The sequence below is a fragment of the Pantherophis guttatus genome, chromosome 3 (genome assembly GCF_059756535.1).
Source record: "Pantherophis guttatus breed Tessera chromosome 3, ASM5975653v1, whole genome shotgun sequence".
NCBI lineage: Eukaryota > Metazoa > Chordata > Lepidosauria > Squamata > Colubridae > Pantherophis > Pantherophis guttatus.
The window spans coordinates 50504227-51080942 of NC_142065.1; the positions used below are offsets into that span (position 1 = coordinate 50504227).

Here is a 576716-nt window from a genome sequence, read left to right on the forward strand (position 1 = left end):
CACACAACATTTGAGATCTATGCCAAAGCTAGTTTATCCTACTGGAAGTTTAGCTAAAATCAAACCATTAGAAAAAAGGCATGGATATGAAATGTGATGACATTTTTTTGGCCAATGGAAAATAACATGACTAGTTTAAATTAGTAGATTTCCTACACTTGAAACAGAGAGCTAGGAATGGAATCTTGTATTCTATAACACAATTAGTTGTTTAGATGGGACAAGGAGAGTCATGAATATGTGTATTCTAATATCTATAATAATTGTTGGGAAATGGTGAATTACAATGTGTAATTTGTCATTTCATTGTCCTTAAGTTAAAATCCTCCTAACTTACATTGGCTAAGAGTTTCAATTGGTGGATGGCTGGACATAATGGAATTTTTAGTCAGATATATCTGAAGGCCAATATACTGGAGAAAGCTTGCTTTCCATTTCACATATATACGAATGCTCCAAAATCAGCCTGGCCAAGATCTTAAAATGAAAGAACTAGAACATCCGCTGTGCTTCAGTAATTGGAAAAAATCCAAAATGTAACTCCCTTAAACTTTTGTAAACGTGGCAAGATAATTTCCCAAACTGTATAATCCAAATGCCAAAAACTTGATGGGAGATGGAGTGGTCCAAGGCCTTCCTGAAATTAATTGCAGCTCATTGCGCATGTGCTCTAGGTTTTAGGCATCATCTGTGTTATTGTCTATGTTTGCATATATAGCTTTTGACTATATTTATTTGTATCCCACCTTTTTTTTTTACAAATATCCCAAGGCAGCGAAAATATCCAACGTACTTTCCCCTCCTATTTCTCCACAATTGTGTAGTATCAGAATAGGATAAATAAACAACAGCAGGCAGCAAATACAGTTAAGATTTATGGTAAGAAATTAAACACAACCAAAACAATATTTTGTGCTTCTTAAACATTTTTGTGCTTTAAAGTTACTACTATAAAACAATTTTTATTATTTAAACTGAATATATATACACACACACACACACACACACACACACACACACACACACACATATTCTGAGGTTTTCGCGGGTGTTTGTATGTAGGTCTTGTTATTTGGGTTTTCTCCCACGTAAAATTGGAAGTGTCTTGGCGACGTTTTGACGAAGTCTCATTCGTCATCTTCAGGTTGCTGTTTTCGGCTTCGTGCTTCCGAAGCTGAAAACACCAGCCTGAAGATGATGAATGAGACTTCGTCGAAACGTCGCCAAGACACTTCCAATTTTACGCAGGAGAAAACCCGAATAACCAAAGACATATCCTTTTTAAAAACATCTTTATACTAATACTAATAGCCACTTAATTGTCTGATTTACTAGGGATCTTTAATTCTTTTTTTTATAATCCTTTCAAAAGTATATGCATATTAAGAAGCATTATTAAGATAGATTCCTGCTGAGTCTCTTTGAAATGTTCATAAACCAGGGGCCACCACAAAGACGTCCCTCCTCAAAACCCATTTCTTTTTTTCAACTGATGAGGTTTATGATACCTTGGTTCCCAATTCTATTTTTTAGTTCATTTGGCAGGAGATCAGCCGAATGAAGCATCTCTGTTAGATATACTAGGCTCTTACTTGTAGATGGCAGAAAAACCTTCACGTTAAATGGCACAAAAAAGCAGGTTTTCATCGCATATGGATTGCTGGGGTTCATCTTTAATAATACTTACACCCCTACTCTTCCAGTCTCAATTCAGTGAGCTTTTATAATTCTTATTTTCAAAAATAACATATAAGTAAGCATTGTTAAGAACATTTGTTGTGTTCACACATGAGTTCAGTATGTGTTCAGGCCTTATGTCTTACTGGATGAGAATTCTGGGAATTATATCTTGTCTTCTTCAAGTAGGAAAACTGCTACTTTATTACATTAGCAGACTAATGAGCTTCATTAGCAGGATCCAGAAGTGCTGTAAGAAATATGTTGGAAACAGGCCTAAAACGAGAAAACGGTTTTACTGATTAACTCGGGTAATGATTCTTTGTGAGTGATGCAAAGGGTCATTAATAGGGACATGGGTTGCAGGGAGTCCATCTGTCAAGATCTTTAATCAAAGTGTTTTATTACAACTAGTATCTCCTGCAAAACAGCAATGGCAAATGCATAGTGGCAAGTCACTGATCATCGAAGGCAACCCAGCTGTCATTAAAGGTCTTCCCTGAATAGATGTTCTGTTAAGAGGGCCTACTTGTTTGGGATACCTCGTTCATCTGTTAGAATTTGTAAGGAGGAATATTAGGAAATAATATTGCTGAGAAACTGTAAGGAATAATATTTTATATTACCAAGGCTTCACCTCTTTGAACATTTTTGCAGCCTATGTATAGGTAGAGAAACAATTGCTATTTGTGGTCTATGCAGGATGCTATCAGCATAATCTGGCATTGTTATGCAACTTTAAGACCATGTTAACCAGTTCTGGACTGAATTGACCTATTTTCCCTTTTTTCCCTATTTCCCTGGAAATAATGGTTGGTTGGTTGGTTAATTTAGGGTACTGTAAATAATTTACTCATTGCTGATCACTGCAGTATATGCCCTATTGTGGGGGGGATGTTTTCTGCATTAGAGAAAGCTAATACAATCCTTGGTTGTATAAACAGACATAAAATCAAAATCAAGTGAACAGTACGACTTTATAAAGCCTTAGTAAGGTCACATCTGGAATACTGCATCCAGTTTTGGTCACATCATTACAAAAAAGATGTTGAGACTTTGGAAAAAAAGTGCAAAGAAGAACAACTAAGATGATTGAAGGCCTGGAGATAAAAACATATGAAGAATGGTTGCAGGAATTGAGTATAGCCAGTCTAGAGAAAAGAAGGACTAGGGGTGACATGATAGCAGTATTCCAGTATTTGAGTGGCTGCAACAAAGAAAAGGGGGTCAACCTATTTTCCAAAGAACCAGAAGGCAAGACAAAAAAACAATGGATGGAAACTAATCAAGGAAAGAAGTCCTAACAGTGAGGACAATTAACCAGTGGAACATCTTGTCTTCAAAAGTTGTAGGGGCTTCATCACTGGAGGTTTTTAAGAAAAGACTGGATAGCCAGCTATCTGAAATAGTATAGGGGACGGGTGTGAAACTCATGGCATCACATTGCTGTCATGTGACATATTGCGACATTTTCCCCGTGGTGAAATGTAAAATTTGTTACTACCGGTTCTGTGGGCGTGGCTTGGTGATGGGGGGGTAATATGACTGGGCGTAGCCAACTTTTTTTTTTTTTACTTTTAAAACCATTTTTTCCACAACCTCTTCTGCTGAAGATGTTGTAAAAAAATGCTTTTAAAAGCCTCTGATGATCCCAGCTGACTTGCCTGATCGGCAGAGGCTTTTCCTTTTTTTTTAAGCCTCTGACCATCCCAACTGACTTGCCTGATCGGCAGAGGCTTTGTTTTTACTTTTAAAAGGTTTTTTTTGGCCAAAGAGGTTGTAGAAAAAAATGCTTTTAAAAATAAAATAAAAAGCCTCTGATGATCATGCGGCTCAGCTGGGCATGGGGGTGGTGAGGCATTTTTGCTACCGGTTCTCTGAACCACCTGCCGCCATCGCTACCGGATCGGGCGATCCGGTCCAAACTGGGAGCATTTCACCCCTGTTTTCCCCCTTCATGGAGCTGGGGTAGGTGTGACCTGCATGTGACACATCCGGGCCCGCAGGCTGCCAATTTGACACCCCTGGTATAGAGTCTCCTGTTTGAGAAAGGGGTTGGACTAGAAGACCTCCAAGATCCCTTCCAGCTTTATTCTGATTGACTAAATGATGTAGTACTTGTATATATGATTTGGTGGGGTACATAAGATCCATAAATGAAATGATTTTTAGCAGAGTTCCTAACTTGCAAATCTGATCATTATGAACATGTATTTATATTCATTTAGAACAATATTTTTTCCATCAAGTAGACTGTTTTTCATTTACATTCTTTGCAGGATGTGCAAAGCATTCAAAGAAATACTTTGTGAAGTATATTAACTTGAGCAAAGCATCCCTTCCTAAAACCAGTTGTACTCTTGAGAAGACTTGCCCTGGTTCTTGGAGTATGGATATACAGAAAAGAATTCTGTTGGGATTGCCAGTGGAGTGGCTTTGTATACATACATATGCAAATAGTTGAGGATAGCCTTTGAAATAGGAGTAAATGTTTTCCAAAAGAAGTGGCTTATTTAATACTCTGGATACCACACTCATTCTAACATGCTTTGCAAATTATCCATCTTTATGATAATTGAAATAACAGCCTTCTTTTAAGATTTGTGCAATAATAATGGTGATAGTAATAATAGTGAAAAAGAAAAAAGGGTACTAGACAAGTATATGAAGGTCAGTGAAGATGATGCACTGAAACTAGTATACCATAAAGACTGGAGAGACCGAACTGGTTATAAGAAAGACCAAAGAAAAGAGACATGGCAAGACAAACTATTACATGGCCTGTATATTAAAAAAAAAAAAAAAAAAAGGCAAAGCGGATAATAATAAAACCTGGCAATGACTAGCAGGAAAGTTGAAAAAAGAGACAGAAGGGCTAATTCTGGCTGCACAAGACCAAGCCTTAAGAACAAATGCATACAAAGCCAGAATTGAGAAGACAGCAACAGATGGCAAGTGCCATCTCTGCAAAGAAGCTGAAGAAACAGTGGACCACCTGTTTAGCTGCTGCAAGAAGATTGTACAGACTGATTAAAAACAATGGCTTGACAAAGTAGCTGCATTGATGCATTGGAAGATCTGGAAAAAAAATATAATTTGCCTGCAAACAGTAAAAAGACTAAAAAGAACTGGTGGGATCATTAAATGAAGAAAGTAATAAAATATAAAGAAATTAAAATGAACTGGGACTTTAAAATTCATACAGACAGGCACCTACCACATAATACGCCAGATTTTACAATTGTTGATTAGAAAAAAAACAAGTCTGGATAGTGGACATGGCAGGACCTAGAGACAGCAGAATAGAAGAGAAAGAAGGTAACAAAACACAAAGACCTGCAAATAGAATGACTGTGGTAAAACAAATCAAAGTTTGTACCAATGGCAATAGATGCCTTGGGTATATTCGTAAAACAACTGGATCACTGCTTGAACACTTTTTGGCATTGACAAAATCATCATTGCAGGAGTGGGTTTCATTTACCTTTGCTACCGGTTTGCTCGTGTGCCACTTCTGCGCATGCGCAGATCATATTTGATGATGTCTGGGCGGGTGGGCGGAGCCTCCCACCACTGCTGCTACCAGTTCGCCTGAACTGGGGCAAACCGGTAGCAACCCACTGCACCATCGGTAAATTGCAAAAGGCAGCTTTACTAGGAACAGCTTACATCCAGTGGTGGGATTCACTGGTTGTAACAACCGGTTTGCTATGCACACGCTGTGCATGCACGCCAAACTCACACTTCCGTGCATGCACATTACGATTGAAAGTTACCTTCTACTGAATCCAGAGTGAGTAAAACAGCTGAGCTGCGGCAATCTGCTCTGCCGCGCCTATCAGCTTGGCTTAAAACAAAAGAAATATAGATAGGTTATAGCGCGGGGGCGGGTAGGCCCATCTGATTGTCGGAGCGAACTGTTTCACTCTCAGCTGATCTTCAGAGCTACCGGTATGCCTAAACCTGTCAGAACCGACTGAATCCCACCCCTGCTTACATCCTGCAACCATATCTCTAACATTATAAGACATCAACATCTGCCTATTCTAAGTCCTTGGGAAGGACTCAATGGGTGGATAAAAATGCCAAATCCAGTCTGAACATCTCGCTGACTGTGACGAACCATAATAATAATAATAATGTAGCTAAAGTTGGGTTTTTTTCCTTCTTGATAGAGGAGTTCATGTGTAGATTTCCAGGAAATGCTGCATGAGACAGTGAATATATGCTGACATTCCACCAGTCATACTGTTAAACTCCTACAAAGAGGGTCTGAAACAAAGCACAATCCATGGCTTTTCTCTCCCTTCCTCCCTTAAATTCCTTAATCAAGGTCAAGTCACACAAGAAGCTGATCTAACCAAGCCAGCTGATATATAGGCAAATGATATGTAAAGCAAGTAACCAATAATATAATAAGCAGCATTGTAGAATGGTTAGAATATTTAAGAATCAAGAAGCCCTTGCTAATAATAGCCAGTTGTTGTGTCTGTTTTCTTTATCTCATTGTCATGAGAAAGTACAGCTATTGAGAGCATTATATATTGCCATTTTAATCTTAAGAAAAGGAAGGACACTGAGTATCTCCAAAGTATTTATTATATTTATCTTGCTTGCTGAAAAAGAAATAGCCTCTCAGATACTGAAGACTAAAAGCACCTACATTAAACTAAAATAAATATATTAACTGGTCTAGCAAATTGGCTGGCAGACCGTTAACTTTTGTCTTTAAAGGATGAGAGAATAAGAATGTCTGAATACCTCAAAGTGGCATTTGGAAGGACTTTGCTTTCTTAAATCAATGCTTACCAAATTTGCCATTTACTTTACAGCCAAATAAGGAAAATAATGTTCCTCGCCAGTGTCCTCAATGGCAGGCCATCTTCTAAGCTGTTACTTCTACTGCAATAATGAAATATTGTGCTGCTGTTTGTGCCATGCTGCCTTCTGATACCATCGCTGACAAGCAACATGCTAGATAAGTGTGAGATGGGCTCTATTTTCTCCAGGAGCCTGTCGAATTGTCAAACTGTAAACCAGCATCATTTCATACCTGATGGTCATATGGGATTGCAAAGCACATCATAAAGAAGAGGATTTTAAAATGGGCCTTTGAGGTCACACTCAACTTTCCTATTTGCCTTTCTCCTTTCAGAATGGTTTTTCCCCCAAAGCAGATGGAATATTAACAGCAATGGTGAACTTGAAGTGGAAGAAAGCTATGCCCTCCAAGAATCTGACATGATTCTTGCTCTGTTCATTCATTTTCCAGCAAGCTAATCTAACATTTCCTTTACTGACAATTCCCCAGCTCATTCAAGTCCTCTGGATCTGTTGTTCTTGAGAGTTTGGAATTCATCAGAGGCACAAGTTTACTGTGGCAAAGGGAAGTAAGTCGCAGAGAGCAGAGGGCTTGTCTCTGTTCCAAGGAAGTCTTCACCAGTGCCAACATTCTTTGACAACTTTCCCTTTTACTCAGCTCCGGTTTGAAAAGTACCCAGTGTGAAGGGACTTCCCTCTCATGACTCACATGCTGGTCATACGCAGCAATGACTCAGCAGGGTTGACACCAAGCCAGATGTTCTCACAGGATCTGTAGCAGAAGGGGAGGAAAGGGAGAGGTAAAGGCAAACCAAGGGCAAACTCTGAGAGAGGAAAGAAACAAGAGGGAGAAACAGAATGAAACCATCCAGCTGGACAATAGCAGAACTGGCTATTATGGCTACTTGTCTGTAGCATGTATGTTTGATGTATGCAAGTGCCCTATACATTTTTACATCTGATTATTGGCCCACTTACCGCAAATTATTCTTTTTGCTATCACTGAGAGTAGCTCTCAAATAGATATTTTAATGACATCTGCTACCTGGTCCTCTTTGAATTGAGAATAGCAGGATTTAAACCTGAAATTTACTTCATGCAAAGCAGCTATTATTCTAATAAGCTTTTGCCCTCTCTTGTCTTTTTAGAGTATATTATACAGTTTAGAGGCAGTCTGACTCCTAAGAGTACTGGGTGTCTTATTGTTAAAAAATAAGAATAGAACCCCCCCCCCCAAAAAAACAAACCCTAAATGGTCCAAAGACAAGTATATAAACAAAAGGGCCATCTAATTACCTGGGGCTTAATCACTACAATGGCCCCAGACAACCAGGGCTTTAATAGCTTCCTGAACTTCATTGGGATGGGAGCCCTCCAGATCTCTTGGGGATGTTATTTCAGAGACTGCAATAGAGAAGGCATACTTCCTGGGTCCCATAAGTGACATGCTTAATCAACGGGATCCAAAACCTGTCCACTGTGCCTAATCTCACTGGAGACAGGTGATTCCTCAATAACCCAGGGCTTTATAGGTGAAAACCAGCACTTTGAATTTCATCTGGAAGTCGACCAGTAATTAGTGCAGCATTGGGTTCACTTGGGCATAACAAGGCTTGCCCATCATTGCCTGGCTGTTTCATTCTAGAGAAGCGGTAGCTTTTGAGTCAAGGGTGGCTTCATACATGTCTCACATTGTGAGGTGACTAAGTTGTGAGTGACTCTGTAAACAGTATTCTGGTTCAGACACACTATATATACTTTTGCAAAGTCCCTCTTGGCCACAGCAGCTACCTACTTTTCAAGCAGGAACTATGAGTCCAAGAAGGTACTCCCCTCTCCCCCCCATTGTGCACCAGTCTTGAATGTGCAACACCATCCAAGACCAAAGATGGAAAATTGCCACTCCCAGGGTGCCTTAGTCTTGTCAGGGTTGAGCCTGGTTCTGTTCCTTCCTATCCTTCCAAACACTGGAGCTGAACCTTGACAACATCACTTGATTGGTTTGAGATTGAGATATAAACTTGATCCCAGATTGATGGATGCTTTCACCTAGTGTTTTCATGCAGATATTAAACAAAAGGGGTGAGAGCTTTAAGTTCTGTGGCACCCACAATTGAGGGTTCCTGGACTCAATTTTCTCCCTGTTAACACCAATTGAAATCAGCTGCAAAGAAAGGAAGAGCATCATCATTGCCCCCATTCCCAAAACTCCCAGTCAGTCCTGATGAATCTTATGACTGATGGTTTTGAAAGCTGCTGATAGATCAAGAAACAGTAGAATGGCAGCACTAATCCCGTTCTGGCTTTGTCACAGATCAAAAATAAATGCAACCAGTGCTTTCTCTATACTGTAACCCAGTCTGAAACCTGACTGAAATGGGTCCAAGCAATCCTTTCCCCCAGGATGCCCTGGTTCTGGATCTTAGCCACCTTCTCAACTTAAAAAGGATAGGTTGGAAACTGGGCAAAAATTGTCCAGAATTGTTGAGTCCAGCAAAGATTTCTCAAAGAGGGAGCTCACCATTGCTTTCTTCAAGGTTGAGTGGGTAACCCTTTCCCTTAAAGAAGGTGATATCGCCACATGGAACCAACCATAGGTTGCCTACCAGGTAGCTTGACCAAACAGGAAGGATCATAATCTAAACAGCCTAGGTGACTAAACTTAGTTTGAAAGACTGTGTTTACTTCCATAGGAATCACACCTCAAAATCTCTTCCAATAACTTTACAAGACTCTGACTTAGACACCTCAACTGGGCATGCCCAATTGGAATTCAGCTCTGAATGTATCTGAATGACTCTATCTGCCAAATGACAAAGATAGCCCTACTACTCTACAGAGATGTTCCTGTGATCATCCCTTAAACAGGACTACTTGTGTTCAATTGTACTAGATATAGTATTAGAGGGCTCTTACTCCTGTTTAGCTTAGTTTGCTACAGTATGGGAGTTCCCTGTATCCTTTTCTAGTCATTATCTGACTGCACTTCAGTTTGTTACAGTATTTGCTTGGATCAATAGAGAGTTCTCAGTAGAAAAAAAATTGACTTGTCAGCAACATCAGACTCTCCTCAACCTGATGCAGGCCTATGGTAGGAAGGACTTCCCATTAATTTATGCAAGTTACTCAGGTACACTGTTCTTATCTGATTTATCTTGCTGAGGCAAGTTCTCTGGGTATCCTCCCTTGCCAACTCCAGAATGCCCTTCCCAGTAAGACACATCTGATTATCCTTAATACTCCATTGCATTCTTTATAGTTATTAATACTTGATTATTTATTAAATTCTTTATTTAGTACTTTCTAGCAACAAGCAAAGGTTTCTTCCAAACCTTTTACTAAAGCATATATTTTTAAAAACGTGACAATAATAAGGGTGTGATTGTTGCTGTTGCCCAATTTTGGGTAATGACTCTGATATTGCATAAGAATATTATCTCTGGATAATTTTTGAATGTTTTTTCCTCTGTCTGTATATGCTGTAGATTTATATTGTATGTTTGATTTTAAATTCAGGCTTTTTCTTTATTTCCATGTATTTTTGGCACTTTGGCAGATTGCTCTGAAGCTTTTAGCTTGGACATTTTGTATCTCTTGTATTCCTTTGCTCTTTATCTAATTGGCTTGTATATTGTTTTAACCCAGATTTATGATCATGGTGAAATTATTTGCTTAATATTTTAATGTTACACATCACAGAAAAGCTTAACTAACCTGCTTTTATTGCTTATATCTATTTTAATTGTTTTACTTTGCAAAAATGTTATGATATGATTTTAAGATGTTAAAATACCTCTGGGAATAGTCAATCTTGAAGAGTGACATACAAAATGTAAAAATGAATAATGGTAAATAATTCTTAATAATGAGAATTTTCTCAAATCTTTACATGTTGTATTGGGGGCCTCAGTAGAAATTCTCCTTCCACTGTAAATACTATCTTTGTAGAGGTAATTTTTGTTGGAACTTCAACAGAATAAAATCTTTCAATGCTTCCAGAGGTATTAAGAGAATGGGTAATGAATAAATACTTTAAATCATATATCAATCAGATCTCATAAATATATTTGCTGCAGAACCTAATAAGAATCAGCTACCTCCAAGTAGCAGATTACATCAGTGGTGGGCTGCAACTGGTTTAACAACCAGTTCTGCGAGTGTGCACCTAATGCGTGTGCATGCAGTGTTCAAAATACAGTAATTTGAAGCTCAGCTGCTTACCTTTTATGGCAGCCCCGGTAAGTAGAACAGCGGAGCTGCAGAAATCAGCTGTGCCGCGTGAATCAGCTGAGCCAGAAAGAAGGAAATATAGGGCAGGATAGGGCAGGGCCGGGTGGGTGGGGCCAGCTGATTGTCGGAACTACCGGTTCACTAGGACTGGTCCTAACCGGCAGCAGCCCACCATTGGATTACATGCAAATATGCATTTAATCTGTATTGACTCTTGCAACTAAACTTTTGTCAGAATTTGTGGAGAACAAGAGTTCTTCAGCAGCAGGAAGGGAGTGCTGAATATGAAGAAACAGCCATTTCCAATATGGAAGATCTAAGAGAAGCTTGCTCATTTCTGGGGAAGAAGATGTGATCACTTATATCAGCCAAGTTTCAAGCTTCCCAGCTTATTCAAGTTTATCGTATTTTCTTGTGTATCGGTCCTTTACTAGCTTTCCAACTATGTGGACATTGTCACTCATATTCAAAGGAATATGAATAGAAAAAAATCATTCCATCTTTCTTTTTCAGTGCAGGAAGGAATGTCAAAGTATGAGATATGGTGTTCACATTCTTTCCTAACCTTTGGATATCATGTGAGCAGGTTAAATGACTGTATAGATTTGAAGTAGATAGAGATACAAGTTGAAAGGTCACTTGCAAGGTATAAAGCTTTTTTCCCCGACATGGAGAAATGGATATGCTACCCTTTAGCAAGAACATTTGCCTCACAAGATCTGTTTGAAAATGTTGTTTTATTTACAGATATGTAAATATTATGATCAGCTCAGAGTCCTCTGATCCAAAAGGAAATCTGACCTAAGTGGAAAGTAAGCTGTATGTAGCCATACTTTATTATTTATTCCATCCAAGTTAGAAGCCAAATAAAAAAAAAGTCAGATATATTCTCTTGAGCAGTAAGACTATTGAGCTGTGCTTCTTTGAAGAGAGGTTCGTCTTCTAAAGGTACAGCACTGGTTGGATTTGTTCAAAGTTAGTTGCTTATGGAGATCAGAACTAAATTATTCAAAAATTTTGAACAATTCTGATTTTTTTTAAAAAAAGTATAGATATATCCTGCCTTTATTATTGTTACAATGGCTTTGTAACAGGCTGTCACATTAAGTGGTAAGTTCTGTTTTACTTCAGATAGAGGCTGGAAATTATGTAATATGTTCCACACTGAGTTGGAACATGGGACTAGTGATCTCTTAAGATCATTGCCAACTCTTTAATTCTATAAAATGACTACACTGAAACTGCTGCCATTGCAGATGGCTTCACCCATGGGTTAGTCAACTTTCAAAAGTGCTTCAAGCTTTGTTCCTGCTTTGCCTAGGCAAGTCTTCTCTGGGTTTGTCCGGGCAAAGCAAGAGTGAGTTTTGATAATGCTCCTGCTGTTGCCTGAACAAGCTTGATCGGGTGAAAAAATGTTGCAACCACCCGCTAAATTTGTTTTATATATCTTTTTGAATGATGGTATTTATAGCTTGCTTTTCCTCCAGGAACTGAAGAACCTTTAGAGACTTTTCCTGATAGTTTTTGCCCATTTCTGCCTTACCAGTACAGAGAGTATCCTGCCCTGACTGTAGGCAATAAAGGAAGAAGATGAGACTAGCAGTGGATGTAGAGTTGGGTTGTTGCTGCTGCTGGCATACCAGTGAGCTGTTTGGCAGTCAGTGGTGGGACAGCAATGACTGTGGAGAAAAAAAAATGTGTGTTTTAAAATCAATTTTGATTCCTGGAGACTGCTCCCTGTAGTTTTCTTGATAGCATTTTTCAGAAGTAGATTGCCATTGCCTTTTTCCTATGGTTAAGAGAAGGGACTGGTCTTAAGTTCAGCCAGCTGGCTTTGTACCTAAGATAGGACTAGAACTCAGAGTCTTGTGGTTTGATGTCTTAACCAGTGCACCAGTATTTCTCAACTTTGGCAACTTTAAGAAATAAGGAGTTCAACTCCCAGATTCCCCCAATGTAATGGGTTTTCTGGGAGTTGAAGTCAACATATTCTAAAGTTGCCAAGAAACTTTAGGTGCACTGTACTAGTGCACCATGCTAAACTGACTCTAGGCAAGGAGGGAGGGAAAAGTTAAATAATGTTCTGCTCCAGTTGTTAAAGTACTCTCTGCATCCTACAAAAATGGAAGATAGACCTAAGAGGCATATTTTGGAATTTCTCTTACTGTCCAAAGGTGTATTTTTTTCCTCAAGGTAATCTCCAAGGAAATATATTGCTTTAAATTAAGAATGATAGGCTTCCTATGTGAAATATGGTGAAATGGACAAAACATTACTTCAGCTGTCAATTTCAGAGACAAAGAGAGAAATATTGTTAAGATTTTCCAATAAGCCATTTGTTTTAATCATTGTTCAAGCACTATGTTTCCAAAGATCATGGCTATCTATATAACTAGATCAATTTATAGTGTTGATGGTCGATTCTTTCTGTTCATGAGTCATGAGTGTAGACAGTTATTAAGCTGTCTTAAACTAAGACAGTTAAACTTAGTCTTAAACTAAGATATTAATGTAAATATGCAAACACACACACCTGATTTCTGAAGTAGTTAATCACTTGCAGAGAACAAACTCTTAAAATGTATGATAAAAATACACATGCATAATAAAAATGTACTAATACCGGTATCAGATCTCATGACCTAGGAAGTAAGAGATTAAAGTTAAGAATAAAAATACTTTGGAGAAAGGTGATCGTTGCTTAACATCAGAAAGTCTTCAAAGAGGGTGGAAGCAATTCACTTTTGAGAAGCCATTTCAGATCTGAATAATCACCAGCAAAATGTACTATATTTATAAGACTGCCAAATTCACTCATCTTGAATTCTGTATGGATGCATTCTGTAGAGTGATGCAGAGAGTTAAAAACATCGTCAGAATACACAATCAAATATAGAAATACTGGATAAATATACTACCAACGATAAATCAAGCAGGATCAGAAACCGTTCTGATTATTAACCTTTGGTTGTTTGAAAAATATATGGAGAAAAATAATTGATTATGACTGAAGGGTATAACATGGATATGGTTGAACTGAACCAAAGAATCAATCAAGGTGTCCAGTTCAGAATCAGATTTCCTTACTATTGTAAGACATCAGTCCAAGAGGAAGCCTTTTATATTTCACCCAATTGAAGAAAACCCAACAGCAAGAACTAATGGAAAGGATTAGTCAAAAACTGCATTATAGTGAATGTTTCAAACTGTAGTTCTGGTAGATCCCTCTAATACAGGACAGCCATCACTCATTCTAACAGAACTCCATTGCAGATTTTACTATGAGAAATTCTCAGCCTTAACAAATTTCAGTTTGGAATTAGGTTTTCTCATACTCCCACTGAACTATACACAATAGAGGCTTAGGACTTCCTGTTTGCTGCTGGCCGCCGCCAGACGTTCCTTTGGGATCGTCAGCTTCCACTGCCTGTCAGAGCCGCCTTCACAACGGAACGGCGGCTCGAAAAAACTCCGTTCCCATGAGGAAACGGAGATAGAGCCGGCAGGGGTGGGTAGAACTCTCTGCAGAGTCCCAAAAGTTTTTTTTTTACTTTTGGGATGGAGCGGATGAGATGCCCCATATCCCCAGCCGTTGCTCCGGGCTTTGGGAGACCTCTGCTAATGCAGAGCCAGGCGTCAAAAGCAAGCTTGCGAATTTGACAGATTACTCAAAGAAAATGTGAGCTGGACCTGTAATACTGAAGCGCAAGTATTTTACTTATCTTTTAAAAATTACTTAAGAGAATAGAGGAAGAGAAAGAGGAAAAAAGTTTCTTTTTAAAATGGCGTCTGCCGCGGCTGGAGAAGAGTTTGAGAGGGAAAGTTCTTCCGTTTTTTATTATTACAATGTAGCGGAATAAATACCACTGGCTACATTTGTAGACAAAACTCCGCTCCTGTTTTTGTTTTTCTCTTTTTTCCCTGGAGGCTTGAGTGTTGCTGGCTGGAAGTCTTTTGTCTTGTTTTTTTTTTTCTTCTTCTAACAAAGCCTGCTTAGGCGGAAACATGGCACTGAGGCTTGTGAAGTCAGACAAACAAATAGGTGGGGGGGATTCCCCCACTAAGAATTTAAAGCAACATGTTTTAACTCTTCAGTCCCAGAAACCTGATTTTAATATAATAGAATTTCTCTTAGAGGAGATTGAAAGAAGGGATGAGATTGTGAATCAGCAACTTGAAAAATTTAAGCAGGAAACTAAGGAATTGGTGAAATCCAAGTTTGATTTTTTGCAGCAAAAAATTTTAAAATTGCCAGAATTCATGATTCGGTTGGATACAAATATTAATTTACTAGAGTCAAAAATGGATGAAATTCAAGATAAATTGGACAATAGAATTCAAAAAATTGAAAACGATTTGTTAAATATTCAGGATTATAGTTCAGAAGAAAAATTTAAAATGGATGCTGACCAAAAGTCTGGTAATGTAGAATATCTGGAACAGAGGATTCAAAAAGAGGTTCTAAAGATACAATATAATTTCACAGAATATGCAATAAGACTTAGAGGTTTGCAGGAAAATAACAGAGATGACTTAAGGAAAATATCTTCTGAATTTCTAGCTGGGATTTTAAAGATTCAACCTGAGGAAGTGTTTTGTAGGATTGACAGAGCTTATCGAATAAACTCTTGGACTGCCAAGCAAAGGCAATTGCCTAGAGATGTGGTAATCTATTTTTCAGATAAAGAAATTAGGAATAAAATTGTGCAAAATTCCTTCAATTCTAATTTGCAATTGTATGGAAGAAAGATTTGGATTTACAAGGAACTCCCACCTAAGATACTAATGGAAAGGAAGAAATTTGGCTTTCTGGTGTCTGAGTTAAAAAGGAGAAATATTCAATTCCGGTGGGACGTCCCAGTTGGTATTATATTGAGATATCAAGGAGAAAGATACCAGTTAAATACTGTTGAAAGGGCGGAAGAATTTTATCAAAATAGGTTGAAAATGAATTTAACGTCTTCAGATATAATACAGGATAAGCAGAAGGAGCTGGAACTAAAGACAGAGACTGTACCAGATAAATTGCCTTTGGATTTATCGGATACCCCAGCTGGATTATCTACAAATTTGAGAGAAGTGCCATCTGATTTTAATGTGATGACTTATCAAGGCAAGGACAAGCATGGAAACCAATTAGAGGATATACAAGGGATAAAAAAGAAATGCGAGACACAAAAAATTAGGATGGAGGTCAAACCCACAAAAAGAAAACAAAAAAAGAAATAGGTTGTACAAAAATAGAAATTTCTAACCCAAGCAACAGTGAAGCCAGTGATTTTAAAATATGAATGATTATGTGAAAACATAGAGGAGGCGACATATTGGTCAATATCATCCTGAGGATAGTGGCAGATCTCTGCATTGCCGTAATTTTGGGACATGGAAAGAGCCTCAAATTGATGGTTTTGAATTATCTATTTTGAAACTTCTTTTTGTGTTGATAAATATATTATAATTATCTTGAATTATAAGGCAAGAGAATCACATTGGGACATGCAGAAGATCGGGTTGTTACCCAATACGATGATGGAAATTAATAATCCTGATGAAACCCACAATTATTATTATATGGAATACAATTATAATGTCACTCGGGTGGTTGTTTTTACTTTTATAAATATAAGAAGATGTTTACTACTGATGGGGGCAGATATGATTGGAGATCTTGAATAAACTGTTGCATCCGCAAGCTATGTCACCCTATTATGGATGTTGGTTTTAACAATCCAGTGGAAAGACTTCAAGAAGATATTATATGGACTATAAATTTAAAGTTATTGTCTTTTCTTTTTTTATTTAGATATAATGGAATATATATATATATATATTTTTAAGTAGTGTGGGCAGTGAATTAAAGATATCAAGAATTGTTGTGTATGGTAAATTTGTAAGACAGTGGGTGAATAAGCTAGCTACAGACTGATTAGTTTAAGAAAAGGGATTTTTAAGTGATACATTTAGGGGAGTGGAGGAAATGGATAGAGTGGAATAAATGTTAAATTAGATTTTATGGGGAGCCCGCTTTGAAATGTTATTAAAGTAGGACTTATTGTATAGTTTTAAAGTGGAAGGTGGTTTTGAATTGTTGCAATAATGCATAGATATAAAACACTATTATGCTAAATTAGAGTTATTTTATAATAGTTATAGTATAATGTGTTTTTTTTTTTTGTTTTTTTTTTTTTTTTTCTCTTCTTCTTTTCTGAAATGTATGGATAAAGGGGGATTTATAATACTTTTAGTAAGTAAAGGTCAGTATTTTGAGGAGGGAGTAAGTAATCTGTTATGAATTAGGGTTTTTTTTTTGTTACGAAGAAGTCACAGGGGGGGAAGGGTGGGGAGGGGGGGTTAGGGAGGGGGGGGAGGGGGGGGAAAAAGGGGGAAAAATTTGTATTTGAAAACCTTTTCAATAAAAAAAAAAAAAAAAGAGGAAGCCTTTTATATTTCACCCAATTGAAGAAAACCCAACAGCAAGAACTAATGGAAAGGATTAGTCAAAAACTGCATTATAGTGAATGTTTCAAACTGTAGTTCTGGTAGATCCCTCTAATACAGGACAGCCATCACTCATTCTAACAGAACTCCATTGCAGATTTTACTATGAGAAATTCTCAGCCTTAACAAATTTCAGTTTGGAATTAGGTTTTCTCATACTCCCACTGAACTATACACAATAGAGGCCCTGTCCCTGCTTGCACTTAACCACAGCACAATTATGCTCTGATAACATCTATTTTGGCCCTTTAATGTGGCATTTATTTCAACCCCACCCTGGGAATGAGTCAGTTTTAAATTGTCATTAGGTATACTGATACAAAAATAATACCCAACCCCATTCTGACACTTCTCCAGTGACAGCCTTGAAGTGAATAATATCTCTTCCCTACTCACTACCTTGGAGGTGAAGTCAGATAACCAGTAGTGGGTGTGAGGTTCATTAGATGAGTAGGCAGAGAGAGCCTATCCAGATTAGGTGAGAAATAAAACCTCCATATATGGGGTCCCCTTAACTGACTTGCTCGGCCTGAAGAAGCTACTTGGATAAGCAGTGAAACATTTTGAAGAAGAAAAGAAATCCAGTTACCATGATTCAACTTCCAGATAACTGTATCTGGATGACTGAGAATCTTCATTAGATATATATTTATCCTTGTAATTTTCTATATGTTGCTTGGTTTAATATTATTTTAACATGAACATATAAACTGGCCTAGATGAGTCAGAGGGAGTCACGAAGGCGTCATCTATATTGTATTAATTAAAAAAAAAAAAGTAAGGCCTGTATCAATTCTAATGCACCATTGGTGGGTGTTTCTCTAATGTTTGGTCTCATACTGAAAGGAGATATCAGTACTCGGAAGAAAATCTATCATTTGACTCTAAACATATGACACATTCTCCAATCAGGGTAAACCAGGCACTAGAGACTCAATATAAATTGACAATAGAGATAACACGTTTTATGCCGGCACTTTTGTTTGCAAGGATGGATAGATGGCATTTCAATTTAGTAGTAGAGAAAGACCCTTAAAATATTTTATCCTAATAAATTCAACGTCCATGGCTTACTTCCAGAAATTGTGGGTGCTCCATCACTGGAGGTTTTTAAGAAGAGATTGGACAACTATTTGTCTGAAATGGTATAGAGTCTCCTGCTTGGGTGGGTGGGTTGGACAGGAGGACCTCTGGCATCCCTTCCAACTGTTATTCTTTTTATGATCACATGTATCCATCCTGTCAAGCCAAAAGAAAGTCTGGAATGGTATAGGATCTCCTGCCATGGGCAGGGGGTTGGACTAGAAGACCTCCAAAGTCCCTTCCAACCCTATTATTCTATACTCTATATTGAACTGAATGAGGTTTACAGTGTTGAGCTGCTCATAATTATTCTATCACATTGTGGTGCAACTAGAAGCAAGCCAGAGGGCTGGCTGCCAATTTCAGCTTTTATATCTTCAATAATATATCAAAGCCTTTGCTCTATTACGTGGTTCTGCAGACAACAGCCCAGGGACTGCAGCAGGTAGCCTCAGGCTGCTGTATCCTGCAGATCATTCCAACTTTTCTCTCTGGGCAGCTGATTGATCTGTCCAGCTGACTGACAGGAAATGATAACTATTTCCTTTGCAATTTGTGGCTTGTCCCTGGTCCAGCCACAAATTGGTCCCTGCTATCTGGTCCCTGCTATCTAGCCAATTTACTCGTGAGAACCAGCATTTTTCAGTCAGTTGTTGGGAGGAGAAGAAAGTTTTTTTTTGTCTTCCAACACAAAGCAATGCACATAAAAAAGGATAGGGGTTTTTTTGATCAGGGTTTGTGACTTTTTGACACCCCTCCCTGCCTGTAGATACCCCTGTTAAATATTAGCATGTCATGGATGATCAATTAAGGTTAAGTTTAGCAATATGAAAAGTTGCTTTTCTTCACTAGGAAGTGATAAGAGTCTTATAACTGTACTTAGCCATTGTTAAGGTGATATAAAGTTCTTATTACTTTTATATCAACACAAAGATGATTGGGTGATGCTAGAAGATAATATAAAATCACTGTGAGGAAATGATCTGAGGAATAATGAATCAGACAATTGATCAGACTAACTTGGGAGACCTTATTTATTCTAGCACTGCTGGTGAGGATAGCACAAGCTTGTGAGGATTTGCTGCCATCTTGTGTATAGATGGGGCACACAAAAGAGATGCAGTTGTTGAAGATATGTAAATGTTGTAAGATGTTGTTTGGACTCCTGGACTGACTTCTTTCTCCTCCTCCTCCTCCTCCTCCTCCTCCTCCTCCTCCTCCTCCTCCTCCTCCTCCTCCTCCTCCTCCTCCTCCTCCTCCTCCTCCTCCTCTTCTTCTTCTTCTTCTTCTTCTTCTTCTTCTTCTTCTTCTTCTTCTTCTTCTCCTCCTCCTCCTCCTCCTCCTCCTCCTCCCCCTCCCCCCTCCTCCTCCTTCTTCCTCCTCCTCCTCCTCCTTTGGTTGCTGATGGGTAGTCAAAGCAAGATTTTGGGAATCAATGTTTATATATATATGTATATATGTGAATATGTATGTATGTATGTATGTATGTATGTATGTATGTATGTATATATATGTCTGCTTTTATAAACAAATTTTTGGGAGATTTACTTTATGTGTAGGGATGTGGTAGCTCAGTGGCTAAGACACTGAGCTTGTCGATCAAAAGGTTGGCAGTTCAGCGGTTCAAATCCCTAGTGCCGCGTAACGGGGTGAGCTCCTGTTACTTGTTCCATCTTCTGCCAACCTAGCAGTTCAAAAGCACGTAAAAAATGCAAGTAGAAAAAATAGGGAATGAGTATCTCCAATTTGTGGCAGATTCAGCTTCCTTCTCTTGTGAAGTTATTACTCCATTTTGTTTGACTAAACACTTTAAAACACTTTTTAAAATAGTGAAACTTGTATGAATTATTTCTTTAATAGACTCTTATCTAAAGTTGAATGTTATTTATTAGATTTGGAATAATGGGATGCCCTAAAGTTCATCAGGGCATCTGAACTTTATTTTTTTTACATATTATCAAACTGTGTTTATTCAATTCATACAGAACATTCTTTTCTGAACCTTCTGATGAAACTGTGCACTTGGACATATTTCCTCTACCTTAGTAGAGGTAGTCCTCGGCTTATGACCGCAATTGAGCCTCAGATTTATGTTGTTAAGTGAGACATTTGTTAAGTGAGTTTTGCTCCATTTTTACAACTTTTCTTGCCACATTTGTTAAGTGAATCACTGCAGATGTTAAATTAGTAACACTGTTGTTAAGTGAATCTGGCTTCTCCATTGGCTTTGCTTGTTAGAAAGTCAGAAAAGGTGATCACATGATCTTGGGACACTGCAACTGTCATAAATATGAACTAGTTGTCAAGCATGTAAATCACATGACCATGGGGATGCTGCAACATCATAACAGCAATGGCAGTAGCACTTAGACTTATATACTGCTTCACAGTGCTTTACAGCTGTGGTGGTGCAATGGTTAGAGTGCAGTACTGCAGGCTACTTCTGCTGATCACCAGCTGTCAGCAGTTTGGCAGTTTGGATCTCATCGGCTCAAGGTTGACTCAGCCTTATGCAGGATGAAGTTATTAAGAAAATAATGGAATGTGCTGAAATGAGCAAATTGACATTTGAAATTAGAGAACAAGAAAATAAACAATATTATAAGATATGGGACCTATTCTATCAATGGTTAGATAAAAAAATATGGAAATGAAATATGGTAGAGATTTTCACAATACAAGAATTGTAGAACCATGTGAAATATAACATATAGATGTATGACTACTGGATAGATTTAAGAGGACGAAATGAAAGTTATAATAAAAATTAACTCAAATCTTAGAATACTTTGAATGATACAAGGGAAAAAATAGTCATAGTCAAATAAATGATTAATGAGGATAACAATATATATAGCTATATAGTAGGTCGATGATACGAGAATCTAGGTAAATTGTAAATTGTAAGCTATGAATTTGGTGAATGATGCACAAAAGACTTGTAACCAATCGACACACTGTTTGCAATTGAAGATGGTTTATGTATGTTTGTTTAAAAATAAAAAAATCTTTTAAAAAAAAAAAGGTTGACTCAGTCTTCCATCCTTCCAAGGTCGGTAAAATGAGAACCCAAATTGTTGGGGGCATTATGCTGACTCTGTAAACTTCTTAGAGAGGACTGTAAAGTACTGTAAAGTGATATATAAGTCTAAGTGCTACCGCTATTGCTACAGCTCTCTCTAAACGGTTTACTGAATCAGCATATTGCCCCCAATAATCTGGGTCCTCATTTTACCAACCTTATAAGGATGGGAGGCTGAGTCAACCTGGTCATAAGTCACTTTTTTCGATGCCATTGTAATTTTGAATGGTCACTAAATGAACTGTTGTAAGTCAAGGACTACCTTTAGCAAGAATCAGACCTATTTAAAGTCCCATGCCAAATACATCATGTAATCCATTGCTTATAGCCAGCCTCTATGGTGCAATAAAATATAGCAGGCTCTTCAAGCAGAAATATGCAATTAGATTTTAATTAAATATCTTACAAACTACAGGGTAGAAGTATTAGATCAAACATTTCTTATATAAATTAAAACTCTCCCTTGTGTTAAATAATGGAGGACTAATCTACTGCAAAATGCAGATAGAATTGAAAACAAGGGAATACTTTTAACAGTTCCTAGCTAGAACTACGCACACATGTCAACAGTTATCTATAAGTCGACAAAGATACTGTCATTTCTTTTCACAGTCTCTGTGAAAACTGTCAATACACCGGCCAATATGCTCTCACAGAGAGGGCCTCCTCAGGGTGCCGTCGGTCAAGCAATGTCGGCTGGCGGCCCCCAGGGGGAGAGCCTTCTCTGTGGGAGCACCCACCCTCTGGAACGAGCTACCTCCAGGAATACGGCTGATTCCGGATCTCTGCACTTTCCGTAAGGCCCTGAAGACGTTTTTATTTCAGCAAGCCGGCCTGGCCTGAATAGGTTTTATGGGTTAGTTTTTTAATTGTATTGCTAGGGGTTTTAAATTGGGGCGGCCATTTAATTTAATTTATTTTTAACTATTTTAACTTTTATATTGTATGTTATTTTAATTCTCGGCTGTTCACCGCCCTGAGTCCCTTCAGGAAGAAGGGCGGGATATAAATTAAATAAATAAATAAATAAATAAATAAATAAATAAATAAATAAATAAATAAATAAATAAATAAATTTAGGACAACAACTATCATCAGCAACAGGATGTAGCAGAATGATACAGACACAGAAATCAAAGCCAATGGCAGGTCCAGCTATCAATTTATTCCAATATCTAATTTGGTAATACTGGATTTAACAACAGACCTACACTATCATGTTTAATATAACCCATGTTGTTATCTAACAAGCTATGATATCATCTCTAGAACTTATCTAGCATGTCAAGATGGGATATGATAGTTTCTATGCAAATAAGTAAATGGAAAGAAATTTTTAAAAATGTAGTTTTCAAAAACACTACTCAAAGTGGGGGAGGGAGAAAATAAAGATGAGTCACTTCAATTGTCCTGGACATTTGCTTGCAGCCACCATAAAGAAAAGTATTATATTTCACTTTGAAACCATTAAAAGTTGATTCAAGGTTGACTCAGCCTTCCATCCTTTCAAAGGTAGGTAAAATGAGGACCCAGATTGTGGGGGCAATAAGATGACTTTGTATAAAAATATACAAAAGTATGAAGGCTATTGCTTAACGCATTGTAAGCCGCCCTGAGTCTCCGGAGAAGGGCGGCATATAAATTAAAGCAAAAAAAAAAAAAAAAAAAGTACCTGTAAATTAAAGTGAACAGCATTATCTTATATTTGGAGTGGGAAGAGCCAGGTTCAAGTGCACCCCCAGTTACAGCAGGTTACTTTGGACCAGATGTGGGCAACTATGGCCCTTTTATGACTTGTGGACTTCAATTCCCAGAATTCCTGAACTAACATGGCTGGCTCAGGAATTCTGGGAGTGGAAGTCCACAAGTCATAAAAGGGCCATAGTTGCCCACCCCTGCTTTGGAGAGATCAATCTATCCCACAAGACCTGTGGAGGCAGGGAGAATCAGCACCTTGTCTTGAGCTCTAATCTAATAAATAATCTAATTGATCTAATTAATAAATCAGTATTAATCATACCAAACAAGAAATGTATTGTTAAGAGCCAAATGGTAAGAGGTATTTGTCTAACCTTCTGCATTTTCTTTTCCTTTGATCCCTTTATTGTATTGCGCCTCCTTTTCAAAGACATATCTGTATGTCTAAATCAGTCACTTGTTTGTCTATATGAGCTGCCTAGCGTCTATTTTCTTACTCATCTGGTTCAAGAGAAAGACATTTTTTTCCCTCTCAGGACTTCCAACATTTCTTGGCCTATCACTTTAGACCGAATGTATTAGCAGCTAAATTATGGGCGCATTGGAAGAGATTTTGGCAGAATGTCCATCTATATAAACAACTGAAAAAAATTCAAAATGAGTGTTGAAAATTGAGAAGACAAAGTTGAAAAGGAGTACAAAGTTGAAATGTTCTTTATAAAGGAACAGCGAGTGGCTATGTTTTAAAGACTATTAAATATGTGTTTGAGAATCTGAATATGAGATTAATTCATCAGAAATATGTTTTTCATTGGATACTTTGCTGGATGTTGAAGGAAGGCTGTCTGTCAATTTTTTAATGCTGGAAATGTAATAAATTTGAAAGAACTAACACACCTGATTTGGATCCGCTCTTTAATTGTCTGTTTGATTTAATATTTATATTTTTTATTAATATCATACCGAGAAGAAAATTGAGATTCAAAGAAGTGAATGTAATTTAAATTATATGTTGAAAGTTTGGAATTTATTGACTTATGAGAAACCTTGGGTATATTAGGGTTAGAATATAACATAATACTAATACTAATAATATGCACTTGGAAAGAAATTATCATCTCAGTTGTGAAGAAGTGTGTTTGCTTTCAGCTTTTGATCTGACCTTGTATAGATAACAGTGAAAAGACCGACCAACATAATTACGTGATCTAGGTTTAAATCGTTGTTCAAATATTAGCTATGTCACAATGCTATGATCTATTTTGCTTTACTTTGTACTTTTTATGGGGGGAGGTTTTTATGGCAAATATGTTTTTTCTCCTTATATTGCATACTGTGAGCCAAAATCAAATATGTTTGCTGCTCATTTTTCCTTGCAGATAACACCAACCTAGTGGGAGTTAGAATTATATTTTAGCTCCCCAGGAACTCCTTAAAATGAACCCCAAGGAGAAATGGAGAATAAATTGATATGATTTTATTTCAAAGAGAAATTGAGATTAATTAAAAGAATAGTGTTGCCCAGCAGGAATTAAGCTTCCTTTGACTAAATACAAATAAATGATATTGAGAAATAGTTATAAACTTTGTTTTATTAAACAGTGATAAACCGTGATGCATGTCGAACTAAATAACTCCCTAAAAAGTATCTTCAAAAGCAAAATAATTAAGAATGGGCATGATTCTAAGAATAATAAAATTAGACAAACTTTGAACAACCCTAATTCTTGAATTTATTGTCCCAGCTGACCCTCCAGTCCATACCTTAGTCAGGTTATTAAATGATTGAAGTATGAGAAACTTTTATCTTACAATTCAAATGTGATTCACAAGGAGAGGTTTTCAATGATCTTTACAATCATAACTGTAGTATGTTCATTATTTTATATTTCATATACTATAGGAAGTCTTTCTTCTCCCCTTAGGAATTACTCCTCTATTCTCTAGTCTAAACCAAGAAACATTTGTGCTGAAATGTTTCTACTGTAGTGAAGCTATAAAGGAGAAAGCCATCTCTAGGGGGAGCTGTTGTTCTTTTAAGTGACAGCAAGCAGAACAAGGTAAACATAGTCTCTTAACAGTCACTATTGAGATCCTGGCTGGTTTTGTCACACAGTATAGTTTTTATCTTGAAAGACCAAAGAGCTGAGGAATAAGAAAGGGTTGGTTTGGAAATTTGATCATGGTATTTCAAGGGAAGCTATATCCAGTGTCTAGTATTTAAAACCTTAAATGTAATGATAATTTTGATTATTATGTGCCATCAAGTCATTGCAGACTCTTAGCAATCACATAGATAGATGTTATCTGCAACCGTGTGTCCCTATCCTAGCCCTTCAGCAATTCCAATGCTATACTCATCACCACTATTACTCAGTCCTTCCAAATTGCTACTGGTCATCCTCTTTTTCTCTCACAATCTACCTTTCCCAGATTAGAGTCTTCTGCAGAGAGCTTTTTTTTTCTTTTTTTATGTTGTCAAGTGAATGTTGACTCCTGGTGACTGCCAAGACTAGTCCCTGTGGTTTTCTTGACAAGATTTCAGAAGTGGTTTGCCATTGCCTTCTTCTTAGAATTATCCCATGAGAGAGAATGACTGGCACAAGGGTCACCCAGCTGGCTTTGTGCCTAAACTGGGAGTAGAAACTCAGTTTTTAACTTTCTGTCTTAATCACTTCACCAAACTGGCTTCTTCAGAGAACTGGATCTTTGCAGAATATGATGGAAGTAGGATCATTTGAGCTTGGTCATTTGTGTTTCAACCTTCAATTTAAAGCAGATTCTAAAAAAGCAAAATCCAAATAACATTTTACCACATTGTATCATGTGATCCCATAGTTCTATGAGTACCTTTAATCTTTTATAGACTTTTGCACATCATGCTCCTGTGCTTATTTACTAGTCTGGAGATGGAATCAAACTCTATCTGTCTTGAGGCAAGCTCTAGAAACCTGCTGTTTCCCCAGGCCTTGGGTTAGTTAGCCTGTTTGATGGGCCTCTTTCAGCAGGGGTCACAACCTTTCGGACCTCAAGGACCACTAAATTCAAAATTTTTAAATCCTGAGGACCACTAATATGATCTGCCTAATGACCGGCTGGGTGGGTGTGGCTAAGTAATCATGTGACTGGGTGGGCATGGCCAACTCAATGTCACTTATGTCGCAGAACACATCACCAGCCTCTACTCACCCCTCCCAGCCACTCCTCGCCTGCCCACCCGGGCTCCTTAGGGTCCCAATAGGAAGCAGTTGTTGAAGCTAAGCAGCCACCATGAGAAAGAGTTGGCAAAACAGTTGGCTCAGTTCAAATTGGATCTGGCCGAGAAGGAGGCTCAGCAGAAGCACTTCACTGAGGACTATGAGCATAGGCTTTCCAAGCAGAGAGAAGATCTGTGGGAGTGCAAGGCCAGGTACCGGTGCCTGGAGGCTCAGCGGGCTATGGTCAGCCAGTTCCATGATGTAGTCTCACTGGAACAAGGCCCTCCAGCTATTTGCCAGCAGTGCTTCCCTCCAGCCTTTGCTCAAAGCCCCATGCCAGGAGGCTGAAGCAGACCCTGAGTCTGAATTTCTCCCCCCTCTCTGACCCACACAAAATGACCCTAAACAGAGAGACTCTCTGCATCAACACAAACGTTCATTGCATGTATTCAGCCAGGGGCTGTAGTTTGAGGACCCCTGATATAATGTAATATAAAAAATGCAAATATTTTTTATGCAAATAATTTTTCTGCGGACCACCAAAATTTTATTGCAGATCACCAGTGGTCCATGGATCACCAGTTGGTGACCGATGATGTAGAAAGTGTCTTGTTTGATCCACTGGTGTGTCTGTTGCTTTTTCCATTATTTTATTTATTTAAAACATTATGGTTATAGAGGTAGTCCTCGACTTACAACAGTTCATTTAGTGACCGTTCAAAGTTCCAATAGCACTGAAAAAAGTGACCTGACTGCTTTTCACAGTTACGACCTTTTCAGCATCCCCATGATCATGTGATCAAAATTCAGATGCTTCGCAACTGGTTCATATTTATGACCTTTGCCAAGCATCTAAAGACAAGAAAAGTTGTAAAATGGGGCAAAATTCATTTAACAAATGTCTCACTTAACAACAGAAACTTTGGGCTCAGTTGAGGACTGCCTGTATAACATATGTAAGTGTTCTTTTCCTTATATTTTATTTTTTTTAATCTGTGAAGTTGCCCAGAGTCATTTGGAGTTAGATGACCTAGAATTTTAATAGATAAATAAATATATTTTCCTTTGAATATATAAGGGGCATGTTGAGAAGAGACAAATCAGTTGGATCATCTAGCCCAGAAATTTTTACTCTTGATAGTTTTGCCTATGTGAAAAAGAGATTTATGGATTGTGGGTTACCCCTGTGACAGAGATAGGAAACAAGAAATAAAAGCTCAAGCCAGAATATTAGATTTAGCATTGGTTTTTCTATTGCTCAGAGTTGCACTTCAGTATCCAAGCATTGTATTGTTCTAGCAAAGTGATGGCTAACCTTTTTGCCGTTGCATGCCAAAAGTGGGGGTCGCACGGGGGGGTTGCATGCATGAGTACCCACACCCATAATTCAATGCCACCCGCCCCCCCGCTTTTGGCACACAACGGCAAAAAGATTACCGGTGGGCATGGTAGGTGGGCATTTTTCACCCTCCCCAGGTTCCAGAGGCTTTCTCGGAGCCTGGTGAGGGTGAAAACGTCCTTCTCCAACCTTCCCAGGGGCCCTCCAGAGGCTGGAAACAGCCCATTTCCCAACTTCTGGTGGGTCCAAAAATCAGCTGGCCAGCGCGTGGATGCATGCTGGAGCCGAGCGAGGGCAACGTTCGCGTGCCCACCGATATGGCTCCGCGTGCCACAGGTTCACCATCACGGTTCTAGCACATTATCATCACCAGCATTTATTATGTTACTTTGTTTTCCGCTATTTCCTCAGTAGTTTATCCATTTGCACTTTGAGTTTCCTCTTGTGAAGAGTAATGGCATAAAATCTTACTGCTTTTTATACTTAGTTTTACATTGTACTACATTGTGCTTGAAATTCACAGAGGGAAAGTTTATCTTTTTTCCCCATTCTGCAGCAGAAAGAATTGCCACTTCCGCAAGTAGCGATTTGCACTGACCAATTTCTGGAAAATATTACATGTGCTGTTGTGCTAATAATTTCCTCAGCAGTCCAACAGTCACTGCTTATGGTAATGCAGTAACCTGTAGGAAGGATGAGAGAAAGACTGTGATTTGGTGAGTCATCAATCACACTCGAAAACAAGTTGACGCTTTTAAGCTAAAAGGGAAGCATCAGTGACACCTTGGCGCCTCCATATTGTGCAGGCTGTTTCGCTTACCAGTCCCAGGAGGTTCCAGTGCTTCAGCCTTTGCTAGCAGTTGTCAGTCTGTCTGGCACCTGCTGCCATTTCTCTAGCCTATGATTTCAGTGCCAGCACTCTGGCATGGGGGTATTTAGCCTTCTTTTTGCAGATCCAATTACTATCTTGGGATCATTCAAGCTGAGGTGTTAGTAGTGGCCTCTGTAAAATGTATTTGATTTCCGCTCTCAATATTCAGGAGTTCTGGAAATTGCTGGCAGTTGTTTGATTGGCTTCTGTTTCTCTACTCAGACATCCATTACGGTGCAAGTCTTGCAAATGCTGGGGTTTGGGGGTTTTTTTTGTATGCTATATTGCAGTTTGTTCCTGAAACTAAAACTTCGCCTTGCCCCATAATCACTTTATGTAAGCACTTGTCAATGTGATTGTTGAGTTTGGGGCATCTGTAGTTTCTATCTATTCTGATTGTCATAAACTAAGCCAGCTACTTACTGCGTGCTGCATTTAGCTTGGGTTTTCACACGTCATTTTAATGGTAGCAATTTATAGTATTTGCAAAAAAAAAAAAAAAAAAACCTGTACCACTTGACTTTTTATCTTAACAGATGGTACTGAGCTTCACAGGTTTTGTGATTCCATGGCTGTGTAGGAGAAGACAGGGGAAAAGGGCAAAGGAATATGCAAATGCAGGTCCTGTATCCATAAGCCCTTGTCATGTTGGAAACTTAGCATTGAAAAGATTTCAGGTCATTAAATATAAGACTCTTACAAGCCATTTAATCTGACTTTCTAATCTATGGAGAAAACCCAAAGTTAAGGGAGCTAAAAACTGAAGTCTTACTTTAAAAATGTCAAGTAAACAAATGCTCACCATCCTACTAGGTATGTATTGTTGAGCTGCTATTCAGTTTCATGGCTCACTGCATATGTAGCAGTTGCTAGTTTTTCCTTCTGATTTCTAACTGCTGATAGTGGAAGGCATATCTTTCTGAACATTAAATCTTCCAAGTTAACTAGTGGCTAAATATTGGGAAATACTGTGGACGGTAAGGCAATTGACAAAGTAGACCACAGTCTATTTCATGGTAAGTTAGAAAACTGTGGGATAAACAGCATCATCACCAGATGGATTCTTAATTGGCTGACCAACCATACTCAATGTGTAGTCCTTAATGGAACTACAGCTACATGGAGGAAAGCATGTAGTGGGGTACCCCAAGGTTCTGTCTTAGGCCCAGTATTCTTCAACATCCTCATAATTGATTTAGATAAGGGGATAGAAGGAGAGCTCATTAAATTTGCAGATGACACCAAGCTGGGCGAAATAGCCAATAATTTAGAAGATAGGCTCAAAAGGATCTTGACAGACTTGAACACTGGGGCCTATCCAACAAAATGTAATTTGATGGTGAAAAAGTAAGCTGTTACACTTAGGCAAGAAAAAACAAATACGCAGGTATAGAACAGGTGCTACCTGGCTCAACAGCAGTATCTGTGAGAGGGATCTAGGTGTCCTAGTGGACAACCACTTAAATACAAGCCAAAAGTGTGTTGCAGTTGCCAAAAAAGCCAATGCAGTCCTAGGCTGCATCAATAGAGGGAGAGTATCAAGATCATTTGAAGTGCTAGTACCACTTTATACTGCACTGGTAGGACTACACTTGGAATATTGATCTGTAATTAGCTTATTTTCATTTACCTCTATCCCATGGCGTTCCCATGTAACACCTCTCCTGTGCGAGCTACACTGGCTCCTGGTGGTCTTCCGGGTGTGCTTCAAGGTTTTGGTTACCACCTTTAGAGCACTCCATGGCTTAGGACCTGGTTACTTACGGGACCGCCTACTACCACCAATAGCCTCCCACCGGCCAATACGCTCCCATAGAGAGGAGCTCCTCCGGGTGCCGTCGGCCAAACAATGTCGACTGGCGGCCCCTAGGGGGAGAGCATTCTCTGTGGGGGCACCTACTATCTGGAACGAGCTACCCCCAGAGATACGGAGGATCCCGGAACTGCGCACCTTCCGCGGCGCTTTCAAGACCTTTTTATTCCATCAGGTGGGCCTGGCCTAATCTTTTCCCTCTTTTTTAATTATGTAAATTTTAATCAGTTTTTAAATGATTGGGGTGTTTTAATTTGTCTGGGCCAAATTGTCTAATTCGATTTTATTCTGTTTTTAAATTTTGTATTTATGTATTTTTACTGTTTTGGCTGTTCACTGCCCTGAGTCCTTTGGGAGTAGGGCGGTATATAAATCAAATAAAGATAAAGATGGACATTGTCCTATTATTCTGATAGTTTTCTCACATTTCATGTGATTTAACAATTTCCTTGCAATTTCATTTTCGTGTATTTTTACTACCTATTGCCTTTTTATAACTCTAATCTATAATTTGTTGTTGTTTCCCTGAAATTGGTGTGCTTTCTCTTCCTCTGTCAAGCTGGCTATATCAAGCATGAGGAAATCTCCTGTCTTAGATATAGCTAAATAGGCCTTTTTATCATTAACAGTGTTCACCACAAGGAAATATTGGGTGTGTATTCCAGGGGACAAATGATGCACCATCAGGTGTGGTGGTACTGTATGTGGATTGTTATGTCCATCTTAAACCATCTTCCTATACCCAGAATCTTTTTCTATAAAGCAAGGCTTTATAGTAAATGTCCATTTTTCTCTCTAAGCATATTGTTATAAAATGGATTCCCTGAAATTGGAAAGTTCAAAAATAATTTTTAAAGTGCATTTCACTGTTATAGTTTCATAGATAATCTTATCAAGGAAGTTGAAACTGGATATGAAGGAAAATAGCTCAAGCATCTTTATCTTATAATACGTACCTGTTAAGTAAATACATTTCCAACTGAATTAATTATGCTATTATTACTTGGCACAAAATGTGCTGTATTTATTATATCACCCCAAATCAAAAGTGCTTCTGAAGATTATCTAAATCTGATTATAATATATTCTACATAATACATTTATCTCTCTTTTTTGTTTGGTATTATCAGCAAAGTTTCTTGCTATTCTCTGTATAATGCACTGCAGCAAAAGACAAGATTTTCCTGTTTGGAAATTAAACAAAAATTGTTTAAAGGCTTCCCACTGGCAATCTGCTTAACATTATAAATACAGTATGTAGGACTTGTTTGACATTTGATCAGATCCATCAGACCCTTATTTTAAAAGAGGAAGCAACAATTATAACATCTCCCAGCCAAATCAAATGAAAAAATTGTTAATAGTCATGCTACATCTTTCCTGAATTCAAAGAGTTCAGTAAAATTTTATTGCTCTGTCTTCAGATTCTCTATTCTATTACTTTTCATTTCTATCTTTATTCCATTGCTAGCTACCTTTCAGAATCTATGATAGTGTTCTACTGTCTCATCTCAAATAACACTCTATTCAAACAGTTTTTATAGTTTCAGATAGAAGCTTCAGATCTACCTTCACTCTTTTTACATCACTGCTGACCTTCTACTCCATATAGAATGTTAAGTTCTTCAAAACTTATATGGATGCCTAAAAAAACATGCAAGTTACGTTGTCTTCTAAGTGATACACTGATACCCACTTAATCCCTCTTCTCTTTACTATTTTTAGAAATGATTATATTTTTACTTTGCTTTTCTGGTTAAGAAGTCCCCAAGAGCAAAAAATAAATGTTGAAAGGTCTTTCCAAATTTAAAATAATAGCTTTGCAAGAAACCTGATTAGCAGGAGAGGATGATCAAGTGGATGATCAGTATTGGTATACCTCTGACCAAGAATTAAAGTACAAAGAGTGAGCCTTAGGAATTTATGCATTCTTATTAAGGAAGAACTTCAATGGCACAGTGAGAAATTAAACATTTTCTCATTCTATTGTTTTTATTTCAAAGGATAATGGATTAAATTATTCTAAATTATCCACTGTTGTTGTTTTTCCTTGTAACAGTTACCATATTCTGAATATTACTGTGAATCTTTAGAAAATTTAGAACTAAATTTAAAAGAAAAATTTGTTGTAGTGTAACTCTAAACTTCATACTGTATATTATATTTTAGAAAAGATATGTTATTTTCAGATATGTAATAATAGTTATTTTTGGTCTTTATAATCAATGGCCAGCGGTATTTAGACCAAAAGACATGTTCCCCCTACCATATCCATAATTCTTGGGAGCAGTATACCATATTTCTTTTAGTAGTCATTACATTGTCACAACTACTTTTAGAAGGTCAGTATAGTACTAAAATGTCACAAATAATTGTAAAATCTGATCATTCAGCTTTACCAGATTGAGTCTTCTCCAACTTCATCTCCTATCTCAGAGGTGGAGAACATCAGCTGAGAAAATAACTGGAAAGTTAATAACCATGTCTGAATTTTATTTCTCAGGGATTCACATGACATCCAATCTTGTATTAAAAATGTTACTCAGTCAAGGCTTGGATGATTAAATTTAAGATTGTTCCAATTTTGTACACATCTATTCCTTTCATGATTATTTTTCCTTATATCATTATTTATATTTATTATGCAGAACAGAGCAAAACTTTGATTTCTTAAAACAATTCAAACTGTACAGGTTATGATATAACAGTGTTGGTGAAACTATTCGGCATCGAGTGCTGAAACGGGAGCGTGTGCGCATGCGTGTCCTGGAAATCGGAAGAGCAGCCATCTGGTTTGCATGCGCGAGCCGGAAAGATGATCTTTCAGTTTCCGGCACATACATGCATGCTGGCCACCTGGTCTTCTGGTTTCTGGTGTGCGTACACATGTGAAGGCCAGCTAGCCGGTGTGCATGAGTGTGCCGAAAACCAGAAGAGCCGCCAGAACATGCACACCAGAAACTGGAAGACCAAGTGGCTGGTGCGCATGTGCGCATTGGAAACTGGAAGATCAACTTTGCGGCACATGCATGTGCACCGGGCAGCTGCTCCTCTAGTTTCTGGCGCTTCCACACGTGTGAAGACCAGCTGGCCAGTGCACCGGAATCCAGAAGAGCAACGGGCAATGGCTCGCATGCCTGGAGAGATAACTTTGTGTGCTACTTCTGGCACATGTTCCATAGGTTCACCATCACAGTGATATAACTTCTCTCTCTCTCTCTCTCCCCCCCCATTCCCCTTCCTCCCCCTCTCCCTCTCTCAATAGACTGTACTTCAATAGAAATACAGTTTGTTGGAAAGACCCACACAATTTGTCTTGCCATCATGTACATATATTATCTATCATGGGAAGTTGACCCATGAAGAACAGTTTATCTGTAAGATTGCAATTATGTATGAAAACAATCAAATGCACGAATTAAGTTTGCCCTGAACATAGTCTGGATATGAGAGGAATATTCTCTACAAATATGTCCAGTGGTGGGTTGTTCCCGGTTCGCACCGGTTCACAAGAACCGGTAGTAAAAATTTGTAGTAGTTCGGAGAACTGGTAATAACATTGACTGGCCACGCCCCCGAACCGGTCCCCGGCCTGGTCGCCACTCGCTTACCCCACCCACCTCATCAGAGACTTTTTTTTTTTACTTTTAAAAGCATTTTTTCTACAACCTCTTTGGCCGAAAAAATGCTTTTAAAAGTAAAAAAAAAAAAGCCTCTGATGATCACGCGGCTCAGCTGGGATCGTCAGAGGCTTCTGAAAGCATTTTTTCTGCAACCTCTTAAAGTTATGGAAAAGATGCTTTTAAAAGTAAAAAAAAAAAAACTTGGCCACGCCCACCCAGTTACATTACCCCCCACCAAGCCATGCCCACAAAATAAGCCACACCCACAGAACCGGTAGTAAAAAATTTTTTAGAACCCACCCCTGAATATGTCCCTTTTCTTCTGTTCTTCTCTGATCCCATAGTATAGAGGATGGAAGCTAAAAAACAGATGCGTTTTAGATATTGTTAACTACAACTCCCAACAGCCCTAGCCAGGATGGCCCATCACTCTTGCCTTTTAAAGTTTCTAAGTTTACACTATGCCTTGAATATGCAGCTAATTTCTTTTTATTCCGTGGATCCTCCTTAAATCTCATCTCTAAAACAGAACTGGAATGTTCCAGTTATCATTATCATTTTAAAAAACCTTACAATTTGGATCACCCTAGATATAAGTTCTTTCAAATCCTTTTTCATTTTCAGAAATTAAAAAAAAACCCACCAAGCTGCTGTGTTATTTGCTGCGTTGTCTAATTTCACATTTCCTTGTTCTGCTTAAAGCACCCCAGACAGATATCTCTTTCTCTCCAATTTTTTAACTGTTAAGACTTGGCAGGAACCCATTTCTTCTTAAAAGTTGCTAGATCTATTATATCACTTTCTTGCATTGTAGAAAGTTTATTTGTTTCTTGTTGCTGTTATCAGAAATAACCACTACAAGTTGCATACGTTTCAGATATTCTTGTTATAATACTTGCTTCTTAATAAGAGTGCAAATTAGCTTACATTATATAACAGGTAAAATCCGAGTTAAATTTAATTGTAAATTTATTTATTTATTGCTATTGTCTTTTTCCAGAATGATTTTTAATAACAGTTATTAAAAATTACAAGTGCAATAATAAAAAGTAAAATAGACTAAAAATAAAATAATAAAATAAAAAGAAAGTGCAGAAAAGAAGAAAGAAACAACAGGAAAAAAAACAAGAATATAGTAAAGAAATAAAAAACACATAGAGACTTTTTCCTTCATACAACAGTATGAACAACTTTAGCAACTTATTACTTTCTCTTAAAATACAACAAATTATCTTTTCTTCCTATATCCAATCTCTTATCTGTAAACAAATCATTAAAGCCATATCATTTTAGTTTTAATGACAGCGGAAATCCATTAAGTGTTATTAGAGATAACAATACTTCTACTTTAACCTTGATCAAATAAACCAACTTTAAATTTTATGAAGAGACAAGACAGTATTTAATGGCAGGCTTCAATCTCTGAGAAACAAAGGGGATAACTATCTTGATCAAATAATGGTCAGTGCCTTTAAAAGAACACTGGGTTTGCATACTTCCTTTTCTAATAACTAACTGTATTTTTAACTATTATCTTTGGATTGAAAAGCAGGAGGTGACCTTTCTTAAAATGAAAGAAGTTTTAAATGCAAATTTAAAGACTTTTTTTAATAAATGGCAAAAGCGTGATTAGAACTTTGATTTTGGAAAGTTACAAGCAAACTAAGGGTCCAGATAGGTTTGAAATAAGATTATAAGAATACTTCCTGTGGAAAAATACTTTTATTTTCAATTATTTAAAACAAAACAAAATAGAATGGGAGTTACAAGATCGGATACTAGAAGGAGGTAAAGATTAAAATTAAAGGAGAAGAACACTTAAATTCTACTTTTTTTTTTTTGCTTTAATTTATATGCCGCCCTTCTCCAGAGACTCAGGGCGGCTTACAATGCGTTAAGCAATAGCCTTCATACTTTTGTATATTTATACAAAGTCATCTTATTGCCCCCACAATCTGGGTCCTCATTTCACCTACCTTTGAAAGGATGGAAGGCTGAGTCAACCTTGAGCCTGGTGAGATTTGAACTTGCAGTAATTGCAAGCAGCAGATGTTAATCTGTTAATAACAGTGCTTTAGTCCACTGTACTACAGGCTCTTTATAAATACTTATAAATATATAATGAAGTATAATGCAATATTTTAACACTGGGAATATAAAAAAATATTTTTGAACAATGGACCCAGAAGTTAATTTTAATCCTCTCTGCTTCTATAGATAGACTGTGTTTAAAAGATGTTTTGGAAAAGGAACAAGTTTTACCTGACAAAATTAAGATGGATCTGAAATCAGACTGCAAGAATACTACCCTGGACATACAAAAAAACCCAGTTGATGTCTTAATAATTAAAAGGGATGGCTGAAGAGCTGAAGAAGCTTCTTGGATGAGAAGCGAAGCATCTTCAAAGAAAAACCAGAAAGTCCAGTTGCCTCTTGAAAAAACACCTTTGGGATAACCATGATCTGGATGACTAAGAATCTCCCTAGACAATTAAAAGATATATACAAATATGAGAGTTTGGTCTAGTGCAGGGATGGCTAACCTTTTTGCCATCGCGTGCCAAAAGTGGGGGTTGCACGGGGGGTTGCGTTCATGCGTACCCACACCCATAATTCAATGACCCCCGTGGGCCCTCCGCTTTTGGCACGCGATGGCAAAAAGTTTACCGGTGGGCCTGGTAGGCCTGTTTTTCGCCCTCCCCAGGCTCCAGAGGCTTTTTTGAAGCCTGGGGAGGGTGAAAATGGCCTTCTCCAACCCCCCCAGAGGCCCTCTGGAGACCGGAAACAGCCCAACTTCTGGTGGGTCCAAAAGGCCTGAAAATCAGCTGGCCAGCACACGCATGCAAGCTGGAGCTGAGCTAGGGCAACACTCATGTGCCCACTGATATGGCTCTGCTTGCCACTTGTGGCACGCATGCCATAGGTTTGCCATCACGGGTCTAGTGGTTAAGGTACCAGACTAAAAAATAGGAGACTATGCATTCTAGTCCAGCATTAAGCATGACATCTGCTTGGGTAACTTTGTTCACCATTCCGTCAGCTCCCCAAGTCAGGTTCAGGCAACAAGTGTGCTCTGAAGCAGTTGTGGGTGATTTTTAGTAGAGGTATCTTCAATTCACCATTTCCTTGTCCAGAGAGATTTTTTTTGGGGGGGGGAGGGGAGGATGTTTTCATAATCATAATCATAAGTTTATTTGTCAAGAATATATAAGATAACAGGTAAAAGTATAAACAATTTGAATACATGAAAAGAGTAAGAGTAAAAAGGAATATTAGGACAGGGATGGTAGACACGCTGGTGTACTTATGCACGCCCCTTACAGACTTCTTAGGAATGGGGTGAGGTCAACAGTAGACAGTTTAAGGTTAAAGTTTTGGGAGTTTGGGGAAGAAACTAGAGTCAGGTAGTGCATTCCAGGCATTGACCACTCTGTTACTGAAGTCATATTTTCTGCAATTGAGTTTGGAGCGGTTTACCTTGAGTTTGTATCTATTATTTGCTCGTGTATTGTTGTGGTTGAAGCTGAAGTAGTCATTGACAGGAAGTACATTGTGGCAGATAATTTTATGTACTATGCTTAGGTCAGACTGAAGTCGGTGCAGTTCTAAATTGTCTAAGCCCAAAATTTGGAGTCTTGTGGCATAAGGTATTTTATTGTGGGTAGAGGAATGGAGGACTCTTCTTGTAAAATATCTCTGGGCTCTCCCGATTGTATTTATGTCTGATATGCAGTGGGGGTTCCAGATAGATGAGCTGTATTCAAGTATTGGTCTAGCAAATGTTTTGTATGCTCTAATTAGTAGTACAATATTACCAGAGAAGAAGCTACGCAAGATTAGGTTAAAACCCCTTAATCCCTTTTTGGCAATGTTGTTACAGTGGGCTCTGACACTTAGATCTTTAGAAATGAGTACTCCAAGGTCCTTGACAGAGTGAGGGTCATCTACAAGATCATGTCCATCTAATTTGTATTTTATGTTTTGATTTTTTTTGCCAATGTGCAAGACAGGGCATTTGTTGGTTGGATCTCGAGTCTTTAAGTTTGTTGTTTACAAAATTATAGAAGGCACGGGTGGATTTTGTGCGTAGAAGGTTTTCTTCTTGCTTGATGTGATAATTGGTGCATTCAGTCTTTATTGGCATAAGTTTTTGTAGCAGTTTTCAAAGTTAGCTACATAGTTAGTTTTGTTTTTTCGACAAAGAGATTTTTTTTCTGGATTGTAATGTCCTTATTGATATTGGTAGTTTATTTTTTCTGGTTTTGTGGGATATTAGTGGTACGTAAATTTTAATGATTCTTTTGACTTCACGCAAGAAAATGTTGTAATGGTCATTAGCAATATTACAGTTCCAGTCTAATCTACAGCCCTGTGGATTTCCTGTGGCCTCCCATCCAAATAATGACCAGAACTAATTCTCTTAGCCTTTCTGAGACCAGTGGAGCTTGCCTAAATACTGCCTACTTATTATACTTACTGGCTGCTAATTAGAAATGTTCTGTGGGTATAAGGCTGCAATCTTAACTGCAATCATCCTCACGTCAGAGGCACTTTTTAATTGGCTTATTGTATGAAGAAATAGGGCGAGGGTTTATTATAGTTCTTATTGTTCTGAACAAGTTCACAGTAATTAAACTCATGATATTTTTCTTCAATCAGCACTATTCAAAGAATGGCTTATTTTAAGCATTTTAAGCATTATAGACATGACAAAAGCCAGTGTTTTGAATGTGGTTTTTTAAAAAACTTTTTGGCATAACCTTGATAAACCTGCTATTTATGCATTAAAACAAAGCCTTCCCTAGGAATTTCCTAAGAGAAGAATCTGCTTTGAATTGGTACTAATGTGTAGAATGGTTTTGCAGGTGCTAAAACTTTTTTTCCCCCTGACTCTAATACTTTTGTTCTAAACTAGAGAGAAATTGACATGTAGCTTTAAAGAATCGAGATTAATTTCCTACTCGGCCTTGTGGATAATAACAATCCCATTTTCTGGGTATCATTTGGAGAGAACTCTCAGTACTGAGTCCTGGAATCAGCTTTCTGTGACGATTTTAAAATATTTGGAGAAAGATCTATATATATATATTGCATCTGAACATATGGAGGGTGCCTTCCTCTCTGCAATCTCAACTCCTTGCATTTCTGCAATTAGGCATTAAGGCTTCCAGTCAGAAGATATTGCTTTATGATGGTGATGAGGTGGAGAAGAGGACCTAAGGAGGCAATGAGGTTTTGTGATAGGTTTGATTCATGGTACATATTCTTTTAAAACATATATCTTATATTTTAGATCATACCTGTCACCATTCAGACAAGAAGAAGAATGGACTTCTGGATGGTATGAAGAGGTAAAGATTTATGATGTTAGTCTTCTTCCATGCTTAGAGGCTATCTTCTAAATTTTGATTGCTTACTGTCTAGCTGGCAAGTGGAAAAACACTTCTCATCTTTCTGTTGTGTTTTTACTTGATGAATTATGGGCCCCAAAGCAAGAAAATAGAAAAATAGGACACATCCGTTCTTCATCTGAGGAGAAGAATTTCCTGATTAGGCTCAAGATATTTTAGAGCTAAGTAAGAAAGGAAGTTACATCAACGCAAAGCTAGATGGAGTTGCTTACTACTTTAAAAGCTCTTTCACATGATTTATTTCCCATGATTTGGAAATACTGAATGCTTGCAAATAAGAAGCTGAGTAGATGATATAGGATTGTTTGGTGCTCAAGCAGAGACTTAACATTAATTTTGACATTCATTTACCAGGGAGGAAGAAATAGTACTGAAAGTGGATATTTCTTCAAGATGAAGAGACCTGGTTACAGGTTCTACATTATAGAAGTAATGTATGATTTAGAAATTTTTCTTATAAGGCCAAGCTTAATAGCAATAATGCTGAATAACAGTAGCTGAATAACAGTAGCAGTCTTTATGAAGAAATATAAGACCTCACTGCAGCCTTAATACAAGCTTGGAATTGAAGTTGCATATTACGGAGGCTTTAATTTTCATTTAGCACAAAAACCTAGTCCTCAATTCTGCAATCAAGAGGGGTGGTTTTTTTTTTTTTTTGACCCAGAAAAGGCTGAGAAGTTTGTTGCTGAAGTACAGAAGTACTAATCTGTTTTTTGAAAATTGTTTTGTATTTTAATAAAGTTGGGCTTTTTTGGTTTTGGTGGCTGTTGTACTATATCTGCAGTAGGTTTCTTCTTATACTCTTAATAATAGATTTTTTCCCACTGCAGTCTCAAGTGTTTTTCCAACTTATCCTTCCCTAAAAGATCTGGGTCACTCTAAAAAGGGCTGCTGAATTTTACAATGTTTGTACATCTCCTTTTAAATTATTTTGTTCTTTTAATTATTTTTGTATTTTTTCTTTGTGCTTGTAACATTAATAAATTAATTAGCTTAAAGAAAAGGGGTTGCGTGTATTGTCTGTCATTCTATATATGCCTGGGGCAATGAGTCAGGTTGGTAAGAAGCTCACTCACAATTTAGATATAATTAGTCTTCAGTTTAATGGAGTGTTTTCATCACAGCCTTTCCATTCTTAAAATTTAGGCAAACACTCCCAAGAGATATCCATGACTTTCTGTAAGCTTCCCATCTGGTTTAACACCTGTAACACTGCAGACATGGCTTTAGAGCGGGAAATATTCACCAACTGGACAATGATGTTCATTCCTGGGCTTGACTTCATCGATGAGTTGGCAGTGCAGCCTTCAACCTGTCTTCCTTGGAAGAGAGATCAGAGTTGGCAGAGGAATTGATGGTCACCATGACAACTATGGATCTGTCCCAGTTCAGCAAGGACCAACGTGCACAGGAGGCTACCCATTAGAACTGCTTTTAGTCTCAGGGTGGAGGACATTATCATCTGTTCTTTTTCTTGGCCAGATCACATGACTGCACCTTCTGATTTCATTTTTTTTGTGGTCTCCATCAATTCTGCAGGTTGGGATAGGTTGTGAAGCTTGTGAATAATGGCCACATGACTGCAGGAGGTTGCGACTGTTGCATATGCAAGGATTGTGGCAAAGCTGTTCAACTGATTGAACTGATTTAACTTCAAACTGCTGCTAAACAAGGCAATCAGTAAATGAGGACTATTTGTAGTTCTTTGATCTCTCCCAGGCATCTAATGGAACTGTTGAGTTTTCAGAGGGGACTTTCCAGAGGTTTGCTCTGTTGCTGAAGCTTTAGCTGGGATTGTAACAGCCTTGAACAAAATTGCATATGAGCAGCTTTGTGGGCCAGAGCTTTCCCACTTATTCCTATCATCACTTGCATGGCCAAATATCACAGTTCAATCCAGTAAGATTCTGTGAGCTGAGAGACACAGTATTCTCTTGTTGCAAAACTGTATAGTGTATGATCCTTCCTTCCTTCTTTCCTTCCTTCCTTCTTTCTGTCTTTCCTTCCTTCCTTCCTTCCTTCCTTCCTTCCTTCCTTCCTTCCTTCCTTCCTTCCTTCCTTCCTTCCTTCCTTCCTTCCTTCTCAGGGAACTATTTGGATATTATGGAAAGAAACAGATTCACTGAATCTGATCTGACTCTTTCCAGTTTTAGTTAATCCTGCTCTTTCTTTTTATAGATGCTATGCAACAGGAAGATTGAATTAATTCAGGAATTAAGAAGCTGGGCTGTACAAAGGATATGTCATTTCTATGATATCTGTGTTCAACATGGAGCACAGTTACAGAAAAATCAGGGCCAGTGGACAGTAGTCTTTGGTATACAGGCAGCATGAATACTGAAATCAATGTACTGAACAATATATTTTATATTTCTGTTACAAGAATGCCCCTTTGTTAGTCACCAGCTTGGAATGTTCTACAGGACAGTTTAGAAATCAATTGTGATGGCAAATTTTAGTATTTAAACGATTGAATTTTATTCTAGAACACCACACAGGAGCTGTATGGAGGTTGGGCAGCATATAAATTCAATAAATTATTACATGCACAAAAATATGTCATCACAGCTGTCAGTTCTTTAGTTGGTATTGCCCTTCGTATGTATCAACTTCTTCCCAAGAACCTAGGATGTTGTAATGTATCAACAAACTATATGTGTAGATACAAGCAGTGTGGATGGAAATTTTGTCCATGTGCATATTTTTTTAAGTGCTGTCCAAGATTATTTGGTATTGTTATTTATAGAGGGAAGTGACAAATCACTGCTCTTTCAAGAAAGGCATCTACATTTTGGTGGCTTGTTTTTGGAATGAATATCATGATACACAGTACAATTTGCAATTTCCACTTAGGCATCAGGGCATCCTCTCTATTAATCTTTCTGATTTTCTTTTGGTAAGAATTTTCTGCTGCCCTCATTGGGCAGAATTTAATGGCCTTGGTTATCTCTTTGATACAGAAGAATACTCGGAAGAGGAGTAAGATCATCTGATAAACTGATAAACTATCATCTGGGCAGCCAGATCAGAGGATATGTCTTCCTTCAAAAATCAGAGGATTCTTGTCACTTCTTCCATGTTACAGGAGCCACTGGCTGCAGAGTTGGCCAATGAGCTTGGCCAGAGTTGGCCAAGGGGCGTGCATAAGTGCACCAGTGTGCCTACTGTCCCTGTCCTAATATTCCTTTTTACTTACTCTTTTCATGTATTCAAATTATGTTTATACTTTTACCTGTTATCTTATATATGCTTGACAAATAAAACTTATGAGCTCATCATATTCATCAATGATATGATATAATAATTTATGCTAAATGATTGTATAATGAAAATACTAGACCGTATATCACAGTTTTTAACTAAAATGCCTGGTTTCATAAGCCAGACAAGCAAATTACCTAAATGCTTATCATGATGTGAGACCCAAATATTTTCCTGGACATCATTCAGACTCATCATGCTTGCTTTGTAGAACTTTTCAGCTAGGTCTTAGACCTATTGCAAACTCTACATAGATAATTAAAGGCCCCATTATATCTTGCCAAACATTTATATGGCCACCAAAATGTAGACTAGTTTACATGCATGTTGGTATGTCACAACGTTATTTACTATTTCTTCATTGACTTTCATACCAGTTTAATGTTGTACACTTGCTAATTTGATGACTGTTGAAATATTCCATGAATTTGCTACTCTTCCAATATAGAAATTAAAGACAAATGTCTGTAAATCCTGTTTTTATGATGTTGTATGCTAGGATAATTGTTATACATTGATTATTATACATCGGATCATTTCTCCTTTCTTTTTCCCACCGCTTCTCCTTAGTCCTAGAACTGATCCAAGAATTCATATGTGAGTTTACATTTATTTAAAGTCCTCCCCTACATGAAGGACAATCCAGTTCAGATGAGCAGCCCTGGATATAATTAATATTTGAGTTGGCTTTTTTTAAAACAGAAAGACTAGGAGATTCTGCTGAGTGATCCAGAATATATATTGTGTACATAAAAAATGAATATTGTATTAGATTCTGAGCATGCCCTTTTCTTAATTTAGGATACATTTAATACTAGTAATATGCTTTATGTATTTAATGTTTGGAAATTTAATAACTAGAAATTATAATAAAGTTAAAATACATTATCTGAGCTAAATGTTTGAATTAATTCTGCCTCTAGTTCTAATTCTTTTCACTATTTTAAGTTTGCAAGCATTTTGGAAAAGAGGTTTTGTCAAACATTATTCTTTGTAAGGTTTCTTACACACTGATTATGGCATCACTATTAAAAAGAAGCTAGTTTTGATCTTGAGAGAGTTCAGAGTGTTAACAAAATAAAGTGTGGGATCAAACGTGATGAATAATACAACAAGTTTATGTTGATTCTTACATGGAATTGGCTTATGTGTAGATATTTAGCGATACATGAATTATTCCTGACACCAAACTGATTCTTCAGTAGATAAGAGGACCTTGCTTCAGGCAAATGGCTGTATGGTAGTTATTTTTTAAAAAAGTAGATTTAATTAAAGATTAATTGGAAACAAGTTTAACTATTAAAAATGGTATAGGCCTATGAATAATTGATGAGATCTTGAAACACTGCTTTTTAACTGCCCAGCAGGAACACACGTCTGCAAACTGGAATTTTATGGATCATGCATTAATTATTCTTCTATTTGCATCATTTGTTTTTCTTGCCTGCTCTCATCTCACACAGAACAGCTGCTCTGGAATTTTTGTAGATGGGTTAATGAGAGTAAAGCGGTGGGCAGCCCCTTATCTTGTATTTTGGGGATAATTTTTTTTCTCCCTTTCCCTAGCATAGTGCTGTTAATCTAGATGCCTGAGGATATTCAGAGTCCAGACCAGTTGACGGGAGAATTTTATCTTTTCAAAGAAAATGATTGTTTCTTTTTATTGAATTATGGCTGAGTGTACAAATATATCTATCTATCAATAATACTTCATGGCTCAGACTGAAAAAGAATGGCAGCTGCAGCTGGAGCCCAAGGGAAAGAAATGAAACACATTAGAAATAGAACAGGTATCATAGGAATAAAACATTGAGACTCCCCCAGTCTTCTGAATCAAGGCTGGGCAAGAGATTGAGATCATCCAGTAGATCCTGGATGTCAAAGATCAAGATTTTCTTAATCTTTACAGTTTACCAAGAGGAAAGATTAAAAGGTTTTCTGCCCCCAAGTTAGTTAATCTAGTGAGAAAACTAAAATGAAACTAAATATTTTGGGGTTATGAAATGATCCTTATCCTGAAAGCAAATTATTTGATTGAGCATATGAACAAGACCTTTGTAATAGCAATAGCAATAGAACTTAGATATATACTGCTTCACAGTCCTTTATAGCCCTCTAAGCGCTTTACAGAGTCAGCATATTGCCCCCAACAATCTGGATCCTCATTTTACCGACCTCAGAAGGATGGAAGGCTGAGTCAATCTTGAGCCGGTGAGATTTGAACTGCTGAACTACTGGCAACAGGCAGTCAGCAGAAGTAGCCTGCAGTACTGCATTCTGACCACTGCGCCACCACGGCTCCATACTCAATTTTGAACTACTCCAACACACCCTACATGGAGCATGGGCATTCGGAACCTTCAGTTGATACAGAATAATGAAAGGTACAGAATACAAGTGCATGAATTGTAAATGCTGTTGGCTGTTTAGCACATGTAACACCACTAGTTTTGGGTTCTACATTGGTTGCCATTTGTTTCTGAGAGCAATTCAAGGAGCTGGTTGCAGTGGTGGGTTGCTACCGGTTTGCTCCAGTTTGGGTGAACCAGTAGCAGCAGCGGTGGGAGGCTCCAGCCACCTGGACATCATCAAATACGATCTGCGCATGCGCAGAGGCTTCTGCCCATGCGCAAAAGTGGTGCGTGCACAAGCGAACCAGGAGCCAAGGTAAGTGAAACCCACCCCTGGCTGGTTGTCACCTTCAAAGCCTTGCATGACTTGGGCCTGGGTTGCCTGAGGGACCATCTTCTCCCAGTTGTTTCTATCCATCCAATTCTGTCTGGCAGGATGGGCATGCTCCTTATTCCATCAGCCAAGCAATGTTGCTGTCTCTGCTGTAGCTCTTCTCTGCCTTGAAGATCTGGCTATGTGCCCAAGTCTGGGTTCCCAAGAGTATGAAAGGCCTTGGTTCCTGGTTATGTTGATACCGACAGATTATAATAGCTTTTGGATGCTATTTGTAGTTATTTTTTTATCATGTTTTTACTGTTTACATTGGCTTTATGCTTGTTTACCACCCAGATTTGCTGGTTTGAGATAAGTAGCTACATAAAAGGAAGGAAGGAAGGAAGGAAGGAAGGAAGGAAGGAAGGAAGGAAGGAAGGAAGGAAGGAAGGAAGGATACAAGGATCTGTTCATACTTGGGCCATTATTTTTCATCTGGTTTTGAGTAGTGGTTCTTAAATTACTAGTTAAAAAAAGAGATCATGAAACTTAATACTTGCCAGGCCCTTCCCTAGATTTACAATATATTAACTTGTAACTCTTTTATGACTTAGCCATAATATGGGAATCTGCATTTCTTGATTATTTCTGTCACCAAAAATAATTTTCATATAAGGAACTCTCTGAGATAGGCGCATGTCTGTTGATTCAGTAAATCTGATACAGTACTGTATTTCAAATCAAGAGCTAGGTGCCTTTCTCCACTTGCATTTATCTACAGCACAAAAACCTGCCCTGGACCAGATTGTCTAAACATTAACAAGTGGTGGGGATTTCACTTATGTAGTTATGGAGCTATGTTATCTTTTTGAGATCCCCGTGATGCCTCTGTACTGTCATTTTTATGCTTAATTCTCACAACCTGAAGCTAAATCTGTCCTTACCTGTATTGTTATTAAAGTAGTGTTGTGTCTCTGCATTCTTATACCATCCAAGGACAATCTTAAGGTGTGGAAAAGATGTGTTAGTCTTTTCTTGGAGGGAAATCAAAAGATTGCAGTAACTGAGGCAAGAGAGGCAGAATAGGAACTAGCAATGGAAACAACAAATTTAATGTCACTATAGTTTATTTTTTTGCCAATTTAGGATGGGTGAAAGGCAACTCGGCAGTAGAAAAAGGCTGAATGTAGTTCAATACAGAGGTATATAAGGTGGGTGGGTAAAAATCTACCTCTATTGCCATTTCATTGGGATTCAAACACCATTTCTTTTGTACATGCACAATTCAGTACAAAAGGATGGGGCTTGACTTCCAGATTTTGACACACACACACACACAAACCTGTCCAAAAAAGTTGACTGTTTTGCAATGTTTCTGAGCATGCCTTTCTTATGTCTTTGGTTTCCAGTTTCATATTATTGAATAAAATCATCTGTGACTGTGATGATTTCCTAATTGACCTCCTTTTAGCTTTGTTTCCTCCATTACATTGCCTGGAAAGGATAAAGCCTAGTATTTGAGGATCTGGACCCTGATTCTATTTCCTTTCTAGTTCTATTTCCTTTAAATAAGAATTAAATCATGGATAGAGAAGCTATCAGCCATGCAGATGTTGAATGACAATTCCTTGCATTTTCTTCAGAACTGGCCAAGCCAATGGTGACTTCTAGTGGGTGTGTGATATAGCAAAGTTTTCCTTCCCTGAGTTAAGAAAATAAATAGACAAACTCTGCAGTGTTTTTGAATGTGAAGGTATTTATAACATATCATTCTTGTTGACTGAGTATGCTTGACATCTCTAGTCTAAGTGCTGATTGTGTTGATGTCCATTAATTCAAACGCTACAGTGCAATCCCCCAAATACCACAAATAGTATGGATTGATATTTTTAAATGTGATCTTTTCCTCTCACTAGCTTTTAGCTTTGTATTATTATGCTAAACTCCAGGCCTTCATGCTCAATGAACAACTCTGAATTGGATCGTAAGACGGAGATGAAGCTATACTCTTGATACTACACAGAGTGTGTAGTAGTAGGATATAATTCTGAGCTTGGTGTGGTAACATAAGATGACAAAAGTAGGACAGATAACTGTTTGGCTCCTTAGGTTCTTAAGTATGAATGGAGAACAGCTCTCTTTTTTTAAAAATGTGTCCCATTCCAATGAAACGTTCAACAGATTCGTGAATATAATTATTTTAACACAAGGAAATTTATGCTAGGTATGAATGTTCCACCATGCTACAAGGAAGAAGAAGAAGATGTGCTTTGTTACTAAGTTTCCAGAAATAAATATTTGATGCTGAAGAAAAGACCATGGTATGAATTATGGAAAAATTCTGTAAGGATCACAAGCCATTCCTGCTGATAGGCCACATTGTTGCTGATCAGAAGAAAGGATAAACACACAGACATACACACATCCCTGAGCAGCCCTTTTGGCTTTAGCAACACTGCAGAAGAGTAGTAGATCATATCTGAACCTGCTGTGTGGTTCTCACAGTGCTGACTTGGGAGGATGAGACTGCTTCATCCACATCCAAAATGAGTAGTGCAATCCTGAGCATATAGATCAGAAATAAATTTGGCAGAAACCAATGGGTCCAATCTGTTTAGGGCTGCAGCCTTAGCAGTGAAGTTTGGCTTGTCTCATTGTCTTTCCACACAGTCAGCTCTTCGCACCATAAAAATAATTTTCCTACAGATCATATCTCTTTTCCAAAGTGACATTTCTGTTGTGAAGGCATTTCGTTTCCCCAGCAATCAAGTTGCAACACTTCCTATCTGGGGAAAATATAGGAATGTCTAAGAGAGCATGTTTACTGGTGATGTTATTAGTAATGGCAAAATTCCCTTCCTTTGCATTTGACTTTGTTTTTGTAACTTTTGTAAAAAAAATATATCAATGTTCTTCTGCATCTCCTCTTCTACCACTGAAAGTTTAATCCAAGACTATCTTTTTAAAAAGGTATAGTGAGGCTAATTCTCTGAAGCACTTTCTTACCATTTTTTAAAAACAACAACAACAAAAAAGTTAATCTCTATTTATTTGTAACATTTCTTAATTGTCTTGGCTGTGCTTCGCATCAAAAGATATCTTTCTCAGCCCTTTAACCTTACTCAGAATAGTGTCTGTTAAAGATGAAAACAAGTATGTTGAAAATAACAAGGAGCACTTGCTCAATGCCAGGGTGGTTGGCTTATCCATGATTTGCTGAATAAATTACAATTAGCAAGGTGTACAAAACTCAAAACAAACGAATCATATGATGGCTTCGTGTGATTCATGAGCTGGGTCAGTCACTGAAACTCTGAATTGGCAAACAGCAGATACAATTGCCTTTGACCTACTCAGATCTCATGCTGCTTCTGTCATTGATAGCAGCTAGAGGACAAGAAAAAAAAAAACAACAACCAAAAAACAAACCTTCATTGCTCTCTTTTTCATTCTAGTATCAGCACTGGTTGAGGTGCTATAGCATATGGAGGTGGTAAAAGAACATTCACCCTTACTTCAGGTCCCTTCTACTTTTTGATTGTGTTGTAAAGCTGTGGTGACTAAGTTTTGTACCACGGAGAGCTGCCTCTTGGAGCGACCTCTCAGTTAGGCTAAATGTCTATTCAGTTTCAATTTCAATCTCTGCCATTTGCATCTGAAAGATCTTAGAAAGAAAGTTTGGAAAACCAAGTCCACTAAAATCCCCTGGGAGTCATGGCTCATTGGGACTGACAGTTTTTGGTTTGAATAGATCAATGGTCTGTCTTAATCTAATGCAATTTCTTCGCTCCACATAACCATATTGTGAAATTTATGGCTCCATTATGAAGCAGTTCCTGGGTTTCCAGAACAAAGGATTAACATAGCGGTAGCAGAAACGGTATGGGCTACGAAATTTGAAGTATATTATAACGCACATGATTTGCACAAAGAAGAGCTCAGGTTTAATCCCTGATTACCTAGCTGAAGGGCTAAATGCAGCAGCTGATGTGGAAGATCACTGTGTTGGAAAGCTTCAAGCAGAGTAAATAATATTGAGTTTAATAAACAAATAGTATAGGAAAATTCTCCATGCTCCTAAATAGAACAGCTTCCTATGATGCTTTTTGGATTTGCTGTTCTATAAAGGCAAGGTAGCAGACATATGGCAAACATCTGGTTAATTGTGTGTACATGAACAGTTATTTGATTCTCTTCAAATATTTGCTTTGTTATTTATTGTGTGTAATTGAAATAGATACTAGCAATCTGACCATGAGGCTTTAAGAATGAAACATTCTTGAAATTCCATTCTGATTATGATGAAGCTAGTATTATTAACATCTCACTTCTTTATAAGATGGGTGGTTATGTGAATTAGATAAATCAATATTTATATTTCACTGACCAGATCACTTGTCACTAATAGTTAGAGTCCACAGGCTTCAGTTAGTGGCAGAGAGGCATTGCTAAGCCAACATGTTTTAGCAGCCCTAAAACATGCATGTGAGCAATTCCATAAATGGGCAAGAATCAGAGAAAAGCTGCTGGAGACCAGGAAAATGAGTTGTACCCACTCTGTCTTCTTTGTGACAATGTGGCTTCCAGCTGTGCAGAAAATGAGGTCAAGGTAATTTCAGCAGAATTTTTTCACACATGTGTTGCCAGTTGGTTGGTAGATGATTCTAGTGGTCAAGGCCATTATAGAAAGATAAGTGAAAGTGATGGATCTCCAGGTAACAGTAAAAGAATTATACAGTTGCTTTGGAAACTTTTATGCTGTTAATTGCACTTCAGGATGGCAACGGGCCATTAGATGAGACAGGAGGTCATTAGAGGGAGGATCGCTATGTTCCCTGTATTTAAGTATCTAACCATAAATAATCTGTGAATGAAGAGGTGCAGCATGAAGAGTCTGAGGACTGACTCCACTATTTTTCCTTGCTTGAAAAATATGAGATTTATAGTTAAAACACATGAAAACAAAAAATAATAGAAGTATTAATTGTTTATTAAGACCATGATACGCTTTTTAGAGTTTTTAATTGAACAGGGTTAGTTTTGATCTTCAGATACCTCTAATGGCTCATATTCACATATCTCATTGTAGTTTTTGATCCACTCTTTCAAGAGGTCCATGTCACATATTTTGTGTGATTGTGTGTGTGTGTGTGTTTGTGTGTGTACGTACAGTATGAGGATAGTGGTAAAGCAAATCAGGATTAGAAAAGATTGAGTATTCCAAAAAGAAGCAGAAGGAACTATTTGATAACTATCAAATTACCCCAAAGTTTCCAAAGGGGAAAAAAGCACTGATGTAGATATATATCAGGCCAGAATGAAAACTAATCAGGTCTTATGAAAGCCCAATTTCATATAAAATATTGCTAATTAGTGCACAGCATTAGGATCATATTTTGCCCATATTGAAAGTTCTGACTAGCTGCCAATTGCTTTTTATTTCCAAAGCAGAGCTGGGTTTCATTATCTGAAGGTCCACCTGTTCTATTATAAATTTGCCAGGGTATTAAAATCTGTATGAGAGACTGTTTTTTTTTTTTAAAGAGGTTTGTTAGATAAATGAGATCTTACTCCTAATTGATGAGAAAGTTCTCTTAAAAATTGGACTTTATCCCTTTTCTTTCTGCCTTCAGGAAAGAAGCCAATACCACCCTCCTCCACTAAAACTTTTCCCAGATATATTTAATTGTAACTACTGTTTTTATAAGAGGGATGCAGTGGCTCAGTTGCTAAGATGCTGAGCTTGTCGATCAAAAGGTCAGCAGTTCAACAGTTCGAATCCCTAGTGCCACATAACAGGGTGAGCTCCCATTACTTGTCCCAGCTTCTGCCAACCTAGCAGTTCGAAAGCACGTAAAAAATGCAAGTAGAAAATTAGGGACCATCTTTGGTGGGAAGGTAACAGCGTTACATGCGCCTTTGGTGTTTAGTCATGCCGGCCACATGACCACGGTGATGTCTTTGGACAGCGCTGGCTCTTCGGTTTTGAAACAGAGATGAGCTCCGCCCCCTAGAGTCGGGAATGACTAACACATATGTGCGAGGGGAACCTTTACCTTTACCTTAACTGTTTTTATGTTGGGATGTCTATCTGTTTGTCTATAATTTGCATCAATTCCCTTTAACAGAGATGGATACATAGGATACAATTTTAAATTGAACTGGAAAGTGCAATTTTGGGATGACCTGGCTTAGAAGTTGGATTTATTGGTTTTAACCACCCTGAATATGACCCTCACTGAGGAGGGGTCAAGTTGACTTTGGCTAAAAGTTATGAGAAAGAGAATCAGAGTCATTGGTGGGGGGAGTGGAATTATAAAAAAAGTAAAGATGATGAACCGCCATGCAATTGAGGCCATGCCTTTGCAATGCTTAAAAAAAGGGGCAGACCTTCAATTGTGCAGTCACCATTACTTCCTTAACTTCCCCAACCATGCCGCTCAGAGTTGCCTTGAACCAGGAAATGGGTGGCAAATAAATTTGATAATGAATAATAATAATGCCCTTAAGGAGAAACTATGTGAGGCACAAGCTTCTAAGGACCAACTTGGCATACTTGTTTTATCAAATATATAAGCAATTTCGTCTAATAAACATACCAGGAGCAAAGGAAACATGTGTATATCAGTTATCATCATTTCTCTTCCAAGCACTTTTCCTGAAAGAGTTGAAAAATAGCAAGAACTTACTAATAACCTATGATTGGTGTAATATATATAGTCTACACATTTCAAAATGGAATACAACTCCTTTCCCTCCTCCTGTAGACATCTTCATGTTTGGTACTATATAATATAATTATTGTTTGGAAATAGAGAAACTATCAGTGGAGCCATTGTACAAGTTTTCTTTTCAGTTTTCCCTCCAGCTACATGTAAGTATAGAAGATGAGGCTGCAGCAAAACGCACACACGAAAAAGGGATTTTCTGGTTCTGTAATTTGCTCCTTTACACATAGACACATGGGCATTGAAAAATATATAAAGGACTTCAGAGCTTCATTTGAAATGGTAGTCTCTAATTCAAAGGATCCACAAAGAAGGTTTATAACGTGGGATATAAATCATTCTCTGAATTCCATTTTACAGACCAGTTATTCCTTGATTCATCCCAAATTGTATGAAATGCAAAGGAATTGCAATGTTAATTTCAGGTCCCAGAGCCAGCAGTTTTGTAAGCCTCTCCTTGGAATAACTTAATTGCAGAGAATCAGTTGCAGGGCTGCAATATAATTAGGTCATCCTGGTTTGTGCATACCTACTTGTTATTCCCCCCTCCCCCGTGAAATTCTATGCAGGGAACAGCAGTGATTTTTTGTCTTTCATAACTGTGAATATAGAACTATAGCTGTGATGCAGTATTGGTCTTCCTGTATAAATAGAATGCCTTACCACTCACACTTCAGTAAGACGTGGTGCAGTGGTGAAATCCACATTTTTTTTACTACCGGTTCTGTGGGCGTGGCTTGGTGGGCATGGTGTGGCTTGGTGGGTGTGGCGGAGAAGGATACTGCAAAATCTCCATTCCCTCCTCACTCCTGGGGGAAGGATATTGCAAAATCTCCATTCCCACCCCACTCTGGGGCCAGCCAGAGGTGGTATTTGCCGGTTCTCCAAACTAATCAAAATTTCCGCTACCGGTTCTCCAGAACCTGTCAGAACTTGCTGGATTTCACCCCGACATGGTGGACTGTGATTGAAGAACGGTAAAGGAATATTGGCTAAGCCAGTTTGGAGCTACAGGGACTAAAGATGTGGACTTGTCCTCTATCAATCAGAGTCAAGCATGAGACCCCATGCCCCACCACAGCAAAGCTGTCTCTGGGTGTGTGTCCTGCTGTGTTCTTCTCCCTTTACTTGCTTGGGAACTAGTTGTTGTCTAATTAAAATAATACTGTATTTCTACAATGAAGCAAGAACTAAATGTTTTCTTTTGGTTGAGGGCTCTCAAAAGACTATTATTCTATGAACATACCATTTAATGACTTTCAGTGACTGTGCAGCAGTCACTAACTCACCCTATAGAATAACATTTCATCTTTCCAATCTTACTATTTAACTTAATTGTCCATCCAGCTGAGATTTTTCTTAAAAAAAAGGCACTGAACACTTTATTATCTTCTAATAAGACATAAAATATTTTTTAAAAAAACTTTGTTAATATCAAAAGGTCAGTAATGGTTCTCTGGATTTTTCGTAGCTCAAATGTGCAAATATTAAAACCATGGGTTTACTTTAGTTTTCTTAAAAGTATTTAATGATATTAAAACTTTTCATTTCCCCCCCTCAGAACAGACTCAATTACTCTTTTTAAATTTGTTTATATTTTTCCTGGTAAAATTGTACATGGTATTGTCAGGTGAGCATCATTGCTGATTTGGAAATGGCACAAGATTTTTCATTACTTAAGTCACTCAAAGGAATCAACATGAGAGATATTTCAAAGGCCTTCTCTATTCTACAAATATTCTAAGTACGCTCTGTTCAGATAATCTACTTTGGCACAGAATTTGTCATGCAATGCATCAGAAGTCCTTCTTTCTATTTTTTGTGGGCTGGCTTGAGCTAAATTTTAAATTGGTTTTAAATTGGGTTGTTTTAATTTACGGCCAGAATATCTAATTATTTTAATACTGTTTTTTAAATTTTGTATGCTTTGTTTTTACTTAGGCTGTGCACCGCCCTGAGTCCTATTTGGAGAAGGGCGGTATAGAAATTTAAACAAACAAACAAACAAACAAACAAACAAACAAGTGGCACACAGGTATAAAGTAAACAATTGCTTTTGCCTTAGTGTAATGAATTCAAATGTTCAGACTGCCTGAAATTCAATAAATATCTTCTTCGACAGAGAAGATATGAATGCATAGACTTGAAATTATCATGATGCAATATTGTGAAATGCAAAAGTACAGGGAATAGAAAAAGAAGCTGAAATAAAGAAAATTGTGCAAACTACAATGTATTAGGTTAACACGAACCCTCTCTGAATGACAAATAGTCCTTGGTTAATGACCATTTGAAATTATGGTGGTGCTGAATGAGTGGTTCTTATGATGAGGCCTTGAAGTTCCAGCCCCAGCATCTTTGCGGTCACGTGATCACAATCTGGGTGCTTGGCAGCTGGATGATATTTACAATGGTTGGAGTGTTCTTCAGTCGTGCAAGTGATATTTGTTGACTTTCCACAAACAAAGTCAATAGGGAGGCAGGGAAGTTGCTCCTGTAAATTGCTCTCACTCCCATCACTTTTTCTCCCAAGGAGCCAGACTAGAGTACCAAACCCTGGGGATCTTGTACTCCATAGCATATGCCCACTCACCGGTAGTGGGTTCCACTTACCTTCACTAGCGGTTCGGAATCGGGAGTGTGCACGTGCACGTGCGCATGCTTTGCTTGTGCTTTCTTTGCTTGCGTGTGGCGCTTCTGTGCATGCGCAGAGCATCCATGATGACATCTGGGTGGGTGGGCAGAGCCTCCCACCCAGGGGTGAAATCTAAAATTTTTTCCTACCGGTTCTGTGGGCATGGCTTGGTGGGGGGGTGTCCTGTGACTGAGTAGGCGTGGCCAACTCGATGTCACTCACAGCCACGCCCACTCAGTCACAAGACCCCCTCCCACCAAGCCACGCCCACAGAACTCGGTAGGGAAAAATTTTAAAATTTCTATTCTGCCGGTGTGTCCTTACCTTTCTCCCGTGGCTCTGCCCACCCGCCCCATTCCCCGGGGTTGGGGAATTCACCATTCCCCAACTCCTACTGATCACCTTTCTCCCGTGTCTGGCTGTCAGGGAAGGCAAACACCCGAAAGATACCGGAGTCGCTCACTCTCCTTCTTGAATGAGCCGCTCTGGTCCATGCGCTGGCTGCCAAGCACACACCCAACCTGCCACTGAATTAAATAAATGGTGTGTGCTTGCGCAGCTGGCACGTAGACAAGAGCGGCTCATTCAAGAAGGAGAGTGAGTGACTCTAGTAAATTTTGGGTGCTTGCCTTCCCTGATAGCCGCGGGAGAAAGGTGAGCAGTAGGATACACTATGTGATGAAGGGCGAGCAGGCAGCGGCTCAGCGGCAAGGCTGGAGTCAGGGAATAGTGCATTTCCCGACTCCGGGGAATGGGGCGGGTGGGTGGAGCCTCCAGCTGCCATTGCTACCAGTTCTCTGAACCACCAGCCATCATCGCTACCTTCTCGCCCGAGCTGGTCCGAATCTGGAGCATTTCACCCCTGCTCCCGCCGCCACCACTACTGGTTCACACAAACTAGGACGAACTGGTAGAAACCCACCGTCACCGCTCACCCACCCTCAAACAGCACTGCAATAACCATTTTTGTGCCCTCCTGCCCCCTGGTAACAGCCACCCCCACCCACTGCATCAAATATTTAAAAAGTGACAACTGATCCCAGCAGTAATCTGTTATTGAAAATGAGTTTTGCCCTTTCTTTGTTTTATCTGAGGTTGTGCACCGGACTATTCAGGTACTCCTCTATCTAACAAGCCCCACAGTCCATTTGTCTGTTTGCATGTACGCCATACCGTGCAGAAGCCTCTTTGCGAGAACAGCTTAACTGCTTTTGTAATTTTAGGAACCAGCAGGTCTCACAGATTATTTTAAAAATTAAGATCAGGAGAAATGCCCCAGGTGACAGCTGCAAGCATGTTCTAATTTGGGATTAAAGCAGATTTTGCTTTCTACAATATTTTGCCTATAACAAATGGCACCATTATTAATGACATTAATATGGCCAACATTCTCTGCTTAGTAGGCAACTTTGTGAGTTTGGGCAGTGTAAAGAATCTTTACACTGGAAGGTTTCCTTCCAGAGCTTAATAAGCCTTGCTGCCCTAATGTTATTGTAACAACTTAGCTCTTTCAGCCTCAAGTACAAAAATGATTCCAAGCTCAGCAAGAAGTTGACACAAACAAGCTTATTTAATTTGCTTTACATTTGGTTCTGTGTGTGACCTTGGGCAAATCACTTACTTTCATTGGTTCTTCATTCATCTTTAAGATGGGATGATTATACTTCCTTGACCTGTCTTATATAGCCTTTTTTTTGTGTGTAAAGCTTTGGGGGCAAAGACTGCTTCTTAGAGGAGCTAACTAAGCATTCATAGCATGATTCATATCCATCAACATCAGCAGTTTATATCTACGACTATCTTCTTCCATTTGAAAAACCTGTCAGCAAAGTTCTGTTGTTTAATGTACTAAAAGCAAGCAGAAGAGACTGAACATTTTGAGCTGAACAGGAAGCCAAACAAAAGCAGCAAAATGTATAAATTACCAAATGTGACTATGGATTATTGCTTTGCCATCAGATCAAATGTTTTACACACACACAAAAAAACCAATAATATACATCATTAACGGAGGTCAGTGTAAGACAATTGTACCTTAGACTGATCTATTGGAAAGAATTATAAAACCATTAAACTGTCTTTTCCTTCTCCTGTTTTACGTACCAAACAGAAAAATCTTATTTATTTTTTCAGATTGCACACTGAAGACTGTCTCGGTGGATTTTTTTTTTTTAAAAACCCCAGTCTCACATTAGCAACTAATAAGAGGGATAAGCAAATTTTTTGGTTAGAATATATGAATATTTATTCAACACCATATGACTTCATTTACAAAAATGAATACAATGGGTTGCTTACCGAAGCATACCGAATCTCTCTCTCTCTCTCCCCGCCTCCCTTCCACCCCCTCTCCTATTTCTTTTTGAGAATCAAATCATGGAGATTGGTGCTGTCACTTAACTGATTCAGTTACAAATTGGGAATCCTGAGCAAAAGATCTATGGGAGTCTTAATAAAATAGCAGTATCCCAAACATTATATTGCTTCCTTACTGCCAGGACGTGATTCCTTCTTTCTCCGCTAGATTACATAATGCATTTAGCTTTTGTCTTTATTAACAACTAGCTTTCTGCCTAATGTATGAATTGCATTCCTGATTCTAAGGCCACCATCTAAGGGCCAGATTAAATAGAAAGTAAATTACATGATTGTAACCAATATTTTCAAAAAGTTAAATAGCATCCAGTTTGGGGGGGGGATGGACAATTTATTAGGATGGGGATTGTGAAGGTAGGTGAGAAGTTTTTATCTCTTTTCACCAGATAAAAATCTCTATGAAGATTCACCACCACTCGGAAGGCCGTCTTCAGCGTAAGAGGAAAACATCATAGGAGGGTTTGGAGGGAGGTAATTACAAAATTTAAGATCTCCATTCCTATACAGCATTCCTAATGTTGACTGGAAAACAGCAAGTGATATAAGGTAGATTTTAAATATGTGAGGTATTATTCCATTGACCTAAATACAGTATACTATATAAGCTCTTATCTGATTTTATCTGTCATAATTCCCTTATAAAAATCTTAACCTGAGGAAAAGGAACAATAGAATGAGGATTTTCTAAATTCGCTACTGAAGAACTACGGCCCACCACATACCTCATGGCAGAGCCATATTTCATCCTATAGCTCTAGACTATGAAGAAATATTGTACCGTCAAAACTATCAGTGCACAGGTAATGGGGCTGGTTTGAGTGACAGAGATAGAGAAGTAACATCTACCATAAGGGCGATCTATTATATATAAACAAAGTGTTTGTATATAATAGGTTATATATTATTATTATATATAAACAAGCAAACAACCAAGCTCAGGGTGCACTAAGAATTCCACAGCCCAATAAGTGCCAGAATTCCTTGAATCCATAATGGCCTGTTTGGGAATTGCTTACCTGTAGAGCCATCTTTGAAATTCCTTGGTGAGGCCAGAGTGAGAGAGGGCTCTTTCTGCCTATGTGAATTGGAGCCAGTTTCCATTATTATCTGCATGGAGCCATAGACAGAGCATGTTGTTCTTTGAACATAACACCCAGAGGTGGGTTTCAGCATTTAGTGACCAGTTCTAGAGAACCGGTAGCGGAAATTTTGAGTAGTTCGGAGAACCGGTAAATACCACCTCTGACTGGCCCCACCCCCATCTATTCTCTGCCTCCCGAGTCCCAGCTGATTGGGAGGAAATGGGGATTTTACAGAATCCTTCCCCACCAAGCCATGCCCACCAAGCCACGCCATGCCCTCCAAGCCACGCCCACAGAACCGGTAGTAAAAAAATTGAATCTTGCTGGGAAGGGTAATAAAACCAAACATTCTTTCTTTTAATTTTCCAGCCTGGATCTAATAGTTTCATAAAAGCTTCAGTAGTGAAGACCAAGAAGATTCTCCAATCTTACCTTAACCACTCTCCCATGCTTCCCCTCCCCGTTATTCTTAACTGGTTTAAGATGGATAGATAAATGCAATATTACTCTCTTCAGTTGGTGTGAGCTAGGGATCCATAATAGATGCATTTCCTTTTTCTTCTTCCAAAAAGAAAGCCCACACCACCGAGCTGTTTGGAGCTGCATTGAAATGGCAAGAAGGGCTGCTCTGGACTGTGCAGATACCGAGCAGAAGGCATCATTGTGCAGAATGAGGACTGCATGATCAATGACAATTTTGCCAAAAATGGAAGAAGTATTTGGGTGAAAAAAAATGGGTTCATCAAATACAGTTTCTAGTCTAGCTCTCCTACTTCCTTTTAGATTAGCGTCAAAATGTAGAGGGATACAAAATGCATCCCTAATCTTATGCCTAAAGAAAAATTAATTGTATTCAGTACTAGAAAATAGACAAACTACCGTAGGAGGAAACTTAGCAACAGTTCTGGTTAGTATTTGGATGGAAGACCAGTTGGAAAACTCAGGGCTATAGGCAGGGGTGAGCTGCCAATCAGGGGTGAAATCCAGCAGGATCTGACAGGTTCTGGAGAACTGGTAGCGGAAATTTTGAGTAGTTTGGAGAACCGGCAAATACCACCTTTGGCTGGCTCCAGAGTGGGGTGGGAATGGAGATTTTGCAGTATCCTTCCCTCAGTAGTGGGGAGGGAATGGGGATTTTGCAGTATCCTTCCCCTGCCACACCCACCAAGCCACACAATGCCCACCAAGCCACTCCCACAGAACCGGTAGTAAAAAAAATTGGATTTCACCACTACTGCCAATGTATTCACAGGGAGTTTATTTGCATTGAAAAAAGGGATCAGTGAGTAATGTGCATCAACTCACTTAGATGTAAGCTCACCAAATATTCCAAGTGTCATTACATCCCATCCCACTATAACTTTCTTCCGTGGTGTCTCCAAGTCAGTGTTGACTCCTACTGACTGCCTGGAGAAATCCCTGCAGTTTTCTTGACCAGATTTTTCAGAAGTGGTTGATCATTGCCTACTTCCTAGAATTGGTAGAGAATAACTAGCCCGAAGTCATGGAATTTATGCTTCCCCAGTTTCTGTATTGGGATCTTAATCATCACACTTAAGTGGCCCTCATGACTTTCATAGGCTACACCTAATTTATATAACAGTAGGGATCAGTGGTGAAATGTAAAATTTGTTACTATCGGTTCTGTGGGCGTGGCTTGGTGGTGGTGGTGGTAATGTGACTGGGTGGGCGTGGCCAACATTTTTTTTTAACTTTTAAAAGCATTTTTTTCTACAACCTCTTCAGCTGAAGAGGTTGTAGAAAAAATGCTTTTAAAAGCCTCTGACGATCCCAGCTGAGCCGCACGATCATCAGAGGCTTTTTTTTTTACTTTTAAAAGCATTTTTTCAGCCGAAGAGATTATAGAAAAAATGCTTTTAGAAGTTAAAAAAAAAAAGCCTCTGATGATTGTGTGGCTCAGCTGGGCATTGTGGGGAGGCGCAGGGATTTTTGCTACCAGTTCTCCGAATCACCCGCCACTATCGCTACTAGATTGGGTGATCCGGTCCGAACTGGGAGCATTTCACCCCTGGTGGGGATGTAAGAAAGGGCTCTGCTGCTCTGTCGAGGGTTAGATAATTCAGGAGGGAATAGAAAATACAATTACCATGCTACCTCTTTCCTTGGGTGACAAATCTTGCTTTGCTTTTCCTCTGAACAGACATTTTCAGCACCTTATTGAAGCCACTGCAATACTATTTTATTTTATTTTTTTGCTCGGTACCACTCTGGTGACTAAGTGCCTACTAGTTAGTGGTGGAAGCAAAAGCCCTACCATCTGTTCCTTGCTGGTGCACTCTGGCTTTGTTGTCATTGCAGCTGGTACTTTTGGCCACCCCCATTCCTCGTCCCTGGAGCCAAACAGTTTAGTCCCAATGTTGAGTTGGCCTCAGCTCAAGTCCAGACAGGAGAGGATCTAATCCATAGTCTGCAATAAAAAATAGAGCTTCCAGACTACACTGGGAGGTCTAAATTAGCAATTCATACAATCCCCCTAAATTTAACAAGGTGTTTACATGATTTCTCAAGCCCTCTCCTGCCCATCAGTTGCCAATGGCTGGACAAAAAGTCAGCAGCAAACCATTACCAAGAAAATGACATGGATGAAAATGAAAAAGCTGCTTCCACAAACTGCTATAATTATTAGGAAAAAAAAGCAGATTAGTTCCCTCCCTCCTGCCCCACATGGTATTGGCTCATAGACAATGGTGAAATTAATTTTTTTTCCTACCGGTTCTGTGGGCGTGGCTTGGTGGGGGGGGGGTCATGTGACTGTGTGGGCGTGGCTATGTAGTCATGTGACGGGGGGTCAAAAGACAGAAACTCACTTTAACAATGTCCTGCTGGAGCAGGGGGTTGGACTAGATGACCTAAAGGTCCCTTCCAGCACTGGATTGCTCTGCTTTTTCAAGGTATCCTCTGAAGCTGCATCTAGTGCCAGGTTTATGGTCATTCCTTCCTCTCCTTTTTCTCTCCCTCCCTCTTTCTTTCTTTCTTTCTTTCTTTCTTTCTTTCTTTCTTTCTTTCTTTCTTTCTTTCTTTCTTTCTTTCTTTCTTTCTTTCTTTCACAGTACCCACCCCCACCCCCCCGTTTTTGGCCTAGCAGGCCTCAGGGAAGCCTCCTGGAATAGGTAGTAAAAAATGCTTTAAAAAGTAAAAAAAAAGTTCCGAGGATCATGTGACACAGCTGATTGTCACAGCTGATTGTCGGAACCTTTTAAAAACTGGTTTACAGCATTTTTTTACTACCTATTGCCCGAACGGGTAGTAAAAAAATGCTAAAAAAAAAGTAAAAAGAAAGTTCAAACGATCAGCTGTGCCGCACGATCGTCAGAACTTTAAAAAAAAAACTTTTTAAAACATTTTTTTACTACTGGTTTGGGCAAACCGGTAGCATTTCACCCCTGCTCATGGATACAATTTCATGTCATAAAATACATGAGAAATATCATCTATAACATTCAGTGCAAGGACTAGAATAGTCACTATGTAGGATGGATAGGGAGAAGACTAGGCAAAGCACATCTGTGAACATCAACTAGCAGTTAGATGACGTGTTAAAAACTCCTTAATTTCACAACACATGGAGAGACTGAACCATAATTTCAACTGTGAAACTGTGAGCATCCTAGACTAAGCTAAATTCAAAAACTCTAGAGAATTCTTGGAAGCTTGGCACTCAGACGAATCAGCTATCAATAGGCACATAGAGAATAACAACATTTGCACACTATTCAAAAGAGACAATAAAAAGCTAAAAGGGAAACAAAAAGAGCAGAACACCTCCTTGCCAGCAGTAAATATCCAGATAAGGCAGGGATTAATACCAGGATTAATGCCATACAAACAAGCAGTAAACAATATCTTAATCAAGGAACTACCAAGGACAAAACCACACCCCACAAGCCCTGACTCAGCAAGCAACCATACATAAACACAGCAAATTACAAAGATAGTCCTCAATTTGGAAACATAATTGAGTCCAGAATTATGGTTTTAAATTTTTGTGACTGGACCTGATGTTTTAGTATTTTTTTGTTAAGCAAATGCCATGGTCATTAAGTGAATCCATTTTACCCAATAGATTTTTTTTTTAACCAAAACTAGAAATAAATGCTAAAAACTGGTAAGAAATGTGGAATATTGTGACTGTGGGATTTGCAAACAGCGATAAAGGTGAACCTTTGCCAAGTGCCCAAAGTGTGACCGTGGAGGGATTTGTGGGAGGCCGTTGTAAAATCAGGTCATAAGTAGCTTTTTGGAGGGAGTGGTCTATCATAACTTCAAATGGTTGCCAAGTAACCAATCGTAAGTTGAGGACCACCCATATAAATTTCAGTGAAGGGAAGAGAGTTCTTCAAGGTTACCAGACTACCATAAATACTAGATTGAACCACTAGAGGGAGACAGGAGTCCACCTATCCACACGGAGTCCAGAAATACAAGAAATCCAATAGGAAAAAACCCTGATTTGCTTGTATGTTTTCATTGGTTGTCATGATATTAGATTAACTTTTTTCCCCAGATGATGGTTTCCTATATATTACAATTTGAGGAATGCTTTGCCAGGCTAATGTATTTATTTTGAAATATTTCTACCAAATAATACCAAAGACAATAGTAATACTGTTTATAATGAATGTTGTTTCAGGAGCATTTTAATAAAAGAAAATGGATAGAAATGTGTTAAATAAAATATCTAAATTTAAAAAATGACAGCCAATCCCTGCCTGCTAAAAAACAACAACTCCAAAGTAATAAAAGGAACAGAAAAACCAGGTATCCTCAATCTGTGTGATAAAAGTTCCATAGTATGGAAATGACTCATAAAAGACTCGTTCACTAAGATGGCTATTAACTTCTCTTAAGATCTTTAATGTAAGTTATTTCAGAGGAAGGGGAATAGAGTGATTACAATAAGCCATTACAAACTGGGAGAGCAGAGCAATTTAGCCTGAGAGCCAAACAAGGAGCTTGAAGGATGAAGATAAGTAGCGAAATAAAGACCAAGGGTTAGACTGGTTTGTGATTTAAGCTGCTATTCATGTAGCTGGAGCCCAGAAAGGGAGTCCTGATCTATATGGGGAGAGAGGAGGGAGGAACAGAGCAAGGAAAGTCGCTTGGCTGCCTCTTTAATGTTCTCATTTTGCTAACGGCATCATTGTTTTCCCACTAGAAAGGTTGATAGAATGTCAGTGTCTTTTTTCTTTAACTCATGCACCTTGCCCAGTGTGAAATAGGATCAAAAGTATATCGCTGGAAGGGTAATAGAGATGTCAACCTGGATAAAGTGTGGGTGGGAAATATGTAAAGTCATGGTATGGCTATTAAAAAAACCCTGAAATTGGATACCACCCCACTTCCCTTTCAGTATGGAATCTCTAACCAAATTCTCAAGGTAGCAGAGGGAATTTGTAAGTTCACCATCTTGAGTCACTTATAAAAGAATAAAAGTGGGATAAAAATCAAGTCAAATAAATAAACTCAATGCATCCCAATTGGTTTAATGAGGACAGTAGCCCTGCATTGGATCCATTTGAGCCATGGTGGTGCAGTGATTAGAGTGCAGTACTGCAGGCTACTTCTGCTGCCTGCCGGCTGCCTGCAATTTGGCAGTTCAAACCTCACCAGGCTCAAGGTTGATTCAGCCTTCCATCCTTCCGAGGTGGGTAAAAATGAGGGCCCAAATTGTTGGGGGCAATTTGACTCCCTAAACCGCTTAGAGAGGGCTGTAAAGCACTGTAAAGCAGTATATAAGTCTAAGTGCTATTGCTATTGCTGTTTTGCTAGAAGCCTAAGTTACAACAATGTGCTAGACACTGACATTTCCAGCAGGTGAGGAATAACTGAGAGGCATATGGTCATAGGTAATAGTGACTGGCAGAATGAGGGGCAGAAGAACCCACTGCCCTGCTTATGATGTATTTGTATATTTATCTACCATTCACATCCTCAAATAGTTCCTGATGCTGCCTGGGCTCAGACAACCATGGACAAAATGTCCTTCGGGAATCCCTTCCCTCTCCATGTCCATATTGTCTAGTTTCTCTGCGATGCTCACAGATCCCTACTAGCCAGACATCAATTATACCTTTGACTTTTCCTTCACTCAGTTTAAAAACAAGCAAGACTTTAATATTGGCATTATAAAGAAAATGAGGTGCTCTGACAACATAAACTGTGGCACTGCAGCGCCAGGAAATTTAGAGGAAGCTAGGCCAGTGTTTCTCAACCTTAGCAACTTGAAGACGTGTGGACTTCAACTCCCAGAATTCATAGTGTCTTCAAGTTGCTAAGGTTGAGAAACATTGATTTAAGCCCTTTCCAATCTAGATGCAGATCCAGATTTAGACAGCCTTGGTCACCCTGATGGTTGAGCTACCCTGGGAGAGTGATGCAGGGAGGAAGTCCTACTGATTTATTTATCAAATTGGTATAGCTGTCCATCTCACATGAAAGTCACTCTGGGTGGCATACACTTGATTAAAAGCAATGCATAAAATAGTCACAATTAAAAATAACTATAAAAAGGCACCCAAAACAGGAAACAAGGCTATTTACCTTTAGAGGTAAAGGTAAAGGTTCCCCTCGCAGATATGTGCTAGTTGTTCCCAACTTTAGGTAGCGGTGCTCATCTCCGTTTCAAAGCCAAAGAGCCACCGCTGTCTGAAGATGTCTCCATGGTCATGTGGCCAGCATGACTAAACACCAAAGGCACACGGAACACTGTTACCTTCCCACCAAAGATGGTCCCTATTTTTCTACTTGAATTTTTTAAGTGCTTTTGAACTGCTATGTTGGCAGAAGCTGGGACAAGTAATGGGAGCTCACCCCGTTATGCGGCACTAGGGATTAGAACCGTTGAACTGCCGACCTTTTGATCAACAAGCTCAGCGTCTTAGCCACTGAGCCACCACATCCTTATTAACCACAATAGCAGAGCCAAATCTCCCTTATGCAAAATCTCCCCTGGGACTCCCAGGCCTGATAACATAGCTTGAAGGACTTGGGAAATGTTGAGAGGGATGAAGTTGACCTCAGTTCCAGGGGAGGAAGAAAAGTCCACAAGGCAAGTGTCATAGTAGAGAATGTGTTATGTAATTTGTAGTTAAATTTTCCCTGGCAAATGGGAACCACAGTATGCCTTCTCTGCCAGACCGGATGGAATGGGTAGATGTAACCAGGGACAGGTGGTCTCTCAGATAACTTGGCTCTATGGCATGAAGTGCTTTAAAAGTCAAAAGTGACCATGAGCATCCATATTTCGGAGTCCCCCTGCAGGTGTGATGCCCTTAATCACAGGATCCTTTTGGAGTATTTGCATGAGCTGTAAGTTGGAGTGCTGTTTTGCAGTAGCTTTGTTCTTATATTTTTAGGTTTTAGCAAAATATGGTGATAATAGAGGTATAAAGTTCACTTGGCCTCGAAGGTCATCTAGTTCAACCTCCTGCTTAGTTAAGGAGCTGCTAAAATCTATTTGAGTGGATACACTTCTAGACTGAGAGCCTGATACCAGTTGCTGTGCTTCATCAGCTGCGTGGAGTGTCTCCAGATCCTGAGAAATTCACCTGTCCTATCAGGAGCTTTTCTCCTATATACAGTATGTTGCAGTATGGAAACTCTTTCCTGAAGTTCTTTTATCTTCTCTTTCAACAAAGACACAAACATGTATTCTTGGTTCTCTTCAGCCATTGCACATACCTTGCAATGGTACTAAAATGCTTTATCTGCTCTAAGTTGTTTGGACTCTCACACTGCCCCTAACCCTCCCCCCATCAAAATAAGTAACTACTCCTTCCTACAGTTTGCTCTCTAGGAATTGGCTTCCCTATATGTCACCTGAAGTTGACTCTCAGAAGCCAGAAACGGGCATTAATGTAATCATAGATAATGAGCAATGAGTAGCACAAAGTTAAGAGTTGTCAGGAAACAATAGCAGGTCCCTAAGGGACACTGCTTGAGCTTTGGGGATTTATTTTGGGGAGTCCAACAGAGTTCTAGTTCATCTTCCATCCCATATGTGTCAAGTCATTGGGAAGGATTATTCACAGGTTTCGAGGTAGAATATAATTGAATATCATCTGTATACAGATGATATTCAATTGTATTTATCCACTCCTGTAAAACTCAGGGTTGAACTGAACCTGAGCAAAACTGAATTGATACTGTTTGGGGGATTTGAATGATAGGCCTTTTCTGGATAAGGCTGCCCATTTTTTAAGAAGCCAGTTGAGATTCTGGAAGGCTTCCTTGATCCAGAAATGATCCTGAATAAACATGTATAAACCAGTTAGTTGCAGTAGAGTTGATATATAAATGAATTTGGCAAAGTTGGTAGAAGTAGCTATGAAAAGAAAATTAATTTTGAGTGCCAGGTATCTAGTTTCTTGGATTTATAAAGAGCAGGAGCTACAAGTAAAGAAAACCAAACCATTGGATGTTAAGGTAAATAGAATTTGAAACCAAATAATTGGCCTCCATTTCCTGCAAAGTTTAATTTGGAATCCAGCTAGGGATAAATCAGGTCCCTGCAACAATGATTAGGGCTTTGAATGACACTATCCAAATGCTGCTGTCTGGCACAGTATTTTGAACTAATTGTAATTTTCCAATGCCAATAGCCTTATAAATTAACCACCATTTAAATAGGCCCATATGGAGTACGAGAGTGACCAGATCCACCTTTCTCAGACTGCAAATCTCAGCTTTTCATTTCATTAAGTAGAAATATACTCTTGAATGCTGCTGCCCTACTAGAAACGAAACAGTGTCCAGAAATATTCCTGGACACCCTGACTGACTTTTCAGAGGCAGTTTTATCCCATTCTGGACAGGTTGGGTTAGTACCTGAAAATTTGATGCTCAGACTGTTCGACTGGCTTTCCTTCTGAACAAAAGGATTTTTGAATTGTGTGGATTAAGCCTCAGCTTGTTAGCCTGGATTCAGCCCATTGAAGACAGCAAACATATTTTGAAGTTTTCAACTGTCTCTACCTTTTGAGGAGAAGAGTTGAGTAGTAGCATCTGCATATTGATGGCATTTAATTTTAAAACTCTGGAGGAATAGTGAGAACTCTGAATTTTAAAAGCTCCATAAGTCTTTTTCTTTCTAACTTCACATGAAGCATGTGGGCAAAGCAAAATTATGACAGGCCCCCATGGCATAGAAATGACTACTTATGACACCGGAATATGTTTTGCTGCAATTTTTGCAATATTTGTTTCATGCAAGAACTCCTTTGGAGGAATAAAGAGACGTATAGATAGGCTGACAGATAATTTCCACTATCGGTTCGTAACTTTTTGTTCAGATTAGCTCATTTAGACTGTGTACAATGCCTAGAATATATGGGTGATGGCTAATATATTCATACTCACATACATTCATGGATATAAAGAAACAGAAAGAATATACAGTAGTGCTTTTATGGCAGAACCAAACAATTGTTAAGGTTTGTTTTTTTGTTTTGTTTGAATGCTGATTTGTATTCTTCTGGGGATTAATACAAAAATTACCAAGGGGATGTACAAATTTCTACGTTGAGAAAACAACTGTTTTTCAAATGAAGCTAGTGAGAAGGTTAAATATTTTTGCATTTACAGGAATTTTTACAGCATAGAATCACAGGAAGATTTATAGCATAGGCTTCTAAACATGCAATAAAAAGTTTATTTTCGTTCAAGGGTGAGAAGCTGTAAGCTATACCAAGATGCTGCTAAAAATGACATACCTACATCAGTCACAATTTGTCCCTATAATAAGAAATAGCACTTGCCTGTCTTACAATGCAGCCTTTTGGATTCCACATCACACTGCATTCTGCAATACCACTGTGCTATTATCTTATAACACTGATGCCGGTCTCAGAAAAGGGGAAAAACAGGAATTTATATCAAATAGTATCCCTATATTATTTATTCTGTGTCTGTTTCCCAGTCTAACAAATGTTTCGCATTTCTTTCTCTTTCCTCTCTTCTCCTGAAGTTAAGATAGCACTTTTGTTTGAGGTTATTAATGTATTATTCATCTGCCTGAAGTGATGGTTACATACCGAGCTGTTCCATTTTTTCAATAACGTGGCACCTGACGCGATAGAGATTGCATGGGGAAAATGCTAAAAGAATGACACTGCAATGGCAAAGTTTGAAAGCAGGATGCAAGCATCATCCATATAAAATGAGAATTAGCTTACCATCCAAGCTTCATAAGAGGAAGCTGTTTAGAGAGGTCCTGATCTGGCTGCTATTGCTCAAAAAACCAATAGATGATGGCTTCTGCATAGCAATCTGTTATCAGGCCATACTCAAAACAAATGACCACAGGCATCACAGTCTGCAAGCACACTAGTAATGCAATGTAGTTTCCTGCAGAATGACTTTCCTGTGGAGCATTTATTTCTCCATGGGTCTGATGGACTTATTGTTTTAGAAAGATCCTGGTTTACTAAAGCCTACTCTGGTAACTTGTGATGTTTATGTATTTATTAAATTTATATGCTGCCATTTCACTGTTGAAATGACTCTGGGCATCTTACAAAAAGATGAAAAGGTGACATAAAACAATTACAATTCAGAAAGTTTAAATAGAGACTAAAAACCAAGAGGACAGGAAACATTGGGGTGGAAATCATTTCTCTACCCTATCAGCCATCCCCAGAAGAGAGCACAGTCCCATCCAGGGCCCAAGCCAGCCAACAGAGCCAGGTTTTAAAGCTCCTTTGGGAGGCTAGGAGGTTGGGACCTCTAGCGAGATAATAATCCAGAGGGCATGGGCCAAAGCAGAAAAGGGTCTTCTGCTAGACTCTGCCATCTGAAATTCTTTGACAGATGAGATCTGAAGAAGGCCTCTTCTGCTGGAGTGAATAGGATGGGCCAATCCCATTGGGGTGAAATGGCTAAGATACTCAGGTTGCTGCTCTTCTTCTGGTATCATACTAATCCAGCAGGACAATTAAAAATGGTCCTAGAGGAAAGATGGAGAAGGAAGGAACTGCCAATAAGAGGTAGATGATTCCCAGTTTGAGATCACATCGTCACCATGGCTGATATTATAGTGACACAAATCAGTTTATTGGGAGACAATTGAAAACAGTTGTTGGCCTTGGCTGTGGGTTACAGAAGACAGGAAGGTCGTGTCATTCATGTATGTTCATAAAGGATGATAAGCACTCTGAATCAAAATTGGGAGATGTAACCTATGAATCTCCCCCATCTCAGTAAGAACTGAAGTTAATAAGGCAGAATCCAACAGTTCTCAGGCTAGGCTAAGTCATGATATAAACACTCAATGGAGTTCCCCAGTCTCAAGACTGAGAAATGAATGAATAACTTTCTATTGATTCAAAAAGGTAGAAGGAGAAGGTCCGGAATATAAAGTTGTGTGTGTGTGTGTGTGTGTATGTGTGTGTGTTTATAGATTTTATCTTGTCTGCAAAAAGCAACTGACATAGCTTTGTCTGTGAGTTTCTGCTGTAAAATAATTCCTGAATACGGATTACAGTAAATGTCTGGAGAGTTGAGATTTATTGCTGGCTTGACAAGAAGACTTCTAGCAATCTGCAGATATGTTTGACATTCTGAATGTTGTAATCCCTACACATCTAGACTTGTCAAACATTTGAGTTGGGGCCATATTTGAAATGTTGCGAGCTTCTGATAGGTCTATTCATACAATTAGCTGGCATAATAGTGAAACATGATTTGACTGCATTACTGTTTATATATTTCTTTTAACTAAAAACATTTACTTCATCAATAGCTAAATATGAACAGAGTTACAGATGCTTCTTCTCTTATTTCTGTTCTAAATATGTACATATTGAATTTCAGCACCAACTGCACAGGGAGAATCCATATTAGCAAAATAGTTGATGGATCATTACAATGCGATGTCTCTTTTTGAAAACAAGACATGTTCAAAAGAGAGGAGGGGGCATGCATTACAACACCCATCTGCCATCTTGCTGACTTGGACCTCCCTGAGAATTCTGCTGCCTGCTTGAGATGCCTTTCTCCAACACTAAATATTAAGAAATTGTTTTTCTGCATCACACAGAAGGATGTGTCACCCACAGTAGTCAATGGTGTTTATCCTTGACTACTGCAATGTTTTGCCATCCCTTCTATTAGAAAGAAGATTTAAAATCACTGTACAGAAGAAGGACTCCTTTTTGTTGGAAGAACTGAGGAAAAAAAATTCCTTATATGCTTCTGTGCTGTTCTCAAGTTGACTTAATACCTTCTCTTAATTCATTCTATTGCCAGTTCAGAGGAGAATAGCATTCTCCTTCTCTTAGGTGACATCCAGCAAGCATCAGGATTTGAAAAGCTGAGTGAGAGGGACCCTGGATCTGATTCAAAACAAAAACTGTGCAATTTTTTCCCGTTCCAATATATAATTTTGTCACTAGAGGGGAGTGTTGGAAAATGGAAGTTCTTTCTGCTCCTTCAGAAAAAATGGAAAGGGGCAACAAACATTCTCTGCAATTTCTCTCTCTTTTACAATAAATGCAGAAACTGGGATACCCGTTCCAATGAATGGAAATCAGCAAGAGGAAATTTGCGAGTAAATGTAGAGAATATTGGCGATGATGAGTTGATCTTGACTTGATGGCACCCAACTAATGATCTCTGAATACAATCTGTCTTCCCAGGAAGAAGATGGGGCACATGCAATCATTAACAAAATGAATGTCATTATAAGTGAGGTGTAACTGGTGTTAAGGGAGTCTTCGTCTGCTGAAACTCTCCTTGAGGGTGACAGAATCATAGTGCTATTCCCGTCTCTATATGCCCTGCCCTGAGGCTAATTCATCTGCTATTATAGGTCAAAGACAGCTTTGCCCTCACCACAAGGTTCCAAAACAACACAGCAATTTGATGAGGATCTCTCACTGCATGCTGAATAGGTATATATTTAGTGATTTTATTAAAGCAGACAATCACTTCTAATTTCTACTTACGCCAGTCTTTGCACATGGAGTCTTTTCATGGCTGCGTCATTGCCTTCACCTTGGCAACATGCCACCCTGTATTCTGGTTCCTGGTCATGTCAGCAGCATTCAAAAGGGGCGACCACATTTGCTCTATGGTAGCATAAACCACAAAAACTTGGGTCATCTTAAAGGTTAATTAACCATTTAAAAACAAGTCATTCAGAAAACTCCCCATTCTTTTTTCCATCGCAAATGCTTTCCAAGCAAATGTGCCTCCATATGGTATAACTGCTCATCTTTGCCACTTCACCCCAGTGAAGGGATTGAGTTGGTTTGATTTCATGGGTACACATCTTTGTCCTTTTATAACAGGTAAGCGCATGTGTGAAGTTCACACGTGCTCAAATGAATAAATGTGCTAAGGATTATTCACCAGGCGCTGTTGCAACTCTCAGGTTTTTTATAAAAAAAATTTCACACAATCCTATGGCTTTTGATTCCCTCTATCTTTTGAGAAGCTACAGCTGTTTGTTCTACTTTTCTTCCAGTTTCTCTAGTTTCCCTTCTCAGAGAAATGAATCACTTCTTTGGGCTTCCTGGAAGAAGCGTAGATGATGATGTCCCCGAGATAAATATTTTCTCTGAACAAAAACTGGGTTGGGATAGGAGGGAAGGGCAGATTCAATGGTTGTCTCTCTGAATTGAAATTCTCAAGAAACCTGCCTGCAATGGGAATGAGCTGTTTTAGAAGAGGCAGCTGTCCACCAGCTAAGTGGGTTCTTCTTTGGCTCTGGGCAACCCTTCAGCTTGTCAAGTAGAACCTTGGCTTAGCATTGTTTAATGGGCTTTGTTGACATCCAGCACTTGCAGAGGAATGTCAACTATGGAGCTGATGAAAGTAGCACCTCCCAGAAGTTCTCTGGGTGGCCCCTCTTAGCTTGATAGGCAGAATGTGGGCAGATAAGTTGATGAGTCGCACCTCTGGAGAGAATGGGTCTCTGCCTTAAAGGAACCTGTCATGCCAACTCTTGAGCTCGTTCATGCTTTCTTACACACCCCTGTGCCATTTCATAGAGAACAATGCTAGGTGGAAGATATCTAATGAGCATAAGAACACACAATATAAAAGGCCTGAAGAATAGCTTCTGACTTCTTCTGGGGAAACATCTTTTTCCCATTTTGACTTGCTGTTATTGGCAACCAGCTGTTGCTGGACACTCCATATTTTGGTGTGATGAAGTTCAGTAACTGTGGCTATACCAAGAGTAGATTTGCAGGAGCAACTGCATGGTTGCTGCTCCATTCTTCTGCACTCTGGCCACTCCTTCATGCCCACAGCTGCCATTTTGCCATCTTCTTTCCATTGAATTATTTGTTTCGGAAGCTTCTTCATTTCTCTTCTTTAGTCCTGGACCTAAGAAAGTTCACTTTAGCCCCATCCTCATATTGAAGTTTTAACAGAGCAGCAACCTGACTGTGGCATCTCATGGAGATTCATAGAGTAAATGAAAACTGCTGCCTGAATATAAGGGAGTGAAGGAAATCTTTTTGTACGGCTCTAAATGTTCTCCTCCCAACCCATCCTATAGGGATAACCACCAAGATTATAAACCAAATGATCCCTTTTACAACCCTCAGAGTGAATGGCTAACATTTTACAGCATTGAGTTCTAAAGTCATTATTTCTGGCAAGCCTCTCCCTTTGTCCTTGTTGCAGCTGCTGACTCCATTCAGAAGGATTCCTAGTTTTCAAAGCAGGTTTTTCAGGTGGGTCAGGAAACTGATGAAGGGGAGAAATTAAGCGAAATATATTTCCATTCACCTTCTTTAGAGGATATTTCTTTGACAGCATCATGTTAGTGATTCCTATGTCTGTACAGCCTCACATAAACAAATATAAATACACACACACACACACACACACACACACACACACATATTTTTCTATTGTTTGGATCTGTGATATTAGGCGTCTGTTATTTGCTATCCATATCTGTATTTATCTGCAGCTTGGAACACAGTAATGCACTGAATATTGAATATGCCATATTAATGCACCCATCTTAAACTGATCAAGCTATGTGTGTTGATGGATGTTGCTAGAGAATGTCAATGTATTTTCTAAAGGTAAAAACTTGCAGTTTTAATGGTTTGTAATAATTGAAGTTCCATTTTCTTATTTTTCCTTTTTAACAGAGAATAGTATAAGGTTTCTTTTTCTTTTCTTTTAGCAATATTTTTTCATTCTTTTGCTTTTTTTTCCTTTAGCATTTTTTCCTTTTCCCTCTTTGAGAAGAGGACTTTTAAACTTTAGTTATTTATTGTTCTGTGACTCAGACTTTGAACGAAACAATACCACCACCTCCTCAATACTTAATTATGGACTTTTTTGATACCCCAAAGATTGACTCACTTCCTTCCTTCCTTCCTTCCTTCCTTCCTTCCTTCCTTCCTTCCTTCCTTCCTTCCTTCCTTCCTTCCTAGGGTGTTTCAAAGGGCGGCTTCCTGAACTTTTTGTGCATTTATCATTTTCCTGTGTTCTTTTCCTTCTCAGCCATCTGAACTTTTTATGGGTTTGGTTCTGTAGATGTTGTAGCACATTAAAATTTTTCCATTATTTCAATATGATGAAATGCTTATTCCCAGCATATTTCTTCTAGCAAGGAGGAAATTCAGCTTATATTAAAGCAATTTTGTAAAATACTTTTTAAAATTCTATCAGTAACGGTCCAAAAAGATCTAGCACTTTGTCTAACACCATGCCTGGGCTTTGTGATAGCACATTCCATGTCTCTCAATGAATGCATGGGCCTTCAGATGATTGAACAATTTATTTTTGTTCTAGAGATATGTTTGCAATGTCTGTTTTATTAAAGACATCAGTGGTTAATGACTCCTAACTCTAATGTTACAATGACTCAGCTGATGGACAAAATTATTTAGAGTTGGTATGATATTAGAATACTGGACTGTTTAAGAGGGTGACTAATATATTTATTAAAAAAATAAGGCTAGCTGAAAATGAACCCAAGTTAGAGTGCAATCATCTCCATGAGAAGATACCCTGTGTCAAGCAACAATGTATGAGCAAGACTGCATTTTAGGGAAAGAACTGGCTTGACTATGACATTCAGTAAATGGATTTAAATAAATATCTATTTCTATTTCCAAAAGGTGACTTCTATCAATATATATAGAAAAAAAATTATAGAGAAATTTAAATATCACCTTGGGGAACATAAAAAAAAAAAAAAGTGGAGAGGCCAGGTCAAGAAACAGGTAACGGAGGGAGTTCAGGAATGCTATTTTATTGTGGTATCTAGTAACATATTCTTGAAAGCCTGCTCCAGTTTCTCTCTGTCCCATCTTATGCTAACCAAAATCAAGGTTGGTTTTTTTGGAGTTTCTTTCTCATGCTTGCTTCAGTCTCTGGATTGTGTTGACACTTCCACAAGTCTCTCCATAATGGTTCTTTCATTCTTTTCTCAAAGTGACTTCTGAATTCTTTTACACACTCTAAATTTTCACAATAGAACCCTTGCATGCTGTTAAGAATTTTGGGATATTTCTGTGAAGTAGAAACTCAATTTCAGTGGGGCATTTGGCCAAGTCTGTGCAGCAACTGATTCTTGTTCTGCTTGACTTGAACTGAAAGTGTGGCCATTAACTCATTAATTAGTAATAATAATTAATTTATCCACTCCTCTATCCTTCAGCTTCACATTTCGGGGAAAAAAATCCAAATGGCAATGACATCAACTAACATTTCTAGGCTTTTCAGGTTTTACATAACAAATATTTCATTATAGAATGAATAATAGACTAGCTATATAATACTGCTTGACTGGAGTGGTTGAGAACTATAACTGTTCAGCAATTTTAGATCTACTATAATTCACCAGTGACCAGAATGTTCTTCTAGATTCTTATGAGGAAGGTATAAAGTTGATGCTTTCCCTTTTCTTTTTTTTGGCAGAAGCTTTGACAACTTGGTACTCTCCGAATCTGTGAACTTCAGTTCCCAGAGTTCCCTGGGAGTTGCCAAGAATTTAGGGAATTGAAGTTCAGACATTTGGAAGCTGCCCTGGCCTCTGCTATATGGAGGCATGCTGCTTCTTGACTGCATTGAGAGATGGATGCCCATGCGGCTTTCTTTTACTGAGAGAATATATAACATAAAATCCTTAGCCAATAGCACAAGGTTGCTATGGATGTTAGAGTATTTTCAGCTGTGGAGGCTTTCATAAAAAGCTTAGCATTCCGATTAAATGTAATTTTCTGGAATCATGAAACAAATTTTCTACCCAGAGGAAACTGACATTGCTCAGTTGCTGGATGTTACTTTGATATTGTATTCAGCAACAGTTACTCGTTTACAGCCCCACCCGTATCATCTTGTCTTCCTATGCCTGCTCCCGTCCTTCAAGTGATGAGGGCAAGAGGTGATTTGTTCAAATCCTTCTTGTTTGCCCATGATGAAACGGTATTGATTTCTGTGAATGATAAATATTGCATTATGTGCTGCTTATGGCAAGCCATTTGTTGATGGGACTGAATTATCTTTGAGTATTTCATCCTGTCTCTCTCCCCACTTCCCTTCATTCCTCCACCTCAGCCATGATTGGCTGTCTAAGAAATCAGATTCTCCACAGCCGACTTCAGCAAGCCTTTTTTGCATTATTTGATAAATGTCTGCAGTTTGCTGCAAACATTGGAGGAGACAAACACAGCCTGCAGAGGGAAGGACAAATGTGATTTTTAAGGCATTTCATTCAGATTGCTAGAGTAGGCTCTAATGAAGCAAATGCACTCTATTGTACAACCAATCTCGCCTTTCTTCCCTCTGCCAGTTACTTTGGAGGCTCAACACAATCCCCTCTTTGATTGTCACACACAGGTCTCTGATGGGGGAGCACAATGCCATTCAAAGTACTGCGTTGGCTGGATTGAGCTGGGTTTTTAAATGTTAATTGTATTTTGACAGTTCTGGATGTGACACACATTTTGATAATATCTGGTTCCTGGTTGACAGTGAGAGGCACATGAAAAGAAGAATAACCCACAGCTATTGTACAGACTGACCAGGAGTCTGGGAGAAAACAACAGGAGAAGGCCAATATATGTAGCTAAAGATTTACTAACGTCTTTTAATTATGAACAACTTTGTTTCTAGGAAGCTAAGAGACTAAATTGATATCTATGCGGTTCTGTGGTTCTGACCAATGATGCAATACCTTGATGTTCTCTGAAGATCAATCCCAAAGAGTCTTGAAATGGAACTTGAACTTAGAGGCTATATATTGAATGTCACCTTTTTTGTGCTAGATGCACAAGTGACAGTGTTTGGGGGTGGGTGGATGAAGAGAGGATTAGATGGATGATGAATGCGATGCCGAAGAAATTAAAGCTGGAAATTGCAATATTCTGCAAAAGTCTTGATGAAACTGGTAGTAGGGCTTAAGTATATGCATTCATAAAAAAGCCCTCCAGCCATAGAAAATGACTTCATCATTTTGGGTACTTTATTTATGCATTTACAATTTCATTAGCCAGAAACCTAGCTGCAAATAAATAAAAGATTTTTGTTATGCTTGATAACCTGAACATGTAGGCGCTCTATTTCTGATATGGAATGATATGTTTCATTGAGAAAAGTGAATCTTTTCCAAGGCTGTTTTGTTTGCTTGTTTTTACTGGTTTCAGTGAATTGTAATGGATTGCCTTTTGGAGTTATTGCTCAGGCTCTCATAATCATCTATTTTTATTCTGATGGGAAGAGAGGCATTTACACATATAGGCCTTAAAAATATTCATAATGATTGCCTGCATTTTGACACTGCTCTAGGAGTTAGACCTCCTCCATAATGATGGGTTAACTTGGTCGGTTCATTTCCTACAGATAGGAAAACAAAACAGAACAAAAATTCTAGCAGTCTTGCAACTCAGCTGATATTTAGTATGGTATTTCCCCTTCCCCCAAATGCTACATGAACAAACCTATCTGAGATCATTATCAGATTCCTGACCAAAGGATCTTTTGCTAACTGAGACTGTCATGGGTTAGAAAGTCCCAGGCTTAGGACTGTGATCACATGAGCAATACCTTTCAATAGATGTTAGGTGACCAACTGGTTTGCCAACTTGAAAATCCACTGTAACAGTATTTTGGAAATCAGTACTATAGTATATTAAAAACACATGATTAAAACCTAGTTTTAACACAATTTTCTACTGGCAAGTAAAGCAAGATCTAATACTAATAGTGTTTGTTTTATGATGCTCATCTGATTTTTTTAAGGTGATCATAGATGTAAAAGTGCCACATTCATCTGAATTTGTGTATTTATTTTATATATGCAAATTTGTTTAGATATTCTTGTAAGCAGCATTCTAGATATATGTTTATCACTATACTTTTATCAGTAGTCAAGCTGATGACTCCATGTTCATTATAATCATTTGGAAGCAGACCTGCACAGTTTATTTATTTAGTTAGTTTATTTATCAAATTTATATACCACCCTTCTCACCTAAGTGATTCTGGGCAGCATACAAATAAAAAAATCATCCAGCCATATAAAAAAGATAGTTAAAAGCAGAAGCTTAGGAAGGTTAAAGAGGTAGAGGGATCATCCTCAAGCCCCAGACCATGGCCAGGGTTGCATCCCACTCTTAGATTTCCATGTAGGTGGCAGAACCAAGTCTTGAAATCTTCTGGAAGGCCAGAAAAGCTGAATCCCGTCTCACCTCTGAAAGTAAGAAGTTCCATAAGACGGAGGCATTAGGAAAGCAGGCTCTTTTCCTAGATTCTGCCCCTTGAAATTATTTAATCATTTATGCGGTTTAAGAAGGGAATCCATAATTAAGATAAAGTTCTTCCTAATTGAAATGACTGGAACATTTAGACCCAAACATAAATGTGAAAGTTCCATATCTGAGGTGAGATCACCCTTTCTTTCTTCTCTCTATAAGGTAAACAAACAAGTAATGAATAAGAGGACAATCTTCATTTGAAGTTCACTTTTCATCCATTTCCTTGGCTTTGGAATTAATAGTAAGGCTGTGATAGTTTGCACTCTGCATCAATCAATCAATCAATCAATCAATCAATCAATCAATCAATCTGATAGAGAGCAACATTCTCTCCCCCCACATATCATTTCAGTGTAGTCCTACTTGTTGTTTTCTATAACTTGAGAAATAATGGGACCAGACAAAGAATCGTTCACTGACATTTAGGAGTTCTGCATCCTTCTCAGTTTAGTGTTGGTCATGGTTACACTGTGTAAGAATACTCAGAGGTCTAAACTTGCCTCAGTAAAAAAAATGCTTGGGTATAAAAGTTTGGTTTCTTAAAATAATGACTTTAGTGTTTTAGCATAATGGTTCTTTCACAGAAGATATTTCACTGTTCATTTTACAGGAAAAAAAATTGCTCTTGAGACCTGGAACTAGGAACCAGCACCTGAGTGTGGGTTTTTTAAAAACTCCTCATTAATTCAACTAAAGAATGAAATAGTAATTACTAACATTTTTTTAAAATTATGAGCAATTGTTTAGGGTTTTATCCAGATCACGACATACCAGTATTTAGTCAGCCCATAACTTAGCAAATTCAACCCATAGTATTCCATTTCTGGGTCATATGATGATCCAACCTAAAGGGAGTTCCAAATAGGAATTCAGATTTTCACCTTTAGATCAGTTGATCCCTCATACTAGCATACAAGATTATTTTTTCTGATGACATTACTATATTACATATATAGGATTTTACATGGCCCCTCCTCCAGAGCCGTGGTGACTCAGTGTTTAGAATGAAATATTGCTCACCGACAGGAGTTCGATTTTGACTGACTCAAGTTTGACTCAGCTTTCCATCCTTCTGAGGTTGGTAAAATAAGAACCCAGATTGTTGGAGCCACTGTGCTGATTCTGTAAATTGCTTAGAGAAGGTTGTAAAGCACTATGAAGCTGTATATAAGTCTAAGTGCTATTGCTAGTGTTATTAAGGGAAGAGATGGAATAGATCCCTAGTGGGCAAAATCTAGCATTTGACAACCCATGATTTGATAGCTGTTTGATAAACCACTGCTTGGCAAATCAACACCTAACATTTGGTAATTCTCCTTGGGCATCAATAAAATGCTGAACTTTGACACAGATGTATTTTTAAAGGAAATTCCCTAATTCGTATAGAGAGTGTTAATCATCATAGCGGGGAGATCAGCACTGCATGGAATCTGCTGGCATTCCTCCTTTGCTGGCATTTTTTAAAAAAAGAAACAACATTTCTTTGTGAAGGCAAAATACAAAAGAAGCATGGAATATCTAGATATAAAAGTTGTACATAACATCAGGCTACATATGAGAAAGCTGCATATGAAAAAAAAGTAAATTGGAGTAGATACATCTCAGTAAAGTACACATTAGGAAGAGTCGTATAGAAACAAATCTTGGCACACTTGAACACAAAAAGCATCTACATAAGCAGAATATAAAAATGCATCTATAACACCGTGTATGGAAGAAAGGAAATCATTCAGTTGTGAAGGTTTCGGTAGTTCTTAAAAATTGATTTGATGGAAACAACATGTGCCATTGAAACGAAATAGATTTATAGTCATATGCATATTCCTGACTAGAGTTAGTATGACAAGCTGCTTAGCATGATTGATCCCAGAGGCTTTAAACTCATTTCAAAATCATCTAGGGGGAAGAACAACCCCTGTTTTAGCTCTTGGGGGGGGGGGGGAGAGTAGCAAATCATCATTCTATAACTTGATGTCTCCTATATAATTTTAATTATCCAAGACAGTATGCATTCTAAAGCATCTAGAGTACATCAGACTGAGGAACATTTTAAGGTATCCATGTTGATAAGGTACTTCAATCATGCCTCATTTCCTACTGGCATTCCCGTTACCACCCTGGTAATAGGTAAAAGGCTGATAGTCTTTTCCCTTGGCTCCATTTGCTTCCATAGAACCACGAAAGGGCTGCAACAATCAGAAAAATCACTGAAGAGGAAACATAATTTTTTCCTCTCCCTACTACATAAAATAGAATATGGGGATGGGAAAATATTTTTCGTCTAAAGCAGCAAAATAGCTTGAGCCATATCTGATGCAGATAAGTACACTAATAATGTTGATGATGCAAAATGTATCTCACACATCTGTTTCTATTCCTTGCACACAGCTAATTGTTAATTTCCAGGGAATTCTTTATCTATCAATCACAGCTTGAAATAACCAATCTTGATGATGTACCATATTTTGCATTATAGGAAAGTTATAATATGAACAGGTGAGAGAAATCCAGAAGGGACAATCAATGCCATTAATATATGGTCTGTGTCAGCAAGGAGTCAGTGGAGGAGGAATGTGATTACTTCAGGCTTCTTAAGAGCAGGAAACTACTTTGTTCTCTAGGCTAATAATCATTTAGCAATGATTGGGAATCAACCCTGCTTCTTCCTCCTTGCCTTCTAATTGCTTTTCAGTAGCTACTGATACCTTGTTGGACGTATGTTTCTCTCTTGTTCCATGTCTTGTAGATGCAGCCCAGTTTCCTCAAGCAATGTTCTGCTATTGATTTGAGAGATAAATGTTTTCTTACAAAGTCAGAATTGCCTTCGCTTGACATGTTTTACTAATGTCATTTAAAATTACCGAGTTCAAATGTTCAGCTGCCTTTGAATGTAAAACAAAACGGAAGCTGGTGGTTGTTGTTGTTTTCTACTGTGCAAAATGCACACTGCAGTTGTTGCTGGCCTAACTGCCTCTCACCCTTGATCAGGTGACAGTGTTGAACATGCTGCAGATAGATTTTCATGACCAATTTATGTATCAGTCATTATGTTGATAGATTAGAGTAGTTAATTCTGTCAATGATGATTTCTAAAGGGTCCTGTTTTGGATTAATTAATAGGTCAGAGTGACTATTTTACAGCCATTGGGGCCTGCCAGTGAGTTTTCTCATTACCGTAAGATGTGTTACAATTGAGAGCTCTGTTGACCCTGCTGTCGTGTGTAGCTTTGACTATGTAATGCACAGTGGAACTTCATGGTATATGCAGTGAAATACAACAATTTTGATGATAAAAGTCTGAGGTTTGTCATGTTATAATTACAATAAGGTAAGAGAGTATTGTGGACAAACAGGGATATATAGGCCTCTGAAGCTCTTTTTCCGTGTGTGTGTGTGTGTGTATGTGTGTGTATTTCAGAAGGAACAACAAAGTTGCCTTTGTGGTTCCCTAAAGAACAGGGTATTATTTTTCTTTAGCTTTCTTCAACCTGGTCCCTTACATAAATATTAGGTTGCAATTCTGGTAGTTTCAATTGGTATTTGGTAGACAGAATGGGAAAGTCTATTTATATAGCTTTATTTTATAATTGGTAAAATAAAACTTTGGAAATTGTTTTTAGTATGGTCATGTTCCATAATGTCTAAGTCTTAAATAGACTCCAGGTTTAATATTTTTATTAAATATTAACAAATATTTAATAAAATATTTTATTTTACAGTTGTATGGTCAACAACTGACCATACTGTACATTTCTAAATTGGTAAAGTTAAAGAGAGTTAAAGATTGCATCATAGTTATCATAATAAAACCTTCCAAAACATTTTAGTCTATGTTTACCTCACTGAATCTAATAGAATAGTTTTTCATGTGTAATATTATCTGTGCTCCTAAAAACAGTGACCATGCCTTCACGTGATTCATTTATAATGCTTATTTTACACATCTAAGTTTTGAAATTTAAATGAGGAGAGTCTTGAGTTCTGAAAGGCTGTGTGTGTTCTTTTTAAAATTGCATTCCAATGCAGGTAACAAAGAGCCTTGTGGTATTTTAGACTAACACATTCATTATTATATATGCTTCCATGGACTAAATCTCTTATCATACAGAGTTGAGTGCACACACACAAACTTTCTAATCTGTGGAATAGAAAAACAACAATGTGGAATGACATGACTTCAAAAAGGATCTTGTAGGACTTCGTTTGCTGTAATATCAAGGTGTACTAGTTCTTTAAAAGGCTGGCAGAAATCAAAGCCTTTTGCTTAGCAGCAGATCCAACTGCAAAACTTACATGCCTCCCTCCTTTCTGGCTGCTGTGCATGCTGTTCAGCAGATGTTATCAGACTGAATTTAGTTTTGTGTGATGGTAGATCCCCTCCCTCCCGCCCCATCATTCATTTTCTCCCAGTGTCTATCTTTTCATCCAGGACCAATCTCCTTTTGCTGCTATCCCTGAATGTTGAGAGGAGGAACCGTTTGAAGGCTTTCACCCATGAGAGAAAAGGAAGATTGAGATTCATCTGACACTACAAATTCAATCCCTGCTGGCAAGAGTTCTGCTACTTTATGTGTGTTAAATTCTAGGATTTCCTTGAAACTGGAAAAGGCAACTGGATCTGGAAGGTGTATAGCGGCAAACAAACCCTGCCTCAGCATTGCTGGCTACGGAATACAGATTTTCTTCAGCGGGATTCATAGAGGATAACACACACACACACATTCTCTCTCTCTCTCTCTTTCTCTCTCTTATCCAGCTTCTTAGCGACTGGCTCTAGAACGGAAGATTCTTTCAGAACCATAAGCCGAGGACAGCTCCTCGGGGCTAGCCTAAGCGAGGCACTTCGGGGGGTGGGGGGGAAGCTTGCGTGTGCTGTATGTTGCGGGTGTGTGAGCGTTTCGGGGGGTTCAGGAAATCAAGCCCTCAACAATACCCCTTCATTATCAAGTGGTGTAAGAGGAAATCAGGAGACCTGCAACAGCCACAGGAAAAGCTTGCTGAGTTCCACACAGAAGGACGGGCATTCTGCTACCTTCAGGTGAATGAATGAACCATTATATACCTGTATGTATAATCACCACCACGAACTGCTTCTTAAAGTATGCAAGACCCATGCCCGTCCTGATTTTGGACCGAAGGAAGAAACGAAAGTGAGCTTTTTGGTTTTTAGACTGAAAGAAAAGGAGAGGGAGTTTTAAAGAACACAAAACCTTAAGGAATTGAGCAGCACAAGAACTGCAAATAGCTTCTTGCCAAGCTTCTCCGAAAAGTGAAGCTTTTGTGAACTGGGGTAATGTGGATTTTTTTTTTTTTTTAAAGAGGAACACCGCGAGGAGAGAATTTTGCAGAGCTTCGCCTAATCCTTAAGGGTGAGTTCTTCAATTTCCCTTTGTATTAGTGAATGGATAAATCCCTTGAGATTGGCTGAGAAATCGCTTTCTTATCCCAGCAGTATATGTCTGTCTGTCTGTATATCTGTCTGTCTGTGTACCTGTCTGTCTCTCTGTCTGTCTGTCTCCATTAAATTTGAACGGCTGGCGATTTTCTTGTATTGTAGGATTAGTAATGCTCTACTCTTTGAGAAAATACCACCTCACCAGGCTTGCAGTTAGCAAGAGGTGTGCAGTTCTGCATTTGTGCATCTTTGTAATGAGCTATTGTCGTCTCCCTCCCCCCCCCCCGCTTTCTTTCTGACTTTAGTGACAGGAGAACTCACCACATGCGAAGAACTTTGCTGTGTTTGAGGGCTTTGATGTTTGCAGATATGCTAATGAACATATCAGCACTGCCAGTGGGATTGGTCAGGCAATGAAATATGAGCACAAGGGTCCTGGTAATCACTTGCACTGAATCACTGAGATTGCAGGGTTGAGTGGAAAGGAGAGGTGGGAAAATATTCCCTTTATAAGGCGGTCAATCTAATAATCCTTAAAGAGAGATGGGTAGACCCAAGGAGAGCTGCAGAAAAGGAAGCCTTGTTCCATCAAATAAGAAAGCAGTGTTGCATTTTGCCCATTCAGTATTTTTTTTTAAATAATACATATACATTGAATTGTTTTTTTTTAATTTAAAAAAAAAATCATTGTCTTAAACCCTGGTGCTTTAAAAGGGTTCAAGGAGAAGAAAGTCTGCCTCCATTTGGGCTGCAGCAGGAAGACACTTAAACAAAACTGCTTTCCAAGCAAATAAATAAATGAAACCAGCATAATGGAGAAGGCTTGCTTTTCGCTGTTTGGTAAATACATGTTAAAAAAAACGTTGGAGGAGGAGGGAGGGAATAGGAAGAGGATAAGATTCAGACAGTGTTTGGATGTGATAGTACTTTGAGATGGTTATACAGTATGGTGGAGAGCTACAGTATTTCAACTGTTCTCCCTACCTCTCTTCTAAGTTAATTGCATTAATAATTTGCATTTGCTACCTCGCTTCCCCCCTTCCCCCAGCACTGTGGCTGGCTTTTCCCTTGATGCTTTATGCTAATTTGTCCTCAGACTAGATCCCCCCCCCCCGTCCACCGCTTTTACTATATATTGTAACTGGATTTGAAAATAATGGTTCTGATGTTTTGTTGCCTCAAAGATAATGCTCTGAAACACCTCTAGGCTATGATAAACCTTTGGCCGTTTTGCTTCAGTGACTGAATAGCAAAATCATCTATTTAACTTTTGTCCAGGATACACAGCCTGAAATTATTTAATTTTTATGGAAAGAAGATGAATTTGTATACTTTTCGCAGCAGGCAATGATATGCTAAGGTGAAGGATACCATTTAAGCAAAGAATTACCCTGTTAGTCAATGGGCAGAGCTGTCTAACTTAAATACCTATTTATTCCCAGCACCACTTTTGAGGGATATATTTTTCTAGATCTCTTTGTTGCTAACCCAGAAAAAAGTATGACTAACTTCTATTTGTCATTATCTACGCAAGTCTAAAGGTCTGTGTTTTCTCTGCAGGAAGTAAGTAACCACTGTCTATAATGGATCAGTTGGCATGACATACATTGATTATGAATTGGTGTTAGAGGGGGAAACCAAAAATCTCCACTTGATGGCGTTTGAAGATTAAGGGCATAATGTGAAAAACTAAATTGTGCCTTTTAAAAGTGCTGCTGCTTTTAAAGGGTTTCTAAGGATAGGAGACCAAGGGTTTCTTAGGATAGGAGATAGGATGCTTCTGCACCTGAGTCAGTCAAAAATATTGTGGTATTTTCCTGGAGCAGGATTGTTCTCTCTGCATTAAATTTTTCATGACAATTTGTTTGTTTATTTGTCTGGTAATAAGTTGTGCCCATTTTAGCCCACAAAAAAAAAAAAAAAAAAAAAGAGGCTATCAGTAATTTAGTAGAATTACTAAAAACTTTTGGTAATCACAAATTTTAAATATACCATAAGCTCCTGCTGGTATTGACTCATCTTTGGCATTGAGCTAAAAGAAGCTCGCACAAGGTAGAGCTGAAAGAAATAGCAGAGTGGATCATTTTCTGCATAGTTGATGGATAACGAGCCTCATGTTGTAGTGACATTCACGTGTGCCATAATTTCTACCTCACTTAAATTCAAAAGGTTTATCTGAACATGTATTATTTAATCAGTTCTACTATTACATTAAATAGAGTGCATATAATCTAAATGCTGCTTCCCAGAAGGAAGTTTTGATGCTTTGCAATAGAAAGCAGCCCTGCAGATATTCATTAAACTGTATTAGGATTACAGATAACTAACAGTTGGGGTATGGGTTGTTATAGAAGAAAAATACATCAAGGTTATTTTGCTTTTTAAAGACTTCAGCGTCTTCACAGGGAGCTTAAAGTTTCAATTCCACCTTTCAATGCACGTAACATGCATATTTCATCAGAGATGTTCAACGGATCTCTGAAAGACTCAGAGGAGGCAAATTATTGGTTACAAAACTCTTACCAGCCTTAGAACAAATCCAATGAAGAAACATTAGTTCTTGTGGATTGTAGCACACTGAAAGTTGCCCAGGAAAGCTTTATGAAAGGTGGCAAACATTTCTAATAAACAAATAAAGAGGGACACAGATGTAAACAAAGATAACTAGGAGGTGATATGATAGATATCTTTAAATATTTGAAATGCAAAATCTATTGCTGCAGAGTGCAAAACCTCAAGTGAATGCATTTTGTATATAAGAAACTTGATTTTGCATAAACACTAAAGTTCAACAATGGAATAAAGTATTGTAGAATATTTATTTATCACATTCATATGGCTGCCCATCTTACAGGAATGACTCTGGGCAGCATGCAGCAATCAATAAAAACAACGAATATATAAAACATGCTATTAAATATTTATAAAAATATAAAATCGTTATTAAAAATGAAAAGACCCTATCAAAATTTAAAATCCAAATGCCAAATAGCAAAAGTGAAAGATAACCTACAATGAAACCATCTAAGAATATGGGATATTCATTAGATTTTTTAAAAGGAAAAGCTGAAGATACTATTTTCCTGTCTCAGTAGAGCATGGAATATAAACTCTTTGATTGTCCCCTCCTATGATTCTATACTGGCCACCTGGTCACTCCAGACCATATTTCCATTCCTGGTATATTCAGCCTGATCAGCATTAGAAGATGAATAGAAAAGCTCAGCAGCATTTGCAGGTGGTATGTGTGTATGTATCAAAATCGGCAGGATGGCAGACAAAGTGCTATGTTGCCAGCCAACACAGCCAAAAGCCAAATCATTTGAATGTGTATGAATCATCAACCCAGGTATAAAAGAAGTGGAGCTTCCATTGCACGGCTCCATCTACCATCTTGCTAATTTTGTAAGATGCTTCCCGCTGTGATGCCTCTAGAAAAGTAGAATAAGTATAGAAGCAAAGTCACTATCCTGGTGACTTAGAGGTTAGAGGTATAATATAATTTCAACATGAGACAACTGTGTGCAAAGTGGGTGAGCTACAAATGTCTGTATACATATCTACCTACATTCATGCATATTTACAGATAATTTGTGTATAGTATTCTTTGGCTGGTTTCTGCTCAGTGATATGCTGAAAGGCAACCAGGGGGTAATTTTCAGGGCCTCTTCCACTGCCAGAAGCTTAGAACCATTGTAAGTGGACACCTGAAGGTTGCAAACCTTTGTAATATGTTACTGAATAATCCAAGCATTCTTTCAGTCCCTCTTTTCAACATTTTATGAAAAAGAAAGCTACTGGAGAAAAATGAGCCACTGTTTATAAATGCCTATACTTTGTTCTACCTGGGCAATCTTTGCTGGTCACTTGAGCATGCTCAATGATGCCTATGATTAGCTTATAACAATAAGAAAGCTTTCTCTCTGAAATGTATGTCTCTGCATCCACAAGCATTACACATCATAGCCAGACAAGAAACTATTCTCTTGATATATTTTCTACAGAAAATTTGCCAGCACTGAAGCCTGGAAAGAGAGTGCCAGATATTCAACATGTTGTTAACCAGAACTCCCTCTCGGTCTCCCTCTCCCCCCCCCGTCTCTCTGTGTGAGATTCATCCTTTATTAAAAAAACAAGCAAAGAAACCTGGACCCTTGAGATTTCATGGTGGTTCTTTGCAAGGTGGGTGTCTCTGTCATTTGAAAAATGTGCTGCTCTAGTTAGCAGGAGGCTATCAAACATTTATTTCAAGAGTTCACTGCATTTGGCAAGAGCAGAAATAAAGGCCGACTTTCACCTTCTTTCTTGCTCCCTCTTCTGACACTAAGATGCATTGGATGGGTTTGTTTTATTAGCACATGTTCACTGCCAGAATAACTCCACTCCTCCTCTTGCTACTCTGCCTGCCATTTTTACTCTGAATTCCTGTGATGTGCCCATCATGATTGCTGAATTATCAGTGCTTTTAATTTTCAATGAAACAGGGGCGCATGAGAAAATAGTGGCAGAAGGCTGGGAGGAATACTGCGTAGAGCTAAGCAAAGGCAAATTGAGATCTGTGCTACCACTCAAGATATATCCTAATTTTCTTCAAAGGCATGGAACTTTAAGCCAAAGTCTTGCTAACCATCTGATTTCAGTGGAGTAATCCACTTTAAGAACTGATATTGTGAGGTAACTGATTGCCAGTCTCAACTGATAACAAGTTCTCTCCTGAGTCCTTGAATTTTCACAACAGATATTAGCAGCAGGATCAACAGGCCAGATCGACAAGATGTTGATCAAAAGATCAACAGGACTATATATCACGTTCAATGGTGATAACTGGCCTTCATGGGGTTACAATTATATGAATATTCTTTCCAATTGCCCATGCCTATTTATTTATTTATTTATTTATTTATTTATTTATTTATTTATTTATTTATTTATTTATTTGATTTTTATACTGCCCTTCTCCAGCGGGACTCAGGGCAGTGAACAGCCAAGGTAAAAACATAGCATACAAAAATTAAAACAGTTTAAAAGATATTAAATAATTTCGGCCCACAATTTAAAACAACCCAGTTAAAATTAATTTCAAATTAAAACCAAAGGTTGGGATCAAGCCAGCCCGGCTAGATGAAATAAGTGAGTTTTAAGGGCCCGACGAAAAGTCTGGAGGTCGGGTATCGTGTGTATCTCTGGGGGTAGGTCATTCCAGAGGGCTGGTGCCGCCACAGAGAAGACTCTCCCCCTGGGGGTCGCCAGCCGACATTGTCTGGCCGACGGCACCCTGAGGAGGCCCTCTCTGTGTGAGCGTACTGGCTGGTGGGAGGCAGTTGGCGGCAGAAGGCGGTCTCGTAAATATCCAGGCCCTAAGCCATGGAGCGCTTTAAAGGTGGTCACCAACACCTTGAAGCGCACCCGGAAGACCACCGGGAGCCAGTGCAGCTCACGCAGGAGAGGTGTCACTTGGGAGCGCCCTGTCGCTCCCATTATCCCCCGCATGGCCGCATTCTGCACCAGTTGGAGCCTCCAGGTGCACCCCAAGGGGAGCCCCATGTAGAGAGCATTGCAGTAGTCCAGGCGGGAAGTGATGAGTGCTTGAGTGACTGTGCGTAGGGAGTCCCGATCTAGAAAGGGACGCAACTGGCGTATCAGGCGAACCTGATAAAAAGCCCCCCTGGCCATGGCCGTCATATGCTCTTCTAAAGACAGCCGTGTATCCAGGAGGATGCCCAAGTTGCGAGCCCTCTCCATGGGGGCCAATGACTTGCCCCCAATAACCAGCAATGGCACCAGCTGGCTATATCGGGAAGCCAGAAGCTACAGCCACTCGGTCTTGGAAGGGTTGAGCCGGAGCCTGTTTCTCCCCATCCAGGCCCGCATGACCTCCAGGCACCGGGACTTCACTTCAAGGGCATCGTTGGGGTGGCCTGGGATGGAGATGTACAGCTGGGTGTCATCAGTGTACTGATGGAACTCCACCCGGAAGCCACGGATGATCTCACCCAGTGGCTTTACATAAATGTTGAACAGAAGGGGTGAGAGGATCGACCCTTGCGGCACCCCATAGACAAGGCGCCTTGGGGTCGACCGCTGCCCCCCTGCCAGCACAGATTGCGACCGGTCAGAGAGATAGGAGGAGAACCACCGCAAAACGGTGCCCCCCACCCCCAACCCCTCCAACCAGCGCAACATGATATCATGGTCGATGGTATCAAAAGCCGTTGAGAGATCTAACAGGACCAGGATAGAGGAGCAACCCTTATCCCGAGCCCTCCAGAGATCATCCACCAACGTGACCAATGCCATTTCCATGTTGTACTCAGGCCTGAAGCCGGACTGGAGCGGATCTAGATAGACAGCTTCATCCAGGTACTGTGGAAGCTGCTGCGCCACCACACTCTCAACAACCTTCGCAATAAAACGAAGGTTGTAGACTGGACGATAATTAGCCAAAACAGCCGGATCCAGAGAGGGCTTCTTGAGGAGGGGCCTCACCACTGCTTCTTTCAAGGCGGTGGGCAGAACACCCTCACTCAAGGAAGCGTTAATAATCCTCTGGAGCCAGCCTCGTGTGACCTCGGGCCCTGAGAGTCTGTGCAACCTGGGGAGCAAGAAGGGCTATGGGGACCAGGGGGTGCCACCCCTTGAAGATAGCGAGTGTGCGCCCCCACCACGTGATATGGCCCCCTGCTCCCGCCGTATCTGCCCCTCCCACTCAGCGTATTGATAGAAAAGCCCTCAGCAGAGTGAACTCTGATACCCCCCTTATCCCCGGAATCCGCATCCCCCGTGGCCCAACTGGCAGCCGGGCCAGGCCCCTCTCCCTTTGGGTTATCCCCCAAACCCACACAACCCTCCCGCCCCCTAGAACCCCTTAAAAATCTATCTAAAAATTTCCCCAAAAAACCCCTCAATCCCCTTTTTGCGACATGCCACCTCTCGGGGTTCCAAAACCCATCATAAAGGTAGGCCCTCAATAGAGTGGAGGGCTACACCTGCAAGAGGGGGGAATCTCACAGCGCAAGAAGATCCAGTGTGGTATACATCCCCACGTGCAATGATAGAGGCAAAGAGCATAGTCAGGGGTCCATGTAATGGATCCAAAGAAAGATGTAACATGCAGCCATTGTTCAGTGAGGCTCCACTGGTATCTCCACTGTCCTCTCACGATAGTAGGAGGGGTCCAGACGATTGCATCCAAACGGGAGCGATATCCAGCCCGCCCTCTCACGGCGGGGCCCCTCAAACGACCATAGATCGAAAAAATGCTCCTCCCGATGGCACAATCATGATGTAACAAAAGACCCCCTCGGCAGTTGCTTCACTGGCTGTCCATGGTCGGAGAGAGAAATCTTATCAATCCGTCAGTCACCTATTGAACTAGGTGTCAAGAAATCACACCTGTATTATAACCTTGTTTAAGCATATGGGAGAATTAATTTGATACTAAAAAGAGTCTTACAATGATTGGTCCTTTCCCCCCCATTCTGATGGAACCAAACAGGTTTTATAATAAAGTTTAGCCAAAGGAGTGTTGGGGTAGTGATGGGGATGAAACTAACAATGTAAACAAATTGGAATATTCTGCAGTGGTAAGACTATCCTAGCTCTCTCAAGGATTAGTGCAGCTGGAGAAAATGGTATCGATCTAAAGGAGGAAAAACAAACCCTGACACAGCTCACAGTTTGCAGCCACATAAATGAGGTAGCATCTCCATCCGTTTATACTATCAGCATGGGAAATCAGGTTATTTAAGATTAATAGATTTTAATCACATTATTGGCAAGTTTTATTTCTGAGAGGAAATAAAAAATGCACAGCGAAAGTGCAGTCTGTAGGTTACAATGTGGTCCAAAAAAATAGAATTCCTAGCATTTATTCCATATTAGATGTGAGAAGCATTATTATAGAAGGATTGTAGTGGACTCTGGGATGATTCTACACAAAATGTTTCCTAGTGAACAATTTACTACGTTTATTTCCATCTACCTTGTGTTGCTGCTACTCCATATATCACACAAACACAAGTTTGTAGAAATCTGCAACATGTTCAAAGCAGTGGTGAAATCCAAATTTTTTATTGCCAGTTCTGTGGGTGTGGCTTGGTGTGGGAGGAATGTGACTGGGTGGGCGTGGCCAACTTTTTTTTTTTTTTACTTTTAAAAGCATTTAAAAACATTTTTTGTACAACCGTAAGAGATTGCAGAAAAAATTGCTTTGGCCGAAGAGGTTGTAGAAAAAAATGCCTTTAAAAGTAAAAAAAAAAGCCTCTGATGATCGCATGGCTCAGCTGGGCATGGGGTGTGTGTGCAGGGATTTTTACTACCGGTTCTCCGAACCACCCACTGCCATTGCTACCGGATTGGGCGATCCGGTCCGAAGTGGAAGCATTTCACCACTGATTTCACCCCTGGTTCAAAGGCTGAAACATTGATGTACATGCATTCACTATATACACAGTGATGTTTGTGGGGGATGCATGCAATTTTTTTTTTACAAGGAAATGATTATCTGGTATGTGTGACAGCAGTTCTGAGGGTGACTAATAAATATCACCACAGTATCTTTATCCTCACTGACACAAGTATAAAATAGACAAGCATATATTTCTACTTCATATGCATTGATACTTTCTGCAAGTTAAGTATTTGCCATACAGTTCTTTGTTTCAGTCTTCTCACGCTGAGAACCACACTTGTATCATTTGGGATTAGGGTTAGTGCGTTAACTTCAATAAAATCTATGTGTGGAACAGCAGAAACAAGGCCTCACAATTTATAGTACATCTTGTGTGATAAAATGTTCAAAGTCTCCAAATCAAAGCAGAGGTAAAATGTGTTGTTTCTTCATATAGATAGAATAGTTTGGCCTCTTTTGCCCCCATAATTCAAATAGCCTTCATGATGCTTGTAAATAATTTCATTTCATATTGACATCAAAACAGTATGGTTTAATTGGAGTTATTATTTATTTGCACCAAAAAGCTAGGTTTTCCACTGCCATGCATGAACATCCATGAAGTACAATTATAACAGTAGCTAGATGCAACCTGTCTTTAATAGATTTTTAATTGGGATATATGTGTTGAATGATGGATACATATATATTGCTTCAGCTGCCATTTTCCCAGAGGGATTTATAAGTGCCTGGCAAAATAAATAGAAATGGCCTTTGATTTTGTATAAGGAGGGGTGAAGTGCTATGTTTCTTCTTAGTCTACAGCTATGGAGATCCTATAAAGCAACTGTTTGATGTTGCTGAACTCTGTGATGGATAATGTCTATTTATTCTAGTAATGCTGGGACACTGTGATGGACCAATTTACTCAGCAATTTTATTGGGGGGTTGGGGGATGAAGCGCTACTTATCATTGTCCAACACCATTCATGTTGGCCTTGTCCATAGTAATGGTAAGAAATAGCTATGTACTGGAACTTAAGTCAAACACCATGCAACAAGAGTTGCTCAGGATGATTTCATGAGAGAGATAGTGCTTTGTATCATCAGAAGCAATTGAAGTTCTCCTTGGATGTTTATGTTGCAAAAATCTGAATGGCCATTAGAAGACAATATAGTGATACAGGAAATTCTAACTCTTGCTGTCACAGAGTTTGCTGTCAGATTCAAATTCTTTGCTCTTTGCTGTCAAATTCTAACCCCTTCCTGTCTCTTCTTGCTGAATCTTTGCTGTCATTGAATAGTGGGCTAGTGATTTGTTGCTCAGATCTGGGAGCCCTACCGTAATCGTCTCTGTTTCAGTAACATTAGATTTTATAGAACTAGTCTTCTATAGTAGCTGGAGAAGCCACTTTAAAGAATACCAGGTTAATATTATGCTCTTTGATGTGGTGCTCAGTGGGAGGTACTCTAGATGGAAAAGGAAAAATTCTTGGAGCGATCTATACTTACACTATATGATTTGTGCTCTGAAAAGCAGTGTGGTTATCTAGTCACCATGGCGTAATGTTTCTTCCCCTTCTCAGATCATTCCATTAACATGTCAGAATATGCCACAACTCCACCTGACACCTGAAAAACCCACCAGAGAATTTCCAGACTAGTATATAAACACCAAGATAAAAGATGCTTCAGTCTGAATATGCCTACTGCTTGATCGATAGCTCTCTTTTCCTGTGAAAACAGCAATCCAAATTATTGTCTTTCATGACTGCATTGCTGAGCGCAGATAATGAATAATATATGAAAATATTCAGGTAGTATATAAAAATATACTGTAGAGGTTAAGCCAAATCATTTTACAGTATCATATTCCATGCTACAGGTATTCATACAATGCTGTAGTTACTCAGAAGCTTAAAGAGCCACAATAATTTGGCAGATTTCAGAAAACTGTGTTTTTCTGTTACCTACTACAGCACCGATACACTCTTTCAGCTTAGTTCTGCAAGAAAGTTAAATGGTTCAAACTTTATAAAAATATATTGAAAAATCAAGGCGGAGCATTTGAATATATGGTTGAGTCTGAAAAGGCTATTTACAGCTCTCCATCTGTATCTGTACCAGCAGCCTTGTTCCGTTTCATTTAACTTTTAGTTTCTCGCTGGTCTGAAATCATCTTTGGCATGTTTCCCACTTCTTCAGTGGCATGGTTTTTAAAAAGAATTAATACATGCTGCATTTGCATAATTATATCAGTGCACAGATACCTCTCCAAAGATTTGATCAAAGAAGCTAGAAAAAGAAAAAATATATATTAGTGAGGGCTAGAGAGATAATCAAGCAATATTTCTAGGATTGTGGAATGTTATCTGATATTAAGATTCTTAAATAGATGCTTTTTGTTGTATTGTTTTGGCTGGACTTGAATATTTCTTCTCTAGCGGACATCTTTTTTGTGGTTTGGCAATTCTCTGTCTATGGCACATCCTGATCTGGATTGTCTCCATGCCTGGAATCTAACAGCAAGTTTAGGCATACCCAAGGGGGCAGGGGTGGGGGGGGGAGTGGGGAGAGAGAGGGAGGGAGGGAGGGAAGGAGGGAGGATGAGATGTTTAAAAATAGATGCTCTAGAGCAGGGGTCTCCAACCTTGGCAACTTTAAGACTTGTGGACTTCAACTCCACAAGACTTAAAGTTGCCAAGGTTGGAGACCCCTGTTCTAGAGCAGTGTTTTTCAGTCTGGCTGGGAAATTCTGGAAATTGAATTCTGGGAATTCTGGGAGTTGAAGTCCACAGATCTTAAAGTTGCTGAGATTGAGAAACACTCTTCTAGAGAATGAACCTATGACCTCCTGCATGATATGTTGCACTGTTGAATATTACACCTCTGCCCATGACATAACACAATTTATTCTGGTAACTTTTTCAGTTAAAGAAAGGTTTTGCCTAATAAATACAAGTTCTGGGAAACTCAAACCTGACGTGCTAAATTAATCCTGTTTTCACGAATACATTTTGATATGGTAAGTCTATATTTGATGCTATATGGGAGCACTGCACAAGTGATACGTCTCAAAATTTCTTCACATTCGTTGTCATAGGAAAGAAGAAGGTAGAGATATGAATTGTAGTATTGTCTCTGAGAAACTGAGGCTTTATGGTGGGAATAAAAGAAGATATGGAAATATTTTCTTATGAATGCCTGTTCCAATGTGTTTTGTGTAGTGGTGAAGGTGTGGGCCTAGAAACCAGGAGACTGAGTTCTAGGCCTCTCTTAGGCATGGAAGCTGGTTAGGTGGCTTTGGGCCAGTCAGTGTTTGTTGTGGCCCACCAGCGGTCTGCGCGGATTGTTGCTGATCCCGACAACGAGGAGGCTGGTGTGGTGCTGCGCCACCAGCCTGTGCAGCCAGCGCTCGAGTTGGACAGCGAGGAGGCTGAAGAGGATGTGGTGCCAGAGGCAGGGATTCAGTCAGGGCCTTCAGAACCTCCAGAGGCTCCTTTAAGTGCAGAGGATGAAGAAAAGGAGCCTCTTCTCAATGCACGGGCACGCAGAACTGCCAAAAGGCAGGAGTGGTTCCTCAGGAGGAGGTCTCCTCGAGAGTAAGGCTTGGGGCTAATTGGCCACTCCCTTAGCCTATTTAAGAAAGAATGCAGCTTGCAACAAGCTGCAGGAAACAACTTTAGTTTGCTAATCATCGCATTGGGATTTCTTTGCAACCTAGCTTCTGGTCTTTCTGCCCACTCCAGTAAGACTCTGACTATCTTATCTGTGGAATTCTGGCAGGCTGTTAAGAATGCTTATTAACAGCTGGCATTTGCTAAAACTGCGTTATTTGAGTAAACTAAGTTTTGTTCAGAGTTTGTGTGTGCTGTGTTCTTTGGGATCCATAGCTGGGGCAGAACAGTGTTTCCTCAGCTCACAAGGTGAAAATAGAAGGCAAAGTATGTGTAGCACCTTGAGTTATTTATAAAAAAGGCAGGATGAAGTTTTCCTCCTCCTCCTCCTCCTCTTCCTCCTCCTCCTCCTCCTCCTTCTCCTCCGGATCAGGTTAATGCTGATTTTATGCTCAACATTTTTTTCCTGGAAATAACCTTTAGACTATTTACACTTAATTAAATAATAATGTGCAATTAGTAGTTGGTAGGTTTACATATCCTTCTTACTGTATCTCTTCAATGTTATGGATCTTATGAATTAGGACTTGAGACAGAAGATGCAACTGACCAGTCCTATTCATGCAACATTCTTAATGTTTAAGTTAGTCAATGCCCTATGATGCTCCCACCAGCTATTGTGTTCTCACCAGTTAGTGGTGACAACAGAGAGATTAATTTTAGTGTAATTTTAATTTGCATGTGTTGAGATGCACCAGACCAGAAGCAGCTAACATCGCCCAGCCTCCTTTGTAGTGGATGAAAAGACTTTGAAATGACCACATCCTGATTCTCTGCTGCTTATATGGAAGGATGAGTAACTGTCCATTGAAGCAGCTGTTTCAGTCAGTCATGTTGTAGAAATGGAGCTACATCATTGTTACTATTTCTATCGTATTATCTATTCAAGACATTCTAACGTTGATAAGGAAGGATATGTTTCTGTAAAGTATGCACTATTTTAAACACAGTGTCTTTTGGGAGTTAGATCAGCCTAGGCTTCATGAAAAGATAACAAGTCAGCACTTCATCTACTCAAGATTACCCACAAGTTTCCATTTTAATATATCTATTTTCAATGTATTTTTATAGTTGTTCAGTGGGTAAAAATAAATTCTACACAAAACAGCAGTGCTCCTATGTCATTTCCTATTTTGTCTGATAAGCTGTATTGCTTTAGTGATGCTGCCACCCTTACTGGCCAATGGCTTGGCTGAAATTTGGAAATGGAAATTGTTCTAAAAACCAAATAATGATTCAACAGAATAATAGAACATTAGCAGGAACTAGTGGGCTTATTTAAAAAAACACTTAGGAATTAAAACTACAACTTAAGTTTAAATGCAATAATCAACAAAATATTGATTTAATTATATAAACATATTCAGTCATATTATAATTTTAATAAAACAACCATAATTCATATACAAAGATAAATTGGAATAAACCAACCAAATTAGACAAAAATACAGAATTGGTGCTGACTTAGTTTATTGGATTGAGCCAGGGGTGTACACTGTCACGGTTCCAAGTAATATGTTCTGTCCCCATCTCACACACACACACAAATAGTCAGCCAGGAGTTAAATAAAACTTGCAGACAATAAATTCCTTTGATAACAGGATTGGCAGCAACCCAGTAGCTGCTTGCCAAGAACTTTACTCACAGAGGGAGGTGTTCCTCCTCCGTCAGATAAACCAAAACAAATACATAAAGCCACAGAATTGTCAAGACCAGTCGGTATTAAATCCAAGGCAGGCAGATAACGTAGTTTCAGAGATACAATGCGACTCGCTAGTTGTTTAGTTTTGTCCGTCACAGAGCCTGAATGGCCACCACACCCCCTTTTATCCCCTGTGGGGTGTGGTCCAGTGACTCAGCTTAATCTCTGGCATGCCTCCTTTTCTGCTGCGTGTGCTTGTCTCTCCGACGCTGGCTTGGATCCAGCCAAGACTTATCTCCGTCACTGTCCGACTGCGACTGCTCGGCGATACCTGGCTCCTGGCCAATCTCTTCTCCTTTGGGAGACACCTGAGGCATTGCCAGAGAGGAGGGTCCTGGAGAGAGAGGCCTGGCCAACTCCTCTCCTTCACTTTCGGAGCTTTCTCCCTCTGATAAGATGGGCTCGGGGGGCGGAGTCACAACATAATACGCCCATAGCAAACAAAACTCTGAGGCAGGTGAGTTCCTCAAAGAATAGTTTTATTGGACATATCATATTGGCACAGGCTGGTGAAAACTGACTCTGAATGTTCTCGCAGTTTTCACCTTAATTAAAAGTAAAAGTTTTTCCCCTTTCCCAAACAATCAGTCACATGGTCCAATCAAGGTGTCGTCTGGTTGCCTGGTAATGTCATTCCTCCTCCCTCTGGCCACCTGTGGTAATGTCCTTGGTTCCTAGGAGAAAGTATTTCGTTTTGGCTACAAAATCCCAGTTATTTCTATTCCCCCCTCCCTCTCTCTCAGCTCCAGTGTGGCAACAATGAAGTTTCAAAATGGCTTTGGTCAGGCGAGTTTCAGGGATGACATACACACAGGATGGTGTCAAAATGTCAAGGTGGCACAGTTGCAGCTGCTCTCTTGATTTTTTGATCCTGCCCCTTACGCCAAGGAAGTTCCTGAACTGAGCTAATTTCTAAAACCACATGGATCTCGGGGTGTTTAACTGAACTGCCAATCATTATGTCTAAGTTTGGTTACATTTGATTTTTTTTCCCTATTGAGATTGCAGCATGCTTTACTTAAGTTTAATTGTATCTTTTTATATGGCTTATTTTAATGATGCTAGACAATTAGATATAACGCATTATATTGGTAGATCAACTTTGCTTAATTTATTGGCCAGAAGTCTCTTCACGTTTAATGCCTGAAGAGATATCTCCTTCTGATTATAGTAAATGAATTACTAACATCATATACAAAGATAAACATTTTTCAAATGTTGTAATTGAATTTTCTGGCTGCACGGAATCCAAAAGTTAGATCCAAAAGTTCAACAGGTCTCTTCTCAGTCTTCTTAAAAGTCCCCCTTGACGCTTTTACATGAAAAAGGGGCAACGTAATTACCAAGTAAACAGAAGTATAGAAGAACTGAAGTCATGCTAGGTGGCAGTATATACCTATCTTTAATCTTGATAAACTAAGCAGGATCTGACCTGTTATGTACTTGGATGGAGAACACAGGAAATTCAGGGACTGTAGCCACTTTTTGGCAAGAAAAGTGCATGGATTTGTCTATAAAGTCAATTTTGTGTTTGACTGGAAGACTTTACTGTTTACTGAAATGGAGAGGATGTTTTTGCATAGCATGATGTATAGGCGATGGCAGTATCCATAATAGCAGTCACACACACTCTTTTCTTGACATTTACCAGCTCTAAGGCAGAGTTTAGAAAAATAATTTGGGCACATCTTTTGCATTTAAAATGTTCAACTGACAATATTTGATGGTTTGTTGACTGTACGCTACAATACAGTACAATTTGGGCTACTGTTGTTGCATAGAAATTTGTTTGATGGCCTGGAATGGCACAATAACTAATTTTCAACAGGGGGCTCCCAATGCCGATATTTGCAATTATTTTAAGCACATAAAACAAATTTAACTCAAAATGCGACCAGCAGCCTGTTTTTGTGACATAAGAATTCAATGTAACTCTGTAAACACACACCTGTACAAATATAACCAACCTTCATTTTATGCATTTTAATTCAATTACATCTCTCTGTACTAAATTGCTTCATGTATTCTTTCTCTTTTCTCCTTAAGAGGTGTTTTACAAAACAATGTACTTTTTAGTGATAAGCAAAATTCAGTTCAGCATACAGGAAAAACAGTATCCAAAGGTATTGTGCAGATTGATCAATGATTAATTCCTTTAAAAAGATTTCTGTATGAATAGCAGTTGTGATAAAATCAATAAATTGGATAAGAGTTTATCTAAAACAAATTTTATACCAGATAATTATTATCTCAACCCATTTTTGTTGTTGAACAAAGGGTGTCACCCAGTGGTGAAATCCAATTTTTTTTACTACTGGTTCTGTGGGCGTGGCTTGGTGGGCATGGTGTGGCTTGTGGGCATGGCTTGATGGGCATGGCAGGGGAAGGATCCTGCAAAATCTCCATTATTTTCCCACTCCAGGGGAAGGATCCTGCAAAATCTCCATTCCCACCCGACTCTGGGACCAGCCAGAGGTGGCATTTGCTGGTTCTCAGAACCTGCTGGATTTCACCCCTGCTTTACAGGTATATTTGGGCCCTTTAATACTGGGTTTCTCAACCTCAGCTACTTTAAGATGTGTGAACTCCAACTCCCAGAGTTGAAGTTCCCACATGTTAAAAGTGGACAAGGTTGTTGTGGCCCGTCAGCGGCCTGTGCAGTTAGTAGCTGATTCCGACAGTGAGGAGGCTGGTGTTGTGCTGCGCCAGCAGCCTGTGCAGCTGGCGCTTGAGTCAGACAATGAGGAGGCTGGGGAAGATGTGGTGCCAGAGGCGGGGATTCAGCCAGGGCTTTCAGAACCTCCAGAAGCTCCCATAAGTGAAGAGGAAGAAGGGGAGGAGCCTTTTCTCGATGCACGAGTGCGCAGAGTTGTTAAAAGGCAGGAGTAGCTCCTCAGGAGGAGATTTCCTCGAGAGTAAGGCTTGGAGCTAATTGGCCACTCCCTTAGCCTATTTAAGGAAGGATGACGACTGATGCAATTTGCAGGAAACAACTTCATTCATATTCCTTCGCGTCTTGATTCCAGAAACATTTGATTCGGCTCTTGTTTATCTCTTGTCAGTTTTCCTGCAAATTGCTTCTGGGCATTCTGCCAACCACAGTAAGATTACAGTTATCTGAAATACTGTGCCTCAGAATTGAGTTATTATTCTATGGATTCTTGTCGGCTGTTAATGAAATTAAATTAACAGCCCTTGTTCAGAAAAGACTGATTTAAACTGTATTTGTGTTCGAACAACTACTAAGAAAGCTCATTAGTAGTCCTTAATTAGTAAACTAAGGTTTGTATGGACTTTGTGTGTGCTGCGTTCTTTGGGGTCCTTAGCTGGGCAGAACAAAGGTTGAGAAATGTTGTCTTGAAAAAGAATCCAAATTGCAAAAGAGATGCTTTCTTCTGCGTCGAAAGATTTTCCCCAAAGATTTCACCACATATCTGGAGGGGAGTTTGGGAAGAGTGTATTAAGAGAATTGGAACAAATGGGACATTTGGGGAAAAATTCTCACTCAACAAGGAAAGCTAAGTGGAGATGATCAAGTCCTGCAGAAGTGGCTAAATGGAGGGTAACACTCACCAAAATCCTCGAGGCCAGACTTGCAGGAGGCTGCTGAGAAGCGGCTTCATTATGGTGTTTCCAAAAGAAAGAGCAAAAACAGAAGTTTGAGGCTTTCAGGCTTCTACCGTAAGTCTTGCATCGGAAAAAACCACGTCTTCCAACCCGCCCCCTTTTCTAACCTTTGGGGGGGGGAATCACCAGGAGCAAATCAATTGCACCAGAAAGGGGGAAGTTGCAGGCTTGTAACCAATGGCAGGAAAAGACCAGAGGGAGAGTTATTTCTTTACTTTTCCTTTTAACTTTATTGTCATTGTATGTGTATACACAGTATACACGGATAGAAATTGGAGCAAGTCTCTCACTTTTCCAGTTCATTTGATAATGGCATTGTTCTCTTGTAAGTGATAGTAGGATTTCAGAAAGCGGCTTTCAGATCAATAGCCATGCTGCTGTTTTCCCATCCTGAACACAATTTAAGTTATTTTCCAAAAGGGGTTTATGAGTGTTTCTAGGTGCATTTCTTTCTTTCCCTTTCTTTTACCTTTTAAAAGCATTTTTAATTACTGTTCCGGAGAACTGGTAGTAAAACAATGCTTAAAAAGTAAAAAAAAAAAAGTTCTGAAGATCAGCTGAGCAACACGCGATCGTCAGAACTTTATTCTTACATTTGTTTTTTGCTACTGGTTCGGCGAAGCAGTAGCATTTTTTACTACCAGTTCGTGAGAATCAGCCCGAACCGGTAGCATTTCACCCCTGGTGTCACCTTGTTGAAACTTGGGAATTGTGTCAGATAGGTTAAATTGTTAAAGAATTCACAGAAATGAGCATAAATACTTTGTTGCACAATGTGACTAACTGGAACTGGGCTAAATTAACAGGTTGTTCCTAACACTCTCAGAAAATCCATAGGCAAATAAATATGGCTTCTTGGCTTTTTGCTGGCAACATAGAAATGAGAGAAAAATTACCATATTTTTCAGACTATAAGACGCACCAGACTGTAGATTTAGAGGAAGAAAACAAGAAAAAAAAAACAGTTTTTGGCCTCCGTGTATCGCATTTTCGCCCTCCCTGGCCCCCAGAACAGGTCAAAAACAGGCCCACTTTTGGCTTCCTGAAACCTCTGCACATCCCATTTTCGCCAAAAATGCACCCATTTTTGGCCTGCAGAGTGATTCTGGGAGCCAGGGAGGGTGAAAACATGATGCATGGAGGGTTCGGGAGCCCAAAAACGGGCCATGCGGAACACTGCAGAGTGTTTCTGAGGGCCGGGGAGGACAAAAACATACCATGGATGGTACAGGAGCCCAAAAATGGAGCCATTTTTGTTGAAAATGGGCCTGTTTTTGGTGAAAACAGGCCATACGGAGCACTGCAGAATGCTTCTGGGTGCTGGGGAGGGTAAAAATGCGACATGTGGAGGGTTCGGGAGCCCCAAAATTGGCCCATATTCGGTCTATAAGATGCACTGAAATTTTTACCCACTTTTAGGGAGGGAAAAGTGCATCTTATATGCCAAAAAATATGGTAATTTGTTTGCCCCTGTTTTTTAAATATTTTGAAAGCTTTAAAAAAAATATACATACTATTCTATAGGATAAATATAGATGATCAATATAAATGATAGATATGATAGATAAGATATGATATATATGTTATGATATGATATATTTTTTCATTGGTGTTAAGGAGGGAATTACTCTAGCTCTGGGGCTATCATGCACCTGTACCAGGTTGTCTAAAACCAAAAGGATTATTGGTCAACATTGTCCCTCAGCCCAAGTGAACATGAGTTCTTGTCTCTTCAATGATTGAATGGGGCTTCTTGAGTTAGATCTCCTTCTCTGACCCTCTTCACTCCTGAAAAGGGAGAACTGACTTGAACATGAAAACAGAAATTTGGAAAGCCATAAACATCTTCCTGAAATCCGTAACAAAGCAGGTTGCTTTTTGAATTCTTTACATATTTTTATGTAGCAACTGATTTTCCTCTACATCCTCAGATCAAGCATTTTCTTATTATTTACCATAAAGCAAATTCAGCATGATGTAAGGGTATCTAATGTTACTCCCAAATGCTTGTGGAGACTCCTCACCTCCCTCATTTTATTGTTTGCCACAGCATAATAATCTAAAATTCAAATCCTGATGGTTTTCTTGGCCATTGAAAGATAAATAGGGGAGAAATCAGTGCATTTTTCACTTATATAAGAATTTCATTTCATAGCTAGTTAACATTATTAAAATATATATTAATGCTCAGGAGAATGTGTCATATATGTTAAATAATATTGATATTTTTTTTAATGAGTACTCAGTTGGACTATGAAGTTGGGTCTACTCATTTTTCAGAATTGTTCATTAGATACATTATTTTCTACAGCCAAAGTCTTTACACAGCACATCCAGAAGTTTAATCTATGAGATGAGATGTCACTGTGAATATCTAGCCACAGCTTTTACAAAGCTTGAAGGTATTTGTAATCTTGATTTTTAATAACCCAACACGTTTTATAATATTTAGGTAGCTGATACTTCTAATAAAACCCTTTTCATGACTAGATGGTCTTGTCTCCTAGAAGACTCATGTCAGATTTTTTTTTTTGACTCAAGCTAAGTATAACTAAATACTCAATAGGGTATTTCCAAACCAATATCACTTTTGCAATAAGCTGAAACTGCAAACCTTCAAAGTTATTCAGCTTTTAGTCTCTAATACTTCAGACTTTCTCTTTCTTTCAGCTCATTTATTAATAGTGGCAGCACTCCAAACAGGAAAAAAAACCCCATAGGGGCAAGAAAGGGAAACATTTCTACTCTACTCTGCCTGGTGCCTGACAAGCATCAGTTCATGATTAACAGATATCAAGGCCATCCAGTATAAGTATAGTAGTAGTAGAATTTCAGGACCATTGACTAAAATTATGAAAACCAGTAGCCAAGCCAATGCTGCTGATTGAGATAACACTATTGTATGGAAAACCACATTTCTAAAGAGAGTGCATGACTTGGCACTCTCCAGATGGAGGTTCCAGAAATTCAATTATCTTTCCTCCCCTTTCCCCTTTCCCCTTTTCCCTTCCCCTCTCCTCCCCTCTCCCCTCCCGCTTCCTCCTACAGAATAATATATTATTCTTTTTTCCCCCTACTGCCCTAGATTAAGCCCCAAGATAGAGATCTGTCTTTTAATTCTATGGCATACATGCAAAATCAGGGTAGGCCAGCCAAAGCCTTATTTGTGATTCCCCTACCCCTCAAAAATGGCTAAATCATAATTTTTAATTTGGCATAAGGGGAACATGATTGAATATATAAACTGTACTGTATTACTGTAGCATATTTGAAACTGATTTTAATTGAGCTATTTTTTTTTTGGTCCTGGCACCTACAACATTTGAGGAGTGTGGCTTATAGCATGCACTCAGTGATGCAAGAGGTTATCAGTTTGGTGATGTTGATATCTTGAATCTAGTTGGATTAGAATTTCCAGAGCAAGTTCCACATCCAAACTGGTAGAGTCACAAAGATTAATCTATGGAACATATTTCAGAAAAAAAAATGTCCCCAGACAAAATGTTTATTTTCCTCCTTGTAATAATCTAGAGCCGTGATGGTGAACCTATGGCATGCGTGCCACAGGTGGCACACGTAACCATATCGGTGGGCATGCGAGCTCAGCTCTGTCCCACTGGAAGTCGGCAAATGGGCCGTTTCCAGTCTCTGGAGGGCCTCTGGGTGGGGGTGGGGTGGGGAAGGCCGTTTTGCCCTCCCCAAGCTCCTAGAAAGGCTCTGGAGACTGGAGAGATAGAAAAAGGGCCTTCCGGTCCCACCGGAATTTGGCAAATGGGCCATTCCCGGCCTCTGGAGAGCCTCTGGGGGGGAGTGGGGAAAGCTGTTTTCACCTTCCCCAAGCTCCTAGAAAGGATCTGGAGCCTGGGGGAGAGAGAAAAATGGGCCCGCCGTGCTGTCGCATGCCAGGAGCGGTGGGGAGTGAGTGGGGGGAGAGCAGAGGGGTCACTCTCACATGTGTGAGGGTGGGGCACATAGAATTATGGGTGTGGGCATGAGTGCATGCGATCCCCCCGTTACTGGCATGCGATGGCAAAAAGGTTAGCCATCACTGATCTAGAGTGTATAACTGAATGAGTGAATTAACAGCTGGCTAAATTGTATTAACTGTTGCAGTTATTTAATGTGGAAAACAAAATGCAATCTCTCTCTCTCTTTTTGCACTAACTTCCCAAAAGGGCAATATGCAATTTGTTTTGTCACTTGCCTGATATAGCCAGTAGGATATTTTAATTAATATTTAATGAAACTCTACCTTTTTCTCTGTGTTTTTTTTAACCGTTCATCTTTTTTTATTGGGGCTTGTAAATATTTGATAGATGTTCTTTTGCTATAGACTTTGCCACTGAAACTAACACACAAAACATGAACTTTGATTGAATATGGCATTTCTGCCAATTCGGAATCCAGTTTTGAACAACTATTTCATTTCTACCAAAGTCCATCATGTTTTATTCATGCATGTTCATTCCAATCTAGGATCTTTTCATGGGTACTATAACTGTGTCAATATGAATCATGGGCTTAGAGCAGACTCAGTGAAATGAATAAACTTAATTTAGTTGTAACCATTTCCCCCATTAATGTCAATAGTTATGGGTCTGCTCTAATTAGCATGATTATATCTAAGTTGACTTAATATATTCTTAAAATACTATTATTTCCATAACAGTTTAATCGCTTTTCATTTGGTATATGAAAATACCAACATATACAACCGAATTACAGAATTTGAAGGGACCTTGAGAGATCTTCTAGTCCAGTGATGGCAAAACTTTTAGATACCAAGTGCCCAAACTGCAACCCAAAACCCACTTATTTATCGCAAAGTGGCAACATGGCAATTTAACCTGAATAATGAGGTTTTACTACTTTTTCTGCTTTTGAAACATTACATTTAGCAACAATAAAAAAGAAAAACTTTTATAATATCATTTCTCTTTCCTTCCCTCCCTCCCTCCCTCTCTCTCTCTTTCCCTCCCTCTCTATCACTCTCTCTGCCTCCCTCTGTTTCGTTCTCTCTCCCTCCCTGCGGGGGGGGGGAAGGAACCCCGGAACTGGTGCTGGGTGGTGGGAATGACGTCCAAAGGCTGACGAGCCCAGGAGCAGTGCGCTCACACTCAGCTGGCTGGTGGAGAGGTGGGGCATCCCAACACAGGCAGCTCTGCAGGAAAAGAAACTGCTTTTTTTTTTTGTCGAGCCGAGCCGATGTAGGGTCGCATTGTAGCTCTGTGACATGATGAGCTTCAAGAGGGGGACGGGACGTGAGTGTTCACTCAATCAATTCCAACTTTGCAAGACCTTTTTCTTTTGCGAGAAGTTGGAATTGAGTGAAACGTGATGGAGAAACGTGACTGGACCGGGCTGGGGCGACTGTGCGTGCCCACAGAGAGGGCTCTGTGGGCCACATCTGGCATGCATGCCATAGGTTCACCATCACAGTTCCAGTCCAAGCTCAGGCAGAGAATTGTACACCATTTCAGACAAATCATGCAACCTAATTGACAACATATAACAGATTTTTAGATAGTCCAAAGCCAGTATTAGAACAAAAGAGAAGTGAGAAAGTAAATAGCAAATAGCAAAAGATCAGAATGAGACAATTCACTATGGCCAATTTGCCATGGCCTTCTGCCCCGGCTGACTCGCCCCGGCTGACTTACCTTGGCTGTCTCGCCCCAGCCAACTCACCAGAGTTAACTGGCTATGAGACAACTCCACTGCAGGACAATTCAATGTGGGATAACTCAAGAGAGGGAGAAATGAATTTCAGCGGGCCTTGTCTTGCTTTAGATTTAAACCTTCTCAAATTAGAAGTCCTCCAGGCTGGGGTGAGCCAGAGCATGGAATCCCATCAGCCCATCAGCCAAGCTATGAAGCAAGCATGGCACACCTGGGTAGTCCCTGCACATGCAAGCAAATTATCCATAACTTGCTTAACTATTTTCTCTCTCCCCCCATGGGGGGAGAGAGAAAATCTGCCCTTTCTCTTTCCATACAAGCAAGTTAAGATTTGGAGGTGAGACTGAGAGAGGGGTGAAGGAAGTATGTGGGAGAGAGAATAAGCAGACTCTCTGGTGTTTGCCTCGAAAGCCACTGCTGTCAGCCCATTTTTTCTGGGTTTGGCTCCTTGTGGCAGAATGGGAGCAAACAGGCCAATCTCAGGAATCCCCAAGGAATCCTTCATTGACTAGCTGGGAAATTGCCACTGGATTGATTAGGAATTCTTTCTGGCTGGGTAAAATAGCCCCAGAGAAATCTGCGACCCCTTTTAAAATGAAGCTGCTGAAGGGTCCCACTGCTTCAGTGGTGAAATCCAATGTTTTTTACTACCGGTTTTGTGGACATGGCGTGGTGTGGCAGGGGAAGGATATTGCAAAATCTCCATTCCCACCCCACTCTGGGGCCAGCCAGAGGTGGCATTTGCTGGTTCTCCGAACTACCCAAAATTTCCGCTACTGGTTCTCCGAACTGCTCAAAATTTCTGCTACCAGTTCTCCAGAACCTGTCAGAACCTGCTGAATTTCACCCCTGCACTGCTTCCCCTTATAGCCCTGCACATTTGGCAAGGCCGGAGGCATGGGACTGGTGCCTGGACGTTAGCAGAGCGGCTGGCTCTCACAGGAAGAAGCTGCAGTGGGGCCTCCTCTTGCAGATGCATAATGCCCTTGACCTGAATTTGCACAGGGACTACCTGAGAGTGCAGTGCTTGCTTCATGGTTTGGTCAATAGGCCGCTGGGACACCATGCTCTGGCTCACCCTAACCTTGAGGACTTCTAATCTTTTGAAAAGATTCAAACCTAAAGCAAGCTGAGTCCTGCTGCAATTCACTTGTCCCTCTCTTGAGTTATTCTGCAGCAAGCTGTCCCATGGGGAGTTGGCCTGGGTGAGATGGCCAGGGCAAGTTGACCTAGACCCAGCAAAGATGTACTTACTGAAACTCATCCTACAGAAGTGGGTGGGATTGTGCAGATCAATACTTATGGATAAGATTGCTTCAAGGAACAGTTCATTGGCTGGGGCCACAGGCATTTTGTGATGAAGATTTCCTTAGGTTTATATATAACAGGCCACAAAAAAGGCTCCTGTTTGTCCTGGTCACAGCTACTTTCCCTCCTATTGTTCCTTTGTTCTCTTTCTAAAAATCCTTCATCTTTCATAGAATTTATATTTATAGGTGGATGCAAGACTTTTCATAGAATCATAGGGCTGGCAAGGACCTTGGAATTTTTCTAGTCCAACCCCCTGCTCAAGGTAAGAGTCTTATACCATCCCAGCCAAATTGTAGTCTAGTCTATTTTTGAAAACTTCCATGGATGGAGCACCCAGAACCTAGGGGACAAGCTTTTCCCTTGATTAATTGTTTTCACTGTCAGAAAATTTCTCCTTACTTCTAGGTTGTATCTCTCTTTGAATAGCTTCCACCCATTATTTGTTGTCCTGCCCTCTGGCACTCTAGAGAATAAATCAATCCTCTCTTCTCTTTCACAGCTCTCAAATATTGGAAAAGTTATCATGTCCCCCATGTTACTTCCCTTTGATAGGCTAGACATTCCTAGTTCCCTCCACCTAGAATCTAGAATCAATCTAGAAGTTCCTTAATGCATACCTAATTGTTTGCCACTTGCGATTTTGCAACTTGAAAAGTTGCAAGAATATTCCATTGACTTGAGGAAAAAACATAGTAAGGTATATAGTAATCAGTTTCAATTTAAAACAGCTTAAAAAAAAGAGACTCCACAGAAATCTGCAAACATAAGCAACTCATTGTCGATAGGTCTCCAAGGATTGTAGACTAGTTAAACAGAATGCATGTCCATTAGGATTACTATGACTTGAGACCTGGAGGTTCTAAACATTGCAAGAAAACAACTAAATTCAGAGAGTACCAAGGACTCCGCATTGAAATACATATTTGGAGGATTTGTGTGATACCAAATTTGGTCTCTGTGTGATTTGTAGTAGGTAATTTTGGATATGTTCAGCTTGATTATGTTTTTATATTGGGTGGGACCAAGAGAAAGAGGGTGAGCTTGTAGAATGATGAAGAAGAATGGTGCTTCCTATGCATTTCCCCCTATTTTTTCTAGCGTCATCATAATTCACATGGCTGTACTCAAATGACACACTTAATTGTAATTCTGATTAGGGTTAATGACACCATAAAAACACCTAACAATCAATCACCTGTGGGGTTAGAGTTGGATGGTACCAACCTGAAACAGCCTGAATTTATTCCCTGGTTAGTCATGTCATGAACTTGCAACTCGTACAAATGAAAACCAAAACCGAAGTATCAGATCTCACTCCTAAACTCTGGAAACCCCTATATTCCCATTTATGTCTATAAATTCAATATCATTTGGGATTACTGCCTGCATATTCAGAATAGATGTTGGAAAAGGGAACTTCTGGTACCTGCTGCTTTATTTTCTATGGCCTACTAGTCATGGCTGCTTGATTTAGAGGCCAAGAATGTATGCTCTCAGTTACTTCAAACCCACTTTCTAGTTGCCCACTGTCAGAACCACTGGTAAGGAGATCTGAGATGGTTCATGATTGATTTGATTCAACAGGGTGTGAGAAATGGGCCTATATGGGTTACTGTGGAATTTCCTTGCACTTACACATTAAATATAAGTAAAGACCCCTCCCCAAAATATTTCTCACTGATATTAAATCATTCTGTGAAATTCAGTAGTTGATTAGCTCTGAGAAGAATATAGAACAGAATAGAATTTTTTATTGGCCAAGTGTGATTGGACAAACAAGGAATTTGTCTTGATGCATATGCTCTCAGTGTACATAAAAGAAAAGATATGTTCATCGAGAATCATAAGGTACAACACTTAATGATAGTCATAGGGTACAAATAAGCAATCAGGAAACAATGTCAATATAAATTGTAAGGATACAAGCAACCAAATTACAGTCATACACTCATAAGTGGAAGGAGATAGGTGGTGGGAATGATGAGAAGATTAATAGTAGTGCAGACTTAGTAAATCAATTAAGTGTTGAGGGAATTATTTGTTTAGCAGAGTGATGGCATTTGGGAAAAAACTGTTCTTGTGTCTAGTTGATCTGGTGTGCAGTGCTCCATAGCGTCGTTTTGAGGGTAGGAGTTGAAACAGTTTATGTCCAGGATGTGAGGGGTCTGTAAATATTTTCACAGCCCTCTTTTTGACTCGTGCAGTATACTCGTGCAGGTCCTCAATGGAAGGCAGGTTGGTAGCAATTGTTTTTTCTGCAGTTCTAATTACCCTCTGAAGTCTGTGTCTGTCTTGTTGGATTGCAGAGCCAAACCAGACAGTTATAGAGGTGCAGATGACAGACTTAATAATTCCTCTGTAGAACTGGATATAATGGAAGCATTTGGGATTTTGTTTATATTTGATTTTGGATCCTTTAGGTGTTTATCTACCTGCTGTATAGATGACAGGCGGTTATCTTACCTGTTGTGATGTTATTCAAGAGCTAAACCCCGAACCCCCCAATTTTCCTTACATTCTTTGCAAGAGGAAAATATAATTCAGCTACTAAACTGACAGGTTTCCTATTTCTTTTGAGTCCTTATAGCATTTATTCTGAGTTTTTTTTCTTGTGCATTTTTAAAAATATGCTCAATTGCTCATAGGCCTCATAAACTATTCTGGTATAATCCAGTCACCTGCTTGTCAAACCCATTTCCCATTTTTCTCTAAAGGAGAGCAGGAAGATTTTGGTTCAATGATCCGTGTGCAGTGCTACAGTTCCGATCTACGTGCCAGCATGAGAACAGTCTATATTGATGATTGCTTTCAATCACATGTATATTTCTTATTTTTTAAAAAAATAAAAAAAATGTCTTCCTTCACTCCATTTTATGGCTTCTTCATTATAAATCACGTAGTAAGAACAGACTGGCCAGAATTCCTCCCTAAATTGTTTCTCAATATTTTTGGGCTGAAAATGCTTACAAAGTGATGTGGAAAGGTTATGTTTTGATTAACCTGGTACAAGGATGATCTAGACCAGTGTTTCTCAACCTTGGTGACATTAAGATGTATGGACTTCAACTCCCAGAATTCCCCAGCCAGCACAGTAAATTACAGTGAGAAAATGGCTAGGGAATTCTGGGAGTTGAAGTCCATACAACTTAAAGTTGCCAAGGTTGAGAAACATTGATCTAGACAGTTTCTGATGGCTGCTAGCTTTATTTGCTAGTGTTGGAAGAAGTATCCCCCGGTTCAGTTCCAAGCTGGGAGAAAGGCACTGGAGACAAGATGGATGCTGGAGGCTGATTGGAAAGAGGGTCCATTTATTGATGAAGCAGAACCACCAAGCATGTGTGATTCTGGGTAGCTGACCATATGGAGTTGAGAGTGAATGGTTTTTATACCTTCTCTTGAGCTTTGCACTTGAGCTTCCTGTTCCTGTGCAAGAACATGTATTCTATTGGCTGTTGTCTGACTCCCATGGGGCCATGTAGGGGTTATGTAGGGGTCATAGCTGGCTCTGTAGGTTGTCTTAGAAGTTTGGTTGAAGTTTCTGAGGGTGATGCAATGTCCTTAGGAGATTGTGCAATATAGTGAGCTAATCCTATTATGTCCTGAAGGGTCATGTCTCAATCCCATCATTCTGGAGCTGAAGGTCTTTTGTTTTGTAGATAGGCTGGCCTAATCTTTCTTAATGGGCACAAAATACCTGCTGTGGGGAGGTAGATGGGGCTCTGATTTTCTGCCTCCCATAAGATTTTTTCTTTTTCTTTTAGGGGAAATCTTTTATCCTGCCTTTTTTAATATTCCTCAAAATATTTCATTCTTCTGACAGGGGGTGGCTTCCCATATTAGAATAAAGTGTGTATATTTGCTATCTTTGGACTTGGGTGCAGGGATGAAATGCTCCTGGTTCAGACCGGATCACCTGATCTGGTAGTGATTGTGGTCGGTGGTTCGGACAACTGGTAGCAATTCCAGTGCAAGGCTCCGCCTATCCGCCCGGTTGTCATTATTTCCTGGTTTTAACCAGAAAGTTACCTTTTAAAAACATTTTTTTTACAACCTATTGTTGTAAAAAATGCTTTTAAAAGTAAAAAAAAAAAGATTGTGCGCCACAGCTGATCATCCCCCACGCGCGCACACTGTTCTTACCCTATGCCTCCTTTTGGCATGCACCGTGTGCACGCGCACTCATATTTAGTGCATGGTGTGCACCGTGCATGCATGTGCGCAGTGCATGTTTGGCGCATAGCATGCAAACCGGTAGTAAACCGGTTCAGATTTCACCACTGCTTGGGTGGGAGATGCTTAAATGTTATAATGATTATTTGGGGACAAAAAAAAAAGCATAATGAACTATCCTTCAAAACTACAACCTAGCCCCAGCCATAAATTCCTATTGGACTTCTTCTCAGAATGATTATAATTATGTATATAGCCACCATATCTTCTGACTGGAGTTCTTTTAAACTATCCTTTCATTGCTGTATAAATATTAAAAGAACAACCATAGTCTTCCAAAAAATTGAATATTCAGTATAAATCACTGGAGATTTTCATGCAGGTAAAACTAAAGATGTTATATCATCTCTCCTTCATGTTCCCCTCTTGGGAACAAGTGAATCACTTATTGAATGTGATTTTTGTCATTATGCTTCTCTTTTTGAAAACTCTGTTTGCCTTTAAATAAAATACACCCTGTGCATTACTTCAAATAGTTCTATTCCATGCAGAGTTTTAATAATCTTCTTGTGGAGATTATTGGAAAGTAGTTTGAGGTTCTAGCCATAGTTACTATATTCTTGCATTTTTTAAAAGGGGGGAAATCCACAAGAGACTTAAAAGGGAGTCCATAAACTTGGCATCAGAAAAATGTGCAAATCGCACCTTGTATCTTCACGCAAACCATTTGCTTCTCTTTCTTTCTTTCTTTCTTTCTTTCTTTCTTTCTTTCTTTCTTTCTTTCTTTCTTTCTTTCTTTCTTTCTTTCTTTCTCTCTTTGATTGAAATTTTTTCGTCTGCATTTCTCCCTAGCACTTTTCACAGGAGAGATGCAAATATCAGAGGATAATCCAGTTTGCAGCACAAAGCTTATATATGTGAGCTCAGCAATTCCAGCTTCCCCATGTAAGAAATTGCTCTGTGCTAATGTGAAGTGTTCTCTCTCCCTAAGCAGAGAAGCAGTCACAGATCCTAGATCTTCATTTAAAGGCTGTCAACATTTTGCATGCTCTTGGCAATGGGATGTTTACTGCACTGTCATCTGGAAATACCATACCCTGGAGGGAACCAAAACTATACTGGGGGGAGGAGAGCTATTCTATAAAGCATTTAATGAGATAAGTTTTTAAAAACCCCATACATGGATGATTCCACCTCCTTAACTTTGAAGATCTCACTGTTTGCCAAGCAGCCCTCCCATACTCCTAACTGCCAAGCATCATTCACCTACTGCTGTGCTCAATAGTTGGATTACTGTCTATGGCAGACCCATTACTCTTAAAGAACAGGCACAGAGAGTGACTTTTGGTTCAGCAGTAATACTTTTCTGCCTGAGCAGAGAAATAAAAGAAGGCTGAAATCAGTTATTGGACAGTGGGCTGGGAGTTGGATAGCAGAGGCCAGAAGACTGCTGTTCCTCCTGACTGATTGCACAGACTAGAAAGGTTACTGCTTTCTGCCCAGGTGTTCCAACCCAAGAATGGAGGCCAATAACCGGCTTCTTTTTAAAGTATAATGATTACAAGGATGTTTATGTGGCTTTTGATATTTCTTCTCCCAAAGAGTTTTTCTGCAAGTACTTATCAGTAGCATTTGGAAGGCAAATGTTCAAAGCAGTTCCTAGCAAAAACGGACCTAAGGTAGAGTTAAGTATCATAAGCAAGTCAGGGATTTCAATCAGCCTTCAAGTTGGACCTCTGAAATAGCTCCAGGTAAGATCATTCTAGATCTAGTTAATTGATCTTAGACACTAATGTAGCAAAGAGGGCAGTGGAAAGAAAGCATAGCAAAGAACATTTAAGATTAACAAATGACTACAATTGTAGATCAATGAATTAAGTAAGTTACCATGAGAAAATGAGACCGAGGAACACAATAATTGACCAACTCAGGGAACAAAAATTTCTGAAAATATCTTAATTGCTAGTAGGTAAATGTAATGGAATCTTGAAAATCTGCTAAAGCATTTCTCCAGATCAATTTATACCTAGTAGAATTAAAGAGGAGTTTCTCTGAGTCTCTTCTGCGTACTTCCTCCTTAGATTGAGGTGTATCTTTTGCAACAATCCTTTTTTCCTCCTTCACATTCCCTTGGTTTATTAGACAGACATTCTCTTACAAATCCATTTCATCATCATTTAGAAAGGTGTGGACAGATAATTTGTGTGCTTTGCTCAGTTAGCTGTCAGATGTTATTTCATGGTTGTCCTGCCCTTCTTTCCATGCTCCACAATATTCTATAATGCAAATTATTGCAGAACCCATATGAATTCAACTGCTTTCATAAATTTGTTCAGCCAAATTACACTGGTTAATTTAGTTTAGGGCTAGCATATCTGGACTGAAAAGATCCAGGCAACGAGTAGAGAGTAACAAGAAGGTAAAGACATTTCTAAGCCTTTGCTGCCAGCTAGAGGTCATCCAGACCTTTGCAGTGTAGATATAGTAGTGCTAACATAGTTAATTTTTGAAATTTACAAGATTGGAGTTACAAGAAGTATTGAAACAAGTGACTGGTTGGCATGACTGTCTGTGAATTCATATAGAGCATGGGTCTATATGAGAGGGATTGAAGAGATTCACGTGCAAGCAAAAGCTCTGTGAAGTTAGAGCTATATTGGTGGTAGAAAGTGACATATATGCGAGAGAAAGAGAGAGAAAGAGAGAGAGAGAGAGAGAAAGAGAAAGAGAGAGAGAGAGAAAGAGAGAGAGAAAGAGAAAGAGAGAGAAAGAGAGAGAGAAAGAGAGAGAGAGAGAGAGAGAGAGAGAGAAAGAGAGAGGAGGGATGAGCTAGATGGCAAAAGCACTTTGTGGCATTGAGCTAATGAGGAAGGAAAAATTGTGATTGGAAGTGAGAGAATCTTCCTCTTGTAGGACCTGTATTTAATCTCAATTCATCTTCTTTGAATCTGGGCAGGTAATTTCTTCTGTTTGTACTTCCCCGAAGAAAAAGAAATAAGATTCAGTCACCTGCTTCCAAGGAATATAAATAAGTCTGTAAAGGTGGCCTGGTTTTACAGGGCCATATTTCTGGCTCCAAAGGAACCTCATTAGCTAAAACATTTTATGTTGCCATCAATAATTCAAGTTGCTACTAAGATATTAAACTGAAATGCTGTAGCAAAGGGCTACAGAGCCACAGCCTCAGGGACCTGAGATGAGAAAATCTAAGTCTTGAGAGATCCCCGTTTTACTCCCTTTCAGACTATCGGCTTTTAGACTTTTAGCAGTGAGAGGTGCTAACTGCTTCTTGAAGCAACTGTTCTTCAATGCAGGATCCAATCTGAGTTGGTCACTGGGACCAGAGGTTTAGTCTTCCCAGCTTTTGGACTCGTATTGGATGCCCTAGATCCTGGATCCTGCAATATTATTCTGGGACACATATATTTGCCTTCATTTGTGTTCTTCAATGTCCTAAAATAGATTGTTGCATTTAGTATAGGGAATTTACTAGCTGGCTTTAAGAATTTGGGATGGGCAGAGTATAGTTGGATTATATAGAGATTAATTTTGAAAAGAGGAATTCTTGCTGGGAAAGATAAAGGAAGGATTTGGGAGGACAGGCATGAAATTATGGCCACAAATTTCCTTGCTTCATTATTTCTATATTTTCTTGTGAGGATGAAATATCTTGCTAAGCTTAAGGAAAGAACTCTACTAGTTAAAAGGCCCAGAAACTGCTGAGTTTTTTTTTTTAACTGGGATTATTATTGGTGCTTGTTACTTTATTACCCGGGTACTTGGATTATTTGTTTACTTTATTACTTGGGCACTTAGATTATTACTTGGAAAGCAATTGACTCACCCAGAACTGAATTATGACCCTATTTCCACTTTTAATTGAAAACGCTTTATGGAACCCAAGTTTTGCATCACTTGGGTTTTCAATGAAATTAATGTAACAATTTTTTAGTATGCTTACTTTACATGGATGCCTATGGATGCAGTTTATGGGCAAAAATTTCATAACTTTGAGTTTATGTCAGATAGGTCTTATATAACCCAGGGACTCTGTTAAGTCCTCGGGGCTACGACGCCATCTAGAGATTTGCCGGCCATCGGGCGATCCTGATTGGCTATGATGTGAGCTACTAAAAAGCAGGAAACCAGAAGCCCTGTCATTGGTTCAGCCATCTGACAGCTCCATATTTAAGCGGCTATCAGATGGCACTTGTTGCTGCTGCCTCACGGAAGTTTAGCCCATTAGCTGTTGAGTCTGTTAGCATTAAAGGTTGTTATTTATTATTACTTGCAACCTGTCTGGTCTCAGTTCTTACCCGCCGAGTCTCTGTACAGAGCAGACTCCCTATAAACAACAACTACACTTTTGTATGTCCCATGCCTATACTGCGCAAGTATAATGTTAGATTTTAAAATGTGGTAATGGTATGAATTCCTATGTCTGTTTAACTGAAGCTGGTTTAGATTATTGATTTCCCAAGAACCAAGCAGTAATACCAATCCTAGAAATTCTGCACATTTTTCTTTTGGCTTGAGTCAGGCAGAATGAGATCAAGTAAGGCCCAAGTTTTGTTAATGAAGGATTGGTAACAGTCTGTCATTATGATTCAGTTTGCAAGGTTTCCACTCAGTCTTTCAGTCTAGCAGAAGGTGGGTGCAAATTTCCTTCTGTTTTAAAGAGAACAAGCTGTTGATAAGAGTTGATGAAATGCTTGCCAGACACATCAGAATGATGATTGTTAGAATGTGTGTGCATGTATGCGCATGCGTATGGCTTCCATTATACAAAATTGGAAACAAATCTCTGATGATTTCTGGCAAACAAAAAGGACCAGAAACCCTGGCAAAAAGTAAGGTAATAATAAGGAATGCAAAATAATAACAATAATAATTGAGAATCATTTCCCCCCCCCTTCCCCCAAGATGGTGCCAAGGCAGTGTGTTGCTGAGTGAGTGCCAATAGAAGCTGGTTTTAGTATGTTACAGCAGGTTGGCAGGTTGGAGATTTGGACTAACAGATGGTGGTGTTTCCATGGATTTGGTTTCCCCCGCAATGAATGCTGCTTCCTGTCAAGGCCATGTGATTCCTCTCCCTCATTAGGTTGGGCTGTTACTTGGGGCAGAATTACATGTGGAGCCTGGAATTTACATCCTTATCTGGGCTGCCACTGTCTGGTTGGTTGGACTATCATCTCTCTTGGACTGGCAGTCAGATGATTGGATTGCTGGGTACCTTGAACACTTTGTCAGCTACGCGGCAATGGAGAGGACCTGGTGCACCACCAGTGTCAGAGGAGTCTTTTAGGTGTGGAAATTGTGACAAAGAAGGCAGTGGAAGAGAAATTAAAATTGAGAGATTTTGGGTGATTTAGAGTGGGCTGCAGTGGCTGCGAGGATGGGATGAGGTACTGTTTTGGGCTTTCTTCTTGTTACTGTGGTTCCCTCAATCTATCTGTGTAGCCATTTTGCCCTTTTCCCTGGGCTTGAGAACCAAATAGAGGGTCATGCAAATCCATGGACTAGGGTTAGTGGTAAGTGAGAGTGTTTCTGTCCCTTGAATTGAGCTGGCTTTCCTTGCTATGGATGAGAGCCGAAGGGGATTGATTGATTCACCCTCATGATATCTGATGTTCCTGGTAAGAGCTCCAGGCTAGTGAGATTAGATTGATGATGGTGGGATGAGATGGATAGGGGACAAGTGAAAAGAGTGAGGATAGGCTGTAAAATTTCAGTGGCGATGGGTAGGGGGATATGGGGGGACTACTCACAGGGACTGTGCCAGAGATGTATTGTTCCTGTGCCACATTCCAACCCCTGAAATTTGTTCCCAAGCCCCAGATGCAGTGGTGGGATTCAGCCAGTTCACACCACTTCAGGAGAACCGATTGTTGACTTTCTGAGCAGTTTGATGAACTGGTTGTTGGAAGAAATAATTAGGGCAGAGAACCATTTGTTAAATTATTTGAATCCCATCACTGCCCAGATGGCAGACCTTCAATGGTCTGGGTTGTCGGCTGCTGCTGCTGAATGCCAGTACAGTCTCTAATAAGGCCACTGTCATTCATGACTTAATTGTGGATGAGAAGACTGACCTGGCCTATATTCCAAGATCTATCTGGGGGTGGGGTGGGTGGGATGGGTTGGTTTCCTTTTTCTGAGATATGCCCAACTGTTTGGGAAAGTGACACCAGTCAAGACCTCAGGGTAGGGGCAGTAGATGGTGGTGGTTATCCAATATTCATGGGAAGCATCTAGGTACACTGCTCCTCAGATTAATGGGTATGAGACCCTATTTACTGGGTTAGATTCTAAGAGGAATCAGATGGGACTGTTGCTATTATATCAATCTCCCTGCTGTGTAATGACCTTCCTGTATGAGCTTCCTGACTGCATGGTCAGGGTGGTAGTGGAGTTCCCCAGGCTTATGAACTTAAGGAACTTCAATTTACCTTCCTTGGGGGAAGTAACTGAAGCAGTTGGGAGTTCATGGCCACCATGATAATCATGGGCCTATCCCAAATCACCCAGGGCTTAAAGCATAATAGTGATCATATACTTGGCCTGGTTTTTCTGTCAGAGCAGTGGCAGGATGTTATGAAAATGGGGGAGATGCTGATTTCTCCCCTATCATAGTCAGATCAGGGCACCTATTAGTTTGCCCCACCACAGATGATTGACAGAACTGATTGGGTTACAGAGGAAGCTTGGGGTTGTTCTTAAAGGTTTGCTACATGGTCTGGGGGAAGCCTTGATAGCTACCTGGAATGAGAGAGTGGCTGTGACTTTGAACCAGATTGTATCTGAGCAGTCTATCTGTGCCCATGGATCCCAGAACTCATGGTATATAGAACAGTTAAGGGAATTAAAGAAGGCTGGGAGGTGCCTTACGTACCTCTGGTGTATGGCAAAGAGGTCAGTGATTTTGTGACTCCAGTTTGTTTGTCTTAAATGAACAACCAGTGGAAATCTGAGAAATTATGAACTTGTCAGATTAACATGTACCCCAGGCAAATTGTTGGAAATAGTTTTAAAGAAAAAAAAACCTATTAGACCCACAAACTTCACTGACAGAAAATCATTATAGATTCTTTAAAGGGAAATTCTTTCTGAGCATCTACTAATTAATTTATTTTAATTAATTCAATTTATATGCTGCCCCTCTCTGAAGACTCAGGGCGGCTCACAATACATTTTAAAAAATTATTATAAAAAAACATTTAAAAATCATTAAAAACATTAAAAACTCATTCATGCCATTCATGGTCGGATCTCACCAGATCACAAGAGCGAGATCAACGGCCCCAGGCCTGCCGGAAAAGCCAGGTCTTCACCGCTTTTCGGAAGGCCAATAGGGTGGGGATGGTCTGGACCTCAGGAGGTAACTGGTTCCAGAGAGCTGGGGCAGCCACAGAGAAGGCCCTCCCCCGCAGGCCCCCCAGCCAGCATTGTTTAGCTGTCGGGACCCGGAGGAGACCAACTCTGTGGGATCTTCCTGGTCACTGGGAGCTATGCGTCAGAAGGCGGTCTCGAAGATAACCTGGCCCTGAGCCATGTAGGGCTTTAAAGGTAATAACCAACACCTTGAATTGTGCCCGGAGACCAATAGGGAGCCAGTGCAGCTTGTGGAGAATTGGTGTAATGTGGGTGCATCTAGGTGCACCCACGACAGCTCATGCGGTTGCGTTCTGGACCAACTGTAGTCTCCAAACACCTTTCAAGGGTAGCCCCAAATAAAGCACGTTGCAATAATCTAACCTTGAAGTGACAAGGGCATGAGTGACCGTGAGGAGAGCCTCCTGATCCAAGTAGGGTCACAATTGGTGCACCAGGCGAACCCGTGCAAAGGTCCCCCTAGCCACAGCTGTCAGATGTTGCTCTAATCTTAGCTATGAGTCTAGGAGGACACCCAAATTGCGAGCCCATTCTGAGGGGGACAATTTCTCCCCTCCCAGAACCAAGGATGGACAATCAACATAGTCTTTAGGAGGCAATACCCACAGCCACTCGGTCTTGTCTGGGTTAAGTCTGAGCCTGTTGACTCCCATCCAGACCCTCACAGCCTCCAGGCACCGGCACATTACATCCACTGCATCACTGAATTGACATGGGGTAGAGATATACAGCTGGGTATCATCCGCGTATTGCTGATACCTCACCCCATGTTGTCGGATGATCTCACCCAGCGGCTTCATGTAGATGTTAAATAGAAGGGGAGAGAGGGCCGAGCCCTGAGGCACCCTGCAAACGAGGGGCCAAGGGGTCGACCTCTATCCTCTTACCAACACCGACTGTGACTGACCAGAGAGATGGGAGGAGAACCACCATAACATGGTGCCTCCCACTCCCAGCTCCCTTAGTCGTCCCAGAAGGATACCATGGTCAATGGTATCGAAAGCTGCTGAGAGGTCAAGTAGCACCAAGATGGAGGAATGACCCCCATCTCGGGCTCGCCAGAGATCATCCATCAGCGTGACTAAAGCAGTTTCCGTGCTGTAGCCAGGCCTGAAGCCAGACTGAAAAGGGTCTAGATAATCCGTTTCCTCCAATGACTGCAGGAGCTGAAGTGCCACCACTTTTTCTACAACCTTTCCCACAAAGGGTAGGTTGGAGACTGGACGAAAGTTCTTTAATTCTGCTGGATCCAGGGAACACTTCTTGAGGAGGGGCCTTACAACTGCTTCCTTTAATGGTTGCAAAAAGGCCCCTTCCCTCAAGGACATGTTAACTAAAGCCTGGAGCCAGCCTCGTGTCACCTCCTTGCTGGCCAAAACCAGCAAGGAGGGGCATGGGTCCAACAAACAAGTGGAGGAATTCATTGCTCCTACAGACTTGTCCACTTCCTCAGGAGTCACAGGCTCAAACTCATCCCACACAATGGGACTAAGACCTGCCCCCGTCCTCTTCGTCGGAATTGCCCAATCAGAGTCCAGGTCCATCTGAATCTGAGCGACTTTATCCGACAGAAACTGCACAAACTCCTCAGCTCTACCCTGCAAAGGCTCCTCCACTCCCCCTACATTAAGGAGAGAGTGAGTCACCCTAAATAGGGTGGCTGGGTGCGAATCAGCGGATGCAATAAGTTCGGTAAAATGAGAACATTTTGCCGCCTGTATCGCCACTAAATAAGTCCTAATAAAGGCTCTTAAGAGTGTTCGGTCAGATTCAGAGTTACTGGTCCTCCAGCGTCGTTCTAGATGTCTCTTCTGGCACTTCATCTCCCGGAGCTCCTCGGTAAACCAGGAGTTTTCCTGGATCCACTGCCATGGAGAGGTCGCAAAGGCACAATCTGGTCCAGTGCCCCAGATGTTGCCCTATTCCAGGCAGCCACCAGGGACTTAGCCAGACTGTGGACAAGGGAGTCAGGTATCTCCCCAAGCTCCTTCTGGAACCCTTCAGGGTCCATTAGGCGCCTGGGGTATAACCACTTAAACGGCTCTGCCTCCCTGCGATGGAGGAGTAGCGCCCTGAAGTCTAACCTCAGCAGGAAATGATCTGACCACGACAAGGGAGAAGCACCTATACCCCTTAATTCCAGATCATATCTCCACTGCCCTGAGAGAAACACCAAGTCAAGTTTGTCCCCCCCCCCCATGAGTCGGACCCTGAACTACTTGGGTCAATAGGCATGTGTATGGAGACAACCTTGCCATTATTGGATATTTGAATTTTTAAAAATCATTTGACATCAATAGATCTTAGTAAACTTAATATTTCTTAAAGGAAGCCTCAAAATAAACAGCAAGGACAGCAACAAAAGACAGACGCATGCCTTTGAAATCCACTTGACTGATTACATTTGAAAGGCACAGCAGTTTCTGCTTGATTATGATGGGGACACTTATTAAAAAGGTCCTGTATTGAGCACCTGCAACAGGGGATGAAAAGGTTCTGAGAAGTAGAGCTAGTTCTGTGTCCTACTGAAATCTAAAGTAGCCAAGTAGACTGGCCCTGAGTTTGCATCATCTTATCTAGCTTTGACCTTAGCCAGTTTTAACATTGTCCTCTAGGCTTGTCATATGTACCTACCTTTGAACTGGCCACACCAGCGGCTAAACTATCAAGAAATTGCTCCAGAGTTGACAGCTCAGTGGTTTGCAGCCATGTGAGTATGAAATGATTAATAGCCATGGGGTTTGGGGGGCAAAGTATGATTTGAGGTTGGTACCATGTTTTGATATATGTAGTGTATCATGGAGGAATGTACTTACCCTTTGGGAAATCTAAACTGCAGAAAATGTGTGTGGCTATGGAAAAAAAAGGCGTTGAAATAAGACTACTTGCTACTCCTTGTCTTAGAATTCTTTTTTAACAAAAGATATTCTGATGAATTACTCAGACTGGTTCCCTAAGTAATTTCATGCTTCACTCTTCACACCAGCATATCATTTCTGACTTATTTTCCATGGTAAATTTGAGAACACCAATATAAAATTCTTCTATATTTTGTACTGTTGGAAAAACAATTGAAACTTTGGTTGATTGTATTAAAGAGAAAAAATCCATCTGAGTAGTTAGAGTGATCTTTCCATAGGGAGACAGGAAGAGATTGGGCGAGCAGAAAAGTAGACATCTGGAGGTAAATATGCTTAGAAATAAAATCTTAATGAGCATATGGGCCAAACCTGTAGAATGTTGCATTTCCAATAATTTTAGCATTTGGTCATGTTATACTGAGGAAGTGGATCTTGGATTAATGGTGGTCATTTTGTTAGATGACATCACATCATCATTTTAATGACATGTTGAGGTAATTTTGTTCTTTTTGCCTCAGATGATAGGATTTAAATCAACTAGTTCAAATGGCAGGAAAATGTAGTCTTTGACTAAAAAAGTATGAAGAACTTCCTGACCATACAAGTTGTGTGCCACCAGCAGATTCACTTCATTTTAAGGGTTTTAGACATTAGCTGGCTAATTATATCTAGAATACATACTATAACAGTGAATTTTCTGCACCAGTAGGACGTGGACATGATGACTTTGAGCTTTTTTACAATTCAGTAATGGAATTGAATGTGTTTTTAATTTCCTTCTCATGGAACATGAAGAGAAGATATGTATATTTGGGTGTATGTTTTCAAGCACAAAAGTGGAATGTTCATTGCTTAGAGTCAGCTAAGATTGAAGTGGCCTATAAGCCTAATGAATGAATGAATAAACAAATGAAGTAAGACTGAAATAGCACCTTCATTTGTTGAAAAGAGCATTTATCAAATTACGTGCAATCAACAAGGTGCCCAAGGATGTAATAGTATTTGCTCACTCTAAAGAACTCATAAGAAGGAAAAGCTAAACACTGATTGGGCACTTACTGATTTACTGAAGCTCATTCTATTTTGTAACAAATTACATACAGAAATGCCTTTTATGAATGCACTTCTAAAGTCTAACCTGTACCATACCTAGGTGGGAGATTTTAGCACGCTCTCTGAAAAAACTGTAGCCGCAAGGAAGTCAGCCAGCTTGATTATATAAAAAGCAAGAGATATGAAGTCTAATCCTTTGTCCTAGTCTCCTTGCACATCACAGCTGTATTACCTCAAGTTGATACTGTTTCTAAGAGGGAAGGAATACAGGTGTCTATGTAAGACATAGAAATTACTGTGGGCCCCTTTTCACCCTAGATTCACATTTCAATTTAAAGAAAGGTTCCAGGGTCATGCTATTAAAGGCTGGCAGGAAAAGAGCAATTTTCAGTAGTAAAGGCTTGCATTTTTTTAAGGAATCAAAGTTGTTAAAAAGACACATAGGAATTTTTTAGGAGGCCAAACACACCTATCTTCTACAATCTACCCCAAACCATTGTAAGAATATCTGAAAAACAGTGAAGAAGATGCACTGAAGCTAATGTACCATGAAGGCTTACTGAGAGAGACCAAACTAGCTTATAAGAAAGACCAAATGAAGAATAGAAAAGAGACAAGGCAAGGCAAAGTATTACATGGTCAGTATAGAAAACATTGGAGGCCAAACAGTTTAACAACAAGACCCAGCAACAGCTCAAAGCAGGAAAGTTGAAGAAAGAGACAGAGGGGTGAATTTTGGCTGCACAAGACAAAACCTTAAGAACAAATGCATATAAAACCATCCCATTGAGAAGACAGCAACAAGAGAGAACAAATGCCATCTCTGCAAAGAAGCTAAAGTAATAGCAGATTATCTAGTTAGCTGCCGCAAGAAGATCACACAGACTGACTGCAAACTATGGCATGACAATGGTGCATTGGAATATCTGCAAGATATTGCCAGCAAGCAAGAACTGGTGTGGCCACAAAATAGATGAAGTAATAAATGCTCTTTAGAATGCAAATAGAAAAAAATATGTCACATAACATCTCAGACTTAATAACTGTTGATAAGAGAGATACAGTCTGGATAGTGGACATTTCAATACTTGAACATAGCAGAATAGAACAGATACAACAGAAGAAAATCACAAAATACAAAGATCTGAAATTAGAAGAGGAAAAACTTGGCAAATGAAAGCAAAGATAATATCAGTAGTAATATGAGCCTTGGGTGCAATCCAAAACATGTAATGCACTACTTGAACATCAACAGCATTGACAAAATCACCATCAGTCTATTGCAAAAGGCAGATTTACTTGGAACATCTTATATCCTACAACAGTGATGGCTAACCTTGTTGCCATCGCGTGCCAAAAGCTGGAAGAGGGCGGGGTGGTCGCGCGCGTGCGTGCCCACACCCATAATTCTATGCACCCTGCCCCCCATTCATGTGTGCGCAATCCCCCATGCTTCCCCTGCTTTTGGCATGTGATGGCCTGGTGGGCCCGGTAGGTCTGTTTTTTATTTATTTTTTATTTATTTATTTTATCATATTTGTATACCGCCCTACTCCCGAAGGACTCAGGGCGGTGAACAGCCAAGATAAAATACAAAGACATACAAAAGTTAAAAAACTATTAAAAACAGATTAAATAATTTAGGCTCAAAAAACAAATTTAAGACATCCAATTTATCTAAAAACATTTAAAAGCCAATTTAAAAGGGAGAGTTAGGCCAGACCAGCCTGTTGGAATAAAAACGTTTTTAGGGCACGGCGGAAGATGCGTAAGTCTTGGATCCTCTGTATCTCCAGGGGGAGCTCATTCCAGATGGCAGGTGCCCCCACAGAGAAGGCTCTCCCCCTGGGGGCCGCCAGTCGACATTGTTTGGCCGATGGCACCCTGAGGAGCCCCTCTCTATGGGAGTGAACTGGTCGGTGAGAGGCTACTGGTGGTAGAAGGCAGTCTCGTAAGTACCCTGGTCCTGCGCCATGGAGCACTCTAAAGGTGGTAACCAAAACCTTGAAGCGCACCCGGAAGACCACTGGGAGCCAGTGCAGCTCGCGCAGGAGGGGGGTCACATGGGAGCGCCACATCGCTCCCGTCACCACCCATGCGGCCGCATTCTGGACCAGTTGGAGCCTCCAGGTGCTCCTCAAGGGGAGCCCCATGTAGAGAGCATTGCAATAGTCCAGGCGTGAGGTGACAAGGGTGTGAGTGACCGTGCGTAACGAGTCCCGATCCAGAAAGGGACGCAACTGGCGAATCAGGCGAACCTGATAAAAAGTCCTCGGCCACGGCCGCCATATGCTCTTCTAAAGACAGCCGTGAGTCCAGGAGGATGCCCAAGTTGCGAACCCCATCTGTGGGGGCCAACGACTTGTCCCCAATAGTCAGAGATGGTGCCAACTGACTATATCGGGACGTCGGAAACCACAGCCACTCGGTCTTGGATGGGATGAGCCTGAGTCTGTTCCTCCGCATCCAGATCCGTACGGCCTCCAGGCACTGGGACATCACCTCGAGGGCATCATTGGGGTGGTCTGGGGTGGAGATGTACAGCTGGGTGTCATCAGCGTACTGATGGTACTTCACCCCAAAACCACAGATGATCTCACCCAGCGGCTTCACATAAATGTTGAACAGAAGGGGTGAGAGGACCGATCCTTGCGTCACCCCACATACAAGGGGCCTCGGGGTCAACCTCTGCCCCCCTGTCAACACAGACTGCGACCGGTCGGAGAGAAAGGAGGAGAACCACTGTAAAACAGTGCCCCCCACCCCCAACCCTTCCAACCGGTGCAGCATGATACCATGGTCGATGGTATCAAAAGCTGCTGAGAGGTCTAATAGGATCAGGACAGAGGGGCAACCCCTGTCCCGAGCCCTCCAGAGATCATCAACCAATGCGACCAATGCTGTCTCCGTGCTGTACCCGGGCCTGAAGCCCGACTGAAATGGATCTAGATAAGTTGATTCATCCAGGTACTGAGGCAGCTGTCATGCAACCACACTCTCAACAACCTTCACAACAAAGCGAAGGTTGGAGACAGGACGATAATTTGCTAACACAGCCGGGTCCAGGGAGGGCCTCTTGAGGAGGGGCCTCACCACCGCTTCTTTCACGGCGGCGGGAAAGACACCCTCACTCAAAGAAGCATTTATAATCCCCTGGAGCCAGCCTCATGTAACCTCCCGGGAGGCCAGCACCAGCCAGGAGGGACACGGGCCCAATAAACATGTGGCCGCACTCAGTCTGCTCAGTATCCTGTCCATGCTTTCGGGAGTCACAGGATCAAACTCTTCCCATATAATATTCTCAGGACCTGCCCCTGTCATCTCCCCTGGATCTACCCAATCAGAGTCCAGCTGTTCCCGAATCTGAACGATTTTGTCATACAGATATTGTACAAAATCCTCAACTCTACCCTCCAAGGGGTCCTCCCGTGCCTCCTGTGGAGCAGGGAGTGGGTCACCCTAAGCAGGGCGGCTGGGCGATTATCTGATGATGCAATAAGAGCAGAAAAGTAGTTACTCTTCTCTACTTTTATCGCCACTAGGTAATTCTTAATATGAGATCTTACCAGTGTCCGGTCGGATTCAGAATGACTAGCCCTCCAACTGCTCTCTAGGCATCTTTTCCGGCACTTCATCTCCCTCAGCTCCTCAGTATACCAAGGAGCCAGGTGAGACCGGCGCCGGGTCAGAGGCCGCAAAGGCACGACTCGGTCCAAAGCCCCAGCAGCCGCCCTATCCCAGGCGGCTACTAAGTTCTCAGCCGAGTTGTGTGCCAGAACCTCAGGAAATGGCCCAAGCTCCATCTGGAACCTATCAGGATCCATCAGGCGCATGGGGCGGAACCACCTGGTCGGTTCCACCTCCCTGCGGCGGGGTGTGGCGGTTCGAAGGTCCAGGCGAAGGAGGGAGTGATCTGACCATGACAAGGGTTCAATCGCTATATCCCCTATCTCAAGATCACTCAACCCCTGTCCAGAGACAAAAACCAGGTCCAGTGTGTGTCCCCCCATGTGAGTAGGGCCATAAATTAACTGGGTCAGGTCCATGGCCATCATGGAAGCCATGAACTCCTGAGCCGCCTCAGACGTCTCGCCGACTGATGGCAGGTTAAAATCCCCCATGACCATAAGCCTGGGGGTGTCAACCACCACCGCGGCTATAACGAGGCTTTCTAGGAGCCTGGGGAGGGCAAAAACAGCCCGTTTGCTGACTTCCGTTGGGCCCAGAAGGGCCAAAAATCAGCTGGCCAGCGCACACATGCATGCTGGAGCTGAGCTAGGGCAACGCTTGTGTGCCCACCAATATGGCTCCGCGTGCCACCTGTGGCACGTGTGCTATAGGTTCGCCATCACGGTCCTACAACGATACATTTAACATGATCAAACAACAACTGTCTGTCCAAGGTCTTTGGTAGTACCCCACAGGTGGATAAAAATGCCAGATCTACACATCTGGCTGACTATGCAATGAACCAAACCAAACCAAACCAAACCAAACCAAACCAAACCAAACCAAACCAAACCAAACCAAACCAAACCAAACCAAACCAAACCAAACCAAACCAAACCCTCATGGCCTGCTTTTGTTATGTTAATGAAGTCTTCCCTAATTTGATACTTTTTGGATGAACTCAACATGGCCAGTGGGGAGGGTGGAGTGTATAATTATAGGAAATTATAGGAAAAGATCTGGTAAGAGAAGTTTGTTAGAGTTGTTTCTGGGATAATGCCTAACCACAAAATGGCTATTGTGATAGGTGTAGCTTGTGCCAAATATTGATTTTCTAGAAGGCAAACTGGTGAATGTTCCTCTAACACTCTTCTAGCTTCCCTGGATATTCCTTATTATACCCCTTACTTCTATGTTTTTATGGGCTAGCAGATAGAGTTCCAAAGAAAACATTTATTTATAAGTAGTTCCCATTCCTATTTTAAAAGACTGCCTAAAGGTCTGTGGGACCTTTTGAGAAAGAAACAAAGATGAAACTGAAAGTTTGATCCCTGGTTTGTAGAATGCTTTCTCTCCCTTTTCTGTCCTGTCCTATAAAAAACAAATTTCCAGGGCAGCAGGAAGACTGGTTGGAGGTTTGGGATCATACTGATGTCCACTCATATATGGTACAAGGCATGAAATAGGAATTGTTGTTGTTGTTGATTATGATGATGATTCAGGCAAGGATGTGTTTTGCAAGATGAAGAAGGACTGAAGGAAGAAATGTCTTTTTTCTCATCTTTCTAATCTGAGATTGGTGAGTTGTGTAGTGAGGAAGATTACAGCAGATTTTACAGAGCTTCAAATTACAATGGAAGGAGAGAGAAAAAAAGAAAGAATAGCTCATGGTCATAACAGAAAAGTAAATGCAGGGCAGTCATGCTTGGACATGATTTGAAAACTACACTGTACCCTAGATTCAATGTGTCAGAGTGGGAAAAGGAATATGGGAAGATGTTGGGGGCATTTTGAGAGACAAGTTAACCTCCAGATGTTTCCTGCAGCATTTTCCTTGGAAAAATGAAAGAAAAAAGTTTTAAATCATTGTTGTATCATCTTACCAGTTGGTTGCATAGAACAATGCCAGAAAACATCATCTTTTGGCATTGATGGACTTTGATGGATGGACTATAATTGCTTTGTATTGGATAGCTGGCAGTGTAATTCCTTCAGAGAAATAAATAAATAAATAAATAAATAATTTTATTTCTATACCGCCCTTCTCCCGAAGGACTCAGGGCGGTGTACAGCCAATTTAAAAACACAACACACAACAATAATTAAAAATTAAAATAATTACATAGATTTGGCCGATTTAAAACCCCAAACATTTAAAATACCCCAATTAAAATTATTAAGTTGATAGCCCTGCCTGGCGGAACAACAGGGTCTTCAGTGCGCAACGAAACACTCGGAGGTCGGAGATCTTGCGTATTTCCGGGGGCAGTTCATTCCACAGGGCTGGGGCTCCCACAGAAAAGGCCCTCCCCCTGGGTGTCGCCAGCCGACATAACTTGGCTGATGGCACCCTGAGGAGACCCTCTCTGTGGGAGCGGACTGGTCGGTGGGAGGCTATTGGTGGCAGAAGACGGTCTCGAAGGTACCCGGGTCCTATGCCATGGAGCGCTTTAAAGGTGGTAACCAACACCTTGAATCGCACCCGGAAGACCACTGGGAGCCAGTGCAGCTCGCGCAGGAGGGGTGTCACGCGGGCACAACGAGTTGCGCCCATAACCACCCGCGCGGCCGCATTCTGGACCAGTTGGAGCCTCCGAGTGCTCTTCAAGGGGAGCCCCATGTAGAGAGCATTACAATAGTCCAGCCGGGAGGTGACAAGGGCATGAGTGACCGTGCGCAAGGCGTCCCGGTCCAGAAAGGGCTGCAACTGGCGGATCAGGCGAACCTGATAAAAGGCCCCCCTGGCCACGGCCGTCATATGCTCTTCTAAAGACAGCCGTGCGTCCAGGAGGACACCCAGATTGCGAGCCCTCTCTGTGGGGGGCAAAGATTCACCCCCAATAGTCAGCGATGGCACCTGCTGACTATATCGGGACGCCGGCAGCCACAGCCACTCGGTCTTGGATGGGTTGAGTCTGAGCCTGTTCCTCCCCATCCAGACCCGCACGGCCTCCAGGCAGCGAGACATCACATCAAGGGCATCGTTGGGGTGGTCTGGGGTGGAAGAGAAGAAAAATGTCATAATCAAATATGTTGATTTGTTTATTTATTTATGCGTTTATATGGCCACCCACTCAAATTAAGCATACAAAAAGACAATTCCCCCATAACTAATTAATATTAAATAGCATAGTCCATTAAAAGATACTAACTATAAAATGTTGAACAGAACTGAGAAGTTCTACAGACTCACAGAGACCCAAAGCCGTTACTGAACACAAAGCCTAAATAAAGAGACAGGTCTAAACCATCTGCCTAAAGACTGTAAGATTGAGACAAAAGTAAGAGAAAGGTCACTCCAAAGGGAATGGAGTCACCACATTGTTCATGTGGTGAACAATGAGATTATTGTTTCAATGAAATGCCCTTCCTGTCCCTTTCTATTTGGGGAGCAGATGACCTGCTTTTATGCAATAAAGGGATTTATAGACGATAATCAGCACACTTATTTATAACCAGAAAGTTATTGGGAACCTATACAGTTCATGAAGTAGAAATATTATGTGTAATGAGAATTATGTTGATGAAATAATAATATTGGATAGGCACAACAAAACATTAAGTAACAGGTGTATGCCTTGGTACTGGAGGAGGTAACTAATACTACTATAGGTTTCATTCTGTGGATCAAATATTCTCAGGAACTTAATTCCCCCTGGAAAGGAAATTTATAGGAAAGAGATGTATCTGCTAAAAGTGAGAAAAGGATCACAAAGGTTATAGCTATTTCATTTCCACATAAGTAGGATGCCTGGGCAATTTGCAGAAGTATGTCTTATCAATAGTTTATTACGGATACTTTACAAAGAAATATTACATGTAAACCTCTTTATCTCTGTCACTAAATAAGAAGAGCAAACTATGAGAAACTGAGAGTATAATTAGTAACTTTAGGTGCAGAAGGAGTTTTGCATTTCTTAATTACAGTAGCTCCTATTTCTTTCTCTGGTTATTCAAAGATAATTTTGCATGAAGAGTCATACCTTTATTATGTGTTTATAATTGCTGACTCCTCTTCCCCCATTTATGAAGCCCGCTGTCTATTCTCAAATTTTGGGTTGGAAAATTTTGGGATCTTACTTCTTGCATTCTACACATGCTGCGCATGCTGACAATATTGAATTAATTAATAAAGCAGATATTAAAGATCTAGCTCTTTAATCATTGAGGGACGTAGTGGCTCAGGGGCTAAGATGCTGAGCTTGTCGATTGAAAGATCGGCAGTTCAGCGGTTCAAATCCCTAGTGCCGCATAACGGGGTGAGCTCCCATTACTTGTCCCAGTTTCTGCCAACCTAGCAGTTTGAAAGCACATAAAAATGCAAGTAGAAAAATAGGGACCACCTTTGGTGGGAAGGTAATTTGGCATTTAGTCATGCTGGCCACATGACCAAGGAGGCGTCTTTGGCTTTGAAATGGAGATGAGCACCACCCCCTAGATTTGGGAACGACTAGTACATATGTGCGAGGGGAACCTTTACCTTTACCTTTTTACTTCTTACATTCTACGTTTTGCTGCGCATGCTGACAACATTAAATTAATTAATAAAGCAGATATTAAGATCTAACTCTTGAATCATTGGTTAACCAGCATTAGATTTTAGACAGACTAACTTTATTTACTTTTAGCCTAACTTCTGTTTTAAAATGGCATTGCAGTTGTTAAGAAGGGTTGTTTTAGGATGATGTGCTGCCACAACTTTTGCTGCATTTCAGTGAAGAAATCAGGACATACAGATTCAGCTGTATTTCTAATGTATCAAAAGTGTTCATATGGCAAGACACATGTACTTTAAATTTCTGTATATGAAAGAAATTCAGCAGGGTTAGCCTATTAATGCAAGTTGAAATTCTCTCTTTTGTACAGCCGTTAACGATGCAAAAGCCTTGCCATCTTTTGCATTTGGTTGTACCTTATTCTCAGCTAGTTTATTGGCCTAAAATAATTGAAGGGTCAGATATGCTAATACTGAGTTAGTTCTCCTTTTCTCCCATGGTTGCAGGGTAGAATCCCTGCCTGTTAAAGATCCTGGCTCTAGCAGCTCATATACTGTGGAGTAATATTGAATTATTGCATTCTTAAATCCCTATTGCCTCCTGTAGCAAAATATTCAGATGGGAACTGGCAGGGGAACTTTTGTTTTGGCCTTTGAAATGGAGCAAAAAGGCTTCATGATCACCAAGAAGTTAATGAATGTAGACCTTGTGTTTCCATATTCAGAGTGTCACTTTTCAGCACTAAACTGCTCTTTAATTGCTGCTCTTCAGGAGATCAACTGGTACTGCTAAACACTGTCCAATTTAAGTACCCCCCCTTCCCATTCTCCCAACCTTATCTCTGCCTGGAATGCTAATAGCATTCCCAAGTTCATTTGCTCTATTTCTTTCCTGGGAGCAGAATCAATGAAATGAGATAAGTACTCTACTAGCCCTTCTCCTAACAAAACCTTCTTTTATCTGTTCCTATTCCAGGTTGCCTGTTTTTCAGGCCTTATGGCCTTCTTCCAGCTGTTTGCATTTGACAGTTCTCTTTCAGAATTTCTGGCCAGGCAGATGTTTTACCTAATTGCCTTTCCCCCCTCTTATCCTCACAGCATAGCTGTAACTATTTCAAACAAGCCCTTTTTTAGACTAAAGTCTCCCTTCTATTGATTATTTTAAGCAATTTCTTTGCACGTGGGCCTCAGTTGATATAACTTGAATTAAATGAATTGTAGGTCTATGGACTAATCGTTTTGGGTTTTTTTTGCATCTAACTGCAGCTCCAACATATTCCACCTTTTCTTCTTCTACTGTGACCTCATGATCTCATGATATTGTCTTCATCTGTTCTCTATACCATATAATCTGGACTAGTGCTTAACCCGTTTCCAAAGAAGTTCAACAATCAGCAAATATCAACTTATAAAGTCCTTCTTTGAACAGTTCCATGTAAAGCAGTTGTGCCAAACTTGTTGTTCTAGCTTTTGGGCAAAACTCACCCTCCTCTCCAATCCATAAAGGGAGAGATGGTTGACGACATTCATACAAGGGAGAGAAAAAAGCTGGGAGAATCTACCAATTCCTTTGCTGAACTTGTCCTGTCCACAGCAAATAAGTATTAGCATCTGAGCATCATTGTTGCAATAGGATGGGGATCACTAATGTTTATAATGGTATAGTTTACTGCCAGTTCAAAGACTGGTGGATAGGACTTTTAACTTAGGTATGAGAAAGAGCCCTAAATTAGACCCTGATGGACAAATGTTGGCTGACTTTCTTGGCAGCTTTTACTCTGGCATATTTATACGATGGTTTGTATTCCCTAAATCACACTTTATATTCTAATATCTGATTTGTTCACATAATCCAGCAATAATAATATTCTGATGTTACTCAGCATCTAAGGCAGCTCCAATATGGTCTATGAGAATTTTTATGACTTCCTTCAGTTTGTTTCCGAATTTTATGAATCTGTTTCCATACCATTGAGCAATTTGTTTTCCCTTCCATTTAACATTATGGCCTATCTGCTTATACATTATCACTCCTAGACCTACCTATCTGCTGACCCTTAATTAAAGCTCCCAGGCCTTCCTAGCATCATTGCCAAGGACTTGTTCGCACATTCAAGGTTCCAGTGTTAATTCAAAGGCTGTTAACATTGGTTTGTTATTGCAAATTAATAATCACACCACTGATGTGTGACTGAAAGATGACCCTGATCTTGAAATAATGGGAGAGATGTCCCATGCTGACGTGGTTCATGTGGCAACAGTAGAGGAAAGCCATGGCAGCAGACTTTTCTATTAGAAACCCATAGGATGTACCTTTGAAAGGAAAGCAAATGGCTTTCATTCAGCAGACACAAAAGTCCAGTGATTCCGAGATCATGAAAGATCACCACAGGTGCATAGACAAAATGAAGGAAGATGTTCCATTATGACTCTGCATTTTGTTCACTTGCTATTTGGGAATGTTTTATATGTGCATGTGTTTAATTATAAGGAAATAACAGACAAAATAAAGATAAAAGGTCTTGATTATTCTGGATTTTTTTCTTCCCCTTTATTTCACATTCAAATCTGCCTTGCCCCCACTCACACAAAATGGCAAATTGGGCTATTGCAGGGGTGAAATCCAGCAGGTTCTGACAGGTTCTGGAGAACCGGTAGCAGAAATTTTGAGTACTTCGGAGAACTGGAAAATACCACCTCTGGCTGGCCCCAGAGTAGGGTGGGAATTGAGATTTTGCAGTATCCTTTGCCATGCCCACCAAGCCACACCCACAGAACCGGTAGTAAAAAAAAATTGCATTTCACCACTGGGCTATTGGACTAGGGGAGGGGTTCCCAACCGGGGGAGCAAGACAATATTCCAGAGGGTACGAAAACCTGGGTTTAGAAGTTTCAAAATTATAGTGTATATGCATAATTATATGCATATAATTATTTACTTTTTTAAGGGGTGAGAGAATATATCAGAAGCGTTTCAGGGGTACAGGGTATAGAAAAGGTTGGGAACCCCTGGACTAGGAGAAGGGCCAGCTTCAAATTCCTAATCAGCTATGAAGCTCAATCATTGACATTGGTTAACACTCTTTCTATTAGCCTACAATGTAGGCCTTACACCATGTCACAGCATTGTTGTGTAGGTTTTATGAGAAAGGATACTGCCCTGACCACCGCTGAGGGAAGACTGAGTCTACAATAGAGATAAGGAAATTATTTTGGACTTAGGCTTGAATTAATTTTGGGATAGCATATTGGAGATTGCATGCCGCAGGTAGGAATCACTACATAAAAATGAATAGAGATATGCTGTGTGTCACAATATATTTTTCCCTATTCTTTCCACATGCATAAACAATACAACCAATTCCAAACATGTCCAGTGAATCAGGCCAGAAGTTGATTAGGTCTGTGGGCCAATGTTTATTGGTGTCTGATCTATCTGCAATTAATAAAAATCAGTAATTCTCACAATTCTTATGCTGGGGTGGGGGCGGAGAATGTCTGCTACTAGGGAACTAGCTACAGAAATGATTTTAAAAGTCCATGGTACCAAACATTGTGTTAAAACCAATGGCTAATCAGTGACCTGTAAAATTCAGGTTGGATTTGGAATGCATAGTTCACCTAACTACTTAACTAATGCAGGGTTTTTCATTTTCAAAAGTGAGTTTCATACAATGCACAATTAATCCTCGCAACAGCCCTTGTGATGAAGGAAGCCAATTACGTCTCATTTAGAAAAGCAAAGAAAACGGGCTTGTCTGCATGAGAGGACACAGTTGACTTTTAAGGTGTGTGAACTTTGTATATTGACATCTGGTGGAGAATCAAGTCAGGAGACAAGGGCTGCTGACTCTGAACCCATGAAATTAGCTTTACAGCAGAATCATCTGCATGTCTGCAACAATGCAAAGTGGTTTTTGATTCCCACCCTTAGACATAACATTTTATGGTTTGTGACTAAAAGGCTGCCAAAGCTCTATAAATCCATTCTGGATCAAATTTTAGGCTATCCAAAGTTGGAATCCAGCCTGATACATCCAGATCAATATCTAGAAGCCTGCAAATCCCACACAGTGATGACATCATTACTGCCTTGAAATAGCCAAGGTCTAGGATGATTCAGCACTTCATGACTTCCTCCTCATGATAGGTTCGCATATTGTGCTTAAGATATAATTTGTAATGTATAGATTGCAGTTCTGAGGTCATATGATATGCAAAGCCATAATGTGGTTTGTTTGGTTTTGACTTAACATATTCTATTTACATAATCTAAATCAAGAACTTTGAGTGAAGTCTTACTCTGGATATTCTTGCCTGTATAACATCAATTCTTGTGCTATCACTTTTTAAAAGAAAAATCTTGAAGTTTCTGCCTGGTACATCCAAACAGCTTCTGGGCGCTATCATTCTCTTGAGGAGGGAGGCTACAATGTTGTAACCTAAGGATTGCAGTCAACTGTTAACAATAATCTTTCCTTGAGCAAGATTATTTATGCACAGACAGATGGATTCAGACTGAATAATGATTCTGTTTCTTTTCCTGCATTTTTCCCCATGGCCTTTTATTATAATTTGTTGCCTATGTTTTGATAGTAAGAGGGGAATATTATTTTCTGGAAGGTCATCATATTATAAAGATTAATGTAGCAATATCAGAGCCATGAAACTAGGACTCTTAAACAACGGTACTTAAGTGGGTATTTTAATTTTTTACTAAGGTAGGCAATTGCTATTAGCTCATTCTATCAATGGGAGAGAAAACACCCTAAGCAAAATGAGTATCTCAAGGTCACACAGGATATTGATAGTAGGCAAAACTTAGTGAAGTGGGAAAAATATAAAATAGAGCTACCCCCAAGGTGGTCACTGTTCAAAGCAAAGGAAAAGACCCTCTTCTTCTCAAAGTAGTTGAGTCTAATTTTAACATTTGGGACAAGATGGCATTTTTTAGTACTCTTGAAGGCAGCAGGCTAGTGCAGGTCATGTTTCAAGACTCGTGTATGGTACTTTCCTCTTCCAGAATGTCAACATTTGTTCATTATGTCTCCTGGCATTTTTATGGTGCCCATTCAAAGAAAATTCATAATGCAGCAGCAAAATATTTCATGAGACTGAATGATTGTCTACCATACCAGCCCAGCCAGGGGCTTCTCCCAACAGAGCTGCTTGTGACACAGCCAGCCAACTAGCCACAAGTAAACATCATTGCACTGGGATGCTGGCCAAGGAGGATGAGAAGAGCCTGGCATGATGCATTTATGTGTGACTATTCTAAAAGGAACAAGTGGATGGCAGGGCAGCCATTCCCCTTACATATATCCAGTGCATAAGACCTATGCACTGGATATATGTACATATATGTATATGTTCTTCAAGACGTTCCTTGAAGAAGTTCAGAAGCTAGAAAAACTCACCATAAAAAGTGAGATGGAAATGGCCAGAATGACATGAAGAGTTGTGTATGGACTGCATTTAGAGGGAACTCTATTGCATAGGAGGAAAGATAAAGATATACATAGCAATAGGGAAATGTGATTGTGTCCAGCGTAATGGAAAAAAATGACTCACGGTTCGTGAGGGTGACTTCTTGATGTGGTTTAAAAAGATTGGCTTTAGCAAAATGCCCACAGATGGCTGATCTAAGACTACTGTGGCTAATGGCCATCACATTGTATACAGTATTAGTATCTCATCTGCGAATAACAAAATCTGTTCCAACTTCACTGGTAGAAAATCTCTTTTGATAAAACAAGTGTGGCTGATACCTTTGGGACAAACTGAAATGTACAAAGACTGGCCTTCTTTTATGTTATGACATGCTAAATCTGAGCCCTGATTCCAGTTCTACATAGCCCACAAGAGTCTGAAGAATTTAATTCATCATTAAATGTCAATGGTTCACCTATTCTCCAGAGGTCTGTTAAACATATCTGCTGGATGTGCTTCTTTTTTTAATGTCTACTGTTACAGCTATATATATAACATAAGCTATAGCATATGCCTGTCCGTGAAAAGATCCCAAGTTGTATTTTCAGATGAGAGAGAAAAAACTCTCTGAAATCGTAGAAACTTGTTCTCAGATTGTGTCTGTAACTACAAACATAAGTCTGCTTGATTAATATTGCTTATTAAAGGTTAATATTTATTAAGGTTTTAATTGTGAAAGCAATGCTTCACCATCCAATTGGTGCCTGTTTTCCTCTGTTCCCAGAAGCCACAAACATAAAAAAGCATGAATGCCCTCCAAAATGAACATATTAGGAAACTCTACACCTTTTTGTAATTCTTTATCCAGAGAAGATTTCCCTTCAGCACTTAAAAAGCTTTTTTCCTATTTAAGCATCAGACACATGCAGATTCAGGTACATTATAATTTATGTATAAATATAATTTATATATTATAATGCTATATACTCACCTTCTTCTACCATTTACTTATCTAGCTATTATTATTTTTAGCAATAATTCAAGATGGTGAACCTAACTAATATGCCTTCTTCATCCTGTTTTCCCCACAACAACCCTGTGATGTGGGTTAGGCTGAGAGAGAATGATTGGCCCACAGTCACCAGTTGGCTTTCATGCCTAAAGCAAGGTTGGACTTGGATTATTCTCCAAGGAGAATTCCTTTAGAAGTTTCTGATAAAAATGTGGACATGTTTATTTATTTATTTATTTATTTATCATATTTGTATACCACCCTACTCCTGAAGGACTCAGGGCGGTGAACAGCCAAGATAAAATACAAAGACATACAAAAGTTAAAAAACTATTAAAAACAGATTAAATAATTTAGGCTCAGAAAACAAATTAAAACATCCAATTTATCTAAAAAAACATTTAAAACCCAATTTAAAAGCCAATTTAAAAGGGAGAGTTAGGAATAAAAACGTTTTTGTTGTTAATCAGAAGGACAGAAACAACTACTTGTTTAGTTATTTGATGCAAAAAATAAAGAAGTAAATCTGCCTGAAACCCTGCATTCATTGCAAGTTTGCACTGGGTCAACTGTGGTTTTATACAGCACAGAATATAACTTTCCTATTTTGCTCTGTTACACTTATCTAGCATCTTAAAGGTGAATGTATTGATTTGTTGAGGTTGTATCGTTTCTTGCAAATCCAATGTGTGGTCATTTTGATATTGAGTTCCCAATAGTGTGAGTAGCTGCTCTGACTTTTACAAAGCAGGCAAATATTCTTTTCCTTTCCCCCTTCCTCAATTCTTTTAAATAATGCAGTGGTACCAAGCACCTATAAAGTAAAGTGAATGCATTAATTTCCTTCCTTCCACTCAAGGAAGAATCCAGGTTGACTTTTAAAAGACTATATATTCCTCATGGCCCAGTAAGCTTCCATTGATGGAAGGCCTGCTTCAAATCCATAAATAAGATATGGAGCTTAGGTATCTTCAGATGTAGTTTCTCCCTTCTCCCTCGTGTGTTGCTTTTGACCCAACATTGCCTTTCTCAAAGCATAACAAAAACTCTGATCAAGTAAATCCCGAAGCTTTTTTGTGCTACAACTTAATGCCTTTCTGAGAAAAGATTTGAATAATGAATGCCCTTTCTTTCTTCCTTTCAGGGACTGAAGAAAAAAGGAAGAAAAGAGGTTCTTTTTGCCCACTTCTCCTTCCATAAAATTATGCAAAACCTGGTGCTCTTCATTAGCTGCACTGCTATGGTCCTTCAGAGGGCTTCAAAAGGGATCTTGTGAACTCATTTCCGGAAGCAGCTACCTCTCTGTTCTTCAGCCCCTGCATTGAAATGGATACTGGAGTTGATTGGAAATCTTGACAGAAAAGTGATAGATAATTAAGGGGAAAGGAAACCATGCTCTGAACACTTCAGAGGGCCATTTTAGTCTTAGCCCTTTGAAACGTTGAGAGAAGCTATTTCCAACCCAGCTGAATTAAAGATTTCGGGAATAGAATCCTTGGTTTCCATGGATCTTTAGGCTGATGGGATTGAGTTTCAAGTAGGATTTGGCGATGACTGGGAAGAAGGGGGGATCTGTGTGCATGGAGCAACTCTCCTTCTGTTTGTTCATGAGCGTCTGCTGTGGCTGGTGGTATCAGCCGGTCAGCACAGCCAAACCCAAAGGCCAAGGGCACCCCCACATGAACTCCATTCGCCTTGATGGGGATATCACTTTAGGAGGCCTCTTCCCTGTCCATGGACGGGGCTCTGAGGGAAAGGCCTGTGGAGAGCTAAAGAAGGAGAAGGGGATTCATCGTCTCGAGGCCATGCTTTTTGCTCTGGACCGAATCAACAATGATCCTGAACTACTTCCAAACATCACTTTGGGGGCCCGCATCCTGGATACCTGTTCTCGAGACACACATGCTTTGGAGCAGTCCCTCACTTTTGTTCAGGCCCTAATCGAGAAGGACAGTACTGAGGTGCGTTGTGTTAATGGGGGCCCCCCTATCATCACAAAGCCGGAACGTGTGGTTGGAGTAATTGGTGCATCTGGCAGCTCTGTCTCCATTATGGTGGCCAATATCTTGCGCCTTTTTAAGGTAAGATTGCAGTCTATTTGCTTCTTTTTCCTCTTCTTCTCTCCTCTCCTAGCTGCGCAAGATAATTTGCAATTCAATCTGCAGGTGCTAAAATAGCTGCCAGTGACTGTTAAGTGAAGTGGGGGGAAAAACGTTAAAGTGGTTTTAACAATAATTATGGAAAACTAAGTTTTTGCCATGTGATGAGGAAAGGAGGAGATCAAACACTCCTTTGTATTCTGGGGGTGTTTAAAGAGCTCTTGGTCTCCCTTCTGTTCGGGTAGGGAAATACCCCTGCTTTCCACTTTTGCAAGGAAATCTGATTCTAATCCTATAAAATACTGCCCAGATTCCCAGTGTTGAGACCGATTTGAGAATTTCATGTTTTGTTTTACTGTCAAGTAGAATATTCATGTCGGGTGTACTTCAGAAGGTTCTATCTGAGGATGAAAGAGTATGAATAATGAATCTATGCTACCAAGCTATTTATAACCAGCAAGAGGGAGAAGACCTTTTTAAAGGTGCACCTGAAATTCCCAAACCTTGGGGGCTTGGTCAGCTCTAAGGGCAGGTGAGGGCTCCCAGCCTGCTTGATTTATCTTTTGGTGCTAAAATATTCTGAAGAATTCTCACACGTTGCCTTTTAACATTGCTAATTATAGCAAGGACAGAGCAAGTTGTTTGTGGTGCACGTTTGACAATGGCAGGCTTTCATACTACATTGTTAAAAATACCTCAGTGCAGATTTCTAAAGAACAGAGAAGAAAACATTTGTGCTGAATGAATGCTAGCGCAATACAATCTCTTATTCTCATGTGATAGACTTGTTATACAGTAATATACTTAACATGTGCTTTTAATTTTAAAGCTAATGGTTTCAGCACTGTTATGCCTATTTTTAGATTCAAGCTTTGGATTTAGATCAGCATTAAGCTATGGTGCATGCAGATATTGGTAGACAAAGTCCAACATAACTGGATTAGGACAAGGAAGGTTGCTTTAAGTACCGGTAGGTTAAATTTCCACATTGCTACGCTATCTCAGGCATTACGGGTACTTTTCAGGATCTGTCTTCTGACGCTTTCACTCTAAAGACATAGCACTATGACCTTTTCCTGTGGTACATGGATATTTAGTTGAGCTAAGATATAATATTACCTGTAATACGGTATTATAGGAAGGGAAGAAAAATGACTCTGAATTTAGGAGAGCTCTCCTAACAGGACTATCCTGTGCAATACCTGGCTCCCCCATCTTGACAAGTAAGTGCCAACTCCACTTGAAACTCACCTTGGAGAACTAACACATTCCTGTGTCACACCAGAATCCATAGTCCCCTCCCCCAAAAAGGGCAGGTCCAGAATATGCGTTACCTATCTATCTGTCTAAAATAACTGATTAATATCAATTGACCATAAAATAAAGTACCCCAATGCAAGTATTAATGAGCCCACATTGATAAAAGCTATTGTCTTTTCTCACACAACCCATTTTCTTTCTTCATGAAGGACCTGCAAAAAAGAAGGGGGGAAACCCGCAAAACAAAATGGATTGGGGGGTAAAAGAAAGAGGTTGCTGTTCTGAGAAAAGAAGGAAAAGGAAGGAACAAAACTAGACTGAGGTGAGGCAAGGTGAAAAGTTAATGGGACATAACAGAGTAACAGAGTTGGAAGGAGCCTTCTAGTTCAACCCTCTGCACAAGCAGGAGACCCTATGTTCGTGATGGCAAACCTATGGCACACGTGCCAGAGGTGGCACATAGCTCCCTCTCTGATGGCACACGAGCTGTCTCCCCAGTTCAGCTCCGCTGTGCATGCGCGTGTGCCTCCTGCTGCCCAGCTAGTCTTTGGGTCTCTGCTGTGCATGTAGGAGGGCAGGCTGCGTGTGGGGGGGGGGCGCATGCACATGCAGGGGGGCGGGGCGCATGCAGGGGTCTGCAAGTGCATTGCATTTTGGAGGTTCGGGGGCTTTGGGCACTCGGTCTGGAAAAGGTTAGCCATCACTGCCCTATGCCATTCCAGACAAGTGGCTGTCCAGTCTCTTCTTAATGAAGAGAAGGCATGGAAAGGGAAGGAACAGAAGTCCTGTTTAGGCATTGTGGAAGGAAACAGACCCTGTCTAGAATCTCCTAATCTTCAGCATATCCAATCTTTGAACAATAGTCCCTGTGGTCATTTGCCTCTCCACCCATTCTTGCACAGCTTCCATTCTTCTCAGAGAATGTGAGATGAATGGTCTCCGCTTCCAATTCATAGATAATTATTCAGAAACGAAAACACTTTATCTTCCCAGGTGAAATAGCTACTTACTTATTGTTGATTTCTCCCAGTCTTGTGCCTGTTCTGTGCTGAACTCTCTCTTCTGTGTTCTTGTAATCAGTGGCAAGAATTTTGGGTTTGACCCAAATTCTACCTTTTAGAAAGAACACACATACTGTTACTTTTGGAGGTTAATAAACAATATCCCTAGGGGCATTGGTGTCAATCCTTCATTGACACCATTCTCCTATGAGCCCATGCTATTTTTCACCTTGAACAGATGACTCCGTTTTCTGACAGACCGAGGTGTAGTTCAGAAAGAAACGCCCCCATTTGGTATAGCGTGAGCCGTTTTCTGATTCATTACATTTCATTCCATAGAAATTTTTAGTCTCTCTCCAGGGATCTTAAATGTTCTAGATGTAACAGTATGTGGGAATGACCATAAGAGACAGAGTGAAGAGATGCTGCCAAGGAAACAGCCAGATAAGAGAGAGAAAAGCCCACAGCCAATAGTGGATAGAGCAAAAGGCTCAGAAGGGGCCCTCCCTAAGTTCTCAGGCTGCAACGGTGATAGCAGGAGAATTGTACTTTCAAATTTGCAAGTTTCTATTAATGTAGCTTTACAATAAAGTAAAATTAGCTTATCTTGTTTCCTGTCTGATCTACCTGATATCATCCATGTTTAGTCAGTTTCATGTTCTCGTTAGAAACAAACCAAAGAAAAACCTGTTTTATTTGATATTCTCTGCTTCTGCCAGTGATGCATGTTGAACAATTCTTTGCTCTGCCTTCTAGCCCCTGGAGCTGGGCTCAAGTGGTTGCAACTGCTGTGAAAAGGTTCTGGTTGCAAAATTATAGTCCTATCATTAACCCCCTTGTCATTATCTGACATTTTCTTTCAGTGGGTCAGATACCAGCATCTTAGTCTTTTTGCAAGAGGGTCAGAGAAATGTCATGTAATATAAAGTGAAAACACAGGGTAGGTGGAAATGTTAGCAACTTATTTTATTTTTCATTAAGTTTGCTGGAGGCAGCATTGATTGGATCACAGTATTTCATGCCCTTTCTCAGCATTCCAAGGTAATCAGGAATGGTTCACACGGTTGGCTTCAAAATACTGTCAAGGGATTGGGGAATGGAAATGATGTCTTGTTGTTGTGGCCCGTCAGCAGCCTGTGCAGCTAGTAGCTGATTCCGACAGTGAGGAGGCTGGTGTGGTGCTCCACCAGCAGCCTGTGAAGCTGCACGCGAGTCAGACAATGAGGAGGCTGGAGAAGATGTGGTGCCAGAGGCAGGGATTCAGCCAGGGCCTACAGAACCTCCAGAAGCTCCCATAAGTGAAGAGGAAGAAGAGGAGGAGCCTCTTCTCAATGCACGGGCATGCAGAGCTGCCAAAAGGCAGGAGTGGTTCCTCAGGAGGAGGTCTCCTTGAGAGTAAGGCTTGGGGCTAATTGGTCACTCCCTTAGCCTATTTAAGGAAGGACGACGACTGAGGCAATTTGCAGGGAAGAACTTCGTTCACTCTCCTTCGCGTCCTGATCTTAGTTCTCTTATCAGTTTCTTGCAAATTGCTTCTGGGCTTTCTGCCAACCATAGTAAGATTACGATTATTTATTCTTTGGATTCTTGTAGGCTGTTAAGAAAGTTAATTAACAGCCTTTATTTGAAAAAGACTGATTTAATTTAGTAAACTAAGGTTTGTACAGACTTTGTGCGTGCTGCGTTCTTTGGGGTCCGTAGCTGGGGCAGAACACTTGTGATGGTATCCAAGGAACCAGGTACCAAAAAAAAAAAAAAAAAAAAAGGAAAAGAAAAAAAGCCCTATTCTTTGGAGGGGTGGTGTCCTTGACAGGGGTGTCAAACTCGCATCGTCATCAGGGGTGGGTTCTACTTACCTTTACTACCGGTTTGCAATGGGGCCGCGTGTGCGGGGTCACTTTGCTCGTGCACACATGTGCTCTTCTGCGCATGCGCAGAAGCATTTTGATGATGTCAGGGTCGGTGGGCGGAGCCTCCGTTGGTTTTAGTACCAGTTCTATAGAACCAGTGTGAACCGGGGACAACCCACCACTGGTCATCATGGCATTGTCACGTGACTTATTGGGACTTTTTCCCCCTTCGCTAAACTGGGCAGGGGCAGGCCCAGCACATGACGTATCCAGCCCGCGGGTAGTGAGTTTGACATTCTTGCCTTGGAGTATTTTTTTTAAAAGAAAAGTGAAGTTCAAATCCTGGTGATTGCACTATATAGTACTGGCAGTGATATTCCTTCCTTCCTTCCTTCCTTCCTTCCTTCCTTCCTTCCTTCCTTCCTTCCTTCCTTCCTTCCTTCCTTCCTTCCTTCCTTCCTTCCTTCCTTCCTCCCTCCCTCCCTCCCTCCCTCCCTCCCTCCCTTTTTCTTGCTTCTATGTATATTAACTTTATGCAGATATGTTTTTATTTATATTTTTCAACAAAACAGTTTCTTAAAAAAATTATTAATCTTTGCTCACCAGTTTGGAATCCTAGCCCTCCCTCCCCTAATACCAACGTAGCAGTAACAAGCTTGATTGGACCTTATGGGTTATGATTTTTTAAATGAGAAGGAGAACTCCATAATTCATTAGAAACTTACGGTAGATCTAGCAATCTCTCTATTTATATTTATTTCTTTTTGAACACTTAATATATCTCAATTACTTGCAAATTGTTGGGCAATTCACAAATAAAAAATTAAAAATATGTAATGTAAAAGTAATATTACAGTAGAATAAAGGTAAAGGTTCCCCTTGCACATATGTGCTAGTTGTTTCCGACTCTAGGGGGTGGTGCTCATCTCTGTTTCAAAGCCGAAGAGCCAGCACTGTCTGAAGACATCTCTGTGGTCATGTGGCCGGCATGACTAAATGCCAAAAGCGCATGGAATACTGTTACCTTCCCACCAAAGGTGGTCTCTATTTTTCTACTTGCATTTTTTACGTGCTTTTGAACTGTTAGGTTGGCAGAAGCTGGGACAAGTAAGTGGAACTCACCCCGTTACACAGCATACATACATACAGTAGAATAAATCTTGAATAAAATAAAAGTAACTAAGAATAAAACTAGGAGTTATTTAGAAACCAGAGGACCATGAGTTCTAGTCCTGCCTTATGCATGAAAAAAAAAAACCAGGTGACTTTGGGCCAATCACTTTTACTCTTACTGCAACTCACCTAACAAGGTTGTTGTTTAAAGAAAATAGGAGGAGGAATGACTATTAGGTATGTCTATTTGAATTATTTATAAATAATAACAAAGGCAGGATAAAAAATTATTAAATAACAACAACAACAATAATAATTTTATTATTATATAAAATAATAATATTACTTTATTATAATATTATTTTATTATAATATAAAATAATAATTTTATTTCTATACTGCCCTTCTCCCGAAGGACTCAGGGCGGTGTACAGCCTATTAAAAGCACAAAGACAGACATCAATTAAAAATAATTAAAATTATTAAATAGTTTCGGCTCAAATTTAAAACCCCCAAAATTTAAAACACCTAATTTAAAATCATTACATTGATAGCCCAGCCTGGCGGAACAGCAGGGTCTTGAGGGCACAGTGAAATACACGGAGGTTGGAGATCTTATGCATTTCCGCAGTTCATTCCACAGGGCAGGGGCTCCCACAGAGAAGGCGCTCCCCCTGGGTGTTGCCAGCCAACATAACTTGGCTGATGGCACCCTAAGGAGACCCTCTCTGTGGGAGCGGACTGCCAGTGGGAGGCTATTGGTGGCAGAAGTCGGTCTCGAAGGTCCCCGGGTCCTATGCATGGAGCGCTTTAAAGGTGGTGACCAGCACCTTGAATCGCACCCGGAAGACCACTGGGAGCCAGTGCAGCTTGCGCAGGAGGGGTGTCACATGGGCACAACGGGTTGCGCCCATAACCACCCGCACGGCCGCATTCTGGACCAATTGGAGCCTCCGAGTGCTCTTCAAGGGGAGCCCCATGTAAAGAGCATTACAGTAATCCAGCCGGGAGGTGACAAGGGCATGAGTGACCGTGTGCAAGGCATCTCGGTCCAGAAAGGGCTGCAACTGGCGAATCAGGCGAACCTGATAAAAAGCCCCCCTGGCCACGGCTGTCATATGCTCTTCTAAAGACAGCCATGCATCCAGGAGAACACCCAGATTGCGAGCCCTCTCTGTGAGGGGCAGAGTTTCACCCCCAATAGTCAGCGATGGCACCAGCTGACTATATTGGGACACTGGAAGCCACAGCCACTCGGTCTTTGAAAGGTTGAGTCTGAGCCTATTTCTCCCCATCCAGACCCGCACGGCCTCCAGGCAGAGAGACATCACATCAAGGGCATCGTTGGGGTGGTCTGGGGTGGAGATGTACAGCTGAGTGTCATCAGCGTACTGATGGACTCTCACCCCAAAACCACAGATGATCTCACCCAGCGGCTTCACATAAATGTTGAACAGAAGGGGCAAGAGAGCCGACCCTTGCGGCACTCCCCATGTGAGGCGCCTCGAGGTCAACCTCTGCCCCCCTGCCAACACAAACTGTGAACGGTCAGAGAGGAAGGAGGAGAACCACTGCCGAACGGTGCCCCCTATTCCTAACACCCTCAACTACTGCAGCATGATACTATGGTTGATGGTATCAAAAGCCACTGAGAGATCTAATAGGACCAGGACAAAGGAGCAACCCCTGTCCCGAGCGGTCGAGTCGTGTGCCAGAGTCTCAGGAAATGGCCCAAGCTCCGTCAGGAACCTTTTGGGGTCCATCAGGCACCTGGGACGGAACCATCTGGTCGGTTCCGTCTCCCTGTGGTGGGGGGAAGCAGCTGGAAAGTCTAAGTGAAGGAGCGAATGATCTGTCCATGACAAGGGTTTAATATCTAGGTCCCCTCTACCAAGATCACTCAACCACTGACCAGAGATGAAAATCAAGTCCAGAGTGTGTCCCCCTATGTGAGTGGGACCTCGAACTAACTGGGTCAGGTCCATGGCTGCCATGGAAGCCATGAACTCCCGAGCCACCTCTGACGCCTCACCTGCGGATGGTAGGTTGAAATCCCCCATGACAATAAGTCTGGGGGTATCAACCGCCACCCTGGCAATAACATCAAGCAGCTCGGGCAGGGTCGCCGCCACGTGGCAGGGAGCCAGGTACGTAGTCAGCAAACCCATCTGCACCCCACGGCCCCACTTTACAAAAAGGGACTCACATCCGGCTATCTGAGGAACAGTGGTCTCCCTCGGACAAAGACTCTCCCTAATAATCGCCGCCACTCCCCCACCCCTCCCCTGAGCCCTTGGCTGATGAAATGCATGGAAACCTGGTGGGCACATTTCAACGAGGGGGACCCCCCTCCTGGCTCAACCAGGTCTCCGTAATACCTGCCAGGTCCGCATCCCCCTCCAAAATAAGATCACAAATGAGGGGGGCTTTATTAACAAACGACCTGGCATTACATAACAAAAGAGAATAATGTAAGTACATAAATCTAAAAGAAAGAGGGAGGGAATAGATTGGAAGCTTTTAGAAAAGCAAGGATTCTTTATGTAAAAAAGTAAGACCAGAAGTTACTGCTGTTCTGATCGCTTGAGAAAATTGCTACTACCATATTGAAGAAAAAAAAATTAAGCCAGGTTTCCCTGGACTATACTATATCAACTGGATAAGGTTTGAAAAATGGCCAGGCATCTTCTTGCTGTAATAGCCATTTCTATAAAAGATTTGAGGCCAATTCTCCAGTGTTAACAAGCTTCCTCTCAAATGCTTTCCTCTGCCTGCAAATATCAGCAGCTGTCACTTTTCCTAGTCCCCCCCCAAATGAAATTTTCTGAGAAAATGATGGGGCATAGTGGTTCATAGAATTAATCAAACATCTGACAATTTCATTGAATTGAATCTCATTATTTTTTGAATTGTTTTTTTTAAAAAAACAATTGCTACCAACCTGCCTTCCATTGAGGACCTGTATACTGCACGAGTCAAAAAGAGCATTGTGAAAATATTTACAGACCCCTCACATCCTGGACAAAAAATGTTTCAACTCCTACCCTCAAAACGATGCTATAAAGGACTGCATACCAGAACAACTAGACACAAGGACAGTTTTTTCCCGAACGCCATCACTCTGCTAAACAAATAATTCCCTCAACACTGTCAAACTATTTACTAAGTCTGCACTACTATTAATTTTCTCATCGTTCCCACCACCCATCTCCTTCCACTTATGACTGTATGATTGTAATTTGGTTACTTGTATCCTTACGATTTATATTGATATTGTTTCCTGATTGCTTATTTGTACCCTATGACTATCATTAAGTGTTGTACCTTACGATTCTTGATGAACGTATCTTTTATGTATACCGAGAGCATATGCACCAAGACAAATTCCTTGTGTCCAATCACATTTGGCCAATAAAAAATTCTATTCTATTCTATTCTATTCTATTCTATTCTATTCTATTCTATTCTATTCTATTCTATTCTATTCTATTCTATTCTATTCTATTCATTCTTCTGTGAGATTCTAAGGATGGGGATCAGTTTCTGAAGTGGGGATGATAACCCTCTACTGAGTACTCTTTTCCTTTCCCTTTCCATTAATGTTATTAGTGTATTCTCTGGTTGCAACCCAAAAGTTTTTAAAGCATTTGCATGTCTACCCTGATATAAAAATGAGACACAGAAGGCAAGTATGCTAACAGAGAACATCTATCTGTGTCATCCTGAATGCTTATTATGTAGGAAAGCAAGGTATAAATTTAATTAATAAAAAGTAAACACTTTGAAGTAATTCCTATTGATACAGTGAGACACTGTCTTTCCTGGATATTTAGAGAGAGGATTTCAACCTTAATTCTTTGCAATAACATGAGCAAACCTGGCGCTATCTTTAAAGCACAAAATGTTTATTTTGCCTTAAAGGTTTAAAAAGCAAGAGGCGTTCTGGGGTGCTTAAAGGCATGTGGCCTTTTGTTTGAAGAAGGAAGCAAGCAAGCAAGCCAAGAGGGAAGAAAAGAAGCTTAGAGAGGAAACTGCATGTGGTGTTGGGAGAAAGATGCTGAAGTACATAATGCAACGAAGAGTCCTGGTTATTGCTTCAGAAATGGGCTGGCAAAATGTACAGAAATAGAGGGAGGAAGAGAAGAAATGTTTTCCCCAATTTGGGTTCTAACTCTACCTATTTGCTTTTAATTCCATGAGATTAGTTGGGAAACAATGCAGCTTTCATAGCTTCGTAATCAATAGTCTTTTTTGTAGGATCTGCTCATGAGTCGTAAATTTGCCCATTCTTCTGTCTCTTACACATCTGTAGAGTAGGTTCAGGATACCCAATGTGCCCATGTTTTGCCCCTTCCTGGTCTAGGAAGCCCTGACCTTTGCTGTATGTCCTGGGCAATTTGTTCTTGCAGGATGCCTGCATGTTAATTGAACAGAATTAGATTAACTATATTTCATTTTAACCCTTTACGTTTTGGAGAAAAGAAGTATATTTAATGTTAATTATAGGAACGTAAGGAAATTGAAAATACAATCTGACAAGGAGGTAAGCAGAGCTCATTGAGCCCAAGACAAACATCTTGGAAAGGCCCTGAAACAGTTGTAGAACTCAGGAACATAGATTTCCATAGCAAACAAGGTTGCATGGAAATGTTTTTATGATGCAAATTCCTCCCTATGTACTTGCTTTTCAAATGTGTTGCAGATCCATAAGGCTTGGTTTTTGTATCTTAATATCATGATACACATTTCATCACTTGCTTCTCATTGTCCCTGTTGGGGTATTGCCTGACTCAGAGGAGATCGAGATGGCAGCTCCTTCCTTCCTTCCTTCCTTCCTTCCTTCCTTCCTTCCTTCCTTCCTTCCTTCCTTCCTTCCTTCCTTCCTTCCTTCCTTCCTTCCTTCCATTCTGTTACTGTATGTATGTATGTATGTATGTATGTATGTATGTATGTATGTATGTATTTATAATAACCTCACTCCATCTACATGGAAATAATTCAAAGTATGTTTTACAGTGTGTTGGAGATTCAGATCCATAGGCACTGTAACTTCAGCACCTCCTGATTTACTAACCCAGTGGTTCTAACCTTCCTAATGCTGCGACCCTTTAATACAGTTCCTCATGTTGTGGTGACCCCCAACCAGGGGTGGGTTCTAAATTTCTTTATTACCGGTTCTGTGGGCGTGGCTTATTTTGTGGGCGTGGTTTGAAGGTCATGTGACTGGATGGGCGTGACTAGCTGGTCATGTGACCGGGTGGCCATGGCTATGTGTATAGGGACTACTCAGAGGGCTGAAAAAAGTCATTTCTGACAGGTCCTCGCACTTTTGACTGGTCCTCACACTTATGACCATCCTCACATTTATGCCTGTGCAGCATTCTTAACAACTATGTCACTCATTTCACAACTGCTTCTCTTCAACATGGTATAAGATAGGGCAAAAAATGTAAAATGTGAGGACAGTCGTAAATTCGAGGACTGGTCAAAAGTGCGAGGACCAGTCAAAAATAACTTTTTCAGCCCTCTGAGTAGTCCCTGTGCACAAAAGGACTACCTAGAGGGCTGAAAAATGTGATTTCTGACAGGTCCTCGCACTTTTGACCGGTCTTTGCAGTTATGATTGGTCATCATTTATGACCATTCTTAACAACTGTGCCACTCATTTCACAACTGCTTCTCTTCACCATGGTGACAAGATAGGGCAAAAACGTAAATTGTGAGGAGAGTCGTAAGTTCGAGGACTGGTCAAAAGTGCGAGGACCAGTCAAAAATAATTTTTTCAGCCCTCTGAGTAGTCCATATGCATAAAAGGATACAGCAATAGAGAGGGATGAAGGAACGGAAGGGAAATTAGAGTAGGAGTGAGGGTAAGAGAGGGACGAAGAGAGGAGGAGAAGGAGAAAGGAAGAGGAAGTAAGGAGAAGAAGGGGGGGAAAGAGAAAGTAAGAAGGAAAGAAAAGACAGAGGTGGTAGGTTTGAGAAGAAAGATTGCTGTACAATAAAAAAGATGAAAGGGAAGAAAGCTAACCCCAAACAAATATAAATATATTAAGATAAAGAATGAATTGTTAAACTTTAAAGAATAAAAGAGAACAAATATGAATAAATAGCAATAATTAGAAACACACATACAAACATACAACGTATTTTCTTTGAACAGAGTATTTGGCCGGTTCACAAATTTAAACAGTTGTAGGAGGTTAGCACCCACCCCTTTCCTAGAAGAATGAAATATTTTGGGAAATATTAAAAAGGCAGAATATTATATTTCCCTGGATGAGAAATGGAGAAGCATATTTTACAGACAAAGCAGCTCCTACCTTCCTGTCCCCCACCCTTTGTTAATGGGCCAGAGGCAGAAAGTCAATCCTTTGTCAAAGGACATTTGCAACACAATAGCAATAGAAACTAACACAATGAGCCCCATCTAGCAACCAAAACTCACCACACGTGACCTGGGAAGCATGTGACCTGGGAAGCACATGTGACCATCAGCCAGCAAGGCTAGCTAAGACCTCCACCCCCTGGGAGTCTGACAACCAACCAGGATACTCTTTCAGGGCCCCAAGAAATGCAAAGCCAGAGAGAGCATAAAACCCGAGGATTTACTGTATCTGCCTCTTTTCTGTTCAGGAACTCAAGCCATGTGATCCTGTCCACCATTAAACCATCTTTCCAAGCAGTCTCCATGTTTCCAGTGTCTTTTTCCCCGTTTGGAGCAGAACCCAGAAGGATATTTCTTCCAACACAGTGTTTAGTCATTTCAATTAAATTTACAATTTCTGTATTTCCTTTTTGCCATATTTATTCCTCATCTATTTTTTTAAAAAAACAATATTACCCTTCATCCTCATCTCTAATCTTAATCAAATTCAATTTTTCCCTTCTATATTATACCCCTTCCCATTGTCATCTATTTTTATATCCATCCTCACATTGGTTAATTATGTAATTATGTAATACAGTTGTTTAATACAAATTCAACATTTTAATATAAATCAATTAGTTATATAACTATCTTTTTTGTATATCAATCAGTATGAACATGAATATTCCAATTATTTCCTTGCAATCCAATTTCTTACAAATCAATTAATTATATTTACCAATAATAATAAACCAAATAATTTCCCCCATATATTCCTCCAAACCACAACTTAACCATTTCTGCTTTCAACACAATATACAATTAATAGTATCTCAATTATTACAATTCCCTAGTTAAATAGAGCTTTTTTTCTTTTGTGTTTTAAAATCTTGAACCTCCTCTTTTGCCCTAAATTTCCCATTGTTTGCAGTTTTGCACCTACCTTTTTTGGTGAGGAAAAAGAAAAAGAAATCTCTCTGCCTCATTTTGTCACGTTGCAGCAAAGACTCTTCTTTACTTTCAATTTCGCTTTTCAGCATAGCTAGGGGAAAGAAAATTTGCTCCAGGAATTTACCTCTTTGCAGCTAGCTCTTTGAAGCCCCGCGGCAAGAATTTAAAGTTTTTTTTCCCTCTAGCCATCAGCTGGGACTCTGGAGGCAGCAATAGATTGGGAGTGGGCGGGGTACACGAACGACGACTGGGCGATCCAGCAGAGGCAGAGGGTGAGTGAAGGCGGGGGGGGGGGCGAGAGAAGGCTTTGGTGACCCCTGTGAAATGGCCGTTCGACCCCCAAAGGGGTTGCAACCCCCAGGTTGAGAACCGCTGTACTAACCCACAAGGGTGCAGTTAGGTACAGTTACAAAGTTAAGGATTTACTTTCCATCTTCTCTTTGACTCTAAGACTGCTAATTGGAACTCCTAGTCCTTCCTCAGGTTAGATTCTTACTCCCAGGAATGCTTTCATGAATACACAAAATCCTGCAACCTCCGACACTGTTATAGACTCTAGCAGCTGAAGCAAATGTGCAAATAGATTCTAAAAAGAGAAAGAAAATAGGACTCTCCTGAGCAACTAAAGGAAAGATTAGAGAAGAAAAAGAAAATCTTTCAGAAATCCAGAAAATAAAACCACCAGAATTCTCCCTCTGGTAATTCAAGATGAAAATGTTCCTGTAGTCTCAAAGAATTGCCATTGTGCCAGACAAAGAGAGACCCACAAAAGCAGGACAGCATGGAATGAGGCAAATGATAGAGTTACTGAGATGATCTACCTGATAGTGAGGGATTCATTTATTATTCACATTTGAGAAATGAAGACTTAAAAATTATAGAAGAAAATTTCTACAGCTTCCAAATCACATCTTTTCAAAAAGTTATAACAAACATCAGTGTGTTAGTACGTAGGCATGTGTGGGGATATATGAATACTAAATCTGCTATAAATCAAATAAAGGTTATTGCAAGTTATCTTGAAAGACAGTACATGTCTATAAAAATATTGGTTGTCTTCATTTAAAATTCATTACATAGAGATTATAAAGCCATGGTACATGCAAAAGAAATGAAAAAGGAAACACTTTAATTTGTAATAAATTACTTGCAAAACTGTAATCTGAATAAATCCCAAGAGCCAGATACAGTTCTCAACCAAGAATTGGCTTGTAAGATCAGAAGAAAGGAAAATAAATGCTTCATTAATCTGCAATGGTTTGGGTCATTTGCAAACAAATTGTCCTAGGAAAGGAGACAGACCTTGTTCAACTATATTCTAAAGGTAATGATACACCTCAGTCCAGTATCAGAAAGAACCAGAAAGGAGACAGATGAATGTATAGAAGAACAAATGAGCCATTGGAGGATATATCTTCTGATTCATATGCACTTCTATGTTATTAAACAGAAACTGAGGCTCATTGAACTAAATGAGAATATACCTACGATTTATTTGAAAAATTAACACAAGATCAGGTGTTCTTTGTAAATTGGAGGAATCAGTCATAGAACTGAAGTTGCAGCCAAGAGTAACTTGGTCAAGGTGTGTATGTTGAATAAAGGCCAAAGTCACTAAGCCAACAAATGTAGAAATATAACAAAACAAGGAAACTATCTAGACTTAATGTACAATGACATTTCTAGACCAATGTCTATTCCAAGATGAAAACATATCCTCCCTTTCATAGATGATTACACTACTGTGAAGTCCTTGGTCCTCTCTGAGCTTGGTTGTTTTCTTGCAGATGTTTCATTACTCATCTAGGTAACATCTTTAGTGATTACACAAGGTGCACATTTTGCTTCTTGCTCAATAAAGAGTCAACTATTGAAGAACTTTAAGGAGTATGTGGGTTTAATATGCAGTACATTTGGGAGAAAGCCTTGAAATACACATAAACAATTGAATTGAAAATACAGCCAACAATATGGAAATGTATCTAGAAGAAAAGGGACCATCAATGAAACCACAGTGGCTTATAAAACAGAAAAGAATGGTATAGTAGAGAGAGGGAACATTGAACTTTGACTGACAAGATAAAATGCAGGTTGCAAAATGCAAGACTGTCATATAAATATTGGGGAGAAACAATTAACACAGCCAGCTATTTGCAAATGTGCGATAGAATATGAATTTGACTCAGAGAAGGAGGAAGCCAATGTTGATCTGTTACAAAAATAATATTTGAGTCCTGGAAAATTAGAAAACACTAAACAACCTGTGATTTGTTGGATTATCATTTCAGAGATATTTCACTACTTAAATAGAGAAACAAAATGACCATAGGTAGGCAAAAAGCAGTGGGAGTGACTTCTTCCTGACCTTCTCACTGGCTTTCCTTGTAGGAACCTGGCAGGAAGTCTTGGAGATGTGAATCATATGACTGTGGCTGACTGCAGAAGTGCAGTGGCACAGGGATGCAGAAGCACTGAAGTGGTCAGCACTTTGCCAAATTTCATTCCTGGTCACAGGCCCCTGATTTCAGTCACATTCTGTAAATGAGCCCATTTGAGGTGCATTGATTCAAAAACTATGTTGCCCTATGATGTACTGTTTTGCTCAATTAAAGGTTACAAACAATCAAACATTTTTAGTAGTATATAAATAGATGAGAAAGAGAATAATTTTGCCTTGATTTGTGGGATAGAAATTGAAATAAAGGCAGCCTTTTAAAGTTTTAAAGATTTTATTACAATATCCTAATATATGAGCTGTGACTCAGAAGAAAGCCTAGCTTATGGCACATGAAAGTGTTTGGTTCTAAAGGATATGTGTGTGTACCAAAAGGAAAGAGAACCAAGCTGAGCTGCAGATATGTGTGAAGATTAATGGTTGTATTGATTGATTGATTGATTGATTCAATTTATATAGCCACTCATCTCACATTTGTGACTCTGGGCAGCTCACATCGTTAAAACAACCAAACAATGCAACCAATAAATGAAATACTAAAATCAGCAAAAAAACAAAAACCCCTTTAAAACCAATTTAAAACCTCTCTAAAGACTGGAATTAAAAGTTTAGTTTAGTTTAGTTTATTTGATTTGTATACCGCCCTACTCCTGAAGGACTCAGGGCGGTGAACAGCCAAACAATAAAATACATAGATACAAAAAGTTTAAAAACCAGATAAAATCGAATTAAATCATTTTGGCCCAGACAGATTAAAACACCCCAATAATTTAAAAACAGATTAAAATTTACATATTAAAAAGAGGGAAAAGATTAGGCCAAGCCCGCCTGGTGGAATAAAAAGGTCTTCACAGTGCGGCGGAAGGTGCGCAGATCCGGGATCCTCCGTATCTTCGGGGGGAGCTCATTCCAGATGGTAGGTGCCCCCACAGAGAAGGCTCTCCCCCTAGGGGAGACTAGTTGACACTGTTTGGCTGACGGCACCCAGAGGAGTCCCTCTCTATGAGAGCGTACTGGCCGGTGGGAGGCTATTGGTGGTAGTAGGTGGTCCCATAGATAACCAGGTCCTAAGCAGAAAACATAAAAAGTATGCAAGTGCAAATAATGAATCAATGCAAATTATGGCTCCAAACCATAGCCAGTTCTTCAGTCATGTTGGCAGAACCATGTCTTTAGAGTCTTTCAGAAGACAAGCAGGGTCAAGGTCAATCTAACCTCTGAGAGGGAAGATGTTCAAAAGGGCAGGTGCTACAATAGAAAAGGCTGTCCTCCTTGCTTCCATCAGATAATATTCTTTAATGCTGCAAGCATAGAATTCTAGATCCTGCCACACAAATCATTACTGTATGCATTGCTTATCATGCTGAAAAAGAAAGTAACAATGAGATACAAGCTTGTGTTTCCGATGTCAAGGGAGCAGAGACTGCAAGCTTCAAAGGGCAGCCTCATCATGTGCTCAGTTGACTGCATCTGCAGAAATTAAAACTGAGGAACCTCATTCCAGTCACTGCAGGAGAATCCAACAAAGGCATTCCACTGAGAAGGATGTCCTAAAGTAGCAAGAAGGAGCAAATGGAAGAACCTCACACATGGTAGGACATTGAAAAAAAATGTCAACCACTGAAGGAGACAAATGGAAAAAGATGCAGAAGAGGAGATTGAAATGTTCCACAAGAATGATATTTGAAACTTTGTCAGGCTAAAGACAGGGAAGAAAATCATTGCATGCAAGTGAGTTTTCAAGACCAAGCATAAAGCAGAAGAGAATGTCCAATGTCATAAATCAAAACCGATAATCAAAGGACGAGCCCAGAAATATGGTGAGGACTATGCCAAGATGTCAGAATCTATAAACAAATATACCTCTATAAGGACACTGCTTAGATAGCATCTGGTGAGAAGTTCATTTTTTTCCTGTTTGCCTTCTGACAATTAACATTGTGAATTAAATGAACATAGTTAGATTTGGTTTGAGCTATTTTGGTTTGGAAAGGTTGTTCCTTTGCTTTTTTTTAAGCAACAACATTATAATAGTTTAAAAAATCCTGTTGTCATAGAAGCACTATTAGAGGTAATGAATTGTGTGAGTCATCTATTTCTTTTCCTTGCTATGTGTATTGACATGACAGCAAAATTGTTATATTTTGATTATCTGCCATATCTGGACAATATGTTGTTTCCTCAAGGAAGCTGTTTGTAAAGGAGACATGTAAGTCATGCTGCTTTTTTGGATCCAGATACACTAGTAATCATTGTGATAGCGCTTCTTCCAAAGAAGCAAAGTAGGATAAATCCAGATGGCTTTGGCATAATGGATTGTTCAAAGCATTTGAAAGAGTTTTGTTGAGCAGTAGAGTTTTCATTGATTCAATTTTTAGTAATGCATTAATTCTGTGAAGGTCATTGCCACTGTTGAATAAAACATCCCTTTTCATTGTGTTCTCAGAATTGTTTGGCAGATGGGGATACTTTGTAAAATCTGTGACCCTTTGTGGGTGGGAGAGCAAGTGCATATGAAATCTTTCCAAATAACACAATAGATTATTCCACTGTTATAATAGACCTGTCCAGGTCAGCCTTGTGTTGCAGCTACCATGCCAAAGAAAGCAACACAACAGATTAATGTACAACTGGATGGCACTTTTTATGAGGATTAGGATTGTGCTGGAAGGCAACACCTTCATGAGGTTGGACATCAATCCCACATGACTTGTAGGCATTGTGCATGATGGATCAGAACCACCTGTGATTCATAACAGAACTCATACCTGAATATATTAAATTGCAGTTTTGCTTCCTTCCTACAATGCAGTAGCATCTGAGAAAGACTTTGGGGAAGAGGTCCAGGATTCTGTTTGGTAGAAAGAATGGAGAACTCTCAAATGCAGTCTGGATCACTTATCTCAAAGCGCTGTCCTACTGTTGCTGTTTCCACACTGCTATCCCACAAACACATTTGAAGATGATCCATAACTGATTTCACCTCATGTTGTAACCATATCTTACACTTTGAGTACATTTCTTTGTGAGGATTCTGCACATGTTTAAAAGTTCTGGACTTGTACAACTATATATCACCAGCTGTGTTTAAGGCTGAGCGGATTTATTTCTAGCTCAGCTAAATGAACTACACAAAGCAAAAGTTTGTGATGTTTTCTAAGATACTAACATTTGAATAACAACAATAACAACCACAACATCTGGAGCACCACTTAAACACCATTGGCATTGACAAAATCACAGCCAATTGCAAAAGCCAGTTTCACTAGGAACAGCTTGCATCCTGCTTTATTTTATTTTTTTTGAAATTAGCTAAATTAAGAGAAGACTTTTAATGCCATTAAACAACAATATCTGCCTATCTCAGGTTCTTGAGAAAAACTTGATAGGTGCATAAAAATACCAAATCCAGCCTAAACATCTGGCTGACTGTGCAACAAATCATAATAATACCTTGAAACATTACAACATTCTAGGTTTTTCAGAAGAATTTGATGCATGCGAAGGCCAGCACCCGGGTTGTTTTTTTTAATTTGATTTATATTCCGCCCTTCTCCGGAGACTCAGGGCGGCTTACAGTGTGTTAAGCAATAGCCTTCATACTTTTGTATATTTTATACAAAGTCAACTTATTGCCCCCACAAACTGGGTCCTCAGTTAAAGAAATGGCAGCAGTGACTTCACATTGTTGTGAATAGATAATAATAATAATAATAATAATAATAATAATAATAATAATAATAATGACATTCATCCATGATCTGATGTTGGCAGGCTCTGAGCACAGGTGGGCATGGAATGTTGCAAGTTCATCAGTTGAAGAAGAAAAAAAAGCATTGAAAGAATATCTGAAGGATAGTGAAGAAGATGCACTGAAAGTAGTATACCACGAAGGCTTACTGAATGCCAAAGAGACCAAAGTGGCCTATAAGAAGGACCAAATGAATAGAAAAGAGACATGGCAGGGCAAAGTATTCCATGATCAGTATATAAAAAAAACCATTGGCAGGCAAAGCAGACCTGGCAATGGCTAAGAGCAGGGAAATTAAAGAAAGAGACAGGAGTTAATTCTGACTGCACAAGAGAGAGTCTTAAGAACAAGGGCATATAAAGCAGGACTTGAAAAGACCGCAACAGCAGGCAGCAAATGCCATCTATTTAAAGAAGCTGAAGAAACAGTGGATTACCCATATAGCTTCTGCAACAAGATCACACAGACGGACTATAAACAACAGCATGACAAAGTAGCAGCAGTGGTGGATTGGATTGCTTGCCTGCAAGCAAGAACTGGTGGGATCACAAATAGACAAAGTAATAGAAAATGAAGACGTTAAATTCTCTGGGATTTTAGAATTCAAATAGGTAGGCATTTTCTACACAACACCCCAGGTTTAACAACCGTTAATAAGAAAGATCAAGATAGTAGGCATTGGAATACCTGGAGACAGCTGAATAGAAGAGAAAGAACTGGAGGACATCACAAAATATATAGACCTGAAAATAGAAATACAATGACTATGCAAAAGAAAGCAAACATAGTACCAAGAGTAATAGGCCCCATGGGTGCAATTTCAAAACTTCTGGAGCATCACTTGACACCATCAGCACAGACAAAATCACAATCAATCAATTGCAAAAGGCAACTTTACTTGGAACAGCTTAAAGCCTGCAATGATACCTTTAACATCATCAAACAACACATCTGCCTATCGAGGGTCCTTGGGAAGCATTCAGTAGATGGATAAAAATGCTAAATTCAGACTAAACATATGGCTGACTATGCAACCAATTATAATAATAATGCACAAAATTAGAGCATATAATTTGTCCCTGTTTATGTTCTTCATCACATTGCCATATATGCTGTCTCAGTCCAGGTATAAACTACGAAGAATCCAAACACTTTTGTGAGGGGCAGCTGTAAAATTGTAAAGTCACCTTTTTCTTTGAAGGAACTGCTAGGTCAGTTGAAAGTCAGGCAATGGAGATGGGAGGCAAACATTGCTGCAAAAATGCCAAAACAGTAATTTTGCCATTTGTATAACTGAGCTAGAAATAAATCAGCCCAGTTTTTAAACACAGTTGGTGGTGTAGGGCTGTAGAAGTCCAGAACCTTTGAACATATGCAGAATCCTCATACAGACATGTACTCAAACTGGAAGTCATGGTTACATGGCCCCTGGGCTATAAGTGATAGTTTTTTCGTCTAAATCAGGTTTAATAATAAATAAAAGCAGCAAACATCCTTTCTTCACAAAAAGCTTTACAAACTGTAAAGATGAATGAAGCTTTTATAGGATATGGATCATAGGCGAATCTGAGCAATAGGAGACAGGATGATATTAAAAAAAGTAATGTGGGTAATTTGCAGGGATTTGTACTTCTGAAAGAAACTGAAACTGTTCTTTCAAGCAAGAGTAACAGTGGGGATTTTTTATAGTGAAAATTGTGAGTAAAGGTATTTTCCCCAAAAATTCGGCAGAAAGACACTGTCTATCGCTTGAAGAATAATGTTTTCCCCACACGTAAGGGTTCTGACCGTAATGATAAAAATGGAAATGTCTAAGAATTGATTTGGATACCAGTTCCATATATTTGAGGAATTAGGTGGAGGCGAACCGGGGGCAACCCACCACTGCCTGGTATGTATCCCATCCTAATTATATTCAAGAAGTCTCTGGAAAATGCAGCTGTTCCCTCAGGTCTTGGGTTAAAAGTGGTGCCTACCCACAGTAGAATTCTATCTGATTGAGGATCAGTTTTTCTTCCCCCCAGACATGCATAATTTGTATTTTGAGCTATTTTACTGTTTTATTGCCATTCAATATAGTAATCTGCTCAGAGTCTCATGAAGTTGGGCAGCCCTTAAATCTAATTAATTGATCTATTGATTCCTGCTGGCTTTTATATTGTGAAGGATGGCTAAAACCATAGAAATTCAATAGTATGGTATTCTGTTTTGCATGCAAGTGATGTACTTAATTCTGACTCATCAAAAAATGGTAATGAAATTGTACAAATAATATTTTGTATCAATATAGGACCATATATTCTAGAAGTCCTGAGGATGTGTCATGTAGAGTTAACTGAGTATATGCAACTAGAATCACCATTACAAATTGATTTAATGCAATTTTCTCCAATTAGCCATCTCAAGAGATACTAGATCTGTAACTTCTAGAATTTCTAGTCAGAATGACCTTACAGTGGAAATGGATGGGGTTTTTCCCTTCAGGAATAAGGGAATTTCAACTTACTTGAGATGACTATGAAGATGTTATTTGTTTGATCTGTTATAACTCACAATTATTTTTTGGATTTTCAGTATTCTTTGTGAAGAAGAGCACACTTGAATTAATTTTCCTGGTCTTTGACATCTGTTCAGTTTCATAGACTAGCCCTTGGGGTTGTGCAAGCTGTGAAATTTATATGGAAGAACTGCTTTGAACTTGATATGAAAACATTACTTCACTGTGTTCATCAAAGTGGCTCAATTTTTATGAAAATTCTGACAAAAAGTTGTGGCTGCTTTAAGAGTTGTCTTAAGAAATGAATTTCTTAAAGCAGCAGTGATTTTATTCAGACTTGAAACTTGTGAACTTCAGACTTACACATAAGCCTGAAAAATCAGGATACTTCAGAAAGGTATTTTTCTTGTGTGAAGTCTGAAGCCCAGTTCTTCTGAATTGCTTTTGAAATGCACATAGTGCACTAATATTTGATCATCAGTATCATGGAAGAGCATTGGAAACCTCAGTTCTGGCCCTGATCCCTCTTCTCTATAGCTTGATGTTCATGAACAAGTACATTAGAATTACCGTGTATGCATTGGAAAAGTCCAGATAATTACTAGGTGGGTACAAAGTGATACAGAAAAAACATAGGGCTGCCAGAGACACGTAAGGCTGTAGCATGCTGTGCATCATTATCTTTTGTCCATGGTTACAGGTATTAAATGTCAGAAGAAGACGTCTATTTTCAGTAGATGTGAATCTGTTTATACAGGTAGTCCTCATTTAATGATTGCTTGTTCGATGACTGTTCAAAGTTGCAATATTGCTAAATGAAGAGACTTATAACTGGTTGTAGTAGTTGCTCTCACTATGCTTTACAATGCTTTACAATGCTTTGCTGTCTGCTTTACAATGCTTAATAGATAGTAAATGAAATTACATTAATATTTATCATTCTGACGTCAGATATTGTAAAGGATTGAATAATGGGACTGTGGATTATATATTCTAAATTATATCTTCTTTCACTTCCAAGTGATTACCATAGCTTGACAGGTTTATCTTTAGAACAGAAGTAATTTTTTTCTCAATAATTATGGTACGGGGCCCATTGTTAAAATTATAGTTCTTTTATAGATCTTAGTTGATCACTGGTTTCTAAGACTTTCAACATGTGCTTATCATTTGACCAGTTTGGAATTACAGTGGTTCATCCCCCCCGTCATGTGATCTGTATTTCTAACCTTCACTTTGCTTCTGACAAAGTAAAATCAATGGGGAAGCTGACAGGAGGTCACAAATGGCAGACATGTGACATTGCATCTAATGACCACATGGATTTTGATTAATCATAGAACTCCTACAGTGCCATCATAGCTCAGCATGACCATGTAACTTTGTGCTTTAGGATTCCATGGCTTAGTGATTACTACTCCCAATTATTGTAATTAAATGAAGACTATCTGTACGGCAAATGCTACTATATAGTAAGAGTCTGGAATAGAATTGTGTCAGGGTGGTTATGCCAATTCAATATCAGATGCATAATAAATATTCAATAATACATTTTACAGGGTGAAGAGGGACCAGATATACTGTTGTGATTAGAATAACTTTCAAGGGTTTGTCTCAGATCATACAGAGTGTGTGCCATTTAAACAATCTGATAGCCAATTGTCCACTGTTTCAAACTCTGTGTTAGCTACCAATGGTGAACAATGACTTTTTCAGAACTGTAGCCTGATGATAAATCTCAGCTATCATTCACTTCTGAGATAACTTTAAGATACGTTCAGAAGCTTTACCTTGGTTATTATGTTTTGGGTAATGCTCTCATTTGTCTATTTTACAATGGTTAATAGATAGTAAATGAAACTACATTAATATTTATCATTCTGACATCAGATTATTGTAAAGGATTGAATAATGGGCCTGAGGATTATATATTCAAAATGTAAAGTAGTCTCTTCGTTCACTTCCTAGGGGTTGAATAATTGCCATAGCTTTTAGATTTATCATTTAGAACACAGGCAATTTCCTTTTCACTTATCATGGTAAGGGTCTATTGTTAAAATGACAGTTCTTTTGTGGATCTTAATTGATCATTGGTTTCTAAGACTTTAAACATGTGCTTGTCATGTATCATGTCTTATAGTTCCCATTGTGAAAGAATTCATAGCATGGGTTGGTTGATGCAATTTAGGATACAAGTCAGTCAGACCCATTAAAAGTGGTCACCATGTTTCAAAACCTTGGGCGAATCAGTGTGGTGAAATAAGTGGACTAGGAGTGGGGAGATGCAGGCTCAAGGACACCTCTGTCCCCTCAGGAAAACTCACTCAGTTTAAATTGAAAAGGTAAGGTAGAAATCTAATACAATAAGAGACCCTTAATTTATTTCATAGAATTTCAGCACAGCAGCAAGACTGATTATTCTGAGGATTTTTTTTAAAGATTGTGTCTCTTCTCCCAAACCTTTGGACAGTTGATTCTTGTGCTGCTATACCAGAGGTGAGTTTCAGCAGGTTCTGACCAGTTCTGGAGAACCGGTAGCGGAAATTTTGAGTAGTTCGGAGAACTAGTAGTAAAAATTCTGACTGGCCCCACCCTCATCTATTCTCTGCCTCTGAGTCCCAGCTGATCAGGAGGAAATGGGGATTTTGCAATATCCTTCCCCCAGGAGTGGGAAGGGAATGGAGATTTTGCAATATCTTTCCCCCAGGAGTGGGGAGGGAATGGAGATTTTGCAGTATCCTTCCCCTGGAGTGAGGCGGGAATGGAGATTTCCCTCCTCACTCCAGGCCTTCCCCTCCTACGCCCACCAAGCCATGCCCATTAAGTCATGCCAGGCCCACCAAGCCACACCCACAGAACCGGTAGTAAAAAATTTTTGAAACCCACCACTATGCTATACAATGGGGTGGCATAACTTTGTATCTGAAAGCTCCAGACATAAATTGTGTTAGAATTTCCCAGAATAAAAGCTTAAGAATCTGGGAGGAGATAAGGAATATTGCATGGATCAAAGGGAGTCTGCAATTGCTCAATTTTCCCTAACAAAAGGAAATACTTACTGTGACTTTGAAAGTGAGCTTTGGGAAGAATTCAGTCTTCTATCCTGGAAAAATAATATCAGCCAGAGAAGACTATACTGGGATACAACCTTGCAGAAATTGATCTTGGTACTTACTGGAGGCTTGCTGGAGCTAGTCATCCATCTTAAGAGGATGGATGTTAAAAGCACTACTCATGGCATTTGTTTGTTTTCTTTTCTGACATTTTAAAAAATGTAAAAACGCACTATGGATAAATAGAAATGTTTGGAATAACTACGCAGAGGTACTAGAAGTTCAAGCCTCTCCCTAACTCCCTTAGTGTTTTGCTTTTACTAATTCTTCATACCAAAAGTAACTCTATTTCATGTGTAATATTAGATAAATAGTGTTAGAGTCCAAGGAACATAGAAAAAATAGCAATTATGATGGTGATCTGAGTTTTAAACTATAGTAAGCCTAGTCAAAGGCTCATGTGCTATGCAAAGATGGCAACAGCATGTATGCACAGTTGAATTGACACATGTGGTGTGTGTGTGTGTGAGAGAGAGAGAGAGGGAGGGAGAGAGAGAGAGAGAGGAATGCTTCTATCTGAGAGCCCCCTATACTTAAAGATAAAGGTTCCCCTCATACATATGTGTTAGTTGTTCCCGACTCTAGGGGGCGGTGCTCATCTCTGTTTCAAAGCTGAAGAGCCAGCGCTGTCTGAAGATGTCTCCGTGGTCATGTGGCCAGCATGACTAAACGCCAAAGGTGCACGGAATGCTGTTACCTTCCCACCAAAGATGGTCCCTATTTTTCTACTTGCATTTTTTACATGCTTTCGAACTGGTAAGTTGGCAGAAGCTGGAACAAGTAACAGGAGCTCACCCCGTTACATGGAACTAGGGATTCAAACCGCTGAACTGCCAACCTTTTGATCGACAAGCTCAGCTTCTTAGCCACTGAGCCACTATGTCCTACACTAGGAAATCCTAAATACTTTCCAATCTTGGTGAAATTAAAAGGTGCAAGAAGATAATATGCAGCTTAAATCTTAAGTGGAGAACAAGAAGTGCCTGTTGTTCCATAAATTCTTTGAGCAGCACATAAATACTGTCAAATAATGGGCAGTCAATAGACACACATATTCTAAACCCAAGAACTCATGGCTAAATAATAACTAAATAATGAAATAGTAAAAGAATTCTGAGCTCAGGAGAACAGCAAGGAATGCAAACATTTCTGAAATAAAGATTTTGCATATAATTTTGATCAGGATGGAATTTGTAGGACATAATCTGATATAAGCAAAATCACTGATTTTTTTTTTAAAAGCTATGTTATAGAAGCAAGAAAGCTGCAGGAGAGCTATGTAGCTGTGATCATCAGGGAGTAAAATGTGCATTCAGTGATGGTGGAAACACCGCAGAGAAAATAAATTATTTTTTTGCTTCAGCTTTTGCTGCAATGGAGGAGAAACACATCTGAGGTAGTCTTCTGAAGTGATAAATTTAAGGATTGCCTCAATGTATATGTCAGGTTGTAGAGAAATTGATAAAATGAACAGTGATAAGTCATCAGGAGTACCTGTTAGTTATCCTAAAGTTTTTAGGAAACTCAGATATGAAATTGCAAAACAACATTATTTTATGTATTGTAATCAATAGTTAAATCCGGCTTGATTTGCCAACAGATTGGAAGGGATCTAATAAGGCATCAGTCATGTAAAAATGATTCAAAGTGGCTCAGGGGACCTCCGATATGTAGAAATTCCATGTCTTAAAGGTTATTTTTGTATATGACATTCTCTTAGATTTATTGAGCGTTAATGGTTTAACATGGTCTCCTGTAAAGGTGTCAGACTATCATTCCTATCATCCCCAGCCTGCACGAACCAGTTTGGGGGAGGCTAGTTTAACAAAGCTTTCCCCAACCTGGGGATAAAAAAGTTGGAAATCTTGTAACAGTGCATATTTTGTGTAAAAAAATATGATTGCTAGCCAGCACAAAAATATAAATTATGGGAATGTGCAGTTATTGGGAAACGATCAAGCTTGTTAATGCAGCTTGGATCTGCAAGCAAATTCACTAAAACAATAGCTCCCTCCAAGTATTAAGATCTTTCCTGAAATTAACCACAAAACCTCCACTCCTTATCTTTTATTGTTGATGATAGAACTGCTGTCAGCTGAATGAAATTACAATAATTTCTACAAATGGGAATCTTGGCTATGGGGAAATGTAACAAGCATTTCTTCCTCAAAAAAGCTATATCAAGTGTAATGAATCCCCAATAAAACACATCTGGTTTTAGAATTATTACAACAAAATTGGTCTCTTTTAAGTAGTGATGTTTTAAGTGTTCCAAGTGCTGTGATGTGACTGTTGTTTTCTGGCTTATGATTACCATACTTTTCGGAGTATAAGACGCACTCCCCCACCAAAAGTGGGTGAAAATTGCGATGCGTCTTAAACACGGAATGTTGCCAAAGCCCCATCCACCTGCCACTCCCCACCCTGTGGCCATTTTAGGCTTCCGTGCATCACATTTTTGGCCTCTGCATGCTCCATTTTAAACCTGTTCTAGGCTGTGCGGATTGCCACAGCACATCGCTGCCAATTACCGCCTCTGTGCATCATGTTTTTGGCCTCTGCGTATCGCGTTTTTGGCCTCTGCATGCCCTGTTTTTGGCCTCTGTGTGTTGCATTTTTGACCGGTTCCAGGCAGCGGGGATCGGAGGTGGCAGCAATCCCTGCTGCCTGGAACCATCCAAAAACGGGGTGTGGGGCAGCTGAAAATGTGACGCGTGGAGGCGCCGATGGGCTGTGCCGATCCCCGCAGCCTGGAGGAGCTGATTGGTGGTATTCCGGGAGGCCGATCCAACCCCCAATCAGCTGCTTGTGCTTAATCAGGCTGCGATAATGTGCTGAAGCTGACCAGGCTGTTTGCTGCAAGGATGCTAAACAGATGAATACCGATGGGTGCTGGTAGGCAGAGGCAGAATTTTTTTTTTTCTTGTTTTCCTCTCCAAAAACTAATGTGCATCTTATACTCTGGAGCGTTTTATACTCTGAAAAATATGGTAAATTGTTTTTTCAGACTTGTTTTTCTCAACTTAGCCATCAACAGGGACTAAACAGTCCCTGTTGCTCTTGGTTTAGCCTGAATGGGGTGATGTGTAAGGTGCTGATGGAAAAGAACATATCCCAAGAACCTGGACAGCCAGAAGCAAATGACAGTTTGCTGGTCTTTCCAGTTACCTTGTCTGGTGAGTTGCTATAAATGTTTTTTCTATAGGAAAGTTAGAATTCCAGAGGATGAATGGGTGGGTTGTATGTGTGTTACAATCTATTTAAGAAATTCCCTAAATTCCCTATATATTCCCTATACCACCAGGCTTGAAATTTTAGGCCTCGATAGCCTCGAACTACACCGTCTACGTTCCGACCTAAGCTTAGTTCATAAGATTATTTACCAAAACGTCCTACCTATAAATGAGTACTTTAATTTCAACCACAATAACACAAGAGCTATCAATAGATTCAAACTCAATGTAATTCGCTCTAATCTTGATTGTAGGTAATATGACTTCTGCAATAGAGTAGTAAATGTCTGGAACTTTCTACCTGATCCTGTTGTTAGTCTCTCTAATCCCCATATCTTTTACCTTAAACTGTCTACCGTGGACCTTTCACATTTCTTAAGAGGTCCCTAAGGGGGCATGCATAAGCGCACCAGCGTGCCAACCATCCCTGTCCTACTGTCCCCATTTATATGTACTCATTTTATGTGTTTATGGCTATGTTTTGCTTATTTATTTTCTTTTATATGTGTCCATGTCCAAGTCTATACTGTTACTTGTTTCCTTGTACTTGTTGACAAAATGAATGAATGAATGAATGAATAGAGCTATTACAAAGATGTGGATATTACACACAAGTATTGCTGCTGAAGTTGTTAAATGCAAGGACTATTGATACATTGTTGGTTTTGTTGATTGGTTGAGCTTTGATGTAGGCATGTATTCTGTGTAACCACATTGTTGATTGGATTGATTTGTTGAGTTTTGATGTAGGTGCGTACTCTGTGCTTGCTTCTGTGTCCTGCTGATGTTGACCTTCGGGATACATTAAAAATGCAAGACCTCTTTGCAGTAGAAAGAAAATCAAAGCAAAGTGCACAGTTAGACTAGCTGCTTCTGCTTGTCCTTTATAGGAAAAGGCATAGTGAACCCGCTGCTGCTTACTTGTGTCTACTAAATTCTAACTGATGAGATATTAGTTTTCTTTGTCCTAGGTTAATGTTTGACTGCACACTGCATGGAGGTTACGTAATGAGTAAAAACATTTTCTGTTTAGAACTTGATACAGTAAGTCTTTTCTAATAACAGATTCAACTGTAGCAATTCTATTCGACGGAGGATTTTTAAAATGTTTTTTTTAAATTAAAAATGTGCCATTGAACATTTTTTAATGTACAGAGGTAAGTTGGTCATCTGGTAGTAGTTATATCTTCTCTACTCTAGGTGCTCTAGGGCAGGGGTCTCCAACCTTGACAACTTTAAGACTTGTGGACTTCAACTCCCAGAGTTCTGGGAGTTGAAGTCCACAAGTCTTAAAGTTGCCAAGGTTGAAGACCCCTGCTCTAGGGTGAAAAACAAAGGAGCAAGCAAATTGTAATAATTTCCTGTAGCTAGAACACCTGACTTTTTGACTTTTGTTCCACTGGAATAAAGGCAAAGTTAGGTTCCAGTGGAATATTCTGAGTGGGCTTTTCTTTTTTTGTTTGGAAATGTTTTGCATTTCCTGCAGAGCTATTCTCATCCAAAATAGAAAAGGACATTTGTAATTCCTACACTCGTTATAGCCTTTTTAAAGAAGCTGCATTTTTTGAACAATAGCTACGCAATGCCAGGAAAACAGACATTTGAATTAAGGAGGTGCTGACAGTGTCATCACATCCGAATGCCACCTCCCTAATGCTTCTTTAACTCAAATATACAGAGTGTTCCATAAGTCAGGCTCCATAGACCAATCACAATATGTTTCTTTAATATTTTTTTCAGAGAAAACCTTACTGTATTTAGGAATGTTCAAAACAAGGAAGTGTTTAGGAGAAAATGTAGCCAATTTGAACGTTTAATATAACTTATACGCTAAATTATCTGTGGGTTCTAACTTTTGCTACAACCTGTGTATTTTTTTGAGACTGTGTGACTCCTATATAAGCTCAAGGAAAGACACAAGTTCTTTAAGGAGGCATCAGCAGTTGCCAAGAAGCATTGCCCATATTCTCTTTGAAGGATTTGCTGCTTATGATCTGATTGTAACACACATCCCTACAATATGATTGTGCTGGTATTGTAATTACTCAAATCACAGTTTCTGGTTAAACATTTCTGTCAGTGCAAAGAAGTTATGCACATAAATAAATATATGTAGGTACATGCGTGGTTATTTATTTATTTATTTAGTCATGTTTATGTTTATATTAGAGGTGGAGACCCTTTGAGACCTGTATGCAATGTAATTTCATTTTAATGTATGCCGATTAGTGTACATTCAAAGTGACTAAAGTTATTCTATTCTATTCTATTCTATTCTATTCTATTCTATTCTATTCTATTCTATTCTATTCTATTCTATTCTATTCTATTCTATTCTCTTCTATTCTATTCTATTCTCTTCTATTCTATTCTATTCTCTATTCTCTATTCTCTATTCTCTATTCTCTATTCTCTATTCTATTCTATTCTATTCTATTCTATTCTATTCTATTCTATTCTATTCTATTCTATTCTATTCTATTCTATTCTATTCTATTCGTACTGGAAAGGTAGAATTGGAATTCATGGCTGTGCCTCCCTTCCATCAGCATATATTTTACTTTATTGAAGACAGCAATGGTGAACTTTGAGTCAGGTTCAGAAATAACAGAATTCCAGTTTTTGAGCCAAATACCCATCTTTGTGAATTTTGCTCTGAAGAAACATCTGTTTCAGTTTTGGCTCCCATGTCTACCCAGGCTGAACAGAAATCAGAAGATTTTATAATTAGCATATTTTCCTGCTGTGTACCTGTTTATACAGGGGAACCTCTGTAGGCTGAAAAGTTTGTTTGAACAAAGAAGCCCATCGGCAGCAACACACACAGGGAGACATCATAAATAAATGTAAACAGAATGTGAATGATGAAGCAGCTGCAATGTAAAATCTATGAGGCACGTATGTGTTCTTTGCCAAAGGTAGACCATTTCAGCTTAGCAAATGGTATTTCTTCATTTCCATGGCATTTTGAATTTCATGTCCCCCCATCCCCTGACAATCTCGTTCCTCTCCCTTTCTCAATTCCTTTACCCAGCAAGCAGCAGCAAAACTCCTGATCTCCTGGGAGAGCTGAAGGCTGTTAGCTGAGACAGAAAAACAGATCACTGATGGAGTTTGATTTTCCTGGTCCCTTTTAAAAATGCGTTAATGTTCCAGGCAATGAGTGAGAGGCCTATTCAATAATTAAAATAATATAAATTAGAGCAAACAAGAGGAACTTAAAAGCCATTTGCTGAGACCAAAAAAGATTAAGTATGTTGGCTTCACCAAGGGATGTGATGGGGAACATCATGAAAGTATGAAAGCATGAGATGAAGATATATGTTCACGTAGTCGCTTTGAAATCACTTGAAAAAAGGGATTCAATTTTAATTGGAATTATAATATCTGTTTTCTATTTGCATATAAAACACTCCATGAAAATTGTAATAAATACTTGAGTTGCAGTCTTACATAGCTAGGACATTTGTGTTCTATGGAGAAATGTCTGTGGAGATTCGCAGTCATCCAGGTCATAGTTGTCTCAAAGGTGCTTTTTCAAAAGGCAACAGGACTGAAGAAAAGAAGAAAACTTCTCATCCAAGAAGCTTCATGAGTTCTGATTGTGGGGAGATGGAAGGATAGATTCTGACAGGATGATAGGGGGTGAGGGTGGGAAATGGAAGGATTGTATTTCTTTGCAGTCATCTGGTCGCTAGAAATCTCTCTGAGAGCTGTTGAGGCCACTTGGGGGTTTATCTGTGCCCTCAGGGTCACCTGAATCAGGGTGCAATTGGTTGTGGAATCTTCTTGGAACTTCTGAAAGGGCTGTGTTGTAGAATGGAGATAAGTGGTGCCTTATTCCTCCCCCTCTGTTGAGGGACGGGTGTTCAATTCTAACATAGATGGATTCTTTTACTCCTCTTTCAAATCAATGGTCCTCCCTATTCAAAATGTGGACAACGGAGAGTATTTTTTTCTTATTTGAGGACATCAAAAGTTACCCTATATTGCTATGAATTTGATTTGTTGCCAGTGATCAGGCACTTCTAGTATCCAATATTTTTTGGCATTGCTGGGCAATGACTCTTAATGCCTGTCCTCCAGGTAAGGCAGCTTGTAAGATATTGCTGCCCTAAAACATCAGTTCATTCCCTCTTTTCTATTTGTACAACACCAGGGCCTTGACTTTCTTGTGAGTGTCTTGAGACTTTCATAATCCCATTCAGTATCAGTGTCCCATTGCTGTGCATGGGTAAATGCACATATAAGTTACCTTAGGATATGAGCTCAATTACACAGGAAAGAGGAACTTGAGAATCATAAGGTTGTTATTCTTTATGATACTGCTTTTATTGTTTGGAAAGTGAATAGTCATCCAAAGCTTTTTTACCCTTCACTCCTACTTTCATTGTATTGCAATCTTTTCCTAACACAATCCTTCAGGAAAACCGTTTTTGCTACAATTCCCAGCCATAACCAAATGCATCTAGTGCAACATTGAGTAAATGTCTGAATAACTCATGTGTTCCTGATGATGCTGTGACCACAATTCCCTAAAATCTGGGTACTTATTGGGCACTTGGGTATCTAGGTAGTCAACACTGATGGATCCTGTTACTTGCTATTTGTGCAAGTGTGTACATGTGGGTACATGTATGAATGTACAAGGCTGATGGTACCTCTGAGAAGTAGAAAAGACTTACTAACATTCTTGACCTATAGAGTTGGTTTCTGATGAGCAGCTGCTGGAATGTTAGCCTCTTTGGGTGACTGGTTAGTTATCTTGGGAAAATTAAGATCTTTTAAATAGGAAACAAGTTCATGTTTCAAAACAGGCCCCTCTTAAGCACAAAGAGATTACCAAAATTGTCTTCACTGTCTTGCTGTTTTTTTACTAAATACTTTGCTGTTATTTCCACATTTTCACAGGGTCTTTTCTTATTACTGAGTGCTTTTCTTATTATTACTGATACCAGAGGTGGGTTCTACTTACCTTTACTACCGGTTCACAACAGGAGCGTGTGTGTGCACGTGCTTCTGCGCATGCGCAGATCATCCATTATGACATCCGGGTGGGTGGGTGGAGCCTCCCACCGCTTTTATTACCGGTTCGCAAGAACTGGACAGAACTGGGAGCAACCCACCGCTGACTGATACCCACTCATATTGAATTGACAGGAAGCTGTGCTTGATGAAATTTTCTCTTCCCATTGCCAATCCCTAATTTACCTATATTGTCACTATTTTTGATCATTGTACTCATTTGATTTCCCTTCAAGGTTATGGATGAGAAAGTTACTAGATAGAGAATATTCGTAGGTCTGGGCTGAAATGAGGGATCCTTTGTGGTCTCTGAGCTTGGTTGTTCTCTTGTAGATATTTCATTACCCAAACTAGGTAACATTATCAGTGCTAGGCTAGCAAGTTACCTAATTTGGGTAATGAAATTTCTACAAGAAAACAACCAAGCTCAGAGAGCACCAAGGACCCTTTAAAATTACCAGATTTTACATACCTTGAAACTGTTCTTCAATGATGTTGGAATAAAGGGGAAAATATTACCTTAACTTTGGTGCTAGTGTGATCAGCTTAACCCTTCTTGCTTGTGGGTTGGGGGACAAAAGAAAGGATATGAGGAAATGTTACCAGGACATATTTGTGTCATGGTTAGGGTGCGAATTGGGACACAACCTTAGTCTTATCTAAGGCTAAGTCTTGCCTTTAGTACAAGATGTTTCTGTTACAATAAGGTCTCAACTCAAGATAGTAGTTCTTGAGTTATGCAAGATAGTAGTTCTCTGAGTTAGGAAGGCATAACTGCATCTATAAGACAACTACCCTTGTCACCTCATGGTTAGATTATTGCAACACGCTCTACATGGGGCTACCCTTGAAAAGTGTTCGGAGACTACAGTTGGTCCAGAATGCAGCCGCGTGAGCTGTCGTGGGTGCACTTAGGTACATCCACATTACACCAATTCTCCGCGAGCTGCACTGGCTCCCTATTGGTCTCCGGTCACAATTCAAGGTTATTACCTTTAAAGCCCTACATGGCTTAGGGCCAGGTTATCTTCGAGACTGCCTTCTGCCGCATAGCTCCCAGCAACTGGTAAGATCCCATGGAGTTGGTCTCCTCCGGGTCCCGTCAGCTAAACAATGTCGGCTGGCGGGCCCGCGGGGGAGGGCCTTCTCTGTTGCTGCCCCAGCTCTCTGGAACCAGTTACCTGCTGAGGTCCGGACCATCTCCACCCTATTGGCCTTCCAAAAAGCGGTGAAACCTGGCTTTTCTGGCAGGCCTGGGGTCGTTGATCTCGCTCTTGTGATCTGGCAAGATCCGGCCATGAATGGTGTGAATGAGTTTTTAATGTTTTTAATGTTTTTAAATTTTTCAATGTTTAGTTTAGTTTAGTTTAGTTTATTTGATTTGTATACTGCCCTACTCCCGAAGGACTCAGGGCGGTGAACAGCCAACAATAAAATACATAGATACAAAAAATTTAAAAAACCAGATAAAATCAAATTAAATCATTTTGGCCCGGACAGATTAAAACACCCCAATAATTTAAAAACAGATTAAAATTTACATATTTAAAAAAGGGAAGAGATTAGGCCAAGTCCGCCTGGTGGAATAAAAAGGTCTTCACAGTGAGGCAGAAGGTGCGCAGATCCGGGATCCTCCGTATCTCCGGGGGGAGCTCATTCCAGATGGTAGGTGCCCCCACAGAGAAGGCTCTCCCCCTAGGGGCCGCCAGTCGACACTGTTTGGCTGACGGCACCCGGAGGAGTCCCTCTCTATGAGAGCATACTGGCCGGTGGGAGGCTATTGGTGGTAGTAGGCGGTCCCGTAGATAACCAGGTCCTAAGCCATGGAGCACTTTAAAGGTGGTAACCAAAACCTTGAAGCCTGAATGTCTTTTTATAATGATTTTTTAAATGTATTGTGAGCTGCCCTGAGTCTTCGGAGAGGGGCGGCATATAAATTGAATTAAATTAAATTAAATTAAATTAAATTAAATTACTGCCTTGCATTCAGTAAGTGAGTAGAGTTGAGGCTGTCTCCCATTTGGAGTCGATAAAATGGGACAGACGCAGTGGCATTATATCTATGTACACTACAGTGTCTATGTATCTATATATCTATATTTCATTCATTATTCTTCAGTAGCTGAATATCTTGATTGCTTCAAGATTCAAAAGTTTGCCAAGGTATAGCTGGCCTTAAAGGTAAAGCTGGCCCTTTCCCCCCATCTCCTGTTGAGATGCTTTCCAAAGAAAGTGTTGGCAGAAAAGAAGTAAGCAAAGGGAATCCACTGGGAGAGAGCTAATGTTTGCTTGCATCGTCCATATCCGTTCAGCCTGGGATGATAAAAGCGCCATTGAAGTAGATGGAGAAATTGGTCTAAGAAGCAATTGACTTAAAAGAAAAACAGAAAGGAATATCAGGGAAAATGTGCTTCTAAATTGAGCTGTAAAATTCAATAAACAAAAATACAGTTTTATGGCCAAATTTAAAAGGCCACTCCTAAAGAGGCAACTTTCTTCTTTCGTTCCAAGAAGCATTTTTGGTGGTGATTTAATTAAAAACCAGCATTTGGACATTTGGGTTTGTTGTTGTTGTTTTTTTTTCAAATCCTGGGTCGTACTTTGTGAATGACTATATTTAAATCCTGTTTATTTCCCAATACAGTGTTAATATCGCATTGATCTTGTCTTTTTATGATATTTTAAAATTTTATTGTACACCTTCTTGAGTTGTGGCTTTAATCAGTGGCCTTCTAAATTGGATTAATAGTAAAAATATTAGTAAAGACATCTTGTCAGAATTATAGTCTCTAAAAGCTGACTGTTTTGAAAGCCAGAACTATGAGAAAACTCATAACCCTTCCATAAAAAATAGAACTCTAATTATTATGCCTAACCCTTCATTTTGTCAGTGCAATTTAGACTTGGGGCAATTATTTTATTGCTGCTTCTTTTAAATAAGTTGAGTCATAAGCCTATTGCTGGTCTAATGATTATTGGCTAGAGATCTGCCAGAAGATCTAGCTCTAGTTTTGCCAACCTTTCCTTCTGTAGTCACTTAAATGACAACCTTCCTGAGCTATATAGCAAACTACTTTTGGTGGTTTTAGAAGCAGCCTTATAACTCTACATGTTGGGCTGACCCAATTTTGTTGTTGTTGTTATCTTCTTATGAGACAATGCCTTTTTGTATCACTCCTTCCTAAAAAAAAGCATATTGTGTTTGATTTTCTGTACTAGACTCTAGCCTGTATCTTTTTTCTTTTTGCATAAACGTTTACCTGATTCTTCTTAATTAACATATTAAATGCCAAATTTAGACGGTGAAAGCTTGTAGTCTGAGTTTGTCTCTTAACAGTCTGTTCTTTTTGCCTTTCAGAGATTATTTTCATTAACATTGGCAAGGCTTTTTGGGGGAGGGGGTGATAGGGAGAAGCAATTGCTCTAGTTCTCATAAACGGGGAGGCCTTTCCAATAGTTCAATATTTCAAATGATCAGCTAGATTGATTTTTTTTCTCACTCAAGGTGGTGAATATAATTCCAAAAGTCCTGTCAATATTCTTGATTTTCTCCACATATTCCTATTTACAAGTCAATGACTTGAGAAGCACAAGACTGAAATGGACTTCTTCAGTCTGAACCATCAAAAGTCTTAAAAACATTAAAAACACCAAACATTAAACATGGTAGTAGACCTGTGCAAACACCTAATAATGACACTCAATCAATGTTTACATGTAAACAGGAGGTCAAAAGCAGAGGAAGATTGCCAATGCATTTGTTTTTAACCTTGCAATTTTCTTCCTATGCTTAAAAGTCAGAATCCATTGTTGATCTACTGCAATTTCCTCTAAGATCAATCAACCCTTTTCCCAATCAGTCCTTTTCCTGATCTTGATTTGATAAGTGGCTTTTATCAAAATTATAAAGCTACCCTTCCATGGACAAGTGAAAGACTCTGGATATATTTTTTCCCTATTCTTGATCAATGTTCAAGGTAGGAATTTGAGGCAGGAGTTAAGGGCCCTTATCAATATGATGCCAAATCTAGCAAAGTAGCTACCACATTTTGGAATAATATGGTACAATGCTACATTTTTTTCAGGGAGGTTGGAAGTTAGCATCTGGCACTTTTATTGTTCTGTGTTGATGTCATATTTGTCTCTATCGATATGATTGATATGATTGTCTACACTGGTGTAATAGAAACAGGCTATGGAGCTTTGTGGATTATTGGTCAGGTTGTATGCAACTATGAGTGTTTCCTTTTTTTGTCCTGTTGGTTGCTTCCCTGCCCAATCCCCCAGCAGATGGAAATTAAGCAATGAAATGGAATGCACCATGCTACGTAAACCGTATTCCTGTTTTACAAGTATGATAACTTGGTCACTTTATTTGACTTCATTGCTTGGCTACAGCATCAAATTTCATCACAGAAAATTATCTTAGATGAATAATAACTGAACCTCTGCCTTCTGAAAAACAGGCTGAAGCTTTTGAGAGGCAGGTAAAATTGGGATGAGAGACAGATGCTCAAAATCCACAAGAAGGCAGCAAAGTCATTTGTTTAGACTAGACTTTGCCTGGAGGGGAGATAGGTTTGAGAACAAATGATGGATGCATGAGTAAGGAGAGCTGCTGAACCTCCTTCATATTTTAGCATTGTCTCCAGCAATATAACTCTTGAGCACTTTTCTCTTGAAGAGCTTTCTTCTGGAATCCGAGCTTGAAACTGGAAGAAGTAAATTGTGGATAGAAAGGTCTAGCACTTCCGATACACTTTTTTGGTTCCAGAATTAGGTTACTTCACAGCAAATACAACGGAAGTAAATAATAAAATATGAGTGGAAGGAGATCATATAGGTCATCTAGTCTAACCATCTGCTTGTTCCTGGAATCGTCATTTGAAAACCTCAAGTGAGCTATTTTATAAACATCCTGCATTCAATCCTGTAGGACATTTTAAAAGGTATGGACTAGCACTGGCCTAAGCATGAAGCCCAACGGAGCCCCACTTGACACTTATGATATCAATAGCAGGTGACATAGAAATATATTTTATGAAGCTCAGCTTGTATTGCATAATGCTGGTTGAATAGTACTCCTCTGTCAAATTACCTCCTACAATTTGATGTCAGTCATATTACCTCCCCAATCTTTCTCTTGACAATTTTTGAAGACAGAGCATAATAGTCTATCGCAGACTAGATTAATAGTAGGGAAAATATTCATCTTTCATCTTTCCATGGTATGGGAGTTTGATTGGATCATTATAGTGATATTTCTTGGAATAGAAGGATAGAAAACAATTTCTGATATTAATGGAAACCATATAACCAAATAACTGATGTCAAATCCCATAGAATGTATATTGTTGAACTCTCTAACTGCCCACCAAAATAGCTGTTGGCAATTTTGTATGAATACATTTCTTTTAATGTAGTTGTATTTTCCTTAATGTATGATTCTTCCCCCTGTCTTGGAAAGAACACTGAAAAGATAAGATTATGCAAAATGTATCATCACATGATCTCTTTATTAATATTCATTAACTATGAAAATGAACAAAAAAACATGAATACCCAGTCAGATACGATATGTAAAATGCAAGGAATATAGACATTTTATAGGATCTTAGGGATCCCCTCTGTCCAATTGTTTCTGCCTGCTTGGTATATTTGGACAGAGTGGGTGAACTCCAGACCCCTTCAATGTATTGTTCTCATTTTGTGGAATCAAAAAAGCAAACCTTCTCTGTCGCTGCCCCTATTGTCTGGAATAGGATCTCTCCAGAAATATGTGTGGTGCCCACTTTCCTGGGTTTGTGAAGGCCCTTAAGATCTCACTCTGTTCCTAGGTTTAGGATTATTATGTTTGTGGAGCATCTGTCGTGCTTTTTTTATTGTTATGGCCAGTGGTGGGATTCAAATTTTTTAACTACTGGTTCTGTGGGCGTGGCTTGGCTTGGTGGGTGTGGCAGGGGAAGGATACTGTAAAATCCCCATTCCCTCCCGATCAGCTGGGACTCAGAAGGCAGAGAATAGATGGAGGCGGGGCCAGTCAGAGGTGGCATTTACTGGTTCTCCAAACTACTTAAAATTTCCGCTACCGGTTCTCCAGAACTGGTTAGAACCTGCTGAAAACAATCTCTGGTTATGGTTGCTTTTTTACCCAGTAAAATGCTATGCATTGTTGTTATACTGTATTTGTAATAGTTTTAATTTTATACTTTAATTGAGTAAGCTACTTACAGTCTTTTGAAGTGGGCAGCCATAATAAATGTAGCAAATTAATAAATAAATCAAACAACATAGTTAAGTAAGGAGGATAGATTTACTCTATATTGCAGAGGCACAATCTATTATCCTTAATTTTGAAAGTTTTTTTTTTAAAAATCCACATCATAATGTGCAGGGCTTGGATTATTATTTTCTTTGTTAGGAATACATGATGAATAGGTTGGCAACCCATGGCTGTAAGTGTGGTGACACCTAGAGATACTTCAAGCAAAGCAAATACTATGACTTTTTAGATAAGGAGTAGTATGCAAAGTCAGGTTCTTATGCGGACAACTCCATGTCATCCCCTCTCTAATTTCAAATCACCTGAATGGGTAGATTACTTTCCGTATGCCTTATGCTGTGTTATTTATTTTTTTTGGCTCTTCCTTGGGATGCATGTTCAAAGTAATTCAATAATGCATGTTATTATTGCTAGCTTCTGTAACATTTGGAGTTCAGTTTGTGTTTCTAGATAATTTTGAAACACAAACGTGTTAGAACTAATGATGGTGAAGAAGTAGAATTCCTATGAAAGACATCCCTATGCAACTATAAGGCTTCTTAAACTTTAGTCACCAAATTATATCTGAAAGCATCTCTTCCCCAAATATTGTGGATTGGAATCTTTGTCTGGTTCCAGTCTGCCAGATCTGTTGGGTTTCATCTTCCAGACCCTGTTATTTTAGATCCTCTAACCTTGCACTGTAACCTATGAGCTTCAGGAAGAACATGCCACTTAATGCTACCTATGTGCGTTATTATTACTAGCCATTAGGATGGGATTGTTTCCTTTGCATGAGATGTAGCTGTATTTTTATTTCAGGCAGGGAGATGGTCTTGGTGATGGTATTGGCATTTTAATGTGTTGTCCTGGCTTTCATCATCTTCCTCATTTAGTTTAGAAGCAATGTTGCATGCTTCTTTGATGGCAAATTGAATACCCTACAGAAGGGACTCAGTCACATCTTCTCTTTCAGCCCATCTGGCCCAATGTATGTTGTTCCATTTGTGCGAAAGGTAACTCTCAATCTGGATTATGGTTCCTGTATTGGAATTAAAATATGTGGGATTAATTTAGATTCCAGGCAGCTCAGATTGTATGGGTTACCAAACTTTTCCCCATCTTGTTCTGGGTGACAGACAGATTGAAAAAATTAAATCTACATATATGTGCGGATGAATATCAGGGATACATTTTTGAGGATAGTGATATCATTGAAGGTTGGGATATAGATATTTTCTACCTGGAACCAAAATTGCTGGGCCAAGTTTAGAATTTCTAATTTTTCACTAGGCTTGGATCAGAGTTTCCAATGTTTTGGTAGGCCTAGATCAAAACTCAAGGTCTTGAATCCCTTGATTTTCTCTGTACGTCTCCACTTTGAAGACATTTGGCAAAGTCTACCTTTGAATGTTAGTTTTGGGATGAGCAGAGAAGGAACCACTAAGTAGAAACTCTTCTGCAATTGTTTTCTTTTAAAATCTGCTGGGATGTTGAGCAAAGAGAGTTTGGAAACAGCTAGATCATAGCTGTTTTACATTTCTGTTTAAGATTGATTAGGTGTGGGGAATTGTTAGGGAAAGGATTATTACAGTAGGTGGTAATAGACTGTGATCCCAGGTTGAACTCAGCTCATTTGCTTAATTGTGATTTTTTTAAAAAAAATAAAGCATGATAGCAGGGCTCACGCAACTTGTTATGCCACAAAGAAGACTATATTTTGATTTCTTATGATATGGGAACCAATTAAAGTGGCTCCACTGCACAACTCTGCTTTCCTTTTCTGGAAATCATAAAAAAGCAATTTTTAAAGTTCCTAGGAAGGGGTGTCTGAGAGCTTTCTCTGTGCCTTCTCAGCTCCCCTTTAGGCATTACTGATTTGATTCTTGCAAAGAAGAATGATCTGATTTGTATCACAGAGACCTGGCAGGGCCCAGAGGAAGACATTGCTCTCTCACAAATGTGTTCAGCTGGTTATTGAGTATGGCATCAGCCTAGACTATTGAGCCAGGCCAGAGTTGTGTCAGGGAATCAGAGAATTTCTGACAGTCTCTAGAGCAGTGTTTCTCAACCTTGGAAGCTTGAAGATGGGTGGACTTCAACTCCCAGAATCCCCCAGCCAGCAGCGCTGGCTGGGGGATTCTGGGAGTTGAAGTCCACCCATCTTCAAGCTACCAAGGTTGAGAAACACTGCTCTAGAGGCATGGTTCCATAAGTGCCTGATTGTGAGAGGTCACCTTTTCTTGGATTTGAGAGATCAGATGGGATTGCTGCTGCTGTACCAGCCATCCTATCCAGGTGAATGGATTTCCCCAGGGTTATAGTTTTGGGGGACTTCAATCTGCCATTGGTGGTGGGGTCAGAGCAGTGTTAGGATTCAGCTGGTTCTGTCCGGATCGCATGAATCGGTAGCGGTGACTGTGGGAGGCTCCGCCCACCTGCCCGAATGTAATGCATGACTACTGTGCATGTGCAGAAGGCTGTGCTCATGCACAAAGGTGGTGCATGCGCTCACATTTGCGAACTGGTAGGAAGGTAAGTAAATCCCACCTCTGGGTCAGAGGTAGTTCAGGATTTCATGGAAACCAAGACTTCCATGGGCCTGCTCCAGATCATCCAGGGGTTGGGAGCGAAGAGCAATCTGTTGTCCTGGTTCACTTCCTTCCTCTGTGGTCATCCTCAGTGTTGATAGGAAGTGAGAGGTCTGGCCCTTGTCCCCTGCTTTGGGGGGGTGTCCATCAGGGGTGGGTTCTAAATTTTTTTTACTACCGGTTCTGTGGGCATGGCTTATTTTGTGGGCATAGCTTGATGGTCATTTGACAATTATTTAGGATTTAGCAGAGGTACTGGTCTACCAGGCTTTTAACTGCTTGCAGAGCTGTACCGATCTACCCATTTATTTTTTGCAGGCCCTGGTCTACTCATGTATTTTTGCAGGCACCGGTCTACTCATTTGTTTTCTTTTACCACTGATCAGCTGTAGGGCAGCCCTTTGAAGCCCCGCAGCAAGAGTTTAAACAGTTTTTTGTCCCCTCTAGCCATCAGCTGGGATTCAGGAGGCAGCAATAGATTGGGGGTGGGGCCAAATAAAAGGTAAGAATAACACAGGGGGTGAGGGTGGGTGGCGGGTGGGAGGACAGAACCGGTTCGGTGACATCATAACATCACCGCTACCGGCTCGGCGGAACCGGGTGGAACCGGGAGGAACCCACCACTGGTGTCCATGGAACATCATCCCTATAGAGATAGGATTGCCCTCCATGTTGACACTCTTTCACAAGGTACTGAAAACATGATTCTGCTAATAGGCCTAGGGATTCTAGAGTGACATAGAGCCCATCAAGTAGCTCATTTGATTGTTGTTGCCTTGGGAATAGGGTGGAGTGGATTGTTGTTTTTATATTGGGGTTTTGTCTTTCTAAGGTGCCTGGGGTCATTAAGAGTGAATTGGGTGGCTGTATAGCAATAACAATAGCATTTAGATTTATATATCGCTTCACAGTGCTTTACAGCCCTCTCTAAACAGTTTATGGAGTCAGCGTATTGCCCCCCAAAATTGGGGTCTTCATTTTACTGACTTCGGAAGGATGGAAAGCTGAGTCAACCTTGAGCTGATCAGTTCGAACTTCTGGCAGTCAGTAGAATTAGCCTACCATTCTAATTTTCATACATAAATAAAATAAATTTTCAACATGACTACTGGGAATGAGACGATTTGCTGTGGCAAACTCACCGCAGCCAATTCACCATGGGGAACTCACTGTGAGATAACTTGTTGTGGGACAATTTAACAATTCTGTTTAATTTTTTTAAATAAATAAAAATTATTTTAATTTTTGCCACTCACATTTCATTTTGTCCCTCCTTTTGCATCCTTTCTTTAATGATTCTATTCCACCATTTCTTTGATATTAGTGTAGCTCTTCTCCTGCAGTGAGTTGCCCAGTGGTGAGATGGCTGTGGTGAGTTGTCATAAATCCCATTGCCATTGGGAGCAGGAAAATAGTGATCTTAAGCAACATTCCTAATGAGGGAGGCATGTTGATTCCCCACTCTCAATTGCCCTTATGAAGAGCAATGTTTTGTGGTGCTAGTGGTTCACTGGGAGGGGGGATACCTTACTGGGAGATAGGGAGTTATGTGTTTATGAGGCCTCAGTTATTGGCTGAATACCAAATGTTGCTTCGGGCTGAAAAATATTGTCTTCCATTTTCAGTTCTTGATGGGATGGTTGGACAATTTAATTGAACTTTTATTTCTAAATTTAAAAAGGGCTTTTCATAAATAAGTATTTCCATCCCAGGTTTTATTAGCACAGGTGAGTGCTATTTTCAGGTAGAGGTTTCTGGATTAGATGCTAAATTATTGTAAGAGTTCTTTAATTTCTACATTTCCTTGGACTACTACATGATGTTAATTAAAGTATTTTGTTCTCGCATAACTGGAGAATTAAAATGCGATCAGAAAAAAAAACCCACCATTCTTTTCCCACCTGAGGAGTTGGCATTATTTCTGGGAGTGGGGGAGAAGCAACTCACTCCATTTTTGCAATAGCGATTACAGCAGCTGATTTATCCCCTAGCATGTTAAAAATGAAAAGAATGCAAATTTCACTTCATGCTGCCATTGACCTTTAAGCTGTGGTGATGAGGCTTAGAGCTTCATTTTACCCTTTGAAATAATAGGAAATAAAATGCTCCCTCTTGCCTCTCTCTCTCTCTCTCTCTCTCTCCCTCCTCCTCTCCCTTCCTCTCCCCCCTCCCTGTTTTTCCACCCCTCTCTAAAGTCACAGGACGAATCATGTGCTGCTATTAGCAGCAACTGTTCTGAGGGCATTGATGTGATGCATAATGTGCTGTGTGGTATATTTGGCTAGTGACACACTTGCTGCCTATCCACATTCTATCCTCCCCTATAAAAAATTGTATATAGATTAATATGCATGAATGTGCAGTCGCAATCACATGAGTAATCTTACAGTGTGGACAGGTAGGCTACAATTTCTTGTAACCAGGTTTACCATTAGCTTTTCAAAATGTCATCCTGCACTTTCTCTGTAACTTGCTGCTTGACTAATGTTGGATTCTTTTCTGTTTAGCTGTTGGATGATATATTCGGTATGTATATGTGTCAAAACACCCAGGATGCATTTATGATGTTCTTAATGGCTGTTGTGAAGGAGAGAACAAGGAAAGGAACTAAGCTAATCAAATATTAAAATCTAGCTGAAATAGTATGAGTTTTTTTTAAAAAAAAACTTTACAAGATTTCCTGTCAGAAACAGTTTTGTTTTCACAGCTGGTTGAATAATCCCATATACTAGTAGCGGGAGATATTTTCTCAGTGGGCCTCCTTTGAAGAACATAATGCATTTTTTGTGAGTGGATCCTTTTCTACATTTTATCACTCTCAAACAGTGGAGATGTATAATCAGTGTGTGTATGTGTGCATTTGTATGGAACGCCTGTCAGAGGGAACGGTTAATCAGGTCCTATCTATCCCAATCCTTCCTGGAAGGGATTCTTGCTTGAAATTATAAACTAACTCTCTCTACAGACAAAAAATTTGTAGAACATTCCAGTTGTTTTTTTAAAAATGTACCTGAATGCAAATGGCTCTTGTTCTAAAACCTCTGGGCTTAATCTTCTCTAATTTGGGATTTTCCTATTAAAGAAAATCTCTGCACTGTTGGCTGTTTCTCTGATATTGCCCATTAAACAAAAAAGAGAGGCTTAAGATTTTATTTTTATACCATCCCAAATTCACAAAGACTATGTCTTAAAAACTTATTTTTATAAATCTGTAGAAAGATTTATTTCTACAGAAAAGAAATGATTTTTGTAAATCCTGTCCCTGCAAAAAAGTTAAAAGTATTCTCCTTTTTCCCTCCAGAAATCTGAATTTAAAGCAGCTTAGACTCAGTTTCTCTACTCTTGTCTGGCAGGATTCACCTCTGCTGCTTGGTTGCAAACAACATTCCCTTTTATAGAAAAAAAAATCTCAAAAATTTCTAATTAATTGGAGTTACCCTTCTAAAAAAAAATTCTTAATCTGAATGAATTGAACTCCAAGTTGAAATAAGTTGCCACAATTTATTTGGGCCAAGGAGAAGCAGACTATTTTCTGAATTACCACACAAGACTCCAGCCAAACCTTGTTGCCAATGTACATGTACAAATTATAACACATATATTGTTGGAATTTTGAGCAGAGAAAACAAAGATACTTTAGAGGGCATCCAACTGGTGGCAGAAGAAAACTATAGGTTATGTGTGGAACCTCAGTGAGTGGTCAATGATCTTGAGTGTGATAGATCCTGGTTTCTAAGGACTAGACTGTATAAGGCCCAATCTGGCCTAATTCTAATTATCATGACAGGAATTATTATCATTAATAAGTTTGGGTTAATATATTTGTATTTAACAAATGATGTCATAAAAATTGAGAAACAGTAGTGAATGTGTCAGGGTGGAGTTACTACTCTGTGGAAGTGGCGTTCCTGTTTGATTGAAAACTGGAAGAATATGGTTTATGGTAAGCAATAAGCAATGCTATGGTTCCCCTGGAGTAAAAAGCAGGCAGGAGAAGAACAGTGAACAGCTTGCTTGCACTGTGGATCGCCTGGGGTCAGGTTCTTAATGCCTACCGAAGGACAAATGGAAGGAAAATGAGACACCAATTAAAGCAGATTCATCTCTTGTTAGTTATTCACTGAGTCATACTGATAAGAGTCTTATTAAAACTGCATTAATCGTCATGGGCAAAGTTATGAATATCTCGTAATGGACTTACTTGCAGAGAGAATGTATCTCTGAGCACTCTTTGTCAGGATTTCACTGCTTGGGCTGGAGGGGAATTTCAGAGATGCAATCCCTTTTGCAGCTCCTCATTTTCCAATATGCATTCTATATTTAATGGGAAGTGTTGTGGAGAAATTGTCTCCCGTGTCAGCACTGAGGTGAGAATTAAGCTTTCTGGGAATTGGGTGCATCTGGGTGACAAAATGAATCCAGGTGATGGGCCAAATCCAGTCAACATGCCTATTCCGGCAGGCCAGGCCTCACCCTATCCCCGTCATCATTCCACCATTGCTATGCTTTGCCCATTTCTCAATCTTCCCCTTTGAGGTAGGAAGCAGCAGCACAGTCAAAATAAAATGAATCCTTCTGATATCCTCACAGGAACATGGGCAGGAGTGACTTCAGTCATTTTGGGGGGGTGGGGTATGCAAGTAGACTGAATAAAGCAGAGCCATTATGGGAAAAGAAAAAGCAATGGGAGAGAAGGGAGTGTTTTGCTTCAGAAGTGCCAGCTGGGAGGCCACTTGAAACATGTAAGCCAGAAGATCTTCATCCCTGTTTTATGGATTGCTAGCTGTGAGGTTGTACTCTGATTTGCTTCTTTCTGCCCACTCTAATGAAAAAAAGTTCCTACTTTGAAGAATATTTCCACTGGGTGATGATCAGGTAGTATTTTTAATAGCATGCTTGAGAAATGTGTTCTTTGTGATGTGTTCCATGAATTGATCCATATCGCTAAATTAGTGTGCAGAGTGGAAAATAATTATGCTTTGGATTTCATCTTTCTCTGAACTAAGCTCAGAAATGCCATCTTGGAAAGCAATATATTCAGAAGTGTGTACTTTGATATCAGGGCATATGTATTTTGTATCATGCATATTGAAAACATATTTAATTTCTGTATTTTTAATTAAAAACCACAGATGAACATAGAAACTAAGAATGGTTCTAGAATTTTCATATAGGAAAGTAACATCAATTAAAAATCGGCTACTCTGTCCAACATGTATGTAAGTGAGCAATGACTGGTTGCATTGACATAAGATAGTCATAGCCATTTGTTGTCAAGATAGAGATCTTGGGACTTCAGCTAAAATAGAACTCTCCTGGTTCAAGTGGATTGGAACATCCAGTGTTCCTTCACTTGCTGGTCATTTGGTTAAGATGGGAGTGTATCAGTGCCAGAGGATAGATATCTAACCACATAGTAGGACTGTATTCTATTATCCTTCTCATCTTTCCTATTACCTATTCCTATTGGTATCTTATGACTATCACTTTGTTGCTTGTATCTTATTATTTATGGTTATTTATGATTTATCACTTTGTTGCTTGTATGCACCAGAGACTAATCTTTTGTGTGTCCAATCCCTCTTGGTCAATACAAAAATTCTATTCTATTCTATTCTATTCTATTCTATTCTATTCTATTCTATTCTATTCTATTCTATTCTATTCTATTCTATTCTATTCTATTCTACTCTACTCTACTCTACTCTACTCTACTCTACTCTACTCTACTCTACTCTACTCTACTCTATTTTTACTGCAGTTAACCAGAGTAGGGCAATTTACAAAGCCAAATTATACTAGTAATATTTGATTGTCTAAAACCTTAGAACTTTATCAAAATGGAGACTAATTGGGCTACTGAGGAGAAAGGAAAGAAGAGGGAGAAGTCTAAACTCCATGCATGGCACATAATATCAGTTTTATTGTCATAGGACATGTCTCCCTTTGCTTTCTTGGAGATTAATAAAGGGGCTATATTTGGAGTAGTAATTCAGAAATAAACAGAGGTTTAATAACAATTACTGGTCATTGTGTAAGGAAAAGCAGAGTTTTAAGATTTGATAGAAATAGTGGAAATTCTTAATAGGTGGAAGAGAATAGCAAATAACTGTGAGAAACTTTTAATATTTCTACCACAAAATATTATGTCTTGCACACTACCTTCCTAAGAATGTACACTTATCTCCCAGTTTGAAAACAACAAAGGTTGCTTTTGTGCAGTATTTGAAAGGTTAGAAAATGTTAAGTGGCCTAAGTACTTTGATTATTTTAAATTGCTTAAGTGGTTATTTGAGATGGTGATAATGCATCCCAGTAAGTGACACAGGCACAAAATCAATTATAAAGTACAACAAAGTAATTAAAAAAAGTAAGTCCCTTCCCCTTTCTGCTGTAAGTATTCATAGGCTTAAAAGTTTGTCTAAAGGGAGTGGTTTTCATCAATATTTTCCAAAATATTCCTGGCCTTCAGGATTTGACCTAAGTCCAATTAGTATGTGTATCAAAATTACAACCTGTAGTTTTCTTGACATTTTACTAGTAGTAGCTAAAATCATGAAAGATACCTGAGATTTTCCTATTGGGGGCAAAACCTTTGAATGTTAAATCAGATATATGGTTCTTGTTGATTCACATTATCACTGCAGCAAGATTAGCGTATGCGCAGGAGTGGAAAAATCAATACTTACCGATAGATTTGAAAATAATATATAAAATAATATATAAAATTAATGAGTGTGCGGAATCAGATAGATTAACTAGATTGATCAATGGTAAAAAAGATTCAGAATTTTATAACAGTTGGAAAGTAAGGTACGATTGGGTCCAGAAAAGGTGGGATAGAATAGATATATGATGATGTATATATATGATGGCAAATATAAAGGAATGACTTTATACTTATGGACAATGTAATCATATTATACCATGGTGGCAGGATTGTATATTTTATTTGTGTATTAGTGTATAGAATATATTAATAAAAATTATATATAAAAAAAAATCATGAAAGATATCCATCAGAAAAGCCACAAGAGCAGACATCAAACCTGCAGTAATCTGTAATGATCTGGTATTTATAGAAAAAACTCACCAAGTTATTCTAGTTTTTCAGATGCATGTATCCGATGTATTCAGATACAGAGCCAAGGTGGCGCAGTGGTTAGGGTGCAGTACTGCAGCTACTTCAGCTGACTGCTAGTTCAGCAGATCAGCGGATCAAATCTCACCGGCTCAAGGTTGACTCAGCCTTCCATCCTTCCGAGGTAGGTAAGGACCCAGATTGTTAGGACCCAGATTGTTAGGGGGCAATATGCTATTTAGTATACAGTCTTTGGTGTAAGCCGCCCAGAGTCCTCGGAGAGTGGGTGGCATAGAAATATGACAAATAAATAAATAAATAAATAAATAAATAAATAAATAAATAAATAAATAAATAAATAAATAAATAAATATCCATTCCCATGATGCACCCATTATTCACCTTTACAAGAAGAAGGATAATCAACAAGTATGCAACGACAGCTGAGGAATCTTGCTGCTTTCCATCACAGGAAAAATTCTTGCAAGAGTTCCACTACATCACATGGTCATTCATCTGGAGCTGGGCCTGTTGTCAGTGTGGCTTCTGCAAAAGTTGTGAATCTATTGACGTGACATTTGCAACATGCCAGCTTCAGAAATGTCAGGTGCAAAATCATAAACTCTGTACAACCTTTGTTGACCTGATGAATACCTGTGGAGGATCACGTAAAACAGCTGCCCCCCAAAAATTCATTCAGATGGTATGGCAGATCCATGTTGGCCTGATGGCCAGAGTGCTGGATGGAGGAGAATCCTTTAAGGCATTCCCAGTCACCAATGGGGCTAAATAGGGCTATGTGCTGGGACCTACATTGTTCAGCATGATATTTATTGCCATGCTGAAATATGCCTTTCAGGACACTGCTGCTGGAATTAACCTTAAATACAGAGTGGTTGGGAAGCTCTTCAACCTGAGGAAGTTTCAGGCCTTTCCAAAATAAAGAAACCTGCTCTGGGAGCTTTTCTCTTTGCCAATGACTGCAGCCTTAATGCTGGTTCATAGCCAGAGATGCAAGTTAGTATGGATAAATAGCAATAACAATAGTATTTAGAATTATATATTGCCCCATAGTGCTTTACAGCACTCTGAGTGGTTTACAATGTAGAAATATTATTTGCATATTTACCCCAACAGTCTGGGTCCTCATTTTACAAATCTTGGAAGGATGGAAGGATGAGTCATTCTTGAGCACCATCAGGATCGAACTCTAGGCTGCAATATTGCATCACCAGGAGTCATTTTCTCCAGGGCAAATGCTCTGGTTTATGGCAACTTTGGATTCACCATCAATATTCAAGAGACTAAAGTTATGCACCAGCTTGGTCCTCATGTACCAAACATAGTGTCCACAGTCACAATTAAAAGACAGAAACTAAAGGCAGTGGACCAATTCAATTACCTTGGCAGCACCTTCTTTCAAGCAGTGACCATTGTTACAGAATTTAACTGCTGAATAGCAAAGGCAAGTTCTGCTTTTAACAGACTGTTTCATTGTGTGGGAACTGCAAAGAATTAGTCCAGCCACAAAACTGAAGGCCTATGGAGTCATGTTACTCACTACCCTTTGGTCTGCATGTGAAACATGGACAATGTACCAAAGGCATGTTAAGACAGCTCAATCATTTCCACATGACTTGTCTTTGCAGAATATTAGATAAAATACCAGACACTGAAGTTCTCTCTAGAGAATGACTACGTTGGTCCACACATTGCTGATGAGAGCACAGACCCAGAGGGCAGGTCATGTCATTTATATGCTGGATGAGCAGGTAGACAAGCAATTCCTTTTCAAGGAATTCTCTGGTGGAAAACACTCACATGGAGGGCAGAAAAAACACCACAAAGACACATTAAAGGCCTCCCTGAAGTCATTTGACATAGACACAACCACTTGGAAATGCTGGAACAAAACCTCCCTACCTTGTATGATGTTATGCGAATCCATAAGAGCTGTCAATCTTAAACTATGAAAGGAAGTGCACTGCTGAAGCACAATGTTAAGTGTGAACTGCACAAACCTAAAATACTGGTAAGTAGTGCAACAACTGCAGTGCCTACACATATTTGCACAACAGGTGCCAAGTTATTCCATGCTAATTGGTTTGGCCAGTCATCTTTGGAAATACCACATTTAGTTTTAGCATGACTAATGGTATTGAGGTGTTAATTGAAGATGATAGATGAACATTGCCTTCTCTTTAAAAGGAGACAATATTTCTCCACCTCAAGGCTTCACCCTCCAGAAATTCTCAAAAGTTGCAGTCAGTGTCAGTGAAATAATGTCTGTGAGCTCTTTCCACATCATGGAAATAACACTTCATATTCAGCAGACTTGAACGCCTGCATAATATTTTCTAACCAACCTCTTGTCTACTCTTGGCTGTAGGACAGGCTAAACACAACCCCATTTGAGAGAGATTATCTCTGCCAGTTTTGCACAATGCATTTCCAGGTTTCTCTTATTTGCAACTTACATTTTAATGTTATACTGCTAATGCAGAATGCGTGTTCCTATTTCTGCCAATTAAATGGCTTGTTTGATCTTTGGTTATCCCATTTAATATAATGATCAGAACTAAACGGAACCAGGCCCAAACAAAATACAAACAACTTTCCTTCAAGCGTTAAGTTTTTTTTAAATTCATTGAAAAGACTTCTGCTATTCATAGTGCATTTTGTCATCTTGCTGCAGTATAGAATGCTCTTTATTGCATGGCACAACTAATTAAAGTTGTATATCAATGATTCTTTGCAGTTGGGGCAATCTTCTTTTAGGCATTGCTTTCTCTTAGGCTAATGTTTGCTTGTGTGTCTTTTTAGCTTCTGTATGGCATTCTCTCTCTGAAACTAATTGTATTGTGTTTTGTATGATCATCATATATCTGATGCTTCTTTTTAGAACTTCCACTTCTATACATGGAATAAAGAGAATTAGGAGCTGTGCTGGCCCAGTGGTTAGAATGCAGTATTGTAGGCTAATTTTGCCAACTGCCAGCAGTTTGATTCTCAATGGTTAAAGGTTGACTCAGCCTTCCATCCTTTCAAGGTCATAAAATGAAGACCCAGATTGTTGGGGGCAATATGCTGACTCTGTATAAACTGCTTAGAAAGGTCTGTATATAAGTCAAAGTGCTATTGCTGTTGTGCCTACTGGCCCTGTCTTTAGCTTCTAGATGTGGTGTCTATGAAAAAAAAAGTCTTTTGATATGAAATTGGTATGCACAAAAGCTTAGCTTAGAACAAAACAGAACATTGGAGATGGGGTGGGGGAGGCATACAATTCTGATCTCTCCATATGCAATTGTCTCCCTAAACATAGGAACAGGGTTTCTATACTCAGGTCCAAAAATAACATTTTCTTTTTCTTGCAGTTATCTAAATCATATAAAGAACATGGTAATATTACAAGGCTACATAGCTAGTAAATTTGCTAAAACTGGCTGGGAAAAAAAAATTACAAGACCGTGAGAAGAATACTTTTTGTATCAAATTAGGGCATTTTTTTTGTTCTTTGTGATGTTATCAGGTAGCGAAAGAAAGAAAGAAAGAAAGAAAGAAAGAAAGAAAGAAAGAAAGAAAGAAAGAAAGAAAGAACGAACTCTTGCTGGATTAGGCTAGAGCTTATCTACTCCAGCACTGAGTCTATCTAGCCCAATGACGTGTAATTGCCTACAAATTGAATTTAGAAAACTCACTAGCTTGAATTGGATGGCAATAAACTTCCTACCAGTGTTGTTCTGTAACATCTCATGACTCCAGAAGGGAACAGATTTCCACATTGATCTAACTTCCAAAGAGGGATGCTTTACGCTGGTACAGAAAAGTGCTTTTGACTTAGTATGAACTGAAACTAATGGAACAAAAGGATGAATTCAAGTGATAAAGCCCAATTGACCTTAGGGCAAATGCGATGTGCCTATCTTTTTAGATTTTATTTACTATCCTTTATATATGTTTTGGATTGGATAGTGAATAATAGCATACGTACATGCTTGAAAATGATTCAGGGAAAAATGCTTTGAGTACAGCAACTCTCTGCTGTTTACTAAAGTAGGCTTTCATATTTCCATGGAACTTTTAAGAGTTGCATTAGCTTTGATGAATGGATTCCTTAAAGCACAGCACCATTTTTTTCAGTCTAGAATAAAAGCCTGAAAAAAGTCAGACTGCTTTCATGAATGCCAGAGAGGTGTTGTGCTTGTATGAAGTCTGAAGTACTTCTGAATTATTTTTGAGATATGCACAGCCTCACTAAGTAATATAGCTAATGGGCTGTATGGTATAACTGATGAGTGTATTTCCTTGAAATGTTTTAAGTTGAACTCTGGCCTTAATAATTTAACTTTATCTCTGGGTTTCTTATATTCTAAAGCACATTTCAGTTCCTACTCTCTTTCTTACCATCTCTTAATTTATTTCTACCACACCCCAAAACAAAACCACAAAGGAAAACATAGGATTGACTATTTGTAGGCTGGAGAAGATAAACATTGTTGATGATGCTTGTACAGGGTTAAAACTTTCACAAAGCTCTATCTTGCAACATCTAGAATTTCTTAAGGAACATCCTTCTTTAGATACATAACATTCATATTGTGATCACACAAGTCCTCTTACAACTAAATGGTAAATGCTAAAAGCTAAAAGGCAAGCTCCCTTTGCTTGTCTTTCAGCTGGTTATAGTAAATTCTCTGAACCAACCTTCTTGCTTATTAGATGAATTGGTCTAATTTTGGAAATAAGTACAGATCCAGGAAACTGGTGTTTGCTTCAGTGGTATCAGTTTTGGTTTTTGCTTTATAGCCATTTTACCTTATGAGCTTCCCTACTAGATCGCCCTCTCCTTAAGGTCTTTAGGGTCTTTCCACCACAGTCTTTCAATATAGAGCACTCATCTTTAAAAATTATGTGTACACATTTATTGGGCTCTGTTATAGTAGTTGAAAATCCTGTACTTAGCTTTTACTAGTGCATATAGTAGACAATGACTAATGCATGATTAATAGGACACCGCAGTTAAATAAGTGATTTTTAAATTCTCATAGAATTGAGCAAGTTAGATCTTTTCTTTATCTGGGTAGTTTTTTTCAGCTGCAGGAACCTGGATCCCTCAGATACTGAGAAACAAATTGAAAGGAAATGCATGCGCTCAGTTTTTGAATGGGCTGCTCAGCTATAGATATCCAAGGTTAACTTACAGCTGTCATGAAAATTTATACAGATATTGCCTGTACTGACTTTCAGTATAGGAATGTGAGAGTTGGCTATAACTAAGAGAATTGAGAGTACCCAGAACTGTTTTCTTTATTTCATTTTGGGGAGGGTCTAAAGCTTTCCCAGCACAAAGCTTCTGAGCTGAACTTGGATTGTTTGGAAGTTAGATCAATGTGAAAATCTGTTCTCTTCTGGAGTAATGAGATGCTACAGAGCAACAGTGGTAGGAAGTTTATTGCCTTCCTATTCAAGCTAGTGAGTTTTCGAAATGCAATTTGTAGGCCATTGCACGTCATTGGGCTAGATAGACTCAGTGCTGGAGTAGATTCTAGCCTAGTTTTTGTTTCTGTTTTAGGCTGTTTAATTACTAGATCAAATTAATCCAAATGAGTGAAGATAGGCTTCCCGTGATTTGTCTTAAATGAACAGATGGTTAAACTCTCTGACGAGTCCTGGTTGTGCAATTTTTCAAAACTGGCAATTCAGTATGGTTTTAGCATGGAGGCTTTAAATGTATGTAGTACCAATATAAAAAAAATGTCTTCCATCAAAGAATATTAGATGTTAAAAGACAGATGGACATAGCAGCTCTTTTGGTTACGAAGTCTACAAAATGGCTAGCAAGAATTAAATCCAGTTGAAAAAAAGAATCTATCCTTCCCAATGGGCAAGAGATTATTGTATAGCTTTTACTGTTTCTGTTTAAGAAAATGGTACAATGATGCAGTAATGATGCAGATTCCTAGGTATCAGTGCTAGATTGTATAGACTCTATGCGGGTAGGGGAAAGAGAAGATGTAACACATTACATATTGGAATGCCAGTTGTATGTTAAATACAGGGATAATCATTTATTCACTTTCCTTAATGACACAAGAAACTGCAATGTTGAAAGAAAATAGAATTTTCTCCTATAAGATATTATGCAGTTTGTGACCAAAGACAGCAATTGCTATCTTTGCAGATCAGGCACAGCTAGGGAGAAAGTAATAGTTTCCTAGGAGTTTGACTAGGTGTAGTAGAATAGAATAACAGAGTTGGAAGGGACCTTGGAGGTCTTCTAGTCCAAGCCCCTGCTAAATTCCTATTCTACTTTGTTAACCCTTTAAAATTATTATATTATAAAAGTTAAGCTATTTTAATATGATTGTTTAGATTCAGATTTTAATGTTATCCATTGTGTACTTGAAATAGTTTGGAGGCTTATTCAATAAACTATTTACTTACTCACTGTAGTTAAGGATAGACATACTGCTTCACATACAGCTAAGTCACAGTTCCGATTAGTACAGCCATTGGTGAGTGATAATGAGAGCTGTACTTTAGCACATTTTGGAGTGCCTTATATCTATCTATTTTTCTCTTTGTCGTATGGATATTTCTGTATGTGCTAAAACTTTGAAAAATCTATTCTTCAATTGAAACAGTGCACTAATGTTGTCTGTATGTGATGTTTTTGAAATGAAAAACCCACCATTCTGGTGACCACTTGTATACATTATCCATTTTTCAATAAAAAAAAACACCAATGGACCTTCTATTCCCTGAGAAAATTGAACCTACCTAACTACCTACTTATTTACCTACATCTTCAAATTTTTGAAATTGGTTTTTTTTTAAAGACATGAAGTGGTGTTTTTTTTTTAAAAAAGACATTTAAAGAGAGATACATATGACTACATCTAGTCTGGTCTAATATGGGAGAGTGTCTTATATTTATTCCATTGTATGCCACACTTTGAAGGTATTATTTCCCTTTTTGCAGGTCTGTGCATGTGTATGTGTAATCTTTTCTGCTTATTTTTGTACGATATAAGCCACAATTCAGAATCTCTGTGGAGGAAAGAGGCAAGTCTGATTCCAATTTTTCTGTTGGCACCCACAGCTGTTAATGTAACCCTGAAATAGCAATGTGTACATAGTTTCCTGGATTGCAAAGTTTAAGAAAGATGCTGGCCATGGTCCTGAAATAGCTTCTGTTCGCCTGTTACCACTGTCACAAGGAACAGATGCAAACTGGAGGACTGTCAGCCCAGCTGGAAGAGGGCAGAGATCCATGAATGTCCAGAACAACTCATGTGGGAGTAGAATGAGAATCTGGAGAAAATATGTTAGACAAATAAAACTCTTGATGTTTTAATTGAGGCCTAGAGATACAGTTGCTATCTTTAGCATGCTAACAATGTATAGAATAAATAATTCAGTTAATTGAGGTATTTGCTTGCTGTTGGTATTCTCGGGGATAAATTCACATAAAAACCATATTGATGAAGGTTTTATTTGACTACAGCTATAATAAAAAAGCAATAAGGATAGTATCTGGGTTAAGAGTATTGTCCTCAGGAAGGCTAGAGTTTCACTGATGTTAAATAATTGGTGATGCAAAGTGAGTTGATGGCATAACCTAATAGCTAGATGCTTTAGCCAAATCAATTACACACAAAGAGAGACACATTTCCTCCCATTTTTCATTTCAGATCTTCTCTGGAAATAGTGGAGATTAGAATCAAATATAAATAAAGGAATATAATTCTGTTCCAGTATCTGACGTAATTTATATAACAGTCTGCCCAGATTAAAAGAGATTGAAATTCTACTGTATCTGTGGACATGGAAACCCACTTGCCCTGTTCAACCAACATAGCTGATTAAGTGATGACTGAGCTGCTGATAAAGGAACCCATAATGGCACAATTAGGGTCAATGCTGCCAAGGATAGTGTCAAAACTGTAATGGCAAAAATACTTATATAATTCTTGTATTCATGAAGCCTCTCTCAGTTTTTGTTTGTTTAAGACATTGGAGAACACAGTTAAGCCTCAGGTAGGTGGTTCCTACAGAGTCAATTGACCTGGGAGGGAGTAATTAGTTTAGCCCCAGACAAACCTGGGTGTAAAATAAAGGTAAAGGTTCCCCTCGCACACATGCACTAGTTGTTCCCAATTCTAGGGGGTGGTGCTCATCTCCGTTTCAAAGCCAAAGAGCCAGTACTGTCCGAAGATGTCTCTGTGGTCATTTGGCCAACATGACTAAATGCCAAAGGCGCATGGAACGCTGTTACCTTCCCACCAAAGGTGGTCCCTAGTTTTCTACTTGCATTTTTATGTGTTTTTGAACTGCTAGGTTGGCAGAAGCTGGGAGAAGTAACGAGAGCTCACCCCATTACGTGGCACTAGGGATTTGAACCACTGAACTGCCGACCTTTCAATCGACAAGCTCAGCGTCTTAGCCACTGAGCCACTGCATTTCTTAACCTGGGTGTACATGCAGCTAAAACTAACCCACTCAGGGTTAAGTGGCTGGGTCAGTTAACACATTATCCCTATTCCCCCTTCATGACTCCATTAAGCATAAAATTTGCACTGACTACTAAATGGCTTTGGGCCAACCTACCTTGTAGAGTGGCTATAAACCAACCTATTTTTTTGAGTTGTGGGGAAAAATTGGAAGATGAATTACTAGGATTGGCCTTTTAGTCTAAATACTAATTCAGTGCTCATTTAAGACATACAGCATATGTGTCTCTCATCTCTGGAGGTTGGTCAATAGATCTATTTAAATTAGAAAAGGAAATTAATGTGTGGGTATGTGTATAAACCACAATTTATGTGCTTTATCATCAGTGTTGATGTTTGATGTTATGGATATTGCATGATTGACTTACATTGCCACAGTAAACTAACTAATTGATTCTGGATATACTTTAAGTCTTTATGGTTTTCTTGGGTGTCAAAAGTTTAGCTTTCTATATGTGAGCAGCACAGGAAGCAGGTCTATTTTCCAGTATAAATCTGGAAAATATTGTTGAATGAACTATTTCTTAAAACCAACTCTTTGCTTCTACAATTACATATTTTGCTATTTTGGTAAAAAAAAATTACCAGATGAACAGACAATTGATAATCTATGCTTCCTATCTTTCTCTGAATGTCATTTTTATTCCTGAAAGGTTGTGATTGGGGGTTAGCCACTCTTAGGAAAATCAAATTATTGTATAGTGTAAGTATTTTCACTTTTTTTGTCAAGCATAATCATGTTGCAATTTCCAATTTGAAAGGGTTTTGGTGATAGTTGTATTAAAGAATTGGAATGCAGGAAATCTTAAAATATTGATTTCTTTGTTATTGCTGTGTGGAGCTTTCGGGAAGCACTTTGATTTGGTGAAGGTTCAATTGAATCACTCCTTTGAATGAAATTCTGTATTGAAGCAGAGGATCAGAACAGCCAATCTGTTTTTCTGTGCATCAAAGAGATGAAGCTGAAGGATTTTGATGAGCTAGACTGAAACCATTTTTCTAACTGGATTACAATCAATCTGCATAATCTTAAAATTTAAAGAGTTCACTTACTTATATGGCCCTTGCCTATATAGGCATTTATTTATATGATGTCAACAGCTTCCAGAACAATGAGGACATGATGTTGATTTTGGAGAAACCTTCCCAAACCTGAGGACCTTGATCAGGGGTGAAATCTACTTACCTTCCTTACCAGTTCAGAAGCGCACGCACCATGCGCGTGTGCTCGCTTTGCTCATGCGCATGCGTGCATCACAGGTGCTCACAGACCTTCTGCGCATGCGCAAAACCTTTTGCGCATGTGCAGAAGGTAAAAAACACATTACTTCCTGGTTAAAACCAGGAAGTAATGACATCTGGCCGGGTGGGCAGAGCTATGCTCTGCCGTTGCTACTGGATTGCCGAACCACCAGCCAAGATTGCTACTGGTCTGATCCGGGAGCATTTCACCCCTGACCTTGATATACATTAAGATTGCAACTCTGAGAATTATTTGACTTTTCACAACTTATCTGAGCATTAGATTGGATAATTGATTTGGAGTTGGGCAGTGTTTAACTCTAATAAATTTTATTAAAATATTTTGTTATCTATAATCAAATATTTTACAGTCCTTTACTGATATCTCAAAAAATATTATTCAGGTTAATTTCCACCAGTATCAAAGTATCCATAAAAATGCAAGGTATTTTAATTTATTATAGTTTGGCTTATTTTAAACATTTATATAAATGTCAAGGCCATATTGAGTTGTTTCTGTGGTATCAAAAGCTCAAGATCCCACATTCCTGTCATTTTATAAAGAGATAGATAATCCAACTAGACACTTGGCCTGAGTGGTGTAAGGCAGATGAAAATCACTTAATTTGATTCCACATTTTACCACTCAGTGAATAAATAACCTTCATTAGGATGGGGAGGTAGCAATTGCACTGGGAAAACTTTCATTAATTTCTAACTCTGTTTTCACTTGTTAATTTTCTGGCAATTTCCTGGGCATGAAAACTGCATTTTGCTCAGGAACTACATCAGGAATCACAGTTTCTTTTTTTTCCCCCAGTCTCAAACAGCTTACTTGTCACTCTGCTTTGCTTTTGTTTTATTCTCTTAATCTGACCACTTTCTGACAAACAAAATCAGCTGTACATCCTTGAAAAGCACCCATTTGCCTGCAAGCAGCCTTCCGTATCTTCTATTCCACTTGAGATCCTGTGGGAGATAATCAGAAAAGAAGAATAAAGGCTTGATTAGCTAATGAACAAAGCAAGTGGATACAGTATTCTGATGCATGTCTTTTGGTTTACACCTGCCTGGATGTACCAGGTGTTCTTCTACTTTAGAACACCCCCAGAAGGGAAATTTCCAAAAGAAAGAGCATCACACCCTCATATATTTTAACATTAAACAGTGATGTTATATGATATGCATTCATACTTTGAAACCAAGTCATCCGAAAATTTGCTATATTTCTCTTATCCTGAAATCCTCACACTGCTTACTTGGTTTTTGCCAACAGGATAGTTCAGTACATGTATGCATAGATAGATAGATAGATAGATAGATAGATAGATAGATAGATAGATAGATAGATAGATAGATAGATAGATAATAATTTTCTTAACTCAGCTGTGCATTTGATCATGCAGGCTTTGGCCTCTGAAAGCAAATCTCACATTACATCAGTAAAAATCTCAAGCTGTTCCAAATTTTTGGATGATTGACATATCACTAGAAGCCATAGACAGGGGGTAGTTTGTTTAAGAAAGGCTGCTGGAAAGCTGATCTTAATTAGTGCTGAATCTTCATTGGAAAGTCACTATATTTGAAACTGGAAATCCATAGCCAGACTATTAACCCTCCTTTTCCTTGTTCAGTGCAGTATTTCTCCAAACAGGGTCTGATGGGGCACTTTCCTTTTTCATCTGGAACTGGACTCAAACTAAATTAAGCTACTTTCATTATTTTTGAATATATTTAATTCATTGTCAAATATGTACCCCTTTATGAAAAGGAGATCGATTTCCTCCCATCCCCAGTTCCCATCCCTTTCTCTCACTTAGCTCCCGGCTTCTATATTTTACTTTTCTCAGTCAGACTGCTGACATTGCTATTGTGTCTGGCCTCCTGATATTACCTGTAATCCCAGTGCCAGGAGTACCATTGAAAATGCTATACATTCCTTTATACTAAGACTGCATCTCAGCAGATAGGATGACTTAGCCAGCCTTGTTTGGGCTCAGAGGCTAAGTAACATCAGGCCTAGCTAGGACTTGGAAGAGAGATCTTTAGAACAGGGGTCTCCAATCTTGGCAATTTTAAGACTTGTGGCTTTCAACTCCCAGAGTTCCTCAGCCAGCTTTGCTTTATTAGCTTTGCTGGCTGAGGAATTCTGGGAGTTGAAATCCACAAGTCTTAAGGTTGTCAAGGTTGGAGACCCCTGCTTTAGAAAGTAATATACTACAGGCTTGATAAGCATCTTGAAATAAGACAGTGGCAAACCAATTCCGTATTGCTGGCAAGAAAACTACATGGACAAGCCTTGACCTGAAGGAATGGAAGGAGCCTTTTTATATGGTTACTGCAAACCTAGCACAAGGAGCAATGTGCCAAACACAAAGAGTACTGAGAAATGTCTCACCTTCTGCTATCACTGGAGCATCAAAAAGGTACTATAGTTGGGTGAGTAGAGGTTTATATGCGGGTATGTAGATGGGCGAGACCAGGCAAAGATGGAGAAGATCTACTGAATTAACTCTGCTAATACTTAATGCCGAGGTATGTGTTCCTGAGTCAGGATGTTCAGAATCATTGCCTTCACTGTACAAGAACTGAATAATAATCATAAAAAATAGCATCTATATTTCATGTTCAGTTTTAAGAAAATATATGTTATAGCTGGATAGAAAAGTTCTAATAGAAAAAAATTATCAGGAGACCTGACTCAAAAAAAGTTCTAAATACCTTTTTGTGTATTCCAGATGAGATTGCTTAGTGATAAAGAGCAAAATATTGATGGAAATGTATTTATTTATTTAAAACATTTATACAGCTACCCATCTTATAACCAACTCTTGGCAGCTCCCAATCAAATAAACAAGAATTGGAAGCATATTAGTTCCTAAGATAGGTAATAAAATTAGAGACTTAGAACCTTTCTTGATTGACTTCTATGAATTTTTAAAATCTAACTATGCATAGCTTCAGATGTAGTTTTAAGTTGAGCAGTAAAAGAAATATAAAGGCTACTGCTGTGTATATTAATAGGTCCATTGCCCTTCTAATGGGAACAATTGTTTGACATGTTCCTGATATATGATTTGGTTTGAAATTGACATTATTTACAAATATACCATATTCTTATATATTTTTTGCATTCTGATATCATGTACTCTTTTTAGTGTTACATTTCATATAGCTTTATTTTACTCTTATGGATCATATTTCTTTTAAGTTAAGAAAACCAGAACATTTCTTTAAAATATTATAATAAAAAAAGAGAAATTCTTTGCGCTTTGCCTAAGATATTTGGATCCAACCCAGAAACTATAGTCTATGTATTGCCATAAGCTGACATCCTTTTCTTTTCAGAGCTACTAATAGATAACATCTATTTAAAAGTTTGAAACATTGAAATTAAACGAAAAGGGTTTTGAACAACAGGAGAGATAAAATGAGAAGCAATCTGATAAGATCTCAAACTTTCTTCCAAGAAAGGAAGAACCCCTGAGTGTTTTCTGAACTATTGGCAAAGGAATAATAGACTGACTACGGTTTCCAATTAGCTTAGCTCTTAATTATAGATCAGAACACATCAAAATTGAGCCTCCACAGACTAGCAGTGAAGCACTGGTGCATAGTAAACTGAAGAGAAAATTGATAGGACACTTTGGAAGACCAACTGATCAGGATGTTTGATTTGTACAGACAAAAGACTGAAGACACGGTAGACAGCCGAGAAGATACACAGTGTCTTTGTCTTATTTCTCTGTACTGTTCCTGATCAATGCCTCATGTGGAGCTCCGAGTAGATTATTTCACTTCATTTGCCTTCCAACAAAAATTCTGTGTACCAATTCTGTTGACTTGGATCCTTTGTGTTCTTTTTTCTCCATGATGTTGAATTATTTCTTAAAAGTTTGGGATGAATATGTGCATTGTATGAACAATTGGAGTTTAGGAACTCTCACCTTAATATCCCTTTCTTCCTCTCTTCTTACCTGGTTAGTCAGGTATCAAGCATTTGTGAGTTAATAGACAATATTTTGAAGAAGGGAGCAAGTAGCCCTAGAAATAAGAAAAATCAATGCCTTTTGCTCCAGATTAACATCTTTCTTGGCCTCACCCAACTTTTATGCTTGAAGAAGCAGCAATAGAACAATATAATAGATGTTCAGGACTTTGACAATCAAATAGATCTGTTTCTTAAGGAATGTTTGTTTTATTGAAATTTAATCAATTAAGCTCTTTTGCTTATGAGCTGGGCATCACCAAATGGAGAGACAAATGTGATGCTAACACCTTTTGGACATTGACAATTTGATTTCCTCCACATAGTTGTTTGAACTCTTTTCACCTGTTTTTTTTTTTTTTTAATTATTGCCAGAAAATGCACTTTTGCAGTTGAAGCTATGAGAATAAGCTGGGCCTAACAGATGGCTGGATGCCATGCTGCAGGAATGATGCCAGTGACTGAAAAGACCATACTGTGACAGTTATAATTGTTTAGTATTTTATTCTGTAAATAGTTCCTATATGATTCAGTGACTTTAAGACCCTCAGGTACTGAACTGAAGTAGCTCTGTTGAAGTCAATGGCTTTATACCAGTTGAAGTTCAGGATTTCAGTTTCCTTATGAGAGGCAAGAAAGCAACAATGCAAACCAGTGGCCTCCAGACACATTTAAGAAAATTGGGTCACTATCTGCAGAATAAATTGTAGAAAAAAACGTTTGTAGTCTTTCTTATGCATCCATTTCCTCAGTCTCTTGGCATGCAAATCTAGGCTTGGCCTGATCCATGACGCAGAACAACAAACTCTATTAATAATTTACACAAGTCAGAAATAGCAAGGAAAAGGAGATGGTGGGAAATGTTGTCCCTTGTTTTCATTGAATAACCATCAGTCCAATGCCAAGAAGAGAAGAGTACTTTTTATGTTGTGGTATTTGTCTTTCAGAATGTAATCTATCTCTGAATTACATCTGGATCTCACCCTGTTGGCATTTCATAAAGCTTTGAAGATCTGGTTGCATTTCCAGGTCTTGGAGTAAGATGGTTATGGCCCCTTAGGCGTGCTTGCTATTTTTCTGTTTATATAATGTGTCAGGATGCTATTTTGTTTTGGGTTGGAATTGGATTTTATGTTACTGTTTGTGAACTGCACAAATAGTGTCAGTTGGAATTGAGTGGTGACCAAATTGAGTTTAATAAATAAATATATAAATAAACATGATTGCAGTTTGCTATGGTGAATGATGTAATCTTGTAAGAAGACTGATTAATATAATTTTATTATAATAAAATACCATATTTTATTTGCATTTAAATAAACGATAGAAAGAACAGGTGGGCTTTTTTTGGTTCCAGTGCATGCTTATCACAAAACTTGTCATTAACAAACCAAATATCTTAGATTCACTCAGCTTGCAAACAACTTTATTATTTAATCAAGTAAAAGTGGCTAGATAATAATTACCCTATTATCCTTATTACATTCTCTCTACATAGTAGAAAAAAGTATAACTTATTGCTGATTGAATGCATCAGCAGGGAGATGCTATCATATTCAAGAATGTGGAAAATCCTTATTATTAGTGGCATTATTCTGTAGCAGAAAAATTAAATTCATACCTACTGTGATGATGACCCATAATAATTATCTGTGTTGGAGTGTAAGTATTTTGTATCCCCCTCAGAATTTGATTGGCTTCTATACTATATCTCCAATAATATAGAAAATTTTTGCTGGTTTTGCCATAGTGATCTTTGTCTCATCTATTTAATCTGTTTGTATTTTTCTTGTATTTTTCTCTTAGCAGTTTAATTTGTGTTATGATATATAATGCACATTTTCTCTCCTCCCTTCATTTCTGCAGCATATAAACAAGTAGTTGTATGTATTTTTCTTATGACAATTCTAATAGTTCTGATCATTTGTGCCTTTTAAATTTAATTTATTGCCAATCCTTTGTTTATTTGTCATAGCTACCTATGAAGCAGGGGTGAAATCCAAAATTTTTCCCTACCGGTTCTGTGGGCATGGCTTGGTGGGCGTTGCAGGGGAAGTTTACTGCAAAATCTCCATTTCCTCCCCTCCTGGGGGAAGGATATTGCAAAATCTCCATTTCCTCCCCTCCTGGGGGAAGGATATTGCAAAATCTCCATTTCCTCCCCTCCTGGGGGAAGGATATTGCAAAATCTCCATTCCCACCCCACTCTGGGGCCAGCCAGAGGCAGTATTTGCCGGTTCTCCGAACTACTCAAAATTTCTGCTACCGTTTCTCCAGAACCTGTTAGAACCTGATGGATTTCACCCCTGCTATGAAGCTTCATATACAGCAGCCCCCTTTGAAAATTGCAAAACAGGTCCCTTATGGTAGCCTTCTATTTGGGTATTCAAAGGCTGCCAAAGTTGCAATGTATGTTTTAGCCCAGTTGTATGGAGGATGCTGTCAAGAGCCACACATGGGCTGTTACAGAAGAGCCAATCCTGTTTTATTCCATTAACTGATTTGTAGCTTCTTAGAAGATAACTCTGCTTTCAGTTACCAAGAGAGCCCTATCATCAAAGCTTTAGCATCAGTTTGTAAATGATCATTTAGAAATTTAAATTACCTTCCTTAAGATCAGTACTTGTTTTGAGTTCTATTTGTTGTTGGTCTATTTCTGCACAACATTAACGAATGGCCTTTGAAATAATTAAAAATATTTTTCCAGATCCAGCATTGCTTTCTAACGATTTAATTTGTTGAATCTCATTTTTAAAACATCAAACATTCTCATATTTATTCTTGCCTGGCTTTTATCCATTAAGTTTTGGATGTGTGGAATACTTTTTGATCTCAGGTGACTGAGGTTTTTTTTTTTTCATCCTTCCATTTAGAATAAAATGGGTAAATGATGATGGTGATCTAACTTTTGCATTCATGTTAATGTACTGATCAATGAAGTTGTGTTCCCAAATAATATGATATCAACTGTTTTATTTATTGTGGATGCTGGCATGTTTATTACTGATTGTCAGTAGTGATTAGTACTGATTATCATATGCGGATAAAGATAAATCCACATTTACCCAGCATATCCAGCTTGGGAACAGAAATTAAATGCAATGCATGTAGATGGAAATTCTATCAGTACGCTTTTTGGCTCATACACACTGAATGAGTACCTTTGTAGGTTTACAGGCTTGTGATTCCTGTTATGTTTAGCTCCAGCTTATGCATACATGCCTCTCCAAGCTATCGGAAATGCTATTTAAGATTACAGAGGAGACTTAAGAAATGAAGCAGAGTTAAAACATTGTCATCATTTACCCTAATTTTTAAATTGCCAGATAATAGCAACACAGAAAAGTTGAAGTATTAACACACTTGGGATCTTGGGGTCAAAAAGTCAAAGAGATGATGTAGCCCCGTGATGGCGCACAGAGCCCTCTCTGCCGGCATGCGCGCCTTTGCCCCAGGTCAGATCTCCATGGCGTTTCTTTCGTGAGCTTCTGTATCCCTGCAAATGAAGAAACAGAAGCTGATAAAAGAAAAATATCTTACCTCTTGCCATGCTGCCAGTGTTGGGATGACCCGCCTCCCACCAGCCAGCTGGTCTTTGGGTTTCTGCTGTGCATGCGTGCATGTCTGCACATGTCTGCACATGTCTGCACATGTCTGCACATGTCTGCACATGCACATGTCTGCACATGTCCATGCATGTGCACATTTGTGCATGTTTGTGCATTCACATGTGCATATGCGCACATTCACACATTCACATGTGCGCACCTTTCAGTTTAAGCATGCACGCACATGCAATTTGGGCACTCAGTATCTAAAAGGTTCACCATCACTGGTGTTGCCATTAAACAAAGGTGTGTCTGCTGCCCGGGAGTAATACTATGACAGACAAAGTATCAAAGTTCAGAGACATCACATTTAACAACATGGATATCTATGATGAAGGACATGATCTTTCCAGCTGTAGCACATAGCTATGAAAGCTCGACCACCAGAAAAGGTTGAATGAAGGGGGGAAAAAAACCCTGCATTGGTGGTGCTGGAGGTTGCAAAAATTGTTGCAAATTCCTTGGTTTTAACAAGAAAAATTCGTTCTACATTTGACGAAGAACAACCAACTGCTTATTAATAGCGCTAGCAATGAAACACAAGGATAAGAAAACAAAGCAAAGAGCCATGATGGTGCAGTGGTTAGAATGCAGTATTGCAGGCTGACTCTGCTCACTGCCAGGAGTTAGATTCTGACTGGCTCAAGGTTGACTCAGCCTTTTATTCTTCTGAGATTGGTAAAATGAGGATTGCCCCCAGATTGTTGGGGGCAATTTGTAGACTCTGTAAATGTTCTGCCCCAGCTACAGATCCCAAAGAACACAGCACACACAAACTCTGAACAAAACTTAAGTTTGCTCAAATAACGCAGTTTTAGCAAATGCCAGCTGTTAATAAGCCTTCTTAACAGCCTGCCAGAATTCCACAGATAAGATAGTCAGAGTCTTACTGAAGTTGGCAGAAAGCCCAGAAGCAAGGTTACAAAGAAAATCCCAATGCGATGATTAGCGAACTGAAGTTGTTTCCTGCAGCTTGTTGCAAGCTGCATTCTTTCTTAAGTAGGCTAAAGGAGTGGCCAATTAGCCCCAAGCCTTACTCTCAAGGAGACCTCCTCTTGAGGAACCACTCCTGCCTTTTGGCAGCTCTGCGTGCCAGTGCATTGAGAAGAGACTCCTCCTCTTCATCCTCTTCACTTAAAGGAAGGTTCTGAAGGCCCTGACTGAATACCTGCCTCTGGCACCACATCTTCTTCAGCCTCCTTGCTGTCCAACTCGAGCGCCGGCTGCACAGGCTGCTGGCACAGCACCACACCAGCCTCCTTGTCGTCAGGATCAGCAACAATCCGTGCAGCCCGCTGGCGGGCCACAACAGTAAACTGCTTAGAGAGTGCTTTATAGAACTATGAAGCAGTATCTAAGTCAAAGCAATATTGCTATAAATTATTTGGGCCCATAATGCAAAGAGTCTTTACTTATTTTTCATGGAGCAAACACCTGAGATAGTCATCTCACATGCCTGTGATGTGTCTTATGCCCTGAACAAGTTGTGACCCTCAGGGGTGATGTTTGTAATGTTAACTTATGAGGCAACTGTCATCTGATCAGCTTTCTTAAATGGAATTCCTCTTGTTTTTCACCTCAGATACAAAATACCTTGGGGCTCTCTGATTCAAGTACACCCCCATTTTTCCAGATTGGTATTTTATGTTCACTTTCCTTTGGGAACTTTTCCTAAATTCTTTATATTCCTAGGAGAAACAGCTGAATATTCCTTTCTATTAGGAGAATATGGCATATGAGATGTCATAAAAAGGCTGCAAATATAATTTACATAATAGCAAACAGTTAAGATAAGCAATGAATTGCCAAACAGTCTATCCTAAGGGGGAAATTTCCTTTCTTCTTTTTTCTTCTGATGTGTTTCTTCTCAAATTATAGTTATTTTCTCGGACAGCATCTTGCTTTCTTAGTTGATATATTGTTCTTGACAAGGTTATGGAGTCAGCATGTTAACTCTCAAAAAGTGAATGTAATGTATTGATCTACATTTTGCTTATAAAATAGGACAAGTGCTGATTTGAAAATCTTGTTTCTTTTTTGTATCCCTCCTTGAAGTTTCTTTTTCCTTTTCCTCTCTTGATTTCTGCTTCTCTTATCTTTAGTAATTCCTCTGAGTCAGCATCAAAATATTCCAATCCTTTGTTCACATTTTGAATCACCATCCTGGCTTTTTTGTTTCTTTACACTGTTTGCTCTTTTTCCTCTACTCCTGAAAACACATACGGCCAAACCAGAGGGGGGTTTCAGCAGGTTCTGACCAGTTCTGGAGAACCGGTAGCAGAAATTTTGAGTAGTTCGGAGGACCGGTAATAAAAATTCTGACTGGCCCAGCCCCCATCTATTCTCTGCCTCCCAAGTTCCAGCTGATCGGGAGGAAATGGGGATTTTGCAGTAACCTTCCCCTGGTGTGGGGTAGGAATGGAGATTTTGCAGTATCCTTCCCTGCCATGCCCACCAAGCCACGCCCACCAAGAACCCACAGAACTGGTAGTAAAAAATTTTGAAACCCACCACTGGGCCAAACATATCCCACCACTCATCTTTTTTTCTCCCTGTAGGGATTACACTCAGATCACATTTAGTCCTTAATGCTTGGGGTGAGAGGACTGAATAATGGACTGATTTCTGGCTCATTCTTCTTAGCGCTTACTAATAATTTTCTTCACAGGCATATAGCTGTTCTGAGTTCAAGGTGCTAGTGAAATAAAATCAACCAATAAGGATTTTTTTTTGGGGGGGGGAAGTCCTATTATATATATCTAGATGGGTCTTTCTCTTCTCTCCATGTGGGAAACATGCTCCAAGTGTCTATGAATATAGAGATTTGTTTTTCTGCTTGAGTGCATTGAGTAATTGTACTTTATTGATAGCTTGTTCAAGACTCTAAAAATGAGCCATTTTTTAAAAAAAGAATAGGATGGATAAATGTTAAATAGCTTGGTAATATGTTGTGCTTTTATTTTATAATCCTAATTATATTTATTTAAATATTGTTTAATATAATATTCAACCATTGAGATAAAAAGCAAAACTTTTTAAAAACAAAACTAGTCTAGAAGATTTTAAATACAGAAATATACATTTTTTTTTCTCTTGGCCTTAGATTCTCATTAGGTCGAATTTCCCTGATTCCTTACCTTCTACAGTTGTTGTATTTTCTTTCTCATCAACATCAGGTAGCAAAATAACTGGGAAACTGGGAAAAATGGAATCATTTCTGAAAACATCTAGAAGCCACCAAGTGGGGGGGGGGAATTTTACCAGAAGCACAGAGATATAAGGGTGGAACATGTCTTTTTAGTACTAGACCCTATAATAACATTATAGGTAGTCCTTGACTTGCAACAGTTCATGTAGTGATCATTCAAAGTTCCAATGCCACTGAAAAAAGTGACTTATGATCATTTTTCACACTTACGACCATTGCAGCATCCCCATGGTCATGTGATCAAAATTCAGACACTTGGCAACTAACTCATATTTCTGACAGTTGTAATGTCTTGGGATCATGTGATCCCCTTTTGTGATTTTCTGACAAGCAAAGTCAATGAGGAAGCCAGATTCACCTAAGAACCATGTTGCTAAACTTAACAACTACAGACACTCACTTAACAACTGTGGTAAGAAAACTTGTAAAATGGGGCAAAATTCACTTAGCAACTTTTTGACTTAGCAACAGAAATTTTGGTCTCAATTGTGGCCATAAGTCAAGGACTACCTGTACATAAATCCCAGAAAGTCCAGTAGATCTCTTTGGACCAGCGTAGTGCATTTCTGTTCAGGCTAGTGGTTATTTGTCAAGGTCTTAGTGGGTTGTTTCTGATTCAGATGGTGATAGTTGTATATGATACATTTTGCATAATATTAGACCCATTTGGTTTACATCATTCGATGTAGATAATGGGTGTTGTACGGGCATTACTTATTGTTCTGCCCCAGCTACGGACCCCAAAGAACGTAGCACACACAAAGTCTGTACAAACTAAATTAAATCAAGAATCCAAAGAATAAATAATCGTAATCTTACTATGGTTGGCAGAAAGCCCAGAAGCAATTTGCAGAGAACTAAGATCAAGACGCGAAGGAGAGTGAACGAAGTTGTTCCCTGCAAATTGCCTCAGTCGTCGTCCTTCCTTAAATAGGCTAAGGAGCCCAATTAGCCCCAAGCCTTACTCTCGAAGAGACCTCCTCCTGAGGAGCCACTCCTGCCTTTTGGCAGTTCTGTGCACCCGTGCATCTTCTTCCTCTTCACTTATGGGAGCTTCTGGAGGTTCTGAAGGCCCTGGCTGAATCCCCACCTCTGGCACCACATCTTCTCCAGCCTCTTCATTGTCCGACTCGGGTGCCAGCTGCACAGGCTGCTGGCGCAGCACCACACCAGCCTCCTCACTGTCGGAATCAGCTACTAGCTGCACAGGCCGCTGACGGGCTACAACATTTATGGAATATTGTGCTAGGCAGCATGGATACATTTAAAAGAATGAAATAATAATAGCCCAACAAAACATCTGTAAAGTCACTGGAGTTAAAAGCAAACTAGCTGGCTTAAAGCCCAGCAAGAACAATAAATGCAACCATGAAAAAAAAGAAGCACCCACATGTAGCTATCACACTTGTTTTTCTTGTATATATCTGTCCATATCTGAAATATGGAGACTTTTGTTTATGATCATGAAAGCAAGTGTACCTGAATCCCTGCGTATTACAGAGTAAATAGAAGATTTGTGAATGCAATTACGGTGCAGATAGAAGTGAACTAGCTTTATATCCATCTATTTGTTGCTGCTTGTCGATAGTCTTTTGGGAAAGGGAAAATGTGTATGGAAAGATATCTTGTCTCCCAGTACTGATTAGAAAGTCAGCAGGCATCCATTTCAAACCCAGACATAGAGATACACACACACATAATCATGTTCTGGCAGCCTCTACAGTTTTTTTTTTACGCTACCCTAATTAAAAGCTCAAATCCAAATGGCTTGATGATACAAATTCTAATTAAATCAATCTCAACTTCGATGTGAACTCAAGGTTTGCATAAAATAAAGCATGAAATTAATAATTGTTTTGCAACCAGCTGTTTCCAGAGCCATATCTGTTATAAATATACTCTCCTCCCATCTCATTTATCTTAAAAATAATGTAGAGCTTTGTAATATTTACAACAAACAGAAACAGAAATAACAAAGAATGATTTCCAAAATTTAAGTAAAGGTAAAGGTTCCCCTTGCACATAAGTGCTAGTCGTTCCCGACTCTAGGGGGCAATGCTCATCTCCGTTTCAAAGCCGAAGAGCCAGCGCTGTCCGAAGACATCTCCGTGGTCATGTGGCTGGCATGACTAAATGCCAAAGGCACATGGAACACTGTTACCTTCCCACCAAAGGTGGTCTCTATTTTTCTACTTGCATTTATTACATGCTTTCAAACTGCTGGTTGGCAGAAGCTGGGACAAGTAATGGGAGCTCATCCTGTTACGCGGCACTAGGGATTTGAACCGCTGAATTGCCGACCTTTCGATTGACAAACTCAGCGTCTTAGCCACTGAGCCACCACGTCCCTTCCAAAATTTAGAGTAATATTATTCAGGCATTTGGGCCATAAATAAAAAAATTATTATTATAACTTAGGGGAATAGCAAACCAAGGCTGCCTTTATTTGTTTAGCTATTTTCAGATGTGATCTGCCCTTTGAAAAAGCATTTCTAGACAGGTAACATCAATCTAAAAAAATCACTAGTAGGCAGGGGTGTGTATAGCAAAAAAGAAAATAACTATACAGCCTATCAAACATTGATCATGACCAGTGCAACACAAGGACTTGTGAATTTGATCTAATCATCAGTCATGCAATAACAAGACTGTTCTGCCCTTTGGAAATTAAAATCTGTTTGAATTACCTGATATTGTTTGGATCTAGAGAACAGACTGAAATTTGGCTTAGAAATAAATAAGTAGCTATTGCAGAATTTATTCAGGAGTTATATTATCCCTGGCTAACATCTTGGCAGTTTCTGCTTTTAGATCAAGTTTAAGAGAAGCTTCTTATAGTATATTGTAATAACCAGCATATGAGTCAATAAGGTTAATTGTCAATCCAAGAATGGTTATAACTGGAGCAAATACACTCAATGTAATTGACTTCGTGACTCATACAATGACAAAACTGGATCACTCTCATATAATACTGTTTACCTGCCCCTTCAAAGGGAGTCTAGCTCCAAGTGGATGAAACTTCTGGGAATAATTCCTGGGATTGAGAATTGCTTCCAAAGAACCTTCCTCTTGTTGCATTTAGTTTGTTGGCCTTTATCCATCCATTTTTGCTGCTACGCATCCATTTAATTTTTAGAGTGTCACATATCAAATATTAAGATGAAATAGAACTGAAATGGCAAAATATCTTGTATCCATTGATAACTCTTACATTTTGGCAAGCTGTCATCAAAGCATTGCTTTAGCACATACCATTGAGCTGTAGTAGAGTGCTTTTCTAGAAAATATGAAAGAAATTTAAGAATCTTTGTCAGGTTGAAGATCACGCTTGAATTTTGAGTAGCATGTCATGAGCTGCACATCAAAAAATGATGAGGTTTTAGAGAAACATAGCTTATACTTTCCTGTTTTACTCCATGGAGCCATGATAGCATTATGACACATTCCTTATTCTAAATCTAATCACCCTGTTCTTACTCTTCAAATTAGGCTTTTGGTAAAAATGGGAGTTTAAAGCTTCTTGGGCAATAATAAATTATCCAGGATTTTTTTATCCTCTAATTTGCAAGTCTAGAATGATGAATCATTTCCAATCTAATTTTTGGTTATTAGAAATCACAAATATCACTTCATCTCTAGAACTATAAACATCAGATTGATACCTTATAGCCTATTTAGCATAGTAGTTTAGTGCAGAAACCAGGAGTCTGGAAGTTGTAGTCCCATTTTAGGCATAAAGTCCACTGGATGACTTTGAGATGACAATTGACAGATGACAATTACTCTCTCTTTGCTCAATACAACCTCGCAGGGAAAATAGGAGGAGGAGGAAGTATTCACTGTATTCACTGATGTTCACTGTCTTCAGTTATTTACAAAAATAATAAAGGCAATAAATAAATAAATAGAGCAAAATTTAGAAGGGATGTCTTTCAAGTGGCAACAATATTTTATTCCGTTACACATTGCTTTTTTGAATTTATAGTTGAAGTTTGACTGAACAATAGCTTCTTAGTATTTTTATTGACAGGGCTATTTAGGTATTTGGGAGCAGTTTTCTTTATGTGCCTTCAATTTAGTGAACAGATATTTTGAGAACAGCTGTTTAAAAAACAAGAAAGATGCCCTTGGGTTCTTCAGCTAAGGTTTTGAGGATCTGCCAGACGTGTTATTGATTTGAGAAACTCGTGACTTCAAGAAATGGAGATACATAGTCATCCAAAAAAGGAAGTGACAACTAGAGATTGCTTGACCATTGCTCATCATTTGGATGAAGCTATACAGAGTCACTCTTTTTGTCCAAATTATATCCCCAGAGATCTAGCAAGGGTGAATTGTTACTGATTCTCCTTGAAACTCTCTCACTTCTTAAAATGGTCACATATAGGTTGCTATGGCCAATCATGCTGAGCCTGAAATTGATAGTTGACGTTTAGGAATTTCATCCTGTGCACCACAATTGGTGGAAAACACAAAATTGCTGTAATTTTTTTCTAATTCTGTCCAATCTGAAACTGATTCATATAAATTAGTGTCTTCTATTGACATTAAAGAAAACTTTGCAATGGTTCATAAACATGGAGACAAAGCACAGTGCACAGAATGTTTTGGGTGTGGAGAAAAAAAAGGAAGAAACATACCAGTCATCTCCTAGAAGATATCACACAAGAGGAGAAATATCTTAAAAAGCACCCCCCCCTGTCCTAAATATGCCACAATACTTAAGATAGCAGCTAGAAAATAAGAGAAGTATAGTAGGTATTGCTTTATAGCTTCTGTTGTGGGGAAGGGCAAGGTGTCAGAAGTGTGGTTTAAAAGTTAAACTTCCTCTTTAGGACTTTGGCCTCAGATAAAATTTTCTTCTTCCTTCTGATCACATCCAGTGTCTTCTTTTAGTCTGATTCACATCTGGAGTTTTTCTGCCAAAAGAAAAACTGCCTCAAAGCCATTTATTAAATTTATGTGAATGATCACATGGAGCGTGCCATGAATTTTTTGCTGGCTTTCAAACCTGACTGAAAGTACTTAACAGAACCATTTTCTATATGTGTGACACAGCAATCTGCTTCCCCTCCACCCTTTTTCTGGAGTGAGAAAAATCTGTTATATGATATCTCAGCTTCATGCCTTCCAAATGTGTTGAACCAAGTCCTTCTATGGTCAGCAAACTATTTATCTAGGGATTATGGGAACTGAACTCCTACACTTCTGAAAGCACGAGATTGTGGAAAGTAGGTTTGTTCTTTCCAGTGACTTATTAACTTCTTTTGAGAACTTAGCATTTCCACATTCATTAATGTTATATAATTAATCTAATTACTTTCCTGCTTAACTGTGACCAGGACACATCTCTTTAATTGCGGTGATTCTTACTTATACATCATGGTTTTCCCCCCTCACCTTCCCATATGTCACTCCTATTTTAAACATTTTGTAAGATTAGTTTTTATAAAACATCATAAATTTCAACTCATCTCAGGATGGCACTATAGGGCATTTCATGCCAGAACAACTAGACACAGGGACAGGTTTTTTTTCTCCCATGCCATCACTCTGCTGAACACCTAATTCTTTCAGTGCTGTCTAATGTCTATGTATATTTACCCATGTAGTATGGTTATAGCATTATTTATCCTTCTTATCTTCTTTGCTCCCTCTTTTATTTTATGATGATGATGATTCTGTTGCTTTGCATGTATACTGAGTTCTTCTGTACCAGAGACAAATCCCTTGTGTGTCAAATTACACTTGGCCAAATAAAGTTCAATTCAATTCAATCCAATTCAATAGCCTGAAATAAAAAATTACATGCTAGATAAAAAAATCATTTTAAATCACAGAAATTCAATGACAATTGTAATTTTTTTCATCTCAGCATACCTTTTTAAAAACTTCATTCCATACTTTGACATTATTTTGAAACAACATATAATTCACATTAGTCAAAGTGGTGCTCAAATATTTAACCTTTCCCCTAAATTTTTAAAATCAGATTTCTTCATCAGAAAATCTTGATCTTGTGTATCAACCTTTTGTGTAATATTTTACACAATTGAGAAGAACTAGTGTTGTTCCTGTTGTCAAAAAGGGGAACAGCAAATGTTATTCCTATAATTGAGGACCCAGGTAAACACAGTCTGACCAGTTGGACTTTCATATTGTGCTGGTCGACATATTCATAAATAATGGATGAAAATAAATTCATCAAATCTGCAAATGTCATGGATATGGGTGAAAGCAAATAGCAAAGAGCAAAGTTCCAACATAGAAGTCTTATTGTCCAAGAAAATGTGAGGCTAAGGGAGAAAAAAAAAGTTCACTTAAACACAGTACATTTTTGATTGCTAGAACTTTTCCTCTTGTTTAGGGATTTGTGGAAATTGTTTTTAACTAACATGTTCTATGGCCTGAAAAAATTTGAAACCATTGGAGTAGAAGATGGGATGAGCACCATACAAACTGAAGATGAGTTAAAGATATAATGCAGTTTCAACAACAACAACAACACTCTGGTAATTCTGTGCAGCATCAACAGAGGAATACTATGAAGGTGACAAAAAGCCATTGTTTCTCTCTATTTTATATTGGTCAGATTGCACCTAAAATATTACTTCCATTTTGAGCAGCACACTTTAGGAATGACATTGATAACAATAGCATTAGCGCTTAGACTTATATACCACTTTACAGTGCTTTACATCCGTCTCTAAGCCATTTACAGAGTCAGCATCTTGCCCCCAACAATCTTGGTCATCATTTTACTGACTTCAGAAGGATGGAAGGTTGAGTCAACCTTGAGCCAGTGAGAATTGAACTGCCGAACTCCTGGCAGCTGCAGTCAGCAGAATTAGCCTATAGTACTGCATTCTAACCACTGTGCCACCACGGGTCTTGATAAACTAGAGTGTGTCTAATAGAGAGTAAACAAGATGGTGACATGTCTGGAAGGAAAAGCTCTAGTCAAATGTTTGGAGTCATGGTGTATAGAGAAGGGGAGACTGCAGAATGAAATAACAGTGGCTTCAACCATTTGAAGAAATTGTCATGTAGAAGAAGGGGCAGAATTATTCAGAGTTGTTGGAAAACTTTGGTAAAATCTGTTCAGAAATTGAAAAGACTGCTTTACAAGATAATGGAATATAGATAATTACAAAAGCAGTGTTTTCTTTCAGTTATATATTGCAAAAAGAATGTTACAGTAATTAAAGCAAGTAAAATGTAAAAAAAAAGAAAATCTAATTAAAAAGCAAAAATTTTTATAATGTTCATTTAGTTTTATATTTAGTATAAGGTTCATCATAAGGTCTATTTAGTATTACTATAAAAACAATACATTCCTTAGCTAATCATTAAATCTAGGACATATAGAAATATATCACTTCATCATTTCATTTTTGGGATATCAAAACTTCTCAGGAATAGATAGCAAATCCATATTTGCTACATTTTCTCCTTAATATTAAGGATAAATTTCTTTGCAATTATGTAAAATTATCCTCTTTGTTGTACTCCAGGTTTGGTCAGGTAATCTTCATGAAATCACAGTTCCATGTTTTAAAATTGTAGTTCAGCATCACACTTAGGTCTTTTGCTATATACTATAATATATACTCCTGTATAATTTTATATAATATTAATATATATTATAATTTGAAAATCAAAAAAAAATTAAAATTGAACAAGATTCAGTTATATGAAGTAAAGCATTCTGATTTTATTTTTTTTTACAATGCCAGTTCTATGTCCCCCAATTTCACATGAACACTTTTGAAATGGGGGTACATAGATAGTGCCTGGATAGTCATTTGTAAGGGATGCTACAGTGGATTCATGTATTGGACAAGGTATGGACTAGATAATCTTAAAGTTACCATTCAACTCTTTAAGATAATCTTAAAGTTACCATTCAATTCTGTATGTGTATGATCCTATGAGTGCCTTATGATTTCCTCAGTTGATGATAAGTGAAGGGCATTTAAAAAGTGATAGCAGCCTCCTTGCAAAGAGTTCTGCTTTTACTACTTAATGCTTTCCCAATGGGAGCAAGTATAGGAGATTAAAATGCCATCTTGGCAGGCTCCAGTGGAAGGCTTGCAAAGCAGGATCTGGTAAGATTTATTTCAGCCTGTGAATGCCCATGGAGAGCCGGTATGGATAGCAGAATGCTTCTGTGTTTTAAGTAATTGGCCTTATGTAGAGTTGCAGAAATGCAGGAGGGAGTTGATATTCATCAACTTCCTTGCAATGGGCCAACTAAGTCCAACACTTTTGGAGAACCCTAAGTCAGAGGAAGCCACAATGTGCCATTTTCAGTCATTCAATGCAGTGAGTAGCAGAAATAACCTGACCACTTTTACAGAGAGGAAATTCAGAGTTAATTCCGATTCCTGAGCTTTAAATCTGGCAGTTATCTGTTTCCTCTATCCCCTTTATAAAAATCTTCAATTCCCATGTTACAAATGCTTTTATGTTCCTAAAAGCATTTTTGAAATCTTTTATCTGTGAAAGTATCTGAAGTTGGGAGTAAAGTTATTGCAGAGTGCAAGATCAAAAAGGCACAAGATGATGATGGGAAGAATCTGTAAAGCCCAGCATTCATGCTCTACACAATACAGAATAGAGGGGGAACTGCCCCTCCCCCACTTCACAACTCAAAGACTAGCACTTTCAAATCAGCAGGTATTCCTAAACTGAGTTTATATAATATTCTAAACTGTTGCAAAGTTGACCATTGTTTTCTTCATAAAAAGCTGGTATACTGATATATCTATTAAACAGAGGATGAAATGTGTACAATCTCTCATGGTAGCCCTATCACCTTATGCTATAGTTGTGTTGACCTTCTTATCCATCTAATGCAGATTATTAGACGTCTACTAAGAGGCTAGGTCAAAAGTAGCTTTTTATGGACTGTTTAAGAGAGTTTGCTGTACTTCTTGGTCAGCTATGCTTTGTTAGTATCTTTCTGGAAGCAGATCTGGATTTCTGCAATTTATCACAGGGTTGCATTGAAGCAGAGCTGTAAATCAAATCAAGGCAGGACTTGTTATGTTATTGCTGAATCTGCAGACATATCTATTTGAACCAGTGGACTGATCTGTTAGGATCTTATATTTTAGAAGTCTTGATTAAGTGGGTTTTTTAAAAAAAGGAATGGGTAGACAAAGCTTTTTCAAAATCAAGTCCTGGTTCTAAGAAAGTGCCATCTTTATTCCCTAGAACATTTCTGATCCTAAGTTGGATCTGGAGCCTTTCTTAATATACTGTATAAAGATGGTAGGTGGGCTTGTGTTGGAATGCCATTGTTGACTAGGGGAAAAACAGGGAAGGAAAAATGGGATACAGAATCAGAATCTCTGATTCTGCCTGGTAAGAAGAAGAATGGAGATTGGCAGCAACCAAAAGTTGATAACAAGGCGAAACTGTAAAGGATGTAAATGGAGTAAACACAAATAATGGTTGCGTTAGCTTTGCTGGTGAAACTTTTTATATCATAAATGTCATATATAGTCAAATGGGTGTGATGAGAAAGTGCTTCTATAGTTTCTGTAAATGGTTCCCCAGTGCTTTTCATGTTAATTTATAATGAATTGGACAAAATGGTAAAAACTCAACATCTGCTAAAGTTGATTTAAAATGATTTTTAAAAAACGAATAAGAAGACACGATCAAGTAGGAAGCATTCTTAACAGAAGACTGAAGAACAAAATTTGATTCTAAATGTGCATTGGTAAGACCTCAAAGGACAGATGATGTGCCAGAGATAATATATAGGGCTACAAAATGATTTCCCTAGAGTAGGTAGGAATTAAATAAGTATACAAGATGGTAGTGGCAGTAAATTGGGGATTTCTTTACAACGGGTTCATAATGAGATGAACAACAGCTTGAAACAAATTTACTTAGCTTTCATGTGTTTCCAGAAAGTAAACTTCCTTCCTTCCTTCCTTCCTTCCTTCCTTCCTTCCTTCCTTCCTTCCTTCCTTCCTTCCTTCCTTCCTTCCTTCCTTCCTTCCCTCCCTCCCTCCCTCCCTCCCTCCCTCCCTCCCTCCCTCCCTCCTTTTCCTCCCTCCCTCCCTCCCTCTCTCCCTGGGGTTCTGTGATTAGTCACGTTTTCTTTTTGACATTTCACGTGGAAAGAGAGACAGCTGATTAAGGGAGAATACAGACAGTCTGGAAGTGTAGAGAGCTACAGTATCTTGAAATCTAAAGCTCAGATTGGTGAAGGATGCTAAACGCAATTTTTTAAGGAAAAAGAAGTGAAAAAATTATTAAACCATCTGCTAAATGAGCGTGGCTAGCTTTTAAATACATAAAAGCAGAAGCATCATGGGAATTCAAAATACCCAGAATTGTATCTGATCCCCCTCCCCCAAATCAGCTCAATTTTTTCTTGCTGCCTCTTGCATGGTTACAGAGGACATACATCACTTTTCCAACTTGGTGCTCTCCAGCTGTGTGGGGCTTGCCTAATTCACTGCAACTTGGACATTAAATTTAAATTCCCTATTGAATTACTGAATGTATACAGGGGATCCAGTTATTTATAACTCTCAGCACATATTGAAGATTATGGGCACAAGCTCTAATTTTGTCTTAAAATGCCTTGTTAGCAGTTTTCTAAAGTCACAACTTCATGATGGGACATTCTTCTCAACCACAGCTCATAAATGAAATTGTCAAAGTTTGGAGTTTTCATCTCCAAAGTGAAAGTTGTACTTTTGCCATATTATATGTGAGATATTTTGGAAAATAACTGTGATGATGATGTGGCGGAGACTTCTTGAGTGCTAAATGGCTTTTTAATAAAGGCCTCTTTTCACTGTATCCTGTTAATTTGACTGCCTCCTTTGTACATTTGGCAGTAACAAATTAGTACAGAGATTGCCTTGAAGAAAATATATAGTAGCTTTCACAAAACTATAATCTTACCTTGGAAACACAGGAAGGAGTGAGAAAGAAACTCAAGATTGCCCTGCTTTGACTCTCTTGGGTATAAGATGGTGAATTAAAGAGGAACCTGTCAGGCTTTCAATATTCTGTTATTATAGTCTATAAATAGGGTTCTAATATTTATTATGATGTCTGTTTCTTGATTTGGTCAATCTTATGTCAGCTAAAAAACAAAGATGTCACTTTTTATGCAGTGGTGGATGCCTGTTCATTGGATATGTTCAGGAGATGCATTGGTCTGTATGCTTTAATTTTAATTCCTGATATGAACAGGAGGTTGAACATATTGCTTAAATGGCCTCTTTCCTCTCCGTGATTTTTGATTGCTTGGGAATAAATGTGATAAAAAGAAATTAAATCCTTCTGGTATAGTCGTTAATTCCTTCGGATTAGTTAAGTTTGCCAAATCAGCTTCAGTCTCATAGTGCTTTACAGAAGTAAAAGCATTGGCAGAATAGATTTGAAACCAATTATATCATAGAAGCAAACCAAGCAGGTGATAGAGTGCTAATTGTATCTTTATCTACCATTCTCTCTTTTTGACCTCTCTGATTCCTTAATATACCAAGTTTTTCTACAACTAAAGTGATAAAGAGGGATTTATAACTTTTTTCTCTTCAATAAATCCATGTCTGTAATGTATAGTATGGTATCTGTACTACTTTCCCACTAATATATGCATTCACATACAAAGCATTCTCATTCATAGTTGGTTCTGCATGCTTCTGGTGTTACTATACCTGCAGCATCTAATAAAACATTACTCTTTCCCCCCTTAAAGGGCTACCTTTATTAGTCTCATCTGCCTTCTAACTGTACCAACATTTCACTGTACAGTTATGGATATCTCCCACACTGGCACATTCAAGACAGAGCACAGGGTGCAAAGAAAAGGTTCAAACAAGAATTTTTCCTTTCCATTTGATAAGGTGTGACAAAACTCAGGAATGGATGGGGTGTTGATGCCTCCTTAACTCAAATATATATATTTCCTGCGCTTTTGTGGCTATCGAGGGTGGTGTAGTGGCTCAGTGATTAAGATGTTGGACTTGTTGGCTGGAAAGCTGGCAGCTCAGGTTTGGGGTGAGCTCACAATGGGGTGAGCTCTGGTCCTCGCTACAGCTCCTGCCAGCCTAGCAGTTCGAAAGCATGAAAATGCAAGTAAATAAATAGGTACCACTTTGGTGGGAAGGTAACAGCATTCTGTGACATCATGCTGGCCACATGACTGCAGAAATGTCTCCAGACAGTGCTGGCTGAATGGCCTTGAAACAGAGAGGAACACTGCTCCCTAGAGTTGGCAACGACTAGTAGAGTAAAATCTGCAGGGACTCTTTTACCTTTACCTTTATTTTGTGGCTATTATAGAAACCCAGGAAAGAAAGCACACACTTTCTTTAAGAAGGTGCAGCATAAGTTTTAATTTTTAATTTTAATTAGCAATTTTATGATGTTTGTGTGTCTATATTTTTCTTGACTGTACACCGCCTTGAGTCCTATGGGAGAAAGGCGGTATAGAAATATAATAAATAAATAAATAAATAAATAAATAAATAAATAAATAAATAAATAAATAAGTGCAGCATACCTGCTCCAAAGCACATGCCAGTTTTGGATCCTGGTGTGGATGCTCCATACTTACATCCATTGCAATGCTTGATTAATAATGATTAATAATTGCTTGTAATCCATGACCATTCCTTTCAAATGTCTGCATGCAGTGTTTTAGCTTGGATAAACCCCATTACTTCAGATTCTGTAGAAAAGGATGGATGGAGCAGGGGGGTGGGGAGAGAGAAGGAGAAAACAAGGTGCCCCATCTCCAAAGAAATCGTTAACACATCAGAGCTTTATTGTCTGAGCAGAGCTTTAATCAAGCATCACATTAAATAGTCTTGGTCACAGATACCTAATAAGCAGATCACAGCCTCTTGGAATAGAGCACAAAGCAGATTGTCACATATAATAATCCCAATTGTGCTTTGATAAAGGTTCTCCCCCTCCTCCCTCCCTCTCTTTCTCTGCAGGTAGTTAGAAAAGTCTACAAGATTCTTTTAGCATTCAGGTGCAGTTCTCCACTTACAATGCTGGCATCACATTTAATAGGGAAAGAGTGGGAGATGGAATGAAAAGAGGGAAATAAATAAGAAAAAGGAGTTAAGCAGCAACGGAAAAATATTGTTGAAAGATATTCAGCTGGAGAACAGAGAGACATAGCATCAGCTTAAATAAAGTAATGAAAAGGGGAAACCAAAGACTTTCTTCCACAGGAGAACTACTATGATAGAGGATGGAATACACGCAAAAGGTTTCCTAATTTGGAATTTTTCGAAGGGACAGAACTGTGCACTCTCTGTGCAATTGTTGGAAGATAACATCACAATGACTTAATTAAAGTTTAAATATTTATTATTTCCACAGGAGCTTTATTAAGCCAGTCAGAATGTTAAAAAGAAAAGTTTTCTCTAGACACCTCAAAGACCAAATTTATGAAGGCATAAGCTTTTGTTGCCATATTAAAATGTGTTAATTTTTAAAGGGCCATGTATCTCTTTTTTTTCTTCTTACAACATGCTAACATATTTACAAATGTGGAATAAATAGAGCACAAGATTCCATCATACCAGATGTAAAATGAAACAGTGAAGGTGGTAATGGGGTGAACAAATATGGCTGTCTAATGCTGAATCTAAGGGCTGCCCTTAGTTTCCCCAATAGTCCTAAATCCTATCTAAAACCTTCAGAGTATCTAACAGAGTCAAGTAGTCTACACTAAGTAATCACAATTGGGACCAACAACTCTATCGTTAATCCCTGCAGTCGTTAAATTGAAAATTCATGTGACCATAACAGGCTAATGATGTTACTTCACATTTGGTCATTCAGTAAACTATCAATGATCATGATTTGCAATTTTACTTCTGCTTTATCAATTAACTCTACTTGTTAGAAGCTGGTTGTGAACCACAAATGGCAATCACATGACCATGAGATGCTGAGAAGTCATACATACAAGGATTCGTTGCAAACGTGTCTTTTTACACCATCATAACTTTGAATGGTCATTAAACAAGGCAGTTGGTAAATGAGGAGTACCTGTACTATATTTCTAACAAATTCCAGACAGAAACCTTTTCCTCCACATTCCTTCTTCAGAGTGCAACTGAATATAGTCATCTTAGCTTCAACAGTAGCCAGATAGTTCCTCTCTCTTCTGCTTTGTTTACTTTCTAACTTGATGAAAAACTTCATAGAACCCCAGCTGAAAGTCTGAGCTAGTTTTCTCTCATTTGACATTTCTGATTATTATCATCATTTTTATCTTTTACTTTTCTATATTGAACAAACAGAAAACAAATTCATAATTTTAATACTCCTAATATTATGGTTTGTCCTATTTCTGATTTACAAGTATTTCCATCAGAAGTAAAAAGCAAACAAATGTAGAATGCTTTCTACCACATTTTGTGCAAATCCCCCCCTCAATAAATATTTTTGCATTTCTTTGGGCCCCACATCCAAATATTTCTTGAAGAGCTGCAGGATTTGATTCACTAATAATCTTGTCCAAATTAAATTGGGCAGATAGTATTTCCATCTTCCCTCTCCAATTCTTCATGTGCAAATGGTCACTTTGCCGCCATCTCTGCAGAGCCATTACTCTTTTTTCCTTGAAGATGGAACAAGGGGTGATGGCTGCATTCAGGGGTGCCTGCAGTGTAGGGTAAAATCATCAAGAGGTTGACTTTGGTGGTAAGATGGATGCTTCACCTGCTTTTCATGTGCATCACATGCAACACAAATAAAAAATAGATGGAGCTTTCAGCCACATTATCAAAGTTGACTTCTTCACTGTTTTGATCATATTCTGTGGGCACTGTATTCATTTTTCTACTAGCCAGCCACATGAATTTTATCTTCTCCCTCTTCCTCCTCTTTTCTATGCCTATGAATCATCAATGTAGTTAGAGAAAACTACTGCAGAGAGGAAGGGGCTCAGATGGGGAAATGCGAATGACCAAGTTTTGCCACTTATAGAAGACAGAGACCTGTATTCCTCTCCTCTGGCCCTGCAGTTTCTTTGATGCTTTCTTTTCACTGTCAAACCACTCTTCCTCAGCTTTCAAAGATGATGTAACATACAAGAAAACATTAGGCTTTAGTGTCTCACTCCTTTTAGAAATAGTGTGGGCTTCTGTACAGATTCTAGCTGTTCTTGGATGTTGTCCAAGAATGGAAAAGGATTTCTTCCTTAGATTCAGGGTGCCAGGCAGCATCCAATCAACCAGTGCCACACAACGTGCAAGGCTTCCTTTTCAGCTTATTTGATGCACCTGACAACAATTGTCTAATCTCGAAGGTGCCTTTGTGCTTGCTGTTTTCAAAATGTAGAGACTGAGATACATTGCGTATGGTCGCATTTGAGCTAGTTACTATAATATTTCAAGCAACAGTCAAGTGTCTTATATAAATAAACATAATCAAAAGAAAGTATAATTAACTGGGGCTGGTAGCATGGCTATTAGAAAATAACTTTGAGCCCAACCTTACACAGCAGTGTCATGATGCAAATCTGTTTTTTTACTGGAGCTCATAACACAGACATGTCACTAGAATGAAAAATAACAAAACTGCATCTCCCTTATTTTGGCCAGGTCATGCAGGAGAATTCACTGGAGAAAGCAATTATGTTTGGAAGAGTTAGTGGTAAAAGAAAATCAGGCTAAAGCTGACAAGCCAGAGCATAGAACAACTAAAGCAGCTTTTCTCAACTTTGGCCGCTTGAAGATTTGTGGACTTCAATTCCCAGAATTCCCCAGCCAGCTGGGGAATTCTGGGAATTAAAGTCCATACATCTTCAAGCGGCCAAGGTTGAGAAACACTGAACTAAAGGAATAGTGCAAGATTGTGGAGAGACCTGAATTGTCAAGAGTCAGACATGACTGAATGGATGCCACCGCTGCCACCACCACGACAATCATCATCTACTCTCATTTGTATGTCATTGCTCTTTTCAATGGGCTGCTTCTTTGGCATGGTTTACAAATCCTGAGCAAGTTAGGTACAGCCTCTACTAGTTTTATTTGTGCCCCGCTTATCTGCAAACAACCTTTATCAACTCAGAAGAATTGGAGGTTGTTCAAAAAATATGAACATTGCTGCAGACACCAAAGGAGAAGAGGGGTTATGGCTATGGATTTTACTTCCTTTATATCTAAGCCACATGTTGGTTTTTCTTATAATTGGGGTTTTGTAATCACAAAGACTGCCATTTGAAGTGGAGGAATGGTATACTGGGGATATTACCCTCAGCTACTTTTCTTCTTGCAGAAGAAAATATATGGGTAGTTCTATTTTTCCCCAAACAGGTTTCTAATAGAAAGCAACTTGAGGTGAAAGGGTTAAGTATACTCTTCTATTTCAGATTGCAATCTCTAAGTTGCATTTTATAAACAAAACAAAGGAAAAAGGTGAGCTTTAGTGTCCTCTATTTTTTTTAGAAACTGCTGTGACCTCTACGTTTTATCTTTTACAGAGAGAATGCTCCGTTTATATTTCAGGATAAAAGAGGTTCAGTTGGAGAGTATTCCTCAAGTCTTTTGCTTAAGATATAAATTTAATTTATTGCTTTATTTCCCTAAGAAAGACTGCAATGTGGCTAAATAATTTTATTTAATACCCTTTTAGCCCTCTTTCTTTGATTGGTCACATATATTCTGCAATTTGTTTCAAACAGTAAGTGAGATATTCTGTATTTGGTCTGGGGACTCCCTAGTTCATTTATGTTTGGCGTATAAGTGGAGAACTAGTGTAATTATATTGTGGAAATTAAGTAAGCCAAATTAAAATTATAATAATGTATAAAAATAGCATATTCTATAAAGCAAATCTAAATTAATGTTGCAGCCAGGTGCTGTTCTTTGTCATTTGCTATTTGATTCAATGGATATGCAATTCTGTGAGTTGGTTATATTTGGATCATTGGCTGACACGTTGAAGGAGATTCCATGAAGACCCATAGTCATCTTCTTGAATGGAAAATATATCATAAAATTAAAAGAATATGAGATGAAAAATGGATGTTGTTTTAACATCTTCCATAGCATCGAAGAGTGACTGAATAAGTCTTTCCCATCACTGAGATTCATGAATGTCTGCCGAACGTTATGTCAATGTAAAGCGCACTACAAATGCTAAGCGACGTAAACCCCCTCTGGTGCTAAATCATTCTAATTCACAATTCAGTGTGAGACAACTGTGATTAATTTAAGAGAGCTATTTACTGCTTCATTGATAAGAGCTTTTAATACTGAGCTTCCATTCCAAGACTGTGCTTCAGCAAGCTTTAGGCTAAGACATTTCCCCACTGAAAGCTTGTAGCTTTCCCTTGGTATAAATTTCTTTATATCACTTCAGCATCTAGCCATTGCTAAAGTGATATAAAGGCTGTCTTCATTACTGTTATTTTGGACACAGCAATGATTGGGTGACTTGAAAGAATGTTATAAGTTGCTAGTGGAGAAATGTAAGTCTTCCTCACGCAACTGGGTAGGCCATTGTCATATGTTCTGATCTATGGTTCCATTGCCATCACTGCTTTCCCCTTTTATTAGGCTGCCCTTTTATGTCACTTTCACCTGGGGAATCAATATCTCTTGTGAGTACTGAACAAGAGATGTAAGAAACTGATGTTACCCTGACTTCTCCTCTACTTGGTTGGCTTAGCTCTTTTTCATTTTCACTTTTTGTGGAAACACTTATTTCTGAAAAGTTGCTTTCTTGTGAAGTTAGACTGTTCCCTCTCTTCCTATTATGCTGGCTGTTTTTTATTCATTATTCCCCTTTCACTTATGTATTTTCTGAACATATGGTAGCACGTGTTTGGTGACAATACTATCTGGATTTGTTGTGCCATCATCTGTGTACCACTGATGATTGGTGATATTCAAAGGTTTTTGTACTTTAATCAAAGATTTATTGTGGTCATAAACCAGCACAAATGCAACTAGACCCACATTGGGATGGGGAAACTAATAACAGTGTTTCTCTAATCTTATTTTCATTGTATTTATCGTTATTGTTGTTCTCTGCCATTTTGTTAATACTAATTTTACTGTTTTTCACAGACTTAATATCTAAAGACTTCCTCAAGTTAAACTCTGGTCCTGGTGACTTCACAGATATAATCACATAATTTTTCTTAACAACAATATCGAAATAATCTGTAATGGTCTTCTATTAGGATTTTGTTTCCTATACACCTGGGATTTCTTGGTTGTCTCCCAGCCAAGTTAAAATTTGGTCCCTGGTTTTGTGCATTAATAGAACTAAGTCAATTAAATTATCTCAAAGACTTCCCTAAAATCAACAAGTACAAAAATTAAAATAGTTGAAATAGTTTCAAGTATGATATTTTCATTATCTGGGCTGTATAGTAAGTCATGTGTGATATAACTGATTCAACTTGTTCTGTTCTACAAATATATATCTATGTGTAGCAGCACTGACATAACATTTAGCACTCTCTTCACTTATAACCCAATTGTATCATCTTATAAACACCAATTTTTAGAATATTTTTGTTTGCTATTCAGAATACTGAAGAAAGATCTCCAATCATTTCCAAAATATCCCATTGCCAACTACCTTGTTGTTGTTGTTGTTATTATTAGTCACAAAGTCATGTCCAACCCATCGCAACCCCATGGATAATGTTCCTCCAGGCCTTCCTGTCCTCTACCATCCCCTGGAGTCCATTTAATCTCACGCCAACTGCTTCAGTGACTCCATCCAGCTACCCCATTCTCTGTCATCCCATTCTTCTTTTGCCCTCAATTGTTCCCAGCATTAGGCTCTTCTCCAGTGAGTCCTTCCTTCTCATTAGGTGGCCAAAGTATTTGAGTTTTATCTTCAGGATCTGGCCTTCTAAAGAGCAGTCAGAGTTGATCTCCTCTTGGACTGACTGGTATGATAGCCTTGCAGTCCAAGGGACTCGCAGGAGTCTTCTCCAGCACCATAGTTCAAAGGCCTCAATTCTTTGGCACTCAGCCTTCCTTATGATCCAACTTTCACAGCCATACATTGCAACTGGGAAAACCTTAGCCTTGACTATACACACTTTTGTTGGCAAGGTGATGTCTCTGCTTTTTAGTATGCTGTCTAGGTTTGTCATAGCTTTCCTCCCCAGGAGCAAGCATCTTTTAATTTCTTGGCTGTAATCCCCATCTGCGGTGATCTTGGAGCCCAGGAATATAAAATCTGTCACTACCTCCATTTCTTCCCCATCTATTTGCCAGGAATTGAGAGGGCAAAGTCAACCATAACTTAATATGATTTTACTAACTGAGTTAATCTAAATTAATGGTATGATTGACCAATTATAATACAGGTAGTTTTTGGTAATTGGGACTAGAGTTGTCATTTCTAAACATCATGGTCGTAAAGTGTAATATCACATGATAATATTGCTTAGTAAAGGCAGTTCTGATTGCCATTATTAAGTGAAAACCACATGGATTGTTAAGTGAGGACCTCATGTGACCATGATTTCTGTCTTCTGATGGCTTCCCTATTGATTTTTCTTATGGGAAACCAATAGGAATGTTGGAAATCTCAGACACATGACCAAAGCTCATTGCAATGTCATAATTGTGAGCTGGGCATCAAATGCCCAGATTTTGATCACATTACTGCAGGGGCTCTGCAATAGCTGAGATTCTAATGGCTGGTTTTAAGTGCACCTTAATGAGGACCCTTGTAACTTTGAATGGCCATTGAATGAATGGATATAACATGAGGATTTCCTGCAATGGCCCTTAGTTTGGATTTGAAGGTCATTTGATAATTTGGAGTTAATTGCTTAAACAATAGCTTTGGCTCTCCATGAGTAAAATGAAATGGGGGTAATCTATCTAAGTCAATGAAAAAAGATATTACCTGTTCAGAAATATAAAGATTTAGGTTGGAGCATCAATCTAAATATTGTCAATAATAATGTACTGTGGAATAACTGCTGTGGAAATGAAGTGTTGGTTATAAATTTTATTATGCTTTGTAATTAATTGACTATGTGGTCTCTAGGCATATAAACTCATACAAACTCAGGGCTTTTTCCAAACATTTCCTTTCAAAGTTCTCCCTGTGAATTTTGATGGTAAATGTTCTTCAGGTTTTGTTCCCTGTTGAAAATTTCTTTAGACTTTCTGCATCTCTGACATTCAACTATATTTGGTTTTCAACAGTTGACTATTTGTTGGTATTTTGCAGTACTTGACAGCTGATGCACTGAACTGATATTCAGTGATTCTTAATATTTAAAAATATTTGCAAAACCTATATTATATTTTCTATCTCCCCATGTTTCATATGCTACATCTCCAGAAAAGATTCCAGGATCTATTTTATGGAATGACTCCAATTCTTACAGGCACAATCGTAGGCACAACATTTTCAGTTTTGCATTGAGAATGTCCTGGAGCACACCTTATATTTAGATGTTGCTATGTGTTGCTACAGAATATTCGTAGTGAAATCTCCATCTCTAAGGGGAAAAAAAGTGTGTGTGTATGGGAGGAGAATTCTCAATAGCTTGCAAAGAATGCAGAGTTCTTTGAAAGATGCCCATTGCTATGTCATATTTGATCATATTTAATTATGGAAATGTTATTGTATTAATATTAGACACTATTTAGCATGTAATGCTTTTCCTAGACAGTGTTTGATAAAAAAAACCCACTGTTTTTTAAAGTTGAAACTCGGTGGGCACTGTTTCTAATGTTTGTGACAGCAAAACAATTGTCTGGTTATTCCCATCATAAATTGAGGTAGATTTCTAGTCTGTAATAAAGCTACTATGGGAAAAGACACTTTCTTTACTGAGCTTTAAAAATGTTTCTAACCACTGTCAGCAAACTTTTCTAACCACTGTAATTGGTATCAGAGCTGACTTATATAAGTGCAGAATCTGGAAGAGGCTGCAGCTACGGAATGATAATCAATGGAGCCTTCCAGGATCCTTATTAACAGCATAATAACATGAGGGACAGAGAAGGATATCTAAGGTGGCATCATGCAAGCATGGAACTGGTGATCTGCCAGTTGACTGTTTTATAAAAGAGGCACCTGGGGACCCAGGCCACATGCAGACTCCAAACCTCTCATTTTATGGAGCCCATGGAGCCCCTTTTGACTGAACCTCCAGAAAATGGTTAGTCTTCTCTACCTACAAACATACAAAAACCTGATGAATGCACCCTAAAAAGAAGAAATTCAACTGAAGGAAAGAAAAAAAAGCCCAATTCATCCTTAGGATATTGGCTCTCATTTATTTCAGCTAACTGGATAAATGGGAGTGGAGTGGGCTGTAAACATTGTAGTCTAACATGCATAGAAGGTGCTAGGTTGCTCCTTCCTGGTCTAATTTTCTTCCTCAGTATAAGGGAGTGATTGATGTTGTCAGATGTTGTGACAACAAATAATGACTTAAATCTGGTGGAATATAGGGAACTCCTTAAATCCAGTACAGTTGTTAATCTATCTGTCTTTGCTCTGAAAAGTTATAAGTTTCATTGTCTATTTATTTAGTGTTTCTAATCCATTAGAAAAGTAGGACATGGTTTAGGGATATCTAACTCTTGTTCTACTGTTTAATGTTGCGATTTCTCCTTTTATTTTCACAGATTCCTCAGATAAGCTATGCTTCTACAGCCCCTGACCTGAGTGACAACAGTAGATATGACTTCTTTTCCCGCGTTGTCCCCTCTGATACTTACCAAGCCCAGGCGATGGTAGACATTGTTAAAGCATTCAAGTGGAATTATGTTTCAACTTTAGCTTCTGAAGGGAGCTATGGTGAAAGTGGAGTAGAAGCCTTCATCCAGAAATCCAGGGAGAATGGTATGTAAATTCATATCCTTATAAAGATGCGGTATATGGATAATAGAACATCTTGACATAGATTAATGGAATTATCTTTAAATGCCAGACTTGGAAGTCACAGAATGTCATTACAAAGCTTCAGGATAATGTATCTACAGACACTGTGTTGAAAGTATTAATTGAATGAATAATTGGTTCCCATTAGATATATTGAATAAAAATGATAATGTATGAAGGAGACAAGGAAGTTATTGTTATAAATTGGGTTGCTCAGAAGGATCTTTGGAAGTCTTATATTTCTTGAAATGCAACCAAATTGCTGTCTTAAGGTATTTAAAATGGTGATAATCAACAGATCATCTAGCAATTAGGTATATATTCTGTTTCCTGTCGTAATTCAGCTGGACATTGTCTATTAAAAATTCTCCTTTATGGGTACATGCTGACTTTTAAAAACATTTTATTGCTATGCGAACAGAAAAGTGATTATATTAAAACGATCATAATAACTACTTTATTTGGCTTTCTCTCCTCCCCAACCGATGGCTGAGGCAATTTAAAATCATCCTCAATTGTTCCAAATTTACAACAATGTTTCTCTCTTCACTGGTGTGCATCACTGATTATGCAGTTGATGAGATGGTTCTGGCCAGATACTATTGGTTACTTCAGGTTGGTGTGAACATACCCCCTTCCCTTCTACTTACTGGGCACTGCCCTCCTTAGCCAGTTTGACTTGGGTTGAAGAGACAGTGAACATTTGGATTTTTTAAAGGCATCTTATTCCGTAAAACCTGACTGGTGCCTTTCAGGCCTTATGCAGGTTCTTTATAAATCTAGATTTGTTGTTCTTCTGAAAGCATAATAAACCTGCTCTACCCTATGACCTCCTCTGCACATGTAAAAATTCCAACCATGTTATTTTGGGGCATGTGTGCCGGAAAACCAAATCCCACCAAGACTGGCAGAGTAAGCTACTGCATATAAACAAGGAGCAAACTCCATACTTCCTAGTACTGAAGATGTTACCTAATTGGATTATGAAACATCTGCAAGCAAACAACCAAGTTCAGAGAACACCAAGGACTCCATAGTTGCCATCCTGAGCTGTGTATATTCTCTTCGAGTGTACAACTTTTTCCATTTTATTCTTGTAAGGTGTCATTTTTAATTCCATATTCAAAACAACCTCAGTATCAATCTTGTTTTCTTTCTATCATAGCTTTTAAATCCATTTTTAACAATGGCAAATAATTTTAAAAGTAATTTCTGAGTGCATTGTTCCCAAATATCCTTGAATTCTTCCAAAGTTAGAATACTTTGCTCCATTCTATATTAGTTAAATACTAATTATAATCTTTCATTCTTTTTGGTTCCCTCTAGTGTCCAACTTTCAAAGTTCCCTATTATCATTTCCCCCCTAATCAAAAACATTTTCCCACAGGAAGGGTAGTTACACTTAGTTTCAATATCTTCATTTTTTTAAATAGAATTTAAACAACCCACAGGAAGGGTTCTTGTAATTAATTTCAAAATCTTATTACAAATCCATATGGACTCTTAATCCATTTATAACTTTATAACTTTCCAAAATCATTGAGTGGGCAATCTTGGGTCTTCTCCTTGTTCTGCAGAGGAATTCCAAGGAGCTGATTTTTTTGATGGATCTACCAAAATAGTTGATTCTATTCTCTATGGTTCTATCTTCAGTCCACTTATTTGATCAAGGTTAAAATCTATGCGTCGTGGTTTCTGTTAGCTCTTAGTGGATTTTGCTTGATCAGGATTGGATGATAGGCTTTAAAGTTTTGTTCATAAATAAGAGATAAGATATGAGAAGAAGTGATCTTTTGTTGTATTTTTAGAGAAAGTGATAAGCTATTGTCTTAAAAGTAAAGAAATATAAAACTGGTTTATTTGATTAAGGTTAAAATATATATGATATTCCTGTTAACTTTTAATGGGCATTTGCTGACTACGACTGAATGATAAGGCTTTAAAATTTGTTTATAGATAAAATATGGCAGGAAAGGATTTTTTGTTGTAGTATCAGAGAAGGTGATAAGTTATTGAAATTATATTTGTCTTGATGAAGGGAGAAATCATTTCTTTATATATCTTTTTTCTTTATTATTCCTTTTATTTTACCCTTTTTTTCTGCATTTTTTCTTTTTTATATTTTTATTAGTTTGCATTCATCTTTAATCTAATCTTTTTATCTTTGTATATGTAAATTTGAATAAATTTATTATAAAAACATAGCCTGCATAAGACAGAATTGTTATCCTATTTTTATTATCTCTATTCTTGAGTCTTTAAGAGCTGCCTAAGGGCATGCATATTAGCAGGTAAAATTACTTTATTACAGTATTTCTTTGCCAGAAACAGCTTAGTCTACTAAATTTCTGTAGGTCAGGTTGCCACTTAAAGCATCAGAATAGAGCTGATACAAAAGATGGCAATTCAGCTATGGATACAGATCTTGGGAGAATCTGCAGAATTGCTTTTCAGATTCCAGAGATTCATTGACAAATGGGATTGGTTCTTTAAAAGGTTTTGTTGATAGATATTTGTGCGTGTAGTTTGCTCCTCTCTCTCCATCTGCTATATTAATCAGAAGAGGTATATTTTCCAACTTTGTGCAAAAGCTTCTGTGTTTATATGTTTATACAGCACATCAAGCTTCTTGTAATTGCTTATTTTTAAGGACCACATAGTGTCCAAATGTTAGACATTGACAATACCCTGCAGATATAATCCTGCTATAAATCTTGCCTAAGCTCTTTTAATTGCACAGTCTAGGCAACTATTTGCAAAAGACTAGCAGTTTGCAGGGCACTGCAGAGAGACAGAGAATTATGCTAGAATTTGTCCCAGATACTTGTAATATCAGTGGCCAAGTATCCCAAGATCAGGGGCTGAAAGACAATCCATTGGCCACCACTAAAACAGAGATAATATTATCGAAAAGTACAATGTCTAATTTTTATGCCATTTTTTTCCTGGGGTTTAGGGACAATCTAATCATTCTCATTTTCCATTGTTAAAAAAATAATAATAATCTCCAACTGACTATTTTGAGGAAATGAAAAGGTAGCAATGCATTGACATCCACAATAAGGCACAATGATGCAAAATGGTCATATATGTGTGGTCATATCACAATGAAAAGCCCAGCTATACATACTTGTTTCCTGACTTCGGATGCAATGATCGTATGTCATGATGAACTGCTGTCCTACCAAAGTCTACATGGAAATGAGAGTGCCTCCAAGTAGCTTTAATTTCTACTTTCATTTTTGTATTTGGAAAAATCATTTTGTTGTCATTATCTATAAATGCGAAGAGCCTCAAATAGGATTCGGGATGGGGGCATTACAACCCCTCACATCAAATCTGCTATCAAAATAATTAGTCTTTCTTAGGGAGGCATGAACGTAGAAACCAGTGAGTGTGTAAATTCCACTTTGAACTTGATAGAATGTTAAGTTTATAAGAATCAGCTACTTTGCCTCAGTAATAAATATAAGAAAAGCATAAAATGTAACAGGCATGGATTTCACCCCCTTTAGGAAGTACAGGTATCCTGAAGACATGATCAGGTCATGGTTACATGTGTATGTGTATGTATGTGTATATGTATATTTCTCTCCTCTTTCATTTATTCTTTTGGCCAATGGATAAATATTTATGGTGATGCTTAAATTAGCTACTTTCCTAACTTAGGAACCTGTAACTGGGAACTTATAGTTAAAAATCTTTTTTGAGGTGGTATAGAACTGCATGTTCTTTATTTGATTTTCTTTTGCCCTTCCTTCCTTCCTTCCTTCCTTCCTTCCTTCCTTCCTTCCTTCCTTCCTTCCTGCCTGCCTGCCTGCCTGCCTGCCTGCCTGCCTTCCTTCCTTCCTTCCTTCCTTCCTTCCTTCCTTCCTTCCTTCCTTCCCTCCCCCCTCCCTCCCTCCCTCCCCTCCCCTCCCCTCCCCTTCCCTTCCCTTCCCTTCCCTTCCCTTCCCTTTCTTCACATTTATGAACTGCCCAAATATGTCAAAGAGGGACTCTGGGTAGTATACAAGAAAGCATTGAAATATAAAACAGTTATAAACATTAAAATGCTAAGTGGTAAGATTTTAGCCCTAACCCTAACCTAATCCTTAATATGAATGGACAGCTGACTTCTAATGAAATTCATCCATTCCTGCTGTACACACTGTATAAATTCTTACAATACTCTACACTTCAAGAATCTTACACAGGCTTTTTTAAAATATACCGCGGGAATGCACAACTTCTATTAATTTCAGGACAATATACATATAAATGGCATAGCAAGGGTGGAACCCCATAACTTATGTTTGTGAAGGTTTGAGGAGTAAAATGGGTGCCTTAAACTGCAAACCATAAGATACCCTATCCTCGAAGTCCTCAGCAAACTCTAAAATAAGAAAATATCCCGCCCACCCCCCACCCCCCCAAAAGAAAAAAAAAATAAGGCCAAAATTAGGTCTTATCCAGTGGGAGAAAAGATGCTAACAAGCCATGCTTTATGCATTCCCATTATATTCCACTTTTCCATCCAATCAATGACGTAGCATGATAAAAGAAATCTGAGAAGAGTTCCAACTTAGTGAGAATCCTTACAGCTCCAGTAGATGGCACTTCAGTCTTTGTTGTTTAAATCATATAGTTTGTTTTGTGGGATGAACAAAGCTTGTTTTGAGGCATTTCAAACTGCCTTAGTTGTATCATGTCTTAAGAGCATTTCTGCACTAGGGATTGATAGTGTCATCCAGCCGTCTCTGACAATATACAACACAAATTAAGACAGACTTCACATTGCCACAGTGATGGCTGGGTGGTATGATAAACTCACAGCTTGGTAAAGTTATAAGAATGGGCTCTGCTTCAGTGAGTATCCTAAATATATATTTGCTGAAATATAGAACTACCATCTGTTGATAGACAGAAGCTCTGAGACTTCAATAGCTACCTGTGATGGGGGAAAAAAAATCAACAGTTGGAGTGTCTCCCATTCTTGTATCTTCCTGGCAGTAAAAGTTTCAGCTGTAGACTTGCGCCTGCTCTATAGATGTTTGACAAACAAAATCTTAGTCCATAAAAGAAGATCAATACTAGGTGATTCAGCCATTCAGCTTCCCATACCATATCTCAGCAGTCTCTTAATGCATTCTTCTCATCCATGATGTATCAGGTAAACAAAGTCCTCCTTTCCACAGCAGGTTGTGACAAGGACTGATAAAGATACTAATATAGCAATAACACAAGAATAGTAGCATTGTGTTCTCATCTCACGTCTCTGAATATTTATTGCAATATTTCCACCTTAAAATTTTTAAAGTGCTGTGTATCATCAGATAGCCTTGTGCAGTAGGTCTAGTGCCTTCTCCAGGATATAATATTTTAAAAAAACATTATTTAAAATCTCATTAAATGTTCAGATTTTAGGAATTTCAGCCACGTCTCCTTGAAATCTGAAGAGAACTTGGATAGGAACAATAAAAACCCATATGAACTTCCACGAGAACCCTGAAATTTCACAAAACCTGGCAAACATATGACATATCAACTCTAGTAATGTGTCTAGAAATGTATTGGGATGTCTATGGGCATTGAGGAGGCATTAAAGATGTTGTGTCTACAGTTTCTACAAGCAACCATGCTTTGTGTACCACTGAAGCTCAATTTTGCTATGCAGTTGCCTCAAAGATGAAGGAGATCAATGAATGAAGGGATCACACATCTTTGAATCCAGCCATTCATAAGCCTTGCATCATTATTGTTTATAGTCACAGCAACGTACAAATACATACAATTGTGGGTTATTGAATGAATAAAGACTAAACAAACCAACAACCCTATTGCTCAGCCAGGGATGCAGAAAGCACAATTTGGAGGTTCCAGGTAACTTGACAGATTTTTGAAATCCCAAAACTAGTGATGATAAGCCCCAGTTTTAATCATTTAAAAATGTTAAATAATTGAGAGAGAGGGTGGTATTAAGATTAACACCCAAATCTTTAAATTATATTGAGATTTGAGGAACCCATACCATTCTTTAAAATCCTGAAATCTTTTCCATAGTCGGTCATGGCTCCAATTAGTTCTCCGAGGTGAAGAAACGCCAGTCAGGCTGGGTAATCGGCTCCTTTATCCAGCGATGACCGGGTCTGCACTAATTTGAATAGCTCCGCCCTCTTCCCCAGTGTTTCGACTCGGTGCTTGACTGGATAGTCGTGTCTTCAGCTCTCGCTTGCTATTTCTACTAAATTACAACTAAATTTCAGCTAAACTCTTCTAATTGATATCTGGCTTTAATTATTCAACTGCTTCCTGGTTGGAGGCTTCCTGGATTGCCGCTAGCCGGGGCTCTGGCTTGGAATCTGTCGGCTGACAGATTCCCTCATTTGCGGCAAATTTCCTGCCTCCTTTACTCGGCGCTGCATTTCAAAGGCGATTAGCCCAGCAGCCTCCCTTTGTTTACGATCGGCAAGCTCCCTGGAAAACATCGCAGTAATAGCCTCGAGCTAGCGATCCTGCTTAATTGCTTGCCTGAACGCTGCAGAGCTTAGCTACGGAACAGAGCCTTCGGCTGTAAGTTTTTTGGGCGGTTTATTTTTGGCGCGCTTGGGACGGCGGCCATTTTAAAGGGGCATAACTCAATTTGGGCTATGGCTGATAAACAAAGAGGCCGCAATCGCTCTCGCAAGCCCTCTTCCGATCCTCTAGAAGGGCCTTCAAGCCTGGCCATGCCATCAAGGGCTCATAAGGCCAGTAAGACCTCCTCATCCCAGGCCACGCCAGCGTCTTCTAGAGAGGAGCAGCGGCGCCACAAGGCCATGGAGAAGGCCTTTAACAGGGCTTCCTCCAGAACAAGGCCTACTTCACCTGATCGCCTCCCTCCACAGGCCTCATCTTCAGGGCTGGCAGTCCAAGACGAAGCCCGTAGTGTCAGAAGCCTTTCTCCTGATCGCCCAGCCCCCTTGGAACCTGCCCTTCCCCCTGGCAAGGAGCCTCTTTTCCAGACTGAGGCTGGCTCTGTTCCTTCACCCACCCCTCTGCAATCCTCCCAATTGCCTGCTCCTGCAGCTCCTTCATTTCCTCAGGATCCGATCCCTCCTCTCCCAGAGGCGTTTGAAGCCCTCCTCATCAGGGCTATGCGCCAAGGCTTTACCCAATGCCTCCAACAGACAGGCCTTCAGTCTCCTAACCCAGGTCCAGTCCTTCAATCCACAGGAGACCTTCGCCATCTTCCTGAGGCTGATCCTTCTTCGGACATGGATCAGGATGATTTAGAGCTGGCCGCGGAAGAAGCAGCTGTCTCCGAGCCCGAGGAGGCCCCCGACTCCGCTCTATCTGAGGATGAGGGTCTGAGCCCAGATAAGTCTCCCTTCATAGGCCTTTTCCGCCCTCAGATGTTCCGCTCTCTTCTATTTAAGGCCATCGCTACCACCCGACTTGGCGAGGTTCCCCTTCCAGAGTCCTCATCTTCCACTGCGGATCCTGCTTCGGCCTTGTTTGCTGAGCCGACTGTGGCCCCTGAAACCATTCCAGCTCCAAAGCTGTTTCTGGATGTTCTTCGTCGCCAATGGTCCTTGCCTGGGGCTGGTCCAAGCCCAAACAATCTAGACAAGCGCCTCTACAATGCGGCTCCTACAATGTCTGACCTCCTTCAGCCTCCCACTGTCGACGCTCCAATCGTGGCTTTGGCTAACCCATCACATCCTACAGGACCACCGGAAGATGTTCTCCGCCCTGAGGACAAGCGCGCAGAAAAGACGCTGATCAAGGGCCATCTCGCAGCTGCCTGGTCTATTAAATCATCCTCTGCGGCCTCATTCTTCAACAGGGCTGCACTCCTCTGGATCAAACAACTCCGGGACCACTTACCTCACACTGATTCCAGGGTTCAACAAGACATCAACAAAATTACAGCTGCCCTAGAATACTCGGCAGATGCAACCCTGAACGCTACCCGTTTTGCTGCAAAGGCTCTGAGTTCCTCTGTCACTTCACGCCACCTCTTATGGCTTAGGAACTGGCAGGCGGACATGTGCTGCAAGTGGCAGTTAGCATCCTCCCCTTACTCACCCGAAAATCTCTTTGGACCGTCCTTGGAACCTCTCCTGGTCGAGACACGGGATCGACGCAAGATCCTCCCTTCCCAACATCGACGTTCCGACTCCCGCTATTCACCTTATCCTCGCCTCCAGTCCTTTCGGACATCTGATTCCTCCTTCCAGCCCCGCTTCCAGCGTCCGTTCCAGCCAAGATCATCCCAGCCCGACAATCAGGTCAGATCGGGGGGTCGGTTCCCACCTAGGCGCTCATATCGGGGGGGTCGGGGTCGTTTCTCCCGGAGAGGTAGATAGATTCAAGGGGGATCCTCCAATTGGGGGCCGCCTATCCCTTTTTTATGACCAATGGCGGTCTTCAATTTCTGACGCTTGGGTTTTGTCTTCTATAAACTCAGGCCTTCTGTTGGAATTTTCTTCTCCTCCCCCCTCCCTCTTTCTTTCCTGTCCTCTCTCTAAGGATCCAGTTAAACAAGCTCTGGTTTCCTCTGCTATAACCCATCTCTTATCTATCAGGGCAGTCCAACCCGTCCCCCCTGACCAGCGCGGACGGGGTTTTTACTCCCGCCTCTTCATTGTAAAGAAGGCATCGGGAGGCTGGCGAGCCATATTAGACCTCAAAGCCTTGAACCGGTACATAACTTACCGCCGGTTCAAGATGCACACATTGTTCTCTATTCTAGAATGCCTTAGACCTGGTGACTTTCTTTCCTCCATAGACCTCACAGAGGCCTACCTCCATATTCTTATTCACCCTTCGCACCGCCAGTTTCTCCGCTTCCACTACATGGGTTTCCATTACCAGTACCGGGCCCTACCCTTTGGTCTGTCTTCAGCCCCTAGGGTCTTTACTAAGATTATGGCCTCCCTAATTGGCCATATTCGTTCTCTCCCTATTCGCTTACAATTTTATTTGGATGACATTTTAGTTATGTCTTCCTCTCTCTCTTCTGCACACTCTGACCTTTCTACTGTCCTAAACCTCTTGCAAAGTCATGGGTTTTCTGTAAATTGGGCTAAGAGCCATCTCTCCCCATCTACTCGTATTGTCCATCTTGGGGCGTCTATTGATACCCTCTCCTCCCAGGTATTCCTTTCTCCCGACCGTCAGGCCAGTCTCAAAGCCTCGGCCGATCTTTGCATTACACAGAAATCAGCATCCCTCCTAAGGTTATCCGGCCTCCTTGGTAAGATGGTCTCCACCTTTGGGATTGTCCCATGGGCCCGGTTACACAGTAGGGAGCTCCAGTGGCTTCTCCTTCCCCATCAACGAGCGGGTCGAAGTTCCTCACGGTCCTGTATTCGCCTGCCTCGATTAGTCATCTCTTCCCTCAGATGGTGGACTTCGGACGCTATCTCCAAAGGCTCATTTTTCAGAGAACCTCCTCGCCTGGTCATCACAACGGATGCCAGCTTGACAGGTTGGGGGGCCCATCTTCTTCATCACATGGCCCAGGGTCAGTGGTCCCGGCTAGAACGCTGCAACAACATCAATTACCTGGAACTGCGTGCGGTTCGACTAGCTCTCCTTCGGTTCCAACCTCTTGTAGAGGGCAAGGACGTCCTTGTTCTAACCGACAACATGGCCACGAAGGCTCATATAAACAAAATGGGGGGCACTCATTCCAGGGCCCTGTTAGTGGAAACGGTCCTCCTTGGTCGGTGGGCCGAGACGCATCTCTCCTCACTGAAGGCGGATCACATATCGGGGACAACCAACATCCAAGCGGATGCCCTCAGCCGCTCTCGATTGGATCACGGGGAGTGGAGCCTTTCTCTCCCTCTATTCCACGACATCACGAACTGCTTCGGCCTCCCAGTAGTAGACCTCTTTGCCTCGAGCCAGAACAACAGGCTCCCAAGGTTCTTCTCCCGCTTTCCGGATCCCCAGGCCGAGGCCACGGATGCTCTCCGCACCCCGTGGCCAACAGGACTCCTATACGCCTTCCCTCCTCTACCTCTCATTCCCTGGGTTCTCCGGAAAATGTTAGACGAAAGAGCGGAACTCATCCTCATTGCACCACACTGGCCCCGCAGACCTTGGTATGCGGATCTTCTGTCGCTGTCAATAGCACCTCACTGGTGCATTCCGGACTCCAGGATATTACTCACACAAGGGGCTCTACATCATCCAGATCCCGCTTGGCTCCATCTAACTGCCTGGAGGCTGAGCGGTTCCTCCTAAGGGAAGCCAGTATCCCTACCAGAGTAATTTCCACAATGCAGGCGGCTCGCCGACCGTCTACTTCAAGTATTTATGAAGCTACGTGGCAATCATTCTCTAAGTGGTGCAGACGCTCCTCCATTGATCCACTATCAGCTTCTGTTCTGCAAGTCCTCTGCTTCCTTCAAGACGGGCTTGATTCCGGCTTGACTCCAAATACACTGCGACGACAAGTGGCAGCCATCGCTTCTATTCTATCCTGTAATTCTCCGGATTCCATCGCTCGTCACCCTCACATTCGCATCTTCCTTCGGGGGGCGGTCAACCTCCGTCCTCCCCCGATTCATCGCTACCCTACATGGAACCTCAACAAGGTTCTGAAGGCCTTAACTCTGTCTCCGTTCAAGCCCCTCCATCAAGTGTCCCTCCGCTTTTTGTCGTTCAAGGTGGCCTTCCTCGTTGCCATCACCTCAGCACGTCAAATCTCCGAGCTGGCATCTCTATCAATCCGCAGCGACCTCTGCATTTTTCATACTGACAGGGTGGTCCTCCGCCTTGACCCGGCATTCCTACCCAAAATCAACTCTAGATTCCACCGAGCTCAAGAGCTTGTACTACCGGATTTTTGTCCGCGTCCGGGGCATCGATTGGAAAGATCTTGGCATCTCCTCGACGTTCGTAGGGCACTAAAGATTTACATCTCTTGGACAGCCCCTCTCCGTAGAACGGAGGCCCTCTTCGTATCTTTTCAACCTGCTTCCATCGGTGCCAGAGTCTCCAGCATCACCATAGGGCATTGGATCAGGGCCACTATCGCCACAGCATATCAACAGCAACATCTCCCAGTTCCGCCTCGCATCACGGCCCACTCGACGAGGAGCGCCGCCACGTCGGCGGCTTGGGCTACCCAGGCTTCTCTGGAGGAGGTTTGCTGGGCGGCAACGTGGACGTCGATCTCTCCATTCATTCGCCATTACCGGGTGGACTCCTTCGCCTCCGCAGACGCAGCCTTTGGTCGCCGGGTCCTGCAGGAGGTGCTTCGTTCTTAGAAGCCAGCGGGCCTGACTTCCCTCCCTGGTGACACCTAGCTTTGGTATGTCCCCAGCCTGACTGGCGTTTCTTCACCTCGGAGAATGGACGTTGGTCTTACCTGATACGTCCGTTCTCGAGTAGTAAGAAACGCCAGTCAGCCCCGCCCCTGGTCCAGCCCTCCGGAATGGATGGGAGGGGGGTTTGGATATTAATTCTCTCTCATTTCAGGAAGACACGACGGTCTGCGCCATGGCCCTCGCCGAAACACTGGGGAAGAGGGCGGAGCTATTCAAATTAGTGCAGACCCGGTCATCGCTGGATAAAGGAGCTGATTACCCAGCCTGACTGGCGTTTCTTACTACTCGAGAACGGACGTATCAGGTAAGACCAACGTCCATTTTAGTGCATGCTAAAGAAAACATGCTATTTCCCTTAAGTTGATGGAAACAGCAGATTCCTAAGCAATGCATCTTGAAGTGATTAATGCCCAGAGATTGACTGCTTGATGCCAAACAGGGCAGTTAGAACTGATTTACAAATACAAAATGTGGGGCTTTAACAGCAATAGCAACAGCATTTAGGCTTATATACCACCCTTTAGCACTTTAAAGCACTCTCCGGGCAGTTCACAATGTAAACATTTTTTTGCATATTGCCCCCAGCAATCTGGGTCCTCATTTTACTGATATGAGTCAACCATGAGCCACAGCAGGATTGAACTTCAGGCTGTTGGCAGAATTTGCCTGCAATACTGTACTTTAACCACTGTGCCACCAGGACTCAATGACGCTGCTATGACTACCATCTTGATTTTTATGAACCTCTTCTGTGAATGCTACCAATCCGCATTATGCTAGCCAGCTTGCCACTGGCCAGGCATGATGAAAGTTTGTATTTGTATTTATTAGTTTGTCAAACATGTAGAAGATAGCAGGTATAAATATAAACATGGATATGAACAAAAGAAATGAATACAAATAAATGGGACAGTAGGACAGGGATGGTAGGCACGCTGGTGCACTTATGCATGCCCCCTTTATGGACCTCTTAGGAATGGGATGAGCTCCACAGTAGACAGTTTAAGGTTGAAGCTGTGAGGGTTAGAGGATGTAACAACGGACTCAGGTAGAGCTTTCCAGGTGTTGACCACTCTGTTGCTGAAGTCATATTTTCTGCAATCGAGTTTGGAGCAGTTTATCTTAAATATGTATCAATTGTTTGCCTGTGTAATATTGTGGTTGAAGCTGAAGAAGTCATTGACAGGTAAGACATTGTAGCAGACAATTTTGTGTACTGTGCTTAGATCATACCGCAGGTGGTGCAGTTCCAGATTGTCCAAGCCCAAAATTTCATGTCTGGTGGCATAGGGAATACTTCTTGTGAAGTATCTCTGAACCTGCTCAATCATATTAATGTCCAATATACAGTGTGGATTCCAGGCAGATGAGCTATATTCGAGAATTGGTCTGGCAAAGGTTTTGTATGCCCTAGTTAGCAATACAATGTTACTGGAGAAGAAGGTTCACAGAATTAGGTTAACAACTCTTAATGCCTTTTTGGCAATGCTATTACAATGGGCTCTGGGGCTTAGATTGTTTGAGATGAGTACTCCTAGGTCCTTGACAGAGTGAGTGTCATCTACGAGATCATTTCCGTTCAACTTGTATTTGGTGTTCTGATTTTTATTGCCAATGTGTAGGACAGAGCATTTATTAGTCGGGATTTGGAGTTGTCAATTCTGCGACCATTCGGACACATGGTCAAGGTTGCTTTGTAGGGTAGTGGCATTGTCAGTGGTGTTGAATAATTTTACATCATCAGCGAAGAGGACACAGCTGCTTTTAATATGATCGCATATAATCTCATGCATCTGGAAGGTTGGAAACAGTGGGGAAAAAAACAACTGAAGTCTTTCCTTTTCTTTCATTAGGTTGGTATGTGAGATGTATACAAATACTGTCAGATTTAAATGAGTTACAATGTTTTCTCTATTATACAGCTCAGAAAATGTAGTGGGCTTGTCCCTGAGGGAGGTACTTTAACTTGTCAAAGACTTGAAATTCTGTGGTCAGCAGAAAATGGCAGGGATTTGTCAAGAAGAGGAAAGCATTTTGCTGACTCTTGATACAGGATGCTTAAAAGGGATTACCATTCTGCAAAGCGGCATCAGCATTGACTCACCAACATTCCCTCTCTCCCTTTTTATTTTTCTAAAAGTTTAAAAACAAGAGTAAAAATTAATACAACACACATTCATAGAACATAAAAGGGTTGGAAGGTGCCTTGGAGATTTTCTAGTTCAACCCTCTGCTCTAGCAGGGCATCTTATACCTTTCCAGACTGGTTGCCCAATCTCTTTTTCATAAACTGGCAATAAAAATTCATTTTATCAACTTTAAAGTTGAAATATCAACTTTAAGAAAATATTAACTTTTTGTTCTTTACAGTTCATCTGAGATTGATCTGGTCTGCTCACTCTTGTTTGCAATTAATTGGATGCTTTCAAAATGATTCAAACTGATTTCAGAACGATTCAAAATTAATACAAACTAGAACAGAGTAGGAAGAAAAAGGAAGAAATAAAAGAGAAAGTTAAATTGCAGAAAGAAAAAAGGTAGAACAAAAACAGAAAAGAAAAAAAAAGATATCTAAAGATATAAAGAAGTGGCTTCTGACCCCTTTCTCTAAAGTTATATTATGACTCTCTTCTATCTATAATCGAGCCTATCTAATCATCAAAACCATAGATCATAAGTTCATTTTTTTTTTGTTTTACACATAAAGTCCATAAGGGGTTTCCAGTCAGCAACACACATAGATATTGCCTTTTCTATAATCAAACAGGTCAATATTTTTCAGCAGTTCTATCATCTTCACCAACCTTCTCCTTTAGAGCAGGGTCTCCAACCTTGGCAACTTTAAGACTTGTGGACTTCAACTCCCAGAGTTCCTCAGCCAGCTCATCCACAAGTCTTAAAGTTGCCAAGGTTAGAGACCCCTGCTTTACAGGACACAATGGAGAACTTTACAACCATGTCACTGGTTCTACAGAAGCCTCTATAGGACAACCTAGCTCTTAACCTCCATCTTTCAAGTCATACTTACATTGTCTCAAATAGAAATGCTGGACATCTCGAGACAACATAGACAATCACATGTACATTAATGGAGAAATGCTGATCGTAGAAATACTCACATAATCATCCTAACTGCAGCATGTTCTGCAAGAACTTAAAAGGAAATCACATGCATCTCATCATAGCTGCTCAGCCTCTTAGCTCCTCTTTGCAGAATTGTTCTGGTACTCCTTATGGTAAAGCCTGTTCCTGCCAACTTTACCCCTCAGGATATATAGCAAGAAACAATAGGCTGAGAATGGTAAGAGCTTTCTGCTATATCCAAGCTGGCTCTTTTCCCCTTTGGTTCTCTACTGCCTAAACCATGAAGAGAGGGGAAGAGGGGACTAAAGAGTGTTTTCTGAAGCAGAAAAAGTCCTGTGGAGCACAGACTGCTGTCTATTACTAATTTAACTGTATCTGAATGGCACATTAAGTTCTGGTGAGATCTGTGGGACACTGGGCTATTTAGTTCTAGTCCAACTGCGTTATGGCCTTATAAATGGATAAAGGGAATAAAAACTTTGAAGTGGCGAGTTTCTAATCATAGTGCTATAAATAGGAACTGTCTTAATTCTAGGTTTCTCTGCTATGGGAGCTTGGAGAACTGCTTGCTTTTTATTTATACAGAGAAACCAATTTAGCAGTTTTGGCTCTTTGGTGTTGGGGCTGACAAGCTTTATCTCCTTTAGTACTACAGTTCATGCGCATTTCATGTACGAAATTCCAATAACAAATTTTGAATGAAGTAACAGACAAATATGCCATTATATGTCAGGGAAAGCTATGGAATGAACAGGGAACAGCTTGTTTTTTCAGTGGATTATGTTGACCAATCAATAAAGGATCTCTGTAAGTGTATGTTGGCATGTACCCACATGCAGCACATAATCAATTGTCATCACTGGGCTAATCCCACAGTAAGAACAAAATGTTATCCCAAGATCACCCTAAAAACACCAAGAAGACAAACATCAACCACTAAGGCCCTCGGAAGCAATTCGGTTTTTCATGCTTTTTCAGAAGGCCATTGTTTATTTAGTTGGATTTCTACACTGCTTAGTTCTGACAGTTTATGCAACCAATATAACAGAATTAAAACAAACAAAAACTTATGATCATTGACAACAGCCAAACAGATGTGCCACATGTGGGGTACAGTAGTATTCATTTGTCCCTAAATACTTTCCTGAACAGCTATGTTTTCATATCTTTTCAGGAGCAAACTAAGGGAGGGATAGGCTAAGAGGGGGTAAAAGAAGGGAATTGGCATGAAAGGGATCTGAATCCCATATGTTTTGAGGCAGTTTAGTATAGTGGCTAAAGCACCAAGATAGAAGTCAGGAGATTATGAGTTCTAGTCCTGTTTTAGGCACAAAGCCAGGTGGGTGACCTTGGCTCTGTCTCAGGGCTAGGAAAAAGGCAGTGGCAAGTCCCCTTCAAATTTTTGCCAAGAAAACTGCAGGAACGTATCCAGGCAGTCACCAGGAGTTGATACTGAATTGAAAGCATCAAAAAGATGAAATTGTTTTGTGGGGATACTTCATCATCAGAAGTATCTGGAAAAATAAATAACAGTATATTCAACAGGTTTCAGGTTTCATTGAAACACATAAAAAAGACTATGTAAATAAAATGGATGGCATGTATACAGATCAATAAGATAAATAATAAGCTTATCTCCTTACATAGTCCTGTTTTGTATTTTTGTACATGTGGATTTCTTGTGTGTAGTTCTTCTTATTTCAGATTATATAACGAGTTCACACCTGACACTTGTTGAGTATATTGTAAATATGTTAGCAGGTTATTTCATTTATTTTTTTCAGTCCTCTGATCCTTTTGAAGCATCTTGCTACTCAGATACAGTAAATCCTTCTTTCTTCTTTTTTCATGTAATTTGGTGTGTATGTTTCCTTCTGTTTGTTCCTACAAGAAGGTTGCTGAATGGGGTTTTTTGGATTTTTTTGACAAAGGGATTCTCAACAAGCCCTCTTTCCCTGAGTGGGAACTGTCAACGGGTGGGGATGAGTAATAAGCCAGGCAATCTCTGATGTAGGACATAATAACCAGCATCTTGAACTGCAGGCTGCTAACCAGTATTACACTGAGTTATACACTCAGTTGATGCATTCACTTTTTGATTGAAGTGGCATAAAATCAAGTGTAATAAAGTAAAAAAATAATGCTTGACCAACTAAGTTTCTTAGTGGACCTCAGAGGCTGTGCCATGTACAGTAAAATTTAATAACCCAAGTGTTTAAGTGGCTGTGCATAAAGCCTGCTTGCTATTCCAGAAAAGCCAAAATTGGTACACAAGATGAGACAGTGCAAAGGCCCTTCTGGGAACTGCATATGCATACCTATTGGGAATCTTGTGCACAGGTATAATGCCTTTGTGATGACGTGCACAGTCCAACCAATGGCCCATCACATTTTGTAAAAATTGTAGCTTTTGAATGGTCTCCAAAGGCAGCCCCATGAATAGTGCATTGCAGTAGTACAACATAAACTGTTATTGCAAGTTCCTTATCCCAAAGGGACTGCAACTGTTCAGTGGCTGAAAGCTGGGCAAGAGGCCCTCTGGCCATAGCTTCTATTTGCCTCTTGTGACTCCAAAAGGACATCCAAGGTATTAACTTACTATCTCAGCAATAATGCTTGAGAGATGACATCACAACTGAGCAAGAACATTGTTTTATAAATAGCAATTCCATTTTGCATGGGTTCAGCTTCAATCTGTTTTGTCTTCATAGCCTCCTGGGGTGGCAATGTGAAACTGAGTATCATCAGCATATTCCCGATATTACATCCTGAACAACAAATGAACTTTCCCACTGGGTTCATTATTCAGTGGGTTCACTGGGTTCAGTATTAAATAATAAAAGGAAGAGAATTGAATGTGAAACACCCCACGTTTCAGATGTGAAATAGCTGTTTTTGAGTGTGAAAAATTCTCAAAACAGCCTCTTTTGCTTTGGAACAGGTTTTGTACTTTGCAAATGGGGTATTTCACACTTCAGATGAAATGTTTTGAGTTTCCCATGGTTCAGTTGCAACAATTTGGCACATTCCTACTTTTCAAAATTCTTTTAATTCTTATAGTCTAACAGGGAGACAAAATGAAAATAAATGTAGGCAAACAGCAGTGCTCTGTGCTTGCATCTGGGCCCCTTAATTTCTTACTGAAAGAGAAGAGGGCTTCTGCTTTGTGACATTTCATTATAGCACTGATTATTTAATTAGTAAAATAATTGCTTGAATCTTCCAATACAACACATGTGAAGGATCTTTCTTCTTCTATAATTATTGGTTGAAATTTCCCACTATTAAAGAAGCGGACAGTGTCAATGCCTAACTTCATAGGTGTTGAAGATGCATATTATGATTGATGGTGTTGAATGACAGGTCCAACAGAACACAAGGAGCACACTACCTCCATTTTAGTCCCAAACAAAGGTTAACCAGTAGGGTGACCAATGATCTATGTAACATAGATGTTACCTAAAACAGATAGAATGTATGGTTAATGTATGTAAGTGCTCTAGCATGAATGGCTTTTTATTCAGATAACAGAACTGCTTTCTGTTTACCCAGAAACATATACACTTAGGTATTAATTTACCTATTCATTAAATTGCCTTACAGCTAAATTGCTTAGAAAACAACAAACCCAAACCTCAAATAAAATCTGTATAAATCAAATTAAGAACACATACAATAAATGAAAACCTAGCCATAACATAAATCAGCAGTGGCTAAAAAATAATTAGTATTACATTTAAACATATCTCATTATACTTAAAGCACAATATACCAACATAAATTGAAGATAATTAAAAGGCCTAATGGAATGAAGAGTGTAACAATCTTTTGTTGTGGCCCACAACAAAGTAGGTGAACTTCACTGGAGAGGGTGTATTCTTTAATGACGGGAGGGCAGCTGTTACTGCTAAGAAAAATCTTCTTCTGAATAATTTGTTTTCTTCCTTTAGCAGGTGGGGCAACTTCAAACAGGGCCTATCATGATTTTCTTAGAGCTTAAGTAAATACAGTATATAGGAAAAAGGTATAAGAAATAACAGCTAGACATGTTCTTTGGATATACTTTTATCAGTATGTGTAAATGAAAAATAAGTGAGAGATTGGACAGAATTGGTATTAAGGTGTTTTTGATAGGTATGAGTGCTACAGGTATATGTTTTACTAATGACTTAGCAACCATCCTTTCTATGCCATCTGCAAATGCTACCTAGTAGTCCCATCTGTGTAGCAGTGATAATGTGAATTGTCTGTCAAAGAGTTGGGAATAAGGGAAAAGCAGCCTCTTTTTGCTGTCAATTTGAGATATATGCAATGCAGATTTGCAATCTGAAGTAACAGCTTTCGTGAAGAAGGGAGTGTTGCTGGGAATCCTGCTCTTTTGGGACTGAACAAAGACATGCAACATTGCAGCAATAGCTTCAAGGATATCTCCCCCCAAATAGAAGAGAAAGTGATAAGACTATTGAATTTGTGTTACTGGAATCATTTCTCTAATCCTCTGATGGCGATTTTCTGATGTTGTTTCTGGCTAGAAGAGTTATTTGACTTTGCCTTAAAGGCTGTGGCCATAAAGAGATTTGATTTTGTCTGAAAGAAAACAACGAGTAAGAGTTTTCATTTTGTCCAGGAAGCAAAAGCCCATTTGGAGACCTGCCATCTCATGTTGGTGAATGGAAGCAACAATTTCTCATACCACCTACAGATGGTGCTAATAATGCTAGCTTTCTCCATCGCTCCTTCTGTTAAACAATGGTATAAAGGATATAAGAGGACCCAGGCAATTCCCTGCCTGAGCCAACCTGCACTACATGGAAAATGTTTTCTGTTCGAATTTGCCTGAAGCATCATAAAATTAAACTCTACAAAATCAAATCCACCTGCATTTTCTTATTTCTTTAAAAATCTTATGTCTGGGTGACTCATCTTCATTAAAAAAAAATTTGGCCCTAAGATACTGAAGCAGAGTAAAAATTTAAAATTAGATCACCTGGAAATTGGATTTTGATGGCAACATTTGATCTCAGAGTTCAATTTATGAAGTTTAGGACTGAACACTGAAACTTGCCTGCTTGCTGAAATAATTATATTTCATTTCTATACTGTCCTTCCTAAATGCGTCAATTGGTTTGCATTTGAATATCAAAATTGGGGTTGAAACCTCCAATTTTTTTTAATATGGTTGGATTGCAGTTACTAATAATTCCTGTCAGCATAGCCAATGGTCAGATATAGTCAGTGGTGGGATTCAGCCAGTTCTCACCACTTCGGGAGAACTGGTTGTTAACTTTCTGAGCAGTTTGGCAAACTGGTTGTTGGAAGAAATCATTAGGGCAGAGAACCAGTTGTTAAATTACTTGAATCCCACCACTGGATATAGAGGGAATTATATTCCAACATTATCTGGCAGGCCAGAAATTCCTCTTGTCCTGGCCAAATGAATTTATTCTATCAACACTATTATTATTTATCTCTACACATGTATTCACACAAATATACATCTGAATGTGGACTTATATGCATTATGCAAAGGTTTTTTTATTTTACCTTTATTATTTATATGTCACTCAAGGCAGCAAGCATACTAACACTCCTTTCTCCTCCTATTTTCCCCACAATAACCACCCTTTCAAGTGGCTTGGGCTGACCCAAAGTCATCCAGTTGGCTTTCATGCATAAAGCAGGACTAGAACTTCTTGGTTTCTAGCTTATTGGTTTCTAGCTTATTTCTAGTTTATTGATTTCATTTTTATTTTTAAATAAAGGCAAACAACTGGTGATCTGCAGTGAGAGTCAGCCAACCCAATAATATGAAATATTTATTGCTATGGCAAATCTTGTTTACAAATCTTATTTGTTTACTACAAATAATTTATTGCAAACCACCTAGAGAGTTTTGACCATCGAATGGTTTAAAATTTTTAATCAATAAGCATATATGTGCTCAAATACTGCCGCGTGTTAGTTATTGAGTATTGGATACTGCCAATGCAGAATGCTACTTTAATCTAAAAGATTATTAAATTTAACAACTTTATTGCCAAATGTTCACTTCTTTATCTTTAACACCACCAAACACTGCTTGTATTCATGTGTTTGTTGTCAGTTTCAGTAAACTTAATGGTGCTTTATGTCAATTTTCAAATAGGATTCTATAATTCATTTGAAAATTGACATGAAATTTCTGTATTACATTTGCCAACTACTGTCTAGTGCTGTTATCATAAAATCTTTCTGTATCAAATATAGGTGATAAATGCCCTTTATCAAGAATTCATCATAAAAGAATATCAAGACTCAATTGTTTGAAGCATGTTAGTTTTATTTATAGTCTTAGCAGACTCGTACTTTAGAAGATGTTCATATTAATTACAAATGTTTCAATATTTACTTTAGCAAACATGCATTGTATTTACATATTGGAGACCTTTGGATTAGATGGGGTTTCCAAAGGCATGGATATGAATATTCAAGGTTATGTGTATGCTAATAATATTTGTCATGTTTACTATGGCAAAGTCTCATATGTCTCCATGGTAAAGATCTAAATCCGTGATGGCGAACCTATGGCATGCGTGCCACAGGTGGCACGTGGAGCCATATCTGTGGGCACGTGAGCATTGCCCTAGCTCAGCTCCAGCGTGCATGCGCGTACTGGCCATCTGATTTTCGGGCCTTTCGGGCCAACTGGAAGTCGGGAAATGGGCCGTTTCCGGCCTCCAGGGGGGTGGGGAAGACCATTTTCACCCTCCTCAGGCTCCTAGAAAGCCTGGGGAGCCTGGGGAGGGTGAAAAATGGGCCTACCTGGCCCACCGTGCCATTGCATGCCAAGAGCGGGGGTGGGGGTCACACACACATGCACGGGGAGGCGGGATGCATTGAATTATGGGTGTGGGCACGCGTGAGAGAGACTCCCATCGCACTCCCCCCACTTTTGGCACATGACGGCAAAAAGGTTAGCCATCACTGATCTAAATCAATTGAGAACAATTTATTTTCCTTTCCCACTTTTTTTTTTTTACCAAAAGTAGAAGCAGACCAGCAACTTCCTAAAATGTGATGCATTTTAGGTGATTTCCCAGTTGTGTGAAAATGACTTCTTTGGGAACCACTTCCAAATAGAGCAGGGAATAATAAAATGAGCCAATCGTTTCAAACTGACAAATATGTCAGTTGTGTAAGGAATTTTTTAATCATTGGGTCATTCAAGGATTACTCAAATTGTTTTTAAATAAATAGCGCCGGAAAACCAAGAAAACACCAAAAAGGTACTACTATTTCAGAATTTGCTGCATTTCTCTTCTTTTGATGCAGCTTTATTTTAGTTTCTCTGCTTTTTTCTCCTCCATAACACAGCTGTGCCTCTGCACTTTATGCCAGACTCACATTTTGGGAATGTATGTTTATTTTCAGATTATAATGTTTATTACTGTAGTTACCAGTTTGTGTTCAAGCCGTTTTCTGTCTGGTGCACTGTCAACTTGACCTTCAGTTTCAATATTTTCTGAAGTCTCATATTAAATCTTAACATTTTTGGGAGTATAAGATGCTGCCTTTGAATATGTGGCTAGATTACTGTTTTGATCCACTACAATTACTGTTTTGATCCATTACAAATGATATCCAGTAGGTCAAGCTTATCTAACATTATACGGTAAGAAAAACTACTGGATTTGTGCTTGTTAAAGGCATTTGAGCTTGACTGGGAGAAACGTTGTTGACCCCACTTGTAAGATTCTGAATCCTTCGGCCCAGAAGTTAGGTTTGAATGTGCTCTTTGTTTTAAAAAAGAAACATTACTGTGCCTTTGATCTCAAATGCTTTTCCAGAAATCATCAGGAAACGCATGTCATAGTGTGAAAATAAATATTATCCTGGGTCATCTGTGCCTAAAAGGGTGCTGAGAAAAGCTGAGCTACAGGGGTCATTCTGTACATTGGCAATTCTACTCGCCATCTAAACAGAGAATAAATAAAATCATTGTTGAAAGGTAAATGACTTTTTTCATAGGCTGTTGCATGATTCAGGCTTTCTAACCAATCTCTTATTGTTCTGCTAACAAATGCACTCTGGTGAAATATTACATACATGCATGCAGGGGTGAAATACTACTGGTTCACACCTGTTCTGGCGAACTGGTAGTAATAAAAGCTACATTGTGCATGTGTGGGCAGCGAACCGGTGGCAAACCACAGAATATTTCACCACTGCATGCATGCATGCATGCATACATACATACATACATACATACATACATACAATGTGTGACACATGTTTCATAGTGCTTCAACTAATATTTCCAACCAAATGCAGGGCTCCTTAGGCATCTGTCTAGATCAATATCATATTGTCATTTTTCTCCATCTCTTCAATCCTGCCTTTTATTGCTCCTCACTGCATTTTAAAGGGTTGATATGTATTTTTACTGTATTTGTTCATTACTATATGACATTTGTATCAGCCCATTCCTTTTTTCATCTGGGTTCATAATACTGTTCTTGATTCATTGAAACTTAATCATAAGATAACTAACTAAACTGGTAGAATTCTAACAAAAATATTATGTTGGGTATTTAAATACTTGATATATGGATTGCTTGTTTTTTTTTTTTAAAAAAATAAAAAATAAAATTTTCTGCATAGCATAAAAATGCTGGGAGATAAAGTGAGCAATTCTATCTAGAAAACCTAGTAACATTTTCTCCACAAATGAAGAACATGATGTTATTGATTCTCAGCTTCATGTTTTCCAACTATCCAACTGGCCTCAGAGACAATAGGAAACATAGTCCAGCAGTGATGAAAGAAAATAAAACTGAATTGAGAAAAGGAGACTCAGAACTTAGATGTTCTTAATTATTGAACTGTGGTGGTGCAGTGGTTAGAATGCAGAATTGCAGAGTAATTCTGCTTGCAGTTCAATGCTGACTGGCTCATAGTTGACTCAGCCTTTCATCCTTCTGAGGTTGATAAAATGAGGACCTAGATTGTTGGGGACAATATGCTGATTCTGTAAACCGCTCAGAGAGTGCTGTAAAGATATGCTGTATCTGCACCTCTATAACTGTCTGGTTTGGTTTTGCAACCCAAACAGACACAGACACAGACTTCAGAGGATAATTAGAACTGCAGAAAAAACAATTGCTACTAACCTGTCTTCCATTGAGGACCTGTATACTGCATGAGTCAAAAAGAGGGCTGTGAAAATATTTACAGACCACTCACATCCTGGACATAAACTGTTTCAACTCCTATAGCATCCTCAAAACGATGCTATAGAGCACTGCACACAAGAACAACTAGACACAAGAACAGTTTTTCCCCCGAATGCCATCACTCTGCTAAACAAACAATTCCCTCAACACTGTCAAACTATTTACTAAGTCTGCACTACTATTAAACTTCTCATCTTCTCATTGTTCCCATCACCCATCTTCTCCCACTTATGACACTATGACTGTAACCTTGTTGCTGGTATCCTTATGATTTATATTGATATTGTTTCCTGATTGCTTATTTGTAACCTATGACTATCATTAAGTGTTGTATCTTATGATTCTTGATGAACATATCTTTTCTTTTATGTACACTGAGAGCATATGCATCAAGACAAATTCCTTGTGTGTCCAATCACACTTGGCCAACAAAAATTCTATTCTATTCTATTCTATCCTGTGAGGTGCCAAGAACCTGCTTTGAGGTTATATCATTACATTGACTAGCATGTAGAATGGATCTAAGGCTACTCTCCTACAGTCTTTCCTTTCTGACTAATGCCTCTTGCTTCTGAATAAATATGTATTGCAAGGCATAATGGGAATTGCAGATTTTAATTTCTCACCTAGTTTCTTCTCTCAAGGACAGACTCTCACTAGGAGTGCCAGTTCTGAACTTAACTCTTTCACTCCTTATTTCATAATCATTTGCTCATAAGCAGGTGATAAATGAAACTAAAAGAACTTTTACCTGTTAATTCCATGAAAACCTTCATCAGCAAATTCTTTGTTTATTGAGCTCTTGGTAAAGGCATGGTAATAAGCAGGGATTTTTCCCCCTATTTGGTTGATAATCCTTTAATAACACCTCACTGCTTAAAGCCAATACAAATAATAATGTATTCTAAGGTACAAAAATGGTTTACTATATTTAATAAAATGTAGAACAAAATATTACGGCAGTGATTCTTTTAAAGGTCTATTGTAACCCTTTTAAATAGCAATCTAATACTCTTAAATGAAATAGGCAATATGTTTTCCTTTCATAGAGATCAAATAATAAGTAAACATTCATCTATTTAATTCCTTACATTAGGAAACTTTTGCAGGCATAGGAGAAAGACAACTAAAAATGTCTGCATGCTTATTGACATAACCACCCCAAATGAAATTCATACTATGCAACCAATGTGTCCATACACAATGTTCAGAAATAATGGGAAGTCAGCAGCACTTACTGGATTTCAATTTTTAAAATGTCAGTTGCTCCTAGCAATGAGAATGGACAGGAGAAATTCTATTCTTTTTGGGTGTTGGGTTAACAAAACTGTAAGGAATAAAAGAGTATGAATAATAACTGCTATCAAAGGTAAAGATAAAGACTCCCTCAAGTTAAGCTCAACTTATCGCTTCTCAGCTTTTTGGCTAAGATCAAGTGTAGTGAAGTTAAGTTCAACTTCTATGATTAGATAGACAAGTAGTATTTTTCAACACTATGGGAACATGTAGCATTCTTAGCAACATTAGTGGTTTCCACTGACTTGTTTTAACTTCTTAGACTATCCTGCAGCCTTGGTTCCTCATTCAAATATTAATTAGGGCGGTCCTTCTTTTGAAAATCAGCCAAGTTTAGGTAGGTATTGCCACAGGGAATCTTCCATGTCTTAGGTTAAGGTAATTTCCAACCTAGTCTATTATACTGTGGTTTGCACTCTGTGTAAACCAAGTGGAAGCTGCTTTTAACTTTCAGCCCAAAAAGAAAAGAGCAAGTCTTGCATTTTAGTAAGAGCTCATACTAATTTATGAGGAAAGAGGTAGAATGACTGAGGCCAAGGGAAAAGCACTGAAAGGTTAAGGTGTTAGAACATGCTCATATATCTTGCTAAATGTCTTTCACATCAATATGCAATGCAGTGTGACAGTGTTTAGGAAATGGGCACAGAAGCAAAAGAGAATGTATAACAATCAAATATGGTTGGCAAGATGTCAAAATGCAGAGCATAGGAAAAGTATTGTTCTCCAGATTCTTAGTTATGATGTGCAATTGAACAAGAAACTAGAATGGTAAACTCTCTAGTCATGTGTTTGAACCTCTCCGAAGTTCATGTGTTTGGAATCTTATATACCTTATACAAGTGCCATATTAACACATTATCCAACATGCACAACCACATCACTCCCTCTGAGCAACAATCTCTGGAGTGTTACTACAGCGTATGGCACCTCAGTACATGTTGAATTCATTCTGTCACTTAAATGACAGTGATATCCTGAGGTTGTCCCTGTTTTCCTTTTTGATGTAGCTATGTGTTTTGGGCAGCTTTATTATAGATATATATAGATGTAGCTATCCATGGCTTAAAAGTAGTCTATTGCATTTCTGATTTGTCTAATAGCCATTAATTCTAGGGTAGGATCCTACATGTCTCTGGCCATTGCTGTATTCGAATTCCCAGCTAATACAGCTAATATTTAGTGATGTTTAGAGTTTGAGTCATCTGGAGGATTATAACTTCCTCTCTAGTGTGGTATTCAGCCGGTTATATCCGGTTCGGGCAAACTGGTATCAGTGGCTGTGGGAGGCTCCGCCCACCCACCTGGACATCACCATGTCCCATTTTTGATGCTCTATGAATGCATGGAAGGCTCTGTACATGTGCAGACATGTCACACACGAGTGCAGTGAGCGTGTCTGCGCTCACATTTCTGAACAGGTAGTGAAGGTAAGTTAATACTATCCCTGTTCCTCTCCCTTTTGAAAGGAGATAATTAATGGCATACCTATGATCTACTGTAATTATATAAAATCCGTGTATGGAATTTGTGACCGTCCAGATGCTTTGGATGCCAGCTATTTATCATATTGACTGGAGTAGAAGGTGCAGGAATCCAATCACATATAGAAAATCATGGGTTCCTTCTCCTGATATGCAGGATTCTTTGTTATCAAGCTGGGACATAAGTTGGATTTCATTACCTCTAGGATAAACACATTAATTCTAAGGGAATTAATGATCATGGTATAGCACAGCTTTTTTTTCTATTACCAGGAATCTAAGATATATCCAGTTATCTATAAATTAATCCTTATCATCTCTAAATATTTTGTTCAAGTTGAGAAATGGAATCACAAGCAGAGTTTCAAGCCATTACTACAAGTAGAACTTTGCTGATATCAACCTGCAAGATATGAAAGGATATTTACAAGATTGTTGTTAATTATTGTTTATTTAAAATGAGCAATTAAATATACAGACCATATTATATATTATCTGTTAGGAAGCAGAATAATTCTGCATATAACTCTTTGCAAACTGAGAAGCAGAACTGAGGGGTAAAAATATACAATATGATCTGTTAAGTAGCAGAATAATCGCAGATAAACTCAAGGTAAAAGGAGACGATTGGGTTATAGAAAGACACAACACAGTATCAGAAGAGTGAGGAGATATTTATTATTATGGAACTATACAAACAATTCCAGAGTTTCCTTCCTAGAATACCTGTTGTAAATGCTCCATTCTATATGCTCCATTCTATATGCTTTACCAAAAACTGGGGATGTTCAGCTGATCATAATAGAATGAGCCACCAACTGAAAGACAAATGAGCATGTGATCTGGGACAACCTGCTGTGAAGAGGTTGTCCCACATTGAAGAGCCTTGGTAGTACAGTGGTCTAAGGCACCCTGTTATTAAGCTGGTTATTAAGACCAGCTGCCTGCAATTACTGCAGGTTCGAATCTCGCCAAGGCTCAAGGTTGACTCAGCCTTCCATCCTTTCTAAGGTAGGTAAATTGAGGACCCATTGTGGGGGCAATAAGCTGACTTTGTATAAAATATACAAAAGGATGAAGGCTATTGCTGAGCACATTGTAAGCCGCCCTGAGTCTCCGGAGAAAGGCGGCATATAAATCAAATAATAATTAAAAAAAAGATAAAAGTGGCTGTTCACTGATTGATGCGTTATTTTGGAGGGTATGTATTCTTGCAATGCCTGTCCATTCTGTTGTGACCTAGGCTTACTGAATCATTAAAACACACGAATAGTCCCAAAAACCTCTTTTATTGCAACAGCCGTGAATTACTTTCATTCAAGCTGAGTCCCAATTAGTTGCAAAAAGTCCTTCGGGAGAAGTCCTTCGGGATAATCACCAACCTTTATCTCCTTTGACATGCTGCCAAAGACCTACTTGGCAAAGTCACATGGAGTTCAGAATCAAACAGTGATGCCAACTGGGAACAGAATTAACAACGTTGCTTTCCTGCAAAGTGCCCATGTGCCTTTGCTCCTCTTTTAAGCCTTATCGGAGGAGCCAATCATCTCCAGGCCTTACTCCTGAATTGTCCCTTTTGTTTTAACTGTTCATGCCTTTTGGCAGCTCTGTGCATGCGCACACTAGGAACAGGCTCCTCCTGTTCGTCTGCCTCTCTGCTGTCCAACTCTGGAGGCTCCGGAGTCTGCGCATCACACCCAGATGGCCCTGGCCCCATCTCTGCCTCCAACGGAGATCCCTCATCCAAGCTTTCCCCAGACTCCAGGATTGGCCCATGTTCCTCCCCAGACTCCTCACTGTCCAACTCCACTGCCAGCTCTGCAGGCTGATGGCGGACCACAACACATTCAAGGACCTCTAAGGTGTCTGTTAGATTCATAAAATACACCAAGTGAAGGAATAATATGGTCAGGAGAAATCTTTCAAGATTATTAAATTTGGGTAGGAAAGGAAAAGAATTTGGACCACATATAATATTTTTATAACTGCTTTCTGTAAAAGGTCAAAGCATTTGAAGAGAAAGAGAGGTACTAAAATTGAACATCTGGCTATGCAGATGGTGATGTTGGGAAAGTATTTTTTTATCATAAATTATGGTATCAAATATGAAAGACACAGCAGAAGATGGGGTATAACTCACGAGGATTAGGGAGAATAACTTTGGAGAGAGTGTTGCAAATGTTATCAAGAGGATGGACAACTTGGCAAAACCCCAAGGCAAAATGCTAAGGAAGTATGAGGCTGAAAAACAAGAAAGCAAGTAGAAATTTGGGATGATGTCCAGAAATCTGCAGGTAAATGCATCATAGAAAAAGTAAAAATGTAATTGTTTCAGCAACTGTATAATACAGCAAATAGTGAAAAATGAGAATAAATTTGAGATACTAATAAATCGTGATATGTATGATGTGACAAATAAGACTGAGTCTTGGTGATTGTGATTCATGATTGACCTATAACAAGAATATATATAATGTAAAAGAAATGTTCCGAAAGAATTTTTGGTACATTCCATTTTGGAAGAAAAAGGCTGTGTGGACAAATCTTATATCTGGCTATTTATGTTTCATTTTTCTGAGGAAAATCATTTGAATTTATGACAGAAAGTTATGTTTCTGCTTGGGTACTGGATGAAAGAAAGTGAACATCAGTTCTAAAAAAAAAAAGTATCATAAAATGTTTGGAGATGAAACGGAGAACAAACAACTTGATGCAATCATATCAACCTATCCACTAGTCCCCAAATACATTACTGCTGATCACATTTTCCTTTCATTGGAACCCAGTGGATTGCAAAGTTTAATCAACTACTTTCGGTCTATGGATATTGTGAAATGTTGCCACAGTGAAGGAAAAGCCTTGTACAAATCATCAGGGAGTTAGTAAGGGCAGGCTATCCCTCTGGTTCTTGTCTCCTCATTCATCCCCATCTGTCCTTTCTGCCTGATCTACAACGGCTGTCATTATTTTTATTAATATAGCTCCACATTAGATGAGGTGGTTTTCCAAGGTCAGGTTTTGTTTTACCTCAACAAGACTTATCCAGCAAAACAAATCTCAGTATGTATATGACTAGGTGGATGAAGCTTTCACAGTTGTGGGCACCCTAGTGAAACATTTCAACTTCATGATGAATTCCTGAGTTACTGTTGATTCCCACAGTCATTCTAAGCCAGTGATGGTGAACCTTTTAGATACCGAGTGCCCAAACTGCATGCTCAAACTGAAAGGTATGTGTGTGCAAACATGCAAATGTGCGTGTGTGAATGTGCAAACATGTGTGAACGTGTACATGTGCAGACATGCATGCACATGCGCATGCATGGACATGTGTGGACATGCATACATGCGCAGCAGAGACCTGAAAATCAGCTGGCTGGTGGGAGGCGGGGCATCCCAACACCGGCAATGCGGCAAGATGTAAGATCTCTTTCTTTCGTGAGCTTCTGTTTCGTTGTTTGCAGGGAAACAGAACCTCACGAAAGAAACGCCACGGAGATCTGACCTGGGGCAACGGCGCGCATGCTGGCAGAGAGGGCTCTGCATGCCGTGTGCCATAGGTTCACCATCACGGTTCTAAGCTATAGTGACATCAAACTAAGAGAATTCATAAATCAAAAGGATAGGTCTTTTCCTCCCAGCCTGAAATTAGATATTCCATAGCATCACTTCATGCCACAATATTTGACAGCCCATTATTATATATTTTATTAAAAACAATGTTACAGTAATTGCTAGTTTTTAACAAAAATGGATGAACAGTAAGTTATAGGAGAAGGGTCTTCAAGAGAGCTTGATATGATTCTTAGATGTTCTTCCGTTTACTGATTATATTGCTACTCTCAAACGGTTACATTGCTCTAAAGTAGTCTTTATCATACCCAGCAAATAAATCCTTGTGGATTTATCTGGGTACAGTTCACTGTCATTGGCACATAATCATAGGCTGGATAAAAGAATATATTTTTATACTTCCCATTTTCATTCGAAACTATGTCCTTCTGGCTATTAAGAAAAGTATTTGTTAGCTATCTAGCATAGAAATAAATATAGGTAACTTATCTGAGGGTGGTACAGACAGGAGTGCTGGCATTCAAACTGTAACTATGCATCTTTATTGTCCTTAAATATTTCTTTGACAAAACAAGAGATCTATTAACAAAAGACAGGTGAATGTATAATATTTATTTTAATTTTATAGACAGTCAGGACATTTCTATTTGCGCCTTACATTGCTTTCTGTGTAGAGTAGCTTCAGTAAAAGAAGTCTCTGTGATGTTAAGTCTATTCAATACCTTTCTATTGGAGATAATGGAAGTGAGGAATATAGGACTATTTTTGTTGTTGTTTTGCTTCAGTGCCAGGCCTGCTGAAATGACCCCATGGCTCATTTATGTGAATTCATGGCTCATTTATTTATCCAAATGAGTTTTTATCTAGTGAGGTTCCTGATTATTAACTGGAAATTTCTTTGTTAACCTGTAGTGAATGAAGGAAATGAAGATCTCTTAATTACTTACGAGAAAAAAAATACAGTAATCAGATTTCCCCCACCCCCCTTTGAGTCTGTGTTGACTCCTGGCAACTGTCTGGACTAGTTCCTGCAGCTTTTTGACAACATTTTCAGAAGTGGTTTGCCATTGCCTCTTTCGCAGGGCCGAGAGAAAGAGAGATTGACCCAAGGACACCTCCCTGGTTTTATGCCCAAGAGAGGGCTAGGATTCACAATTTCCTTGTTTTCTAACCTGGCGCTTTAACTACTACACCAAACTGGTTCTCACCCAGAAATATCAATTTATGGGTATAAGTTTTCATGTAGAACTTTCATCATGGAAATGCACATATAATGCGATAACCACAATTCTGATTCTTTCAGCATCTTAAGGTAGGTCCTAAGGTAACATTCCTAACCAGAATCTACCATATCCCTCAGTGGCATAAAGGATCAACTTTGTAAAGTAAACTTCATCCAATCTTTTGGCAGCACCTGTGCATCATTCCTAAGTAGAGCAAAGGAGTTGGCAAGCAGACTGGTTATCTCTTGCTGAAGTTGGCAAAGTCTCTTTCCAGTAGAAAGGATGGCAAGATATCTCAGCACAATCATTTATGCCTCCGAAGTGAGTTACGTATACCATTTTCATTTATAAATCCATAAATGCCGAACTAAAGTAAATTGGCAGAAACAGACTGGGCAACAAAAGACTATTGAAAATATGCTTGAAAAAGGGGTGCTCAACAAAAGCCACTTGGCAGAAAGAAAAGATGACTTTGCCAAAAGAGGCTGGTGTAGTAGACTTTCCAACTAAGCTTCCAATGGAATATTATTTGCAAAAGCATTCTTTATCTTGCAGGTACCAGATGAGTGATTTATAGTTTGGCAAGAAAATTATATGATTAGTAGCAGCTTTGACACATCTTATTTGGCCTTAGGTTTGCAGTACTTGAGAATGCCATACAGGCATGAAGACCAGGTGTGAAGCTGCCTGTTGGTTGAAATATAAAAGGGAAGACAGAATTCTGCAATCCCAGCCCTGTTGGCATGCCCCTGTTATTTCTCATTGTCAAGGTATGATTTACTAAATGCTCCTTAATCATTTGTAGCTGGTAAGACTGATACTTGGGAATGTCAACAGGACTGTGGCTATAACTTACAAATAGCACTATATGTGGGAGGAGTTGCTTGACACTGTAATAAAATATAATTATTCTCAGTCTCCAATGCATGATTGTGCACTGATGTGGATTATAAAACAGATTTAAGTTCAGGGTATAGTAAAGAACAATAGAGGAATAAATATCTGATAATGAAGAAAAAGAGAGATGGATGGTCCAAGGAGTTTATCCAGGTTTATCACTGAAAAATAATCCTCTAAATTTCATGTAAAGAAATGAAAAGAAAGAGATTGAATTAGGTGTAAATGATAGCCAACTGTACTGTTTTTCCTTTAATTAATGCATATTTAAAAGCACAATCCAGAAAAAAGCAAATATGAAATAAGAATATAAAAAAAAAGATTGAAAAGAGATTTATATACTATATAAATTAAAGCCAAATGGATTTAATTATGTTTTAAATTATTTTAATTTTATATTGTATGTATTTTAATCCTGGCTGTTCACCACCCTGAGTCCCTCTGGGAGAAAGGCGGTATAAAAATTTAATAAATTCAATTCAATTCAATTCAATAAAACTGAACAAAAAATTTCAAAATCATTATTAAAAACAAGTCAATATTTAACAATTAACAAGATAATCAGTGTAATAATAATCAGTTAAAATAAACAATAAACAAATGTTTCTATCTAATGTAAAAAGTTCTATCCTTATTTAACAAGTCAGGCAAAATCTACTAAAGCTTATGTTAAAAGAAATCTAAAGTTCAGATGCAGTAAGAGTCTATATGTAGAATTATAGTTGAGAAATGGTTTCCAAGTTGAATTACATTCTGTATCAAACTTATTTTTCAAATATCAGGTTATTATTTTTTTTTACATTGATACATGCTACCAGTTTAGTTTGCTATTCTTTTGAAGAGGGAATTCTATGTTATTTCCAAAAAAACAGGGCATAAAATATCTCAGCAGCAGTTATCTCATACCAAGCCCGCTTCATATACTTTGTAGGAATCTACAGTTTGGTGATATTTAAAACAAGGAAAACTAGCAGGAAAGAAAATTATACCATCTTTCGAATTGTTGAGATTCATAACATTTACTAACAAATATGAAAGAATGGGTTGATCTTATTATTACAATCAACAGTCTTTAGAAAATGGATTATCTATTTTGGCAATCAGAACTAGAATAGTATATCAGTGGTAAAACACCTTGTACAGTTTTATTTAAATGTGATATTCATGGTAAAAATTAATATTTGTGTTCCATTGATATTCTTACCGTATAACAATTGTCCTGTTTAGATGTTGAATCTATTTAATCATATAGTATTTAACTTATTCAGTTTCAGTATCGTATTTCAATAACAACTTGGTGAGTGAGCTTGAAGAGATGTTCTAAATCTTATATTACAATTTTTTAAAATCCAATTAAGTCTCTAAGTATTCTACCTTGTTTTTATAATTCATTTTGGACAGTGCTATTCTTCTATACAAATTATATAGAAATACCAAATTTCTATTCCTGGAGGGAAGATTGAAGTAAATAAAAATTTTCTATTGTGAGGAGAGGGAGAAGAAAAAGACACACACACACACACACACACACACACACAGAGAGAGATAAAATTATCATCCACTTATGTCCCTCTTTTAACCGTAGAAACATTCCTACTGTGCATCAATAACCTAGTATTGAAAAATCTTTTGCTATCCACAGTGTGAGAAAGGGCCAGACAGCACTGGTGAGATTAGTAGCCTATGTGCCCCATGCCTCTATTTCTTCTACAAGTCTAACAAAAGGAGCATTGATCCCATCAGGAAATAGAAATACTGTTGCTTTCATGATAAAGAAAAGAAAAGAAGGATATAAGGTGAGAGTTGAGGATGATCTGTCTTCCAGAGGAGGAAAGGAATCACATTGTAATGAACAATGTAGTGTGTGTGTGTGTGTGTGTGTGTGTGTGTAAATTTTTTAAAAGAATGATAACTATTAACAGTTCCTTAGTCTGCCTTATGAAAAAAATGATTGTCATTTAATATGAGGCAATAAGAGTTGGCATGGGCTGACGGAGGAAAGCACTATTAAAGGTTCATGAGATGGGATGGGTAATTTAGACAGCAACATTTTTTAATATTATATAATAATTTAATATTATTATGGACATTGTCTTCTGGTTGGGTAGATTTAAACTGGGCCTACAATGACGTCAGCTTGCTTCAACTGGTTCTTTATACCATTCTTGTCCTGAAATCACCGGTCTCATTGCTGAATGACCCTTTAAACCAGGGGTCGTCAAACTTGGGAGCTTTAAGACTTGTGGACTTCAACTCCCAGAATTCTGGGAGTTGAAGTCCACAAGTCTTACAGCTGCCAAGTTTGAAGACCTCTGCTTTAAACCAAGGGCCCCCAAATTCCCAGAACCAGGCCTCACAGCTGGAGGTGAGCAGCGAAGAAAAATTATCTTCCATGAAATCGGTCCCTGGTGCCAAAAGAGTTGGGGACCGCTACTTTAACTTATGTGACCCTCTAAAAAATATTGATACCTTTACATTCAAATTGATACTTTACATTCAAATTGATATTCGTGCAGCACAGAGAGGCCAGGAATCAAGCTAGTCCCCTGTGTGATATAGCCATTGATCTGTCTGCTGCAGACAGTAGCTGCTGATTCCATGTCTCCAGGTTATCATCTTCCTTTGTGGATCATATTGAGAGAAGGGCAGCATTTTGTTGCCCTGTAGGTTTGTGGCTCTTGTCCAACAAGACCATATTTCCCATTTTACTTTCTTTAGCCCCTCTCATATTTTTGAACGATGACTTACAGATCGATCCTGTAGTTACTCCAAATTGCTCTTTCACACATGAAAGCCATTAACCAGTTGGCACTGGCTGGCAATGCCCGGCCTTGAATCTCATTCTTAACAGAAACCCAAGTAATAAAACAAGCTACCTGCTGCTCTTTTTCCTATCCCTTCTTTTGGACAGATGGCCTGACAATAGTTATCCTTATTCCTTTCCCAGTCTGCGCAGTTGCCTCCCAACACATAACATTGCTGCATCATCTGATGACAGCTTGCAGAATGCAAGCCAACATTTTATATTGGGGAAATGGCTGATCTTCATGCCTTGTATCAATGTAAACTATTAAGTTCTGTTTAAAGTTTGTGCTTGCCACGTTCAAATATAGCAAAGCTATGGTATATTAATGTTTTTGGTGAATTATACTCTGATAACTTATTATAGTTAAATTGTGATTTGGAGGCTGTAAACGTATAAACTCATCATCTGTAAATATATAAACTCATCAAACATATCACCTGTGTTTGGTGAAATGCATAACATAATAATGGACGTTATAAATCCATAGGCACATTTGCTAAAGCTGCCAAAAGAAGCAAATAAAAGTCAGTTTACCAAGAATTCTGATTTCAATATATATCTTCTTTATCTGAAATTAATAGTTAGATTACATAAACTTTGCATTTCCTCTCAAGCATTATGTTGTTATATTGTACTTTCTAACAGCATATGTTCTACAGATTTATTGATGGTGAAGTAGAGATGCGTAACATCTAAATAAGAGTTATTCAAGTTAATGCTATACTTCAGTGATGGCAGTGGTCATGAAGTATCACATATAAAAATTAATGTCTGAAATCTAAATTTAGGAGTATTATAAACATTATAGATAAATATTTTTCTTGCAGCCGATCAAATTAGAAAATGTTAGCAGTTCGTTATCTTTTGTGAATTATGATATCATTAGCAATATGCAGTAATACTATCTTTCTGGTGGAGCAATTCTCAAATGGACTGCTGAGGGTTATGGTGGCTCCAATCCTCTGGTTTTCTCACAAGTTCTGTTCCTTTTCCCACCTAGTAACATAATGTACCTGATCTTATACATAACTTGTATATGCTGAGTGTATGTATATATGTATCAGTGGTGAAATCCAATTTTTTTTACTACCAGTTCTGTGGATGTGGCTTGGTGGGAGGATATTGCAAAATCTCCATTTCCACGCTACTCTGGGACTAGCCAGAGGTGGTATTTGCTGATTCTCTGAACTACTCAAAATTTCCACTACCAGTTCTCTGAATTGCTCAAAATTTCCACTACCAGTTCTCTGAATTGCTCAAAATTTCCACTACCAGTTCTCTGAATTGCTCAAAATTTCCGCTACCAGTTCTCCAGAACCTGTCAGAACCTGCTGGATTTCATCCCTGGTATGTATGTATGTATGTATGTATGTATGTATGTATGTATGTGCGTGTATCTATATAAATGTTTGACTAAAATAAATAAAATCTGCATGCTATTTGTGAACTGAATGAACCTGATTTTATGCTATTTGTGAACTAGATGAACATTCATATCTCTCTGGGCATAATTGATTAGCATGGTCTCTTATTATTATTTTAATGCTGAATGCCTTACAATACTAGCTATTGTTCTCTTCTCTGTATATATGAGGAAGCTGACAATCTTTCATCCTCTGGACTGGTGGTATATGGGAAGGCAACGACATAATGATTTGTTCAAATAAATCAACTTTCTCAGAGAACTTGCCATATATTTAAAAAGATCATTTGATAATATCCATCAGGCTGAATATTATCTACATTATCATCAGGAGTACTGCTTTGATATGAAAAGCACATGATGTACCACTGATATATGGCTGTTCCCTAAAATGCAACTTAATTTGTCCAGCAAGATCTGTTATAGGGAATTTTATTTACTTATTTAGATTTATATGGCTGTCTGTGTCACCACGTGATTCTGGATGGTGAATAGAGTTTAATGATTAAAATAACAACATAAATAACTATAAAACATTTAATACATAAAGAAAAAAAAGCAATGACAGCTGAAAATAAAAACATCAAAGTAATAACAAATCACCTTGGCTTCATCAACTTCCTGATCCCATGTTGGGACAAACACCAATCCACCCCTAAGAATCCTGGTGCCAAGCTGTGAATTGCACTCAGAAGCATGCTGGGAGCCAGTGCATAGCAAAGAAATAACATGGGTGAATAAAAAAACATTTTGGACCAATTGCAGCTTCTGAATGGTCTCCAATAGCATCCCCATGTAGACTGCATTATAGGGAGGGAAGTGACTAAAACACAATGACTATGGTTTTACTGGTTCTTGTGTTTTTATTTACTATGTTGTTCTATTTGTAGATTGCCCAAAGCTTGGCTTTCAGATATCCAAATGTTTTAAACAAACAAGCATGAAGTTTGTGTAAAAGCCTCCCTGACCAGGGCTGCCACTTGCTCCTTGTGCAGGAATTATGAATCACAGCCCTCAGAAACTTGGTTCCTTGGCTTGGGGTGGAGATGTACAACTGAATATCTCCACATATTGATGTCTCACCCCAAGCCATCAAATGACCTCACCCAGTGATTTCATGTAGATGATAAATAAGATTAGGGAGAGTGATATCCCACAAAAAGGTGCTCTGGCCTAGATGTTTATTAACGCTGTTCCAGGGGTGGTTCTACTTACCTTTATTAACGGTTCACAACAGGATCACGCGTGCATGCTTACTTTGCTCGCGTGCGCGCCTCGCTTCTGCGCATGCACAGAAGCTTCTGCACATGCGCAGATCACTGATGATGACATCCGGTGCAGTGGGTGGGGCATCCCATCGGTTTTACTACTGGTTCTTGTGAACTGGTCCGAACCTGGGGACAACTCACCACTGTTCTGTACCCCTATTAATGTGGATTGGAATCTATCCCAAAGGAAGGATGAAAATCAGTGCAGGATTGTACACCCTTAACACCCAAAGCTAGTCCAGGAGGATAAAACAATTTATGATATTGAAAGCTATTGAGAAGTCAAGAACAGCAATGATGGATACACTACCCTCATCCTGCCCCCACCAGTGCGTGTGATCAATGCTGTTTCAATGCTTAGGCCTGAAACCTGACTTGAGCAGAACCAAATAATTCTATATGGGAAGGTAGGCTGCAAAGTGTTTTAGTTGAGTGTAAATGAGTAGTTCTTTATTCCATTTCAATGTAGGCAGAAATTTAATTTGGTATGTATTAAGTTTTGATTATTAATCATTAAATCTTTACAGAGTGTACATTTTTCTTATTTTCCATATTCTGGTAATTGTTCTGCAAACTCCATAGTGCAATTTTCTTTCAATGTAAGTACTTCATAAACAGGTTTGATGGTCCTTGAAAGGTATTCATACTTATTCCTTGAGTATGCTAGTGATAAATTGAAAACTATAGGCAAATGCTAAGTTACTTAGTTGCTAAAGCACAAAAACATTTGATCAAGGCAAATGGAAAGCATGAGTACCACTTACTGTAGTTATAAGCTGCATGGAAGTTTTAATTGATCCACGGGCATTGCAAAACTGCCTTATTCCAGCTTCTCTCATGGTTATTTATGACCTGAATTAGATGATCCGAGAATAAATCTGCAAGTCCCAATGTTAATTTTAGGGCATATCCAAGTCACTCTAGAGCTGTGCAATCGAAATGTATGGGACCACAAGTTCCATCACTTCCAGCTATTAGAGACTATATAAATATAGATGAGTAGTTTAATCAATTCGCATTGCCAGAAGGTTTATTTGTGTAATAAATATTAGTTTTGTCTGACTAGATATGAAGTAAGGATCTTGTTGGATGAACAAATAAAACATATATAAGGCATATGGTCCCAAATCATTTTCTCTGTGGTTCTTGAGGCCTTTTTGAAGAATTGCTTTGAAAAGTAATAACAGTTTTAGCCAGGAAGCATAGAATGTAGTCTTTTCTAAATAAATAAATAAAGAAAGAAAGAAGAGAATTCCTCCCCCCTTGAAAAAAACATAATATTCTGACAACATTCATCTTAGGTGGATTATCCTGTAATCCTGTAAGTGTAGCCCTGGGTCCCATATGGTTGTCCAACTTGCCTTACAGATTCCTTCACAAAACTAGTAATCTGTCAGTTTTCATTATGAAGACATTTTCTTTGATGCTTTCTGTGCTGTATGCTCAAGAACATCCATTGTTTCTTAAGTGCTTTATCATCTTGAATTCTCATCTATCTTACCGAGATGATCAGTATGTTGGGGAAACTTCATAATGCACAGTCATATGTTAATGTATGGAGAGAATTTTATTTTCTATCCATTTTAATGAAGCTTATATAGCTCACCTACTTGGAATGGATCATTAAGCTCATCTAGTCTATTGATGACTGGGAACAATCCTTGGTACCCTGTTTCCCCCAAAATAAGACATCCCCTGATAATAAACCCAATCGGGCTTTTGAGCGCAAGGCAATAAGGCCAAGCGCTTATTTCAGGGTTCAAAAAAATATAAGACAGGGTCTTATTTTCGGGGAAACATGGTAGTGGTTGGGACAATTAGGCAAAATGGGTTGGGCTATATTATAAATGTGCTTAAATTAAGATTTCTAGAGGCATTTGTGTTTGTTGTTGTTGAATGGGGTTGGGATATTTAAAGTGAAGTTAATTCTATTTTAAGGTTTAAACAGTTAGGTCATATTTTAGCACTATGCTCAGAGAAGTTCCAGGAGCCATAGAAAATTATTTTGATGACGGCATGATTTAGTTCAACTTACTTTTATAATATCCCATTATATCATTCCAACCTAGCTTTAAAATTTCAAATGAATAGAATAGAATAGAATAGAATAGAATAGAATAGAATAGAATAGAATAGAATAGAATAGAATAGAATAGAATAGAATAGAATAGGATTCTTTATTGGTCAAGTAATTTGTAGACACAAGGAATTTGTCTCCAGTGCATTAGCTCTCAGTGTACATACAAGCAACAAGTGATAAATCATGATCATAAAATAAAATCATCTTAAATCATAAGCTACAGCTCTCACTGATAGTCATAGGATACTAAATGAGCAATCAACATAAATCATAATAGGGTACTAAATAAAAACAATCAACATAAATCATAAGATACAAACAACAAAGTTATAGTCATAAGAACCTAAGAAAGTAGGTAATGGAAAAGATGAGAAGGATAGTAGTAATACAGCCCTACTAAGTGGTTTGACATCTCAGGGCATAAGACTGTGTTGTGGGAATTAGTTGTTTAGCAGAGTGATGGTATTGGGAAAAAAACTGTCCTTATATCTAGTTGTTTTGGTGTGCAATGCCCTGTACCATTGTCTTGAGGGAAGAAATTGAAACAGTTTATGTCCAGGATGTGTGGGGTCTGTAGATATTTTCACAGCTCTCTTTCTAGTTTGTGTACTATACAAGTCCTCAATGGAAGGCAGGCTGACTGCAACTGTCTTTTTGCAGTCCTAACTATCCTTTGAAGTCTGTGTCTGTCTTGTTTGGTTGCTGTGCCAAACCAAACAGTTACTGTATAGAGGTGCAAATGCGAACAGCTCATAGTATTAGGTAGTTTTCCCAAAATTATTAATTTGATTGTCTTGTTATTGGCATCTTGGCTCACATTTTTGTAAATCTTTAGAAAAATAAACCTCCTCCTTTTGATAAACAGATTCCCCTGCTGACAGTAATGGAACTTTTATATTGAAAACTCGATGTACCAAAAATCAGGTGCCAGACATTTTCTGAAAATCAGTGCTATTAAAGAATACCATTTGTTTGGCAACAAAAATGATAAGTATTTCATCTACGGGAATGGATCAACGTAGTTACGATTATCTCATATTATTTTATTATACTGATTACTATGTGTGCATGTCTGCCTGCGCCGAGGCTGTGCTCACTTTATATAGTATTCTTATATTACTACTTTCTCTCTTGTGCTTTTCTGTCTCTTGATGATTGATTTCCAGTAGGAGGAAAGATGTGTGAAAATACCCCTTAATATAATGCAATTCTTGGCCACTGTAGACTACACGGGGGTAAACTTTGAGATCCACCAAACCACAGACCGCAGCCTTTAAAATTTTGAAAGCCACAAAATGCTCACAGTCTTTGAATGTTCACTTTATATTAATAATATAAAACAGCATTAGCATAAACACTAGCCTCATTTGTTTCAACTTCTTTATGGATGAAAATATTTATTTGTTGGCTGCTTGGATGTGAAGTTGGTTTTCCCCTTCTTTTCCTTCATTCTTAGGTAGTTACAGTATATAGGTATACAGTATACAATATATAATCCTTTGTAATTCTTCAAAATTTTATCTACAAACCAGTGCTATCAGGCAATTTGTAACTTGGAGAGTAAATTAATCTCTTTTGCTATCCATTGCTCCTTTATGTGAGCTCTGCAGGGAATGGAAAAATGGCTGAAGGATAAAGGTTACAAGAAAGTATGGGTTAATTAATTCTCCTATAATATCCCATAAGTAGGGGAAAAGATGCATCTCACAGCTTCAAAATTAAAAGTTTAACAAGCTGTGTATTGCACCACCATCTGGTGAATATGTTGTGCAAAACTCTCAGCAGTTGTATTTTAAGTTACATATATTCTCTACTATTGCATATTTTGTGTGTATGTGTGTACAATGTGCAATCAAGTGGGTGTCAACTCTTAGCAATTACATAGAGAGATTGATTCTCTACAAGCTAACCTGATCTTTCAGAGCATCCAACAGTGCAGCCGTTGCCACTGTAACTGAATCCATCCGCTTACTTTGTTGCTGGACATCCTCTTCATCATTTTCCTTCTATCTATCTTTCCCAGCATTAGAGCCTTCTCTAGAGAGCTAAGTCTTCACATAATGTGCTTGAAGTAGGATAATTTGAGCTTGGTCATTTGTGCCTTGAGAGAGAATTCTGGCTTCATTTGTTTCATAATCCATTTGTAATGTTTGCCAATACCAACATTCCAAAGTGCCAATACTCTTCATATCCTGCTTCTTCAAAGTTCAATTTCTGCTACCATAAAGTGTCACAAGGATGCCATTGCTTGCATAGTTCTGAACCTTGTTGGTACAGACATATCACAGCATCTGAATGTCTTTTATAAGGCCTTCATGGCGGCTCTACCAAATGCTAGTCCGTGGAGTATTTCTTGACTGCTTGTTCCTTTACCGTTAATGGTTGATCCTAAAAAAGCAGAAATGATCTCCTCTGCCTCCTCTATTGTTTATTTGCTTTTTGAAATGTTGAATAGTGACATTAGACAAGCTACAATATAATGGGATTAAAAATAAAAAAGACACTTCTAAATTGGGAGCTTTTACAAATGACTTGGTCATGATTTTGCAAGATCCCTTGAAAGGAATTGAGCTTTTCATGAAGAAACTGAATGACTTTTGTACATTAGCAGGCTTTAAGATTAACAACAACAAAAAAGGATGTTGGTAAAAATATGAACATACAAGAAGACTTGATAAAAAATAATTGGTTTTAATATTGTGAAAAAGCTTAAATATTTTGGTGTTACTTTGACTAATAGGAGCTGTATGTTATTTCAAAATAATTATGTTAAAGCATGGAATGAAATTAAAAAAAAAGATGCTGAGATGGGAAAAACTGCATTTGTCATTCTGGGAAGAATTTCTGTGATTGAGATGTTTTATCAAGACTTAACCTCTTTGAATGCATTAGCAAAGAATCAGCCTACGGATTTCTGGGGCAGTTAATTCTAACCTTCTAGGCCCTAATCAGCATCTTAGAACAATTTGGGCTTCAGTAAACCAATTTCAACTTTTCAGTGCAAATGGATTCATTTGTATTCACAATGACTTTGATGCCACATTAAATGGTAGCATAAGATGGTATCAGTAACCATCTTTCAATGCTCAGGAAGGATTTCTACATCTATAAAATACATGGTAATTATTTTCCAAAGAGCTACATATTCAACTGCCTGAGACTATGGTTATATGTTATATCAGATACTATGATTTAAGCAGTTTCTGTTAAGAGAATGCAAAAAGTACTCATTTTAACATAAAAACCTTAGAAAAATAAACATTCTGTTGTTTCTCCTTAGAGAGCTTATTTCACATTCTGTATAAATAAAATTCTAAAAAAAAAATATTTCATGTTGTTTGGATAGGCTGCTCTTGAAGAAAGTTGTACAGATAGCGTTCAGAAGAGAGATGGGTTCGCTACTGGGGTGTGTAAATGGGCATTTATCACTGATTAATCCTCTTTCAAAGTTTACCTTAGACAAATGTGATCAAAGTTTTTTTAGATTAGTTCACTAACATCCTTAGGTTCTCCTAAGCTCCTTACTGTGCTTTGAACCACTATGTAATCAGCTTTTAAAATACTATTTGAAGGTCGCTTCAGATAGAAATAAGCCCAAATTACAGAGTATTTTAAATGTAGGGCAGAGCATTTGAGGAAATTAAACTTTACAAAATGGTTATTAAACCAAGGCAATATTTAAAAAGGGCTGATATTTCTGCCCTTTGGCAATAATTTGAAAGAGATTTGCTAGTTTAGGCTTGGGAAAGAGGCTAGGTTTGTTCTTCTGAACTATCATATAAAAATGAATCCTAGCTGGGGTTCTTGCATTTATTAGATATGTATATATGGCTGGATGTGTGTGTAAGTATGTATATTTATTTATGATAGAAACCACATTTTGTTAAGTTTAGGAAGGTATCTTAAAAACACAGAATTCCAAGATACTTCCGTTCAGAGAAAAATACTGTATACTTGCAATCCTGGATGATTAAATAAGCATATTTTCAGTGTTCATCTACATGAACATTACATAATTTGGGAAAAAAACACTAGCATTTGTTACACATTACATTTTATTAGCGTGCAAAACGCAAAGACCATTAAGAATAAGGTTGTCCCTTTGAGCTAACACAAAGGGATTCAATTTTTTTAACAGGCTAATGGGGATAATAGGGATGTATTATTTTCTCTTTCTAATTGGGGAAAAGGAGATATGCAGCTGGGAGGTAATTTTCATCTTTTTGAAATCCTATTCAAAGGCCCATATGAAATATTTCTGCTTGAACTGGACTGATACCCATTTCATATTGCAATGTCATGATTGACTTCTCAGAACAAACCCCACCTCTTTGCACACCCCCAAAGTCAATCTGCCATTATGTCTGCATTTTGCCCAAACCTCCTATAAAAAAAAGCTTATATTTTTTTGGACTGCTTTTTATGACTGCAAATTCATTAATTAATGATTTAGCGGCACATCACTGCTGGCTGAAAAGTAGGATAAATTGCCCAAATTCATAATGTCTAATGAGATTTCAAACATTAAAGAGCAACGATTGAATCAGTTCCAGAGTGGGATACAAGCTGCCAAAACTTTTTGAGAAATGATAATGGAAAGAAATGTTTTAGAAAAGGAACGAGTGGCAACCATAATATGGCACTATAAATGCTTGAGAAGGGAGTAGGTATTTTCTAAGATGAAATAAATATTCAGATATAGTCGGTGTTAAAAATAGGCCTTATTTAACTCCTGCACTGCAGTAGCCGCCATGTAATTTATACTTATTCTACTTTTATAGAAAATGTGCCAACTAATCAGTAACACAGGATTTTGAGGCTTTATTTGGGACTGGAACCAGCTCCAGTCCTGGACAACAGCATAACTTGACTACTTTTGACAGCCAAAGTTCCTCCCTCCCTAGATGTGCCATGATGTATTTGAATCCAGAACAAAGCTGCTATTTTATTTGGAGTAGTGCAGCTTTAAAGGGATTGTGAAAGATCTGTTTTCTCATTGTAAATCATTCTGCCTTCCAAAGTGGTCTATTCCTTTCTTAATAGAAGTTCAGGGTGTTTTAGCATCAGAAATAATAATATCTTATTTCAGGGGTCTTTAAAATGTAACAGAGAAATAGAATTTTGGTGACGTAGCACAGTGGTGAAATCCAAATTTTTTTACTACCGGTTTTGTGGGCATGACTTGGTGGGCATGGTGTGGCTTAGTGGGTGTGGCAGGGGAAGGATACTGCAAAATCTCCATTCCCACCTTAGCCTGGTGGCTAAGCAGACTGATAGCATTGTGATTAACACCGGCTGTCTGCAATTACTGTAAGTTTGAATCTCACCAGGCTCAAAGTTGACTTCCATCCTTTCTAAGGTAGGTAAATTGAGGACCCAGTTTGTGGGGGCAATAAGCTGACTTTGTATAAATATACAAAAGTATGAAGGCTATTGCTTAACGCATTGTAAGCCGCCCTGAGTCTCCGGAGAAGGGCGGCATATAAATCAAATTTAAAAAAAAAAAAACCTCCAGGGGAAGGATACTGCAAAATCCTCATTCCCTCCCCACTCCTGGGGGAAGGATATTGCAAAATCTCCATTCCCATCCCACTCTGGGGCCAGCCAGAGGTGGTATTTGCCGGTTCTCTGAACTACTCAAAATTGTGAGGATTGTGAAAGATCTGTTTTCTCATTGTAAATCATTCTGCCTTCCAAAGTGGTCTATTTCTGCTACCGGTTCTCCGAACAGCTCAAACTTTCCGCTACCGGTTCTCTAGAACATGTCAGAACCTGCTGGATTTCACCCCTGGCATAGCAGCTCCTTTTCATAGTAACTATTTATTACATAGTAAATGTAATATACAGTATCTACTTCATCTTTTGTATTTAATAGTAATTGAGGACATTGTTATATGGGATTTACGGTACAGCAGGGAAAGGCCACGGCTGAAGAATTTTTTGCTTTATGGAGGAATTCATAAGTCTTCTGCCCTCATTGCTGCTGCCTCATTGCCCAAGCTCTATATACCTTCCTTTTTCCCTGTTAGACTGAAGAAGGATTGGGAGGAGGGATTAGGAAGTGTGCTGCACTTCCCCCTCTTTTGCCATTGCCTGATTTGCAGTAAAGGAGGCTTGCTAATTCTCCAGTGAGTTCAGCAGCAGTAGGCCAGAAGTTCTCCTCTCCCCTCCCATTTGCCTTGTCCTGTATCAGTAGAGGGATATAGAGGCAGAAGGAAGAATGCATTGGCTGAGGACTGGAGGTGAAAACCTATATAGATAGAAGTGATCCAATTTTCACTGCATATTCAACTTTTGACAAAGTCCCTCTTCAAAAACTCTTGAATAAGCTTAGGCATTGAGAGTAAAGAGGACAGATCCTTTCATAGAAAGGAAATTAGCCAAGGGACACGGAACACATCATAGAAATAAATGGACACTAAGAAATTAATTCTAGAAGTAGGAACACTCCAGTGGTGATACATTTTTTAATATATTGATAGAACTGATACTGAGCAATTGCGAGAAGAGTTTTGAAGACAGAAAGCAAATAGTTTTTCAAAAAAATAAAAAGTAGTTTTAGTGGTTTAAAAGTAGTTTTAAGTAGCTTTCTTATTCTTCCCCCAAGAATAATTGGTATAATAATGGTTTAAAAATAAAAATATTTAGTATTTAGATTTTGTAGTCAACATGGTTCTTGTTGATAGTTCAGTTTCTGTGGGTATTCCATTGTGAATAGTCTTTAGCATCTCATTTTGAAGGAATGTATCTACAACAAAGAGCCTTGGTGGTGCAGCAGACTAAAGTGCTGTTAAGTAACACCAATTGCCTGCAATTACTGCAAGTTCAAATCTCACCAGGCTCAAGATTGACTCAGCCTTCCATCCTTTCGAGGTAGGTAAAATGAGGACCCGGTTTGTGGGGGCAATAAGTTGACTTTGTATAAAAAAAAAAAAAAGAATACTGCTTGGGGGGGGGGGCGAAAGCCCTACTAAGCAGGTATATACAAAAGTATGAAGGCTATTGCTTAATGCATTGTAAGCCGCCCTGAGTCTCCGGAGAAGGGCGGCATATAAATCAATCCAATAAATAAATAAATAAATAAACATTAATGTAGGGCATTGGGCCTCCAAATTGCTTAACATTTTACAGATTAACAGAGTTGGAAGAGATCTTGTAGGTCATCAAGTCCAGCCCCCCGCCCAAGCACTATTTATGACAAATGGCAGTTCAGTCTCTTCTTGAAAGCCTCCAGTGATGAAGCTCCCACAACTTCCGAAGGCAACTTCTGTTCCATGGGTTGATTTATGCCCTAGGCTGTCTACTGCTGCTTACCTCAGAAAGTACCAGGGAAGGTGGTCCAATATGGTGTCTTCCCAAAGGATTTAATTGAAGCAACGGAAAGTTAAAGATGCAGCAGATGGCTGGAGAGTTGACACATTCCTTAACAAATTAAATTAAAGTTTGTGTCCTCTTTTCATCCTAGGTATAAGAATGCCACTGAAGTTTTCACCTCCAATAAAAAAAGAAAAGAAATATATATTTTTATTGAATTAACCAACAGTATTAATCCCAATCTGTCTCAAGAGGCCCTTTGCAGAGGTTAAGAGTTTCACTTCTCTGAAGTATTGAGGGATTTAAGGGTGTAGCAGATTCACTTCACTTGTCTACCTAATTTTGATTAGAACCGTCACAGATGCTACTCTTAGGGACTCAAAGCAAAGTGGGGAACTCAGGCTGCTCTAGCCTTTACAAGTAAGGCATTATTTCAAAATGAGCTTTGCTTTCATCAAAGTGTTTCCAAAGTGCCTCTTTGGAAAATTTCCATAGCCATATTATGTCAGTTTTAATCCAATTCAATTTGTAGGGTGTCAGGTAGAGGGTGGCTTTAAGGTACTCATTCAGATTTTAGGGTCCTGGAAACATTTAGGTGATGGGGTTCAAGGAGGAACATCACATGAATTTTCTATAAAACATCTTTCCCTCCATACAAGACACAATCACAGTCCTTTTGTCTCCCTGTAATGTAACCCTGGCAATATTTGCTTTCCCTCTTTCTTTCAGTGACTTAATTAGGTGAGATGTGACTGGGAGCAAGGGGCAAAGGTCATTGCAACCTTGCCTGCACCATACTAATCTGGGTATTGTTCTCATTAGATCCTTAATAAGACCAAAAACAAAAAACAACAACAAAAAACAAACAAACAAACAAACACAATGGAGGGAGGGAGGGAGATTGGAGCAATAGCTAAAAAGGGACTTGCAGAGTTCATTGATATTTTCCCTTATTCTTTCCTCAGAGAGAGATGAAATGCATATTATCTCAGGGAAACAGCAGGGGTTGCAGCCTGCTTTCCTTGCACACATGTACCCAGAGGTGGGTTTCAGCAGGTTCTGACCAGTTCTGGAGAACCAGTAGTGGAAATTTTGAGTAGTTCGGAGAACCGGTAAATATCACCTCTGACTGGCCCCACCCTCATCTATTCCCTGCCTCCTGAGTCCCAGCTGATCAGGAGGATATGGGGATTTTGCAGTAACCTTCCCCTGCCATGCCCACCAAGCCACGCCCACAGAACCGGTAGTAAAAAATTTGGAATCCCACCACTGCATGTACCCCAACCCTGACAGCTCAGGTAATTGTAATACTACTCTTGGCTGCCCTTAGAATTGTATGGATTATGTGAGGGGTATCTGCAAGGGGATTAAAAAAGTTACCTGGTGGCAGACTTTCGGTGAGTGCTATTGTGAACTGATGTCCTGCTGATGGCAGAAGGCTTCTTGTAGTAATTTGCAAGGAAATTCACAGCTGGATGCAGGATCTGAGATGATAACAAATCTCTTTGGAGGAAGGAGAGATCATTGATATCATCCATAGGTCTCTGGACAGCTGCTTATCAGCAGATTGCGGAAATTGCGGTTCTGCAGTCAGTTTATGAATTGAATGATATTGGGAGTTAGGGGTCCCACCAAGCTCATCCCTGCAGTGCAGTCCCACAACACTAGAAAGAGCTGGAGGATACCAAAAAGTTATTGAATAAGTTATTTTCTTTTGCCTATCTTTTTGAAAAGATAGCCACAATAATGGATAAAGTGTTGTAATGACGTTACAATGGATAATTTTCAAATTATTTTGAAGGAGGATTCAAACGTAATAAGCAATGCTATGGAGAAATATATAAACTTGGAATTGAGAGATGATTTATTCCCTAAAAGAGATGTACAACTATTGTACCAGGATATATTTTTTTTCTTACTGGATATAAAAACAATCTTGTTAAGGTCTTGAAAGACTTCACTGGAGGGGACAAATGAAAGAACTAATATTACTGGATATACAAAAATTCTGATAAAGTTCTGAAAGTTCTGTGGCTGGTGAACAGAAAACTGTTCTGGGCCTCTTTTTGAAGGGATTAAAAGCGAGATCCTTAAAACTTCAGGGAAGGTTTACAGAATTGGCTTATTTGATCAGGGGTAAAAGAGAAAAATAGTTATATATGATTTCCTTTACTGGACTTTTGCTGACAAGGTATAATTGACAAAATATTTGGATTTTGTTTTTTAACTTAAGAGGTGAACTATGGGGGTGGGGGGCAGGAAGAGAGATTATGTTGTATTTAGAGATGGCAATAAACTATTAAAATGGTCTTTTCCTGCAGGGTTAAAGGGGTAAGTTCCTTTTTTTTTTGTCTTTTCTTTTTTACTTATTTTTCAGATTTTTTTTTCTTTTTATATCCTTTGTTTATATTTCTGTTTTTATTTCTTTCATTTATAATTCTTAATAAAATTATTTGTAAAAAATAAGAATCAGCCTGTAGCCAAAGCTTTGTGATGGCATATATATATATTAAAAAGAGGCAAGTCTTAAGTTGCATGGCCACAGGTGCCATCTTGACTTTTTGATTCCCCACCCCCACCCCAGTGAATGCCCCTGAATTGCCCAGTGGATCCTATTGCTAACAAAGGGGAGGGGGGCTGGCTATGGAAGTTTGCTAATGCCTTTAGTTCCAGACAAGCAAACAATAAGAAACAGAAGAAACCTTGAATTAGTCTGTCTGCCTGTCACCCTTGTGAAGTAGTCCAGACAAGAGGACACCAAGAAGTACTAGTTCTACTTTACTGTAAGGTTATGTTAACAGATCTTGCAAGTCCAAAAGTACATTTCTCTTCTGTCGCCTTTACAACCTAAAAAACTAGGGAGGGTTCCTTCTAAGATGTTTTCCACAAGCACATTTTTTTGCTGATTAAGCTGCCTCTTTGTTGCCTTGGCTATGGCTCCTGCCTCATCTCCCAAGGTCATTCCCATACACCCTTATACTGCTCTGAAAAAGCATACAGTCATCCAGTGAGTTTATTGGGTTATAAGATGTGAGCAGGATAGGATACGGACTTGTTTCTTTTTTCTAACAACCCTTCTAATATTTCCTGCTTGGGAAGCTTTCTCTTGCCCAGAAGAAGCAGGATCCTACAACTTCTCTAATGAGCTAGTTTCCTGCGGTGTACATGTGGCATGAACAATGAATCCTTCCAGGTAGGGGAGCATTGAGTTTCAGCTTGTCAAGTAAAGCACTTGAAGCTCAACCATTTCATTTAAATTGACTAATTGGGGAGGGGAGAAGTAGTGGAACATAAAGAAGACATAGAAAAGGAAGTGCATAAATGGTTAGAATAAATTAAATCAAAGTTATTAAGTTATTAGATTCCATCTGATGTACTTATGTGCTGTAATAGAATGATTTTATAACATACAGGTAGAAACCAAATGCTTCTAATTCAGCTTCTTACTGACAGTTCCTTTATATATGCATTAAAACAAGTAACATGGAGCTGACTGTGTGAATGAATGTAGGCAAAATAGCTGATGCGATTCTCAATTCTCTTGCTAAAGAGTAAGTTATAGTGGAGATTTCACTTCTTATATTCCAAATAAGCATTTTGAAGGAATGCTTAAAATTTGTAATGCTGATTGTTACCACTTTTTTTGTAATTTGATTTGTTTGAGAGCTTTTGGTTGTACAAAGGCTGGCATTGTGGTGTAAAGAAAATAATTTTACACTTAACACCAAAAAAACTAAAGCACTTATAATTGACTTCAGGAGGAAGAGAGATGTACATTTATTATTGTACATAAATGGTGAGGAGATGGAGTGGGTTGGTAGTTTTAAATTTCTGGGCATTTATATCTCAAAGGACCTCTCATGGACTATAAATGCTAACATGCTTGTGAAGAAGGCACAGAAGAGGCTATACTTCCTGAGAATGCTCAGGAAGATAAATCTATCTCAGCATCTACTGTCCTACTATCACAACACCATTGAATGACATACGACATTCTTGCATGGTATGGGAGCAGCTCTGTAGCAGACAAAAAAGCTCTGCAGAGAATCATTAAAACTGCCCAGAATATCATTGGACGACATCTTTGCATCTCATTGTTTGAGGAAGTTGCATAACATTCTCAGAGACTCTTCCCATTCTGCTTACAATCTTTTTGGACTGTTGTCTTCTGGCAGAAGATACAGAACAATTAAAACTTGGACCACACATTTTCTGAATAATTTTTACCCCAGATAATTGCACTCAACAATGAACTAAAGGGCCACCATCAGTGAGCTGTTGGACAGCATTACTTGGTCTGTTGTGTGGATGCTTGGGTGGTTTTAGGAGTGGGGAATTTTTGGTGGGTGGGGGTGTGTCTGGGGATTGTCATGTGAGTTGGGTCTGGTCTCTGGGTGTTATGTGAATTTCATTCTATGGGTATACTGTGTATACACGTACAATGTCAATAAACTTTATTTATTTATTTATTTATTTGAAGTTTCTTCCTTTTTGCAATTGCTTCATTCATTCACATATCTTCATGAGTCAATATTATCTATTTTCCCCTACAAAAATGTGCTAAGATGAAAAAACAATATGACCTTAACATAAATAATAAACCTTAACATAAATAATAAAGTTTCCCAATATTATTAGCCTTTAGATACTGCAGCATCATCTCTGTTAATCCAGATGGGGAGATTATTAGAAATTGAAGTAGTTGAAATTCATCTTTGAGTTTGCAACTCTAGTTGCAAAGTTCATCAAAATGGCTCCTCAGAACTGGATAAGGTTATGAATCAAATGCTTTCACCATTTAGATCCTTGCTTTTCACCCTTTTAGTTAAGCTTGATACTATACCAAGAACCCTGACAGATAAATCTGGAAGAGATTAACACTGTATTTATCCAACTAATTGCAACAAATCAATATGACTTGTTCCCTCATAAATAGTTCATACATAAAAAAACTCCATCCCATTAGGTGTTCAAGTAATTGACCAGAAGAGGCCACTGATAAACCCAGACACTCATGCAGCATAAATTAATTCAATTTATCCATTAACCATAACAGAGTGTTGGAGCTCTGCAGAAATTCTCTTTCTTCCTTTGATTTTATTAAAAGACCTATACAGCCTTGGTCTTTGCTTGTGATTCATCTTGAAAGGATTCCCCATTTAATGTTTTTTCTTTGGTAGAAATCCACCAGCTATAACCTATCACCCATATTAGATCTAATGAACCCATGGGGTTGCTATGAACAAAGTGAAATTAATTTCCTATTATCTTAAATTTATCTTAATATAGCAATAACAATAATAATTCCTTCTTAATACACTTAGCTGGATAGGAGAAAGTTACAACCACATCATCTGTGAATAAATTTAGAAGATTTGTCCTCACTGCCTTTGACTCTGATCATTAGAGAGAAGTGCTATAGCCATATTAAATAAAGGCGATAAAGGGCAGCCCTGTTTAATACCTCTTGAAATCATAATAGAATTTGAGTTGTAATTGTTAAATCCTATCTGAGCTATCTGGCCAACTAAAGCTTAGAGACCAGCTCTAAACTTTAGTTGGCCCATAAATGTGATTAATCATTTTATGAAAGCCAGATTCATATTTAAGTTTCTTTAATACTTGCTTTGTGCTTCCAAAGAGCCACAAAGTTCCAAAAGCTTTAAGTATATGCAAAGAACACACAGCTAATATATTCATGTTTAATAGTTTCCTTATCGAGATAGATATATTTCTTCTGAGGATAAAACCAGAGTGATCTATTTGCATAATTTTGTTTCCAGTTGGGGGTTAGCTAATCATTTGGTAAACACTGAGAAATGATATGGGTCTGTAGGATGTCATTTCCTAAGAATCTTTATCTGGTTCAAGCACCAGGGTTATCTGGAACTCCTTCCAAAACTCTACCAGGTACAAGATATTCTGTGAGAGTAAAATGTCTAATATTAAGAGCTCTTGCTGACAGTCCATCAGGACTTAACGGTGTTTCATTTATAAAAGCTATAAAAACTTTAAAAATCTATTTAAATGTTGGCTTATTTTAATTATTGATTGATTTGCTTATGGAAAGAAACAAATTATTTGCTTATATCTTTAGTTTTGTCACTATTTGGTCACCTTTCTTAATTACATTGGTAAGGATTTTAAAAAATCTTTTTAAAAATTAACTCAATAGAATTCTAGATTTTTTTCTTACCATATTCATAATATCTTTGTTTAGCAATAATAATTTGAAATGTGATTTTATCTGTCTTTAAAACTTCTAACTCTCTCCTTTTATTTTCTAGGTATTTATACGTGTTAGCTGATGCAGGTCTTTTATATTTTGCTAGTAAAATGTTAATTTATGAATAAAGCTTACTTGTTATTTGTGATCTTACTCAGTTTGCTCATCTAATTTACATGCTCTCCTCTTAATTCTGCCTTCATCCTACCTTATTCTTACTGATGTTTCTTGGAAAAATCTTCAACATTTGAGCTAATTGTTACTCTACTGCTATGTTATAAAGTAAAATAGAGTTAACTTTTCAATCATAAGGAAAGTGACTTCAATAACCTTATCTAATTAAGAATAAGGTTCTTTTGGGCATAGTCTAATATCATTTTAGATCATTGCAAATAGTTCAAAACAAGCCTAGATACTCATATATAATATATCCTGGTGGGAGATTTATGTTTCTCTGAATAAAAATTATGCTATTTTCACTATGGAGGTGGCCACAAATCCATGTCCATGACTATGCATTAAGTTCTGAAATCTCTTAAATATTTCAATAAAGGGCTTTAATGCATCAATGTTAACGACTCCTGCCAATGTGTATATTAATTTCTCTTCAAGCTCAGAGAGCACCAAGGACCCCACATTTCAACCCTGAGTTACAAATATTTTCCTATATTGGGACTAATTTCTTTTTCTTTTTCTTTGCATTTTTCATAATCATTTGTAGATATCCAATCTGGCCTTGTTTAACAGCACACTTAAACAGCAGGGTTAATGTCTGCAGTAAATTTTGCGCTCTCTCTCCCTCCCTCCCTCTCTCTCTCTCTCTCTGTGTGTGTGTGCGTGCGTGTGTGTGTGTGTGTGTGATGTCTCTCCATCTTTCCATCTATCATCTCTTTCTCTCTCTCTCCATCCATCTATCATCTATCTATTCCCTATATTTTAGAATCTTTTGAGCCTTGAAATTTATCCCAGTTTTGAACAGAATAGCTATCTCCCTTGATTTATTGAACCTTTGTATAAAAACTGCTTACCAAAATATCTCTAATTCAGCTTATTTTTGTGTCTGTTTCTTGAAGCATAACCACATGGAGCTTGAATGATTATTGCTCAAAAATCTTATATTCAATCATCATTACCTAAAGCTTTGAATGCCATATTCAGAGTTGCTGTTCTTCTTCTTCTTTTTTTTGTCTTATCAGGATTATCAGTTAATTTTCTGAGCTCTCATTTATATTCTTTCTAGTCACCTTAAAATTCCAAAGAAGGCATCTAGAAACTTAACAATTCCAATAATATATAACTATTAAAAATACTTAGGATTCAGTATTACCAAAATATTAAGAAAAAAATATTAATGATTGTATCCCAACCTGAAAAAAATAAATGAAATGAAACACAGGTCAAAAAAACCTCCCAATATTTATAATGAATTGCAGCTTTTAAAATTAAAATCATTGCAAGGCTCAGCCTTTGATTGTTAACCAAACTTAAATAGCAATAGCTATTTATACTGCTTATATACTGCTTCACAGTGCTCTATAGCCCTCTCTAAGCAGTTTACAGTGTCAGCATATTGCCCCCAATAATCTGGGTCCTCATTTTACTGACCTCAGAAGGATGGAAGGCTGAGTCAATCTTGAGCCAGTGAGAATCGAACTGCTGAACTGCTGGCAGTCAGCAATCAGCAGAAGTAGCCTGCAATACTGCATTCTAACCACTGTGCCACCACAGTTCTTAAAGAAAAGAGAATAGAAAGAAAAAAATAAAAATTGTAAGAAAAAGGAAGAGAGAAGAAAGAGAAGAGTAAGAATAAAGAAAAAGTAAAGAAATATATAAAGAAGTGACTTCCAACTTTTATCACAACAAATATAAACAATTTTAGTGACTTTTCAAGGTTGCAAACATCTAACTCTTCATCTCATATCCAATCTCTTATCCATAAATTAATCCACAAAACATCATCTTTTCAGTCCTAGTGTCAGCAGAGGGTTCATAAGAGGTTGCCAGAAGTAACAACATATCTTGTTTTAAGCTTGATCAAATAAACCATGTTTATATCTCTTCCTTTACTTCTAACAAACTTAAGCAATCTAATTCAGTAAAGTATTGTCATAGAATTCGATTTCTCTTCATTTCTTCATTGTTCCATTGGACAGAGTTCTTCAAGGCATTCACAATCTTAAATTTAAAATCAATATAAAAATTAGGTTCTGAATCTTAAACTTAAAAAAGAGATTTTGAATGTTTGTTTCAACTTAGTATAAATAAAAGTTGTTCAGTGTAGAAAATGTTACATAATGTAATAACTCAGATGTGGGTTAACAAGGCCTCTTTAATTGCCATGCTAGAAAAGGTTACAAATAAATTTGGAGTAGTGAAACAACAGAGCCAGAAACCATAATTCTATTATATTGAGGCAGACTTCATTATCTTAATTGTGATACATTTATTATAGTGGATATTATGATATGTGGCAAAGATGTTTATTATCTGTTTCTCTTTACATTTTTTACATTTTAGCCATTCACCCACCTCACCTCCCATAGATCATGGATTTATGCTATTCAGATACTTGTTAATGTTAATTACTGTCTAACAATTTTTTAATAAAAAATCCATGTAATTATTTATGTGAGTTCAATCACACATTTTGTATGAATCATGCATATGTTCTTCTTGGCTATTCCCCCTCACCCAATATTTAGAATTTACCAGGATACCTTTCAAGCATAGGAGATGGGAAAAAGAGTTACCATTTAATGTTGGAAAGAACAATCTATGCTTGATTTGAAGTAATGGATTGTTCATAGCTGTTTTCAGCATTTGAATTAAAGTGTGGTTTTCTTTCTGTGTTTTGTGTACAAAGAAACAAAAAAGACTTTTGAGAGGTAGGGTCAGAATTTTGAAGTTGTTCTGATTATAGCCTGATTTGCCTAGTCTTCTCCTCCTTCCCCCCCCCCCACTTTTCTCCCTTGATGATGATGAAATTACAGTTTTTTCATTATCTCTGTTGTGTATACATACATTTGGTTAGTTCAGCATCAGCATAAATAATAAATAAGTAAATGAAGGCAAGAAAAATGCTCCAAAAATGAAATCTATGCTAGTCACTGATGCACTGTAAAATTGGAGTACTTCTCTCTTTATGTGCCACTGTTCTTAATGGTAAGATGAGAGATGCTGGGGCAGCTCTAGAAAGCAATGGAGAAAAATTCTCTCATAATATATTGCTTCTATGAGTGCCAATTATATCACTGCCGACCTGCCACTGCTTCTGCAGAACTTTCTCCTTTCATTGGTTCCCTTTTATGATGAAATAAAATGCTTATAGATTCATGTCCTTATATACCTTATTATAAATCAGTATTTCTAGCATCAAATCTAAAAATGTAGCAGAACTGTAATAAACCAAAAAAAGACTTCATTTTGGAAAGAAACAAAGAAAAGTTTAGTCCTTTCTGAAGATTTCAGACCTGGAAGTTTTCTTCCAACACACACACACACACATACACACACACACACACACACGCACACACACACCACATATAACACCCATCACACTGTTCCCTTTCAAGGCAAGCAGGATTAAATAAAAAGCAGAAAAAGAGTTAGCAGCAGTAAACTAAAGAAAAAAAGGTAGGGAATAGGACAGGTAAGAACAATTTACTGAATCTAATTTACTTCAGTACGATTCACTGTATATTTCCATAATTTTCTGTTCTTTGAAAGCCATTCTTTTGTTCTTTTAAGTTCTTTTTCAGGATCTCATTAACTTTATCAGCCATGATTTTTTTAGTCTTCCTGTTCCCCTCAACCTATTTGCTCTTCCTTTGTATATTTGTTTTGTAGTTTGATTCTTTTTATACATCTCAGATACCTCAATGTAATTATTTCACATTGGAAACACACCTCTGTATACAATTCGTGTTATTTTGGTACACCATGCCCTTTTGTTTTACCATGCACTTACCAGTATCTTAAATAAATCATTCTTACTACTTTTGTTCCTTCTGACATATCTAACTCTTACTGCCATACAATAAATTGAGCCAAAGAAGGTTGTCTTGCAAAGCCTTTTTTATTTATTTCTACAAAGATTAATTTTTCCCAACAGACCACTATTGTCGGATCTTTAGCAAGCACTTGACTTTTACTTACAAAAGTTACAAAAAGTCAACTTTTTATTTTGATGTTTATATATAATATGGAGCCATTTACTTTATTTCCCCTATGAGACACAATTACATTGGTCTAGTTTTTTCATCAGCTCTGTCAGTCTGCCTGCCTGCCTATTGATCCATTGATCCATTCCTCCTTCCTCAATCTACCACAATTCTACCTATTGACAATCACGCATCATAAATAAGGAATCTAATCAAACATACCCACGTATGCTATATCAATGGGTTCTCATGAATCATAATGCAATCCAAAAGAACTGCTCCAGAAATGGAAAAAAAAATTAGAAAAGTGCATATAAAGCAGGTATCTCAGGAATGTAAGCAGGTCTCCGACCATAAATCACAGCAGATATTTGCAGAACATGTTTAAGGAATTAAGCGTGGGAAAATGCCCCTTCTAGCATTTGGAAAGAGAGAGAAAAAGAAGCATCTTCATGGAAGAAAATGAACTGGTGCTCTCCTTCTGCATAAGGCTTGCCTGGAGAGATATCTTTGCAGGTTGTTTGATTCTCAAGCATTTGCAGCAATCAGCTCAGTAGGGAGTGCCAGGCAAACTGGTCCCTGATTGATGCTGGCAACAGCAAGAGCTTATTATCTACCTGCAATCAAGGGGGCATTTTACTACTGTGCTTCTCTGAGCCTCAGCAGCTCCCACAGAGCCCTTAATGCTGGAGATTAAACCCTGACCTATGTTTGACAACATATATTAACCCCACCATAACAGAAGAGAATCCCAAGAGCCCCGCTGTGCCAAGCTGTTTGCAATCTAGCAAAGGCTATTTAAAGCCTAGGGGGGAAAAATGTTATTAAAGGCTACTCTAACAGTGATGGCATTTCTCAGGACAACTCCCATTGTTATACTATTCCTAACAGCCTGGATTCTGTGTAAAAAATAGTTTCAAGTAGTAGCTGATAAGCTTCCACAGATAATGACCATACCTTTATTCATTTTGCTGCACGTATAAATTGAGCATACACTGGAGAGGATCCAAGTGAGTTACTATTTCTCAGGAGCTTAAAAGAAAACATTGCAGGTGCACAGGTGAACCAAAAACTACCATTAAACAGAACAAAACACTCTGACTCTTTTTCTTCCTGCTTTTATGAGTAAAATAAAGGATGAAGCTATTTTTATCCACTTAGATGAAAACACATGTTTGTTTCTGCTAGGACCAGTTCCTGAACTCTTTGTCTTCATTTGATTTTGGCCCCAAATGCAATAAAAACAAACAGGGCATCAAAACTGCCTTTGTTCTAGATAGATTTGAGAACCAGAGAGGTTCAGAATTTAAATCTCTCTCTCTCTCTCCCTCTCTCTCTCTTCCCCCTCTCTCCCTCCCCCTCTCCCCTTCCCCCTCTCTCCCTCTCCCCCCCTCTCTCTCACACACACCCTAACACGCCAAAATAAAACAGGTTTGCTTAGCATCCTTCATAAACTGCCAAACTGGATGTACCGAAGCAGATGTGAAAATAGGGGACATACAATCAATTGGCAATGCAAAACATTGATTAATATCCATTGTGGGTACAGCCAAGTGACAGACCATTAAAACCAAAGGGTTTAAACTGCCAGATAATTTTTTAAATTGCTATATTAAACAAATTATCCCCTTCTCTTTAGTGATTACACTTTGTATAAGAAAGCAAGAAAAGGAAATATAATTTTTAAAAAAGTCTGGGCATTTATATCATAAACAAAACATCTCTCCCCAGCATTTATTATGTTACTTGAAAATCCTTTTCCTTATCCTTCTGTTAAAAAATTAGTAATTCAAACGTTGACAAATTGCCTTTATTAGCAATCCATTGCTACAGTCCACTGCTACATTTCTAGATTTGTCCTCCCAATGTTGCATAGTAATTCTTTTGGCCACTTCCCACCTACTTATGTATGAAAAGGCCACATTTCTTGATGTCTTGATAAATACCAAATACTAGGGATACAGCCAAGAAAAACATATGCATCCTTGATAAGTAGCAATTAGTCTATAATCTTGGAGATTTCCAACTCACCAATTCTGAGGTGCCAGCATGAGATGCCAATTATTTGACATGAAACTATTAACCGCATTTTAATTCGTGAGAATAGTTTATATGTTTTAAAAACAACCTTCTACTTTAAAAAAAAAAGGATATTCAAGACCATTTTTCAAAAAATAATGCAAATAAACAGTACCTATTTCCATCTACTTTTCACCTTCTTATAAAGTTAGGCTACTGCTTTAAGAGCAAGAATTAAATTTCCTAAGATCTTTAACAAATTTTAGTTCTGGCACCTGAAATTTAAATTTACAAGTTTTAAAAATGCAGTTTTGGCTTCAACAGAACTAAAATAGTTGAAGATACGTAATACGATGAAAGGTCCAGCTTATGCAAAGAAAAAATGTCCGAGAAGACATTGGCCTAGATACCAAAGCTTAGGAGGTGCCAACACCATCTCTCCTTCTAAATAATTGTAGATGAAAATCTTCCCATTGGAGTGCCATCAGTCAATGTGGCTTAGGGATCCAAATCCAATATATCTTTGAACAGGCACTGTTTAAATCAATAGCAAACAATCTTAAAAGTTTTTTTTCCTGATGCACTGGCAACTGCATATTGGAAACTGGACATATGGAAGGATTAAGAATAATCAGAAAAAATAACAGATAGAATAGAGAAGGTATTTAAAAAGTAGAAATAAATAGAATAATATGTTGTTTTAATATGGCTTAGGTCTGGCATGGATTTTTTTATAGGGATGCAGATGCAGTCTTGAGAGTACATGATGTCTGAGAAGTCCTAGGAGAGATAAGAGAACTTATTGGATTTACAAGCTTTCCCCATGTTGCATGAGAATGCTGGTAGTAACCATGCCAAAAACATTTGGAAGATGTTAGATTATGAATAATTGTATGAAACCCTTGTGGTACATTTTTTTATTTGTCCCTGCAAATTTGCTTTGTGATACAACTGCAGGGCATAAATTATCTAGATATGAATGCTTGTGTTTTATGTATGCCATAAATTTAATTCCAAACCTGAGCTAGCATTAGGGTGATGGAATAGGACAGCATGAGTAAATAATGACTATTCATTTAATATAGCTAGTCATCCTAAGAAAATCTCACTTATTTTTAAAAAGCAGATCAAGTATTTTAAGCAATCTGTTACTTAGTTACTTGTGTAAAGGTGGACAAAAGTGAATACAAACTATGGTTTAAAAAAATAAAGTTTGCAGTAATAACAGTCATTAATATTGAACTGAATTGGAATGTGGTTCTGAGACAAAGCAGGAACTCATTTATTGATTGAACAAACGAGGGTATTTGGCAGGAAAGTTTAGGATATTTGTGGGAATGTGAATGGGACACTCCAAGAAACTCCAAATAGAATGGAGAGTAAATGAAGCTTTGTGTGCAAGTTTATCTTTAAGAAGATAACTCAGACGGTATCTGCCATGTTTGTATTACAGAAATAGGTACAGTAAATGTAGTTGAGGAGAGAGTTTATGTACTGCACATAGCAGGTAATGAGATAAATTCTTGGAGAAGAGAGATCAAGCTTCTCAAGAGGGATAGGGAAGGAAGTAAACTTCAGAGAACACAAAGAGGAAGAAAAATAGTAGCAAGAGTTTCAGGAAACACACCGTGCTTATTTATTTATTTATTTATTTATTTATTTATTTATTTATTTATTTATTTATTTATTTATTTATTTATTTATTTATTGGTTTAATTTATATGCCGCCCTTCTCCAGAGACTCAGGGCGGCTTACAATGCGTTAAGCAATAGCCTTCATACTTTTGTATATACCTGCTTAGTAGGGCTTTCGGTCCCCCCTAAGCAGTGTTCTTTTTTTTATACAAAGTCAGCTTATTGCCCCCACAATCCAGGTCCTCATTTTACCTACCTCGGAAGGATGGAAGGCTGAGTCAACCTTGAGCCTGGTGAGATTTGAACTCGCAGTAATTGCAGGCAGCTGGCAGCTAAGTGCTACTTAACAGCACTTTAGTCCACTGTGCCACCAAGGCTATGGTGGTTTTGCTGTAAAAGACTAGACTCTTAAGTAAACCTATTCAACTCTGGTGTCATGGAAAAGTGTGAAACATACTGAGGTCCCACTTTAATGAAAAAGTGTAACATTGTGAAGGTAGCTGATTTTCTGCTAAAAGAAGTATGCGGTGTAAAGACTTGATATGACATTGCATGATGGGGTTGTTTTTACCAGGTGCTCTCATCCAGACTATGGCATATAAATTGCCATGGGTGTACAAATCCACTGATAACTAGCTCTTCCTCACTGGTTCATGACACTGCCATAAAAAGACCTTGAAGGAAACTCCATAATCTGTGAGGGGCTGGGCAGAAAGGTAAAGGAATTGGGAATGCAAGTAATTTTTTTGGTTCTTCTAGGTGGGGGTCATGGCATCAGAAAAGAGAGAGACAGCCTCCTTTATATGTAGAGGATGCAGCCAAGAAGGATTTGATTTTCTCAGGATTGTAATAGCTATGTGAACAATTTTTAGCACAAGAATTATTATTTCTCATAAAGACTGGGCAGGACATGTTTGGCAGGTTCCTCACCAATCTCATCTGGGGCCATTAAATTAGAACAAAAGGAAGAGCTTTCCAAGAGCTCATACTTGAATAAGCTACCTAGGAGACAAAAGGTGAAGTACAGGAGGCTTTGAATATGGCATGAAATTACCACAGCAAAATATTACTCACAGTCTCAGGTGTTTCTATACCAAAGCTTAGAGTATGGAAAAGGAACAAGAAGAACTTAATATTCTAACATAGCAAAACAAGTATCATGTCACAGGCACCACAGAAACTTGGCTTGGAACCATGATTGGAATGCAGCCTTGGAAGGCTACAACTTATTTAGAAGGAACGTACTGATCAGAACAAGAGGATATTTTGTGTTGTACATAAAGAAAATGGAAATTTACAATTTGGAGTATGGAAATTCTACTGCGAGTGTTTGGATAAGAATAAAAGGACAGAGAAACCACAGTGAAACAAACAAATCTTGTGAAAGATTATTTATTATAGACTGCCTGAACAGGCGGAAGATATGGATGAGAACTTTCTGTAGCATACAACCAGACTTTCCAAATACAAATGATAGATAACTTCTGGAAATATAATTCTGCCAAAAGTCATAGGTCCCAACAAATTCTTGTCTTTTTTTTTTTGTCTCACAACTTTATTTGGAAAAGAAGGAACACGGGGTGATTGCTGTCCTGGTTGTAATAATTATCAATAAGAAGGAATTGGTTGAAGAACTGAAAAAGACTGAAACATTGGAAGAAAGTGATCATGTTATCCTTGAGTTTATGATATCAAGGGTGAAAGAATACAGATGAGTCAGATGTATATATTGGTTTTCTGAACAATAGATGAAAAGTAAATCAGATCTAATGGCTTGAAATATTAGAACCTGAAGGAGGAAAATGGCTAGGAAGATTCTTTCCTAGAAGAAAAAAAATAGGAGACATCTAAACAGACCAGAGAAGATGCACACGCTGATTTTTTTAACTGCTGAAAAGAGAAGGGGATATAGGTATAGGAAATGTAAAAAAGGGGGTGAATAATCAAAGACAAATATAAAGTGCTTGCCAGAACCCATGTGAGTGAATGAACTTCTCTGAATGCTGAAATGCTGAAAAGAACAAAAAAGTGTTCTTTGCGTGCATCAGAAACAACAGGAAAAGCAAGGAAGCTGAAAATCCTTGAATCAAGTCAAGGAGAAAGGGATGAATTGGTAATGGACAATGGTAAGAAGGCATAATATCATAACTCTTCTTCTCTCAGAGAAGCTTTGAGCAACTAATGGAACAAGGGAGTTGCAGCTGAAGACATAAAAACAGAAGGGAAAAAAAGCACCCAACACTTGGCTATTTTAAATGAATTCAGCTTCCAAGATAGATTAATACACCCAAGAGTACTGAAGGAGCCCTTGGATAGAATTTCAACAATTAATTAGAGCCAGGATGGGTTTGTCACAAGCCATACCAGACCATCCTTTCTCCTTCTCCTTCTCCTTCTTCTCCTTCTCTTTCTCCTTCTCCTCCTTCTCCTTTTACTTGTTTCCTTCTCTTTTTCTTCTCGTCCTCCTCCTCCTCTTCTTTTGAGAGTGGTCAAGGGAATGATATGGATATAGATTATGTTGACCTTATGACACATTTGACAAAATTTCTGATGATATTGTCATTCATATAATGCTGAAATATGGAGTAAATTATGCACTTGTTAGCTGTATTCATAACAGAATGAATGTTGTTGTTGTTAGTTGCGAAGTCGTGTCTGACCCATTGCAACCCCATGGACAACGTTCCTCCAGGCCTTCCTGTCCTCTAACCATACTCTGGAATCCATTTAAGTTCACGCCTACCGGTTCAGTGACTCCATCCAACCACCTTGTTCTCTGTCGTCCCATTCTTCTTTTGCCCTCAATCGTTCGCAGCATTAGACTCTTCTCCATTGAGTCCTTCCTTCTCATTAGGTGGCCCAAATATTTGAGTTTCATCTTCAGAATCTGGCCTTCTAAAGAACAGTCAGGGTTGATCTCCTCTAGAACTGACCAGTTTGATCGCCTTGCAGTCCAAAGGACTCACAGGAGTCTTCACCAGCACCATAGTTTAAAGACTTCAATTCTTTGGCACTCATCTTTTCTTATGAATGAATGAATAACTGCACTCAAAAAAGGACTCCACATCAGACTAGGAAATAGTATTGAATGAAGTATAGTTTCCTGAGCTCTGTGCTTTCACATTTTATTAATTTTTTATTAATGAAGTAACTGAAGGGATGAATATTAAATCTGGATTAACACAGAACTAGGCCTTTGGAAAAGAAAGAGAAAGTCCAAAAATATCAATATAGTATTGAACATAAGATGGAGGAAATTGTCAACTCATTGACAATCATGGCTTGTCAACCCATGCAGAAAGGTTTTAATAGGTTAAAAGCTGAAGATATGATGTAACTGCTAAAAAGCTAAATGGTGTGTTGGGATGTATTAATAAGGATTGGGAGTTCATATCACCGGAAATAACAGTCTGATTCTACTGTGTCTTGATCAGGCCCACTTGAAATACTTTATACAGATCTGAGCAACCTAATGTAAAAAGGACATTGACGAACGTGAAGATGTTCAGAGGAGAGCTAGGAGAATAATGAGGGCCTGAAAACAAAGTCCTGTCAGGAGTGGTTCAAAGAATTGAACCATGTTTAGTCTGCAGAAGAGAAGAGTGAGGGAAGATAGTGAAAGGGAATCAGGGGTTTATATAGAGCAGGGGGTGGACTTGTATTCCATCATTCACAGGACCAGAAACGATAGATGGAAGATATAGAAATGTAGATTAGAAAGAATTTATTAGTATGGTAGATGTTTCCTTTCACTGGAGGTTTTAAATAGAGACTGGAAAACCTTCTGTAAGCAATGCCTTAGCACAGGGGTCCCCAACTCCCAGTCCATGGACTGGCAGCATGCCAGAAATTGGTCCATGCAAATAAGCAAAGCCCCATCTGCGGGATGCAGGCAGCACACAAAACCACTCCCCCTCCTGTCTGTGAAAAAACCTGTCTCCATGAAACCGGTCCCTGGTGCCCAAAAGATTGGGGGCTGCTGCCTGTATTATATAGAGGGTTAGACTGTGATTCTGCTTATTAGCTTAAATAATAAAGAAAGAACTATCAGAAAACTTCATAGTTTTTCTGCTTTTCAAAGTGATCTTAGCTAGCTTTACTTTCTCTGTAACATCTGGTTAAGGAGAGGAGGGAGAGGAGGGAGGAAAAAAAAGCAAAAATTATCAATGTAACCACCTTCCCACTCACCCAATGCCAAAACTTTTGTGCATTAGGTTCTGTTGTGGCTTCAGTCTGGCTTTGGAAATCATAGCAGCTAGAATTCATAGTATTTCAGTTTCCTTTATATAAGTGGCAACTGAGGAAGTTTATAAGCTTTTATGAATGCTGTCCATCTCCAAACTCTTCTTCTTCTGTGTAGCTAGTGAGGGTGGGTAGGTAAAGTGTCTTCCTACCAAATAGGAAATGTTACTACTGTACTCAGTGGCAGTGGGAATTTGATTTTGTCTTGTTTTTAGAGATGCAGCCTCTCTTCTTTCTCTAGTGCTGTTTGCAAGGTCTATATGGGTTTAGAGAACATTTTGGATACATGAAATTAAAGGAGATGATTACAAGAGAGATGAGTTTACCTGGGTAGGAGAAATATCACCCCCCCCCCCAATTAGTTAAGTTTCAAGGTTCCAAGTAATACATCTCCAACAATGAGAACTCCGACGCAGGCATATTCCTCAAGGAACATTTTATTGGGACATATCAAATTGGCAGATACTTGGTGGAAACCTGGCTCTACGTTCCCGCCAGTTTTACACCCAATTAAAAGTAAAACTTTGTCACTTCCCCCCAAAGTCACCAGTCACATGGTCCAATCAGCATATAGTCCAGTTGCTAGGTGACTTCAGTCTCCACCTTTCAAACACCTGCATGAATATCCTTGATTCCCAGGGGAAAGACTTTTATTTTGGCTACAACACCCCGGTTATCTCTACACCCCCCTCCCTGCCCCTTAGCTCCAGGCTGTGTCAGCCCTGAAGCAATGCGAATAGAAACCTCCTTAGAGGGAAGCTATAGAAAAGAAAATGGCTACAGTTAGGCCAGCTTCAGGGTTGACATTAAGTTGCTACCAGATCTTGACTGAATAATTTAGCGATCATACAAACTATGAAAATAGGTTAACGAAACAGTAATTTATAAATGGATTACATCGCAGGATTTTTGCCACACACAATATTTTTAATATATTCAATGTTTATTAAAAGAATGTGATTTGAATTCCAACACTTTGTCCTCCTAATCTGGCTTTTGAGGATTTTTTTTTTCTTTTAAAAAGCTTGTTCTAGTTAGACATCTTTGAAGTAATTGATTTTGGTGACATTGGCAGATGGTAATAATAGTCAATGTCCAGAATTCATCTAAAGCATAAATTCTGTCATCTGGAGACAATGAATAAATCTGCTGTACTATGCAATATGAATTTTGTACTTAGGAAATGCACTGTTGAACTTTATTGGGCTGCCTGAACTTGGCTCATCCTAAATGTTACTTGAATGATTTTGGGTTCTGCTGAGTTCTGAACATTGAGTTATAATGATACCCAATAAGCTTGCCACATTCACTTAAGGATGTATTGAATAATCTACATTTAAATAATCCAATAGATTCCAGAATCTTATTGTCAGAGAATAATATCCTTAAGCCTTAGAAATGAATTAGCCCGAGTTAGCTGGAGCAAAGAGTGATATACATGCTTATATTTCTCCATACTTGTTCATCCTGTATCCATTTCTGATCCAAAGGGTTGATTAGGTGGCAATGCCAATTTCCATAGCCTTTAATACACAAAGGACTGATGTGGCCAAAACCATGATTTTTCCCCTATTTCAATAAAATCAAACCTATAGCTCATATGATTGGAGGAAATAAATTAGAATGAGACCAAACAAGGCTTGCATTTGCTTGTGAATATAATTATGTCAGTTCCAAATCCTTTTTTTTTCTTAAACAGTAATAAGCTTCAAAAAGTCACAAATAAACAGATTAATTTTAACTGGAGGAAAGAAGCAGGTTTAGTTTTTAATTTATTTTATGGCTATGTGTTCCTTGAAAGCAAGTAAAGAACTTCAACTCGCAATGTTGTTAGAAAAATGTAAAACACTTAATCCAAAGCACTTACATTTGTTCCAACTCTTTACAAGCTATGCAATTGTACTGCCTAACTCCTAACCTCTGGTAGAGTACAGGTTGTCCTCAATTTATGACTACAATTGAGCCCAAAATTTCTGTTGCTGAGACATTTGTTAAGTGAGTTTTGCCCCATTTTACAACCTTTCTTGCCATAGTTGTTAAGTGAATCACTGAAGTTGATAAGTTAAGTAACAAGTTTGTTAAGTGAATCTGGCTACCCCATTGACTTTGCTTGTTAGAAAGTTACAAAAGGTGATCAAATGACCCTGAGACACTTCAACCATCATAAATATGAATCAGTTGCCAAGTGTCTGAATTGACCATGGGGATGCCACAATGGTTGTAAGAGTGAAAAAGAGTCATAAGTTACTTTTTTCAATGCCATTGTAAGTTTGAGTGGTCACTGTTGTAAGTTGAGAACTACCTGTAGAAGCTTACACATTATACATAAATATCATTGTAAAATAACCATAATATGATAAATGACAACCATTGATATAAACATTGTTATGTTCAAGTTTGTTTCTCTTCCAGAAGATTTCATGTTATGGTAGAAAAATATGGTTCCTGAATGATAGCAATTTTGCATCTTTAGACTGTCAGATGAACATAAATTTTGTAACACCATCAAGCCTGATGCCTTCAGAAATGTGTTCATATGAAAAATAAATATAGCTACAGTTAAATTTGGCAGATAGGATTGCTGTTGTTTGCATTATTCCATTCACTCCCTCCGACCTGATTTTTACTTTGGTTCATGTATAAATCAAATATGCTCAATCCTCATTGGCTTTTAAAAATTCCTTGTTATTTCTGCTCAGTGCCAAATAGAGAAATTCTCCTGTGTATTTTTCTATTAGTTTTCACTTAGCCTTTGCTTTAGAAATTAATTCAAAGGAGAGCTGGAGAGTAGGGTTATTGCAGTTCTTTAACTACAAGAAGGCCAGCATGTGAATATATCTATATACTATCCATACTTGTATTTGTATCTATATTTCACACAAACATATATGCAATTACTTTTTTCAAAATACAAATACTAGAATTCCAGAGAACATGTTGACCAGCATTTCTTAAAGTGTAATCCTAGGAGCTCTGAACATCCCCCAAGATTCTGTCAGGTACCACAAATTCACAATTATTTGCCAGAATAACTTGGAAAATAATACAGTATTAAAATCCAATCAAACAATCATGAGAAGTTGTAGCGGTATATTAATTTTTAATATGATTAATATGATAAAGATAAATGAATAGAACCCATACAAACAAATCTCTTTTGAGATCCTTCATAATTTTTAAAAGTGAGAAGGGTTCCTGAGTGGAGGGGGAGTTTAAGAAACACTGACCTAAAATATCCAAGTAAGACCCACAAAATTGTCCTTCCTTGTTTTTTGTAATGTGCAAAATTTCTTCTCGACTGCTAAGTAACACAATAGGACAGGACAGTTATCCTGTACTTTGTACTGTAGTTGGATATGAGTAAATATAGCTTGAAGAGACAGAAATGAGAAACGAGTGTCCTTTTCATGGATCACTTCTCATTCATGTGACTGAGATATGAATGGGCAATAGGAGCAGGTAGAGAAAAAAACTACAATAGGCCATTTTCTCAGCTATTGTGTTTAATTTCTAAGCCCATATCCCCTCTCCTCTCTATAGGGAAAAGGTGTATTGTTCTGCAAGATTTTCCCCATGTTCCAAAGATGACCTGTTTCTATTCTAAAAAAGGATGACTCATTTCAAAACAATTGTGACGTTAGTCCCAGCTATTTTCCAGCATTCTGGCCTGGTTGCTTCTGAGCACAGCTAAATGCGGACAAGATTTGAAGAAAAGATTGCGAGGCTTGGAGGTTGTGGCAATTTGCAATATTTGAAGGAGAAACAGGAGGAGAATTAATAATGAAAAATTCTAAAAAGCTGGATAAATAAGTAAAATCCATCAGAATGACTTGTAGCATCTTGTAGTGACACAGAGAGGAAGAAAAGATGAGAAAAGGTGCAGAAAGGAAAAACAAGGGGCATCACATGGCCAGTTTAATTGATCTTGAAAATAAAAAAGCTCTAAGCAGGGCCAGACTTGATTAGTACTTGGATGGGATATCAGCAGGAATTTTTTAAATAGTAATCTTATTAAAGATTAGAAATACATGAGTAAAAATTAATAAAAATTGAAGTAGATAAAAAAATAAAAAGAAAGCATGAAAATACAGAAAAGAAAAGGAAAAATAGAAATTAGAAGAGAAGGTAAGTAAGGATATGATAAAGAAAAGGAAAAGAAGTATAAAGAGAGATGACTTCTCAACTTTTTCACAGCAAGTACAAATTAATTTACTTACCACCTCCTCTAAAAACATAATAAATCATCTTTCCTTCCCATATTTCCATCTCATATCTATAAATAAATCCATAAGTCATTGTCATTTCAGTCCTGGTATCAGAAAAAAAAAATCCATTAAGGGTTACCAAAAATAGCAATATATCTATTATAACCTAGATTAAATAAACTAACTTTATGTTCTTTCTTTTTTACTTCTAACAATTTTAATCTTTAGTCCTTCATAGAACTTGATTTCATTTTTTCTTTGTCCCATTTTTCAAAACTTTAAATTTGTACTCTCTATTGAAAATCCTATATATAAAAATTATCTAGGTCACTCTCTTGGTTTATTGTTTATTGTACTTCGCTATTATTTATGAAGACATCCACTTTTGTATAACCAGCATAACATCTTTTCTCATGTCCTTCTGGTAGCCTGTCATTTATAAATCCACTTTCAATTGAGTCTCAATCTTGTCAAGAAAAACTTGTTTCTCTTTCATTACCTCTAACAGTCTTCCCATACTGGTAGATGTCTCTGTTGACATTATTTGAATGAACTTCTTAGTCCATTATTCAAAAATATATTTCAGTATGTCTAATGTTAAAATAATTTACTCCATTCTGCGATTGTAAGTCAAGTTCTCACTAGTGTCCCATTTTAAAAATATTATTATTAATTTTTTAAAATTTTTAAAGTATATATATATATATATATATATATATATATTTAAAAATTAAAACAAAAGCATTTTCCCACAGGAAAGATTCTTTATAATTCCAAAATCTTTTCAAATTGAGATTCAAATGTTTCTAATAGCTAGAAAGCAGTTAACAAGCAATTTCCAAAAGTGATTAAAAAAAGAAGTATGTAAACTTAAAAGTCTTTTCAAAGGCACCAACCATTGTTTGAGGAAGATGACTTTTCCTCATCTACCAGACATCAAAACCTGCCAGAGACCTGTGGTCTCCTCATGAAGGACACTTCTCATGGAATGATCTTAAGTCCTTTCTTGTCCAGATAGGAATTCTTGAAGAAAACTACTTGTCAGCATTATATTTTGCATTGGTGTCTGTTCTGCTTTTCTGCTTTTCAGAAGCAGATTCCAAGAAGTCGGGGATCACCAGGAAATTCCAAGGCTGTAAACTAGGCTGGAAAGTTGTAAAAAGAATAACACAAATCCAGCTGAATTTTCCAGAAGCTGAATTTTCATTCACTCATCATATAACTGATAATATATTATGTCTACTAGTATTATGTCTACTAGATAATGTATTATGTCTACTACTGCATTAGGGAACAGATCGGTTTAAACAAAAATTGGATGATGGTTGTGACTGCCCAATTGTAGTTACACCCCATTTGTATGTACATTGACATCACTGTAATCTTGACTCTTTCAATACCCATGGAACACTACTGTAGTGAACTATCTGTCCCAAATTGGAAGGCATACTTCAGATATGAGGTTATTTGTATCTTACAATTTTTGTATCATTGGAAACTAAGTACAGTGATTTGGAAAAAAATTACTTTGTAAAATGCTGTAGTAGGCACCAGAAATGGTGAAAACCTGAATGACTGGACAATAGGAGTTAAAAAGTAATGTAGAAATCTGAAACACTTTTATAGGAAATTGTCAGCCCATGGAACATCCAGATTATCAGGCAGCATCTCTTTTAGGGTCTTTCCTAATCTTACTTGGATACGTGTAGTAAATTGAACATAGTTCATAAAATACACTCTTTGGTATAAAGTTTGTCAGGAACTAGAAGTAAGATGGAGAAACATAGTCTTTCTAATGATTTGTATATAAGAAGTTCAGATGAATGGAAATTTAGGTGCCCCTTTCTTCTTTATTAAATGAATTGGGATAAAAATAAACATATTTTATTTTTATTTATATTTTAACCCAATTATATTTTAACCCAAGTATATAAACTCAGAATTATTGACAATGGGAGTGACATAAAACTGAAGTGAGAGGCATACACATTTAAAAAATAAATTCAGTTTGTAAATGCTATTCAATCTAGTGATTTCACATGGGTGAGAAATAATGTGAAATTTGAGCGGTGAAAATAAATAAGAACAAATATACAATTTCCAGAGCTAATTGAGTTATGAATTTGAAGAAACAAGGAAAGAAATTAATTATGTTGCATTTACATGATTGCAACAATCAATTTTCTTAGTTTAAACGACTATCCCTTTTTAGTGTTTATGATTCATAGCAGAAGATACATTCCCCATGTATTCTTCACATTTTATGCCCATGAATTCAGGTAGAAGTGATGAAGAACTAAAACAAATTCTTAACCCAAAACCTCCAGACTACCAAGGCCCTTGAAGTCAAGTAGCAGATTTGCAGATGTTGGCTCATGATACAGTATATCTTAAAACAGCACTTGTATTTTTAAATGGGAACTAGGAAGTAACTAACTACCAAAACTGACTAGTGCAACTGCCACTTTGTTATTGTTTATTTCACTAAAAGCAGAAAATCTAACCTATGTTATGATTGACAGTTGATATCATTACTGGTCAGCATTTATGATATGATTAAATAAAGGCTGTTTGTATAGATAGTCCTTAACCTACAGCCATTTATTTAGTGACTGTTCAAAGTTACAATCCCACTGAAAAAAGTGATTTACAACCGTTCCTCACACTCATGACCATCATAATATCCCCATGGTCACTTGATCAAACTTTGAGCACTTGGGAACTGGAATATAATATTTCCAATTTTCCTCACAGCATATGACAAGTAAAATCAATGGGGGAAGCTGGATTTGCTTAATAACTCATATAATGATTCATATTATGATTCATGTAATAACTGCAAGATTTCCCTTAACAACTGTGGCAAAAAAAAAGGTCATAGAATTGGGCACATTTCACTTAACCATTGCCTTGTTTTGCAATGGAAATTCTGGTCTTAATTGTGGTACCACAAAATCATTAAATTAAATTAAATTAAATTAAAGTCTTAATTTAATTGATAAATGAAATTTATTTTAATAATACTTAAATATTAATTTAATTAAAATCAAATGTACTTTTAATCTTATCCTTACCCATTTTGGACAATGCAATCAAAAGGATTTTATGTATCCTTGATATCTAGCAAAAATGGACAAACTTCTGCACTACTCTCAATGTTTTTATTACAGCAAGGACTCGGGTAGCTGGGGACTTCATTGCACTTATGAGTATACGTAGCATTCCCCCACCCCCGACCCCAAATTTACTTTGAGGAAGTTGAGATTTATTTTTTAAGTCTCTTTAAGAGCGGGCATCACACTTTTTGTAGGTTTACTGCCTGAAAATGGTTGAAACTATGGCACTGATTCTGATGTCTGTCATTGCTAGGTTTTGCCCATCTTTAGTCTACAGAGACAAGTAGCAATTTTCCAGGCTTACAGTCATGATTTCAATCAGGCCTGTGACTCAGTTCAAAACTTCTGCATCTGAAAGTCGGTATTTTTAAATTACATAAACACCAGGCATTCTGCAACTCGTTTTATGATTGAAAAAAAAATAGTTAAAATAATCATTTGAACCCATCTTCCCTGGGTACCACCAACATTGAAGATTAGGAGGCAATAACTGGAAAAAAGAGACTTTTGGTGATGGAGCTTTGAGTGGGATCCCCTTTGCCCACTATCTTGTCTGTTGAGCTTTTGTGGTGTTGATATTTGGTTTATTTTTTGTTTTAAATTGATGCATTTAATGTTTCTATTTTTAGAGTTAAGGTTGAAAATAGTTTTAAAGTCTTAAATACATAATTCCCAGGGGTCTCCATAGTCAGAAAGAGGTATTGTGTTGTGATTTTTAAAATAAGATTTGAAATTGAAGGGATATTCAGTATTAACTCTTTCAGAAGGCCCGTTCTCGTGCAGAAGGAGCTGTCAAAAAAGCAGTAAGAGTTTATAGTTCTCTCTGTTATTTGTACCCTATGACTATCATTAAGTGTTGCACCTTATGATTCTTGATGAATGTATCTTTTCTTTTATATACACTGAGAGCTGAGAGCATATGCACCAAGACAAATTCCTTGTGTGTCCAATCACATTTGGCCAATAAAAAATTCTATTCTATTCTATTCTATTCTATTCTATTCTATTCTATTCTATTCTATTCTATTCTATTCTATTCTATTCTATTCTATTCTATTCTATTCTATTCTGAGATCATATCCACCTTTTCCTTTACCACTCTGGAATCAATACTAGAATTCCAGAGAACATGTAGAACATGTGCACTCATTCTACAGAATTCCCAATTGCTGTTGAAATCCCCCATTGCCACAGTGTCACGCTTCTTGGATTTTAACCATCTGATTTGTGAAGATTTCACCTGTGTATTATGTTTGGTATAATTTTGCTTCTTTTCTCCCTTAGTTTTTAATCAGATACTCTTGACAAGAGTTTCATTACAATATGGTCATTCTTTCCTTACAATATGATCCCACTTCCCTTTTGTTTTGTTTTTTAAATAAATTATAGATTCTTTCCTATGCTATATTCCAACCATGATTTCCTTCTCATTAGATTTTAGTAATCCCAAGAACCATGTATTGTTCTAGGATTTCAAGTTCTTCCTGTTTGTTCCCTCTATTCTATGCATTAGTATGTAGACTTCCAAGCCCTTTAACGCTTTCCTACTTAAATTTGCTTGATGTATCTTCTGATGTATTTCTGAGCACCCATCCCTTCTTTCTTGGGCTTATGCTGTGAGTATGGTTCTAGGTCCGTGATGGCGAACCTATGGCACGTGTGCCACAGGTGGCACGCGGAGCCATATTAGTGGGCACGCCAGCTCACCTCTGGGGCGCATGCGCGCACTGGCTAGCTGATTTTTGGGCCTTCTGGGCCCACCAGAAATAGGGAAACAGGCTGTTTCCTGCCTCTGGAGGGCCTGGGGGCGGGGTGGGGAAGGCCCGTTTTTCTTTCTTACCTGGCTCCAGATCCTCTCTGTGTATCTGGGAAGGGTGAAAACAGCCTTTGCCACTCCCTTGGAGGCCCTACGGAGGCTGAAAGGGCCCATTTCCCGACTCCCGGTGGGACAGGAAGTGACTTTTTTCCTGTCCCCAGCCTCTAGAGACTCCTAGAGAGGCTCCTACAGACTCCTAGAGAGGCTCCTACAGACTCCTAGAGAGGTCTGGAGGCTGGGGACAGCAAAAAATGTCACTTCCTGTCCCACCAAGAGTTGGGAAATGGGCCCTTTCAGCCTCCGTAGGGCCTCCAAGGGAATGGGAAAGGCTGTTTTCGCCCTTCCCAGATACACAGAGAGGATCTGGAACCAGGTAAGAAAGAAAAACGGGCCTACCAGGTCATCATGTCCCAGGAGCGGGGGGGAGGGGGTTGCGCACGCATGCACGTGGGCACGTGCGCACGTGACCCTCCCCCGCCCCCCCTCTCCTGGCACGCGATGGCAAAAAGGTTAGCCATCACTTTTCTAGGTATTGGTCTCCCTCCCCTTCCAAATTCAATTTAAAGTGCGCCAGATGACCTGAACAATTTTTTACCCAGTCTTTGTGAGATGCAGACTATCTCTGGTCCAGGAATTGAAAGTTTCTCAAGAATACTCAACCACATATCTTCTCTGTAGTGTTGGAACAATGTTGTTTGGTAGTAATTAAGCATATTTTCTTGGTTTATGGCAAAGGTAAACAACAAACATAGATTTTTATCCCATCTTTATTTGTAGAACCCAAGGCAGTGTATATAATGTCTCCATCTCCTATTTTCCCAATAACAACTCTGTGAGATGGGTTGGACCACAAGAGAGAACTTAGTATAGACCTACCCCATAGGCTTTCATGACTCAGAAAGGACCAGAACTCGTACTCTTCCAGTTTCTAGTCCAGCATCTTCAGCACTATACCAAATTGACTAGCTGAATTTCTGAGCTTTCGTCTCACAATCTACAAAGAGTTTGGAAGCCTCCAACTTTGGCATAGAAGTTGCAAGAAATGTGCTTAAAGTTATACAAGAGAGGTCAAAGGAGGTTTCATCCAAAACTTTAGTCTCTGGTAATTAGGGGTCAAAAAACAAATTTGTATCTTCTTTGCTGCAGTCTTGTATATCTATTAAGTGTCATCTTGAGAAGCACATTAGTCCAAAGAATGTGACTAGATGTGCTGTTGGGCTATAAATTTTCAAAGAGTGGAGGTGGATTTAGATTTCAGAGGCCTGTTAATGAAGTGTTCCTGTCAGCACACTTCTGGATTATTAAAGAGTGCCTCAAGCTTGCGGCCTTCAGCAGATGCTGGTAAAATAAGCCACAGAGGAGGAAATATTAGCTAGTGTCCATCCCCAAGCAAATGATTGGCAAAAACCTCCCTTGCTACTGCTCTTATTTATGGACAAATGTTACAGACCAGCCTATGCATTGTCACATAGCTGGGGGGAAAGATCAAGAATGTTAAATGATTCCAGAAAAGTAGCCATGTTAGTTTGCAACAGCGAAAAGAACATACAGCCTTAGAAATGTTTTAAAGATTAACACATTTGTAAAGTCATAAACTTTGGTGGAATAGAGCCTATTAATCTAGGCTTGAATTTGCTTTCTGGGAGATAAAAGAGAAACACTGACAAGGACCAATGAATTAACTGTTTGTGAATAACACAATGGTCAGTATAGGAATAATTTAAAAAAGATCATCCCTGTTCTAAAATATAAGAGAGAAACAACACACCATCTACCTAGGTAGTATAGTATAATGAAAGAAATTGTATGGAAATGAGAACATAATATTACAACTGCACATAAAGAAATCATCATAGTGGTGGTACTAACAAACCAATACATGAAAGTAATCTGAATTAGAAGCTCATATCTGCACCTTGCCAGGAAAATCCACTTCAGTCCATCTAAGTTAATACCTTTGAAACCATTGTATAATCCCTAACATTCGGAATGCACAACCTTTGAAAATAAATTTCTAGCTTTTACATTGTTCAAAGATGGGAGCACTTCATTTCAGAGTATGTGTCCTTTTGGAGGTGTTTCTGGAGGCAGGTAGGAGGATTTTTTTTTTGTCCCTCACTTTCTGTCCAAAATTCTTTCAGTGGTAAGGGTCACTTTGCCTCTGTAATTGTTTTTCTATTGCTCCATTGGTGTGTCTCATCTCAGTGTCTCTGTCACTGTGATTGTTATTTTTCCAAAGGCGCAGAAAATGCATTGCCAGTGATGCTGTGAATATTCTTTAGCTTATCAAAACAATGCAGTCATCGACAAATACTAAGGTTTCACACACTGGCACTTTTAGCAAAGAAGTCACATTGACCCACATTCAGCTTTTCTCAGAAGCTGAATAATATTCGGGTTTTTCCATTGCTGTTCTCCATTTCATTCCATCATGTCTGCTTCTGGGCTTGGGGAATTTTTACTGCTACTGAAGAAAATCATATGTATATAGAATATTAAAAACAGAACAACATAGTTGGAAGGGACTTTGGAGGTTTTCTAGTCCAACCCTCTGTTGCAGCAGGAAACTCTATTGTCAGGTACCGATTTATCTCAAATAAATTTCATTCTCAAACACAAAATCTTTGATGAAATCTCTTATTTATTGAAGAATAACAATCTAGTCCTGAACTCATTTGCAGCCGAAACTGATCCTCTGATCCCAAACCCCTCCCTTTCCGTTCCTCAAATCTCAGTGTCTCATTGGCCATCTTCCAAGTCCATCTTTCATCTCAGTTACTTCAAGTCACAGGAATTTCCCCCTCCTCTCATCACCTAGGTGACGTTATCTGCTGGGGGAAAGAACTGGGTGAAAAGTCAAGCTACTACTTCTAACAGGCTCTTTCCTACTCATTCATGTCAGCGCTGGGGAAATCATAGTTTGGAGCGCTGACACCTATAACATTTCAGACAAAGTGTTGCCCAAACTCTTTTTATAAACCTCCAGTTTTGGAGCACCTACAACTTCTAGAGGCAAGTCATTCCACTGATTGATTGATCTAACTGTCAGTAAATTTCTCTTTAGTTCTAAGTTGGTTCTCTCCTTGATTAGTTTCCATCCATTGCTTCTTGTTTCTATCGATCATACATCACCAAGGCTGATGTTGGCACTCAGGTTTTCATAGATGACAATAGAAAACATCATCTAGTCTTCTGATTTCCATTGATGTCAAAATTAAGGACCAATTTACAGATAAACCTTTTCTATGTTTTCTTCAGTGTAACTTTGATATATTTGGATATGAATATCTGATTTTTAAAAAGCCATTGTCTTATAATTAGGTTGAATTGACAAGAAAATGGTTCTTTTCTCTTTCATTTTCCTTTCGTACTCTATTATGTTATATGATTTTGTAATTGGCTATTCACACTTAATTTATATTCCATTAATTTGTTGTAAGCTATTTGCAGTCTGTTACTGGATGATTCATAATTTTATCATTCATTAATTGGTGCAAAACTACCACACACACGACTAGATAGAGGAGCACCAAGGGACTAATTAATTTGGGAGCTCTGTGATGACTGAATGCATTCTCCCATATCTCTTATGTTCATAACACAGAGGGATCCTGAAGTTAATTCAAAGCAGCTGGAGTTTTTGATTGATGTAGAGCCATTTGAGACCTCTAGCCTGCAACTTTAAGATGGAGATCATATATTGTGAATAGAAGCTTCAAAATTAGCAGCGTCATTTTCACTTGCATTATCTGAAGATGACAACGGAATGGAAGAGTCTTCCACTAAAAATAAAAATAAAAATTGAAACTTATTCAGAAAAGGAGAAGAAAAAAAAATCACTTTGGGGAATCTAGATCCATACATAGCACTACTTTGTCTTTTGGCCTTGAGATTAAGCTAGGATAGGATAAGTAAATAAAAAAATGCAGGTATGGGATGCTGCAGAGCCTAACGTAGAAATCTGGGATGTGGCTTCCAGATTTGGCTCTGTAGCCCTGGAAGTTCTTTTTCTTCCCATCAAAAATCTTACCTTACATTTGGAGAGACCAACCCCCTTCCTGTTTAAACAGGAAGAGACAGGGCCAAGCTCTTTGTTTTTCACTTCTCAGTAAGTTGTTGTGTTGAAGCCAATATCATACAAAAAGGAATTTTTCCCCTATTCTGATTATCTGCCCATTTGGATTCCACCAGCTACCATGTTTCCCCGAAAATAAGACCCCCTATCTTATATATTTTTGAACCCTGAAATAAATGGTTGGCCTTATTGCCATGTGCTCAAAAGCCCGATTGGGCTTATTATTAGGGGATGTCTTAATTTTGGGGGAAACAGGGTAGTGTACTCCCTTCCTCAGGCAGAGCACCTTGTAACTTTTTCTAAATTTAGCTGTTGTTGGAAGAGTTCCCAGCTTTAAAGCAGAACAAACATAAGGGCATAAATAAGGCCAATGGGGGATGTTTTTCCCTGATGTCTTGCATCTGTTTGCTACTATATTTCCTTCCAGAAAAGAAAAAAATGATGATGGAGAAATTGTCATTACTAGGAACCAGAGTAATTCTGCTGTTTTTCCCTTCCTTTCCCTTCCCTCTTCTTCTCTTTCACCTAGCTCCAGCTTTGAGTTAAAAAAAAAAAGTGGGGAGACCCAGGCAGAACACAAATGTCATCTCTCTATTGAAATAAGTATAAATTGTACACTGGAGCATTTAAAGTGCAATTCAATAGAATCAACGGAAAGGTCACATGCAATTTAACTATGGGATAAGATGTGTCAAAAGAAAAGAGTAAATGAATTATGATTTTTAAAAAGCTGTGTGACGCATACTTGAAACTTCAGTAGAAACTGTCTAGTATAAAGTGTCTGCTGAGTCCCTGAGAGGAATATCTCTAACCATAGGCAGAATTCCTTCCCTTTCCCAAATAGAATCACAATAAGCACACAAAAATTTGGAATTGGAAATCAGGGTTTTGTTCTGTTATCAATGGATACGATAATAGCATTTTCCTGAATGGGACATGAGAAAAGCGGCAGGAAGTCTGACATCATTATCATTTGGGTTGTTTCTGGCTGTATGAAATAAATTTACAATCTAATGCTTGCAAAATTTGATATTATACTTTGACCACCCAGATGGTTCCTGTAATTAGCAGCACATTGTAGATACAATCAAAGGAACATACTTAATGAAAAGAGAAAACCTCAACTGTGTATTTCAGGACTATTTGTGGAAGGATTATCAGCAGACTTTCCCATAAAAGTTGATATCATTTACTAATAGTTTAGCAACCTTGGGGGTTTTAAATGTATCAGTTTTTGGCACATACGTTGAAGTAAAGTTCTTATTCTGGAGTTTGTCCAGGAAAAGATTTAAAGTCCCCTGTTTGATTTTCTGCCAAGCAAGCACCATGGTGAGGCCTATAAAGGAATCCTAGCCTGAGTTAGTGCAATGTCTAAAATGACAAGGAAAATAAGGCTTGTGGGGTTAATGAAATGAAATCTGTGTTATGCTTTGGCACAGATTACAAGCTTCTGCTATGTGTTACTAGTGGTCATGCAAGACTCTGAGAGTTGGCCATAAGTTGCAAATTTGGTTTACTGTACAGTAGGAAGGAGAGAACTTGGGTTTCATTATGTACTGTATATGGAGGGAAAGATGAGAGGCAAAGAAATTTCAGCTAAGAGGACCCCCAGCAATATTAAAAATAAGAGTAAACAAACGAATTTCACAATAGAGATCAAAATAGTCTTTGAAACATAGGTATCCTTGTTTAGTGACACCACTGGGATCGGCATTAAAGAAAGTGGTCACCAAGGGAAACTGCAACTGTGCTGATGATTTTTCTCCAGCTTTCCTTTGCTTTACAACCAAAGACATTAAATGTGAGTTATTTTTATATCATCATCATAACTGTAAGTAATCACTAAATGAGGCAGCCAGCCACTAAACAAGGATTACCTGTAATCCTGTTTAGAAAGAAAAGTGGTTATTTTATTTTATTTAGTGAATGATCAGAACATGACAGAAGAGAAGTTATATATATATACAGACCCACACCCACACACCAGTAGTGGTTTTCAAATGTTTTTACTACCGGTTCTGTGGGCGTGGCTTGGTGGGTGTGGCATGGCTTGGTGGGCGTGGCTTGGTGGGCATGGCAGGGGAAGGATAATATACAATCTCCATTCCCACCCCACTCCAGGGGAAGGTTACTGCAAAATCCCCATTTCCTCCCGATCAGCTGGGACTTGGGAGGCAGAGACTAGATGGGGGTGGGGCCAGTCAGACTTTTTACTACTGGTTATTATTATTATTATTATTATTATTATTATTATTATTATTATTATTATTATTATTATTATTATTATTATTTCAATTTATATGCCGCCTTTCTCCGAAGACTCAGGGCAGCTTATTATTATTATTAGTTCAATTTCTCCGAACGACTCAAAATTTCCGCTACCAGTTCTCCAGAACTGGTCAGAACCTGCTGAAACCCACCTCTGATACATACACAGTCCATGTAATTATAAACAGAGCTTTTTGGGGGGTATGGCAGTGACCTCATAACTGGATGTCCAATTCAGCTATCCAGGTGATAGCCTCTGACATTGTTTCATGTAGATCTTCTAGAAAACTAGAGAACATATTCGTTGGCAGTCTTGCACAATATGTTTAGTGGTTTGCATATCAGCACCACAATTGCCACAAGGGGAATCTTGCCATTTTCACTGATATAGGGTAGATGCACTTCTTCTAGTATCACACACCAAGTTCTGTTCAATTTTGACCAGACAAAACAAGGCAGGTCAAAACCAGGTAGTTTAATAGAGGGAGCACTAATGTTCAGGCCACAAGCAGGTACCTTGTGTCATTCCTCTCTCTAGGCATTTTTGGGGTTAAACCAGGATAGATGTTAAGTGAATAGCTGTTTTCCAAGCTGGCCTATGGGATTTTAGTCTTCTGATGGGCTGTGCATTGTCCTAGTGAATAAGGAGGGCCTTGTGGTTTGTACTGAAGAATCTAATTAATTCTATTTAGGTCAAGTCCATATAGTAATGCAGCAGCTGCCATTTATACTGGGAATTTCAAGAATGTATTTAGTTAATTCATACTCAAAATTTTTGCCAACCTCACAGTGAAACCTCACAATGGTGGTATTTTCAGACTTGGAAACAATATGATTATGCTCTCCATATGTCAGGTTCCGTTAGTGGCAGGAGAATTTCAGCCTAGCAGGTGGCAACTATAGACAGGAATGCAGAAATGAAGAAAATGAAAGTATGCAAATGGATTTAATTGTGCTTGAGAAAATAGTCAGATTTCTTTCTATAGAGGGTGCCACAGGGAAAAAAAGTATGCAGGATTTGAAGAAGAAGAATAAATTCTATGGAGAGCCAACTTGATGTAGTGGTTAAGGCATCAGGTTAGAAACTGGGAGACCATGAGTTCTAGTCCCACCATAGGCACAAACCCACCGGGTGTGTGTGTCTTAGGTCAGTCATTCTCTTCCAGCCCTAAGAAGGAGGCAATGGCAAATCACTTCTGAAAAACCTCGCCAAGAAAACTGAAAACTGAATAACTGCTTGTTATTCTTTCAGTACTGTAATTGAGATTTAATTCCTGGGTTGGTCTATGAATTTATGGAATTACAACCATGTTTGTGCCTGTTTTATGGGAGCCTGATGCAATATGATGTACTTCCATTACCTGGAGAGCTACTTATAAGTAATTCCTTAACTCTGACGTTTTCCTTGGATAGACCTTGAAGGACTGGGAACTGTAGTTCTCTAGACATTATTGGTCTGCAGCCAGAAGCATCTGTAGAAGCCTGTTGCTTTCATCAGAATGAGAAAAGCAAGTCATTGCGTAATTCTGCAAAGTCCAACCCTTTCAAATGTTTATGCAACTTCATAATGAATGTACAAATCAATTGTATACCCTCATGCTGCTTCTTTCACCATTCTTCCCACCCTCTTACCTCTCCCTTGGTTCTTAGATCATTGGCCATTATAATGAGACTGATGAGAATTAATTTAACACTGAATGAAGCACTGTCGCTTGCAACTTATGGTCTAATCTCTGAATGCCCACATTTAGCAGACGCCTCCTCTTAGATCCTACAATTACAATCTTGATTAGAAAAGCATGAAGGTGACTTCTATTTGCATTTATTGAATGCAGGAAGGTTCTACACAATTAATAAAGAATGTTGCTAAAGCAAATCAGGCCTGGTGGTGTTGAGTGTAGGATTACATATCGATTTGGTTCCCCCTTCCTGTTTTCTTTTCATGTTTGCAGGCTGAACAGTGATATTGAATCACAGCAAATTAAATGTAAGGTATCTATTCTTCTTTTCTGTGCAAACCATAGGAAAAATGATTGATGCGTGTAATGATGGAAAATGCATTTTTATAGGTGGGTGGAGTTATACCAATAGAAATTGTATGTGTTTTTATGAAACAGGTTTGCTATGTGCATCATTGGGAGTGTACACATTCACATAGGAGATGGGAATTGCTTGTGTTTGTGTCATGTTTGAAGCTGTAAACTGCTGCTGTTGTTGATTTTTTTCTTCTCTTTATTGCCTTGGAAACAGTCATGGAACTGATAGATACCTTAAAGAGCTGTCATCTCTGGTGATTGAGAAGACGCTGTCCCAACGTGTTTCAGGAGCTCATCAGTTTATGTAAAAAAGAAGGTTTACTGGCTGCTCGGGATGTGCTGTTTGTTTTGCTTGCTTTACTGGACTATATTAGTCCTAGAATTTGTTGATGCAATTCCATCCATCTGTTTCCACATAAGGAGGAAAACAACAAATTTGGCCCAGCTCCCAGACATTAAATGAAAAGAATGAGACACTAGTTAAATGTGAGCTATATGGCACTGTGGCAGGTAGACTTACAGCACTAGGCGTAAATCCACTTTTGGAAGCTGATTTCCAGCCCAGTTGATTTTTCTACAGATTTTCAAATTCATAGGAAAAAATAAATACTGGGCCATTTAGAAGGCAGAAAAGGGGCATTAGACTTTTCAAAATTACAATATGATCAAAGCTCTTTCATCTTATGTTTTTAAACTGTGTAAATGCTCTCAGCCGACTCAAAGGAGCTTCTTTTGCAAAGATGCTTCTGGATTTTTTGGGGTAGTTTCTTGAACATGCAACCCATGTAAGAGAGGAGACCTTTGGCTCTCCCATCTATTTAGAAAGTAGGCCCATTGCCTTTTATCTCCTACTTTCTTTTCTCTTTAGGGAAGAAGTTATGCTAGCATGTAATTCATTCCTATTAGCGGTCAGCAGTGCTAATTTTGGATAGATTTGCTTCCAGTTTCTGTCCAAAATGAGGAAAACAAAGGCTGTAATTTTCTTTGGTTCCAAGGCCATGTTTTTCTCATTGTGTAGAAAGCATCCAGAATCAGGGTGCTAATTTTGTGATCTTATTCTGGGCTGTGGCTCTTACATTTAGACTGCTCTGGAATTTTAGTTGATGCCCAATTACCAGGCGAATAATAACAAGGAAAATGATTCTCAGAAAGTGAGTGATGCTAAAATATTATGAGGGTAAAATTTTTCATAGAAAACATGCTGAGCCTGTTCTGAAATATGTAGAAGGCTAATAACAGAAAAGTGCGGGGTTATGCACTCTTTGAAAAAGATTTGGAACAAATGCTTTTTACTTTGTGCTTGTTTAAGGAATCCACTTATTTAAAATGAATATAACTCTTAAAGCAGGGATATCTGCTGATTGGAAAAGGAGGGGCTGATATAATCACTGTCAAAGCATTCACAGTGTTAAAACATGTTACAGGTTTTGGATACTTGTGCAATGTTGTGTTTATATAAAACAATGGTTCCTTTGGGAACTGAAAACATTTGCAATTCTCACTAATCGGTTAGCTTAGAATTTTCATTCTACTAAATTTCCTTCCTTCCTTTCTGGATATTGTGGTTTATTCAGAGAATTAAAATGCCAAAGCCACTTGCTAGAGTTAAATATGCAAATCTCATTGTTTATGAATGGAGTTAATCTAGCTTTCTTCTTTCTTTCATAGTTTTTCAACAACAAATAGGAGCTTCCTATTCCCAATCTGCAGACTGGAACAGCCACTCAAATTAGGAACATTACTTTAGATTTAAATGTATTTGGAAAAACTATGTGATTACAGTTTGAGAATCCTCTAACCATTGTGACTAAGAGCAAAAAAAAAAAAAAGTTTACATTCTTCACAGAATGAGTGTGAATTTTATTTTATTCTTTTTCCTGGCTTAGCTGATTTGAATTTCATTATTAATTTAAACAAAAATTAAAAGCATGGCATAAGAAACTAACAATTAAGATTTGTTTGTTCAATCAAATTAAAACAAAACAAAAATATTTTGCTATTAGAAATATATTATGCAACACCAGTTCCATTTCATAATATGTCCTTGGCAAGGAAGGCTAAATGTAAGGTGTTAAAATAAATAAAATATCCCATAGGATATTTTCCAAAACCGAGAAAAAGGCTTCTACAGTAATAATACCCCTTGCAGATCATACTTTTACCTTAATATCAAATGAAGGAGTGATATTAGAAGTATATTTATGTTTCAGCTGTCCTGGTAATTGTTTCTGTATGTTTAAGGAAGGAGCCTATATGAGTTTAGGTAAATTGATGGCAAAGATAATGAGAATGTTTCGTATTTATTACATGCCTTTTTTCTTTTCTTTCAAAAATTGCTTATGGTATAAAATCCTACAGTAAATTAATTCAGTACATACTTCTTATGAAATATGAGGTTCATTTAACTAATCTTCCTATTTCTGTATTTAGCATCATACTTTCACTTTAAAAGGAAAAAAAAATATCTAAGCTCTTAGGCTGGGTTTTTTTTCCAAGACCTGTTATTTCGACTGGATTTAGTGAAGGTCTAAATTATATAGAAAGGAATGCTATATCATTAAAATAAGTTCCGAAGTGAGAGTGTCTCAATCAAAATCAAGTGATGGTATTGTATTATGAAACAAACCAATTAAATCCATGAGATAGATTTAGAAAGCCATTTTAGAATTCCTCTATGGAACTTTCTCTATAGTCATTTGGGAAACTTTTTGTCATAATTCCATGGGCATATTTTGCTGTTATAAATACTGAGATAGTCCCTGGTCAAATTCTGTTTATGCAGAATTATATTGCAGCCCAACAGTACACTTAGGAGAAACCATTAAAGGCAGTGGTGGGATTCAAGTAATATAACAACCGGTTCTCTGCCCCAATGATTTCTTCCAACAACCAGTTTGCCAAACTGCTCAGAAAGTTAACAACCGGTTCTCCTGAAGTGGTGCGAACCGGCTGAATCCCGCCACTGATTAAAGGGTACTGATCAACCTGAAGGTCATAGATTTGCCCTTAGTCTTTGAATATTGATCCCAATACTTGAGACTTGGCAATCTTACAGCAGTACTTCTAGTGCTCAGTACTACCTCTAGTAGTAGAGGTAAGAAAGACATGGGAGGACAGATAGACTGCCCCTGCATAAATTGCAAATAGATCATCCCTCTGCAACTGGTTCACTTTCTCAAGATGAAGTTGAAAAATTGAAAAGATACAGTATGTGTATAAGGGAGGATAATATTTATTAGGTAGAAGCTTTTTGTTGTCTAGAAAGATAAGGAAGAATAAATCTCACTTTATAAGAATTTTACTATTCTTCCTTTTATCACAAAGAAGTGAGCAGCAAGAGAATGTAGGGATCAATAATTCACTGTGATTCATTGTTGGAAAATGAAAGCCTTCAAAATATTTTGCTCTGCCTACTTAATTCAAAAGTTTATGGAGTCCAAGTTCTAACAATTACCCATCTTTTTTCCCCCCAGCTTGTTTGCCGAGTTTTATTCCTCCATTTTGGAGGGAGAAGGAGGCAAGGATAAGGTGTTATGCCATATTTCTTTGTTGTTTTGTTGGGGGTAGTGGAATCATCTTCATTTTCTCTAAATAATATTTCTTCATCTCCAGATGAAGAACTTCTGGAGCTGGCTTTTACGTAATATATACAGGAAGCCTATCTTCTTTCTTGTGCACACAGCTAAATCCTCATATTATTATTTTTTTAAAAAATGTTGCACTATGATATCAATTATTAAAATGTACAGTTCAAAAACCAGCTTCCAAATTAAAAAAGATTTACATAATATATCAGAGCCAAAAGTGCTAAATCCCCAGAGCTGCCTGCCTTCCAGTCAGGTCTCTTCTTTATCTCTGTCCTGCATTACCTTGCTTGCATATTTCTCTTGTGTTCACATTCAGTCTTTTCTTGCCAATGCATAGGGATTAACCCAAGGTGTTGAGATGGATAGCTACAGATGCTTAACTTAGATGGCTGACTGCCTAATAAAAGGAACATTGTGACATCCTGTAGCCAGCTTCTTGTCTCACAAAACTACCGTAGAAGCTGTTATAAGAGATAGGGGTACCTTGTGTTTTCCTTGTCTGAAGTTTTTCCTTGCCTGAGTTGCCTCTATTTATGATTGGATGCTGCAGTACAAAGATAGGAATGCTCCTGGGAAAGTCAGGTGGCCTTCTCCTTTCCCTGGACATTTTGATGTCGACAGTAAGATACTATCCTGTACATGTAGCTATGCCTACACCTATGTAGAATGAAACCAACACTGATTAGAGATCAGGTTTATTCACTAAAGATAGATGGTTCCTTAAGCAACCAGGCACCACTGCATGGAATACTTAAAGCTTCTGAGTAGTCTTCAAGGTCAGCCCCATGTAGAGACCATTACAGTAATTGAGCCATGAAATGAATAAGGCACAAATGATTGTCTGAAACGCTCTTGACTATAGATGAAGCTCTACAAAAGCTCATTGAGCAGGAGGTATGAGTCCAGGAAGAACCACCCTCCCCCAAGTTGCTCACTACTCTTGAAAGGGGAAATGCTATCTCATCCAAGGTTAATATTCCATTCCTAGATTTAGGTGGCTCTTAATGTCCATAATCCATAATCACTCAGTCTTGGTAGAATTAAGGCGCTGGGGTTGGAACTCAGTAACCTCACTTGGATTGCCTTGATCAAAAAATATAACTCTATATCAGCATATTAATGATACTGTCCCCAAATCAATGAATGACCTCACCCTGTGATTTCACCTACATTCTTTGCACTAGCGTACTGAACACCCACAGTTGGCACTAAAGAAGTGTGAACTATGCCCATGGCTTTAAAATGGGACTGGATCTTAATATCATAATTACAATTTGTTATGTGGTTAGGAGTGCATAGTAAAAGGGATCTATCTTCTGGCAACTAGTGGTTCTTAGTTTAGTAAGGATTATTATGTAAAATATCAAAGCTATCAAAGGGGATAAATCACCAAGAATGTGTTAATTCAGAAAAGCAGGTGGAAAAAGATTAGGATATAAACTCTGGAAACAGATCCATAGAAAAGATTTTGCTTTTTTGCACTGCAGAGGCTGATCACTTTCCATATATTATTTTGTTCTTGTCTGCAAGACAAAGTCTAATCCAACCAAAGTCATGTTTGAGAGTCTCCTGCCAAGTAAGTAAATTCCTGAATAATAGATTAAAGCTTTGGAGAGCCCAGATTTATTGATTAACCTTGTTGTAAAGTCTAGCAGCTTGATTTGACCTCACAGCCATTGCTATAGGGAAAAAACTGTTGCCTTCAGACCAAGAATTAAATTACAAATACAGACCTCCTGCAATTCCAATAAATGCTGATCAAGTTGCTAATGCCTTGCTCCAGTATCAAAACCCAGGGGTGACCCAGATAAACTGCCCGGTTGAAAAACCCAGCAAGTAGGCCAGAAAAAGCCCAGTGGTTCCTGTGATAGTTCCAGCTTAAGTCCTGCAGCTTTCTTCAAGCAGCTGTAATAGCTTCATCCCTCGGATGCTGAGGATCACCTTCCTTGCCTAATATATAGGATGAAAAGCAAATTTACTGCCTTTCTTGCTGAATGTGATCAGTATGCTTCCTGATGACTTTCCATCATCAAAAAACCATGTAGGATTTATAATGATCCTTATGAAGGAGGGAGCTGAGAAATGGATAACCCTTATCTTATTCAAAACAGAGCTTGGACTTGGACTACTGTGTTAGTTTTGTGGCATGCCTCAGAAATAAATTTGAAGATCTGGTCAAGTGAGTGGCTGCCAACCATAAGATTCTTTGCCAACAACAGGGTTAGTGTTCAGTGTGGGAGTATGCTGCTGAGTTTCAGCTGTTAGCTCGGGATGTGGGCTGGAATGAAAGAAACTTAATTGTCCAATTCATAGAGGGGATATTAGATGAAATAGGGACAAACTAATTCATCAAGGCATCTCAGAAACCACGGCAGCATTAATGCAAGTTTGCTTGAATATTGGTAGAAAACTCAAGGAAATGAAGAAGAGTATGTGCAGAAAAGAAAGACAGCTCTATTTTCTTTCCTTTTTCCCACTTTTCTGCTAAACTTTGGAAATTGAACCCAAATGAAACCCATATAAACCCAAACATATGAAGAATGGTTGCAGGAATTGGGTATGTCTAGTTTAATGAAAAGAAGGACTAGGGATGACATGATAGCAGTGTTCCAGTATCTAAGGACTGCCAAAAAGAAGAAGGAGTCAACCTATTCTCCAAAACACCTGAAGACAGCGCAAGAAGCAATGGATGGAAACTAATCAAGGAGAGAAGCAATCTAGAACTAAGAAATTTGCTGACTGAAAACAATAAACAAGTGGAATGGCTTGCCTTGAGAAGTTGTGGGTGCTCCATCAGTGGAGGTTTTTGAGAAGCGATTGGACAGCCATTTGTCTAGAATGGTATAGGGTCTCATGCCTCAGCAGGGGGTTCGACTAGAAGACCTCCAAGTTCCTTTCCAACTCTGTTATTCTGCTATACTGTAACCCATGTCGCTTAGAAGTAACAGAGCTTCACTATTGCCTAGGCCTATTTTGTGTAAACCTGCCCACTTTATACGTGAGTCCTTAGTTGCAACTCCCCTTTTAAAAGCATAGTGTTGTGACCCCGACTCCCAAGCCTGTCCTAACAGAGGAAGAGGACTCAGAAGGTGATGGGGAGGAACTGACAAGGCCTCCCTCTCCAGGACCCTCCTTTCTGGCAATGCCTCAGTTTCCATCCAAAGGCGAGGAGGAACAGCCTGGGATGTGCCAGGAAGAAGGCATATCAGAGCACCAATTGATAGGGAGCGAAGATGATGAATCCTGGCTTGAACCCAGGCAGCGTCGGAGGGAGAAGCGTGCGCAGCAATGGAAGAGGCATGGGAGGGCCAGAGATTGAGTTGAGTCACGGAGCCACAACCCACCAGGAATAAAAGTGAGTGGGATTGCTCTTCAGGCTTTGTGACGGACAAAGTTAAACCCTGAAAGTCACATCGTGATCTCTGAAATTCGGCTTGGATATATTTTGGACTGAACATTGACTAAACTCTTGTCTCGTGGATAATTTGTTGCTCCTGGAACGGACTGAAGATAAGTCCTCTTCTGCTTTATGGGAGTGAAAATGGTCTTGGCAGGCATTTGGCAGCTTGCTGCCAAAACCTTGGTCTGCCAAGAATTCTAATCTGTTTACCTAATAAAATATTGGCAGGCGTGCTTGGTATTACGTTTGCCTGTGTGAGGAAGGGGGACAGAACACATTGATGAAATGTACTTCTGGAGAAGGGGGCAGTTTAAATAGATGCCCTAAACACTCTAAATCTGGTTTGTTGGGAAATAGGATGGGTCTAGCATCATAAAGGTTCAGAGGCCAGAAATTATATAAAGCCAAGACATGCAGAGCTACACATCACCATTTAATCATTCTTGTTACGCTAAAGACTCAGACCATTGCTGATATACACCTGCAAGTCTTTATAGATTCTGGTACCACAAACAATTTCACTGAGACCTTTATTGAACACAAATATGATCTGCCTACTCAGTCTATCCAGCCGCAGCAAGAGATGAAATTATTTATGACCAGCTGTTTCATTCCGGATGCATCACAGAATACAATGAAACTCTACAAGTCATCATCAACAATCATCCACCAGTCTCCATCCCTCTGCAAGTACCTCTTCTTTAGGTAACTGCCAAAAATGTGGTCTAAGCTGATGTATATGGAAAGGGCAAATGGAAAGCATAGATCCTGACCCCTCATTGGTTATGTGACAAGTTTATTCCTGAAGCTCAGATTTTCTCAGATCAGCACTATGCCACATCAAAGATAGAATTAATTGCCTGAAGGAATATCTCAAGGGGAATTTATCAAAAGATTTTATCTTCCTCCTTGCCAATGTTCCTATTTTTTTTTTTGTCAAGAAGGTTGGCTCTCTTCACATTATCCATCATTATTGGCTCCTGAAGTCAGTTGACATTAGAGATCACTACCTTCTTTCCTTCATTTTTATCTCTTGGGTTTGCAGCAGACAATGCATATTTCACCAAATTGGATCACTTTCAAATGAAAGAGGACCATGAATATGTAACTGTCTTTAAATATATGGCAAGAGCTTTCAAATTGGTTAATACCCCACCTTTTTAAAGTTTTCCAGTCATCCTTTTCATTATATTTTGGATAACTTTTGATGTTTGTTTTATTTTGTTTACTTTATTTACCTATGTTTTAAAAAGTTTCATTTAAAGTGACTCCGGTTACTTTATATCATTCAAACTCAGAACCATAGAGGAAAGAACAAAGAAGTATATCTAGAAAAGAAACCATACCAATGGATATAAAATCTTATGGGGACTCACCATCCTTCCACCCCTAGGCCTTTGAGAATAACCAGGTTTTCAGTACCTTCCACAATATCACCAGAGTTGGATCTCTAGATTTCCGGATCTACAGTGTAGGTACCATAATAGATTGCAGACTTCTGATGTCCTACCAGATGACCTTGTTTAATTGAGAAGATTTTGCTAGATCTTAGCTAACCGGTGGAAATCATCAGAAATAGGTGGTCCATAAAGTAAGAAACTTTTGTGCCATGGAGGGCTTTATAGATGATAATTAGCATTTTGAATCATACCTGGAAGCTGATAGGGAGCCAGCTTGGGGAGAAGTGGTGTCACACAAGTGTACTGTAAGATGCCCATTACTGCTTGTCAGGGGCAGGTTCCAAATCCCTTCGCTACTGGTTCGCTTGTGTATGCTCATGCGTGCATGTGGCACTTCTGCGCATGCGCAGAAGCTTCCAGGCAGGTGGGCAGAGCCTCCCGCTGCCATTGTTCCGGTTCACCCAATGCGTGTGAACCGGTAGCAACCGACCACTGCTGCTTGTGCTGCCATATTCCAGCCCACCTGGTTTTCTAGTGGTTTTCAAGGGTAGCATAGATCACATTGCATAGTCTATTCTTGAAGTGACTAGGACATGAATGATTGTCCTAATCCAGGAATGGGCACAACTGGCACAATAGATTTTATCTGGGCAAAAGCCTTCTTGGCTGCAGCTGCCATCTGTTCTTCAAGCTGGAGCTGTGAATTTAGAGCCACCCCTAACTCACAACAATGAATCACGTGATTCATTTAGCACTATAGTGCTTCACTTGCCTGACTAGGTGGCTCAGTGGCTAAGACACTGAACTTGTCAATTAGAAAGGTCGGCAGTTTGGTGGTTTGAATCCCTAGTACAGGTCTTCTGCGTGAGCAGGGGGTTGGACTAGATGACCTCCAAGGTCCCTTCCAACTCTGTTACTGTTAAAAAAACCCTTCTCAATAGTGGCAAAGAAGTTTGTAAAACTGGGCACAGCTCTCTTAAAAACTGCCTTGCTTAGTAACAGAAATTCTGGTTCCAATTATGGCCATAAGTAAGCTACTACCTGTACTGGATTATTAGGGCTACCATATTTCTTAAAAATAAAGATTGCTCCTGGAAAAAATATATTTTCTTCTGCCTTGATATCTGCCTATACTATCTGGATGTACAGCATTTTGGTCCTGATTTCACTGCACTGATCTTACCAAGTTACTAGTTTGGATAGATGACCTTTAGATAAATTTTTGTTTTCTTTATTGTGGTTTTCTGGGAACATGTACTATTTTAGCTTTTGCATGTAAATCTCTATCTTCCAGACCAAAGTCTGATGGAGAAACTCAGAAGACTAAAGACTAATGCCATTTTAGAACAAGACTCTTGCTGTTAGAAAACTAAAACAATTACTTTGACATTTCATCTATGGCTGTATTCATTTATAACTCAGTTTGTGTCCCTACTCAGGTAGTACCATTTCAGGCCACCTACAGTTATCACCTGCTCCATCTGCCAAATGCTTTCCAACTTTACCTTGATACAGTGGCCTTACATGCTTTTCAAGAACTTCAAACTGTGTTCTTGGCCTCCTTAAGAATTACCTTGTCATTATTGTCAGGAAGCCCCTCTGCCCCTTGCTGTTGGCAATTATACCTGGCTTTCTCCCCTCCATATAATCATCTTACAAAACTGGACACCAGGTTTATTGCACTTCACAGATCAGGCCTGTGACTTTTTATTTACACCTTCCAGTCACTTTGAAAATACATCAATTTTTCTACTGTGCCCAGATTTCCCCTTGAAGTGTTAGAACTTCATAGACTTTGCAGATTAACTGTTTTCCATTGATTTCCTCCATCCACAATGAGATCTAAACATGGGAGAATAATAGCAAGACTAGTGTTCTTGAAGAGTTCCAATAAGGAAATGGCAAACTGACAGCCGAAAATGGCTGCTGATTGCTGAATCCAGACTGCCAAATCACTCCAGAGAAAGAAAAGATCTTGATATCACCCATACATACTCTGAACAGTTTTTTGTGTGAGTAGAGTAAATCACACAAACCGATGTGTTTCTGATTACTTGCTAGGAGTTGTAGGATTCCACTGAGCTCATTGCTGTTAATGTGGCCTCTTTCTGGGCTCAAAATTTGAGCAAAACTCACTTATTAATCACGTTGGAGTTTAATTTTTTTTTACTGTTTTTAAAGATTAAGAGCCTTCAGAACTGCAAGTTTGATCATATTCACTGAGTTTTTCCTTCAATCCTTTAAGAAATAAGTTTCAATTACAATTTTAAGGTTTGCAAGATTTTTTTTCTGAATATACAGCAACAGGGTGAAAATTTTAGGATTTTATAAATGATTAAGAGCTCACGTGGACTTGAGTTAGAACTTTGAAATTAGCTATATAGAATCCTTCCTGGGAGTAACTTTCTGTATTTGCACCTGGAATTGATAAGATGACTTTGAAGATTGGTCACTAGAGGGCATCAAAAGGAAATCATTACATCAATGAATGCATTAAGAAAAATGGTCATTTTTTATGTTGTCCAACTGATCAGATGGAGAAAGATAGAGTTGCTTTAAGGTTCTGAAGTCAGATGTTAAGTTTGGGTTTCCACATGCATTGAAACACCTTTTGAAGACTTGGATTTCAAGTACTATAGACAAAGCCCTAGTGGATATGGGATGAGGAGGCTCAGAGAAAAGGGTAGTGAAACAAAGAAACTGAAACGATAAAGACCATGAAAATGGGGAGTGAGATGGACATTGCATTGCTTAATCTAGAATTCAGATCAGCTCCCCACAGAAATGTTTTATATAAAAGGAGCATCATGTAAGAAGTGAGTATATGAAATCAAGAATCTCTGTTTTTTACCTTTGTTTCCAGTATTTTTTCTTCTGGGAGTGTAAAATAAAGATATAATTAATTAAGAGTAATAAAACAACTATAAATTAAACGTTTCTGTAGAAAAAAGCCCTCCATGAGAGATGGAGATTACTTGAATTTCTAGTTCACATCTGGAAAATATACATATCTTGAAACATGCATTTGTAACCTTTATTTTATAGAAATCCATGCCTAAGATATAGGAAAGTAGTCAGGAAGTCATACAATTTTCATGATAGACTCTTGCTTTCCCTTTCTGCACTCATTATTACAGCACTTTTGACACCTGTTATTACAGATGCTCACAAAGGTGATTTTTTAAATTTTTTTTGGCTTGTGTTAGTAGTTCAGCATCATGATATGGTGACTTTTTAGGGGACAAGAAAAAGTAAAGGGTGAATTTCCATAGTAACGAATTAATCAGATAGTTCTTCACCTATATACTCCTAATCAGTTACTGTATATCAGAGTTCTTAAATTGAGTTGTGAGACCCTGGGAAACACAAACAACTTAAAGAGGAAACTTACAAAATTATTTTAAGGTTGAGCAGGTTTAAACATCAAATAATACAAGTTAGCATATCTTAAACTGATATACTTCAGGGCTTTTGGAATACTGTGCCCACAATGTCCATTTGGTACAAGCTGGAGACCAATGTCCACTTGGTACAAGTCTAGGAGATTGTAATGTGGAGGGCATCAGTTTGGTGAAGATAGATATGCTTACATATTAAGATTGGAATTGGTATCTCTGATTTATTCATTATTAATTTTTTTCTTTTATTCTTTTGTAATTTTATGATGTGTTTTTGTGTTTCTACTTGTGTTATATATTTATACTATATACAAATAAAGGTCAGTTTACAAGGCAGAGTATAAGCATATACAGATATAAACAAAATGTGTAAGCTTCAAAGAAGAGCCCAAATAGTTACTGCACTATGTAGATTCTTTCATCCAAGCCATTTGACATTGGGCCTTTAGGCACATATAAAAAAATGAAATAGGATGTTCTTTCCAATATTAAATAAATGAAGAGTTAACAAGGAAGTTTGTTCAGACATGCATGTTCATCTAGGTTCATAATTTGGTTCCATGTTTTTATCCTCATTAAAATTACAATTACATACAGACATAAAACCCACAGATGAAACCACATGAAAATGTTGTTTTGGGCTATGGGAAAATTGTCTCATGCCTTTCTTTAATCTTTCTGTGTTTGTCACTTCTGTTTAAAGATTTCTCAAATCATACTATTTTCTTTATCACAGGGAGTGTGTGTGTGGCACAATCAGTCAAGATTCCCCGGGAACCCAAAGAAGGAGAATTTGATAAGATCATTCGGCGCCTTCTGGAAACATCCAATGCTCGAGCTGTCATCATATTTGCCAATGAAGATGATATCAAGTAAGAATTTAGAGATTAATACTTTAGGATCTGTGACGGAAAATAGTGAGACAAAGAAAGAAAATGTATAGAAGAATAGGGCATGCAGAAGGGGAGAAAGCTAGATATGAATCTTGTTAACGAATAAAATGGAATATTGTCAGCATTTCTGAGGTTGGCTAAGTCAAAGAACAGACAATAAAAGGACTAGTTGTATTCTTGATATAGGATATAATAACAGAATTTCAAAGCCTGCCAGAGTTTTCCTCTGCACTCTGTCTTATACTGAATAGAATCAAGATAGGGTTATCTTGAGTTTCTTTTTCACCCTCTTCTTTCCCAGAACTAAGCTGATGTTTACTTAACAGTTCTTAAATTTCTTCTTGAAGGCTATTTCCATATTCCTTCCTCAAAAACAACGTATCGGGATACATTTTCCATTGTTCCTCTGTGTTTCAAAATGGTATCGGTATCTTCTGTAGTTCTGAAAATTGATGTTTCTGAAGATATTTACAATGCTTTGCTGTAGGTTAAATATGTATCCCCAATTTAGAAGAGGCCCATCCCTTGGCTAACAATCAGAATAGGTCCATCCTTCTTCAGTTTGGTGGTGTTGATCAAACCCTTTAGAATTGCTTAGAAGCCATAATACTGTCCCTAGTTCATACCAGAGGTGGGTTTCAGCAGGTTCTGACCAGTTCTGGAGAACTGGTAGCAGAAATTTTGAGTAGTTTGGAGAACCGGTAGTAAAAATTCTGACTGGCCCCGCCCCCATCTATTCTCTGCCTTCCAAGTCCCAGCTTATTTGGAGGAAATGGAGATTTTGCAGTATCCTTCCCCTGGAGTGGGGTGGGAATGGAGATTTTACAGTATCCTTCCCCTGCCAAGCCACACCCACAGAACCGGTAGTAAAATTTTTTGAAAGCCACCACTGGTTCATACCTCCTTGGGCTTGCATGGCATAGAAAAGATCCCTCAGAAATTTATAAATGATTTCATGAAAAAAGGTAAATTTGAGGAGGAAGTATTAATAATTATATAAAAATCTGAAGATCTAAATTCCTGGATTTTGTTTCAGGAAACATTCTACTGAAATGCTTATGGGAAGCTTGTTCTTGGTTGTACCATAAAAAAACACTCACGTTCTAAGGCATTTTAAAATATGATCTATAGATTCAGAGAAATATGATGCAAAGCAGACTGTGGCTACTTGAAGTTTTCATCATCTAATCATTAGTTTGAAAGATTTAAAATACTTTTAGAAATTGGATATAATTTTGAAGCCTCTTTTTCAAAAACACTTTCCACAAAGATTAAGGTTTTGTGAGGAAATTTTGAAGTCAAGCTTCCATAGAATTTATCTTTAGTAATTAAAAAGGATACTTTTAATATTCTCTGGTAGTCACTAGAAAGCAAAATATGGCTTTTTCCAATGAAGTAAATGTAACTATAACACAAAATGAAAAACTGAAGGCACACAATCCTCTGATTTAGTTCTTTAGATCTTGCAGTTCTGAGTTGCACCTCATCTTGCAACTATCTAATTTATTAATCAACAAATGTTGACAAATATAAGTAAATTGACATTTTCAATCAGTTTACATCAAACTGTTTAGGGTTTTTGTGACGCTCTTAAAAATATTGTATGTTATTTCCTTCCACCAAAATCAGGGGATTTACTTTGCAGGTAAACAGAGGTTTATAAACATTTGCCTATATGAAAATAAGCAGTAAACTGGAGAATTGCACTCTGGTGGCAATAGTTTACATGCATCTGGAAAATTCCTATTTTTCAGGCAATGGTAAACATGTACTACTGAGCCAGATTTGATTTCTTAGGATTGATTCACATGATTCATGCATGTATTTCTGGCTCCAAAATATAAGAGCTGTTGTGATTCTCAAACCTGCATATATACTGTATTTTTTCAATCTTCTCAAATGGACATACATGCCTATTTTCTAGATTACCTTCTATCTTGTAATTCTAAACATTATAGTTGCATAGTTACCATGATAAGCTGAAAGTTCACCCCAAACTGGTGGTCTCCCAATGTCACGGTGATGATTGGAGTATTAGTACAACTATGAGACAGTCTGAGAAGGCTGGGAAAGGAATGGGGAGGAGACCTTTAGTATATTATATATTTCCCATCATACTAGCATTAAAGATACTTTACTGAAATCTGTGTAGTTCTCAGATCCTTGATTCCACCTAGTTTCATGGGGCTTGGCACCAGTCTCATCAATTGTAAAAGAAATTTCTCCTCTCATTTATAGCAAGTTAATTATGGCAAATCATTCAAAAAGATTTGCTATCTGGCTTGAGTCACCTTTTCTGAAACTAGCTGCCAATAATCCATCTTCTATGTCTGGATTTTTGTATCTATTTTGCCTTCCAGTCTTTTCCAAGCTCACCCACAATCTCCCATCACAATACTGTATATGGAAAAAGCTCCTTTTATTTAAGAGTGAGTTTGCATCTATTGGTTAGCACAAGAGAGTTTAGGAGATGAACCAGTTGCTGCTCTCATAAAACCTATGTGATTTTGTATGTGTGAGTGTGACTTTGTGTCTGCCCAAGATGCAATAGTAAATTATATGTAAATTGTGGGAAGTTCATGTATTATGTGGATATAAGGAAACAATGGAGAAGGTGCAAGTTGGGTTCTGTGCCTTAGTCCAGAGTTGTATTGCTGTATATGCTGCAAATATAGTTAGGCTGCCATTTTGTGAGGTGGGGGAGTGAGTTAGAGCTCTTCATGCAAGAAATCTATAACTCTTCCTCAATATGACTTTCTCGGTAGGCTGGGATTGCATCCCACATAATTTCTTTGTGACTTTTATATATACATAGCCATTTCCCCTGTTGCCTTTATTTGCCCAGATTTTTTTTTATTTAAAACATCACAGACTCAATGTAAAGCAATAAAGAGCTGTGTTAATTCATGAAATAAAAATAAATCTTAAAATCCATAGCTGGACAGTAACTTTATTTCTTTGTTTATTTAGGTGTCTTGCATGAATGACTTTAAGTGGCTTACAACCAATGCCCTGCAAAAGGGAATGATTTTAATCTGCTTCCTAAAGCATAAAAAAGCAGAAGCTAGCCTCATTTCAGGAAATGAAATGTTATCAAATGCTACTGTTGAGAATATCATTCTCTAGGTTTTGCCCTTCCATGTCTCTAGAGATAAATGTCCTGTCTTGGTTAGATTGTATAATTGAACAAATTCTACCCAGAGAAGGTGCTGCCAAATATAATAAGGGCCCAAGCTGCATAATAGCTTTACTGTATGGGTTATAATCAGCATCTTGAACTGAACCCAGGAGACTATTGGCAACTGGTTCTGCTTTTATAAAATATGTGTTATTCTGATGAACTCTGAGTAGGCCTGACCATCAGGCAAATAGTTATGTTCTGTGCCAGCAGTTATTGCAGTAGTTATTAAGATCAACCAAAATGAGAAGCGTATCTGGTTCCGTTTCCAATTTAGTGAGTCATTGCTTGCTAATTTTATTCTTCTCACATTCCAGCATTCCCTCAACTGTGAAGTTAAATGGATAGCCTTGGACAAATCTCTCATTCCCACCCCCACAATTTTGGTCACATGAGTATAGGAACATATGTATCACTCTGAGCTGCTGACAGTGAAATGCAGTCCAATATAATAAATGCCTGATTCCCATGATAATTCACGGCCTATTTGCTGTGGCTGAATCTCTAATCACTTGTCATCAGGTATACCATCCAGGAATCATTCCTGAGAAAGGGAGCAAAACTTTAGGAGTATCATTGATGCCACATGTTTGGGTTGTTCAGTTCTAAAACGCTTTTTGTTGTGCAAGAACAGCATCTCATTTTGGCAGCTGTTGAGGTCTGTTCATAGGATCAGTTAAACTTCTGTGAAATCTGATCATCTAAACCAGGGGTGTCGAACTCAATTTCATTGAGGGCCTCATCAGGGTTGTTCTTGACCTCGGGGGCCTGGGGTGGGCATAGCCAGGATGGGTATGCCAGCTCGACATCACTTGTATTGGGGGATTCAGATTCAGAGTTGGAAGGGACCTTGGAGGTCTTCTAGTCCAACCTGCTGCTCTGGTTGGACTAGAAGACCTATATCATTCTGGACAAATGGCTGTCCAATCTCTTCTTGAAAACTCCAGTGATGGAGCACCCACAACTTCCAAAAGCAAGCCATTCCACTGATTTATTGTTTTCACTGTTGGGAAATTTCTCCTTAGTTCTAGGTTGCTTCTCTCCTTGATTATTTTCCATCTATTGCTTCTTGTCCTGCCCTCAGGTGCTTTGGAGAATAGGCTGACCCTCCTCTTCTTTGTGGCAGCCTCTTAGATATTAGAATACTGCTATCGTATCACCCATAGTCCTTCTTTTCATTAAAGTAGACATACTCAATTCCTGCAACCGTTCTTTGTATGTTTTAGCTTCCAGTCCCCTGATCATATTTGCCATCTTCCCTGTACTCTTTCTAGAGTCTCAACATCTTTTTTCTTATCAGTGTGATATACATTTGATCATATGGATGCACATTAATTACCTAATTTTGCCTATAGTCTCCAAATTATTCGGGACAACATTTCCAAGAATTTCTAGTCATCATGGCTAATGATGGCTATTAATTCTATAATTTGCTAAATGCAGGGTAATCTATAAACCTGTGACTTTAGGAATCTCAGTACTTACTGTAATACACACACACATCTAATCTTTTTGTAAAAAAATAATTTATTTTCTTCTTAGACCAAATTCGTTCCTTCACATTATTATAGTGATGAGTATTTTACCATAACTTTCATCAGTGTATTAGTTATTTTCAGATAATTTTTTAAACTTAAAAAGTATATTTACAGTGGGATAGATGGTCCAGAGGAATTTGAGTGACCTTTAAAAAACCTAGGAAAATGTTGCTTGTTTGAATGTAGGCTTCATGAAATTAACATAAACAGCTCCTCTCAATAGATTAATTGAATAGTAATTGTTTGCAAATTGAGTATGAGCCAGCAGTTGACATGGGGAGTGTGGGGGGGGGGGGAGAGGCAAAAAGAATTTAGGCTTCATCCAAAAAGGATGAGAAGGAATTTTTCTACTGGATTCTGTTTTGGCCAGATCCATCCTTCCACTACTCTCCAGATTTAGGCACCATACTTTACGAAGGACTCAATGAAATTGGGACAAATTCAAAGGGAATAAAGAGAACTTTGGGGATAGGAACTAAAAAGAAATGAAGGAGTATGTGATGAGGATGCTGAGGAAATACAATAGCACTGTTTGAATATCTGAAAGGATGTCACAGAGAAAAAAAAACCCAAGACCTGATTGCTAGCATTCCTGAGTGCTGGACACAACACTCCATAAATAACAATAATGTTATTTAAGTTATAGGAATGCAGATTTGCACAATTTAAGAAACTTCCTATCAATAAGAGTAATTTGGCAAACAAATCTAATTACTTAGTAAGGTGCTAGTTCTCCATTATTGGTTATGTTTAAATAGCATTTGGGCCGCTATCAGTCTGAGAGTCTTTATTTGGATTCCTATACTGACAGTTACATTTTACGATATAAATTGCCTCTTCCAATTCTTTGAATTTGTGATTCTATTGTTCTAATAAGGGAATCACTACACATAGTTTATGGTAATACTTAAATTGTATATAATTCTTGGGCTGTTACAGGTGTTTTCACTTTTAATTTGTCCATTAGTTCCATGTCTAGCTACTAGACGATGGTCCTTATCCTTGAACATTTCAGTTCAATTTGTTCCACTGCTTTATTAAATGACCTTGAGAAATTATTTTTCTCTTCTTTGCTTTTCTCTTTCTCATAATGATGACAATAAAAGTTTTTCAGGCTGTGCAACAGCTATTATTAAGTGTTGCCACAGAACACAATGGCATTTTGAGGTCTTGAGATAGATAGAACTGTGGTATAAAAATGAAACATGGTGGAAAGCTCACTCTCAAAATGACAAACAACTGGGGAGGATCCAGTAATCATTTTACTATTTCTAAAGCTAGAAAGTAGCAGGAAGTCATTGGTCTCTTGAAGAACAAGAGTTCCAGGGTTACATAGATCTTATATAGAATATTGATCAAAGATATTTTAAGCATATCCACATTATGTAGAGACCCCAGAGAATTACTTTACAACGGATAAGGATGCAAGATAAGAAAGAAGACACAGTATTATTCAAAGTGCAAAGACTTTACAGTAACATTCTTTGAAATACAGCATAGCAGCTTTGATATATGGGAGGTGCCAAGACTTTAATTGTTATTCTAACAAGCTGATCCCGTACTTAACTGCAGAAAAGAGAAGAGATAAGGAAGCAGTCACTGCAACATCCTTGAATCTGTTACATTTCACCAAAGACATAAATTCTATGGGTATTTGGAGTCCTTGGCAGAACATTGACATAACTATAAAATATCCTCAACTAAATAAACGACCAAAAAATACATTGCAAAGAATTGCATACGGTATTATAAAGTTAGCTACTGCTTTAATAAGGATAACAGCTTTTTTTGTTTTTGTTTCAATTCTATTTCATTCCTCTGTAGGGTAAATTTGACTTTGATGCTAATTTGCTCCATGCTATTTGCTATCATTGCATGCTGTTTACTGTCATCTGCCTTTCTTATCATGATCACTACTGTGTTTTCTGCTTCCTCCTTTCAACAGTACTTGCTGTTTCTCTATGGCTCCAGGGGCTACCTGTCATTCAGTTTTGTTACCTCTACTCTCTTAATCACTTTTTAATCAAGTTTGTTATTGACAAAGCATCCATTGATCCACTGGACACCCTTTTCATTTATTTTCCTGCTAAGGGCTTATTTAAAACCAGCCAAATATACTTGCTCTTCAGTTTGGTGGCTCTAAACTGTGTAGCGAGTTCATCCCTGTTTGTTTTAGTCGTAACTCTGCCTTCCAAGTGTACTCCTGGTTGCTTAGGATGGAGACTCTCAAAGATTTTTTTTTTTGAGGCAGGAGAGGTTCTTAACATTCAGAGAATGAAGAATGTTGCAGATCTCCAGGCACATTTTGACATCTGCTTATTTAGTGAGCAAATAACACAGTTGTAAGTCATCTTATTCCAGTAATGTTAAAATGAATTATGGAATCATATGTCTGGTTGATTTAAAAAAAAAAGAAAAAAAATGAAAAATGGTCATTGATCAAATAATATAGAATCATCAATCAGCCTTGACTATATAATGATCCATTTTGCTAGAACATTCCTGAGGCAGCCACAATCCCTCCGGCCACTCTTGAGAAGGGGAAGGACTACCAAATTGCTTCTGCTTATATACTTAATGAGAATATATGGAATTGCTTCTTCCAACTCTTTTTCTTATCAGGGTAATATCTAAATTAATTGTGTTGCTTTGAAGACAGAGAAACCCCCAAAGATACTGTATTAACATCTTTTAAAATCACAGAGTTGCACATACTGCTATGCTAAAAATTTCTGCTGCACTTTTTCAATATTATTGGAAGGAAAATAAATGGCTTTTGATTCTCTCACACATATTCCCCCCCCCCAATGAGGAGGTGGTGTGGATGTTTTATAAGGGTTTATATCATTTCTCCCAACACCTTTCTCCAGCAGCCTTCCTGTCTTCCCACATTTTTATTCAAGTTCATAGAAAGACAATATACTGCAGCTCCTCCCACAGAGGAAATTTACCAGTATATCAACAACTGTACTCTGTCACTTTGCCAAAAAAAAGTTCGAAATGCTACTCATATAAATGCTAAAGGCTTTCTAAAGCTTCTTGAGAATGAGGTAGAAAAATGGGACAATTTTTGCAAAGGCTGAAAACTTTTGAGAAACTTTAAGAAAGCCTTTAGCATAACATTTTCACTGAAGTTATCTTGGCTCTTGTTACTGAGTTCTGATATAATTTCTGCCTAATTTTTCACTGCTTAAAATTATGTGGCTCAAAGATGATAATAATATAATAGGCAAAGTATCTTTGTACCTCTTCCCTCTCTCATTTTCAAGGAGTTTTTGATAGCTTATGTTAATGATTTTATTACAAAAGCAGTAATGCTAAATTGTGAAATCCTGAAGTAAGGCTGCAATCCTTTATAATAGTTACGTTCCATTGAACTATACAGTGGTTTCCAGTGATCTGGGAGAAACATTTCCTCTTCTAAACTTTCAAAATCTAATCTCAGTTCTTTGGAACAAACCTTGGGCACATGGGGATTGATGAAAGTTGGAGAAGAAAGATACCCTATTATAAACTTATGATGGATTTCATCTACAAGGCCCGGTATAAACCTCACTGAACTAAGTGTGTGTCATAATTTTGGTGAACACTTGCACAGGATTATGTCCCAAGGTGGAAGAGCTGCAATTCAAATGTAGAGCAGATGCTTTCATGTAGATCTCAGATCCAGTTGCAGCCTCTCCAGTCTGCTGTGTCCCTGTCCAACAAACTGGTAGTTTGGATTCTGTTAGATTCCAAAACAATGATCACTATATGAGCAGGTAAACCTTTATTCCAAGGCAGAATAAAAAAAGTAGCATAATAGCAAATTAATATGAGACAGTTGTCACAGAATAGCCAAGAATGTAACATAACACAAGACAAGGAGCAAAGACTGTTCAAGAGTAGAAATATGCAAAGAAAATAAGACCTTACACCCTTCTGGCAATCATGGAATCCCAAAGAGATGATGGTGGGTGGATCACTTCAAAACCAGAAAATATTCAGCATTCTCCTGTTTAATTCTGTTCCATTCCATGTGGGAGTGGGTATTGACTAGCTGATATAGGTTCTGAATCATCATTACTCACACTCTTTTTTAATTGTCTCATTTCACTGGAATTTGCCAAGGGCAAAGTTCATCTTCTCTTGTATTTTTTTGTATTTTGTATTTTATTGAATTTATATACCGCCCTACTCCCAAAGGACTCAGGGTGGTGAACAGCCATAGAATAAAACATATAAATACAAAATTTAAAATAAAATAAAACGAATTAAATAATTTGGCTGAACAAATTTAAAACCCCAATAATTTAAAAACAAATTTAAAATTTCCATTTAAAAAGGGGAAAGACTTAGATCAGGCCAGCTTGATGAAATAAGAAAGTCTTGAGCGTGTGACGGAAGGTACGCAGATCCGGGATCCTCTGTATCTCCGGGGGGAGCTCGTACTTATACTTGGAATCCTTTGTTTAATTCTACCATAATTGAGATGATCAAGGTTAAGGAGTAGTTTGATAGTTAAGACATCAGCCTAGAAACCAGGAGATCATGAGCTCTAGTCCTGCCTTAAACATGAAGCCACTTGGTGACCCTGTCGCTCTCTCTCTCTTAGTTCTAGGATGCAGGCAATGGCAAACCACTACTGAAATCTTGCCAAGAAAACTGCAAAGACTTATCCAGGCACTTGTCAGGAGACAAGACTGACTGGAAGGCGCCATAACAATATTAATAATAAATGGCAATGAGACCATCTCGAAGTTAACAAGTATCTGTTTCCCATAATTTTTAGATTGAAAATGAGATGTTCACCAAGGACATGGCAAAATAAAATAATCCAAGTATACTCTTTAGTGACTAAAATAAATAAATGTTTAATTCTGTTTTACAGGTAGCCCTCATTTAATGACCATAATGAATCCAGAATTTCCATCATACGTCCTTGTGATTATTAAGCAGGTCACCACATGACCTGACTTGATTTTACAACCATTGTAAAGTGAATCACCATGATTGTTAAGTGAATCATGTGATTGTTAAATGAGTCATATGATTATTAAGTGAATCCATTCTCCCAGAGGAAAACATCAAAAAATGCCACAAATTGTGGCCATGTGGGGATGAGACACTGTAATTAGCTGCCAAGTGTCCAAAATGCTATCATATGACTATGGGAAGGGAGTAATCAGTATGTTTTGGGGGTACATTGTAACTTTGAGCAGTCGTCAAATGAAGACTATCTGTACATCCTCAATCATTAAAAGGAATAAAATTCTAGATACCAAGCAAAAGAAGTGCATATCACATATTCCGTTCCTCCTCTGTTCAAACCCTTCCAAATCCTGGTGAAACAACTAGAACCATTACCTATCCCATTAATCTGACAGATAGTTTCCAGTTAGAAGTACAAAAAGTTGACTGGATGTGAAGTAGTTTTCTATCTTCCTGTACCCAAAATCTTTTCAGTAGCTTTTTGGTCATGATGGAGCCATAAACTGTTATTGGTAACAGTAAAAATTCAATTAATAAATCTCTGGACATTGAGAGAGGAGATATGACTCTTCTTTTTTCAATTTTCAGAAGGCTTTTATTTATTTATTTAGGAAATTTATATTCCTAAATAATGCGCCTATTCGCATATGGTGACTTGAGGCAGCTTACAAGAATATAAAAACCTCATATAAAAACAATAAAACTAATAAAAGAGAGAATCATATAAAAAATGAATAATATAATATAATAAAATAAAATAACCCTCCACCTCCTGCCCTGGCAACAACACATCACACAAGCCATTTAATGGGTTCAATCCAGGGGTGAAATGCTCCCGGTTTGGACTGGATCACCCGATCCGGTAGCAATGGCAGCGGGTGGTTTGGAGAACCGGTAGCAAAAATCCCTGCCCCCCCGGCCCCCATGCCCAGCTGAGCAGCACAATCATCAGAGGCTTTTTTTTATTTTTAAAAGCATTTTTTCTACAACCTCTTCGGCCGAGTTAAAAAAAAAAAGCCTCTGATGATCACGCAGCTCAGCTGGGATCGTCAAAGGCTTTTAAAAGCATTTTTCCACCGAAGAGGTTGTAGAAAAAATGCTTTTAAAAGTTAAAAATAAAAAGTTGGCCACGCCTACCCAGTGACATTACCCCCCCCCACCAGGCTACCTGTAGTAACAAATTTTACATTTCACCACTGGTTCAATCCCGTTCTGGGTTCCCCAGGCCCACTGGAAGAACCAGATCTTCAGTGCCTTCCGGAAGAGTGTTAGAGTGGGGGCCATTCTAATCTCTGGGGGAATGATGTTCCAGAGAGAGGGAGCCACCATGGAGAAGGCCATTCTTCTGGGTGCCCCCCTAGGAGATGGGACCCGCAACATTCCTTGCCTCCCCACTCTGGTGAGTCAGGTAGATGTAACCAGCAAGAGATGGTCCCTCAGATAATAGTATCAGCCATTATATCCATCTGGATTACTGTACTGAAAGTTTTGAGAATGGGAGATACTATTATTTGGAGACAGTTTCTGCTTAAACTACACTCTGGTATATGGTCCCTCCATTTGATCTTCATTTCTTTTTAATATCTGAATACTCCAATTATGGAGGTTTGGAGCAGGATGTCAATACATAGATGTATCCAGACCTATTTCTCTGAAACAACTTTAGATAATAGAGTGGTTCTCTTGAATATCTGCCAGCAATTGATAATGAATTGAACTTGGTGGGTTCATATATTGAATTTGGAATCAAACAAGATGTTCTTTGTGAGGGTCCATAATTCCAGAGTCAGGGTAGATTTTGTTCCGAATGGAATTACACTTTTACGAAGGAGCAGATATACAGTTTTGGAGTATTTCTCAATTTTCATCTCTCTCCAATCTCTCTCCAAGTGAGGCAACAGCTAGAGATACTTTTCATTGGCTTCAAGTGATATGCCAACTCCTTTCCTTCCTGGAAGAAAATGATCTTAAAACAGTCATGCATATTCTGGTAATCTAAGTTTAAACAATTATGGGACTGCCTGTATGTCTAATCCAGAAATTTGAGTTGGCACAGAATTCAGCTGCCAGGTTATCCTTTGGAAAATCACATTACACTTGTGCTAAAAGCATTGTAGAATCAATCACTTTGTTTCAGATGAAATTCAAAGTGTTGATTATTATATTTAAAACCATCTATAGCTTGGGTTCAAGACACAAGACAACATCTCTTGGATTACCCCTCCCTACTTGTTGAAAGCATCTGAGGAAGTTAAGTTAAAGCTGCTTTAGGCAACCAGGGATCACGCCTTGTCTGTAGTCACCCAAATTCTTTAGAATTAACTCTCTGTTGAATTGTGGAGCTTAAGTCACTTTTTAAAAAGTCTTATGACATGGTTTGAATTGTTTATTTTGTTTACACTATTTTTTTATTTTGTTTTTGTTTACATTATTATTCTAGCAGAGTTTTTATTTTAGGTTTTAAGTTTTTATTATAAGTTGTTGAGACTTCAGTAATTGTCAGTATAATAATTTTAATAAATAATAACTAAATAAAATTTCTCCCAGCTATTGCAATGAAATCAAGAGCTCGTGTTGGGTTTACTAGTTATTGGGCTTGGCAGCAATTTCAGAAATTGGAATAGGTTGTGCAGACTAAATTAAAAATGGGATTATCTGGTGAAGCAGAATGGAACAGGTAATCAGTTTTCCCCTAGAGAACATTATACCATCATTTCAGGTGATATTGGAACAAAGATGCTAGGTAAAAATAGTGAAATTACATTTTACTTCAATCCTGTAAATTCTCCTAAATCCTTATGCCATACCTCCCAGAGTTTAGTTATAAATAGGATGTATATTATGGAGGCTAAAAGAGTTGTAGAACATCAAATTGCTGCTAAATACATGGTCTCACTAACTTTTGTATATTTGATCCTGATTGTCCAGCATTCATTGACTCTTTAAATGCACACCCCATATTTTCAAGAAATGCAAAATAAAGGCTCACTGGATAATCAGTTTGTGAGCTATAGTCTGCAAAGATATGGTCTGATTGGGTTATGCTTGCTTTGAAGGTGTTGAAAGTGTTGAAGGAGAATCCAGATTCAGATTTCTATGTCTATCCATAGATTTAATGTGGTGCAGAGAAATAAAGATGGCAAATAGTACTTAATGCTGTGAAAATTAGTAACTGAATAGGTTACTTCTGGATATGACTGGACATGCCAAGTTAATTTTATTTGCAATTCATATAGTGAGCACAATGTGGGTGCTTCCTGCCTTGCCAATTTGACACAGTGCCTGCATCAGTTTAAATATAAAACCCCTGATGATCACATACATTGTTTTTTGCTTTTGTCTCTCCAGGAATGTGTTGATGGCAGCAAAGCGAGCCAATCAGACTGGGCACTTCATCTGGATGGGTTCTGACAGCTGGGGTTCCAAAATTGCCCCCGTGAGAGATGTGGAAGAGATTGCAGAAGGATCTGTCACCATCTTGCCCAAGAGGGCATCTGTTAGAGGTAAGCCTAGACATTTTCAAGAGCTTTAACTTGTTCTTTGAATTTGGTAAGTGTATAAAAATAAAAATCTGTTATCATTATTCTTAGCTTGTAACATTCATTCAGATGTCATCCATGCTTTTTGATGATTATGGAAAGAAGCTTATCTTGATTTGGGGTACCCTAAAGGCCTTATTCCTTGAATGTCCATGATTTTCCTTGAATTTTGCTCTGCTGAAACTTATATCTAAACAACTGCTTGTTTAGCAACAACTGATGTATGTCTTACTTATGATCAAACTGCTGGCTGAAAAGGTGTCTCAATCTGTTGAAAAATGACAGTAGGTGTTCTGAGGTAAAGTGGATAGTTTCATGCTTATGAAGCCTATATTGCTTTATATTAAAACTTCAGTATCATCAGCCATGTGTGGCCAAAGCAGTGGCTCAGGAGTTAGTCTCACATTTAGGGAGTAGCAAGCTTCTGAGTATATACTTAGCCCATCAGAACTAAAATTATAATCCTTTTATTCAAAAAATGCAAAACCAACTCATCTCCTACCCTCCAGCATTCTTTATTCCAGCAACCAAATTCCATTTTAGTTGCTGTGACTATTAAACAATTGGGAGTCAGAAAACCTGGTGATCTAGTTCAAGAAAAGGCATGTATGGCCCTCCAGATGTTGTTAAATTTCGGTGCTGATCATTATGGTAAATGAAGAATGATACGATCTGTAGTCCAGCAGCATCTGGAGGACCACAGGTTGTCCACTTTTCATGCCAGTAGATAGTGATCTACCATATACTTTCTTCCTTCCACAGAGATATGGTTTACAACATGGAGCAAATTTCTGGTTTATGGGATCATACACTGATGCTTAATTGTGGTAACATTTGTACATGCTGTAGATAATCATAACAATGTACCATCTGGAAGATTCTTTCTGAAATGCTCAGTAATTGTTATGATTATTGAGAGTGATATATCCCAGATGAAATGAATAAAAGGATTTTAAATGGGGGCTATACTAAAGTTGCCGCATACAGGTTGTAAAAATCCAGACAACCATGCCATGGCAAGAAAGAGGAAAGGCTAATGGTGTCACCTAATGGTCATTCAGCACTTTATAGCCAGATGTTAAGATACCATAAGTTAAGATTTCTCAACTTTGCAAAATGGCAACAGTACTCAATTGAACGATTTCTTTTGTGTTACCATTGGACAAGAAATGAATGTACCTTACTAGGTTTTCCTTGATTCATTTCCAGGTGTCATTTTGGAAACTGAAGCCAGTCTGCTTGGCTTGGTATTTTGAGTGAACAGCATTTTCTTACAAATAACAGATTAAGATCCTTCTTCTCCAGTATGACAAACAATTATGAAATCAGAGATATATTTGTCAGTATACTTTGTTAGTGTACTTTCTTGATTTTGATTTGCATTGGATAATGTAATGTAATTTTTATCATTTCTCTTACCACATATCAGTATCTTTTTGATTTATTTTTGAATGGTTAGAAACTTAAAATAATGGATAACAATGTTCACCCTTACTTTACTATACATCTTACTGTAAAATATCTGTGTATACTTCTACATCAATCCAAATATCAAAACTATATTGCTACCAAGGACACTAGTACAGAAGCCGGAATCATTTGCAAAAGAAGCTGAACTCAATTATTGATGGCCGATTTCATAGATCACAAATATCCATTAATATTTTGTCACATGTCAGTTGTAACTCTCTGCAGAAACCAGACTTTTATTTGTTTCAACTGGGCTAAAAACCACACTCATAAAATACAAAACAATTTAACCACAGCAATTTATACAGTTTTATTGACTTTTTTGACGTCTTGGCAGACTTTAATAGATAAATATCTTGTAAAATAAATAGACATGAGAGTATAATAAAAGTTCATTTCAAAGTTACATTCTACAACAGAAATAATAACCTAGAGAGAGACCATTGGATTGTATGTGACTCATAGATCCTGTGTGCCTCTGCTAAGAAAAGAAAGGAGGCAGAAAACCATTTGTAACTTTAGTAATACTCAAAGACCAAGTTTAATTGCCTGAAACAATATTTTAGAAAAATATTGCAATCTTTTTCTAAGTTGTTCAAAATCTGCAGTTGGAGAACTCATGTGCTAAGCACGATCAGGATTACTCCCATGCATTTGAGATGATGGTATCAAGATATTTTAAAAAATCTTTCACTAAGAGCAAGTAGCTCTGATGTACTCTCTAAGAAGACTGTTGAGTATACTTGTTTTCAGCTTTAGGATGAAACATTCCCAGTTGATCAATATTGTAAAGCAAGGAGAACTCAATCTGAGCTTTCCAACCTAACATGAGCTTCTTTAGCATGCTTTAACAAGCAATTGACTCTGCCAGGTCTTATGGGTTGGGGAGAAATAGTTGGAGAAAGTAGTAAATATCTATAAAGCTATGAAAAGCTTTATACAGTAGATTACCATCAGCATTTTGAATTGAACCTGGAAACAAAGTGGTAACTGGTGCATTTCACAAAATAGAAGTGTCACATAGGTGAACTGAGGTGCATTCATAACTACTTTCACCACCATATTCTGGTCCAGATACAATTTTGGAAAGGTTTTCAAGTACAGTTCCATGTAGACTGTGTTACAATAGTCCAAACTAAAGGTAGCTATAAGACAATTCCCCAATTGAGAGAAAAATACAGTTGACACAAGATAAATCAAATCAAAGGCCCTGCTAAACATGGTTGACACTTCCCCTTTGAGCCTAGAAACAAAAGTTTCATTATTTTTTTCCAGCTGTCTTTCCATTAGCCCCAAAGACAAGCATCTGGTTTCAACAGTACTTTATTCTATAATCTTCTGAATTATTGTATGCATTCATATTCAAAATTTTCTGGCTGTTTTACATGTCCATCAAAGATGATCAAATGTCCCTTCCTGTCATTCACATTTAAGGTTAAATGTGAAGACATTAAATGTTCTCTTTGTTAAGCTTTTTGCAAAAAATTCTCGACTCTTTAAATCCGTAAAGTCTCTTTTGATTTTTATAATCCTGAAAGAAGGTTTAATTAACCAAAAGGAATCTTATCTTTGCTGCAAAGGAAATTCCTCTCTATTTACAGATTAATTATTTCACAAAGTGATTAAGAAATGAGGATGGCAGGCTTATTTTCCATATAGGTTATACTGCAGTTATGAATGTAGGTGGAATCTCAGGACTTCTGGCTGCTTAACTCCCAAGTTGACTACAAAAACTTCCATTTCTGCAGTTTATTTATGAGGAGTTGCCACCCAGAGTACAAGTGGGTTATCTCAGCATCTGTCTTTCATCCAAAAAGATTTTGCAGGTTAGCATCTATGTTCCAGTCTGAGATCTCTGTTGCAGTCTCTCTCTGCTCTTTCAGAGATGTCAATACACCATATTTCCTCAACGTTAGGCTCAATAGTTGCATACAATTCTTAAGTGATTACATCTTAGTTTTTTATGATAAAAATGGAGACCCTTATCTGGAGTAGTACTTAAGATGTTGAAATCAGACAGAAGAAAACCTGTATACAAACCTGTATTCAACCATAAAGCTCACAGGGTTACTTGGGTCAGTTATTGTCAGGTGTGAAAGACCAGGTCCACATGTGAAGGTTCAATTAAGCTGATTTATTGCTAAAAAACCATGCCCAGGAATCTTCTTAACTAACAGTCATAACCTGGTTAGAGTTAGATAAAGGTTAACAACACTAAAAGGGGGTTAGACTTAGTTCATTTGTGGTTACATAGGGATTCTAGGCTGATCCCTCTTTTCACTCTTCCCCCAGGATTTGCCATGTATCTTTTATAAAACTCAGCTCACACACTGTTAAGACAATAAAATATTAAGATATCAGTCAGACTGAGAGTTTTAAAAAAATAGTGAAATATGCATGCAATAAAAAAAATATTCAATCCATGATTATACAACTTTTTTTTTTAAAGAAGGGAAAAATTATTTATGGTGGTAGTGGGGAGAATCCAGAAAAATGGGCACTTTAACAGTGCTCATTTTGAAACTGCTATAAATTTAAAAAGCAAGCATATGGATTTAAATCAAACTTCTGTCATCCTCATATTCATGTGCAAATAAATGACATGGCATGGTCTGAAATCAGTTGTCCATCAAGGAAAGAATAATCAGCAGCCTGGAAAACATATATTTTTTTGAAAGGAAAACTAGTGAATGCAATGGATATGTGCCCATGCTGCTCTAAGCCAATAGCAAAAGTTTAATTTTAATTATGCTAAACACAAACTAATTTCTTTAGTGTAAAATGACTATCAGAGGGGGGTTGAAATACATACACTAAGTATGGTGGCTTTATGACTCTCTCCCTAAGGCATAGCCTTGTTAATTGAATGAAGTCTTTTTAATGGGCTTATGGTACTCAACAGTTCTTTCCTTTCTAATGAATGACCCTTCAAGAAATGGAACTGTGGCTGTGAGCTAAATCTGGCATTGTTAGACTCTTGATGCTGTCTAGATAAGTAGATTAAATATATACTTACCATTGAGGACCATGTGAAGCTTCACTTTAGTGGCAATTCAATCTTGTAACTGAATCTTCAGATCAGAATTGTCAAATAGGTCTGGTGCATGGCAGATCAGTTACCTCTGAATTAATTCAGACATTAGTTGGACTTCTAGGCATGAGGAGACTTTTGTAGCAACAAATCACCCAAATGGTTTGAGGATTCAAATCAATTTGTCAAATGAATTGCAAAATTGAATCAGATTTTGACCAGCTGCCCTATTAATCACCAGAGAAGGCAACCTAGTGTCTTCTATATGTTTCAGATGACAGTGTTCATAATTCCCAGCCAGACATGGTCTGGCATGGGTTGATGAAAGTTGAGGCAATGATTCACCAATAGGATGAATCTGCTGCAGGCCACAAACACCAAGCTACCTTCAATAATCTTTAACTCTAACACTCTGGAGGTTGATCTGCTTTTACATCAGAGAATTTCGAAGCTGACCATTCATTTGCTACAGGTAAAGAAATTCAATGTACATTGCTTGTCTCCTTTGATGTCATGAAAAGAACTGTCTAAAATAGCTTATAATTTCAAATCAACAAAATGCTGTATTCTGAAAACTGTGAACAACTTAAGTGAAATGAAAACTCTTTTCTGTTAAGAAAGCCTATGATCCTTCAATGGAGACATTATGAATGAAAATCAAAGCATTAATTTCATGCTTATCTATGTGATAATGCAAATATAAATTAATTCCCCTCGCAAATACATAACTTTGGGCCATTGGTCTTTAGGGATTTAAAGTTACTACCATGCGATATTGAATCTGGGGCATCTTAGGAGTTTGTGGTCTGCCAAACTGGGATTTTTCCTGGGTAATCAACAGCCCAACTGGATACTGGAGGCTGCAATCTAGATCTATTTTTTGTCTCAAAGTTGAGGTGTAATCTGGAAGAGAGGGACATTAGATCACTCTCTAGTTGCCTTTTGGCTTACTGTGCTATTCATCCTTGTGGGAAAATAGGGCCTGTTCAATCAGCTTGCCCCAGGTCAATGATGGACCCAATGAAGTTCCAGAGAGAGCTTGGGGTTTTCTCTGAAGATCTGGTGGGTTGTTTGGCTCAGGCCTTACATGCTGCCTGGAATGAGCGAGTAGCTGAGGCCTTGGTTCATATCACTCATATGGGGTCTCTACCTGTGTGCCTGTACTGGGGTACAACTTAGTGTACTTGAAAGAGTATCAGGATCACCACTGGAGGAAGACTCAAAGTACATGGGTAAGAGCCCATATTAGGGATTATCTTGTGGCAATAAGGATGATGAACATTCTCAACAACCATTTGTTTTCTCTGCCATCTGTGTTTGTTTTGTTGTGTATTATTTGTGTTGAATGTGCTGTTTCTTTGTTTTTAACTGTTTTTAACAATTTGTAAACCATCCCAAGTCACTTGTAGTTGGGCAGCAGATAAATTTAATAAATTATTATTATTTTTTTTAAAAAAGGCAAAGATTCAAAATTTGAGAAGCAAAAAGGAAGAAGAGTACCTTAAAGTGTTCTATAGCTGAACAAGAGAATTGAGAGAGCTGTTAAAATGCAATGTAATATATTTTGAGTACATATTTGCTATATATTTAAATTTGTTAAGGTAAGAATTGTTTATGAAAGAAATGGAAAAGAGCTATAGGCATGAAATAATATGATGGGCTGGGCTCTGATACATTTTTGACATGACAGATCTTCAAACTGAAGTGCATATCTAAGCATATTAAAATAAATGCATATTAAAATAAAAATGCAGAAACATATCTATTTTCAGTGTATTCTACTTGTGAATGTTTTTCTTTATTCCATTTGTTTCAGCACTGATTTTTCAGATTTTAAAAACATTTTCTGAAAATACATACATGTGATACAGCTTAAGCAGAGATACACAGCTTGGTGCCCCCAAATATTTTAGATTTCAGTTCAGTTCCAGCTACCTTAGCCAATGGCAAGTAGTTGTGAAAACTGGAATCTAAAATATTGAGTGGCATCAGCAGTAGTGTCCGTAAAAAGCTTTGATAACTTCATCACACAAACATTGCACATTATCACAACATCTGATGCAAGTACATCAGTGCAGAATTTGCATCGTGATGCCTCCAAATCCATGTTCTCAATTTGACATCATCATGCTTACTACTGATGCTACTGTCCAAACTATTTTCAATTAGCAAAGTAGCACTAAATGTTATAATTGAGTGAGCTGGGATTTTGATCTATAACTTTTTTTCTCCTTTCAGGGAAAACAACAAAAATAGCTGGCTTCCCCACTATCATGTTTGAACCTATGATGCAAGTTAACACATTTAGTTATTGGCATCTTGTGTTGAAGATGCCTTTGAAATCTTTTAGGCTCTTTGATATCCAATACATGCTAACAAAAAACCTCAAAGTATTTCAAAACTAATTTCTAATAATGATTATTTTTAAAAATATTAAGGTATTTCAATAACTAAAATTCCCTTTTATCCTTTAAGATCTGTTGTCTACCCTCATATAGCTGACCCTATTTATTTTGGTTTCATGGTTTTATTATCTGTTTCCCTCATTAGGTTTTGATCGCTATTTTTCTAGTAGGACACTGGACAATAATCGCCGGAACATTTGGTTTGCTGAATTTTGGGAGGATAACTTTCACTGCAAGCTAAGTCGCCATGCTCTCAAGAAAGGAAGTGCTATCAAAAAGTGTACAAGTAAGACATTCTAAATGTGGATATATTTGGGGGCATGGATCATTGGTTTGTGTGTGTCAGAGAATGGGGAGGACTGAACAATCTGAGTGGATGGTTGTTGGCTCCATTCGTGTTGTAACCTAAAAGAACATCATTATTTAATAGAGATGTGGCCATTAATTTGATCTTTGTTAGACCTAATGGGCAGTCTCCATTTTGGGGGTTAGCTGTTTCATTGAGAGATACTAGTTGGTTTGCATGCATTGGGTATATGAGTTGAATTCTCTGAGGTGACTGTCAGAACATACTGTTAGATTTTTCATAATGCCAAGTTAATTGTGTGGATTGTATAATAGTAGAGTGAATGGGAAGGTACTGCCAGCTAAGATCAGAAGCTCTGGTAATAGCAGGAAGCAGGTAGGCTGGAATGATGGTTTATTTGTGGGTGAAGCATAATAGAGGAGTAATTGAGCTATGAATCAGGATAATCCTTTCTGATCCGATCTCAACAGGTAATTTCTGCCATTCTTAGTTTCATGCAATATTGGGCTCACTTGCAAGCTATAAAGAGGGGTAACTTAGTCAGTTTGTTGCCCTTCAAAATGTGTTACTCTTTCATAATTTCCATACAGCACAATAAAAATGTTAGATTATCATTCTGAGTCAGCATGACAAAAAGGATCATAACAGTAATGTGTCTAAGAAACACAATATTTGCTAACACTAAATGCATCCTTTCTATGAATCATTGAGATTGTTTTTTGAATAGGAGGGAAAAGGGCATATCTGGAGTAACTAATATAGGATCTTTACAGGGCAGGAAAAAGTAATTTGTATTGATGGAATCAAGGACAGAGGCAGAATAAGAGATTTGTCAGAGAATGGGCCTTTGTGGGTTTTCTCTCCCATTTCCAGCAGTCTTCCCTTGATTGATATCCTCGGGCCTGTTGGGACCAGAACTTTAAAAATCTCCCAAAAAGCAATTGTTTGAGAATTGAGACCCCACACATTTGGTAGCCACTAAGTGGGAGATGGCAGTTCTTGAGGGATGTAAGATCAGCTCCTTTATTATTTTTTTAGACATGAGTAAAGATCATTAACCCTGTATGATATTTTAATGCTCCTCAGTGTTAATGCTAATGCTGCCCTCAGATTTTTATAGCTGCTTTGTTTTGTTTCTGTTCCTGTGTTTCTTGCTTTTATGAGAACTTCTTAATTATCATTTTTAATTATACATTTTTGAGCACCTGGCAAGCAAAGCATATATTTGTATAAATTAAATCAATCAATAAAGCCCATGAGCACCAATAGACACATTTGGGAGTGGGCCAGTAGATTAAGAGCTACATTTTAGGATATGATTCCCTGAGCTTAAGAGCAGAATGTATTGTTCACAAATAAATATACCTACTGAAGACCTGATAGAACCTGGGAGGACTTAGTCTATGAAGGAACCAAGTGCTTACTCTATTTATGGTTATTAAATAAGAATAAACACACATTAAGTCAATTGATCCACATGATCCAGACCACATGGTCCAGTCCCAGTTTCCTTGAGCACCTTCTGCTATCCTTTTTTTTTTTTTTTGCTATCCTGCTTTTATTCTTCACATACCCCTGCCTGCACATTAGTTTCCTTTTAAATTGCTTGCCATCATCTTTCCTCTTCACAGTACACAAGGTCTTTCTTCATTTACTCATAATTTCCATTATGACATTGCAATCCCAACTCCATTGTTCTCGGCTACTGTTTTCGCAGCAATTCTCTCTTAGCAGCCTGATTCAGGAGGGAGAGAGAAGGCATTATAAAACTGCGCCACCATTGTTTGAACCTGGCTTAAGGACTAGAATGGAAGGGAGTTCCTGAAAATAAATAGGGGATGAGAAAGTAGCTCTCTTAAGTGCATGAGTAGAGTTAATCCTGACAAGAGACATGAGATACATGTCTCATGGGTGAATGAATATATTTGTTCATCCTCCCTCTGCTGCCAAAGCTGACGGAAAGTCTGTTTTTGATGTGAAGTGACTGAAACCTTGGTGCTGGACACCTTTTGCCTCAAGCAACAATTAAAATATTTCATTCCATAAAAAACATCTAGCCGCATGGGAAGTACAATGCAGAATTGTTGTTAAAAGGAAGGAGGGGGAAAAACAAACCCCAGAGAAATCAACTGCCATGTAAATGATAATAAATCTTCAAGCCAGGATTACAGAAAGTGACTGGGACTGCTTCTTTATCTCTGTGTTGTCACATTTATTCACCCTCCTTGCCAGACACTGAGCCTCTGTGGAATTGATGAGTGCCACAGTAGATCAGAGGACAAAGCAGAAAGACCGAGAGGGACAGGTAAAACTAATCTTGACCATTGCTTCTATTACCTCCTCTCTTGATCCACCTCAGATATCAGAGCAGCTGCTTGAATGTCAAATCTGCACATCTTGTAAGGATATAAAAGAGACAGTTCAGGGTGGGACACAGAATAGGAGACCTTTCATGCTCAACTTCATCTTCATTGTAAGCCAATTATAAACAAAACCAACATATGATATTAAGGGAAGAATATTTTATCTAGTCCTCTGATGCCCTCATAGAGCCCACACCAATCCTTATATCTCTTTCTTGCATATTTTCCAGTACTTTCCCCAAAACATGGAATTCTGTGGCAGTTCATTGTACATACCCTTTGTGCAGTTTATGTCAGGGGTGAAATGTTCCTGGTTTGGACCGGATCACCCGATCTGGTAGTAATGGTGGCGGGTGGTTTGGAGAACCGGTAGCAAAAACCCCTGCCTGCCCCATGCCCAGCTGAGCTGCGCGATCATCAGAGGCTTTTTTTTACTTTTAAAAGCAATGCTTTTAAAAGTAAAAAAAAAGATTGCGTGCCACAGCTGATCACGCCCCCCCCCCACGCTGTTCTACTTACTGTATGCCTCCTTTTGGTGTGCACTGCGTGTGCGCACCTCATATTTGATGCGTGGTGTGCACTGCGCATGCACAGCCGGCAAACTGGTAGTAAACCAGTTCAGATTTCACCACTGGTTTATGTTCATTATCTGATTATAGCTCTGCTCATCCAGAGATAATTTCCAATTTTTTTGGTACTTCTTAAGATTCAGTTCGATACTTAAGAATCAACAACCAGTCATGTATTTAACAGAAAAATTGGATACTCTTATGTTGTGGAGTTTACAGAAAAAAAAATATTTAGCAATTTTTTTTTGCTGTGGGATGGGGGATTCTGCTCTTTTAGAGCTCATGTCTATGGAGATCCTCAATCATCCAAGACATGGTTGCACCAAAGGTGCTTTTCCAAAGGGCAACTGGACTTTCTTGGTGTTTTTTAAACACCACTTCTCATCCTTCACTCTCTCATTTCAATTCAGTTCAGATTTCTTGGATGAGAAGCAAAACATTTTCAAAGAAAAAACAAACAAACAAGAAAATACAGTTGCTTTTTGGAAAAGCACCTTTGGATTTTTTTTTTAACAGCACTGATTCTTTATCAAGGTCTAACTCCATTCGTGGATAGTTGTTCCCTCTCCCATACATTGGTCAATATTTTGAATGCTTCTTCTTTTTATCCTCTTTTAGGTATAATTTAAACAATTTCTAAGAATTAAAAAAAATAATCTTCCTCTCTTAAATTTAAAACGTTGCTCTGGTTTTATTGGAAGAGTCAGTCTGTTACCGCATTGCTAGGAAAAGAACATTTATTTGTAAAACTCAACATAGCACATATGATGTTCCCTCCTCCTATTTTCTCTGTCAAGGATCCTATGAGCTGGGTTGGGCTAAGAGAAAGTGACTCATCCAAAGTCAGCCAGCTGGCTTCCATGCCTCAGGGAGGATTAGAATTTATTGTCTTCCAGCTTCTACTCCAGCACTTCAACCATTACACTAAACTGGCTCTTAGAAAGCAGGTCTTTGACTGTTCCAAAAAGTTATAAATTAATATTTGCAGAGCTCATTTATCTAGAATTAGAGAAACTTGTTAATTCTGTACACATCCCTCAATAGAATACAAATGGAAGAATTCGAATAGGAGCATTTTGCTATCTGCTTGAACTGTTACAGAATGAATTGAAATGGACATAGGATAGATGACATTCTGCCTGGAAATGTCTACTCCATCTCTTCTACTAAGAATTAGAAGGTGTAAGTAGGAAAAGGAGGGCAGGTTAGAAATATGCAAGTTTCTGATGAGTATTGGAGAGTCCTAGTAGAGAAGATATAGAACATGCTTATCTGACAGAGAAACTTGTATTGGATTGCAAGTGTATCTCAGCCTGTGTTTCTGAGGGTAGCTGACTGTCATTAATTTCTGTTTATCATTTTTAAAACAAACATGGAGGTTACTATAGGAACCACAACATCAAGTGGGTAATAAGAGGAACCCTGTTTTTTTGCATCATTTGTTCTACGCTTCTATCTCTGGATTTTGTATCTGAACTTATATTGGTTAATTTTACGATAATACTGTCCTCCATGATTATATATATATATATAAAATTTGATTTATATGCCGCCCTTCTCCGGAGACTCAGGACGGCTTACAATGTGCTCAGAAATAGCCTTCATCCTTTTGTATATTTATACAAAGTCAGCTTATTGCCCCCACAACTGGGTCCTCAATTTACCTACCTTAGAAAGGATGGAAGGCTGAGTCAACCTTGAGCCTTGGCGAGATTCGAACCTGCAGTAATTGCAGGCAGCTGGTCTTAATAACCAGCTTAATAACAGGGTGCCTTAGACCACTGTACTACCAAGGCTCTTGGACATATGACATGGCTGACATGATAAGGGGAAACAGTTTACCTCCAAATAAATCCAAGGCTAACCCTTTGTATTAAAGCTAACCCTGACTTGTTTTATTGCTGACTGGGTTTCATCCTTCCCATGACCCAGAGTCACTGATTGAAATATTCACGCTTCTACATTTATGGAGAGTTAGGCAGTTTTGAGTAGTAATTTTCTGTTTTTCAGTATGTATATGTTAATAGCTATACTAAGTACATAAATGTATTAAATATTTAAGGTCAGGGGAGTTCCAGATTTGAGTGACTGCTTGCCAAAGAATCTGCTGTTGGATCTTTCCCAGTTCAAGTGTAATGGCTGCATGTGCATCTAATAGAAGTAACGAGCAGAAATAGATTACTGTTATAAATTTCCCTCAGCACCAGTCTAGGGCTTATGGTGATTCTCAGTCATCCAGGCCATGGTTGTCCCAAAGGTGCTTTCTTTCAGAAGGCAACTGGACTTTCTTGTTTTGTTTGAAGATGCTTCGCTTCTCAATCAAGAAGCTTCTTCAGTTCTGATTGAGTCTCCACCATTCAGTCAGAACTGAAGCAGCTTCTTGAATGAGAAATGAAACATCTTCAAACAAAACGAGAAAGTCCAGTTGCCTTTTAAAAGAAAGTACTTCTGGATCAATCTAGAGCAGTGATGCCTAACCTTTTTTGCTGTCGTGTGTCAAAAGCAGGTGGAGTGCGGGGGGGTCGTGTGCACGCATGCCCACATCCATAATTCAATGCGCCCTGCACGCACACATGACCCCCCCACACTCCCCCCCGCTTTTGGCACACAATGGCATGGTGGGCCCGGTAGGCCCATTTTTCGCCCTCCCCAGGCTTCAGAGGCTTTCTTGGAGCCTGGGGAGGGCGAAAACAGCCTCCCCCCCGGGAGGCCAGAAATGGCCCATTTCCTGACTTCTGGTGGGCCCGGAAGGCTAGAAAATCAGCTGGCGCGCTGGAGCTGAGCTAGGGCAATGCTTGTGAGCCCACAGATATGGCTTTACATGCCACAGGTGGTATGTGTGCCATAGGTTCGCCATCACGGGTCTAGGGTGTTCTGAAATATATTAAATTATGGGGATTGACCCTGCTACTTTCTGGGAAGGGGAAGGCTTTAGTAGAAGGTGCTGAAACTGGGGCTATAAATCTCTAAAGCGTCAGTGAATGCTACATTCACTGAACTTACACAGATCTGAAAAGAAAATCAGGATTGCTGAAAGTTATAACTATATATGCCAGCCACAGAAATGTTTCCAGTATTGCACTTTCCTATTCGATAATAACTAGGAAGGTCAGGTGTGTGTTTCTTAACCACTGGCCCAGACATGCTGTCATTATGTGGTTATATGTATTTTTGGATCTTTCTAGCTAGAGCTAACTTGGAGGGATAAACAAAGTGTATAGGGAATCTATCTTTTTGACAGCCATGTGGTTGAGGTGATGGTTGCAGGTGACATGTTTACTGAAAGATGTAAAAAAATTTATTGCCTGCCACCCAAGGGGGGGAAGACAGATAAAGGTGTCTGGGCTTTCAGGCAGGGGAGAGGTGGGGAAATTATAGGTTGTGTATGACCAGTTAAATTAATTTCTCTCCCTTTTTAGGAGGTTATGTGGGAGGCAATGCAACCTTTGTTATCTATTGCAATTCCAATTTGCTCCTTGTGATCCCTAAACGGTCATGGGCCATATCATATGTTTGGATTTAGAATAACTCCTAGTTGCCATCATGCTATGCACTTAATTATGTTCTCTAGGTGGGGACCAAATGTTGATCCCTGGATGTTGAGCTTAATACAGTTCTACAGAACTGTATATCAGAACGACAGAACTCTGCATAAACCAGAAAGAGGGCAGAGAAAATATCTATGGACCCCTCACATCTTGAACATAAACTGTTTCAACTCTTCCCCTCTGGATGCCGCTATAGAACATGGCAACTCATGCCGACACCCTGCTAAACATGTAATTCCCACAGCACTGTCTTATGCCTAAGGATATTTAACCATGTATTGTTACTATTATCCTGCTCATCTTTCCTATTACCTCCTCCTATTGATATCTTATGACTATCAGTAATTTATGATTTATGATTGTAACTTATGGTTATGATTTATCACTTTGTTGCTTGTATATATACTGAGAGTTTATGCACTGGAGACAAATTCTTTGTGTGTTCAATCGTATTTGGCCAATAAAGAATATTCTGTTCTGTTCTGTTCTGTTCTGTTCCGTTCCGTTCCGTTCCGTTCCGTTCCGTTCCATTCCATTCCATTCCATCCCATCCCATTCTTTCTCTAAAACAAAAATAGAGGATCTGGTCCTGCAGATATTGCCAAACTAATACTCTCAGCAGTCCATCCTGGTCAATGGTGATGGATGTTGTTGAAGTGCAATCACTGAAGTCTGCAACAAGCTAGAAAGCCATAACTTCCTTACATCTGCTGTGGAATCTCAAACTATTCAGATGCTGTCAGGTACAATTTGTTCATCAATTTAATCTTCAGTCTGTCATTTCTTTGAAAGAAGCAGGATCTTCAATAAAGCTGCAGAATTTTCAATGTTCTAGTCAGTGAGCCATACTCCATTCCTCTTCCCACTCAATTTTCCATTTTAGTTTCCTCAACTGTCAGTTTTACGTCGTCACTGAGCATATGCCAGCCAAATGATAAAAACACACAGTCATTACAGAAAGATTTGTGACTACAAGGGTGAGTTCACACAGGACAAGTCAGCAGTAAAATATAAAACTGAGTTTTAGTTATTATTGACAAGTGTAGCTTACTATGAAAACCCCATTTGGGTATCATTTCCCATAAGCAACAAGGTGCAGAGTTTCATGGTTTCCAAGCATCTGTTTCCAATTGTATAGCTGAGGTTAAAGTAATTATACAGTCATGATCTTTCAATTTCTCCTTGTCTGATTTCTTGATGTTTCCAAAGGGCCTATAGAAATGGGGAAGGAGATCTTCATATTGAAATGTTTCATTTTGAAATGACAGCATTTGCAAATATAGTGATATATTTGGCTCTTCAAATACATTGCAATGCTTGCAGAAATAAAGAGAGATAGAGCTTTCAATGCAATATAATTCACTTTATCTAACTTGTTCTAACTCTAGCTTAGAGGCCAAAGCTGGCTCTACATTTTGAAATACCAGATCCAGGGAGATCCTACTTCCTTACTGTTCCCTTTATGAGGTAGAACTGCTTCAGGTTTTTCTAGGGAGTTGCCATCTAGAAGTGTTAGATTTACAATTTATGGGAATCTGGAAATCTCTGCCTAACATATCTGAAGGAGAGATTGGTAAAACTGGCTCATATCACATCAGCTACAGATAGTAACATGAAAGTATTGTCATTTAAACTACAGAGTTGTTATTCGATTGCTACTTGAAAATGACAGTTTTTGGAAAGGCATACTAAGCTACTCACAAAACATTTTTTTTTAAATTTATCTTCTTCCAGCCTCTTTAAGTGGGTTGTATAAAACATGTATCATCTATCCAAACTTTGATGACTTAAAAGAAAAAGAAAAAGCATCACCTACAACTATAAACTGAGATGGACTTTAATGCTTGAACAGAAGATCCCCAGGGAAACCAGGACTAGATTAAGGAGTTAACTAAGGAGCCGAGGTGGCACAGTGGTTAGAGTGCAGCACTGTAGGCTACTTCAGCTGACTGCTAGCTACAATTCGGCAGTTCAAATCTCACCGGCTCAATGAAGGTTAGTAAAATGAGGACCCAGGTTGTTTGGGGCAATAGGCTGACTCTATAAAACCACTTAGAGAGGACTGTAAAAGCACTATGAAGCGGTATATAAGTCTAAGTGCTATTGCTATTGCTAGATTGGAAAGTTTTAAAAAAATCTAGGTGAAGATACTGTAGTGTTGTACAGTTTCCAAGAAAACTATATCTATATAATATTTTAAGTGGGCACTCAGCAGATAAACACAGCCAAACTTCCCAAAGTCAAAATAGATTTTAAAAAAATTCTTCAAAATTGATCATCAAAAGGGTTGCAGATTCACTAAGAGAGGAAAGAGCCAAACTTTGACATGTTGCTACCTTGGAAAAAATACAAATAAAATATCCACATACTCATGATGCTGAATTTTATTTGTTTTATAAATTATATTTTCTATCTACTTGTAGTTTGGGAAAAAGCATATTACAAATAATTTGGCATTATAAACATAAGATTATAATTATTAAATTAAAAGCCAGTTAATAGAAACCTGTTTTAATGCTTGTTGCAAACAAACCAAAGAAGATGACAATCTTACTTTCCTTGGAAGGAAGTTTGATAAAAAAATAATAATAATCCCATCATTATTCACCATTCTGGCCTCACTAGGAGCTAACACATATATCAAGAATAATTGAAAATATGTTTTTCTGTTTTGGAGGAATTCTAGAATATTAGTCAAGATAATCTCTTGCACTAAAAATAATACAGAACCTTATAATTTACACAATGCTCACAGCCTAAGTGTTTGAAGGCTTTTATCCTTTGTAGTTCCTGAAGAGGTAGCCTACATTTATCCTGCAATTTTTTCTTCCAGTTCTTGAAAAAGAATTTAGGTTTGTTTTCTAAACAAGAATAAAATGTCTATGAAATTCTCATGGATCATGAGTGATATGTTTGTACTTATTTGGTTGCTAGTTAGTTAAGTGAGCCAGTTTGGTATAGTGTTAAGGCCACAGGCTAAAAATCAGGAGATTGTAAGTTTTAGTCCTGCCAAAAAATCAATGCAATCCTAAATTGCATTAACAGAGGGATTGAATCAAGATCACGTGAGGCACTAGAGCCCCTCTATAAAGCTTTAGTAAGGCCACATCTAGAATATTGCATCCAGTTTTGATCACCACACTATAAAAAAGATGTTGAGACTCTAGAAAGAATGCAGAGAAGAGCAACAAACACATAAACCCTACGAAGAAGTAAGAAAATTGATATATATATATATATATATAATTGATTTATATGCCGCCCTTTTCCGGAGACTCAGGGCGGCTTACAAGGCGTTAAGCAATATGAAGAACAGTTGCAAGAACTGGGCATGGTTAGTCTAGTCAAGAGAAGGACCAGGGGTGACATGATAGCAGTGTTTCAATATTTGAGGGGCTGTTACAGAGACGAGAGGGACAACTTATTTTCTAAAGCATCCGAAGGCCAGACAAGGAACAATGGATGGAAACTGATCAAGGAGACATTCAATCTAGGAATAAGGAGAAATTTTCTGACAGTGAGAACAATCAACCAATGGAACTGTTTTCAGAAGTTGTGGGTGCTCCAACACTGGAAGTTTTAAAGAAGAGATTGAACAACCATTTGTCTGAAATGGTATAGGGCAGTGATGGTGAACCTTTTTGCCATTGCGTGCCAGGAGCGGGGGGAGGTCGCGTATGCGCCCCGCCCCGCCCCCACGCATGCATGCGCAACCCCCCCTCCCCCCCCTCCTGGCACGCAATGGCCTGTTTTTCTCTCTCCCCAAGCTCCAGAGCCTTTCTAGGAGCTTGGGGAGGGCGAAAATGGCCTTCCCCACCCCCCCGGAGGCCCTCTGGAGGCAGGAAATGGCCCGTTTGCCAACGTCTGGTCCCATTGGAACTGGAAGTGGGACCGGAAGTTGGCAAACGGGCCATTTCCTACCTATGGAGGGCCTGCGGGGGGATGGGGAAGGCCATTTTCACCCTCCCCAAACTCCTAGAAAGGCTCTGGAGGCTGGGGAGAGAGAAAAACCGGCCTTCCCCACTCCCCAGGTCTTCCGGAGGCAGGAAACAGCCTGTTTCTCTACCTCCAGTGGGCCCAGAAGGCCCAAAAATCAGCTGGCTCGTGCGCACATGCATGCCAGAGCTGTGGTCGCGTGTCCTCTGATATGCCTGCCATCTGTGGCACGTGTACCATAGGTTCGCCATCACGGGTATAAGGTCTCCTGCTTGAGCAAGGGGTTGGACTAGATGACTTTCCCACTTCGTTATTCTGCCTTAGGTACAAAGCCAGATGGCTGATCTTGGGCTAGTCACTCTCTCTCAAAGAAAAGAAAGAGGGCAATGGCAATTCAGTTCCAAAATCTTGCCAAGAAAACTGTAGGGATTGCTAGGAAGTCACCAAGGGTCAATATTGATTCAAAAGCACAGATATAGATACTCCCTCCCCAAAGAGTCAAGAAGTATGAGTGATATTTGAATTGTGTAAAGTTTTGAAAGGGTGAATTTTGATTCAACAAAGCATCAGTCAGATTGCTTTATCAGATTCTGAGATTGGCTTGATGACATCCGAGCCCTTTCCAACTCTGTGAAATCATCTCATGACATGTTTTTTCTTAACTAGTTAGGATTTGTTTTCAGCTTGTACTGTGCCAATAAAGAGTAATAAGAATAATAAGGGTAGGCTTTGTATTAGCTCAGTGGTAGCTGGGAGATCCTAGAAGCCCACTATGGAGAAATGACTGAAGAGATTCAACAATCAAAATGAGGACCTGCTCTGAAGCAGCAAATTGAATAAGATAGCTGTGAAATGCTTCACAGAGTTGCAAAGTGCTATGCAGATTTAGTAGCAGTTTTTGCTGCCTCTGGGGTTGTTATGATACTTTCACCTTAATCACGATGGGTGGCAAATAAATTGGATAAATAAAATGAAGATAAATAAATATGCACTGTTGCATGTAAGGAGAGTGATGAGGGTGGAGATTCAATGTTGTAATGGGCTGACTGTCCCTTGGATGAGTGGTATCAACCAAAGAGATTGCATCAGCCCAAAGAGATGGCAATTAAGAAGTTTTCCCCTTCTTTAAAAAAAAAAATACTAGAAGTCATTTTGGGTTAATGTTAAGGGTGCAGCAAGATAGACTGGGGTCTTACAGACCAGCAAAAATGTAAAAAATATCATAGAGAAATGAGAGAACCAGAAACCCTGGGCTGTCTGAGTGCTCTGGTGCTTTTAAGGCAAGCTCTGGTCTTCTGCTCTTCTGCTCTGGAGGAAATATCAAACCAAGCAGACTGAGACAGGGGCGGGTTCCAAATCCCGTTGCTATCAGTTTGCTCGCGTGCGTGTGCTCATGTGCTCGCGCAGGGGGCATTTCGCATGCACAGAAGCATCCAGGCAGGTGGGCAGAGCCTCCCGTCACCACCACTACCGGTTTGTCCGATCCGGTGTGAACCAGTAGCAACCCACCACTGGAGTTAGAGGGAAGGCCTGCAGTGAGGCACCCATTATCCTAGTGACTTGTTTAACAAAAGACCTGGATAATTTGAATTTTTGGGTGGCATGGGCCTATATGAACCAATGAAAGCTGGATCATGAAATGAAAATGTTGCAAAACTAAGCTGCTCAGGCTGCCAAGCAAACAAGCCAGTGGGTCAGCATAGTAGAAAACTTCAGTCAGGCTCTAAAGAGGATTGGTGATGGGGAAAATTGGGCCAGTAGCATTGAGATGGACATGTTGCCCTGGAATAGCTTTACAATGGGCAACTACAGCTCTCCACCTTCTGATACAGAAGCCTGGCTTTTGATCCTGGTAACCAGAATTGCTTGGATTTATTCTGTCATTCTGTGTTGCCAGATGAACACAATAGAACGGCAAATTCACTGCTAAGCTTCTCTAGGTGTTCTTTTGCATCTGTGAATGAGCTGTTTCCCCTTTGCCCTGCCCACCTGGATGGTGCAAGAGGTGCTGTTAGGCTTTTGGCTTTGGCTTTAGTGTGGATTAAAGCTGTGAGGAATCATAAAACAGACTGGCACAGGACAGCACAAAACCCAGAATGAAATAAAGAGATCTTTTTCATACCAGTTGGATTGGTCTGTGCTGTGAAATTTTCACCAGGTGATTCTGGATCTTTGAAGAGATTTATTTTTTATTTATTTTTATTTTATTTTGAATTTGTATACCGCCCTTCTCCCTGAGGACTCAGGGCGGTGAACAGCCAAGTAAAAACATCAAGTACAAATATTAAAATACAATTAAAAAATATATATATAAATTTGGCCCCATTAATTAAAAACAATAAACAAAACAATTAAAAACACTTAAAAAATTAGGCCAGCCTGGCTTGCTGAAAAAGGAAGGTTTTAAGGGCACGGCGGAAGGCACTGAGGTCTTGGATTCTCCTTATCTCTGGGGGCAATTGATTCCAGAGGGTAGGTGCCCCCACAGAGAAGGCCCTCCCCCTGGGGGTCACCAGCCTGCACTGTTTGGCTGATGGCAACACTGAGGAGGCCCTCTCTGTGGGAGCGCACGGGTCGATGGGAGGTCATCGGTGGCAGCAGGCAGTCTCGAAGATAGCTAGGCCCTATGACATGGAGCACTTTAAAGGTGATAACCAACACCTTGAAGCGCACCCGGAAGACCACCGGGAGCCAGTGCAGCTCACGCAGGAGCGGTGTTACATGGGAGCACCATGCTGCTCCCGTCACTACTCGCGCTGCTGCGTTCTGGACCAGTTGGAGCCTCCGGGTGCTCTTCAAGGGGAGCCCCATGTAGAGAGCATTGCAGTAGTCAAGGCGAGAGGTGACGAGGGCATGAGTGACTGTGCACAGGGAATCCCGATCAAGAAAGGGCCACAACTGGCGAATCAGGCGAACCTGACAAAAGGTCCCCCTGGTTACAGCCGTCAGATGTTCCTCCAAGGACAGCTGCGTATCCAGGAGGACTCCCAGATTGTGAGCCCTCTCTGTGTGGAGTCAACTGACTATATCAGGATGCCGGGAGCCACAGCCACTCAGTCTTGGAAGGGTTGAGCTTGAGCCTGTTCTTCCCCATCCAGATCCGCACAGCCTCCAGGCACTGGGACATCACTTCAAGGGCATCATTGGGGTGGCTGGGGTGGAGATGTACAGCTGGGTGTCATCAGCGTACTGGTGGTATCTCACCCCAAAGCCATGAATGATCTCGCCCAGCAGCTTCACATAAATGTTGAACAGGAGGGGCGAGAGGACCGACCCCTGAGGCACTCCACAAATAAGAGGCCTCGAGGTCGACCTCTGCCCCCCTGCCAACACGAACTGCGACCGGTCGGAGAGAAAGGAGGAGAACCACTGTAACACGGTGCCCCCCATCCCCAACTCTTCCAACCGGTGCAGCATGATACCATGGTTGATGGTATCAAAAGCCGCTGAGAGGTCTAACAGGACCAGAACAGAGGAGCAACCCCTGTCCCGAGCCCTCCAGAGATCATCAACCAACGCGACCAATGCCGTTTCCGTGCTGTGCCCGGGCCTGAAACCCGACTGGAACGGATCTAGATAGGATGTTTCCTCCAGGAATTGCGGAAACTGTCGTGCAACCACACTCTCAACAACCTTCGCCAGGAAGCAAAGGTTGGAGACAGGACGGTAGTTGGCCAATATTGCCGGATCCAGGGACGACTTCTTGAGGAGAGGCTTTGTTTTTCTTTATCCATATATTTATATCTTTTTGGGAATCAGGGTTGAATGGGTCTAGATCAGCTTTCCTCAGTCTGGTGACTTCCACGTGTCTTTGCTTTCAACTTCATGTCATGGGACCAGGTTTAATGTATCCATTTTGTGAGAACCAGCATGTACTGTATGCATGTATGTATGTATGGTATATATGTATGTATGTATATATGTATGTATGTATGTATACTTTATGTGTATCTGTGTGTCTGTGTGTGTCTCTATATCTATATCTATATCGATATCGATATCGATGTCTATTTATCATCTATCTGTGTGTGTGTTTCTTTTTTTTAATTTTTTTTAATAATACTTTATTGATTTTAAAAAAATTTTTTAAAAGAAAACATCAAATCTCGGTTAACATCTGAGGTGTCATGCGGTTACATATTTACATTATGTACATATCAAGTACCTTCAAATCTACCATTATTAGAAATAGACATATCCTTATAGTCTTGTTCTATTATTCCACCATTTGTACCACCTTTCCCATACTGCCTTAAATTCTGAATTCTCATTGTCTTTAAGAACACTAATTAATTTTGCCATTTCTGCGCATTCTAGGATTTTATTTATTATTGTCATCTCTGGAGGGGTTTGTTTATCCTTCCAGTATTTTGCAAAGGTTAATCTGGCCGCTGTTATAACATGTATAATTAATTGTATCTTGTCCTTAGAGAGTCCATCTCCCATCATTCCTAATAAAAAGATTTCGGGGGAAAGTTTTATATCTTCTTCCACTATTTCTCGTAGCCAGATTCGTATTTTTGTCCAAAACTTTTTTGTCTCCGGGCAGGACCACCACATATGAAAGAAGGTGCCAACCTCCTTTCCACACTTCCAACATATTGCTGAGGCACTGGGAAATATTTTTGCTAGTCTAGCTGGGGCTAGATACCATCTGTGAAATATTTTATAGTGGTTCTCCCTGTAAATTGCTGATTTAGTGAGATTATAATTTCTATTCCAAGCCTCCTCCCAGTCATTGAAATTTAGTCTATAGCCAATATTTTTTTCCCAAATGCTTAGTTGATTCCTAGCTATTCCTTCTGCTCTGTCCTCACCTAATAAGAAGTTGTAAAATCTTGCTAGCATTTTCTTTTCAATCCCCAAAATAATTTTATCCAAATTGTTGTACTTCGTCTCTATACCAAATTGATCCCTATCTTTTTGATATCTAGAGCTTATCTGCAGGTAGCTCCACCAGTCTAAATTGAAACCTTGATTACTTAGTATTTCTCGTGATTTAAGAATACCATTTTCATCTAATATATCTTTGTACGTGCCAAATTTCAAAATATCCCTTTTATTAGAGGTAGTCAAAGCCTCCATAATTGAGAGCCAAATCGGTACTTTCGTATAAAATCTTTGTCTAATTTCTTCCCATGTTTGAATCAGGGTCTCCCTAAATTTGTGTCTGTGGAAATATGAGTTCTTTTTATTCTTTGGGCCCCATAAATAAGCGTGCCAGCCTGCCTGTAGATCGTGGCCTTCTAACGTCAGGATTCTGTGGATGTGTGTTTCTTATGTAAGTATATTCTCTGTTAGCAGTCTGGATTCATGCTTGAGATGGACAGTCATAAATTGAATAAATAAACATTTTTTTCTAGGCTTTGGCATCTTTAGCTGGGAATTCTGGAGGTTATAATCCAAACAAAACTTGATCTAGAAACATGGGAAAACCTGGTCTTGAGGGGAAGCATTCTTCAAATTTTAAACATAAATAAGTATTTCCAGTTCAAATTGTCTGGTTGCTATGACATAATGTCAATAATTAAAAGAAGCATTAGATTCTTATGTTTCAGTCTAAATCAGGGGTATCAAACTCAAGGCCCGGGCCAGATCCAGCCTGTGGGGTGCTTAGATCTGGCCCACGGGGCCATCCTGGAAACAGCAAAGGACTGGTCCGCAGTGCCTCTGCCAGCAAAAAAAGAGCTCAGGAGGGCTGCGCGTGGTGGCCCTTTTGTGCTGGCAGAGGGCTGCAGGAGGCCGTCACAGCTGAAAATGGAGCGTGCAGGCCCCCCCAAGCTCCGTTTTTGCAGACAGAGTGTTAGCAAGACAAACTACTAGCAAAAGTAATTCCCCTCATCCCCTCCTGGGCCATCACAGGTGCCCCTACATGAGTGATGTTGAGCTGCCCACCATTCCCCCCCAGCCCCACCGAGGTAAAACACAACCCTAATGCAGCCCTCAATGAAATTGAGTTTGACACCCCTGGTCTAAATAATAGTTATGTCCTTTCTAGGTCCAATCTGAAACTACTTGTAATGATGGCTATGTACAATCTCTATGTTCAGAGAAATGCCATATTTGCCTAAAAGGAAGATCCTGAGTTTAAATCTAGAGAAAAGCTGAGACAGAAGAAACTTGTCTGCTTTCATTACATATTAGTAGAAAATCTAAGATGTAAAAGTAAACTCATCTTCTTTTCTTATATTATTTGTTATATAGTATTATTTAACCAATATTAAACAATTTTGGTTGTAAACAAGATTAGCACCACATTTGTTGCTCTTATTTTATACTCTTTTTGTGGCATCCAGTTTAACGCTGCAGAAATTGGGGGTTGGATTAAATGGACCATTAATGCGATCCATTGTGATTTTTATTATAAAATAAAAATTTTCCTATGCTTATGCATTTTCCTATCCCCCCCTCACATTGTTCATTAGAAACTTCTTACATTTTAAGTTTAATCATAAGAGATAATAAATTCACTCAGTCATTTAAACTATCACCCCCAGTTTCTTTCTGATTTCTTTCTTCCCAACTAATGATAGTAATCCCAATTCTTCAATAATGTACTTACATGGTAAGTGTGCTATAACCTAACATTCATGAAGAAAACTTCTTAACTGTAGAAATTCTTTGGCACTAGCCTCTCCTAGAAATTCTCCTCTCCTCTCACAATACTGCAAAGTAATCCATAGGCATCATTACAAGCTCTTTATCTTAATAAGTAGCATTATTTGAGCATATTTTAAGGCCTTTGTTTTTACGTAGGTGCAATTCAGCAGTCAGATGAGTGCTATTAAATTATTTGAATTTGTAAGCAAATAAATTATATCTCCATTTGTCTGAGGAATGTTTGCTTAATAATCAGAAGTGGGGGCAGAGGGGGAATCACTATTTATTATGGCATTGTTTGAAATAGATAATGCAAGCAGATGGAGCTCGTTGATTTTAATTTTTGAAGGACTATGGAAAAACTTCCTCCAGCATCAGTCTGACCAGAATCCAAATCTGGTGCTTCCCTGAAACATTATAACTTGGAAATCTCCTAGCAAAATTCTGCCTAAAGGTTAGTTCCAGGTCCTCATTTATTCCTTCAGAAGGTTTAGAAAAGGATGTGATGGAACTGTTTATCTTCCCTTCCAATCCTTCTTTTCCTCTATTGCTTTCCATCTTCTTGACAGCATCACCACCCATCCTGTCAATCAGGCACAAAGCCAAATTGATGTCTCCCACTTATTTACATTTCTATTCAATCCATTGCCAAATTGTGCCATTCCTCTCTATTCAACACCGTGAAAGCCATCCCTGGCCTCAACGAAAACAAAACAAAGCAAAGCAAAAACCTAACTTATGCCTCTTCACTATTGCAGTCTTCTAATCATTGATTTTTCCTTGTTCTTCTGTATAAAGCTCTGCCAGAAATTTTTAAAATATTTACTGATTGTATAATCCTAGTTTGGAAACTGTCTCAAGGTCTCAAATGTTGCTGAACTATAATTTGCAGCAATACCAGCCAGCATGGCCATTAATAAGCAATAGTGAGAGCTGGACTTCAATAACTTTTAGATGGTAGCATGCTTCCCATCCTTTATTTAGACCATAATATTCCTTTGTAAATTGGTTTACTATCTTCTCCCATATCTAGCACAGTCTCCTTGCTTTTACTTTTAAAATTGTGCCTCTCCTTCTTTTCCCCTCTGCCAGATCTTATCACACCTTTACCAGAATAAAATAAGTGCCAGTACCATTTTTTCCATAAATTATTGCCCTTTATCTACTATTATTATCACAGCTTCTATTTTTATTTCTATACCCTTTTTGGAGTTATGGCAAATGTATTTATATACAAATATTACAAAGCAATTGAAAAGACAACTCATAATTAAAAAAGCATCAGATAAAAATTAATAATAGAGAGTAGGCAATAAAACTATTAAAAGTTTAGAAAAACATATCAGTCTTTAAAACGACTTTAAAAGCTGCAAAGAAAGCATCCAGTTAGAATTCTGTTTCCATTCTTTCTTGCTTAATTTTTTTACTGGAATTTCTTCCCAAAATGATGAAATTTCTCTCTTCCTTATGGTATCTGAGCTGCAAAAACCTGGCCTACCACTAGAGACCAGCAAAATATAATTGGCTGAGTCCCTTTGCTGTCATCTGTGCTCTCCTAGAATTCTGCAGCTCAGATATAGTAAATCAACTCTGAGCTGGCGAGGAGCCTTTGACACAATCCTTCTTTAAATCCCAAATGCAATATGGTTTGTAATTGTAGTCCCTCCCATTCATCATTTTGGGCTGTGTTTATCTCCTTTCCTATCTTGTTTCCTACATTTTCAAAATGTAAACTGCTAACTTCTAGAGACTGAAAACTAGGAGCTTTCGATCTTCCCTGTAAGGACCCCACAAATGATGTGGGATAAGTAATACAGTGCAATAATGCTATCAATGTGAAAATTAGAAACCTCCCATTTCAAATTGGCCTTTAGTAGCAATATTTCACTGGCTGATATCCTAAGGCCCGATGTGGCACGCAGAGCCATCTTTCCAGGCATGCAAGCTGTAGCCCAACTCACCTGCAGCTGTGCATGCGCCCCAACTGGTGTTCGGGCTTCCGGTGTACTTGCATGCAATTCAGGGGACCCAGCTGGTCTTCAGAGCTCTCCTGCACAAGTGCGCACGTTTGCACATGCGTGCGAGAGTATGGTATTCGTGCGCATGCGTTGCACGCATGAAAACTGCACACATGCGCAGATGGTGTGACTGCATGTGTAGCACATGGGGGAGCTGTGTGAAACGTGCATGCATGTGCACATAGTGTGATTGCACGCATAGCATGGGGAGCCGCATGCATGCGCAAATGGTGTGGTTGTACGTGCAGCGCATGGGGAGGAGCTGCACATTAGCGTGGATAGCACACACACACATGAAGTACTTGAAGCGTGTGAAGCGCATACCTGTTCGGCACTCAGTGAGCAAAAGGTTCGCCACCACTGTCCTAAGGCTTCAGGAGGCAACAGGATGTAGGGTTCAACAAGTTGTATTGCAGAGAATAGGTTCATTCTCTCCAATAAAATCATCAACTGAAGACATGGCACAGAGCTTGTAGGGAAACTCCATCTTTTGTCATTAGCATTGATGTTGAACTCTCATGTGGCCGTTAGTCTTATTAATGGGAGCTAAGGCAATGGCCTTTTTTGACCATGGGACAAATATTCAGCATTGTTGACCTCTTTCATGGGCTGTTGCTTCAGTATTGATTTCCTATAGCCTTTTTGACATGCAACATAACATAGTATGACTAAGGTAGCATGACAAATTGGGGTGTATGCAACAGGAAAGGAAAATTATGTTTCTTTACAACAGGGAAAGATTTTGTGGAAACTGCTTCATTTGAAAAAGTATACACTGATGGATTTTGTAATAGTAAATCAGGTAGTCCAGAAATGTATACCTTAGTTTCCTAATGACTCAGAAGAAAGTTCTGCCTAACATTTTTGAACTGGAGATTCTGAGATCTGGACCTTCTACCTATGTTTTGTCCTCAGGTTACTAATTTTCCATGACTTAAATTGGGATATGTGACTCAATATGGGTTTTTTTCTGCTTAAGTAACTTCCTTAATAGGGTAGCATTCCTGTCTGAAGGAATTTATTTGGGGTTTAAAAAGTACATAGCTGATTTTGCAATATTTCTAACGTCCTTCCCAATTTATAGCTATTGCTATAAATAGTGAAACATTTTTTTAAATGCAAATCACTTTTCTTTCATTCTTTGAATTAATTTCTCTAATGCTTGATGCTTCATACAAATTTTTCTGATGCAAGCCCTTTTTCAAATGTGCAACTGTCACTGTTTGCACACAATTTCCACCAGCGTACTTTCTTTTCAGATGGGTTTTGGGAAAGACAAGGATAAAGTCCTTGTGGGAGCAAATTCTTTAATACAAACTCTGGTATTCTTTAACATCTGTATACCAAATAAACAAATTCATAAATGCAAGAGAGAGAGAAATACCAAAGTAAAGGAGCTAGATAAATATTTCTGGGTTTAATCAACATGCAGATAATAATTCTGTAAAGCATAGATTGCAGATTTTAGCCATGATGGTGGCATGGGATTTCAAAAGGGGCCTACATATGCATACACTATGTCAGTGATGGCTAACCTTTTTGACATCGTGTGCCTGGGGGGGGGGCAGGGAGCGGGGGAGGTTCGTGCACGTGCGTGCCCACACCCATAATTCTATGTACTCCGCCTTGTGCATGCGCGCGCAACCCCCTGTCCCCCCGCTCCTGGCACGTGATGGCCCACTAGGCCCATTTTTCTTTCTCACCTGGCTCCAGATCCTTTCTATGCATCTGAGGAGGGCGAAAACAGCCTCCCCCCCGGAGGTCCTCTGGAGGCCTAAAAGGGTCCATTTCCCAACTCCTGGTTGGACAGGAAGTGACGTTTCTTGCTGTTCCCAGCTTCCGGAGGCCTCTCTAGGAGAGGAAATGTGTTATTTCTGCTCCCTTCCCAGTGATTCTTATATCAAAGTGATGCTATTATTATGAATGGAAGCAGTTTGGAAGTAGAAATGATGTCTTCTTTACGTCCTATGGTCCTGCTCCAGAAATTGCCTTCCCATTGTCATTAGTAATAGAGGAAGCAGTAATCTGTTCCTGAAGCAAAACAACATGCTGATTAGTAGAATAGAGAGGTAAAAAAAATGAACCTGTAGGCAATGAAACTTCACTGCAGGACACACAAGGCTCCCAAATATCAAATTATCTCATTTTATTCAGCAACGTATTGTTGCATTTGGCTGTTTCCTATACAGGTAGTCCTTGATTTACTATCACAATTAGGACAGAAATCTCAGTCACTGAGTGAAGTCACTGTCATTAAGCAAGATTCCATGGGACTGTTTCAATCAATGGCTGCTGTCCTGGGCACTCTTGACTGTGATTGCTAAGTGATGATGTGGGTTGTTAAGTAGACAGAGTCTCAGGTAAGGGTTATCCACGGTGCCTCATGGGTGGATGGGAGAGTCCTGGGAGGCCCATGTGTGAGTTGTGGGAGGATTGAAATGTGGTACGAGGTCACAGAGGCCCATGGAATCTTCACTGTCTACCTGGCCTATCAGCTCAAGCAAAACTGCCCAGGAAGCCCTACTGCTTATGTGGTTTTGCCAGTGTAAGCAAAGAATATTTTTCTCCAAGTTTTGATTTCATACATTGGAATGGGCAAATGAGTAGGAGGCTCAGGTCACTAGTAAGCTTGACTATATGCAGAAATTGCTTTCAATGTTTTATACATCAATTTATACATTAATATCTTAGCCAAAGTACTTTCTCCGAGGCAATTTACTTGTAAAATTCAAATGAAGGGGAAAAAAGGCTAAATTTGTAAAAATAAGAGTAACAGAATAAAATCCATGGCAGTAACTAAATTCAAAAGCCCCCCAAAAGAAGGACAAATGATTAATTCATCCTAGGTGGAGCTATCTCAAAGGTTCCTTCTTTAGGTGCCATGTATATTATTTCATTTGTGAAACATAGAACTAAAATTCTTTTCACCTTGCTTTGTATGCTCCATGCTTTGTAGCTACATCTGTTTCAGCTATGGTCAAAACTCTGAGAACTGTATGTCTGCGTTTATAGATACATGTATGTGTGGTTTCCCATTTAAGTCATAGCATCAAAGTGACCATGTAAGTAAAATGAATTTTATTTCTCTCTTCCTAAAATATATTTATTTTATATGTTTAGATCATTTGTTGGGAAAAGAAAGCTTATATATTTAAAGAAAAAAGAATAACATGAGCATCTGAAATTATACTCATTGTTTCAGATACCTAATCTGCAGAAAGGATACTGTAGAAAGCAACATCAACTGTAGTAGGCTACATCCTACTTGGGCTGGTGTTGAGACTAGAATTCTCTGCTTCTGCTGATACCATCTGTTACTTTCTGGTTAATTATTTCGGAGAAATCAATCTTGGATTTTTGTTCCATGATTTAGTTACTACTCTGCCCAGAAGTTTTAGTACAGATAACCTTTACTGTAATCTGGCACATAAAGGATAAAGGATATTAATATTATTGCCAAATAAACGTATATGGGCAATGTTTGTCATACAAGGTGGCTAGCAGAAATACTGGATGAAGCACTAGTATCCTTTCCAGTTGTTTTCATATATCCAGCCAATATCACTCCTCTGTTCTGATAAATAGACGATTTATTTGCAATAGAATATGGGACTTTGCAGGTGGAAAGGCAAATATGTGCAATTGTCTGAAAGCTTCGGTATAACTTTAAGCTCAGTTATGAACACACCCCATGAACCAATAATGGTATGAAGGCTCAAGCCAGTTCCTCCTGCATGCGAGAAAAAGATAAATCTATATTTCCCTTTGTTTACTGATTTTAACTGCTTACTGCTTGTAAACGCTTAAAGTTATACCGAAGCTTTCAGACAATTGCACATATTTGCCTTTCCACCTGCAAAGTCCCATATTCTATTGCAAATAAATCGTCTATTTATCAGAATAGAGGAGTGATATTGGCGTCTGACAATGGCGAATGAAGCCTTATGTGGAGCACTTAGCAATGCCAAGGACAGATTGTGGTGTGTGGATACTTTCCCAATTAAAGAAACCATATTCTACATAATATGGCTTGGTGAGGCTGTTTGGTCAGAATGATCAGTATTGTGATCTCAGGTAGGTCCTGCAAAAGACCTAAATACACACACACACATACACACACACACACACACACAAACCCCACATCAACTGATGTATTGCTTTTTCTTATGAGTCATTAGGAAACCTACCCAAAATATTTTAAACTACATCCGTGTAGAAGATGGAGAAGGAATTTGGATTTGAACAATTTGCCACTTGTTTTCTGTAATCCTTGTGATTTCCTAAAGTTGCTTAAAGATTCAGAAGTCCATTGGTGGAGTCAATGGCTATCAATTTTACTCCTAGCAAGTGATTGGGTTTGATTAGGCCAACTATCAGCGCTAGGATCTGAACAGAATTTATATATTACTAAATTTATATATTTAGAATTTATAATTCAGAATTTATATATTACTAAAGTCCTTCTGTTTCTAGCTTTAAAGTGAATAAACTGGTGCATCATAGGACAACAATTTTTGAACCAAGGTACCACAAATGGCCCAACTTAAAGAATGCTTCCAAAATCTGAGATCCATTACTTCCATATAATTGGAGTCTCAAAATCTTCATAACATTTGTATTTGCAGTTATGTCCATTGCAGCATTGCTGTAGTTAGCTTCAGTCATGTGATCATGATTTCTGACTGCATTTCCCAGAAACCCATAGGCAAAGAAAGATGGGAGGGGCATATCCTCATCATCTTTCCTGTCTCTGTCTTGTCCCTATGATCAGTTGGCTGGCAGCAAGGCCCAAAGAGTGAATGGCAATTACCGTATTTTTCAGAGTATAAGACACTCCGGACTATAAGATGCACCTACCTTTTTTGGTGAGGAAAACAAGAAAAATAAATCTGCCTCTGCCTCCCAGCAATTTTGCCTCATTGCAGCAAACAGCAAACAGCCTGCTTTACTTTCATTTTCATTTTCAGCATAGCTTGATTAGCACAAGAAAAAAAAATGCTCCCAGGAATTTACCTCCTTGCAGCGAGCAGCAGAGGCCCGCGCAGCAATAGGCAATGGCAATCCCTGCAGCCTGAAAGAGCTGAGATCGGGAGGCCGATCCAATGGACAATCAACTTGTGCTAATTAGGCTATGCTGAAGCTGAAATGGGCTGTTTCTTCTTGCTGCTTGCTGCAAGGAGGTAAATTGCTGGGAGGCAGACGCCAAAGGGTGGGGGGCCAGTGGGTGGGCGGGGCTACATTCAGTCTATAGGACGCACCCAAATTTCCACCCCCTTTTAGTGGGGGGAAAAGGTGCTTATACTCCAAAAAATACAGTAGCTGCTTTGGAACCAAGGTTGAATTCTGAAATATCTTAATGACAGCGGACAGCAAAGGAAGTGTGAGGGAGCGACTTGGATGCTTGCTGGTAATATAGGGCTGGCTAGAGGCTCCAGCAGTCAACAAACGAGCTCTCCTGCTCTCTCGAAGGGGAGGAGCAGTGGTGGGATTCAGCCAGTTCGCACCACTTCGGGAGAACCAGTTGTTAACTTTCTGAGCAGTTTGGTGAACTGATTGTTGGAAGAAATCATTAGGGCAGAGAACCGGTTGTTAAATTATTTCAATCCCACCACTGGAGAAGACCCTTAGAGACACACTTGGATGGGAGTGGGATGCAATTTTCCTTGCAGCGCCTAAGTCCCTTTGTTTCCCTCCCACCAGCAAAGTGGCAGGCAGTTCTGCAGATCAACTGAGGAGAAGGAGAAGGAGGAAGCTTCACTGGGGCTCTGTTCAGGATCCTGAGGGGAAGGGAAATGTGCCAGATTATATAATATATGGAGGTCATGGGTTGTCCATTGACTACTAATTCTTTCTTACCCATTGTATAAGTTAGCTGCATTCCTTCTCATCGGGGTGCCTGGCAAGACTCAGTTGCATACCTGAAAATTAATTACCGGATGGTGGAACAATGAATGATCCTGCTATTATAATCAGCAAGGTCACATTCCCTGTGGTATCCTAATCTACTGAGAGTTTCAAAATGAATTATTGTGTTTCTGTTTGCATAAAATTGCATATTTTTGTTTTCTTATCTGCACATGGCTATGCAAAGCTAATTGCAGATGTGTTTTTTTTTTTTTTTTAAAAAAGCCAATAACTTTTAGCAAAGAGCCATGGTGGCTCACTGGGTAGAATGCAGTATTGCAGGCTAACTCTCTGATTACTGCCAGGAGTTTGATTCTGACCAACGCAAGGTTGACTCAGCCTGCCATCCTTCTGAGGTCAGTAAAATGGGGACCCAGATTGTTGGAGGCGATATGCTGACTCGGTAAACTTCTTAAAGAGGGTTGTGAAGCACTATGAAGCTGTTGTGGTCTGCCAGCACCCTGTGGAGCTGGCAGCGGAGTTGGACAGTGAGGAGGCTGGGGAGGAACATGGGCCAGTCCTGGAGTCTGGGGAAGGCCCAGACGAGGGCTCTGCGTCGGAGGCAGAGATGGGGCCAGGGCCATCTGGGTATGATGTGCAGACTTGGAGCCCCCAGAGTTGAACAGCAGAGAGGCAGACGAATAGGAGAAGCCTGTTCCTAGTGCACACATGCGCAGAGCTGCCAAAAGGCAAGAGCAGCTAAAGCAAAATGGATGACTCCGGAGTAAGGTCAGGAGATGATTGGCCCCTCCCATAAGACTTAAAAGAGAAATAAAGGTCTTGGACCTTTTTGCAGGAAAGCAACATTGCTAACTCTGTTTCCAGTTGGCGTCTCTTGTTTGTTTCTGAACTTCGTGGGGCTTTGCCAAGTAAGGCCTTTGGCAGGGTGTCAAAGAAGATAAAGGTTGCTGATTATCCCGAAGGACTTCTTCCCAAGGACTTGTTTTGCTACTAATTGGGATTCAGCTGGGAATGAATGTAATTCTCAGCTGTTACAATAAAATTGGTTTGTTTGGGATTAATTGTGTCCTGTAATGACTCGGTAAGCCTAGGTCACAACAGAAGTGGTATATAATTCTAAGTGCTATTGCTATTGCTGTCTCACTGAGAAGCATTATGGGTGTTTAAGGACCTGCTTGCTGACATACTGATGGTAAGATCCAAAAGCTTTCTGGTGTCTTTAGTCTGGCCAGCATTGAAGGACTTGCCACATTGCATCAGAAGTGGAGGGTTTTTTTGCCCAAGGTTGTAATGACAGTTTATGAATAATGGATTTACTGTGGCACAAGTGGAATTGGGGATATTGGTAGGACATGGGAGTAGCAATATACCTGCCAAAGGAACTGGGGTAGCTGGAAGAGGTCACCTTTCTTATATTGGGTGACTTTCTTGGCAAACAGATGCTGTGAAGCAAGACAGAAATTCTACTCTAATCCTTCCAGACTCAAGGGTTTAGGGATTTGGGTTTAGATTAGACAAGAGAGTGCAGGGCATGGGTGGCAGATCATTTCCAAATGAAGCACTAGAACTAAAAAATGAAGGGAATTCTGGAGCTGTGACAATGGGTCACAGCATCCAACTTCTATCCGACTTCTTTATAGTCCAGATGAATTCAAATGGTTGGGAATTCCTAGACAGCAGACATTACACTTGTCACAAGTAAATGCCTTATTCTCCATTATGTAAATAGTACATGAACAGGGTATCAGGGGTTAACTTATTCTTCACCTCTTAATGTATTCATATTTCACCACTCCCATACCTAGCTCCACCCATTGTATATATAAGGAGCCGCATACGTCCATTTTGTGCTTCTATCTGTGAATATTCAGTGAATATAGAATGCCTTATGTAAATAAATAGTGATTTATTTGAATTTATAATTCTCAACTTATTTATTGAGTCTGATCCTGAAAATATCGTAACAATCTGGTAGCAGAGGATGGTTGAATTGACTCAATAAAAACTTAAACAAGTCTAAAAGAGATAGACCCAACACCAGGGCATACAGCAAAGAAATGGAAGCGGATCAAGAAATAATCGATGAGTCCACGAATGCAATTTCGAGAGAATCTGAAGAATACACCACAGACGACGAAGAAATAATAAATGAAGATGATGACCAAGAAGAAAACGAAATAGAAAACAACGAACTCAGGTCAGAGATACTGAAACTTTTAAAAAGCCAAAAGAGCGATGAAAGTCTCGTCGCGAATCTCCAAGATATACTAAAAAACAACGGAGCAGCGAAAGAGAAGCACATCGCTACTGAAAAATCAAAAGACTCAAAAATAGTGAGTAATATGATTGCAGATGAAAACGCAACGAAGAAGAAAACCAACAATCCCGTGCAAAATTTCGAATGGCAGCCATCTTGGTTTCAACAGACCCCTAAGATGAGCGAAGCAGAGCCAATCAGAAAGCAGGATTCAAAATATCTGGTGCGAAAAGCCTTACCCGATGCAAAAATGAAAGAGAAAAAAATATATACCTCAGAAGAATCAGACACAGAGAACGAAGAAGATTCAATAGACATGCAAGTAAAATCAGCAATGAAAACGCTTTTTGCAGCATTTGGACCGAAACTGAAGATCACTAAAAGATCAACAAAAAAACAAGCAAGCAAGCCAACGCCTCAAAATCTACCCTCTCCTATCCAGACGGCGAGAGCACCGACGCCTGAGCCCAGAGAGCCCTGCAGATACCACCCCATGCCGCAGACTAATCCAAGGACCAGCACCTTCAGCGAAAGAAAACGAGCGCCCGCTATCACCAGGACTCCAAAGATCGAGCCGGAGACTGATTCATCGGGAGAAGAACAGAGCAAGAGAGCTGCAGCAGCGAGAACCTCTCACGATGACTCCAGAAACGAAATGAGCAATGCGCATGCGCAAGACTACGCAGACAACTTCGGGAGACATGAGATGCGGAGAGAATCATGCAAACTCGTTGCAAGCATCCCCACGCCGTTTTGCAACTTTCGTCATTTGCAAGACCACGGACTACCTCCGGTTGTAAGTAATGGACCCAACAATGTTGGGAATTTACCCAATGACTTTCCAAAGCTGAGAATAGATGGCATTAATTTGCAAGAATGGTATCAGCAGCTCCAGGTTGTCTTTATGAAAGAAAATTTACTCTTCTTTATTACTAACCCCCCAAAAAGACCTTGGACTCTAAAGTTAGATTGCCTACACCATAGAGCATTCTTCTTATTGATTTCCAGTGTATCTCCTGCCATGTATCACAGTATTAAGCAAAATCTGACTGTCTCAGAAATTATTCAATGCATGTTTAATTTATTTCACAGTGAAAGTGTAGCCACTACCACAAGAATGTCTAAAGATTTCTTCTCTTCTAGGATAAAGCCAGGGGTTTCCATAAGTGAACATTTAATATCTTTAAACAAAATTAGAGCAGAACTGCACTTAAGGGGGGAAGTAATTTCAGATCAAACAATGAAAAGTGTTATCATCAACTCACTTGACCCATCATGGGATAATTATATGTCACATTTAGACACAATCAATCTAGGATACTTATCCATAGAAAGTCTATCTAACAAGTTAATAGCTGAAGACAATTCAAGGAGGAGTCGTTATAACAACCACATAGAACACAAACAATATAAAAAGGTAGCATTTCAAGAAAGATATCATGAACCATTTAGATGCCACGATTGTGGGTCCAGAGAACATAATAGGAGGGATTGTCCTAAAATTCTAAGAGAAAGACACAGGTCAGAATATAGAAACAGGTACAACAACAGACAATCTTCCATTGATAGACATAGGTATAGAAGTCCACCCAACTATAGAGAACGTAGAGGGGGCAGAGACAATTCAAAGGATAGAAAGTCTGGTTCACTGAATGGGCTAGACAAACATGACAACATTAACATACAACAACCAGAGAACAACAATTGGCTTATTGATTCTGGAGCAACCAATCACACTACAAATAACAAAAATATATTATCTTCTTTTGTAGAAGATAAATTTGTAATCAAAGTAGCTAATCAAGAAAAGGTTCAAGTAATAGGTAGAGGGAATGTAATCTTACCAGGCCTAGGAAAAGTAGAGGGGGTATTACTAATACCTGAGATACCTCATAACATACTTAGTGCAATAAAACTAAGCAGAGATTCTGACATTAACATTGTGTTTTCAAAAGGAAAGGCAACATTAGAGAAAAACAGAACAAACATAGGCACAGTAATAATCAAAGGAGGTCTACCTTATTTAATGACAAAGGAGAAATGGTTAAACAACATTGATTCAAATATGGAAGATGACAATGAAATAGATAATGGAGACAATAGTAACAGTGACAATGAGGAACATGAAGTAACTCATAACCACAAAGATACACACAATGGAAAAAAACCTAAAATAGGTAAACCAATTCACGATGAGTGTGCTCATGTCTTACATAGGAAATTAGGACATGCCAGTTTTCCTGTAGTGCAAAAGATGACTGAACATGCAGAAGGTGTTAAAATAAAAAATTGTGAAAACTATTTAGAATGCTCAGTATGTAAATCTACAAAACTCAAAACTAGTCCCAGACCTAGAAAGTCAACGAGATCAACTAACAAAATTTTTGATTTGGTACACATGGATCTAGTTGGTCCATTAACACCATCAATTACTTATAAAAAACGTTACTTTCTAACCATTGTGGATGATTATAGTCGTTATGGATTTGTTTACACATTAAAACATAAAGATGAAACCTTTCAGAAATTTAAGGAGTTTTACAAACGTATAGAAACACAACACAATATTAAAATAAAACAAATCATGACAGATAGGGGATGTGAATTCATGTCTAAGGAATTCTCCCTATGGCTAAAAGACAAAGGAATGTTACATTACACATCTAGCCCATTTTCTGCATTCCAGAACGGAGTGGTAGAGAGAAAGAACTCAACATTACAAACCATGATTAGATACACATTAGAGGATGCTGGCTTAGGTAAACAATTCTGGTCAGAAGCCCTACAATATTCTAATTACACACAAAACAGAACTTGGTCCAGTATTGTAAATAAGACACCGTATGAAGCAATGTATAACAGAAAACCAAAACTAGCACACATGCACATATTTGGAGTCACTGCAGACGTACACATACCTAAACAATTGAGGCGCAAAGGTGAGAACGTATCCAGAAGACTTAGATTTATGGGATACAAGACAGGTACAAAAGGATACAGATTTATCGATAGTAATAACAAATTTATAGTTTCCAGAACAGCTGTGTTCCATGAACAGGCCAACTGGTCTAGAATACATCTTAACGAAATATTCCCAAACACCAACTCAGGCACTAAACTCCAAGAAAAAGGGAATAGAGAAGAACATAGTAACAACACGCATAAAAATAAAGTCAAAACATGGACAAATAGTCAATACAAAATAAGAACAGATTCATTAACAAAAAAGGAAGCGAGGTATATGCATGACAATGATACTAAACCAGAAAGAGCAATCAGAAGTAGCAGAAACCAAGTGCCAAACAAATACAAAGATTATGTAATGCATATGGATAGAGAATCACCAACACCTAACACATATGAGGAAGTGTTAAAACTTCCCCCTGAAGAAAAGAAAAAATGGGAATCAGCTATGAGTAAAGAGATGGATAGTTTACGAGGGCTAAATGTATTCACACCTACAATTGCACCAAAGGACAAAACCATCATTGGCACTAGGTGGATATATAAAATTAAAAATTTAGAGGGAGGCAATACTCTATACAAAGCTAGATTAGTTGCACAAGGTTATGCACAGAAATATCCCGAGGATTATACAGATACATACTCCCCCACAGTAAGAACAGAGAGTGTCAAGACAGCTCTGGTTATAGCATCAGCACTCAACCTCGATGTATTCCAATACGACATACAGACTGCATATTTACATGCAAAATTAGATAAAGAAATATATGTGAGGGCACCCCACAGTCAATACACAAACAAAAATGAAACTTGGTTACTAAATAAAAGTTTATACGGGTTGAAACAATCTGGTAAACAATGGTATGATTGTTTAGTAAAAGTACTCAAAACTATGAATTTCAATGCCACTACTGCTGATAATTGTTTCTTTGTCAAAAAAGAGGATGATTCACTAGAATTTGTATTGATCTATGTGGATGATATTTTGTACATAGGTAAACATAATGAAAGGAGAGAAGCATTTGTAACAAAACTGAATGAACATTTTTCATTGAAATCTTTGGGTAAAGTAAATAAGTATCTTGGTGTTCAAATCAGTAAAACCAGAAGAGGATTTAAGCTTTCTCAAAAGGACAAAATCATAGAGCTCTTGAATAAATGTAATTTAAGTAATGCTAAGCCTTGCGATACTCCAATGCAAATTGATTTTTTGAAGAATACAGATGAATCATCCCCTGAATTCAAAGACAATACATTTTACAGGTCAGTCATAGGTTCACTTCTTTATATCTCCAATTGGACTAGACCTGATATTGCTTTGCCTCTCAACTTATTGTCCAGACATGTTAGCAAACCATCACTATACCATTGGGAAGCTGTCAAAAGGATATTAAGATACTTGAAGAATAGTTTAGACTTCTGTTTGTTATTGGAACCTAATACTGTCAAAGAGCCCATCCTCACATGTTATGCCGATGCGGATTGGGCTGGCGATACCTCATGTAGAAAAAGCACATCTGGTTATTTATTTTTCCTTAACGGTTGTCCAGTTTACTGGTATACTGGCAAACAAGATCTAGTAGCCACTTCAACAACAGAGGCAGAATATGTTTGTCTATCTAAGGCAGCAAATAACCTTGTATGGTTTAATGATTTACTTTCTGATATTTGGAAGAAACCCATTTTGCCTTTTATTATGCATGAAGACAATAAAGCTGCTATCGAAATATCTAGGTCTGATGCTATTGGACAAAGGTCCAGACATATAGATATAAAGTTTAAACATGTGAGACAATTATCTCAAGATGGATTTATCAAAGCAGTTCATTGTGAAACATCAGAGCAAATAGCTGACATATTAACAAAGCCTTTGCCGTCTAAGCAACATAAATACTTGACTTCTAAATTACATGTCTTATATTGTTCTGAATCTGATTGTAATTGTTGTAATATGTCGAATCGGCATTTAGAGGGGGATTTGTCACAAGTAAATGCCTTATTCTCCATTATGTAAATAGTACATGAAAAGGGTATCAGGGGTTAACTTATTCTTCACCTCTTAATGTATTCATATTTCACCACTCCCATACCTAGCTCCACCCATTGTATATATAAGGAGCCGCATATGTCCATTTTGTGCTTCTATCTGTGAATATTCAGTGAATATAGAATGCCTTATGTAAATAAATAGTGATTTATTTGAATTTATAATTCTCAACTTATTTATTGAGTCTGATCCTGAAAATATCGTAACAACACTTCTATTGAATGGGGAGGGGAGCTACAAATGTTTTTAAAAAGATGGTTAAGATAAATCTCAAAATTAAGAAGGAAGTTATGTAAATCTCCCAAGTTTCCTCCAATACACCCTGGGTTTGTCTCCAGTTGGATTATCATATCTGCAACAGATAATATTAAAATGATGCTATGTGGCAGATATAATGCTAATATGCAGGAATATGGACATTTTAAGTATGCTGAGAGAGAGAGAGGGTCTATATTGAGGGGTGTTGTGTTATGCATGCATCAAACATTCTGCACTGTGTTCAAACACACATAAACATTTGTGATAGCTGTAAACCCCGAAGGTCTACTAATACTTAAGAAAGCTTCCACTTCCACTTGAGTCCTTTTTCTTCTTTTTTAACACAGAGAGGACAAAGACAGGGAAAGTGCTTTCTTATCCTTTATCTGTAACAGGAAAATGTCTTGGCCCTGCCTGGTTTCTTTTCTCTTTCTCTGAGGCAATACAACGGACAAGTTAAATGTTTGGTGTTTGAATTTTTATTCCTCTTATTGGATTTGTATGTGATTCACAAAATAATTTCTATATCATCCAACACTAATCTCCTCTACTTTGAACCCTAGAAGATGGTTTCAGTTTTTTTCCACATTGCGGATTTTTGTTTTAAACTTTTTCTGTGGTTTATGACTACATGATCAAGGAGGAAAGCCTGGGAGATATATTTAACTTTCTGTAATAAAATGTACATAGAAAGGTCAGTGTTTTGTTATTTGATCCAGTATGTCTGATTATAAACTGAAAAGGAAATATCTGTCCCTGGGACATGGAGGATCCACAAAGTATTAGACTTTAAAAGGCATCGTGTGCAGCTTGAAATGATCAGAAAGTAAAGAGGATGCCAACATAGATGTCTCTGAAAAGATAAAATGTTCTGAAAGTGTAAGCTGCCATATTTGTAACATAGCCACATACTTTATAGTTTGCAGTGGAAGAGGATATGATGATAAAAAAATAAGTTTCTTAAAAATATAATATTGCTATCTTCAAGGAACTAACTCCCAAACTATGTCTTATTGAAGTTCGTGGCCTAGTTTCAGTAAATCTGTAGCTTGCTTCTTGGAAGCCCGGCTGCCAGGAGTTCATTCCTCATTCTTTTTTCCCCCCTATCTCAGGATGAACTCTGATTAATTTGGGAGCATTAAAAGTGAACTGAGAAACTTAATCCTATCCTATTGCTTGGATTTAATTCTGTTCCTATCTTGATATTACTTAGCTGCCTCTGGCCCTATGTTAGCATTCTTGTGAGTATAAAAAAAAAAAAACTAGACAGAAAATCAGTATAAGGATGCTCATTAACTCTTTCTGTCACTCTTCTTTCTGGCTTTATCTATCCACATGTTTCTTGTATAACAGATTCTACATGGAAATCTCCTTGGCTAGAAAAAAGTCCTCACTCCTGAATTCATCTTTAATATGTAGCAGGTTAGAAGAAGAGTAATGTATAGTTGGTGATGCTAAGACTTTTAAAAAAATATGGATAGTCAGTCCTAACAGGGTTTCTGAAATATGAAATTCTGATTATGAAAGGATGTTTTCCTATGAATTGCCCATAACTTGTACTTTCTTTTCAGTCCCTGACATTTTCAGAATAATATTCATTCTAAATCTAGATCAGTATTTCTCAAACTTGGCAACTTTAAGATGTGTGGACTTCAAGTCCCAGAATTTGCCAGCCAGTTTGCTGGCATTTTCAAATTGCCAAGTTTGAAAAATATTGATCTAGATGAAGTTGATTGTGTTGTGAATCATGTCAATGGTACGTAAGTCTTAATGGAAGTTTCAAAACAGAGGGAACATAACTTTCTCAGGTTGCTCCTGGCTTTACATCTGGTCTAATCCTGACAAGGATTCTGAGATAAGGAAAATTGTTTTTTCTGAAAAAAAAGAAAAGGAGAAAAGGAGAATTGTATCACCCTTCTCAGTCTAATTTTATGAGCTTAATGTCCAGGGTCTACATATAAAGTCTACTGGAATTGGGGATTTATTTATTTGAATTTATTAGCTGTTCAATTTTAATGGACTCTATATATAGACCCTAGACATTAAACCCATAACATTAGGTTAAGATGATTGATTCTATTGCCAACAGTTCTCTGGAGAGTACATTCTTATGGTCCCCATGCAGAGAGCCTGTCTGTCTGTCTGTCTGTCATTCATTCATTCATTCATTCATTCATTCATTCATTCATTCATTCATTCAATTTCTATAGTTGCCTGTCTCAGTCAATGACTCTGGGTGGCTTACAATTCAAAAGCTATATTACAATTTATTGTTTTAAAACAATAAAAAAACAGGAAAAACATCCAAAATAAATATATATAACTGAGATATTTGGCCAGTCAGCAGTTAGGAAACGGGGCCCTTGACACATTCAGCATCCTAGGATCATAGCCAGGTTTTAAGTCCTTAGAAAAACTATCAAGGTTGGGGCCATTCTAATCTCTGAAGGAAGGATGTCCCATAGAGCAGGAATCACTGCAGAAAAAGCCTGTCATCTAGTCTCCACCGACTGACACTCTTTAGCTGATGAGATTTGCAGTATGCCCATTCTGCTAGATCAAGTTGGATGGGTAGAGACTCTTGTATGCAGTGCCTGTGGCCAATCACAGGTTCTTTCTTATTGTTTGGGAACAAATTCCAAGGAGCTGATCTGTTCACCAGCCCTTGTTCCATCATGATTGTTGACTCCACTGAGAGGAGCCATCTTCAGTCTTCTGTTGCTTCCCTGGAAGTCCCGATAACACACACATTTCTTAAAATTATGGAAAAATATTCCTCTTCATGAAAAATTGGTGCCCTCAATAGCAAAAATGCTGGAAGGAAATTCCCAGAGGATTTTAGCTCAGGACTAAAGTCTATTACAACCTTCTTTTAAAAATATGTAATTATCTTGACAAGATAGAGTGCCTTGTCTGCTCATTGAGAGACAAATGCAGAAAGGGCTCTGTACTGAGAGAGATGATTAATAGTCTTTGTCAGTAATGGGAAAGAAAGGATAACTTGACGGGTTTCATATGAGTAATTTCCATGTAGTCTAAGAGCATTTTTATAACTTTGAAAGATCGACTGTAAATTTACCGCCTTGATATAATCTTTTCTTGTTGGTCAGTTCTCTATCAATTTGTTATAGTGTCTCTTTTGCTGGTACATCAGCTGCTAAGCACGAGGCTTCTATATTGAAGTGAATTTTTCGGCAACAGAAAATGGAATGGGATATAATTAGGCATAATTCAGACCAATTTGTATTTTTGGATTCCATGGTAGCATCACTGAAGAAGGATTGGACTTTTTATGAGGTAGAAACATATTTATAGTGCTTGTGTGACATTTTTCTATACCAGCTACATAGGTTTATGTCTGAAGATCTTACAGTTTGCTCTTTGGGCATGATTTGCACCAATGGAATTATATCATGACAAAATACAAGCATCACTAGATTCTAATTTTACTTCAGATATGACAAATTAAAGGTATTTAGGTAGCAATGTTCAGAAGACCTTCATCAAATATCTTAGGGACCCCTGCTCCTTTTGATATTGTTTGCATTATGTGGGACTATGACTTAACTCCATTTCTTGCAGGAAATGGAGTATATGTTTAGGTTTACCAGGAGTTGGAGAATAAAATTCTTCATAAATAGTCTGGCTAAAAGTGAAGTGAAGTGGAAGGGAGAATCCTTGATGTGTCTCACAAACTTGATTCTGCTTATACTAGTAACTCTAGCACCAATAAGATCTCTGACCTCCAGGTGTTTCGCTGTGCATTGAAGACCCTGTTGTTCCGCCAGGCTGGGCTATCAACATAATAATTTTAAATTGGGGTATTTTAAATTTGTGGGATTTTAAATTGAGCCAAATTTATTTAATTATTTTAAATTTTTAATTGATGTTTTGTCTTGTGTTTTTAAATAGGCTGTACACCGCCCTGAGTCCTTCGGGAGAAGGGCGGTATAGAAATAAAATTATTATTATTATTATTATTATTATTATTATTATTATTATTATTATTATTATTATTATTATTAGTCATTTGAGCTAAGTGTTATTTGAGCTAAGATCTATCATAATGTTATGGGGATAGATGGGTTAAAAAGGCTAACAACATCAGATCAATTGTGTTTTCTCCATAACTCACTTTTTAATAGTCAGTGAAGTGTATTTCTTTTTTGATATAATAGAGGGAAAACTCATTCTTTTGCACACACCCCTCTCGCTGTATGTGTGTATGCACACCAAGTCTCCCTGCCTGCTTTCCTCCTTGCTGGTGAGGACAGCTTTGTACTATATTACTGATGTCCCTTATATAAAATGCCATTTAGATCAGCACCCAGTGCATAAACTATAATCTCCTTCTGCCGGACTATACCTCTTTCTGATAGTCATCTCTGCATTTTGCTGTGTTTGGAAATTGCATCTGGATTATGCATTAGAGTCCAAAAGTCAATTCCTAAACATGAATGGAGTTTTTAAGACAAGTTTACCCAGAGGTTCTTTGTGATAAGAGTCATTATTTCCTTTCTCCAGATTGGTCAGGTCTTGTTTCCAACAATTACCTCTTAGCTTTTCCCCTGTAGGTCCCATGGTTTGGTACAAGCAGATGTTTTCCCTCTGCTAGCGGTTGGGGAGAGGACCATATTTGAGAGTCTGGCTTGTTAAGGCAGTCCTGCTGTTACTCTTGTGGTACGAATGCACCATACCACAGGGGATCCTCCTTTAGCTGTAATGAATGGAGTGCTATGTTAAGTGGCAACTTTTACCAAGGGATTAATATGTCTGAAATCCACTGAGAACAGTTATGACAAGAAGAGGCAAGCAGCTATCATGGTTAATTAGCAGATACTTGAGTGATCCTGCAGCCCGGGGTAAAGGTTAGAGGGGAAGAGGACTGAGGTAGAGAAAAAATTAGCAGTATGTCTGACAAGGGCAAGGACTTGATGAAATGCTTGCTGTAACTGATGGATGTTATACAAGGTATTCTTTGACACTGCTGAAAATACCTGAGAGAACTGGTGCTAGAGTTACTAGTATGGTGGGAAGGATAATGTGAGAGTCTGAATACCTGCATATGCTTCAATACTGGTCTAAGTTAGAGGCTTCCAGAACATGTCCTTTGTGATATCTCTTGCTGACTACCAGCAGGTCTCAAGGGAAGAAAAGGCTAAAATTGGGGAATCGGTATTCCCTTCGTAGTTAATATTCCTGCCTTCTTTCTTGTATTAAGAGGGATATTCTGAAAGGAGTTTTGCGTTCACTTGAATGTATGTAAAAGGCCTCTGCAGAAATCAGAATTACACAGTGTATCTAATCACATGGAGATTATTTTCCCTGTTAGGGACAAACGACGGAAAGGAGCATTGTGAATTCTATATTCACCTTTGAAACTGAGTTACAAAAAATGTTGCTTGAAATTTTATATGAATTCACAATGAATTCATATATTCACAATGAATATAATTCACAATGAAAAGCATCGGATAGTGCTTGAATATATGGGGCTAATTTCTTCATGCTGGAATTTATTTATTAATTCATTTATTTTTTATTCAATTTCTACAGCAGCCCATCTTAATCAATGACTCATGGTGACTCAAAATTAAAAAAATAATAATACATTGAAACATTGTATTAAAACATTGAAACATTTTAAACCAATAAAAGCAATAAAAAGCCCAAAATAAATATACACAGCAGCCAAGATACTTGGCTTGTTAACCATAAAGCCAGGAATTGGGCCCTTGACACATTCAGCGCCACATGCTTGCAAAAATAATCAGGTTTTTACAGCCCTTTGAAAGGCTAACGGGGTTAGAATCTTTTTAATCTCTGAGGGGAGAATATTGCCCAATCTGCTAGATCAAATTGGATAGGTAGAGACTCTGGGGAAAAGATGCTCCTTCAAGTGACCTGGTTCCAAGCCATGCCATGCAGGGTTTAAGGGTGACAACCAGCACCTTGAATTGCAGCTGGAAACATACTGATAACTAATGCATCTCAACACGTAGTGGTGTTACTTGTGCCATATACCTGTCACCATTTACTACTTGCTCAGCTGAATTCTGCACCAGTTGAACTTTCTGAATGCTCTCCAGGGGTAGACACATGTAGAGCATGTCGTAGTAGCTTAAAAAAGAGGTTACAAGGGCATGAGTCTTTGTGAGCAGAGCCTCCTGGTCCAGGAATGGGTGCAACTGGTGCATCACCCAAAGGTGTGCAAAGAGCAGCTGTTGCTGTTTGAGCAGAAGCCATGAGGTTAGGACGACCCCGAGATTGTGCATTGGTTTGCCTGGGATGTTTATTTATTCTTCATAAATAAGTTCTACTGATACTTTAATCCCCCCCCCCCGTTGTTTATTGTGGTTTATTTTCTTCTATCTCAGTGTATGCCTTTTCTCAGTAATTCTGAGTATAAAAGGAAATGGTCCTTACTGCCTTTAAACCATACTACTGGCTGTGCCCATTATTTTGCAGTTTCGGAAGGGAATTGACAACTTGTTAAGTCATTAGCTTCTCAGAAAAATCATCTCACGTATTCCTACCCTGTATCTTTTTCTTTCAGATCGAGAACGGATTGGCCAAGATTCTGCTTATGAGCAGGAAGGAAAGGTGCAGTTTGTCATTGACGCAGTCTATGCCATGGGCCACGCACTGCACAATATGCACAAGAACTTGTGTCCAGGGAAGGTTGGTCTTTGCCCCAAGATGGATCCAGTAGATGGTGGAGAGTTGCTCAAATATATCCGGAATGTCAATTTCTCAGGTCTGCCTTTGAAAGAGCACCATTAAGATTAACCTTACTGGATTAATGTTAGGGCTATGGCATTCCATAACTAACAGGAAAGAAAAAAAATATTGGTTTATCTCTTTGGCAACTTCAATTTGCCCCTTCCTAATATTTAAAATATTTAAAATATATATTTAAGTTTTGAGATGTAGTAAGAGGCATATAGGACTTAAATTAATGGACTATTTACTGCGTGTACATTTACTTTTTCAGATAGATAGATGATAGATAGATAGATAGATAGATAGATAGATAGATAGATAGATAGATAGATAGATATAGATATAGATAGAGATAGAGATAGAGATAGAGATAGAGATAGATATAGATATAGATATAGATATAGATATATAATTTATATTTTGCTGATAAAGAAATAAAATATAAGTAAAAATTTATAAGAAAATACAAATTTGGTATAAAATGGTTTGTTGTGAATGTGACTGCTTGAGGGCTCCTGGATTGGAGTTGAAAGGCGAAAGGGAGCAGAATGCCCCCTCACACATGTTGGGGTAGACCAGGTGTCTCAATAGAAAAACATTTTATATATGTGTGTGTGTGTGTGTGTGTGTGTTTGTGTGTATATGATTTATTCACTTAATTTTATTCTGTTCTACATTTCATTTACATTTTATTTATTTATTTATTTAGTCAGTTTATATGGCTCACAGTTCAAGGTCTTATTGCTGATTTTCAGCCATGAAAACCTATAGGAATTCCACCATTCATATGCAATCTAACAATTTTGAAAAAAACAAATCTCTGTGCTGTGGTAGATGAAACCATTTACTCCCAAATATTTGCATCTAAATATCTGGATGTGTAGGCACTTGGATTCTGAAGCTGTCTTGTTTGGATTACAAGAAGGTTGTAGCATCCCCGGGAGAAAACCTATATCTAAAATTAGCAATATTAATAGCACTTAGATGTATATACCACTTCATAGTGCTTTATAGCCTGCTCAAAGTTTATCGAGTCAGCATATTGCCCCCAACAATCTGGGTCCTCATTTTACTGACTTCGGAAGGATGGAAGGCTGAGTTAACCTTGAGAATCGAACTCCTAGCTGTCGACAGAATTAGCCTGCAATACTGCATTCTAATCACTGTGTCCCCAAGGCTGTTATTCCATCATTGTTCTATCTAAATGAGGAATTCTCTCTTAATAGCTCTCATTTCTTCATTCCTCCCTCATTAATAAAGTATCTTCTTTGATAAAAAAATATTTCCTCTCCCAATTAGTTATTCCTTTATATCTTCTAGAAACTCCCCACATTCTCACATTGTGTTTTTAATATATGGCTTTTCTTCAGCCTACTTATTACATCTATTTATCTTTCCACTGCAATCCCCTTACAATCTGTCTCCCTTATTTATTCTCTTCCTAGCTGGTTATTTGAGTTTCCTGCTTCCTAATGTTATTGGGATTTATTTGTGTAATTCGTGTGATTTTGTTTTAAGGTGAAGTTTGGAGGGGGGGGGGAAACAACAAAAAGTCTTGGCTTGAAGCAACTCATTAAGCAAACCACTGTAACTAAAGATTTCATTATACTTGTCATCTGGTCACATTCTACTGTATGTCATAAACTTCCCTTAATATGATTGTGAGTGCCCATTTGCTCCTACAGCTGAATAGCTTTTCTTCATTGAAGTTGTCTTATATATTAGGCATATTTTAAAACACCTCTAAGACAAAAGTGAGGACAAAAATATTTTACAAATGCACAAGTGATTAAGCTTCCCATTTTAACATGGATAAATGGCCTTTTGGATGCTCTGATTTAGAGGCCATTTATATTTTCCACTCCATGAGAAATCTGTAAAAAACTGGATAAAGGAGAATAGCAACTAGGTTGTTTCTATGACTCTGAATTCCAAGTTCATCCATACATGGAGAAGATCTTGGAATAAACAACTGTGTTTTATTGCCTGAAGAAATCTTCTTTTGTACTCACTGCTCACTCTTGAGATATAGATACAGGGAGAAGGAGGTACATAACCATTTATTTCTCCTTGGGAGCATGGTTTTTGTTCTCCAGCAAAAGAAGAAGATGAAAGGAAGAGGGACTGACTTCTGGCCCCGATAAAGACCAACTTGAGTAGAACTATGTCATCTTAGAAGTGGACATTTGAGTTACCTGCAGTTTTCAATATTTTATACTTTTATTTCATTGAGATCTGGAAGAATACCCCTGTGCAGTTGTCTTCTATCATGAATATACATGCAAGCATGCAGAAAGAAAATCAAAGGAGTGAGCAAAAGTAACAGATCTCAATCTCTTAGCAGTGCTTTCTTGGCACTGAACAGATGGCACAAATGCCTAATCAGGCCCTGGCTGCCTTTGTTTTGAAGAACTGCTTTGCACTCTACCCTGCCCCTTCTCCCCAACAGACTGCGTCCCTTGGTGTTCCTCTGCAACCTTTCCCTTTGCACATGAGTGGCAGAGATAATAGTGCTGATCACTGACAGTATTCATCAATGATAATGAACTGTCTGCAAAAAGCACCCAGAGCAAGAACTGGAACAGCAAACATTGTCCCTCTCAGCTTGCTGTGTAGCTGCAGGTGTTGTCATGATAAGAAGGTCAACTGAACAGTTTAGAGGGCAGTGGGCCACCAAACTTGTTCCTTATAACATCATGTTCCAACATTTTCTACAAAGAAGTTTTCACTGAAAGTAATCTTTTTTTAATTTCACTCAAACCTGAAGTTATATAGCCACTTAACTGTATAAGAGGATAGAGTGGCTTATAGTTTGATACTGGTATTGGCGAGGCAACAAAAGATGTCATTGAAATTTTTTGATGAATAGATAAAATTCAAGCACATCTTCAGATTAGGACTAACAGAACTACAGAAACATATCAATCAGTAATATGGCTTACCAGATTCTGTACATGTAAGCATAGGAATCTGATAACAAAGAATTTTTAGGCATCTTAAAAAAAAATAATACTTTCAATATATAACATACAGATAGCTAGCACTATAGAAATAAATGTATAGAGCCAAAAGGATTGTTATTTCTGGTTGGGTCACGTATTGTACCTAAACCATATAAAATATAAACTGACCTCTGTTTATTCATAAAAGGGCTGAAACAGTCCACCCAAATTAACGTACCATGTTGTTGGCATTGAATTTTAAGTTTAGCCCTCCCTGCATATACCATATAATGTAATGAGTAGTGCAACCATCCTTACTCCTTCTCTACTTTTGGTTGTTCCACTCTCATTTCTTTGTTTCCATCTCTCATACTAGAAGTGGATGAAAGATGGAAAATAAAGAAAAATAGGAGAAACTATCAACCTGAGAAGGTAATACCTGAGCAAGAGAGCAAATGAATGATTGCTAGACTTCCTAGAGATTGTTAGAGTTCATCTGATTGCTAAACTTCTGTCCTTACACTTGATATACGAACAGAGGTAGAAAAGGAGGAGATGTCATTGTCAGGCCCGCTTTGATTCTTATAACTTTCTTCCTGGCTCAATATATAAAAATAAGCAGACAACAAAACCTTCCTACATCACTGGTTTATCTCCAGGAGAACAAAAAAGGACAAAACCACACTGAAACTTGCTTCTATGGGAGTTCCTTAATGAAGATTTGGTCCTTAGAAATTGGAAAATAAAGGTGTTTTATGACAGGGAGATCAACATTATCACCTACTAATTGCTGCAGATCATCAAGCACATGTTCAAGGGGTCCCCTACTCGTTTTGCTACTATTTCTGCAGTGAGGTTAATTTTATTATGTGGCCATAGTCTTGATGAGACCATTCTCCAGGGTCTATTACGACCTGTGCTAAGAAGGAAGAGGTAATATAAAAGAACTGAAGAAACACTGGTCACGTTTAGAAGGGGCAGCATTTGGTGAGACAAGCAAGCTTTCCCAGTAGGCAGCTTTAAGACATTCAAGCATCAGATGTTGAGATGTGGGAGCAACACTGTCATGTGTCATTCAAACTCCTGAGTGCCCATTAAGCGATCCTGTTACTATTGAGAATTATGGATTGTCCCAGGAGCAGTGTTGAAAATTCAACCGTGAATCTAGTCATGTTTGCTACATGGATTGAATAGAGATCCATCTCTCTTTTTTCATTCCTTGATCTGACCCGGAGATCCAGTCTGCATCATGCAGGGAAAAGTATAGGAGAAAATAAAAATGTTAAAATACTCATAGATTTGGAACTGAAGACAATCAGGTCCTGACACTTCTTCATGACCTCTCCATATCCAGGTTCTTTTCAGCTCTTTCATTTCATGATATTAGCTCTTCAAGATTCACTTAACACAGTAAAATATGTTATTATTTTCTGTCTCCATCTATGTAGTTGAATGCTGAGCTGGGATTACCACTTTTGGTAAATGAATGATTGTAGGCTCATCATGGGCCAGCATTTTTCATGGATTTATTGTGCAATGACTTAGACAGAGAGCATTTTCCTGGACATCCAAGAGCAATGTAATTATATGCAGGCAGATCTGATGGCAGGTCTGTCTAATGCCTTTTGAAAGCTGTTTTTATGTACAAAGTGGAACTGATTGCCTGTCAAGAAAAGGACTCTTCTTTTTCTTTGGATTTAGATGCTAAAAATTTGATCAAGTTTATACCATTGGTACCAAATACATGAACTAACAGGGTATGGCTCAGTAGTGGGATTCAAATCCCAGTGCTACTGGTTCGTTTTGCGAGCGCCCGGTGCTTCTGCGTATGCGCAGAAGGTTCTGCGCAAATGCAGATCATTTTTGATGACATCTGGGTGGGTGGGCAGAGACTCCCGCTGGTGCCGCTACCAGTTCACGCGAACCGGGGTGAACCGGTAGCAACCCACCCCTGGTATGGCATAGATTTATGCTCCCTATATCTGTCAGTATACTCATTTTACATTATAAAGTTGCTCAGAGATTTAATTTAATTTATTCAATTCATGTGGCTGCCCATTTTGCACAAGTGATGCTGGATGGTGAATACAGTTGAAAATATTGATGTAATAACAATAGTAAAAGAAGCTACACAACAAGAATAAAATCAAAAGAATGTCAGCTGAGGATAACCATCAGCAATAATTAACAGTAACTCACAGGCCACCTAATCTCCCAACCTGCATGCGTGGGAGGACACCCAAGTCTTAAGGGCCTTCTAATTTTGTCACCAACACTCTGCTTTTTGTGACACTGCAGGAGAGATTTAGAAAAGGAATGGATGTTCTTTTCTGATCTGACATTAACATTTACAGCTTACTTTAAACCAATTTGATTTTGGCATCCAGTATGACAACAAACTCCTAATTCTCTGATTATAGAGTTAAATAGTAAGGATTATATAACTTGGCAGAGTCTAGATGGGCATAGTAATATCAAGATAACCTTGGCTGACCTTAAAAAGCTAAGCAAGGTCAGATCTGGTTAACGCCTGGATAGAAGATCATGAGGAAGAAAGCTGCAGAAACCTAATTTTATCTAGTTTACAAATGAGGGCTCCTTGTGTGGGCAGCAGCTCTTATTTTGTCTTCTATATGTCTGTTTCTAGCAAAGAAACTACTGGTAAATCTGGATGTGATATCTAGCAGATCTGCAAAAGGCAACTAAAAGGCTCTTGCTTTCTAAGATGAGCTGCTTATGTAAAAATGAAAAAAAAGTAGATTTTAGTGTGAGAGAACAGAGTGAACGGAGTTTGGGTCTGAATCAGATGCTCAGAGTCACTCTGCTCTTTATTTCTTGATGTATGTTTACTCCTTTGCAGCACTCTCCTATGCTTTTCTACAGCTAGTAAACTTTGAGGTTGTCCAAAAAAAAAAAAAAAATCCACCCCACCTGTTGGGCAATTTTGCAAGATAGCTTTACATATTAAACTAGATATATGTTTCATAAATCAAATGTGCCATCCAACTTTATTCCGTTTTTCTTTCTGGAACTAAGTACTTTGCTTCTTGTAGGTATTGCTGGAACCCCAGTGACATTTAATGAGAACGGAGATGCTCCAGGCCGCTATGACATCTATCAGTACCAGATCAAGAATGCTACGCCCGAGTATAAAGTTATTGGGCACTGGGCAGATCATCTAAACTTAAAAGTAAGTCAGTTTGTTGTGTTTAGATATCTGAACATTTCTGGGGGATAACTTTCTGTCTTTTCAACTTCAGAATTTTAAGTAAGAATCACAACTGTACTCAGGAAACCCAATAAAATCAAGAACATTGATCAAAATGGGCTTATTTTTTATTCAGGCTATCTGTATATAGACATCAAAGAGAGATCATACAAAACAAGATTTGAGTTTAGCTCTCGCACTGCTGTATGATTTCATTCAATAATACAATCCAATGTACACCATTTCTAACTATCCGAACGACATTTTGCAGTAGGCTGCAAAAAAATATTGCAATTGGAACTATCACCAAACAAACATAAAATTTAAAGGTTCAGTCCCAAGGACAAATAAATATAACATATTTGCTTTCCCCCATTTGTTTTAAATCATCAAAGGTGCTCACCCTTGACCTCAACTATTCCAGAGCGATACATTTCAATATTGAAATTAACATTCAACAAGTGAAACTTAGGTAAAGAATTTTGGAATTGTATGCAAACGTTTGTTTCCCTTTTAATGAGCAGGTATTCAGAATTGGCTCAGTAGCTGTGCACAATAAAATCAAATAATATAGCAAATGAAGTGGGAGTTACAATCAATCAGACCGTGTGTGCATACAGCTTTGAAATAACCTTAAGAAGGAGACAAAGATAAATAGATTACATAGCCACAATGAGAGGTGGAAAAGTACAGAGCTTGAACTGTTTAGTGTAGTTTAGAAAGGTCATTGTGGGTGGGCCCAGTTAGTAAAAGGCTGCAGCAGGTAAATTGCAAAACTCAAGGGTCTGTCTTGGGAGAGGAAGAATTTCTACAGGCTTTCAAAAACAAATCTTTCAGCTTTAGGACAGGAAGAACTGCAAATAAGGAGCAGCACACATATTAACTGGATAAACTATTGATTAAAAGCAACCATTCTGTGCTACTTGGGTAGGACATTTGGCCCAATCTCTTATTCTGACCCAGGCTTAGGTAGGTTGCTGAGATTCTTGCTTTCTCCCTCTCTCTCTCTCTCTTCTGCAGATGGAGCGCCTGCATTGGCCTGGGGGAGGCAATCGTCTGCCCACCTCCATATGCAGCCAGCCATGCAAACCAGGAGAAAGGAAGAAGCTGGTGAAGGGCATCCCATGCTGCTGGCACTGTGAGCGCTGTGATGGATACCAATATCAGCAAGATGAGTTCCATTGCAAGGTGTGCCGTCTCAGTGAGCGCCCCAATGAGAACCACACGGGCTGCATCCCCATCCCCATTGTTAAACTTGAGTGGAGCTCTCCTTGGGCTGTGGTGCCAGTTTTCATTGCCATTGTGGGCATCATTGCCACCCTCTTTGTGGTGGTGACATTTGTGCGCTACAACGACACACCTATTGTCAAGGCTTCAGGGCGGGAACTAAGCTATGTGCTGCTGACGGGTATCTTTCTTTGCTATGCCACCACCTTCCTGATGATTGCTGAGCCTGACTTGGGCACCTGCTCATTACGGCGTGTCTTTCTGGGCCTGGGCATGAGCATCAGTTACGCTGCCTTGCTGACCAAAACCAATCGCATCTATCGCATTTTTGAGCAGGGCAAGAAGTCGGTCAGTGCTCCACGCTTAATCAGCCCTGCTTCTCAGCTGGTCATCACCTTCAGCCTCATATCTCTGCAACTCCTAGGGGTCTGTATCTGGTTCATTGTGGACCCTTCACACTCTGTCATCGACTATGAAGACCAGCGGACTACAGACCCCCGCTTTGCCCGGGGAGTCCTTAAGTGTGACATTTCTGACCTATCCCTCATCTGTTTGCTTGGATACAGCATGCTGCTCATGGTAACCTGCACAGTATATGCTATAAAGACCCGTGGGGTTCCTGAGACCTTTAATGAAGCCAAGCCCATTGGGTTTACCATGTACACTACTTGCATTGTGTGGTTAGCCTTCATTCCTATCTTCTTTGGGACATCCCAGTCAGCAGAGAAGGTAATGGCCATGAGAGGGCAGAGGTGGGCAGGACGAGTAAATCTTCCATTCTCTTCCAGGTCCTCCAGTGATGAAATATGCCTGGCATGTTTGAACCTGCAGACTTTTGCATTGATCTGGTAACTTGATAGCATTCAGGGGCTATTGAAATTATTCTTTTTTGTGCTTTGTGGGTTTCTTTGTGGGTTTTTTTTTTTACTACTTTAGTTTTTTCATCATATGGACAACTTACTTTGGTTTTTTTTTTTCTGGGTTACTTTCTCTTTTTCTTTCCTTCTATTCCCCATTCTCTTGTACTTGTAACATTATTTTGGTTTCTTCTTTTCTTCTGTTACACTCCCCCACCCCATTCCTTAGCAATTCTTGGTTTTGGAAGACAGGTATCATTGTCTATGGAATATATACTATATTACAAAAATATGTGGGGATTATACAATCCTTGAAAATCCAAGATTTCAAGGAGGAAGAGGTAAAAAAAATGAGGCCTTCCTTCTGGGGAATTACATTTGAATGATTTTTCGAATGCTTTGGTATTATTGAAGTGCAGTTTTCAGGCAGTGGCAACCTCAGCTTTTCAAATGCAGAATAATGCAAGATAAGCAAACAAGTGCACATATGTCATAAATTTGTAATGCAAAATTGTCTATTATCTTTATAATGAACATAAAAGAGCATACCCATTAGAAAAATAGCAGTGATCTTTTTATTCTAACAAGGTTATATAGTGATAAATAGATTGAGATATTTTTTTTTAATTTTCTCTAGCGTTCTAATGACTATATTATTATTCCTTGTGTAATTTTGATTTGTACCTTTGTTACTCTCATTTTTGAAGATGCAGATAGAAACACAGAAACATAAAAAACTGCTCGTGGAAAATGATCTAGTGGTCCCATCCAGTCTGACGTTCCAGCTTTTTTATTTTCAATCAATTAATTAATTTTGAATTATTGTTTTTTTTGTCAGATGATGCTCATATGTGTTTATCCCAAGCATGTTTATATTCAGTGATGATTGACCGCTACCTCTGCTGGAAGTTGGTTCCAAGCTAATATTACTTTTGAACTTCCCTCCTCTCAGTTTGAGGTTATGACCCCATGTTCTTGATTTTTGTTTAATATTGAAAATACTGCCTTCTAGAACCTTATTAACACCCTTAAAGTTTCAGTCATGTCATCCTCTTCCCTGCTGTCTTCCAGGCTATACATATTTAGTTCCTCCAGTCTCTCTCCTCAGACCTTGAGGGAAAAACCGAACCCTTTCCCAAAACTATTCTGTCTTTCACTCTCCCTCTCTTTTTACAGCTGGTAGTTATAATTATAGCAATTATAACTATATATAATGCTTTAAAAAAATCTAACCACATCACATGAGAAAATGGTGATGGTGAAATTAAGGGCATGGGTTGTATTTGAAGCATGAGAAAAATGAACAAAGATCTTATGCTAAATTGATTTGGAGATTACAAACTCTGCCTCTCCCTAACTGTGTGTTTCAATTTACCAACGATAAGAAAATGCCTGATCCAAATCACCTTCGTGGGGTGGGCTTGTTACTTTTTGGATAATAGGAACTGCAGGAATCTGATTTGCCAGTAGAAGAGTTGTGGGCCTGTTCTCTGCTGTGGCTGCTAGGTATGCAACTGGCCAACAGCCAGCACTGAGTTCAATGTGACGTTAAGAGAGGGCAATAACACTGTGCCATATCCTGAAAAATGTCCATCTCCTGTCCTGGATCCTCAATCTGAGCAAAATATGACTGAGTAAAGATCAAATGCCTTCAGGTTGCACATTTTTACAGAGGCAGTGATCAGGGAAAGCATAACATTTCTGGCATGTAACTGTTCAATATGCTGCATGATCAACATGTCTTATTCCCAAAACACCATTTTAGTTGAACATAACCAATTTTCTATCAGTAGAACATGACCTCTCGACAAGGGTTTACATTTTTTAAACTAAAAGATACCAAGGCTTGAAGAAATCTGAAAACTGAAATTAGAGTACCCTAATGTTTCCTAAATATATCTCATAAAACAGAATCCCATTGATAAAGTGTATGGTTGATAAAGTGTTTGAGATCTGAGATCAAGACTTTCCTTGTGCTTTATAATTATTAATAAATGTCACTCAAAAGTCATTAATCTAATTTATAAACAACAACACTCTGTTTTTCAAATTTACCCACTAGTGTCACATTAATTTACTACATAGGCTTCTTCTTCTAACCTATTATTATCAGTTCTATCAGCCGAAGAAAATCTGCCTGAGTGGATAGAGAAGAGCATCCATTCACTCATTCATCCTTCAGTGTATTTCCTCTCTCAGCTGGAATGTTGTTGTGATTTTAATTAATACTTGAGCAGTTTAGCAACACAGAGTTGTTATGACTGATTGTATTGCCGTGAATGAGGTGGTATATCTTGCAGCAGCCAGACTCCCAAAGAAAATAATGCCATTATTTTGATCCTAAGCTCTCTTGGGCCCTGTCTTCCCTGCCAGATAAGGTGGTGTTAGGTGTGACCCATTAGTTAATCAAATAGTAAACACTACCTGGCAGGCAATAGGGGTCTGTGAAGCTTGATTCCCAGTTGGTGTAGAGCAGTGAAATGCCAGAAATGCAATATCTGTTTGGATGAGCCTTTGTTCTTCTATGCTCTGTTAGCTTCACAGAAAAAGGCATTATTTGGGGTCCTGAGCATTCCTGACCTCATATCTTTCAACATCTGTACAAATGCAAGTTTATTAAGGAGGATGCGGTCCATCAATTATGCATGCTATGCACATTTTATAGGGGGAGGATTTTTTCTCTTGTGACATGACTGACAATTATCTTGCATTGGTGCCTGATTCTACATGTTCCTTTAATACGGCTTTGTTGATTTGATTTGTTTAGTATAATAAAATAAAAGGTATAATATTATGATGAATGAGATGAGGTGTTTTATAGCTACCAACCTGACATTTTCCCAGTTCTTTTTATAATTTTTTTAAAAAAGAGTATAGATTTTTTTTTCATGATAGTAACCATACTTTTTTTCCAGAGAAAAGGGTCTTTGCTGCTATTTATTTTTGCTCCTGTGGATCTGATATTGTTTAAGGAATAATACTAAATTAGTCTACAGAAATAATTTTCAAACTTTTTCAGGCCATGGAACCTGTAAGAAAATTGACTGCATTTGAATGATTTTTTCCCCCTTAGACTCTCAGAGAATTCCATCAAATTCTTATTGAACTCTAGGATTCTGCAGAACACAATTTGAAAAACCTTAGCACAGAGACCCTTAATCAGGTAGAAGCTTTTTTCTCTGCTAATACTATCTTATTTTTATTTATTTATTAATTAAATGTGTTTGCTGCCACAAGATGACTCCGAGTGGATTACAACTTTAAATTTAAAAGTTCTTTTTCTGTTTGGAAGGATTATTGGAGCATTTACTTATCAGCATGTCCATGATTAGGATGTGGAAAGCAAAATATACTCTGTAATTTATTAGTTTCTGAAAGAAAACTTTTATATTTATTTTTATTTAAAAATTTCCTTGTCAAGGTCAAGCACAACAGCAAGAATTGAGTGGCAATCAACTTTGTAGTTAAGTTTTCATTTTCCTCCAATCTTACATTCATTTCACCTCATTTCTGCCTCAGTTTGCAATTTCTGTTCTTAAGAAAAAAACCTGCATAAAAATGCATATGTTATTTGTGTGCATTTCTCAAACTATGCTCATTTTTGAACATTTGCAAACATGGCTCCATTAATAATGCATTTTGGTACTTGTCTTTTTATGCAAAACAGAGTTAATGTCTTTCTGATCCGTAGTGAGAATCCACATATTGGTAGGGACACTTTGATAGATACTTAAAACCTACGTCAGCTGCCATCATCTTTGTTTCTGAAGGGTCAGGCATATGTATAACCCTGTTATATGTTATAGCAGTAATTGTAAGGAACTGGTTGTATTGCAGATTCCATTCTGTTCTCTTACTCAGCCAGTGGCTCTTTCTAACAATGAAACTCGTTATTAGAGCCTTCTTTCACAATGTTTGGAGTCAAGTTTAAGTTACTCCTGAATACAGCAATGGATACAGTTGAATCTCATGACTGATTTCCTGGCCTAGATTTCATTCTGTTTTAGCTCCACATCTGGTAGGACCAGTGGTTGGTTGCTACCGGTTCTCCCCGGTTCTTGCGAACCGGTAGTGGAAATTTTGAGTAGTTCAGAGAACCGGTAAATATCACTTCTGCCTGGCCCCACCCCCAATGTATTCACTGCCTCTCGAGTCCCAGCTGATCGGCTAGAAGGAAAAAATCAGGGCTCACTTGACAAAGAAGAGAGAAAAAAAAAACAAGATACCTTAGCTTTAAATTGAGAAGCTAGAACCGATCCGCTCCTTGTAAACTGCTTGGTGGCCAAGCTGCCTGAAAGCGGTTTCCGATGCTCTTGGTGGTGGCAGAGTGGCAAAAAACTGTTTAAAATCTTGCCACGGCACTTCAAAGGGCTGCCCTACAGCTGATCAGCAGTAAAAGGCAGTGTGGTGATAGACCAGTGCGCTCCAAAAACAAATGGGTAGACCAGTACGGCTCTGCAAGTAGTTAAAAGCCTGGTAGACCAGTACCTCTGCTAAATCCTAAAGAATTGTTTGTCATATGACCATCAAACCATGCCCACAAAATAAGCCATGCCCACAGAACTGGTAGTAAAAAATGTTAGGACCTACCCCTGGGTAGGACCTTCTACATTTGCTTCTCATTGCTGTTAGCAAGGCCTGAAACAGTCAGTTTCAGCTGAGCAGCAACCCAGACTTATCTGATATGTTTGTTTAGGCTTTAATAGAAAAAATTCTTGCAGCACTTCATGTAGCATCAGCAAAAACACATAAGTCATATCTCAATCTTTAATTATTCTGGAAAAAAGAGGTATACTAGGAGCACTACTGAGTCTATGCATGGGGAGGAGAATGTGTCCAGTCAAACTCTATAGCAGTCATCCTATATGTATTATTGTATGTATGTGTGTATGGAAGAAGAAAAAAATATGTTTGGTATCTACAGAATCCTTTGAGTTAGCATCGGATTTAGTCAATTGGCTGTGGAGAAAAAACATCTTACAAATAGTTGGCATATGGTAGTAAACATGCAGAAAAATCTGAATCATGCTCCAAAAAATATGGAGCAAGCATTTTGCACTCTTTTCCAATCACTGTTCTGGTCTCTTGGTTTGCATTTGACTTAGTTATTTATTATATGACCTATTATCTATAGTACTATTACCAGTCGTTTTTTTAAAAAAAGAGTCCAACCCAAATATCCAAAGACTGAATGAATAATATATTACAGGGTTTTTTAAATGTTTAAAATGCTGCAGAAGCTATTAATAAAAAACAAAAAGTCATAGAACTGATCAAAAGGCAAAGCTCCTATGACTGAACATTGGCTATGTTTGAATCCTCCTCCTCCTCCTCCTCCTCCTCCTCCTCCTCCTCCTCCTCCTCCTCCTCCTCCTCCTCCTCCTCCAGAAACCCAATAAATGTTTGTAGACACCATTTGAACCCCCCCAATGTATTAAAGAGACCATATTTTTATGGATAGAGGTCTTGAGCTTTGAGCTTCTGTAACACATGGATTTTTAATTCAGATTTGAAGCTGAAGAATGATGAAGGAAATAAATGCAGCATCGACACAAAGTCTTTTATAATAACTTTGTATTATAGTAGCGTCACATAATTAGCTGCCCATTGCTTTCTGGCCAGGCTCTGAATTTTCCCTCAAATTAACTTGAAGTAAATTTGGAGCTGTGCCCAAAATTAAATGTGTAAATCAAATTGCAATGTTTCTTTGGAGAGAATACTGTAACACCAAATTGGAGCATTATAAAATTTGGGAATCAGTTCCAATCCACTATACAGTAGGGTTCAGCGACTAAGCTATATCAAAGTACAGGAGTAAATCTAGTGTCAAGTTAAGAATTAAAAGAAACGTGGCAGGCTTTCTGTTTTGATGAAATGGCAGTGAAGAAACTAACAAGAAAGCAGGGGCTGTTTTTAAAAAGATTACTTCCCGAAACAAAAGCTCCCTTAAAGCCAGTTTAATATGCTTGGTATAGTGTGGGTAATAAAGATGGAAATTATAATGACTGTAGATTATGTGCAAGGTTGCTCACCTTCGTGCTGCAACTTGTGATGGAATAATTTAGGGTTGCTGAAAACTAGCTGTCAAGTTGCAATTGAAAAAGAGGCTTTGGCTCATTTGGAGAACTCGTAATATGCAGTTTCTCTTTTCTATTCCATTGCTAACAAGCTGATTAGAAGCCTTTGTAGTAATTCACCTAGTTCTCTTGAGACTTCATACCCAATACCTAATAATAAAGAGAGTTCCTGTTTTTTATTTAAGACAAATTCCCAGGAGCTGGAATATGTAGTCAACAAGGACTTTTCTTTCTCTAGGCAAGACTGACACAACATATTCTGAGGTTTAAATGCACAAAATGACACACCCTACATGGAAAGGACAATTATACAAATAACTGACTCTTAATTCCAATGGAGCTCTGCTTTAATTTCAAAAATAAAAATACAGGTACTCCTCAACATATGACCCATACATTGAGCCCCAAATTTCTGTTGCTTAGTGAGACATTTTGCTAAGTGATGTCTGCCGCTTTTTACAACTGTTGTTACAACAGCTTAACAGTTTTAAGTGAATCACTGCAGTTGCTAAGTTTGTAACAAGGCTTCTCCATTGATTTTGCTTGTCAGAAGGTTGCAAATAGTGATCACATGACCCCAGGACACTGCAACCGTCATAAATATGAGTCAGTTTCCATCTGAATTTTGATCTTATGACCATGCAACAGTCATAAATGTGAAAAATGGTCATAAGTCACTTTTTCAGTGCTATTGTAAGTTTGAATGGTCACTAAATGAACCATTGTAAATCGAGGACTACCTGCAGCTGAAATTAGTCTAGGTTTAGATTTATACATGTTTAATTCAGTCTGCATAAAGAAAATATGCCACTTAGCTGTTTGACCCATATAGATGATTGTTGTGGCTGGGTAGTTTGCGTTTCACCTGAGATGTAGGGCAGATGATTGTCCCATTTTGTCCCCCAAGCTTTTGTTTTCCAATAATTGCAGTTGGATAATCAATAGTGTGATGTAACACACTGGATTCTATTTAGAGAGATAGATGGAGCTAGATGACTTTGGGTCAGTCGTTCATTCTCAGCACAATTTATCTCCTGAATTTCTTATAAAGTTAAAATGAAGAAAAAGGTAAGATGCTCATATTAAAATAGTTAGTTAGCTTTATTGATTAGCCTATAGGACAGAGGTCTGCAACCTTAAATACTCAAAGAGCCATTTGGACACCTTTCCCACAGAAAAGAAAACACTGGGAGCCACAAAACCCATCCCATGCTGACTATTTCTTGAGCAGCCACAAAACTAGCATATGTAATTGAATTAAACATTCTTGTTTTTCTTCTGAAACTTTTCTTGGATTTATCCATGATTGGCCTATCGGGGGTTGAAAAGCTCAATAAATCACGTGTCGCACATTGCCAGTTGTGAAGCATATTTTGAATGACAAGGAGCCACAGCAGAGGAGTGAAAGAGCCACATGCGGCTCCAGAGCCACAGGTTGCTGACCCCTGCTATAGGCCATATCAAAGCACAAGGTGCAAATACATATCACCATTAAAATCTTATACAAACAGTTTAAAATAAAGGTGGGGTAAAATACAATAGTTATAGAATTAGATACAATATAATTTGATACATAGATATATAAAATAGAGTAAAATGACATAAAATTATATTTTGGTGTCACCCTTGCAATCTACCCCAATCAGTCCCACATATGCAGATCTCAACTGAACTATTTTGTTTAAGTACTGTGCTGTGTTAAATGTTATTTTCAGGTTCTGGCTGCACATAAAGTAGGTTGTTTTGATATGGGGATCCCAACTGATCACTCGTTTGGTATATGGACCAAGGTACCTTTCTCTTACCCCTTTAGACAAGCAACAGTCAAATAGGATGTGAGCCAGATCTTCTACCTTTGCTACTCCACAAATGCAGAGATGCTCATTGTAGGGTATAGAATGGAATCATATTAAAATAAATATCCATAACTTTTAAATACTTTAAAATGCCACATTAAAAAGTGGATAAAATACAAAATTTCACAAAAAATAAATTTGCCTTCTCTAGAGCTTTTTTAAGACATTTGAATAGTTGTGAGATATTATTTAAAGATGGTCTAAATTGTTATCGTTGCAAAACATTAACATGTATCCAAAGGGTTTAGGTAATTTTGAATACAAGCCTGTTTTTGAGGCACTAAATTCTTATTTGGTTGCAAAATGACACCCTGGGCATATTTAGATTTTACTGTTTCATCTACTACTGTTCTACGTTTGGGACAATTTAAGTCTAAATTGGCTGAAGAAAAGTGTGCCTGGACTTTGGCACAACTTACAAGGTATTCAGCATGGAGTGCAAATATCATGTCTCCTGTGGGCAATTCCATGGCTGCCTCCTACATACATATAAATATTTATATAGCAACCCAGAATCACCTTGTGGTGAAATAAGTGGCATACAAATTTAATAAATAAATAGATATATATTCATACAAAGTAAGCTTAAATTTATATACACACAGTTAAAGTTGGGTGGCATACAGATAATCGTTGCCTTATGACCACAATTGAGCCCAAAATTTCTGCTGCTAAATGAGACATTTGTTAAGTGAATTTTGCCCCATTTTACAATCTTTCTTGCCACAGCTGTTAAGTGAATCACTACAGTTGTTAATAACATGATGGCTAAGTGAATCTGACTTCCCCTTTCACTTTGCTCCTCACAAGGTCTCAGAAGTGATCACATGACCTTGGGACACTGCAATCCTCATAAATCTATATTGCAACCATCATCAACATGAGTCAGTTGCCAAGTGTCCGAATTTTGATCACATGACCTGTTCTTGAGGCACTAAACCAGGGGTGTCAAACTCATGGTCCATGGGCCAGATGCGTCATGCTCTGGCCACGCCCACCCCTGGTTTAGCAAAGGGGGAAAAAGTCATGATACGTCACATGACGTGACAAGGTGAGTTTGACACCCCTGCACTAAACCATGGAGATGTTGCAATGGTCGTAAGTGTGAAAAGTGATAATTAGTCACTTTCTTCAGTGCTTTTGTAACTTTGAACGCTCACTAAATGATCTGTTGTAAATTTAGGACTACCTGTATACACTTAATAAATTATGGTTTGTTACATAGTTAACCAGATGTTTAGACTGGATTTGGCAGTTTTGTCCACCTATTGAGTGTTTCCCAAGGACCTAGGATAAGCAGATACTGTTGTCTGATGATGTTAAAGGTATCATAGCAAGATGTAAACTGTTCCAAGTAATGCTGCATTTTGTAATTGACTGATAGTGATTTTGTCAATGCTGGTGGCGCTCAGGTTTTGGGATTGCATCCAAGGAACCTATTACTATTTGTACTATGTTTGGTTTCTTTTGTTGCAGTCATTCTGCTTCTATTTGCAGGTCTTTGTTTATTATGATTATAGTACCAAATCAGTAGTGGTTTGCCCCCAGTTCGGACCGGTTCGCAAGAACCGATAGTAAAGCCAGCGGGAGGCTCCGCCCACCAACCCAGACGTCATCAGAAGTTTCTGTGCATGCGCATGCGCAGAAGCTTCTGCACATTCACAGAAGTGCGCCCGCACACAAGCCAAGCGAGCATGCACGGTCCCGTTGCGAACCAGTAGTAAAGGTAAGTAGAACCCACCCCTGTACCAAATGCAGGCATAGCAACCAAAACTAAAAAAAATGAAATAAAATAATAAAATAAAATCTTTCCCATGTTGTATCCTAATAATACTACTACTACTAATAATGGAAAAGTGTGTTTTTTATAAGCTTTTAGATCAGTTTAGTGCATTGCCTCAGCGGATAGCACATTCTTTCCTCTGCAAAGCATCTAACAAACTGCTGAGCTGAGCTTGTAAGAAAATAAAGTGCCAAAATGGTCAAGAACACTTGAGGCGACATAAAATGAAAAACTTACTTTCAAATAGTGTCAGGAAAATTCTGCTGAAGATTGAATTTGCGATGAGAGGGAGGTGAGTAATGGTGGATGTTGTTTGCTTCTGCCTTCAAAAGAAGGATTGCTGTCCTATTGTAGCAGTCAGGCAACTAGGCAGTGTGGAATATAGTCCACTAATTAAGGTAAAAGCAGACTTCCTTCTAAAAGAATTGTAAGTAAAAAAAAAGAACTCTACTAAATGCTGACTGGAGCCCTAATAAATTCCAGTAAAATCTAACATTCTCAGCCACGAGGCTAAACCTAGTAGGCTGTAGTGGTAAGGTGTTGGAAAGGTTCAGGTTCAAATCCATCATAGACTCAGGGTGACTTTGGCCTGTTACTCAACCCAATCTACCTGATGGGGTTGTAGCAGTAATATAGTGAAGAAACATCCCCATGCTGCTTTGTGCTCCTGGAGTAAGGGCAAAGGATAGATATAGCAAAGATTAGGGGGAAATGCTCTGAATCCTGCATGAAAATGAGCCTAGCAGCTTTTTGCTATTTAATACAGGAGTCAGACTTTCTTCAGAAACCTGGAAAAAAAAGATGATGTTTTAAGTGCCTTACTCACAGACTTCTTCCAAATAATTTTCAATTTGTAAATTTCATATCCTCTCCTCTGTGCCCCTCTTTCCATATGAGTGACTCCTCATTTGGATAGAGAACCAAATGATTACAAAATACAAAAACCATTTTCAGGAGAAATTGTAATCTGTCACTGGAATGGTCAAATTTGTATACATTTTCATAACAGGTAGATGTACTGGTAATAGGAAAAGATAATCTAGATTCTATGTAAATTAAAATACATCTCTACTATTGTGCTAATGCATGGGTATTAAAAAGATAAGGTATCAACTGAGCCAATCATGTGGAGGAAATCTAACAGCAGGAACCAGTTATATACAACAAGAATAATTATTAACAAAGGGGGAGAAGCTTTGTTAAAGAGAGACATGTCAGAAATATCTTGAACTGAAGAAGAGAATGAGGGACATCAAACTTTTTCTTAAGAACGAAATGATTTGCTTCTTTGGGTAAGATACCTGTATATAGAATACATGGAAATGCAACATCTTAGAAAGTACTAATAATGATTTTAATTAATGCTGGACTGAATCAGATTCCTGTTATTTATGGGAATAGTTACATGTTCAAAGAAGAACAAAATTGTGATTAGCGATTACCTGATCATATGTGACATACTCTTTTCTCTCTGCCTGAATTTTATTAGTATTTCAGCCATCAAACATTTTAGCTGCATCTTGCGGTTTGCCTGTTTCTTTATGATCAGAGATGAATTTGAAATAAAACACTCTCTTGGGTCAGCATTAATTGCAGTAGCAAAAATTGCTTGCAAAAATGTGGTTATTAGGCAAATACCTACATGCATTCCAAACTATGTTTACTACAGTATATGCTATAGTACTGAGTATAAATTTTTACAATATATTTTAAGAACCAAAATCATAGACTGGCATAAATGTGACATTGAATGGACAAGATTGGGAAAGAGAAAAAATGAGTAGAAACATCTATGTCTTGTTTGTGTTGACTGCAAACATGGCCATCATTATTTGACAGAAGAAAATATTCAGAAGTAAAGTTCACTTTCTAACATTTGTGTTTGGAAATAATGCATCTAATGTTTTTCATTGACTTCATTCCACATCTTAATTCATTCAAATAGGCAGTGCATTTATTAACTTTAAGAAAGTTTTGGAAAAAATATGGGAAAAATTGGGAAGCAGAGGAATTCATCTTCCACAAAAAGTTGAGAAGCAGAACTTTTTCTTTGCTAAAAGATAGGAAATTCAAGGACGCTACTGAATAATGTCAGCAAAAGTGGAATTGTAAAAACAGCTGAAAAAAAATCAGAATTACTTGACCTCACAACATATAGCATAGAGGAATAAAACCAGCATTACTTAGAACCAGATTTATATTATGGTAATATATGGAAAATTCCTAGGCTTTGAAATAAAGCCAAAATTGACCCTAAATTGCCAGAATTTGATGAGTATTCTTCAGAACAAACTGTATAAAAAACTATATAGGAGTCCTGGTGGCACAATGGTTAGAATACAGTATTGCAAGCTGACTATGCCCACTGCCAGGAGTTCAATCCTGCCTGGCTCAAGGTTGATTCAGCCTTCCATCCTTCCAAAATCAGTAAAATGAAGACCCAGATTGTTGTGGTCAATATGCTACTCTATAAACCACTTAGAGAGGGACTGTAAAGCACTATAAAGTGATATGTAACTCTAAGTGCTATTGCTAGATAAACATAATAATACTAAGAAGGACCTTAGAGGTCATCTGCAATCACAGTATTAATTTATTTTAGTAGTCTTTAAAAAGTCTTCAAGATTTTCTATGTGTAAATGTGTCTTCACATGCATTCTAAACAACACACTATAGTTTCACGAGTTGAAAAAGCACCCTGCTTTTTTTTTTTTCTCCTGGCATTTGTGCCAAAGAATGTCTGATTTGTGTGGTTGAATGAAATTGCCTTTCTGTTTTCTCTGGTGGAAGCTGCTGATGAGATTTCAGTGTCTTTTTTATTATTTTTCCCCCCACTCTGTATTTACAACATTACATAGAGGCAGGAGATAATTTTAACAAGTCCCCCAAGCCCTTTCTCAAAGGAGCCTCTTATCTTAACAGATCCCTGAGCATTACAGAACAAAAATAACCAAGAGCCTAAAGAAGGAGAGAATTTCCTGCGCTGATAAGGCAGAAACCAAACAGCAGCAACATTGTCTTTTCTGCTGTTTAATGCTTGTACTTCAGAGATATAGCAAAGGTGAGGGAAATGTACTGGTTGTTCTTTACCTCCTTTGTTTCTTCAGAAGAGATCCTTCCAGTTAATAAACAAAGAAATGGATGCTTTGATACTCTGGACAATCATTGACATTAGTACATGGAGAGCAGGGGAGGAATAGGAAGGTAAGATTCACCAGTGGGAATCTTGGTTTTGACTCTTTTGAAAAGTAGATCCAGATTGCAGGCATCTGCATAGGAAGGACTTAATACTAATAAAATATTAAAAACAAATCCTTGGAAATATTTTTCCTGTAAAATGTTATTATTAAAACCTGAAAATGAAATCCATGAGGTTAGATATACTTTTTGATTTAGATTCCATTTTTCAATATATTTTCCAAGGCATGCAGTTTGGTGCAATATCTAGGCACCAGGTTAAAAAATGGGAGGTGGTGAATTTAGTCCTAACTTGGGCAGAGTCACTTTGAGTCAGTCACTTTTCCTCAGCCCTATGAAGAAGACAATGACAAACCACTTCTGAAAATATTGCCAAGAAATCTGTAAGAGCTTGTCCAGGCAGTGGCTAGGAGTCAAGATTGACTTGAATCTACAATTAACAACAACAACAACTATTGTTTTTGTTGTGTCTGCAAAAAATGGGAGTATGCTAAGGTTGAAGCAAAACTTGGCAGTGTTCCTGAGATTAAATGCTAGATCCTCAAAACAGAGATTAGCTATTGTATTCAATGGAAAACCACAGTAGTAAAGAAGGGATAGAGTTTGGTAAAAGAGTTTGATCACCTGTGTTATTAGAAAGGCTGCTATTTGAAACTACAATTATTCAGTCCTAAACTAGATGGATCAACAGTCTGACTGGTAGTAGGGACCCAAAGTAATATAAAGGAACATGACAGTGATAAAAACAAAAATAGGATTTCTCTATCTAGAAGGCATGATAAGTCTAAAAAACAAAGAAGTATGGCATTGTGAGAAAACTGATAAAATAATATGCGTTCCCTTTATCATAAAGGCCAAATGATACATATAGGCTTACTCCCTTTCTCCACAGTCAAGAGTTTTTTCTGGCATTATTGAAAATTTGGAGAATGCTCAGAGAAGTAAGAACAAGTGTGCTACTGATACTTATCCTTGCATTGTCCATGAAATAGAAAAAGTGATTACTGCATTTGTAGTGAAAAGCTTTTATCCATGAAAGCTTCCACATGAATCTGTTTTTCCAAAATCCTATTCAAATAGAGGAAACTCTCCATTTCAAGTAGCTATCATCTACATAAATCATGTTTCTCCATTTCCCCTGGGCAACGATGAACAGTCCCTATTTTCAATTATACTTGGGGCTCTCTAGCTTCTTAGGAGAAAGAAAAAGAAATGAAGTCATGTCAAGAAGTTCAGAATGTCTCTCAAGTACCTCTCCAAAAGGGAATTATTATTCATTAACAGACCGAGGGACCCATATATACTTCAGAGTGAGCAAGAGTTGGTAGGGGCAACCATCCAGCTGAAGCAACTGTATGCATTGTCTCTGTATCAGTGTGGGCCTCAAAGAAATCTACCTTTAGCAGGAGTGTCAAACTAGCAGCCCGTGGGCCGGATGCGTCACACCCAGGCCATGCCCACCCCAGCTCCACGAAGGGGAAAAACATCACGATACATCACGTGACATGGCAAATTTGACACCCCTGCTTTAGAGCAACGTTTCTCAACCTTGGCAACTTTAAGATATGAGGACTTCAACTCTCAGAATTCCCTAGTTGAAGTCCATGCATCTTAAAGTTGTCGAGATTGAGCAACACTACTTTAGAGGCCACAACCCCTGTTTTTGCTATATGCTTGATTATTCAATGAGTTGAATGTATTGTTTAAAATAGAAGGCATTGTTTCTATGTTTAAAATAAAAGGCAGCCAGTGGGAGCATCATGACAGTGGCTACTGCCTACACAAAACCATTAGCATCATTTGAGCCTCCTTTTTTTCTTCCTCCTCCAGCTTGCTCATTAAGAGGAGCTGCTTGACTCTCAGCTTTTATCAACATCCCAGAGCTAGTGTGACAGAAGGTCCCCAAATGCAAGTGTCTCAGCAGCAGATTAACAGCAATATCTCATCTCTCTCTTTTAATTAAATTTTATTAAACAATTTCAGAAAATGATTTTTTTACATAAATCAGATTGATTTCACAACAGCAGGCATATTAAAGTGGCAAAATACACACAGTATTATAAATGCCTTAACACTTGACCCAGCAGGAAATCCTCAGTTAAAAACAATTTGATAAAAAGGAAAACAAAACAAAACAAAAGCAGATAGAGAGCTCCAGTTCTCTAATCAGTGAAGGATCTCAGTTTCCCTCTATTCTATTTTTATTCCCTGTATATTTGACTTTCATATTGGGTAGCTTACTTCTGATTTGGAATTTGTGCATTAGGTAACTTCAATTTTTCAATTTAAAAAACAAACACTGAATGTTGCATATAGTGCAATATATTTGCACTATATGGAAGTTTTTAGTTCATTTGTTTCTTTGTGAATTGTTTCCCTTATATATCCTAATTAAGCACTTTAAAAATGCTGTATTGATTGGAATGTACAATGGCTAATAGATTAAAGCTTTCCTATTACGTGTGTATGCCCACTGTAAAAGTCCTGCACAGAAAGGAGTTATTCAGAGCTATGTCAAGTTTTGCTTGTACATTGTTTTAATGTTTCAGTCAGTAAGAGGGTGACTGAGGACATATGTAGATGAATCAAAGGAATGGGTGGAGTTACAGCATGCTGATCAGTACCAATCCTGGCTGGGATTGATAAATGTCACTGTATTACAGCTTTTATTCAGTTTGCTTGCTGTTTCTTTAATGATTTTTCTTCATTGATGGAGATATAGATAAAGGCATTAACCATCGAATTGGAATGTCAGCAGCCATGTTTCAATGCATGTGCCCAATTTGGTCTATGGCAGCCATAAGTATTACCACAAAGATAAAACTTTTCAAGGATGCTGTTATACCATTGCAATATATGCTTGTGAAACATGGAAATGTACTACCAAGATGATTAAATAGTTAAATGTTTTCCAGCAACGCTGTTGGAGAAGAATTCTCTGCTTCTCATATTGTGACCGCATCACTAATAAAAAGGTACTACAAAGATCAGATTTAGAAGACCTATCAAGAACTGTGAATGAACGTTGAATGCAGCTTGTCAGCCATATCTTACGTGTGCCTAAAGACTGGAATCCAATAATTGTGCTACATTAGATACCTCCTGGAGCAAAAAGAAAATGAGGCTGGCCTCAGAAAACTTGGCAGCAAACACCTAGGAAGATCTTAAGGTTATTAGTGTCCCTTGGGATGATGCTGAAGATGCTGTGAATGATCAAAACTGCTGGAAAATACTAGCTGCCCAATGTGCTCTTCACAGGTCATGATGATGATGATAATGATGATTGATGATGATGATGATGATGCAGGTTTCTCATATCATCGTGCCACTATATTCAACCATGTGAAAACTGTTATATTTCAAGATAGTGTACTTGATGTCATTCTTATCTGCATATAAAAAACTCGTGTTAATGTTTCAAAAGCTGGTTTATCTTTTTAAAAATGTTTTATTTATTTAATTTATATACATTCAATCCAGTTTTCATCAAACAGAGTGGGGTCTGCGTGGGTTAACATTTATGCAGTCATAATATTTATCTTTTTATAGTATTCATCACCATAATAACAATAGTATAGTAACATTATCGTATCATAACAATAATACTTAACATCATCTTCTTTGACACCTCTCCTCTTTTAAGATTTCCTCTTTTAATATCTCCTTTCTAACTTCTGTCTCTTTTATCAAGCGATTAATAGCATATAAAATAGGATATATCCCATGTCAAAAAACCAAAGATAAGATAGAAAGAAAGAAAGAAAAAGTAAAAGAAGGGGGTGTGGGAGAGAGGGGAAGAATAGCTCAAAGTAACAACAAACACAATGAAATCATCCCTCCATCATCCCTTGCCTGCTTCAAACTTATGATTGCTATGCTTTAAAGAAAGAAGACGAAAGAGAAAGGCAAATCCAAACCACAATAAAAAAAAGGGGGGGAAAAATCATCTAACCATTATCTATTGCCTACCTCAATGTTTTAGTTGCTATGCTTTTTTTTTTTTTTTGGCTTGCCTCCCATATTCCTCCCTTACATCTCTGATTCTATTTATCTCTACTTCTTGGATGTTTGGTCTAAGTATTCCTCCCATCTCCACCCTCTTCTAACTTCTAAGCTCTCTACCCCAGCCCCCATCTTCTTTTCGAACCTATCATTCCTCCCTCTTAATATATTTTTCCCCTTGATTATTTCATCCATCACTTTTATTTTTATTATTTCCTCCTCTTTATCTTTTTCCTTCTTCTTTTCTTTTGTTGGCTCCTCCCTTTCTTCTATTAGCTCCTCGTTTTCCTGGTCAACTTGATTATTGCTCATTAACCCTCATGTGGAGTTTCCCATTTTTTCGATAGCCTCCTTGAATCTTTTCTCCATAATGTCCATTACAAAAGCTGGTTTATTTTAATATGGGCTCTCTTCCTATCCCCCAGCTCTAGTAATCATTCTTATATGACACATCTTCATAACTTTGATTTTGTTTCATCCATAGCCTTTTCCTGAGGCACCTTTCAAATCAACCTTAGCTGTTTGGGATGAAGCAATGTTTGCTCTCCTCTTCTAACACACCTTTTGCTGGACACAGGACACAGATGATGATGGGGTTGATGACACGGTCAAATCCTGGAATGTTTTCAGTTCAAAGCTGCTGTGTTATTTGGCCTACTTACTTCCTTCTCGTCTCTGGGCATTGTCCTCCATGGCCATTCCTAATTCACAAGAGTATAAAAAGGAGGAGAAAGTACAGCAAATCGGATGGAAGCAGTTCAGTCATTATAGTCACTCTCAATAAAAGTACTTTTAGCTTTCCTATAGACTTGATTTCTTGGTCTGGTCTACTGAGTGGGGCTGACACCTAGCCTCTGCAGAGGCAGGTCCCCACATAGTATTTGTCAATTTTTTATACATAGATTTACCTTTCTGTGTTTTCCCAACATACCTCCCATCAAACTATGATTTAATCAATTTGAAGATCTGTTCATTGTTATGTATTGTCTTAATTGACTAAAATATATAATTGTTAGTTGTTCTGTTAATTGTTCCATATCCTTATTCAGAAGATTAATATTTCTATATACAGAATCCAAAACAAGAGATGTCAAGAAGTACCTAGCTTAGAGATAACAAAAGGAATTACTGAAATAACTTGCATCTTTCAAACTGATTATAACATATATATTGCTAATTTTCAGACAAATCTAAATATCTATGAAACTGAAGTTAACATCACCACCTCATGGTATTTACATATTTCGTTTGTCAAAAAGAAGAATGTATCTTTACCATCGGTAATTATTATTGTATTCATTTTTATAGATGTGGAGGAATGATCCTTACCAATTATGTCTTTTCAGAGATGATGTCATATCACAATTGAATTGTGAAACTTCAGAAAAATACAAGCTTAAGGCTCTTATCACTGAAATACATTGTCATACAACCCTATCTGTGAATGTAAGCTGGATGTACAGTATTTGCTGCAGAGCCCCTTGTGCTCATTATAATTGAATAGGAGAATAGGAGGGAACAAATGTTTGGTCTTTTCAATTGAGTGATCAATAATGCAAACCACTTTGAGAACAATTTTGGTTCAAGAGAATTTAATATTCTATTTAAGGCAAAAGAGCTGACAGAGAAGCCTTGTTGGCATAGTAGCTTAATATAAACTGAATATATTTAGATAATTCAAGTATATATGGAATACTTGAGGAAGGTCACTCGTGGATCAATAATACTTCAGAATAATATGCACCAGAGACCACATGTATGAAAGCTTTTCTCTTTCCGAGAAGCTAATTCATGAGAGGAAATTATAACCAATAATCAAATAGTTCATAATAATATTTGAAAGACTGCCTCTCAAGTTGTTTTTGCCCAATTAATACACTGAAGCAGAATGAGAGCACTCCTTTCAATTAAATATTGCCATCTCATGAGACTAAGAAAGCTTATCTTCTCCACTGCTACCTCTGCCCTCTGGAACAGCATCCCCCAGAAATTGATATAATGTCTACTCACAGAAAATACTTCTGGGTGAGAAATGGAAGCTAACACATCTGAATGGGTGGAGATGATGCCATGGCTATGATTGAAGGACCAATCAGTAGGCCGGTCCCATAGAACCCCTCCAAATAATTAGAGGATGGAAAATCACTCATATGTGTTCTGGATGGCTTCTCTTGATGAGACTAAGAGATGGTGATTTCCTGCATGTTTGAGTGCATTTGAAAGAAACCCATCATGCTGTCAATCATGTTGGAGCCTTTTAAAGGACATTGGGTTCACTAACCTTACTTTAAAAAAAAAAATTGAAAGCTTTAAAAATAATAAAAGATCAAACCAAATGGAGAAGAAAGAGAAAACGAAAAGAAAATATAGGAAGTATAAGGACAGAAAGAAAAGAGGAGGGTTAAAAAAAGAAAAGTAGTTTAAAAAGTAACTTCTGATCTTTATCACAAGTACAGGCAATCTTGATATTTCTTTCCTCTTTATTATGCTGCATGCATATCTTTTCTTCCTATAGCCCATCCGTTTTCTTTTGCAAATCCATAAATCATTAATGTTTCAGTCCAGTTGTCAGCAAAAAGTCCATAGGAAGGTTCCAGAACTTTATCATATTATATCTTGTTTTAATCCTAGTCAAACGAATTAGCTTTAATTTCCATGATTTTTCTTCTAACAATCATAACCTTCGATCCATTCAAATGCTGCTGTAGGGTTTGATTTTCCTATCTTTCTTTTTCAGTCTTTGAAATTGCTTCAAGGCTTTAGGAACCCTTTTCTGTAAATTCATCAAGAAGCTGTTATCCAGGTTTAATTTTGGTTTGTCATTTATTTTTCCTCTTTAAATACCATCTCTATGTTGTAATCCACAGTTTATTTTCTAGTAAATCTGCATAAGATTGTTTCAGCTCTTCGTCCTTTTGGTTTTTCAAAGCATTTTCTTTGATAATTTTGCTTTCCTCTTTTGCAAATAATACATTCATATAAGTAAACATTATTTCTGCCATTGTAGCTACAAGCCTCTGTTCCCCTTCTTCAAAAGTGTCTTGAAATGACTCAACATTATTTGTGATTTTCTACAATCTAAAGCTTACTCTCTAAATCAAAAAGGACGTTTTTCTTTGCCTGCGTGGAGTCACTAGTCCCTTCTAGTGTATAATTTCTGAAAACATAAAGACTCAAATGTCTGTTACTAGTTTGATAGACTAAACATGTTTGCATGAATGCATTGCTTCTTAATTTAGTCTGACCCCCATCTTTTAGCAAAAATCCTAAGGTTCCAGGTGTTACTAGCCCTTTAGCCTGTTTGTATATTTTTTAAAATTAATTTCTTATTTAACTTTTTGCCATTTGCTTCTATTTCTTTTTTTCTTAAGCTTATAGTTAGTTTTTCTTTTGTTCAAGAATAATGGTAAACTTACCAGGTGGCTTTTCAAATTTGTTATTTGGAACATCTCTAGTATCATTAATTTAGTTAAGTAGATAATTTCCAGAAACTATGAGAAAGCAAGCTCAGTGGCCTTTAAAAGACTCCATTGCAGCTGAGAACATGATGATTCCCTTTGTCTTCTGGCAATCAAACCTGTAGGAAACCACTGTCCTGTGGTGTCCTCACAAGGAGCTGCTATTTGGAGCAGTATTCCATTCGTTCCTTATTCTGTGAGGTTCTGTGGGACTGGTATACTTGTTGGTCCTTTGATCTTTACCATAGTCATTGTCTCCATGCAGAGATGTGCTCATTCACCATTCCTTATTTGGAATCAAACCTCTAATCTCACTTTATAATCACTTTCTAATATTATGTATTTAGTTACAATAAGGCTATTAGAGATCTTCAAAATGACAAGTTTGCAAAACTACTTAGTGAGTTCAACTTCATTTTAGGACTTCTGGGGAAGCAATGGTGGACTGAAGAGACAGCAGAGTTAACAGCCATGGCAGAAAGAGGAGCCTGAGAATTGATCAACTCCATGAACTCTTCACTTGATGAAGGAGAAGACCAAGATTGCTCACAAGGGCTTCTCATAGAGGCTGCCAACAAGGAAACTAAAGCAGCAGTCTCCAGCTGGTTTCAGACCTTGGGAGCCAGGAGGAAGTTTTCTGATGCTAGCATGGTTTGGAGCCTTCGGAGCCTAGACACTGGATTCCCCTATTTCTTCTTTTCATAACCTCTGGAAATGGCTTGATAACTGTTTTTTTCTTGTAATATTAAAAACTTTCAGAAGGGCAAGTTTCATTACATCAGGGATTCTCCTTCAATCTTCAGTAAGAGAAGTTTCATGTAAGTTTAAGAACTTAATTTTTTTTTTAAAAAAATTGGAGACAGCAAAAGTGTGGTTAGAAATTGATTTTGAAAAACTGCAAATAAAGTAAGGGACCAGATTGATCGGAAATAAGAATTTGAAACTACCGTGTTTCCCCAAAAATAAGACCCTGTCTTATATTTTTTTTGAACCCTGAAATAAGTGCTTGGCTTTATTGCCATGTGCTCAAAAACCCAATTGGGCTTATTATCAAGGGATGTCTTATTTTGGGGGAAACAGGGTATTTATTTAAGAAAACTTACGTGATCGCCCAACTCACTTTCAGTGACTTTGGGTGGCTCACAGGATAAAATTCCAATACAAAAAGAATGCAAAAAGCAATAACACCTAACCCCCTGACAACAATAATGAAACAAACCACTTGAAGGGCTCTAGAGTCTCCAGGCCCATTGGCAGAACCATGTCTTCAGGACCTTGAAAAAGAGTGTCAGTGGGGGGCAATCTTATCTCTGCAGGGATGATGTTCCACATGCAGGGAGTCACCATGAAGATTATAAGAATGGTCTGTTTAAAATCCTAGCATATAAAGACTTAGAATCTAAGTATAAGAATCTTTCCATGAAAAAAATGTAGATTAGAGATGTGAGACCTTGAAGGCTGGTCACTAGAGGTAATAAAAAAGAACAAAAGATTATAATTAAAGGAGAAGAGACCCATTAATACAAAATAGAGGAAAGTATGTCAACCCTGGAAGAATTCAAGGAAATTTAGCACCAATGTACTCAGAACTTTCTCCTAAGATTCTTTGCTACTATAAAAATGGATTTGAAAGAAGATATAGAAGAGGATACAACTGATAATCAGGCTGTTTTGGATATGGATTTAAAAATGAAAGACTACAAGAATAATATGGACAGAGATGTTACCCGAGACTTACAAATGAAACTGGCTGATGTTTTAATAGTTAAAAGGGACAAACAAATAATAAATAAAATGACTTGGATGTGTCATTTTATGTGTAGAAGAATGCCTTGGAAAACCTTCTCATTGTAGACTTACAAAGAGATGTATTATACTTATGAAGGAGTTCCTGAGAAAAGATAAAGAGAGAGAAGAAACCAGCTCTAGGGGCACTACTTAAAAGGGACAAATATAAAAACTTACAAAAATAAGAAGGAACATAAAGTTGGCTTATTCAATTAAGCTTAAAATATATGTTTTTTCTTTTCTAGCAGCTTGTAATGGCTTTTTCTTAACCAGGACTGAATGATGAGTCTTTTAAAGATTTGTTTATACATAAGAAATAGAAAAAAGAGAGGGGTGCAATGATTAAAAATGCTAAGCTTGTCAGCTGGAAAGCTTACAGCCTGGGTTTGAACCCGAAGTAAAAGTTAAAAGAGTTTTACTGGACTTTGAGGAAGAAAGTAAGGAATTGATCGCTTAAAAAATTCTGGATGACCAAATTTTGTCACCTATTTTACATCCATTATTCAATACTATCCTTTTGCACCTTGTGACTGTAGAACATCTGAAGTTGAACAGATGTCAGTTGAACAGAATTGACCATCCCATTTTTCTGAACCCTTTCCTGCCTCGTAATACATTCCATTTGAGTGTATATGTGTGTGTGTATAAAAAACATTATAGGCAGTATATCACTGATTTCAGATCAGAATCTGTAGTCTGTTTACAGCCTAAAATAAACTCATTCCTGTTGTCTATGAAACAAAAAAAATCTGGAACAAGATTTTTTTGAATGTAAAAGATTCAGCTAGTTTTCTGTTTTGTTTGATGAGCTTGTGTCTTGGCTTTGTTCCCACGAGGACTAACAAATCACAGCTGCCTGGATTAGGGAGTATATTGCTCCTTTCCCTAGTGAACAAGCTGAGCAAAGAGAATGAGATTGACGATACAGTTCCTGTTAACAATTTAAAGTGTGCACTGAAGTGGATCTGTGGCATATCTAAAACATAATAAAGGAAATTTAGAGATGTATTTTTTTTCTTTATTTTATTGCTGAACCACAAGATAAAATTGAACTGGAGATTGAGAAAAACACATATTACCCATAGGAGTGAGAAAGGATTTTTTAAAATATACATTTATTTATTTTTTGCTACCACGGTAATATATGTATATATGTGTGTATGTATGTGTATGTCAGCATACAGTATGTCCCGTGGGCCTAATTTCAATTCCATTATATTCTCTTTGCATCTGTACACTGGAATGTTACATCTGTATGCAGTTCTGACCTCTACTTATTAAATAACTAGTGGATAATTAGAAATATATTGATCAGTGGTGAAATCCAAATTTTTTTACTATCGGTTCTGTGGGCGTGGCATGGTGGGCGTGGTGTGGCTTGGTGGGCATGGTTTGGTGGGCATGGCAGGGGAAGGATACTGCAAAATCCCCATTCCCTTCCCCTCCTGGGGAAGGATACTGCAAAATCTCCATTCCCAACCCACTCTGGGGCCAGCCAGAGGTGGTATTTGCCAGTTCTCCGAAATACTCAAAATTTCCGCTGCTGGTTCTCTGAACTGCTCGAAATTTACGCTACCAGTTCTCCAGAACCTGTCAGAACCTGCTGGATTTCACCCCTGATATTGATGATGTTATCCGTTCAGTTGAGTCCAACTCTTGATGATTCTAAGGGCCAGGTCACACCACATTTTCCAATCTTGCACTATTTCTTTGAGTTTTTCTATGCTCTGGCTAGTGTCAGCTTTGATAGTATCCAGTTACTGTGTTCTTTGATGGCCTGGTTTCCTTTTACTGCTAACTTTTCCAAACTTAATTGCTTTCTCCATTGAAGTTGGTATATTTAAAAAGAAAAGTGATCTCCCAAGACCAAGTGGAACAAGAGGTTCCATCTCTGACTATAGGGGGTGAGGTGTTGCCCCCTGTAGACAGGGTGCGCAACTTGGGTGTCCTTCTGGATTCACGGCTGGATTTGGAGGAGCATATAACAGCCGTGACCAGTGGGGCGTTTGCTCAGGTTCGCCTGGTGCACAGTTGCGCCCATATTTGGACCGTGATGCCCTATGCACAGTCACTCATGCATTAGTCACCTCCTGGATTGACTACTGCAGTACTGTCTACCTGGGGCTGCCCTTGAAGACCACTCAGAGGCTTCAGCTGGTGCAGAATGCGGCCGCGCGGGTTGTAATGGGAGGAGAGGGCCTACTCAGGGTGCCGTCGGCTAGACAATGTCGGCTGGCAACCCCCAGGGGTAGAGCATTCTCTGTGGCTATGCCCACCCTTTGGAATCAACTTCCCGTGGGTCTTCGGCTGGCCCTCGACCTTCGTACCTTCTGCTGTGAGCTTAAGACCTGGCTGTTTAAACGGCCTAGCCAGGATTGATGGGATCTACTGTTTTAAATTGGTTTTTAGTCTGTTTTAGTATGTTTTAATTTGTATTTATTGGGATTGTTTCGTTTGATGTAAGCCGCCCTGAGTCCTTCGGAGAGAGGGCAGCATATAAATCCAAATAATAATAATAATAATAATAATAATAATAATAATAATAATAATAATAATAATAATAATAATAATAATATAATAATAAAAACATTTATAATTCCTTCATCATGATCCCAACAATCTTCTGAAGTAAGTTTCAGTGACTCATATAAGCACATGATAGCATTTAGAAAATATTTTCCTCCCTCCCAAGAGGTTTGTTTTTGCCTGTTGCACCTCAATTGGTCATTGTGTGTTTGCAGTTTGGATCTTGAATCATAGTGTCCCATTATGTGGTTGCAGTTGATTTTGGTTATGGCCAATATTTTCCTTCTGAACCATCCAGTTTTGTGTTTGGAATAATATAGAAAACTAGCAAAAGAAATAATCAGCATTGGGCGGATTTAACCTCCTGCTTTGTATTGAGACATCCATTACAGGTGCTTTCTGGATATGGTTCTGTTGTCAAAGTGTTGTTATTATGGAGCAGCACAAGCCAAGATTCAGATGGCCCTGACTCCGATGGCCTTCTCATAAGACTTAAAAACTTGATTTTTTTTTTCCTGGCATTAGGCCATGAAATTAAGTGTGCCTATTTTTCATGAGTGTGTGGATGTATGTGCACCAGTGGTGGGTTCCTCCCGGTTCGGCCCGGTTCGACGGAGCCGGTAGCGGTGATGATATGACATCATCAAACCGGTTCTCTTTGTTCGGGAGCTGTGCCCTCCCGCCCCCCCACGTTATTCTTATCTTTTATTTGGCCCCACCCCCAATCTATTCACTGCATCCCGAGTCCCAGCTAATCGGTAGAAGGAAAAAAAACTGTTTAAACTCTTGCCGCAGGGCTTCAAAGGGCTGCCCTACAGCTGATCAGTGTTAAAAGGCAGTGTGGTGGTAGACTGGTGCCTCCAAAAACAAATGGGTAGACCAGTGCCTCCAAAAACAAATGAATAGACCGATGCCTCCAAAAACAAATGGGTAAACCGGAACGCTCCAAGAACAAATTGGTAGACTGGTACAGCTCTGCAAGCAGTTAAAAGCCTGGTAGACAATACTTCTGCTAAATCCTAAAGAATTGTCACATGACCATCGAACCACACCCACAAAATAAGCCACGCCCACAGAAGCGGTAGTAAAAAAATTTAGAACCCACCCCTGATGTGCACCATTCCAGGGGTGGTGTCTTTTAGTTTGTCCCAAAGGTGCTTTTGCAAGAGGCAATTGGACTTTCTGGTTTTTCTTTCTTTTAGTTTGTGTTGATATCATTATTGTTTATTTTAATTCTTATTTGCTGCCTAGAGTTATGTTGTGAGCGGACGGCCATATATATTGAAAAAAAAAGAAATAAATATTAGCAGTTGTTTGATTATCCGATCAACTTTTTTCTGGCATAGCTCTTATGTTGCTGTAGCTTTACTGCCATTATTATATTTGCACACCAGGAGAAACATCACCTGATGAATGTTTGCTTGTCACATATTTTTTAAAGATAACACTTCTTGGCAAGCTGCTTGATTTATGCTTGAAGAGTGCACAGAAAACATTTATATGAGTTTATAGGGGGACCAAGCAATTTATTTTGATTGTATTTATTTATTTATTTTCTTTTTAGGGTATTTTCTTTCACAAGACAATACACAAAGATGCATAATAAAGTAGAAAGTAATCAGTCTAAAACACAGTAAAATTAATCCAATGATGCAAGGCAATTAAAATTAAAATGCTTTGGGAAAGGTTTTTATTGAAAAGAACCTGTTAGTGCTTGTACAGAATTCTCATTGAAAAGGCCTTATTAGCGATGGTCCAGAGAACAGGGTCTCAGACAGTGATTTTCATGTTCATCAGGTAGATTCCTTTGGGGACAATATTTCTTCAAATATTTTGATTAAAAAAATTAGAACTTCAAAGACTAAAGCAAACACTTAAACAAAATCTAGAAATGAACAGGCAAACAATGTAATTGTACTGGGATTGGTCTATTACGTTTCTTTTTGATATGCATTCTCTTTATTATTATTATTTTTAAATTAATATACACAAACTTGTACTTTAAGAAAATAAAATATGTGCAGGGATAATATACAGTATATCCTACCTAAGAAAGAATTTAGTTGATTACATTAGAGCTGGAAAGCTCGAGTCTGCAGAATGTAGGCAAGCCCCAGTGTTATTTGTTCTGCCCTTAGAAACTTCTTGGATCACAGTTGCAAAAATCATGACTTCTCTTCAAAAATTATAGCCTGAGCCTTAATATTGGTCTTTGAAAAAGCAGGATAGGAAGAGTATTAACACCTATGAACTTTAAACCCAGCCAAGAAAATAAGAAATACACCAAAGAACAAATCAATCCAGAGTTCTCATTTGAGGCACAAATAATCAGTCTCATATTGTGATGTTTTAGACATGTTACGTGAAGGTCTAACTCTCTTGAGAAGTCTATAATGCTTGCTAAGGTGGTGAAAAAGAGAGAAAAAAGAGGATGAACAGCAGCAAAGTAGATGGACTTAGTTGCACTATGATTGGTACACCATTGAGGACCCAGATTGTTGGGGGCAATATGCTGACTCTGTAAACCACTTAGAGAGGGCTGTAAAAGCACTATGAAGCTGTATATAAGTCTAAGTGCTATTGCTGTTGAAAGATCCAAAAGACCAGATTAGGAATAGATTGTTCTAGAGAAAAACTATGTGGTCATTGAGAATTGGCACAGACTTGATGGCATGTAATCAAACAAGCCTTAATATGGATTTTTCTTTTTTCTTAAACCTACTTCAGAAATTTCTGATCTAGCCACACGTGTAATATGTTGTCAGTCTTTTGTGATGTGAGGTAGATCAGACAAGAAACATGGCCAGCTGAGCTATTTTTTCCAGAACGTGCTGGATTTCACCCCTGTTTTCACCCACCCAAAGTTATCCAAGCAAGTTTATATGAAGGAAGAACTATAATAAGGACGAATTAGAATTCCAAATTCTTTCCCATTTCTTTAGAAATTCAAGCATGGAATGTAGGAAGTGCTGATTTCTTTAATGTAAACCAAAGACAATTTAAACTGTCTTATTTAATACAGTTGTGAGGAAACTTGGATCATAGTTAGCTGGTAGGTATTAGGATAATGAATGAAACAGAACTAGAGGTCCAGTGTACTCAAATAGAACTTCTACTATACATTGGTATATAATATATGAGATATCCTAACAAAGATAATCTCAGGTTGAGCTGTCCCCTCAAAAATTATCAAAACAAGGCATAATGTGAAGCACTGTTGTTTAGGCCAGAACAGAATACATTTTCAGAATGATTTATATCACCTCAGAATATCAGCAATCACTAATTATTATATAGCCTGGTCACATAGTACAAACATAATAGAGGATGATATTTCATTTAATGTCCTACAGTATATTTTTAATCACATATGATAAAACAGGTACATTGCTGAATATTAGAGAGGAAATAGTTTCCTATGGCTCAGACAAGATAGCCAAACCATTTATTATGCCAGGTTATATATAGTGTCCCAAAGAAAACCAGGTAAATTTAGCCACCTAATCAGTGAGAGAGTTTCAATCCAGTGCCCCATCAGTCAACACCAACTATATTTGTACATGTTTCTAAGACTTTTAAGGAAGTGAGTGGGAAGAAATATGATCTTCCCACAGTCTGAGTTAAATAAAAAGATGAATATCTGCAAGAGATGATTTTGATCCTTTTCAGTTATTGAGCATGACAGCACAGGCTCTACAATGGTTTCCTCAACCAAAATTTTAGTAGAAATCTATATTTAATCTAATCAAAGCATATTGGGCGTTTTGGATTATAGCCCTTTAATTCATCTTGCAAAAGGACTGAACTGGAAAACATCCTGGTAGCCTTCAAGAAAAGAAAATACCTCTGTTTCTCACTTATTGGCTATCTAAATGGTAGCAGACCCATCCAACTATTGTTTTGCAGTGATGCTCGCAATTGTTTCTGAATCTTCCTGGTAAATTTATTGTCACTGATAACCTGATTGGTGCCTGGCAGGGAAAGATAAAGTTGTAGACAACTCAACATGAATTCCCTTTTGTAAGCAATGCAATTGGTAATTTGTCGTCCACTTTCAGTAGACAGCTTGGAAACGTTGGAAAGTGGCTTGAGGTTTGTATACCATGTATACTTGGACTGATCTGTTACTGTTGAGAAGTTTGCAGACTATCTGGAAATCTGAGCACATGACTTTCTCAAGAATGTTAAGCCTTTGTGCTTTACTCTCTTTCTATCAAATGTATAGAAATGATTTTATTGTTGAACATAGGCATTTCGACCATTCTTTGAACCCTGGCAGATTAACTAGGGACAGAGAGAGAGAGATAGAGATGTCCTTAATGTTCCTGGTGCACAAATGAAAATAATTTTAAAAAGCAATTGTTTCAAACTTTTGATACTGTCCACCTCGTTTATTTATATTTTGTCTCCACAGTCAGAGGGCATGAGCACTTAGCTTTTAAAAGTCCAGGTTTCCATCTTTTCTGTTTAAATAAATTGATAATCAGTTATTTTTTTTGTTCTTCCTTCCTCCTCCTTCCTTTTACTTGGTGTCAAGGCCTGAATATAGGAAGCTGGGATGTAGATTGAGCCTTTCCCCCATTCAATGTGTTTCCATTACACTAATTATGTTCCAGTAATCTAAATTAATTTCCACCCCACTTACTGGGCTAATATGTCAGTAACAGAAACCTGAAGAACAAAAGCAAGAGGAAACCTCAGCTTTTGTCTATGTTTGATATACTTTGTACATTGTGTATTGAGTCAGAAATAGGCCCTGGAAATAAGATTTCCAGGAGCTGTGACATAGAGGTGAATATGTTTATCTCTTTGTCTTTGTGTTCCATTGGAAATGGTAGAACATAGCCTAGGAAGACTAAAGGAACTGTGGAAATAAGCATGGAAAGTAATAAAGGAAGAAAAATATGGGAGAGGAACAGAAGGAGAATTCCCTTTATAGAATTTCCAAGAAACATAATTCTTGTTTAGCTCAAGAGTGACAATAAAGCAAACTTTAGAGATTCCCAAAATTTGTATCTAGAGACTTTAGGATTAATCATCATATCACTTAAGAAAAAGAAAATCTGTTTTTCTGAAATTCCTTTATACATACTAGATGTATAAGAGCACCATCGTTTCTGCTGTCTGATTGTTCTAGTAAAAGTATCTAAAGAATACAGTTCAAATTCATAGGCTTCTATTTGTAAACATAGGTGCTCCCCAGGATTACAGTTTGATGAGATTGAAGTTTGCGCTCTGTCCCTGAATCCCACTGTTTCCAAGAGTATACTTAGATCAACAGGGGAAAAATGAAGCACTCCATGGAATCTGGACAGCTAAATGCAAAGAATCATTTCACAGAAAATATGATGATACAATCATGATGTGCTGCTCCATAGAGTCACATTGATTGCATGATGCCATCAATAATGGCATAATGTATAATACTCATGCAGTGCCCATTTGCTAAACTCAGCAACAGTCCAGCTGAAACCTCTCTTTCCCACTATTTTATATCTATTTCAGGTCTCAGGACAGCTCAATGATAAGATTTTGTGGAAACAAAAATATTGACTTGTACTCTATCAAATGGAATTCAAACCAACCAGCATTGAGTCAAACCTAATAAGCACCTATTTCAGACTTTTGGATCAAATACATGTCTGATTGTTGTCAGGGTTCACAAGCAACTTAATATAGGGATTCCTAAATAGGAAAGTTTAGTTGGGTTCCTGTGATAAAAAAAAGAAACATGTCATTTTACAGTAAAAAAAAACAACCATACAAAGTATATATTCAAGAATAATATGTATAAAAACCTCTCTGTGTCATGAGAGTTTATTTTTTTCCCCAAAGTGCATATTAAGAATAATAAAGTTGTGCAGAAAACATTGAGGAAATGTTTGCTTTAGAAATTTAGAAAGGACACTTTTTCTTGTGTTCTTTTTTTTTTAATTTCAGCAACTTAAGACAATTTTAGACTTATATTTAGGTAGCAAAGTGATTCTGTCAGACGATGGAACTTCCTAGAGACAAAGATGGATGATTAGCCTAAAAATGTCTTATATTCAGTCATTGGAAGACACTGCTGCAAGCTTAACAATTTTTAAAATCAATTTCTCTGCAAAAAACACTCTTAGAAAATGTGCAGTATGCACGTTCACCCACTACAAGAACATATGTTGTTTGCTTGTTCTAGGTTCAGGATCAGGAACTGCCCAGCAGGAAGCCAAGCAAACTAAACAGTCAAAAAAGAAGGTTTCCTGTCATCGAGTAAGCTTAGAATCAATCAAAACTTTGTATTCATTTGATTTTGATATGAATTAAACTATGGATGTGGAAAGCAGACCTAGTTATGATTGGTAATCTTTAGTACTTCAAAGCTAGCGAACTTTTATATATCGTCTTTGCCTGCCTTAAGTTTATCTGCAATTAACTCTTTTCTCCTAGAAGGGAACTCTCAAATGTGCATGGTTTCTGCAAGGTGACACTAACTTATCTTGATGAGGAAAAAAAAGAAAGCATGTACAGTATGTTAGATCTAGGATTTATCCAAATTGACAAGTGGGTCTAGAATTTTAAAGCCCAATAACAGAGAATAAAATTGGGGTCATGTATGTCATTATTCAATATGCAATAGTCTCTGATTAGACTAATGAGTAAAATGAGGAAGGGAAAAGACCTAATAAGGAGGACAATTAGTTATTTTGTGGATTGAAGGATTGCCCAGACATCTTTGTGATTGGGCAAAAAAGGAGGGTTTCCTTTCCTAGTGCTATCTGATTTATACATCCCCCACTTGTGAGATGCCTGCCAGGTCCTTTCTATAGAAAAATGGATTATTCTACAGTCAGATTAATGGGCTTTCATTTTGCAAAACATCTGTCACCGTTAGTCCTGGACAGTGAGCGTGAAATTAGTTTTGACTGCAGAAGGACTACGTTGGTATGTAATATGTGACTAACATTACAACAGCTCAGGAAGTGAGCTATTGAATAAGAATTACCTGTTGAAAGGAGAACAGGTTTCTTTTGCACTTGCTGACTAAAATGGGAACTGTCCCCTATATATATACTGGTATATATACGGTATGTATCTTTGTGAACATAGTGTATTACAGTCACTTATGTACCACCAATAGCCTGAATTTAACATAGTAAGAAAAAGGTTTTAATGGATATTATACATGAATTCTTTGAGATTCTGTATACAAGGGATAAGTGAAGATGCAATGCAGCAAATATGTCTTTAAGGATACCTCAAAGAAATGTGACATAAATGGATTTTCATAAATGCAACTGTTTATCATCACTGACTGCAATACACCTCAGAATCACACCAAGAGAAGGCCACAAATTTTAATTGGCAAATTATTCCATTTCTGTGACAAATTATATTGAGCAATTTTAACAAGGGAAGGGCAAATTTGAACCAACCATTTTCTGATTAGTTTTGATGGCTATTTGTTTTGGGCATATTATATTTTTACGGAATTAAAAAGAAAATAAGATTTTTGATTTCCTTTTAATCACGAATTTCTTAAGTTGTAAATCACCTCACATTTTTTTCAGGGAGTAAAAAAGGAATCTATATTAAAGTTTCATAATGTATACATTTATTTAAATTGAATCAGTTAAGCTACTAGGAAGTTGATAAACCAGCAGGTGTATTCTTTAATCAGTTGACAATTTTACTGTTGAGTGTAAACCATAACATTGCCCAGTAGGAGGATTAAAAATCCATTCTTTCCATACATTTGTCACCTGAACTATGTCTTCCTTAGGTGGCTTAATATCAGATTAAATCGCTAATTGAGTTCATACTGTTTGTTTATTTTATTTGGAGAAATCAAGCTTGCTAACCATAGAAGAAGAAAAAATCTACATTTTACATGAATGGATTGCTGAAGGTTGGAATTAATTATTTATAAAATTCATAGGCCTTCTCAATGTTTCATGATTCTGTATGCCTCACAAGTCGATAATAAAATAAAAATATGTGTAATGTAAAAAAAAAAAAGTCCAGAAAACCAACAATCATGATCAAAATCCTACACAATGGTTTGTCATCCACTCCAACCCAAGGTCTAGGAGGAAGAGCTAGGTTTAAGAATTTGTTTAAATTCAGCCATGGTTAAATGGCATCAAAGTAGGCATTAGAGTTTTTCCTCAATCTAATGTGGCTATTTTTTAGGAATCTTACAAGATTTCATAAAGTATATTTTTCTGGAAAAGTCATTCAAAGTTTGGGGAGCTACCTCTGAAAAATGTTGCTTCTAGAAGCCCTCAATGCACACTGCCAAACAGATTTATTTTTGGAATGTATGTACTGCCTTAGCCCAGATAGAATTTAAGCAATGTACAACATCTAGATTAATAAAGCAATACAATTCATTTATTTATTTGTATCCCACCTTTATTAATTCTACAAATAACTCAAGGCAGCTAACATATCCAATATATTTTCCTCCTCCTATTTTCCCACAATAACAACAACCCTCTGGGTAAACTGAGCTGAGAGAGAAGGTTTCTAGTGAACTAGGTTGTTACAAGATAATATCAGTACAGATATGAAGATATGAAGAGGGGGCATTCCTTTAGATATTGTGGTTCCAAGACAGGAAAAACTTTAAATGTTAATGTCATCACCTGGATATTGGACTGGAAACAAATTGGTAGAGGGTATGTGTTTGTGTTTCTCTCACAGTGTCTATATACGTAGGGATAGATGATTGATGATAGATAGATAGATAGATAGATAGATAGATAGATAGATAGACAGACAGATGATAGATAATTATATTTATTGCTGTATTTAATTTTACAGTATTTGTATGTATTCCCCATCAAAACCTTTGGGAAAGTCAAAACAATAAAATCTTCATTAAAAAAATTATATAAATGTGCAATAAATTTACATAATGCAAAACAAACCATTTTGAATTACCAATCTACCCTCCAAAGACCATCTCTCACTCTCTCTCGCTCTCTCGCTCTCTGTCTCTCTCTCACACAAATTGAATTCATCATATATAAAGACCTCTATCCTATAATAGCTACTATAAAAAAAAATACTAGATATGCAATTAAGCAGTGCTTTCAATGGTATTTGATATCCTGGCTCCAGGGTATGATTTGAAGACACATAATGAACTGATTTCATTGGTCTGGATGACAAACAATTTACATAATCTATAATGTAATCTAAAGAGCAGGTGGATATGTAAAAATAAACAAGCTTGGAAGCTGAAAAAAAAGCTGATGCTTTAAAGAATTTACTCATTAAAGTTAATGTGACTCTTAAAATACCAACATTTTTTTAAGGGTAGAGTGGATGAATGAATTCCAGAGAGGTGTTGTGCTAAAATGTATGCACAGTTGTCCTAATGAACATCTCAGGGCTCCTATTCAGATTTCATAAACCGCTATATTTTGGGACAAATACCCTATAACTTCAACATTGCAATGATATGGTTCTCCTTTGGTTTCTACTGCAGTATTTCTTTTATACATAAATAGTCCATTTAATTGACCCTTCATGTTTTCTTGTCAACTTTGGCCCAGGAAAATATTCCCAGTAAAGTCTAAGAGACAGAGCCTATTCTTGATTAAGAAGCAGGTTTCAAAGCTTAACACATTCCCTTGTGTCTTTCAGATGTACATTCAGACCACAACGTTGACCATCTCAGTGAGCCTAAGCGCCTCTGTCTCATTAGGCATGCTCTACATGCCAAAAGTCTACATAATCCTCTTCCACCCAGAGCAAAATGTGCCCAAACGAAAGCGCAGTCTCAAAGCAGTTGTGACAGCAGCCACAATGTCCAACAAATTCACTCAGAAAGGAGGCTTTCGCCCCAATGGAGAGGCCAAATCAGAACTGTGTGAAAATCTGGAAACACAAGGTAAGTTGAACCCATCTGAGCAAATGCTTTTTTCTTTTTTTCCTTTTCCTTTTCCTTTTTTTTTTTTTTTTTTAAGATTATCACTCCTACCAGCTCTGGAGGAGAATTGCTAGGAGAAACAAGTTCTCTGAGGAACAAGAGCTATTTTCTAACTATGCTAAGAGGGAGGCAACATTAAGAGAGAGTGGGTGATTTAATTTCCTAACAATTTGCATCTAGATAGATAGATAGATAGATAGATAGATAGAGATAGAGATAGAGATAGAGATAGAGATAGAGATAGAGATAGAGATAGAGATAGAGATCTGTCTGCCTGCCTGCCTGCCTGCCTGCCTGCCTGCCTGCCTAATCATCCATATGTTGTCCATATCATGGTTTGAGGAACCTTGGATAGCTTATGGTGAATTCAGGGCTAAGTCACACTATGAATCAAAGATATTGCTTTATAGCTCACTTTTTCCACCACAAAAATATATTCATTTAGCTTATAGATGAAATGATTCTTGTGAATTTCCTCTCCTCTCCTCTCTCTTTTTTTCTTTTTCACTCTCATTCCTTTTCTGGTACCACCTTGCAGCTGCAAGAAAGTGACACATTGTTCTTGCCAGAAATCTGAACTGATTTCTGATTTCCATGTCAGAATAAGCAGGAAGCTATATTGCCCTGCTTTCAACAAATTTGATCAAAGGAATATTTAAGGTTTTGAATAATGGAACTTGGATACTGCATTGGGGAGGGAGTAGAGTTGCCCATCCCAGTCTTGTATTAAATATATATTTTAAGTATGCTTTGATCTGGTGATTTACTGTAGTTGTTCTAGAAAAAAGAAAAACATTCTTACGATCCCTGATTTGGATTACGAGAGAGACCTATGGGGCAAAGGTGGTTGTTATATAAAAAAGAGTGGAAAAAGAAGGGATAATTAACTCTTTCCTCCCAGTGTCATTGTCTTACTAAAATGAGCCGTCTCAGTGCTATTTTTCCTGGGTTTAGATCTTCAATGAGAAAAGGTATTTATTACCTATTTGATTTATGTCTTTCTATTCCAGCAAGTATGTAGGTTGAGTAACACAATTTAAAACAAAACAAAAACAACATGAAGAGTTATAATTAACATTAACATTGATACTATAATCAGCTAATAATGAAAAACCTGGCAGAAAAGATACTTCTTAACAGAGAGGCACATGGAATAAAATATTTAAGTCCTCCTCCAAACACATGTGTTGATCAGAGTCTGAATTAGAGTTCTGCATGGCATGTATTATTTGATCTGCCAAGACTGGCTACATGCGTGCAGCACGTACTGATAAACCTAGAACAAACAAAAGTGAAATTAGGCCTTTTCTTTTTGAAATCTGTTTCCATGACAACCCTCCTCGCTCCTCCTTGGGATGGGAACCTTGCAAAGTATAATCGTGTTTAGAAGCAAAGAAGAATCAGGATAGGATGATGTTTAAACATCAAGTTCCTGAAACTTCAATTGTCTTCAGTGGAACTTATGTATGGTTTGCCTCTGATATTTTGGACTGTACATAGAGAAATACACAAATGTATGTGCCCCTCCTCACCGTTAATCTTCTATTTTACATTCTGATGTATTTGCATTGACTATACATTCTGTGTAAAATGCTAATAGTCGCAGCAACCTTTTAAGAATTGCATTTACTCTATTTTACTAAGCCAAAGGAAGTCCTCTAAAAGGGCAGAATTACAACCTGCCCTTTTCATCATCCTCATTTAATTTATGCATGGTTTTCAGCCTAATCTGGTTAATATGTGCACGTTGCCTTTGTTAGTAGTCATGGGATACATTTTCCCTGGGCACCTCAGATAGAGGGGGGTCTTATCCAAACAATGGTGCATTATGTGAAATTATTATATGGATCAATATTTTAAATTCAAAACAGTAAAATTAATAATATAGTTTTAAGAATTATTTCATTATTTTGGCTTACCTACAAATCTGTTTGCTATGCCATTGACATTAATTGACAAGAAACAATCAAAAACAAAAGTTCATTAACTCAGAAGTGAGAAGAAAATATTTGTATGTGGGCTATGTTTTAAATGAATATTCTACCCAAAGGCTGGAATATTGTTCAGAAATAGGATATTTAGAAAGTCCTCCTTCCTGTGATTGCTTATAAGTGTTTTTTAAAAAGCCGATACTCTCTTATAACATTTTCATTTGGCCCTTAGATGTCTTTTATAGGGAAAAAGCAAATTCACAGAGAATGTCTGTCACTGAACATTGAATGAAACAGATGGTTTAACTCTGAAAACCACTTTGGGGATTAAGCAGCAGGGAAATCTATTTCCATGTCCACTTATGGATTTAACAGAACATCTGGCTGGCCACTACTGGAAACAGGTTGCAGTAGTTGCAGATAGATTGTTGGTCTCTCCAATAAGAAGCTGTCAGAAAAATATGATCAACTCAAGTGATTTGACCAAGGTGTCAGTAAGCTAATATGAATGTTATATAGTCTGTTTTAAAATAATATATATGTATATATTACTAAAGTTTTTCACTACTTAAAATTAAGAAAACTGGAAAAATTCCAGGATCTTGTTTTTCCAAAACACAATATTTTTCTGCTGATAACTTAGGATCTGAACTATTTCTTTTTTATTATTGCTTTCTATTATTGATATATAATTTTCATGCTTTTTTTGACAGGGATACTTAGTTGCTTTTTCCAAATAGGGAAGCGTTTAAGAACCATGCAGAGTCAACTAGAATTTGGGTGGGCTCTAAATATTGTAAAAAACATAAATATGCTCATAAATACTGAAAAAATATAAATATAGTAAGATGGGAATAGATGTTGCACTGAAAATAGCCCAGAAAAGCTAAGTGGCCACTAAACATGATGAATACTAATTGGCTTTCCGTGAAAAACTTCACATTTATAGATCTCAGGCCAAAATCTTGATGAAAGTATAAACTGCAGTTTTTTTTTCTTTTCTCACCATACTTTATGGAGTTGGTTTTTTCAGGATAAGTCAATCTCCTGTTGAATCTCTACCCGAAACAATATAAGCCCATTCACATAGAAAGCAGGGCACAAAAAGAAGCTTTTCTTCAGTCTGTCGTGATTTCAAATTCTTACGTTTCGCATTTGGTGTTCCAACTCGGTCCAAATGGAAGCTGACATCATTTGCAAGAGAAATGTCAAGGCAACTCAGGGAAGAATATCACAGGGCAACCACAGTTTTCATGCTGGGAATAGGAGATGCTATGGAGTTGTCTACCAGGGAAGGAAGGGACATTTTTCACTCTGTCAATGGCAGGTCATGTATCTTTAAATAAACAAGAGAATAAATAATTTACAGAGCTTGATTGAGGCAATATCGGCTATGAAAAAACATTGTGGTTAACAAATAGGGCTGTCAGCTCTGATTTCTTATGGCCCATCTAATCGTTATCTGAGGATAACAGCACCTGAAATCTTCAATAAACTTCATTTGTCAAAAAGACGTCATCCCAGGTGAAAAAACACCAATCACATTCAGCTTTCTGCTTCCAGCATTAGGCTTGCCAGGCAGGGGTGGAGAAATCTTAGGAACTGTAGAACTGAGATATGTTGTTAGCCATGTAATACCCATTTTCCAAACTTAGGAGGCTGGGAACCAACAGCAATAGAACCCTGAAGAGCTAATCATTCAGAGCAAACAAAGAGGGAGACTGGTTCCAGTATAGTAAAAAATAATCAAGAAAAAGTTGTCTCTCTTTAATCTGTTTATTTGTGTACAGCTTTTTCTACATTAGATTGAGTCAGGACTTGTTCAAAGAGAAATATCAGTACGAATCAAAATATCAAACTGCATTTATAATTCATTTAAAATATATCCCAATCTAAATAAGACAAATCTTTGGATGAGTTCACAATATCCAGTATCAAAACCAGATTTATAATCACAAAGTATTTTATTTAACAGTTCATGCTAAGATATGAAATATTTGAAAAGATTTATGGTAATATTGGCAGCAAGCACAGAAGATCTCCCTTTAAGTTAAACATTACAGAAATTTCAGCAAAGAATAATATTAATATCAAGGCTGACATAGGTTTCAGTAAAATTCAACACTGTATAATAAAATGAAAAATAGATTTAAGAGGGATATATATTAATTTGGCAATATGGTCTTTGGAAATGATTTGGGTGGAAAACTCTTTCTATGAAAAAACAAAGTGGGGAAAGCAATAAAAATGTATTCAAAAGCAGGAGGAAATGCCTCTGCCTAGGCCCTAGACAATACAGAAGAAAATAGTTCATATTACCTAATTTCATTGAACCATTGTAAAGAAGAGATAATCTAGTGCAAAATGGTTAACCTACAAATTACATTAAATCTCCCTTGCTTGCTTGCTTCTTTCCATAGACAGTTGACATGATGGAGTCTGATTTGGATTAATAAGCAAGAAAGACAGACATAATTCTTCAAAATGCAGCCTAAGCCTGATGAATGTTTAGATTAGGGTTAGAAATAAAAATATCAGTCTCTTTTAAGAGTGGCATTTTAATTTTCTGATCACAAGGATTCTCACATTTTGCAGTACAAAGCATGGCAAAATAAGAAGCAAAGTGTGAAGCAAGTTTTGACAGTGCTCACATTTTCACTCTTGTCAAATCTGAATTACATTTGTGACCCTTTTCTACAGTGACCACCTCCAGCTGGTTTTCAGCCACAGTGTGAGAATCCCTGGAGACAGAATTAACTTTTACCCAATCTAAGCCTGGCTTAGATCTGACTATGTGGAAATGAGGTTGCACATTTCATGGAAACAATATGTTTGGCTTTTAATGTTCACTTATTGGTGCTTCAGATAAATGGTACCCAGTCATTTCCCAGGCAACACCCTCTATCTCAACATAACTGCCTGTAAATAAAACTAAAGGCCTTTTCCTCTTATCTTCCCAGAGATTCCTCCCTATTGTGATGCATATTCTTTCCATCTCAATGCTGAAACTGCTCTCCCTGCATCATTTTAAGGCCCCTGCTCTCCTGCATGCCATAGTTACCTTTTTTTTCAACTACTGAAAAAAATATATAATTCCATAATGGAGGTTAATCTGTTATCTGTATGGAGGTTAATCTTCCATTCTGGAAGTGGGTATTTAATTAAGAGCAACTCCTCACAAACTCCCTCTTCGTTTTCCATTGTCCTTCTTTATCTTTTGCCATTTAATGCATATTACACCCCAGGGGAGAAATAAATTGCACAACATGAGTCTTATTCTCCAAGCACTGCTGCTTCCTTGCATGATATATTGCATTGGCTCATGTCTGTTTCTTCATTTCCCCCCCAAATAATAAGTTCCCAACATATCTTAAAGGTTAAAGAAATCGGCTTTGAATAACATAGATACCATTACCTTTAGTTCTCAATTAGCCTTGCTTAACAGCAGAGTAAGTGTTGTATAAAAATGTCAGACTGGTTATACAATTTTTTTTTCAGATCTCACTAATATATGATAGAATCTTTATGCGCATAAAATGAATTCTAGAATATTGAAAGTTGGTTGATAACTATAATGCACATGTGTATATTAAAAATGCTATACAGTGGAAAATATGTACAAAATATGTATATTATAAAAACCTACAATATCGTGTTCACTTTTTAAAATGTGTAGAATTGGTGTTTTTTCCCTAAGGAGACTAGGAGATGTCCATGTGTTAAGTTGAGGAAATGTGCATGGAAACACATACATATATTCATATGGATTTTAAATAACCTAGATATGTTAATAAAATTAGAATTAGTCTTTGTGGAAAACAAGAAAGACTGATTTGCCAATATCTATCTATTTACAACAAGAATTCTACAAAAGGGGGTAGAAGTTTGGAAGCTGAAAACAGTGGCAGCCCTATATATTTAGTCAATGTTCTGACCTGATGTCTGCTGACTGTTTGAGTCTGATGGGGTAGAACAGACTTTTTATCTTGATACTGACAAGACTGAGTAGCTATGACTGTTTGGTCCTCCCTGGGATCAGGGACCTTTACGTCATTGACCTCAGGTGAGGTAGCTTGTCCCTATTCAAGACAGATCTGTAACTTGGGGGGGTCCTTGCTGAACTCACATCGCCTGATGAAAGAATGTCACAGCTGTAGCTAGGAGAGCCTTTATATATATATATATATATTAAGTTTTATTGGATTTTTATTTTTAAATATACATCAATATCAATACATGAACATTTCCTTTCTATCCATCATCTCTTGCCCGTTTTAATACTTCAATTCTTATTCGTTTTTTTTAGCTTGCCTCATATACTCCTCTCTTAGATCTTTCTATCAACATCTGCATCTTCACCATTCAGTCTGAATCTTTCTCCCATCTCTATCCCCCTTAGCTGCAGGTCTCCAGAGTGTCCACCCAAGCCCCTATCTCCCTTTCAAAAGTATCTTCCAGCTTATCCGATTCCATTTTTAAATCTCTTAATTGACTGATTTATTTCATCAGTCCTTATTATCTTTATCGTCTTCTCTTTCTCATCTTCTTGCTTTATTTGCTGATTTGTCTGTTCTATCTTTTCCTCCATTCTTTCTGTTGTCTCCTCTCTTTCCTGGACTCTTTGATCTTCATTCATTATCAGTTGTAGGATATTTTCTATTTTCCCAATTATGCCTTGCACTAGGTTCTTCATCTCCCTATGATTCTTTGTCATAGTATCCCTAATGCTTTGAAACATCAATGCCATTTCTTTTGAAATCTCCCTCATTTCCCTCTGAAGGAGCATCTTGTCTTATTTTGGTAAGTTCCACTCTTACTCAATAGTCCAAAAACAATATATTCAGGTCCAATATTGCTCCTCAGAAAGTTCAATAATCATAGTTCTTTACATCTCAGGATTATTAATCTGTTCCATTTAAGTAGTCCAGGCAGCTTTCCAAAAATCAAAAGCCACTTTACTTTACTTAAAGGTCTTCCTTATTCTCACAATAGAGTCCAGTAATCATACAGTAGATAATTATAGAACAGTGAGTATCACCACAGTCCTCCAGATGGATGTTTATATCTCTTATCTGAAATTTTGCAGGCTTGTAGAGGTATGGTATATTTTTCATTCACCAGTAGATGGTACCCTCAGTTTAGGTTTCAGCATTGTTTTGAGTCTGACAAATTGATTAATCCAAATTTAATTCAATTTATGGGAGCAAAGTCAGCTGTTCAAATAGATAGTTCCAGCATTTTATAATGCCTTTTCAGAACAATGCCTACCCAGTTATAAGTCCAATTTTCTATGTTTTAAAAGGTCTTTAGCTTTTCTCCTCTTAGTTCCTTTCTTTCGGGCCTAGGATTTTTTTCTCTATGGTTATTTGTTGCTTTAAAAAATAGTTCTAAGAGTCTCTTTTCCTCGATTTTCTTCTTTTTTTCTTTTAAAGTTAGGGTCTAAATAAAAAAGGAATCTTTTCACCCAGCTCCAGTCACTGTTCATCTACACTACTCCTGCACATTTCTTTGTTGCCTCAGCTGTTCCAGCTTCATGGTAGCCATGATGGCTGCCTCTTCTCCTTGTCAAGGATAAGAGGGAAGAAGCCCTGGGTCAAGCAGGAGAGTTGCAGCTCTCCGCGACCTGCAGGGTGCCCCACTTTACTTCTCCACCCCTACAGGGTGGCTTTAGCTCCTTTCGGAGCCCTCCAACAGGGAGAACTTGGCGTGGCAGCACGGAGACCCATTCCTCACATCCGATCTCACCACAATGTCTGCCGGAAGTCTGCTACGAGAGCCTTTATACAGGGTTATCTTGTGTGCTAGTTGCCACATTTCCTTGACAGCATGGTTCTTTAGATAGTTACTCACCTCAATGGTCACCTCACAACTAGATTATTACAATGTGCTCTACATGTGACTGCCCTTGAAGACCATTCAGAATATGCAGTTGCTTCAAAATACAATGGTGTGAGCAGTAACAAGCACTTTCCAATATGCCCATATGAACCTATTGCTATGCAAGCTGTATTGCTTGCTAGTCAGCTCCCAGGAGCAATTCGAAGTGCTGGTTGCCACATAGAAAGCACTTGATGGCCTAGGGTCTTTGTATCTCAATTGTTTCTGCCCTCCCAGAAGGTTCTAGCATTCTGGGGCCCCTCAAAATAATTGCTTCTTATTTTGCAAGACTGAGGAAGCATGTATTTTCTGTCACAGCCCCCACCATCTGGAAAAATATCCCCTCAGAGATATGGAGATCACCCTGTCTCCTGGGGTTTCAGAAAGTTTTTCAGACCTGACTGTGCTTCCAGGCCTGGGGCTAATATTTGTGGGACAGTGGTTTCTGTCATTGTGTGTGTCTGATTTAATCTGTTTAATTGTTTCTACTATTTTTTTTTTAATGGTGTAAGCCATCCAAAGTCTGTTGGAGTGAATGATTGTAATTTAAAATATATAATATTAATGAACATTTAACTAAGATTGCAAACATTCTTTCTCCTGTCGTATATAAGAACCATAAGAAAAAAACCCATCTTATACTGTACTTATTTTGCATCTTGGCAATTTTAACTTAAAGTTAGCTGCTTTTATTTCTGGCATAAAAAATTCACCCAGGTTTCCTCATTTAGACAGAGATTCGACATATGTACATTGATTAATTAGTGATATATTTTTTTGCCTTGTTTATTTTCCCCCCCAGCTCTGGCTACCAAACAGACGTATGTCAGCTATAGCAACCATGCAATTTAAACCCAGCCAGTGGCAATAGACCACAAGAAAAGGGCTGATGAGGAGGATGAACCAGAAAATGCCGCTGATCTCTTCAGTACAGATGATGTTATTATGGTGGAGGAGAAGGTAAAACCAAATCTGACTCCATGAAGGCATCATATAGGTGCTTGTTTCCAGTGACTGGGCTACTGGAGGAAGCTCTTCAAAAAGATGGCCACCAAGTGTAGTTGAAAGGACCAACCAAGTTATCCCTCGAAAAATATCTGCCTTCCATTAAAGGGAGAGGAACCAATGAGATGAACGTCACACCCAAAAGAAAGAAATGGACAGGTCTTAAGCATCCTTTTTGCATTTTTCCCCTGTATCTTGGCAAAAGATTGAATAAATTTCCCTTTTATTCCCCAAATTGTGAAATGGTTTGTGCTTGTGAAGTCTTTTTTTATTTTTATTTTTCCTTTCCCCCACTTTTCTATCTCTTTTTTTTATTTCTAACTTCTGACTTCATCATCTATTCCTCATCTTGTTTCTTTTCTGTGTCCCTTTTTCCTCCTTACCAAGTTTTCTATGTTGCAAAAATAACAAAAGTCCTTTAAAAAAACACAAAAAACCATCATCAACAACAAAAATGAAAACAAAACCTAGACTGTGTTCAAAGTGCTGATTTCTATAGGTGGTAAATTAATGTATGTGATGACCATATGGATTGAAATATGTCTGCTTCAATGTACTGACCAATCAAAATTATATAAAAAAAAACAAACAAAAAAATAATCAAAAGTTCAGTGCCTGGATGTTTATGAATTATTTAATGACAATGTGTAGAGCATGATCATTTTTATACCAGAATATTTCTAATAAAAGACTTGGTTTTGCACTCATGAGTTGTATTTCGTTGCCTCATTCTCATCTCTAGAAGTTGCTTTACAAAAATAAACACTGTGGTCAAAGTAAACATAGTAAAAAAACCCCACACATTTACATAACAGGTGCTCAGGTAGTAAGTTTTAATACCATCACATTTACTTTTTATAAAAGCAAGGGATGCAGCATCTAGATTATATGAAGAAATGAAAGGATTTCTTACCCTCCAAAAGTCTTGGGTGCAGTCACCAGACTCCCAGATGTTTCTATTAAATTCTAGTTTTGAGGGCATTGAAAAAAGAAAAGCATTTTAAACATGGGGACTATTCAATTAAACCATATTTAATGAAATAGTATTCAATTAATGCACTGTAATTATAACTGCATTTAAATTGAATCATATATTATTTCTTCTGTTTTGAAGTGCAGTCCCAACCCAAACAAGATACGCATTTACATGCTATAAATTGATACTTTAGCTAACTGTTGAACTATATGAATCACGTTTTTCCATTTGCCAATTCTCAAGGGATAATGCAGGAGTTGACAACACCATGTCCTTAGATGTCAGGGTATTCATTACCTCTAAAACGCCATTTACAATCTTCTCTCAATAAAGGGAAATAAAACTTGTTTAAAAACTAAAATTATATAAACCTGGCAAATCTCATTCAAATGTGGTGATCTCAGCTGGCAGAACAAACCAATAATGTGAAAACACCGAAATCTTGCAAGATTTATTTAAATTTAAATTTTATTGCATGGTAACATCTTCTAGCAATTTTGGGAATTTTCAGGCTCATATGTGGAGTGGAGTACCCTAGTTATTAGGAAAGATCACACTTGGGTCTTGAAAGAATTGGCAACAATGGACCAGATTTCTCTTCCTCTCTCTCCATATATTCTATATGTGTGCTCACATATGCATGTGGTTAAAGCTGCAATAGGCATTTCCTTCTACCATACCATGTCATGCCATGCCACGTCATGCCATGCCACACACACCACACCACGCACCACACCACGCCACACCACACCACACCACACCACACCACACCACACCATACCATACCATACACATGCACCCAAACTCACATAGAGTAATAAATATATATTCCACTTTGTACATCCTACTAAAGGCCAGTTAAATAGATAACTGTTCCTATACAGACAACCTCAAATACTGTTCAAAATGCCAATGCACACAGAAAGACAAATGACATGATGGTAAAGAAATGGTAAATGCAGAATTTATCTAGAAAAAAACTCCAAACTTTCTCCAAGTCTATTGCTTGTCAGTTGTTTGTCATAATCTCCAAAAATGTCACATACTTTGAAAGTAGGAACATAGGATCAATATACAGATGGCAAACTGGAAGGTAATGCTTTAGCATTAAGATCAAAGTTGTACAATGGGAATTTATTCAGCAACAAGGGCTGAATAAAATAATAGACTTGAAGGCTAGGTTCACAAAACATGTTAAACCCTAACCATGGATTAATATAACAAGTCATGCCCCAAAAATTAAATCATTATATAGTGTAATGTAACTACATGCTACGACAAAGACTTTGTTCCCATAATACTGTACGCTGAACTACAGACTTTTGATCTCTCATTTTAGGTTAATTTATTGTGTAAATCCAGCCACTGAGATGGAAGGAAGTGCATAGGTCATCGTCTAATCTCCCTGTTTGATCCAGACTTACTGTGACTTTGATCTCATCAAACTATGTCAGTAAAGGCATTCATGTGACATGGGGGAACATAGAAAAAGATTAATTAAAAGAGCCAAATAACTCCCTAGAGGAATCAATTTAGTCCTAAAGATAACCAATGACACATAGATTTAAACTAGAGTCATCTAGTAAGGTATGTCATGGGAAGTATTGACCATAGTGCTAGCTATCCTATTTCTTTCTGAGAGTCAGACAAATTCCTAAGTACCTTAAGAAAATGGAGCTAATCTAGCTAATATATAGTTGTTTAGGTCTGTAATCCTTATAGCCATACATGGGGAATTGGGAATTGAAAATTGAGATTAGAGGTGATAAGAGCCTCAAGTCCAATGTCAGGGTTCCGAAAGATGCCCTAATTAAATCATGAGCCTCAAGCCAAGCTTCAAAACAAATCCAGTTATTTATTAGGAGCTTCATGCCGGCACAGACCAGGTGGAGCCAACTCTGACCTTAGTTCATTCGCACTTTGCCTCTGATCCTGTTTCCGCTTCCCCCAATATGTGTCATCTGTCACATTCCCCAACGAAGTAATTTCGTGGATTGTAAGTCATTCCCCTCCGGCCACTGTGGGTTTCGAGACGACCTTGGCGTATCGGTTGGAACGTGCCTTGTTTTGACTGAGATACCAGTTCCTTGATGCAGCTGTGAAGTTCGTTTTCCCATCCCCCTTGCCTATGGCAACTCGAGAGCAGGTCAGGGATGCTTTGCGAGTTGACATCAATGTGTTCGCATGTCATTTACCCTAATTGTACAACTGCAGATTTTTCCTTTGTTTTCTCTGGTTTGGGAAGAGAAAAGGAAGGGCAACACAAAGTGACAACTTCTTAACCTCTTTTCAGTAATTGTGATGATTATGGCCACTCAATTCACATCCTACCAGCTCCAATTGTGTGCTGTTGGAGCCACATTGGTGAGTCTGTAATGAAGGGGATGACAGAGGGTTTTTCATGCCACAGAGTCAGGATCTTTGAAAAATCCACTGAAATCAATAGTAGTTTAATTAAACAGAGCCGAAATATATTCTATTTCAGTGTGCTTGTTCTAACTAAAGTTTAGGTCTGGTCAATCAATTTTGTATATACAAGAATTTGCAGTCCAGAGTACAGCAGATAGAAGGCTGGGACACAGTTCAGAGTTCAGATGTAGCCCCCCTCCTGGGAACTGTAGTGATGTATTTTCCTATCAGTCCTATGGTCCTGAGGGAATCACTTCTTCCTTAACTCCATCAGCTAGCTTCTTGCAAGCTTGCCTGCCCCAACTTTTAGCCGACTTTTATTTGCAACTGAACTGGATGTCATCCCAATTCTCACCAGTCTCGCCAACAAGATGCAATGTTTTCCACTGATAAATACTGGCTCCCATATCCACCCCTGTACACCCCTGCAAAGCATTTTGAAAAAGGTCCTGTCTTCTGCTCCTGTAATCCTGGTCCTTGTACAGTTGGTACATCTTGTTATCATTTCAAAAGATTACATACATGTATTCTCAGAAGGGCACTGAGAGAAAAGCTTTTCTCTGTGAACCAGGTCTATTAGCATTTTAATTATGTTCTTGCCCCAGGTGGTCTTTTTGTCTCCTGGATGACTGAACACAAAGGTACAACATAACAGCATCAGTTTGCAATGCATGTGTATGATGTGTTTGTGTGCATGTGTGTGTATAGAGTGCTGCAAATTGTCCGGCATAGTTTTAGGATTACTCCTGCTCATTCATGAAGGTTAATGTGCAGCCCATCCTCTCCTGCCAGCGTTTCAAAATCCTCTTAGCTCAGTCGGGGGTTTCGTATTTTGCAAGGCAACACTCGGAAAGGCTGGTCTCAACTCCAACTGTGCTATTTACATTGCTGAAAACCAGACTCAGAGCAATGAAAATCCATCACAATATGCTCCACAGATACAGCTCAGCTATAAACGATCCCCAGGGTTTTATCAGAAGATAGCTGTTAGAGTACTAGGCCGAAGTGCCAGAAGAGTCAGGTTCAAAATCTTTCTCTGTTATAAAGCTTTCTGAATGACTTTGTGTTATTATTTTTCATGGCAACTTAAATAAGAGGATTTTCTGGGAAAATAACATTGCAGGACCTGGCTTTAACAGTCAGATACTTATTAGGAATTAGACATGGTGCAGCCCCATATTTATCATCTTAAACTCTTGGGAAGAAAATCTAAGGTTATCCTAGAAGAGTGAAAGTGTTCCAATCCAGAAATCATTTCACCTTCAAAAATTCACAGTATCATTTGAGATCATTAACTATTACCAAAGTAGAATGCCATGTGGGACACTTGGATGGGGGGCATGTTGGAGCAAGATCAATGCATGACAGAGACTGTATCAATTGTAGAGCCTGATCACACGCCAACACAATGTCTGCTGGTTGTGTGCCACTGAGAACAAAGTAGGTTCAGTGTGTTCAAAACCTCCTTCCTGGGTCCATCTTGAAAAAATGGTGTTCTTTTCTGTCGTCCTGCACTTTTTCAGAAAATAATTGTATTTCAATGAGGCGAGATTATTATCTTCTTTTGTATTAGAACAAAGATAGCCTTTTTGCAGAACACTGGAATTTGGAGTGAGGTATGTGTGGATAGAATAAACTTGGTGACTGGGAAGTTTGAAACTAAAACAGTAAATTCTATGTCAACCCTGGAGCCATCTTGGAACTGACATTCTAATTGGTTGATGGCTGCAGAATTCAGCTACTGGACAGTGTGGGACTAAGCAATGATTGGCTTGAAGAGCTCCGTGTGAACTCAACACCCAGGATTCACAGGTAATAAGGAAAAAGTGAAATCATGGTTAGCTTTAAAGTGACCCACCTGGTAGAATTATTGCAAATGAAATGAATGTTTATTTGTGGACTCCTCGCTGTTCTCTGAGCTTAGCTGTTTGCTTGCTAACATTTCATTACCAGCCTATGTAGCATTATCATTACTGAATGTGGTGTTTGCTTCCTGCTTATAAATAATAGCTTGTCATGCCAGTGCTGTTAGTATGTTGGTAACTTCCTTACAGCTTCATAAAATCCCTAAAGTAACATAATGTAATTGCATATTTCCTAATTAGTTAGTGATAGTTAAATTGCAGTCTATTCATGGGTTTCTTAAGGATGAGCATGCCAACCAAAAAGAAGATTGGATTGGGATATAGCTGTGCAGCAAAAACTGGAGTAAAAGATTGTAGCACGAGCCCATAAGCATAAGTATTTGCAAGGGTTGAAGCTGGCAAAGAAAGCCATAAAATGAGATTGGAGTTGGGGGAGGGAGTTAATGGAAATGCCAGTTCCAATTGGACTCTGTTGGCACCAAGGCTGACAACAATCCCACAGGAAGCTCTCCTTGCAGCAAACTGTCAATGCTTCATAGACTTCTGATAAAATAGGACAAAAGTCAACCTTCACTACAATGGATTAACTTGCTTGGAAAGATGCCAGGGGTTGGAAAAGAATGAATTTAATGTATCAGGGGCTCTAAACTTTCTCTTTCTTGCACTAACAGGGAAGATGTCATTTGAATTAAAAAACTTAGACGAGCCAGCTGGATGGGAGGAGAAACAAGTATGGCTTTAACAGTCAGATACTTATTAGAAATTGGACATTGCTTGAGCCAGATCTTTTGAAGAGCTCCATTACCTCTGTAACTTTGTTTGGAGCACTGGCTAGAAGATCTCTTATTTTACAGAGATCAGTTTAGTTTTGGGCAATGATTTTAAAGACATGATTTGATTAAAGCCAATAAGTCACTAGAGTCACTTTGACTAAAACATTTAATAAATAAGCAATGGTTCAGCAGGAGCAATGCAATTTATATTACATATTTATGTCAGAAGTGGTATTCAGCCAGTTCTGACAAGTTCTGGAGAACCGGTAACAGAAATTTTGAGTAGTTCGGAGAACCGGTAAATACCACCTCTGGTTGGCCCCACCCCTATCTATTCATTGCCTCCTGAGTCCCAGCTGATCGGAGTCCCAGCTGATTGGCTGGACCTTCTTTTGTTGCCCTGCACAAGAGAATGGAGCTTGAAAGCAGGTTAGTGGGATGGGGAGGGAATGGAGATTTTACAGTATCCTTCCCCTGGAGTGGGGTGAAAATGGAGATTTTGCAGTATATCCTTCCCCTAGAGTGGGCTGGAAATGGAGATTTTACAGTATCCTTCCCCTGGAATGGGGTGGAAATGGGGATTTTACAGTATCCTTCCCTTGCCATGCCCACCAAGCCACGCCCACAGAACTGGTAGTAAAGAAAATTGAATACCACCACTGATTTATGTGCATAATATTAATATTATATGTTAGCTTTGCTACCCACTTTATTTGTTGTTGTTGTTATTGTTGAGGTATCTTATGTCTAAAAGAGGTTGAGCAGCAGCAATCAGCATTAGAAAATCAGGGTTAAGAGCGTTACAAACTATTATCAAAGATCTCCCTTCATCAGTCATTGGCATCTCCATCCATAAAACCAATGGTTTCATTGTGTGACTTATCAGGCACTGCAGAATTCTGGTGGAGGTTCCGCAACTATTTTAAATTAGACATTTTATTATGAATTAAAGATGGGAAAGGTTTATTTAAACTGGGCCAGAAACTAGGAGATTGTCAATTCCAGGCATAAAGATAGCTGAGTGACTTTGGTCTTTCAGCTCTAGAATGAAGCCAATGACAGACCACTTCTGAAAATTTTTGACAAGAAAACTGCAAGGACTTGTCCACATAGTTGCCAAGAGCCACACAGAAATACACACTCACAAAATTCCTATTTGGCAAGTGTCTCCTTGATTAGATTGTCCCAAGATATAAGAAATTATTGTGGTAAATATCATATGCATTTTCAGCATCTTTATTATTTATGCTTTCTCCCAGCATATACAGTCTTGCAAGTAGATAAAGTTCTGCTTGACTATGATCTCCATACTTTCAGCTGGGACAAGCAGTTATACTTCATTTGCTTGACCAAGAGAACAGTCCTCTGTACCATGTGAGCTCATGATAAATCAGTACCTTGGATTAATGCAAACAACTATTGTTACATTCAAGTGAATGTGAGAATATTTGTCCTTCAGATTTCCTAATGAATCATGCTCAACTTAAAAAGAACTGGGTTGGGGAAGAGTGTATGCCCTGTCTTCTATTCACTTTCACACCCACACATATTCAAGAAAATACCTGAGGAAGCCTTATATGTGGCAGGAATGAACAGAACGTTCATTCTTTTAGATACTGGAAATAAAACCTGCAGAGGTTTGATCTGACAAGAGTTTAGGAAGTGCTGCATGTCAGTTTTATCCCATAGGTCATAACTCTACAGGCGCAGCCTGATGCAATCTCCTTACTAGCTGCAACTCTTCCCGATGCCTTTCTGCTCCAGGCTGTCTTGGGAGTAATATTTCTAATTCATTTTCACCATGTGGGCTTATCGTGCTATTTCCTGAAGCTTTTTTCTCTATTTGACTCCCACAACTCTGTGATAACCAGTCTTCCTTCTCTATTTACTTTTTGCTATATTTTTCCTTGAAGAAACTTCTGCCTGAGTTTCTACAGTGGTGGCATTCCCTTTTTAGACACTGTTGTTTCACTTGGTTTACAATTGATAATAGGTAGTGCACTGAGAAGGAAAAATAATGAGGGCTCTAGAAGTAGGTGGAGCTGTTTCTGGAGATGTGTAGGAGAAGGAGTGGCAGAATGTGGGGACTGACTCAAAAGAGGAATCAGCCAAGAGTCTCTAGAAATTCATAAAGTCCAACCCCTCTTGAATTCCATTGGTCCTTATCTGATGCCAAGATAGTGCTATTAGTTGATTAGTTTCTTTTGCATAGGCATGATCAGTGGTGGTTCGCACCACTTCAGCCGAACTGGTTGTTAAATTGCTGGCTGGCCCCATCCCACCCAGCCACTGCTTATTGGCCTCACACGCCTTGGCTGGTGCCTTAGAGTCCCACCGCCCAGAGTTCGGTGAACCGGCAAATGCTACCATTGGCTGGCCCTGCCCACCCTGCCCCTCCTAGTCACTCCTTATCTTACCTCGCCTGCCTTGGCTGGTACCTAGAATCATGCCTGAGGCATAGCTGCTGCTGCTCTCTGGTTCCTTAGCTTTCTCAACCACGTGGCCCAGCTGATCACTGCCTGGTGAGTCTTCCTTCACTTCTCACCCAGCAGCCTTCCATGCTGTCCTGGCAGCCCACCTTCCTTGCCTGCCTCCCCTGCAGCCTCCCACACAGCCCAGTTACCTGCCTATCTGGTGAGCCTTCCTTTGCCTGTTTGTTGGTGCAAATGGCCTGTAACAGGCCTTCCTATGGCTCCCCTGGCCTGTTACAGGCTGAAATGGAGGGTCCCTGGCCCCGATCTACCCTCCCAGTCCCCATCCAGGATTCCTAGGGCTCCCCCGGTCTGTTACAGGCTGAAATGGAAGGTCTTGATCCACCCTTCCCATGCCATTTCTTGCTTTACTGTACTTATTTTTCGAAGAGCTACAGAAGAGGCTGAGCCACATGGCAGAGAAACCAAAGCAGGGGTGAAATACTCCTGGTTCAGACTGGATCGCCCGATCCAGTAGCGATGATGGTGGGTGGTTAGGAGAACCAGTAGCAAAAAACCCTGCCCATTCCCTATGCCCAGCTGAACTGCAGGATCATCAGAGGCTTTTTAAAAAAACTTTTAAAAGCATTTTTTCTTCGGCTGAAGAGGTTATAGAAAAAATGCTTTTAAAAGTAAAAAAAAAAAAAAAACTTGGCCATGCCCACCCTGTCACATTACCGTCCCCCATTACCGTCCCCCACCATTATGGCCACGCCCATAGTAACAAATTTTACAATTCACCACTGAGCCAAAGTATTTTATTCAGAAGCCGGTGAAGCTGTAAGAATGTGAGATATAAAGAAAACAGCTTTCCCCATTTGAATAAAAGACTTCAGCTTCTCTGCCATGAGGGTCTGCAGGCTTAGATTTTACCCCGTCTAGTCAGGCTTAGTTTGGGCCCAGTCTGCTTGCTGCTGACTGGCTAGTTCGAATGAGCAGCTTCAGGGATTGGGGCATGGCAGCCAATTAACAAGGGCCTTGCATTTCAGCCTGATGAGACAAAGAAAGCTACCTCACCTTTCATTGGCTGCTGTTGCTGCTGTTGCTGCCTCAATCCCTGAAGCAGAAAGCTGCTGCTTCCAGGCCTAGGCCTGCTGGCCACATGGCCCCAGCTGAGGGGATTTTACTCAGAAGCTAGTGAAAATGTTTTCCTTGGATTTCATGTTCTTACAGGTTCACCATCATCTGAATAAAACACTTTGGCTTCTCTGCCAGTGGGTCAGCTTCTTTTGGACCTCTGCAGATCTTCAAAAAAAAAGTAAGATCTTCAAAAAGTAAGTCATAAAATAAATGGCATGATTAATATTTCCATTATTTTCAGTGGGAAGTAAAGGTAATTAAGTTAGCATGAATATAACCTATTAAGATTATGTTTAAAAATATAAAAGAACTGTATGTTAAAATTGTCCGATTTGCAACTAAATCATTTATGTCCATCCTTTGATGTTTGTAGCAAATTGTACATTTTTGTTTTGATAAAAGAAAAGTGAATAGTCATTGAGAATCAATCTGTTTCTTCAGACTAGTTCATCCTCTAAAGCTCTACTCAGGCAGGGATTACGGAGACCTGGTTAGGCCAGGAGGGAGGAGTTCCCCTTGTGGAAATGTGCCCACCAGGTTTCCGTGCATTCCATCAGCCAAGGACTCAGGGAAGGGGTGGGGGAGTGGCAGCAATCATTAGAGAAAGTCTTTGCCCGAGGGAGGCCACTGTTCCTCAGATAGCCGGATGTGAGTCCCTCCTTGTGAAGTGGGGTCGGGGGATTCAGATGGGCCTACTGATTGCGTACCTGGCTCCCTGCCACATAACAGCGGTCCTGCCTGAGCTGCTCGACATTATAGCCGGGGTGGCGGTGGAAACCCCCAGACTTATTGTTATGGGGGATTTTAACCTGCCATCTGCTGGTGAGATGTCGGAGACGGCTCAGGAGTTCATGGCTTCCATGACGGCCATGGACCTGACCCAGGTAGTTCAAGGCCCCACCCACTTGGGAAATCACACTCTGGACTTGATTTTTGTCTCTGATCAGTGGCTGAATGATCTAAGAATAGGGGATATAGACATCAAACCCTTGTCATGGTCTGATCATTCTCTCCTTCACATGGACTTTCAAGTCATTTCCACCCACCGCAGGGAGATGGAACCAACCAAATGGTTCCGTCCCAGGCGCCTGATGGACCCCAAAAGGTTCCTGATGGAGCTTGGGCCATTTCCTGAGACTCTGGCTCACAACTCGACTGAGGACCTGGTGGTCGCCTGGGACAGGGCGGCTACTGGGGCCTTGGAACGCGTCGTGCCTTTGCGGCCTCTGACCTGATGCCGATCTCGTCTAGCTCCTTGGTTTTCCGAGGAGCTGAGAGAGATGAAACGTCGGAAAAGACGCCTGGAGAGCGATTGGAGGACAAGCCGATCTGAATCTGACCGAACACAGGTGAGATCTTATATTAAGACCTACCTAGTGGCGATAAGAGTGGTGAAGTCTAGCTACTTCTCCGCTCTTATTGCATCTGCAGAGAACCTCCCAGCTGCGCTGTTTAGGGTGACCCGCTCCCTACTTCAGGTGGAGGTACGGGAAGATCCCTTAAAGGGTCGAGCTGAGGATTTTGTACAATTCCTGCATGATAAAGTCGCTCAGATTCGGGAAGGCCTGGACTCCGATTGGGTAGATCCAGGGGAGGAGACGGGGGCAGGTCTTGAGAGCGTTATCTGGGAAGAGTTTGACTCTGTGGCTCCTGAGGACGTGGACAGGATTCTGGGCAAGCTTAATGCTGCCACATGTTTATTGGACCCGTGTCCCTCCTGGTTGGTACTGGCCTCCCGGGAGGTTACACTAGGCTGGCTCCAGAGGATTATAAATGCTTCTCTGAGTGAGGGTGTCTTTCCCGCCGCCTTGAAAGAGGCGGTTGTGAAGCCCCTCCTCAAGAAGCCTTCCCTGGACCCGGCTATATTATCAAATTATCGTCCAGTCTCCAATCTTCGCTTTGTTGCGAAGGTTGTTGAGAGTGTGGTGGCGCGACAACTACCCCGATACCTGGATGAAGTTGTCTATCTGGATCCGTTCCAGTCGGGCTTCAGGTCACGATACATCACGGAAACGGCATTGGTCGCATTGGTGGATGATCTCTGGAGGGCTTGGGACAGAGGTTGCTCCTCTATCCTGGTCCTATTAGATCTCTCAGCGGCTTTTGATACCATCGACCATGGTATCTTACTGCACTGGCTGGAGGGGTTAGGAATAGGGGGCACCGTGCTTCAGTGGTTCTCCTCCTTCCTCTCTGACCGTTCGCAGTTTGTGTTGGCAGGGGGGCAGAGGTCGACCTCGAGGCACCTTATTTGTGGGGTGCCGCAAGGGTCAGTCCTCTCACCCCTTCTGTTCAACATTTATGTAAAACCGCTAGGCGAGATCATCCATGGTTTTGGGGTGAGTGTTCATCAGTATGCTGATGACACACAGCTATACATCTCCACCCCAGACCACCCCAATGATGCCCTTGCTGTGATGTCCCGTTGCCTGGAGGCCGTGCGGATCTGGATGGGGAGAAACAAGCTCAGACTCAACCCCTCCAAGACCGAGTGGCTGTGGCTTCCGGCGTCTCGGTATAGTCAGCTGGTACCATCACTGACAATAGGGGATGAGATCTTGCTCCCCACAGAGAGGGCCCACAACTTGGGTGTCTTCCTGGATTCACGGTTATCTTTAGAAGATCATTTGACGGCTGTGGCCAGGGGTGCCTTTTATCAGGTTCGCCTGATCTGACAGTTGGTCCCTTTCTGGATCGGGACGCCTTGTGCACGGTCACTCATGCCCTAGTTACCTCCCATATGGACTACTGTAATGCTCTCTACATGGGGCTCCCCTTGAAAAGCACCCGGAGGCTCCAACTGGTCCAGAACGTAGCCGCGCGGATGATTATGGGCGCAGCTTGTTACGCCCATGTAACACCTCTTCTACGCGAGCTGCACTGGCTCCCGGTGGTCTTCCGGGTGCGATTCAAGGTGTTAGTTATCACCTTTAAAGCTCTCCATGGCTTAGGACCTGGGTACCTACGAGACCATCATTTGCCACCAATAACCTCCCACCGACCAGTTCGTTCTCACAGGGAGGGACTACTCAGGGTACCGTCAGTCAAATTATGTCGACTGGCGACGCCCAGGGGGAGGGCCTTCTCTGTGGGGGCTCCAACCCTTTGGAATGAACTGCCCCCGGAGATACAGAATATCCCTAATCTCTGTGCTTTCCGCCATGCCCTCAAGACCCTGATGTTCCAACAGGCGGGGCTAAACATACGAACATGTGAATGATTTTTTAAATGTGATCTAATTCTGGGTTTTATTTAATTGACCAAACTAAGTAATAATTTTAATTGGCAATTTTATGATGTTTGTGTGTCTATATTTTTTCTTGACTGTACACCGCCTTGAGTCCTACGGGAGAAAGGCGGTATAGAAATATAATAAATAAATAAATAAATAAATAAATAAATAAATAAATAAATAAATAAATACATACATACATACATACATACATACATACATACATACATACATACTCCTTAACTGATTTTTCTTAATAATTTATCTATTTAGAACAACATAAAGGAAGCAGGAAAAAAAGGTAACAGAATTCCTAATGGAGCAAAATCCCTACAGCTATATAGAGATCCTACAGTGGTCTCTAAAGTGATCTTATTACCACAGTAAAAAGCTAATACAATGACTTTAAAATACAGCTATTACTGTTTCAAAAAATATACTGGTACTTGCTAAAATTTTAGAAAGTACCTATGTTAACAGATAGCTGCTTCCATTAGCAGAAGAACAGCTTCCAATATATGGGGGAATAATCACAAATCCAACAAGTTTTTATATTTGCTTGAGAGTCTGTGAGAAACCCTTTGCTAATGTTAGAATGAGACTTCACTGAACAACTAATGTAGTTTTGTGTTCTTGTAGTTCTTGAAATCCATGTCACAGAATTCAGTGTTTCAAAGGTATTCATTTTAGCCATTTTTGACATAAGATTGCCAGATTTAAAAATTCTGAGTGTTTAAACATTTCACGGAAAAATCTTTTTATAATGCTACTATCAAGCATTGTACATTAGGCTTGTCAAATTTCTTGTTTCTGATCAGATTGTATTTAACAATGCTTCAAGTGTACAATGGCTTATTTAGTTATATTAACAAAATACATATCAGTAAAAAATATACCTTTATAGCAAAAAAAAAAAAAAAAGTAAGTAATCCATCGGAAATGGGGTGGGGAGGAGTAAGTGGAATCTGAGATATTAGCAAAGCAGGCCCAGCGGATGGGATGGGGGAAGCAATTGTAGGGGAACATGAGGTATCTCAGTGGACTGGGGGAGGCCTTGAATGGTCTGCTCCAGCATTAGGCCCCACATGCTGTTCCCCAGCCTGAGATACCTCATGTGCAATTAAAGACCAGTGTATTCTATTAACAAATGCATTGGGGAAAGCAGGGAGTGATCACGATCATTTAACATGATTCAATCAAACAAATCCCCAGGTTACAAATGTAATTGGCAGACTCTATTCCATTTGTAACTGGAGGATTACCTGTATAATGAGATTGAGGGAGGGTCTCAGGAAGTCCTTCCTTAGCACCACGTGAGTCCTGTGTCACACCCACCCTAGCCATGTCAACCCAGACAAATGACCATGCAGCCATGCCCACCCAGGCATGCCCACCTAGCCACACCCATAGAACCTGTTGTTAAATTATTTGAATCACTGGACAACCACTGGACATGATTAATAATAAATCGGTTTAATTGTAACCTCCTGTGTAATCTTCAGATCTTTCATGTCTGACAGGATGATAAGGTAAGGTGTTCAACATTATTCCAAAGTTACAAAGATATATATATATATATGTAAAAAGTTAAAATCTTGGGTGTTTTCCCGCGTCATTAAAAGTCTGTTAGTTGAAATGCTTAAAATCCTGGCTAAAATCCCATCTTAAAATCCTCCAAAATCCCAACAAATACACACCTGCGAAAACTTGAGAAGACACACACACACATGTATGTATGTATGTATGTATGTATGTATATATGTATGTATGTATGTATGTATTTCTCCTCAGTTGGAGAATATATATATTCAATGGTGAGAATGAGGAGATTTTTCTTACTCCATGAATGGTACCAGCCCAGAGGGGAACAGAACATTGATTGGGTGAAGTTTTTCTATATATGTGGCCTGCAAGATTTCAGAATGAATAGTCCACTAAAATAAGGGAGAATGCATTTATGCTGTGAGAAATTCTTAGAAGGAAAAAAGAAGATTGGAAAAATAACCAAGATTTCAGCCTTTTTCAAGCACAAATTTGTAAACACTACTTATCTTCTTTGTTCATAGATCCTATATTTTTCTAGAGAGCAGAAGATCGCTGAACTTTTGGTTCACAGCAGGAAGAATGCATCTCTGCTTCTTATATCTGATTGGCTTCAAAATAAGGTAAGCATAATTAGAGAAAAAAATCAGAGCTAATTTTATTTCCAATATTATCCTACCAATTTATTTGTCTTATTTTTATTAACATTCTTTTAATGTTATCTGTCCCATAATCCTTGGGGGCTGAAGTAGCTGTGGGGATATGGTTGTTGTGACAGACTGCCAGGAGAGGAAACAAAATTAAGACAATATTATTTTGCCCTTTACATTCTTCAATGTTTGTATTGTCAATAGCCCTTGGAAAAACTGTAATTTTCAGGGGCTTCTTCAGTTTGGCCTGAAATATATTTACATAGTATAGAGCCATGATGGTGAATCTATGGCACGTGTGCCAGAGCTGGCACACAAAGCCCTCTCTGTGGGCATGCATGCCGTCACCAGCTGCTCTTTTGGTTTACAGTGCACGCATGCACACTGGCCAGTTGGTCTTCTCACGCGCCCGAGTGCTGGAAATCTGAAGACCAGCTGGCCGGTGCACTAGCCAGCTAGTCTTCAGGTTTCTGTTGCTCCGGCGTGTGCATGTGTGCCCACTTTCCAGTTTGGGCACTCAGTGCCGAAAAGGTTCACCATCACTGGTACAGAGGCATCAGAGAATGAGAGAAGGAGATTGCCTTTTCTTTTGCTACACCTTGAAAGCACAGGTATGCTAGCAAACTCAGTAAGCAAGGCAAGAAAGGAAGAGAAGAATTAAAAGAATTGCAAGAGAAGAATTAAAAGAATCATAAGACAAATAAGAGATTTGTGGACCATCTGGCCTATTAAAAGGGAATGTTTTTATTAAAATGAAAGCAAGAGAGAATTTGAGAGTTATAGCGTTTGCTTCTGATTTCAGATGAATCCTATGTCTCACTTTGTATTAATGCTAGTCTAGGATAAAACTTGATTGCATAGTTATGATTCAGCATCTTTTAGAAGCTCAATAATTGTCTTACCATGCTATATGAACTAAGCCATCTTGTTCAACCTTCATATAGTTTTGTTTGGGCATAACATATGCAAAAACAATTGTTAATTTGAATTTATGACTTAGAACACAATTTTCAAATGTTGCAGTTCCTTAGAAAGATAGATAAATTAGCGTGACCCTCATCCATGAATTAAACCATTTTATTGAAGAGAGGGTTGGGAATGAATTCAATATATCACTTATCAACAAAAGTAAGTCTCAAAGTGCTTTCTTAATTTAGCCTTACTTTTTATTAGCACTATGATAGATTAGTCATTTTTAGCTTCTCTCTTACTGTCCAACAAAATGTTTTCCATTTTGAAAGGCTAGAAATTTAAAATATCAGATAAAAATGCCAAACATCATGGACACGGACACACACCCCTACAGTCCCTTCAGACTATGGATATATTATTATATGGCATGCTGTAAATCACCAGCTGGAGACAAACCATTTGCCAAATGCAGTTGGTGATGGATAGGACAGCAATAGGATCCATTGCTTACCTCTCTCCCAAAACGTGCTGTGGATTTTGATACCTGGTTTGTCTGAGCAGAGCAACTGCATATCTGCTCAGGAAACATGAGAATAGCTTTTGACAACTGCCTGCATAATCCTGATTGTGCTTGCAACTTGGTGATATGCTGTGTTCCACACTCTGAGAAACATGGAAACTCTGTAAATCTAACCACACAGTCCTTGAGATGTAAAGATGGAAATATAACTATAGAGAACTAAAGAGATGACCTTGGAGAGAGAGCAATTAGCTGAACATGTTTTAAGTTACAAGGACTCAGTGCATTTTTTCATTGGCCTGTCTCCCTTTCAGGCAACCTATTGTTTCTAATTTGCATTTTGCCTTTGAGAACTCCTGCATCTACTATTCCTGGTACCTTGGACTTCCTATAGGAGTTAATAGGCTATTCAGCTCCTCTTAAAAGAACAGCTATATATGGCAAAGGCTGCCTACAAGCGGGCAATAGACACACAAATGAAAGGATGTCAAGCCTGGATTTGGTGTGGCTTTCAATTAAGTTTTTGTTTTCAGCCTGATCCTCCAAAAGCTGAACTGAAACTCTATTGAAACTCTAATTCTTACCAGATTAATGTAATGACATTTGTTTAAAACGACCTGCATCAATGAATATTCATCCAGATTTCCATCCATCACTACCTATGCTTGAGGAACATTTTATAATCTAAAATGGCTCCTCCTCCCCCATTCTGGTTAATGGGGAAAAATATTAAGTAGAATCTATTCTGGATGTGGGGGAAATTATTGAGATATCTGATTCATTAGAACAGCTACCCTAAATTGAAGAGATCAGAGCAAAGTGCAGTAGACATCCATGCTGTACATCAGCTTTTACATCAATTTCATCTAAAATGTCCAGTAATGCCCCTTCTGCCACTGCTATGAAGTGAAGGTGAGTTCTGTGATGAATAGGATGCTGTGCTTCTCAGCAGGGTAGACTCTCCAGAACAGACTAGAGAAGAGGCTACCCAGCTCCATCTATCTCTGTGCTGCAGGAGTTGTTTGATAGATTTGGGGAGCTGCCAAGTGAGAATGGGAGAACTTAATCCATCAGACATAAGAAAAAAGAAGGGTAAGGGCAGTGGTGGTATTCAGCCAGTTCTATCTGGTTTGCGCGAACTGGTAGCGGCGGAGGTGGGAGGCTTTGCCCACCTGCCTGGATGTCATCACGTCCCGTTTTTTACGCTCTGGACATGCGCTCACATTTGTGAACCGGTAGCTAAGGTAAGTGAATACCACCCCTGGGTAAGGGTTTGCCAATCCTTTCTATTTCTGAACAGCAGGAATTGTCTCGTGAACTTTATTTATTTATTAATCAAATGCATATGGCACTCATCTCACAGAAAGTAACTCTGGGAGGTGTACAATAATCCAATAAAACAGTGAATAAATAAAACAATTTTTACCTAAAGCCAATATTTACTAAAAGAGCATTAAAAACTATAAAAGCAGAATTAAATCAGGTAAAGAAAATAATTGATGGAGGGATTTTAATAATTCAGCTGTCCCTTGGACAGATCTGCTGGTATAAATTCTTGGTTGATTTTCAAAAGTTCAGGAGTGATGAAGCTGACCTCATCTCTGGGAGGAGAAGATTCCACAATGTGGGTGCCACAGAGGAAAAAGGCCTATCACCTGGGCCTTCAATTACAGTTCCTAGACAGTGGAATTTGTAACAGGCTCATTTTGTTGGATATGATGGGACAGGTAGATGAAATTAGGAAGAGGCAATCTTACAGAGCTATTGCATGAGGATAGGCAGATCAAGTATCTGATTCATTTCCATAACACCTTTCCAGAGTTTTGATGTGTGGAGGAAGGAAAGTTGGGCCTAATGAGGGAAGTAGTGGTGGGAAACATAGGGTCAAACTTGAAAAACAGTTAGCAAAACATAATATAAGGACAGGACAGGAAAAAAACATTACGACATCAAATTAACTCTGCCTTAACTTTCCTGAGTATGAGAGAGAGAGAGAGAGAGAGAGAGAGAGGGAGAGGGAGAGGGAGAGGGAGAGAGGGAAAATGCTGTTATGCTTCCAAGATAATGTGTTGTTCTATATTGATATAGCTTAATTCAATAAACAGAGTTCCTATATCAGTTTGGGAGTAAATTTCTTGGTCTGAGGCACCCTGAAGGTCTAACAATAGGTGTCTGGAGGCGAGGGCAAAAGGGAAAGTGATAAAACATGCATCACAGTGTCACCACACACACTCATCTCTTTACATACTTGCATATGGTATTGTCTCTGTACATACTTGCGTATGATGTTATGACGTAAGTAGAAAAGATCAGAGTTTTGACAAGACATTGCAATACAGGTCATCATGAATAGGATTATTTAACTGTGGATAGATCAAGGAACATAAATAATGCAGATATACAGTATATATTTATTGCACTGGAAATAGGGATTTCCATTCATCTTTCCTATCGCCATCTCTTCACCCTTCCTTCCTCTTCCTCTTAATAAACATTCCAAACCATGATACCAGTACAAGCCAAATCCACAAAATAATAGCATTTTGGGCACAGGGAGATCTGCAGCAGGATATGATTGAATTAGGGAAAGGTTTGGGTTGTTTTTCATCACAAACCACATCATAAACTGTAATCTCAAAGTGACACTTGCACAGCCACTATTTCATACCGCAATTATGATAAGGATAATGAATGTTATATCCGGAAAATATAGTGCATTTCCCAGTCATTATATAGCAATTGGATTACTCACAAAGACAACCCCTCAATAGCAAAGGAGATAACTGGCTAAGACAGTAGTTATTGTTTTCTAACAAGTAGAAAAGAAACATGAAAAAGTAATTATGCAAATAAATATATGTACTGTACACCTTCTCTTTGAAACGTGAAAACAGGTTAGATGGGTTGAATCTGAGCACAACACTCATTGTTTGTTTGTTTTTTTTATTGAAAAGTTTTAAAAAGTTTTACAGACATTTCCCCTTCCCCCTCCCTGCTCCCCTTCCAACCCTCTCCTTCCCCTCCCTCCCCCCCACCATTTCCCAGAGCAAAATACAGGGTATAACATCTGACAATCATAAGCTAACATAAGCTAATTATCTATAGCCTCCTATCCCCCTCTTGAACTTTTAACTCCCCTTTTACTAAACTAAATTTAAGTACTTTATAAAATCTCTTTAATCATTCATAAGCTATTTGAAATTTTTTAGTCCGATATTTGCCTTGAATATAATCAATCCATCTTTTCCATTCTAACATATATTTCTCATTTGAATGGTCCTTTAGATATGCTGAAATTTTCGCCATTTCTGCTAAATTTACTACTTTTAATGTCCATTCTTGAATAGTAGGTAAATCTTCCTTCTTCCAGTACTGCGCCACCAAGAGTCTTGCTGCTACACTCATTGTTTGTTGCTGTATGTGGAAATGTGTGCATCAATATAAATTCAGTTTGTTTATTGAGCACATTATTAAGTTAGTTCAAGTGTTTTTTTAAAAAAAGTTATTCCAAACGTTACATAAAATATCTGCACTTGCTTTTAGTAACAACTTTCTACAACATGTATAGCTTATATACATTGCATATCCGACTTGCTATAAATTTCTGGGAAACCTTTTTAAATGGCATTAGGGTTGTCTTGATAGATTCCAAATATAAGGAAAATAGCCAAGAAAAAAAACTAAGCAATTTTAACAGTGATCAATCTAGATTCATATTAACAAGCTTGTTGATTTCCACTCATGTTGATTTCCATGTAATAGGATGCATTCAAATAATGAATTTGTGTTAATGTTCCAACTCGTGTAATTTATTTCCAACAGCAAGCTAATTCTAATCAATCTTTATTAATCATTATCTGTAATGGAACATTTTTGATATTACCCCCAATTTAAGAGCATAGGAAATTAATTTCATATTATTTCAAGAGATCCTCTGTTGGCTTACATGATCAAGGATGCTAAACTTTATTACTATAGAGGTTCTGTCAATAGCTACATCAAAACTAACATTATTCACCTTCTGGAGGAGGGCAAAGATTACTTATTAGGATCCACTGTCAATTGTTTCAAAACCGCCAATTACCATGGAGTTCAAAAGTATCTATAGCCTCTAGATTAAATAGACTGAATGAAAAAGTTTGGAGCAAATCAACTGCATCTGAGAGATACAGTTTATTGAAAAAAATAGATTTGCCACTATTGTTAAACTAGAATTATTTGAATATATATGTATATGTATATGTGTATGTATGTATGTATGTACTGTATTTTTCAGAGTATAAGACGTACCTTAGTTTTTGAGGAGGAAAATAAGAAAAAAGCTGATTGGTAATTGGTGAGTGGATTGGCCTGGAATACCCCCAATCAGCTCTTCCCAGAGGTGAATTTTAGCAACAGGTTCGTTTTTTTTGTGAGCTCACAAAAGCTAGGCACACCTTGCTTTTTTTTCTGCCTCTGAAACTTCTGAAACACTGTTTCAGAAAAAACTTTTTTTTCTGCCTCTGAAAGCCTCCGAAACAGAGCTTCAGAAATAAAAAGGCTTTTTTTCTGAAGCTCTGTTTTGGAGGTTTTTTTCCTGAAGGACTATCTGTACACTGTTCAATCCCCTTTCTTTGGTATTGGTATATAGATTAACCTCTTCCGATCTGTTGGTTATTGTGTCATTCTCCAGATTTGTTAGCATAGCTTGGTTAGAACCTTTACTGATTTTGTTGCTTGCCATATTATTTTAGATAAAAACCTTTCAGAGGCTTTTTTTCTGAAGCTCTGTTTGAAGGCTTTTCTTTTGAAGCTTCATTTCTGAGGTTTTTTTTCTGAAGCTTCTTTCAGAGGCTTTTTTCAGCCTCTGAAATCTCCATTTGCGAGGCTGGGCAGGGCTACATTCGGAGTATAAGACGCACCCAGATTTTCACTGTCTTTTTTGGGGTAAAAAGGTACATCTTATACTCTAAAAAATACGGTATGTATGTATGTAAATTTAGGCTTGGCTACTAAACTTCTTTTCCTAAAACAGGGATTATTAGATCTTTGCACATTGTGCTCAAGATACCCTTAATAAAATGTTTGATCTCACATCAGCAAAATCTTGAGGCTGAGCCAATCAACTGTACTTCAATGAAAGTGGTTTCTACACATTTTGTCTGTCTGTCTCTGTCTGTCTCTGTCTCTTCCCTGTCTGTCTGTCTGTCTCTCTCTCTCTCTCTGTCTCTCTGTCTCTCTCTCTCTCTGTTTGTGTAAATAACTTCTGACAAGAGAAACAAAGTGTCATGGCTGCTTTGCTCGACATGAAACACCTCAACCCTAAATATTACCCAGTCTGGGACTGAGGAAAAATGCTTTATATACCATATACACAATATTACCAGATTTGCTCTTTTTCTGGCATTTATTCTGGCCCTATCAATTGCAAGGATCTTCCATCTTCTGAAGTGTGGGTGGTGGGAGGAGCAATAATGGTGAAAGTTGACAACAAAATCATCCTTGTACATCAGCTTTGACATGTTTACTATTCCAGAATGGTTTATGGATTATTTAACAAGCTGGAGCAGCATGAAAATGGCAAGCATTCAGAATCTTTGCCTTGTTGCTCCACTCCAGACAGTTATCCTTTCAAATTATTCTTGTATTTACAATATATGTATCCTTCTTTTTCTCCAAGTTGACTATCCCATTTAACCTCATATTAACAATATTAATTGATAATAAGAGGATTGGTTGAGACAATTGAACACAACCACTCAGGAAATGTTATAGCAGAATAAAATACGAGTCCCCTTTTCCATTCAAAAGCCAAGCAAATCAAGTTCTTTCCTGTCCTTGTCCAAAACTCTCTCTTCATATCTCCCAGGGGGATATGTTTTCCAGATGTGTTTTCCAGACTATAAATCCCATTATCTTATTGGCCATCTTGTTTGGTAATGAGAGTTATGATCTAACTCTCTAAGTTGTCTAAGTTGGAGAAGACAGCTTAGTTTATAACACCAGCTCTTGGGTAACTTAGCAGCCCCCCCCCCCTCCCATATTGTGACATTGGAAAGGAGTAACTTTTGAAACTTTACACTTGCATGAAATTGGAAGCCTGTCACTGGCCAGCAGGAATGGATAGACATTTGATGAATATCAAAGAAACTGAAGGATTGCACGATGGATTTCAAAGAAAGATAGAAACAGTCATTTATTTGCACCTTGCTAAGATAGGACTTTGTCAAATGATAAAGGTATTAGAAGAGTGATGAAGCAGATGGCAGGGAATAAATATTCTGACTTAATCATCCCTATTGTCAGTCACTTTTCCACCAAGTTGTGCCCCTCTGAGTACTCTGGGTTTTTACAAAGGCGATATGGGACTGAAGCCATGAATATGTGTAGCATATTTTTTTTTCCACACAAGAGTTAGATGTGATTAGTTACAGTTATCCCACTTTGAACATTCTTGTTTAATTTGTAGCAAATTAAACATCCCTACTAGTAATATTCAGAATAGATTTGCAGTTTTGTGACTAGACTTAACATCTAAAGAGGTGCAACAAATTCCAGAACCATACTATAAAGCCTGTATTATAACATTGCTAGTATCTTCTGTAAGTATCTTCTAAGATTATGCCTATCTTCAAAGGGACAAAAGTAGTCTCCATTTCTAGCCATTGGAATGAAGAGGCTGCGGCAGATTCTTTACAACAGCAGTCCCCAACCTTTCCAGCTTTCTAGCGGACTTCCAACCTTTCCAGAGGACTGGTGGCAGTGGCAGGAAGTGGGGGGAAGAGGGGATGGTTCCACATTTGCATTGGGCAGGCACGTTTGCGTGTGAGGCTCCATTTGCATGAGCACTTGCTACGTGCAAATGGAGTTGTGTATGCAAGTGTGGCTACCGCACTTCCGAATGGACCATGAACTGGTACCAGGCCATGGCCCGGGGGTTGAGGACCTCTGCTTTTCAAGTTCAGGGTTTATGTGGAAACCACTTTGATAAGACTCATTGGCTAACAAAGCAGTTTCTCCCTTCTCACCCTTTGGATATTAAATTATTGTTTCTATGGGTTCTATATTATGATGAGTGAGAGAACACACCTCTTTGTAGCTGTATTTCAAGAGGAATTGCCCCTGAACTATGCAGTACAAATACTTTATTCCTACTGGATCAAAAGTGAAATATAAGAATGAACCATTATTGTAATATGGCCCCCCAAATATAGAAACATTGCATGTTAAGAACATAAAATTATCATTACTGTCTTCATCACCACTATAAACTCAGCTTTTTTCAAGGTTTGCTTTTTTGCACATGGAATATATATAGCTGCAATTGCAAATGTAAATGCAACTAATTTGACCTATAAATTCAAGACCATCCAAGAGCTACCAGCAGGAATATCTGCACAATTGTTGTTACATCTGTGAAAATTAAAATAAAATGCATGCAGGCTATTTTTAATTATTTGGGTGGATTCTATGGCACTTTTATAGTGTTAGTATGTGATCATCAAATGGGTTTATAGACTTTTGGTGCCAGCACCAAGAAAAAAAAAGAATGTCTGCTGACTTTTGTGTCTAATGTGGCAATGACCTAACTAGCCTAGGTACTTTGTCTTTCAACAGAATAATTTCCCTCCTCCTCAGATAATCTGCTCAGATTCAGTTTGCCCAGCATATGAGACGGCTTTGGGGTAGTGTGTGCGCAAAACAGGAGATTATATGATAGGAATGCAAATGACATTTGAAACACCAGGTTTTAATTAGATCAACATCCCATGCTTTAAGACTTGCATGAAAACATCAGACTTAAGAATTCTTTACTAGGCATTTTCCATTACTCCCACACTAACAGAATCCTGTCTATAAAAACGTACCTACCTATTTTGTATTTCTTATTGTCCAAAAGGATTATAGTGATGACAGAAAAAGCTCTTAGAATGGTTATAATACCATTATTGCTTTCCGATCAGATTTCTGAGTGAAATGCAATCAGGGTTGCTTTTAGGCAATATCTGGGAAGCTTTGACAAAAGAATTCTGATAGCCTATAATATTTAGGAGATGTGTGTCTATGAAGTAAGAGAGCTCAAAACTCTAGGTGAGGATGATTCAGCTGGGTTCACCCTCTCTAGTCAGGGGGAATAAGTAAATGTCTGAGTGACAAGAACAATAGATTGCAGTTTGAGTTAAGAAGAGAAATAGGTCTTGGTTTGTTAAGCAAACAGCATGCCAGGGGCTTGCTGACCCCCAGGGACCTGACATGGGAGCAATAGACTTGAGTTGTCTGTTTGGGGTTGTTAAACCTATGCTCTGTGTTGTATCCTGTGGTGCTGAACTGAAAGAGTGTTTTACTGTAAAGGAACTATGGAAACATTAGTAGAATGTAAGGGCTGAATGGAAGAATGGAAAAGGAAGAAGAGGAAGGATCTAAGTGCACTAAAATTCTTGACAAAATATCACATTGTGTGCCCAAATTAAATGAGAATAGGTTATTAAAATAATCTGGTAAATCATAAAACAAACAGTAGCAAGGTATTAGAACCCATTGCCTGTCAGGCCTGTACAAGAGCATTTGTTGACTCCAAAGCACAAAATAATTTATTATTGCTACCTCTAATACAAAAATCTAGTCAACTAACTATCAAAGCTAAATTGGCTCTAGATAGGGTTCAACGGAATTCATGGGGGAGCTGGAGTTAGGTCTCTCATGGCAGCGCAATGACTCCAAACTGATGACACTTTTAACCCTGCCTTCCTGCTCAGCCTGCACTACTCCCATACTGCCAATTTTATAACAATAATTGCCCTGAATTACCCTATCAACTTCATATGGCTGCTCCTCAGAGTTAAAGATTGCTTGTACTGTGAAACTAATTTAAGGATCAACCCTTGCATTTATGACTTTCATTGGTCTGTAAAGCAAAGGAAAGCTGAAGTAAGATCATAAGTACAGCTGGGGTTCCACTTATTGGCTGCTTCATTTAACAATTGACTTGGCAATCCACCAGTTGGTGGTCAATATATGAGGACTACCTCTAGAGATATAAGATGGGCAGTTCCCAACTTAAGAAGATACTTCATACATTGATACTATCTTACACAGAATATGAAATATATCTCATGATCTTGTATTAAAAAGAGGAAGATATAGAACAAATTGCTAAGTAACAAAATGCAATTTATATTTTTATAAGTAAGTGTAAATATTATAAATTTCATAAAACCAGTGCTTTTCTTTAAAGATGGAATCTGGATGCTAAAGAATGGAGCAGTACATAATTCTCTCTTATCTAGCGATCCATCTTGTGTTTATCTCTAAAGTGAGGGTTGACACTCCTGAGGTATTTATGGAGTTTCCCTTATTCTTTACAGCTTAAAATATTGTGCTGAAAGAAAGCACTGCACGAAATAAAGAGAATCTTAATTCTCAAAATCCTATTTTAACTTAACTTATTACAGAAGAGATTTCTAAAAGCCAGATCTTTTTTTTTTTTTTTGACTTTCTGATAACTGAAGTTGCTTCTAAGTCTCTGATCAGTCTTGGGGTTGCTTTGTTTTATTTGGCAGTACTCTACAAACTCCAGGTTTTTGTTAGCATAGAGGGGCATAAGGGGGAATTCATATTGCTATAATGAATATAGATGTTGATGAGTGAAAGTGATGATCCTCTGAGTGAAAGGAGATTATCATAATGCTACCAGCCAAGGAGTACCAAGGTTCACCAGAAGGTAAATACATGGGAGAATAATGGAAGAAAAGAAAAGATGTCTGAGTGAGAATTTGAAGATAATTAAATGGTACATTGACTTTTTTATTCAATGATTTAATAATAATAATTAGTCTTTACATAGCACCTTTTGTGGATTTTTATCTTTATGCCAACACTTGTAGCACATCCAGCATACCTCAAGACAGCTACCTTGGGACTTCACCAGTGGTGGGTTTCAATTTTTTTTACTACCGGTTCTCTGGGCATGGCATGGCTTGGTGGGCGTGGCTTGGTGGGCGTGGCAGGGAAAGGATACTGTAAAATCTCCATTCCCTCCCCACTCCAGGCAAAGGTTACCGCAAAATCCCCATTTCCTCTCGATCAGCTGGGACTTGGGAGACCAGAGAAAAGATGGGGGCAGGGCCAGTCAGAATTTTTACTACTGGTCCTCCGAACTACTCAAAATTTCTGCTACCGGTTCTCCAGAACTGTTCAGAACCTACTGAAACCCACCTCTGGACTTCACTAAGACAAGGCAACAAAAAGAAAGAAAACAGTCCAGTCTCTGGTCTAAGTGATTTAGTAGCTTTACTTCCTCACCTTAAACAGATTCTCCAACAGACCACTGATCGATTTTAAGCTGATTAATGCATGAGCTGCCACACAGATGGACCATTTCAATATCTTGTTGCTGACTTGGACCCCAAGATTTTGAATTGTATCAGAACACACCATGATAATCTTACCTTTGAGCTAATGTCCTAGCTGCAGAGATACTAAGACTATCTTCAACAAACTGAATTTTTGAGATAGGGAAAAGGCATTAGGATGATATGACTGGGCAAATATGGCTTTTCTCTCCAGCATCCCATTGACATTTACGATCATTAAAGCTGATTGATAGTATCCAGGTCCCTATTCCCCTGACTGTACCACAGCTGAGATTTCCTTGGAAAGCTTCTGTTTGAATCAAATTTAAACTGTGTTTGAACATATGAATTTTTGCTCTCATAAAAGAAAGCTATAAAGGATAGAAATGCTAGCTAAGGTCAAGCTGGTCGATTTTACAGTGTCTTTTGGATGTATTATTTCTACTATCACTACTTTTAAAAGATCCATAGTGGTAATGCTTAATTTGTATCAGTGGGAGATCCCAGCAGGTCCATCTTGACCTTAACAGAATTTCCACCAAAAAGTTAAAACATTAAAACAAAAGAGAAGAAAGGAGAGAAGCTTCACAGGGATGCCTCTTTGATGTGATTGCAATCTCCCTGATCAGCAGGCCAGAAGAGTTGGGATGGAGCAGGCAAAGGCTATGCATGCATGTCTGTGCGCTCATCTGTCAAAAGGGAGAGAAGCAGCGATGTGGGGGTCTATCATTAACTTGGCTCTATGAGAGGCAAATTACAGACTTGGTTACACAATTAGGCCAATGCTATAGGAAATGGAAGAACAAAATCATTTTGCTGTGAATTATTTTAGCACCGTCTCCTTTGCTTTGAATACAATAGCCTGGGTAAAATTAGCCACTGTTCTTTTTTGACAGGGATTGATAGACATTGGTGGCCGGTATTGGAGATGGTGAGAAGAGGAACTTAAGACACCTGACCTTGATGACAGCAAAACATTATACAATTAGTTGGCAAATCTGGATACAGAAACCTGATGCAAGCCAAACCAATGTATGATAGTTGGGAAGGATGTGGATGGCTTTTAATTCCTCACTTTCTCTTATAATTATGAAGAATGTTTATTTATCTTTATTATCATACATTAAATGTGCCATTGTCTTTCTGCTCTTGTAAATTTTGTGGGGAACTAGTGACTTTTTTTGTAGTCAAAATAGTGGAAACTAACAATATTCTAATAAGTTTAGGAGATTTTTCTAAGATGGAGTTTCTAGATCCCACAACTGCCCACTTGCAGCTGAATATTGCCTAAAATCAGACATTGGGACAATTTCCTTTCTAAGCAAAACTTTCAGGGTTTTTTTTTCCCCAATAGAAGCTTTCATTAAGGGTAGTGTTGAAGTAGAAATCAGGAGACTATGAGTTCTACTGCTCCATCATGCATGGAAGCCAGTGGATGACTTGTGCTGATCACCCTTTCTCAGCTATGCTCCCCTTACTAGACTGTTGCAGAGAAAATAGGAGAAGGGAGCATTATTTATATTGTCTTGAAATGTATAAAACAAAGGTGTGATTTAAATCAATCAATCAATCGATTAATCAATCAATTAAACACTTAGAAGATCATGTGAAACATTTCTAACCATAGATAGAATACTAACCTAGTAAGCAATTTTGCCCATAGTATTGGTGATGGGAATAAGTCAAAATGCTAAGCTGAGATGAAAACTGGAAACAACTTCTAACGGCATGGTGGTTGGAATGCTCAGTGGGCATAAACATGGATATTGCACAAATGAATGATCCCATAAATGAATGTTAAAGTAAAATTTTGGAAGGTCTGTCTACTGCTAAACTGACTGTTGTACCATTTGCCTTCTCAATGGGAACTTAATTTATACAAACATTCTTGGAAGCCCCATTTGCTCTTGAATGAACAAGGACATATACAAGCTTAGGACATATCTTACAGAAGTGCCAATCACCTTGCCCCAAGACATGGGAGAACAGCCAGGTCTTTAGGACTTTAGGGCTATTCAGAGTCATACAGATCTCCAAAGGAATCTCATTCCAGAAGACAGTCACCACAACAGGAAAAACAGGTTTTCTCAGTCCTAACAGATGACACTGATTATCTGAAGAAACATGAACCACACCAAACTCTTTATCTCTTACTGATTGGGCAGGCACCATGAAGGATAGGCAGTCCCTCAGATAACCAGGCCCTATGCCTTATAATATAGAGTTGAGGAAATTAATATGTTCATCAGTCACTTCAGTAATTTCATGAGAAAAGTGCCTTGGGAAAGTACATGATATCAGCAACTATAGGCACAGTCCTTTAAATGATAAAATTGTGGGGATTGAAATAATAGAAATGCATATTACTGGGGATGCGGTGGCATAGCAGCTTAATGATGGAGCTGCTGGCCAGAAATGGTCTGCATTCTAACACTTTGAACCTGGCTCTGCGAGCCGTGGGAGCTGCTATCGTTTGCGCCACAACTCCTGCCCAGCCAGCAGTTCGAAAGTATGTAATATTGCAAGTAGATAAACGAGTACCACTTTGGTAGGAAAATCCTATCAGCATTTGTGTGTGCAGAGAGCAGAAGCCAGTGCTGAACCTGGCCAGATGTGAGGCAATGCAATAGAAGGCGAGGCCAGATGAGGCAAGGAGAGTTCAATTCTCGAATACAGCTCGTCTGCCTGGAATCCACATTGTATATCTGATATTAATACAATTGAGTGGGTCCAGAGGTATTTCACAAGAAGAGTACTCCGCTCCTCTACTCACAATAGAATCCCTTATTTCAACAGGCTTGAAATTTTGGGCTTGGACAATCTGGAACTGCGTCACCTGCATTCTGATTGAAGCATAGTACACAAAATTGTCTGCTACAATGTCTTACCTGTCAATGACTTCTTCAGCTTCAACAATACACGGGCAAACAATTGATACAAACTCAAGGTAAACCGTTCCAAACTCAATTGCAGAAAATATGACTTCAGCAACAGAGTGGTCAATGCCTGGAATGCTCTACCGACTCCGTTGTTACATCCTCTAACTCTCACAGCTTCAACCTTAAACGGTCTACCATGGACCTCCCCCTATTCCAAACAGGTACGTAAAGGGGGCGTGCAGAAATGCACCAGCGTGCCTACCATCCTTGTCCTACTGTCCCCATTTATTTGTATTCATTTCCTTCATGTCCATGTTCACATTCATACCTGCTATCTTGTACATGTTTGACAAACTAATAAATAAAATAAAGACTGGAGGAGGAGTCTGGAAGAGCCAGCAACCCAAGCACTGCTAGTCAGTTGGTATAAGCTAATTTCCCCCTCTGCAGTGTACCAAGGATAGGCATGCAAGTACTAAACCAAATGAACTAGCAACTTAGGCTGTCAGGACTGCATTGTGTCTAGCATTTGTAGATTTCCCTGACATTGTATGCCGCACATTAAACAAACAAACTAACAAACAAACAAATAATATACACATCACCCATGCTCTCTTTCTGAGAGTGATGGTATTTTCTCTAGAGAAGGACCAATAGATTTATTTTTTCAATTCATTCTTATTTCTAGGCTTGCTTTTTCCTTCTTCAGTTGCTTTAATTTTATTTTTTTTCTTTTTTCCCCTTCCTCCTTCCTTTATATAGCATATGTATTACATTCCAATCTTTTTATTCTTTATTTCTTTAATAAAAGAAATAAGGTTATAGTTATGCTAATTTTGCTTTAGTATTCTTCCCTCAATCATTTATTCCTTCCTTCATGAATTATTTCTTCATTGGCATCTAAATTTTTTACTATGAAAATTTTAAATAATACAGTATGCTTTTCTTCCAGTGTTTTGCCTGTGTAAACATGTCTCTGTGTTAGTTTTCTTACCAGAGAAATATAGGAATGATATGCATTACTTGCAGCTTTGAGAACATTCAGGAAATGATCTCTGCAAGTGATCTTTAGTTGCTGTAGACTCACAACTGCCAGTTGAAAAATTCTCCATGAAGTTCTATGAAACTGGGAATAGTTCAGTTCTTTAGAGTGGACTGACTGTTCTGCAAATTTCATCCTGCTTTTATTTACAGGTTTTCAGCATTATTATTGTTGTGATATATATATATATATTCCACACTTGATACTTGGAGAGTAGAACTGCTTTTTTTCTCAATGTTCTCAATTTGCACTCTAGAAAAGCTTTTTATCCAATTGGCATTTTTTGACAAAAACCAGAAGTAAATGCTGGAAATCATAAAAAAAAAAAAAAAAATCATGGTTATGTGACTGCGGGATGCTGCAAATGCCTGAAAAAGGTGAGTCCAGTTGCCAAGTGGTCACTAAATATCCACTTGCTAGGTAAAAATTATCGGGACTAGTGCAAAACTGGTTAGGCTTCTGAAACTGAGGACCTTGGTACATCATTGATCAATCTCTGTCCTTTAGTACTGTAGTCTAACAAAAGTGCTTGATGCTATCTATGGGTTGGCATTAGAGGTCCTTAGGTGAAAGCCCTTGAGATAGGTGACAGAAGGCTGGATCAGAGTGCTGTGAATTTTGGGAAGGAAATGGTGCTGCCAGCCTTGAAAGAGAAACTTTATGCTTCCTGCTCAAGAAACCTGTGCTTGACCCTGTTAATTTGAAGGATATCTCATTTTGTAGTGAAGAAATTTATGCAATGTTCTCCACTTGGTTTCAGTGGAAAAAAATGAACAAATAAGTAAAACATTGTTATATTAAATCTTAAATCAGATGATTTCCACTCAGTGACTGATACTGTTTTCTAGTATCATCCAATTATTGCAATACCTTTATAATAGCAATGAGAACAGATTTTATATTGTGTCAACAGTGGTTGGGCAAACTAAGAAGACACTAAAAGTTGCTAAAACGAGATGACCAAAATTTCTGTAATCATCTAAAAAAATCTGTTATCTGGTATGTAACAAATTCTAAATTAGAAAATCCTATGTTAAAATACATTCATTGGCTACAGCTTTAAAAATCTAGAATTTTCTTCAAATGGAGACTTGATTTTCATCTTTTTATGCACTAGTAAATATTTCATTGAAAGTTCAGTCAAGCATAATTTAAACAAAAGAAAGTGTTATTGACTGTACTGAAATTTGGAATTTTCACAAAGTACTACAATTGCAGTAAAAGCCTACTGTGAATGTAATGGGACCGAAAATAAAAGTATAAGAACTAAGAAAACCCCATGTCACTATGATAGGCTATTATGTTTTATTTATCTGGAAAAGTAGAGGTTAGGTTACATTTGTGCTTTGAATATTTTGAACCCTGAGATAGATTATGAAAAAATATGACATAAATTCAGATTAAAAAAATGATTTGACAGGAAAAAATAATGACTTTATATATTTTATGGAGCTCCAGCTGCAGTTTGGGAAGTAAAGCTTCTTCCTGAATAGACAGTAAAATCTAGGCAAGAAAAAACTCAAATCCATCCCATGGATAGATCCAGACTTTGGACTGTCACTTGAGTTGGTGTTTGTTGATATCCAGGAAAATGGACTTGCTCAATAAAATTAATAGTTAATTTAATACTGGCTTCATTAAATACTGCATTAATTCTAGGGTATTAGAATCAAAGACACATTATAATTATTTTTCCTATTGAATGCAGAGACTGGATATTTATTTATTTTCCTTTTCTTCTAGGGGTGAGTTCTATCTACCTTTACTACTGGTTCACAACGGGGCTGCACACGTGCACTTGCTTTGCTCGCACGCTCTTCTGCACATTCGCAGAAGCGTTCTGATGATGTCGGGGTCAATGGGCAGAGCCTCCCGCTGGTTTTACTACCGGTTCTATAGAACCGGTCTGAACTGGGGGCAACCCACCACTGTTTTCTTCTGTAGTTCTTGCAAGTTCCGCCAACAAGATAAATGGTTGGCATTTTAAAAAGGATAACTCCAGTCACTTCTAAGTGGACATTTTCTTTACGTTGTTTTCATTATATTGCAGATCACAATGGAAAACAGGAAATACTCATGTTATTTTTACACATTTTCAATAATTCCATACAGTAACATCCTTCTTGGTATCTTTTTAAGGGCTACATAGTTCTATATACTTTATAAAATTGTGAATGGCTACACAACCTAATTCTAATGCATATATTATTCACTTATAATAATTATTATAAGTCTAGTAGAATTAACTCAAATGACAATTGGTCCTATTTTATCATATTCTTGCACATCTGTATCAAACTGTATTTTGGGAATTATGCAAGTTTTGTCTCATATATTTCTACATGGTCTTTCTCTGATAACACATGTTCTTTGTTCATAATAATTTTGTCTAACTTGGATAGGTTAATATATTCTAAAATGAAATACAAAAATAAAACTTCATTGAAATGTCAAAGTAGTAACTGCAGAAGCAGCAGAAATGCATGTTTGTTATTGCAGAACTTTTGTTGTTGATCCTACCAAGCAGACAATAAAGTAAAAACCATTCTATTTATTTGTGCCTTTCAAGCAACATTTTCATTAGAGAACAAAAGATAAAAGTAATCAACATCTGATCATACATGAAGATGAAAGAATTTGACTGTGTCCTCATGTAGCCCACATGGGTGCAGAAAATATCACATATGTCAAAAACATCCAAGAACTATGAAGATGCAAAAATTGATTTTGGATCCCTTACTAAAATGTCTATTTTCAATATATTTCCTTCCAATATCCATTTCTACTTTATTTTAATTGCATTTTAATAATCTTCTAAAACCTAGAACATCAGAATATTTGTACATTGTAAATGTGGTGGGGGGAGTGAGATACACATATTAATCTGGGAGATTCAATTCAGATAACTTTCTGTATGGCTTTTCAAAAGACTGAATTCCTCAAGGATTACTATCAAAATGCGAGGAAGAGACAGCCTCTATTCTTGTTGAAGGTCAATTTTGAATATGCCAAAAATCAATTTGATTGAAAGTTGAGTAAATCTAGACTTGCTAAATATCCTTTTTGCACAAATATGGAAGTAATAAAATTATTAAAAGTGTGACTGTACTTACCTGGAGCAAATCACATTGATGCCAAAATGATGTCACTATCACAACTCTAAATTTGATAAATAAATTGCCATTTCATCATGTCCCCTAGCAGTGGTGGGATTTAAATCTTTACTACCAGTTCTGTGGGCATGGCTTGGGCATGACATGGCTTGGTGGGCATGGCAGGGGAAGGATACTGTAAAATCTCCATTCCCACCCCACTCCAGGGGAAGGTTACTGCAAAATCCCCATTTCCTCCCGATCAGCTGGAACTTGCGAAGCAGAGAATAGTTGGGAGTGGGGCCAGTCAGAGGTAATATTTACCAGTTCTCTGAACTACTCAAAATGTACGCTACCAGTTCTCCAGAACTGGTCAGAACCTGCTGAATACCACATCTGGTCCCCCCTCACCCATCCTGGACACTCCAATGGTAACCATCACTGATTTTTCTAATTACTCATCAGTGAAATTTAAGAAACATACAGTAATGGATATGATTTTGAGAAGAGCTGACCACATATCACAATCATCAGAATCTGAAAGGGGAAGATTGATCAATTCCTGAACAAAGAACTATGGGGAATCTTATACTGGTCATTATAACACCTTTATAATAACAGTGTACAATTTCTCTTTTGAAGCTTTTATTGAACAAATAAAACATGTATTGGAAGAAAGCAAAGAAATGCCCATCTGTACCATCATTTAACAAAAGATGTAGTCTGGTGGTTTGAATTGTGTATTATATTTCTTTATTGTTTTCCATGACAACTCTTTTATGATGTTAAAAGTTTGAGAAACAGAGATTGAAAACACAAGAAGTTTATTATCAGACAATATTCAGACCAATCTGTTGCATTTTCCATTGTTTTGAAAAATTCAAAAGGTATTGTTAAGAAGTCATATCAGGCAGGTATTTCTTCAGTCTAAAAACACTCTAGTGAATAATTTTCAAATAAATGGAGGAGAATTCTGTTTTGCTTGCAAGCTCTTCACAGTCAGAAAGAGGAAAGTTCTGTCAGACTCTTTATGGCACATTAGTCACATCAGTCTAGCTTTGGAGGGGGTAAAAGGTTTATTGGAATATTTCAACAAACAGCTTCCTATCTCTAGAAGTTTAGCACGGTTTCACATGCAGCTTTTCACTTGCAAATATTCATAAAAGGTCAGTATAGTTGCTATTTAATTGTAACGGTTATTAGAAGACCAATAAATATGATTGTCCAAGAGGCGATGATAGTGCAACCATGAGAATTAACCGAGATAGCTAGAAATCTAGGATTTTGATGAAACAATTTATTGCTTGTTGATAATCCTCTAGAACCGTGATGGCAAACCTATGGCACGCATGCCACAGGTGGCACGCATAGCCATATTAGTGGGCACAGAAGCTCAGCTCCGCCACACAGGCGCATGCCGGCCAGCTGATTTTCAGGCCTTCTGGGCTCACCAAAAGTAGGGAAAAGGCTGTTTCCTGGCTCCAGAGGGCCTCAGGGGGTGGTGGGGAAGGCCCGTTTTTCTCTCTCCCCAGGCTCCAGAGCCTTTCTAGGACCTTGGGAGGGCTTGCCTGGAAGTCAGCAAATGGGCCATTTCCAGAAGTTGGCAAACAGGCTGTTTCTGGCCTCCAAAGGGCCTCCGGGGGTGGTTGGGAAGGCCATTTTTGCCCTCCCCAAGCTCCTAGAAAGGCTCTGGAACCTGGGGAGAGAGAAAAACGGGCCTACCAGGCCCAGCATGCCATCACGCGCCAGGAGCAGCGGGGCGGGGGGGTTGTGTGCGCATGCGCGGGGTGGGGCACATAGAAGTACGGGTGTGGGCATGTGTGCGCGCGACCTCCCCTCCTGGCACGTGATGGAAAAAAGGTTAGCCATCACTGCTCTAGAAGTTAAAGAAGTTGATATCAGCATTTAATTATCTTACTTGGGGGACATTTTTTGACTTCAACAATAATGCATACAATGACCTTGGGTGTATATCCAAGTAAATCTTGGTTAGAAATAAAAATAATTTTGTTGGAACATATACAGGTAGTCCTCGATTTACAACCCTAACTGAGCCCAAAATTTATGTTGCTAAGCAAGAAAGTTGTCAAGTGAATTTTGCCCCATTTTAAGACTTTTCTTGTCACAGTTGTTAAGTGAATCATTGCATTTGTTAAGTTAGTAACCCAATTGTTAAGTGAATCTTGATTTCCCCATTAACTTTGCTTGTGTCAGAAGGTCACAAAAGATGATCACATGATACAGAACACTGCAACTGTAAATATGAACCAGTGGCTAGGTGTCCAAATTTTTATCACATGACCATGGGGGTGTTGTAAGTGTGAAAAATGGTCATAAGTCACTTTTTAAAGTGCCATTATAACTTTGAACAATCACTAAATCAACTGTTGTAAGTCAAGGACTACCTGTATTTAATACATAGACAAATGAATTAGATGAGCATTTCCAATGCTAGTCCTAAATAAAATTACCATCTGTAATGAGATACATACCTAATCAGTCAACTTTGACTACATTTTTAATAAGAAAGAGAAGGAGGGAGGGAGGGAGGGAGAGAGAGAGATAGAGGGAGAGAAGAGGCAGGCAGCATCAGCAATGGTGGATCTTGATATAATAATTCTAACCCAGAGTTTGCCAGCCATGTTTGGACTTTCCTCTAAGCCAGAGGTCACCAACCAGTGGTCCATGAGAAAATTTTAGTAGTCTGCAGTGCACCCAGGTGGAGGAGCTGCTTCGGGATGACCAATGGCCAGTCCTGTGACTAGAGCTCTGGAATATGGGACCGGCCAAGAAGCTCATGGTGGGGCTGGAAATCACCATCATAGAGGGAGATACGTGCAACTTGCAACTTTGCAGGTGATGCAATGTTCAAGGAGTAGCGCAACCCTTGCCTGCCAGAACAAGGTAATGGTGCTGTTGCGGCAAGGGGTGGTGGCAATGCAGGTGAGCCAAAGCAATGGGTGTCGGCAACCAGCAGCTCTTTTGTCCCCATGCTGTGGCTTCCTGTCGGCTGAACCCACCAGTGGCTGGCCCCACACACCACTCCCTGTCACTCCTTGCTTGGCCTGAGAAGGGAAGGGTGTGGGAATGGAGATTTGCCCCATATTCCAGAATGGGAGCGAAGCTTCATCTCTTGCTGAGTCTCATGGGCATTTCTTCCGGCTCTTGTTGGTGCTCTGTGCACCTTGATCTTTCGGGGAGATGTGCGACTTCCTCTTAGCCCTGAGACACTGGCCCAGCCCAGCCATTTCTCTCCACTGCTGCTGTTGGCATCTCCATGGCCTGCCCACTGCTCTTGCAGACAAATTTAGTGTGCTTCACAATGGCACATCCTTTTAGACGGCATCCTCTTCTCCTCCTGGAGCCCATTATGATGTGAAGCATTGGCTGTAGCTGGGTCAGGCTAGTATCTTGGGGTGGAAAGCAGGTCATGTGTCTCCCTGAGCAACTGAGGTGCATCCAGCACCAACAAAGGCTGAAGAAGTGCCCCCGAGACCTAGAGAGTGCCAGAGAATCAGAATGAGAGAGAGAGGGAGGGAGGGAGGGAGGGGAGAGAAAAGGGAGAGAGAGATAAGAGAGAGAGAGACAGACAAAGAGGGAGGGGGAGAGAGATGAGACAGAGAGAGAGAAAGGGAGAGAGAAATGAGAGAGAGAGAAAGTGAGAAATACACAGAGAGAGAGATGAGAGAAAGAAAGAGAGATGAGAGAGTGATAGACAGACAAAGAGAGAGGGGAAAGAGAGAGAGAAAGAGAAAGAAAGAGACAGACAGACATACAAAGAGAGGGAGAGAAGGAGAGAGAGAGATGAGAGATCCTGGTGTTTTGTTTTCTGTGGGAAACCGGTCCAAATGGCTCTTTGAGTGTTAAAGGTTGCAAAAACGGGCGGCCAAACTAAGTGCCTGAAGGACCTCATCCCATCACTGTGAGTCCAGGCACTTCAGCAAGCGGTGCGCTGGATTCGTATTATTGGTCTGCGGGATTTAAAATTATTAATTTAGTGGTCCCTGAGGTCTGAAAGGCTGGTGACCTCTGCTCTAAGTCATGGATGTCAAACTCACGGCATCACATTGCCATCACATGTCATTTCGCAACGTTTTTTTCCCCTTCGCGTAGTTGGGGTGGGTGTGGCTTGCGGGTGATGCATCTGGCCTGGGGGCCACCAGTTTGACACCCTTGCTCTAAGTTGTTACATCCTGGCTATGGCAGGATAAATTTTAGCCTTGAGGATGAATCATATTATGGCATTGTCTGGGAAAGAAAAGAGGGAGGAGAAAAGATGAAAAATCAGAGATGTAACAATGTTTCACATGAACAGCTGATATAGTTGAATTTTTCCTATATACCTCAAGAGGCATATTGGTCTCATGAGTTGTTTGTACATGTTAATAGGCCATGGTTTTAGAGAGATTGATATTACATTCTTTTTAGCATTGTGTGAGCAGGATTTGGATTGCAAAATAGGAGGATCTCAGATATACGGAAGCATTGTTCTGCTTTCTACTGTTGTAGCTATCTGTTGTCCACATAGCATCCATCTGTTCCTGCTTCTATAACAGTTGAGTAATATTGTCACCAAAATGCCCAAAGATGCCACAGCAACATATATACTCATAGGAATCTGGACATAGTTATGATAATGAAAAGAAGAAGAAAAAATTACTTCTACTTAATGACACCACAACTCTAACTTTTCATATATGCATTTCTGCCACCGATTGCCTCCCACCAACCAATACGCTCCCACAGAGAGGGCCTCCTCAGGGTGCCGTCAGCCAAACAGTGTAGGCTGGCGACCCCCAGGGGGAGAGCCTTCTCTGGGGGGGCCCCGGCCCTATGGAATGAACTGCCCCTGGACATACGAAGGATCCCCGACCTCCGTGCCTTCCATCGCGCTCTGAAGACCCTATTATTCCAGCAAGCTGGACTGACAGGATAAAGGTTTTATAAATTGGGTTTTGATAGGGGTTTTAAAATGATCTTAGTTGGATGTTTTAAATTTGGCCGAATGATTGAATTATTTGAATAAGCTTTTAATTTTTGTTGTACATTATTTTTACCATGGCTGTTCACCACCCTGAGTCCCTCGGGAGAAGGGCAATATACAAATATAATAAACTAACTAACTAACTAAATTAACTAACTTGATATTGGATACTAATGCATAAATCAAGGGATTTGTATTGTGAAATCATGATATATCTTTCATTATGTATCCCCACCTCTACCCTTGATTCTTATGTAGCCTGAACAGAGTTTATAGGTTTTCAACATTTGGCGAGATGACTAAGAAAGGTACCTAGGCATAGGACATAATGCAAGCCAATAACATTTTCACTCTGCTGGAGTGGGATGATCAAGATAGTATGCAAAGGATAATAAGACAAATATATATTTTAAAAGGAAATATTAATTAAGAGCTCAGCAGAAGCATGAGTTATGAAGCAGAAGATATTGTAAAATTGAGATTTACAGTTAAAGCTATCAGAAGCTTAAGATTTTGATATGGAAACTTCATATTCTAAGAAATGAACTCTAATCTAGCCTAAGATCTAGAATTGTGTGATCTCAACTCTCTACAGCTCTCTCTTCAAATGGCTCATCTCCCTTTTTCCTTCTCATCTCTCATAGTGCTAACACTGAATGCCACGTGCTGTCTGATGCTTTCTGTCTCCTCAACTCCATGCCTTTGGTTCCTTGTTTTTAATTTCTCATTCCACAGATCTCTGATCCCCTCTTTTGGATTCCTTGATTACAAAGCCTTTGCTATCTTCACAGGAACAATGGGAATTTATGCACAAAGGGAAGAAAAAAACCCATTGAAAACATACCTTTTTTTAAGTTCAGGTTTCTATGGGAACTACTCACATATACCATGTGCACAGACTAAAAACTCTAAAGTATGCAAATTAACTTCTTAATTAGGGTTGGTGTTGGTGTTGTTTGGTGTTCTCATGGGGTTGTGCCATAGCAATTTGATCATAAATTTAATATTCTACACAATTATTGCTTTTTAGCCCAATATAAGTAGCTCAACCCATAGGGTGTCAGAGAGATGAGAAAGCAGAGAAGGTCTTACAATATACTTAGTGAGTATCTACAGTCCTCCTATTCAATAGCAGCTGCAGTTGAAGCTGCATGCAAGTTGGGGATGCTCTTGATCTTTGTCCAGAGACAGTTGCAGGACACTTGTATTTACATGAAATGAAATCAACACTTGAAAGAGAAAGCTCTATCCTTTCCATTTCTGCAGCCTGGCAGCAGTTCCCAAAACCGTTATGCAGAATAACTAGATGGAGCTCTTTCTCCTGATTGCTCTTCATGAAATGACATTGTGTGTTTGAGTGTACTGTATGTAGTCCTTTGATCCTCATTGCTCAGAGTATATAGAGGTAACATCTGCAAGACATAGAATAGTTTGAATGGCTAGCAATCGTCCACCAGCCTTTCAAAGTTAGAGAAAAAGTACACTGGGGTACTTTTGGGGAGAAGAAAGGCAGGGAAAGGCTGGTTCCTTGCCAGTTCCCAGAAAAGTAGATAGATGGTATTTCAAATGCTACATCATCTTTGGGAGCAAAAGGATACTATAAAAAGGGTACTATTTCATTGAATTTCTCTTTGGAGGGGAGAAATTTCCAGCTTTTTCTCATATATGGGGCTCACCATTAAAAGTGGAAGAAGGAGTTAAGTAATTTTTCCTCAGTTATTTTGTGCTGCAAAGCTCCAAGACATTAGGAGAGAAAAAGAAAAGCAATCACAATAATTAAATAATTAAACCATACTTGCAATGAAATGGAATATAACACAATGGTTGGATAACATTTTTCTGTATGTTTATTTAAAGGATAAGAAACAAATATTTTTGAAAATTTAAGACTTATTTTCATCTTATTTATTTATTTAGCATATGCATTTTCATCATTTACTTCCAGAACAACCAATTAAGAACTTCAGAAGCTTTCCATGAATGAATTGTTTGTGATTTCCTTCTCAATTAAAGTCACCAAACCATCACTTGGAAAGCATTTCTAACTTCTTCAAAGTAATTGGAGACATATGAAATTTCCCAATAATTTGTTTCCTGGGTCCTATCATCCATTGACATTCATTTCCTGGTTATATGCAGTATCTCTGAAACATCAGCATCCATTGGGAGGGCAAGTGGAGGGGCGTCTGGGACAAGGCACTGAAGTCAACTCGCCATGGCCATCTTGCTACAGACATCTTGCCTCAGCCATCTCACTGTGGCCAGCTCACCCTGGGACAACTTGTCACAGCCAATTTGCTATGGGGCAACTCACCATGGAACAATTGACATGGGATAACTCAACATGATAAACTGTTTGTGTCAAAGAAGCAGTGGCAGATAATATTTATTGTGTTGAGTTATCTCATGTGGATTGTCCCATGGTGAATGGGCATGGGACAAGCTGTTCTATTCCGAGTGGAAGCAAAGTCAAAGTGTATTTCATAAGCTGCAATGTCAACTCCTTCCCTTATGTTACTGAAGGTGATGTTGGGATGCATGTAAAAAAGGATGGAGCTTACACTACAACATCACAAAGTATATTTCATTATTTTGATGCCATCTTGGCTAACTGGGGACACCTACGTCCAGGTACTTTTAACAGACAGAGATCACAGGACCAATAAAGATAAAGTGTCTCTTCTTCCATTGTACCAAGAAATGTAAAGGTTACTACCTTATTACATTTATTACATTATTTATTACACCTTATTACAGCAATCAGTGGTCATTTCCACACTGCTTCTGTACTTGATGCACATAAAAATGAGGTTTGTTACATCTGATTTTTTTATTCAGAATTAATAGCACTGAATGAAACATGCATTGTGTCATTGCCTTTGCCTCCACTAGCCTGCACAATGGATGTCCATGTTTCAGACATACTGCACAGTAGCTAGGAAATGAAGTTCATTGAATTCCTAAGAGTATTCAAATTACATGCAACACAAAGTAGTGGCCTAGAGATGAAAACTCTTGCCTCCCACTCAGAAGGTTGAGAGTTCAATCCTAAGCAGCAACAGATGTTTCTCTATTAGGGCACAAAGAGAAAATATCTGTTGTGAACTCCACATAGTCATCAGGGACATCTGGCCAGTAAACGCTCAGCTTCATTCAGTCACCCCTACCACCCTGAAGCAAGAGATTACAGAGTCATAAAAAGAAAAAAATTGAATTGCATGCAAACTGACATCCATGGTTTTCTGATTTTGTTTAATGTGGCTGACTTAGATTTTAGACTAAGGTGTGACACATATATTTAAAAAAAACAAATGAAAGGAATATCATATTAACATTGTTTGGTTATCTGTAATTAACTGTTAACTATAATACTAAAATATATGTACCCTTTGAAATCTGTATGCATTTTGAAATGATGCATTGGGCTACAGCTACACACCATTTTCCCTGAGAATAACTACATAATCTATACAGTAAATAAAATTAATGCCGGAGGCTGGAGGTTTACTTTTCAGCATGCTATTCTGACTGAATTTAATTTAACATTATTACTTTTAAAAACCAGAAAGTCCTTGTAAACCCCAAGGGACCAAGGGAGGTATTTGCAGGTCTCTTGGTGTCCATAAGCATCAGGCTGGCAATCCTAGTTCTCAAAAGATGCCTGCAAGTATACACAGCCACCATAAGTCTCTGGAGATGGTTCACTATCTCAGAACAACTCTACAGATGTAATGCATTAGCAAGCAGAAAAGGAATTATTGAGTTACTAGTCTGCAACAAGATCAATCTCATCTGAAAGGTATCCATGCAAACAATTGCAACGCCAGTGCTACAAACTGGAGAAAAAGATGAACAACAACTAGAGGACACTTGAATAAGGGATGAGTAATTAAGGTCAGAAACTGCTTAATGGGACAGTTCTTGAAACAAGCCATCCCAGAATTAGTTAAGACTAAAATGTCATTTGAATTATACGTATTTAATCTTGTTTCAGAAGACAAGCAGACTTGTAACATGCCCGAGATTAACATGATGCAGTAGGAAGCATTTGGACAATCAGAACCTGCTAGAGAGAATAGTGTGGTATTCTGTCCTTATGTGATCAATAGAACTTTATATTTTGAGTATGTTCTCTCATTTTAGTTTCATACAGGAGAAGGGCAATTTTTAGGCTCCAAAGCTTAGAGGGCATCAATGCTATCCCTCCTTCCAAATCACTATAAAAAGTGCAAATGTTTGCATTGGCAGGTGGTAGCATTACAAGTCAGTGTGGTCTGAAATGCCATATACTCATGAGCCACTGTACAACAGTCAGGTCATGCCAAAAATATCATAGGACATTTTGTGTCACTATCATAGCCAGAGAGGGATAATGCTGACAGAGCACATCTCCAGGGGCTTACTACAGATAGTTCTTATGTCCATTAGTCTAGCACTGTTTAGATCTGAAAAAAGTGACTGATGATGGGTTCTTATACTTAAGACCATTGTTGTATTCTCCTGGTCACCTGATTAAAGTTCAGGCACTTGGCCACTGGCATGTATTTATGACTGTTGCAGTTTTTCAGGGTCAGGTGATCACTATTTGTGACCTTTCCAGGGTCTTCCAAGAAGTAAAGTCAAAGGGAGAAGTTGTATTCACTTAACAACAAAGGCAAAAAATGGACATAAAATCATGCCTGACTTATTTAACACCTGCATCGCTCAGCAATAGAAGTTCCATTTCAACTGTGGTCTCAAGTCAAGGTCTACTATATGCAGGCATTTTTGTGAATATGACATCGGATACAAAAAGAAAACTTCCCTTGACTCCTGGGCTTGAATCACAATTGAAATTTAAAATCTATGATCTCAAACAAATAGTTGAACTAGAAATATTTTGTTTTAATTCAGTATTAAATTACTTTAAGCATTACTTAAAAATACTATTTTGATTGCTAAATGTGCTTTCCACTGGCTGTGTTTTAAGAGAAAGACATATACCACCATTGTTCAAAAGCATGGAAACTTCAGGCAGTACAATATATGCATTTTCCTGTGTCTTCGTGAAGTCAAGCAAAATACACAGAAGTGATCTGACTAAGCAATCCAGAAACCATTACACATTACATTTATAATTCACAGAATCTTAACATTAATAGCATTGAAATAAGCCTTCAGAGTCAAAAACAGCACAATTCCAAGCTGAGTTATAAGAAGTTTTCAAAAAGCATCTGAGATTTTTGAAGTTTGATTTCTGGGCAGAGCCATACACTGGAACACAATCATTCAGGTTTCCTTCTTTTAACAATATCGTGAACTTCTCACAAACAAGCTTCATTAATTGTCTAATAACCGGATTAATTAAAGACACTGAAAGTAAACAGCAAGAATGTAATTTCCCCCTGATTGCCATGTAATAGCAGGGAAGACGACCTCATTTGCATATGCAAAAGTACCATTGACACAGGCAGCATGATCACCAATAACAATTTATGGAAGAAAAATGTTCTCCTGGGACACTATGACCCCTACTCAATTTCTCTTCTGGCCCAGCTGTTGACAATTCCTTACCCTAGCTTCATCTGCCATGTTTAATTAAAGAATGATAGTGTCATTAAAGAAAAATAGCTTTCAGCTATTTATTATAAAAACATTTATACCACTGGTGTGAAGGTTAATCAGTTCAAATAAAAGCAGATAATAAAAATAACAAGTTTTTCTACAAAATTGCAACTGCCATCTTCCATTGTTAGCTTGTGGTTGGTTGGTAAGTCTTACAGCCGACCATGGCCTGAAAATGAAGGAATCTCAACTTTTATTTATGATAGTTATATACTACTGAACTACACCTGAAATGCCTGGTGGTTTACAATATAATCAATGAAAGCATCATACAGCTAATGCAAAACATAAAGTGAATAAACTATTCAGCTATCCTAACATCCATTAACTGATTGTAACTGTTTTCTTATTCAAAAACTTGAAGGACATCTGAAATATTGTGGAATACAATATTTTCACAGGTTGAAAGTGCTAGATTAGAGAAATGAGGCATGTGATCTGATTAAAAGTAGAGCAGTATCTTTGTTATCTATAATAAGTAACTGGCTAAAGGAGTCTTAGTTTCTATCATAGTAATCATTTAGCCCAATGCTTAAGGGGGTGAGTTCAGCTGTTACTTTAATGTCCCATAATTTTTTGTTTTGAAGATTATGATAAAAAAAGGGGGCACCTCATGGTTTGAATGTTCTCTGAGTACTGCTTCTAGCTCTATTTGCTGCCAACAAGCTACTGGATTCCCTATAATTTAAGTAGACCATGATTATAACCAACTTGGCCAATACAGAGTAGTTAGCTGCCCATTTACCTGGAAGTTAGCACCACTGAATTCTATAGTACTGTATTTATTCATGGAGTACTCTATAGAATTGTGCCAAGCATCTCTGCTATGTCAGCAGTAAGACAATGAATTATATTGCCCAAGAAAAGAATGGGCTTCTATGACTATAACAAGCCTTTGGTATATTCAATTCTTCCCAGTATTTTGTGACAAGATTATATAGGATAAAACAACCTGTAAGTAGCAAGAAGTGCAGTATGTATTACTTTCCCCATCTGACTGCTGTAGGAGCCCAACATTGTTCTTGACTATGAGTTCTGATTGACAGAAATATTTATATTTTAAACCAATAAATTGGCAATTCTGTGAACATCGATGAATGAACATTGGCAGAGTTATCTGAAGTACTTTCACCCCTTCATCAAAACGTATGAGCAGCCATATCTGTATGACTAATGAACTTTCTCTGAATTAGCACAGTCACCTGTAATTAGCCATCTGCTACTGCTCAAGCTACTTTGACAGATTATTCCAAGCCAGAAGTCCAGTGTTAATTTTTGCCAAGGTTAGACTAGTTTGTATAGTAAATAAGCTCAGGCAGACTGGGCTCAATCTAGTATAATTATGTAACACCTTGACAATATACAGAATTTATATTTTTTTACTCTTTAAGTTAGAATATTTTCTTCAGTGAAAACAATAGAAGTTTTCTATTCACACATAATACAAATTCATAAGCCAATCATGGTTTAATATATGTGAACCGACCCAATGGCTATACCAATAAAAAAAAAATGTAAGCACTAATCACTTGCATAAAGTTATTTTATTTACTATTTTCTCCTGGGGTTGTACTTGATTTGATTCAAGGTTTGTGCAACCCTATGTTTGTGTGTGAGTATTTGTGCCTTTGAGTCTTGCATTGTCTCCTGGCATCCACCTGGACAAGTCCCTGAAGTTTTCTTGGCAAAATTTTTGTAAGTGGTTTTCAATTGCCTCAGTGGTGAAATCTAAAATTTGTTACTACTGGTTCTGTGGGTATGGCTTGGTGGGGGGTAATGTGACTGGGTGGGCATGGCCAATTTTTTTTTTAACTTTTAAAACCATTTTTTTTACAACCTCTTCTGCGAAGAGGTTGTAAAAAATGCTTTCAAAAGGCTCTGACGATCCCAGCTGAGTTGCCTGATCGGCAGAGGCTTTTTTAACCCCTCATGTATGAAATTTTGGAACATTTAGAAAATAAGATCTAAAGTGATCTAACGGTGATTTTTCCAAGCAGCAACCTGACAATGTTGTGCAAATGCATACAGTACTATAGTATACCATGTTTGCTTATATATTTTTGGGAAAAAAATGACAGATTCAGTTTTGTGGTAGCACAATGCCCCCCCTCCCTTTTTTTATAAACAAAGGAAGAAGCCTGGTAGTCTTCTCAGGACATCATCCTCTTTGTCAATTTCTTGGTCATGCCTGGGGGAAATGCCATTAACCGCTGAGATCTTGGTGCTCTTTAACCTTGGTTATTTGGCTGCAAACATTTCATCCAGGGATGGGTTTCACTTACCTTTGCTACCGGTTCGCTCGTGTATGCGCAGATTGTATTTGATGACGTCCGGGTGGGTGGGTGGAGCCTCCCACTGCTGCTGCTACTGGTTCGCCCAACCCACCACTGATTTCATCACCTGAGTAGGTAACATCATCAGCACTTTTGGTTTTGGTGAAATGTGCAGCTATAAAAATTTGATAAACAAACAAGCTCAGATATCACGAAGGATTACACAGTTCAAACCTAAGATGCATATATTCTCTTCTTTGGATGCAGTACTGCAATACTTGCATAATCAGATGCTACCAAGAATGATGATTCTTTTGTTGTCCACCTTCCTCTCTTCTCTAGGCAAAAATCCTTGTTCCATTTTCACCCTAGTGCAGTGATGGCTAACCTTTTTGCCATTGTATACCAGGAGGGGTTGAGGTCACACGTGCACGTGCCCACACCCATAATTCTATGTGCCCTGCCCCCACACATGCGTGCATGACCTCCCTACTCCCCGCACACGATGGCCCATTTTTTTCTCTCACCTGGCTGCAGGGCCTCTCTAGGAGTCTAGGGAGGGCGAAAATCACCTTCCCCACCCTCTCCAGAGGTCCTCCAAATGCCAGAAATAGCCTGGGCCATTTTTGGCTTCTGGAGGACCTCCAGGGGAGGTGGGGAAGGCCATTTTCACCCTCCCCAGACTCCTAGAGGGGCCCTGAAGACAGGTGTGAGAGAAAAATGGGCCTTCCCCACCCCCAACCCCTGAGACCCTCCAGAGGCAGGAAATAGCCTGTTTTCCTACTTCTGAAAGTCAAATCATATATGCGCATGTGTGCCGGAGCTGAGCTCGCGTGCCCACTGATATGGCTATGTGTGCCACCTGTGGCCTGCGTGCCATAGGTTCGCCATCACGGCCCTAGTGTCTGTCTCCAGCTAAGCTATGCATGTGAAAAATGTCCACTTTCTCCATGTGTATAAATGTGTATAAACCTTTAAACTTCCTGCCTATACAGTCACAAGAAGCTTACCCGTACAATTAAAATGCCTGCTGATCTATTTGCTTGGTGAGAAGCCTCACATTTTTTTCAGCCTTATTCATAATCTGTCACTTTCCTGTCTTCTTAAGGAATCTTGCAGTGTATTTGGTCTCTCATTTTATTTTTATGCTTCTCCTCTGTAACCAAACTGTCTTTACGATCTGTTCAGGTAGATTCTTTACTGAAATCACCTTTTTCAAAACATATTCTTCAACTTTCATAGAAGTGCATATATTCTATTCTATTCTATTCTCCAGAGATAGTTAAGTATTAAGATATCTGTGTTTACTTTAAACTATACTGGAGTAAATGACTATCAAGGGATATTTTTTCCTCCTGAATGCCATTAGTCCAAGTGATAAATTATGGTCTACAGTCATTAGTTATAATCTCATTTTGGACTTTAGGAATTCCTATGGCTGTTTAATAACTTTTAGAGATTAATGACAGAATTAGTGATGTGGAAGGCCCTGGTTTATTGCATTGAGTTGTGAGCTTTATTTTTCTAGGATTAGACACCGATCTTTTGCATTGGCTGGATGTATGCAGAAATGTTCTGTCTCAGAACAATACTTGGTAGCCATATTCTTTTATTTTAACAGCCATTTCACTTTAAACTGAAAATGGCTATACAAAAGCTATCCTTCATGTGTCAAACTGAGCTCCAATTAGCTCTTTCAGAGAAACACAGATTTTTTTTCTTAGTACTTTCAATGTAATGGATATTGAATTTGGAGTCATCTTAGCAAATTTCACAGAGCACTGATTGTTGCCTGGACCATCACAGGAAACAAGGGAACAAAGCACCGGCCTAGTATGATAAAAATGTGCTTTGCCTTTGGCTCAATCATAAGAATAAATTTCAAGTTTGATCAATGGAACCAAAAGTTAGTTGCTCTCCTTAGTCCTGGAAAAACAAGCCAACCAAAAATTAGCTATAAAAATGTTTACAGACCACTGCCCTCACAAACCTTTGACCAATTTCTTAATAGAATAAAAACCTTAGGAAGATAAATGTGATTGAGAGGTGGGAAGAGATGAATCTATGTCTCAAAAGCCAAGCTGCCTTAATTCTGAGAATGTAAGACTCATGTGTTTGCAATCCACACCTCCGTTTTCATGAACTATCTCATTTTTAATACATAAACCTCCTATGCAACCCTATGCTTGCTAACCATTTCTTTTCTTTTTTCTAATCCCTGGATCAAGCTACTAGGAAAGAGGTTTGGTGCTAAACCACAAAAACTATTGTGTGTGAGGAGCAGGAAGGATCCTAAGAGAGAATTCATATTTAACCAATATTTACACCAACCATGTACATGTATTCGAAGAGGACCAAAGCAATTTTTCTGGAAGAAGAGGTATTTTGGCTCAGACCTAGAAGCCAAGGGAACTGACCTTTCTGTAACAACACAGGGAAACCAGCTGTGCCGTGATAGGAATTTTCTCCATGGATTAATTTTTCTCAAAGTAGCTGAAGGGTCATTGCATTTCATCTGCTTCTGCAATGTGTTCCAGAGTATGCACTTTAATAAGGACTCAATGTGTATATTACTCACTCTTGACAAGCACCCATTCAGTGGCATTTGTACACTAGTAAAAGAGAGCATGGGAAAAATGATCCACCAGCAAAAGAACAAGATTGTAATAAACAGGGACCTTGAGATGGTCCATATTTTCCACCGAAAAATGGCAAAATATATACCATATGTCACACTGTTCTCATTCATGCTGACTTCATTATCTAATCCAAGGATTAGAACTGGTGACAGTGAAAAAAAACCCTCCATCCGTAAGGTCATAGAAGTCTTTATGTTAGGGATATGCAAAATGTTGCTACTCATTTTTATAAGTATGATATTATGTGACCACAGAAGGGCATGCAAGTTGTTTTTTTTTTTAAACATAGCTTGTTTGTGTTATTGCGCATCCTCCCAATCCACTGAAAGGTAAAATGTTGCTGAAATGTTATTTTAATAAAGGCACCCCTGTGCATCTTATCTTTATATATGGTTGGTGAAAATGGCTTAATATTCCATGTTTCATTTTTAAAAGCACCACTTTGCTTCTCTTATGCAATGCCAATTATTGCTTTTGTCAGGCCTTTGAGAGGAAGGGCAGTAGGGATAATACTACATATAACAGTGGCATCTAAGGTATCACTCATTTTTGAAATTATTAGATGACTCAATAATTTTCACTCAAGCCAGTAACCTTGACTTGAACATTCATCAGTTAAAATATCATGCCAATAGCTATTTAAGTATTTATGTATTTTTTAAAAAAGCCGTCTTTTATCGGTGACTGAGTTCAATTGAGAACAAAATTGCATGACATAGGATATGGAGAAGCTTCAAATGAATATTCTAATGAATATTTTAATCCAGGCCTCTCAAAGTTTCAAAAAGGTTCTGGGTCATTATATTCCCTATTATTTCTCTGTTCGTTTTAATTCCTCATAAAATCCCAACAGCTCACTATTGTTCATCCATGTCTTCTTATCTAGAAGTCAATTCAACTAAATTCAGTGGTACTTCTGTATAGACAAGATGGTACAATTAGCTCTCTTTTAAAGCTCTCGCCAATTCGCTATTACACATTGAGCCCTAACTATTAAGAATAAATTGAAGTTACTCTGATTTTCAGGAGTTCATTGGACAGTGCTGAAGCAACTTTGCAACACTTTTCTGGCCATACTTGAATAATGTTCATTTCCTTCTTATGTTGCCCTTTTCTTGCACTCATATTCTCAGTTTGTATTTATTTTATTTGTTTGTTAAATTTATTTGATGCCTATCTCACTGTGGGGCTACTCTAGGTGGCTTACAACAATAAAAAGGAAGAAATGAAAAGAGTGCAAACAGAAGTAAAATAATAGAACAAAGAAATAAATAATGAAAAAGAACATGAGAATGCATCAATATGATAACAAAAAGATGGGTGAAAAGAGCAAGGGGAAGGGAGGTGGATTATGACATCAATCCCGCCTCTGATATTTGCCTCTGATACTTCAATTTGGATAGTCAGGGATGATCTGTGTGATGATATGTTCCTCACTTTATTTCAGGTTAAAGAAATCTTCATGTGATCAGATTTGTTGGCTGTCTAACACAGTGACTGCATTGTTATTTATTCAAGAAGAAGAATAAAGCAATAGCCAGAAGGAGATAAATGATATAAAAGAAACTTACTTGGAGAAAACAATCTAATGTACAGAATTTTTAAAATGTGAATAGTACCATATACTATGTGGGGTTTGGGGAAGTGGGAATTGTCCAGGATATTTTCCCTTCTAACACCATAGTTTTTGTATTGGAATGAAAGACGTAGTGATACCATGTAGAGTCACACTCAAAATCTTTAAAAGGCAATATTTTCCATTTATCAGAGGTTTGGAGATCCTGGATTATTTTCTTCTTCTGAATAAATATTTCTCAGCTATGCAATACTTTATTTAGTATGCACTTGAAATATATATTTGCAACACTTTTTAATAAATCAAACTGATACTGAATGGGGAATATCTGTCTTGTAATAATGCTCATGAAAAAGAACTTGGAATTGTGGTTGCTTAAAAACTGAATATGAATTACTAGTATGATATGGCTGCCAAAAGAAAAGAAAAGAAAGAAAAGCTGAAGGGAGCAGACAGAGAATGTGGTTTTAGACAGAATGAATGGAAGAATAGTTTCGAAGTCGCAGGAAAGCATACTCCTATTTTATTCTGCCAAACCCCACTTCAAGTATATTGCTCACTTCTAGGCACCACACCAAGCAATACCAAGTATACAGATAATATGAAGAGGTTCAGAGAAGGTCTAGCCAGGGGTGGGCTTCAAAAATTTTAGCAAGAGGTTCTCTGCCTGGTTGCTGGGTGGGCATGGCCATGGTGGGCATGGCCTAGTCGGCCTCCCCAGGCTCCGGAGGCTTTCTTCAAGGCTCCAAAAGGGTGAAAATGGCCTCCCCAGGCTCTGGAGGCCCTTTGGAGACTGGTCCAAACTTCTGGTAGGCCCATTTTTTGCCCTCCCCAAGCCTCCGAGCACACCCTGCACTTACCTGCAACCAAAACGGGCCATGTGGAGACTCCAGTGAGGGTGGGAGGGGCCAGCCAGGAGTGGGACTTGGGGGTTCTCCAAACTCCACAGAATCTTAGCTAGAGGTTCTCCTGAACCCCTGCAAACCCCAGCAGCCCACCCCTGGATCTAGCCAGAAGTCTGTATACTAAGTATTATTATGACAGATTAAGAGAGACTTATATTTAGGCTTGAGAAAAGCCAATGGAAGGACACTTTCAAGATCTGTTACCACACATACCAGAACAACATGCAGAATAATGGATTTTACAGGTTTTCTTTGAATATCTGGGGAAAAATATCCTAGCAATAGGAGCAGATTGACAGGGGAACCAATTATTGAAAGAAATAATTTAGGGGTCCGTAGGTACTCTGTGAACTTGGTTGTTTTCTTGCAGACATTTCATTACCCAACTAGCTAATGCTGATGATGTTACCAAGTTGGGTAATGAAACAACTGTAAGAAAACATCCAAGCTCAGAGAGCACTAAGGACCCCCAGTTCAATCCCAAACTATAAATATTCCCTTCTATTTCTATTACAGAAATATTTAGCTCTCCTTTGCTGAAAATATTTGGTTGGAGGCTGGAGTGCCATCTATTGGAGATGCTTTAATGTGGATATTTGTAGAGAGAAAGGCTGGACTTCTTGATAGCTGATGTAGCTCCTTCCAACTCTATAATTCTATAACTAGTGTAAGCCTAAGCAATCAGGCATACTATTCCCCATTTGTTTCATGATAAGATGTAATTCTCTTTTTATTGTCTGGCAGTTATATATTTTATCCCAGGTAAAAGCAGTAATGTTTCATGTTCCCAAATGAGGATAAATAAATATCATTTGCGGTGGCTGGGCTTTTACCTTCCATTTCCTTGATATTGACTAAAGCTCCAGATGCCCACTGTAAATTGTATTTAAGTCATACTACTTAGGAGAATTTTTTAAAATATATTTTCATTGTGTTCCCTGGTTCAACAAACAGACCACCACATAAAATGATGTGGAGAAAATCAGCTTTTTCTACAGCAAGTTTTAATCTTGATCATTTTGAAAACATAATTGTAAGTACACTCACATTCTTAATTAAGTAGCATCCATATGGGACGGATAAAATACAACTGTTACTTAGAAACATCCTAAATATAGAAAGGTATTGAGGTATAGAAAGGTGTTTTTTTTTAAAAAAAAAAAAAATCCAGATTAGCCAAACAATGAATAGAAGAATGGTTTTTTTAAAAAAATATTAAAATGTCTTCATTTCTAGTAGATAGGGTCCTTGCCTGGCTTGCATCTCTTGATGCTTAAGAAGATCTCTTAACCTTTCCAACTTCCTAAAGCACAAAGGAAATAAATACCATCCCAGTGGTGTTCTCTAGAACCTGGCTTTCAAAAGTATATTGCTTCTGATTCTGGAGGTAATATATAGCCATCGTGTCATTGGTGATATTGGGGATGTGGTGGCACAGAGGCTTAATGATGCTGGACCAGAAATGATCTGCTCTTGGTTTGAGCCTGGCTCTGTGAAACAGAATGAACTCCCATTGCTTGATACCTAGTTTCTGCCCACCCAGCAGTTCAAAAACATGCAATATTGTAAATAAATAAATGTGTACCACTTTGGTGGGAAAAACCAAGCTGGGTTTGTGAGCAGAAGGTAAGACTGGCATGGCTGGACGTGAGGCACTGAGACACAAGGGGAGGGGAGGCGAGGCTGGTGGAGAAGCCCAGAAGAGTTGGCCACCCAAGCACAGCTAGATAGTCGGTGTAAAGCTAGTTCAACCCCCATGGTGCACTAAGGATAGGCACATAAGCGCTGAACAGAATGAACTAGCTTTTTAGGCTGCTAGAACTGCATTGTGTGTCTAGCATATGTAGATTTTCCTGACATTGTATGCCATATGCTAAATAATAAATAATAATGTCATTGATAGCCTTGTCATGAAAGGGCCTGATCCCATTTACAAACTAATCAAAATTGGAAGCTTACATCTTATGAAAACTGGTGCCCTAATTTGGCTATGCTCTGCCTCACGAAAGACTTGCCATTATTCTGCTTTTACACCTTTCAGTTTCATTGGCTCTGCTGAGAACTTCTATTATTCGAGGAAACAAATCCCTATTTACTTACTTTACCCTTTATATTCATGAGCCTTGTTTTCCTACATTTACAAAGACAGCATTTTATTTTGATTTGTAGATTTGAGGCACTGGTAGTTTTTTCCCCCCCCTTTGGCCTTGGATTTGAACTTCTTTTAACTTGCTTCAGTTGTGTGCTATTCTTCTCACATTCCCTTGGTAGCAGCTTGATGATTCATCTTCAAAATCTTTCCAAGTGATTGGGGATTCTGACACAACAATTGGGAATCACTGAACTGAAGAGTTTCATTCAGATTTTTAAAGAGAAACATTGGACAGATGGTAACAGAAAAACTGACTACGAGAAAGAAATGCAGAAGTAATGTTTCTGTTTAATTCAAATCCTTATCTTTCTTCTTTCCAGTGAGATTTTCATTTCCCAGAATTTAGAAACAAATGTGAGAAAATAAGGATTTCCACAAGTTTAAGAATAGTAATGAATGGAAAAGTGGGAAATAAAATTATTTTTGAAATTTACATTTCTAAACATAAACATTTCCAGAATAACTGGTTTAAAAAGGACTATTCATGTTTTTGTACTTTGGGGTTGGAATAAAAGTCCTGAGAATACCATGCACAGCCAAGAAAACAAATGGATCATTGAACAAATCAACCCAGAGTTCTCACTTGAGGCATAAATGACCAGGCTCAAATTATCCTACTTCAATCACATTATGCAAAGATGTAGATCTATGGAGAAGGCTCTAATGCTAGGAGACGTGGAAGAAAAGTCAAGAAGCAGGCAGGCAGCTTGGTTGGTTAGATGGATAGACTCACAGTGGCAAAGGGGGTGCAGTTGGAAGAGCTTAAAGTTAGGATAAATCACCATGAAGAAAATCTATCTATATGACAACAACTTGATAACATGTGATCTATCAACCAATTCATATCTCTCTGTTTCACCTAATGTGAGAATTATGCCTTATTACAGCCAGTGTAATTCTTGGACTTCTCGGAAGCGCAAATTCATTGCAGAACACTTGCATATTCACAATTCAAACTTCAGTCCAGAATTTGCCACTCATATCTCATAGCATCCTATGCAAAACCTAGCAACCTACTCTTGAAAGTTTTGAACTTTAAATCAAACACTTTATCAACTGAAGCTGCAATCTTGAGATAAACATCTTTCAATTAAAACTTACATCGTAGAGTTTATAGAATGCATCATTCTATTTAAGTTTAGTGATTTTTTTTTAAAAAAATCAATTCCTGTAATATTTATGTGCAATATTTTTTTTTTCCTGAAGGATAAGGAGCATGTTAAGATAAATAGGGAAGAGAGAGAAAATATAATAGATTTAGGAAAACCAATAGAGAAATTTGGCAGGTTTAGTTAAAATATCATGTCCCAATCATGCAACCAATATTTTGTCAATGGCAATGTGAACTTCCATGTGGTATTTGAGAATCAAAATACCAAGCACTGGAAAGCATTAGCTTCTTACATTTTTCTTTTCTCATGAAGCAGTTGAGAAAACTTGCTCGGTAGACAAAGATTCTTTCTCTGTTATATTTTTGAACAAAATGTTGAAATACAACAGAAAAGTAATAGTAACAGATTAGTAATCTGGTTGTTTAAAAGCCAGTTGTTCTATTGGTTAAGGCACCAGGCTAGAATCCAAAAGCCCATGAGTACTAGTCCCATTTTAGGCATGAAGCTAATTTAGTATCTTTGAGCCAGTCATACTCTTAGCTCTAAGAAACAAATAATGGCAAACCACTTCTGGAAAGACTGCCAAAAAACCTTAAGGGATTTGCCTAGGAAGTTACTGGAAGTCAAATGCTAATTAAAAAGCACATATGAACACACACACACACACACACACACACACACTCACTCACTCACTCACTCACACAGACACACAACACTTCCCCTCTTGCTCAGATTATTAGATATGATTGTGGTGGTGACTGAAATATACAGTATTAATTTGTACTACAAGCTTTTTAAAACATATTTTCCTTCGGCAACTTCTGACAATGGCTTAGAGCAGGAGGCCCATCCTATTTTTTATCAGGCAGTTTCATCTTATCCTAGAGTGACTTTTTTTCCAGGAGGTGGCATACAAATAGACATATAACTAAATAACAGAAATAAGGGTAGATATTCCAAGAACATGTAATATTCTGGGAAGGAGTGCAGGCACTGATATTTCTGCAATGCTGTATTTGTCAATAAATCAAAATAAGACCTGTAGCTCTTGTTCATGGTGCAAGGTAATATACATGATTATTCTCTCAATGCAGATATGTGAATACTTAGGTGACACAGAAAATATCAGGTGGTGTGCTTAATTGTATCTCTCTAATAGTAGCTCTTCTGATAAGTGGAATAGAAAGTAGGAAAAATAGAATAGGATCTTGTAAACTTAGAAGAAATCTATCCTGTGAATACCTGTTTTGATCATTCTCATTTTATTTATATTGCGGTTGTTGTTGTGAATTATCTGTGACAATTTGTAGCATGCATAATCTTCTGTGACACTGTGATATCAGAGTAAAGAACTCAGTTGTAGTCATCGGAGCAGTGATTCTATCCTAGGTCTTTAAAATATTGTGGCAGTTCTGACAAGGGCAAGATACATGTTTCTCACAAAGAGGCAATAAATTGAAACAGAAATAGAAAGAGTCAAGAACAAGGGTGGAAATATAGAACTGGTAGGGAAAATTTCAGAGACGCAGAAACAATGGATTTCTATAAATAAAAAGAGTAAATGCCAGGTGGAGACCAAAGATGAATGAGCAGTCCTAAAATGGGGTTCTCAGGGCCTTCCTCCACCAGAAATCCTATCCATCCCTGAAGACAAGGGCTATCAATAGATTCAAACTCAATGTAAATTGATCTAATCTTGATTGTAGGAAATATGACTTCTGCAATAGAGTAGTAAATGACTGGAACACTCTACTTGATCCTGTTGTTAGTCTCGCTAATCCCCATACCTTTTACCTTAAACTGTCTACCATGGACCTATCATGTTTCTTAAGAGGTCCCTAAGGAGGCATGCATAAGCGCACCAGCATGCCTACCATCCCTGTCCTACTGTCCCCATTTATATGTAATCAGTCTATGTGTTTATTGCTATGTTTTGCCTATTTATATCCTTTTATTTGTGCCAAATGTTTTTCATGTGTCCATGTCTATTTATTTATTTATTTATTTTATTATTTATTATTCGTATTTCTATGCCACCCAACTCTCCGAGGACTCTCGGTGGCTTACAACAAAGACAGTATAAATAATATACAATAAAAGATGTTAAAAAAATCCATACACACCGCTCATGACCGGATCTCGCAAGATCACAGTGGCGAGATCAACGGCCCCAAGCCTGCCGGAAAAGCCAGGTTTTCACCATTTTCCGGAAGGCCAGAAGGGTGGGAGTGGTCCAGGCCTCAGGAGGTAGCTGATTCCAGAGAGCCAGGACAGCCACAGAGAAGGCCCTCCCCTATGGACCTGCCAGCCGACATTGTTTAGCTGACGGGACCAGGAGGAGGCCAACTCCGTGGGATCTTACCGGTCGTTGGGAGCTATGTGATAGAAGACGGTCTCGAAGATAGCCTGGCCCTAAGCCATATAGGGCTTTAAAGGTAATAACCAACACCTTGAATTGTGACCGGAGACCGATAGGAAGCCAGTGCAGTTCACAGAGGATTGGTGTGTGGGAGTTCCTAGGTGCACCCATGACCGCTCGAGTGGCTGCATTCTGGACCAACTGTAGTCTCCGAACACTTTTCTATGTCTATGTCTATACTGTTACTTGTTTCCTTGTACTTGTTGACAAATAAATAAATAAATAAACACCCCCTAAACCCCAGTTACAGTAATAACAATAGTAATTTACAATAATGTAAAGGTATATGCTGTCTGACTCTCAACAATGCACAACAATCACGTAAATAAAAATAAAACCAATAAAAGATCAATGTTAGTGAATGTAATGAAGTGAGTAGCCTCAAACTCCCTTGCTGAATAGCAGAACGGGGCTATCTGGATCTCAGAGGGAACCTTGCTCCAGAGGTTCCCATGCTGCTACAAAGAAGGTGCAAGTCCTGGATTCTAAGAGATGGCATTGTTTAATTAAAGGAACCCAGAGCACACCAACTATGCAGGATTGAATTGTATTTAAATGAAACAATCTTATTGGTCATTCCAAGACCAATACAGCAATCAAAACAGGGGATTCTGCAGGAGGATAAAAAAAAAAAATCAAGATGACACTTGAAAGCTGGTAGAGACATCTGCAGGTGGGTTCATCATGTATATAGAAGAGTCATACCATGCTCTTTCTATCACTTTCTGAACTTTTTAAAAAATTGATAGACCTTATGGACATCTCTGGATTGTGGAGAACACAGAACTCCTTCAGACTACACACTTCTCATAGATTTACACAATACTTTATGGATTCAGAAATTTGACAGAATAGATAATAGTTTCACATAATTAAAAAAAATATATTGATTTGGTTTGTTTAGGATACCCAGATCCAAGAAAATTGTGGGAAATATACAATAAGTCCACTGCATAAATTAAGAACACATTTTTTTAAAAAAAAAACCCTCATAATTATCCAACCAAAACAACACTCTCCAACATACACCACTTCTGTGCCTGGCATGACCATTAAAAATACAAAGGGGTGATCTGACATTTGAAAAACTGTCCCCCAAAAAGAGAAGACAAGACAAAAACAAAAAAAAAGCATTATCCAAACTGGCTAAAACCTATTCAAGCAACTGAGGCATCTGACATTTGACATATGCATAGCCAGACATGACAGAAATCTGCAAATTCTTCTGTGGCAAGAGGGCACGAGCTAATCCTCAACTAAAAAACAGATGGTTTAAGAAACGTCAAACTCATGAAATGTCTACAACCGGGAGACTTTTATAAACATAAGCAAAGATTGGCATGACATTTGCTTCATAACATCATCAGTATTCTTACACATGGCGAGTCATGACCCGTAGAACAGAATGTTGGAATAATAAGAGAATTCCATTGCCTCTTCATTAGGTGATCCAGAAACTTTTTTCCTTAGCAGCCAGAAACAGAGATGTACGGTTCAGAATGCAAAGTTAATACTGGCTGCTGCAAAAACCGCACCATCACATTCAAGTTTTATGGAAGAACATTCATCTTGATTGATGTTCCATCAAAATGTAAAAAAAAAAAAAAAAAAAAAGGTACAGAAACAGCCTAAGCGAGGAGGAGGAAAAAAAACCCTCTTCACGTATAATCTCAAGGAAGGCATCCAAATGAAGACAATGGTGGACTAAGGCATCTCCAAAGGAATGGAAACAACAGTTGGGTAACAAGTCAGGCCAGCAGAGTCTTTTTGGATAAGGAGAGGCCAAGAGATCATCACTTGTGCTCTGGGAGGCTGTAGACTGTTAGGATATGGTGCATGCCTAACAGGTTGTCCAGGCAATATATAAGCTAACATGATGAATATGTATTCTATGACTTTAAGAAGTATTGTTGAATCATTGTAATGCTGAGTCATTGTATCCTGATTGGATAAGCTCTGTAGTAACTGTATTTAAGGAGAGCTTGAACATAGACATCTACAGGATTTGTGGTTGGCTTGTGAGTTTGAATAACCAGGAGCCATGGAAGTGTCATTGAACGCACAGCCCCAGCAGAGTCTTTAAGGACAGTGGGTTCTTTTAAAACCTCATTTTCTTAAAATCCATCTAGATTATAATTATTTTAAAGCTAAATTAAGTCTTCAGAAAAGCAGAACAATCAATCACCCCATGAGTGAGCATTTATTCCATATTAAAGAAAGGAGCAAAATAGCAATTTTAAGAATTTAAAGTCACCAGCAAAAAGTTGACAAGAAAATTTTAAACAGATTAAGTTTTAAATTTTGATTAAATAATACAAACCTTTGTGAGAAGACAGATTATTTAGAGTTTTAGTGAAGAGGAGACTGATGAACTCTGCAAAATAAAAAGGAAACCTGAGACAGACCATGTGATTAGAGAACTACAGTATGTCAGAGGGACTAGCTAAATGTATCCATGGCTAAAAACATCCATTAGCATCTCTCAGATACGTTATCACTGTTATTGTTCTGAATTACACCAAGCTTTCCCAACCCTGTTCATCAAATCCTTTCAATTAGCATTTTGGCTTGCTCTTTTTGCTTTTGCTTTTGCTTTGTATATGCAAGTATGCCTCCTATTTTAACAGAGAAACTGTTAAAATTTTAGGAACTGGCTCCTTTAGAAATCTCTCAAGCAGGATCCCTCCAATTGCTGTGTAAGTCACTCTAAGCAAATCTGCTGCCAAGTAAACCTGTCCATTGCAAGAGGTATTTAATATTTATTAGTTTGTCAAACATGTACAAGATAGCATGTATAAATATAAACATGGATATGAACAAAAGAAATGAATACAAATAAATGAAGATATAGGACAGGGACGGTAGGCACGCTGGTGCGCTTATGCATGCCCCCTTTATGGACCTCTTAGGAATGGGGTAAGGTACACGATAGATAATTTAAGGTTGAAGCTGTGAGGGTAAGAGGTGAGGGATTTAAGATATAATTAACCTCTCTCTCCTTCGGTATCCAAGGAAAAAAAAATAACTTCTAGCTTTGAACAATGAGAACAAATTTACATTACTACATTACTATAATACTTGGATTAGAAAATCAAGGATCCGTAAGGATCAGATAGAAAGCAACTTTAAACCACAGAAAGCAGCTGTACTCAATGAAGTGAATCTTCTTGTTTCCCGCAAAGACAGTTCTCAGCTAACAGTTTTTATTAGACTGAATTAGACTGATTAGTCTTAAACATGCAGTACATTACAAAAGTATCTATTTAAACAGATCACCTCTTCCCCTCTTTGTTGCAAAATGTCCTGAGCAATAGCTCTGGGAGCCAGAATGTGATGACTTGCCACGGCCAACTTGCTGCAGCCAACTGATCATGGCCAATTTATTGCAGGAAAACTCACCATGGCCAACTCACTGTGGGATTCCAACATTTCTTTGATATTAGTGTAACTCTTATCCCACAACAAGTTGACCCATGGTGAGTTGACCATGGTAAGTTGGCTGTGGTGAATTGGCCATGGTGAGTTGTCATAGACCCCTGAGAGAAGTTCAGCAGCTTCTCTTGCTTTATCCTTGGTGCTTGTCACTTCTGGGTCTACATTCCTCAGCTCTGGTTTGTTTCTCTTCCTCTTTTGGTTACTTCGAAGAATAGAATCCCAGTTGGGGAAAATGCTACAGTGAAAAAAGATCTGTGTTCTCTTCTCTCATACTGTTTCACAAATAACTTAAAGTCTGGGCCCTTCTCTATGGTAAATGTCGATTGACTCCAATGCCAAAACTCACTGCAAATGAAGCCAGCTTTTTAAAAAATGCTGTCTGAATTTTAAGAGTTCTTCAGCTTTGGCAGCAACATTGACCAGGTGTTCAGTCTGGATGACAGTTGTTTTGGTTTCTGATTGGTTCTTTATTTTTCATCCCTGTAACGAGAAAGCTTCAGTCACTTTCCTTTCCATTGTTAGGGCTTTGAGGGAATGTGATTTACATTGATAGACTCTTTGTAGGAAGAAAGAAAAGGAGACTATTTTCAGTTGCCAACTGGTGAACCTGTTATTAATAAAAAGAAAATCCAGAATTTCCCCAGTTCATCTCTCTATTTCTATTAATCTTATATCACCAACAGAACTTCTTATTCTGCGAGACTCCCCCCTCTCGCAGGTGTGGCCCTCTACTTTATCAAGGGCCTACCTTTATGACGGGCTTTGGCACCCCGAGAGGTGGCATGCTGCAAAAAGGGGATTGAGGGGTTTTTTAGGGAAACTTTTTGATAGATTTTTAAGGGATTTTAAGGGGTGGGAGGGTTGTGTGGGTTTGGCGGTTAACCCACGGGGGGAGGGGTCCGGCCCAGCTGTTAGTGGGGCCACGGAGGGTGCAGATTCCGGGGGTAAGGGGGACATTAGAGTCCATTCTGTCGAGGGCTTTTCTATCAATGTGTTGAGTGGGAGGGGCAGATACGGCGGGAGCAGGGGGCCGCATCATGTGGTGGGGGCGCGCACTCGCTATCTTCGAGCGGTGGCGCGCCCCGGTCCCCATAGCCCTTCTCGTATCCCAGGCTGTTCAGACTCTCAGGGCCCGAGCCTTCGGCTGCTGTCGTGCAATGCCAGGTCCGTGGTAAATAAAGCCCCCCTCATTTGCGATCTTATTCAGGAGGGGGGAGCGGACCTGGCAGGTATTACGGAGACCTGGTTGGGCCATGAGGGGGGGGTTCCCCTCGTGGATATGTGCCCACCAGGTTTCCGAGCATTCCATCAGCTGAGAGCTCAGGGCAGGGGTGGGGGGGTGGCGGTTATTATAAAGGAAAGTCTTGATCCGAGGGAGACCACTGTTCCACAGATAGCCGGATGTGAGTCCCTTTTTGTGAGATGGGGTCGTGGAGTACAGATGGGCTTGTTGATCACGTACCTGGCTCCCTGCCGCGTGGCAACGGCCCTGCTTGAGCTGCTCAACGTCATAGCTGAGGTGGCGGTTGGTACCCCCAGACTTCTAGTCATGGGGGATTTCAACCTGCCATCTGTCGGCGAAACGTCTGAGGTGGCTCGGGAGTTCATGGCTTCCATGACGGCCATGGACCTTACTCAGTTAATTCATGACCCCACTCACATGGGTGGACACACTCTGGACTTAGTTTTTGTCTCTGGTCAGTGGTCGAGTGGCCTTGATACAGGGGATATAGTCATCGAACCCTTGTCATGGTCTGACCACTCACTCCTTCGACTGGACTTTCTAACCGCTGCACCCCGCCGCAGGGAGGCGGGACCGACCAGGTGGTTCCGCCCCAGGCGCCTGATGGACCCTGATAGGTTCCAGATGGAGCTTGGGCCATTTCCTGAGACTCTGACTCACGACTCGGCTGAGGACCTGGTGGCCGCCTGGGATAGTGCGGCTGCCGGGGCCTTGGACCGTGTCGTGCCTTTGCGGCCTCTGACCCGGCACCGAACTCACCTAGCTCCTTGGTTCTCCGAGGAGCTTAGGGAGATGAAGCACCGGAAAAGACGCCTGGAGAGTAGTTGGAGGACCAGCCGCTCCGAATCCGACCGAACACTGGTGAGGTCTCATATTAAGACCTACCTAGTGGCAATAAAAGCGGCAAAATCTAGCTATTTTGCCGCTCTTATCGCGTCATCAGATAATCGCCCGGCCGCCCTGTTTAGGGTGACCCGCTCCCTCCTTCATCTGGAAGCGCGGGATGACCCCTTGCAGGGCCGAGCTGAGGACTTTGTGCACTATCTGTATGACAAAATCGCTCAGATTCGGGAAGGGCTGGCCTCTGACTGGGTATGTCCGGATGGGATGACTGAGGCAGGTCTTGAGAGTGTTATCTGGGGGGAGTTCGATCCTGTGGCTCCCGAGGACATGGACAGGGTCCTGGGATGGCTGAATGCGACCACATGTTTATTGGACCCGTGTCCCTCCTGGTTGGTACTGGCTTCCCGGGAGGTGACACGAGGCTGGCTCCAGAAGATTGTTAACGCTTCTTTGAGTGAGGGGGTCCTGCCGGCCGCTTTGAAAGAAGCGGTTGTGAGGCCCCTCCTCAAGAAGCCCTCTCTGGATCCGGCTGTTTTGGCTAACTATCGTCCAGTCTCCAACCTTCGCTTTGTTGCGAAGGTTGTTGAGAGTGTGGTAGCACAACAGCTTCCCCGGTACCTGGATGAAACTGTCTATCTAGACCCGCTCCAGTCCGGCTTCCAACCTGGGCACAGCACGGAAACGGCATTGGTCGCGTTGGTGGATGATCTCTGGAGGGCTCGGGATAGGGGTTGCTCCTCTATCCTGGTCCTGTTAGACCTCTCAGCGGCTTTTGATACCATCGACCATGGTATCATGTTGCACCGGTTGGCGGGGTTGGGGGTGGGGGGCACCGTTCTGCGGTGGTTCTCCTCCTACCTCTCTGACCGGTCGCAATCTGTGTTGACGGGGGGGCAGCGGTCGACCCCGAGGCACCTTGCTTGTGGGGTGCCACAAGGGTCAGTCCTCTCGCCCCTTCTGTTCAACATTTATGTAAAGCCACTGGGTGAGATCATCCGTGGCTTCGGGGTGGAGTTCCATCAGTACGCTGATGACACCCAGCTGTACATCTCCACCCCAGGCCACCCCAACGATGCCCTTGAAGTGATGTCCCAGTGCCTGGAGGCCGTGCGGGCCTGGATGGGGAGAAACAGGCTCCGACTCAACCCCTCCAAGACCGAGTGGCTGTGGCTTCCAGTGTCCCGATATAGCCAGCTGACGCCATCGCTGGCTATTGGGGGCGAATCACTCACCCCCACGGAGAGGGCTCGCAACTTGGGCGTCCTCCTGGACGTACGGCTGTCTTTAGAAGACCATTTGACGGCCGTGGCCAGGGGGGCTTTTTATCAGGTTCGCCTGATACGCCAGTTGCGCCCCTTTCTAGATCGGGACTCTCTACGCACAGTCACTCAGGCACTAGTCACTTCCCGCCTGGACTACTGCAACGCTCTCTACATGGGGCTCCCCCTGGGGTGCACCCGGAGGCTCCAGCTGGTCCAGAATGCGGCCGCGCGGGGGATTATGGGGGCGATGAGGCGCTCCCATGTGACACCTCTCCTGCGCGAGCTGCACTGGCTCCCGGTAGTCTTCCGGGTGCGCTTCAAGGTGTTGGTGACCACCTTTAAAGCGCTCCATGGCTTAGGGCCAGGGTACTTACGAGACCGCCTACTGCCACCAATAGCCTCCCACCGGCCAGTACGCTCGCACAGAGTGGGCCTCCTCAGGGTGCCGTCCGCCAGACAATGTCGGCTGGCGACCCCCAGGGGGAGAGCCTTCTCTGTGACGGCGCCCACCCTCTGGAATAACCTTCCCCCAGAGTTACGTATAATAACAGACCTCCGGATTTTTCGTCGGGCCCTGAAAACTTATTTATTTCAACTAGCTGGGCTGGCTTGAGCTAAATTTTAAATTGGTTTTAAATTGGGTTGTTTTAATTTACGGCCAGAATATCTAATTATTTTAATACTGTTTTTTAAATTTTGTATGCTTTGTTTTTACTTAGGCTGTGCACCGCCCTGAGTCCTATTGGAGAAGGGCGGTATAGAAATTTAAACAAATAAATAAATAAAATAAACTGATCATTTTACTTCCTCTGCTTTTTCAAGTTACAAACCTATGAACTAAAACTTCCCAGGCCAACTTCCTTATTTCTCCGGGCAAACTTTTGCCAGTTTATACTAACTTTAATTCCTTGAATCATTTCATAATGCTGCTGTTCTGAGTTATGTAGGCAAATATTCTTCTGCTTCTTGAGCTCACTGGCCTTGCTTTAATAACATCTAGCAGTTTATACCAACATCTGACAAAAATAATAGTTTTATCCTGGTTTGAATAATTCCTACAGATCAGTGTGTGTTTCGTTATACATAGTGAGAGCCAGATATGGTGGTTGGGTGACTTTGGATCAGTTACTCTCTTTCAGCTTTATGAAACAGGCAATGACAAATTACTTCTGAAAATGTTACCAGAAAAACTGCAGGGACTGACTTGAAGGCACATTCACATACATAAAATCCCAAAGGTGCTTTTTCAAGAGTTAACTGGATTTTTTGTTTGTTTTTCCTTAAAGAAGTTTCACTTCTCATCCAAGAAGCTTCTTTAGTTCTGAACTGAAGAATCCATTTTTTAAAACTTTCAAGTGAGTGAAGTCATACTTTCTAAAAAAGACAATGAAACGGGATGAGGAGGTAATATTTTCACAATACCTTTCGACTTCTAAAAGACTTGGCACAGAAATTCAGCAGGGAGCTGCCCTTTATTTTACTGAAGATATGGATCATGCAGACAATCTCTAAACAAGAAGATGTTCACTACTAATTTTAATAGCTCTCAGGAATTTGAAATGGAGGTTAGCAAGAATCACTGGAGATACTGAATCTTTTCCACATGGGTGGAGGTGTAACACTGTTGCTGCTGCAGACTAGCAAATGGTCTTAATACCAAAGTCCTTGAAGCAATGGTGTTTGCTTTTATTTCCTTATGTTTGGCTGAAAAGAGCATTTCTGATTGGGAATGCAATGTCAAATTACTCAAGCTATATCCAATAAATGAGCCATCAGGTAAAAATGAAAGCAATTCCACAGGCAATATAATGAAGCACAACTTAAATAAATAACTGTTGAATGACAATAATTGTAAAATGACACTATTTCCTCTACTGAAAACATGTGGTTAAGCTTTCTTTTCATTAATTCAGACCAGAAGCTTTGGTAAAAATAGAACTTTTGAAAGCAAATCTCTGTTAGAATTATATGGCTACAGCTGGTAATTTATTACAAGAATCCCACAGATATTTTGCCTGAAAAAAGAATGCTTACCTTGAAATTTCCTTGAAGAAACTTTTCTTTGGGGAACCTCTGACCACTCTCAATCCATGTGAGAGTTAACTTCTGTGCTTACTGCCAACCAGTGGTGGGTTGCCCCCGGTTCAGACCGGTTCTATAGAACCGGTAATAAAACCGGTGGGAGGCTCCGCCCACTGACTCAGACATCATCAGGATGCTTCTGCACATGCGCACAGCCCCGTTGTGAACCGGTAATAAAGGTAAGTAGAACCCACTCCTGCTGCCAATGATATACAATGTCAAGAGCACTGAGTTCTGCACAGGACCTACAAGCAGTTGCTGAAGAAATAAAGGCATGTGTAAATTGGTCCCACAGCAATTCCATCCTGATAAGTTAGTTTACAACTCCAACAACAAACTTGCATCAAAACTCCCTGTATTTTGCTTTTAAACAAATGTGTCACAGGAGGATCTCTCAGGGAAATGCGACCCATTTTGTATAAAGATATCAGCAGAAGCTTTGTTACCGAATATCATATAGTTCGTCATCTAAAACTGAGGAACTCTGGGAGTTGAAGTCCACAAGCCTTAAAGTTGCCAAGGTTGGAGACCCCTGATCTAAAAGGCATGGACTTTTTTCCTCTACTGCCACAAAGCTTTCTGATGACTCTGGGATAATCTTTCTGCTTCTAACTTCCTTCCCAGCGTGGGTGATTTAAAAAAAAAGTGTTAGGAAGTGGTTTTAGTGTAACAAATACACAAAGAAGGGAAGGGTCTTGTTTAGAGAGTTAGGTTCTTAATTTTTCTTTTGAGAGAGAGAAGAGGGTTGGAGTACTTAAAAATCAATTCTCAGCTGTGAATCATGAAATATAGCACTTTGGTTTTTTCCTCATAAGGATAATCACCATAAGTCACAAAGATATGGTAATGAATAGACTTTGAATTGTGTCTGAGGTTTTCTGTTTAGCAATAGCAAGTGGACTAGAATCTCTTTCAGAGTATTGTGTTGTTATTTCAAGGTTTCAGCAGGATCCTCTTGAGAAACCCGTTAACTTTGAAATCCTTTATACTGAAATGCCGTCTCCAATTTCCATTTTTTTTACCAGCAAAAGGGCTTTTAGTTTTCTGCCTTGTTCTCAGACTGCTTCAGAATTTTTTTTTTTTTAAAAATATTCTTGTTTGTTTTATTAGGCGGTAGCAGAGTTGGCTTTAAAAACTTCTTTCACATTTGTCTATCCCTCTGAACTCTTTGTGCTCTCTGATTTGATATCTGTTCTCTGTGGAAGAAAATCTTCTGATATGTCTTTCCTTGAAACTGAATTGAAGCATGAGTAAGGAGAGAATTGGAAGACTCTGAAGATCTGAAAGCAGGATACTCACTTTTTGGAAGTGCAACAGTCTCATATCCACTCATAAGAATTGTGGAATAGGGGGAACCTTCTTTGTCATTCAATGAAATGAGAAGGCTGAGGGGGAGGAAGAATACATTTACCAACAACGGTAAATATTTGTAACTCAGGGTTGAAATGAGGGCTCCTTGGTGCTGTCTCAGCTTGACTGTTTTCTTGCAGATGTTTCACTACCCAGTGATGTTACCTAGTTTGGATAATGAAACATCTGCAAGAAAACAACCAAGCTCAGAGTTGGACAAATTAGCTCCTGGTGGTCGCTCCTTTTTGGGAAGTAAAATGGAAGGTGAAGTTAGAAGATTCTGTTTTTCTGTAACAATTGTGTCACCATGGAATAACATCTCCTTGTTGGTTTCCAGAAAAATAGTGAAAACTGAAATATTTCAGAGGACAGAAAAAAGCGGGAAAAAATCTAATAGATGAATGGATAGTTGAATGAATAATATTGAGCTGCCCATGTTTAAATATCTAAGAGATCTTTTGGACCAAACTCATGGTCTAAACCATCCTCTTCCTCCCATGATTTCCAAACAATATTGCTGAGGTTCCTCAAACAGAGTGAAAGGACTTCACTCCCTCACGTTAGCCTTTAATATATAGCATTCTACTATTAACTGCCTCTGATTGTGGAAGCTGCTATTTAACCAATATGGTTAAACCTGGCCTAACTACATCTCTTTATTTCAAATGTTATGAAAATGTGCTTTATGTTGCCTAGAGTAAATTTGCTAACAAGTTCAGCGGACGTCCTGTCTCCCCCTTAACCTGTCCCAGTACTTTATCATTTCTTGAACTGAAACATGTTCCAGCCAACTGGATTATTTGCAACATCCATATTTTACTTTTCTTTTGTTATGGAATTCAGGATGTTATCTAGTAATCGAAGCTAATTTAGATTTATTGAGACTCCTGCTTCTTTGACTTCAGGTTATAGAATGAGCTCATAAAAATTATATGGCATCATTTAGGCCTATGGCTAGCCACATAAGACTTACAAACTACAGAATTTGCTCCCTGAGGAGCTATGCTTGGCCCCCAACTACCCAGAATACATAAAAGCTATCTCCAAGCTTTTATTGGTAATCATTCTAATGACAGGACTTAATTCTGGTTTTATTGTAATGATCTTTTCTATGCTTGTATTTTTTCCCATTACTGTAGCCTGTTTTGAACGTTGGAATCAACAGTAAAGTGTAGCATGCCTTCAGTAATACAGAAATAAAATTGCCCTCTTATTTGTCTAAAATCTTACTGAAGTCATTTGGAATATAGACATGTCTAGAATCCGACTACACCTTTCCTGGCTTTTTCCTGGATTTCCTGCTTTTTTGTTTTAACTCTAAAAGGCAGTAAGAAAATATATCCTTTCAGGCTCATTTTATAATGGAGGAGGGTTTTTTTCCCCCCTCCTCCTGTTCAGTAATGTTGAAAACTCCATACTGTCTTCCAAGCAGCATTTAGAAATTCAACACTGGAAGGAGGAGAAGCTAGAACTGCTAAGCAACAGTATGTTGCTTCAGCTACTGAAAAGAGACACCCACTTTCTCAGAGAAAATCTTGCTATCTAGGTAGCAGAGGACTGAAATGCGAATAAATCCCAGCTCCCTGAAATCTGTTGAAAAAAATTTTGCTTTCATTCCATCACTTCGGCTTTCTTTCACTTTCATTCTCTCACTTTCCCCTTTGTCACCAGCACCAAGTTCCAGTCTGGACTCTCTGGCTGCTGGCAAATTGTTTTTTGATGGCTGACTCAGTATAACTGAACTCAATTTGCCTTTCAAAAGCAGCTAATAGTCGCATTAAAAAATCCATTTTCACTTGTGATTGAATTTGACTGAGGCTCAATCAATAAACTGTATGGAGCAGACGTTACCAGGGTAACTGTGTAAGTGAACATGGTTGGTTTAATCTCTTTGTACTTGTGGTTCTGCTGAAATTGGTGACTGCTCTCAAAGCTCCACTAGAATTCAAGCAGGTTGTTATCAAGGCATGTAGATCATGAATCCATGGCATAACTAATCCTAAATGTGGAAAGGAAATGGGAGAGGGCAACCAGTGTAATTTGTGGTCAGCAATACTGCTTTTTATGTGTAATTTATCTAACAACACTTCTTGTATCAAACAGCTTAATTCCTTTTTCTACGGGCTAAAGTAAACTGTCCCCCCAAGACAAAAACATTTTAGTAGCAGCTAATAAGCCACATAATACATTTTAATGGTTGACTGTCCAAAATGGCTCTGTGTGTATAGCTATGTGTTCCAATACAAATTTTGTTTCATTGTGTTTCTGTATAGATGAGATAAATTAGGTAGACATACCCACTCCCTCAACATGTATAATCTGCCTCAATCCAAATTTTGGGTTTAGACAATTTAGAACTACGCCAACTTCAGTCTGACCTAAGCATAGTACATAAAATTATCTGCCACAATGTCTTTCCTGTCAATGTCTACTTCAGCTTCAACCACAACAATACATGAGCAAATAATAGATACAAACTCAAGGTAAACCGCTCCAAACTCGATTGCAGAAAATATGACTTCAGTAACAGAGTGGTCAATGCCTGGAATGCACTACCTGACTCTGTAGTTTCTTCCCCAAACCCCCAAAACTTTAACCTTAAACTGTCTACTGTTGACCTCACTCCATTCTTAAAAAGTCTGTAAGGGGCGTGCATAAGTGCACCAGCGTGCCTACTGTCCCTGTCCTAATATTCCTTTTTACTTACCCTTTTCATGTATTCAAATTATGTTTATACTTTTACCTGTTATCTTATATATGCTTGACAAAATAAATAAATAAAATAAATCCTAACTAACTCTAGAGATGATATGATAAAATCAAGTGCAAAAGACAAAAAAACATTAAAAACTCAGTGTAAACAATTAAAGTATACATTTAAAAGTCGGTATTGATTATGTGCCATGAGATCATGTCAGTTCTTAGCAACTACATAGATTTTCTTCGGTTTGGTCTACCCCTAACCTTTGTGTGGTCCAACAGTCACTATTACAACTGAGCCTATTCACCTTGCTACAGATCATCCTGTTCCCTTTCCTAGCATTATAGACTTCAATAGAGAGCTAGGTCTACTAGGATAATTGGATCCTGATCATTTGTACCTTGAGTGAGAGCTCTGGGTTTATTTGTTCAATGAGCCATTTGTTAGTTTTCTTGGTTTACTGTGATCTTCCCCAATTTTCAAAAATACATTCAAAGCCTTTGGCTCTTCCTGAAATCTGTGAAGATCTAACTTTTTTTCCAGGCATTAAGCCAGGAGATTGGTTGAATCCAATATGAGTGTAGTTATGTTGGATATTTGCTATGATGTCTCAATTTAATGCATTATGGATGTTTGGTTTTTGTTTTAATTTCAAATTGCATTTGGCTATAAAATTCATCAAGCTCCTCTTTCTTTGCATCAGTGGTTGGAGCATAAGCTTGGATAATTGTCATATTAAAGGGTTGTCTGTACAATCTATTAATATTATGCGGTCATTATTTGTATTGTAGTCGTGTTGTTGCTATTTTCCTAGCTATGAAAGCAACACAGGTCTTTCTTTGTTTTTCCTATCCTGAACAATAAACAGCATGATCTCCTGACAGAAAGTGTCTCACTCCTTTGCATTGCATTTCACTACACATATCAATGTGTAGTCAATTCACTTTATCTTTCACTGTGTTGAGCTTTTCCATATTAATGTGTCTTATGTTGCTTATTCCCACTGTAATTTTGCTTCTATAACTTTGAATTTTCTAGTTTGCATGGCAACATTAACAACTACCCACATCAAAAACACCATTATTATTCCAAAAAATCCTCAGATCTAGTAAGTTGAGAGCCATCTAACATGAAAGGTTCATCATCCAGCTCTATGATATTGTCCATTTTGCATTTTTTTTGATAAAATATAGAAGTTATATACCATTATATTCTCCCAACCAGCATAAAATGTTGCCTTTACCATTGTCACTAATGTGATAATCTGCCACTATTATCTTCCTATGGTGATATGGTTGCCTGCTTGCTTTATCTTGGCAGTTTGAATGATTTTCAAGCTTTAGGTGACTCTTTTGGACTCTTGACTTCACCCCTGATATTTTTTGCTCATCCCTCCCAGAACCATCCCCCTCCTCCAACCATCTCCATCATGAAGACAGCACAGCAAGATTGTGGATTAAGAATCACAGGCAATTTTAAAACTAAACTTATTTAAACTAAACATATATCCCCACTCCCTTACTCCATTCTTCTGATTCTCACTGACTACATGATAGCTTGGAAACAATATGAAAATATGAAAACAATAATTATTCCTGATCCATTTACTTTTAAAGGCCTGTTATCTTTTCCTGATATTGCTTTAGATCAGTGAAGAACCTAATTCCATTTGTTGGGTCCCAAGAAATATGACAAATGACATTACTAGTTCAGTGTTTAATCATAGTTCATTTTGGGAGAATTTTTACACTGCAGTGTGTTAAGGCTACTGGAGTCTTAATGCATATCATTTTCCCCCTATGCCTTTGAATTTTGGATATATAATTTAGTATCCTGGAGGCTACCCCAAACCAGCTTGAGATCGTGTCCTGCCTGTGAGCAAACACGTTCTTCATCTCTGCTTTTAAACTTACTTACAGTAACTACTTGTGTTTTTCGTCAAATAAGGAGACTCAGCATGTGTGGGTGAGATGGAGTAGGGAGAGGAGATTGTATACATATCTTCAGTTTTCTTAACTTGTATAAAATGTTCTGTTTATCAGAGCAAGAGAAAGTATTCCCATTAATCTCACAAACCATTTCTGCCATCTCCAGGATTCTGTCTGCTGGAGAGCCGAGTAGGAGGAAGGGGAAAATGTTGCCTTTCATCTACCCAAGAAGAAACAAAAGCTGTGACAATTGTGCCTAAGAAATCTGTAATACTTGTGAGGCAGCCTGGGGGTCATGGCTTTGTTTCTTGACAGGTCTGGGTCTCTTCAACACTGTAATTTCAATGTCAGATTCTACTAAAATGCAAGTGCTGGAAGAAATTCACAGTACAGCTCGTAAAATGCAGCAAAGTAACTCCCTGCATCTTTCCCTGTGGGCAGATATCTGCTGGAGGCAATCTATACAATTTCCACCCAGCTGTATTTGGCCAAGTGGACATCAACACACAGTGCTGAAGAATCTAAATGCTTTGGTAGCCAAGATGTCAGATTTGGTAAAATGATTTTCTGGATTTGGAATTAAGAAGAAATGCCTTGGGAAGTCTCCTAATCCAAATGTGGAGATATTGCTGAAAACATCTTCAGAATAAGAAAAACATATCCTAAAAACCATCAGTTTGGGATGTTCTGATGCTGATATATATGAGGCCAGGCAAGATGCTAAGGAATCAGATTGAGTCTCAGATCATTCAGTATCTTTACTACCTGTCAGTTGCTGAATCTATATTGAATGCTCCCTGTTATCTCCCACCAGGGCTCATATCTCTCAACACATTTGCTGGCTACTTATCTATATTATTAAATTAGCCCTTTAAACCACAAATGACTGCTGGCACAAATGTGATACCAGAGGATGTGTTTCTCAGTCCATTGTAATCCTGAATGTATACTGTCAGAAGACATGTTGTTATGAGAAGGAGACAGTTGTTTGTTTTGTTTCATAAAAGAAACTTGGCACAGTATAGTGGTAGAAGTATTGGCCTAAAATCTTGAGCCACTCAGGTTTAAATCTAATGCCAGCCATAGAAACTCATTGGATTACAGTACTGTGGGCCAGTCACTCGCTCTCTTACTGGTTTGTTGCCATGGAGTTAAACTAGAGCTCACCATACAAATTGCTTTCAACTCCTGGAAAAAAGACGAGATAAAAATCTAATAAACAAATGTAATCAACCTGCAACAAGCCAGGTTTGTGAGACTGGTGCTGTTTCATTTGGAAACAAAAGCGACGTCAACAGGTAGCTCCCAAAAGTGACAATAGTGCCTAGGATATATCAGAACATAGAAACTGTATTTGAAAACACAATTTAAAAGATAATGATTGCACACATAAATAGTTAACTAGAGGAGGATCAACCTGAAGGTGGTTTGGATGTGACTGACTGGTCTGAAGTTGGGCATGGAGAAGAGGGTGGGAGGAAAAGTTATTACATAAATTAGAAAAAAGAACTGGAAGAAGAATAGGTAAAAATCATGGTGAGGAGAATTCTTCAGCTTTACAGAATAGAGAATGGGAGTGTCAGGAGCAACTCACAAGAAATTTGTGGTGGGAGGAAAATAGAAGAATGCTGTAGCCTCCAGAATCACCCTCTGTATCAGATATAGGCTGACTTTGAGTACTTTACAAACGATGCATAAAATCAGTTGTAGCCCTAGGACAGGTGAAATCTAAGTAAATATAATGTATATCTAGCACAGATCTTAGTAGTGCAAAACAGCCAGGAGAAAACTTCTGAAATACCTGGGCAGAGCACCAAATAGTATAATGAGATGTGGCTTAGTAGGTAATGCTGCAGGCAGCAACATCCATTATAAATCACAATGTGTTAAAATGATGGCATATGAATCATGATATTAATGTGCAAAGGACCCAATTTAGTGCTTGTGTCATGCTATAAGATGCAAATAGGTAAATTGATTCATTTGTGTCATGAACTCATGTTGTGGATCATCATTTGTCCCTCTTCTTTCATCCCACTGCAGATGACTTTGGCTGTGGGTTTTAAACATGTCAGAATATGGCAAGGATGTTTGACTTAACATTTTTCAGTGTGCAGACTACGATGACAGCTAAGTACGCTAGGGCTTCCTTCAGTTTTAGGTTATTTGAAATCATAGCAGGTTCTGGTAGCAGTTCAAATACTGCAAAATTAAGCCATTGCTAGTTACATTCTATAGCTATAACCCACTCTACTGCAGTGAAACAACATGGACACAGAAAATGTCTGATATCTGGAATGTTTTATTGATCTGCAGATCAATGTAAGAACTTGGCTTGGTTCCTGAAAAAAGTTTCAAGAAAGTTCCTGAAAGGTATGTTCCCTATTGCCTTTCATCTTCGGGAAAACTCTTCTTCTCCCACCCTTCAGCACACCTGATAATAATAAGCTCTTGTGAATAATGGTGGATTTGGTATTTGGGGATCTTGGGGAAGGGAAGAAATAATTCATATTCAGATTTCTATCCTAAAATAAATTAACTTTTAAAAATTTAGACTTACCATCATTCTTTTCAGAAGTCTGTGATTGCAAATTCAGAGGAATCCCTTAATTTTCCAACTGTTTCCTTAGAAAATTTGATGGTTTGGACGGAGAACATTTGAGGTCACAACCTGATTGCCTGCTGTCTTTGGTCCTAATTTCACCTCTATTATGCTGTGCTTGACATACCGGTATGTACAGTGACAACTTTGACAACATGACAATTACTTCATCTTCCTAGACTTGATTTGTCTACCAGGGGTGGATTTTTCCTGCCTATGATGACTGAGTTCCTTGTGTAAACTTTCAAAATGTATTATTTATTAATTGATCATATTTATATGGCTCCCCATCTCATGCAATGTGATTCTGGATGGTGTTAAAAACAACCATAAAATATTTTTTTTAACAAATACAGAAGTACAAAAAATAATATTGTAAAATGTAAATATGGTGCATCGGATTATAAACAATAGAATCACCTAATCAAATTATAATTCCTTTGTGATTCTTAGGCCTGTTGACCCAAGCAGGTTTTAAGGGATTTTTTGAAAGGTTGGAAGAGATGGAAACAATCTCATTTCAGGGAGAATGATGATCCATAGAACGGGTGGCACAGCAGAATGATATGATTTAATTATTAGTTAAATATCACAAAATAAAAATGCAATAAATATTTATTATTTATAATAAATATAAAATGAAATAATATTAAAAAATAAAGTATGCTGGTTAGGGAATTCTGGGAATCATACATCTTAAAGTTGTCAAGTTTAAAAAATAATGCTCTATAGGGATGAACCTAGATTGTATTACCAGCTGATAAAGTATAGAAGAGGCTGCCACACTGACACCAACACATTCCTAATTATACTGTATGTATCTTCACATGAATTTTAATTGCAATTTGCTTTGGGAACCAATCTGAGCTGGAAAACAAAAATAACCTTTTGGCTAGAGCTCCTGCTGTAAGAGCTGAATGAATGAAAATCATAATCTCTCTCTAGCAATGTGAATTCTACTTTTTGGGTGTTTTGATCAGAAACATCAATCCTGTAATGAGGTGGGCTGAGATGCTGCTTTAAGTGATTTATTTTGGAGTCATGATTAAGTCCAGCGGGAAAACAGATGATAGAAGAACACAAGGCCTGCTGGAAATGATGGAAACTGATCAAGCAGTCCTGAGATCAATGCAGTTCCTTTTTAATTTCAATGAAATTTGAACAATGAAGCCTGAATAGCTATGTCAGTGGTATCTACACATGCTTGAGAAATCTGGTGTTTGTAAATTCTAATATAGACCAAGCCAACTGTTGTTTCATAGACGTCAGAGCTTGGTTATTCATCCCTTTCAGTGATTCTCAAATGGTCTCCCATACAATACTTCACTCGGGAAAAATAGAAGAAATACACAGGATATAATCATATGACTCCTTGAACAGTGTTCTAGTTTCAGACAAGGGAATGAAATGCCAGATCCCTCTTGTGTGTTTGTCTCTGAAATTCAGCATATCCAAAGTCAGGAATTTCTGACTATGGCAAACTCCAAAAAGGGGAAATAATGAAGACCTTGCTTCAGGCATTATTAGAGCATGTCAGTTTGTTCTTATAATTGTTCTGCTATTATGTTTTTAAAAATATAGGATTACATTTAAAACTGGTTGTTTCAAGAGAAAATGTAGGTAGAAATGTCTATTTGGAAATAAAATACATATAAAAGCTGATAATTACACAAACACTTTTGTACAGGAGAGTAATACAAATAGCAGTAAACACATGAAATCTGAAAAGTACTATAAACTGGGAACAGACAGATTTGTCCATCCCGACTTGTACCTTGAGAGTTAATAGGAAGAGATACTTTTTGGATTTCCCCCTTCAAGTTGAGCTATTTTCTACAGTCTCATATTTTTAAGTACTTCTATATTTCCTAAATGTGATAGCAATTGAGGAAAATGCTGTACTGCAGCACTGTGTCTTATATTAGCTGCATTATCAGAGTGCAAAAAAAGAAATATAAAAATAAATCAACTAAATTTGATTTAATTAAATGTTGACCTAATTAGACTCTTGTCCATCAAACAGCTCCTTGAAGTGGCAGAAAAGAAGGGAAATAATGGGTTAAGATGAGCCACTGAGTCAGATAATTTGTTTGCTGAAGTGACATATCTGAGTTTGGCTTTTCAGTAGATTTTTTTCATGGGGATCTTCTCCTTCAATCAAATGGTACATTCTCTTCACATCATTTCTAGTTCCCAATTTCTCCATTTTGGAGGCAACTGTGCAATCATCTTCACTTTTCCCTATGTTGGAACCCAGAGAGAAATCACCATGAGCCAGCTGATCACTACTGACATTTCTCTGGTACTTTTTCCTAAGCCACTCAAGCTAATAAAAACTGTGAAATCTCCTTTTTGCACTACAAAGGGAATAAAGCCAATCACAAGTCTTCTCCCACTCAGAGGACTGTACCACTACAGATATTAAGGAGAGGAGATGTAGAATTTCTACTAAGGAGCATACAAAGTCACTTCCTGGGATTTTGCTGGGAGAACCATGCAGCTGATTCCCTCTGAGCGCCTCTGGAATGGCCTACTGGAAGAGTTCAAACGTGAACTTTCTTCCAGAAACAGTTGAAGAGCTTTTCCAGAGGGCATTTGAATGTTAACACCAGATACTACTTTTGCCTCTGTATATAGTCTATTTTTTAATATTTATGATTATATTATCTTTATGGTGAGCCATCAATAATCTACTTATGCTTATGATGGGGTATATATTTAATTAATACATGAATAATTAAATTCCCCTGAAGCTTTGTTCAGGTGCTACGCTACAGGAAAAAAAAATACCTTTCTATGCTGCATTTTCAAATAAAATAATGCAGGGCCAGAAAGGGAAGGGAAAAGAAGTAATTCCGTTCTTCAGATGAACAAATGTCACATGGTCAGTTGTGTCAATAGTCAGCTTCAAACTGATTCAACAGCATGATGTGTGCTTCATTAGGAGTATGCATATTCTCCTCCAGTTTTTCTCAGAACAGCTTTTAGGATTGGCTGGGCTAAGGGACAATGATTGATTATCCAGTGAGCCTCCATGGTGGGAAACGAACTTGAATCCAGATCTTCCTGGTTCTAATGCAATACTATACTACATTTTGCATATATACTGGAGATAGGAACATATAAGGGCTGTAGAGATCTAAATTCAGATCTAAAATTACATGATATTTCTTTATATGTTACCTGATGAGAATGAACTTTGTGTTCATCCATGAAGTCTTTTCTCCAAGATAGACTTAAGCCTGAACTCAGCACATACGTACAGTATTTCTCTTCCTTTATCAACATTTTCAAGTAATACACTTTTTCATACAGTACTTTTGATGTCCAATATTACTCAAATTTCCTTTCTTTGATTATATTATCACTGAGATAACTTTATAATTACTGCTCAGAACTCTGCCTAAAACATTTCTTCTCAAATTATTTCATCATTGTAAACCATATTACTAAATAGCTCTTTCATTAACCTCTAATCCTTGTTAATTTTAGTGTTCTTTTTCTTTCCAAGAAAAAGGGTTCAGTATGTAAAATGTAATATTGTTGTTGGCCTTAACAATAGAAGATATTTAAACCCAGAGAGACAATAGATGGAGTCAACTAACACATATCAAGCTTATAATGAGGATGAATCTAACTTCAACTTTTTTTCAGAATCCTTTGTGATATATAAGCAATAGTCAACTGAATCACAAAAGAGAAAGCTGGTGAGTTAGACAGAAAGTTACACAAAGGTCAGTAAAGTATGAAATCCCAGAATAAGAATACATTAAATAAGAGGGCAAAGATCTCAGGTGATAATCAGAGAACCAAAAAAGAGTTAATTAAATCTATATTGTCCTCTAATATCTTCATCTGCTTCATTTGCTGGCTGGAAGTGACTCATTATCAGCTTTTCTTTATCTTTTCTGGAGATATTTGTAATTGGATTTATCTTTTGCTGCCAAAAAAAAAAAAAAAGTCCAGCCAAGTTCATTTCTTTCTATAATACACAGCTGGGCTATGCATCCTAATATGGACCAATTCTCAAAGCCAACTTCTCATCATCTATCAATATAGATACATACAGAGGAAGAAATATGCTGACACTCCAATAAATCTTCAAGTGCATTTTGGAAACCGATTGCCCCTGAACAGTGGTATAAATATCTTTTATATTAATTTTTGCCTAAATTCATATTTCGTTTATGTAATTGATCTACCTTTTCTATAATTATATTTGTGTGCTATACATAGTTTATTTAAAGGATTAAACTAAGGATAGTGATGCATACAAATACCTCCATGCAGAAGTCCAAATGTAACACCTAAACAATTTCTAAAGCAGTTTGTAAAAAGCTGAACATTGATTTGTTGATTACAACAGATTTTTTTTAAAAAATTAAACCAAAACATCTTTGATAAATATAATTACAAAAGGTCAGTGACTTACTTCTAGCCCCACTTCTTTCCTCCCCCTACATATTACAGGACTCCTGCATCTGAGGAATAACATATAGACAATTCAATCAATCTGCTCTAAAATTATGATCTGAGCTAATCCTAGTAATGTTCACATGAACAACAGTAATAGAAGTAAGAATTCTTTCCTAAGCTTCATATCCTAAATGTTACCTTTTTAATCAATATATAATACTGACTTCTATATATTCAGACCAATATTTATCTTACTTTTGAGCAAACTGTCTTGCCATATGGAAGACAATTTACAGATGGTATTATATTGTTCAAATCACATTATATTGATTTTCTAGATTGTGTTTCACAGGATGAATAACCAAATTAATATTCCCATTTCGGGCAAGTAATGATCAATAACTCAATCTTTTGATTGGAAGTTTTTTTAAGAATTTAGGAATATCACCAAACAATCCTTTGTTCTAAATCTTTGGCTTGGTTTATTGTTTATTTTAACAAATGCATATACATTGATGCAATTTAGGAAACTGATTAGGTTCATATTGTTAACTCCTATATTAGTTGCTGTAGCTTTTTGGAAAGGTTACTGTATTTTTCATTGAATTGGGGGTATTTAAAAAAGTGGGATATTATTGGCTAAAAAGTTGACATAACCAGAAGACTGTTATTTGTTATATGTATTAGTTGTGAGATCACTCCTCCTGAATACTTTCTATCCATTCTATCATATCTAACAGAAGAAGTATGCTATGAGTTCCATCAATTAGCCTTGATAGTACAGTGGTCTACGCACCCTGTTATTAACACAGCTGCCTGCAATTTACTGCTGGTTCGAATCTCTCCAAGGCTCAAGGTTGACTCAGCCTTCCATCCTTTCTAAGGTAGGTGAAATGAGGACCCAGTTTGTGGGGGCAATAAGCTGACTTTGTATAAATATACAAAAGTATGAAGGCTATTGCTTAACGCATTGTAAGCCGCCCTGAGTCTCCGGAGAAGGGCGGCATATAAATCAAATTAAAAAAAAAAAATTAAGAAGGGTCATCTTATGGGACTTAGGAAGAATGCCATTTCTGGTTTTGACATTTGACCATCCTGGGAGCACCCTCCTCCTAGAGATAAGATTGCCTCTGACCCACCCAATCTTTTGCAAGGTTCTGGAGATGTAGTAGCGTTTCTAGGTATGTGTTTCCAGACAGATAGTCAGGTAAAGATAGTTATTTCAATCAATATATGGTTGGTTTTTATCCTGGCAGCTGGTTATAAATTTTAAGTCGTTATTTCTTTGCTTTTTAAGTGATGTTATCAGCCAAACTCAACACGGTATTACTACAAATAGTTATCTATCTGTTATTACAAATAGATTGTCTAAAGTGTACATATGTGTGTGTGTGTGTGTGTGTGTGTGTGTGTGTGTATGCATATTTATATACATACACATACAAAGAGAGAACAAATAAAAATACTGAATAAAAATATTAACTATATTTATATACATATACATATATATGCATACATATACATATATGTATATGTACATGTCTATGACCGCAATAAAGTATGCTATGCTATGCTATGTATGTACACACATACACATATATACAGTACACACATATACATATATATATATATATATTAAATACCCATAACCAGTATTTTATCCAATATTTTTATTTGTTCTGTCTGTATGTGTATGTACGTACATATACATGCACAGAAACACACACACACACATATATATACACACACAAACATATTACATATGTAGGAGACACATTCAATTCTCTTGTTTTGGTTCTTTTTGTTTTTGTCAATTTTTTCCCTTTTCCCTTTGTTTATTTCTTAGTGTTGCAAAAAGTAAATATAAATAATAGAGCACAATGGCTGTGCCTTAGTTAATGGCTCCAAGGACAGCATAGGGCATAAGTGGTGATGTATTACTGGAAAGGGGGGAAGAATATTTTTGCCCCTCATTCTTTAGAGATTTGGGAGAGAATAATGCTTTTTAAAAAATGAAAAACAACTCAGTCAAAATCATTATTTTGCTGTTGAATGTCAGTCATGTAGAATAAGTGAGCTGGCTCTAGTTTTTGCAAAAAGTTGATTGAGGGAGTCAGACTGTCAGCCATAAGGTTCCTCTTTCTGAGATAGTTACATTGCTGTCCATGTAGTTAACCCAGTTGGGTTGAACTTAGGTTCAACCAAGGAGATGACTCCAGTTTGAGGCAAGGATTTTATTAATCCTTGGGATTAATAAATAGGGCTCAGGATAGGGGTTGTTCCTCTATCCTGGTCCTGTTAGATCTCTCAACGGCTTTTGATACCATCGACCATGGTATCATGTTGCACCGGTTGGAGGGGTTGGGGGTGGGGGGCACCGTTTTGCGGTGGTTCTCCTCTTCCCTCTCTGACCGGTCACAATCTGTGTTGGCAGGGGGGCAGTGGTTGACCTCGAGGCGCCTTGTTTGTGGGGTGCTGCAAGGGTCAGTCCTCTCACCCCTTCTGTTCAACATTTATGTAAAGCCGCTGGGTGAGATCATCCGTGGCTTTGGGGTGGAGTTCCATCAGTATGCTGATGACACTCAGCTGTACATCTCCACCCCAGGCCACCCCAACGATGCCCTTGAAGTGAAGTCCTGGTGCCTGGAGGTCGTGCGGGCCTGGATGGGGAGAAACAGGCTCCGGCTCAACCCTTCCAAGACCAAGTGGCTGTGGCTTCTGGGGTCCCGATATAGCCAGCTGGTGCCATCACTGGTTATTGGGGGCAAATCACTGGCCCCCACAGAGAGGGCTCGCAACTTGGGCGTCCTCCTGGATGCATGGCTGTCTTTAGAAGAGCATATGACGGCCGTGGCCAGGGGGGCTTTTTATCAGGTTCGCCTGATACGCCAGTTGCGTCCCTTTCTGGATTGGGACTCCCTACGCACGGTCACTCAGGCACTCATCACTTCCCGCCTGGACTACTGCAATGCTCTCTACATAGGGCTCCCCTTGGGGTGCACCCAGAGGCTCCAGTTGGTCCAGAATGCGGCCACGTGGAGGATTATGGGAGCGATGGGGTGCTCCCATGTGACACCTCTCCTGCGCGAGCTACACTAGCTTCCGATGGTCTTCCGGGTGCACTTCAAGGTGTTGGTGACCACCTTTAAAGCGCTCCATGGCTTAGGGCCGGGGTATCTACGAGACTGCCTTCTGCCGCCAATAGCCTCCCACCGGCCAGTTCGCTCGCACAGAGAGGGCCTCTTCAGGATGCCGTCGGCCAGACAATGTCGGCTGGCAACCCCCAGGGGGAGAGCCTTCTCTGTTGCGGCACCTGCCCTCTGGAACGACCTACCTCTAGAGATACGCACGATACCAGACCTCCAGACTTTTCGTCGGGCCCTGAAAACACATCTATTTCATCTAGCCGGGCTGGCTTGATCCCATCCTTTCAGTTTTAATTTGAAATTGGTTTTAACTGGGTTGTTTTAAATTGAGGGCCGAAATTATTTAATGTCTTTTAAACTGTTTTTTAAATTTTATATGTTATGTTTTATCTCGGCTGTTCACCGCCCTGAGTCCTGTTGGCAGTATAAAAATCAAAATTAATTAATTAATTAATTAATTAATTAATTAATTAATTAATTAAGAAAATAAAATTACCAAAAGAAAGATTTATTTACAAAAGAGATGTTTTGTTTCTTTTGTCCTTATTTCTTGTAATTTCCAAACTTATAATTTTGCCTTGTAATTCTTTTCTATAATCCTATGTTAATCGTTTATATTTTCTTAGCTTATTTTCTGTTCCGTATTTCTTTACATTTGCTGTAGTTCTCTAATCTACTCTTCAGTATTCTGCTGTTCTAAATTCTAGATCCAGACTAGATTCTCTTCATACACTTCTATTATGCAAGTCTCTTTTCTTAAATTTGCCATAATTTGCCAAATCCCCCTGAGATTTTAGGCCCCTGTGTGATCTTCCCTAGCCCCTATACTCCACTTTCATTTACATAGGAAAGAGCAGTATTTTAAAGGGAAATTGATGAAGAATGATTTAGGTCAGGGGTCCTCAAACATGGCAGCTTTAAGACTTGTGGACTTCAACTGCCAGAATTCTGGGAGTTGAAGTCCACAAGTCTTAAAGCTGCCAAGTTTGAAGACCTCTGATTTAGGTGATCTAGTCACTCTTTGCTTTCTTTTCACAACTGCCATGTTTGTGTGAACATGCCTGTGATGCCACAACTCCCAAGAATATGTGTATGGCTACTGAGCATGCCTCTTTATATAATCATAAAAGACTTGTAACTGTTTTAGAAAGAAAAATGATATTGGAGATGGGATTGGTGAATGATATCATTGTTCCAGTTGTAGAATGTAGGACCAATAAAAAATAAAGGGTCATTAGAAACCAATTTATCAGCCAAGTACAAATCTGCTTATAGAATTTTGACATATGACTTCTATGCATGTATATCTTGTTTACTGTATGATTAATTCAGGCTTATTCTCTCCTATACTGCCTTGGCTCCCACTGCACTGAAGGACATCTTCACGAGTTAGTCAACATTTTTATGAAATTAAATTAAATATACAATTAGCTTGAAGAGACTTCAAGGGCAATGCAGGGTTGAGCTGGCATGATGATTAATTACAGCTGAGTTCCTGTTGTACAAGTTACCATTCATTCCTTTGTATGCACAAAAGGATTCTTACAAGTTGAACTCTGTCACAGTAAAAGACATTATCCTACAACTGAATAACGGATATCTTTGATTGTACATAAAGCAGATGTGTTTTCAATAGATGTGTGTGTCCAGATTTTGAAATACTATACGGAATAATAAGTTTCTCTTGTTTTGCATTGATAAAGTGTTGCAGAAAAACAATCTTGATAGATGATTACCTCAAGAATCTTTTGTGTACAATGCTTTATCGATGTGCATAATGTACAATAATAACAGCAAATAAAACAATTGTGATGGAATTACAATACAATTATATCAGAACTGCTCTTTTTTATAGTGTTTTATCAATATGTCTCCACAAATTATGTCACGGAGGGGACATGGACAAAGAGTTGAAAGGTTTTCTTACAGAGCATCCCATCTTTCTCTCTTGGTTTCTCTCTTATTTTTTCCTGGATCCTGGTCCTCAGTTGGAGGGGGTCTGTCGCACAATCCCCAAGTTAGCAAATGCTAACTTTATTTTATCTTCCACCTGGTTCTGTAAAGACAGTTACGTTTACCTTGGTTTCTTCTTACCTCTGCTTTCTGAGTCCACTCTGGATCAGAGTGGCAACTAAATGGAATCTCTTACAGCAAGGATCCATAGGAAAACAACTGCCTCTATTCCTCTGTAAAGTTTTAAAGTATTTCAGCAGCATTAGAAAAGTATAAAAAAACTAAAAACTATGGCGAGATGTCCATGCATGGAGATTTGGACATTACTTTTAAAAGAATGGAACAATAAATACTCCTAATGCACCAGTTTCACTGAATAATTTGGAGTGCAAAAATCAAGGGGAAAAAATTAGAGAGTGTTTTGAAAGGATCCCTAAAACAAACATTGCACATTTGTGGCCCAATGACTCTCTAACTATACAGTCAAATGTTCTTGGTAGATGCTTTCAAGGTAGATGTTCAGCAGATCTGGGCCAATTAGGATTCTTGCCATCTCATCCTCCACAGAAACCTCATCAGTTGGGAACTGGATTTAAATCCACTTCAGCAGAGAAAAAACAACCATCTCTCTGTAACTGTAATCTGTATGTGAAATATAAACATTTTAAGTAAATTAGCATGCAAATACAATAGGACAGAACATTACAGGGTTGTTTAAGGATAACAAAAGGAGAGCCAAAATCAAAATCATGAACACCACAAAGAAGTCTAAGACCTGACAATTCTCTCAACCTTTTGTCTATGACACTGTAAAAAAAATGATAGACCTCCTATTGCCTTAGGCAAATACTAGTTTGAGAATGCAGATACTTATGATATTATAATAATTTATTATCAAATTTACTGTCTGACTTCCAGCAATTCAAGGAGTTGATGATCAGCAATGCTTCTCTTAAAGAACATAAGTGACAGGACACTTGGACCAGAAAAGATATCTCAAAAGGTTTTGGGCAAGAAAAGTTTATTTGCATAAAAATGACAAAGGGAGAGTTTTCCAAATGGCATAGAAATATATTAAATATATAGAAGAGAATTTTGTAATGGACCTAAGCTAGTCATAGAGGTTGATTTAAAATAACAAATTTATTTATTATATCAGTTATATGTCTGCTTATCTCACAATAATGACTAAACAAAATTTAGAAAGCAATAATTCTACAATCTAAATCAAAGTGTCCAAGATTAAAACAATAATCCCAATTATTTATCCCCAAACAACCCTGGTCTTCAATCTCCTGTGAAAGAATATGATGGGAAAATATACAATGGAGCAAATCTATCATAGCTGTATGAAAACACCTTGTGGATATTCTTGGATAAAAACCAAGACCTCTAATTCAGAAATTTTATTCTCTCACTTAGGAATTCATTTTGGTAATTTAGCAGTTAATTTTCAATTACCTTAGTGTCATTACTACTGTCAGCTGCTTCCTTTTTATCAAATCAGAATATGGATGGTCAATTTTTTGTTAATTGGAGGCCATACATGATATACAATAGGTAAGGTTACATCGTGCATATGGAAAAAAATTGTTTTTATATTTTTCAGTGGTGGTGATGACTTGGTTCATTTCTGAAAGATAATCTGCTTTCTAGACTGTGGTAAGGTAATTTTAATTTTTTAACCTCAAAATGATAAGACAGCATGACTCCAATATTCACTAAATGAATCATTAAAATGTAGAAAATTACAAGAGGTTCTAGGTCCGTGATGGCGAACCTATGGCACGCGTGCCACAGGTGGCACGCGTATCCATATCAGTGGGCACACCAGCTCAGCTCTGGTGCACATGCGGGCGCTGGCCAGCTGATTTTCGGGCCTTCTGGGCCCACCAGGAGTAGGGAAACAGGCTATTTCCTGCCTCCGGAGGGGCTGGGGGGAGTGAGGAAGGCCCATTTTTCTTTCCTACCAGATCCTCTCTATGTATCTGCAGAGGGCGAAAACAGCCTTTCCCACTCCCTCGGAGGCCCTCCAAAGACCTGAAAGGGCCCATTTCCCAATTCCTGGTGGGACAAGAAGTGATTTTTTTGCTGTCCCCAGCCTCCTAGAGAGGAAATGATCCCTTTCAGGCCTCTGAGGGACTGGGAAAGGCTCTTTTCACCCTTCCCAGAGGATGTGGAGCCAGGTAAGAAAGAAAAACGGGCCTACCGGGCCATCACGTGCCAAGAGCGGGGGGGAGTGGGGTTGCACACGCATGTGCAGGGCAGGGCGCATAGAATTATGGGTGTGGGCACCTGCATGCGTGAACCTCCCCCGGCCCCCCTCTCCTGGCACGCGATGGCAAAAAGGTTAGCCATCACTGTTCTAGGTACTTTTAAAACCATACAAGATGATGTTTCCAAGATTTTAAATTGCCAACTCTTGTTATAACCAGATATTTAAATAGTGAATACCAACAGAATTGGAGCCACAGTACTAGTGGGATTTGCAGAAGTATAAAGTCTGCTTAAAAAGAAACTTCCTTGTGGGTGTTTGAAATGAAATTAGCTTCATATTGCTCAGGCTCATAATATCAGAAAAAATGGATCAATATATAATGTAATAGCATACTATATGTGAATTCCTACTATTCTAATCTCCTCTTTTTGAAATTCTGTAGCTGTATGTAGTTTCTAGGGTAGTCAGTTTACAGAACTCTTGTCTAATATTATCTCAAACTTCCCATCATGAGTACTTCTCTCTGTCTTCTAACTCCTTTCTTTTACAATACTATTGTTCTCTTTATACATTGTTCTCTCAATGTCTGGGAAGATAATTGTGGGTTGGCTTCATATGGCTTTTTCAGTGATTGGGGAATAGGAACAGTAGTGGTAGTGATAGAGATGTGCCTTAACCGAAAGCTGAAAAAGGGGGACTGGCAACTGTAGGTACTCAGAAGTTGCAGCATACAGAGCATTGGATAGAAAGGGAAATGGAGCTGCTTGGAAAGAGATTACTGACAAATCACCTGAATGGAAGTATGCCTTTTAAAATGGATAATATACATCACAGAGGTTGGAGTATAAACAAATATGGAGCTAAACAAAGTCACTGAAAAATAAGCTAAATATTCCCATGCTTGCTGAAGCTGGTTATGTGCAACCTTATGTTCTAAATATGAAATGTTTTGAGAGGCTGGTGTTGAATTATATTAAGGCTAGTCTTCCATCTACTTTAGACCCATACCAATTTGCATATAGGGGTAATAGATTAACTGACGATGCCATGTACTTACGTACTTTCCATCTGGCCCTCAAAACCTTTTTATTTCATCAAGTCGGGCTGGCCTAATCTCTCCAATTGTGTATTTTAATTTGGATTTTAATGGGAGATTTTAACTGTCGGGCCAAATTGTTTAATTCATTTTAAATTGTTTTTATATTTTATTTTATTTTATTTTTTTTATATTGGATTTCTATACCGCCCTTCTCCCTGAGGACTCAGGGCGGTGTACAGCCAGATTAAAAAACATGCAGAACAAATATTAAAAACAATTAAAAGATATATAAATTTGGCCCAATTAAAACTCATTTACCAATTAAAAACGTTTAAAACATTTAAAAACAGTTAAAAATTTCATCTTAAGCCAGCCCGGCTTGTTTAAATAAATGGGTTTTAAGGGCGCGACGGAAGGCACTGAGGTCTTGGATTCTCCTTATCTCTGGGGGGAGCTGATTCCAGAGGGTAGGTGCCCCCACAGAGAAGGCTCTCCCCCTGGGGGTCACCAGCCTACATTGTCTGGCTGATGGCACCCCGAGGAGGCCCTCTCTGTGGGAGCGCACGGGTCGATGGGAGGTCGTTGGTAGCAGCAGGCGGTCTCGAAGATAGCTAGGCCCTATGCCATGGAGCGCTTTAAAGGTGATAACCAACACCTTGAAGCGCACCCGGAAGACAACTGGGAGCCAGTGCAGCTCGCGCAGGAGCGGTGTTACATGGGAGCGCCATGCTGCTCCCGTCACTACCCGCGCTGCTGCGTTCTGGACCAGCTGGAGCCTCCGGGTGCTCCTCAAGGGGAGCCCCATGTAGAGAGTGTTGCAATAGTCAAGGCGAGAGGTGACGAGGGCGTGAGTGACTGTGCACAGGGAATCCCGATCAAGAAAGGGCCGCAACTGGCGAATCAGGCGAACCTGACAAAAGGTCCCCCTGGTTACAGCCGTCAGATGTTCCTCCAAGGACAGCTGCATATCCAGGAGGACTCCCAGATTGCGAGCCCTCTCTGTGGGGGCCAAAGACTCGCCCCCAATAGTCAGTGATGGAGTCAACTGACTATATCGGGATGCCGGGAGCCACAGCCACTCAGTCTTGGAAGGGTTGAGCTTGAGCCTGTTCCTCCCCATCCAGACCCGTACAGCCTCCAGGCACTGGGACATCACTTCAAGGGCATCGTTGGGGTGGCCTGGGGTGGAGATGTACAGCTGGGTGTCATCAGCGTACTGGTGGTATCTCACCCCAAAGCCACAGATGATCTCACCCAGCGGCTTCACATAAATGTTGAACAGAAGGGGCGAGAGGACCGATCCCTGCGGCACTCCACAAATGAGAGGCCTCGAGGTCGACCTCTGCCCCCCTGCCAACACAAACTGCGACCGGTCGGAGAGAAAGGAGGAGAACCACCGCAACACGGTGCCTCCCACCCCCAACTCTTCCAGCCGGTGCAGCATGATACCATGGTCGATGGTATCAAAAGCCGCTGAGAGGTCTAACAGGACCAGAACAGAGGAACAACCCCTGTCCCGAGCCCTCCAGAGATCATCAACCAACGCGACCAATGCCGTTTCTGTGCTGTGCCCAGACCTGAAACCCGACTGGAACGGATCTAGATAAGATGTTTCCTCCAGGAATTGCGGAAACTGTCGTGCGACCACACTCTCAACAACCTTCGCCATAAAGCGAAGGTTGGAGACAGGACGATAGTTGGCCAATATTGCCGGATCCAGGGACGGCTTCTTGAGGAGAGGCCTCACCACTGCCTCTTTCAAGGCGGTGGGGAAGTAACCCTCACTCAACGAAGCGTTGATAACACCCTGGAGCCAGCCTCGTGTAACCTCCCGGGAAGCCAGTACCAACCAGGAGGGACACGGGTCCAGTAAACATGTGGCCGCACTAAGTCTCCCCAAAATCCTGTCCACATCATCAGGAGTCACAGCATCAAACTCCTCCCAGATAACATTCTCAAGACTATTCCTCGTCACCCTGCCCTGATCTACCCAGTCAGAGTCCAAATCCCCCCGGATCTGGGCGATTTTGTCATACAGGTATTGTCCGAAATCCTCCGCCCTGCCTTCTTTTGTATTTGATGTTTTTTACTTCTGGCTGTTCACTGCCCTGAGTCCTTCGGGAGAAGGGCGGTATATAAATTTAAATATTAAATTAAATTAATTAAATTAATAAATAAATTAAATTAAATTAAATTAAATTAAATTATTAAATATGTCTCTTGTTGTCCATACTGTATGGAATCACTTGGAACAACAGGGGACATATGCGAGGCTGTTATTTGTGGATTATAGCTCTGCCTTTAACACCATTTTACCCAATAGGTTGTTTTTTAAAATGTCCAATTTGGGTATAAATCAGAGGATTTGTTTGTGGATAAGGGATTTTCTGACAGGTAGGCTACAGTCAGTAAGGATGGGATCTCACCATTCCTCTACTCTGATACTAAGCACAGGAGCCCCCCCCCCAGGGTTGTGTGCTAAGCCCCTTCCTTTATTCCTTGTACACACATGACTGCACCCCATTGTATAACACCAACACAATTATTAAATTTGTAGATACCACAACAGTGGTGAGGCTCATTAATAAGAACAATGAGTCTGCTTACAGGAAGGAAGTACAAGGGCTGACACTGTGGTGTAATGAAAATCATCTCACACTTAACACCAAAAAAACTAAAACTAAAGAACTTATAATTGACTTCAGGAGGAAGAGAGATGTACATCTACCACTGTACATAAATGGTGAGGAAGTGGAGAGGGTGGATAGTTTTAAATTTCTGGGCATTTATATCTCGGAGGACCTCTCATGGACTATGAATGCTAACATGCTTGTGAAGAAGGCACAGAAGAGGTTGTATTTCCTGAGAATGCTTAGGAAGATAAATCTAGCTTAGCATCTACTTCTGTCCTACTATCGCTGCACCATTGAGAGTGTCCTGAAATACGGCATTCTTGCATGGTATGGGAGTAGCTCTGTAGAGAACAAAAAAGCTCTACAGAGAATCATTAAAACTGCCCAGAATATCATCGGACTCCAGCTACCAGCCCTGGACGACATCTTTGAATCTCGCTGTTTGAGAAAGTTGCATAACATTCTCAGAGACTCTTCCTATCCTGCTTACAATCTTTTTGGACTGTTGCCTTCTGGCAGAAGATTCAGAACAATTAAAACTCGGACCACACATTTTCTGAATAGTTTTTATCCCAGAGCTATAATTGCACTCAACAATGAACTAAAGGGCCACCATCAGTGAGCTGTTGGACAGTATTACTTGGTCTGTTGTGTGAATGTTTGGGTGGTTTAGGGGTGGAGAATTGTGGGTGGGAGTGTATTTGGGAATTGTTATGTGTGTTGGACCTGATCTTTGGGTGTTAAGTGAATTTCGTTGTATGGGTATACTGTGTATACATATACAATGACAATAAAGTTGTTGTTGTTGTTGTTGTTGTTGTTGTTGTTGTTGTTGTTATTATTATTATTATTATTATTATTATTATTATTATTATATAAAGTGTTGTGTATCAATTCAAAAATAAAAATGAAATATTGGGGTGAAAGGGCAAAGAATGCCCTGTTTAGGACAAAATGTATTCAGCACTATGAAGAAAAGTACTCCTCTTAGGAAGGAAAGAAATCAGGAATCTAGTTGCATATTTTCCGATTAATAAAATTTATTTTAGAGACATGTCCTGCTAAACAGTACCTTCAAGGACCCCACCTTATAACTCCTTACCTGGTAAAGCATCTGGGACATTTTGAAGGTTTTTTAATATAAATATATAGTTATTAGATTAATACAATTCAGTCTCCTTGAACATAGCTAAATTTTGTATTCACTGTAAAATAAAACAGACTTTGATTAGGACTTTGATTACCTGTAACTGTCTGGTACAGCAACTACACAGGACAGGCACAGATTTCAATGGATAGTTAGGACTGCAGAAAAAACAATTGCAACCAGCCTGCCTTCCATTGCAAACCGGCATAGTGCACAAACCAGAAAGAGGGCTGAAAAAATATCTACAGACATCTGGACATACTGTTTCAACTTTTCCCCTCAGGATGCAGCTATAGAGCATTGCACACCAAAACAACTAAACACAAAGGCAGCCCCCCCCCATGCCATCACTATGCTAAACACATAATTCCCACAGGACTGTCTACTCCTAAGGGTATCTAACTATGTAGCAGGACTGTATTACTATTATCCTTCTCATCTTTCCTATTACCTAAGCCTATTGGTATCTTATGACTATCACTTTGTTGGTTGTATCTTATGATTTATGATTTATCACTTTGTTGCTTATATGTATACTGAGAGCTTATGCATCAGAGACAAATTCCTTGTGTGTCCTATCACAATTGGCCAAAAAAGTATATTCTATTCTATTCTATTCTATTCTATTCTATTCTATTCTATTCTATTCTATTCTATTCTATTCTATTCTATTCTATTCTATTCTATTCTATTCTATTCTATTCTATTCCTATGAATCCACCATCAATTGTAATATTTTTTATCTTGTCTTGTTTTTATTTTATTTTTTATTGTATTTCTGTTTGTAATTTTGGTCAATGACTGTAATAAAAAATTATATTAATGGCATGCATATTCATGTACAATCTCATGAAATCAGACAATCTCAGAAGGTCTCAATAAGGAAAGGGTTTCTAATACATTACAATTGTTAATTGATAAGGTGTTGTTAAAGCGAAAATCTACCTCGATACTCCCCTGGGATAATTGCACTTAATTAGAGGCAGATGGATCTTGTTTTCCATGCTGTATGCTTTAAAGAAAGAAAACCCGAAGATCTGTCTTGCATGAAGTCTGCATCTACATAAACCATCCTCTCTTCCCTTCTTCCTCACTATCTTCCTCCTGCCTCAGTTTAAATCCTACATCAATCTATTCATTCAATTCATCTGATGAAGTGAGCTGCAGCTAAGCAAAAGGTTATGCATTCTAATAAAATTTGCTAGCCAAAAAAGTGCTATCAGACTTCCGATTTTTTGCTCTCCTTCTACTATGTTTTAGAAAGAAGATACTCTGTAAAATGTTGTTGCAAGGATAAGTCACTAATCCTAAAAAACTGTGATTGATTTATAGAGTAAAAGTAATAATATCAGTTTAATTGCCATAGAATTATTCAGCCTTTCCTTTCAGTGTTTACCAACTATCGTTCTATAACTTGATTACCTTCTACTTTTCCAAGTTTATTTGCAAAGAAATGAACATTTTACCAGCTGAGGGTCATCCTATACTTACTGGAATATGATGATCTATAGTGCAAAGGTAGGAGAGACATAAAAAAAAAACTCTAGCACAATTCAACCTTTCAAACTAAGATAGAGTTACATACTTAAGTGTCAGCTTTGGAAGCCATATTAGCCCGGAAGCTTCAATCCTGCCACCTTCTCATGTGTGGGAAAGTAGGGGGGGGATTAAGAAGGGTTGTTAGTAGACATAATAGCATTCTTCCTGTCGGTCAGGGCGATCCAGCATTTGGAGAAGGAGTGGTCAGGGGGCTGGATCGAGATGGAGCAGACGTTGATTGGAGCATGTGATCGACTGGGGGGAAAAGGGGATAGTTTTGGGAGCTTTGACTTACTGAAGGAAAACCCAGGCTTTTCAGATTTGGGTTTTCCCAGATGTGCCAGTTTGCCTATTCTAGTAAAGAGAACTTTGGAAAAATGTTTGCTTCCGCGTCTTTACTTGGAGTTGGGGTTTTTCTGGAACGCTGACACTTAAGTGCTTTTTAAATTTTTTAAACTATGGTTTAAATTAGATTTCAATGGTCCCATTGGAGGATTATGAGAGGCACACATTGGCTCTTTGTGGAGGAGGCATATTGAAAAAATGTTTAAAGAAAGGCGACCCTGTGAAAAAGATGATGTAGGAATGTGATTTTGCAACAGATGTCTAATAGGCATGATGTACTAGCAGAATGACAAATTAGGATACAATGTACACTTATTGCTTGGAATAAATGCAAATGTGAGCAAGCATAATCATTAAACATGTGGTTACTGCTAAGGCTGTTCATTCAAGTGATTTTTTTTTCTCTTTCACAGGGGAATGCAACTAAATACTCATAGTATAGCATGCCCAGTTTATGATTAAATGCCTAAATGTCTTTACTGATTTCCATGGCAGATATCTTGCAGTAACAGAATCATGCCTTTGGCTGTCCAGTCTGTTAAGTGTCTGTTGGTTATGCTGCAAGGGGTAATGACTGAGACTAAACTGAAGAACAAGAACACTATCCAATGAGGCCAGAGCACAGAAAGCAACTCAGTCATATTCATGCTGCAAGCCTTAAGGAACCTGGAGCTTTCTGTATGTTTGATTACACAGCAGCAATAAGATAAGTTTCAGGTTCAAGACACAGATTTTCTAATGGCAGAATACAAAGAGATTAATGGAAACAAGACTTTCTGTGATTGTCTATGTCTATGATAGTCTGTGACAAGATGTCTATAACAGGATATAGCAATTCAAAAGAAATTGCTTTGTGTGGTTTCAGCTCTCCAAAAAAGATATCAGTTGGTCTGGACCAGATCTGGAAGTGGTACAAATCACTGTAGTACAGCGGTACCCAGACTTTGCAGCTTGGTGGCCCAGCATTGGGGGGGGGGGAGGGAGAGGGGAATTGGGCCATGCAAGCAGCAGGCTGGTGTGCACATGCACATGCAGCCCTTGCACAAGTGGTGGGCCAGCACACACACACACACACACATATATACGATTGCTCACCAACCTGCTGCTTGTGCAAATTGAGCTCCAGCCAGCCACTCACGCAGCCCAATTCCAAATAGGCTATGGCCTTGTAAGTGAGCCACGACCCAGAGATTGGGGCCCCCTGCTCTAGTAGAAGTGCCCTTATAGTGAAAGCATACTTCAATTTTTTAAATGTCAAAAGACTCAAGAAAAGATGCTTCACTAGGATTAAAATAAATTGAGATTTTAAAATTGCTGCCTTTTTCATTTTCATTGTTGATACAAAATTGTATTTAGAATCTACTAGATCACAGGTGTCAAACTCGATTTCATTGAGGGCTGCATCAGGGTTGTGTTTGACCTCAGGGGGCCAGGGTGGGTGTGACTAGGATGGGTGTGGCCAACTCAATGTCATTTGTGTTGGGGGCACCTGAGGCGGCCTGAGTGCTCTGCCAGAAAAATGGGCTCCTGAGCTGTGTTTCCAGCTTGACACCTCTGTACTAGATAGATGTCTCTTGTTGCTGCTTAATGCTGGGGGGTCAGATAATACTGTGATGGTTCAGAGCAATCCTAACTCATGATTCAATTCCCAAGACAGAGCTGTAATCTGTGGGCAGGTATTTCTCTTTCTGGATTCTGGACCATGGAAAGAAATGGCAGGGGGGGGGGAAAGCTGATAGAAATATGGTCAAAGACAAAGAACCAAGAGAAAGAAAATGCAAAGCATAGCTTTTCAAATGTTCAGCCACATACCTTCCTTCTTAAGATACTTTAATAAGCCTGTAAATCAGGGTGAAATCCAGCAGCTTCCGACAGGTTCTGGAGAACCAGTAGCAGAAATTTTGAGCAGTTCGGAAAACTGGTAGCAGAAATTTTGAGTAGTTCGGAGAACTGGCAAATATTACATCTGGCTGGCCCCAGAGTGGGGTGGGAATGGAGATTTTGCAATATCCTTCCCACAGGAGTAGGGAGGGAATGGGGATTTTGCAGTATCCTTCCCCTGCCATGCCCACCAAGCCACACCCACCAATCCATACCACACCACCAAAGCATGCCCACAGAACCGGTAGTAAAAAAAAAATTGGATTTCACCACTGCTCTAAACCATGCCAAAGTATTTTTGGAAATACTGACCCTGATTTGTCATTTAACAGTACATAACTGAACTTTTAGTGAGAAACGGGAAGAAAAAAATTACAAACAAAATGTAGAGAAAAACCAGGAGTATCAGAACACCAAGTCAAAATGGCATCCTGGACTTAATCATATTTCTCTTCTTTTCATTTAATTATTTTCACTTCCCTTTAGTTAGGTTGGAACTTTTCGCTTATTCAGAAACTTTTCTGAGTCCCAATTAGCTTCTGTTTCTGAGAAAACTGATCGCTTTCAAAGATGTTCTTCATTTTCTTTTAAGCTGTTCTTCTTACTTTCTTCAAGCTGGCCTTCTGGGGCCAGCTCTTTGTCTTATCAACAGCTTTGCATACCAATAAAGTAGCTCAGAGTTGAAATGATGGCTCCTTGGTGCTCCCTGAGCTTGGTTGTTTTCTTGCAGACATTTCATTACCCAGCATTGATGATGTAACCTAGTCCGGGTAATGAAACATCTGCAAGAAAAGAACCAAGCTCAGGGAGCACCAAGGACCACTCAGTTTTCCATACCCTTAAAAAATTTTTTAGCTTTCCTCCTTTTCTTTTCTTTTCTTTTCTTTTTTTCTTTTCTTTTCTTTTCTGTTAATCTATCTGTTCCTTCACAGAAAAGGGAGGAGGAGGTGAGGGTCAGGTCACTGTTGACTTTAGGCACCACCTGGGCTACTCTTTTTTTAAAAAAAAATATTCTGATTTTCAGCTCAAATGCAGAATGAAGATCTGGAATACTGACCTTGGAGTCAAGGTCAGTCCTTAAATGACTCACACAAGGAGTTAGCAATGGGTGCTCTAAGCATCCCCATGGGTGCTAATTTATTAATAAAAATATGCATGTCAAGTTTATTCTACTCTAATTAATTTACAGAAATTAAACATATCAAGGCTATTCTAGAACAAGCATTAGCATTGTGTTGCTAATGCTGGTGACAGTTGCAAGACAACTCGGTATTAAATTCAGAGTAACATTACTTAACGCATTGTAAGCCGCCCTGAGTCTCCGGAGAAGGGCTGCATATAAATCAAATCAAATCAAATTAAAAACTTATCAAGCATCCTCTACAGTTTTAAGCTCTGGCATTCCTCTTTTAAAACAAGTCACTAATAATAAATGCTGAAGGTATATTTAAAAATGTGGATTGTATGATTAATAACTATATCACAAAACGGTTATTTTAGACTCCGAATTTCAGGATCTTAAGTATTATTGTTTTTCTTTAAATGGTAACATATATTGCTTCTAAAGTAAGATGGCTCTGCCACATTTGTGGTTTGCATATTTTTGGTATTCAGTTGCAGCACCCTCACATTTACACCAAAGTCCTACTTTGAACATAGAATATAGAATAGAATAGAATAGAATAGAATAGAATAGAATAGAATAGAATAGAATAGAACAGAACAGAACAGAACAGAACAGAACAGAACAGAATAGAATTTTTATTGGCCAAGTATGATTGGACACACAAGGAATTTATCTTGGTGCATACGCTCTTGTAGTACATAAAAGAAAAGATACATTCGTCAATCATAAGGTACAGCACTTAATCATAGTCATAGGGAAACAGTCAATATAAATCTTAAGGATACCACCAACAAGGTTACAGTCATATAATCATTAGTGGGAGGAGATGGGTGATAGGAATGATGAGAAGATTAATAGTAATGCAGACTTAGTAACTAGTTTGACAGTGTTGAGGGAATTATTTGTTTAGCAGAGTGATGGTATTCGGGAAAAAACTGTTCTTATGTCTAGTTGTTCTGATGTGCAGTGCTCTATAGCGTCGTTTTGAGGGTAGGAGTTGAAACAGTTTATGTCCAGAATGTGACATAAATATTTTCACAGCCTCTTTTTGACTCGTACAGTATATCGGTCCTCAATGGAAGGCAGGTTGGTAGTAATTGTTTTTTCTGCAGTTCTAATTATCCTCTGAAGTCTGTGTCTGTCTTCTTGGGTTGCGGAACCAAATCAGACAGTTATAGAGGTGCAGATGACAAACTCAATAATATCACTGATATTGCCAATATTGTGGTATAATAACCTCTTGCACAGGTCTTGGAGTGGTGCTTCATTCACTACAGACATCCTGTTTCTAAATTATGTAAGATAAGAGGTTAGAATGTTATGTTGTTCTTCAAATGAGAGATAAGCTTTCTTGTGTTTATTGCACCACATGTTAATGTTAAGCTAATTGTACTGCAATTGTGATGTTGTGATTCTAAATGAATGCCTGGAGAAAAACACTTAACTTTGCTATTGAAAAGCAGAGAGACAATCTTTATTCTTAATAAGCATAAAAGCAGATACAAGGAGCAAAATCCTAAGTTAATAGTGGTAAATACATACCAGTTTTGCTTTACATTTTCCTCTAATTAAATGTGGACTGACCAACCCAAATCTATTGATTTCATTACTGGCAACCTTGATGTGTTAGAACAATCCCCTTTCTATAAAACAGACTTTGAGAGATCAATAAAGAGAATATGCTACATCTCCTGGCAAATTCATCAACCTTGGAGGGAAATCTATTAAGGGAAAACTTGTTTTTGATTTTATATTGCATATATACCTTTCCCCATTTCTCTTAGCCTTTGCAATATGGTTCCTTGTAACTTTCAGTTTTGCATCTAGGCCTCATTTCAGCTAAATTTCAAAACTTTACAAATGATATATAAGGAAATCAGAGGTGGTATTCAGCTGGTTCTGACTGGTTCTGGCGAACAGGTAGCAGAAATTTTGAATAGTTCCGAGAACTGGCAAATACCACCTCTGACTGGCCCCGATCCTGATCTGGCTGCTTTCTGAGTCCCAGCTGATCGAGTCCCAGCTGATCGGTTGGTTCTTCTTTTGTTGCCCCGCACAGGAGAATGGAGCTGGAAGGCAGGTTAGTTGGGTGGGGAGGGAATGGAGATTTTACAATATCCTTTCCCTGGAGTGGGGTGGAAATGGAGATTTTACACTATCCTTCCCCTGAAGTGGGGTGGAAATGGAGATTTTACAGTATTCTTCCTCTGGAGTGGGGTGGGAATGGAGATTTTACAGTATCCTTCCCCTGCCACGCCCACCAAGCCACACCCACAGAACTAGTAGTAAAAATTTTTGAATCACACCACTGAAGGAAATGTAATAGGTTGTCTGAAAAGCTGAAATAGAAAATGGGTGACTGCTTCATGGGTTTGTAAAAAGTTCTGTCTTCTTGAAGATTAGCGTTAGAATCAGGGGTGAAATGCTCCCGGTTCAGTCCGGATCGCCCGATCTGGTAGAAATGGCGGTGGGTGGTTCAGAGAACTGGTAGCAAAAATCCCTGGGCACCTCCCATGCCCAGCTGAGCCGCGCAATCATCAGAGGCTTTTTTTTTTTATTTTTAAAAGCATTTTTTCTACAACCTCTTCAGCCAAAGAAGTTGTAGAAAAAATGTTTTTAAAAGAAAAAAAAGCCTCTGCCGATCAGGCAACTCAGCTGGGATCATCAGAGGCTGAAGAGGTTGTAGAAAAAATGCTTTTAAAAAGCTCTGATGATCCCAGTTGAGTTGCCTGATCGGCAGAGGCTTTTAAAAGCATTTTTTTAACATGGTTTTAAAAAAATGGTTTTAAAAGTAAAAAAAAAAAAAAAAGTTGGCCATGCCCACCCAGTCACATTACCCCCCCACCACCAAGCCACGCCCACAGATCCGGTAGTTACAAATTTTACATTTCACCACTGGTTAGAATACTCGTGTCCAGGCCAGACAACAAAAGTTTGTGACCAGAGTCTGTCTTAAGACTAACATGACTGAGAGATGTGGACAGTATCAGAAACAATGATGTGGAGCCTGAACACATGGCATAAAAACAGATCCCACGTGTTAATGAAATTATGAATCAAGGCTAAACTAAAGGTAGCCAAGAAGACCGCTAACCTAATTGATATATCCAGACTGCCCTGAAACTGTGCTACCAACATGCAGAAGCAAATGGACAATAAAAACTGATTAACCACCAACAAAAAGCCATTGGGGAAGTGGAGTGCCCTCCTTAAAGCAAAACAGAAAATTCCAAGCACTCCCAAATATGAATACCCCTTCTATCCCATTTTGTCCACATAACATCACCAGATCAATTGCACTGTGTGGCTGTCAAAATATATTGTGGGAGAGAGATTGTTTATTATGGTATGTGCAAAAATATTTAAGATCATGAGAAAATCCATGATAATTAAGGCCATCAGAAAATACGCCTATAACATTTTCAATTATTAGCTCAAAATTCCCTGGTCTCAATGAGCATATCATAATTATGGGCAAAACTCTGTAAAATCATCTTTAAAAAATAGGAGATTGGGAGCATGCTAGACCCATCAGTGTCCAGCCACACAGGCTCTACAGATGTGGGAAGAGAAGAGCAGCGTTATTGTCTTTTGAAATTAATCTGTTAAGCCTCATTCAGGAATGCTTCCCAGGCACTCTTCAAAAGCAACACGGGCCAACAGAATACAGATTTTTGGAAGAGGTTCTCCATAGTCTTTTCCCCTAGAACTAAGAGATAGTGACTGGACCAAAGTCACCCAACTGATTTTGTTTCCAAGGTTGGACTAGAGCTCAATGTCTCCTGGTTTTGTGCCTTAACCTTCACTATCCCATGCTCTCTCTCTTCCCTTCCATCCATCCCTCCCTCTCTCTCTCTCTCTCTCTCTCTCTCTCTCTCTCTCTCTCTCTCTCTCTCTCTCTCTCTCTCTCTCTCTCTCTTGTGTTGGCTTTGCTGAAACATTTTGGATATAGAATAGATTATTCTTTGAATGGTCAAAGAAAGTATCCAAAATTTTAGTTTTTTCTTATTATATTTAATAGTTTGCAGATTCAAAAATGTGTGTGTTTTAAGCATCAATTAGATTAGACAGTTCTGCACCATTTTTCAGATTCATTTGAAAGTTTGAAAGAGGAGCAGGTTTAATAAATAGCAGAGAGATGCTGTGCCCACATGTGGACTAGAGTACTTCTGAATAATTTTGGATGGGCACAGCCTCATGTATTAATATGAAGCTTACGTGTTTACCTGATCCAATGGATTTTCCCAAGGCAGGTAGATGGCCTCATCTTTGGAATCCAGCCAATAGTCATTAAAAAAAAAGAAGATCATGATGATGAAGAAAAAGATTGTGTCTTCCATTTCTAGAAGACTTGAAACAACAAAAGACTTCACACTTTAGATCTGAAAAAATAATGAAATGTACTATTATCCTGGCAAAAGAAAGACAAAAAATGGATAGGCAATTACATTCAGAAGTTCTGTACAGATGATACTTTTATATGTAGAGGAGCAATTTTTAGTTATGCTATGACATTAGTGAAGAAATTATCATCTAGAGATATAGCACTTTTTTTTTGCACAGGTTAAAAAAAGTATAAATCTCACAAAATTCTCCCTTTCCATTATGCACCCTAATATACAGGGGGCACTCATTTAACAATAAAAATATATAAAACAACATATTTGAGAAGAATCCTATTTTAGAACTGCAAATGAAGCACCAGGAGATAAAATTGCAGGATAGATGTGCTGCTATATTAATCATAATTCTAAAAATTTTCAAGTCTTTTGCAAGGCGCAAACTTAAGGTTGATATTTAACAGTTTGCAGCCTTTTCACAGCATATTGATTTTTAATTTGGTGTGATATTGAAGCTTGACTATGTAGAAAAATATTTTTTTCAGCTATTATGAATAACTATTCGGATCCAGATTATAACTGCAGTGTTTGTAAGGCTGTTATGAATATTAGAATTGTGAGGGTGGAGATTTGTTCTGCTAGCTTGTGGGTTGCTTTCTGTTACCAGGCTAGGTAACATCTTCAGCTATCTTGCATTGTTTCTCCACAGAAAAAAAATACAGTAGACAAGCAATTTAGGTATGTGATTTAAACCACTAGAGAAAAAAAAAATTAAGATAATTTTAAGAAAAAGCAATTTCTTCCCTATTTAGTAACATCACTTGTATTAACATCATCCCATTCATTATAGAGCTTATATACAGCTCCATAGTGATTTACAGCACTTTCTGAGTGGTCAGAATATTGCCCCCAAACATTTCTGGGTTCTCATTTTGCCAACCGTATTTCGCTGTATTTCAGACATTAATACATTAGAAAGGGTCCAGAAATATTTTACTAGAAGAGTATTCAAATCTTCTGCTTGAAATAAAATTCCCTATGTCTACGTTCAGACCTATGCTTAGTTCATAAGATTATTTACCAAAAAGTCCTACTTGTAAATGAGAACTTTAATTTCAACCATAATAACACAATAGATCAATATCAATGTAATTCGCTCTAATCTTGATTGTAGGAAATATGACTTCTGCAATAGAGTAGTAAATGTCTGGAACACTCTACCTGATCCTATTGTTAGTGTCGCTAATCCCCATACCTTTTACCTTAAACTGTCTACCGTGGACCTTTCATGTTTCTTAAGAGGTCCCTAAGGTAAGGTGACCAGATTTTAACATTGGTAAAGAGGGACACCATTGTGGGCGTGGCTTGGAGGTCATGTGACTGGGTGGGCGTAGCTAGCTAGTCATGTGACCGGGTGGCCATGGCTATGTGTATAGGGACTACTCAGAGGGCTGAAAAAAGTCATTTCTGACAGGTCCTCGCATTTTTGACTGGTCCTCACACTTATAACCATCCTCACATTTATGCCCGTGCAGCATTCTTAACAACCATGTCACTCATTTCACAACTGTTTCTCTTCACCATGGTGATAAGATAGGGCAAAAAACGTAAAATGTGAGGACAGTCGTAAGTTTGAGGACTGGTCAAAAGTGCGAGGACCAGTCAAAAATAACTTTTTCAGCCCTCTGAGTAGTCCATATGCATAAAAGGATACAGCAATAGAGAGGGATGAAGGAAGGGAAGGGAAATTAGAGCAGGAGGGAGGGTAAGAGAGGGAGGAAGAGAGGAGGAGAAGGAGAAAGGAAGAGGAAGTAGGGAGGAGAAGAAGAGGGGGGGAAGAGAAAGTAAGAAGGAAAGAAAAGAGAGAGGTGGTAGGTTTGAGGAGAAAGATTGCTGTACAATAAAAAAGATGAAAGGGAAGAAAGCCAACCCCAAACAAATATAAAGATATTAAGATAAAGAATGAATTGTTAAACTTTAAAGAATAAAAGAGAACAAATATGAATAAATAGCAATAATTAGAAACACACATACAAACATACAATGTATTTTCTTTGAACAGAATATTTGGCCGGTTCACAAATTTAAACAGTGTTTAGTCATTTCAATTAAATTTACAATTTCTATATTTCCTTTTTGCCATATTTATTCCTCATCTATTTTTTTTAAAAAAACAATATTACCCTTCATCCTCATCTCTAATCTTAATCAAATTCAATTTTTCCCTTCTATTCTATATTATACCCCTTCCCATTATCATCTATTTTTATATCCATCCTCACATTGGTTAATTATATAATTATGTAATACAGTTGTTTAATACAAATTCAACATTTTAATATAAATCAATTAGTTATATAACTATCTTTTTTGTATATTAATCAATATGAACATGAATATTCCAATTATTTCCATGCAATCCAATTTCTTACAAATCAATTAATTATATTTATCAATAATAATAAACCAAATAATTTCCCCCATATATTCCTCCAAACCACAATTTAACCATTTCTGCTTTCAACACAATATACAATTAATAGTATCTCAATTATTACAATTCCCTAGTTAAATAGAGCTTTTTTTCTTTTGTGTTTTAAAATCTTGAACTTTCTTCTTTTGCCCTAAATTTCCCATTGTTTGCAATTTTGTACCTACCTTTTTTGGTGAAGAAAAAGAAAAAGAAATCTCTCTCTGCCTCATTTTGTCACGTTGCAGCCAAGACCCTGCTTTACTTTCGCTTTCACTTTTTCAGCATAGCTAGGGGGAAAAAAAATCTGCTCCAGGAACTCTTTGCAGCTAGCAACAGAACAGAGCCCTGCGCAAAACAGCTGAGAGCAAATCAGATGAGAGTGGGGAAGCCGAGCTAATCAACTTGTGCTAATTAACCTATGCGGAAGCTGTAAGGGGCTGTTTTTTCTATTTTTGCAGGCATCGGTCTACTCATTTGTTTTCTTTTAACACTGATCACCTGTAGAGCGGCCCTTTGAAGCCCTGTGGCAAGAGTTTAAACAGTTTTTTTCCCTCTAGCCATCAGCCGGGACTCAGGAGGCAGAATGAAAAATTGGGACTTTTTTAAAACGCCGCGGGACGCGGGACAAATTGCTAAAAATCGGGACTGTCCTGCCAAAAGCGGGACGTCTGGTCACCTTACCCTAAGGGGGCATGCATATACTGTTACTTGTTTCCTTGTACTTGTTGACAAATAAGTACATAAACAAACAAACAAACAAACTTCAGAAGGATGGAGGGCTGAATCAGCTTGAGTCAGTCAGGATCAAACTCCTGGCTGTGGGCAGAGTTGGCCTGCAATACTGCTTTCTAACCATTGCACCATCAAGGCTTATATTATACAACATCTTCAGGATTCCCAGACTCAGTAGTCAAATTGGGAATGAGTTCCATGTGGTGAACACCTAAATGTACAAATACCAGCAACCAGCAACCCAGACAATCAATGTGAACAATTGTAAGCTATGACTCTTTTAGACCTAAAATGTTCATAATCACATTCAGAATTGCTATATGGCGGAAAAAATATTGCAATGATTTACTTCTAAGATATTAATCTGTTTTCCTCTGGAAATACAACTCTACCTTTTCCATTCTTTGTCTTAAGAAAGCTTGAAGTTCACAGCAGTAGCCTTGAGGGATACTTCTTGCTTGTAGAATGCTAAAAGTGATTGTTTCTTGCTGTTCGAAATTTCTGCTTTTGTATTTTTTATTCACCTGCCAGAGTTAAAAGTCCCCACTGCCTTTTAATGAGCAATAAAATAAAGTAACTTATATTTTTAGTCACTGGAGTTGAAAGTTTCCAGCAATCTACCGATCAATCAATAAAAGGATAATTATACATTGTTAATCATGTGCTATTAGAATACTGCCAAAAATGATATTACAATCTTGTTTTGCTCATATTTGTATAATTTTCTCCAACAAATAAGTTAACATTAGAATGTTTTGCTGATATCCAAGAAAAACTGTTTTATGGTAGTAGAAGAAATTAGAATCCAATTTTTCAATACTGTATTCTTTCAGCTACAGATACTTGTTCATTGTAACAAGAGTTCTGCTTCAGTTTTAGCTAAATCCCTATCCCAGAATTAGGCTGATTTGGACACATGGGATATGGAATCAAAGCAAGTATTTCTCTTCCTTTAATACTAATTTTATTAAAAGTGATAGTTAAAAAGATAAATACCAATACAAACTAATAAAAGTAAAAGAATAAAAAGAAAAAAAATAGAAAGTACAGATAAGGAGAAATAGAAAGAAAAAATAAAAGTAAAAAAATAAGAATATAGGAAATAAAAAGAAAAGAATAAATAAATAATTTTCCCCTTTCACGCAAGTATAAATAATTTTAATAACTTATTGCCTTCTATTAAAATACAACAAATAATCTTCCCATGTTCCATCTCTTATTTATAAATAAATCCTTAAATCAATGAAAGCAGGTCTCGTTTGAAAAATTCTGGTTACCGGATCTGAACTTCTAAAAACTTTTTTAATTATTTAAAATTCATATATCCCTCCCCCCCCTCTCTCACACACACACACATAGAACACACACAAACATACAGATTTCTTAAAAGAAGAAACTTCCATCCCATATCATTAGTCATTTGGACAAAATATGATGGTAGGTTCTTCAAACTTTGAACTGGATTTAAGTCTAGGACATTATCATATTGAGTCACATTTTTTTCAGGTCAGAATCCTTTAGAGATAGTTCATTATACACACAGGTGAAATCAATTTTAGAGCTGTTTGCTCTAAAATAGAATATAACTCTCTGTTTCATAGTTTACACATACTGGAGTCCCCAAGTCTCTACACGAGGCATACATTTATACAAGGAATTCATTTCCTTAGATTGAGATGTATAATTTCAAGCAGTTCTGGTTATTAATCTAAGGAACAGATTATTTAAAATAAAGAGCAATCTAATGCTAAGGTCAGTTTGTCAGTTTTTATTTGAACTTGAATCTGTGCTGAGTTTAGAAAGAAAAAAATGCAGCTAATAAAGGGTTTGATGAACTTTTCTGACAGATCATCAGAACTGCAAGTTCACAGATGTTGGCAAACATGGGAAGAAGCTGAAAATAGAGCACTGGAAAAATCCCAAATCAGATTATGACAAATTTAATTGGTTCTAATGTGTCACATTTTATATTATGCAAAGTGAAGAAATAACTTTCTACTTGGCATGACATGGCCTTGTTAATTCTGGTGGAGAGTAAATGATATTTCATGAATGGCCAATGAAGTTGACCATTTCAGCTGGATTTGATGTTCAGCTGTATGGAATTATTTTTAATATTTACCTACAGAGATACAGTATATGGGATTATGATTGGTTTGCTCAGATTGACCAGGGCAAAATCTATAATTCTTGAACTTGGTAGAGAATATCTGTCTGATGTTGTTTTACATTTATTATTGCCTTCCAATGTGCTGTTTCTGAAAGCTTCTTTTAAAAATATTTGCATAAATTATTAATATATTTATGAATAAACAGGTCCTACAAATCTCTCTAGAGGGCCAATTTGGTATAGTGGTTAAGGCATCAGGCTATAAACTGGAAGAGCATGAGCTGCAGTCTCACTTTAGGCTCAAATCCTTGATAGTACAGTGGTCTACACACCCTGTTATTAACACAGCTGCCTGCAATTTACTGCTGGTTCAAATCTCTCCAAGGCTCAAGGTTGACTCAGCCTTCCATCCTTTCTAAGGTAGGTGAAATGAGGACCCAGTTTGTGGGGGCAATAAGCTGACTTTGTATAAATATACAAAAGTATGAAGGCTATTGCTTAACGCATTGTAAGCCGCCCTGAGTCTCCGGAGAAGGACGGCATATAAATCAAATTAAAAAAAAAAAATCCAGCTGGATGACCTTGTGTCAGTCACTTTGTCTCAGCTGTAGGAAGTAAGCAATGTTAAATCCCTTCTGAAAAAACTTTCCAAGAAAAATGCAGGGACTTCTCCAAGCAATTGCCAGAAGTCAACACGGACTTGAAGGTGTGCACTCACATGAATCTCTATTGTTCCTTTTTCTAAAGGTTACATATTTCTGCTTTTCAAAAATTAGTTTGATATAGCCATCATTTGAGGAAGAGGAAATATATACATAGACACACAAAGGCAAATATGGTACAGGGTCGTTATATTTTTTTCTTGAATAGTCAAGACTAGAATTTAATCGGCCTGCTTCATACTTTCTGAACTAATATTTGGAATAGCACATATTTGCCATTCTGATTTTTCATTTTTCAAATTGAAACAACATTCTACAATAGTTTCAGAAGAGAGCTTCAGACATCAAAATATATGTTGAACCTGGTCTCATCTGCCCTTCTCCTAAGATTTTCTTCACTCATAATTTTGTCCTGTGCATTTTCTTCTTTTTTTAAACATACCTACTTTTGGAAACCCTGTTCCTCAAAAATGAAAAAAGGAGATGAAAATTGTAGACATTTTTACTTGGTTGGTACTATTAATGCCTATTTAAGTGTCTTCCATAATCTATAATAAAGGACAAGTTCAAAGGACAGCCCTTGATGACAAACTTCTCATTAATTAGTGTTCAATGATCTTAATAGTAACTATTTTTATTCACATTGTTGATTATGCATGAAATAATTAAGTACGGTAGTTTTGGAAGCAAAATATGGCAGGCTTCCAGTACTATTCTCATTTGAGAATATAGATAGAGGTGATTTAGTCTTTTTTGAAGTTTGCTTGACAATATTTGCTTTGCCGCCTGTCTTCTTTGTTATGTTGTATTTAATTAACAAATATAGGTAGCTATATTTTATTTATTTATTTATTTATTTATTTATTTATTTATTTATTTATTTATTTATTTAATTTGTATACCGCCCTTCTCCCAAAAGGGACTCAGAGCGGTGAACAGCCAAAATTAAAATACATACAATACAAAAGTTAAGATAATTAAAAAAGATTAAATCAATCGGCCTCCCAATTTAAAACCCCAAGTCTATAAAATTTTTAAAATCCCATTTAAAAACCCTTTAGGCTAGGCCGGTTTGCTGGAATAAATAAGTCTTCAGGGCTTATGAATATGTATATGTGCATACCTGAAAGGCAAAAAGAGAAATAGAGAAGTAGTTTCAGACCATCAGGCTTTTCAAGTCTGAAAACCTCCTAATTGTAATTTAAAATAAATCCAAGACTAATCTGAACTGTTTGGAATATTTTCAATAGATTACTGGAATATTTGCATGTATATTTGCAAAGAACCGATAGCCTACCGACATTTGCCCTTTCTGGCTAATAGTTAAACACAGAAAACTATGAGTCAGTTAGTGCTAATTTATTAGTCATAATTTAATGCGGTGTCTTTCAAGATCAGCAGCTTTAGGTTGTATGGACTTCAACTCCCATTACCTCCTGATCAGGTAACAGAAGAAGGACATGAAGAAGCTTGAGTACTATTAATAGTCAAAAGGTACATCATGTTATAGCTTAGGTTAGAAAAGATCAGGAAGAAAACACTGGTGAGAGCAAAAGGTCATGAAAAATCTCTCCAATAAAAGATATAGTCGTTGTTTTTGAATGAATTCTGTGAAAATGCATAATGGGTCCTAGGGAACTTATTTGAATGTTAGAGCAAGATTTTCAGATCTGATGTTTTACAGGCATTTTGGAATATAACATTTATAGAATCTGGATAGGACAACAGGCAGAGATGATACTAATAAAAAATCATCTGTGGGGGTATTGGTTAAAAAGAGATAAGGGATTTCAGGTACCTTGTCAACCAATGTCCAAAACGGGTAGTTTTATTTTAATTAGATATGGGCCAAATTATTTAATATTTCTTAAATTGTTTTTTAAATTTTATATCTGTGTTTTTTATTTTGGCTGAGTCCTTCCGGGACAAGGGCAGTATATAAATTAAATTAATAAATAAATAAATAATAAATTCCCATCAGTATGTTGGCATAGAAGGCAACAGTGATTCCCTACTTCGTTACTTGGCTGTAGTTTAGGGAAGAGAGATACAATTCACTTTATTTCCCTAAGACACTGTTTCTTAGTTCTTCTTATGCACCCTATCTGTGTCACACCTTTGGGGCTTATCTGCTTTATATTTCAGCAAAAATGCATATATTTCTCCTCAGGATTTATTTTTGTCGTTTGACACCATGACTACATTTTGGTATGTCCGTGGGTTTCTATTTCCACTGAAAAAATGGATCCATTTATCGACCACTGATTTACTTAACAAAAGGAAATTGGAATTTTTTGGAAGAATTTCTAAAGCAATTTCTTTTTCATGAAGATGAAAGGAAAATGCAGAAAATTTCTCTGCCTGGCACTAGTAGAAACATTTTTTTAAAAAAATCAGTATTGTTAGGGCAGATGCATTGATGATCATAAAAGCATAAAATGCTAACAAGAAGAAGAGATGACATGACATAATCATTTCCTTGCACCGGAGAAATGCATTTTAAGGGTAGATGGATGAGGTTATTTTCATGCTATGGCACTATTGCATGTATTGATTGTAACTCCATTTCATTCCACTTCCACATTTAATCTCCTTTGAATTTACTGACACACACCCTTGGTGTTACTTCAGATGTTAGTTTAAACCGTCTAATACTCTGAATTCCTATCTTGAGGCTTCTCCAGTACTCTTCACCTCATGCCCTTTGATCAGACATTTGGTAGCACCTTTTCTGATCAACACATTGTTTTAAGAGGCATAAATTTTCATCCAGTTTAATAAAATTTGAAAGTCTGTAAAGGTGCTACCAGACTCCTGATTTCTGGTTGCAATAGACAACTTAGTTTCTCCTTCATTGCCTGCGCTGAATCACAGCCTTTGGTAATCCCTCATCTCCACTCTGACTCTTCTTTTTGCTTTGACCAGATATGTCGCTATAATTGTCATGTATAGTGCTGTTCTCCTTATTCTTTTTTTACAGGCTTATTGTATGGTGCAGATTTTTTTAAAAAAAATCTGTATGTTGTACCTCACTTTTTTTGTTTCTGCAGAATCTCTTGGTATGCCTCTCTTGGCTAGAGATTCTGTTTGTGTCTGTGTGTTAATTTTAAATGATCAGTCCCTCAGTAATGGAGGAAGGTGAAGTTGAGGCTGAGTAATTGGAGGCCAAGAGGCAAAAGTCTCTGACAGAACAAAATTGATTGAGGCTTTTCAGTGAAGCACTTGCAAAAATCAATGCCTGTTCCCTCGATTGCAGGAATGTGTTTACTGTATTCAGCAGCTAACATTAAAAGTGAATTCCAGCAATTGCAATTACAGCTTTCTGCTTCCCCTCCCCTTTTGCTTGGCGTTCGTTTTGTCTTGCTTTAGAGCCTAAGGCAAAGCTAATGCAGTCAAACTGAAAGCGGCTTTATAAATTGCAACTCACCACTTTCCCACTCCCCTAGGACCCCCTTTTTCTTGAGCACTGTCAAATTTGATTCAGCTCAGAGGCATGGAGCTGCCTTACGGAAGAGATTTCAGGACTTAGAAGCCCGGCTGGAACATGGCTGACTTGCTAGGCGCTTGGCCAGAGTATGTTAATCCTAATGCAGCCTGATATCACCATTTGATTTCCTTGTGCCCCGGAGCAGAAATTTTAAATGCAATAGAGAAGTGTTTTTGGGCTCGGGAGGTGACTTATTCATGAGAATCAGAGTTGTGAGTTTCTGAATGAAAGTTGAAAGGAGAATGGGGGATCCTGATTCATACATATCAGTAGTTTACAAGGTGCAGATTAAGAAAGCAATAATACAATTCATAGGTGTATACAGTATGTCAATTAATACTGGTATGCAGTCCAAACATTATCTGTTACTATTTATATGGTATTTGTGCATTGAGTGCCAGGCTGTCTACAATATTATTTGAGTAGTTTGGCTGCCTAAGATTGCTAGTTTGTTTAGTTCACACTTGCATGCTATCCAGGATGCACCACAGGGGGTGAACTAGCTCCACACACAGAGTGGCTTACGGTTTTCTGCGGGAGCATTAGCACCATCCATGATTTTCTACACTGATTCTGCCTCACATTTGGGTGGGTTCAGTGCTAGTTGCTAGTTGTTTCCTGCTATCTCATGAAGCACTGTTAGCTTCCCACTGGACTGGTACATATTTATCTGTTTGCATTTTGTATGCTTTCAAACTGCTAGGTTGGCCCATGTGGTGCTAGGGCTCGAACTGCAGAGTACAGAATGCTGACCACTTCCAGGCAGCAAATCCAGGTTTTTTAAGCCACTGAGCCTCTAACATGATCTGTATATTGTATGTATTAGTCATGCATACTGGATCCATTTTTACTGCATGATTTTAAGTGGCATATAGTGCAGAGCCATCCAAATAAAGAGACACAGACACCCCCTAATCAAAGCTATACATTGACAAATTACAATAGGGGAGAATTAAGTTTAATATTCCTTTTAAAAATCAATGGGCAAGTTGACTACACTTCTTGGGCCCATATCTTTTAGGATCACTTTTAGGATCACTGCAATCCTTCCCCTTCTCCCACACAAATTCTTCAAGTTGATTGATCTGCATGATGAGTTTGCCACAGTGCAAGTATGGGCCACTGACTATTTCTCAAGAGCAGGAACATGCCCCATCCTTTGCTCATTGAGAAGGCAACCACTGCCAGGTGTTTGTTTTTCTTTTGTGCTACATGTCATATTTTATTTGAACTGTCTCACCAGCTGAGCTTCATCCCATTGGTTAACCCGTTGGTGAAGAGATAGTACCTCCCCTCCAGAAAGCTGCTGCTACCCTCTACAGCCAATTATTTTCTACAAATTCACCAGCAGAACTACGAAAAGGGAAACAGTGGGCTTGTCTTTTTTCCTTTCTTTTATAAGTTCATTAATAAAACAATAAAAAGATGGGATTTTTCTTCTGTTTTATGTCATTGATGGACAGTGGAGCAGTAAAAAGACAGGATTGTCTTTTTCCTAGTAAATTTTAATTAACCAGGTAAAGCTGACATGACTTCTGATGTCTTTCTTTTCTAATTCAAGTGAGAGAAAAAATAGTAAAGTCCTCCCTCCCTCTCAAAGTTAAAAAAGAAGGTAAGCAACCTACCCGGTGAAGGTATTTGGATGGAATATCTCATCAACATTACAACCAAACAGAGGAAGGGATGAAAGTTCAGTTATCTAAGGCTGTAATGAGACACAACCCTTAGACATAACCTAAAGGCCAGGAAGTAAGAGTACTTGGTGATTGCCATACATTGACTCTTAAAACAACAATTTCAACAGCTGATCTATTCCAGACATTCCAGGTGTATACTCTCCAAATTTCTAGCAATGGCCATACTGGCTGAAGAATTTTAGCAATTGAAGCCTAAGCATCTGAAGATTTACTAGGTTGAAGAGTGCTAACCTAGAACATTGCATTATAAATGTAGCAGCAATAACACACATATTCTTTTTTGGCCCATCACAACAGCTAGGTCCACTTATTTTCACTGATGGCCAAAATGGCTTATGTTTATGAGAAAGAGTGTCTTTAGCAGCAACATTACTATGCCTCATTAAGGTAGATAACCTCTGGGTACATCAATAGGATTTAAATAGGGCTACATGATCTGGACTTCAAATCTCCTCCTCCTCCTCCTCCTCCTCCTCTTCTCTTTGTTACAATCTGATGCTTATCTAATTTTTACAGTCCAGACAGCCTTCATTTTAAAATTATTGTTCTACAAACTGTATTCCTGGCAAATTCAAGCAGTGAACAGTTTTCAGGAAGTTAGCCTTGTCTTCCTAGGGATTAAAAAAGAGCAGTGCTGGCTTTGAGAAAGAGCGAATGTAGCATGATGTTTCACAGAGTTGTGAGTTATAGGTTTAAATCCACACTAACTATAAAAGTTTCATGGGATGATTTGGGCTGCTCACTCTTTTGCAGACCAGTCTGTGGAACAGATTGTGGAGAAAAACGTGCTCTGCATAGTGCTTTTTGCTTCTGGAGAAATATCACAGCATATTACAATATAAATAAATTGAGATGTTTTGAGAAATGTTGCTTATTTATAAATATGGAAGCAAATAACAGATAGAGTTAATTAATTTATTGATTAGGAAATCAGTATCAAGACAACACAGCATCAACTTACCCAAGGCTAAAACAAGTATAAATATATCAACGTAGAGAAGATTTATCCATCAAGTGACCTTGATATGTTCCAATATGTAACAAGTCCTCAACTGAACAATTTTTATTATAAACTTGGCAGTTCTGCTGGCTATATATTTACTAGTGCCTTGAAGAAAGTAGTACAATCTGTGTTTGAGGTCCCAATAGATTGTTTTGTCAAATAAACATTCTCAATATTTGACAGTTTTGCTGGCTATATACTTACTAGTGCCATGCAGAAGTTAGTACAATCTGTGTTGGGGATCCAATAAGTTGTTTTAGCATGTAAAGGTACTAAATTGCTGGGATATGTGAATGGCATTTAAATAAGTTGTGTGTAATGTCTTCTGTATCTGCAGATCTCCATCTCATGAGATGGCATATGCTGGAATCACCTGTACTTTACCATGGAGTCCAGTAACTCAAATCTTGCTCTAGTGAAGACTGTTCTTTGAAATTGTGCCAAATGCATTGATAAATAGTTTTCTACTATGTTTGGAATATCCTTTTATCTCCAGACAACTGTTTTAAGATTGTGAGGTTGCAAGCAAATCCATATCAATTTGGATGCTAATATCCAAGACACTTGAAGATTTTTTTGGTCTGCTAAATGGCCATTAGGTTGACAGACCATGCTCTGAGATGACCTTAGTAACTTCTCTGTTATGAACTGAATCATTGCTATCTATTCTTCTACGCACATTTTGGGTAGCCTACCATGATCCTTTGCCAATAGCTGAAGACTTAATAGTTGAATGGCTATATACAAGGTAAGTACCTGTTTTTGCTCCAAGTATGGGGATTGACATATTCTTATCAGTTCCCAGAATCCTTCTTATAAAGTGCATCTAGCTTTGTTCAAGTGGAGGGTCTTTTGATAAGTCCTACAGTTTTGTACCACTGGTTAAGACAGGAATTATTTTTATCTCGTAAACATTTAATACAGGGATCAAGGTAGCTCTGTATTTATCATTAGGTGATTTAAACTGTATTTTGAAAATTGTTGCAGTCCACACTGAGCTTTTTTCAAAGTGGTTTACCCATGTGTCTATCTAAGTAGGGAAGGGAGCAAACTCCACATCCAGGTGTCAATTATATTTAGTACATTACTTACTGAATGTTACCACTTTAGACTTGGTGTTGTTGATACTCAAGGAGTTGAAGCATAATGAGCATCTAATTTTGCAACCAAAATTAAGCCAGTCGGACAGTGCAACATCAAAATAATGTCATCCGCATATACAAATATTAATTGGAATATGAACATCTGAAGAATAGAGAAACTCAAGAATGGGGGTAAGCATTTATCATCATAAAATTGTAGATGTACCATCCTATGGTCGTCTGGGATTCTTCCCTATTTGCTTTATTCATTCAACAGAAATTTCATGTAATTTATTTTTCCAGTTATTACCTATTTCTTCCATTAAGAAGTTGTTACTTGATCAGGCTATATATTTGTGCTTTTGATTTCATTTAATGGGCTTTCAAAGAAATACACCAAATATAATTATACCTACATTTCTGTAGTTTGATTTTTTTTCTCAAAAGGATCATCCTTGTAATAATTGTTCTATTGTCCAAAATTGCCTACATATATTAAGGGGATTGTCATCATTTCTATCTATATTTAAAGTCTAAATTCCACTTTGCAAAATTATCTCCTCTAACATATACTTATATGTCTAAACTTGGGAAATTTTGAATGTTGCAGGCATAATTTTAATTATTCATTTGTTGCATGCATGTTCTTTTTCAGATGAGTGTTCAAAGTAGATAATTTTAAAAAAGCATTAAAAGTATAAGACTTTTTGAAAATTTAAAATTAATACCAAAGTTGGTAATTAATTAAAATTAATATTTAATTCCTTTAACAGTTAAAAGCCTATGAAAGAGTTTGTTTAAATGCCCTGTGTTTTTGCAAAGTCTTTCTAATTAGGTTGTTTGTATTTGCAGTAATGTAATCTTCCATAAACAGTCATTGTTAAAATACTTTCCAATAATAAAATAAGTTTGGTTTTGCTTTGAACTAGTTAGGATTTGAAAGTGATGTCAAAATGTTTAGGGTACTGCAAATGATATTTTTTAACAAGTTTAATTTGCAAATAGAGATGATAGATAGATAGATAGATAGATAGATAGATAGATAGATAGATAGATAGATAGATAGATAGATGATAGATTGATATAGAATGATAGACAGACAGACAGACAGAAAGACAGACAGACTCTTGGGGATTTTTTGAGAATTTTTAGCTCCTTATTTTGACTACGGTATTTTTTATCAAAGGTATATTCAAAGCCTGACAGATATGTAATACTCCAAGTAAACCCCCATGAACTTACTGGAGTTACAGAAATGCATTGTCAGTGCTCCTATGAGTAGTGTGCAGTTTGTCCAAAGCCATGTCGTCTGTCTGATGTCATGTTGCTCCAGGGCATAGCAGTAAAATTTAACTGCTAGGTCCAAGCCAGATGCTTACCTTGAAGTTTTTTTCCTGGGGAAAAAATATTGGGATAAACGTCTCCAGCCCTGATTGCTGCCTGAAGATGTAATAACTTCAGGAACTTGTTTAATAGCTTTCTAAGGCTAGTACTCTGTATACTTTACCTGTGATGGCTAATCAGCAACAAGATTTCTTGATGAGAATAATTTTATCTCAAACTGCAGTACAATCAAAGTAACAGTGAACTCTACTGGCAGACATGTGGTTAACATCATTTCTGGATCAAAAAAATCACATGAACTCTAGCAGTAAAGAGACTGCTGCCCTTTGGAAAATGGCTGCCCCAGCCACCATCTATTATAAACTGTTTCACAGATTAAAATTTCATTAGATATATTATAGATCTCTCATCATTTTCTTCATTTGAACAAATCTCTGGTGCCCAAAAGCGGAAGGGCTCCACTATAATCCAAGGGTTGGCTTCAATACAGAATTATTATGACATTTTTGTTCTTTGGTCCATATTTGGAAACCATGACAACAATGTTATTTTGCTTTCTAATACTGTAATATTTGGAATGTTTGGATGAGCATTTGTCCTCTTTATAAGTCAATCCTCCTTTTTTTTCCTTATAATATAATCGCAATGAAATTTCATCTAGAGCGGTCACTTATATATCACCTCCCTAAAAAGAAAGTACACTTTTAAACAACAGTGCAGATTTGTACAAAATGTGCCAATTCAAAAGAATTTCTATAACATAAAAATAATGCCCATCTTATCATACCAAGGGGTTCTATCATTCTGTTCCCAGGTGATTTTTATGCTGCTACTATGGATCAAGATCCTGACTGCTGAGAACAAGATCAAGGCCTCTACTATTCATTTTATAATGGAGCAAAAAATTATCTGGTTTGAAATTGGAAACTGAATGTTAATTTGTCTATTTTTATACCTTTAGACCACTATGCCTTGAAATATTCACTTCTCCAAATTTAATGGTGCAAATCACCATTTATAAAATGAATACAAAAATGCTTTCATTAAAGGAAAAATATTAAAACCAACAGTGTGTGTGTGTGTGTGTGTGTGTGTGTGTGTGTGTGTGTGTATACACAAAAAAAATGTGCCTATTGGGAGACATAAGATGAGGTCTATGAATTGGGTAGGGATGTGTTTATATTAGAGTTGTGTAAACAACTGCCTAGCTATTTTTGTACATGTAAAAAAAAAATAAGTTGTCAAATTTATGCTGAAATGGGACATGCTAAGCTTAAGTTTCAGAAAATTAGAGGCTTTCCAACTATGAAAAATATCTCTCATTATTTCAAAATCAATATAAATACAAATCATCTTTTACACAAAGAACTTTGTAAAGGGGAATACATTGCCAACCTAGCTTGGAAGAAATTTTGTTTATTGAAAGGTCAGCAGTTTAGCAGTTCGAATCCCTAGTGCTGCATAATGGGGTGAGCTCCCATTATTTGTCCCAGCTCCTGCCAACCTAGCAGTTCGCAAGCACATAAAAAATACAAGTAGAAAAATAGGGACCACCTTTGGTGGGAAGGTAACAGTGTTCCATGAGCCTTTGGTGTTTAGTCATGTCAGCCACATGACCACGGAGACGTCTTCAGACAGCGCTGGCTCTTCGGCTTTGAAACAGAGATGAGCACTGCCCCCTAGAGTTGGGAATGACTAGCACATATGTGCAAGGGGAACCTTTACCTTTTTATGCAGTTAAAAAAAAAGAGTGAAATATTTCATGCCTTCCTTACTTACTTACTTCACAAAGGTGACATGAAACTGGTCTTCATAATAGAAAATTGTTCTAGTGTTTCTAATAGCATGCATGTTGATATAAACAAGTGCGCTACCTTCATGAGTTTTCCAAAATACTAAAGATTCCACCACTTACCATGATGCTTACAGGAATTAGGCAAGCTAAAATATTTTAAAATTGTTGCAGAGGATCAATGTTGTCTTCTTTTGGATTATCCTCTCCTATTGCTTAATACATTATCTTCTTTTCTGACACCTGCAGTCCTTTTAAATGACACCTCAGTCCACTGTGCCCAAGATAAATAGCTTTCTATACTAATTACAGAAACTGGTTTACAATGATTAAATGGCTGAACAGGAAAGGTGCTGGAAAGGTGAGAGCCAAACTCTGGCAGGTTTAGCTGCAGGTAGGATGAAAAAGCCAACTTTTTCCCCTCCCCCCCAACCCCAATTTCTCTCTCACTCCAGAACTGAAGAGGAGAAAATGCCACTGGCTTCTCTTGATCAAGGCTGATTTAAATGGAAGGACTTCATTAATGCAGCATGGACTTTAAAGATGCAATTATGCTTTAATTATACAACAATGTGTTCATGGCAGCATGACAAGTTCCCTACTTGCATTCAGGGAGGCAACTATGCTATTCTTGCCACACCAGCTCTCTCACACCAGGAAGGCATAATTTTGGAGGTAAAAACTGAGTGAACAATGAGTCGGTGTCTTGCCTAATCTATCTTCTGTTTCTTACTGAAAGCACACACACAAAAGCTGGATAAATTAGATTAGGGAAAACTCAGTTTCTGATCTTTCTGAGACAGAAAATAAAGGATAATGAGAAGAAGTGGTGTTGGGATAATAAAAAGACAACAGTTTTTGAAAATTAATATTTTAAAACACACATGCAGAAACCACAAATTCTCTTCCTTTGGAGCGAGGATCAGCTGCTATTAACTATGATTACTAGGTAGAATCTTCAGATGCAAAGGCTGTAACCTAAATACCAATTGTTGGAATAACAATGGGTTTCTCCAGGTTTTCTGAAGAATTTTTAACATTTTAAACTGTGCCAAGCAACTAGACAGGAACTGAATTTTGTGAACTCTGAACTGGTCCTTGGTCTTAAAAAGTCTGCCTACTCAGAAACACACTGGAGGTGACTATTAGATTGATAGCAAACCCTCCCTCCACTCTCATTCCTGCTTCCTCACCGACTCATCTTTTATTTTCATATTGCTGTACTTTCATTGTTTTCTTTTTCATTGTTTATTCCATTGTTCAATTACTTTGCTATTGTTATGTTTACACTTCTTTTCAATGCTACATTTTTATTGTTGTAAACCACTTGCAGTAGCCCATAGCAAGATAGGCAGCAAATAAATTTAACAAACATGTAAACAAATTACATGCAAGCCTTGATTTCAATCAGTATACAGCTGGAAGGGACCTTCGAGGTCTTCTCGAACGACCCCCTGCTCAAGCAGGAGATCCTATACCATTTCAGACATGTGTCTGTCCAGTCTCTTCTTAAAAATCTCCAGTGATGAAGCATCCACAACTTCTGAGGGCAAGCTGTTCCACTGGTTAATTGTTAGGAAGTTTCTCCTTAATTCCAGGTTGCTTCTCTCTTTGATTAGTCTCCATTCATTGTTTCTCGTCCTGCCCTCTGGTGCTTTGGAAAATCAGTTGACCCACTCCTCTTTGTACCAACCTTTCAAATACTGGGATACTGCTATCATGTCCCCTCTAGTCCTTCTTTTATCTAGACTAGCCAAACCCAAAACCTGCAACTGCTCTTCATATGTTTTTGTTTGGAAGCCTTTAATCATCTTAATTGCTCTTCTTTGCACTTTTTCCAAAGTCTCAACATCTTTTTTGTAATGTGGTGACCAAACCTGGATGGAGTATTCCAGGTGTGGAATACCTTACTAAGGCTTTATAAAGTGATACTAATATCCTAGTATCCTTAAATGCAACTCATGAGGTTCTTAAAAGCACTTGATTTTCTAAAGGAAGGATGATGCTAGGTTAAACTAACTTCCTTCTGATCCAGAAGAATTTGTTATATTTTCCTATAACTAGTAAAAATGATTCTTCTTACAAATAAACAGCTTCCCTTAATAGTAAGCAAAGATCCAGGATCCAATCTGGGTCAGTCACTGGGACCAGAGTTTTAGTTTTCCAAGCTTTTGGAGTCGTGTCTGGAATGTGTCTTTCACATTTTGGTGAGAGAGAAGTTCCTTGGGGATGGGCTCCAGCAGGAGTCCAAAAGCTTGGAACACTAAAACTCTGGTCCTGGTCACTGACCCAGACTGGATCCTGCAACATTATCCTGTGACACGTATATTTGCTTTCATATGGGAAAAAAAAGATGGCAAGTTAATCAATATAAGCCCTGCAACAAACAGCTCTGTCCTTCAGTGTTATGTAGGAATGTGAAAATGAACAACTGAGAGCCAGTTTGTACTTGTGTTTAAGACACCAGGCTACAAACCAGGAAATTATGAGTTCTAGTTCTGCCTTAAATACGAAAACCTGCTATGTGACTTTGGGCCCATCACTTTCTCTCAGTCCAATTTATCTCACAAGGCTGTTGTTGTGGGGAAAATAAGACAAGGAAAAAGTATTAGGTATGTTTAATCTGCCTTTACATATTTATAAAAATAATAAAGGAAAGATAAACAATTGTCTTTTTAAAAATCCTCTACAGAAAAGTAAAAAGCACAAATCTCCACCTGTCAACAGTTCAATTTGTTTGTGTTTTAAACTCCTGTGCAAATAAGACTTTCATCTCTTGTTTGTAGCAAGTAGAGACCTAGGAATGTTAATTCACTGTGAAGTTTCCCCAAAGCATTTTATACAGTAAAAGTATCTGCATAATGTTCAAAAGCAATTTGTGAAATGTGTGTCTACACTATCCTTTTATAGTAATTTTTACTAAACGTTACCATTAAAAACACAAAACAGTAAAAAATTAAAGAATTAAAAAGAAAAAAGAAAAAAAAACTTTAGAATACAGTGAAGAAAAGGTAAACAAATATATTAAAAAATGTCTTTCTCCTTCATCACAGCAAGTATAAATAATTTTAGTAACTTATTACCTTCTCATAAAATACAGCAAAAGATCTCTTTTTCTCATATCTCATATTGTACCTACAAATGGATCCTTAGAGCCTTGTTCAATCCTGGTCAGCAAAAGTCAACCAAGTATTACAAGAAATAACACATATCTATTTTAACCTGGATCAAATAAACCTTTTACTTTACTTTTTCTTTCATTTTTTTCTTTGTCTCTTCTCATAAACTTATCCAAAATTTAACTCTTTTGTAAATACAGTGGAATAAAGTTATCCAGATTACTTTTTTGGTTTGTTGTTTATATATCCCTTTTAATTATTAAAGCATCAGTCAATTTAATGTGTATATCCAGTATAATATTTTTCCATAATCATTCTCATAGCCTGTTCTTTTTAAATGCACTTTCAGATCAGTCTCAGTCTTTTCCATTAATAGTCGTTCCTCTTCCATAACAGCTTTTAAAAACACTCTATCTAGAAGAACAGGCAGTCTTTAAATTAATTTACAGGTCCTTTCTTCAAATGTATCATCCAATGTTGAAGTATTTTATTTATTTATTAATTAAATTTATTTACTACCCATCTTGTTTTGAAGTAACTCTGGATGGCTTACAACATTAAAAGCATTAAAACCATAAGATAAATATTCCTAGAATGATAAAAATGGAATTACAATCAACAATGAAATTATGGTTAAAAGATGGTGAGGGAAGGAAAAGGATGAATGAGGGTGGGGAGATGGAATTGCCTCTTAATTCATCAACCATCTCCAATGTGATTCCCCCCCCCAATTGGGGAGATTTTGCTCCATTCTGTATTAGTAAGTAACAGTGTTTTTCTCATTTAACTATAATCTTTATTTTCTTGTGGTTTCTTGTAGAGTCCGACCTTCCAAGTCACATTAAAAGAATTCAAAACAAAAGCATTTCTTATTAATTATAAGAAGGATTCTTATAATTAATTAATTCAAAATCTTATTTCAAATCCATTTGGACCTTTAGTCCATTTGTAAGTTTCAGTATTCTAATACCCTTTTGCTGCTTATTAAAAAAAATATTCGAAGTGCTTAAAATTGTATTTAAACTTCTTGTGCCAAGAATTTAATCTCATCCAGTGCTGTAAAGTCTGTCAATCTGAAAGTTCTTAATAGTTAATAGTTAACAAACAATTTTCAAAAGTGATTAGAAAAGAAAGTGTTCAAACCCAGTGTCCATGATGGTGTCAATATTTGTTTGAGCAAAAATTGCTTTCTGTCATCTCCTAAACCCCCAAACAGGCTGGAAACTACTGACCTGTAGTCTCTTAATAAGAAACAATTATCTGGAGCACTTGTAGGCAATCTCAAGTCCTCTCCTTGTCTGGAGAGGAATTACAAAGAGCCACCCTGTTCATCAGCTTTTCCATCTATGCGGTTGCCAGCTCCACTTTTAGCAGAGTCATCTTCAGGTCATGGTTACTTTCCTGCATGTCACAGTCCACAATGTCAATCAACTGCCAATAAGTGCCCAGTTTATTAGAAATTATGTTTGATGATGACTCATGATTTCATGAGTTTTTGATCTTGTGGTAAAGTAATTGTTAGAGACTTGATGTAGATACTTAGTAAGTGATGTTTAGAAGTATGAATACAAAGTTATTATTGGACAATCCATGCCAACTCTCCTATTTATTTATTTATTTATTGCAGCTATTTGTATATTTTTTTTGTCATAATGCAAAATGTAGACAAACTGATCATACCTTCAAGACACTCATGCAGTCACAAATTGCTTTATTATTAAAGCAGTTGAACAAAAAAGAGGCATTGTTATACAGAAATGCACCATAACAACATTCCTTGACATAAATCCAAGAATGTTTCTTAGGAAACAAAAGGAAAGATGGAAAGAATGTTAAATGGTTAGAATAAAAGAAATGCAAAGGGGTTGCAGTATGAGATTTCACTCTGTTCAAGACAGTTCAGTTCAGAATATCCAGAATAAGTGCAGATTGAGAATAAGTGCAGTATCTTTTCTTGTTTCCATCTCCTTCCACCAAATAACACCAAACAGTGGGAAAACTTCACAATATATTTTCCTTAATGTGACCTGAATCTGGGGCTCAGGAAGAAAGCAGATTTTGACAATAAATGAATCCACTAGATCTCCATATTTACTGCAGCCTAATTGCTATTCAAGGTGATTTAAGCCTCCAAGTTGGAGATAAATTTGTGACCTGGTGGAATACAATCTGGAATATCTAGAGACTTTTCTGACATCCTAAACGGAACAGGCTTGTAAGACAATGCTCAAGGGCTGGAGGAGAAGAGAATGTTTAGAACAGAATAGGTGCTGGGCTGATTCTATCCCCCTTTGCACTTACCTGACTGTAACATTAATAGAATAGTCAGTTAAGTGCATCACCTAACTAAAGCAATGGAAAGGTGAAACCTGATGTATTGCTTGCTTTAAAAAAAAAAACATCTCTGTCAACACTGAAACAGCTAAGGATGTCTTTAAGTTGCCTCAAATAGGGGTTGAGGATGAGATGAAGACATGATGAGGACATGGCAGAAAAAAATAGGATGTTGTGGCAGGGGTGAAATCTACTTACCTTCCTTACCAGTTCAGAAGTGCATGTGCCGCGCGCATCACATGCGCACACAGACCCTCTGCGCATGCGCAAAACACATTACTTCCTGGTTAAAACTAGGAAGTAACAACACCCGGCTGGGTGGGTGGAGCCTTGAGCCACCATCGCTACCGGTTCTCTGAACCACCAGCCACAATTGCTACCAGATCACCCGATTCGGTCCAAACTGGGAGCATTTCACCCCTGTGTTGTGGTATGTTTGTGCTGCAGTTAGATATAAGTTAGAAAAACTATTAGTCATATATTTTGAGTAAGATAAGTACGTTATCAGGCTTCTAAAGAATATAAATTTTCTTTTGAGTTACATACAATTGATTTTATTTTAATATAGAACAGTGTAATTTATTTTATTGATTTATAGTCTTTCCACTATTTTAAAGCTTTTGGGGCATCGTAGAATCCATGAAATCTATAAAATAAAAAAACAAAGTAACACATTACTAATTCAAAATAACAGTGGCTAAAATTCAGTAGAGAAGCACAGTTTTTTATGAAGGACAATCGGACACAACAGTGCCAATGGGAGCCATAACAAACCTGTGATGCCAAAATAATTGTGTGGGTGTGATCACATAATCAGAAGAATGCCATAATTATGCTTTTATATCACAACAAAAACAAGAATTGCCTTTTGTATGGAATATGCAAAACAAAAACAAAAACTCCTGTTCTTAGAGTTGTGCATCACCAACCCATAATACCTTTATGGCTATACATACATCTATTACAATACTGATGAAGGAGGATATTTGTAGTGGTATACTTCTGAATCCAAGAATGTGATAATTAGGAGGTACAATTTAAGTATGTTCTCTTTAAAAGCGGAAGGAGCTACCTGAAGGCATTTATTATTCTACGAACCTACGAATCAAGCCTTTTCCGCTTGATCTTAATAATTATGATGGACAAATATTGAATTACATGGGGTTGTCTATATAGATTTAGACATATTAAATGGAGCATGGGGACAGTGAAACTGAAATATGACTAGATGTGCACCTCATATTTTCCCAAGAACAGCTACAAGTATAACATAAAGTTTCAAATGGATGCAAGAAATTTGCCTCAAAGTATTTAGCAAATTCTTTTCACTGTGACAGCGCTCAGGAGCTATCATCTGTGAAATCCCCCAGTACATTTAGGATTTCATATCTCTTTCAAGACAGACAGTTTTAATCCATCAATCCTGCCAATCCATCAAACTCAGAGCCCCTCCTTTCCTCTCAGCAAAAAAAATCAAGTCCAAAGTATGAACTATCAAATGTATTGGGCCAGTGACAAACTGAAACAGTCTCATGGTGATCATGGTGACGCAAGAAGAGGTTTATCATCCAAGTTGTGTTTTTGTAAGACAGACTACATAGGGTTCTCCATGAAGTCTGAAATTCTCTCAAGAAGATCAATTTAGGAGATTGATCTTTCTACATAGTGGAAATGATACACCAAAAACATCCAAGTCCTGCCTCTATGATACATCACCAAATCTGAAATGTGAAGCCAGAACAGATGGATTTCTTTGGAAGGATGATGGAATTTCTATAAATGCAGAGACTTTTTCCCACTAAACACTTCAGTCTAAATCAGTGCTTAACCATGTCTTTGGATGGGTAGAACTAGGTAGGGTGAACGCTACTAAGTCCCATTCACCTATGTCCCAATAATACATTTCAGGCTGGTTCATTTATCCATGGATGGGGATTATTTTATTATGAATGGATGCAGTATTCAAGACCAATGCCACAAAACCAAGACAGAAATCTTCAGTATTGACAAAATATTTGAATCAAAGTTTTGAGTGACAGCAATAAGACACATATAAAAATAAGCTAATACCCTAGTTTATGCATAAAATGCAAAAAAACCCATACACTTTTTAAAAGTTTTAAAAGTATAGCTTTCCTTTTTAGGAAGTTAGCACTACTCCTCTCCTAGGAAAATGAGATATTTTAGGAAATATTAAAAGGGCAGAATATTTCTCCTAAAAGGGAGGCAGAAACTCAGCCCTCCCCCCCCACCTTTGTCAATGGGCCATTAAGACCTGGGCCAGTCTATTCTACGTAACAAAGATCTGCCTCCTTCAAGCAGAGCCATAATAGGAATTGCCCAAAGCCCCTTCATTACATTATCACCCAGCAGGACACAACCAAGCTTGGGACTCAAAAACACAACCCACAAAGTTACCCCTGAATGGCCCCATGGAAGTCTGACAACCAATCAGAATACAAGCTCAAATTCAAAAGTCCAGAGAGGGTATAAAACTCAGGCACTCTCAGCATCTCTTCCCTTTTTCTTTCACCCAAGATCTTCAAGGCATGTGAATCTGTCCACCATTAAAACCATCTTTCCAAGCAGCCACCATGTTTCCAGTGTCTTTCTCCCCACTTGGAACTGAACCCAGATGAACATTTCTTCCAACACCTTTAAAAATATTTTTTCCAAATCTCTTAACCAGATGTTTTTTCCAGCTATCCTCAGAATTCTCTTCCCATATCTCTAAACATGTCTGTATGCTGTTATGGTGGATATCAGGGGAGTGGGGAAGCAGGAGTTTCACTGTTATATACAGACTGACAGATAGATAGACAGGCACCAGCAACAGAATAGTGAAACTGCGAGCCAGGAGGTAGAGTGAAAAAAGAAGTTTCAACCAATGGGGAAATGAACTGCTCATAAGGTCAGCAGACTCTAGGACTGTAAAAGAAAAAGATAAGTTTTGATCTTGTTTCTGACAAACCAGCACAGAAGCAGAAAATCAATGACTGTCTTCTCAGCTTTCAAGCACTGATGATATCATGGGAAGTTCAGAGCCCATATGAAAGTCTCCCAAAAGGGTAGGGGTGACAAACAGAATGAAATGTCATTACTCATTACATGTGTGAATCATCACAATTCAAGATCTTTCAAAGCAAGTTTAACATGGCAGGAAATTTAACATCATAGTCTTATTCTTTTAATCATGAGCATACTTCAAATTTGGTTGAATCCCAAATAGAAAATCAAATTGCACAGATTTGGGAGATACCCAGATATTATCCTTGTGTCATTATTTAAATAGTTGTATTTTAAGGAAGGGTAAAATAATACTGTAGCTTGGATACTTTTGAGATTTGGTTAAGGACATTTATCATCATTTATCTTAAGTCAACATTGAAATTGCTTTATTTCAATTTTAACAAATTGCATATATGTAATGCTTGAATTTCCTTGCAACAACATCTGAAATTATACCTAGAGCAGATCTGTGAACTTGTGCCGAGAGTCTATATAGTGAATAAAAGCTGCCTTACTATAAAGTTGGCAGATTAAAACAACTGAATGATCCTTAAAAAAAAAAAAGAGAGAGGTGAATTATACCAAATAAACCAAAACAATTAATGGGTAATTTCTTAGTTGAAATTTTAGTCTTTTAGTACATAAATCACTATGGTGTTATAGGATTAAAACTAATAAACAGATTGCAAATTATCTCCTAGTCCAGATAGCTCTTCCAAAATTCACCAAATCCTAATCTGAATATATTTGAAATTTTGTTAATAATTTGGGAATTCAACATGGCCTGGAAAAACAGCCATAAAGTAGCTGCAAAGTCTAATCTTACCCACACATTTCATTCAAAGAAAACTTCAAATAGAAAGGAAACAGAAAAGTCATGCAGTTTTGAGATTGATAGCTTTAGATTCTGTTCTGATGCTAACAGAATGATCTAATCACTGTGAACTAGAAGAGGGTATTGAAGTCATATCCAGTATTGCAAGATTGCTATATGTTCTGTTTTTTTCCTCCCCGAAAAGCAGAAACATTAACTGAGAACTCGGAGAATTCTTGAGGTCTGAGCATTTTTGAGTATTGCTTGAAAATTCTGGGTATTTGAGCCCTTCTGTCTCTGGCACTATATGTTTTTTATGCCTAACCCATCCATCTTATTGGACTTCCTATGGCCAACTGAGCAGAACACAAAAACCTTTCAACTGTTTTTCATTTATCATAACTGCTAGTCCCAGCAACTCTCCTTTTCACATTTTTCAGAATTTTTTTTATTTGAGACACAGTCATGGCATTTGCCATTTTCATATAAATTACCAGCAGCAGCAAGAGAGAAATGAATTGTTCTCCCTTCAAAAAGCCCTGAAGATTCTCTTTCAGAAGAACTACTACTGCTATACTTCAACTGTTTTGCAGCTCTTGTAATGTCATGTCTATGCAACATATCACTTTCTTAACAACTGCACCAAAAATCCAAGTGGGTGGAGGGAAATATATATTATTTTACACAGAGAGGGCAATTTCTTTTAATGTAGATGTTGGTCTTTCACAAAAAGCCCTGAAATGATTCATTTGAACCAGGATCAGAATAGAATCAGAATGGAATAGAGCTAGAAGAGATCTTGGAGGTCTTCTAGTCCAACCCCCTGCTTAAGCAGGGAGGAGACCCTATACCATTTCAGACAAGTGACTGTTCAGTCTCTTCTTAAAAACCTCCAGTGATGAAACACCCACAACGTCTGAGGGCAAGCTGTTCCACTGGTTAATTATTAGGAAGTTTCTCCTTAATTCCAGGTTGCTTCTCTCCTTGATTAGTCTCCATCCATTGTTTCTTGTCCTTCCCTCTGGTATTTTGGAAAATCAGTTGACCCAGTCCTCTTTGTACCAACCTTTCAAATACTGGAATACTGCTATCATGTCCTCTGTAGTCCTTCTTTTCTCTAGACTAGCCAAACCCAAATCCTGCAACTGCTTTTCATGTGTTTTTGTTTCGAAGCCTTTAATCATCTTAGTTGCTCTTCTTTGCACTTTTTCCAAAGTCTCAACATCTTTTTTGTAATGTGATCATCAAACCTGGATGCAATATTCCAGGTGTGGCCTTATTAAGGTTTTATAAAGCAGTACTAATACTTCACATGTGATTCTATGCTTCTGTTTATACAACTAAGGATTGTATTAGCTTTTTTAGCTGCCGCCACACATTACTCACTCATATTTAAGTGATTGTCCACTTGGTAATATATTCCCATAGTAATATATTTCCAGTATGAACAAATTTATCTCCAAATGTCATCCAGTTTCACAAGACATATACAAAGTTAGTGTCAAATCTCATTTTCAAAAAAGGAAATAAAAACTGAATGGTCCATTCATGGCTGAGGGAGTTAATGAGGGCAAACAGAGCCCCACATATCTTGCTGCTCCAGGGTTATACAAATCAGTTGGATTGACCAAAGTTTCAGCATGGTTGCTTTGAGTTTTTTCCCATGTCATTTACCAATGTCTGGACATGCACAGAAAACACTTCTACCAGGATAGCTACCAGGTTTGCTAGTGAAATCATTTTACTGCAAGTTCACTAGAAAGGTCTTCTTTGTAGGTCCACAAAACGTGGGGAAGCCGTCAAAGCTGCCCTGATTATTTAATAGGATGTGACTCTCTTTGCAGTTCAAGTAAAAGAGCATGACTTGTAGTGTTTCCAGAGCTGAAGCATTTATCAACATTTTTCCATTAGGGATGCTCAGATTTATAGTCCCAAACTAATCCCTGGAGTAAACAGGAAGGCATCAAGTTGTGTGCCTCCTGTCTAAAAGAAAATGTTGTAAGATAAGAAGTAGGCTTTATGTATGTTTGTTGTAAAAAAAGTAATAAGCAAATGTTTTTCAGCTAGAAGCTGCCCTTCATATTATTAATTTGTTTAACCTCTAAGGACCAGGGGAGATGTAGCAGTAATGTGATAACATCTCCAAGTAGTGACTATTAATTTATTTATTTCTTTTAAAAGAAAATATTTTGCCCAAATATGGTTTACTGCCAAATTTCAGCAACATGATCTTAGGAAAGGGGTTCTGGAAATTACATAACTAGAGTGGAGGGCTGCTGGTGATCTAAAAATTGCCTGTCACTCTCCTAAACATATAGAAATCTTTTACTTTGCTTTTGGTTTCTTGTATCTGCACTAAACACCAATATTTTCAGTTTTGCTCATGAACAGATTGAGGGGCGGTGAAGTCCCATAATCATTGGCATAAAATATTTCCAGTACCCAACCCTTGCTGGCAGTCCAGCTGCTTCACAGTGCACTAATTGCTGAGTTCAAAATCTGCATTATTATTTATTATTTATATAATGTCATTAATACGCATGATGCTTGGTAGAATATAATAAAATATCCCCAACTCTCAAGGTGGTTTTGTTTGTACGTCCCAGTAGTTAATCTAGATTTGTATATGGATGGAGGAATTATATGGAAATTCCAAGGCCATTGGATAGTCTGGGATGTTGGAAAAATTATAACACAATTGCTGACCAAGAAAACTGCATGAATACTGCTAAAATATTTCGATTCAACTCAAGGGCATCTTTACCTTTTTAGTTAATTGATGAGAATGATGTGCAGTTAAAATTGGATGTTTAGGTCACAAAAAAAATCTTGGTGTAATGTTATTCTTATAAGAATGCTTATTGTTATATAGCAATATCAAGATTTATCTGTACATTTCCTTTTTGATAATATGCTGGCATATGTTGAAGCTGAATCAGAAAAGTTCTACACCAGCTGCAAAGCGTGTACTAGAACATTTCAAACAGTTTCATGAATTCTGCTCAATGAATAAAAGAAGTGTTTAGCTGCTGAAGGGCTGAAGAGGACCAATGAAAATAAATTTTAAAATGAAGAAAAGTAACCTCACATTTTGGGCATCTAGAGCCATCTTGACTCAATAAGTGATTTTCTTTCTTTTTTTTCAACAAAAGGAAAATGGGTCTTTATTGTAGGCCTCCTCGGAGCCTTCGCTTAAACTCTCTTCTTGATGAGGCTAGAAGGTGTGGCTTTGTTGTCTGATGCCTGAACTTCAAGGTTTCCTCTGGCCTTTTTAAAAACATTGTGCATTAATGCCAATTGATCTATGATGACCCTCTCCATGTTTTCTTTGAGTTGGTTGGTGGAATACAGGTGCCTGGCCATGCTGTAGAGCTTCTTCTCCTGTTCAGTCACTTTCGGACGGAGTTTGTAGACCTCGGGCTTCAGACTTTCATCCTGAAGTGAGTAAGCAGCAGCGTGGACCACTTTCATTGGCAAGGAGACCTTCCAGAGGAGGTTCAAGAGGCGGCCAGCTTCTTCCAGGTTCTGTTGGACTGCCTTGAAGGTGGCAGACAAACTGTTCAGAGGAACTGTCACTGCAGAATCCAGACCTTCTGCCTCTTTTAGACCAAGCTCCAGTTTAGCCAGTCGCTTCTGCCCTTCCATGAACTGCTTCCAGAGACAGTTGTAATCTTCAACCAATAAATGATTTTCTATTGATGTTCTCAGATATTTTGGAAATTGGGTTTCAAAGCAAGAGTGGCCATTCCTTTTAACCATTTAAAAACACTTAGACATGCTTATCAATCCTAGGCACTCATGCATGCAGGAAACAACAGCTTCCACTGATTTCACTGAAAAAATAATACATCATTCTGTGCTGTTATTTCTGACCACTAACTTGCTAATAATAGCATTATTCCTAAAGCCCTTCATTCATCTCTCCATATATTGAGGCAGCTGAAATTCACCTTAATGAGGTGCTTTGCACAGAAGAGGCATTGTGATTTACACAGCGAGGCACATTGATTATGGTATTTGCCTTATCAAGGCACGTCATGCCATTCCAAGGCCATCTCCTAAAGCACATGTGCAGAAATCTTTTCTCCCTACTGAATGCCTAGGAGGAGTCCTCCAAACAAGTAAAGCAAACAACAAAACCACTTCACTTCCCTCTGTGGAAGCAAAGGAGTGGATTGTTTCATGAAGCAACTGTGAAGGGGTGCTTCAGTCAAAGCATCACCATAGCAGTGCTTTGACTCATGAAGCTTAGCACAGCTTAATAAACACCTTGACACAACCAGCTGGATAGAACAGTGTGACTTTGATAGGAATACTTTATTCAGTCATGGAAACTCATTAGGTATTTGGGGTCAGTCATGACCAGCCTTAACTACCCCCACAGTGCTCTTGTGCTAAATACATTTGAGCTCTTTAGATTTAAAGCAGGGCATACATCTAAAAAATACATTGATAAAAAGTGAATTGTAATTAATGGCATTTAAGAGAATGTCTAAAAGCTCTGTGCCTATCAAAATTGTTTGTTTACAAATTGAAAACATGCAAGAGATTTCAACCATTGACTTAGTCTGGCATTGTCCCCTTGGACTGACAATAACTTCTAGGCTTCTCTTGAGTTAGAGGTGTTGTCCAGCTATGCCAATTGAGATTTTTCAGCTAGTTGGTCCTAGTAGAGAATGAACTCTTGGAATACACAATAAAGCTTGTGTAATGGACTATCACTGAGCCATATCCCTTCTTTGTATAATGTAAAAAATTTAGGAGGTCTGGTCTTCTTCATGTTTGGTGTCTCAAACATGGGCAAAAAAGGAAAAGCCTTTTTACTTCATTCTAGGTTTCCCAAAGGCATCTATTTCACTAATGCAATGCACTTTTTTGTCAATAAGAAGACAATCTCTGTTATTTAGCTATTCTTCCTGTTGGCATGAGGGCAACAGGTGGAATGACATTGATAGAAATTCACTGTTTTAACTCACCCCTAATGTGAAAATGGAAGATGGAGCAATTTGCTCCAGGTTGCTATGCTTGCTAATGACCTACTATGAGTCTGAGATTATTATTTATTTATTTATTTATTAGTTTGATTTATATGCCGCCCTTCTCTGGAGACTCAGGGAGGCTTACAATGCTTTTAAGCAATAGCCTTCATACTTTTGTATATACCTGCTTAGTAGGGCTTTTTGGCCCCCCCTAAGCGGTGTGTAAAGAGTAAAAGGCCTTCTGATATCTCACCATATGTCTACCTATGAGAAGAAATCAATAAGATTTCCAACCAAACAGTTAAAAAACAATCACCTTGTTTACTTTCTTTCCCTTAATGAGAGTTGAATGTGCAGATATCAGAAATGGAAGCTTTTCATACCAAGCTAATTAGCATCTTCAATTGTTCAGATCTTGATTTTGTATTGCTATTAAAACCAGAAGTAAAAAGGCCACATTTTGTATCTGTAATTCTAACAGTTCCATTTACAAGTTATCGGTATGTCTTTTCCTGACATATACACAGTACCTTTTGTAAATTTCAAGTAGAAATTCAACAGGCACAATGTAAGGATAAAGAAAAGGGGGGGGGGGGAGATACAAGATCTAATATCTTTTAAGAGAAGCATTAGATTCCTTCTGCCCAAGTATAAAATATAGTTCTTTGAGTGCCAAGAAAGCAGTTTTCTCAGAACAAAAGCATTGTCTGAAGACAAAATGTGCAGATTATAAAAAATCAATCAAAAGCCAATTGAATCAGTTGCCCAACAACTGATGGTACAAAAGACATCTAAAACATCCACTTTACTCAGTCATCATTTACTGTTATGTGTCAACAGTAGTTATTAAAAAACAAAAATGCTTTTGTCGTTCAACCGAGGTTGGTGATAAGCTTTAGCAGATGTTCGCAGTAGTAAAATGCTATGAGAAAATTCCAGTTAATATATGAATGGATCTTATTGGGTATGCATTCTGGGTTCTATAGTCTCAAGATATCTGGAGAATATCAGGTTGGGAAAAGTTTAATTAAGCCTCCTGACTAAAACCTGGGACTTGTTAAAAATTTGCATATATTATAAATAAGCCTGGTATTTCCATCCATGTATTTTTAATATGCATAAGACCATTGCATTTCAGAATTATGACTATCAGTTGTTCAATGTTTTATTTTTCTCCAGTACAGTAAACAGTTATATGGCAGGGTGGAGTGACTCAACAGTGAAGCTCCAGCAGTCAAGATGGCATCAAAATTGGATGCAGGGGTTGTGTTCTCAGCTGTTTTGAGAATTATAGTATGTTGTGGAGGGTATGTGGGGTTGTGTGGTCGCTCATGCCATGTTCATCTCTTATTTGGCTTACTGCAATATGGTGTACAGGGGTCTGCCCTTGAAAATCATCCAGAAGATTCAACTGGAAACTGGTATGCGTAGTGATAGGTGCCCCTAGGTTTATAATTTAACACTTATGTTGTGCAAGCTACACCAGCTTTCAGTTTCCTTCCAGATCATTTCACAGTGCTGTTTATCACTTTTAAAGCACTATATGGTACAGGAGCAGATTATCTGTGGGGCTGCCTTTCCCTAAGAACATCTACCCATCCTACCAGGTTACGGAGGGTGGAACAGCTCCTAGTAAAACTTCCCTTTTGCTATCTTATGGGAGCTAAGAATTGTGTCTTTTTTGTGGTAGCCCTTGCCCTATGGAACATCTTTTGGCAGGGTTTGACCAGGTTTGGCAGTTCTTTACCCTCAGAGCCTCCTGAAAAGTACTTAGTATCCCAAAGACTGGAAAAGGATGAGCTGTCTGCATGTTGGAAACTTGACTTGGTGCCAAGTATTTATTTTTCATCTTTATGGTGTTAATATTTTGAATGTGGTTTTTATGTTGTTTTAATTCTTGATTGGGTGCTGTCCAAAGTTTAGTGTATGAGTGGCTATATAAATGCTTTAAATGAATACCTAAACAGCAGAAGGTTTCTTAGTAAATCTCAGTTTAAAGCATTTAAAGAAATGCAAGGAAGCAAGACATGAATTTGTGGGATTTTTTTCTCTCTTATTATCTGACAAAAGTTAATTCCTCAAATACAAAAAAAAAAAGATTAGACTGGCAAACTTTAATGTACAAGTGCTACAAAATGTGGGTAATATATCTTTTTTACAGATTTGATCCACAAATATTTATGTAAAGGATAAGAATGAGAAGAAAACAAAACAAGAATAAGATATGTTCTCTGAGTCAGCACTGATAGTTTGGGATCTCTGGTATGTAGACTATTTTGTAATTCTATTTAGAGGTGGATTTATTTCTTTTTGATTATTTTTTTTGCTAATCCCTTTTCATTTATGGGAACGGAATCAGAAACTAACATGGATACTAACTTCATAATAGATACAAAATCATAATAGTTGTGCAATTATGCGCAAAGATACATGCTCAGCATTACAAGACCCGCACATGGATTAGAGAACAAATGAAAGTATATGATATCATCAAGAGAATAAAAGAATTGAAATGGAAATGGGCTGGTCACAGCAAGAAGAACTGAAGGCAGTCATAGAATGGATCCCACTCGATAAAAAGCGTCCATGAAAGAGACCTAAATCAAGATAGATCAACAACATCAGCAAGTATTGAGAGCCCAACTGGCAAAATAAAGCTCAGGACCATATAGGTTGAAAACATGCGGAACTACTAAGAAGGACTGCAACTTTTCATCTGTAAATTATAGACATGCCCTTTGTTGTTCTGCATGATAAATTAATATAGATAGACTTCAAAGGAGATTTTTGACTTCCTTACATGTAACTATATATACCAGTAGAAACATATTATCCTCTAGGAATTTATTTTAATTCCCCTCTAAAGCCATCTAAATTGCTATCCTCCCCATATCCTGTGGGCATAAATTCCATAAATTAAGTATAAGAACATTTGATTTTTATTCAGTTTATTTGTCCCACTAATCAAGAAACTTGTATCCTCTATGGGATGGATTCACAGGATTGGATTAGCACACAGCATACAGGACACTACATCTGAATGAGTTTGTTTTTAATTACCCTGTTTTGCCCAAAATAAGACATCCCCTGATAATAAGGCCAATCGGGCTTTTGAGCACATGGCAATAAGGCCAAGAGCTTATTTAAGGGTTCAAAAAAATATAAGACAGGGTCTTATTTTTGTGGAAACATGGTAACACAGCAAAGAAAAACAAAGCTTCAATTTAGGTTTTATGTGTTGGCATTCTGTGTAACATTGACAAGTTTCCACATGCTAAATTATTCCTGTTTATTGATTTCTATGAGTGCTATTTATCTTTTTGCTAGGAACTGTTGGAGAGCTAAGGTGGTGCTTTTGGACATTTTCTTGGGGAAGACCTTAGTCCAATTTTCTGTTTTGCCACAGTAATAAGAGATCATCTTGCCTTTTCACCCTCCTTTGCTTTCCCAAAGGTCTCCTTTCCCTGCTTTTCCTCTGATTCTGCCATTTCTAAGGGATTTTGCCTTCTGCGCCTTGGTTTTCTCCTCTAGAGTTTCATTTTTAACTCTAGATTTTTGCCATATTTACACAGAAATGCTTCAATATTAAAAACTGGAGCTTGAGCTGTTAGAAGGCTTGCCCACTCTTTTAATCAGTTTAAACAATTCATTTGTGGTTGTCAGGTTCCTTTCCTGAATATTGGGAGCTGAAATTCAACAGCACTTGTAGATCTGTATGTACTTCTTCATTTCCTTACCTCTATTTCTCCCTTCAATGCTACTTTTTCTCAACTAAGCAACCTTAATTTTTAATAAACCCTCAAACAGGTTTATTAGGAGAGTTGCAGGGGTGGGCTGCTGGAGGTTTACAGGGGTTCAGGAGAACCTCTAGCTAAGATTCTGTGCAGTTTGGAGAACCCCAAAATCCCACTCCTGGCTGGCCTCGGCCCTCCCCTCCCAGGAGTCCCCAGGTGGCCCGTTTTGGATGCAGGCAAGTACAGGGCACATGTGGAGGCTCGGAGAGGGCAAAAAACAGGCCTACTGGAAGTTCAGGAAGGCCAGAAATGGGGTTGTTTCTGGCCTCCAGAGGCCTCCGGAGCCTGGGGAGGCTGTTTTTACCCTCCTGGAGGCTCGAAGAAAGCCTCCAGAGTGTGGGGAGGGCAAAAATGCCCCCCATGGTGCAGGAGGCCGACTAGGCCATGCCCACCATGGCCATGCCCACCCAGCAACCGGGCAGAGAACCCCTTGCTAAAATTTTTGAAGCCCACCCCTAAATTTTTGAAGCCCACCCCTTTCTAGATCGGGACTCCCTACGCACAGTCACTCAGGCACTCGTCACTTCCCGCCTGGACTACTGCAAGGCTCTCTACATGGGGCTCCCCCTGGGGTGCACCCGGAGGCTCCAGCTGGTCCAGAACGCAGCCGTGCGGGGGATTATGGGGGCGACGAGGCGCTCCCATGTGACACCTCTCCTGCGCGAGCTGCACTGGCTCCTGGTGGTCTTCCGGGTGCGCTTCAAGGTGTTGGTGAAAAATTTAAAGCGCTCCATGGCTTAGGGCCGGGGTATTTACGAGACCGCCTTCTGCCACCAATAGCCTCCCACCGGCCAGTACGCTCGCACAGAGTGGGCCTCCTCAGGGTGCCGTCCGCCAGACAATGTCGGCTGGCGACCCCCAGGGGGAGAGCCTTCTCTGTGGCAGCGCCCACCCTCTGGAACAACCTCCCTCCAGAGATACATACAATAACAGACCTCCGGATTTTTCGTCGGGCCCTGAAAACCTATTTATTTCAACTAGCTGGGCTGGCTTGAGTTAAATTTTAAATTGATTTTAAATTGGGTTGTTTTAATTTACGGCCAAAATATTTAATTATTTTAAACTGTTTTTAAATTTTGTATGTTCTGTTTTTTACTTTGGCTATTCACCGCCCTGAGTCCTATTTGGAGAAGGGCGGTATAGAAATGGAAACAAATAAATAAAATAAAATAAATAAAAGTAATTGCTTGCAGTCAGCGTACTTCTGAGACTTTTTTTTTTTTGGTAGTGGATGAGAAATAGTAAAGAGCCATTTAATAGTCAAAGTTAATTGGTGATGCCATGCAAAAAGTAATATTGCCCCTTCAAAAAATAATCAGATGGAATCAAATGGAATTGGTCTAACAAGTGGCAACTTCAAATCACAACCAACAAATGCTCTGTCTTGCACACTGGTGAAAAAAATCAAAACATAAAATACAAATTATATGAACATGACCTTGTAGATGACCCTCATTCTGTCAAGGACCTTGGAGTACTCATTTCTAAAGATCTATGTGCCCGAGCCCACTGTAACAATATTGCCAAAAAGGCATTAAGAGTTGTTAACCTAATCCTGCGTAGCTTCTTCTCTGGTAATGTTGTACTACTAACTAGACCATCAAAACATTTGCTAGACCAATTCTTGAATACAAAGAACCTGCACTGCCTATCCTTGATAAATACAATCAAGAAAGTCCAGAGATATTTTATGAGAAGAGTCCTCCATTCCTCTAACCGCAATAAAATACCTTATGCCACTAGACTCCAGATTTTGGGCTTAGATAACTTAGAACTACGCCGACTTCAGTCTGACCTAAGCATACTACATAAAATTATCTGCCACAATGTCCTTCCTGTCAATGACTACTTCAGCTTCAACCACAACAATACACGAGCAAATAATAGATACAAACTCAAGGTAAATCATTCCAAACTCGATTGCAGAAAATATGACTTCAGCAACAGAGTGGTCAATGCCTGAAATGCACTACCTGACTAATTTCTTCCCCAACCCCCCAAAACTTTAACCTTAAACTGTCTACTGTTGACCTCACCCCATTCCTAAAAGGTCTGCAAGGGGTGTGCATAAGTGCACCAGCGTGCCTACCGTCCCTGTCCTAATATTCTTTTTACTTACTCTTTTCATGTATTCAAATTATGTTTATACTTTTACCTGTTATCTTATATATGCTTGACAAATAACTTATGAATTATATTAATTGAAGTAGTTTGGCATATATAGACTTTCTATAAATTATTGTGGGAATATACAAAATGAAAGGTGCTATAGCATAAAATCACACAGAAGTTTCTATCATTTCCTCTGCATCTTTAACAAAAGAATTTCATCTTTAATTAGCCAGCCAGAAAATGAAGGATGAATAAATAGGGAACTGTTATGTGAAAGTTCAGCCTTCCATATTAATCCAAAGTCTGACATATGGGAATTTCAGCACTAGACCTATTTTTCATTGGCCATATCAGAACTCTCTTAAGAATATAAAGGGGCAAAGTTTAATTGCATCTAGGAGACAGAACTGAGATTCAGTAGATGGGACTGAACGGTCAACAAATTTTATTAAATATTCCAAGGGGAACTTGCAAATGACAAAGGGTCAGCCAAGCTAACTAATCCAGACTCTCTTGTGAATGTATGTATTATTGCAAGTTGAGATATAAAAACTTTAATCTTTATCTTCAGTCTTTCTAATTGAGTCCCCCAACTTTGGAGCCTAAGGAAGTTGTTACTCAGTTCATAATTCATATGCCTCTGTACAGATGAGATTGGAAAAAGCAAGTAATTTACTAAGTTTCTGGTTTTGACGGAGTAGGTCTGACCACCTCCACCACCCTCTTTTTAAAAAATGCTTCAGAGTACTCACCAAATTGATTATTGATCCTGTTCCTGGATCCCATACTGCATCTTCTACTTAAACTATATCCTACAGCTGCCTTTTAAACAAAAGAGGTGTTCATACAAAACCAAAACACAATGATCTCTAGCCTCACATATTGGGTGGGGAAAAGAAAGAAAGAAAGAGGAAGGAAGGAAGGAAGGAAGGAAGGAAGGAAGGAAGGAAGGAAGGAAGGAAGGAAGGAAGGAAGGAAGGAAGGAAGGAAGGAAGGAAGGATTTTCTGAAACAAATGGATTTATCTTTTTTCTTATTTTAACTTTGGCCAGCCAATCCCAGCAAAGACAATCAAGGAGGTAAACCATAAAGAACAATTTCTCGCAGAGATCACCACTATGAAAAAATGAATTCCCAATAACAGCATGATATGGTATCAGATGTCTTTCAAGTACCAGATAGATCACACTTGTATAAAGAGAAGATCTGCTCATAGCTCAGCAGTAGCTAAAAAAGCATGTATTTATTGTAGACAAAAATAGTACAGTGCCTAGAGGACCCTCTTCTGCTTATTAAATTCTGACTGTGCATTAAATACAACATAGTTATAAAATAGTCACTAAAAAAATTAACTAATACAAATCTACTAGATTCATAATATATTAAATGCATTCACAAGTATATATGTCCATTCAAAAATATTTTCATATTTTCATAATCTAAACTGCAACTGATTGCAAATTAATGTATTTATTCTCGGTATAGTGTGCATGTATCATTTATTTTAGAATATACTCTGCTATTGCTTTCTGTAACTTTAGTTTCCAAAAGAAATGAAATCTTCCTATCTGCAGTCCAGCTGAGTATGGGATAAGTACTTTAAATAATTTTATTTACACATTAGGCACACATGCTCCTGTGTTTATTGTAATATAGTCCCATTTCACATTTTTTTCACATTCTTGATTTTCAGCTTTGTCATTTACCTCTTGAAACTAGTTGCATATTGTACTTTTATTGGCTTTCTTTGTGTGAAATACAATAAAATATCTTCCCACATATAGACACGCAAAATGAAAAATCCCAAATCAACCCACACATCTGGCTTGATTCTTTCTCCTTTGCATTATCACTTATTCTTGCAGTCTTTTCTTTCTCATTACAAGTTCGCCCACCAACTAAAAAATCATTGCACACCCTTGCGTTATCCCTTGCCCAAATCAATCAAATTAAACTCCCTTATTTTATTTCTTCCCTATCATGTATGCCTTCACTTGTATGTTTCATATTTTAAATCTTCCC

At 38.6% G+C, this 576716-nt stretch overlaps 1 protein-coding gene, 1 long non-coding RNA gene and 1 pseudogene across 3 annotated transcripts; 2 read left to right on the forward strand and 1 right to left on the reverse strand.

Moving 5' to 3' along the window:
- Positions 1 to 82244: 82244 nt before the first annotated feature.
- GRM4 (glutamate metabotropic receptor 4) lies at positions 82245 to 438192 on the forward strand. 2 transcript variants are annotated; one of them, XM_034414637.3, is made up of 11 exons: positions 82245 to 83209; positions 138848 to 139784; positions 230550 to 230766; positions 326088 to 326223; positions 339280 to 339434; positions 346522 to 346662; positions 385665 to 385865; positions 391827 to 391963; positions 393002 to 393937; positions 428387 to 428633; positions 437283 to 438192. In XM_034414637.3, the coding sequence occupies exons 2-11, from the start codon at positions 139254 to 139256 to the stop codon at positions 437330 to 437332; spliced, it is 2751 nt and encodes a 916-aa protein (XP_034270528.1). In that variant the 5' UTR covers positions 82245 to 83209; positions 138848 to 139253; the 3' UTR covers positions 437333 to 438192. The 2 variants fall into 2 exon arrangements, with proteins under 2 accessions (XP_034270528.1, XP_034270529.1); XM_034414638.3 differs by lacking the exon at positions 346522 to 346662.
- LOC148114577 (uncharacterized) lies at positions 243071 to 243904 on the reverse strand (annotated as a pseudogene).
- An 8810-nt stretch (positions 438193 to 447002) lies between the features above and the next one.
- LOC117664395 (uncharacterized) lies at positions 447003 to 470721 on the forward strand. Its single transcript, XR_004591029.3, has 5 exons — positions 447003 to 447253; positions 452358 to 452456; positions 465143 to 465278; positions 467043 to 467346; positions 469911 to 470721. It is a non-coding gene; the product is annotated as an uncharacterized LOC117664395 (long non-coding RNA).
- The last annotated feature ends 105995 nt before the right edge of the window (positions 470722 to 576716 follow it).

Coding starts and splice junctions, on each gene's coding strand:
- GRM4 (XM_034414637.3), top strand. CDS start 139,254: ATGACTGGGAAGAAGGGGGGATCTGTGTGCATGGAGCAACTCTCCTTC. Junction 346,663..385,664: donor TGCTATCAAAAAGTGTACAA/GTAAGACATTCT, acceptor TTTTTCTTTCAG/ATCGAGAACGGATTGGCCAA. Junction 391,964..393,001: donor CAGATCATCTAAACTTAAAA/GTAAGTCAGTTT, acceptor TCTCTTCTGCAG/ATGGAGCGCCTGCATTGGCC.